At 41.3% G+C, this 576,716-nt stretch overlaps 9 protein-coding genes, 1 non-coding gene and 5 pseudogenes across 30 annotated transcripts; 7 read left to right on the forward strand and 8 right to left on the reverse strand.

The window, feature by feature from the left end:
* Nucleotides 1-3,676: 3,676 nt before the first annotated feature.
* On the forward strand, nucleotides 3,677-257,476 carry STIM1 (stromal interaction molecule 1). 18 transcript variants are annotated; one of them, XM_054241967.2, is made up of 15 exons: nucleotides 3,677-4,410; nucleotides 51,834-51,926; nucleotides 136,931-137,061; nucleotides 191,932-192,046; nucleotides 215,873-215,984; nucleotides 219,309-219,424; nucleotides 234,442-234,619; nucleotides 239,329-239,506; nucleotides 246,133-246,300; nucleotides 246,810-246,910; nucleotides 247,193-247,428; nucleotides 248,920-249,012; nucleotides 250,759-250,825; nucleotides 252,974-253,010; nucleotides 255,556-257,476. In XM_054241967.2, exons 1-15 carry the CDS (start codon nucleotides 4,272-4,274, stop codon nucleotides 255,598-255,600), a joined length of 1,809 nt encoding a protein of 602 aa, XP_054097942.1. In that variant the 5' UTR covers nucleotides 3,677-4,271; the 3' UTR covers nucleotides 255,601-257,476. The 18 variants fall into 18 exon arrangements, with proteins under 18 accessions (XP_054097942.1, XP_078196470.1, XP_078196475.1 ...); XM_078340344.1 differs by lacking the exons at nucleotides 51,834-51,926; nucleotides 252,974-253,010 and adding an exon at nucleotides 41,559-41,676 and having other exon boundaries at nucleotides 250,759-251,143; XM_078340349.1 differs by lacking the exons at nucleotides 51,834-51,926; nucleotides 248,920-249,012 and adding an exon at nucleotides 41,559-41,676.
* On the reverse strand, nucleotides 64,457-65,437 carry LOC144578118 (DNA-directed RNA polymerase III subunit RPC7 pseudogene; annotated as a pseudogene).
* LOC118146008 (small nucleolar RNA SNORA7) lies at nucleotides 77,176-77,313 on the forward strand. Its single transcript, XR_004731478.2, has one exon. It is a non-coding gene; the product is annotated as a small nucleolar RNA SNORA7 (small nucleolar RNA).
* On the reverse strand, nucleotides 165,078-165,383 carry LOC118145798 (non-histone chromosomal protein HMG-14 pseudogene; annotated as a pseudogene).
* Nucleotides 257,477-263,452: 5,976 nt separating the features above from the next.
* Nucleotides 263,453-306,544, forward strand: RRM1 (ribonucleotide reductase catalytic subunit M1). 3 transcript variants are annotated; one of them, XM_002754849.6, is made up of 19 exons: nucleotides 263,453-263,690; nucleotides 271,494-271,582; nucleotides 275,374-275,551; nucleotides 277,358-277,458; nucleotides 279,251-279,310; nucleotides 281,301-281,340; nucleotides 281,589-281,751; nucleotides 286,754-286,895; nucleotides 288,313-288,396; nucleotides 290,035-290,196; nucleotides 290,582-290,661; nucleotides 291,634-291,835; nucleotides 295,469-295,618; nucleotides 295,825-296,046; nucleotides 297,892-297,968; nucleotides 300,993-301,128; nucleotides 302,227-302,322; nucleotides 304,014-304,202; nucleotides 305,852-306,544. In XM_002754849.6, exons 1-19 carry the CDS (start codon nucleotides 263,672-263,674, stop codon nucleotides 306,038-306,040), a joined length of 2,379 nt encoding a protein of 792 aa, XP_002754895.1. In that variant the 5' UTR covers nucleotides 263,453-263,671; the 3' UTR covers nucleotides 306,041-306,544. The 3 variants fall into 3 exon arrangements, with proteins under 3 accessions (XP_002754895.1, XP_078196477.1, XP_054097944.1); XM_078340351.1 differs by lacking the exon at nucleotides 275,374-275,551; XM_054241969.2 differs by lacking the exon at nucleotides 271,494-271,582.
* On the forward strand, nucleotides 292,062-293,034 carry LOC144578119 (large ribosomal subunit protein eL19 pseudogene; annotated as a pseudogene).
* Nucleotides 306,545-314,912: 8,368 nt separating the features above from the next.
* LOC100400077 (olfactory receptor 52K1-like) lies at nucleotides 314,913-320,835 on the reverse strand (annotated as a pseudogene).
* An 8,107-nt stretch (nucleotides 320,836-328,942) lies between these two features.
* Nucleotides 328,943-329,947, reverse strand: LOC100386687 (olfactory receptor 52K1-like). Its single transcript, XM_002754852.3, has one exon. The coding sequence runs from the start codon at nucleotides 329,945-329,947 to the stop codon at nucleotides 328,943-328,945; it is 1,005 nt and encodes a 334-aa protein (XP_002754898.3).
* Nucleotides 329,948-339,786: 9,839 nt separating this feature from the next.
* LOC100400439 (HIG1 domain family member 1A, mitochondrial pseudogene) lies at nucleotides 339,787-340,104 on the reverse strand (annotated as a pseudogene).
* A 67,909-nt stretch (nucleotides 340,105-408,013) lies between these two features.
* On the reverse strand, nucleotides 408,014-410,406 carry LOC100400800 (olfactory receptor 52B4). The gene is given in 3 exon segments (XM_009007555.5): nucleotides 408,014-409,540; nucleotides 409,543-410,016; nucleotides 410,019-410,406. Coding segments are annotated over 3 exon segments (939 nt in total). The 5' UTR covers nucleotides 410,173-410,406; the 3' UTR covers nucleotides 408,014-409,229.
* Nucleotides 410,407-422,581: 12,175 nt separating this feature from the next.
* Nucleotides 422,582-438,678, reverse strand: TRIM21 (tripartite motif containing 21). 2 transcript variants are annotated; one of them, XM_054241981.2, is made up of 8 exons: nucleotides 438,609-438,678; nucleotides 436,224-436,300; nucleotides 434,856-435,313; nucleotides 434,482-434,577; nucleotides 433,186-433,416; nucleotides 424,767-424,789; nucleotides 423,953-424,053; nucleotides 422,582-423,645 (listed from the first exon to the last, which is right to left on the reverse strand). In XM_054241981.2, the coding sequence occupies exons 3-8, from the start codon at nucleotides 435,261-435,263 to the stop codon at nucleotides 423,077-423,079; spliced, it is 1,428 nt and encodes a 475-aa protein (XP_054097956.1). In that variant the 5' UTR covers nucleotides 435,264-435,313; nucleotides 436,224-436,300; nucleotides 438,609-438,678; the 3' UTR covers nucleotides 422,582-423,076. The 2 variants fall into 2 exon arrangements, with proteins under 2 accessions (XP_054097956.1, XP_002754899.1); XM_002754853.5 differs by lacking the exon at nucleotides 436,224-436,300.
* Nucleotides 438,679-469,323: 30,645 nt separating this feature from the next.
* On the forward strand, nucleotides 469,324-471,112 carry LOC100401165 (olfactory receptor 51G2-like). The gene has a single exon (XM_017978518.4). The coding sequence runs from the start codon at nucleotides 469,559-469,561 to the stop codon at nucleotides 470,510-470,512; it is 954 nt and encodes a 317-aa protein (XP_017834007.1). The 5' UTR covers nucleotides 469,324-469,558; the 3' UTR covers nucleotides 470,513-471,112.
* Nucleotides 471,113-490,077: 18,965 nt separating this feature from the next.
* Nucleotides 490,078-491,025, reverse strand: LOC100387405 (olfactory receptor 52P1-like). Its single transcript, XM_002754854.3, has one exon. The coding sequence runs from the start codon at nucleotides 491,023-491,025 to the stop codon at nucleotides 490,078-490,080; it is 948 nt and encodes a 315-aa protein (XP_002754900.2).
* Nucleotides 491,026-505,775: 14,750 nt separating this feature from the next.
* Nucleotides 505,776-506,837, forward strand: LOC100401542 (olfactory receptor 52K2). The gene has a single exon (XM_002754881.6). The coding sequence runs from the start codon at nucleotides 505,821-505,823 to the stop codon at nucleotides 506,805-506,807; it is 987 nt and encodes a 328-aa protein (XP_002754927.2). The 5' UTR covers nucleotides 505,776-505,820; the 3' UTR covers nucleotides 506,808-506,837.
* A 13,630-nt stretch (nucleotides 506,838-520,467) lies between these two features.
* LOC100387771 (olfactory receptor 52K2-like) lies at nucleotides 520,468-521,599 on the forward strand. The gene has a single exon (XM_002754855.6). The coding sequence runs from the start codon at nucleotides 520,512-520,514 to the stop codon at nucleotides 521,454-521,456; it is 945 nt and encodes a 314-aa protein (XP_002754901.3). The 5' UTR covers nucleotides 520,468-520,511; the 3' UTR covers nucleotides 521,457-521,599.
* The last annotated feature ends 55,117 nt before the right edge of the window (nucleotides 521,600-576,716 follow it).

Genomic DNA, 576,716 nt, shown 5'->3' on the forward strand with positions numbered 1-576,716 from the left:
ACCACAATTAAAAATAAAAAGAAATAAAATAAAATTAAGTTACTGCTATCAGGAAAATATAAAAATAAAATAAATGGCCAGGTGCCATTACAGGATCACACCTGTAATCCTAGCACTTTGGGAGGCCAAGGTGGGCGGATCACAAGGTCAAGAGATCGAGACCATGCTGGTCAACATGGTGAAACCCCATCTCTACTAAAAACACAAACATTAGCTGGGCATGGTGGTACGTGCCTGTAGTCCCAGCTACTCAGGAGGCTGAGGCAGGAGAATCACTTGAACCTGGGAGGCGGAGGTTGCAGTGAGCCAAGATCGAACCACTGCACTCCAGCCTGGTGACAGAGTGAGACTCCATCTCAAAAAAAAAAATCTATATATCTATATATCTATATCTATATACATACATTTTACCATCTTAATCATTTTAAAGTGTACAATTTAGTCATGTTAAGTACATTCACATTGTTGTGCAGCCAATTTCCAAAACTCTTTTCATCTTGTAAAACTGAAACTATACCCATTATCTGTTCTCTCCCCTCTCCCCAGTCACTGGCAACCACTACTCTACTTTCTGTCTCTATGATTTTGACTGCTTTAGGTACATTCATATAAATGAAATCACAGTATTTATCCTTTTGTGACTGGCTTATTTCACTGAGCAGACTGTCCTCAAGGTTCATCCATGTTGTAGCATGGTCAGGATTTCCTTCTTTCCTAAGGCTGAGTAGTATTTCATTGTATGTATATACCATATTTTGTTTATCCATTCATCCATCCACAAACACTTGGGTTGCTTTCACCTTGTGGCTGTGGTGAATAATGCTGTTATGAACATGGGTGTGTACAATTTTCTTCAAGACCCTGCTTTCATTTTTTGGGTATATACCCAGAATTGGAATTGGTACATCACAGTAACTATTTTTAGTTCCTAGACACCATTTTAGTGTCACAGGAAATTTGACAGGCTCCAAGAGGTTTAAGGTCTTGGTGTAAATTGGTAAGAGGCTCTGACTTCCTGTCTCTAAGATTTGTTTGTTGTACCAAATAGATAAGCGCCCATAACCCCGAAGAAATCATATGGTGGTGAAAAGAAATGCTGTAGTCAAGTTTGAAGGAAGTTGTGTTAAACATGCTTTACTTTGTTCTTTTCTTTCATGTTCTCTTAGCCAAATGAATGCACAGGCAGGAGAGCTGGTAGGTAGAAATGATGAACTGTCAGTCTGAGTGATTAATTTGGGCTGCAGACATGTTTTATGTGGCCTATATAAGGTTTTATCCTTTTAAGTGAATTGCTAATATTTTTTAAAAAGGATATGTAATATGAAAGTCCAGATTTCCATCTTCTCTCTCTTTTTAAAATTGAGACAGGGTCTTGCTCTGTTGCCCAGGCTGAAGTACAGTGGTGTGATCATGGCTCACTGCATCCTTGACCTCCTGGATTTGAGCAATCATCCCACCTCAGCCTCCTGAGTAGCTGGGATCACAGACGCCAGGTACCACTCCTGGCTAATTAAAAAAAAAAATTTTTTTTTTTGTAGAGATAGGGTCCCACTATGTTTCCCAGGCTGGTCTTGAACTCATGGGCTTAAGTAATCCACCCACTTTGGCCTCTCAGAGTGCTGGGATTAGAGGTATGAGCCACTGCACCCAGCCCCATCTTCTCTTAATGACACTCCAGCAATACTAGGTCCACCTTTCTGCCTGCTCTCCACAGTCCTCACCACTCCCCATTACTTCCACTTACTTTTCTTAATCATATTACCTACTGCCCACATTGCCATTTGAATTTAAGACCCCTGGCTCAGAGAATAGGTCTAGTAAAACCTAGGTCAGGGGTTCAACTGTTCTGGACAATTTTCCAATGTTCTGGTATTGATTATTAGTTTTTAGTATTTGAGTGTTCAAATGAATTAACTCATGTCATCCAGCTTTTACTGAGCACTTACTGTGTGCAGGGTCCTAGTGTCTATGGCTGGGTCCTAGTGTCACAGAGATGAATGAGGCACAGCCTCTGACCTCTGAAAAGTGGCAATCACTATCTATGGAGGGAAGGGCAGACACGTGTATGGTCCAGTTTTGGCCACAGACTGATTTTGGAGGTGTGGGCAGAGTAAAAGCTTCTAAGGAGAGACATTGAGCTGTATCTGGAAGAATGAGAGACCAGCTACATCAGGAACTGGGAGCTGGGGAGAGTGTTTCAGGCAGAAGCAACCGCAGTTACAAAGGCTGTAAGGTGGCTGAGTCTGACGTCTTTGGGCACTTAAAGCTAGTGTAACAGGAGCTTAATAGAGCCGGGAGAGTGGTAGTAGGTGACGTTGGCCATGTATTTTTATATCGACCGCCTAACCCTTAAGCCAGGCAGCTGTTGGGCAAATCCGTGTTCCCAGTCTTCAAAGGGCTTGCTCAGAACAGGTAGCTGGTTTAGCACTGTCAGTCAGAGGAGGGACTGGGCATAATCCCTTCCCCTGCCTTGATGCCAAGGACAGGGTAGGGCAAAGAGGAGGTTTCAGTCCAGATCTGCTGACAGCACGCTTGAGAACAGGAAGTGCAGGCTTTGTTGAAGGAGGCTTAGGCGTGGCTCTCTGGCGCACTCATTCTCAAGTTGCTGACACCTCCAGCCAGCGACACAGAGAGGTAGCTGGGAGAATGAGATGAAGGGAGGAAGCATTTACAGGCCCCACCAAAAAACCTTAAAGGGCTAGGAGCTTGAGGGGCAGGTAGGAAAACGGGCTGTGAGAGCTAAGGGAGGGCATCCCACTTAGCTTGGAGGGGAGAGGAGGCGTGGTCAGGAAGACAGATGGCACCCTTTGGCTCAGACTCAAAGAATGTGTAGAGGAATTTTAGCTAGAGTGCTTTGGACATTTCATTTTGCTTTCTGACATCATAATTTCCTCTTAAAAAAACTCGCAGGCCCCAGTGGTCCTAGTGGGCCTCCCCCGGGGCGCGTCCTAGCTTCCTTCCCCAACCCTCTTGCAAAAGAGCAGGACCTCCAAGGAGCGCAAGTCCTGCCTGCAGTTCGCCGATTCTCCCACCAGGGGCCGCTGCGCATGGGCGACAAAGAGCGCGGGTTCCTAAGCCGCAGAGAGGCGGAAGCCGATTGGTAGTCAGACGCGGCGGGAAGGCGGGGCCTGGGAACTGGCCGGGAGTTGGGGGGCTGGGAGCTCGTCCCCGGGCCGAGGCGGGCCGGGCTGTTGTCGCCTCAGGTGGCTCCTGGGAGGCTACCGTTGTGTCCCGGGAGTCTGTTCAGACCGGCTCTAGAGCTGAGGCGAGTGGAGCAGCACCACGGCCTGGAGATCGGGGCAGGGCGGCTGCTATCGCTGCCGCCGCCGCCGCCGCCGCAGGCCTGAGTTACCTGAGCAACTGAGGGTCAGGGACCCGCCGGCCGGCGGTTGGCGCGGGAGACTCTGGAGGGTGAAAGGGAGGCTGGGACTTGGTCCTTGGAGCGGGAGGGGGGTCCTGGCAACGACTAGTGCGAGCCCAGGGTCCGAGAGAACCCACCGGGGGCTGGGGACTCCAGGGGGCCGTCACCACCAGTTATTCCGGCATCCAGCCGGGGGTTGGGGCGGGCCCGAGCTTCGCTGGGGGCCGGGCGGCGCGGGGCGGGCCCGCGGGAAAGCACGCCCCCGCCCGCCCCGGGCCCGCCCCGTGCTGCCCGCCCGCCTGCCTGGGAGCCGCTGTCCTGGGCCTGGCCCGTGCGCGTCCGCCTGCTGGACCTGGGCACCGCCAGCCTCCTGGGCACGGGACTGGGCGGGGGCGCTGACCTCGGCCTAGGAGGCCCAGTATCCCGGAGCCGCCCGCGCCCGCGGGACCCTGCGGGTCGCACTCCCTCCCCAGCTTCTGGGGCTCGCCTCCCTTCGGCAGGGCAAGGTCAGGTGCCCCCTTCTCGCCTCGCTTCTCTTCTCTATCCTCCTCCACCAACTCCTGTGCCCGCGGAGACCCCGGCCGTCCCTTCACGCAGGGGTGTAGCGGGCTGCGGAGCTGACAGCGTCCCCGCAGCCACCTTGCCCAAACTGTCCGGAAGCGGCACGAGCTCAGGCCGCCCGCAGCCCCTGCGGACCCACTATTGAACCTGAGGAGCCAGCCCTCCTCCCGCACTCAAACTTGGAGCACTTGACCTTTGGCTGCTGGAGGGGGCCGGCCCGCGGGTAGACAGCTGCGGAGCGGCGAGGGTGCCTTGCCTGGAGACGTCGGCTGCACTCCCGGGCTCCTGACTTTGCCTCTGGGATCCCAAGGTGTCCACATCAGACGCATGTTGACTGAGACCTAGAGTCATGGATATATGCTCCCGTCTTGCCCTGTGGCTCCTCTGGGGACTCCTCCTGCACCAGGGCCAGAGCCTCAGCCATAGTCACAGCGAGAAGGCGACAGGAACCAGCTCGGGGGCCAACTCTGAGGAGTCCACTGCAGCAGGTAAGGCCTTGCTGCGGGCTGGACTGGGCTAGAGTCTTTGGCTCAGAACTGAGTGGCCCGAAGTGGGCAAGTTGAAACCTAGGTTTGTACATGTGAGGTTCATGGAGGATCCACACATGGCACTGCCTGTTCCAAACAGTCCAAGAAGTTCTTTTTGGTTAGGAGTCATGACAAATGTCTCTATCTCTCCCGAACAACTTTCCTCATCCCCGCCAGGATGTTTTTTGTTGGCAGTAAGAGGAAGCCTTTGGGGCACCTTGACCTTTTAGATCAGCAAGGAAAGACCCCATCTCAGGCCTACTTGTCTGGAAGAATGGTCTGGTGAGATGATAAATCCATTGCTCTTAGTTCTAGTACTGAGCAGCATGGGGGAGGTTGGGGCTACTTATGTTGGAAAGGGAAAGTTAAGGCTGGGCCACCCAGTTGCCTGAAAGCCTGGTGTTCAGGTGTGCCTATTCCAACAACCGTGGGAACCCTAGTCCCACCCTTCCCTTAGGTAGTCTTGTCTCTTGGCTGTGCGCATTTAAAATATCCAGGCAGTTCCTTAGATGGAATCCTATTTACCACTGGGGTGTTAAATGGCCTTTTCTTGACATAAGCGTGATATAATTCCTGGGACCACTTGTTGACTTATTCTGTTTTTTTCTGACTGATGAGGGTGGGAATTCCATGCTACAGGTTTGTTTGTTTTTTTTCCCCTAAATCTACTTGCTAGGGAAACCATGCATGCTACATTTGATCTGTCATGGTTTTCCCTGTGCAGTTGTGAAGGCTTATGAGACAGCAGGAGCCTTGGTATACTTTTGCAGTAGAAAGGAACACTTTTATATTTTGTTTTGTTTTTTTTTGAGATAGGATCTTGATCTGTCATCCAAGCTGGAATGCATTAGTGTGATCATAGCTCACTATAGCCTCAAATTCCTGGATTCAAGTGATCCTCTTGCCTCAGTCTCCCAGTAACACTGGCCTGGTGAGATAAGTGTGTTTAGTCCCAGGGGGACTGACTAACATTTTTTTCTATTTTTAATTTTTTGTATAGACAGAGTCTCTCTATGTTGTGCAGGGATCTCTTCCAAAGTGATGGGATTATAGGTGTGAGCTGCTGTACCCATCAAGGAACTGTCTTAAAATCCGGGTATTTTACATAAGGCTTAGAAAATCAGTTCTCTTTTTCCATTTTTCTCATCTTTTTGCTGTGATCCGCCTAAAGCTGTGACCTGCAGAGTGGGGAGAGTTTATAGATGAGTTGTTTCTGAAGGTAAGCAAGTTCAAATGAGGGGATAGTTCAGTGGGCACCTGCTGATACAAGTAAGAAAAGGAAATATAGGTCATGGTCGGTGGGGAGTTTCATGGATGGATCCAGAAGCTGGCTTTGGTGGTAGACCCTTTCTTGGGCAAACCCCTTTTAAGTTCCAGATGTTCCAAGGAGGCTGTTTTCCAAATGAGGCCAGGGGTGCGCATGTGTAAGTAGGATACCTGGCTGTTGCTTTAAAGATACATTCTTCTTGCCTATTAATCCTGTCTCTCTGTAGAGAGTCTCTTTGACCCTTCACACCTGGCTCAAAGCTTGATTCTTATAAGGCTATGAAGGGAAAGACCATTGGGCAAATGTAGATTGAACTGTGAAGTAGACCGAATTATCATTTCTTGCTGTCCCTGTGACATGCCTATTTATGTCTGATAATATGTCTTTTTTCACTCCAAAATATAAGTGCCTGACATGAAATGAATATTTTCTGGGGAGTGGGTGTTCTATATTTTAGACACAAGCTAAAGGGATGAAATTTTGAATTTTAGACATTGGCTGGCTATTAGGAAAGTTTTGTTTTGTTTTGTTTTTTTGCCTGAAGAAAAAGACATTCTAGCCTTCCTTGGGACCACCCCATGACTTGAGCTTTTGGAGACAATTCTTCACACAACATGTATTTCTTTTTCTTTCTTTTTTTCTTTTTTTTTTTTTTTGAGATGGAGTCTTGCTCTATTGCCCAGGTTGGAGTGCAGTGGCACGATCTTGGCTCACCTCTGCAACCTCCACCTCCCAGGTTCAAGCAATTCTCCTGCCTCAGCCTCCCAAGTAGCTGGGACTACAGGCACATGCCACCATGCCTGGCTAATTTTTTTTGTATTTTAGTAGAGATGAAGTTTCACCATGTTACCCAGGCTGGTTGCAAACTCCTGAGCTCAGGCAATCTGCCTGCCTCGGCCTCCCAAAGTGCTGGGACACCGTGCCTGGCCCACACAACATATATTTAAGAGGTCTGGCTATGTTGATTATACCACTTAGGCCTACTCTTGCTCAGTTTAAAAACTGGTTTCTGTTGTCACAATAATAGTGAATTCCAGGGAGGAAAGTCTGAGAGAGACCCTGGGTGCTGTGAATGGCTAAGGTTCGTGGAAACCTGGGGGTGCCAGCGCTATTGTTATGGTAGGTTTTCCCCTTCGGTCTGCCTGGGATTTTGTCTTTGACTCAAAGAGGGACTTGTTTTTGCAAAGAGGTGGTTCATATAGACTGGGATCCGCAAAAGAGTTTGGAGAGAAACTTTCTATGCAGCTAGGAACTCTTGCATCCTTTCCAGACTCTATCCCTAGAACACAGGAGGAGTTTTACTTGCTCTTAAAGCTACTACTTTTAAAAATCAGATTCAGCATACCCAGTCAATTTGTGTGTTTTCTACAGTTTATATTTTACAATCACACAGCTATTTTTCCAACAGCGTCTCACAATATTGCTATTACCATGCAGGACAGGTGGTATTGTCCCCATTTTTATGGGTGAAGAAATTGGGTCCTGTGCTTGGTCTTTCTTATAGGCAGATCTCTGGTGCTTAAGTCTTGGACTTCCTCCATCTTCTCAGGTCCTGCCCTGTTAAAAGAGAGCTAGGCAGGGCCAGAGAATGTTGCTTTCCTTCTGGCAATTAGGCAGGCCCTGGTGACTCTGTAGCTGAGAGCCAAGAAAAGGGCTGCATTTTTTTCTGCTCTGGAGAGTCTTTTGCGGGGCCCAGAGAATTTGATGTTTTTTCTTTTGGATGTATATACCCATCTGTCTCTTTTTAGTTAGTTAAAATATTTGATTCTAAGAATGATTTAGTTAAAATGCTTATGGCTTTAGCATGGATACAATAAACACTATGAAAAGCCTGATCCTGCAGTAAAGGCAGTTGCTCTAAAGGAGGATCTCTCATTGGGCCGTGGAGAGGCCATTCCTGTCACCCTCTGGCTCTTTAATACCTGTACACCAGCCATGCTAAGTCACGTTCTCAGTAAAGATCTCTGCCTGCCTGTGCTACTCTGGGGCTTGTGTTTCTGAAGCTGGCCTGATACCATCTAAGGATGCTTGGAACCATCCTTAGACTCTAGAAAACAACAGTGTTTTCTGTAGAATGTGTATGAGGGACCTCAGGTGGAGTCTGGAGTTGTGGCTGCCAGTGTTGGAGGTATTGAGGGCTTCTAATCGGTAACTGTGGTTTGGTTCAATGTAGCTAGGACAGGGCCTGGGAGGATAGGCATCTAGGCAGTATACAGAGTGCAGGCTGGCTTCTCAATCAACCTCTGATGGAGTGGCAGGCCAGAACCCTGCCTCCCCACCCCCAGCTAGTTGCTGCTGCCTCCAAGGCTATAAATGGCCTGGCCATCTTGGTAGCTATGCTAATTTTAGCTGAGGGTGGCTCCCGGAACTGGGCTAGGGCCAAGAGCAGGTAGGTGGGGCTTGGCTGAAGCTCATACTGGGGACTGGGGAGAGGGACACACTAAGCCTGGGGTAGCCAGGATAGCATCTGCTCCCAGGCCTCAGCTTTGACAATCACCCTTAGCTAGGTTAATTGATTCAGCAAACATTGAACAATGCCAGCTCATGTGATATTTATTCAACAAGTATTAATATTTGAGTGCCTTCTCTTGGTCAGGTATGTTCCTGTGGGGATTTAAGGATGAACAAAACAGACATGTTCCTTCCCTCATGGAAGTTACAGTTGGTGAGACAGACATAAACACATAAATAAATATATTATCTTGTGGAAAGTGGCATGGAAGAAAACATAAACAAGGTGCTATCATTGAGAATGAGAGGGGAACAGAGATCTAGTTAAAGCCCGAACCTAGTTATAGGGCAGATTAATACAGTTTCATCAATGATAATAATAACTAAGTTTTTTAGAGCTTATTATATGGCAGGCACTATTTAAACATATTATTTTATTAAATTCTTATTACTATCCTGTGCTATATTGTCTCCATTTTATAGGTGAGAAAATTAAATCATAGAGAGGTTAAATAACTTGCCCATGGTTACACAGATGATAAGAAAGCCAGAGTTTGAATCCAGGCAGTCTGATTCTTCTTTCTACCTCTACTTTAGCCACTCTCTCAAAACTTTGTGATAAATACTGTAATAGAGGTGTTGTATATGCATGCAGAAAGCTGCGGAAGCCCAGAGGAGTAAGTGACTAACCCTGCCTGGGAGAGCTGGGGGAGGGTTTACTGTTTCTTAGTAATTTTTCTCAGATCTCAAAATGAAAAGTGGCTGCCTAATTCAAAGGTTAAGAGATAGAAACATCAGTTAGTTCAACCCACCTATTTTTACATATGAGGAAAGTGGCATACAGAGAGGCATTAGAGGTTTCATGATGGGTTATTGGTAGAACTAAACTAGGACATTTGAGTCAAGGACCTTAACTTAATCAGTTTTTCAATTTATAAGTCAAAATAATGAGTGCTTACTGCTTGCTTTTCACTATGGAAGGAACTTAAGGTTACTAAAGAAGGCTATGTTTGGTAGGGTCACATATATTTACGGGATATTAAATACAACACGATGTACAGGCTTAATTTGTAAAATCAGGCAGTATAGACATTGTAGGCTAAGGGTTAAAAGATGTCTGTGTGGGCTGGGCTAGACTAAGGTGGCTGCAGAGGCTTTCCTGGAAAGGAGGGGTTGGGTAGAGGCAGAAGAGAATAGGAGATATAGTATGACTTGGGGAGGTTGGAGGAAAGGGAGCATTGTAAATACCTGGTTTCACTGTTTGGTGCCTGGATGATAACTAGGCAGAGTTGCTTCATTGTTGGCCAGCTACCTCACGTGAGCACCAATAGATAGGAAGATTGCAGTCATGTGTCATCTAGTAGTGATTTTAATTTTTACCATCTTTTAAAAGTAATGATGAGTGTAAATAATACTTTGAGATATCTGTAGTAAGGTAATATGATATGAAAACATCTGTTGATTTCTATTGATGACAAAATCAGAGGTATTCCTAATATTATTGTGGTTGGTTGCTGCATATGTAATTCAAATGCTAACTTTCAGTAAGAGAATATTGAAAACAAAGATATAATTTCTTTTCCATCCAAATTCCCAGGCTTCCTGAATTCTATCTATAGGCCCCTTAGGAATATGGGGCCTTCATGTTAAGAACAGCACTTTGGCAAGGAAATGATGAGATCTTGTTGAGGGGAGTAGTTTCCTAGGTCTCCACAGGAATTGGGTTTCGGCCCCAAGGGGCCCCTCTGGTTTCCTGCTGGGTAGCCTTTGATATACATTGCCAAGTGGCTTCATGGGCATGCTGTGGTACATTTATTTCCCTTTGTGAGAAATGATTCTCTAGGAAACTCAGCAGTTCTGGTTGTTGTCAGACTTTTAGGTAGGAAAAAAGAGACCAAACTGGGCTTCAGAGCTTTGTTGTTGCTGTTGTTACTGTTGGCTAAAAAAATCATGAAATATTAAGATATACAACAATGTATAAAGAATAATACATTGAATACCCATGTGCTCACAACAGAGTTTAAGAAATAAATGATAACAATACAGAGCTTTGTTTTTTACTCCCAGGACACTTGGTATAAAATTTAATGTAACACAGCACAATGTATATATGTTTGCACCCTTACAAGTAAGTATAAGATCTTTGTGGAAAACGGGAGAAAGAGTGGTACTTTATCTCTTTTTCTCTCTGTTTTTTTTTTTTTGAAATGGAGTCTTGCTCTGTCGCCAGTTTGGAATACAGCTCACTGCAACCTCCCACTCTGGGTTCAAGCGATTCTCTTGCCTTAGCCTCCTGAGTAGCTGGGATTGCAAGTGAGTGACACCATGCCCAGCTAATTTTTCTGTTTTTAGTAGAGACGGGGTTTCACCATGTTGGTCAGGAGGGTCTTGAACTCCTGACCTCGTGATCCGCCCGCCTCAGCCTCGCAAAGTGCTGGGATTACAGGCATGAGCCACTGCGCCTGACCTATCTCTCTTTTTGTTGTGCCCAGCCAAACCTCTGTTAAAGTTTCTTAGAAAAGCTGGAATCAAGGCCTGTTTGAAAGGATCCTGTATTCTGTCTTTCTTTCAAACTGTTTCATGTGTCTTGATGTATATACTGGCTCTTTCCTCAATGCTTGTTGGTGTTGCTCACTCAGGGTACTTTGTATACATTTCATTCAAGTTCAGATCGTTTTTATCCCTTTTCAAGCTATCATTTTATTCTCACGTTTGCCTTTTTTTTTTTGAGATGGAGTCTTGCTCTGTCACCCAAGCTGAAGTGCAATGGCGCAATCTCAGCTCACTGCATCCTTTACATCCCAGGTTCAAGTGATTCTTCTAATTCAGCCTCTTGAGTAGCTGGTATTACAGGCATGCACCACCACGCCCAGCTAATTTTAGTAGAGATGGGGTTTTGTCATGTTGGCCAGGCTTGTCTTGAACTCCTGACCTCAGGTGATCCACTTATCTCAGCCTCCCAAAGTGCTGGGATTACAAGCGTGAGCCACTGTACCCAGCTACGTTTGTCTGTTTTAAAGAGAAGTAATCTGTAGCTGAGCAATTTGTGTTCTAGGTTAAAAGTCACAGGATCATAGCTGAAGAGTAGCAGGATCAGAACTATAACTCTGGGGATCTGTGTACTAAGTTTATGCTGTGTTTAGCAGAACACATTACCTGTTAGTGTGTCCAAAGGAGAGCTTATACCTCACTGATCTGGCACTCAGAGGCTCTAGCCTCAATGGTCTGGCCATCGCTGTATTAACAAAGGTATTTGAATAGTAGAGTCATCGATCACAAAGTTGTACTGTTCTGGGGGATAGTAGAGTCTTCACTGTAAACAACCATGCTATACTGTTGGAAAATTATCTGTTTATGTGCCTGCCTTTCTTGCTCTACTATAAACTCCTAAAGGGTTAGGACAGCAGATGTTCAACTTTTTACTCTAACTCCTCACACAAGGCTTGGCATATAGTATACTTGACATACTATAAAGTTTGCAGAACTTAATTGAAGAGGATCTATTATCTGGTTCTGATTTTACTGTAGTTTACTAGGATTAGGTAAAGTTAAAGAAATAAGTTGCACTTACTTAGAAAATTTACTCTTTTTAAAAAATTAAAAAAAAAATTTTTATTTTTAAATTTCTTTCCTCACTATGACCACTGAAGAAAATTTACTCTTTTAGAATTTGCCATTAACTGCTGATGCTAGATAAATAAAATCTTACTGCCTTTTCTTAAATAGAAAAAATCATCCAGATTAGTTTGGGTCTAATATCCTTACTTGGAAGAAGTTTGTCTAGGATTTTAAGGAGGCTAGACTCTTATTATTGTAGTTCTTATCAAGAGAATGTGCTTAAGAATAGCTAGGAAACTAATGCCACAAAGACCTATGTGTAGTGGGGAGGAAAGAGTTTGGAAATGAGGGAATGGGGCTGGATAGACCCTGGACATAAAGTTCGATAATTGGTTTTGGTTTGCAAAAGGGTCTGAGTTGGCCATAGTCATGAGACATAAATATCTGGAGTCAGGGGAGCTTCAGAGTTCTAGCTTCTTCCCTTATCAGCTGTGGACCTACTGGAGGGTAAGTCATCTCTTCCCTCTCTGCCTTAGTTTTTTCATGTGTAGAAAGCGAATAAGCTTAATGAATAGGTTTGTGGTGAGGATAAAATGAGATAGCTTATGAAAGGGCTTTATAAACTATAAAATACTGTACAGCTAGGGTTAATTGAGTCCTCTCAACCTTTGCTTTTATAGATTTGAAAAATCTCAGTCAAAAACCTGGAGCAAATACAACCTATAAGTTAAAAAAAAAAAAAAAAAAAAAAAAACCTCAGTCAGAATCTGGATGTCTTATGGGAGCAACTTTCTAAAAGGTAGTTGTGGCTAGTCATGGTGGCTCATGCCTGTAATCCCAGCACTTGGGGAGGCTGAGGTGGGTAGATCACTTGAGATCAGGAGTTTGGGACCAGGCTGGCTAATATGGTGAAACTTCATCTCTATAAAAACACAGAAATTCGCCGAATGTGGTGGTGTGTGCCTGTAGTCCTAGCTACTTGGGAGGCTGTGGCAGAAAATTGCTTGAACCCAAGAGGTGGAGGTTGCAGTGAACTGAGATTGCACCACTGTACTCTAGCCTGGGCGACAGAGTGAGACTCCATCTAAAATAAAATTAAAAAATAATAAAGGTAGTTGTATCTCTGAACCTACTATAAAGTAGTCCCTCTTATCTGTGGTTTCAGTTACCTGAAGTCAACTGAGGTCTGAGGGTAAAAAAAAGTATATATATATATATATGTATAAGATGCATACTTATTCATATATAAGTATATAACACGTATTTGAGACAATGCATCTGTGTGTGTGTGCATATATATTTGAGACAGGGTCTCACTTTGTCACCTAGGCTGGATTACAGTGGTGCGATCATGGTTCACTGCTGCCTCAACCTTCCTGGGCTCAGGTGATCCTCCCACCTCAGCCTCCCAAGTAGCTGGGACTGCAGGTATATGCCTCCATGCCTGGCTAATTTTTCTATTTTTTGTAGAGATGAGGTTTTTTCCATGTTGCCCAGGCTGGTCTTGAACTCTTGGGCTCAAGTGTTCTTCTTAGCTTGGCATCCCAAAGTGCTGGGATTACAGGCATGAGCCACCATGACTAGCCACAACTACCTTTTAGAAAGGTGCTCCCATAAGTAGACATCCAGATTCTGACTGAGGTTTTTCTTTTCTTTTTTTTTTTTTTGTGCCTAGCCAAATCTGAAAATATTAATTAAGTGGAAAATTCCAGAAGTAAAGAATTCACAAGTTTTAAATTAAACACCATCCTGAGTAGCATGATGAAATCTTATGTTCTCCTGCTTCATTCTGCCCAGGACGTGAATCAACCCCTTTGTCCAGCGTTTTCATGTATCATAGGCTACTTGCACTTTAGTCACTTAGTAGCCATCTTAGGGGTCAGATTGACTGTCTTGGTGTCGCAGTGCTTGTGTTCAAGAAATCCTTATTTTTCTTAATAATGATGCCAAAGTCCAAGAGTGATTGCTGACATATTATAATTATTCTACTTTATTGTTGTTAATATCTTTCTAATTTATAAGTTAAACTTAGTCATAGGTATGTATGTGTAGGAAAAAACATCGTGGGTGTAGGTTGGGTGCTGTCAATGGGGGTCTTAGCATGTATCTCCAAATAATAAAGGAGGGCTGCTATAGTTTCTTTTTTTTTTTGTTGAGATGAGTCTTCCTTTGTCACCCAGGCTGGAGTGCAGTGGTGTGATCTTGGCTTACTGCAATATCTGCCTCCCAGGTTCAAGTGATTCTCCTGCCTCAGCCTTCTGAGGAGCTGGGATTACAGTTGCCTACCACCACGCCCAGCTAATTTTTGCATTTTTAGTAGAGACAGGGTTTCACCATATTGGCCAGGCTGGTCTCGAATTCCTGACCGCAGGTGATGTGCCCACCTGGGCCTCCCAAAGTGCTGGGATTACAGGCGTGAGCCACTGCGCTTGGCCAGCCTTTTAGTTTTTCTTTGACCTCCTTTGCTTATGTTCTAGAGTCTTGTGGAGTCTTTTTTATACTCCCCCCTTTTTTTTTTGAGACAGAGTTTCGCTCTTGTTACCCAGGCTGGAGTGCAATGGTGCAATCTCGGCTTACCACAACCTCCGCCTCCTGGGTTCAAGCAATTCTCCTGCCTCAGCCTCCCAAGTAGCTGGGACTACAGGCGCGCGCCACCATGCCCAGCTAATTTTTGTATTTTTAGTAGAGACGGGGTTTTACCTTGTTGACCAGGATGATCTCGATCTCTTGACCCACCCGCCTCGGCCTCCCAAAGTGCTGGGATTATAGGTGTGAGCCACCGCGCCCGGCCTATACTCCCTTTTATATTGTGTCTCTTGGTTCATGCATGACTTCCTTGCTTTGACAGGACCTATCTTTTTTTCCTTCTCCCTAGACTCCTGGGCTCCAATTGGAAACTAGCTTTTTATCCTAGGCTGTAGTCCTGCCTCCCAGCTTTTCTGTTTGTTACCTTTTATTCTGGAGCTCATTGTATAGCCACTGACTTTGGAGTCTTTACTACTCCAACTTGGCTTCTGAGAGTTAGACATCTAGGTGGCATTGAATTGGGACTCACAATGACAGAAGAAAACTTACTCTGACTTTTTAGGCCATTGGTATTAGGACCTAGGACTTAAATCCTAGTATGTGAAGGCTGGAAGGGGTTTTAGAGGCCTTCTCTCCAAAACTTCTTATTTACTTATCAGAAGAAGAAACTTACCCAAGGTTTTGTTAAGCCAGGGCTAGAATATAATTTTCTCTAATTCGCATTCATATGTTGTTCTCACTCTGTTGTAGAGCTTGTCTACCCTAATGCAGCCCATTTGGGTTGTTCAGAGGTCTGGGACCTATACAGAGGAGAACCAGGAAGCAGTTCAGAATATTATATTATATTCATAGAAATTGGTCTGGGCAGAATTAGGGATATACAAAGTCAAATGTCAAAAATGTTGAGTGCTGCTTCTGGGGACCTATCCAACTAGAGAGCTTTTTATTTTATTTATTTATTTTTTAAGATGGAGTTTCGCTCTTGTTGCCCAGGCTGGAGTGCAATGGCATGATCTTGGCTTCTGCAACCTCTCCTCCCAGGTTCAAGCAGTTCTCCTGTCTCAGTCTCTTGAGTAGCTGGGATTACAGGCATGTGCCACCACACCTGGCTAATTTTGTATTTTTAGTAGAGACGGGGTTTCTCCATGTTGGTTAGGCTAGTCTCGAACTCCCAACCTCAGGTGATTCACCCGCCTTGGCCTCCCAAAGTGCTGGGATTACAGGCGTGAACCACTGTGCCTGGGGCCTAGAGAGCTTTTATATAAGGCACTGAAAAACAAGCCCAGCAATATCTGCTTCATATGGTGCCTCATATATGCACTCTGTACCACTCTCTTGACAATATCAGTTCAGAGCAATGAGGAATCTGTTTGCTGTTATGTACACAATAGGCATCTCAAGAAGGGTCAGAGCCTTATGTTGTATGTCTCACTATTGATCCGCTCAGCTGGCTTCATTATAGATTTGGGGCCTCTACAGGCAGGGTAAATGTATTAAAAACCTTGTGGGGTTACTTGTGGCCACCTGAAAAGTGCCAAGGGGAAGCTCTCTGGGTACTGAGAATTTGACAAGTTTGCCTATGTTGACATAACTTGCTAAGGCAGGTGAGACTTGAAGAGTGTTGGCTCTGTCCCTGTCATGTTTATCAGAGTGGAACAAATTTGTTTTGTGTGAGAAGCCATGCAAGGAAAATCTGGAAATGAGCCAACAGCACTTACTCTTTTGTTTTGTGCTGGGGAGCATGGAATAGAGAAGGTGCAGATTCTAAAATTTCTCTATGGGTAGTGGTTGCTTTCCTGGCACAGAGTTCTTGCCCCAGACCACTTTGCTCACTTCATCTCCCTCTGTTCCCCTTGCTGTATTCTTGGCTCAGCCAGGCTTTTTTCTTTGTTCTGATCTGCAGAACACACTTTTATTTATACTGCTTCTCTTTTGTTTTTACTTATGTCATTTAACTTTCCTCCCAGAATGTCCTTATCTGTCCTTCTTTATTCCTACTTCCAGTCCTCTATGAAGTCTTTCCTGACACTAATGCTAGCTGTGAGATACTGCTGACCTCTGAACAAACTCTGGTAGCACTTACTATCTGCAGTGATTTCTACCCACTTCACACCCCGCTTATGCCACTTACAACAAGAGGCAGCTTGATATGTCTTTTTCAGCAAGCTAGTAAGAGTGCTGGGCATTGGCTTGAGTTCTTGCTGACAGTATGACTCAACTCTCAAATGACAGTTTCCTCACTTGAAAAATGGAGTCATTGCCATGTGCATTGGCTCACCCCTGTAATCCTAGCATTTCGGAGGCCAAGGCAGGCAGATCACCTGAGGTCAGGAGTTTGAGACCAGCCTGGCCAACATGGTGAAACCCTGTCTCTACTAAAAGTACAAAAATTAGCTGGGTGTGGTGTCAGGTACCTGTAATCCCAGGTACTTGTGAGGCTAAGGCAGGAGAATCACTTGAACCTGGGAGGCAGAGGTTGCAGTGAGCCAAGATTGTACCACTGCACTCCAGGCTGGGCAACAGAGTGAGACTCCATCTCAAAAAAAAAAAAAAAAAGGGAAGTGGAGTCATCAGCACCATAAGAGAGGGTAAAGAAAGAAAAGTAAAAAGAAATTAAAACTGTTTTTTTTTTTCTTTTCATATTTCCTTGTCTCTTAAGGGCAAGAGATGTGTCTGGCTTGTTGGCCGTAGTACATATCCTCAGTACCTATCAAAGTGCTGGTCAGAGAGTATGTGCCCAATAGATATTTGTTGAATGAATGAATAACAATGAATTGATCTTTGGATTGAGTAGGTAGGGATGGAGAGTACCAAGTACTTAACATCAGTTCCTGTAAAAACCTTTGAGGAGCATGCCCTGGGATGGGGATAGAATACACATGGTAGGTTTTCTGAGGAGTTCTGTAGGGATTATTTTTCTGTCTGACCTAGTACTTCATCCCTATTTACTAAGCACCTACTGAAGCTGTGCTCAGGGACAGCTGTCAGTCATACTGAGGGATGGTTTGGCTATTGACCTTGTTTGGCAGTTTTTGTTTGCCACAGCAATGGCTACCCTGAGCAGATGGCTACAGTAGGAATGGAGAAGGATTGTGCTTGAAGAGAACATGAGACCTGTGGGCAAGACCTCCTTGGGTCTTCCTGCTCCCTGTCTTTGGTTCCATGGCCCACATGGGTTTACCTCAGGTCAAATTTGAGGCAGTTGAATGAACAGAATGAACTTTCACTGCTTTGCTGAGACTAGCTTGCGGAATGGAGGAGGAAACCTTTCATAGTTCCTGCTGCTGGGCTTGTTGTGCAGCAGAGAGATAGGATAGTTCTGTGAATATTGCTGGCTTTTTAAATGTTATCTGTGATGCTGAGAACTCCCTGGGCCTCAGAGAACTCCAGCCTGATCAGGTATCATATCAGCTTTCCTTCAAGACTTTGGGGAGGGGCCTCTCGGGAGACATGATGGAGGACTCAGAAGAATAAGAGCAACTGTGCTGTCAGCATGGCCCAGTGAGGGCAAATCTGACCCTTTCCTCTCTTGGCCATACACACAAAGCTCCTGGCTGCCTTGTGTTGATCTCTTGCCTAGGTAATGACCAGAAATCTCACTGATAGGCAGGCAAGCAAGCAGGCAGGCAGGCAGGCTTCCAAATCTCATGTGCCTCTAATTTTCTCAGTGTGATTCAGTAGCTTTGCTCCTGTTTGGCCTCTTTGGCTTATCTCAGGCCTCTCAGGAAGCTCTCAGAACTCTCGTCACTACAGTGTGTGCTCGAATAAATGTGTCTGTGCTTGCCAAGTTCCCAGAACTGGCTTCTGAAATACAGTGGCTAAGGGAGATGGGTTCCCTTCAGGTGTAACACACACAGGTTAGAAAGCAGTGTGTGTCTGTGTGTGTATGTTGCTGGGTGGTCAAATTTGTGGAGGTGTTGTTCCAAGAAACTTTTGCTGACAAGAGCAAAGGTCACTGGAACTCACACTTCATGTCTCCTAAGAGATAAATATGTAATTAAGACAACTGAAATAATTTCAATGGTAAGAATGATGATGAGAGCTACTATTTATTGAGTACTTTTGTAGGTGCTTTACGTCTGCAAAACAACCCTTAAAGGTGGATATTGTTCTCACTTTACCAATGAAGGACCTGTAACTCCGAGAACTTAAGGTCATTTTCCCAAAGTGGTGGAGCCAGGATTTGAAATTATCTGATCCCAAGACCAAATTGTTTCTGTTTTTGTTTAATAACTTGATGGGGAATGAGGGGAAGAAACAGCTATTTGAGTTTAGAATTTAGGTGGAGATAGGCATTTTGATTGAAAATTATACAATTTATAGGACTGTTAGTGGTGTTAGTTTATTCTACCACCCAAATGGCCTGGGAAACTAGGATTAGAAATGGGGTAGGAGATGGAAGGAGAGGCTGTATTTTACTTATGACTTCTGAGTAGGTAGTACCTAGCCACAGAGTGGTGTATATTCAGTTTATTTTTTCCAAAATATCACCCTGGTTGCACTGTTCTGAATTTAAGCCTTGGGGTAGGGGCTGTGTCTTTGTGATTAGTTTTATCTCTTTAGCCAACATTCAGCATGTTTGTTATATAAGATAATCCCTGCTCAGTAGAAAGATTCAATATAGTAGGAGAATTAAGATGTATGCTTACATTTTATATTGTAATAAGAGCTTCTATTTATTGAGTACCTATTCTTTATCAGGACTGGGCTAGGTACTTTCACATACATTATTTTAGTTAATCCTCACATCGGATCTCTCAATTTATAGCTTATTGTATAAGGCAATCTTGGTTCAGTGCTCTGTGATTGATACTGATAGTCTTGTTGGAAGTCATGAGCTTCTGTGTTGGGGGAGATCAGAGAATCTTTGTGAAGGAGTTAGCAGCTTAGTGAGTTTTCAGATACTTCAGATAGAAATATAAGGGAATTTGAGGGAAGTATTTCAGTCATAGGAAATGTTATGAGTAAAGGTCTGGAGTGGGAAAAGTAAAGAGTCTTTGGGGAGCAATAGTTTAGATTGGCTGGAGAGTGGTAGCTTTGTTGGAGAGTACCGTAAAAAGATAGAGGAAAGACCAAGGAGGGCCTAAATTGTCACACTACTTGATTCTGTAGACAATAAATGGTCCTTGCAGGTTTTGACAGGGGGAGAGACATGACCTGAGTTTTGCTTTAGCAAGATTAATGTCACAGAATATGCATAGTACTTTGGTAAGGGTGAGATTGGAGGCAATGAGCCTTGCTGGGAGACTTTGCAACTGTTTGTGAGCAGAAGAGATCAGGGTCTGGATTGTGAAGGTAACATCAGTAGGACTCAAAGTTTAAATGTAGGGAGGGAAGGAAAGAAAGAAAAGAGTCAAAGGTACACCAGTGTTTTGAGTGTGGGTCATGAGGAAACTGGTGGTGCCGTTAACAGAAAATATATGGTAGTCAGAATGAGGGTCAGTGTTAAGGGATGATGAGTGGTGGGGTAGCTGACCTTATTTGAAGTGCTGGGCAAGGGGCTACACTCCACAAGACTCCAGAAACCAAATAATTCTATGCTTATTTCACATTGCCACATTTTACAGATGAGTTTTCTGGGGCCCTAAGAAATGAAATGATTTGCCTAAAGTTATACAGTAACTCCATGGTGGAATCTACGTGTGAGAACCCAAGTCTCTTTGCTTTTTAGCTATTAAGCTTTCCAATAAAGCTGAGCCTTGACTCTAGGAAAATGAGAGAGAGTCTTGGAGTCAGACAAACCTGACTTGAATTCCAGATGTTGCCATTTTTCTATTTGTGAGATCTTAACAAAATTGCTTTTCCTCTTTGAGCCTCATATTCCCTTTCGTCCACATTTGCACAAAAGGGAATGTTAATCTTTACCTCATGGAGGCAATGGAAGTAAAGATAGTTTCTGTTAATACTCTTTTTATTTTTTTTTGGTTTTGTTTTGAGACAGGGTCTCATTCTGTCGCCTAGACTGGAGTGCAGTGGCATGATCACAGCTCACTGCAGCCTCCACCTCCCAGGCTCAGGTGATTCTCCCACCTTGGCCCAACAAGCAGCTGGTACTACAGGTGTGTACCACCATGCCTGGCTAGGTTTTGCATTTTTCGTAGAGATAGAGGTCTCACCGTGTTGCCCAGGCTGGTCTGGAACTCTTGAGCTCAAGCAGTCTACCCGCCTCAGCCTCCCAAAGTGCTGGGATTATAGGCATGAGCCATCACGCCTGGCCACCTCTCTGATTTTCTAGTGGGATATAGAGTGGCTGACACAACACTGAGTGACCATACCCTATCAGCTACTCTTGACCAGAGAGAAGATGATTGATATCCCTTTACCCAGGATCTTCTGCCAACCTTTATGTGTGCTCAAGGTAGAGGCAAAGTAGTAGCTGAATTTAGGCTATGCTTGGGGGAAACTTCCTCTAGACTAGGGTAAGTCCTGGCTTAAGGAAGGAACTAGAGTGGACCTGCTGGTCAAAGTGCTTAGAGTCCTTATGTGGTCATCTCTTTGGTTTAGTACACCAGTTCCTGAGTTCTTCTCAGAGGGGGAGTAAACTGCTCTAATAGGTGTATTGTTAAGTAGTAGGGCTGTGGTTATGTCAGCTCTGTGTCATGGGGGCAGGCCTGAAACTAGCTGTTTTGTCTAATATCTAGTCACATACTCTGAGTGAGTGGAGGAAGAATACAAGATTTTCTAATAAAAAAAAAAAATAACTGGTTACTGTTTTGTAGCTTCTGTCCTAATGCATTTTCTTTCCATTATTTTCTTAAAATTTTTTCATTTTCTTCCCTTTTCCTAGGTTGGTTCTCTTGCTTGTTCACAGTTTTCTTTATGGAAAATCTAGTTTAATAAAAAGACCACCAGACGGCTGGGTGTGGTGGCTCACACCTGTAATCCCAACTTTGGGAGGCCGAGGGGGGTGGATTACAAGGTCAGGAGATGGAGACCATCCTGGTCAACATGGTGAAACCCTGTCTCTACTAAAATACAAAAAATTAGCTGGGCATGGTGGCGCTCGCCTGTAGTCCCAGCTACTCAGGAAGCTGAGGCAGGGGAATCACTTGAACCCTGGAAGTGGAGGTTGTAGCGAGCCAAGACTGCGCCACTGCACTCCAGCCTGACAAGAGAGCAAGACTCCATCTAAAAAAAAAAGACCACCAGACTACGAATTAGGTAGGCTTAGTTTAGCTTGGGTTCTGATACTTTTGACCTCTGGGCTTAAATTTCCTCACACCAGGTATTGTGGGGATAACAATACCTATCTTACAAGGTTGATGTGTGCAGATCTTTTTTTTTTTTTTTTGAGATGGCATCTCGCTCTGTTGCCCAGGCTGGAGTGCAGTGGCATGATCTCAGCTCACTGCAACCTCTGCGTCCTGCATTAAGCAATTCTCTGCCTTAGGCTCCTGAGTAGCTGGGATTACAGGTGTCTGCCACCACGCCCAGCTAATTTTTTGTATTTTTAGTAGAGACGGGGTTTCACCATGTTGGCCAGGCTGGTCTTGAACTCCTGACCTAGCAATCCACCCATCTCGGCCTCTCAAAGTGCTGGGATTAGAGGTGTGAGCCACCATGCCCAGTGATGTGTGCAGATCTTAGGAAATAATGTGATAGGCATTTATTTATACACAAATTTGAGTAATTGATCACTACTGTATTGGTTTTTCTCCTCTGAATTGTCTGATGATATATTCTTTGCAATTCTTTGGTTCATCCTCTCTCTTTAATACCCTTTTCTCCTACTTTCTCACTCTTCCTTATAATCTTGTTTCCTAACTCTCGTTTTTCTTTGAAACAGAGTCTAGCTCTGTCGTCCAGGCTAAAGTGCAGTAGTATGATCTCAGCTCACTGCAACCTCTGCCTCCCAGGTTCAAGCGATTCTCCTGCCTCAGCCTCCCAAGTACCTGGGATTAAACGTACCCGACACCACACCCAGCTAATTTTTGTACTTTTAGTAGAGATAGGGTTTCACCATGTTGGCCAGGCTGGTCTCGATCTCCTGACCTCAGGTGATCCACCTGCCTCGGCCTCCCAAAGTGCTGAGATTACAGATGTGAGCTACTGCACCCGGCCTTGTTTTCTGGCTCTTAATGGCAACAGGAAAAGTGTGGCTACACTGGCATTATACCTGGTCCAATTGCAAGGGAGTAGGCCTGAGCTCTTGGGGAAATGTAAAGTTCATTGGCTTTTGAGTACAATATTTTGTGATTAACTTTGACAAGTCTCTACCTCCATTTCAATCTGCTGTCTGGTTTACCATTATAGCTCAATTCTTTGGAGTCTTGAAGTCACTTCCATTACTGAGAACTCCCCTTTGAAGCACAAGTATTACTATGTTTATGTTACTCCTGCTTTTTTTTTTTCTTTTCGAAACAGAGTCTCACTGTGTTGCCCAGGCTGGAGTGCAGTGGCATATTCATAGCTCACTGTAACCTCCAACTCCTAGGCTTAAGTGATCCTCCTACTTCAGCTTCCCAAGCTGGGACTACATGCGGGTACCACCACACTCTGCTAATTTTTAAAAATTAAAAACTTTTTTTGTGGAGATGGAGTCTTGCTATGTTCCCCAGACTGGTCTTGAACTCCTGGCCTGAAGTGATCCTCCTTGCACCTCAGCCTCCCAAAGTGCTGGGATTGCAGGTGTGAGCTACTGTGTCTGGCCATGTGTTTACATTACCTCTGAATTGAGGCCCAAAACTAGCTTTTTAGTATGGATTAAGTTAGGTATAGCCACTGGGGAATGGGTTGCATTCTGGGGTGAGGGGTGGAGCCTGGCAAGAGGGCAGTTCAATTAGCTCAGTTTACCTATGCAGGAAGGGTGTTAGGACCTCCAGACATACTTATGCTGCTTCTCTTGTAGCTGACACCTAACTGCTCCTCCTGAGTTGAGCATATGCTTATACTCTTAGCCAGAGGTCAGGGCTTGGTGAGGCCTGATTCCCCAAATAATTCAGTGATGAAAATTAGGGCACTTGAGCATATCTAATTGGCTGAACTGTGTGAAGGGTAGAGGCTTTCCCTAAGGGTTCCTTTTAATCTCATGTGGTTATAGTCTTTTAAGGTTGGACTAATTAAAATGTGTTGGCAGTTGGACTCAATACTTTTCTTGTACTAGGTTCTGCTCCAGCCTCCTAGAGTACTAGAAGTTGGCACAGAGCTATTTTTCCTGGGGAGCTGAGGAGTGGGTTTCCATTTCCTCATCTACTAAATCTACAGTGATGTAATGTTTGTCCAGAATGGACTGCCAGACATCTCATGGTGGGGAGAAATTTAGACCGGGACCCGGATGTGGCCTAGATTTGCTGCACTTCTTTTTTTTTTTATTTTTTTCAGGCAGAGTTTTGCTCTGTTGCCCAGGCTGGAGTACAGTGGTGCTCTCAGCTCACCACAACCTCCTGGGTTCAAGCAATTCTCCTGCCTCAGCCTCCCGAGTAGCTGAGATTACAGGCGTGTGCCACCATGCCCAGCTCATTTTTGTATTTTTAGTAGAGATGGAGTTTCACTATGTTGGCCAGGCTGGTCTCGAGCTCCTGATCTCATGATCCACCCGCCTTGGCCTCCCAAAGTGCTGGGATTACAGGTGTGAGCCACTGCCCCTGGCCTGCTGTACTTCTTAAGGTGCCTTTTCAGGTTTATTCTCTGTTCTAGTAGCCCTCAAATGGCCTTGTTCTGTGAGCTGGCAAGTCATTTCTGTTGCCCTGGAGTATCCTTCCCTGGTATGTGTTCCTCTTCTAACCAGAAAAAGGGATAAGGAAAAGATAAATTTAAGTCCCACCATTTGCCAGATCAGAGCTAGTGTTTACACACCTATCTTTTGAGGTATGCTTCAAAATGCCTATTTTGCAGATGAAGAAATAGATTCAGAGAAGGAAAATAACATGCTTAATTGTCATTATAGGCTGTAAGCAACTGAATCAGAATTCAAATCTAGGTGTCTCCCTAGCTTCTGGTTACTTTCCTAAGGTAGCACAAATGATTTCATGTTCCCTTATCCTTTTAAGCTTAGCTAAGTTCTTATATCCAGAAAGTCTTCTTCAGTTCCTTCAGCCAGAATGACTTCTTGTCTGGCTTTTTCAGACTATTCTGCCTCCCTCTAATCTGTCTGATAGTTAAGTCAGTGAGGCACGAATCTACCTTCCTCATCTGACTCTTCCCACTCCTGCAAGATGTGGGCCTCAGTGTGTATTTGTTAAAGAACAGAAAGAAGTTATAGTGTTGGAATTTCAGGTGTTATGACAGACTGGTAAGGGCAAGGGTTTTGGGCAAAGCCTTGGCTAGTTTTTTGAATAAGGCCCCCCTGTGTCTTTCTGATTTGCCCTGAATGTGCTGTTATTTTCCTTTACATCTGGCTTTAGAGTTTGTATCTTTTTTTTTTTTTTTCCCTCCTCCCCCTCCTATTATTGTTTGTTTGTTTGTGTTTTTCTTGTAGTTGGCTTGCAACCTATAGAACTAGGCTCAGTTCTCCCTGGAGTGGAGTGATATGACAAACCCTCAGCTTGGCCTCGCTTGCTGGAATATGCCTATTGATTATGGTGCTTGGATTTTTGTTTGTTTGGTTGGTTTTTGGCAAAGAGCATACCGAGTTATTAACCCTGCATTTGAGCTTATACTTTCTGCGACCTCTGCTTATTGGTGTGTGTCACTTCACAGGATAAAGGCTTTCTTGGCAAAAGCAAACACATGTAAAGGCATTCCTGTAAACTGAATTATCTTTCTCACTGACTTGAAAACAATTATATAAGTATCTTCAGGCCTTTTTCTGTGCATACAGTATATACTTAGTGTTTAATCCTTTGGGAATAAATGGCAAATTGGAACATAACAAAATATAGCCCAGGTACCTTTGCTCACGCCTGTAATCCCAGTGCTTTGAGAGGCCAAGGCAGGCAGATCTCTTGAGTTCCAGAGACCATCTTGGCAACATGGTGAAACCCTGTCTCTACAAAAAAATTAGCCAGTAGTGGTAGTGCGCATTTGTAATCCCAGCTACTTGGGGGGCAGAGGCAGGAGGATCGCTTGAGCCTGGGAGGCCGAGGCTAAAGTGAGCTGAGATAGCACCACTGCACTCCAGCCTGGGTGACAAAGTGAGACCCTGTCTCAAAAAAAAAAAAAAAAAAAAACACCCAAAAGCCAAAAAAAGAAAAAACAAGCCAAACAACAAAATATAGTTGAAACATCTTTCATGGGAGAAGTGATACAATATTAATAATCAGCACGTTGGGAGGCCGAGGCGGGTGGATCACTAGGTCGAGATCGAGACCATCCTGGTCAAACAAGGTGAAACCCGTCTCTACTAAAAATACAAAAATTAGCTGGGCACGGTGGCACATGTCTGTAGTCCCAGCTACTCAGGTGGCTGAGGCAGGAGAATTGCTTGAACCCGGGAGGCGAGGTTGCGGTGAGCCGAGATCGTGCCATTGCACTTCAGACTGGGTAACAAGAGCGAAACTCCGTCTCAAAAAAAAAAAAAGAAAAAGAAAAAAAATTAATAATCAAAATAAATGCTGCAATAGAATGAAACACATTTGCTGTGTATTGTTTTGATAAAATCCGAAATCTGAAATAGCTTAGTCAAATGGAATGAACTAAATAAGGACACACTCCTTTTGGTTTCTCTGCTATGGAGAATAGATATGGAATGTTCTTAGGAGAAGGGGCAAAGAATGCATTCTGGGGCCAGGAAGAACTGTGCTGTAGCTCAGTTCCTCTACTCAGTGGTGAAACTAAGCTTTCTGGTTGTCTGTTTCTCTATGTGTTAAAGGGAATAATACCTATCTTATTTTATGAGGGTTAAATAAGATAATATATGTGAAAGTGTTTTGTAAACAATGAAATATTATTATTGTCATACTTACTGGGTGGCTGGAGCCAATTTTTTAGTATTGTAAGGAAGCTTTTGGTTTAAGATATAACTTGACCTAGGTAGGAAGAAGGATGCAAAATTAATGGATAAACAGTTGAATGGTGTTTGGGTAGCAGCTGAGAGAAATTCCTGTGAGGTGAGGGAAAGGACTGCATTCATTTCTTTTGTATTTGGGAGACAGGGTCTCACTCTTACCCCAGCTAGAGTGCTATAGTGTGATCTTGGTTCACTGCAATCTTGGGCTCTTGGGCTCAAGCAATTCTCCTGCTTCAGCCTCTTGAGTGGCTGGGACTACAGGCACCCATACTTCACTGATTTTATTTTTATTTTTGTAGAGATGGGGTTTCACTGTGTTGACCAGGCTGCTCTCGAACTCCTAGGCTTAAGTGATCCTTCTGCCTCAATCTCCCAAAGTGATAGAATCATGGGCTACTGGGTCTGGCCTTCAATACATATTTATTGAATCCTGCTTGGTTGAAGATAAATACTGATATCTGACTGGGAGCGATAGCTCACGCCTGTAATCCCAGCATTTTGGGAGGCCGAGGCGGGTAGATTACAAGGTCAGGAGTTTGAGACCAGCCTGGTTAAGACGGTGAAACCCTGTCTCTACTAAAAATACAAAAATTAGCCTGGTGCAGTGGCGGGCACCTGTAATCCCAGCTACTCGGGTGGCTAAGGCAGGAGAATCCCTTGAACCCAGGAGGCAGAGGTTGCAGTGAGCCAAGATCATGCCATTGCACTCTACCCTGGGCGACAGAGCAAGACTCTGTCTCAAAAAAAAAAAAAGAAAAAGAATTACTGATATCTACTTACTAAATACATGATGTGCCAAAATATGGAGGCAGCTTGGTTTAAGATGAAAACCCCACTAAAGATAGGGTTCTTGAGCCAGGCACAGTGGCTCAAGCCTGTAATCCCAGCACTTTGGGAGGTTGCGGTGGGTGGATCACGAGGTCAAGAGATCGAGACCATCCTGGTCAACATGGTGAAAGCCCGTCTTTACTAAAAATACAAAAAATTAGCTGGGCATGGTGGTGTGTGCCTGTAATCCCAGCTACTCAGGAGGCTGAGGCAGGAGAATTGCCTGAACCCAGGAGGCGGAGGTTATGGTGAGCCGAGATCGTGCCATTGCACTCCTGGCTAGGTAACAAGAGTGAAACTCTGTCTCAAAAAAAAAAAAAAAAAAAAAAAGATAGGGTTCTTGTCTGTCTCATACACTGTTATGTATTCACTAGTAGTGCCTGGCATATAGTAGGCTCTCAATAAATATTTATTGAAAGAAAGATTAAGCTTTGGAATCACACAGACCAGGTTCATATTTGGGTTCTGCCCAGCCCCTTTCCTGAGCGAGTTGCTCAGTTTCTTCCTTTATAAATAAAATGGGACTAGGACTGGCTGGTTGTTTGGAGGGTTTTTTTTTTTTTTTTTTTTTTAAAGATTAAACCTTTTCTATAAGGCTTACAGTAAGTGCTTAATGAAAGATAGTTGCTTTCATTTCCCCTTTCTGGTTTGCAAAGTGTGCTGGGAGTGCAGAGGAAGAAGCAATTAGAGCTACTTGGGGGAGTCTAGACAATGGCTTCACAGGTTTGATCTGATAGTGTCTTCCTACAGAATAAGATTAGAATTATTATTATTTCCTCACAAAAGGAACTCCCTGGGATTAAGCAGGCATCTTGGAATTGGTATGCCTAGCTTCTCTGCATTTCCCATGGTCTTCATTGGAGGGCTGGCTCTTGCCTTTCTTGGCAAGGTCTCATTTGCACTGCAGCTTTGTGCAGAGGTTGTTCCAGAAGAAGCAGCTTCCATTAGAGACTCTGGACTTAGCTGATTTGCAAGGGCTTTTATAGCCAGCCATCAATCCCCCATCCCCACCCTGCCCAATATGTCAATAATTGTTAGTTGTAGCTTTGAAAACATGTACTTAGCTTGATTCCTGTTCCAGATCAGTTGTAAATTCTCATAGAAGTTAGAGCAGTGTGTTTGGGTTAATCAGGTATTTACAAGTTGACCTTTACTAGTGAAAACCTAATTTTTCCCTCATGCTTGAGTAACTCTAGCAGGCTGAGGGCCTTGTTCTCAGGCATTCCCGGAACTGTTGGGAGTTGCAGCAGGTTTGCCTGCCCTTGTCATATATGCACAAGGGCCAGTAGGATTTATCTGTCTCCCAGCAAGGGTGTCCAGGACCTCTCCTTTTGTCCTATCATTCTAAAACACTGGGAATACCTCTCCTCTCTCTGATCAGCATTTTAGACATTGATGCTTTCCCTTCTGGTTAGTTTGTTGGGAGAATGAGTAAGCAGTGAGGAATTGTTTGGTATTCAGGTAGAAAGGACTTCTTGCTTGTGAATTGAAGTCACTTGGCAAGAAGTGGGTAAAGAACATGTTCCTGTATAGGAGTGGTCAAGCATTGGTAAGTTAGAGTTGGTTTGGGGTTAAATGGGCCTAGTGCTCTCTAGGACTGGAATCAGTAAGTGTCCTGGCTATGTCCTCATTGCCCTTCTTTGGGAGCTGAGCATTGCCACAAGGAAGATCTCACATATGGGCTGAGGAGAAGGGAAACGAGGAAGGTTAAGGAAAGCAGAGACAGTGGGAAGAAAAGGGAACTTTTGCAGAGCTGTTTCTCTAGGCTAGGTGCTTTACACCAATATTTTTTTTTTTTTTTTTGAGACGGAATTTCGTTCTTGCTGTCCAGGCTGGAGCGCAATGGCGCAATCTTGGCTCACCGCAACCTCCACCTCACAGGTTCAAGCGATTCTTCTGCCTCAGCCTCCTGAGTGGCTGGGATTACAAAAATGTGCTACCCTGCCCGGCTAATTTTTTATTTTTAGTAGAGATGGGGTTTCTCCATGTTGGTCAGGCTGGTCTTGAACTCCCAACTTCAGGTGATCTGCACACCTCGGCCTCCCAAAGTACTGGGATTACAGGCGTGAGCCACCACGCCCAGCCAATAATTTCCTTTTTTTTTTCCTTTTTCTTTTCTTTTTTTGAGATGGAGTCTCTGTCTCCAGGCTGTAGTGCAGTGGTACTATCTCGGCTCACTGCAGCCTCTGACTCCCTGGTTCAAGTGATTCTTCTACCTCAGCCTCCCGAGTAGCTGGGATTATAGGCATGCACCACTATGCCCAGCTAATTTTTTTATTTTTAGTAGAGCTGGGGTTTCACCATATTGACCAAGATAGTCTCAATCTGTTGACTTTGTAATCTGCCTGCCTCAGCCTCCCAAAGTGCTGGGATTACAGGTGTGAGCCACCATGCCCGGCCCAATAGTTTTCTTTAATCTTCACAACAACCTTGTGAGGTAGCTATCATTAATCTTGTTTTACTAATGATGTTTTACTTGATGATGAAACTGAGGCCCAGATAGGTTAAGCAACTTACCTAAGGTCACAAAGCTAGTGAATGATAATAATAGTTATTATTTATCATGTGCCTGAAAGGCACATTTGAAGTTTCTTTTTTTTTATCCTATGAAAGATGATTATTACTTCTTCAATGCAAATGAGAAAAGTAGGAATTAAAGAGCTTTGGTTACTTGTAGGTTACTCCTCTGGCAGTGTCAGTGCAGGGATTTGAAACCACATCTCTCTCATTACAGAATGTGTTTCCTTGATGTCCATTGTTGCTCTGCAAATGGAAGAGCTGGGATTCAAATACAGAGTCATGAGAGCAGGGCTTATGTCTCACCTATCTTTTTGTCACCATTCCCTATGACGGTGCTTACCATGTTGTTAGTGTCCAATACATGCTTGCTGTGAAATCTAGCTCTGCCCCCCACATAGCTTATGTTACCTGCAATGGGTTCCTATTGCTAGCTGTGTCCCGCTCCACTGCTCCGCTGCCTATCTTCCCCCCACAGTTTGGTCTTATCCTGCCTACCCATTGTGGCCTCCCTGACTTCCCAACACACAGCATCTCCTCTAGCACTGTTGCTCTCCTCTTGTTCATACCTCTTTTCCCTAACTACGTACTTTTCCTCCTGCTATTGCTTTCCAAAACCCTCTGATCCTATTCATTTTTTTCTCTGTAGTTTTTCTGACTTATTCCAGGAACTGCCCTTTCTAGACTATAATCTTCTTAGTCCGTACCATTTAACTTGTCATCTAATTATCTACTGTTTCACTTTCTGTTGGTTTTGTGGACATTAAACTTCTCCCCAGCCAGCTGATGGTGGTCATATTATAATAACTCCCCAGAGAGGTTTGTTCACTGCACTTTACAAAGCACTCTCCTATTCAAGACCTGTCTTTTTGCTTACTGTGCCTATAGCTGCTCTATTGCTCTATGAGGTGTGACAGGAGGGGATCGTTATCTCCATATTATAGTATTTATTTCTTTTTTTAAAATTTCATCAGAAATTCCTGCTCACTCCATATTATAGTAAACAAATGCAAAGAGGGCAGGTAACTTCCCAATGTCATATATGTAATTAGGGGCAGAGCAGAGACTTTATCTCACGGTTATTGATTTCTGGCTTAGAGTTTTGTCTGCAGTCTCTTCTACATTTGTTTCTTTTTCCCTACCATTTCCCTTCTTGCCTTCAAGGGTCACTCAAGGCAGAACATCTATCTTGTGGGTTTTCAGGAGGTTTAGTTGGTGACCCAGTGAATGGTAGAGTAGCCCAGATAGCAATCTCAGGTATATGGTATCAGTGTTCTGTGTTGGTATTGCCTGTGAGAGTTCTGTTTCTGTGGCTGTTAGGATTAATGTTGAACTAAGAAGCATTAGATTTTTATGAATGGTAAGAGCACACTTTCATGGATATCCAGGAAGCAGGACAGGATGTGTGGTGCTGGGCACTTTTGTGTTGCGGCAATGGCATGAGCTTTGCAAGCAGTCAGACCAGAGTTTGAAATCTGGCTTTGTTGTTGTTTGTTGAGCATTAGGGTTACTGTGAGAATGTTTTTAAGGGCCACATTATGGCCCTTTAAAAAAGTATTTGCTGTTCGTCTTCAGTTGCCTGAAGGGCATTAGAAGCCCACTAGCATCTGTGACCCTTGCAAGGTTACTTCTTGTTTTTTGATTTCCAAGCATCAGTGATGACTACCTTAGAGACTATTGGCTGATAGGGGATGAGCTTGAATGCTGTTCCCAAAGTCTCCAGTCTCCAGGTTTCCAGTGTCTTCTCAGGGCAAAGAAAATAGATTGTGGACAGCTGGCGGATGGTTTCAGTGTCAAACTTTGGGAGTAAAATCCTTCTTGTTTTTCTGAAGAACCTTGGCATTAGAATTGTTGGTTCTGGAAAGTCAAGAACACAGTTGTTATTGAGATATTTTAGTTATTTCTGAAATCAGATATTGCTCCAAAGCTGTTTGTTAAATACTTCTCTACTCTTCCTCAACTCCTGCCTCTCCACAAGAGAAAAATAAATCATATTCAGACCATTGTGCAATGGTTATATCTTTGGCCTCCTTGGTCCCCTGGTCACCCAACTTCCAGCTCTCTGCTAATGCCACTCCAAATTGCTGCTTCGTGAGAGGTCAGTTAGCCCCTTTCCCTTACTCCCCAGCCATGATCTGGTCTGTCTGGAAAGAGGATGAGATACATAGATCAATATATCCTATTTCAAACGGAGCTTGCTTTCTCACTAGGCACTTTAGACTGCCTGACACACAGGAAATGACTAGAAAATCTGACCAATGGAGTGTAACTCATTGCTAAAATGGCAGGTTTGGACGGCTGCAGGATGGGAGGGCAGGCTTCCTAAAGAGGCAGGAAGGGGCAGCTGGATGGGAAAACAGTGACTTTTGAGTTTTTCCTTTTAGAGTATGGTGATGTAGGCCATTTAATTTTTAAAAAATAGAAAATCACATAATGTAAAATTAACCATTTTAAAGCATACAATTCAGTGGCATTTAGTACCTTTACGATGTTATGTAAATACCACCTGTATCTAGTTCAAAACTATTTCATCAATCCTAAGGAAATTCAAACCTGTTAAGCAGTTGTTCCTCATTTCCCCCTCTCCCTTTCCACTGAAAGCCATCAATCTGTGTACCTGTGTTTTGTCTGTATAGATTTACCTATTCTGGATATTTCACATAAATGGAATGATCTATTGATTATATGGTTATTATTTATTTATTTATTTATTTATTTTTGAGACGGAGTCTCACTCTGTCGCCCAGGCTGGAGCGCACTGGTGTGCTTTCTGCTCAGTGCAGCCCCCAACTCCTGGGTTCAAGCAGTTCTCCTCCTGCCCGAGCCTCCTGAGTAACTGGGATTACAGGCGCATGCCATCACACCTGGCTTGTTTTTGTATTTTTAGTAGAGATGGGGTTTTGCCATGTTGGCCAGGATAGTCTCAAACTCCTGACCACAAGTGATCCACCCATCTTGGCCTTCCAAAGTTCTGGGATTACAGGTGAGCCACCGCGCCCTGCCTTGATCATATAATCATAATGGGGTCATATGATCTATTGTGTCTGGCTTCTTTCGCTTAGCAGAAGGGAAAATAAGTTTTAGAGGTTCATCCATAATGTAGCATGTATCAGCACTTCGTTCCTTTTTATGGTTGTGTAATATTTCATTGTATGTTTGTACCATAATTTGTTTATCCATTCATCCACTCATGGGCATTTGGGCTGTTTCTACATTTTGGCTATTGTGGATAGTGCTGTTAAGAATTTGTGTGCCCCAGCTGGGTACGGTAGCTCACACCTGTAATCCCAGCACTTTGGGAGCCCAAGGTGAGCAAATTACGAAGTCAAGAGATCAAAACCGTCCTGGCCAACAAGGTCAAACCTTGTCTCTATTAAAAATACAAAAATTAGCTGGGTGTGGTGGCGTACACCTATAGTCCCAGCTACTTGGGAGGCTGAGGCAGAAGAATTGCTTGAACCCAGAAGGCAGAGGTTGTAGTGAGCCAAGATCACGACACTGTACTCCAGCCTAGGTGACAGAGTAAGACTCTGTCTCAAAAAAAAAAGGAATTTGTGTGCACCATTTACTTATATAAGAAACCTATACATCCTGCACATGTACCCTGGAACTTAAAATTAAAAAAAAGAGAATATGTGTGTACATGTACCTGTTTGAATACCTGTTTTCAGTTCTTTGGGATATATACCTAGGAGTGTAATTGCTAGGTTATATGGTAAATCTGTTTAATTTTTGAGGAACCACCACACTCTTTTTTCACAGCAGCTGAACCACTTTGTACTCATACCAGCAGTGGACTAGGGTTCTAGTTTCTCTACATATTCACCAAAATTTGTTATTTTCTGTTTTTTAAAAATTATTATTATAACCATTCTTGTGGATATGAAATAGTACCTCATTGTGGTTTTGACATGCATTTCCCTAATGACTAATGATGTTGATGTACTTGTTGGCTATTTGTTTATCTTCTTTGGAGAAATGTCTGTTTAAGTTCTTTGCCCATTTTTAAAAACTGGAGTATTTTTTTTTGTTATTATAAGAGTTCTTTATATATTCTGGATACCAAACATTTGTCTTTTTTAAAAACATAATTTTGAGGCAAACCTTTCTTGACTTAAATATCACCCACTAGGCTTTAAATGTACCTAGCTCTTTCATGTCTCCTAGCCTGTGCTCATGCTTTTTTCTTTGTCTAGAATGTCTTTCTTTTCTCTGGTGGTTGAAATTATAATTGTTCTTCAAGGCTCAGCTCAAATGTCACTTCCTCTGAGAAGCTCTCTTAATTGGTTTCTCCTCCTTCTTCCACTAGTCTGGTCTTGAACTCCTGACCTGCCTGCCTCAGCCTCCCAAAGTGTTGGGATTATAGGCGTGACATGACATGCCTGGCCAATGGGACACTTTTTTATTGTCTGCTTCAAATCACTAAGTTGTATTTCTAGAGTCAGGGATTGTATTTGATTCATTTCTGTCTTTAGCATTTAGCATATGACCTGACACTTAGTGGATGTTAATAAATGCTGAATGAAACTTCAGTATAGACTGAAGACTTACTTGACAGTAATGACACCATCACTGTAGAGAGGGATCTGTTGTGGACTATACTAGATGAATTAATATAACAAATATTTAAGACCCTACTGTGTACCAGAAACTCTGCTTGGTATGCAGAAGAGAATAATAGTCCCTATTGGTTTATATTCAGATAGGAAGATAGGCAATAAACAAGGAGATAAGCAATATAATGCCTAGTGATCATAAGTGCTAGAAAACAAAGTAAAGCAAAGGGTGATGGGGGTGCTATTTTAGGTAGAGTGGTGGGAAAGGTCTCTCATTGGATGATCCTTAAAATAAACTCAAATCAACTCACAAGAGTCTGGACCAGGAATCAGAAGACTTGGGTTCTTCTGTCTCTGTGCTTTGTGACTTAGCAAAATGTTTTAACATTTCAAGGCTGGAGTTTCTTTGTCTATAAAGTGGGTGCAGGAATCTCTGCCCTGGTATTGTGGGAATGTTGTAAGGATTCAGTGAATTAATGGACATTGAAAGTGCTTTGTTATATGGTGAGTAGCATGATGTTTGGCTTTCCCTTTCCCAAGTTGAGAGGGTGAGTGAGCAACGTGGGAGCCAGCCAGATGTTTTCAGCACTTTGAAGACCAAATAACTGGTTTCTGCTAGGAACTATCATGCCAGCTTGTCTGGGAAACTGATTTATGTATCCCTGATCCAGGGGCTGAGAGTGAAACCCATGCCCCAAGTGGTTCTCTACGTAAATTAGCGAAAGGGAATAGCCTTGGGAACTTGGGGCCTGTTCTGCTTAGCCCCCCCCAGGAGGTAGAATGTGGAGACCACTCTTTCTCTCAGTTCAGTTTTATTTCTTGCTATGTCTGAACTTAACCCAAGGGAGTAATAATCAGTAGTCCTCAAGAAGTATTTCGATTGAACCAGGGAGCTTTGAGTTCTGCTCTTTGTGGCACCGTGGGCCATAGAAGAGACTAAAACATGGTCTCTATTCCTGTCTTTGGAGAATTTGTAAATCTGGTAATTTCTTAACTAGTTAGAGAACAGCTAAAAAGAAAATGATGTATTAAAGCAAGAGAAAGGAGAGATTAGTGTGCACTGGAGTCATCCATAAAGATCTTCTGAAGGAGATAGTGATTGAGTGGGCTCTGCATACATAATGAATAGATTCAGATTATTGGTTCTTTTTCATGCTTCTTTAATGTTTTTTCTTTTTTCTTACATCTGGTTGTACCTCCTACCTTTTTGAAGTCTCTTAGCTCTTTATCTGGACCGGATTTATGGCCATTAGCACATTTTGCCTTTATTTTAATCATCTGTATTTAATATAGCAGTTAAGAAAGCAGACTTTGGGCAGGGCATGGTGGCTGATGCCTGTAATCCCAGCACTTTGGGAGGCTGAGGTGGGTGGATTACTTGAGGTTACGAGTTCGAGAACAGCCTGGCCAACATGGTGAAACCCCATCTCAACTAAAAATGCAAAAAAAATTACCTGGGCTTGGTGGCACGTGCCTGTAGACTCAGCTACTTGAGGGGCTGAGGTGGGAGGATCGCTTGAACCTGGGAGGTTCAAGCCGAGATCATGCCACTGCACTCCAGCCTAGGCGACAGAGCAAGACTCTTCTCAAAAAAAGAAAGAAAGAAAGAAAGAAAGAAAGAAAGAAAGAAAGAAAGAAAGAAAGAGAAAGAAAGAAAGAAAGAAAACTTTGGAGGTTTAAATCTTGGCTCAATTTAACTAGCTGTGACCTTAGGGAATTTATTTAACTTCTGAAAACCCTCAATATTCCCATCTATAAAATGGGAATAATACTTAAATAGGGTTGTTATTATGATTAAATCCTTGTAAAGGTCTTGGTGAGTGTCTGGCTCATTGTAAGTATTTATTAAATGTTAGCTGTAATCACCCTGATCACCTTATCCTTCTAGGCCAATGCTGTTTAATAGCTGAGATCACGCCACTGCACTTTAGCCTGGTGCCTGGGAGACAGCAAGACTCTGTCTCAAAAAAAATAAAATAAATAAAAGAAGTGGTATGTTCATATAATGGAATCTTATTTATTTATTTGTTTGAGACGGAGTCTCGCTCTGTTGCCAGGCTGGAGTGCAGTGGCGCGATCTTGGCTCATTGCAACTTTTGCTTCCTCGGTTCAAGCGATTCTCCTGCCTCAGCCTCCTGAGTAGCTGGCACTACAGGCGTGTGCCACCACGCCTGGCTAATTTTTGTATTTTTAGTAGAGATGGGGTTTCACCACACTGGCCAGGATGGTCTTGATCTCTTTACCTCATGATCTGCCTGACTCAGCCTCCCAAAGTGCTGGGATTACAGGTGTGAGCCACTGCGCCAGGCCCAATGGAATCTTATTTAGCCATGGAGTTAAGTATTGATAGATACCACAACATGGATAAACCTTGAAAACATTATGCTAAGTTGAAAAGGCTACATATTGTATGATTCCATTTATATGAAATGTCCAGAATAGGCAAATCTATAGAGACAGAAACTATATTAGTGGTTGCCAGGGTGTGAGGGGAGAGGGTAATTAGAAGCTACTGCTAGTGGATATGGGATTTCTTTTTGGGGGTAATGAAAATATTCTGAAAAAGTAGATTGTAGTGATGATAATACAACCTTGTAGATATATTAAAAGTCACTGAATTATAAAATTTAAAAGGAATAATTGTATGGCATGTGAATTATATTTCAGTATAAACACAGATAATTTTTTTTTTTGGAGACAGTATCTCATTCTATCATCTGGGCTGGAGTGTAGTGGTGGAATCATGGCTGTCTGCAGCCTTGCCCTCCCAGGCTTGGCTCCCAATTCTGCCACTTCAGCCTCCTGAGTACCTGGGGCTACAGACCCATGGTACCATGCCTGGCCAAGTTTTGTATTTTTTTTATTGTAGAGATGGGGTTTTGTGATGTTGCCTAGGCTGGTCTTGAACCCCTGGGCTCAAGTGATCTGTCTGCCTTGGCCTCCCAAAGTTTGAGATTACAGGTATGAGCCACAGTGCTCTGCCAAACATACATAATTTGAGTTTGCTGAGAACTATTGGTTTAACACAATTGTATATAATTATAGTTTTCTTTTCTGATTGGAAGTCTTCTACCAGTACTTTAGCTTACAAAGGTGGGCATATTCCAGTTTTATTTTATTTATTTTATTATTTTATTTTTGAATCAGGGACTTGCTCTGTTGTACAGGAGGCTGGAGTATGGTGGCACAATCATGGCTCACTGTAGCCTCGACCTCCTGGGCTCAAGTGACTTTCCCAACCCAGCCTGCTGGTAGCTGGGACTACAGGCATGAGCAACCACACACGGCTAATTTTTCTATTTTTTTAATAGACAAAGTCACTGTGTTGCTCATGCTGGTCTTGAACTCCTGGGCTCAAATGATCCTCCTTCTTCTCAGTCTCCCAAAGTGTTGGGATTATAGGCATGAGGTACTATGTGTAGCCCCATTCCAGTTTTAGATGTGAATCTGAGTATGATCTTAGGCAGGGGCCCATCAGTGAATGTGTAGAGGATACAGCATTGTCCTGCTTTGGCTCAAGGGAACTTTTCCTGCATTTGGTTAAGGATTGGCATGGGTGGGTCACTTCCCATAGTCTGAGGGATGTGGGATATAAAGAATGAATTGTTATCTCTGTTCTGATGATATCTTGAATATCACACATTGCAGGCCAAATATAGGTGTTAATGTACTTGGCTTGAATTCTTTGTAGAGAATTCCCTGGGAACCCAATGATAAAATAGAGAAAGAATAACCCAAGAGGGAGGAGCAATCTGGTGAGAGACATTTTTTTCATTTTTTCACAGATGAGCAATTAAAAATTTGAGGGAAGTTGATTTTTTTTTAAACTCTGTAAACAGCTACCGGTGTACTTCTTTATGGCTGGTATTGTATTTTGCACAATAAGGAGAGAGACTTGGGCTGGGCGTGGTGGCTCATGCCTATAATTCTAGCACTTTGGGAGGCTGAGGTGGGTGGATCACGAGGTCAGGAGTTCAAGACCAGCCTGACCAACACGGGTGAAACCCTGTCTCTACTAAAAATACAAAAATTAGCTGGGTATGGTGGTGTGTGCCTGTAATTCCAGCTATTCAGGAGGCTGAGGCAGAACCCGGGAGGTGGAGGCTGCAGTGAGCCAAGATCACGTCACTGCACTCCAGCCTGGGTGACAGAGTGAGACTCTACCTCAAAAAAAAAAAAAGAGACTTGAGCCATATATTCAAGGTGTTTCCAAATACATCCAGAGGTGAAACAAACATCTGGGATGAATGAGTTCAGGGACTAGTATTTTACACAGTCAGAGGAGATAGAGAGTACTGTGAGCTTGGTGATAAGAGAGGAGGCTTGGGAAACCCATCCTGAGTCTAGGTCCAGAGGGCAGCATGTATTGGGTGAGAGACTCCAGGGAGAGTAAGGCAGGATACATTCTTGTCCTTATACCTCCTTCCCGGTGTCTGTACCTGCTCACTTTTGCTCTACAACAAATAGGCCTTTAGCATCTGTTCTTAGCCTGACCCTGCACTGGGCAAAACTGGAAACATGGGCATTATGAAACCTGGGCCATAGTTCCAGAAGTACTTAATATATTGGGAGAGGTAGACCTGGAAACAATGGACTCTAATGGCATGGGTCAATGTATGTAATAGACAGAAATGGATTTGATAAGTAAGCATGCTGATTGACTGACTCTGACTTGGGATTAGGTAAACTTACCCCTAAAAAGGCATTGAGACAGGGCCTGATTAGAGAAATCTATTAAGGATATTTCCAGAAGGTGAAGTAGAGGTATAGGATGCTACTTTTGGGGTATGAATGCTTTAGAGCCTTTCATTTCATTTTCAGATTTGATGAAAGAATAGGGCATCTGTGGCTGGGTGCTGTGGCTCAAGTAATCCCAGCACTTTGGGAGGCCAAGGCAGGTGGATCACGAGGTCAGGAGATCGAGACCATCCTGGCTAACATCATGAAACCCTGTCTCTACTAAAAATACAAAAAATTAGCTGGGTGTGGTGGCACGGACCTGTAGTCCTAACTACTCGGGAGGCTGAGGCAGGAGAATTGCTTGAACCCGAGAGGCGGAGGTTGCAGTGAGCTGAGATCACACCATTGCACTCTAGCCTAGTAACAGAGCAAGAATGTCTCAAAAAAAAAAAAAGAATAGGGCATCTGTGTTTAGGTATCTCTTTATCTCCATAACACCCCTCATGCAAGTGCTGGGCTGACTGCAGAAGGCTCTTCTCTGTTCTGTACTTTTCCATTACTGTTTTTTTTAAAGATGAAGCCTGAGAGGTACCAGAGCTATGCCAGCTGCTATGGGGCCAGAAACAGGTGAGGCTTTTAGGTCTGCTAGAGTTAAGGAGTGAGGGGTTTGTCCTCTTCAGCTAGCATAAGGCCTTTGCTATGAAACTGGTTAAGTAGTTCACATAGCTTGTTTTTCATTTGGGGCTATTTTCAGCCTTGGAGCGGAGCAATGTGAATGATTGAGATGCTTTTGTGGGGTTCAAGCTTTTGCTAGATCCTGTTTGACAGGATATTTGCCGAGCCATTATCCAGGACATCAGCTTTTCTGAACAAGCAGCACTGAAATGAAGAAGCACTTCCCTTTTCTTTCAGTGGGCAGTATAGGAAACGTGAGGGTGGGTGGTCTGTTTTATATTACAACCTAGGTCTTAAATAGAGATGCTGTATAGTTTGGAACATTACCATATAGTCTTTTTTTGAATTTTTGAGACAGAGTCTCACTCTTGCCCAGGCTGGAGTACAGTGGTATGCTTTCTGCTCACTGCAGCCTCCACCTCCCAGATTCAAGCAATTCTCCTGCCTCAGCCTGGAGATTACAGGTGTGTACCACCTGGGATTACAGGTGTGCACCACCACACCCAGCTGGTCTTTTGTCGTCTTAGTAGAGACGGTGTTTTACCATGTTGGCCAGGCTGGTCTTGAACTCCTGACCTCAAGTGATTCTCCTGCCACGGCTTCCCAAAGTGCTGGGATTACAGGTCTGAACCACTGCACACAGCTGCCGTATAGTCTTTAATTTAGTTTTGAGGAACTCATCTGAATTGTTCTTGTGTTTTTCTTGTCATTTCTACTGCCAGGCTTTACTATGGCGGGAGCTCTATAAATGTATAAATCTGCTGCTGGCCATAGACTTGATCTCTTCTGTGCTTGCACACCTCTAGGGCTAACAAAGCAGATGGAGTGGGCTGTACTAAGAGGTGATGCATTAGTGGTCCATATCCAGAAGTGTTCTTGGGAATTCCCTCTTTAGTGAGTGCTTACTATGTGCTAGGCAGCTGTGGCAACAGTGGGCATTATACTAGGTGCTGAGGTTTTAACTAAGGCAAGATCATTATCTTACCCCTAAGGCCCAACAAATAAACAAATATTTTTATTATTATTTTTTTTTGGAGAATAAACTTTTTTGTTTTTTTGAGACGAAGTTTTGCTCTTGTTACCCAGGCTGGAGTGCAATGGCGCGATCTCGGCTCACCGCAACCTACGCCTTCTGGGTTCAGGCAATTCTCCTGCCTCAGCCTCCTGAGTAGCTGGGATTACAGGCACGCGCCACCATGCCCAGCTAATTTTTTGTATTTTTAGTAGAGATGGGGTTTCACCATGTTGACTAGGATGGTCTCAATCTCTTGACCTTGTGATCCACCCACCTTGGCCTCTCAAAGTGCTGGGATTACAGGCTTGAGCCACCGCGCCCGGCCTGAATAAACTTTTTTTTTTTTTTTGAGACGGAGTTTCACTCTTGTTACCCAGGCTGGAGTGCAACGGCGTGATCTCGGCTCACCGCAACCTCCGCCTCCTGGGTTCAGGCAATTCTTCTACCTCAGCCTCCTGAGTAGCTGGAGTTACAGGCACGCGCCACCATGCCCAGCTAAGTTTTTGTATTTTTAGTAGAGACGGGGTTTCACCATGTTGACAAGGATGGTCTCGATTTCTTGACCTCGTGATCCACCTGCCTCGGCCTCCCAAAGTGCTGGGATTACAGGCTTGAGCCACCGCACCCGGCCGAATAAACTATTTTTTTTTTTTTTTTTTTTGAGACGGAGTTTCGCTCTTGTTACCCAGGCTGGAGTGCAATGGCGCAATCTCGGCTCACCGCAACCTCCGCCCCCTGGGTTCAGGCAATTCTCCTGCCTCAGCCTCCTGAGTAGCTGGGATTACAGGCACGCGCCACCGTGCCCAGCTAACTTTTTGTAATTTTTAGTAGAGACGGGGTTTCACCATGTTGACCAGGATGGTCTCGATCTGTTGACCTCGTGATCCACCCGCCTCGGCCTCCCAAAGTGCTGGGATTACAGGCTTGAGAATAAACTATTTTTTAAAGGAACCCAGACACAGGGAGTGTGAGAAGGGAACTAGCAGTCATTAATGCCTGCTATGTGCCAAGTACTCCTTGAGAATAGATAGTCTTTTTTTTTCTTACTGCCTTTTAGATGTCTGACCTAGGCCATCCCGCTTACCCTCTCTGGACTGTTAAGTGCTTTCACAGACATTTAATTTTTTTTTTTTTTTTTTTTTGAGACAGAGTCTCACTCTGTTGCCCAGGCTGGAGTGCAATGGCATCATATTGGCTCACTACAACCTTCACCTCCTGGATTGAAGTGATTCTCTCACCTCAGCCTCTGGAGTAGCTGGGATTACAGGTGTGTGCCACCATGCCTGGCTAATTTTTGTATTTTTTTAAAGTAGAGATGGGGTTTCATCATGGATACTTATTATTTTTTTTTTTTGAGATGGAATTTCACTCTTGTTGTCCAGGCCAGAGTAGAATGGCGCGATCTTGGCTCACCACAACGTCTGCCTCCTGGGTTCAAGCAGTTCTCCCGCCTCAGCCTCCCGAGTAGCTGGAATTACAGGCAAATGCCACCATACTGGTTAATTTTGTATTTTTAGTAGAGATGAGGTTTCTCCATGTTGGTCAGGCTGGTCTTGAAATCCCAACCTCAGGTGATCTGCCTGCCTCGGCCTCCCAAAGTGCTGGGGTTACAGGCATGACCTACCTGTGTGCAGCAGATACTTAATTTTTAATACAGTCTTCTGAGATTGATAATGTTACCAATATCTTTGAGATGGACAAAATAAGAAGTTAAATTACTTGTCAAAGTCACTTTCTGTTAGCCTTATCTAGGCTCTTTTTTGAGGGTTTGGCCTCTCGGCCTGGTAGACACCTAACAGGGTAACCTTGTTTTTAGTATTGTGGGCGTGAATAGAGCTAATCTGAGTCTTTTTAAAGTCGCAGGTGATGCAGTTGTCTATGCTTGGTGCTGATAATATAGATAAGGATAATATAAGGTGCATAACCTGGAAGAATTACTGCTGAATGGGGAGACAGGTATGTAGGCATTATGGAGTAGTAAATATTAAGTAAAGATGGGCCTTTTTACTTTTTGAGAGGTACATTGGGCAGGGACTTTTACCCTGAGGCTTCAACTTGTCCTTTTTTCCATACCTGTAGCTCCTCATTGGGATCTCCCTTATTACCTGACCATGTGTTTTGACAGTTTCATGAGTGTTACTTTTTCATCAAGATTGCTTACTCCTTGAGAGTAGATATTCTTTTTTTTTCTTATGACCTCTTAGATATCTGACCTAGGCTATCCCACTTACCCTCTCTAGACCTCAGTGGCATTGTCTGTAAAATGAGGCTAATGATAGGTGTTTTGCAATCTGAGAGCAGGGGCCAGTCCAGGTGGTGATCTCTGGAGGTTCTTCTAGTTTTTCCAAATCTGTGATTTCTGTGATCATCCTCTTTTGGTTCTTACATAGGGCTGGATATCCAGGAGGCTTTGTCACAGAGATTGCTGAAGGTATTTTATGGCACCTCAGAAGTTTTTAGAACTTTCCTGTATCACCCTTGTTAGAGCTACATACCCAGCAGCTTGGCTTCTCCTGGCCAGTCCCTTGGATGGAATCAGTTTTCCCAGCCTGGTAGTGAGGATTTGACTGAAGTTTTAAGCTCAAAATAATATTGTGGCCGGTGTGATGCAACTCACCTGTAATCCTAGCTAATCAGGAGGCTGAGGCAGGAGAATCGCTTGAACCTGGGAGGCAGAGGTTGCAGTGAGCTGAGATCGCACCACTGTGCTCCAGCCTGGGTGATGGAGAAAGAGTTTATCTTAAAAAAAAAAAAGCATATTGTATTTAATGTATTTTCTAGTATGGCTTCTTTCATTATCAGCTAGGTCAACTAGAGGTAGTGGTTTCCTGATTTTGCTTCTGGAAGGTGTTCTTTGAGCAATGGGATTGGACCCCACCCTTAGGACTTTCACCTCTCCAGGCATTGGGCTAGAAGTCTAAAACTCCATGAAATACTATTAATGTACAATACCAACTTGAGCTGTAAGCTTGTAAAATAATCAGTATTGATATGACTTGGGGTCCCATAGGACCTACCAGGAAGTCACAGGTACTCTGAGCTACAGATAAGTCTATCACTAATTAGACAGTTAATAATAATGCTAATTGTTATGATAAAAATGTATATTGAGTACTTATATGTCATGTACAATTACATATTTCTTTAATTCTCACAGCAGCCAATGACATAGATATTGTTATTATTCTCATTTTATAGAGGAAGAATCTAAAGTCATGTGTTTAGTAATTGGTGCAAGTGGGACTTAAACTTAATTAGAAATTTCATGTTCTAATTCCAAAGCCTATGTTTTTTTATTTTTTAAATTAAAAAAAAAATTTATTTTTTATATATTTTTTGAGATGGAGTCTCGCTCTGTTGCCCAGGCTGGAGTACAGTGGCACCATTTCAGCTCACTGCAACCTCCGCCTCCTGGGTTCAAGTGATTCTCCTGCCTCAGCTTCCCAAGTAGCTGGGACTACTACAGGTGCATGCCACCACACCCTGATAATTTTTGTATTTTTAGTAGAGACAGGGTTTTGCCGTGTTGGCCAGGCTGCTCTCAAACTCCTGACTTCAGGTGATCTGCCTGCCTTGGCCTCTCAAAGTGCTAGGATTACAGGTGTGAGCCACTGTCTGGCTCACCATTATATTTTAATTATTTACTTTGATATCCTCCCACCAGATTTTAAATTACTAGAAGACAGGGACTTATTACTCTTAATTTTATTAAAAAAAGAAGTATTGAGTTATGGCATACATACAATGAAATGAATTAAATCCTTGGTGAATTTTTACCAATGTATTTACCTATGTAACCAAACCACTACCTAGATCAAGATACATTTCTGCATCTTTCTAGAATATAGCATAGAGATGAGCAAACATTTTCTGTGGAGGGCCGGATAGTAAATATTTTAGGCTTGATAGGCTGTATAGCAAGTTGTAGCAGGAAAACAGCCATAGATAATATTTAAATGGACATGTGCGGCTGTGTCTAATAAAACTTTATTTACAAAAAGAAGGTGTTGGGCTAGATTTGGCCTGAGGGCTTCAGTTTGCCAATCCCTTGTCTAGTGGGGTGTCCAAGGAAAAAATTCAGATTTTTAAATGTTTGTTGAATTGTAGACAAAGACCTTGATCTTAGAAATTTCTTCTTGATTTTCTAGCAGTGGGCAGCTTGTATGTCCACAGTAGGGCTGTACTTCGTTTTTTATTTTTTGTAGAGATGGGTTTTGGCATCTTGCCCAGGCTGGTCTTGAACTCCTGAGCTCAAGCAATCCACCCACCTCGTCCTCCAAAAATGGTAGGGCTGTAATTTTGAGAGGTTCTTTATAGAACAGGCTACTTTTTTTTTTTTGGACTCAGTCTCACTCTCTCAGCTCACTGCAATCTCCGTTCCCCAGGTTCAAGCAATTCTGCTGCCTCAGCCTCCCGAGTAGCTGGGATTACAGGCGTCCACCTCTACACCCAGCTAGTTTTTTGTATTTTTAGTAGAGATGGGGTTTCACCATGTTGGCTCTGCTGGTCTCAAACTGCTGACCTCAGGTGATCCGCCTGCCTCTGTGTCCCAAAGTGGTGGGATTACAGGCGTGAGCCACCGCGCCTGGCAGGCTGCCTTTTGATAAGTTGTTTGTTTATGAGGGAATAAAAATGTCATCCCTTTCAGCACTCTCTGAATTTTGTTGGCTCAAGGTCTTCAGAATCTTTGGGATCCATGAAAGCAATATAGGGGTATGTTTGTATGAATTCCCTGAGGCTGTTATGTGTTATTTATTTTGTCCCTGGTGGTTAGCCAGCATGGATGGACAGGGATGCTTAGTAAATATTTGTTTTTGAATGAATAAATGAATTTAAATTGCTTTCAGTTTTTTAGCAAGCCTAATGGAAATTGTACATTTACCTACAATAAAAGTGTCTTTGATTTTGGTTTCAATTATACCAGTTTTGTGTGAATACTGGTTTTCTCATGCTGATTAGTTCTTTGACTGGCAGTTGATGGAATCATAGGACATAAACCTACCCAGTGAGTGAATGACCTTGGACATAGGTACACAGCCAAAATAAGCAACTGGTAGCAGAGCCTGGTGCTTGAATGTCTATATGTTTACTTCCACTTTCTTGCTTATTAGCAATACTATTTATATATGGTTGATAATTATATATGGTTGGTTAAAGTCTGGGTCAACGTTTTTTGTATGTTTTTTGAGATGGAGTCTTGCTCTGTCTCCCAGTCACCCTGGTTGGAGGGCAGTGGTGCAATTTCAGCTCACTGCAACCTCTGTCTCCTGGGTTCAAGTGATTCTCCTGCCTCGGCCTCCTAAGTAGCTGGGATTATGGGTGTACATCATCACACACAGTTAATATTTTTATTTTTTGTAGAGATGGGGTCAATATCAATATCAATATCCAAATAAAGTCTACATCATGTTGATTGATCTAAATCTTGAGCCACCGCTGCCTCCTCCTCCTCCTCCTCCTCCTCCTCCTCCTCCTCTTCTTCCTCTGCTGCTGCTGCTTCTCTTCTCCTCCTCCTCCTCTTCTTCTTCTTCTTCCTTTTCCTCTTCCTCTTCCTCCTCTTCCTCTTTTCTTCTCTCTTTTTTTAAGGTAAAATCTCACTCTGTCACCCAGGCTGGAGTGCAGTGGCGCTATAATGGCTCACTGCAGCCTTGACTTTCTAGCTCAAGCAATCCTCCTACTTCTGTCTCCCTAGTAGCTGGGATTGCAGGTGCATGCCACCATGCTCAGTTAATTTTTAAAAATTTTAAAGTTTTTTCTTGTATTTTTTATAGAGATGGGATTTTGCTATGTTGCCCAGGCTGGTCTTAAACTCTTGAGCTCAAGTGGCCTCCCAAAATGCTGATTACAGGTGTGAGACACCTCGCCTGTCCTAATTTTAGTATTGTAGAGATGGGATCTCACTATTTTGCCCAGGCTGGTCCGAAGCTCCTAGACTTGAGCAGTCCTCCCACCTTGGCCTCACAAAGTATTTGGATTATAGATGGGAGCCACCATGCCTGACTCTTGAGTCTCTTCTAATCCATAGCTTCCTCCTACTTTTTTTTTAATTGTAATTTTGTATTGAAGAAACTGGGTCATTTGTCCTGTAGAGTTCCCTGATTTCTGGCTTTTGCTGATTGCCTCCCTATGTTGTTATTTAAAACATTCCTATGTCCCCTGTATTTTCTGTAAATTGGTAGTCAGATCCTAAGACTTGGTCAGATTCAGGGTTTTTTTTTTTTCCCCAAGAATGTTCAATCATATCTGATTTTCTCTTTTTGTGAAGTTAAAATTAATGAGTGGGCTTAAGTGCATTAGAATATTTCCTATGAGCTTTTTGCCTGATTATTTTAGGAATCATTGATATTTATTATCTGAATCCATTATTTCTTTGGAGACCTAATTATATATTGGGGCTCCTAATTAGATTTAATTTAAAATGTATTCCATATATATTAATGTTTTTGTTTGTTTGTTTCTTTTGTTTTAAGACAGGGTCTGAGGTCTGGCTCTGCCACCCAGGCTGGAATGCAGTGGTGTGAGACAGGGTCTGAGGTCTGGCTCTGTCACCCAGGGTGCAATGCAGTGGTCTCGGCTCACTGCAGCCTCCACCTCCTGGGATCAAGCCCTACCCCCACCTTAGCCTCCCTGGTAGCTGGGACTACAGGCGCATACCACCATGCCCAGCTAACTTTTGTATTTTTTGTGGAGATGGGGTTTTGCCATGTTGCCCAGGCTGGTCTTGAATTCCTGAACTCAAGTGATTTGCCCGCTTCCCAAAGTGCTGGGATTACAGGTGTGAGCTACCATGCCCGGACAATTTGAACTTTATTTGAAAAACAGTGTTCCATTCTTTAAAAATAAGTCTTGAAAACTATTTTATTGTAGCTGTTCTCTGACAGCACCAGTTATGACAGGAACCAGGAACTATGAAGTGGGGAACAGTGACCGTGACTAACTTGTAATATGTTTTCAACTTTTTGGCTTACATTCTTTCTCAACTTAACAGTTAACTCTTACAACAAAAAGGGCCCACATGTTTTAACTTTTGAAGGGAGAGATGGGCGGACTGTCTTAACCTAGAGCCAGGAGCTTGAGGGAGGGAGTCCCAAGGGGTGGAGTGGGGGTTCTGCTTTAATGAGCAGAGGAAGTGGTTAAGTGCCTGGGGCCTATGCAGCCTGAAGAATTGCCCAAAAAGTGTCCTTGGAAGCATCTACGACTAGACACTCTTAGCAGAGCATGGGCCCCTTTTCCTTATCCCTTATTCCACAGCCTTCAGGGTCTCTTTCAGTTGTCTGAAGGGCCTGGCTGATCAGGCTTTAGTTAAGTCACGTCTGACATGTTCCAGGCTCGGGGTTCTGGTAGCTGTGTTTAGGGCTGATTCCTAGGAATCATGAGCTGATAACCTCAGGACAAAGAATGAAGGGCTCCTTGTTTTTGACCTTGTTCTTTTTTTTGCTGTTTTTTTGAGACAGGGTCTTGATTTGTTGCCTAGGCTGGAGTGCAGTGGCATGATCTCGGCTCACTGCAACTTCTGCCTCCTAAGTTCAAGCGATTCTCCTGCCTCAGCCTCCCAAATAGCTGGGATTACAGGTACTCACCACCACGCTACTAGATACAAAAATCCAAATTTTTTGGATTTTTTTGACGTAGAGACAGAGTTTTGCCATATTGGCCAGGCTGATCTCAAACTCCTGATCTCAGGTGATCTGCCTGCTTCAGCCTCCCAAAGTGTTGGGATTACAGGTATGAGGCACTGTGCCTGGCCAACCCTGTTCTAAGGAAGGCCAAGGGCAGGAACCTCTTAGCAATAGCTTTGGCTGATCCTTGTCCAGCAATACTATATGTGCCTCTGGCCAAGAGAAGAACTGCTGTGGAGCACTTGGTGTTCTCTAGCCTTTGTGGGGGTCACAGGCAAACAGGGCAGGGGAGCAAGGCCTTAATTAGCCTGGGACTCCTGGAGCAAAGCCACTTGGCAGTGTCTCAGCATCTTGGTGGGACTGGCTCCTTCTCCTAGTGACAGTGCAGATACTCCTTCCCTTTATAGCTTTTAGACCTCTGAGAGATTGGTCTTCTTCCTTGAGCTTCAAGACATTTCTATTCAGTGTAGTTCAGGGCTGATTTTAAAAGCTGGATAGGTGGAATGACAAAAATTCCTTCCATCCATGTAGTACTTTTTGGTCACTTACCCACATTTTATTTAGTTTCAAACCAACAGTCCTACAAGTTGTAGATGAAGAAATTAAAGCCCAGACAGGAGATGCACTTAACTAAGTTTATATAACTAATTAGACTCTGGATTCCTGGAATAGTACTCTTTCTTCCATTATATGTGAGACGAGGGGAAAGGAAGAGAATGGGAAATAAAATTGTTTTATATACTAGGCAATGTATAAGGTGCTTAGTTTAGTTTTCTCACATTTCGTGGTAATTTTCTTCTTTTTTTTTTTTTTTTAAGACTCAGCCAAATTTCAAAATTTTCTTTTTTTAATCTCTATTTTAATGATAGGGAAGCTGTGCTTCAGAGTGGTTGACTTACTCACGATCATAGAGCTAAGAAGTGGCTGAGCCTGGATTCAGATCTAAGTCTATTTGACTTCAGAACCCATGTCTTTTCATCATTATACTATATTTCTCGATAGTTGTTTATTCTGAAACATCTGAGCTGCAGATGCAACACTAGGTGGGTACAAGGGATGCAAGGAAGCATAAAATTTAGTAATCTCTTCCCTCATAGAATGTGTAATTTGGTGATACTGCTATGACAGAGGCAGTGGTGCATAGGGATAGATAGAGACATGGGGCAATGGGAGCTTAGGGGGCCCCCTTAATCATTGGTGGTGGGAGAAATTATCGGAGAAGTCTTCCCAGAAAACTTTCAATAAAGAGCATGGGCCCTAGGGTCAGCTTGCCTGGGTCTCGTCACTATAATATTATATGCTAGCTATAGTACTTTGGGCAAGTTACTTAACTTCTCTGTGCCTGCTTTCTCATCTATGACATGGAAATTACTGTAAAATCAATCTCATAGAGCTGTGTGAAGATTAAGATCAGATAATCTATGTTGAATATCTAGCAGCTTGCTTGATACATAAGCTCTCATTAAGTGTTAACCATTATAACTATCACTATCTAATCTGTGTTTCTACCATATCCTTCTCAAGTTGGGACAAATGAAGCTAGGGAGGCTCTCTTAGGGTTGTTTGTTGTCAATAAAGTGGAGGTTTTGTCTAGAGTGATTTCAAAATATTTCTTTCAGGTCTAAAATTCTGTCAGAGTAAAAACTACCAAGTTAATCCTTTCCAGGAGGGCAGCTGTCAAGTTACTTTGTATCTCATGACAACCAAATCTGGCTTGAGTTCCCTAAAGCCATCTCTGGTGAGCCCCTGGAAATGCTACCTGATAAAGGCTCCTCTCTCCTCTGCTGCCTTTTCATTGGATCTGCTGAAAGCAGGCCTCTTGGAAAATTGGTCTATTTCTCTCCTCTTCCTCCAAGCTTATTGTGGTGGAGAAAATAATGTAATTTTAGTAGTCCTGCTATTCTTTACTACTTTAGGGTCCTGTCTAGACTGGGTAACTGTAGAATAGCAGTACTTTTATATATTTGTACAGTTCTTTTTTTTTTTTTTTTGCTTTTTTTTTTGCCCCACAAGCAAACAAGGCAGAGTCTCTCCCTCTGTTGCCCAGGCTAGAGTGCAGGGATGTGATCACAGCTCACTGCAGTCTCCTAGGTGCAAACAATCCTCCCACCTCAGCCTCCCAAGTAGCTGGGACTACAGGTACATCCCACCATGCCTGGCTAATATTTTTATGTTTTGTAGAGATGGCTTCTCACTATGTTGCTTAAGCTGGTCTTGAATTCCTGGACTCAAGCAATCTTCCCACCTTGGCTTCCCAAAATGTTGGGATTACAGGCATGAGCTACTGTGCCTGGTCCAGTGCATTGATTTAAAATATAATAAGTGTTCTGGCTAGGCACAGTGGCTCTCACCTGTAATCCCAGCACTTTGGGAGACTGAGGCAGTCAGATCACTTAAGGTCCGGAGTTTGAGACCAGCCCTGGCCAACATGGGGAAACTCTGTCTCTATTAAAAATACAAAAATTAGCCAGGCATGGTGGTGCACACCTATAGTCCCAGCTACTCAGGAGCCTGAGGCAGGAGAATCGCTTGAACCTGGTAGGTGGAGGCTACAGTGAGCCAAGATCACATCACTGCACTCCAGCCTGGGCGACAGAGCAAAACTCTGCCTCAAAAAAAAAAAATAACATAGCCTAGCCTAGCCTAGCCTAGCCTAGCCTAGCATAGCATAGCATAGCATAGCATAGCATAGCATAGCATAGCATAGCAAACATAACATAACAAGTGTTCTTCGGAATGTCAGTATCACGTGAAATGGCATTATTATTGTTACTCAGTAAAAGATCTTTGAGATCAAGCTAGGAAAAGCTAGGAGCCTTTAATATGACAAGGAAAAGTGTGCAGGGTTTCCTACATTTTTCTGCACATGTAATCTTTTTTTATCCTCAAAAAATACCTATTGACTTTTTTTTTTTTTTTTTTTTTTAGACAGAGTCTTGCTCTGTTGCCAGGTGCCAGGCTGGAGTGCAGTGGCGCAATCTCGGCTCACTGCAACTTCTGCCTCCTGGGTTCAAGCAATTCTCCTGCCTCAGCCTCCCGAGTAGCTGGGACTACAGGCATGCATCATCATGCCCAGCTAATTTTTGTATTTTAGTAGAGACATGGTTTCACCATGTTGGCCAGGATGGTCTCCATCTCTTGACCTCGTGATCTGCCCACTTCAGCCTCGCAAAGTGCTGGGATTACAGGCGTGAGCCCCCTCGCCCAGCATAAAAACACCTATTGACAGTTTATAAGATATCAGTGTTCCACAGAACACAACACAATTAGGTAAATGAACACAGTGTGGCCCCCTGCTTTTCTATTAGTATGACTTGGAGGAGTAGTATGACTAGCTGTCCTTTAGCTGACAAGACTCCTTTTCAAAAAGAAAATGAGATACTTAATGAGAACTTATTATGTATCAGAAAATCTTGTAAGTGTTCAACATAGATTAATCTTTATGTTCACAACAGCCTTATGAGATTGCTGATATGATTTTCTCCGTGTTGTTGTAGAAAGCTAGAGATGTTGCTTAATCCGCCAGTCCCTGGTTATGTCTCAGACTCAATGGTAGTAGTTTTAGCTAATTGGGCATTTATTGTTGGCCTAAGCCTTCTTCATTTTTTTTTTTTTGAGATAGCGTCTTGCTCTGTGCCCAAGCTGGAGTGTAGTCATGGCTCACTGCAGCCTTGACCTCCTGGGCTCAGGTGATCACTTAAGGTCAGGAGTTCGAGACCAGCCTGGCCCCAGGCTCCAGCCTCCTGAGTAACAGGGACTACAGGCATGTGCCACCATGCACAGCTAATTTTTGTATTTTTTATAGAGATGGGGTTTTGCCACACTGCCCAGGCTGGTCTCAAAATCGTGAACTCAAGCAATCTTCCCACCTTGGCCTCCCAAAGTGCTGGGATTACAGGTATGAGCTACTGTGGGTGGCCCCCAACATTTCTTAAACATTTATTGTTCTTGGGTAATGGGGATGTAGTGATGGAAAACCAGACACTGCCTCATGGAACTTAATCTAATAGAGATGATTAGATGTGAGTGTGGAAGTGTAAGTTACAGATTGGGACTTTAGTAGTTAAGGGAAGGCAGATGTTTTTATGAGTTACTGTAGCTTCCTGGGATGGTGTGTATTAACTAGTCCTTAAAACTCTATTTAAAGTTTATATACTGCAGAAGCTCAGGGAGGCATTTAGATTGTGAAAATGACCTGAGTGAAGGTAGGAGTGAGCATAGAGCAGTGGTCTCCAACCTTTTTTGGCACCAGGGACCGCTTTCATGCAACACAATTTTTCCATCCTGGGTTGGGAGTGGGGATGATTTTGGGATGAAACTGTTCCACTTCAGATCATCAGGCATTAGATTCTTATAAGAAGCACACATGTGCTCCTTATTCCTAAGTTCCTCACATGTGCAGTTCTCAATAGGGTTTGCACTCCTGTGAGAATCTAATGCTGCCACTGATATGACTGGAGGCAGAGCTCAGGCGGTAATGCTCGCTTGCCTGCTGCTCACCTCCTTCTGTGTGGCCTGGTTCCTAATAGGCCATGGGCTTATATGGTCTGCAGCCTGGGGGTTGGGGACCCCTGACATAGGGAATAGAATGCTCGGGAGAAGATGGTATCCTGTACTGCTCTTAGGCATGATACCACCTGTGAGACTCTGCTTAAGGTGTTAATTCCTTGGCAGCCAAAGGTAGCATTGCCAGAAGGAGGAGCTGGGCAGATGGCAATTGGTGTTGTGGGTAGAGGCAAAGGATCATAAATAATGGTCAGAAGTTAAAGGATTGGGAGCTGGTGGATTATGGAATGTGAAACGGGACAGGGCAACATTTCACATCTCAGGCTATGAATGACAGAGGGACTTGGAACCTGAATATGTTTGGAACTAAATATATAATTTATTTAAGTACTTACCACATGCCAGGTACTATTCTTTACATTTTTAATGCTAAGCTTATTTAATTTTTATTAGTAGTTTATTTAGATTAGCTTATTTAATCTTTGTACCAACCCTGTGAGAGTAGGTATTATTATTTTACTCTTTGAAAGATGGGAAAACTGGGGCCTAGAGAACTTAAATAATTTGCCCAAACTCACATGGCTAATAAGTGGTAGGTAGAAGTGGGGATTCAGGTCCAGGTAATAAGTGTTCAGAGTCTTTGTTCCTAATCACTGTGGTATACAGTTTTAAGCAGTGAGAAATCATTATAGATTTCTGCCTAGTGAAGCAACTTGTTTGTATGCAGGACAGTTTCCCAAGGCTTGATTAAAGGCAAGAAGACCAGTCACAGGGTGTTGTATAACCATCTCAGTTGCTGTGGAAGATGTATAAAGGTCTTGGAGTTATTTCACAAATTACTTCCTGAGATGGCTCTGGCAGTTGGCAGTCCTACCTATCAGCTCAGCCCTTTTTAAATAATTTTCCAAAGAATTTTAATCTTCAGGAAGCTCTCCTCTTTCTATTGAACAGGCTGTTCCAGGCATAGGGGCCCCAGGAATCAGGTCAGAAATAGCTCTTGTGGGGTCACAATCCATCTGGAAGCATTTGCAAGAGGGGAAGTTGAACCTGTTGAGACTTCCTGTTGTCATTAGAGTTTGTTCTCCTGCTATAGGAGGAGTATCCCCTATTAGGACTGATAGTCTGGTTGCTTATCTTGAGAGGTTGGGCAAGTGGGCTGGGGTGCAGAGATGTGAAAGACATAGTCTGTGTCCATGAACAACCTGCAGGTTGACTCCCATGACAAGTGCACTCTATACAGTGTCACGAGTGCTACAATAGAGGAAGAACATAGAAAATGTGGTTGGAGAGAAAGGAAAGGGGGTCTAAATACTTAGCAAGAGAATCTCAGGGAAGCCATCAAAGATGCCACCCTCTAAGGATGACCAGGGTTGTGCCAGACAGAGTGCCCTGTGGCATATTCAGTGAATGGGCAGTGTGATTGTGGAAGTGCATGGCATATTCAGTGAATGACGAGTTGTTCCCTGAACTGGAGGTTGGACTACTTGGAGGGAGTAGCACGAGATGAAGCCAGATGTGTGGGAAGGGCCAGATCCTGAATGACCTTGTATTTTGTGGTAAAAAGCTTAAATCTTACTGTAGTTGAGCTTTATTGTCAATATTAAGGATGGGTGTGACATGACCAGAGTGTTTTTTTAGGAAGATCTCTTATATGCCTGTGCTTAGGATGAATAGATTAGAACTAGAGGCAGGGAAGCCTGCCAGAAGATTTGCAGTAGCAGATGGTGAGGCTGGAACCAGGTTAGTGATCATGGGGGTTGGTTTAAATTGTGTGACTAAAGGATGAAGGAGGTAGTGTTGGGTTACTGGGCATTACTCTGATGCTGTTAACACATGGAATACAAGAGAGAGAGCTGGGGAAGTTAATGTTGGTTTTGAGATGATTATGGGTGATATCCATTAGAAAATATCTGGTAGTTGGGGGAGAAGACATGAGTTTTGGAGTTCCTGAGGGAGGTAGGAATAGACATGGGAATGATGTCATCCAAGAAATAGTGGAGACTGTAGAAGTAGATGAGATCCACCTGAGTAAACTTTATAAAATGGGGAAAGGAAGGGGGTTGAGGATAGAGCACAGAGGAACTCTGGTATATATAGACAGAAAAGTTAGGGAAGGAGCCTGAGGAGGGGCAATCAGAGAGGTAAGAGAAAGTACTAACTGAGAAGCCAGGAATGAGAAGGGCTTCTTTTTTTTTTTTTTTCTTCCTGAATATAGCTCTAAAACTGTTCTGAGAAGAGAAGCATTGCTAAAAGAAAGCAATAGTGTCTATTGTAGTAGAGAACAAGTAGGGTGAGCCTCTAATGAGGCTACTGAGTCATTGGTGACCATGGTGAACAGCAGTTTCAGTGGAGGGGTGGGGACGGAAGCTAGACTGCTGTGGCTTAGGGAGTGAGTATGAGGTGAAGATCTAGAACAAAAGACTTTTTTGAGAAATATAGTTGCAAGGGAAGGAAGGAAAGAGGATGGTATTTTGAAGAGGCAGCAGAGGAGGCAGGTTCAAAGATTTTATTTTTTTTAAAGGTGGAGGGGTAGAGTGGAGACCTGAGCTGATATAGGTTGAAGGGAGGAGATTGAGATGTAATGTAGCTAGTGAAGGTGCCACATTTCTTTGAATACTCCATATTATTATGGCAGTCTTAAATTGTGCTGTGCTGCTGAAGCCTGCAGTGACTAGAGCATGGGGCAGACAAGGGAGACCTTGTCATTCATAAGTAATCATAGCATCATTTATTGAGTAACCGATGCCTGCCAGGCATTTTTCTAGGTACATCTAGATACATTAGACACATCTCTAATGCTCACCACAGCTCCCAGAAGTAAGTATTGTCACTATTTTCCAAATGCAGAAACAGACCAGTTAAGAAACATTCAGCTAGTTAGTGGTGGAGCCAGTTTCAGCCAGGTTTCTGGAACTCCATGGTGTATTCTTTCTGCTTCCTAGTGCTATATATATATATTTTTTTTCCCATTAAATGGAGTTCAATGTTGAAACTCGAAAGAGGGCCCTTGCATGGGGCAGGGGATGGGTGGCCCAGAGGGACAAAGGTAGAGTTCTGCAGCTGGTGCTAGTCTGGAGGGAGCATGACTTAATCTCTGGGATAAGGGAGGAGGGTCTTGGTCTGGCCTTACTCTACCTTTTCTTTACTTTGCCAGTGGCTCTAGGGGTTTCAGGCTTTTATTCTATTTTTCTGTGTCTTTCTGTAACTTCTTACCGGGACCCCTGAGGTCCCAACTGCTGTGTGCTATGGACTGTTACAGAGGAAAAAAAAGGATCAGCCGCCTTTTTGACAAGCTACTTATGAGGAACCGCTGAGCTGTAGCATGGCACTCTCTTTGGCACAGTGGTAGGCTTCTTCCTAAGTATTTTTTTTTTAATTGAATACTTTTGAGTCAGTAGAAAGAGCAAATCGCTGAGAATTAGAAGACATGATTTCCAGTCTAAGTGATGAACTAGGTTGCCTCAGTCGAGTCATTCTCCCTTTGCATATTTACTTGACGTAAGGTAGGGACTGCATTTTACTCATGGTTGTATCCTGAGCAGCTGGCACATGGCCTGACTGAATAGGTGTCCTGAATAAGTTTATTATGGAGCTAATTAATCTGCTCATATATTAAATGAGAGAATTGGACCTTTTGATTTCTAAAGATTTGTCTAATTCTACAGTGTATTGTTCTATGAGGACTTATGATGTTTTAATTATAAAATAATAAATACTGTTACTTAGCACCTACTATTTGCTAGGCATTGTGTGAGACTCTTTACACATTTATTTTATTTAGATGATTTAAAAAAATTAAAATTTTGTCTTTGTGCTTTAGAAATACTGTGGTCTCTTAGGCTATAAGCTCCATGAGGACAGTACCAGTGCCTGTTCACTGCTGTAGACTTAATGCTGGACATAGTGCTAGGCATGTAATGGATGCTCAGTAAGTTTTTGTTGAACAAAGGAATGAGTAGATGTCACACCATCCATAAGATAACAATCCTTTAAGATAGGTACTATCAGTCCCATCGTTTGGATAAGAAAATTGAGGCTAAAAGGTCACAGAACTAGTAAATGGCCGAGATAGAAAAGATTCAAACCCAAATCTAACTGTTAAATTGGTACCTTTACCACTGGACATCAGTGTGCCTTCACTTATCTGATGTTTTAATTGCAAATTTGAAAGGAAGGAAGACGGTAAAGAAGGATGCAAGAGCAGAAAGTAAAATTTTTCTTGAGGGATGGGGACAGGGTTAGAAGTGGGGCACTAAAGTTTAAAAGTTGGCAAGTATCTCTAATACCTTAAGAATAAAAAGGGGTTTATAAGCTTGGGAAGCTGGGGGGAAAAGAATAAAAAGGGATTATAATGGCAGTTACTATTCACTGGTAACTTTTATTGAATATCTCGTGGCATTACAAGTCCACTTACGTAATTTTAACTATCATCTGTTTATTGACAACTCAAATTTGTGTTTCCAGCTTAGATTTCTCCCTGAATTTTAGACTTGTATATCTAACTTAACCTTTTAATTAGATATCTAATAGGCATTTTAAACTTAACAAGTTTTGCTTACATGGAATCTGTCAGCATATCCTGTTGGTTCTACCTTTAAAATATATCCAAAATCCAGATACTTTTCATTACCTCTGCTCCTACCACCCTGATCTGAGTTACCATTGTCTCTTGCCCCTCCCTTCCTTCTCTCCCTCCCTTCCTTCTCTCCTTCCCTCCTTTCCTTCCTCCCTCCCTTCCTTCCTTCCCTCCTCCCTCCCTCCCTCCTTCCCTCCTTCCTTCCCTCCTCCCTCCCTCCCTCCTTCCCTCCTTCCTTCCCTCCCTCCCTCCCTCCCTCCCTCCCTCCCTCCCTCCCTCCCTTCCTTCCATCTCACTCTGTAGCCCAGGCTAGAGTGCAGTGGTGTGATCTTGGCTCACTGCAACTTCTGTCTCCCAGGTTCCAGTTCAATCAATTCTTCTGCCTTAGCCTCCCAAGTAGCTGGGATTACAGGCAAGTGCCACTATTCCCAGCTAATTTTTGTGTTTTTAGTAGAGACGGGGTTTCACCATGTTGGCCAGACTGGTCTCGAACTCCTGACCTCGTGATCCACCTGCCTCAGCCTCCCAAAGTGCTGGGATTACCGGCATGAGCCACCGTGCCTGGCTCAGAGTGATCCTTTCAAAACGTAAATCCAAATCATATAACTCTTCTGTTCAAAATTGTTCAGTGGCTTTACAGATCTCTCAGGGGAAAAGCCAAAGCCCTTAGAATGGCCCACAAAGTTACATGTGACTTGGCTTCCAGTTACCTGTCTTAGCCTCATTTCCTCTCCACTTGCTCATCCTGCCCCATTGGTTTTCTTACTATTTGAGCATTAGAGACAGACATACTCTTGCTTCAGGGCCTTTGCATTGGTTCTTTCTTCTTTCTGTAACTTTCTGCGTGGCTCATGCCTTATTTCCTTCAGATCTTTTGGTCAAATGTCAACTCAGTGAGGCTTTCTCCAATCATTCTATTTAAAAATAGCAATCCCTCCTCCACAGCATACTGCAACCTCTTTCTCGGTTTTTCATGACAACATTTATCACCATCTGGCGTATTTATTGGTTAGGCTTTTACTTTGCCCCCTACTCCCTGGTAGCTCCATAAGAGCAGGGATTTTTGTTGATGGCTAAATCCTTAGTGCTAGAATACTGACTGGCACATAGCATATACTTAGTAAATATTTGTTGACTGAATAAATAAATGATTGGAAAACCTTTTTGGGCCAGGTATATTTCTTGATGCTTTATATATATTTGTTTACTTTTCTTCACAACAATCTTGCAGGATCCTACTATCATTCTCATTTTTATGAATGGGTAAAGTTATTGGCCAAGATTGCATGGCTAGAAAGTTTAAAGCCTAGTTCTATTCTGCTTAATATATTGTCAAGCTCAAATAAAATATTATAGAAGGATGGCTTCTAATTATTGTTGCTTTGCAACAATAGAGTGTGTAAACTACAAGCCTAGAAACCAGAAGAAAGCTGAAGTCTGAATTTCCTGAACTAGCCATTGCTCATTCACTCACTTGGGAGCAAACTGATATTTGTGACTGTGCTATACCTGGAAGCCTAAAATACACCTGGAAAAAGGCCTTTGTGTGAGTTCTTCCTGAGTACCACTTGACACACATTTGGCTTGCATACACAGAACGTGAGGGGGGGTTATGATGATTGGGAAGTTTTCCTCCCCTACCAACTGGGGTCGTTGGGGAGAAAAACTTCTCTAGTTGGGGATAGTATTAGTATTACTTTGGGCCAGTTGCTTCATGCCACTTTTCTTTCTTGAGTTCAGTGCCAGCCAAGGTCAGAGTATAAATCATTCTCAGGGTATACTGAGGTATGGCTTTCTCTTTGGTATGATGATTGGGGAGGGTAAGGCCAGAGCTGATCTCAAAGTAAGATGAAACTGGGGTCAGTGATGTCTCCAGGGTAAACTGAGGGTGGGATCAAGTGCCATTCCAATAGAACTTTGTCATTTCAAGAATTCTGTCAGAAAGAAGGTGAGTGAGAATGAGATCTGGATCCAAATTCCCAGCTGACTGGAGGTATGGGTGTAATATATCTCCCTCCTAAGTCCCAAGTACCAGTAACTTTGGGGTGAGGGGCCTGGTGAATTCCTGGGCTTATGAGAGACCCAGGCAGAGAGAGCAGAAGCAGATGTATTTGGTAAGGCTATTCTCAGTAATAAGACAGAAGTAGAATAGTAGGAAGTGGAAAAAAAGTGATCTTGTGCTATTATATGGTCAATAACATATGTAGAGTAGAGTGAATAGTGAGGCATGGATTAGAGTGGTACCCAGAGTGAAATGACACTGGGATCAGAGGTGTTCCCAGGAAATAAGGAAAATATGAGAACTTTCCCTAGGGTGAGATACATCTGTGGGAAATGTGTATGAGGTGACAAAATCATTCCTATGGTGAAAGAGAAAGAAAGTATGTTTGAGCAACCATGAGTAGGAAGGGAAGCATAATGAGAGGAAAGAATTTTAGGGCAACATGTTTAGGAGAAGAGGCTAGGGAAACAAACAGATGCCAGATTATAGAAAGCCTTGTCTATCTTTTTAAGGATTTGAGACTTTTTTCTATGAGCAATGCAGAACCACTGAAAAATTTAAAATAAGGGATAGACATGGTCAGATTTCCTCCTGGTCATAATGACCTGTGTTCCTAGGGGAGCTGAGGTCAGGAAAGGTTAGAAAAGAGTATGGCAGTCTAGGGACTCTAGGCAGATGTTTGTTGAAAGCCAAAAGTATCTGGCATATCCATCTGAGCAGAAATGCCAGAGGACTGATGAAGCCTGACCTGAGTGAAGTCAGCAGAGGCTTTCCTGGACCTCATTAAAAACTAAGGTCCAGCTGGGCATGGTGGCACATGCAGTCCCAGCTACTCAGGAGGCTGAGGTGGGAGGATTGCTTGAGCCCAGGAGTTCAAGGCCAGGCTAGGCAACATATGACGCCCTATCTCTTAAAAAAAAAAATAGAACTAAAAACCTCTGTGGATGCACGACACTTGAATGTACTAAATGCCACTGAATTGTTTACTTAAAAATGGTTAATCTCATATGAATTTCACCTCAATAAAAGATTAAAACTAAAATCAAACTAACAAATCTACAGATCTCGTCCTGCCTGAGTTTGTGGGATTTGGCCAGGGTTTGCCTTCCTTCTCTGTAAGGTCTTGGCTTCAGTGGTAGCATTGGGGAGATAAGGATAGGACTAGGTGTAACAGCAAGGATGAGACTCCAAGGCATCTCTCCTTGTCCATTCTTCCAGTTGGCTGCCAGAATCTTTCTAATAAGTCAATATAATTGTGGCCCACCCCTACTCAGAAGTCTCTATTCTTTCCTATTTCTCAGAGATTCTAAAATCCAAGCTTCTCAGTCTGGTGTTCCTGGCATTCTATGATCTGGGTTCTGCATATTGTCTTTTCAAGCAAACATTTTTCTATGCTTTTATTCATGTTTTTCATTTTCCTTGGAATGTCTCCTTACCTTCTTTTTAAAATTGTTTTTGTGGCCAGTAGCAGTGGCTCACACCTGTAATCCCAACACTTTGGGAGGCCAAGGCAGGCAGATCATGAGGTTAAGAGATCGAGACCATTTTGGCCAACATGGTGAAACCCTATCTCTACTAAAAAATACAAAAATCAGCTGGGCATGGTGGCATGTGCCTGTAGTCCCAGCTACTTGGGAGGCTGAGGCAGGAGCATTGCTTGAACCCAGGAGACGGAGGTTGTAGTGACCAAGCTCGCGCCACTGCACTCTAGCGTTGCGCCTGGTGACAGAGCAAGACTCTGTCTCAAAAAAAAATTGTTTTTGTTTCTTTGGACAGGGTCTCGCTCTGTTGCCCCAGCTGCAGAACTCAGCCTACTGAGCTCAAGTGATCTTCCCACCTAACCCTCTTGAGTAGCTGGGACTACAGGCATGTACTGCCATGCCCGGCTAACTTTAAAAGTTTTTTGTAGAGATGGGGTCTCCTTGTGTTGCTGAAGCTGGTCTCAAACTCCTGGGCTCAAGTGATCCTCCTGTCTTGGCCTCCCACAGTGTTGGGTGTGAGCCACCACCCCCGGCCTACTCACCCTTTTCTATCTAGTAGACTCTTCATTATATGTCTCAGTTATCTTGCTGCATTGTGGTTGCTTTGTATGTGGTTGCCACACAAGATTGGAAGTTTTTTAAAAACAGAAACACTGCTTTTTTTTTCTGTACCACTTGGCCTTGTATTGCACAGAGATAGCATTTACTGATTTTTTTTTTTTTTAGAGCAACTTTTATTTCCACCATAAATACTGAGTCATGAAAGTTAAATAAGTAGGCTTTGTTGTATTGTTCAATGTAGTGAGGCTCACCGGGGGCATCTATCCATAACTGTCCCTTCCCTCCCGTTCTCCTTCCCTTCCTCCTCCCCCTCCCTTTCCTCTTCCCCTCTTCCCCTCTTTTTTTCCAAGCTCGCCAGCAGCTTTCACTTAACAATAACTGTAAACTTCAGGTTTCACTTAACAATAACTTCAAAGTTCAGTATAGCTGAAGTTGGGAATAAATTTTTTTTTTTGAGACAGAGTTTCACTATTGTTGCCCAGGCTGTAGTGCAGTGGTGCAATTTCGGCCCATTGCAACCTCCACCTCCCAGGTTCAAGCGATTCTCCTATCTCAGCCTCCCGAGTATCTGGGATTATAGGTACCCGCCATGATGTCCGACTAATTTTTTGCATTTGTAGTAGAGATGGGGTTTCACCATGTTGGCCAGGCTGGTCTTGAACTCCTGACCTCAAGTAATCCACCCATCTCAGCCTCCCAAAGTGTTGGGATTACAGGCATGAGCCACCACTGCACCCAGTCAAATTGTTTGTTTAATAAGACAAAAATATAAAAAAAAAACAACCTCAGGTGATATGAAAGAGATTGCCAGTGTGGGCTCTCTCATTATTTCTTTAATGATAGAACACCTGGGTTTTAGCAGGATGCATGGCTGCTCAGCTTCCTTTGCAACTAAGTGTGGCCACATGTGTCAGTTCTATCCAGGGTGATCCAAGTGGAAATGTTATATGTGCCACTTGTATATCATATACTTAAAAACAGTATGTGGTGTTTCTCTTTCCCTTTTCCCTTTGTGCTAGCTAGAATATGGAGATCTGCAGCACCTTTTTGTTGTTGTTGTTTGTGGTGATAGTTTATTCAAGAATATTTGTAATAGACATCCCTGCTCAATAGATAGTTACTAGGTAAGATCTGTATTAACAAATTAATTTTCTCTACCAAATATACATTTAAATAAGTTCAAAATAAAACATCTTACTGTAAAACAAAGGAACACAATTTTGTAAGAATTTAATGTGTAAACAAATACAGAAAAATAAGCATTATAGCAACCAAACAATTTTGCTCATGATAGCAATTTTAAAGACACTTCAACAACTTTTATCTAAGAGGCTATCTCTGCAAAATAAAATTAACTTTCCTATGGAATAATTTCACAGTCTCAGATTTTCGGCCAGGAAAATGAGATTCATGCTGGTAAAGCAACCTGCAAATCCTGCTTGTTCTTACAATTAACTTTAACGTTGTAAAAAGAAGGCTTTTTAAAGGGGATGGCTGGTGACCCAAGGGGCTGCCCTGCTATCTGCAAGACTAAAATGGTCATGACAAATTCAAAGCTAAAAAAGAAATTACCTTCAGTGTATTTGCCTGGTTCAAGTGGTTATCTGCAGATTTATCATAAGTAGGTAAACAGAACAATATTGATAAGATTTCTGAGAACTAAATGGTATTTAGTTCTGGTACTAAGGTGGTGAGAGAATAAAACACCTATGTTAATTATCAACCCCAAATGACAACTTTATGTGTGGTTTCTATTCTAAGGCTTATTTTATTCATGTATTCCATTTATAATCTTAAATTTGTTTTACAACTTCCTTTAAACAAGAAATAATTCACAAATGGTTAATACAGCACTAAACTAATAAGATAGGTACTCACACCCATCTTGAATTATTTAAGAAAATATTGCCATTGAAAGTGATCTTTTTTCCGAGAAACTCATGTTGCAAAATGTCACAAGACAATACACTATTTTTCCCAATTTTCTGCATGAATACAAGATAGGAAAATCAGATTATATTTTGTGAGGAAAACATGTTTCTCAAAATTCTGTTTTCAGTTACTTCCTAAACTATAAATTTTTAGAGGGTGAGAACCAAATGTAAATTAAGAAGTCATCTTTAAAGAGAATAAATACATATAGTAAATTTTGGTTGGTGTTTAAACAACTTTTATAGGAAATTGTGTACGAGTGGAGAAACTAAGGCACATAAACAACCACACTCAGTTTCAAGATTGAGTTTAATAGTACAGGTAGAAATAGAATTTAGGGATCAGATTCTCACATTTCAGGTTAATGATATCTTCCCAAAGGGGAAAAATAATTTCTTTTGGTAGATAATGTTGATAAATCATTTTTCAAATATATAATATGAATTTCCTTGAAAATCTTTGGCATTTGTGAGAGTCTGTAGGCTAAGGTTTTTAGGCATTTTCCCCCCAAAAATATGTAAAGTTGGGGGAGCTAGCTTTAAAGTTAAACAAAAAAATCTTAATTTCAAAATGACCTGAGTTCATTTTGCATTTATATAAATCAAATGCACAACTTGAGTACTCTGAAACACAAAAGGCCACCATACTTCATAGAGTTCACATACATGCATTCTACAGTGATATTTATATGACCAGAACTTTTTTCACACTTACATAAAGGATAAAATAAAATGTCTTAGTCAAGTTTTTCATAAGCCCAACTATTTGAAGATGTCCAAGTTATTACAGTGGGATGATTAATTTATATATCATACAGTATCAAGTGAGTCCCAAATTCAAGTCTTTATAATATTCACCCCATGTGAAAGTTTCTTTGTACTGGCTAAGATGTGAGCTGTGAACTTGATATTGCTCAGTTTGGTATTTTTCCCTGTGTGTATGTTTTCCATCACAAAACCTCTATCTCACAATTCTGCACTTGTAAGAGCTCGGGTAGGTTTATGTAGTCAAAATGCAGTAGTCTAGAACACACTATGTAAAAGTAAAAACTAAAATTATTTTCAAGTTTCTTAGTTTTTAAAGTGCTCAATGTGCTGTTATATCAACTTTCAGGTTATAGAAATTCATTATGACTAGCAATAGTTTTATAAAAGATCAGCAGTTAAACAAGAATGATTTCTTCAAATATGTACACATAGATTAAGCGAGCATAAGTTCTTTAGGCACATTCATATTAAAATATGAAAAAATCCATGAGAGTACATAAGAGAGATGGCAGAGGTGTTTAGAAGGAATGTCCGAGTGTCAGGGACTAATTTGTAAGGTACCTAGTATGTAAACTCAAAGTGGTTTTGAATATTTTGGTAACAAATATTTGTCCAAAAAAAACAAAAACATAAATACTTATACCTTATCAGAAATAAAATACAAAACAATTCTGTCCAAATATTCAGAGAAGCTGTATCATAAAAATATTTTTTGAAAATTTTCATGCCGAATAGGTTGCTTCATCCATGTTGTCATCACTGTCTGCGCCAAAGTCATCTCCATCTTCAAAGTATGAATTAATGTAGTCATTTTCCTCTTCTTGGTCTTCATCATATTCCTCCTGTTCTGCAGCAGCATCATCGTTGTCATCCTCACCTTCTTTACTTTTCTCTTTGCTTCCTTCTTTCTCTTCATTTTCCTCATCTGATTTTTCACCATCACCTCTCTTTTCCGATTCCTCAATTTTTTTCAAAACATTGGCAGTATTAGTGAAGTGCCTTTGCCTGCGTCTTTTGCCTTTTTGAGTTTGTGGTCTTTTTTATGTTTATTTCTTGGCATCATCTCTCTTGGAAGTCTTCTCCAATCTGGTATCCATTCTTCCTTGTACACCTTCATATATCTTTTACTATACCTTTCAATATCTTGTCTTTCTTCAGGTGTTTCAATAAAATAAGGCATTTTTTTCTCTCAACTCCTGTTTCAAAGCCAGCATATATTCTTTACCTTCTCCTGCTTTCAGTGGCACTGCTTTATAATCTGTATCAGGAAATAGTGGGGGCGGTTTCAACACTAACTACATCAGGTAACTTCACCTTTGCTAAATCCAGCAGCGTCAATATTAAAGGTATAAGCAGCACGTCCTCTTCCTTTATTCCCAGCCATCAGAACTAGTTATACCAGACGAGTGGGCAAATTCTGAAAGGCACTGCGCCCTAAGTCTTGAAGCGTGGGCAAAAGTCTGCAGTCGAAGTGCCGGCCGGCGAGGAAGGGGTGCTGGCAGAGGACGCCGGCGCTCCAGTGCCGCTGGTTCTACCTTGGGAGAAGCGCTCACCGCCCTCCATGCGGTCCCAGAACTGCCGGGTGAGCTCTACCAACTAGCCCCGCCTACTCCTTAGACAGGCCCCACCCCCTCCTGCAGCACCTACTTTGATCCCAGAGACGGAAGCTTCATTTTCAATGAGAATGGCAAAGTTCCACTCTCATTTGAGACTGCTTACTGCTAAACTATTATAAGAGAGAAATAAAGTTTTTGTTTAATCCACTGTATTTGAGGGTCTCTTAGTTACATCGGCTTTATATCCTGACCAGTACAGTGAGGCATCAAGTTGCTGCAGTATGGGTTGCTGCAGTATCAAGTTGCTTTTTTTTTTTTTTCCTTAAACAGGGTCTCACTGTTGCCCTGGCTGCAATCCAGTGGCATCATCACTACTCACTGCAGCCTTGATCCCTCAGACTCAAGTGAGCCTCCTAACTCAGCCTCCTGAGTAACTGGGACCACAGATGCTTGCACTACCATGCCTGGCTAATTTTTTTTTTTTATAGAGATGAGGTCTCATGATGTTGCCCAGGCCAGTCTTGAACTCTTGGACTCAAGTGGCCTTCCTGCTTCACCCTTCCAAAGTGCTGGGGTTACAGGAGTCAGCCACTGTGCCCAGTTTTAATTGCTTTTTGCTGCTATTCCTGGGTATCTCTTAGTCACAGTATGTACTGGGTTCCTGACTATTTCTTGCCTTGCCTTCCTTCTAAGCCCTAATTCCTGATGCCTGGATGATACCCTGAACTCTCTCATATACTTAAACAAATTTTATTGAGGTGAAATTCATATAAAATTAAGCATTTTAAATTAAACAGTTCAGTAGTATTTAGTACATTCACAATGTTGTACAGCCACCACTTTTATCTAGTTCCAAAACATTTCCATCATTCCAGAGGAAAACTCCTTACCTTTTAAGCAGTTTCTCCCCATTTTCCACCCCCACTGGCAGCCACCAATAGGATTTACCTATTTTGGATATTTCATATAAATGATAATACTATATGTGACTTTTTGTATCTGACTTCTTAGAATAACATTTTGGAGCTTAATCTATATTGTAATGTGTCGGTACTTTGCTCCTTTTTTTATTATCTTTTTTTTGGTGGTAAAATATGTATAACCAAATTTTCCCATTTTAATCATTTATTTTTTATTTTATTTTATTTTTTTTTTGGGGGGGGAGGAAGGCAGAAAGGAAGGGAATAAGGACGGTAGGGAGGAAGGAAGGGATGAAGGAAGGAAGGAAGGGAGGAAGCGGGGAGGGAGGGAGGGAGGAAGGGAAGGGAATAAAGAAAATCAAGCAATGAAAGAGACATTGCCGACCTGGATCTAGAGGTTTAAAAGTTGATTTCTTTTTTTTTGAGAGAAGGAAAGAAAAAAAAAAATAAGTAAAGGAGAGGAAGAAAGAGGAAGAGAAAGAGGGAGAGTAAATGGAAACATTGCTTTATTTTGAAAAAAATTGGGTATTAATAATGGCCAATCAATGTTTCATTTAAACTAATGGGTAGGTGTGATGTGGTATTGACGAGAATGTATATTTTGAGTATTTGAAGTGGAGAGCTCTATAAATATTTATTAAGTTTACTTGTTCCGGATCTGAGTTCGAGTCCTTGATATCCTGATTAATTTTCTGTCTCATTGAATCTATGTCTCCTATCTGGGTGTTAGGATCGTTAGCTCTTGTTGCATTGATCCTTTTACCACTATATCTTTGTTGCTTTAAAATCTATTTTATCCGATACGAGAATTGCAACTCCTGCTTTTTATTTATTTATTATTTATTTTTGCTCTCCATTTGGTTGGTAAATCTTTCTCCATCCCTTTGTTTTGAGTCTTTGTGTATCCTTGCATGTGAAACAGGTCTGGATGTAACATGCCGTTGGGTTTTGGCTGTGTCTTTTGACTGGGAATTCAGTCAATTTAAATTTAGGGTTACTGCCATTTGATGTTGACTGGCTGTTTTATCCATTTGTTGGTGTAAATTCTTCTTTATGTTGGTGCTCTTTACTTTTTGGTGTATTTTTAGAAAGGCTAATACTGGTTGTTTCTTTCTGTGTGTAATGCTTCTTTCAGAAACTCTTGTAAAGTAGGCCTGGTGGTAATAAAATCTCTGAGTTCTTGCTTGTTCATAAAAGATTTTATTTTTCCTTCAGTTGTGAAGCTTAGTTTGGCTGGATATGAAATTCTGGGCTGAAGGTTCTGTTCTTTGAGGATGTTGAATATTGGCCCCCACTCTCTTCTGGCCTGTAGAGTTTCTGCGGAGAGATCTGCTGTAAGTCTGATAGGCTTGCCTTTGTGGGTAATCTGACCTTTCTCTCTGGCTGCCCTTAGTATCCTCTCCTTCGTTTCAACCCTGGTGAATCTAATGATTATGTGCCTTGGGGTTGCTCTTCTTGAGGAATATCTTTGTGGTGTTCTCTGTATTACCTGGGGTTGAATGTTGACCTGCTTTGCTAGTTTAGGAAAATTTTCCTGAATAATATCCTGAAGGGTATTTTCCAGCTTGGATTCATTCTCTCCGTCGCATTCAGGTACACCTATCAAACGTAAATTTGGTCTTTTCACATAGTCCCACATTTCTTGGAGACTTTGCTCATTTCTTTTTATCCTTTTTTCTCTAATCTTTTCTTCACGTTTTATTTTATTAAGTTGGACTTTGACCTCTGATATCCCTTCTTCTGCTTGAACAATTCGAGTGTTTAAACCTGTGCATACTTCTCGGAGTTCCTGTATAGTATTCTTCAGTTCCATTAATTCACTCATACTCCTCTCTAAGTTGTCTATTCTCAATGCGATTTCATCAAACCTTTTTTCAAAGTTCCTAGTTTCTTTCCGTTGGGCTACAACATGTTCTTTTAACTCACCGAAGTTTGTTATTATCCATTCCTTGAAGAGTGATTCTGTCATCAGGAGGCGCTCGTTCTCCATCAAGCCTTGTTCCATTGTTGATGTGGAACTGTGATCATCTTTAGAGGGAGAGGTGTTCTGACTTTGAGTATTCTCAGCTTTTTTACCCTGGTTTCTTCCCGTTATTGTAAATTTATCCTCCTGTCGTCTTTGAAATTACCAACTTTCAGATTAGGTCTCTTGAGTGGATGTCCAGGTTGTTAGTTCCCAGGGCCAGAGCAGCAGCGTTAAAACTGATGGTGCTTTTCTGCCTAGGATTCTCCTGTCGGGCTTCCTTCTTGTTTCCGTAGTAGGCGACTCTGCCTTCCCGGGGCTCCAAACCTCGGTCAGAAGGGGAACCTGTCCCGTTTACTCTGCGCTGAGCGCTGCCGCGTTGAGGTGCCAGCGGAACCGCTGCGCCTACCACGAGAGTCGCGCTGGCGACTCGTGTGTTTCCACCACTGGGGGATCTTCTGCTCCGTGAGCGACCAGACTTTGTCTGAAAGTGTGGCGTCCTCTAGTTCTCCGCGCCTTCCCTGAGAGCTGCAATCCCGGGATGTTAGCGATCGGCCATCTTGGATCGTTCTCGCCATTTTAATCATTTATAAGTATACAATTTAATTGCAGTACTTATACTCGCAGTATTGTGGAACTTTCACCACTATCTATTTTTAAAAGTTTTTCATCATCCCAAACAGAAACTCTACTTATTAAGCAATAACTCCTCATTCCTCCCTCCTGCTAGCCTTTGTTAACTTCCAATCTTTTTGTCTTCATGAATTTGCCTATTCTAGATATTTCATTTAAGTGGAATCATATGATGTTTGTCTTTTTCTGTCTGGCTTATTTCACTTAGCATGTTTTCAAGGTCCATCTACGTTGCAACATGCGTCAGAAAACTTCATTTTTATTTATTGTTTTTACTGGCTGAATTATGTGTGTATATACATACCACAATTTGTTTATTATTCTATTGATGGATATTTAGACTGGTTCCACGTTTTGGCTATTGTGAATAGTGCTGCTATGCTGTGGACATGTTAGTTACATGTACTTGTTTGAGTACCTGCTTTCAGTTTTTTGGGGTGTATCATAGGCGTGGAATTGTAGAGTTGTATTGTAGCTTTATGTTTAAGTTTTTTTTTTTGAGACGGAGCCTTGCTCTGTAACCAGTCTGGAGTGCAGTGGCACAATGTTGGCTTACTGCAACCTCCGCATCCTGGGTTCAAATGATTCTTCCACCTTAGCCTCCCAAGTAGCTGGGACCACAGGTGCATGCCACCATACCCGGCTGATTTTTTTGTATTTTTAATAGAGACGGGGTTTCACTGTGTTGGCCAGGATGCTCTTGATCGCTTGACCTCGTGATCCACCCACCTTGGCCTTCCAAATTGCTAGGATTACAGGTGTGAGCTACTGTGCCCGGCCTTTTTTTTTTTTTTAAAACGGGGTTTCACCATGTTAGTCAGGCTGGTCTTGAATTCCCGACCTCAGGTGATCTGCCCGCCTTGGCCTCCAAAGTGCTTGGATTACAGGCATGAGCCCCCATGCCCGGCTGTTATGTTTAAGTTTTTGAGGAACCACCAAACTGTTTTCCACAGTGGCTATACCATTTTACATTCTCATCAATAGTGTATAAGGGGTTCCAATTTCTCCACATCTTTGCCAGTACTTCTTTTTCTTTTTCTTTTTGGTTTTGTTTTTAATTACAGCCATCCTAGTGGGTGTGACGTGGTATCTCATTGTGGTTTGAGTTGTGTTTCCCTAATGACTAATGATGTTGATCATCTTTTCATGCACTTGTTGGTCATTTGTATGTCTTCTTTGGAGAGTGTGTATTCAAGTTCTTTGTCCATTTAAAATTATTTTTTTTTGTTTTTGTTATTAAAATTCCTTATATATTCTGGATACTAGACCCATAAACAGATGTATGATTTGCAAATATTCTCTCCCATTCTGTAGGTTGATTTTCACTTTCTTGATGATGTCCTTTGATACATAGTAGCTTTCAATTTATTTTTATTTTTTAGAGACGAGATTTTGCTATGTTGCCAGGCTGGTCTCGAGCTTCTGGGCTCAAGCAATCCACCTGCCTCAGCCTTGCAAAGTGTTGGGATTAATAGGTGTGAACCACTGTGCCTGATCTAGTTTTAAATTTTTATAGATTTTAATATATTCATCTTTTGTATTTGTTGTTTGTGCTTTTGTGTTGTATCTAAAAACAATCTGGCTGGGCATGGTAGCTCACACATGTAATCCCAGCACTTTGGGAGGCCGAGGCGGGTGATAACCTGAGGTCAGGAGTTCGAGACCAGCGTGGCCAACATGGTGAACCCTGTTTCTTTTTTCTTTTTCTTTTTTTTTTAAGAGACGGAGTCTCACTCTGTTGCCCAGGCTGGAGTGCAGTGGCTATTCACAGGTGCAATCCCATTACTGATCAGCACAAGAGTTTTGACCTGATCCGATTCCGACCTGGGCTGGTTCACTTCTCCTTAGGCAACCAGGTGGTCTCCTGTTCCCGGGAGGTCATCATGATGCCGAACTTAGTGCAGACACCCGATCGGCATAGCACACTACAGCTCAGAATTCCTGGGTTCAAGCAATCCTCCCACCTCTGCCTCCCGAGTAGCTGGGACTACAGGCATGTGCCACCGCACCTGGTGTGAAACCCTGTTTCTACTAAAAATACAAAAAAATTAGCTGGGCAGGGTGGCACATACCTGTAGTCCCAGCTACTTGGGAGGCTAAGGCAGGAGAGTTGCTTGAACCCAGGAAGCAGAGGTTGCGGTGAGCTGAGATTGTGCCACTGCACTCCAGTCTGGGCAACGGAGTGATACATCTCAAAATAAACTAAAATAAATAAAGATTTAAAAAATCTGTTGCCAAAGCCAAGGTTATGAAGATTTACTCTGTTTTATGGGTTTGTTCCTATGTTTTACCTCTAAGACTTTTATGGTTTAGTGCTTATATTTAAGTCATTGATCCACTTTGAGTTAATTTTTGTTTGTAGTGTAAATCTCTTGAACTTTAAACCCTTAAATGTATGCCAATCCAGTCAGTATTGATTTTATTTTTTAAAAATTAACATAGAGTCTTGCTCTGTTGCCCAGGCTGGAATGCAGTGGTACGATCTTGGCTCACTGCTAACCTCTGCCTCCCAGGTTCAAGTGATTCTCCTGCCTCAGCCTCCTGAGTAGCTGGGACTACAGGTATGTGCCACCCCCCACAGCTAATTTTTTTGTATTTTTAGTAGAGACAGGGTTTCACTAAACCATGTTGGCCAGGCAGTTCTTGAACTCCTGACCTCGAGTGATCTGCCCACCTTGGCCTCCCAAAGTGCTGGGATTACAGGCATGAACCACTGTGCCCACCCAGTAATGATTTTTAAGTCTTCACATCCTAATAGGTATGGAAAGGTGGTTTGACAATATTTTAGTGTCTGTTGGTTGAAGCTTCTTTTGATGGGGTAGTTTAGAAGACATTTCCTCCTCCTTGGATCTGATCCACTGATGTGCATTTGATGGGTTTAGGGGCAACTTTGAGAGTAAGGCCACTGACTTTCAGGGCTGCCAGTCAGTTGAATGACACACCCTTATGTACGTGTAGTGAGATGCTGTGCTATTGGCTTGTCTGTATCTCAGCCTGTGAGGAAAGGGAGCAGGGTGAGGCCTAATTGAAACAAGGCAAAGCTGCCAGGGGTGAGGGGAACAATGTAGTCAGGTAGCAAGTCTGTACTGAGCCCAGTCAGGTTCTCAATCCTGTGTATGGCTTGCTGAGAACGGCAAAACAGTAATGATTAGTGAGGAGATAAGGAAATTGGAGATAGAGCCCTTGATTTCAAGTTGGATGGCTTAAGACTCGTCACCTCTCTCAGAGCCCGAATGTCTTCAATTATAAAATATGAATGCTGACTTCACAGGGTTTCTTTTCTTTTCTTTTCTTTTCTTTTTTTTTTTTTTGAGACAGGGGTCTGGCTCTGTCACCCAGGCTGGAATGCAGTGACACTATCTTGGCTCACTGAAACCTTTGCCTCCTGGGCTCAAATGATCTTCCCTCCTCGGCTCTCCAGTAGCTGGGACTGCAGGTGCATGCCACTACACCTGGCTAATTTTTGCGTTTTTGTAGATACAGGATTTTGCCATGTTGTCCAGGTTGGTGTCAAACTCCTGGACTCAAACGATCACCTGCTTTGGCCTCCTAAAGTGTTGGGACTACAGGTGTGAGCTGCCATACCCAGCCTTGTTTTGTTTTTGAAGATGAGCTGAAGTTATCAGTGGAAAAGTGATTTGGAAACTATAAAATGCTATGCAGATTTGGGAATATAATGGAGAATTAAGGACAAGACTAAGTTTTCGGGAGTTTTTAAAAAGATTCTTCTCATGACTGTGATTCTCAGAAAAGGGTTGAGGCTTATTGACTACATGGTTGATTTTCAATTTTTTATTCAAATAATTTTGCATTTGTTGTAACTCTTTTGCAGGTAACAGAAATACAATTCAGACTGACTAAATCAAGAGAGGCACTTTATTGACTGAAGTAACTAAAAAGCCTAGAAGTAGTTCTGTTTTTAGACACAGCTACATACAGGGAGTTAAATGATGTAATTAGGACTCACTCTCTCCCGCTTTGGCTCTGCTTTCTTTGTATTGGTTATCATTTTTAGGCAGGCTTTCTTCCATGTAGCGGCAAAGAAAGATATCAGATTTGAATATGCATCCTACCAGCTTATTGAAAGATACAACATGCCGGGCGGGAGTGGTGGTTCAAGCCTATAATCATTTTTGGAGGCCAAGGCAGGCGGATCACTTGAGCCCAGGAGTTTGAGGGCAGCTTGGGAAACATGAGGAAATCCCATCTCTACAAAAATTATAAAAATTAGCTGGGCCTGGTGGTGTGCACCTGTAGTCACAGCTACCCAGGAGGCTGAGGTGGGAGGATTGCTTGAACCTGGGAGGTCAAGGCTGCAGTGAGCAAAGATCAGACCACTGTACTTCAGCCTGGGAGACAGAGCCAGACACCGTCTCAAAAAAGAAAGATACAGCATAATACCTCTTTCCTGATGGTGCTGGTGGTCCTGGGTATGCTTTTGGCTTGTGTCATATGCCCATCCTAAAGTAATCACTGTGGCCAGGAGAATACTGGCCTTTAATTGGTCAACAGAGTTTTATTCTACTCATGGAACCCAGGGGTCAGGGTCAGTTTCTCTGGAACCACGTGGATTTAGAGTAGGAAAGAGGTGGTTCCCTAAGGGAAGAAGATCAAGGTCCATTTACAGAAAGAAAGGTTTGGGAGGTTGGGAAATAGTTTTAAGTCAACAAAATTCATAGATGTTCACTATATAATTGAGCCATTTTGTTAAAAATAAAAGAAGTTTGTTTTCAACATTTAACACTCAACAAAAGTAGAGTTCTACTTGAAGCAGATATTACCAGGAGACCTGGACAGGGCTGGGGGCAGAGGAGGAGTCTACAGAGCATAATTTGAAAACTGCTAGACAGTTTATCCATTAAATATTGGCTTGAGGTGAAATGGTGCTTGATTCCTTTCTTCCCATCTTTTTGACATTTTATAATAGAGATTGTTTTTTCCTTCTAACCAGGGAAAGGGAGGTAAGTAGCAGAGCCAGTCATTGTCTGGGATTGAAGATGCCAAGAATTTTTCTTACCCCCAACACTAAACTATGTTTTGTTTTTTTTTTAAGAAGCCATGAGTCTTTCAAATTTAACTAGGGACTCATAGAGAACAGGAATAAGTTGCTTTATGTGTTGGTTAATATAAGTGATGAAACTTGTTTGTATCCTTAGCATTTGGCAAGGACTCTATATGGTATGGTGTATAAAGCTGTGAGCTGGATGGATTCTGTACTGTAAATTGAGTGAGGATGAAAGCTGCCCTCACATGCTATCCAGTTTACCAGGGAGCCAACAACCATTTGATTTTTAAAAAAATTGAAGTAAAAATCACGTAACAATTTGGTGGTGGCACAGGCCTATAATCCTTGCTACTTGGAAGGCTGAGGTGAGAGGATCCCTTGAGTCCAAGAGTTCAAGACCAGCCTGGACAACATAGCAAGATTCAGTCTGTACAACAAATTAAAAAATTTGTCAGTCATGATGGCATGCCTCTTTATCCTGTTCTACTCAGGAGGCTAAGGTGAGAGGATTTCTTGAACCCAGGAGTTTGAGGCTGCACTAAGCTATGATTGTGCCAGTGTACTCCAGCCTGAGCAACAGAATAAGACCCGTCTCTTAAAAAAAAAATTCACATAGCCGGGCGAAGTGGCTCACACCTGTAATCCCAGCACTTCGGGAGTCTGAGGTGGGCGGATCATGATGTCAGGAGATCGAGACTATCCAGGCCACAGTGAAACCCCGTCTCTACTAAAATATAAAAAATTCACTACACGTGGTGCGCAGCTATAGTCCCAGCTATTCAGGAAGCTGAGGCAGGGGAATTGCTTGAATCTGGGAGATGGAGGTTGCAGTGAGCCAAGCAAGATCTCACCACTGCACTCCAGCCTGGCGAAATAGCAAGACTCCATCTCAAAATTCACATAACACTTATCATTTTAAAGTGTACTTTTTTTTGAGGGGGGAGAGATGAGGTCTTGCCATATTACCCAGGCTGGTCTCAAACTCCTGCCTTCAAACAATCTTCCTGCCTCAGCCTCCCAAAGTCCTGTGATTATAGGCATGAGTCATTGTGCCCCACCCAGTTTAGTGGTTTTCAACAATTCTGTGTAACAATCATTACTATTTAATTTCAGAATATTTTTATCACCCCAAAAAGAAACACTTAATGACTCATTAAGCAGTCATACTCCCTCTTCTCTATCCTCTGGCAGCCATTAGTCTACTTTCTCTCTCTATAAATTTGCCTATTCTGAACATTTCATATAAATGGAATCATGTCTGGTTTCTTTCACTTAGTATGATGTTAATGTATATATTTATCTTGTTACTTTTCTGTGATACTTTTTAGAAGTAGAATTATCCCACAGACTTACCAAGTGGTCATTTTCTCTATCCCCAAGTGTATAATTGGGATTGACAAACTTGGCAGTTAGAGTAGCACCCATATGGGATACTTGACCTGTTGAATAAGAGGTGTCATAGTGGGGAAGGCTAAGTGAAACTACCTCCTGCTCTCCTGGCCAAGATAGTGAATCAAACCTAATAACACCTTCTGGGACAGATGGTGGAAATTAGTGCTACTCTTAAGTATCTTTTTTTTTTTTTGAGTTGGAGCCTCACTCTGTTGCCCAGGCTGGAGTGCAATGGTGCAGTCTTGGCTGACTTCAACCTCCGCCTCCTGGATTCAGGTGATTATCCTGCCTCAGCCTCTCAAGTAGCTTAGATTACAGGTGCCTGCCATCATGCCCACCTAATTTTTGTCTTTTTAGTAGAGATGGGGTTTCACCATGTTAACTAGGCTGGTCTTGAACTCCTGACCTCAGATGATATGCTGCCTTGTCCTCCCAAAGTTCTGGGATTACAGGCATGAGCTACTGCTCCTGGCCTACCCTTAAGTATCTTAAGATGCAGGATGTTGGGTCTCATTTCCTATCTATATTTAATTCATTAGTCTCCCCCTGTAAAACTGGATTGATACAGAGAATGACTGGACTTCAGTAAGTTTAACTTAGTATCCCCAAATGTGGCTGCGATAATAGATTTGATAACTTTACTAGAGCAGGTTATACTATGATATTTGGCTGTTGATATGGCAAATTAATTATTTTCTGTTTCAATCAGAAAAAAGGATTAACAACCATTTGTATTCATGGGAAACATATCAGTATTCCTTTATGGTTTTTCCCAGGGATATGTAAACAATTCTACTCTGTTTGTCATAATATAGTCAGAAGATAACTTGACCATCTGGCCGTAGAATATCACTATGATATATTACATTGACAACATCATGCTAATCAGACTGCATTAACACACTGGAGGCCTTGGTAAGATGTGTGTGTTCCACAGTGGATACTGTCACATTCTTTGCCAAACTGGATATATTTGGTTTAAAATATGTCCACAAATTCTTTGATGCTCCTTCCATCAAGAGGTGGAGTCTAATTCCCCTCCCTTTGAACTAGACCTAATAATTTCATTCTAACAAATAGAATAAAGTGAAAATGATAGTGTACAACTTCAGAAATTAGGTCATAAAAGGTACTACAGTTTCCTTCCTGCTTTCTCTCTGTCTCTTGGATCATTCACTCTTGGGAAGCCCATTAATATATTGGGAGGACACTCAAGAAGCCTATGGAAAAGGCCATGTGGAGAACTGGTATTTCCTGACAACAGTCAGCATGGACTTGGTGGGAATGTGAGTGAGCCACCATGAAAGCAAATCCTTCAGCCCTGGTCAAGCCATCAGATGGCTATAGCCCTTTTAAAATGTTTATTGTTTTAAGCAACTAAATTTTGGGGGTAATTTTTTATGCAGTGATAGATGCTAATACACATTCCTACAAGCAGAATATGAGACTTCTACTTGTCTGACCTCCTTTTCAACATCTAGTATTTCCCTATCTTTTTCATTTTAGCCATTCTGGTGAGTGCACAGTGTTATCACATTGTGGTTTAATTTGTTTTTCTCCAGTGACTAATGTATAGCGCATCTTTTGATATATGTATGAATATCTACATATATATATCTATATGTATTTATTTAATATCTGGATTTATTATTTTGTGATAGTATTTGTTCAAGTTTTCTTGCCCAATTTTCCATTAGGTTGTTTATCTTTTTCTTATTAATTTGTGGGAGTTCTTTATGTGTGCTGGATATAAGTCCTTTGTCTTATATGTGCATTATGAATATCTTTTCTCAGTTTATCAACCTTTTCCTTTATGTGTCCTTGGCCCTTTTTGTGTTCTGTTCAAGAAATCTGACCTCCTGGGATCATGTCTGGAGAGTGCTTAGTATTCTGCCAGCTTCACAAAGTGAGGGAAAGCAAGCCTGGCAAGGCACTCTTTCCATTCCCAGCTTGCTCAGTAACGGGTGATTGGAAGACACTCTGTGACAGTGTTCAGTCCTTGGGCAGGAAAACCTCCTTTAAGGATTCTTCTTTTTTAACTGGATCTGCTTCTTTTCTAAAGAAAAAGGTAATTAAAAAAAAAACAACTCTGCCTATTCCAAGTTCATAACAATTTTCCCATAATTTTTTATCTAAAAGCTTAATTGTTTCACCTTTCCCATTAGATCTGCAATCCATCTGAAATCGATATTTTTGTGTATGGTGTGAAGTAATGATTCTAGGTACATTTTTTTTCTTCTGTGGATGATCAGTTGATCTAACACCATTTACCAAAAAAGCTCATTCTTGGGCCAGGCACAGTGGTTCGTGCCTGTAATCCTAGAACTTTGGGAAATTGAAGCTGGTGGATCACTTGAGGCTAGGAGTTTGAGACCAGCCTGGCTAGCATGATGAAACTCCATTTCTACTAAAAATACAGAAATCAAAAAAAGAAAAAAAAGATAAAATAAAAAATATATAGCTCAGCAATTTCACAGAAAAATAAAAAAAGAAAAAAAATACAAAAATCAGCCATGCGTTGTGGTGTATGCCTGTAATCCCAGCTACTTGGGAGGCTGAGGCAGAGAATTGCTTGAAGCCGGGAGGCAGAGGTTACAGGGAGCTGAGATCGCACCACTGCACTCTAGCCCAGGTGACAGAGTGAGACCCTATCTCAAAAAAAAAAAAAAGAGAAAGACATTTTTACTGTACTATATAGTGTTACCTTCCTCATAAGGCAGATAACCATTATTTGTGGGTCTGTTTCCACAGTCTCTATTCTATTGGTCATTTTTGTATCCTGCACTAGTACCACACTGTGCTAATTTTTATTGTAATTATTCTCGATAATTTGGAAGTGTAAGTCGATCAGCTTGTTGTTCTTCAGGACTTCCTTGGCTGTCCTTGGTCCTTTGTTTTGTTTGTTTGTTTGTTTGTTTTTTGAGACAGAGTTTCACTCTTATTGCCCAGGCTTCAGTGTAATGGCGCGGTCTCAGCTCACTGCAACCTCTGCCTCCTGGGTTCAAGTGATTCTCCTGCCTCAGCCCCCTGAATAGCTGGGATTACAGGCATGTAGAGATGGGGTTTCTCTCTGTTGGTAGGGCTAGTTTCGAACGTCCAACCTCGGGTGATCCGTCTACCTTGGCCTCCCAAAGTGCTGGGATTACAGGTGTGAGACTCCTCGCTTAGTGGTCCTTTGTATTTCCATATGAATTTTAGAGTTGGTTTGTCAACTTCTGCTAAGAAAACCCTTGTTGGGATTTTGATTGGTTTGCATTGAATCTATAGATTAATTTGGGAGAACTAACAAACCATATATAGTCATTCAGTTCATGAAGATAATATGTCCTTCCATTTATTTAGTTTTTTTTTTTTTTTTTTTTTTTCCGAGACAGAGTCTTGCTCTGTTGCAGGCGCCAGGCTGGAGTGCAGTGGCACAATCTCGGCTCACTGCAACCTCTGCTTCCCAGGTTCAAGCAGTTTTCCTTCTTCAGCCTCCCAAGTAGCTGGGACTATAGGTGCATGCCACCACGCCCAGCTATAGTCTTTTTTTAAAAAATTAGATACAGGGTCTCACTATGTTTCTCAGGCTGGTCTTGAACTTCTGGGCTCAAGTGATCTTCCTGTCTCAGTCTCCCAAAGTACTGGGATTATAGGCTTGAGACACCATGCCTGGCCTATTTAGATCTTTAAAATTTTTTTTTCTGTAAGTCTGTAGGTTTTCTTATAGTGGTCTTATGTATCTTTTATTAGTTTTCTTCCCCTCTAAATATTTGATGTATTTTTGATGTAATAGTAAATAGTATTACTATATTTTAAAGGTCTCATTTTTATGAAATAAACAATTTCAATAAAACCTGTAGTACTCAGCATTTCTTTGCTCTATTAGCTTGCTTATGAATAATTCAGGAAAAAATTTCATGTGTAGTGCTTTTTCTTTAATCTTACTCATAATCCGTTTTAAAATTCCAGTTGTAGCAGCTAATTTATCAGCAGTTACACTTAAGTATTTTTAAAACAAAACTTTATTTTCTATTATTTAAAAAAATAAATCTTATTTCAACTAAGGAAATCTTATGCTCTAGAGAATATTTCTTCTCTTGTACATTTTTCCTTTAGTGCCCCTTAAAAGGCAGGTCCTTTTTTATTTCAGTATTTAATAGAATGTAGCAAATACTCTTAACCGGCACATGAAAGAAAACTTGTATCTTACTTTCTAGAAAATTTCTCATGTTCTATAATTTATAATAATATTTGTCTTTCAAATCTTAATATTTAGTATATATTTTAATATATATTTTATAACAGTATTTGCTGACAAAGGAATGCAGTTTAAAAAATATTGCTTTCTTTGTACTATTTAATCCACTTTATTACTGTAGCAAGAAAGAATAAATGTTTCATCAATAATATGTGCCTTTTGTTTTTCATGATTAAGGACACGTATAAAGAGAATTCTTAGCACCTGATAGAATATCTTCAGACTTTAAACATTACAGAAAAATTATAAAAATTTATCTTCAGGTATAATTTTTAGATGTGTTTTTTATCATGATAGTTTTACTTTATCATTATTTAATGTAATGGTCAACAAATTATGCCTGCTTCTATAAATAAAGTTTTATTGGAGCACAACCACATTCATTTGATTCTATATTGTCTGTGACTACTTTTGTACTACAGTGGCAGGGTTAATTAGTTATAATACAGGCTGTAAAATATTAACTATCTGGCCCTTTATAGAAAATGTTTGCTGACATCTGATTTAATATATCAAGGCCCATCTGATTAATATATCAAGGCCCATTTAATATATCAAAGGCTTCAGTTCATTGTTAATAATAAATTTAAATCCATTCAGTATTCTAAGCATCTTTTGGTAGTTTTGAATTTTTTTTGCCAACTTATTGTTTGAACCAGTTAAATTGTTTTCACCCTGTGATACAGCTTACAGAGAGCTTGTATTAGGTATAGAAGGGTCAGCTTTGTCACTTAGTATTTACTTTTGTTTGTAATTTTGATATTCAACCTATGGGGGTTTTTATATTCATTTACCTATTTTCAAACATCCTTTAAGATAATTTATGTGGTAAAATTTGATTTAGTTGAGAAAAAAATATAAGCCATAATTTATAAGTACCTTGAAAACAAATGAGTGACTGCAGACACTGATGTTCTTCCTTGCACACTGTGGAGCTCCATTTATATTCTCAGGATAACTCATATGTGGTAAGTGTTACAGAAATACATGACATACAGACCCAGAGAGGGCACCATTGTTAGTCTGTACAGTTAACATTGGTAAAGCATAATTCTTACATTTTAAGATTAGAAACAATTATGAAATAAGAGTTTTAGTTTTCTTTCTGTGCTTCATTGGAAAGTCTTATGTATTCTGCTTTGGAGACCACTGTCTTAATACATACTGTTTGTATAAATTCTTTCTGAATTCTGAATGTAGGCATAATCCCTGATTATAAATAAAATGTTATAGTAGCATAAGAGTTGAGCTTCAAGTCCAGCAAATACTTTGTGTGGATATTACTGTCAGCAGCTGCAATTAGAGAATCTGTGGGCCAAACAAAGCCTTACTCAGATGCTTTACCTGTTTTTGTCCTGTGTGGACAGTCATCTTTCTTCCAATAAAATTTTGTATCTGCAGCTAATTAAATCAAGAATTTAACCTTAGGATGGAGGATAGAGGACTGTGTCTTCCTGCCGATCTGTAACCTACCAGAACCACCCCAGTGAGGAAGACTACCACCTAAAAGGCCTCAATAGGTAGAGATTTACTTTAGGGAGTTGACAGATGCTTAAGTATGGAATCATACTGTCTGGGTTCAAATTCTGGGTTCCTCCTGTTATAAGCTGTGTATTCCTAGGCAAGTTCATTTAACCACTTTGTGCCTCAGTTTCCCCTTATGTTAAATAGGGAGAATGGCATCTAACTTTTAAGGTTGTTATGAAAAATTAGTTAATCCATATTAAGTGCTTAGTATACTATCTAGCACATGTGAAGAGCTCAATGAATGTTTATTTTTAGTTAACTTTCTGGCAGTTCAGATTTGGTCAGTTCACTGAGAACATTTATCTTTGAGCAGACTCATATTAACCAACTTCATGAGGCTGATGTGGTAAAACTATAATGCCAGTTTTTAAGTCTACCTCAGGAAATGGAACTGTCACATATAGTGGATTCCCTGTGTTGTTAATGACCAGTACATTTACAACCTTTGGATGACACTGTGGAACACAAACATCCTAATCATGAAGGTTATGGTGAACATAGGGTCTAAATTAGGGACATTCATTAGCTGAATCCAGTGTTTTGTGCATAATGCCAAAGTGGCTAAAGTAAATATTTATTACCCTTTCTTGTTTTTAAGGAATTTCTTTACCTAAAATGCCAGCTATTTACTTGTAAGCATTTTCAAAGTTTGTCCTAGCCTCTTTTGGTCTTCTCTACTCACCGTGGACTTTGTCTCTGAAGAGTTTGTGATTCAGAGAAGCGGGGTACAGTGATGGTGGTGCAGGTAGCAAATTGAGTTCCTGGGGCAGAAGTGCCAGTTATATTATAGTGTCTAGAGATAGTGGAGGTTGGCGGTGGAAACAGGTGTCCTGATCAGACTAGTCTGCTACCTGGTTTTAGGCATTGTTCTTGGCATTGGTCCCTGGTTTTTCACTTCTCTTTAAGTCTGAGTTACTCTTTTGATAAATTCTTTTTCTCCTCAAACTAGCTAGAATCAGTTGGTTTGCTAAATTTGCAATCTAAGTTGTTCTTGCAACTAAGAACCTGATAATATAGCAGCTACAATCGCCTGATGCATTTGTCTTGCAATACAGATAGAAAGGTCATGGGAAAGCAACTGAAATATTTGGACTTTGTTGGCTTCTTCTCCTCTTGTGGGTGTTAGGATCACCTTATTCCCAGGGCCTAGATTTTTGCCTGGCATATAGTAAATGCTTAGTAAATGTTTGTGGAATAAATGAATGATGGGTACTACCAATACATAACTGTTATTCTCCTTTTTCTCAGCTTTCCTGGTTGACTGATCTCCCTAAGGAAGGACATGTTTTTTTTTTATTTAGATATGCTAATACAGACATAATCCTTTATAACAGTGCAATATATTTTTTTGAGATGCAGTCTTGCTCTGTCACCCAGGCTGAAGTGCAGTGGCACGATCTTGGCTCACTGCAACCTCTGCTGCCCAGGTTGACGTGATTCTCCTGCCTCAGCCTCCCGAGTAGTTGGGACTACAGGTGTGCGCCACCACACTCAGGTAATTTTTTGTATTTTTAGTGGAGATGGAGTTTCACCATGTTGGCCAGGCTTGTCTCAAACTCCTGACCTCAGGCAGTCCACCCACCTGGGCCTCACAAAGTGCTAGGATTACAGATGAGAGCCACTGCATCTGGCCAATGATTCTTGTTAAATTTTCTACAGACGTCCTGCTTTGTTTTTCCTATGATGGTGTGCTGAGATTGGGAAAGGTAGGAAATGCAGTTCCTTTTTTCTTCTTTTCCTTTCTTTTTTTATGTTAAAGCAGGCGGATTTCTGCTCTAGATCTGCATGTTAAGGAACTGTGTGGGAACTGGCAGTTAGCACCCCACCACCCCACATTCTGGTCCCATGAAGTAATTTGCTTGAATTTACTGAGCCCCTGTTGTATGTTATGAGATAATGGCATTCTGAGGCTGGAGGTGCCAGGATTTTGAGAGATTGGGATGGCTTGTTGCCGGTTTATTATTGCCTCTTTTCTGAGTGGAGTGGCTGAAGCTAGTGCAGAGGGTAGTAGGCCTGGGATCCCTGTCTTTCTGTCTCTAGAACACAGTGCTTTAGACTTGGGCTTATATATAAATCAGAGCTAGGACTTTGAGATGAAGATTTGTGAGTTCATCAAGATATTGGGATCATCTGGCCTAGTCTTGTTGAGTTTCACATGTAGAAACAAGCCTAGAGAACAGTGATGTGTTTAAGGTGATCATCATGAGTAGAGTGGGTCTCTGAAGATACTTCCCAAGCCAAACTGAAGTACCTAAAAAGGCCTAGTTTCATTTAAGGCTTACTGTAATACAAAGTTAGAAGGGTTGAGGAGGGTGAGTGAAGGGTCAACACTTTACTTCTGGTTGCTTTGCTTTACTCCTGCGTTTTATTGTTCAGAATGGACCCGGCTCTCCAATATCTGATCTGAAATTGAACCCAGTCCTAAACTGCTTGTCTATTACCAAGTTTACAGACAACAGTCCTGTGCTTTTCTGGTTACATGACTGGTCTATTAATAGATCTGAAGGTCTGGGAGAGCCTCAGCTCTTCCCCCACCCTTCTATTTCCAGCAGCCTGCTTGCTGGTAATTTCTTCAGTGCCCAGACAACTGGACAGAGAATGGAAAAAGGGCAATCTGCCCATCCACTTTTAGGAGGTAAGGCAGGCTCAGGTGTATGTAAGTAGCTCTGGCCTCATGGGTGTCTGTGCTGCATCAGGTCAAGTGGAAATGCTTACCATTTAGGAGGAAATAATTCCATTTGCCCTGGATGAGATTAAAAAAAAACCCAAACATGTTATTTGACCTTCACTATATGTAAGGCACTATACAAGGCACTTTGCATGTGTTTACCACAGTCTTCCCTGAACCTTGTGAGATAGGTATTCTCATTTTATAGAGGAGAGGATTAAAACTCAGAAAGATTGACTTAGTAACCTAATGTTTCTTGGCTGGCAATACTAAATCTGACTTTGTCCTTCAAAAATGACAGCTTCCCTGTTTATAACTTTCTATAGTAAAATTGGGCTAGGATAATTTGGCCATGCTATCTTTGAGGACACTTGTATTATTGAATTATCTCATGTAGCTCAGGAAAATGGGGACAAACATGAAGGGAGGGGAATAAGGCCTATCTGGCTGTGGGCAACAAAGGGAGCTCAGTGGATGGGTGTAGCAGGATAATACCTACTATATAGGTCCATGTGACCTTAGTGAACGCAAGTCAGATAGTGGCTGTCCTGCAGGTTAATAAACCATATTTCTTAGCTTGGCCTACAAGGTATTCAGAATTAGGGTTCCTACTTCATCCCACTTTGTCTTCTTACTTCCTATCATACAAACTGTTCTTCATTCTATTGTTTTCCAGATCTGCTGCCATCTTTCATGCACGGGCATTGTTGGCTCTATTAAGGTTCTAGTAAAAAAAGTAACTGTGGCCACCTTAGGGCTGAGCAGACAGTCTTGAATCTCCACTTACTCCAGAATTGTTTTGGACTGGAGCTCTGTCATTCATTCATGTATTCAATCATTCTAACATATAGGACACTACCTCTGTGCCAGGTACTTTACTAGTCCATGGTAATCAGAATAATGAACAAAATAGATATGGTTCCTCCTTTCCTAGAGCAAGGCAAAAATGAACAAAATAATCATAATGAAGTCTGATGCATGTCATGAAGTACAAATAAGGGATGTGATGAGAGAGGGCATATAGCAGAGGAACTTAATATTGTTTTGGGTGTTAGGAAAGACTTGACATTACCTGAGGAGGTAACATTTAAGTTGGACCTGAAATTGTGAGAAAATAATCAAGTAAAGGTTAAGAAAGGTAATTTTAGGCAGCTGCAAGGGTATTCAAAGGCCTTAAGGCCAGGCAATAAAGATAAAGCCATGTCCATATCAGTTCATTTACTCAGCAATCATTTACAGCTGGTGGGTTATATCACTCAGTGTGCTAGGTTCTGGGAACATAAAAAACATTAAGACATGGTTCCTACCTGTTTATCCTACTGGATAAACTCAGTAAGGAGTAGTGATGTCACTGCTTGGTAACCAGGGTGCTAAGGTCACCCTAGATCTTAGACTTAACGTTCCTGGGTCCCATATGATAGGACTTAACACCTTTAGAAAAACTACCTGCCCTTGAGTGTTTGGTCCATCTGTCAACCCAAGAGGACATGGACCTCAGATGAAAACTTGCAGCATTTGTTCTTATCCCTGGCTTCACACTTCCCAGATCCATGATTAGTGAGGCTCTGCTATAGACTGAATGTTTGTGTCCTCTAAATTTCATACATTAAAATCCTAACCCCTAATGTGATGGTATTAGGAAGTCGTAGAGTAAATGGACCCGAGAGCAATAACAAGCATTCCTCTAGCATGAGCCTGTATGGCTGACACACCTGAGTCTGTGTTCCGAGCTAGGGAATCTGGGAATGGCCAATCCAGAGATTTCGTTACTTGTCTATAAGTAATATCTGAGCCTCAGCCTATCCGTGGAACACGGGCCATACAGCGGATTGAAGCTGAGTTTTGGGTTGAATGCAGGCCACCAGGTGGAGGTCTTTGAAAGGAAGGTGTTAAGTGAAAATGCTTTGTTAATTGCATGCTGTTTGCAAGCTGTTGCAATTTTTCTTGTGCAACAGTGCAACATTGTGGCCCTAGTTAAAGGGAAGGGAAGTTAAGTTATTGAAACACAGTCTGTGTGCCTCAGGGGAAGTGATTTGTATTCTTTACTTCCTTTAATACTCCCTATAATGCTCTGAAGTAAGTACTATTATTCTGATTTACGAATGAGGAGACTGAAGTTTAGTGAACTAAGTAAACTAGTAAGTAGTGATTTGGGGTTAGAATTTAGGTCCAACTCTAAAGTCCATGTTTCCCTCTCCGATCCAGCTGTTTCCCAATGTGGTTGCAGACTTCAGATCTTGCATGTCATCTTGTTTCCATGGCTTATTTGGCCTTGTATACCTTGACTTATTTGCCTTGCCTCATTGTGTTGCTAATCTAAGGATTCTCAGCGTGGCTGAGGCTCAGGAATATATCCTGTTTAGGAGATAATCTAGAGTCTTTTTTTCATCTACAATGTATTTTTGTGTTTAACATGAGGCAACATTATAATTGGAGTCATTTTTAAAGAGTATGTTAGCTCTAAATTTGTTGGGCTGCCTTTCTTAATCCAGTTCCCACAGCATTCTCAGGAATATGGAAGATGGTGATGGCTCACTAGAAAGAGTTTGAATGAAAAAGGCATTGGGGCTTGGCTTGGTGGGAGGAGCTTCCCTCAGCCTTTCTAAATTGCATGGCTATGGAGGTTGGTTGGATCTTTGTTAGTACTTAATGTCCCTTTTCCAGAGACCTAAGTTTCTCTTTTCTCTCTTTCCCCTAGAAGCTCTGCCTTATCATCTGGAGATTCTGGAGCTACTGACATTAGTGTGGAAAGACTTTTCCTTCCCAGAGTTGTCAGGGTTGTGTCTGGGGTGGGAGAAGAGTCTATGTATTAGGCAGAATCCAGGAAATGGTGGGAGAGGAAGTGGAATATAGATTAGTGTCTTCAATAGCTTTTCAGCACTCTTTTCCTCCTCCTTTCTTCTTCTGGAGACTTTGCAGTCTCATTTGAGAAGTAGGGTCCTAAATAACACAAGGCTGCCACACTCACCCATTCTGTGTTCCAACTCAGCTTCCTTTTCCTGAAGGATGACAGGGTTTTTCATATCTTGAGTAGTCTTTGTACATTCTGTTCCCTCTGTCAGATATATCCTTCCCATCTTTACCCCATGTGTACCTACTTATCCTTGAAGGCCCAGTTTGATCTTGTCTCTCTGGAAGTAGTCATGCTCACTTTTGTGCCTCCATAGCACTTTGTACAGGCCTTTTGTATAGTCTTATTCACTTCTCTGTCTGCTTCACTCTCCACATCTTGAACCTCTGAAGAGCAAGAGGCGGAGTTAGTTTTATCTCTTTTTAGCAAGCACAGGGTTTAAGGGAGACTAGAATCTCAATAATTATAGAATTGAACAATTCAATTCATTACTTCAGTACCTTGGGATATTGATGCCCAAACCAAAAGTAGATGATTGTATACAACTATCTTGTGTACTTCCATCAACTAAAAATTTTATCTTCCATAATTCACTGTTTTGTGTTTCTCCCAGGCCCCATAGCCCTTCAAACATGCATTGTGGTAGTTGACTTTGAGGGAGAACAGAGCACAGATGTTATCTTTGCCTACTTTGCCCTTCATCTCACAGCACTCTTCTAAGCCCCTGGGCTTGACCCAAGGAATGAGTAGGGAGGAAATGCCAGACATGAGCCACTTTTGGCATCCTGACTCCTTGGTTGGCAGGTTAGGCCCTCTGGGGCAGTGCAAGGTGAGAAAATGGAAATAAACCTGTTTCTTGTAACAGCAGCTGAAAGGGATCTCTGTCATTGCTGCAGCTGCAGCAATGAGACACTTGCCTCATTGCATTCTGCATCTCTAGGAGAAAACCAATTATTCTATTAAATTGGCTCTCTTGGCTTTTCCTGAGAGTTCTCACAGGGCTGAGGGCCTAAAACAAGTCATCTTACACTTGTTTTACTACCATTGTCAGGCCACAGACTGTGAGATTGTGTATCCTTAGCCCTTCATTTTATACATGAGGAAACTGAGGCCCACCATGGGCATAGGAATAACTAGTTGGGTGACAAGTGTCAGGTAAGGCTAGACCCTGGTCTTCCAACTCCCTTCAAGGTGCTGTCTTCATTATACCTTGCTGTCTCTGATATCACTTTCTTTTTTATGTTTGTAATGCCTGTAGATTACAAAGTTGGTGAGGCTGAAGTAACCAGGAAACCTAGTTCCTTTTCCTTTTGTCATATTCCTAGTTTCTGGACATCTGGGCACAGGAGACATTCTGGGAAGACTTAGTGAAGGAGTTAATAAAAAACAAAGTTGGCCCAGGAAAACCTCATGGTCTAAGCCAGAAGAAGACTAATGAAAGCAGATCCCTCCCAGTTTCACTGGACATCCTCGGTTTTGATGATGATTCCTGTGGTTCAGTTTTCCCAGTGTTAAATGCAACCTTGGCTGGAGCATTGAAAAAGTATGGATTGTAACCATGGTATTTTATCTGGTGAAAACCAGGTCTGTAATTAAATGTCTGTGAAAATACCACACCTGGGCTAACTGAGAATGCCTTTGAGTCTTCAGATGCCTCCCTTATTCCCTAGCAGCAATCACAGGACACAGAGATTGTGTGCATCACTGAAAACTACATTATACATAGGTAACATTTATTGAATGCTTACTTTGTTTTTTGGAACTTGTTAAGGTATTTACAATTCTTTTTTTTTTCTTTTTCTTTTTGAGACGGAGTTTTGCTCTTGTTACCCAGGCTGGAGTGCAATGGCGCGATCTTGGCTCACCGCAACCTCCGCCTCCTGGGTTCAGGCAATTCTCCTGCCTCAGCCTCCTGAGTAGCTGGGATTATAGGCACGTGCCACATGCCCAGCTAATTTTTTGTATTTTTAGTAGAGATGGGGTTTCACCATGTTGACCAGGATGGTCTCGATCTCTTGACCTCGTGATCCACCCACCTCGGCCTCCCAAAGTGCTGGGATTACAGGCTTGAGCCACCGCGCCCGGCGGTATTTACAATTCTTTAATCTTTGCAATCATCCATGAGTAATTACTACAATTCTTTTAACTTTTCAAATGGACTTCATATAATATACTCATTTTAAGTGCTCAGTTTGAGTTCTGACAAATGCATTATATGCCTGTGTAACTTCTCACCTACAATCAAGATACAGAACATTTTCATCAGTAGGTACTTTTGTTATCCTCATTCTACAAAGAGGAAAATTGAAGTACAGAGAAGTTAAGTGACTTGTGCAGGGTCCCATGGTAATAGAACCAGCATTTGAATCCATGCTGTGTGACTCCAGAGCCTATATCCTTCTGTATTGTACTACCTTGTATCTCTTAATTTGTGGTCAAGCCATTGCCCTTTTTTTCCTGGTGGACAAGTGCATTAAGGACTAAGATGACATAGTCTTAAAGTCTAAGCACTAAAGAGGGATGTTAGGGAGCAAGAGGCCCAGAGACAGGCAGTGGGGAAGAATAAGATAGGTATCTCAGTACCCCTCCAGCTCCTGGACCCAAAGAAGGCAGAACAGTGTGCCCTTTGCCCAGCCTTTGTCTTTCCAGGCCTATGAAAAATAGGGTAGACTAGGGACTCTTATAATAAGGTCACCAGTATGATGTAGTATTTGAAAAAAGGACTGGTTCCTAGGCTCACATAACTGGGATATAGAAATATAGAAAATGAGAAGAGATGATAGTCTCATATGTTCTGAGAGTGATCTTAGTAGTGGCTGCAGCCCATTCTGGACTTGGCACTATAGAGGCAACATAGACAGTCCCAAGATGGACAGTGGTCTTGAAATCCAGTCCTTTGAGGAGAGGTTGAAGGAGCCAAGACTGGATGCCCTGAAGTGAACATGTAATTGTTGGCTTTATATCCTTGAAAAGCTGTTCTTTGGCAGAGAAAACCAACTTGTTTTTCTTTGTGGCTTCAGAAGGGGTAATTAGAACCCTATGGGTGGGATGGTGTAGAGTATTTTAGAAAAATTAAAGTACAGTGAATATAACATATCTCATTAACTTGGAGTATAAATCAGATCAGATCTTTTTTCATTATTAAAAATAATCTCTGCAGCTGGGTGCAGTGGACCACACCTGCAATCCCACCACTTTGGGAGTCTGAGGCAGGCGGATCACTTGAGTCCAGGAGTTTGAGACCAGCCTGAGTGACATGGCACAACCCCATCTCTACAAAAAAAAAAACCAGAAAAATTAGCTGGGTGTGGTGGCATGCATCTGTAGTCCTAGCTACTTGGGAGGCTGAGGTGGGAGCACCACCTGAGCCCAGGAGAAGGAGGTTGCAGTTGGCTGAGATGACACCATTGCACTCCATCCTGGGCAACAGACTGAGACTCCATCTCAATAATAATAATAATCATCATCATCATCTCTGGAATGAGTGTGAAATTATCTGAAAATTTAGTATATTTCCTTTGGGGCCTTTCTTTTTCCCTCTTTCTCTTTCTGAAGTATTCAAAAACTCTAAGGGCTTATTAAATCCAAAGGGATCAGGCTTAGGTCCAAGTAGAGAACTAAAGAATCTTATTGGCCTGCTAGTGGGCCCATATTTAGCTTCTGTTGGTGCTGTACAGTATGGCTTTTAAAAATGAATCTTTCACAGAATGTGATTTCCTTATTTACTATAGCCACAAGAACCTGATTCTGCATAAATCACAGTGGTTATTGAGGGAGGATGATAGCAGTCCTTCAATGTCACTCTTGGCCCTAGGGTTCACTTTGCTTGAGCTCTCAAGGTGAATGCTCAACTTTATATGTATATAAGCTCATCCACTGGAGGAGGAAACTCTCACAATTTTCCATTTGGCTAAGTCTAGAAGTGTTTCTAGCTTCCACCACGTTCTAGCTCTAGATCTAGCCTTTTCTCATCATCATTTGGTTATAATATTGAGCTTGGGACATCCCTTCAGCATGAGCTCTTACTGTTGGCTACTGGTGTCCCTTTAACTTCACCTAGGATCTCAGTCTGTTTGAGAATTTATTTTATTTTATTTTATTTTATTTTTGAGATGGAGTCTTGCTTTGTCACCCAGGCTGGAGTGCAGTGGCGTGATCTCGGCTCACTGCAACCTCCGCCTCCCAGGTCCAGGCGATTCTCTTGCCTCAGCCCCCCAAGTAGGTGGGATTACAGGCACCCACCACCATGCCCAGCTAATTTTTTTTTTTTTTTTTTTGTATTTCTAGTTTTGCCATGTTGGTCAGACTGGTCTTGAACTCCTGACCTCAAGTGATCCACCTGCCTCAGCTTCCTAAAGTGCTGGGATTACAGGCATAAGCCATCACGCCCTCCCTGTTAGAGAAATTCTAATAATATTGAACTTCAGAAGTAAGGGGGTGTCAAAGTTTCTGTCTCTCCCTAGGAGTCTTTAGACCCTATGCATATTTGTGAATACAAATTTTCTTCGACTTTGCATTCCAAGGAGTGTTGAGAACAGTCTTTGCCAAGTCACAAAATATCCTATTGTATCCTTTACCCCAAGGGCAGTGTGTACTCATTTGCTTTATGTTTTATGGTTAAAAGAGGGCTCTTCAAGAGTGAGGGTCTGCCCCAGAATGATTTAATGTTTTTAAACATTAAAAAGAGGCTTACAGGAAGGACTGACAGTTTTGAAATGACAGTTTAAGGTCAGCCACATGGTTCATGCCTGTTATCCCAGCACTCTGGGAGGCCGAGGTAGGCAGATCAATCACCTGAGGTCAGGAGTTTGAGAGTAGCCTGGCCAACATGGAGAAACCCTGTCTCTACTAAAAACATAAAAATGAGCTGGGTGTGGTGGCACATGCCTGTAATCTCAGTTACTCAGAAGGCTGAGGCAGGAGAATCACTTGAATCTGGGAGGCAGAGGTTGCAATGAGCTGAGATGGTGCCACTGCACTCCAGCCTGGGTAACAGAGCGAGACTCTGTCTCAAAAGAGCCAAAAAAAGTTTAAGACCATCATCTAGAATGAGCAAGGTTAACATTAGGAGATGTGAAAATGGGGAACTGGGCAATGCAGTCTGAACCAGTATCTTGAAACCCCTTTCTCCTAGGAGGTACTCTTATTAATTTTCTCTATACTACCATACTAACTTCAGCAAGGTACTGTTCTCCCTTTCTGTTTGGCCCCAAGTTGGGCAAAAGAACTTTCCTGTATTTCCATATAACTGAGCCTTACACAGAATATTTAGACAAGATTTTTCTAAAAACTAAGGGATAGCAATAGAATTGAAACTAGATAGTCTAGCTTGTAAAATGCTGCTTGATCTCAGGGACTGTCAGAGGATATATACATAGGCAGTGCCATCATGATTATCCGATTATGATGGAAGAGAGAGGAGAGAAGTATGAGTTAGGTTGAGTTGACTTCTGAAGATCCTTCTAGCTCTGAGATTCTGTGATTCTTTTAGGCTTTTCCAAACTGAAAATTCTAGAACTCATTTTGTGCAGTGATTCTTCAAATCTTACAGACCCAACAGTGGGGTCAGGAAAGTGGGTGACTATGACATAGGTGAGGTTACCACTGATCTCATTTCTGCATTTCTCCTAACGACTGCATTCCACTTAGGCCAGAGAAATACAGATGTAAAATATAGCTTCTTTTATGTATGTTTTATCGCAATTAAAAAATGCAGCTTTATTCTTGTCTACAATGTTAGTCTGTCCTTTCTCATTTGACCCTCCCAATGTCTTGTGATATAGGCAAGAAAGTGCTCGTTAAAGTCATTTTAGAGAAGAAGAAATTGAGATTCAGAGAAGTTAAATAATTTACACACTAGATTACTAGTGTCCAGATTATACACTAGATTAACTGGTATCCTCAGTGGTCTTAATAAATACTTGTTAAGGGCTTGGCGTGATTGCTCATGCCTGTAATCTCAGCACTTTGGGAGGCCAAGGTGGGTGTATCACCTGAGGTCGGGAGTTTGAGACCAGCCTGACCAACATGAGAAACCCCATCTCTATTAAAAATACAAAATTGGCTGGGCATGGTGGCGCATGCCTGTAATCCCAGCTACTCAGGAGGCTGAAGTAGGAGAATCTCTTGAACCCAGGAGGTGGAGGTTGTAGTGAGCTGAGAACATGCCATTGCACTCCAGCCTGGGCAATAAGAGCGGAACTCCGTCTCATAAATAAATAAATAAATAATAAATACTTATTAAATAAATTAATGAATCAGAACATAGAACTGATTCTATGTTTCCTTGGCCAGTATTTTTCGTTCCTTATTCTTCTGAGCTGCCTGGGGGGCTTTCTCTGAGCACCTTTTGGGTTGACTGTTTTTGGTTGACCTTCTCTTTGGGATTCCCTTGTTCTGTAGCTGAAGCTATGTGCACTTGTTAGAGATCGTCATCCCTATTGTGTTCCCTAAGGAGTGGGAAGGAAAAAAACACTCTACCCACTGTAATTCTTTTTTTGTTACTTGTTTTCTGGGATCTTCATATTATTGCTGACATGAGTGACTCATAGACTTCACTGTGTGATTTTCTTGGTTAAGAGACCTTTTTCCTTAACTCTAGAAGAGATTAGTTAATAGTTGTATATGGTTAAAGCACAGCTGTTTAGCAGCTTTACCCAGAACACGACAGTTCTGTCTTCTAGCTGAGCCCAGATTTATCAGTTTGGTTTGGCCAAAACTCTATATGCCTAGCTCTGTGTTAGGTGTTATAGGGGAAGCTGTTGGTGTGAGGGTAGTAGAGGGGGTCAGGGTCCAGTTGGGGAGATAAGACACATACATAACTAGGAAAATAGTTTGAGGCAGTTTAAATAAAATGCAAAATGAAATTGTATACATGTAAATATTTGAATGTGGGGAATAGATAATAAGGGGCTGAGAAGGTATAGCAGAAAGAGTGTATGCTTTAGAACTGTAGGCCATTGGCAAGTTAGCATAATTCTCTGAACTACTTTTTCCTTTTTTGTAAAATGGGGATAATAACAGCAGACTCAATGGGGTTGTGAGGAATAATGAGGTGATGTGCATAAAGCACCAACACAGCAGCTGATACATCATGGTAGGCATCGAACTATTGGGAAGCAGCATACCCCCATGCACTGACTGCCTCCCTCACAACCTTTTCAAGGAGGCTTCCTGAAGGACCTAAGCCGGAAAGGTTGGTTAGCATTGGGAGAAAGAGAAAAATGGGGATGGCAAGCCATGAAGGAACAGGTCTCACAGAGAATGTCAATCTTGGGAGACTGAAGGATACATGGAAGGAGCAGTGGAGTAAAATTAAAGAGACAGAGAAGTTTGGACTTTATTTAAAAGAGATGTTTTTATAGTAAGTGTTTTTATGCCATATGTACATGTGTTTATATTTATAGAAAGGCCTTTCTTGTGCTCTTCAGTGTAGCATAGTAGCTAAGAGCTTGGACTCTAGAGCCAGACTGCCTGTCTCCATATGCCACACTTAGTTTACTCCTCTGTGCCTCAGTTTCATGAGCTGAGAAATGGAGAGGGTTGCTGTGAGGATAAATGAGGTAACAAATATAAAGTGCTTAGAATAGTGGCTGACACAGAATGCTACATACATGTAAGGTGCTATGATTTTTATTGTTATTATTTACACAAAACAAAGCTTTTATATAAAAAGAGTGCATGCCTCTGCTGATGAACTCTGATAATTAAGCAAAAACAAAAATGATCCACTGACTGAGGGATTGATATCTACAGTTTAAAGACTTATGCTGTAGGTAATGAAGATCCATGAAAGTGGTAAGCAAGGTGAGGCCTGCATAAAGTCATATTAAACAAAACAGATCTGACTGGGAGGTGCAGGATGAATTAAAGGGAGGAGAGTTGGCAATGGACTCTTGAGATAGGGTGTGTCCATGTTAAATTATCTAGCAGTACAAAACATTTGTTATATTTGAAAGTAATTCCTGGTAGGGTTAAACAATAGATGTGTAGGACTTGGGCAGCCTTGTCAAAGAACTTGAGTTCTGGTGAAGAGAATGCAGCAGTATTGTAGCAAACAGTATTTCCATAGAAGAAACACACACACACACACACACACACACACACACACACACACACGAGAGAGAGAGAGAGAGAGAGAGAGAGAGAGAGAGAGAGAGAAAGTAAGTCAGTTTTAGTGTTGCCCAGGCTGGAGTGCAGTGGTGTGATCATGGCTCACTGTAGTCCTTATCTCCTGGGCTAAAGTGATCCTCCCATCTCAGCCTCCTGAGTACCTGGGACTACAGGTGTGCACCACCAAACTCAGCAAATTTTTTATTTTTGTAGAGAGAGGGTCTTATGTTGTTGCCCAGACTGGTCTCGGGCAACAACAATATGTATAGACAGGGCTTGGTGGCTCCTGACTATAATCCCAGAACTTTGAGAGGCCGAGGCAGGAGGAATGCTTGACCCCAGGAGTTCGAGACCAGTCTGGGCAACAACATAAGACCCTCTCTCTACAAAAATAAAAAATTCGCTGAGTTTGGTGGTGCACACCTGTAGTCCCAGGTACTCAGGAGGCTGAGATGGGAGGATCACTTTAGCCCAGGAGATAAGGACTACAGTGAGCCATGATCACACCACTGCACTCCAGCCTGTCTATACATATTTTTGAGTATATAAAATGATCAAAAATAGGCTTTAATTACATCTCAATAAAATGTTCAAATACAAATAGAGTGATCACTGAAGACTGTAAAAGGCAGGAAGGTCTCATTAGAGGAGGCAGTACTTGGATTGGGTTTGAAGGTAGGGTAGAATTTGATCATCAGTGGGCACTGCATGGAGATAAGAATGGATTTGGTGTGTGATCAAATTAGTAGCCAAACCAGGACTTCAACCTGGTCTGTCTATTCCAGTGAGCTGTGCAGAGAAGCACTCCTTAAATGGCCATGCAATATCTAGACCACGTGTAGCAGGCAGTCTCACTATGTGAGTGGCATAAGGAGCCCCCATTTCCTGGGCAGAGAGGTCTGAGGTGTCTGGATGGCACATTTTCAGCTTCTTTGTAGATTTCTAAGTCCCATAAGAGCCAGGCTGATCTGTGGCATTTGGGGTAGTGTTGAGGGTGGGAAAGAACAGAGACACAGTTGCCCTCTTCCATTCGGATGTGACTCAGGAGAGTTCCTGAGAACCTACCCCATCTTTTTGCAGCACTGCCTGTGCTGTGGGCCTAGAGTGGGCCTAGCTGGAACATGGATTTGGTGATGGATCTGTAGGGTGGCAGTCACTACTGGATTTTGTTTTTTTCTTTAAATGAACTGTGGTTTAGGTATGGGCCATTTGCTTTGTTTCTGTGTTTGTACAGCATTAAAGGACTTTTATCTTCATCTTTGGCCAGGTGAAGGTTAAAACCTCCGAAGGTTGTATTTGAACTGGATCATTTATCATTTTGACTGACTTTAAGTCTCACGTCTTAAGGCCATTTGTGGTACCAGCAGAGCTCTTTATGAGGTAATGTGTCCCTAGCTGCTGTGGGAGCTAGTGTGCAAGGCAGGAATTAAGTGTTTGAGAGCAAGATACAGAAACCTCTTGTAGAGTCTCAAGCTTATGCTTAGAGCTGTTTGAGTGCAGAGTAGAGTTAGGTACTTTACATTGTTTGATGGCCTTTACCTGGAATAGACACCCCAGAAGGATTATATCATTGCTAAAGCAACCAGGGTTATATCATTTCTTTTATTCCAAGGCAACCCTTCTGCTAGGAGCCTGGGACCTTCTAGTCTGCCCTTAGAGACCTTGCCAGCTGTGTCTGTGCATGCCCAGCATTCTGTTCTCTAGATATTTCATAGTCCCTAAGGCTAAGCTCTGAGGGCATCTTCTTTGGGAAGCCTTTCCCTGACTCCTAGGAAAGAATTAGTCAACTTGCTTCCACAGAAACTGGTATATCCCTTGATTGTAGATATTTCCTAGTAGAAAATGGGGGAGTACTCACATGGTAAGATTGCTACATGCTGTCTAAATATTACATGACCATTAAAGGAGTGCTTTTCTGTATAGTTCACTGGAATAGAGAAACTGGGTTGAAGTCCTTGTTTGGCTGCTAACTTGATCAGACATCATACCCATTCTTACCTCCATGCAATGCCTCTTGATTACCTGTCTTCCTTACCAGACAATAAAGCCTGTAAGCTGGTAAGCTTTTTTTTTCTGGTAAAGTTATTGTGATTTAATTAAAAAAAAAAAAAAGATTATTGCTCAATATAGGTGTTTCCAAAAGAGCCACAGGCCAATTCACAGTTTAAAAAAAATCTTCTGGGCCAGGTACAGTGGCTCACACCTATAATCCCAGCATGTGGGGAGGCCAAGGTGGGAGGATCACTTGAGCCCAGGAGTTCAAGGCTAGCCTGGGCAACAGGAGAGACCCCGTCTCTACAAAAGACAAAAACCAACCAAGCAAAAAATTATCCTAGAATAGATGGAAAATTATGCTAAGGAACAAAGACAACTTTCCTTTCATTTTTCCTTTGCAAATCTTAACACAGTCATATCACTAAGACTTAAGAAAACAAATAATCACTTATATACACAAGATTCACAAAGATGATAGACGCAAATGAATTAGTCAAAGGATATCTTCACCTATAGTGAAGTACAAGCTAGAAAGTAAACTTTTTGAAGACAGAGTTTTTTTTTTTTTAAAGTAGTATGGCTCTAACACCTAACATAGGTTATGTACAGAATAGACATCAATAATGAATGAACAGATGAATTAATGAGTTAGTGATGGATTTTTAGCACCTTTTCTATCTTTGTAGGAACTTAAAATCCCAACTGAGTTGATTGGAGGAAGGGGCCTTAGGCTGGGGTCAAATTCTGTGTCTTCTGTGCTGACTTGAGATAATATGAAATGTTCGCCTTTTACAGGGTGTTTCCCATGGCTTTTCTTTTCAGCATTCCTTTCTTTTATTTAATTGCCATTTAAAGATTTGTATGCTGTGGATGAGCTGATGGAGGGGAATGTTTCCCTGAGGACATGACTTCTCGTAGCAGCCAAGGTTTTTTGCCTGATTAACTCACTGATTGAATCACTGTCCTCTGGAGGCACCAAGGGAGGGAGCATGAGTATATTTAAGCAGCCAGAACTCTATGTGCCTGTGTAGTCGGAGTGGGGTGGGGGAGTGGGATGGGAGTGATGGTAAGATGAAAAGAGAATGGTCAGATAAATCTAGTTTTTAACTCTCGTCAATACTATGTTTTTGATTTTCCTTTTTGTGACCTAGAGTCAGAGTAGTCTAGTAGAAAGAACACAAGTAAGAGACTTTCTTCTGTCACCAACTCACCGTGCCACCTAGGACAAATCACTGCTGCTATGTGGGCCTCATTTGTCAAGTAAGATCAGAAATCTCTGCTTTCTCTGACTCCTTGAATTGTAATGAGCATTGGTGAGATGTTGGATGAAAGAACTCTGCACAATAGAGGTGATGGTACCCTAATCAGGGGTCACTATCCCATCATTTCTTGCTAGGGTCTTCCTATCTCTGGAGGAATCAGCTACTGTAGCCCAGTCCTTGATGCTCAATTTGCTCTTTCTGTTCTTTCCAGTTGCTATCTAGTCACTCTTCATTATATAATATGGGTGATCCAGTTGTCTCAGCAAGGCCCTCCATAACCTCTGACTTCCCTCTATCAGAGTACTCACTGGGCTGTCTTACCATTGCTTGTCTGGAGGTAGCTATTAGGAATATAGGCTTTGGAATCAAGCTGTCTGGATTTGAATCCTTACTTTTACAACTCACTGGCTGTGTGCTCTTGAGTAAGTTACTTATCTCTCTCGGCCTTAGTTTCCTATCTGTAAAATGAGGAGAATAGTAGCAACTGCCTCACTGGCAGTTATTGTGAGAGTGCCTTATTTAAATAAGGCAGTATATATGGAGAGTGTAGACTAGTGCCTGGCATATGGTAAGCATCCAAAAATGTTGTGTAGGCCAGTCATGGTGGCTCATGCCTGCAATCTCAACACTTTGAGAGGCCAAGGCAGGCAGATCACCTGAGGTCGTCAGGAGTTTGACATCAGCCTGGTCAACATGGTGAAACCCCGTCTCTACTAAAAATACGGAAAAAAAAAAAAAAAAAAAAAGCTAGGCATGGTAGTGCATGCCTAAAATCCTAGCTACTTGGGACGCTGAGGCAGAATTGCTTGAACCCATGAGGCAGAGATTGCAGTGAGCCAAGCTTGCACCACTGCAACAGAGTAAGACTGTGTCTCAAAAACAACAAAAAAATGTCGTGTATTATAATAAATCATTATTACTTAACTGCCTCTTCCCTGATTGAAACTCTCTTAGGCCAGGGACCATATCTATTTTATTATTGTATCTATAGTCCTTAGCACAGGTGTATTAGGCCATTCTTGAATTGTTGTAAAGAAATTTCCAAGACTGGGTAATTTATAAAGAAAGAAGTTTATTTGGCTCACAGTTCTGCAGGCGTTACAGAAAGCATGGTGCTAGCAACTGCTCAGCTTCTAGGGAAGCCTCAGGAAGCTTACAATCATGGTGAAAGGCAAAGAGGGAGCAGACACTTACCATGGTAAAATCAGGAGCAAGATAGAGAGTGGGGTGGGGAGAGGTGCCATACACTCTTAACCAGATCTTGTGAGAACTATCAGGAAGACAACATCAAGGAGAGGGATCCTCCCCCATGACCCACACACCTCCCACCAGGCCCTACCTCCAGCGTAGGGAAGTACAATTCAACACGAAATTTGGGTAGGGACGAATATCCAAATTATATCAATGGGGTTGGAACAGCAGGCACTGGATAGGAATTTCTTGAATAAGAGTATACATTTGAATATTGAATTTGCCATATATAGTACTAATTTTATGACCATGAGCAAGAGACTTGCCCTCTCTAAACCCCAGTTTTCATATCTGTTAAATGGGAATAAAAATATTTGTCTTGTGGGCCTGATGTGAGAATTAAATAAATATGAAATGCCAGGAAGTGTGTAAATGTCATTCCCCTCCATACCTGTTGGCTGTGTACTTGTGGAGCCCAAGAATCTGCTGGCTACTCTAGTACCCTTATAGTGAGCTGAACCCAGAGATGCTTCTGAGGTGGTGTTTTTTTGGATATTTGGCCTAGGACAAAGAAAGTAAGCATACTTTGGGATTATTCTTAGCATTTTTGGCCTTTTCTATCTGCCTGCCCTGCTTGTTCTTCCTTGGATTCTAGGTTCCAAAAATAGCCAGAATATTTTTCTGCCTCTTAATTTTCCAAGTGTCTTAAGCAATCAGAAGCATTTTTAATTTGGCTCCTTTAGGCTGGCTCTGTTTGGTCCTGTCATTCTTTGTTAGCCATTACCATATCCTGCTCATATCCTGTTTCTTGACCTGCTATACTTTTTCCAGGGCCGAAACACTACCCATATCATTCCAGGTAAATCACTTTATTTGGCTCACTCTAACCAGTGGGAAGCATACTGGCCTGTGAGGTAGAAGCCTTGAGTTCCAGTGCTGGTTCTGCCAAAGTCTGACTGTGTGACATTGGGCATGGCCCTTTCCCTCTCTGTGCTTCAGGCTCTCATCATTAAAATGAATGATTTGAACCAACTAAGTGATTTCTAAGAGTCCTTAAGTTCTGTATTTGAGTTTGGAGATATCACTTCTCTTTTGGGGGGTCTTAGTTTCCTCATCTGTAAAACTAAGTATGTTGGCCTGAATAATTTACAAAAGCACGTCTAAGCCTGAATATTTTCTCCTTATTCTTAGTGGTGGTTTTCTTTTTTTCTTTCTGCCTTGTATTGCTCTCTGGAACATTTCTGTGACAGTTAACAGCTGTGGACAGGAAACCCTTGAACACTTCTAACTTGGCAAATGTTGCTGCTCCTCTGAACCTCATCCCAGCCCATTTCCTGTGTTTACAGCCTTTGGGTTTTGCACTTAGTGACAGGCCTGACAGATCATATTGTAGTTCTCTTTCCATAGAGAGAGAACTACACCCTGGTGCAGGGTAGACCAAAATGAGCACCAATTTGAGTGTCAGAAGACAGAGTTTCAGTCTCTGCTCTGCTGCGTGACCTTATGCAAGTAACCTCCCTTCTCACTCTAACCAGTGGGAGGCATACTGGCCTGTGAGTTAGAAGTCTGGAGTTCCAGTGCTGGCTCTGCCCTCTCAGGGTTTTTTTCCCCCACATACTTTATCCTACAAGGGACATGGTAGGCTACCTTTGCATTTCCTATATTGGACAAAATAAGAGGAAGAAATGAAGCCAAACAGCTATCCCAGGCTCAGACTGGCAGCAGAGATGTGTTAAGGTGGGGAGCTGGTGTCACCAAATTGCCCAGTAAATCACGTGTGGTTGGTAACCAGGGAGGCATCTGTATTTGTTTATTCTTATCAAGGCTCTGGAGACAGATGGTATCTCACTTCCAGCCCTACTTTCACCATATATGTGACCTTTAGCAACTCACTCACTGTATCTGGGCTTCAGTTTTCTCATCTTATATTGGGGATAATAAAAGTACTGATTTTTACAAAGTTTCAAAGAGACAACATATGTAGAAGTGTTTAACATAGTTCCTGACATGTTCATCAGCTCTTTCTCCCTTAACAGTTACAGTATTCTTTTTTTTTTTGAGATGAAGTCTTGCTCTGTTGTCAGGCTGGAGTGCAGTGGTGTGATCGTGGCTCACTGCAATCTTCGCCTCATAAGTTCTAGTGATTTTTCTATCTCAGCCTCCTGAGTAGCTGGGGCCATAGGTGCTTGCCACCATGCCCAGTTAATTTTGTTGTATTTTTAGTGGAGATGGGGTTTCACCATGTTGGCCAGGATGGTCTCAATCTCCTGACCTCGTGATCCACCCTTGCCTCCCAAAGTGCTGGGATTACAGGCATGAGTCACCGCCACCAGCTGACAGGTACAGTATTCTTTTTTTTTTTTTTTAATTGTTTATTGCATTTTAGGTTTTGGGGTACATGAGCAGAGCATGCAAGACAGTTCTACCATAGGTACAGTATTCTTAATTCTGTTATTGTGGAGAAAGCAAAAAGACACTCAAGTTTCATTCTAGAGGACCTATCAGGCCACAAGAGAACATAATTCAGTTAGGGTTAGAAGAGCTCTTATGAGGTGCTCCCTTGCCCAGTGTAGGCTCAGTACTCTGACCTCAAAATGGGAGACTTATAGGGCATGGAGTAGTTAATGAAGGCGTCCTAGTGGCAGCAGGGCTTTCCCTCCTGGGTCTTGATGTGTCAAAAACTATTAGACATGAAGAGCTAGAGAGAGAATAATTCTAGATACCTATTCACACTTTCTCAAGCTCTGGTGCTTTGTTTTGTATAGGTCAGTTTCCCATACATCTCCCTTTCTCTTCTAGGCAGTTAGTATCTAAGGGGTTTATCTTTTCTTTTTTTAATATATAAGAGAAAAAAAATTAAGGAATGAGGAAAACCTAACACTTATTAAGAACAAGCTAGTTTTACTTGAATCTGTAGACTATGTAGTTTGCTTGCATAATCATACATATTTAGAAAAGTACATTATTATGGCACATTTTACAGATGAAAAAATAGTGCCTTCAAAAGGTTAGACAACTTTTCCGGCTCTACATTAACAATTATGATGACAAATCAAAGGAGCCTTACATGAGCCAGTTTGGAAGATAGGTATAATTTAGAAGGTCTCAGTGTGCTTATTCATCCAAGTTCTCAATTTGTAATAGTCTGGGTCTTTTTACGCTTATCTTCCAGATATGTCTATCTTATTCCTAGATCCAAGCTGTATTCCCAATCCTCTAAATCTCTAGTTCTATGATGAATTTAGATTCTACCCTTCTACCCCAAACTTAGATCCGTTAATTCTCTTCTCAAATATTTACCAAGCATCTACTATATGCCAGACTAGAAAGAAACACAAATACCAATTCCTGCTTAGATATTTCAGTGTAGTAGTTAGACAATTACAACAAGATAACATGGTAATAATTGAACACAGGATTACTATGTGCCACGCTCTATTTGAAAAACTTTATATGTATTAACTCATTTAATTGTCACAACCCTATGAGGTAGATACTGTTTTCTACTTATTTTACAGATAGAAATGTAGGCATAGAGAATTTAAGTAATTGGTCCAAATGGTGATAAAGAGAAGTACAGGGTCTATAGCAGCACAGAAGAGGGACTTCTAATCAAACCCCAGAGGCCAGTATAGAGAAGGCTCCTAGAGAAATTAGAAAAAACCTGAGTAGAATCTTGAAACCTGAGTAGGAATTAGTCAGGTGTAGAATGGGGCAAGGATATTGAGGGCAGAGGGAACATCATGTACAAAGCCACAAAGTGAGCCTTGCATATTTATGGAACTGTAAGTAATTTAGTATGGTGGAGTGCAGGGTATATGTGAGCTGGTGAGTGGCAGGAGATAAGGCTAGAAAATGCTATGGAGACAGCTTCTTGAAAAAGTCTTATATGCTTTTCTAAATAATATTCATTATAAAGGCCAAGTGTTCCCAGTCTTGAGGACTTGAATCCCTAAAAGGGATCATGGAGGGATGTCTCATGAGTCCATGTTATTTACTCAGCCGTTTTTCAAGTAGTGGTTAGTAAAAGCACAACTATCATTACATGGAGCTCTTTGGAGTTCCTCACTGGAAAACGTTAGGAATCACTGTTTTAGGAGTTTGGGAACCCTGTGAAGAATTTTTTAAATTAAAATTTTCATTGAGATAATTGTAGATTTACATGGAGTTCTAAGAAACAATATAGAGAGATCATTAGAAAGCCTTGCAGTTTCCTCCATGGTAACATTTTGGACAAACTGTAGTATATCATGGCCAGGATATTGACATTGATAAAATCCACCGATCTTGTTCAGATTTCCCAGTTTTACTTGTACTCACCACTATGTATAAAGTTCTATTCCAATAGCACAAAGATCCTTCTTGTTCTTTTATAACCACCCCATCTCCTTTCAACCCCCTTTCTGATTCCTAACTTCTCTCTGTCTTCCATTTCTAGAATTTCGTTCTTTCAAAAATGTTACATAAATGGAATCATAGAATATATAACCTTTTGGAATCAGCTTCTTTCTTTTTTTTCTTTGCTCATTTCAGTTCCTTGGAAAGTCATCCAAGTTGTGTGTATCCATTGGTCATACTTTTTTTTAAAAAAAAAGATGGAGTCTTGCTCTGTTGCCCAAGCTGGAGTGCAGTGGTTCTGTCTCAGCTCATTGCAACCTCTGCCTCCTGGTTTCAAGCGATTCTCATGCCTTAGCCTCCTGAGTAGCTGGGGTTACAGGTGCATACCACCACGCCCAGCTAATTTTTGTATTTTTAGCAGAGACAGGGTTTCACCATGTTGGTCAGGCTGGTTTTGAACTCCTGACCTCATGATCTGCCCACCTTGGCCTCCCAAAGTGCTGGGATTACAGGCATGAGTCACTGCACCTGGCTGGTCATTCCTTTTTATTGCTGAGTAGTGTACCATTGTATATAAGTACTGGAGTTTAACCATTCGCTTGTTGACTATATGGGCTGCTTCTGGTTTTGGCTATTACAGTTAAAGCTTCTGTGAACATTTATGTACAGGTTTTTGTGTGAATCTGAGAAGTATTTTATTCAGGAGGTTTATCTAGTCAGATTTGAATTTTATTTTATTTTATTTTTTTGAGAAAAGGTCTCACTCTGTCCTCTGTCACCTGGGCTGGAGTTCAATGGTGCAATCATAGCCCACTGCAGCATCACACTCCAGATTCCTGGGCTCAGCTTCAAACTCCTGATCCTCCTGCCTCAGCATCCTGAGCAACTGGGACTACAAGTGCATAACACCATACCCAGTTAATATTTTAATTTTTATTTTGTAGAGACGGAGTCTTGCTTTGTTGCCCAGGCTGATCTTGAACTCCTGGCTCAAGCGATTCTCCCACCTCAGTCTTTCAAGGTATTGGGATTACAGGTATGAGCCACTGTGCCTGGCCCAGATTTGAATTTTAGAAAAATTGTACTCACTTCTTGGTAGAGGATGAGTTTGAAAGAAACTAGAACAGAGACAGGGAGAACAGTGAGGAAACTGTTGTAACCCATGCAAGAGATGTAGAAGCCTGAACTGCTTTGCCATAGAGGTATCACCCTCAGAAATCAGATCAGTCTTGTCCAGAAGAGGGAGCAGGGCTAGGGGGCCCGGGCTGCTAGGAGTCTCAGGCACACTTCACTCTGTATAGTCTCTTTTCAGGGAAGACACACACTCTGAGAAAGGCATCTTGTGAGAAAGGGCTGCTCTTCAGCTGCAGGAAGGGAGTCAGAACCTGGTTCCTAGAATGATCATCTTGACTGCAACATTGTTTAGTAGATGCTCTTGGTTATCTTCTCCTAAGAAAAGACAAAGAGGGGCCAGTTATCTTTCTTTTATTGTCTGAGTAGAGGCTTATGTGGGGCAGAAAGATAATGAGAAGCTTTCTCCTAGTTCATGTCTCTTTTGGAGCCCAGGAATGTGTTCTCTTCTAACCAGCCAGCAAGAGGCCTGGGAGATTTGAGTCTGTCTTATTACTAAGGAAACTTGAATCCACAGTTTTTACCTTATGCAGTGGTGTGCCTGGTTCCTCAGTGTTTATATTTTCAAGGCATTTATCACTGTGCTTTTAGAGCCACTGTGATTGGGACTGATTATTGGGAGCCAACCTTACTGATTGAATCCAGAAGGATATAATCTTAGAGGGTCCACTGATAGGTTGATCATGTCCCCTAGGCATTGTCCTTTATCTGGGAAAGTCCTTGGGTGCCTACTCCAACACTTTTAGAAAACTTTTCCCAGCAGAAAGCCATTTGAGTTGTCTGTAATTATTTTTTTGGCTCTCTCAGACCCTGATGAGTGCTGGCGAGGGCACAAGAACGTTTGGGTGAGGTGCCAGTCAGAGAATTTGGGGTAGCTTTTGAGCAAGTGTGTTGATTTAATTCTTCTGGGGCTGTCTTGCTTCTTGGAAGCATGTGGAATCCCAAACTTGGGATACCAAATCTTCAAAATCAGTATGCAGCTTTCAGTTGTCTCTAGACCAGGTATTGTGCTGCCAAACACTGGGCTAGACACAGGGGAACACCAGAAGAATCAAAGACTCTCTGTTATTGTTGGGAAGATAAGACTTCAGGGCCAGGCACAGTGACTCATGCTTGTAATCCTAGTACTTTGGGAGGCGGATTGCTTGAGCCCAGGGGTTCAATACTAGACTGGACAACTTGATGAAACTTCGACTCTACAAAAAATGCAAAAATTAGCCAAGCACGGTGGTACACACCTATAGTCTTAGCTATTTGGGAGGCTGAGCCTGGGAGATAGAAGCTGCAGTGAGCCATGATCTTGCCACTGCAGCCCAGCCTGGGCGACAGAATGAGACCCTGTCTCAAAAACAAACAAACAAACAAACAAACAAACAAATGTAACATAAAGACTTCCAGGTTAACCAGAGACTAGAAAACTGACAAATGAACAACTAACATTTGTATAGAGCATTACTATTTTTTCTTTTCTTTTTTTTTTTGAGACGGAGTTTCGTTCTTGTTACCCAGGCTGGAGTGCAATGGCGCGATCTCGGCTCACTGCAACCTCCGCCTCCTGGGTTCAGGCAATTCTCCTGCCTCAGCCTCCTGAGTAGCTGGGATTACAGGCACGCAACACTGTGCCCAGCTAATTTTTTTTTGTATTCTTAGTAGAGACGGGGTTTCACCATGTTGACCAGGATGGTCTCAATCTCTCGACCTCGTGATCCACCTGCCTTGGCCTCCCAAAGTGCTGCGATTACAGGCGTGAGCCACCGTGTCCGGCCCTATTTTTCAAAAGATTTTACTGATTTTTCAGGTAAGAACATTAATCCTTAGGAGTAGTCAATGTGTAGGAAAGTTGTAATTCAAAGACCTGTATTTGCTACCTCTGCAAATTCAGTACATATTTTAATAATTGGGGATTGGGGAAAGGGGATCCTGGAGGCAAGAGAAGTGTGTGTTACTGTGATTTCCCAGTGCCTTTGCCTAGTTCAGCTAGTTCAGTCATCAGTAAAAAGCTGCTTAAAAGTGTTAAATAAGTGTTGAAATGGGTATTTCAGCATGTGAACACTGAACTGAGAGTCAGTCAGACACTTTCAATTTAGTCAGGAAGGTCATAGAAACAAAAGGGCAAGCAAATAGGCTGTCTAGCAGGAGTCTGAAGCCCTATGGGAGACCAAGGAGTGGGCAAAGGGTATTTTAACAGCTGGACAGCTCCTGCACCAGAAGCTCCTGTTATTGAGGTCAAAACCTGCTTGGTAGTAACTAGCTGTAGGGATTAGTCATTTTCTTCTGGAAGGAGGCTTCCTGTGAGATCAAAATTTGAAGAAAAGAATGCTTAGAGGAGGAGGAAGGTAGAAATGGGACAAAGGAAGGAGTAGCTGTGTGCGACCCTGAGAAGAGATAGCCAGAGACCTCTCTTCTAGCAGGTGATTAGGTTTAACAGAAGCATATTCTTTTGCTCTTTTTGCTCTCCCAGCATGGTGTGCCAGAGACCCAGTTTTCCTTAACTGGGTGATTTCCTTAACCCAGTGATTCTTAAACTTTATATTTAAGATTTCCTTAACCCAATGATTCTTAAATTTTATATTTAAGTTCTAATGAGAAAGAGGTCTTTGGCTAGTTTGTTTCAGAGGGTCGATCACTAAAGAATTTAAGGCAAAGCCAGGATGTTCTATTTTACACTGTTTGAGGAATGGTACAAGCCCACATAGAGCTTCTTGTATTTGCTGTTAATAGACAAAAAATACCCTGATGGAACCCCTGCTTCCTCACCCCCCAGCCCTTGCTTTGTTGCCTTGGAAAGTAAGAGTTAGTAATGCTCAACCAGATCACCCAACTTTAGCTTTGCCATAGGACGTGGTGTAGAAAGTTAGTGTGGGTTCTAATTTGGTTCTGCCACTTCTTTCCTGGCCAACCTAGGGCAAAACATGCCATTTTATGGCCTCAATTTTCTTCCCTAGGTGTTAAAAGAGCAATGGCCCTGGAGGCTCTCCAAATCTCCTTCAATTCTGCCATTTAGAGTCTGAGTATAATAAGTGATCTCAACATCTATTATTCTATGCCAGGAGCTTTTCTACGATTAGTAAGAAGAATGCTTTGACTTCCTGATTTTTTTTTTTTTTTGAGACAGGGTCTCCCTCTGTTGCTGAGGCTGGAGTACAGTGGCATGCTCATAGCTCACTGCAGTCTTGACCTCCCAGACCCTAGCAATCCTTTCCCCACAGCCTCCCTAGTAGCTGGCACCATAGGTATGTGCCATCACTCCCAGCTATTTTTTGTAGAGAGGAAGTTTCCCTGTGTTTCCTATGCTGGTCTCGAACTCCCAGGGTCATGTGATCCTTGGCCTCCCAAAGTTCTGGGATTACAGGCATGAGACACCATGCCTGGCCTGACTTTCTGATCTTTTTTTTTTTTTTTTCTTTTTTTGAGACAGAGTCTCGCTCTGTCGCCAGGCTGGTATGCAGTGTCATGATCAAAGCTCACTGCAGCCTCTGGCTCCTGGGTTCAAGCAACTCTCTTGCCTCAGCCTCCCGAGTAGCTAGGACTACAGGTGTTTGCCACCACACCTTGCTAATTTTTGTATTTTTAGAAGAGATGAGGTTTCACCATGGTGACCAGGATGGTCTCAGTCTTTTGACCTCATGATCTGCCCGCCTTAGCCCCCAAGCCAAGCTGTGTAAGATGCTGTGCTCCTTACCCTTGGGCTTTCTTTGTTTGGCTTGCCCTTCCTTCTGCTCCCACTCTCTTCTACCTGTTTTTCAGTGGTATCTCCTGCTACTATGGTCTCTTGCCTCTTGCTATATTTTACTTTGTATTTTTGTAATTCATATACTGTGCTCATTCTCCTAGCACTTTTTGAGAGCAAAGCATGGTGTTTATTCATCTATTTTTGAATTTGTTCATTCAGCAAATTTTTTGGGGCATTTTTTTTCAGGAATTTTATTTTTTTATTTTTTAAAAATATATTTTATTGCACTTTAGGTTCTGGGGTACAGTGCAGAACATGCAGGATTGTTACATAGGTACATACATGGCAATGTGGTTTGCTGCCTCCATCCCCGTCACCTATATCTGGCATTTCTCCCCATGTCATCCCTCCCCAATTCCCTACCCTGCACTCTCTCTCCCCTAGTCCCCCCAAACAGACCCCAGTGTGTGATGCTCCCCTCCCTGTGTCCATGTGTTCTCATTGTTCAGCACCCACCTATGAGTGAGAACATGTGGTATTTGATTTTCTTTTCTTGTGTCAGGTTGCTGAAAAGGATGGTTTCCAGATTCATCCATGTCCCTAAAAAGGACATGAACTCATTATTTTTTATGGCTGCATAGTATTCCATGGTGTATATGTGCCACATTTTCCTTGTCCAGTCTATCGTCAATGGGCATTTGTGTTGGTTCCAGATCTTTGCTATTGTAAACAGTGCCACAGTGAACATATATGTGCATGTGTCTTTATAATAGAATGATTTATAAACCTTTGGATATATACCCAGTAATGGGATTACTGGGTCAAATGGAATTTCTATTTCTAGATCCTTGAGGAATCGCCACACTGTCTTCCATAATGGTTGAACTACTTTACACTCCCACCAACAGTGTAAAAGTGTTTCTATTTCTCCACATCCTCTCCAGCATCTGCTGTCACCAGATTTTTTAATGATTGCTATTTTAACTGGTGTGAGCTGGTATCTCAATGTGGTTTTGATTTGCATTTCTCTAATGACCAGTGATGATGAGCATTTTTTCATGTTTGTTGGCCTCATGTATGTCTTCTTTTGAAATGTGTCTGTTCATATCCTTTGCCCACTTTTAAATGGGTTTGTTTGTTTTTTTCTTGTAAATCTGTTTTAGTTCTTTGTAGATTCTGGATATTAACCCATTGTCAGATGGGTAGATTACAAAAAATTTTTCCCATTCTTTTGGTTGCCAGTTCACTGTAATGATTGTTTCTTTTGCTCTGCAGAAGCTCTGAAGTTTAATTAGATCCTATTTGTTTTTTTTGGCTTTTTTTGCCAATGCTTTTGGTGTTTTAGTTATGAAGTCCTTGCCTATGCCTATGTCCTGAATGGTTTTGCCTAGGTTTTCTTCTAGAGGTTTTATGGTGTTAGGTCTTATGTTTAAGGCTTCAATCCATCTGGAGTTAATTTTAGTGTAAGGTATCAAAAAGTGGTCCAGTTTCTGCTTTCTGCACATGGCTACCCAGTTTTCCCAACACCATTTATTAAAGAGGGAGTCCTTTCCCCATTGCTTGTTTCTGTCAGGTTTGTCAAAGGTCAGATGGTTGCAGATGTGTGGCGTTGCTTCCAAGGCCTCTGTTCTGTTCCATTGGTCTGTATCTCTGTTTTGGTACCAGTACCATGCTGTTTTGATTACTGTAGCCTTGTAGCGTAGTTTGAAGTCAGGTAGCGTGATGCCTCCAGCTTTGTTCTTTTGGCTTAGGATTGTCGTGGCTCTGTGGGCTCTCTTTTGGTTCCATATGAAGTTTAAGTTGATTTTTTCCAGTTCTGTGAAGAGGGTCATAGGTAGCTTGATGGGAATAGTGTTGAATCTATAAATTACTTTGGGCAGTATGGCCATTTTCACAATATTGATTCTTCCTAACCATGAGCATGGACTGTTTTTCCATCTGTTTGTGTCCTCTTTTATTTCCTTGAGCAGTGGTTTGTAGTTCTTCAGGAGGTCCTTTACATCCTTTGTTAGTTGTATTCCTAGGTATTTTATTCTCTTTGTAGCAATTGTGAATGGCAGTTCACTCATGATTTGGCTCTCTGTTAGTCTGTTATTGGTATATAGGAATGCTTGTGATTTCTGCACATTGATTTTGTATCCTGAGACTTTGCTGAAGTTGCTTAACAGTTTCAGGAGATTTGGGGCTGAGATGATGGGGTCTTCTAAATATACAATCAGGTCGTCTGCAAATAGAGACAATTTGACTTCTTCCTTTCCTAATTGAAAACACTTTATATATTTTTCTTGCCTGATTGCTCTGGCTAGAACTTCCAATACTATGTTGAGTAGGAGTGGTGAGAGAGGGCATCCTTGTCTAGTGCCAGATTTCAAAGGTAATGCTTTCAGTTTTTGCCCATTCAGTATCATATTGGCTGTGGGTTTGTTGTAAATAGCTTTTATTATTTTGAAATACATTCAATCAATACCTAGTTTCTTGAAAATTTTTAGCATAAAGGGCTATTGAATTTTACCAAAGGCCTTCTCTGCATCTATTGAGATAATCATGTGGTTTTTGTCTTTGGTTCTGTTTATGTGGTGAATTACATTTATAGACTTGTGTATGTTGAACCAGTCTTGCATCCCCTGGATGAAGCCTACTTGATCGTGATGAAAAAGCTTTTTGATATGCCGTTGCACTCTGTTTGCCAGTATTTTATTGAAGATTTTTGCATTTATGTTGATCATGGATATTGGCCTGAAGTTTTCTGTTTTTGTTGAGTCTCTGCTGGGTTTTGGTTTCTGGATGATGTTGGTCTCAAAATGATTTGGGAAGGATCCCTCTTTTTGTATTGATTGAAATAGTTTCAGAAGCAGTGATACCAGCTCCTCTTTGTATGTCTGGTAGAATTCAGCTGTGAACCCATCTGTACCTGGGCTTTGTTTGGTTGGTAGGCTATTAATTGATGCCTCAACTTCAGCCCTTGTTATTGGTCTATTCAGGATTTCGACTTCTTCCTGGTTTAGGCTTGGGAGGGTAAAAGTGTCCAGGAATTTATCCATGTCTTCCAGTTGTACTGGTTTGTGTGCATAAAGTTGTTTGTAGTAATCTCTGATGGTAGTTTGTATTTCTGTGGAATTGGTGGTGATATCCCCTTTATTGTTTTTTATTGCATCTATTTGATTCTTCTCCCTTTTCTTTTTTTTATTAATCTGGCTAGTTGTCTATTTTGTTGATCTTTTCAAAAAACCAGCTCCTGTATTTATTAATTTTTGAAGGGTTTTTGTGTCTCTTATCTCCTTCAGTTCTACTCTGATCTTAGTTATTTCTTGTCTTCTGTTAGCTTTTGCGTTTTATTTTTTTATCTTTCTCCTCTAGCTCTTTCAATTTTGATGATAGGGTGTCAATTTTAGATCTTTCCTTGCTTCTCATATGGTCATTTATTGCTATAAATTTTCCTCTAGACACTGCTTTAAATGTGTCCCAGAGATTCTAGTACATTGTGTCTTCATTCTCATTGGTTTCAAAGAACATCTTTATTTCTGCCTTCATTTCATTGTTTATCCAGTCAACATTCAAGAGCCAGTTGTTCAGTTTCCATGAAGTTGTGTGGTTCTGAGTTAGTTTCTTAATCCTGAGTTCTAATTTGATTGCACTGTCTGAGAGACATTTGTTGTGATTTCCATTCTTTTGCATTTGCTGAGGAGTGATTCACTTCCAAGTGTGTGGTCAGTTTTAGAGTAAATGTGATGTGGTGCTGAGAAGAATGTATATTTTGTGGATTTGGGGTGGAGAGTTCTGTAAATGTCTATCAGGTTTGCTTGTTCCAGGTCTGAGTTCAAGCCCTGGATATTGTTGTTAATTTTCTGTCTTGTTGATCTGTCTAATATTGGCAGTGGAGTGTTAAAGTCTCCTACTATTATTGTGTGTGAGTCTAAGTCTCTTTGTGGGTCATTAAGAACTTGTGTTATGTATCTGAGTGCTCCTGTATTGGGTGCATATATATTTAGGATTATTAGCTCTTCCTGATGCATTGAGCCTTTTACCATTATGTAATGCCCTTCTTTCTCTGTTGATCTTTGTTGGTTTAAAGTCTATTTTAGCAGAGACTAGGATTGCAACTCCTGCTTTTATTTGCTCTTCATTTTCTTGATAAATCTTCCTCCATCACTTTATTTTCAGCCTATTTGTGTCCTTGCATGTGAGATGGGTTTCCTGGATACAGCACACCAATGGGTTTTGACTTTTTACCTGATTTTCCAATCTGTCTTTGATTGGGGCATTTAGCCCATTTACATTTAAGGTTAATATTGTTATGTGTGAATTTGATCCTGCCATTTTGATGCTAGGTGATTGTTTTGCCCATTAGTTGATGCAGTTTCTTCATTGTGTCAATGCTCTTTACCATTTGATATGTTTTTGGAGTGGCTGGTACTGTTTTGTTTTTTCTATGTTTAGTGCTTATTTCAGGAGCTCTTATAAGGCAGGCCTGGTGGTGATGAAATCTCTGAGCAATTGCTTGTTCGTAAAGGATTTTCTTTCTCCTTCGCTTATGAAGCTTAGTTTTGCTGGAGATGCAATTCTAGGTTGAAAGTTCTTTTCTTTAAGGATGTTGAATATTGGCCCCACTCTCTTCTGGCTTGTAGAGTTTCTGCAGAGAGAGCCGCTGTGAGTCTGATGGGCTTCCCTTTGTGGGTAACCCAACCTTTCTCTCTGGCTGCCTTTAGCATTTTTTCCTTCATTTCAACCCTGGTGAATCTGATGATTATGTGCCTTGGGGTTTTTCTTCTTGAGGAATATCTTTGTGGTGTTTTCTGTATTTCCTGGACTTAAATATTGGCCTGCCTTGCTACGTTGGGGAAGTTCTCCTGGATAATATCCTGAAGAGTGTTTTCCAGGTTGGATTCATTCTCTCTGTCACATTCAGGTACACCTATCAAACGTAGATTAGGTCTTTTCACATAATCCCATATTTCTTGTAGGCTTTCATTTCTTTTCACTCTTTTTTCTCTAATCTTGCCTTCTTGTTTTATTTCATTGAGTTGATCTTCAATTTCTGATATCTTTTCTTCTGCTTGGTCAATTTGGCTATTGAAACTTATGTATGCTTTGCAAATTTCTTATGTTGTGTTTTTCAGCTCCATCAGTTCATTTTATATTCTTCTCTAAGCTGTTTTTCTCATTAGCATTTAATCAAACCTTTTTTCAAGGTTCTTAGTTTCTTTGCATTGGGTTAGCACATGTTCTTTTAGCTCAGAGAAGTTTGTTATTACCCAGTTTATGAAGCCTGTTTCTGTCAATTCGTCATACTCATTCTCCATCCAGCCTTGTTCCCTAGCTGGTGAGGTGTTGTGATCCCTTGGAGGAGGAGAGGCGTTCTGGTTTTGGGTGTTTTCATCTTTTTGTGCTGGTTTCTTCCCATCTTTGTGCATTTATCTACCTGTGGTCTTTGTTGTTGGGGACTTTCAGTTGGTATCTCTGAATGGATGTCCTTTTTGTTGATGATGAAGTTATTTCTTTCTGTTTCTTAGTTTTCCTTCTGACAGTCTGGCCACTCTGCTGTAGGACTGCTGGAGGTCTACTCCAAACCCTGCTTGCCTGTGGATCATCCACACCAGCTGCAGAACAGTAAGGGTTGCTGCCAGTTTCTTCTTCTGTTATCTTTGTCTCAGAATGGTACCTACCAGATACCAGCCTCAGCTCTCCTTTATGGGGTGTCTCTTTGGATATATAGGGGTTGGGGAGCTGCTTGAGGAGACAGTCTGTCCCTTAAAGGAGCTCAAGTGCTGAGCTGTGACCTCCATTGTTCTGTTCAGAGCTTCTAAGCAGGTATGTTTAAGGCTGCTGCAACGGAACTCATAACCGCCTTTTTCCCCCAGGTGCTCTGTCCTGCAAAGGTGGGGCTTTTTAATAAGTTCCTGATGTGCTGCTGCCTTTTTCAGAGATGCCCCGCCCAGCGAGGAGGTAGTCTAATCACAGTCTGCTCTGCCAGCAAAGGCACTGCTCAGCTGCCATGGGCTCTGCCCAGCTGCTGTGTGAACTTCCTTTTGTTTTGTTTATAGATGTTTTGTTAGAACTGCCTCGGTAATGGTGGACTGTCTCTGTAATGACGGACTGCCTTGGTAATGGTGGAGTGCCTTGGTAATGGTGGACTGTCTCAGTAATGGAAGACTGCCTTGGTAGTGGTGGATTGCCTCGGTAATGGTGGACACCCTTCCCTACACAGAGCTGGACCATCCTGGGTCCAGCTGTGCTTGCTGTGAAACTCTCAATCCAGAGCATTTCAGATTGCTGGTCTTTGTGGGGGTGGGACTGGCTGAGCCAGATCACCTGGCTCCCTGTTTCAGCCCCCATTTTTTCAACTGAATGGGCAACTCTGTCTCCCAGGTGTTCCAGGTGCCAGTTAAAATGGCCACCCAGATTTGTGTGATTTTTTGTGCACAGACCTGCTGTGCTGGCTGCAATAGCCGTTTTGGAGAACTGTGGCACTTTTCTGCCTGGTCTGTGGGCAGTAGAAACTTGTTTGGAAATGTAGTGATCACTCACCCTCTGTGTTCTCGCTGGGAACTACATTCCAGAGCTGCTCCTATTTGGCCATGTTGGATTGTCTCAGCATTTGTTTTTTCATTCAACAAATGTTCATTGAAGTCTAACTGTTGTGCTAGGGACTAAGCTAGGTGCTAGCAGTCAGGATTCAGCCATGAACAAGACAACCATGGTTTCTACCAATGTGGAGCTTGCAATTTAGTAGAAAAGATCGACATTCAGCAAATTATCACAGAAATAATTACTATTGTGAAATGTGCTGTAAATGAAAAATGTAGGTTTCTTTGAAGAATGTATAATATGGGCCTAAGCAGTTTGAGTGGGAGAGTAAGTCAGGTTCTTTGAAGAAAAGATATTTAAATGGAGATCAACAGGATGAGTCAGAATTTGCAGGTTAAGAAAGGAATAAGAGCCTTCCATATAGGAATAATTCTGAGTGGTTCTTGACCTAGGCTGTACTCTACCGTCACTAAGTACAAGAGAGTATGTGGATCACCTGGATATCTTATGCATGACTGGTGGAGTGTAAAGTGATATACCTACTTTGAAAAACAATTTAACAGTTACTTAAAATGTTAAACATACTTTTATTGTGTAACACATCAGTTCCCCACCCTGGATATTTGCTCAAGAAAAATGAAAACATACGTTCATATGAAGATTTATACATGAATACTCATAATAGCTTTATTTGTAATACCAAAAACTGATGAATGGATAAACAAATGGTGGTATAGCCATTCAATGGAATACTACTTAGCAATAAAATAGAACAAACTACTGATTCATGTGACAACATGGTTGAATCTCAAATCATGCTGAGTAAAAGAAGCTAGGTACAAAAGAGTAGAGTACATACTGATGGTTCCATTTAATTTGAAATTCTAGAATAGGCAAAGCTAGTTTATAGTGATGGAAACTGGATCAGTGATTGTGTGGTGAGGGAGAATGAGAGTTGGTAGTGAAGGACCAAGTAAGAATATTCTGGGGTGATGGAAAGGTTCTGCATCTTGACTGGGGTGGTTGTTACACAGGTATGTATGTTCGTCCAACACATTAAAATGGCATTTAAAATGAGGGCATTTTATTACCTGTAACTGTACCTTAAAAATATTTATGCCTCATTTTTATAAGGGTCAAAAACAGGTAAAACTCGTCTATGATGATCCAAGACAGAATGTTACTATGGGGTGTGGGTACTCATGGTAGTATTGACTGGAAAGGGGCAAGAAGGATGGAGCCTTCCTGGAAATGTTCTGTATTTTTTTTTTAGGGAGGGAAGGAGGAAGGGAGGGAGGAAGGAAGGGATGAAGGAAGGAAGGAAGGGAGGAAGCGGGGAGGGAGGGAGGGAGGAAGCAGGGAGGGAGGGAGGGAGAAAGGGAGGGAGGGAGGGAAGGGAAGGGAAGGGAAGGGAAGGAAGGAATTCAAGCAATGAGAGAGACATTGCCGACCTGGATCTAGAGGTTTACAAGTTGATTTCTTTCTTTGAGAGAAGGAAAGAAAAAAAAAATGAGTAAAGGAGAGAAAGAAAGAGGAAGAGAGAGAGGGAGGGTGAATGGAAATATTGCTTTATTCTGAAAAAAAAAAATGGGTATTAATAATGGCCAATCAATGTTTCATTTAAACCTATGAGTAGGTGTGATGTGGTATTGACAAGAATGTATATTTTATGTATTTGAAGTGGAGAGCTCTATAAACATTTATTTATTTATTTTTTTTATTTGTAGATATTTATTTATTTATTTAATTTTTTTATTGCCTTTTAGGTTTGGGGGTACATGTGCAGAACATGCAAGACAGTTGCATAGGTACACACATGGCAGTGTGTTTTGCTTCCTTTCTCCCCTTCACCCACATTTGGCATTTCTCCCCAGGCTATCCCTCCCCACCTCCCCCTCCCACTGGCCCTCCCCATTTCCCCCCAATAGACCCCAGTGTTTAGTACTCTTCTCTCTGTGTCCATGTGTACTCATTTTTCATCACCCACCTATGAGTGAGAATATGCGGTGTTTCGTTTTCTGTTCTTGTGTCAGTTTGCTGAGGATGATGTTATCTAGATTCATCCATGTCTCTACAAATGACACAAACTCATCATTTCTGATTGCTGCATAATATTCCATGGTGTATATGTGCCACATTTTTCCAATCCAGTCTATTATCAATGGGCATTTGGGTTGATTCCAGGTCTTTGCTATTGTAAACAGTGCTGCAATGAACATTCGTGTACATGTGTCCTTATAGTAGAACGACTTATAGTCTTTTGGATATATACCCAGTAATGGGATTGCTGGGTCAAATGGAATTTCTATTTCTAAGGCCTTGAGGAATCGCCACACTGTCTTCCACGATGGTTGAACTAATTTACACTCCCACCAACAGTGTAAAAGTGTTCCTTTTTCTCCATATCCTCTCCAGCATCTGTCGTCTCCAGATTTTTTAATGATCGCCATTCTAACTGGCATGAGATGGTATCTCAATGTGGTTTTGATTTGCATCTCTCTGATGACCAGTGACGATGAGCATTTTCTCATATGATTGTTGGCCTCATATATGTCCTCTTTCGTAAAGTGTCTGTTCATATCCTTTGCCCACTTTTGAATGGGCTTGTTTGTTTTTTTCCTGTAAATCTGTTTGAGTTCTTTGTAAATTCTGGATATCAGCCCTTTGTCAGATGGGTAAACTGCAAAAATTTTTTCCCATTCTGTTGGTTGCCGATTCACTCTATTGACTGTTTCTTTTGCTGTGCAGAAGCTGTGGAGTTTGATTAGGTCCCATTTGTCTATTTTGGCTTTTGTTGCCAATGCTTTTGGAGTTTTGTTCATGAAGTCCTTGCCTACTCCTATGTCCTGGATAGTTTTGCCTAGATTTCCTTCTAGGGTTTTTATGGTGCCAGGTCTTATGTTTAAGTCTTTAATCCATCTGGAGTTAATTTTAGTGTAAGGTGTCAGGAAGGGGTCCAGTTTCTGCTTTCTGCACATGGCTAGCCAGTTTTCCCAGCACCATTTGTTGAACAGGGAATCCTTTCCCCATTGCTTGTTTTTGACAGGTTTATCAAAGATTGTATGGTTGTAGATATGTTGTGTTGCCTCTGTTGCCTCTGTTCTGTTCCATTGGTCTATATCTCTGTTTTGGTACCAGTACCATGCTGTTTTGATTACTGTAGCCTTGTAGTATAGTTTGAAATCCGGTAGTGTGATGCCCCCCGCTGTGTTCTTTTTGCTTAGAATTGATTTGGCTATGTGGGCTCTCTTTTGGTTCCATATGAAGTTCGTGGTGGTTTTTTCCAGTTCTGTGAAGAAAGTCAATGGTAGCTTGATGGGTATAGCATTGATTCTGTAAATTACTCTGGGCAGTATAGCCATTTTTACGATATTAATTCTTCCTAACCATGAACATGGAATGTTTCTCCATCTGTTTGTGTCCTCTCTGATTTCGTTGAGCAGTGGTTTGTAGTTTTCCTTGAAGAGGTCCCTTACATTCCTTGTGAGTTGTATTCCAAGGTATTTTATTCTTTTTGTAGCAATTGTGAATGGCAGTTCATTCTTGATTTGGCTTTCTTTAAGTCTGTTATTGGTGTAGAAGAAGGCTTGTGATTTTTGCACATTGATTTTATATCCTGAGACTTTGCTGAAGTTGCTTATCAGTTTCAGGAGTTTTTGGGCTGAGGTGATGGGGTCTTCTAGGTATACTATCATGTCGTCTGCAAATAGAGACAATTTGGCTTCCTCCTTTCCTATTTGAATACCCTTTATTTCTCTTTCTTGCCTGATTGCTATGGCTAGAACTTCCAGTACTATATTGAATAGGAGTGGTGAAAGAGGGCATCCTTGTCTAGTGCCGGATTTCAAAGGGAATGCTTCCAGTTTTTGCCCATTTAGTATTATATTGGCTATTGGTTTGTCATAAATAGCTTTTATTACTTTGAGATACGTTCCATCGATACCGAGTTTATTGAGGGTTTTTAGCATAAAGGGCTGTTGAATTTTGTCAAATGCCTTCTCTGCGTCAATTGAGATAATAATGTGGTTTTTGTTTATGGTTCTGTTTATGTGGTGAATTACGTTGATAGACTTGCGTATGTTGAACCAGCCTTGCATCCCCGGAATGAATCCTACTTGATCATGATGAATAAGTTTTTTGATTTGCTGTTGCAATCAGCTTGCCAATATTTTATTGAAGATTTTTGCATCTATGTTCATCATGGATATTGGCCTGAAGTTTTCTTTTCTTGTTGGGTCTCTGCCGGGTTTTGGTATCAGGATGATATTGGTCTCATAGAATGATTTGGGAAGGATTCCTTCTTTTTGGATTATTTGGAATAATTTCAGAAGGAATGGTACCAGCTCCTCTTTGTGTGTCTGGTAGAATTCGGCTGTGAACCCGTCTGGACCTGGGTTTTTTTTGAGTGGTAGGCTCGTAATTGCTGCCTTGACTTCTGCCCTTGTTATCGGTCTATTCATAGTTTCAGCTTCCTCCTGGTTTAGGCTTGGGAGGACACAGGAGTCCAGGAATTTTTCCATTTCTTCCAGGTTTGCTAGCTTATGTGCGTAGAGTTCTTTGTAATATTCTCTGATGATGGTTTGAATTTCTGTGGAATCTGTGGTGATTTCCCCTTTGTCATTTTTTATTGCATCTATTTGGTTGTTCTCTCTTTTCTTTTTAATCAATCTAGCTAGTGGTCTGTCTATTTTGTTGATCTTTTCAAAAAACCAGCTCTTTGATTTATTGATTTTTTGGAGGGTTTTTCATGTCTCAATCTCCTTCAGTTCAGCTCTGATCTTAGTTATTTCTTGTCTTCTGCTGGGTTTTGAGTTTTTTTGATCTTGCTCCTCTAGCTCTTTCAATTTTGACGATAGGGTGTCAATTTTGGATCTCTCCATTCTCCTCATATGGGCACTTATTGCTATATACTTTCCTCTAGAGACTGCTTTAAATGTGTCCCAGAGATTCTGGAATGTTGTGTCTTCGTTCTCGTTGGTTTTGAAGAACTTCTTTATTTCTGCCTTCATTTAGTTGTTTATCCAGTCAACATTCAAGAGCCAGTTGTTCAGTTTCCATGAAGCTGTGCGGTTCTGGGTCGGTTTCTGAATTCTGAGTTCTAACTTGATTGCACTACGGTCTGAGAGACTGTTTGTTATGATTTCAGTTGTTTTGCATTTGCTGAGGAGTGCTTTACTGCTAATTATGTGGTCAATTTTAGAGTAGGTGTGATGTGGTGCTGAGAAGAATGTATATTCTGTGGATTTGGGGTGGAGAGTTCTGTAAATGTCTATCAGGTTTGCTTGCTCCAGGTCTGAGTTCAAGCCCTGGATATCCTTGTTGATTTTCTGTCTGTTTGATCTGTTTAATATTGTCAGTGGGGTGTTAAAGTCTCCCACTATAATTGTGTGGGAGTCTAAGTCTCTTTGTAAGTCTTTAAGAACTAGCCTTATGTATCTGGGTGCTCCTGTGTTGGGTCCATATATGTTTAGGATCGTTAGCTCTTCTTGTTGTGTCCATCCTTTTACCATTATGTAATGTCCTTCTTTGTCTCTTTTGATCTTTGTTGCTTTAAAGTCTATTTTATCAGAGAAGAGAATTGCAACTCCTGCTTTTTTTTGCTCTCCATTTGCTTGGTAAATCTTCCTCCATCCCTTTATTTTGAGCCTTTGTGTATCCTTGCATGTGAGATGGGTTTCCTGGATACAGCACACTGATGGGTTTTGGATTTTTATCCAATTTGCCATTCTGTGTCTTTTGATTGGTGCATTTAGTCCATTTACATTTTGGGTTAATATTGTTATGTGTGAATTTGATACTGCCATTTTGATGCTAGCTGGCTATTTTGCCCGTTAGTTGTTGTAGATTCTTCATTATGTTGATGCTCTTTAGCAATTAGTGTGATTTTGGAATGGCTGGTACTGGTTGTTCCTTTCTATGTGTAGTGCCTCTTTCAGGAGCTCTTGTAAAGCAGGCCTGGTGGTGACAAAATCTCTGAGTACTTGCTTGTTCACAAAGGATTTTATTTTTCCTTCACTTCTGAAGCTCAGTTTGGCTGGATATGAAATTCTGGGTTCAAAGTTCTTTTCTTTAAGGATGTTGAATATTGGCCCCCACTCTCTTCTGGCTTGCAGAGTTTCTGCCGAGAGATCTGCTGTGAGTCTGATGGGCTTCCCTTTGTGGGTGATCCGACCTTTCTCTCTGGCTGCCCTTAGTATTTTCTCCTTTATTTCAACCTTGTTGAATCTGACGATTATGTGCGTTGGGGTTGCCCTTCTTGCGGAATATCTTTGTGTGGTGTTCTCTGTATTTCCTGCGATCGAGTGTTGGCCTGTCTTGCTAGGTGGGGGAAATTTTCCTGGATAATGTCCTGAAGAGTATTTTCCAGCTTGGATTCATTCTCTTCGTCACATTCTGGTATGCCTATCAAACGTAGGTTAGGTCTCTTCACATAGTCCCACATTTCTTGGAGACTTTGTTCATTCCTTTTTGTGCTTTTTTCTCTGATCTTGGTTTCTCGTTTTATTTCATTGAGTTGATCTTCGACTTCTGAAATTCTTTCTTCTGCTTGGTCAATTCAGCTATTGAAACTTGTGCATGCTTCGCGAAGTTCTCGCATTGTGTTTTTCATCTCCTTTAATTCATTCATATTTCTCTCTAAGTTATCCGTTCTTCTTATCATTTCCTTGAATCTTTTTTCAAGGTTCTTAGTTTCTTTGCATTGATTTGAAACATGTTCTTTTAGCTCACAAAAGTTTCTCATTATCCACCTTCTGAAGTCTAATTCCGTCATTTCGTCACAGTCATTCTCCATCCAGCTTTGTTCCCTTGCTGGTGAGGAGTTTTGGTCCTTTCTAGGAGGCGAGGTGTTCTGGTTTCGGGTGTTTTCCTCCTTTTTGCGCTGGTTTCTTCCCATCTTTGTGGATTTATCCACCTGTCGTCTGTGTAGTTGCTGACTTTTCGATTGGGTCTCTGGGTAGACACCCAGATTGTTGATGATGAAGTATTTCTGTTACTTGGTTTTCCTTCTACCAGTCTAGCCCCTTCGCTGTACGACTGCAGAGGTCCACTCCAGGCCCTGCTTGTCTGGGGTGCACCTATATCAGCTGTGGAACAGTAGGGATGCTACCAGTTTCTTTTTCTGCTATCTTTGTCCCAGGATGATGCCTGCCAAATGTCAGTCTTTTGGATATAGAGGGGTCAGGGAGCTGCTTGAGGAGACAGTCTGTACTTTATAGGAGCTCAATTGCTGAGCTGTGAGCTCTGATGTTCATTCAGGGCTGTTAGGCTGCTATGTTTAATTCTGCTGCAACAGAACTCATAAAAAAGTCCTTTTTTTCTCAGCTGCTCTTTCTGAAGGGGTTGGGGCTTTATTTTTGAGTGTCCGCCGGGTTGTCCTGCCCAGCTAGGAGGCAGTCTTGTCCTGCCGAGGCTCCGCCCTGCTGGTGTGAGGTTTGCCCTTTTTCGGCAGGCTCTGCCCTTCTGCTGCAGTCCCCGCACTGCAGCCGCGGGCTCTGCCCTGCGGCGGAGTCTCTCTCTGTTGTACCGGGTTGCCTCGGCAACGGCAGGCTGCGTCAGCAATGGGCGTGTACCTCAGTAGGGGCTGATTTCCTCGGTAATGGCGGACGCCCCTCATGCACAGACCTGCGCTTTAAGGGAACCTCCTAACAGCGAGTGTTTGGAATCGCTGTTTTGTTTGTCGCACTGCGCTACCCCTAACGCTTTGTCCTGGGCTGGCTCACTGTACAAGTCCCGTTCCATCTCAAGTTCAGCCCTCTCAGGTCTCAGGTTGCCAGTTCAACAGGGCACCCGGAACAGTGCGCTTTTGTGCGGAACTCTGTGGAGCGCCTCTGCGCTCCGGCGCGGGCCGCAGCCGCACCGGCTGCTGGCTACACCAGTCAAGATCTCTGGCTGGCGTCCCGCGTTTGTTTTATATCTGGGAATTTCCCCGTTCTGTGGGCAACAAAGGTCCGTCTGGAAATGCGTCCCCGACTCACCATCTCCGCGCATCCAGCGAGAGCCCCAATCCTGGGTTGTTCTCACAGCGCCATCTTGAGTCCTCCCCCGATAAATATTTATTAAGTTTACTTGTTCTGGATGTGAGTTCAAGTTCTTGATATCCTTATTAATTTTCTGTCTCAATGAATCTAAGTCTCTATGCATCTGGATGTTAGGATCGTTAGCTCTTGTTGTTGTATTGATCCTTTTACCACTATATCTTTGTTGCTTTAAAATCTATTTTATCTGCTACGAGAATTGCAACTCCTGATTTTTATTTATTTGTTTATTTATTTTTGCTCTCCATTTGGTTGGTAAATCTTTCTCCATTCCTTTGTTTTGAGTCTTTGTGTATCCTTGCATGTGAAACAGGTCTGGATGTAACATGCCATTGGGTTTTGGCTGTGTCTTTTGATTGGGGGATTTAGTCAATTTAAATTTAGGGTTACTGCCATTTGATGTTAACTGGCTGTTTTATCCATTCATTGATGTAAAGTCTTCTTTATGTTGGTGCTCTTTACTTTTTGGTATAGTTTTAGTAAGGCTAATACTGGTTGTTTCTTTCTGTGTGTAATGCCTCTTTCAGAAGCTCTTGCAAAGCAGGCCTGGTGGTAATAAGATCTCTGAGTACTTGCTTGTTCATAAAAGATTTTATTTTTCCTTCAGTTGTGAAGCTTAGTTTGGCTGGATATGAAATTCTGGGCTGAAGGTTCTGTTCTTTGAGGATGTTGAATATTGGTCCCCACTCTCTTCTGGCTTGTAGAGTTTCTGCTGAGAGATCTGCTGTAAGTCTTATAGGCTTGCCTTTGTGGGTAACCTGACCTTTCTCTCTGGCTGCCCTTAGTATTTTCTCCTTCGTTTCAACCCTGGTGAATCTAACGATTATGTGCCTTGGGGTTGCTCTTCTTGAGAAATATCTTTGTGGTGTTCTCTGTATTACCTGGGGTTGAATGTTGACCTGCTTTGCTAGTTTAGGAAAATTTTCCTGAATAATATCCTGAAGGGTATTTTCCAGCTTGGATTCATTCTCTCCGTCGCATTCAGGTACACCTATCAAATGTAAATTTGGTCTTTTCACATAGTCCCACATTTCTTGGAGACTTTGCTCATTCCTTTTTATCCTTTTATCTCTAATCTTGTCTTGTTTTCTTTCATTAAGCTGGACTTTGACCTCTGTTATCCTTTCTTCTTCTTGAACAATTCAAGTGTTTAAACCTATGCATACTTCTCAGAGTTCCTGTATTGTATTCTTCAGTTCCATTAATTCACTTATATTCCTCTCTAAGTTGTCTATTCTCAACAGGATTTCGTCAAACCTTTTTTCAAAGTTCCTAGTTTCTTTACGTTGGGCTACAACATGTTCTTTTAACTCACAGAAGTTTCTTATTATCCATTCCCTGAAGAGTGATTCTGTCATTGGCATGCACTCGTTCTCCATCAAGCCTTGTTCCATTGTTGATGTGGAACTGTGATCATCTTTAGAGGGAGAGGCGTTATGATTTTGAGTATTCTCAGCCTTTTTACGCTAGTTTCTTCCCATCATTGTAAATTTATCCTCCTGTCGTCTTTGAAATTACCAACTTTCAGATTAGGTCTCTTGATTGGACGTCCAAGTTTGTTAGTTCCCAGGGCCAGAACAGCGGCGTTAAGACTGATCATGCTTTTCTGCCCAGGATTCTCCTGTCTGGTTTCCTTCTTGTGTCCGGACTGGGCGACTCTGCCTTCCCGGGGCTCCAAACCTTGGTCAGAAGGGGAACCAGTCTCGTTTACTCTGCGCCAAGAGCTGCCGTGCTGAGGTGCCGTCACAGCCGCTGTGCCGGTCTCAGGAGTCGTGCTGGGGACCCGTGTGGGTCCTCCAAACCTCAGTCAGAAGGGGAGCCGGCCCTATTTACTCTGCTCCGAGAGCTGCCGCGCCGAGGTGCCGGCAAAACCGCTGCCCCGGCCACAAGAGTAGTGCTGGTGACCTGTGTGGTTCCTCCACTGGGGATCTTCTGCTCCGTGAGCAACCAGAATTTGTCTGAAAGTGTGGCATCCTCTAGTTCTCTGCTCTTTGACTGAGAGCTGCAATCCCTAGCTGTTATCGATCGGCCATCTTGGATCATTCCTCATGTTCTGTATTTTTTGTTTCGGTGGTAGTTACATAAACATACAGATTACATAAAAATTGAATATATAATGTAAAAATATATATGTAAAATTGTCTGTATATTTACTTATGCACATTCCTGTATATATGTTATGTCTATTAATGGAAAAAAAAAAAAAAAACACCAAAAACCCAGCTTTTGCCTAGCCCCATTCAGAGAGATACTGATTTAATTGGTCTGGAGTAGGACCTGGGCATCAGCAATTTAAAAGCTCAAGTGATTCTACTGTGCAGCCAGAGTTGAGAACTACTGCTCTATGTGAAAAGGCTGAGGAGGGAAGAAATGGCGTGTCAAGAAGCCTCATAAAAAGCAGGAGTTTCACTTCTCTTTTATTTAAAACATTTTTAATTTAAAAATTTTTATTATTTTTTACTGCTTCTCGTTCAGCAGGGCTACCCCATAAGGAGTGTGACCAGAGTAGTCAGGAGTTTCACTTCTAATATGCAGTTATTTTTATTTTATTATTTATTTATTTATTTATGTTATTATTATTTTTGAGACAGAGTCTCGCTCTGTCACCAGACTGGAGTGCAGTGGCACAATCTTGGCTCACTACAACCTCCACCTCCTGGGTTCAAGTGATTCTCTTGCCTTAGCCTCCTCAGAAGCAGGGACTACAGTCATGTGCCACCATGCTTGGCTAATTTTTTGTTTTTTGGTATTTTTAGTAGAGATAGGGTTTCACCATGTTGGCCAGGATGGTCTCTATCTCTTGACTTTGTAATCCGCCCACCTCAACCTCCCAAAGTGCTGGGATTATAGGCATGAGCCACCATGTCTGGCCCAATATGAGGTTATAGAAAAAAAAAAAAAGCAGGAGTTACTGGAGATGAAATCAGAAAGATGGCAGGTGTCAGATCATTCTGGGCCTTGCAGGCCTCATTAAGAAATTTTAACTTTATTTTAAGAACAATGAGAAATTTTTGAAAGGTTATAAGCAGAGACTAAGTTGGATTTTCAGCTGGTATACACTAGCACTGCCTATAGCTAGCTTTTCTGCTGATTGGTCATTAAGTAATTAGATTATCTTCTCTGGGGGTGACATGCTGTGTGGAGAGTAAGACTTGGAATAGTTAAGGGATATTGAATTAGGCTTGGTGATTGATTAAATGTGGGAAGTGAAGGAGAGTGAGATGTCAAGGTTTCTGACATAAGCACCTGGAAAAGTAGGAAAGTTAGGGGAAAAATGAGTTTAGAATTGAAACTTACTAGTTCAGGTGCCTGAGAGACATCCATGTGATGTCTACTAGGTAGTTGGGTTCTGTGGATTTCTGTGGGTCCTAAGTGAAACTTGAACCAGAAACATAATTATGGGACTTGGTAATAGTAATTTCTTTAAATAGTAACTGAAGGCATGAGAAGAGGTAAAATCATTTTAGGAAAAGGGTATGTAGTACAGCCCAGAATTTATTAAAAAATTCCGACATTTAACATTTATGTAGAAGACCAGGTGTGGTGGCTTATGCCTGTAAATCCAACACTTTGAGAGGCTAAGGCAGGAGGATCACTTGAACTCAAAGGGTAGAGACTGCATTGAGCCATGATCATGCAACTGCACTTCAATCTGGGTGACAGAGCAAGACCCTGTCTCAAAAAAAAAAAAAAAAAAAGTAAGGTAGAGAGGAGAGACCTACCTTGCATATTAGGGAAAGCCAAGATTTACTCATTCATTTAGCAAATTCTCTATTGAATACCTAGTATGTGTATCCTTTGGGATACTGTAGTGAACAAAAAAGCATCTACTCTTGTGGACCTTACTTTTAGTAGGGGGAGATAGATGATGAGCAAACCGAGGAATAAATATATCATGTGCCAGGTGGAATCAAATGCTATGAAAAACGAGAATCATGAGCTATGCCCTCAGATATCTTCAAATAACTATAGTTAAAAACTGACTGAGGTAAGGTCATACGAGGTACAAAGTCAGAAATGCTGGTGGAACTCAGAAGTATATCTCATTGCGTTGCTCAACATGGAGCTGTATATATAGTTGATGTTGTAGATTGTTGTTATTATTATTAATTTTGAGACAGTGTCTTGTTTTATCACCAGGGCTGGAGTGCAGTGTCATGATCATGGCTCACACAGCCTGAATTCCTGGGCTCAAACAGTCCTCCACTTCAACCTCCCAAGTACCTGGGACTACAGGTGCACACCACTACACTGGGCTAATTTTTAAATATTTTTTCTTCCTTTGTAGAGACGGGATCTCACTATGTTGACCAGGCTGCTTTTGAACTCTTGGCCTCATGTGATCTTCCTACCTTGGCCCCCAAAAGTGCTGAAATTACAGGCATGAGCCACCAAGCCTGGCCAATGGATTGATTTTTGATGAGTGACCTCAGGGAGAGAAGCTTTGTCAAAAGTCAGAGCTTAGAAGTTGGATGCAGTGGCAAAAGCCTGTAATCCTAGCTATTTGAGAGGCTGAGGCAGGAGGATTGCTTGAGCCAGGAGTTTGAAACCAGCCTGAGCAACATAACAAGACCCTCTCTCAAAAAGAAAAAGGAAGTCAGAGCTTAGAATTTGTAGTGATTTGTGTTAGTATTGCTTGGGCAGCTGAAACCAGTGCCAGCTTTGTCTGGAAGAAAAGGTCTTTTGAATTCCTACCCTCTGCTGAGAAGAGCTGGGCCTCTTCTTGGATATGAGGACATGATGTTCTAACAGGCGCAGGAATGTCTCTCAGATAGGTAGAGGTTTGCCTAGCCTAGGGATATGACTTCTTTCTCTGTGGCTAGGCCTGCTGTGTGCCTCAGCTGAGATGTTATATTTCATTGGGGACCTTTTTTGGATAACTCTAGGTCTCAAACATGTTCCTTTTTTAAGATTTCACATTTCTATGGCCAGGTGCAGTGGCTCACGCCTGTAATTCCAGAACTTTGAGAGGCCAAGGTGGGTGGATCACCTCAGGCCAGAAGTTTGAGACCAGCCTGGCCAACATGGTGAAACCTGTCTCTTCTAAAAATACAAAAGTTAGCCAGGTATGGCAATGGGCACCTGTAATTCCAGCTACTTGGGAGGCTGAGGCAGGAGAATCGCTTAAACCTGGGAGGCAGAGGTTACAGTAAGCTGAGATTGTGCCTCAAGCCTGGGAGACAAGAGTGAAACTCCGTCTCAAAAAAGAAGAAAAAAAAAAAAGACTTCACATCTGTTCAGAGTGTAAAGTCTCATTCCTCCCTCACCTCATCCCCATTCTAGGCCCCATGCTATTTCATCTCTACAAATTCAGGGTCCTTGGCTAAATTTGAAAATCTTCCCAGGACTAGTGCTCTCCAGTCTTCATCTTCTGATTCCTTTCGGAGAGTGAGAGTGGATTCTAATCCCATTAGTAATAGTTGCAGAATTTGCTAGTCCTGGCTGAGGAATAAGAGGTGAAGTGGGAGAAGTTTTTCTTTCTGATGGGGCCCCTGCTGGTAAAACTTGCCAATTTCCAATTCATCCTCCAGGGATGAATTACTCTTTAGTGATAAGAAACAGAAAGTGTTTAGAAAAGTTGAAGCATTAGATGGACAGTAGATATTGATGGTGGGAATTGGTGGATTGTATTCAAGAATTCCCTTGCCTTTTGGGGAGATACAGTTTTTAAATTAATTAATTCATGCATTCTTCATTCATTCATTTAATCATTTAGCCAGCACATCCTGATTTCATACTTGACAGGGTAGATGTTAGTGGTAGTATTATAATGGGCCCTTGGGGATAGAGTGAGTCAAGCTTGGTTCTTACCACTTGGATGTGGCATGTGAACAACTCATAATATGAGAACTAATATAACAGAGCTATGCACAAAGTGCTTTGCAGCATAGAACAGTGAACAGTGAATGATTAGTTCTGCCTGGAGAAAGGTAAGGAGATTTGGACATGAGGGAAAGGACTTTGTGGTTCTGTCTGCAAAGTGTAGTCTTCAGACCATGGCAGGTGGGAACAAAGTCTTTTCAGGACATCCAGGAGATCAAAGCTATTTCATAATAATATTAATATATTATTTGCCTTAGAAAAAAACTGTATACCTTTGTATTAATGTTGCAAAAACATTGGTAGGTAAAACTGCTGGTACCTTAACACAAATCAAAGTGGTGGCACCAAAGTACTAGTAATGACTGTATTCCTCACCTCCATGCACTATCAATTAACAAAAAAAAAGTTTTCAACAAAGAAGTAGAAGTAATTAATTTTGTTGAATTGCATCCCATGAGTTCATGCCTTTTAGTATTCTGCGTGATGAAATAGTAAGTGTGCATAAAGGATTTACGCTGCATGTAGAAGTTTGATGGTTATCTCAAGCACTTGTGCAATTGAGCTGTAAGTTGATATACCTCCTTTTTTTTCAGTTAGCACTACTCTTCAAAGAATACTTGACTGATAATTCTGGTTATTCAGTATTTTGCAGACATTTTCTTGAAAATAAATGAAATGCATCTTCTACTTTAAGGAAAACAACTGGTAGTATTAGTTGCCAAGGATATTATATTTGATATCAACATTAATACAAAGGTATACAGTATCATATTATATTTGATATCATTGGCAACTAATACTACCAGTTGTTTTCCTTAAAGTAGAAGATGCATTTCATTTATTTTCAAGAAAATTCTAGCTTTTATGGGCATGGTGGCGTGTGCCTGTAATCCCAGCTACTCAGGAGGCTGAGGCAGGAGAATTGCCTGAACCCAGGAGGCGGAGGTTGTGGTGAGCTGAGATCGCGCCATTGAACTCCAGCCTGGGTAACAAGAGCGAAACTCCGTCTCAAAAAAAAAAAAAAAAAAAAAAAATTCCAGCTTTTAGGTGAAAACTGGATTTTAGAAAACTTGTATCTGTCATTGTGAAATTGAGATTTTCTGGATTAAAAGCTTTTCTGTTGAAATCAGTGGTGATATGAATAATTGTGACTATTTTGATATTGTTAAATGAAAGTGTCAACACTTGGAAGCTCTGCAGTAACTCCTTACCAATAGTTTCCAAATGACAAGTGCATCATGTTACAAAATCATGCATGTATAAAAGCTCCATTCAAAGTATAAGATCAATGGATTTTAATGTTACAGAGTTAAGTTTATTCATATAGTTTGGGATTTCACATTGCAACTAAACTTTAAGAAACCTAGTACTTGTTGAATTTGGGTATAGTCTCATATAATATCCACAATTGTCTGACTAGTAAAATGCTCCTGTCTTTCCCAGCTGCATATCTATGTTTTGATCTTCAGTCAAAACAATACCTCACAATAGGTTGAATGTAGCTATAAGGTTATATCTGTCTTCTATTAAGCCAGACATTTAAAAGATTTGCAAAAACGTTAAACAATTCTACCCTACTCATGATTTTTTTCAGAAAACAATTATTTTCCTTAAAAATATTATTTACATTCACATGTAAGAGATTTATTGTTGTTTTAAAATGAATTAATGAAAGCCTGGATAGTGGCAACAGCCTGGCTGTCACCACTATGTCCCTGAAAGCTGACTTTTTTTTTTGGAGACAGGGTCTCACTGTTGCCCAGGCTGGAGTACACTGGTGCAATCACAGCTCACTGCAACCTCAGCATCCTGCGCTCCAGTGATCCTCCTCCTTCAGCCTCCTAAGTAGCTGGGACTACAAGCATGCACCACCATGCCTGGCTTTTATAGAGATAGAATCTCACTATGTTGCCAGGCTGATTTTGAACTCTTGGGCTCAAGCAATGCCTCAGCCTCCCAAAGTGCTGGGATTATAGGTGTGAGCCACTGTGCCTGGACCTGCAGGCTGACAGTGTTGCAGAAGATGTGAGGAAGCTGAAAGCAAGATCAGATGAGGAAGAACTGAAACTACTCTATGGGCTTTATAAACAAGCTATAACTGGGGACATTAATATTGAGTGTCCAGGAATGCTAGATTTAAAAGGCAAGGCCAAATGGGAAGCATGGAACTTCCAAAAAGGGGTATCAAAGGTGTGATAAGTGCCTATATTTCTTTCTTTCTTTTTTGAGGTGGAATCTTGCTGTGTCATCCAGGCTGGAGTGCAGTGGTGTGATCTTGGCTCACTGCGATGTTTGCCTCCTGGGTTCAGTGATTCTCCTGCCTCAGCCTCGTGAATAGCTGGGATTACAGGCATGTGCCACCATGCCTGGCTAATTTTTTTTGTATTTTTAGTAGAGATGAGGGTTCGCCATGTTGGTCAGGCTGGTCTCGAATGCCTGACCCCGTGATCCGCTCGCCTCGGCCTCCTGAAGTGCTGGGATCAGCCTCCTGAAGTGCTGGGATTACAGGCATGAGCCACCATGCCCAGCTGAGTGCCTACATTTCTAAGCAAAGGAGCTGATAGAAAAAGATGGAGTTCAGGATAAAGCATATATGAAAATTGTCCTTTGGAAGCCTTCATAATAGTAACATGATCTAACATTTAGAGGGGGAAATGTACTTTTAACTCTATGTATCACGTACATTTTTGCAAATAGCATGAATTGTAATACTTAATTAAGAGTATATTAAAACTACCTAGTTAACTAAACTGTGGTTACTTAAATTAGGTATCTGTAAAAGCTCTTTTAGAAAAGTATCTTATTTTTTATTTTCATAGATTTAGGGGGGTACAAGTGCAGTTTTGTTACATGGATATATTGTGTATTGGTGAAGCCTGGGCTTTTAGTGTACCCATCACCCAAATAGGGTGGTTTCTTGTCTCTTACCGTCCTCCCACCCGCTCCCTCTGTCCCTGCCACTTTTCCAAGTCTTCACTGCCTCCAGGGACTCTCCATGTCCCCCTGTACACATTGTTTGGCTTCAACTTGTAGGTGGGAACATGTGGTGTTTGATTTTCTGTTTCTTAGTTGTTTCACTTGAGATAGTGGCCTCCAGTTCCATCCACATTGCTACAAAAGACTTTCTTTTATGGCTGAGTAGTATCGTGTATGTGTGTGTGTGTGTGTGTGTGTGTGTGTATGTGTGTGTAATATTTTCTTTATGCAGTCATCTATTGATGGACATTAAAGTTGATTCCATGTCTTTGCTATTATTAATAGTGCCACAACAGACATGAGTGGTAGGGTTATCTTTGTATAATGATTTCTTATTCTTTCTTATCCTTTGGCTAGCTACCTAGTTTTGGTTCTTGGGGAGATCTCCATATTGAGGTTGTACTGGTTTGCATTCCCCCAACAGTGTATTCCCTTTTCTCTGCATCCTCACCAACATCTGTTGTTTTTTGACTTTTTAGAAAAGTCTTGCTCTGGTAGTATGTATACCAAGACTTTAACAATTGTTTGTTCTTTTGACCTACCTGTTTGTCTACAATGAGTTTAGTGTTACTTGTGTAATAAAAACAGATTATTAGGAAAAAATAAAATGAATTAATAACTAATTATAACAATTTGTGTTTTTTCCTTTTTTAATTCAAAATTCTATGGAAATTTTATTTGAAATGCTCTGATATATACCTTATGAAACATTATCAATCTAGAAAAAAATCTTGCTGAGGCAGTTTGCAAAAGTTTTATATTGCTAAATATTCATTAAGGCAATGTAGGTAAGTTAGTTTTTAACTTTTATGTTGAGTTCAGGGGTACAAGTGCAGGTTTGTTACATAGGTAAGCTTATGACATGGGGTTTGTTGTACAGATTATTTCATCACCCAGGTATTAATCCTAGTACCGATTAGTTATTTTTCCTCATCCTCTTTCCCCCTCCCACCCTCCATCCTCTGAAAGGCCCCAGTATGTGTTGTTTCCCTCTGTGTGTCCATGTGTTATCACCATTTAGCTCCGACTTAGAAATGAGAACATGTGGTATTTGGTTTTCTGTTCCTGTATTAGTTTGCTAAGGATAATGGTCTCCAGTTCCATTTGTGTTCCTACAAAGGACATGATCTTGTTCTTTTTTATGGCTGCATGTGTTTTACTTTCTAATATGTAAATATTAAACAGTTCTTTGGAATTAAAAAATGTTAAGCATATAAAAGAGTCCTAAGACCAAAAAGTTTAAAAACATATGCCTGTGGTGTTTTCTTTGCCTAGAACTCTTCTTTTTTTCTCTAGAGAAATCTTACACGTAATTGTAGAGTTAATATTTAGATATTCATTAAAAAAATTTACTGAGCATTTTATCAAGAAGCTGGCTCTTTGCTTGCTGTTGGGGACATGGTACCAGTCCCTTATGGAGATCACAGTCTGGTGGGGAAGACACGTTAAACAGATAATTGCAACCCAGTATAATAAATGTTACCAGTGATAGCATATAAATGTTGTGGGAGTTTGGGTTACTGTCAGAGTCTTGCAAAGAGCCACTTGCCCACTTACCTGGAACCATGACTGATGAGGTTGATTGGATTATACCTCCTATATTTGATTCTTCATAGACAGGGAAAGTGGCTGAAGTTAACGGAAGATGGGAACTGTTTACTTGCTGTTCTGGGGGTGAAGAGGATACTACAAATGTATTAAATGTCAGCCTTACGCCAGGCCCTATGTTGGGTGTTTTAACAAATGTGATTTTATTTTTAAAAAGTCTGTGCAGCAGAGTATTATCCTCATTCTGCAAATGAGAAATTGGAATCTCAGAGAAATTAAACAACTTGTTCAATATCATATGGTTTGTAATTAGTGAAAATGGGATTTTGATAGGTGTTCTGACTCTAAGTCCCGGCTTTTTCACTGTAGTTATGCATTGCTAAATGGATGGCTCTTTGAAGGTATTTCCAGAGAGTTGTGGGAAACCTTGCCAGATTGGAATGTGTAAGAGAAAGTAGGAAAGGTCTCAGGAAGAACATAGAGACAGCTTAAGACATGCTTGGTTGAAGGAGTTATTTGTGAGTTTTGGCTGACATGGCTTTTCTGTACAGGATTCAACGGCCATAAGGGAATCAAGCCTTTGTACTCCCTAGCCCTCAATCTCTTTAATCCTACTCTGTGTCAGCTGATGCTAGCAGCAAAGGTCACCTGTCTGTCTGATCAGGTTACAAACCAGAGCCTGGGTATTTGAAGCCCAAACTTCTTGGACCTTGTAGGTCTTTGGGAAAGGTGCTAGTTAATTGACCTCAGGCCAGTGGTACCCAGCCTGGAGGCCCCAAACCCTAGAGCTTGATAAACTATTTCCGTTATTTTAAAAAGCCTATTAGAAGTTGTGCTTTACTTAGGATAAGCCTATGTGTGTATACAGGCTAATGAAAATATTGGATTTCTATATCTCTTTAATTATTTTTTTTTGAGACAGGGTCTTGCTCTATTGCCCAGGCTGTGTGTTCAGTGGCACAAACATGGGTCACTGCAGCTCGACCTTGTGGGCTCAAGTGGTCTTCCTACCTCAGCCTCCTGAGAGCTGGGACCACAGGTGTGCACCATCATGTCTGGCTAATTTTTTAAATTTTTGTAAAAAGAGGGTTTCACCATGTTACCCAGGCTAGTCTTTAACTCTTGGGCTCAAAGGAACTCCTGCCTCAGTCTCCCAAAGTGCTGGAATTACAGGTGTGAGCCACCATCCCCAACCTTGGATTTCTTTCTTTAATGCAATTCAATATGATTTAGGTGTGCTACCTATGATATTCTATAACAGGGTTCGGCAAACTATGGCCTGTTGGCCAAATCCAGTTCATGGCCTGCTTTTATAAATAAAGTTTTATTAGAACACTTTCAAGCTCATTCACTTATATTTTGTCTGTGGCTGCTTTTGTGCTACAATGGCAGAGTTAAGTTGTACAACAGAGACTATATGGCCCACAAATTCTAAATTGTTTATTATCTGGCCCTTTATAGAAAAAGTTAGCTGATACTTAATCATGATTCTTTCTATCATGGCACTTAGCACATACTGCTTTAATTGCCTGCCCCTCCCACTTTTATAATTAACTTTCTAAGAGAAAAATGAAGTATGATTCATATCTTTATGCCCATGTTGATCGTAGGGCCTCATATGTGAAGAACATTCAATAAATGTCTAAATGGGCATATCATGGGCTAATTAAAAAGCTCTAATATACAATTGTATATGTTTTTATTGGTGAGGAAGTTGAGAAACAATGCCTTAATCTTTGGGTGTGTTCTGCTCTCTCCCTAAGTTCCCATCACCCCTTCATCCCACTTCCCAATTTGGTACAACAAATATCAAGGGAAATAAGTTTATGTAGAGATATTTCTTTTTGTATACATACTGTCATTGTATCTTTTTGTTTTATAAAACTGTTGCAGGCTGGGTGTGGTGGCTCACGCCTGTAATCCCAGCACTTTGGGAGGCTGAGGTGGGCAGATTGCTTGAGGTCAGGAGTTCGAGACCAGCCTGGCTAACATGGTGAAACCTTGTCTCTACTAAAAATACAGAAAATTAGCTTGGCATGGTGGTATGTGCCTATAATCTCAGCTACTTGGGAGGCTGAGGCAGGAGAATTGCTTGAGCCTGGGGGGCAGAGGTTGCAGTGAGTGGAAATCAGGCCACTGGGCTCCAACCTGGGCATCAGGGTGAGACTGTGTCTCAAAAAAGAAAAACAAAAATAACCCTGTTGCTTAATGTTCTTTTTGCTCATGTTATTACCTGTGGCTTCTAAAAGATGAAAGCAACCCAAGGCCAGCTATCTGGTCACCCTAGCAAAAAGGCAATTGTGAAGATGGGATTTTGAAGTGCTAACCTGGGAGTCAGCAGACTTGGGGTCTCACTATGGCTCTTCATCTGCCTGTGACTTTGGCACATCATTTAACATCTGTGAGCTTCAATGTTCAACATACCTTTATTGAGTCACATCTAAGACACTTTAAAATTTAATGTTTATACTCCTCCCTTATTTTGAAAAGGATTTCAATAACTGGCAAGAAGTAGAGAAGTGACCTGTCTGGTCTTATCACTGTGTCCGGCTGGCAGACAAGTAGATGATTAAATGGATTAGGATATTTTAGGTCTTTGATTAGTGCCTTCTAAAAGGCATCATAACTACAACCTCTTCACGCTGTCTTTTCTGTCCTGTGACAACTTCTTCTATTACCTAGGAAGTCAAGATCTATCTTCTTTGAGGGTCATCTGGAGAATATTTTGCCTAGGAAGTAGTTGTCAAGATCCAGGGCAAAAGGAAAGAGGAATTTTAACACAGGAATTGGAAGAAAAACTAGAAACTTCAGTCAAAATGCTTTTTTCAAATAGTGACTTTGAGGCATGGAGAAGAGAAATGACCTCCCTAGATCACATGGTAGAGCTAAGCCTGGATTTCAGGCTCTTTCTGTTATGTGCATCATTGAGACTAGGTGTTTTCCAGGCTTGTAAGAGAGGATTAGGTGTCACAGAAAGAGCTAAGGTGGCCTAGGCTCTTGTGCTGGTTTTACTGCTATATGAACATGTGACGGTGGGCAGAGAAAACCGTATCCTAGACCACATAAGGTGTTATATCAGATGAGCTCAGGACCTTGAGATATCTAAAAAAAATTTGCCTGATATATCTGTCTGTGAGAAGGCATGAGATGTGAGAGGTTTCCCCAGTCAGCCTATGGCTGGCCTTATATGTATCAGCAGTGATGAAATGAACAAAAAGGAAAATTGTACATTATTTGGGCACTGGGCCTAATTAGCTGTTGTTCTGTTTCCAGAAAGATTACATTGATTTACATTTGTTTATTTGACTGATTAAAAATAACATCTCATTTGAATATGTATTTCTTTGATTACTAATGAGGCTAGACTTTTTCCTGTGTTCATTAACTATTTATGTTTTCTCTCATTTGTGAGTTACTGATGCACATTCTTGTCTAGATCCCAACATATTCCTAGTCCTATGTGAGACTTCCCTGCCAAGAAACTATTAGGATGATAAAAAGCATTGTCCTTGGGGGAAGCTCAGCATTTTCTTGGGGAGACACTTACAGGCTAGATGAAACACTTCTGTCACCATGCAAGTAGATAGTTAAGGGCCTACATGAGGAGTCAGATGCTAGAAGCTAAGGATGCGGACACAGGTGGGTGATAGGTTTTGGGTGTTACGTTCTGGGTGGCAGCTCTGAGTAATGTTGTCTCTTGCTTTTTATACAGAGTTTTGCCGAATTGACAAGCCCCTCTGTCACAGTGAGGATGAGAAACTCAGCTTCGAGGCAGTCCGTAACATCCACAAGCTGATGGATGATGATGCCAATGGTGATGTGGATGTGGAAGAAAGTGATGAGGTGAGCTCTCTCATCCTGCTATGGCTCTTTTCCTCCTGTGTGAAATAGTCCTTGAAAGCTGCTTAGACAGACTATTCCCTGTGGAGAGATGTTCTCTGCTGGCTTGTTCTCTAGGAACTCATCCCCATCAGGGAAGGTGGCTCCCAGCAGAGCAGCCCTCCAGGAGTCAGCCTGTCAGAGTGTAGGCTTTATACCTATGTCTGTGCCTGGGTTGGCTCCTGCCTGCCTGTTGGCTAGTTGAATAACAGTGATTGAGCTGTGTTGTTTGGGAGGGAGAGGGATCCCCAAGGCTGGTCTCTATGATTTCCTTGGATCCGTATTGCAATCCTGCTATAGATGGAGGACATCAGTCTGTTCCCAGCCCTGTGTTGGCATGTGGGATAGAAGATAAAACACCCAGATCCTGCCCTCTGGGAGTTTATACTCTATTTGGGAAGAGGAAACAAATCTTTTTAGAAAGCTCATTCTAAATTCCAGGCTGAAGTTTTTGGGAGCCAGTTGAGTGGTGTAGATAGTAAGAGCTAGAGGAGTCTCGAAATGGAGAAAAGCTCTATTGTTGTTTCATCCTTTAGCATTATTGTACCTGCAGCTCAGCAGATCCCAGAGAATAAGCCATTATGTGTGAAAATATTTAAAGGTTTCTTCATTTAAAGGTCAACATATACCAGTAGCTTGGTGAAGCTACCAAGTTATGCCAAATCTTCAATAGTGATGTAGTTATATCATGATGGGGGAGATACCCTACTTTCTACTCTGTCCTGCCAGCCTACCTTTGAGTTTCGAGTTCAGTTTTGTATACACATTGTCAGAAGGATTTGGAACAATGAGGGCCTATGCAGAGAGGAGTGACATGAGTGATAAAGTATGAAAACTATGAAACAAAGAGCATTCAACACAATTATGTTTATTAAGTGTCTATGTACCATGCACTGTGCTAGGCATGGAGATGAGACTGTAAATAAGACAGATACAGTCTGTCTTTATATAACTTAAAGTCTAGTGAAGAGACTTTAGGCTGGATAAGAGGAGACTTAGGTAATATAATTTCTACCTTTAAATACTTAAAAAGTAAAGAAATCAGCCAAAAGTAACGATGATAGTAACAGTGAAAACCATGATAGTAGCTATCATTGATTGAGTTCTTACTTTATGCCAGTCACAGTGTTAAGCTTTTTGCATAGTTAGTCTTTAACTTCAACAGACTTATGAAGTTGATATTATTACCAGGGAATGGAGCCTTAGAAAGGTTAAGCATTTTGCTCAGGGACACAGTGGATATCAGTGCAGATCTGATTTCAAAGCCCATGCTCTTAAGTAATGCTGTATTGTTTCTCCTATTCTTAGAGCAGAACCAGACCCAAAGTAAAGTGGGGAAAGTAAAAAGTAGGCATTTTCTTTTAGAATAAATATTGACTAACCATGAGGGCTGTCTTGTCATAGAAGAGCCTTCCTTGGTAGATAGTGACCTCTCTATCACTGAAGATGGGCAAATAGAATTCAAAATTCCACTGAATCTGGGTGTGGTGGCTCATGTCTGTAATCCCAGCACTTCAGGAGGTCAAGGCAGGAGGATATCTTGAGGCCAAGAATTCGAGACTAGCCCGGATAACATAGTGAGACCCTGTCTCTACAAAAAAAAAATATATATATATATTGGCTGGGTGTGGTGGCATACACCTGTAGTCTCAGCTACTCTGGAGGCTGAGGCAGGAGGATTGCTTGAGCCCAGGAGGTCAAAGCTGTGGTGAGCTATGATATTGCATTCCAGCTTTGGCAACAGAGCAAGACCTTGACTCGTAAAAAAAAACAAAAAAACAACCAAAACACAGAATCCACTGATTGGTCAGCAGAGGGGATTTGTCTGTAAGGATGAACCAGATAATGTTTAAGGAATTTAAAGGAAGAAAATGGACTTCTTGGAGAAAAAGTAAAATTTGGATATAATGGAAAGAGTTGGGCTTACTGAGTAGTGGAGAATCAGTGTGAGAATAGCTGTAGAGGTAGTAAGAAACATAGTGGGTTGGTTTGGTTAGATAGAGGGACTGTGGTAGAAAACCATAGAACAAAAAGTTGGAAAGGATAGTGGGGCCCAGGCTGAGATGTGTATACTTGTTGAACCAGGCAACTGTAGGTTCTTGAGCAAGGACAACGATCATGATGCAAGTATCTGAAATTTGGTTACATCTAGAAGTGTCACTGACTTATAAAGGATCAAAATTTTATTTGTCTATGCTGAAAATAGAGCCATGTTCCTGGGGGTGAATGAGGCCTAGTGGTATTCTGATCGCTGTCCCAGAGCCTGGCCACAAAAGCAGGGAATGGCTGAAGAAGGTGATGATAACCCAAGATCTGTAAATTCTTGGATATCTTTGTTGTCTGCTCCTCCTCCTTTTCTTTTTCTTTTACATTCTGTTGAATTGCTTTGTCAATGAGGGGAGGAATAAAATGTTCTTTTTAGAGGAATGTTACCACAACAAAAAGCTCATCAGCACAAACTGTTCCAAAATAACACAAAAGCTGTTACCCTACTCTTCTCTGCACCAGTGGTGAGCTGTTCTTTTTCAGTATAGTTTTTGCCTTGCCTTGATTTCCATTGCTTTCCCTGCAATCTCAGGCCTTTCATGGTTAAAGAGGCCTGCCGGTCTAGGTTTGCATAATCAATCACAAGTTACCTTCCTGAGAGAGAAAGTAGCAAAATGTGTGTGCTTAAGTCAGTTTATTTTTTATTTTATTTATTTATTTAGAGACAGAGTCTTGCCCTGTTGCAGGGACTGGGCTGGAGTGCAGTGGTGCAATCCTGGCTTGCTGCAACCACCGCCTCCCGGGTTCAAGCAATTCTCCTGCCTCAGCCTCCCGAGTAGCTGGGACTACAGGCGTGTACCACCACACCCCGCTAATTTTTGTATTTTAGTAGAGACAAGGTTTCACCTGCCTCTACTAAAGAGACAGCCAGGATGGTCTCTATTTCTTGACCTTGTGATCCGCCTGCCTCAGCCTCCCAAAGAAGTCAGTTTAAACATGTATAAGATAGCCTTGGAGTTCAGGATCTAACTAGAAAGTTGCGTAGATATTGGGCAGGGTGCGGTGGCTCACACCTGTAATCCCAGCACTTTGGGAGGCTGAGGCAGGTGGATCACTTGACGTCTGGAGTTCGAGCCTAGCCTGACGGATATGGTGAAACCCCAGATTTTTGTAAAAATACAAAAACTAGCCAGGCATGGTGGCTCACGCCTGTAATCTCAGCTACTCTGGAGGTTGAGGCAGGAGAATCACTTGTACCCAGGAGGTGGAGGTTATAGTGAGCAGAGACCATGCCATTGTACTCCAGCCTGGGTGACAGAGCAAAACTCTGTCTCAAAAAAAAAAAAAAAAAAAAAAGTTGGGTAGGTATCTCAGGGCTTAGAATATTCTGTAATGGGTAATGGGGTACCAGAAACCCTGGTTCTTTTGGCCATTAAGAGGGTTTTTTTTTTTCTATTCATTAAAACTTTCATTCCACTTGCTAAATTTAATAGACGTGTTCTTAACAATTATGCTTGGATTGTTTATGAAAATTTCATAAGACATTAAACAAAGCTAGCCATTATCTCATTTCCCTGTTAACTATTTTTACAGCACATGCGTGTTAGGCAAGTATAAGAGAATTACAAAAGCAAAAAACCTAAAAAAAAAAAAAAAAAAAAAAGAAGTTAAATACATGGGTTTGTTTTGTTTCGTTTTGTTTACTGCTATGCTTGATATACACGAAGTAACGAATATCAAGCAATTCATTTTTACCTCATCTTTACTTTTACATTTGTTCTTAGGTTGCCTAAAACATTTAAATACAAATAAAATGAGTGTAGCAAAAATAATGAAAGGTAACAGCAGGTAACTTTATGGATATTGGAATGTGAACTATTTCTGCCCTTATCCAGAGTAAAATGGGTCACAACTTTGTCAAAACGAACACTTCTGTAGCTGTAGTCAAAGGTGTGTACATTGAGATTGAGTATTCCAAAAATAAAAAATAAAAAAAATTTTAAAAATCCAATCTGAGAAGGTGTTAAAAAAAAAGAGATTGAGTATTCCACAGATATACATGGTTTAACATGTGGTATCCATGGGCTATCTGTGTCTACCAGTCTTTTAAATGCTTCAAACCTTAAAGTACCCACAATCACATCTGCGATGATCCTTTTTACTCCCCATCAGTACAAACCAATACGTAGGCATTTTTCTTTGGTTAGACATGGGAGCAGTTTTAACACTGGCCCTTGTGAAGCTGCAATGTACCAAAAGTACTATGCCAAACATTTATAACCTTTATAGAAATTCCACATCCCCATATTGGCCACTGTAAGATGAAAACAGATAACTCCCTAAATGTTAACTGACTCTACTCCCCTAATATTAAACTTAAAACCAGATGGGAAATACAGAAATTCAAATAGAAGTAACACAAACCTGTTATAAATCATAAAAAAAACTCTTTGTGGGACAGCATGGATGACAAATGGTCTACTATGTAAATTTTGGAATGAGGCAGACAAAAGTAGGAAGGCCAGTTAATTTTCCCCTCCTTCCTACTTCAGTTTCATTTCCTTGGGTATCCAGTGAAGGACCTGAGATTTTTATAAGCCATCTAAAAGCCTTGCTGATCACTCAGAACCTTAGTAGAAGTCTGAAGGGGTGCTCTATTGAGGCTTCATGTATTCAGCCGCATACTGTTAACTTTTTTGCATAACTGAACTGTAACCCCAGCACTAGATCTTTTAAAATTTTAGCCATTTCTTGGTGAGGCATGGTGGCTCATGCCTATAATCCCAGCACTTTGGGAGGCGAAGGCAGGTGGATCACGAAGTTAGGAGTTCGAGACCAGCCTGGCCAGCATGGTGAAACCCCCGTCTCTACTAAAAATACAAAGAAATTAGCCAGACATGGTGGTACGTGCCTGTAATCCCAGCTACTCGGGAGGCTGAGTCAGGAGAATTACTTGAACCCAGGAGGCAGAGGTTGCGGTGAGCTGAGATCTCGCCACTGCACTCCAGCCTGGGTAATAGAGCAAGATTTTGTCTCAAAAAAAAAAAAAAAAGTTTTTTAAAGCCATTTCTGAAGTCTTTCTTCCTACAGATAATTGTGACTAGAGTGTTAAATTTTCTTCATATTAATCAAAGCGTGTCTTCAGGCCCTCTTGCACTATTACCCCAGTACCTAGATTCCTATATACATTCTTATGATTGCCTCTTATAATTTTCCTATCTCTTCTTTGATTTATTCTTATTTCTTTTTGTAAAAGACACATTTATTTAGCATCATGATCAAACGATTACATTTAGCAATCAACAGCATGAGTAAAAAAATTATCTACATTAAAACTCTTTATTAGCATGCTTTACATTTTCCACAGAACAGAAACTAAAATAACCTGTTATACAATTAGTCACAAATACAGTCCTACAATTTTTTGCCTATACACATGAGTATTGTCTAAAACATATCTTCTTTGTAGCAGTTAGGCCCTGCCACCACTGTGCTTGGCTGAGTTTACCAGTCTGTTGTAACCTGTAGCTTCCTTGTCACTTCTCTGTTCCTCTCTCCTGCTAAGCATTTTCCTGGCTTATTAAAATCTTTTACTGGTAATTAAAATCTTCTGCCACTGCCATAGCTACTGCTGCTACTGGAACTGCCATAGCTGCCTTGGTTTTGTGGTTTAGCCACCATAGAATCCAAAGCTTCTGCCTCTAAAGTTTGCTCCCTTCATGCATCCAAAACTTGAGGACTGATTGTTATAATTGCCATAATAATTGTAGCTTCCACCATCTCCAAAACTGCTTTCACTGCTGCCACCAAAGCTGCGTCTGCCTCCACCATTGTTAAAGCTGTCATAGCTGACACTCCTGCTGTAGCTACTGTCCTGATTCCCATAATCCTGCCTCTGCTTCCATAGCCTTTGCTTCTTCCAGAGTAACCAGGCTGTCTCTCTATAACCACCAAATCTATTATAGCCATCCCCATTGCCACCAGATCCACTACCACCATGGCTGCTACCAAAGTCACTACAACCACTGAAGTTTCTCCTCTGTGACCAAAACCACCTCCATGATCACCACCAGTTTCCAGAACCACTTTGATCTCTTTGGCTAGATGAAACACTAGCCATCTCTTGCTTCGACAGAGCTTTCCTAATTTCATAGTTGTGGCCATTTACTCTATGGTATTTCTTTTTTTTTTTTTTTTTCCTTTTTCAAGTGATCTCCCATCTCAGCCTCCTGAATAGCTGGGACTACAGGTGCACACCACCATACCCAGCTAATATTTGTATTTTTTGTAGAGACGAGGTCTTTCTGTGCTGTCCAGGGCGGTCTTGAACTCCTGGGCAAGTCATCCCATGCCTTGGCCTCCCAAAGTGCTGCAATTACCAGGATAAGTCACTGCACCCAGCCAGTAATTCTTTTAAAAATGTTTATTTGAGACAAAGTCTCACTTTGTCAGCCAGGCTGGAGTTCAGTGGTGTGAGCATGGCTCACTGTAGTCTTGACCTTCCCAGGCTCAAGCAATCTGCCTGTCTCAGCCTCTTGAGTAGCTAAGACTACAGGCACATGCCACCACACCTGGCTAATTTTTTAAAAAACATTTTTTTCATTTAAAATTTATCTTTTTAAAAGCCCCCAACAAATATCCTTTTCATAGTTAAATGGGCACCTGGTGTTTGAGAATCTTCTCCTGATACAGCTCTTCTGTTCACCTTATGTAGCTTTGCATTCAATGCTGCATCCACCTCCTTCACAATGGCGTATGTGACAAATCCAAAGCCCCTGGAGCTCTTGGTGTTTGGATCTCTCATTACCACAGTCTGTGAGCGCTCTCTGTTGCTCAGAATGGCTCATTGGACTCTCACTGGTCATTTCAAAGCTCAGCTCTCCGATGAACTTCTGCAGCTATGGGGCCTCTTCAAGAGACTCTAACTGGCTGGGCACGGTGGCTCAAGCCTATAATCCCAGCACTTTGGGAGGCCGAGGCAGGTAGATCATGAGGTCAAGAGATCGAGACCATCCTGGTCAACAAGGTGAAACCCCATCTCTACTAAAAATACAAAAATTAACTGGGTATGGTGGTGTGTGCCTGTAGTCCCAGCTACTCAGGAGGCTGAAGCAGGAGAATTGCTTGAACCCAGGAGGCGGAGGCCCTGGTGAGCCGAGATCGCGCCATTACACTCCAGCCTGGGTAACAAGAGCAAAACTCCGTCTCAAAAAAAAAAAGAGAGACTCTGACTTAGACATGACAGCAGTGTGAAGAGTTTAATGATGAAGAGAGACTTTAATGGGCAGAAAAAGCATTCTCATTTCCTATTGCTGAATCTACTCTGCTGTAAAATTAGACTTAGGGCAAACTGAGACTCAGTAGGAATTGTATAGAAAAATATATAATCAGGCTGGTTGTGGTGGCTCACACCTGTAATCTGAATACTTTGGGAGGTGTAGGCAGGAGGATAGCTTGAGCCCAGGAGTTCAAGACCAGCCTGAATAACATAGGGAGACTCTATCTCTACCAAAAAAAAAAAAAAAATTAAAAAGTCAGATACTGGCACAGAGACCCTAAAAGAGACGTTTTAAGAAAAGGAAAAAAAAAAAAAGAAAAATATATTATCGTTTGTGTAAGGGCAGCTAGTTTGGTTATTTAAGTGCCATCTTTGCTTGCTTCTTTTCTGGATAGCTGAGGCTATGTATTGTAGGCCCTTCAGATGTGCAAGATGGCTCTATTGGTGATGGTGTTCTTCTTGCAGAGCTGGCAGGGAGTTCTACCAGGCTGGCAGTATAAGAATTCATGACCTGGCTGGGTGCGGTGGCTCATGCCTGTAATCCCAGCATTTTGGGAGGCCGAGGCAGGTGGATCACTAGATCAAGATATCGAGACCATTCTGGCCAACATGGTGAAACCCTGTCTCTACTAAAAATACAAAAATTAGCTGGGCATGGTGGCGTGTGCCTGTAGTCCCAGCTACTCGGGAGTCTGAGGCAGGAGAATTGCTTGATCCCAGGAGGTAGAAGGTGCAGTGAGCCGAGATTGCTCCACTGTACTCCAGCCTGGCACCTGGCGACAGAACAAGACTCTGTCTAAAAAAAAAAATAAGAAAGAAAGAAAAGAATTCATGACCTGTGTTCTATTCAAGCCTCTGATGGGGTTTCCTCCATGGGCAAAAGATTTGTTGCAATAGGATGGTACTGTTGGGTTGTCCTTAACAGTCAGTATGAGGTGGGCAGACAGGGGCCTACCTAAGACCATTGTCCCCTTGACTGGATCAGATATTTTGAGAGCAGTGCTGTTTTCTTTTCTGGAGCCTACATGGCAAATCGGGACATTTATTCAGTCATTAAATAAATTCTTATTTAATAACTATTAAAGCCAAGTACTATTTGAAGGCTAGGGATTCCACAGTGTACAAAACAGATAAGATCCCTGCTTTTATGGAGCTTGCATTCTAGTGATGTATATGTCACAGGTGATTAAGTGATAAGAAAACTTTGAAATTAGGCAGAACTGTGATCAGATTATAGTAGTCTAGTGATTTTTCCCTTTGGTTTTCTCACGGTAAAGTGGTAGTTAGTGATTCCTACAATTGCAGGGTTGTTGTCAGGATTAAGTGAGAAAATTGCTGTTTAAAGTTCCCAACACAAATAAAGTACTCTCAAAACTCGACAATAAAAAATAAGCCAGGCAAGGTACGGTGGCTCACGCCTGTAATACCAGCACTTTGGGAGGCCGAGGGGGGCAGATCACTTGAGGTCAGGAGTTTGAGACCAGCCTGGTCAAAATGGCAAAACCCTGTCTCTACTGAAAATAGAAAAAAAATTAGCTGGTGTGGTGGCACACACATGTAATCCCAGTTACTGAGAAGGCTAAGGCAGGAGAATCACTTGAAGCAAGGAGGTGGAGGTTGCAGTGAGCCGAGACTGAGCCACTGCATTCCAGATTGGGTGACAAAGCAAGACTCCATATGGGGGGGGGGGAGAAAAAGAACAAGAAAATAAGCCACTTAATAAAAAATGGAAAATATTTGAACAGACTTCAAAGTAGATACATGGATGACTAATAAACTATGAAAAGATGCTCAGTATTATTTAACTGTTAGGGAAGTGTGAATTAAAACCATAATGAGGTAATACCACACACCTGTTAGAATGGCTAAAAATAAAAAGTGGACAATATCAAGTTCTGGACAAGGAGGAAGAACCACTAGGACATGGGAATGTAAGATAATACAGCCAGTCTGAAAAAGTTTGATAGTTTCTTACAAAGTTAAATATATGTCCCAGCAATTCTACCTCTAGGTATTTACCCTATACATAAATGAAACTTTATATTCACAGCAGAACCTGTATGTGAATGTTTATATGATCTTTATTCATACTCACCAAAAACTGGACATAACCCAAATGTCCTTCAATGTGTGAATGGATAAACAAACTGTGGAAACCTACTCAGCAATAAAAAGACATGATTTTTTTGGATCAATACCTGTGGGGAAAAGCAAAACAAAACAAAAAGCAAAACAAAGACATGAACTACTAATATTCATAACATATGTGAATCTCAGAGGCATTATTTGAGGGAAAGAAACCAGTCTCAAAAAATTACATACTATGTGATTCTTTTTATATGACATTCTGAGAAAGGCAAAACTATAGGGATGGAGACTAGGTCAGTGGTTATCAGGGGTTAGTAGCATGGGGAGGGTTTGATTACAAAGGGAAAGCATGGAAAAATTTTTTTGGAGTAATAGAACTGTTCTGTGTCCAGATTGCAAGGGTAGTTACATGAATCTATTAATAAATATGTATTAAAACTCATAGAACTATGCACTAAAAAGTTAAATTTTATTATATGTTAATTTTTTTAAAAAGTTCCCAGCATAGTACCTGACACATAATTCAAGCTCAGTGAATGTTAGCTACTTTCCCTTTTCTCTTTCCTCTATGTTTCCAGGAAATTGGCTAGCATTTGACAGTTGTATTTTTATTAGACATGGTCTCACTATGTTGCCTAGGCTGGTCTTGAACTCCTAGGTTTAAGAAATTCTCCTGCCTCAGTCCTCCAAAGTTCTGGGATTATGTGTGTGAGCCAACCACACCTGGCCTGAGAGTTGTATTTGTTTTTTTTTTTTTTTTGAGATGGAGTCTCACTCTGTCGCCCAGACTGGAGTCCAGCGATCTTGGTTCATTGCAACCTCTTCCTCTGCCTCCTGGGTTCAAGTGATTCTCCTGCGTCAGCCTCCCAAGTAGCTGGAACTACAGGTGTGTGCTACCGCACCCAGCTAATTTTTGTATTTTTAGTTGAGTTGTGATTTTGCCTTGTTAGTCAGGCTGATCTTGAGCTCCTGACCTCAGGTGATCTGCCCGCTTTGGCCTCCCAAAGTGCTGGGATTACAGGCCTGAGCCACCGTGCCTGGGCCCTGACAATTGTATTTTAATGTTTGTATGATGTATTTTGAGCCCCTTTAGGGAACGAACTGCTCTTATCTGGTTTGTCTCTGTTTTCCCCAGTGCCCAACAGAGCCTGTTATATATAGAATATGTGCTTAATCACTGTGTTGAATGACTGACCAATATTGCTATAGCATTCTGCTATGGGAGTCTTAGCGAGGGTGTGATCACACATTTTAGGGAATAAGGATGAGTAGGTAGCAGTATGAATCCAGGATGCTACAAGATCTGCTCAGGACTTCTGTTTGTGCCTGTGGTATCTGGTGTAGAAGTATAACGCAGGGTTATGAACTTATGCTCTAGAATCATACAGACTCCATTCTGCCTTTTACAAGCTTTGGAAATTTAGGGAAGTTACATAATCCCTTTCCACCTCAGTTTCTTCATTAGAAATTGGAGAAATAATAGTAGTAGGCCTTTAATGAAGTTGCTGCAAATATTAAATTAATAATTGCCTATAAAGCACTTAATACAATGCCTGACACATGGAAGAGGCTCAATGAGAGTTTTTATAGTTATTATTATCATTAGAAAGAACATATATTTTGATGCAATCAAGCCTGTATTCAAAACTTGGCTTCACCGCTTACTGGCTATACAACTTTAGGCAAATAACCTCAATTTTCTGAGCCTTGATTTTTTTTTTTTTTTTAAAGCTATTTGAGGAGGGATGTTGTAGGGATATTGTGAGAAATTAATGTATGCAAAGCCTCTAGCACAATGCCTGTTTCATGATAGGTGCTAAAGCCATGTTTTTTTCTCCCTCAACATGAGGGTAAAATAGTGAGGGCTGGCCTGTGTAGTGAAATTCCAGATCAGTTCTATCACCATACCATGGCATCACAGCATTCAGCCATGGGAGCTACTCCCAGCAGTGTGGTGCTGACTTGACTAAGACCAGGAGGTCGAGGTAGTTCTATTTTTGCCTAAGTGGTTGATATTAAGAGGGAGGGCATAATAGAACAGGATCACACATTTATAGGGACTATAACTTTTCTGGCAGCTTACCCAGCCTCCTACATATGCCTGTGTACTTTTAAAAAGGTCTGGCTTTTGGGCCAGGCATGGCAGCTCACGCCTGTAATCCCAGCACTTTGAGAGGCTGAGGTGGGCAGATCACTTGAGGTCAGGAGTTCAAGACCAGCGTGGCCAACATGGTGAAACCCTGTCTCTGCTAAAAATACAAAAATTAGCTGGGCTTGGTGGTGGATGCCTGTAATCCCAGCTGCTTGGGAGACTGAGGCATGAGAATCGCTTGTATTCCAGGGAGACGGAGGTTGCAGTGAGCTGAGATTGTGGCACTGTACTCCAGCCTGAGTGACAGAGTAGAACTGTCATGAGACCTGTTTAGAGTTTAGTGGGGTAGAAATAGACTTGTTTTCCATTGTCCCACCCAGAGGCATGCTATGTCTTAGGAGGCTGTGAGAGTTCAGGTAGCTGACACCAGGTGGAATCAGAGCTAAGGGAGCTAAAACCTGAGGGGAGCAGTCAGCAGGTTCACTTGCAATATCTAAAGTGCCAGAAGGAACTTGGACTCGATAGGTAGTAGTATATAGGGAGAGAGTAGGAAGCCCAGTGCTGTGGCTAATATGGGCCAAACTGATGAAGATAAGTAGCTGGGTTATTCACAAAAGTTATTACCATAATGAATAATAATTGTACTCCCTTTCAGGCTTTGGACCTCATATCCTTATATTCAGATAGCTGTAGACAGCGCTTAAATGTTCTCCTGGAAAGCCTTGTGATCTTCCTGACCTACATTTGGGTTCTGTGTCTCCTGCATGATTTCCTTTTCCTGTTTCCTTTAACTTCCTGTACCTTGCACTCCATCTCTTAAAATCCGGCTTTAGCCTTTTTTTGTTTCTTATTTAAATATATTTTTAAAGAGTCGGTGTCTCGCTCTGTCATCCAGGCTGGAGTGCAGTGGCATAACCATGGCTCACTGTAGCCTTGAACTCCTGGTCTCAAATGATCCTCCTACCTCAGCCTCCTAAGTAGCTAGGACTACAGATGCGCACCGCCACACTCGGCTAACTATTTTTATAGAGACAGGGTCTTGCTATGTTGCCAAGTCTGGTCTTGAACTCCCAGTCTCAAGCAATCCCTCTACCTTACCCTCCCGAGTTGCTGGGGATTACAGGTGAGAGCCACTGTACCCTGGCTACGTTTGTTAATTCTCTAGACATACCTCCTACAACTTTGGTCTGTCTACAATCTTCTTTGTCTTATAAACATTTTGTGTTTATTTCCAGTCCCCCTTCTTTGCTCAGGTAGTTCTCCTTACCTGGAATTAACCTCTTGTACCTCTCCCCCAGCCTCTAGCCCTGTCTGTATCAATCTTAGTTGTCATCTGGAATGTGCCAGCTTCATTTTTTATGAACCATCCCTGACTTTCCCATCCCCACTGATTTTCCTCATCTCAGTACTAATTCCCATAGCACATAATCTCTGTTGCTCAATTTAGCACTTAATCAGAAATTACCTTCCTTTGTGCCCGAATGATTTTGATTGTATTGTTTTGTCTATAAATTTGTCTTTCTGCACTAATAATAATATTATAAGTATTATTATTTTTTGAGATGGAGTCTTGCTCTGTTGCCAGGCTGGAGTTCAATAGCACGATCTTGGCTCACTGCAATCTCTGTCTCCCAGGTTCAAGTGATTCTCCTGCTTCAGCCTCCTGAGTAGCTGGGACTACAGGCATGCGCCACCATGCCAGCTAATTTTTGTATATTTAGTAGAGACAGGGTTTCACAATGTTGGCCAGGATGGTCTCGATCTCTCGGCCTTGTATTCTGCCTGCCTCAGCCTTCCAAAGTGCTGAGATTATAGGCGTGAGCCATGGTGCCTGGCCATACTGGCACTATTAAAGTACAACTCATTAGATTACTTCTACCATGTGCCAAGCCAAGCTTATTACATATGAAGTTTTGTTTATTTCTTAACTACTCTGTGAACTAAGTGTTATTAACGCCATTTTAGATGTGAGAAAACTATAAATGAGTGGCTTACCTTTGTTTACTTAATTAGTCTAAATGCTGATCTGCCCTTCAACACTCCCACCATTTGGCTTTAGTTCATCGTACTAGTTCATGTTATACTGCATTTTCTTGCTCTATGCTATAACCACCCCAAACATACTCTTCATATCTTATGACCGTGCCCCTGTTCCAGTTAAATCCTTATCCTGGCATTTCTCTCCCTGCTACTTTGCCTGTAAAAATTTCACTCAAGCCAGGCTTGGTGGTTCAGACCTGTAATCTCAGCTACTTGGGAGGTTGAGATAGGAGGATTGCTTGAGGCCAGAAGTTCTAGAGCAGCCTGGACAACATAGCAGGACCCCATCTTTAAAAAAAAAAACCCACACATTTCAGTGGAATTACTGGAATAAAACAATGACAACAACAACAAATAGAAACAAAAGGGAAAATAAATTTTATTTTTTCACCAAGGCATAGATCAGGGTTTCTCAACCTCAGCATTGTTGATATTTTGGGCCAGATAGTTCTTCGTTGTGGGGAGCTGTCCTGTACATTGCAGGATGTTTGTAGCAACCCTAGCCTCTATACGCTGGATGCCAGTAGCAAACCTTTTCTTTTTCCCTTCCAGTTTGGCAACCAAAAATATTGCCAGTTACAATTGTCAGTTGTCAGTTTTCATGCTGTCCCTCGTTGAGAACTACTGGCCTACAATAAGTGTTGCTTCATCCGAGAAATCTTATTTGTTCCCCTACAGTGGGAAGTAATCCTCTCTCATGTTCTAGAGTACTTGGCATGAACCTCATGTTTGGCGTTTTGCTCTGTTCTGTATTGTAACTGGGTCCATCCTTATCTGTCCTACCAGATTGTGGGTTCCTCTAGAGGGCATGAACTAGATTTTATTTACTACTGTTTCTCATAACATTGTGTTTGGTGCAGGGTCTTTCTCATAAAGGTGCTGAGTTTAGGTTTTTTAAATTTTAAATTTGAAAACAAAGATGCTATCTTATTATTTTATGTCCTTTAAATTGTTTCTCTAGTGCAAAGGAGGAGTACAGAGTGGGCTGGTCAATGGTACTGGAGACAGAGTGCTTTGGACTTACAAGTTCCCTGTCAGGATAAAAGCTGAAGGCAGTGTTGGGTTGTTTTTCTGGAGTTGCTAGAGTCTGGGCTCTAGACATGTTAGTGTGTGACCTATATGTCTGATCTCCTCTTTGACCCTCTTCCCTACTCTTCTGCCTTATGTTATGAATCATATGCAGAATCTGGATGGAGGTAAGATTATGGTACTTAAAATGATAGGAAAGATTTCGAGACTAACACATACTGTAGGGGCACAAGTGAAGAAGAAAAAAGGAGAACACTGAGAATGCTGAAAGGCTATGTAGTAGAGCAAAAGTATGTACTTGTAGAGCAAGAAAGCTGATGGTTTTAGGTATACTTTTGAAAATTTTTATTTTTTTGACTTTGAAAAATTTCCCTCTCTCTTTCCTTCCTTTTCTTTTCTTTTTTGAAATAGAGTTTTGCTATGTCACCCAGGTTGGAGTACAGTGGCGTGATAACAGCTTACTGCAGCCTCAAACTCCTGGGCTCAAGCAATATCTTCTCACTACAGCCTCCTGAGTAGCTGGGATTACAGGTGCATGCCATCATGCCCAGATAATTTTTTTATTTTTTGTAGAGATGGGTTTCACCATGTTGCCCAGGCTGGTCTCAAACTCCTGAGCTCAAGAAATCTCTGCCTACCTTAGCCTCCCAGAGTCCTGGGATTGTAAACATGAGTCACTGCACCCAACCTGGAAAATTTCTTAAACTCTGTGAACTTTTCCTTACCATCAAATAGGTCTGTAATTCCTACCTTGAAAGATTATAGCAAAGATGAAATGAAATCATGTATATCAAGTACCCAGCCTGTGGTCTAGTTTGTAGTAATGGTATTACTACTTCTTCTCCTACTACCATTGCTATGATATGCTAGGCTTGTGCTGTGTACTCTTGCCTATGCTCTCTCATATAATCCTTACAAGAAACCTGTGAGACAGACATTAATTTTTTCTGTATAACCAGTAAGGAAAGAGACTGAACTCATAGTTAACCATTTTTAAGGTTATTGCAACTCAGATCTCCCTCAGGCTGATGATAATGTTCTAAAGTTAGATTGTCATGATAGTTGTACACTTCTGTGATTATACTAAAAACTGTTGGGTTTTATACTACAATTGGTATGTGAATTAAATTTTAATAAATATATTTTTTTAAAAGCACCACTGCATTGATTGGAGTAGAGTGGTAGTCACCTTTCATTTGCCTTTCTGTAGCCCAACCCATAACAGTCCTTAGGTCCCTACAGAAAGCACTTTGAAAGTCATGTTGATTTTTATCTTTATTTAAAAAAAATTCTTTTTTGAGACAGAGTCTCACTCTGTTGCTCAGGCTGGAGTGCAGTGGCGTAATCTCTGCTCACTGCCCCCGCCGCCTCCGCCTCTGCCTCCTGGGTTCAAGTGATTCTCATGCCTCAGCTTCCAGAGTAGCTGGGACTACAGGCATGCATCACCACACCTGGCTAATGTTTTTGTGTTTTTAGTAGAGATGGGGTTTCGCTGTGTTGGCCAGGCTGGTCTCGAACTCTTGACCTCCAGTAATTGGAGGCCTTGGCCTCCCAAAGTGTTGGGATTATAAGCGTGAGCACTGTGCCCGACCTCTATCTCCATTTCCCTTACCTCCAACTTTGATAGAGATGCAGTGGTGCTTTCAAGTCTGAAGAGTAGCATGGTCACTGGAAGCATATCCCTGGTTAGCTAACTGACAGCGAGGTTACCTCATTTCCTGGGCAGGTATAGATGCCTTTTGCGGACATCAGACTGAAGAGTCCTGGAGCATTCTCTTTTGGAGAATTTCTCCATCTCTCCCTCTTTTTCTTCTGTTCTTTCTTTTTCGTAGTTAATACTGCTTTTGGTCCCTGGACCCAATTCTGAACATAATTTTGTTTGTTTCTTTTTTTTTTGAGTCCGAGTCTCACACTGTCACCTGGGCTGCTGCAACCTACACCTCCCGGGTTCAAGAGATTCTCCTGCCTCAGCCTCCCGAGTAGCTGGGATTATAGGTGCCTGCTACCACACCTGGCTAATTTTTTGTATTTTTAGTAGATATAGGGTTTCACTATGGTGGCCAGGCTGGTCTCGAACTCCTGACCTCGTGATCTGCTCGCCTTGGCCCCCCAAAGTGCTCATATTACAGGCATGAGCCACTGCACCCAGCCTGAACATAATTTTCTTTGCTTTCCCTGCACATAGCTTTGACAGTCTGGAGATACTACTGCTGCTTCTCCTCCTCCTCCTCTTTCTCTTTTCTTTTTATTTGCTTTTTGTTTTTTGAGATGGAATTTAACTCTTGTTGCCCAGGCTGGAGTGCAGTGGTGCAATCTCAGCTCACTACAACCTCTGTCTCCTGGGTTCAAGAGATTCTCCTGCTTCAGCCTCCCGAGTAGTTTGGATTACAGGCATGTGCAACCACGCCTAGCTAATTTTTGTATTTTTAGTAAAGACAGGGTTTCACCATGTTGGTCAGGCTAGTCTTGAACTCCTGACCTCAAGTGATCCTCCTGCCTCGGCCTCCCAAAATGCTGGGACTAAAGGTGTACGCCACTGCACCCAGCCTCTTTCTCCTTTCTTAAAAAAAATTTACTATATACAAATTAACTTCAGCATTGGTTTCTGATATATACATTGTGTTGCTACAGTAATTCTTCTTTGACTTCAGTTTGGAGGCACCTCTCTGCTTTTTTTCTTTCTAGTTCTCTGCCTGTGTCCTGGTGCACTCATCATCTTATCTCCTACTTCATGGAACATTCTGACCCCCTGCTCTTAATTCAGGCAAAGCCCAGATTGAAGTCTGCTCGGGCCCTTTGGACAGAACAGAGACCGTTGACACCATGAATGACATCATTTTTCAGGTGAAACCTGCTCCTTAGGCTAAAGAAATGTCCTGATCTCATTCTTCCTTGTAAATACTTACAGGGTGGCTGTAGCATTCACCAACCAGTAGTGACTCATAATGAGTTTATAGGCCACAACTTCCACTGAGTTCAAATTTTTTAGCCCTGCTTATGTATTCAGCCCTAACTTTTGTGAGTTTCTTATAATGATTTTGAATAAACTATTTGGACTTTGACTTTTTAAAAGTCTAAGTATGAGCTTTGGAGTCCAACCTGGGTTCAAATCCAAACTTTGCAATGTACTAAGTGTATGGTCAAGTGATTTGGAGACTCACACTTTCCTCTTATACTTTCCTCATCTATAAAGTAGAGATGAAAATAGGATACTATTTGCCATTAACAAGCCCTAGGCTAGTGAGAGAGACAAATATATAATAGCAGTGACAATAGCACCTTTTAAGGACCATAATGATAGTATGTACAGGGTCTGTGGGAGTTTCCAGAGGAATCAGGATGCAGTGATCTTATGTGTACTGGTGTAGCAGAAAACATATTGTCAGCCAGCACTCAGGCAAGGGTACCAGTTCCCAGACAAGCTGAGCTACACATCAGCAAGAGTAGACATAGTTTGCAATCTGTCCCAGTGCCTTAGCCAGATACAAGATGAGGCAGCAGCTCCCCCAGATGGTACCCCTCATGTTTCCAGAAAAACCCAGACAGTGGCTTGCTTTGACAGATAGGGAAATTCTTTCTTACTAAGCAGGCTCTTGTTTTCCTTCCCCCTCTCTTTGTTGTTGAGTCTGCTTTGTCTATTCTGGATGGTAATCCTGTTGATGACAGGGATTAGATATATTTGTAAGACTTGTTTGTGTATGTGTCTATATATATATGTACATGTCTATATGTGCCTTTGTGTTTGTGGTTTTTTTTTGTATGTGTGTATATACATCATTTTGTGCTTGTGTGGGTATGTGTCTTTCTGTATTTAGATGTGTCTGTATGACAAGAAGTGGAGGGAGAGGAGGAACACTGAGCCAAGGAAGTACGGGCTGAGAGAAAGCCCATAAATGAGGTTGAGGATCCAGGAGAAGGTTAGGGACAAAGGGTTTAGCCTGAAGTATAATACACAGGACCTGGAAGTAAAAGCAGAGCCAGAAATGTAATCAGCAGCCCAAAGATGCTATTAGTCTAGGCAGAATCTGGGCCCCACAAAGTCATAGGCAGAATGCAGTTATCATCTAGTAACCAGGAATGGTCAAGCTAGCAGAGAGAGAAAAGCCATGCTTCAGGTATTAAACATTTCTGACTCTTCCTGTCTAAGGAGGAATTGGCAGCTGGCTCCCAAGGCTCTGTTTCCCTTCAGACCTAACTGGTGTTTGTGTTTGTTTGAGTATATATGTATTTTTTCAAGTCCTTCTGTGCATATCTGTATCTGCATATGTCTCACATTCACTTCACTTAAGGTTCGGTGAGTTTCCTTTCATTCATTCTTGTGTTCTTCTCCTCACTTATAAGTACCTCTTTGAAATCTTTCTTACTTTTTTGATGTGCTCCTTGCCTTCCTCCTTTCTTTCTTCTGCAAACATATGGACTGTGTGTTTTGTGCTAGATGCTGGATATGCTTTGCATATCCATTCAAAGACTAATAAGATGAATTTTCTACCTACAAAGGTCTTACATATTACTGAGGCAGAAAAACATACATATTTAATCTTGATAGAAATTGTAAGAAGAGATGAGCTCTGTATGCTGTGGAAGTACAGAAAAGAGTTAACCTATCTGAGGATTTCAGGAAAGACTACCCAGAAAAGGTGTTGCCTGATACGAATTTTGAGAGGTATTTAGGGGTTTACATGGGAGGGGGTTGAGAATGATGTATCATGCGGAGTAACAAGTATGATGTCCTTGGGAATCTGTGGTTCAGTGGTTCTTTTAACTTGAGCAAATGTAATACTGGGGCAGGGAAGGAGAGGTTGAGAATAAGATTAGAAAGGCAGGCTCTAGCCAGATTTGTGTGCCATACTGAGGAACTTGGATTTCATTCCAAAGATGATGAGCTGGAAGTAAACAGAGCTGGCCCTAATTCTGACTGAAGGTATGCCAGGAGCAGGTTTTGCAGAGGAGGTGAAGTTGGAACTTGGTTTTTAAGGATGAACAGGAGTTTACTAGATGAAGATAGGAAGAAGAGCATTCCAGGAAAGGGGAACTTAATGAGTAAAGGCAGGAGGCAAAAAATATGGCAAGTTTGGGAGACATCAAGTAGGGAGGTATCTAGAGAATAGTTATTTCATCTATAAGATAGGGATACCAGTAACATATACCTCCAGTGGCTGATGTGGGGCTTGAAAAAGAGATTGGTTTACAAGTATGCAAATTTCTACAGTTTTTGTATTATCAAGTTTCTTCTAATTTTTTGTCAGTTCCAACATGCATCAGGCCTTCTCAGGTATATATCGACATAGGCAAACACCTCAGTAGTTTGGCACTGACTGGATGAGAGGCATGCCCTCTTTCTTTCTTTTTATTGTACTTTAGGTTATGGGGTACATGTGCAGATCATGCAGGATTGTTGCATAGGTACACACATGACAATGTGGTTTGCTGCCTCCATCCCCCCGTCACCTACATCTGGCATTTCTCTCCATGTTATCTCCCCACTCCCCTGCTGTCCCTCCCTGCCCCCTCCAACAGACCCCAGTGCGTGATGCTCCCCTACCTGTGTCCATGTGTTCTCATTGTTCATCACCCGCCTATGAGTGAGAACATGTGATGTTTGATTTTATGTTCTTGTGTCAGTTTGCTGAGAATGATAGTTTCCAGATTCATCCATGTCCCTACAAAGGACACAAACTCATCATTTTTAATGGCTGCATAGTATTCCATGGTGTATATGTGCCACATTTTCCTTGTCCAGTCTATCGTCAGTGGGCATTTCTGTTAGTTCCAGGTCTTTGCTATTGCAAACAATGCCACTATGAACATACGTGTGCATGTGTCTTTATAAAAGAATGATTTATAATCCTTTAGGTATATACCTAGTAATGGGATTGCTGGGTAAATGGAATTTCTATTTCTGGGTCCTTGAGGAATCATCACACTGTCTTCCACAATGGTTGAACTACCTTATACTCCCACCAACAGTGTAAAAGTGTTCCTGTTTCTCCCCATCCTATCCAGCATCTGTTGTCTCCAGATTTTTTAATGATTGCCATTCTAACTGGCATGAGATGGTATCTCAATGTGGTTTTGATTTGCATTTCTCTAATGATCAATGATGATGAGCATTTTTTCATATGTTTGTTAGCCTCATATATTTCTTCTTTTGAAAAGTGTCTGTTTGTATCCTTTGCCCACTTTTGGATGGATTTGTTTGTTTGTTTGTTTTTCTTGTAAATCTGTTTTAGTTCTTTGTAGATTCTGGATATTAGTCCTTTGTTAGATGGGTAGATTACAAAAATTTTTTCCCATACTGTTGGTTGCTGGTTCACTCTAATGATTGCTTCTTTTGCTGTACAGAATCTCTGGAGTTTAATTAGATCCCATTTGTCTAGTTTGGCTTTTGTGGTCAGTGCTTTTGGTGTTTTAGTCATGAAGTCCTTGCCTACGCCTATGTCCTGAATGGTTTTTCTTCTAGGGTTTTTATGGTGTTAGGTCTTATATTTAAGGCTTTAATCCATCTGGAGTTAATTTTGGTGTAAGGTGTCAGGAAGGGGTCCAGTTTCTGCTTTCTGCACACTGCTAGCTGTTTTCCCAACACCATTTATTAAACAGGGAATCCTTTCCCCATTGCTTTTGTCAAAGATCAGATGGTTGTAGATGTGTGGTATTGCCTCCAGGGCTTCTGTTCTGTTCCATTTATTTGTATCTCTGTTTTGGTACCAGTACCATGCTGTTTTGATTACTGTAGCCTGATAGTATAGTTTGAAATCAGGTAGCATGATGCTTCTGGCTTTGTTCTTTTGGCTTAGGATTGTCATGGATGGCTATGTGGGCTCTCTTTTGGTTTTATGTAAAGTTTAAGGTGGTTTTTTCCAGTTTTGTGAAGAAGGTCATTGGTAGCTTAATGGGGATAGCATTGAATCTGTAAATTACTTTGGGCAGTATGGCCATTTTCACAATCTTGATTCTTCCTAACCATGAGCATGAAATGTTTCTACATCTGTTTGTGTCCTCTCATTTCCTTGAGCAGTGGTTTGTAGTTCTCCTTGAAGAGGTCCTTCACATCCTTTGTTAGTTGTATTCCTAGATATTTTATTCTCTTTGTATCAATTGTGAATTGGAGTTTGCTCATGATTTAACTCTCTGTCTGTTATTGGTGTATAGGAATGCTTGTGATTTCTGCACATTGATTTTGTATCCTGAGACTCTGCTGAAGTTGCTTTTCAGTTTAAGGAGATTTTGGGTTGCGATGATAGGGTCTTCTAAATATACAATCATGTCGCCTGCAAATAGAGACAATTTGACTTCCTCTTTTCCCAATTGAATATCCTTTATTTTTTTTCTTGCCTAATTGCTCTGGCTAGAACTTCCAATACTATATTGAATAAGAGTGGTGAGAGAGGGCATCCTTGTGCTGGATTTCAAAGGTAATGCTTCCAGTTTTTGTCCATTCAGTATCATATTGGCTGTAGGTTTGTCGTAAATAGCTTTTATTGTTTTGAGATATGTTCCTTTGATAACCAGTTTATTGAGAATTTTTAGCATAAAGCGCTGTTGAATTTTGTCAAAGACCTTCTCTGCATCTATTGAGATAATCATGTGGTTTTTGTCTTTGATTCTGTTTATATGGTGGATTACGTTTACAGACTTGCGTATTTTGAACCAGCCTTGCATCCCTGGAATGAAGCCTACTTGATTATGATGGATACCTTTTTGATGTGCTGTTGCAATCGGTTTGCCAGTATTTTATTGAAGATTTTTGCGTCTATGTTAATCATGGATATTGGCCTGAAGTTTTCTTTTTTTGTTGAGTCCCTGCCTGGTTTTGGTATCAGGATGATGTTGGTCTTATAAAATGATTTGGGAAGGATTCCCTCTTTTTGTATTGTTTGGAATAGTTTCACAAGGAGTGGTGCCAGCTCCTCTTTGTATGTCTGGTAGAATTCAGCTGTGAATCTGTCTGGACCTGGACTTTTTTTGGTTGGTAGGCTATTACTTGCTGCCTCAACTTAAGCCCTTGTTATTGGTCTGTTCAAGGTTTCAACTTCTTCCTGGTTTAGGCTTGGGAGGGTGCAGGTGTCCAGGAATTTACCCATTTCTTCCAGGTTTACTGGTTTATGTGCATAAAATTTTAGTAATCTCTGATTGTATTTCTGTGGACTCAGTGGTGAAATCCCCTTTATCATTTTTTTATTGCATCTATTTAATTCTTCTCTCTTTTTTATTAATCTGGCTAGTGGTCTGTCTATTTTGTTGATCTTTTCAAAAAAACCAGCTCCTGGATTTATTGATTTTTTTTGAAGGGTTTTTTGTGTCTCTATCTCCCTCAGTTCTGCTCTCATCTTAGTTATTTCTTGTCTTCTGCTAGCCTTTGAGTTTTTTTTTTTTTTTTTTTTTTTTTGATGTTGCTCCGCTAGCTCTTTCTTTCTTTCTTTCTTTCTTTCTTTTTTTTTTTTTTTGAGATGGAGTTTTGCTCGTTTACCCAGGCTGGAGTGCAATGGCGCAATCTCGGCTCACCGCAACCTCCGCCTCCTGGGTTCAGGCAATTCTCCTGCCTCAGCCTCCTGAGTAGCTGGGATTACAGGCACGCGCCACCATGCCCAGGTAATTTTTTGTATTTTTAGTAGAGACGGGGTTTCACCATGCTGACCAGTATGGTCTTGATCTCTTGACCTCGTGATCCACCCGCCTCGGCCTCCCAAAGTGCTGGGATTACAGGCATGAGCCACCGCGCCCGGCCCTCCGCTAGCTCTTTCAATTTTGACAATAGGGTATCGATTTTATATGTTTCCTCCTTTCTCATGTGGGCATTTATTGCTATAAATTTCCCTCTAGACACCGCTTTAAATGTGTCTCAGAGATTCTGATACATTGTGTCTTTGTTCTTGTTGGTTTTGAAGAACATCTTTATTTCTGCCTTCATTTCATTGTTTATCCAGTTGACATTCAGGAGCCAGTTGTTCAATTTCCATGAAGCTGTGTGGTTCTGAGTTAGTTTCTTAATTCTGAGTTCTAATTTGATTGCCCTGTGGTTTGAGAGAGTGTTTGTTATGATTTCTGTTCTTTTGCATTTGCCGAGGAGTGATTTGCTTCCAATTGTGTGGTCAATTTTGGAGTAGGTGCAATGTGATGCTGAAAAGAATGTATATTCTGTGGATTTGGGGTGGAGATTTCTGTACATGTCTATTAGGTCCACTTGGTCCAGATCTGAGTTCAAGTCCTGGATATCCTTGTTAATTTTCTGTCTTGATCTGTCTAATATTGACAGTGGAGTGTTAAAGTCTCCCACTATTATTGTGTGGGAGTGTAAGTTTCTTTGTAAGTCATTAAGAACTTCCTTTATGTATCTGGATGCTCCTGTATTGGGTGCATATTTAGGATCATTAGCTCTTCTTGTTGCATTGATCCTTTTACCACTATGTAATGCCCTTCTTTGTCTTTTGGTCTTTATTGGTTTAAAGTCCATTTTATCAGAGACTAAGATCGCAACTCCTGCTTTTTTTTGCTCTCCATTAGCTTGATAAATCTTCCTCCATCTCTTTAGTTTGAGCCTATCTGTGTCCTTGCACCTGAGATGGGTTTCCTGAATACAGCACACCGATGGGTCTTGACTTTTTATACACTTTGCCAGTCGGTATCTTTGATTGGGGCATTTAGCTTATTTACATTTAAGGTTAATATTGTTATGTGTGAATTTGATCCTGCCATTTGATGCCATCTGGATGTTGTGCCCGTTAGTTGATTCATTTTTTTCATTGTGTCGATGGTCTTTACCATTTGGTAAGTTTTTGGAGTGGCTAGTACTCGTTGTTCCTTTCCTTGTTTAGTGCTTCTTTCAGGAGGTCCTGTAAGGAAGGCCTGGTGGTGATGAAATCTCTCAGCAATTGCTTGTCCATAAAGGATTTTCTTTCTCCTTCACTTATGAAGCTTAGTTTTGCTGGATATGAAATTCTAGGTTGAAAGTTCTTTTCTTTAAGGATGTTGAATGTTGGCCCCCATTGTCTTCTGGCTTATAGGGTTTCTGTGGAGAGATCTGCTGTGAGTTTGATGGGCTTCCCTTTGTCAGTAGCTTGACCTTTCTCTCTGGCTGCCCTTAGCACTTTTTTTTCCTTCATTTCAACCCTGGTGAATCTGATGATTATGTGCCTTGGGGTTGCTCTTCTTGAGGAATATCTTTGTGGTGTTCTCTGTATTTCCTGGACTTGAATATTGGCCTGCCTTGCTAGGTTGAGGAAATTCTCCTGGATAATATCCTGAAGAGTGTTTTCCAGCTTGGATTCATTCTCTCTGTCACATTCTCTCTGGCTGCCCTTAGCATTTTTTCCCTTCATTTCAACCCTGGTGAATCTGTTGATTATGTGCAGAGATGCTAGGCAGGTACTTTTAAGTCTGCTGCAGTGGACCTTATAACTGCCTCTTTTCCCAGGTGCTCTGTCCTTGGAAGTTCGGCTTTATTTATAAGTTACTGTCATGATGCTGCCTTATTTCACTGATGCCCTGCCCCACAGGGAGTAGTTTAGTCACAGTCTGCCAGCAGAGGTGTTGCTGAGCTGTACAGGCTCTGCCCAGCTGCTGTGTGAACTGCCTCAGTAGGGGCGGATTGCCTTGGTAGTGGTAGTCGCCCTTCCCCCCATTGAGCTGGACCTTCCTGGGTCCAGCCGCACTTGCTGGGAAACTCTCAATCCAGAGCCTTTCAGATTGCTTGTTACGTGGGGGTGGTATGCACCAAGCCAGATCGCCTGACTCCCTGTCTCTGCCCCCTTTCTTTCAGTTGAAAGGGCAGCTATGTCTCCCCAGCGTTCCAGGCGCCAGTTGAAACAGCAGCCCAGATTTGTGTGAGTTTCTGTGTGTGCACCAACATGGCACTGGCTGAAGCCACCATGCTGAAAACTCGTGGCACTTTTCAGTCCAGGAATCTATGGGTCTGTGGGCAGTGAAAATTTGTTTGGAAATGCGGTGGGCACTTACCCTCTGCGTTGTTCTTGCTGGGAACTGCACTCCAGAGCTGTTCCTATTTGGCCATCTTGGATCCTTCCCACACCCTCCTTCATCTAGCCTGTTGGTATCTTGAGAAGAGAGAGGCAAGATTAGAAGTCTCTGGGAAGTCACTGGTAAGATTAGAAGTTGCTGGGTCCCTTGAAAAAGGGGATCATACTATTTATTCTTGTATATCCTCAGCCACTAGGTTTCTCCTCAGGTAAACAGTATAAATAGCATAAGCCCCCTTGTCAAGGGGACCTAGGTTCACAATAATCAAACACAAATGAAGCACTTTCTACATGTAGGCACTCTGAAGGACTGTGTCTTAAATAATCTCCTTTTCTCCACATTGTAACTGTGAGGTAGCTTGCATTTTACAGGCTCTATGTGACATAGTGGTAATGGCAGAAATGTGATTCAAGACATTATCTGTGAAAATCTTTTTCTTGTATGACACTTCATAAGCTTTCTGACTTCTCTGGATGTTGAGCAAGCTGTGTGATCAGTTGAGAGTGGAAAACTTTGTGTAGTCCTAGGCAGTATGGGGATGGAGGAGTTGGAGAGAAAGTTGCTGGGCTCTGTCTTTCGGATTGAGTGATAGCACTTTCCTCCACATAGAACAGTGGTTCTTGCCTTGAAGGACAGACTCTCTTCTGTATATCTGTCTCACCTAGATGCTTTCAATATATCTGATTAATCTGTGTGTCCTTGGTTCTCAGCACAAGACCTGTCACATAGTAACTACTCAGTAAATGGTGGCTAGGCAAATAAAAGAACAAATGCTGTTTAACAAAGGTTTCTGGAACTCCTAATACCTACACTACTCTTCTGCCTTCTCTTCTGTGTAGTTCAATAGGCTAATAGAATATTTCATCCTTAAAACACACATATATATGCACATGCACACACTTTGCTACAGAGTTTTGCTCTTGTTACCAGGCTGGAGTGCAATGACGCGATCTCAGCTCACGGCAACCTTCACCTCCTGGGTTCAGGCAATTCTCCTGCCTCAGCCTCCTGAGTAGCTGGGATTACAGGCATGCGCCACCATGTGCAGCTAATTTTTTGTAGTTTTAGTAGAGATGGGGTTTCACCATGTTGACCAGGATGGTCTCGATCTCTTGACCTCATGATCCACCCACCTCGGCCTCCCAAAGTGCTGGGATTACAGGCGTGAGCCACTGCGCCCAGCCCTATATGTATATATTTTGTATTGCTTATTGACACATAAGCCTAAATCCTCCCTCTTACAATTGATTAGATGCCAGAAGCTTCTTGGGAGAGGTATGAGTTTGTTTTATTCTCTTGTATTCTTTGTCCATAAGCCTCTTCCCATACCCCCCATCACTGCCCAGAGGTGAGTGTCATTTGTAAGGAACATGTGGTAAGCTCTGTTTTTGCCAAGTAGATTGAAGTGGGTGTTCTGTTTTGGAAATGGAGCTCTAGAGGTTTTCCTGCTGTTGAATGTTTGGCTGAGTTTGTGATCCTCTCAGGGTGTTGGAAAACCATGCATAGGGATGGTAGCATGAAGGAAAACCGAGCAGGGAATCAAAGTTGCCTTTTGTTCATGGGAATTGTTAAGGAGAGAGATTTCCCTAGCACCTGAAACCAGAGCAGAGGGTGGATTTGTTATATCTAGTCCAGGGATCAGCACAGTGTTTTTTCATATAGCCTACAAACTAAGAATGATTTTTATGTTTTTTTCTTTCATAATTGAGATTTTGTTGTTTGAGGATCTCTACAGACATTGCAATTTGTAAACAGTTCTTCATATATGTACTGAAAATCTAAAAAGCCATATATTGTAATTCTTTTTTAAAGTTATTTCAGTGACTTTCCAGCTTAAAATTTGGAAGCAAATTGTCCTTAGGAGACTATCAAGTACTAGTATCTTCACATGTTGATAAGCTGTTACATATGCCCCACCGATTCACAACTGAATAGCATATACACTACATATTCAAATTTTTAATCTTTCACAGCAGAATAACAAAGTTATTAAGAAAACAGGACTACCACACCAAAGATGTTACAGAGTGCACACAATTCTGACAGAGAGAGCCGTGATCAAGGAGTGGTTTTCTTTAGAAAACAATTCTGCTAAAAAACAACATGGGAATAGAAGTAATTTTAAATGCTAAAGACATTAAATGCAGGACTGATTCCATTTTGTCATTTAATATGGTTTGTATTATAGAATATAAAAACTAACCCCCCATCTATGGAATGTTAAGCTGACACCTGAGACAGTCAAAGCCTCCCATAATTCAGCATCCCACACTATTTTGTGGTTGTACCAAAAAATAAACAACCATTGAATGATTTTACCTCTTAAAAAAAGAATTTATACTTAAAAAATGGGATTAGGTGGGATTCCCTTCTTCTTAAAAATGTTTCTAGAGCTACTAAAAAACTTGGATTTACAAAGTAGTTGATAGAAATATTCCTCTAGATTGTACAAGAAGAGGGACAGGGACCACTGATAAGACATGGTGTATGGTATTAATCAAACTTGGCTTCTTTCTCTCCTGCTTCATAAGAGGCTGGATTCTCCTCAGTTTTCATTTCCCTGTTTTCTGCAGATAAATTTTCTTTAGTTTCTTGGTTAGGCACTTCATCCTGTTTTCCCTTTGCTCCCCTTTTTCCTTTTGTTTGCACTTTTTTGTCTGAAGATTTATCCTTCACTGCTGTCTTTTTTGGCATTGCTTTCACTTTTTTAGGAGCAGGTTTAGCAGACAGCTGCGCCTATCTCCTCTTGGGTTCTTCCTTGGCAGCCTCTTTGGCGGAGCTAACCTTCCTTTTGGGCATCGGGGCGGTGCACTGAGAGCCTTCGCAAAGCTGGGCTGCTTGGTCTCTGCCGCTCCTCCTGTTGCCCGAGCTGCTGAGACCCACAGCAGGAGCAGTGGGAGAACCCTGATTTTTACATTTTTAAATAGTTTAGGGAGAAATCTAAAGAAGAATTTCAAGATGTGAAATTTATATCAAATTGAAATTTCACTGTCCATAAATAACATTTTATTGGCATACAGCCACTCTCATTCATTTACATATTGTCTATTGCTGCTTTTACACAAGAATAGCAGTGTTGAGTAGTTGTGACAGAGACCATATGGATCACCAAGCCTAAAATATTTACTGTCTGACTCTTTACAGAAAAAATTTTCTGGCCTCTAGTCTAATCTATCAATTAAAAACGAAACAGCTTTACTGAGAAATAATTCACATTACTGTGCAATTCGCCCATTTATAGTATACAATTCAATGGGTTTTAGTATATTGACAGATATGTGCAACCATCACCTCAGTCAAAAATTTAAAAACATTTTTGTCACTTCAAAAAGAAACGACATTGTTCTTCTCTCTCCCCATTACCCCCAGCCTAAGCAACCGCGAATCTACTTTCTCTTTCTGTAGATTTGCCTATTATGGACATTTCATGTAAATACAATCATATAATATGTGATCTGTTATAACTGGCTCTTTTCACTTAGCATGTTTTCAAGGTGCATTCATGTTGTATCAGTACTGCTTGTATGTGTTTGTGTACATATATCTGTACTTTATTTCTTTTCGTGGCCAAATAATATTCTGTTGCGTGGACATACCATTTTTGTTTAGCCATTCATCAATTTATAGACATCTGGTTTATTTCACCTTTTGGCTATTATGAATACTGCTGCTATAGACTTATGTATAAGTTTTTATGTGGACATGTGCTTTGTGTTTTGTTTGGATGTATATTTTCAGTTCTCTTGGGTATATAAATATGAATAGAATCGCTGGGTCATATGGTAACTGTGTTTACCTGTTTTAGGAACTGCCAGAGTTTTCCATATAAAAATGGTTCAAGTGGCTAAACCATTTTTACATTCCTGCCAGCAGTGTATGAGGGAGCTTATCTCTCCACATGCTCATCAACACTTGTTATTCTCTGACTTTTTGATTGCAGTCATCCTAGTTGGTATAATGTAATATTGCATCATGATTTTGATTTATATTTCTCTGATGACTGATAGTATCGAACATCTTTTCATGTGCTTAATGGTTATTTATATATCTTCTTTAGAGAAATATTAGGTCCTTTGATAACTTATTTTATTTTTATTATTATTTTAAAATATTTCCTTCTTAATTTTATATTCACGGGGTACATGTGCAGGTTTGTTACAAGGATATATTGTGTGATGCTGAGATTTTTGGTTTCTGTTGCAGATAGTGACCATAGCATCCAATAGAAATTTTTTCAGTCCTTCTCCCTCTCCCCCCTCCTTTTGGAGACCCCAGTGTCTATTGTTCACATCTATTGTTTCACATCTTTCTGTGTGTACCCAGGATTTAGCTCCCAATTTTAAGTGAGAACATGCCATATCTGGTTTTCTGACTGCATTAATTCACTTAGGCTAATGGCCTCCAGTTGCATTCATGTTGCTGCAAAGGATTTTCATTCCTTTCCGTGGTCAATATGTACCACATTATTTTCTTTTTTCTTTCTTTCTTTTTTATTTTTTGAGACAGGGTCTTGGCTCTGTCACCTAGGTTGGAGTGCAGTGGGTGATTCCAACTCACTGCAACCTCAATCTCCTGGGCTCAAGTGATCTTCCCACTTCAGCTTCCTGAGCAGCTGGAACTACAGGCATGTACCACTGTGCCTGGCTAATCTTTTTGTATTGTTTTGTAGATATGGGCTTTTGTCATTTTTCCCAGGCTGATCTTGAACTCCTGAGCTCAAGGTATCCTCCCCTCTTGGCCTCCCAAAGTGCTGGGATTACAGGTGTGAGCCACTGTGCCTGGCCTGTACCACATGTTATTTATCCAGTCCACTGGATAAAGAATCTTGATGGGCATCTAGGTTGATTCCATGTCTTTGCTATTGTGAATAGTGCTGCAATGAACATTAAGAGTGCACATGTTGGGCCGGGCGCGGTGGCTCACGCCTGTAATCCCAGCACTTTGGGATGCCAAGGCAGGTGGATCACGAGGTGAAGATATTGAGACCATCCTGGTCAACATGGTGAAACCCTGTTTCTACTAAAAATACAAAAAATTAGCTGGGTATGGTGGTGCGTGCCTGTAATCCCAGCTATTGAGGAGGCTGAAGCAGGAGAATTGCCTGAACCCAGGAGGTGGAGGTTGCGGTGAGCCGAGGTCGTGCCATTGCACTCCAGCCTGGGTAACAAGAGTGAAACTCCGTCTCAAAAAAAAAAAGAGTGCACATGTCTTTTGAGTAGAATGATTTATTTTCCTTTGGGTATGTATACAGTAATGGAATGGCTGGGTTGAATGGTAGCTCTATTTTTAGTACTCTGAGAAATCTCAAAACTGCTTTCCACAGTGGCTAGAATAATTTACATTTCCATCAACTGTGTATAAGTGTTCCATTTTCTCTGCAGCCTTGCCAACATTTTTTTTTTTAACTTTTTAATAATAACTTTGTGGCCTGATATGGTGGCTGATGCCTGTAATCCCAGCACTTTGGGTGGTGGGTAGATTGTTTGAAGCCAGGAGTTTGAGACCAGCTGGGCCAACATGGTGAAACTTGCTCTCTACAAAACGATACAAAAATTAGCTGGTCATGGTGGTGTGTGCCTGTAATCCCAGCTACTCAGGAGGCTGAGACATGAGAATGGCTTGAACCTGGGAGGCAGAGGTTGCAGTGAGCTGAGACTGGGCCACTGAACTCAGGCTGACTCTGGGTGACAGAGTGAGATTCTGTGTTAAAAAACAAACAAACAAATAATTTTGCTCATTTTTAAATTGGGTTGTCTTTTGGTATTGAGTTGTTAAAGTTCTTTATATATTCTAGGTACAAATCCCTTAAGAGATATGTTTTTTGAAAATATTTTCTCCCATTCTGTGTGTTGTTTTTTCACTTTATGGTGTCCTTTGAAGGACAGAAATTTTTAATTTTGATGAAGTCCAGTTTATTTATATTTTTGCTGTTGTTGCTCCTCATGATTTTGAGGTCATATCTAAGGAATCATTGCCAAATGCAAGGTCATGATGACTTACTCCTGTGTTTTCTTCTAAGAATTTTAAAGTCATGTGAAGCTTAATGTGCACCAAGCTGGATTCTAAATATTATGTCATCCAAAACCTGCTGTATACACTGCCTTCCTCATCTCAGTTGAAGGCAAGTCCATTTTTTCAATTGCCTAGGCAAAAAATATTCTAAATAATTCATAATTTTTCTCAACTTTACATTTATTGGTAAATCCTGTGGATTCTTCCTTCAAAATATATACAAAATAGAATAATTTCTCACTGTCATTCCATTGCAGGCACCAAGGCTCCATAGTCTCCTAGCAGATAACCATGTCTACACTTATTCTCAATGTAGCAGCTAGAGAGCTTTTTTGAAAAAAACATAAACCAGGGCCAGGCGCGGTGGCTCAAGCCTGTAATCCCAGCACTTTGGGAGGCCGAGGCGGGTGGATCACGAGGTCAAGAGATGGAGACCATCCTGGTCAACATGGTGAAACCCTGACTTTACTAAAGATACAAAAAATTAGCTGGGCATGGTGGCGCGTGCCTGTAATCCCAGCTACTCAGGAGGCTGAGGCAGGAGAATTGCCTGAACCCAGGAGGCGGAGGTTGCGGTGAGCCGAGATCGCACCATTGCACTCCAGCCTGGGTAACAAGAGCGAGACTCCGTCTCAAAAAACAAAAAAAAGACAACATAAACCAGATCATTTCACTCCTTTGCTCAAAAGCTTGTGATAACTCCATTTTGTGTTTGGTGTGAAAGGCAGAGTCTCCACAAAAGCGAGGGCCCTCTGTGAGCTGGTCCTCACTTATTCTTATTTCTCTCTTACTTGTATTCTCCTTGGTTACTCACTATAGCCACATTCTTGCTATTGCTTCATATTCTTTTATATTTCTGCTTTAGGGCCTTGGTTCTAGCTCTTGCCCCTGCCTGGACTATTCTTTCCTTAGATATTTACTTTATGCCCTCATATTTCCATATTAAATATACTTTGTGGCTGGCGTGATGGCTCATGCCTGTAATCCCAGCACTTTGGGAGGCCAAGGCAGGCAGATCACTTGAGGTCAGGAGTTAGAGACCAGCATGGCCAACCTGATAAAACCCTGTCTACTAAAAATACAAAATTACCTGGGCATGGTAGCATATGCCTGTAATCCCAGCTACTTCATAGACAGAAATGTTTGAATCCAGGAGGTAGAGGTTATGGTGAGCAGAGATTGTGCCACTGCACTCCAGCCTGGGTGACAGAGGGAGACTCTGTCTCAAAAAAAAACAACAAAACAAAACAAAACCCCCAAAAATATACTTTGTCATTTGTTATACTTCATCTTATCAAAGAGACCTTTCCCAGACCACCCTATTTAATAATGAAATCTGCACCTCTACTGCATTCCTGGTACCCAGATCTTCATTATGAATCACTTTTTAAATTAATTTTTTTTAAATTTTGTAGAACTTATCATCATCTGGATTTTATTATTTAATCACTTATTATTTTATTATTTATTGCCTAGAATATAAATTTCATAAGAGAAAGGAATCTGTTTTGTTCACTGCTATATCTTCAGTACCTAGAACAGTACCTGGCTCAGTGTTGGTACTTTTTTTGTATGGATTCAAAGTACTATCTGGGGTCATTTACTAGCCTTAAGCACTTTCTTTAGTATTTTTTTTTTGGTAAGGTATATTAGTTAGCAATGAATTTTCTCAGTCTTTGTTTATCTGGAAATGTCTTTTATTTTGCCTTCATTTTTTTCATGAGAGTTTTGCCGGATGTAGAGTTCTTGGTTGACATCCCCTTTCTTCAATGAGCCCTTTGACCGTGTTATCCCTTTGTTTTCTGGCATTCATTATTTTGGTGAGAAGTTACCTGTTACTCTTACTGGGGTTCAAGTGTATGATGAGTCATTTTTCTCTTGCTGCTTTCAAAGTTTTCTCATTGCCTTTGACGTTTAGCATTTTACTTAATGTGTCTATTTGTGATCTTTTTGCATTTATTCTATTTGGAGTTTATTAGATTTTCTTGATGGGTAGATTAATGTTTTTCAAAACACTTGGGAGATTTTTCAGCCATTACCTCTTTGAATACTTTTCCTTTTTCTTCTTTTTGAGATACAGTCTCACTCTGTCACCAAAGCTGGCGTGCACTGGCCCAATCTCAGCTCACTCCAACCTCTGCCTCCTGGGTTCAAGCGATTCTTGTGTCTCAGACTCCCTTAGTAGCTGGGATCACAGGTGTATGCCACCACACCCAGCCAGTTTTTGTATTTTTAGTAGAGATGTGATTTCACCATGTTGTCCAGGCTGGTCTTTAACTCCTGGCCTCAAGCAATCCACCTACCTTGTCCTCTCACCGGCATGAGCCTTCCTGCTTCTTTTTCTTTATCTTCCCCTTTTGGTACTCATATTATGTGTACGTTGGTGGGATTAATGGTGTTCTACATTTCTCTGAGGCTCTGTTCATTTTTCTTCATTTTGTTTTCTGTTTTTAGGGTTGTATAATCTATCAGTCTCTCTTGAAGTTTGCAAATTCTTTCTTATGCCAGTTCAGATCTACTATTTAGCCTCTCTCCTAATTTTCCATTTCATTTATTATGCTTTTCAACTCCAGAACATCCATTTGATTCTTCTTTTTTAAACAGCAATTTCTATCTCTTTATTGACATTCTTTATTTGATGTGACATTGACATCATGCATTCCTTTACGTCTTTAATCATGATTTTTTTTTTGCAGTCTTTGGACATATTTATAATGGCTAACATATAGTCTTTTTCTGTTAAATATGACATCTGGTCCCTCTTACTGAAATTTTCTGTTGCATGCTTTTTTTCTGGTATATGGGTCACACTTTCCAGTTTCATTGTATGTTTTGTTTGTTTGTTTCGAAGTGGAACACTTGATAATATATTGTAGCAACTTTGGGTACTTGTCTGATTCCTCTGGGACCTATTATTATTTTCCTGTTTATTTGTTTAATGACTGGCTAGACTGTTTAAAAGGTTGATCCCTCTCCTCCCACAGCAGGGTGAATCCTCTGATGTTGGTAGGCCCACAGTCATCTTTGGATTATAATGGTTTGGGCAGAACTTTGACTATCTCTTTCCCTGGTGCCACACCCAGCTTTTTAGGTTCACTAATTGCCATCTGATTGCTCTGCTCTTTTCAAAAATGCCCTGAGGCATAAATTGCTTCCCAGACTTATCCAATTATGTTAGGGTTCCTTTGAAGGGCTCCTTCCTGAGGTCAGTGTTTGAGATTTGTTCTTTTTTGGTTTGTTTTGGAGACAAGAGTCCCACTCTCACCCAGGCTGGAGTGCAGTAGCATGATCATGGCTCACTGTAGCCTCACCCTCCTGGACTCCAGTGATCCGCCGACCTCAGCCACCTGAGTAACTGGGACCACAGTTGTGTGTCATGACACCTGGCTTTTTTTTTTAACTTTTTTATTTTTTAGTTCTGGGATATATACGCAGGCCTAGCTAGTTTTTCAATTTTTTGTGGAGATGGGGTCTCCCTATCTTGCCCAGGCTGGTGAAATTTGTTCTTACTCCAAGAGACTCCTCCCAGCTGTCTCTTTCCCTAGTTATCTCCATCACATTCTCTAGTCTACAGTTTAGCCTATATCTCCAATGAATCTACTACTTTTTTCCTTTTACCACAACTTCTACTATTTTGAGAATACTCTACCCTTAGTCTTGAACTTCTCTACACTCTGTTGAGATGAGGTCATTTTCCCTGTGAAGAGATTAAGAGATCTTTGTTTATAACCTGCTTCCTCTGCCAGGCAAAATCCTTTAGTCATAGTTCTGGAGCTTGGGTGGGGGACAATGACATGCTTCTGAGTGACACCACCACTTTAGGAGCTGAGGACTTGGTAGAGGGGTGGCAGTAGCCTCAGGTCTTTTTGACTTGTTTTGTAGCAGGAGTGGCCTCGAGAAATGGATCTCTCGGACACCGAATACAAGAGGAAGGAGTTTATTTGGCCGGGAGCAAGGTGGCATAGTTGCCTAACAGCCAAGCTCCCCTAACAAAGGAAGGTTCCATCTTTATATAGGCTTATACTTTATTTTTTAAAAATAATTATTATTTTTTTGAGACGGAGTTTCACTCTTGTTACCCATGCTGGAGTGCAATGGCGCGACCTTGGCTCACCGCAACCTCCGCCTCCTGGGTTCAGGTAATTCTCCTGCCTCAGCCTCCTGAGTAGCTGGGATTACAGGCAGGTGCCACCATGCCCAGCTAATTTTTTGTATTTTTAGTAGAGACGGGGTTTCACCATGTTGACCAGGATGGTCTCGATCTCTTGACTTTGTGCTGGGATTATAGGCGTGAGCCACCTTAGATGTTACAGTGGAAGAATCTTAGGTTTATAGCTTAACATATGAAAAGGGTTTTGGTTTACAGTCTTAGGAATTACATATGAAAAGGGCTTCGGTTTACAGTCTTAGGAATGAAAAGGGGAAGTTTACAGTTTTAGGAAAAGGAGGAATTTGACCTGAGATGCCTGGGTCTCCCTCTTCACGCCCCCCCTTGAGACCCTCACCACTTTAAATATTAGTGAGAGGTCTCACTTTCGTTCTCACTTTTCAGATTTTTGAAGAAACCGACTAGTAAAAACTACAGTAGTGATGAATCCCCTAATCATCTGAAGGAACAGGGGGAGTAAACAAGAGGGCAGTAAACAAACACCTATTATTATTATAATACTTATGATGAGGGTTTTGAATCCTCCCAAGGATGAGAACCAACCTCCAAATAAGGACTCAGGGTTAAATCCGTGCCCTACCTGTACAGGCACGTGTGCCAGTTTGGTCATGTCTCACACAGTATTCTCTGCTGCTTGCCCCTGGTCATCTATGTGTAGACGGCAGTTGGTTAGATTGAATTTTCCACAGACAGCCCCTTCAGCTGCTAGAAAATAATCTAGGGCCAGCCAGTTCTGATAAATTCTGTTTCTCATTTGTGTTTCTTGTCGGACCAAGAGGGACAGAGCTTTGCCTGTTTCATTAGTATTTCCAAAATAGCCTGCAACCGGATGATCCAGTTGAGCATGTAAATAGGGTTCCAGTATCCCCATGAGCCATCTTCAGCCCATGTGGCCGGCCCATAGTACTCAATAATTCTCTCCGGTGGCCACTCATCATCTGTCCAATTTCCTAGTTTTAGGTCTCTCTTCTCCGTATTGGAGTAAACCGCATGCCCTAACAGCTCACCTATCTTAACAGATAATAGGAAGAAAGAGGGCTTAATGATGCCTATCACACAGCTACCTGTCCATCTTATGGATTATACACCTTATACTGAGTGCCATTATACAAACAGGTTTCCTTCTGTGTCCCTGTACATTTATAAGAACTACAGGGCAAAAGAATGGCAGTAACTTTTGTTTCCTACCTGGTGTACATACTGAGGGAATTCTTCAAAATTAGTTAATGTTCCTACTGTGCAAGTCCAAATATTAAGAAGAACAAGTCCCATGATGAATCTCCTCATGCTTCGGCCGTGCGTGGACCAGCCAGCTTCCAGGATGTGGCTGGAGCAAGGCTTGTTGTCCTTTTTAAGGTGATTCTGCAGTCCTTGCCTTGGTCTAAGTCTCAGCTGTTGCTCGTTTTTACACAGATGTGGTGGATTCAGTCTGGGATTCCCTCTATCTTTATGGCTGTGGGATTGGTCAGGATCAGGTCTGAGGTCCTTTCCATTGTGGCTTTAGAGGGACTGTGCTGCCCTCCTTTATCCACTCATGATTACTTAGTGAGAAAGGGTGAACTGGGGAGAAAAGGCTTACAGGACATTTGTTATTTACTTAGGTTGAAGTATCCTAAGCGATTCTCCTCAGAGCTGGTAACTAGCATCCTAACTCAATCTCTCCCCACTCCGGAGGAGTTCCTAGGAGTGCCCAGAGAAGGGGAGGGGGCCTATGGTTTAAGACTTCATAGGGGAATATCCTGTTTTTCCTAAAGGGGGTGCCTCTAATTTTGAATAACCCCAAGGGAAGTGCCTGTACCCACTCTAATCTTGTTTCCTGACACACTTTCCCTAAGCTGTTTTTGATGGTCTGGTTCACTTTTCCGGAACTCAAATCGGTAGGCAGCGTGCAGTTTCCAGGTGATACCCAAGGCCGTTGCTGTTTTCCGGACTAAATCTGCCACAAATGCTGGTCCACTGTCTGCTCCAATGTGCAGTGGCAGTCCAAATCTAGGGATAAGATCTCGAAGCAGCACACAGGTTACTTCATGGGCTCTTTCAGTCCCATCCAGAGTATGTGCACTCCAGGACCAACAAATACTTATGTCCCCCACACTTGGACATTTCAATAAAGTCTGCCTGGAGATCTTCAAACGGAGCTGCTCCATAAGCTTGAATTCCAGGGGGAATAGTTGGACTCTGCCTCGAGTTGTGTTGCTGACATGTAATGCATCACTGTGCCACAGTTTTGGTCAAGGCTGCTAAGTGTGAGATGTAAAAGTACCAGCCCAACATCTTTTCAAGCGTCTCTTGACTTAAATGAGTGGTCTCACGTATGGCTTGTACAATTGCTGCCCCCAGCAGCTGTGGTACTGCTATTTTTCCATCTGGCTGTTGGATCCATCCTTCTTTAATCAGTTGCCCCCTTCTGTCTGGAGAAAGTCTCTTTCCTCCTCAGAGTAAGTAGGTATTAGATCAGGGATCTGGGGAATTAGCGGGGCTGTAACCGCTATTCGGTAGGGGGCAGATGCTGCCTTCTGAGCTGCTGAATCCACTCGGGAATTTCCCAGGGCCACGGAGGTGTGGGCCCACTGATGTCCTCGGCAATGCATGACCACCACCCTCCGGGGCTTCCAGACTGCTTCTAGCGGCTGCAAAATTTCATGCTGATACCTTATTTCTTTTCCCCCTGAAGTTAACAGGCCTCTCTCTTTGTACAGTGCTTAATGTACTTGGAGAGTCGGAAGGTTTATCGAGAGTCAGTGTAAATGTTTACAACCTCATCTTTACTCAGCTCTAGGGCTAGAGTTAAAGTAATGAGTTTAGCCTTCTGAGCTGAGGTGCCCTGAGGCAGGGATCTGGCCTCAATTACAGTGTCCAGAGTTACCCCGCATAGCCTGCACATCTTTCCCCTCGTGGATTGACAAAACTGCTCCCATCCACATACAACTCCCAGTCTACTACTGTCCGTGGCTGATCCCGAAGATCAGGCCTGCTGGAATAGACTGTGTCCAGGACTTCAACACAGTTGTGTTCAACGGGACACTCTGACATTGGGAGCAAAGTGGCAGGGTTTAAGGTATTGCAGACTTCAATGGTGATACGGGGATTTTCACATAGCAGGCCCTGGTATTTGGTCAGCCTAACATTTGATAACCAGTGGTGCCCTCTGGTATTCATTAGAGTCACTACTGTGTGAGGTGCCTTGATATTTAGGTTCTGTCCCAGAGTTAGCTTATCTGCTAGCAGAGCAGTTGCTGCCAGGGCCCTTAAGCATAGGGGCCATCCTTTGGAAACTCCATCCAGCTGCTTGGAGAGGTAAGTTACAGGCCTGGGCCAAGGTCCTACTGTTTGGACTAAGACCCCAACTGCCACTTTTTCTCTTTCTGCCACATATAATGTGAAGGGCTTTGTTAAATCAGGCAGCCCCAAAGCTGGAGCTGACATTAGTTGTTTTCAGTTCCTGATAGGCCTGACGTTGCTGGGATCCCCATTCAAAGGGTTCCTCGTCTCCCCCCTTTGTCACATTATAGAGGAGTTTGGGTAGTACTATGAAGTTTGGAAATCCACAGTTTATAAAACCCACCGCTCCCAGGAGCTCTCTCGTCTGCCTTTTAGTCTCAGGTTCTGTCACTTTGCAAGCGGCTTGCTTCCTTTCTGCTTTTAGGCTGTGTTCCGCCTTCCAGATGGTGAGCCTCAGATATTGCGTTTGCTTTTTGGCAAATCTGGGCTTTCCTTTTAGACACTTTATACCCACAGTCCTCCAGGTGCCAAAGTAAGGCATTTGTTTGCACACCCGACTGCCATGGGGTGTCCCAATAGAAGGTTATCAGCATACGGGGGCAGTGTGCAAGCAAGAAGCTTCCGGGGGCAGTCATGGGCTGAAGCCTCCCCAAGGATGATGAGAGAGTTTTTGAGCCCCTGGTAAGCTGGGTTTAGGTGTATTGAGTGGTTATACCTGCTTCTGGGTTTCTGCCATTGAAATGCAAATAGTTTTTGACCTTCCGAGGCCAGACCAATGCTAAGGAGGTATTCTTTAAGTTCAATTAAGTGAACCAACTATCCTCTGCTGGCAATAATCCCAACTGCATGTATGAGTGGGGTGCAAAGCCATGAAAGCCCTGCATGGGCCTGGGTGATAATATCAGTCTTCTGCTTCTGGCTAAGAAGGCTTCACCCTCCTTCCCAAGGGACAATGAGAGCCTGAATGACCCCTGCCTGAGGCATTTTTAGCTGCAAGGAATCTCTTTTTTTGAATGTAGTGGCCCTCGATTTGCACAACAGGTTTTGCCAGAGAAGGGGGGCAGGGGCAGTCCATTAAGTACAAGAAAGTCTGTTGTTATAACACCGTAATAGCTCTAACAATATTGGTTCTGTTTTTTTCCATGGGGGGTTATAGGGCTATAATCCGGACTGTGGGCTCTTTGGGAGCATATGACTCTGGCCCCCCTCTCTTTTAGTCCAGTGGCCCTTCCATTAGATTGAACAGAGCCCCTTCACTTTTATCTGGATCCTCGTACTTAGGATCGCCCTGTTCTCCCCTTAACTGTGGGCGTTTTTTCCCCGATGTCCTATTTCTTCACAAAATATACATTGATCGCATTGCAGGCGGGCAGACTGTGGGGCTTTCCAGAACACCCCTTTTTCCATGCTCTTGGGGGTGTTCCTCTCATAGCAGCAGCTATCAAGTCAGCCTTCCGTTGAGCCTGACGTTCCCTTTCCCTATGATTTTCCCCCTGGCTTACCGCCTCTTGTTTTACAAATGCCTGGTTAGCTACTTCCAATAACTGAAGTATTCATGCATGCAAATCCTGCCTGTTTCTGCCACTGAATTTGCCTGGACTTGGGAGTCCGCGTTTCTCGGCGTTGAGGGGGATGGTGGTTTCTAGCAGTCTATCCCTTGGCTACTAAAACAGTCGCTGCCTGCTCTCTTAGCCACTTTGGAGGGTTTAACACTAACTGCAACCACAAGTCTAAGTATGGAAATTGATCAAGGTGTTCTAGCTCACCATATATAACCCCATGCCTTACTTTGGAGACAAGGGGCCTGTCTAGGGTCCCCTCTGGGGGCCAACCTACCCTAAATGCTGGCCAATCTTCCCTACATAAAACCCTTAATTTTTCTGGTGTCATAGTTACTTTATAATTCCCACTAAATACCTTCTTGAAATTTTTCAGCATGGTTTCTAAAGGGGTGGAATGGCTATGGGAGTGAGCCATATTAACACTTCAAAGAAACAATTCCCACAGTTAGGAGAGTGTTAGTCCATTCACAGCAGTTCCCGCCTAACAAGAGGCAGCACAGAGCACTCCAGGTAGCTGGACGCGGAGGATCAGAAATGCTAATATCCTGCTCAGGACAGGATGTACATTCATTTCAATCCTTTTACAACGCCCAGAGGCTTCTTCACTCAGCCTTCTGTGGCTGTCTCTAATTCTTACAAATTGTTCGACCCATGAGGCCCTTCCTAATGGGCCTGATACCTTTTATGACTGATGAGTCCGGCTGGACACATCTACACACAGACACACATCCGATTGCTCTCCTTCCAATTCAAAACCATAAGCAAAAGCTTATGGTTACAGAGAACTACCTTCCAATGTGCCAATCTGGCACCCGTGGGTGATCAGGCCATGCTTCCACCCAAAATGGGGTGGGCTACCTTCCCGGGTTCAAGCTTTTCTTACAAATTGCTCGACGACACAGACACACATCCACACACACAGACACACATCTGATTGCTCTCCTTCCAATTCAAAACCATAAGCAAAAGCTTCCAAGTTTACAGAGAGCACTACCTTCCAATGTGCCAATCTGGCACCCGTGGGTGATCAGGCCATGCTTCCACCCGAAATGGGGTGGGCTACTTTCCCAGGTTCAATCTTACCAAATTCAGTGAGCTGGACTTCCCCAAATGCTCGTTCCTCCTCAGTGTTCAGCCACTGGGTGGATCCACACTGCAGGGCCTCCCTGCTCCGCTCTGGCGAGGCTTTTCCAGCAGGCAAATACCTTCCCGGGAGCACTCTCAGGATGTATCACCCCAGCGAGCAGGAGTCCCCCTGCAGGGATGCTCCACGGGGCTAGGCAAACCACCTAAGAGACTTTTTCCTGCCATCTGCTATTCGAGACTCGCTTCCCGGTCAATGCACCGAAATGTAGCAGGAGCGGCCGTGGGAAACGGATCTCTTGGACACCGAATACAGGAGGAAGGAGTTTATTCGGCCGGGAGCAAGGTGGCATAGTTGCCTAACAGCCAGGCTCCCCTAACAAAGGAAGGTTCCATCTTCATATAGGCTTATACTTCAGATGTTACACCGTGGAAGAATCTTAGGTTTATAGCTTAACATATAAAAAGGGTCTTGGTTTACAGTCTCAGGAATTACATATGAAAAGGGCTTTGGTTTATAGTCTTAGGAATGAAAAGGGGAAGTTTACAGTCTTAGGAAAAGGAGGAAATTGATCTGAGATGCCTGGGTCTCCCTGTTCAGCTTCTCCCAGATTGTAATCACCACCTTATGAGCCAGGGCAATGCCAGTTGTGGCCCCAGTATTCTCAGTGGCACTGCATTCAAGGTAAAGCTGCTGTCCTATGAGTGGGGGCTAAGTGGGACAAAAGAGGCCCACCTTTTAGCTGCACTCACTTAGAACTTAGCCTCAGTAACAGGTACCTGGACGGGGAGGATCAGAAAGGCTAATATCCTGCTCAGGACATTCCAGGCAGCTAACTCTATAACAAGGAGATTAAAAGAGAAGAAGGTCTGTGTTATTAGCTGCATCAGTGTGGAGTGAAGTGTCTTGTCATTGAGTTTGGAGAGGCAAGGCAGGGAACAGGACTTGGTTTACATACTGTGGACTCTGGCTGTTCTTAGTAGATTTTCTTAAACATACATTTCTTCATTGGCTGTATGCCTTTAAGACCATTTCCAGAAATTTTAATTGATTGCTTTTGAAAAATAAGTTTCACCAGTTTTACTGGAGAGTGGGTCTGTGGAACTTCTCATGCTATCACCAGAAGTCCCTTCTAACCATCAATTTTGTAACTGTCCTTTCTCATAATGCATTCTCTCCAGTGCTATGCATTCATCCTATGTAGATGTGGCAGTATTGACCCCAATTAAGAAGATAATCTCTTACCTCTGGGGAAATATTTTCTAATTAGTGACCTATTTCTGTCCTTCTTTCATAAAACAAAGGTTCCTCAGACAGTAGTCCTTGGCTAGCTTGAATACTTTGGTCCTGACAGTTTGTAAGACTGGAGAAGTTAGAGTTTCCATCTTTGCCATTCTGACCAAGTCTGCCAAGCTGAAACTTTTAATGCTGCCTCTAGGATTTGACCTGTGTCATGTGCCTGATGTTTTGGTGAGGCATCAAGGATGATTTAATGATAAGAACTGAGCTTTATCATTTACCTCAGAGGGATTCTCTGTATCTACATAGGTTCTAGGTGCTGGAAATAAGGGAGTGAAAGAAAAGGTAATGTTGCTGGCTTTTAAGAAGTTCCCCTAGTGGTGGAGGTAGCCATAAAACAGATAAGGACACTATAATTTATTAAGTAGATACGGTGAGGCACAGTGGCTTGCACCGGTAGTACCAGCTACTTGGGAGGCTGAGATAGGAGAATTGTGTGAGCCCAGAGTTTAAGTCCAGCCTTAGCAACATATCGAAACCCTGTCTTTAAAAAAATAAAATGTTAAGAGTGAACACTATGATTGAGTTGCAGAAGAGGATGACCTAAGTCAGCTTTTCTCATGTCACAGTCACTGACACATAATCTGGATCTCAACAGATGACTAGGAGTGATATGGAGAATATTTTAAATAAGGGAATAGCATGCACAAAGATATTGTACTGGTAAAAAGCCTGGTACCGTCAGAGTTTTAAGTAATTCATTGTCATAGGGAATGGGAGGAAGTGGTAATTGATACATTGAGGAAGACCAGCCCATAGAGGAGGGAAGGTCTTGCATAAAGTTGTGAAGCTTTGATTTGAAATGGAGTTAAAGCTTTCAAAGTATTAAAGAGTAAAACAGAAAGGACCTTAGAGGTTAGTAGACTGCAATGTCTTGTCTTAACTGTCTCCATTCCTGACCTCTTGACACTTGGACTTTGTATACCTACCACTTAGAAAATATCCATTTTCTACCTCCTCTATAGGTCTTCCTTACATATGAGGGATCAGCATCACTATAATAATGGGCCCTAGAATTGTACATTCTTAGTATCTTTATATTCTTCTTAAAACATATTACATACACAAAGACAGGAGAGCTTATTTTGTGCCGGGCACTATTCTAAGGTATTTAGTTGAATTTACTCATTTATATTTCCTCAACATGAGGGTTATTAGGTTTTGTGCTACTGTCTTCGTTTTACAAATAATTCAAGTTATACACCGAAGGTAAGTGGTAGAATGAGGATTCACACCCACGCAGCTGGGTTTAGAATCAAACTCTAAGCAAAATGCTACACTGAATCCAAGCTAGTGTAACTCTCTGCCTCCTGGCTAAATATCTTTGGCTGATAATTTGGGGACCTTTTTCTTTCTTCTATTCAACAGATAATTATGTCTTGACTAGCTATTGTAAGCTAAGCTCTCTGCTGCATCTAATAGGACAAACTCAAGAGACACTCCTTCAGTTGTTTAATAACCACACACCCTGCTCTGTGCCAGGCCCTAGGCTTGGAGATGGGTTTATGGAACTAAATTAATTATTTATTGATGTATTCCAGAAAATTTGCAAGATGCTGGGTGAAGAATAAATGATAAATAAAATATAGTCTCTATTTTTGAGTTGTTTAGAGAGAGGAAGAGGAGGATAATTAAATAGTAATTATAGAATATTGGGATAAATACTGTCCTTGATGTACACCCTGAGAACTAAGGGAACAAATAGAATAGGTCAGTGAACTCACCTGAGAGAAGTCTAGAAAACTTCACAGAAGACAGTGACTTTTTCCTTAATAGACAAAGAGGGGAAGAAAGCATTTTTAAATGGAGCACCTTGTGCAAAATCTCGAGGGTATAAAAGATCATGGTTTGGTCAAGGAGCATGAAATAGCTTGAGGTGTCTAGAGCAGGCAACTTTTTCTATAAGGGATTAGATAGTAATTATTTTAGACTTTGATAGCCATAGAGTCTCTGTTACAAATACTCAACTTTGTAGCATGAAAGCAGCTACAGAAAATATACATTAATTTGTAAGCCTGGCTATGTTTCAGTAAAACTTTATTTATGGGGCCGGGCATGGTGGCTCATGTCTGTAATCCTAGCACTTTGGGAGGCTGAGGTGGGTGGATCGATCACCTGAGGTCGGGAGTTCGAGACTAGTCTGACTAACATGGAGAAACCCCATCTCTGCTAAAAATACAAAATTAGCCAGACATCATGGTGCATACTTTTAATCCCAACTACTTGGGAGGCTGAGGCAGGAGAATCGCTTGAACCTGGGAGGCGGAAGTTGTGGTGAGCTGAGATTGCGCCATGGCACTCCAGCCTGGGCAGCAAGAGTGAAACTCCCATCTCAAAACAAACAAACAAACAAAAAAAACTTTATTTATGAAAACTGGCTGGGCATGATGGCTCATGCCTGTAATCTCATCACTTTGGGAAGCCAAGGCAGGAGGATTGCTTGAGTCTGTAAGTTTGAGACCAGCCTGGGCAAAATATGATCAGTCTCTACAAAAAAATAAAGAAAAAATTAGCCAGGCATTAGTGGCATGTGCCTGTATTCCAAGCTACTTGGGAGGCTGAGGGAGGAGGATTGCTTAAGCCCAGGAGGCTGCAGTGAGCCATGTTCATGCCACTACACTTCAGCCTGGGTGATAGAGGGAGACTCAGTCTCAAAACCAACAAACAGCAAGCTGTATTTGGCTTATGGCCATAGTTTTCTGACCTCAGATCTGGTGTGTGAGGTGTCTGGTAGGGAGGGAGAGTGGCCAGGAAGGTCCCTAGGTCGTATTGTAAAAGGCTTTGAATGCCAGGCCAACAAGTTAGGGCTTTATCTTGTGGGTAATGTGGAGCCATGAGATGTCAAGTAAAGGAGTTGATATAGATATTTACTTTTAAGATCATTCTAGTGTCTAATATGGTAGATAGACTGGCAAAAAAGAAACTAGATGTACAAAGATAAGTGAGAAATGACTGCCCTATCTCTGCCCTTGAGCAACAGCTTCTGATCTCAGTGGAGACAGATATTTCACCCATGAAACATCCATGTTCTAGAACTCTGTAAATGACATTTAGAGCTATTGTACCTGAAATATGGTATGTTTCCTTGTTAGATGTTCAAGAGGTGAATAAGAGTCGGTAAAATACCTGGATCTGGAACATGTGACTTATGGATTTGATATGGCTAGGTTCTGTGTCCCCACCAAATCCTCATATTGAATTGTAATCCCCAGTGTTGGAGGTGGGCCTGGTAGGACTGATTGGATTATGGGGGTGGTGTTCTCATGAATGGTTTAGCACCATCTGCCCTTAGCATTGTGTAGTGAGTGAGTTCGCATGAGATCTGGTCATTTAAAAGTGTGTAGCACCTCACCGCCTCGCTCTCTCTTCCTCCTGCTCTGGCTGTGTAAGGTGTATCTGTTTCCCATTCACCTTCTGGCACAATTGTAAGTTTCCTGAGGCCTCCTCAGGAGCAGAAGCTGCTATGCTTCCTGTACAGCCTGTGGAACTGTGAGCTAATTAAACCTCTTTTCCTTACCAGTCTCAGGTATTTCTTTTCTTTTTCTTTTTTTGGCAGAATCTTGCTCTGTTGCCCAGGCTGGAATACAGTAGCACAATCTCGGCTCACTGCAACTTCTGCCTCCTGAATTCAAGCGATTTTCCTGCCTCTGCCTCCCAGGTAGCTGGGATTACAGGCACATGCCATGATGTCAGCTATTTTTTGTATTTTTAGTAGAGACAGGGTTTTATTATGTTGGCCAGGCTGGTCTTGAACTCCTGACCTCAAGTGATCTGCCCACCTTCGCCTCCCAAAGTGCTGGGATTACAGGCATGAACCACTGTGCCCGGCTACAAGTATTTCTTTATAGCAATGCAAGAATGGACTAATGTAGGATTCTAAATATTTTGGGCTGGGTGGGAGTTGGGGAGCAGCAGGGAAAATGGGAATGGAGGTGGTGCGATTTGGTTTGGGAAACATAAAAGGTAAGTAGTAGGGAACAAGGTTGGAAAGGGGAGGGAAAAGTTATTGATTCTAAGAAAGAACCCAGGAAAGCCATCCAGATTGCTCTACCCAAAGGTGTGCTGCTCTTCTTCTGGCTTTCTGTCAGTGAATTCTGTTCTACTGGATCAAGCTGACTGGCCCTATTTTGTAGAAATTATAGAGAGATGTCTTCCCTCTTCTCTGCTCCCACTCTCACTACTTCACTACTGCTTAACACTTGGAATGGGTTTATGCTTTGTGTCACCTTCTGGGAGATCAGTTTTTTGAGCTCTTAGAACTAAATATACCTAGTGACAGCTGGTGACTTGGCTCTTTGGAGAGCTATTGAGCTGTAGTTCTAGCCAGTGCTGCATTCCCCATGGTAAGGCAAGACTCTTTAGGGAGTTTCCTTAGGTCTTCCTGAGAGAAGAGCTGCTTGTTCTATGTCTGAAACAGTAAATCCTTTTAGTGGGAGCCAAAAGCTGCCCATTTAACTTTGTTATTGCCTTTCGTTACTTTTAAACTTTGTCTTAAATCAGACTTTAGCTCTTAGCTGGATGTGGGACAGTTTTCAGAGTAAGATGTGGTAATGCCTACTTCAAGTATATTGGACATCAAAGTTATAGCTCAACACAGTATTCTTGGGTGCGATGCTTATGGCTGAGTAACTGGGAACTTCTATCGGGTATATGGTTTGGTAGAGGAGAGAGACATCTCATAAGATTGATAAAGGTATGCACAGGCACTATGGGAGCATAGAAGAGGCCACCTTTGATCAAGAATCTTTCTCTGTTACTTTCCTGTCCTTATTTCACTCTCCTTCCAATTATAATCTCAATTAACATCTGAATTGTGCTTTAAAACTCATAGTACTTTAGTGTACAAAAGGAATTACAAACTATGCCCCTGAGGGGCCAGAAAGCATTATAACTGAGTAATGTGTGCTGTATAAATGCATATGCATAAATCCGTGAGTGGTGAGAGATGTGGCAAACTGGAGAGCACATGCCTCTTCGGAAGGAGCAGCTCTGGCAGATTGTTGCCATGTAGTTATGTCAATCCAAGAGTGGTTCTAAGAAGTAGGGGATTGAGGCCTCCATTAGCTCCTTTAGCACCATCTCCCTGACCTTTAAGATACCCCAAATTATATAATATATATATACATACACATATATAATGTGAATTATACATATATAAATATATCTTATATATAGTCATATGCCACATAAGGACATTCAGTCAACAATGGGCCACATATACAATGTGGTTCCCTAAGATTATAATATCATATTTTTACTATATCTTTTCTATGTTTAGATAACAAATACTACTGCGTTACCACTCCCTGCAATATTCAGTAAAGAAACATGTTGTACAGGTTTGTAGCCTAGGAGCAATAGGCTATTTCATATTACCTAGGTGTGTAGTAGGCTATTAATAAAAACAAGTAAGATAATTATTTACCTACTTATTTCAGTTCAGGGTTTAGAGTGTCCAGAGCTTATCCTAGCAGCTCAGGGTACAAGGTGGGCACCAACCCTGGATAGGATGCCATTCCGTTGCAGAGCACACTCATGCACACACCCTCACTCACTTAGGCTAGGACCATGTAGACATGCCATTTCACCTAAAATGCACATCTTTGGGATGTGAGAGGAAATCAGAGAACCCAGAGAAAACCCATGCACATGTGGGGAGAACATGCAAACTCCACACAGACAGTAGCCCCAGCTGGGAATTGATTTTTTTTCATGGACATTATAACAAAATGACATTGAAAGAAATGGTGTTATTTGAGGAGCTGCTGTATATATTTATTCTTTGATATGGACAATTGATTTTTTTCCTTAAGTTTAAGAGGTTAATAAAAATATCTTCATAAAAAGTTGCATTTTAAAATTAATTTGTGGCTGGGTGTGGTGGCTCATGCTTGTAATCCCAGAACTTTGGATGACCAAAGCCAGGTGATCACTTGGGGTCAGGAGTTCAAGACCAGCCTAGCCAACATGGTGAAACCCTGCTTCCACTAAAAACACAAAAATTAGGCAGGCATGATGGTGGGCACCTGTAATCCCAGCTTCTCAGGAGGCTGAGGCAGGAGAATTTCTTGAACCTGGGGACAGAGGTTGCAGTGAGCTGAGATCACACCACTGCATTCCAGCCTGGGCGACACAGTGAGACTCCATCTAAAAAAAAAAAAAAAAAAAAAAAAAAAAAGGCTGGGGGCGGTGGCTCAAGCCTATAATCCCAGCACTTTGGGAGGCCAAGGCAGGTGGATCACGAGGTCAAGAGATCGAGACCATCCTGGTCAACATGGTGAAACCCCGTCTCTATTAAAAAATACAAAAAATTAGCTGGTCATGGTGGCACATGCCTGTAATCCCAGCTACTCAGGAGGCTGAGGCAGGAGAATTGCCTGAACCCGGGAGGTGGAGGTTGCGGTGAGCCGAGATCGCGCCATTGCACTCCAGCCTGGGTAACAAGAGCAAAACTCCGTCTCAAAAAAAAAAAGAATAGATAAATGTAAAATAAAATTAATTTGTGATGAACAATCTTCATAAAAATAGTGTGTGTGCAATGCAAATGCAACCCATGACAAGTCCCTTAACTGTCACTCTCCTTTTCCAATCAAATTGTTAGTCCTTAAGCCACTCCTGTATAAAATTCTAAAGTCATTTGAGCTTACTGTGGCTAGATCCTTTGATTTTTTTTTTTTTTTTTGAGACGGAGTTTCGCTCTTGTTACACAGGCTGGAGTGCAATGGCGCGATCTCGGCTCACTACAACCTCCGCCTCCTGGGTTCAGGCAATTCTCCTGCCTCAGCCTCCCAAGTAGCTGGGATTACAGGCATGCGCCACCATGCCCAGCTAAGTTTTTGTATTTTTAGTAGAGACGGGGTTTCACCATGTTGACCAGGATGGTCTCGTTCTCTTGACCTCGTGATCCACCCGCCTCAGCCTCCTAAAGTGCTGGGATTACAGGCGTGAGCCACAGCGCCCGGCCGATTTTTTTTTTTTTTGAGACAGGGTCTTGCTCTGTTGCCCAGGCTGGAGCACAGGTGGTATGACCACGGCTCACCACAGCCTTAACCTCTGGGATTCAAATGATCCTCACACCTCAGCCTCTCAAGTAGTTGGGACCACAAGTGCACACCACCACATGTGGCTAATTTTAAGTTTTTTTTGTAGAGATAGCATTTCATTATGTTGTCCAGACTGGTCTTGAACTCCTGGGCTCAAGCAATCTTCCCACCTTGGCCTCCTGAAGTGCTGAGATTTACGGCATAAGCCTTAAGTTTTACTAAAAGTCCACTTTCTCAGGCTATCTTTTAAATAAATCCAACTTCTTTTGATTTGTCTAAAAGCCTGAGTGAACATTTAGTGAAATTTTCTGATTTTTTTTTTTTGAGACTTTTTGAGATGGATTCTGGCTCTGTTACCCAGGCTAGAGAGTGCAGTGGCACGATCTTGGCTTACTGCAACCTCTGCCTCCCAGGTTTAAGTGATTCTTCTGCCTTAGCCTCTCAAGTAGCTGGAATTGCAGGCACGCGTCGCCCTGCCCAACTAATTTTTATATTTTTTAGTAGAGACAGGGTTTCACCATTTGGCCAGTCTGGTCTTAAACTCCTGACCTCAGGTTATCCACCCACCTCGGCCTCCCAAAATGTTGAGATTACAGGTGTGAGCTACCATGCCCAGCCAAAATTCTCTGATTTTAAAATTTAAGTTCAACTTTTTAAAATGTTGTGCAGGACAGTAAAAGACAAATACAAAGGCAATTAATGACTTCTGCAAACGTGTCTCATTTAATCCTTACCATGCCCAAAGGAGGGGCATTATTAACCCTAATTTTGAGAGGAAAATAGGCTCAGAGAGGCAAAGTAGCTTGCCCAGCAGTCACACAGCAAGTAAGTAGCTCGTTTCTATGGGTTCTGCATTTCTGACTCTTCAGGCCTGATTGTTGCAGCTTCATTTCTTTATTTTCTAAAGAGGTCCCATTCAGCATAGGTACCTTCCTTCAAGTAAAGCTTCTATTCATCACTTCTTCATTTGGCATCATCTTCTTGCTGACCTTGTTTTCTGACCCTACTCCTTTTTTGTGTGCTTTGTGGCACCAGTAGGGTCTATATGTGAGTCCCTGTGCAGATCTTCCCTGCACTTTCTTTCTGAGTTTCTCTGCTCTCCACATACCTCGGTGATCAGGCTTGACTATAAAATTCAGTCTATTTCTTGTTGGTTTCCTTTAAGCAGGTGGTATCTCACATCACATGGTTTCCTGGAGTTATCTGATAATGGCAGAAAATCCCCTTCCTTGGAGATTTTGGTATTTATGCTCCCAAGGCCTGCTTATGGTAACTGTCTCTCTAGTCTTAGATTAAGAGGTTCTAGGTTGGAGTCTGTGAGGACCAAAGAAGGGTATATCTTGAAGGACCTGATTAATCAAACCTAAAAAATCATGAGAATAGCAGATTTTATCTCTAAATTATATCCTAATCCTGACAACTTCTCATCACATCCACAGCTACCACCTTGTTTCAAGTCACCATTAGCTCACGTTATTGTAGTAGCCACCTTGGTGATTTCTCTGCATCTACCCTTTCCCTTTTATAGTCTACTTTTTAACACAGTATCCAGAGAAATCCTCTTAAAAATATAAATGTGATCATGCTATACCTCTGTTCAGCTCCCCCTGTAACAGCTGCCTTCTCAGAGTGAAAAATCAAAGTCTTGATAATAGCCTAAAAAGGAGGCTCTCTGTTCTGGAACTCTGTGGTTTCTTTGAGTTCATCTCCTGCTAATCACCACCTTATTCATTTCTCACCAGCCATACTGGCCTTCTTGTTATAACATACCAAGTATGTTCTCTTGCCTCAGGGACTTTGCATCTACTGCTCTCTGTTCTTGGGATACTCTTCTTCCAGTTATTCTGCATGCCTTTTTCCCACACCTTCTTCAAATACTTGCTTTAAAATCACCTTCTTGCCTTTTGCTTTGTTGCACCCCTGAAGGCAAGATGGATCACCAGCAGCTCTACTGGAGCCACTGACAAAAATCTGGCTACGGTTCTTGCTTTTGTTGGGTCTGCTCAAACCAGCATGGTCTGATCTGGAAATATTGCCTCAATATGTGTCTTTAGCGTTGCCATCAATACTTGAAGGATATAGGTTTCATTAAGTTGGACTAAGTGGTCTTTCTCGAATGGATTATCTAAGACATCCACCCATTGAAAAATCATAGTACCTGTTTGTACATAAAATAAAAATGAAGTCAGCTTTTTAATGATACCTTGATTCCTCTCATTAAAATGACAAACTGTGAATACCACTACTCTTAGCATTCCCTATTCCGCTACCCTGCTTACTTTTCTGTTAATTTAATTTTATTTTATTTAAAAACATTTTTAAAGTTTTATTTTATTTGTAATTGATACATAACAGTTGTACATATTGGCCAGGCATAGTGGCTGACGCCTGTAATCCCACAACTTTGAGAGGCTGAGGCAGAAGGATTGCTTGAACTCAGGAGTTTGAGACCAGCCTGAGTAACATGGTGAAATCTCGACTCTACCAAAAATACAAAAATTAGCCAGGTGGGATGGTGTGCACACCTGTAGTCCCACCTACTTGGGAGGCTGAGATGGGAGGATTCCTTGAGGCCCAGGAGGTGGAGGTTGCAGTCAGCTGAGATCATGCCACTGCACTCCAGCCTGGGTGACAAGAGTAAGATCCTGTCTCAAAAAAAAAAAAAAAGATCATGTTGTCTGCATGCAGGGGCAGTTTGACTTCCTCCTTTCCAATTTGGATGCCCTTTCTTTCTTTCTCTTGCCTAATTTCTCTGGCTAGGACTTTTAGTACTATGTTGAATAATAGTGGTGAACGAGGGCATCCTTGTCTTGTTCCAGATTTTAGAGGAAAAGCTTTCAACTTTTCCCTGTTCAGTATATTAGATGTGGGTTTGTCATATATGGACTTTATTGTGTTGAGGTATATTCCTTCTATATCCAATTTGCTGAAAGTTTTTCTTTTCTTTTCTTTTTTTTTTTTAAGAGACAGGATCTCTCTCTGTCACCAAGGCTGGAGTGCAATAGTGCAATCACAGTTCACTGCAGCCTCAAACTCCTGGGCTCAAGCAATCCTCCTGCTTCAGCCTCCCAAGTTGCTAGGACTACAGGTGTGTGCCACCTGTAATTTAAAACTTCTTTTCATAGAGACAGAGTCTTATTATGTTGCCCAGTCTGGTCTCAAACAGCTGGCCTCAAACTATCCTCCTGCCTTGGCCTCCCAAGGCACTGGGATTATAGGCATGAGCCATCATACCTGACTGAGAGATTTTATTATGAAGGGATGTCCTGCTTTATTTATATTGTCTCTGTCACTCCAGTTGGATGATGAGGATAAAGATTCTTGTTTGTTTTGTTTACTCCTTATGGCCTCTCTAGTACTGGGAATTATATCTAGTACACAGAATCCTCGTTGACTATCTGTTGAATAAATAAGTGAATGATTGAATGTATTAATTTATGATCCTAGACTGGCTATTTTAGACTTCCTGTGACTATATCTAGGGAATCTGAGACCATCTATTCATGTAGTCAGCAACATTTACTGACATTACTCTGGGTCACACTCTTTCCTGGACCTTGTGGACAAGGAAAAATGGTTGAGACATTGCCTAAAAATTCTACTAAAATGTGTTCTTGTGAGAATAGTGAACAGAATTGCATTTCTTTTTTGATTTTCAGGGTCTGTGGAAAGCAATGGTCAGTGTTTAGTCTGATACATATGAATGAGATTAACGATCAAGCAATATGAGTATCTCTGGAGTTAATTACCAGTTCAATTTCTAAAAGCTTTGATTTCCTTTATTTTTCTTCTTTCTTGTTAAGTATATTATGAAAAAAATTTCCAGATAATTAAGAGACATTATGTGTAGTGCTGGGGAAAAATTTGGATTTTAATGTCAGACTAAATACTAACTCCATAACTTGTCAGCTATAACCTTGAGCAAGTGTTTCAATTATCTAATGCTGTGTAACAAACTTCCTTATAACTGTGACTTAACACAGCAACAACATTAATTTTGCTCATTCATCTGCAATCTTGGCATGGCTCAATAGGGATAGCTCATCTGCATCTATTCAGTGTCAGGCGAACTGGGGGCTGGAATCACCTGAGGTCCCAGTTACTCACTTATCTGACTCCTGAGCTGGAAGACCCAAACAGCTGGGGCTACTCACACATTTCTATCTCTGCATAGTCTCTCCACATGGTATCTCCAGCAGGGTGTCTTCAGGGTAGCCAGGCTTCTTACATGTTGGCTCAGGGTCCCTCAGCCATGTGTCCCAAAAAAGAGAGAGCCAGGTGAAATTTGTATTGCCTTTTCTAGCCTAGACTTGGGTGTCATGCAACATCACTGCTACCACATTCTATTTGTTAGAAGATGAGTCACTAATGTCAGCCTGTATTAAAGGGGAGGGAAATCTACCTTTAATGGGAGGGTTGTGAAATAATTTGTGGACATGTTTTAAAATCATCACAGTGAATTAACCTTGTCTAAACCTAATGTGATTTGGGGCAAATGGCATTATCTTCAAGAGTATTACTGTTCTCATTTATAAAATAAGTATGATAATGCATTGGTTGTGAAGATTTGATGAAAAAATATTGTGGAAATTATTACAATATTGCTTAGTATAAGAGTACTCAAACATTTTAAATTCTTTCCCCCTTTTTTCTTTCCTCTTTTAGCTTATTGATTTTCAGTTAACTGTCATGTGTTATCTTTTTATAATTAAAAAATATGAGGAAGGAATTTCTAATTTATATATATTTTTCAAGTGAGACGTGAAACAAAGAGGAAGTGACAACTAAATGGCAGCTAAGACATATGCACCAGAAAGGATACATGAATGATGTGATACACTTGGGTGTTGGGTAGATGGAATGTGTTGTGGCTAGCTAGAGGCAGGTGATCTGCATGGAGATCTTGATGGGCTGACTCCTTTGTATCTCTTGTGACTTATGTACTTTTCCCTTGCAGTTCCTGAGGGAAGACCTTAATTACCATGACCCAACAGTGAAACACAGCACCTTCCATGGTGAGGATAAGCTCATCAGCGTGGAGGACCTGTGGAAGGCATGGAAGTCATCAGAAGGTAATAGGCAGCCTGGTCATCAATCCTAGTTGCAGGAAGGTTTAGAGAAGAGAGAAGCAGCAACTGGGCCTTAAAAGGACATGAATATAAAATGCTTAGTAAAGGGCAAATTATTGAAATGATTCTACAAACAATCACTAAATAAGACTGAATATAGTCACTGTGTTGGACATGGGGGAAGGTTCTCCAGAGTTGGAGTTCTTTTTCTTTAGAATACTTTTTGTATTCTATCCTATTCCTACCCCTTTCCACACACACCTGACCCTGGCATAGGAATCTTCCAGAGTTTGCTGCTTCATCTCCAGATATAGGGAGCTTACTAGTCTCTTGAGGCAGCCTCTTTCTTCTCCAGCTTCCCACTTAGTCCCCGCTCTGCTGAGTCCTAGACAATTCAAAGATTGAGTGAGGTACAGACTCTCTTCTTTTCTATACCATTTTGATTGAAAGCTTTTCTTTCTTTTTTTTTTTTTTTTTTTTTGCGACGGAGTCATGCAGGCTGGAGTGTAGTGGCCATCTCAGCTCACTGCAACCTCCACCTCCCGGGTTCTAGCAATTCTCCTGCCTCAGCCTCCTAGGTAGTTGGGACTATAGGCATACACCACTATGCCCCGCTAATTTTTGTATTTTTAGTAGAGACGGGGTTTCACCATATTGGTCAGGCTGGTCTTGAACTCCTAACTTCGTGATCCACCCACCTCAGCCTCCCAAAGTGCTGGGATTACAGGCGTGAGCCACTGTGCCCAGCCGGTTGAAAGCTTTTCTATACCATCTTGATTGAAAGCAATAGTGTAGAGTAGATTCTCTCCTGAGTTTTCTGTTTTCCAGGTTAAATAGCCCTACTTCTTGAAGAAAAAATTTTCTCAGTCTCCTTCTCATCTTGATTTCCTGCCTATAAACACTTTTGTTAATGTGTTTCTTAGATCCTATAGTTGGCTGCAGACCTCCAAGTGTGATTTTATCATCACAGAGTTGAACAGGATTGTCACCTTCTTGATTCTGAATCCTGTGCATTTGTTAATGTAGTCTGATAGATACTGGTGCCTCACTAGTCATACCACTCTACTGACCCATGTTGAGCTTAATGAAAACTTTAAATTTGTGTAAAACTGCAAAATCATGATTACCCTTTTTTTTTTTTTTCTGGAGCATTTACTTCAGAGTTCTTAGTGAAAGGGCATGTGCGAGACTTGATGGGGAAGGGAAAAACAGGGCTTTAGCTTCCTCTCTATTTATATCTGTGGCTAGGGCACAGATACCAACAAGGCTGAAAGTAGTCTCTCTTCCCAGGGTCTGTTAGGGCAGGTTCTGATGCTAACAGGGGTTAGACATAAGTAACCACCAGGGTCCCTAGTTTTTAATTTGTGGAACCTTAGGCCTAGATGTATAAAGTTACTTGTTCATTATCATGCATTTAGTAGGGTCAGAACTTTGGCTTGGAGCTTCAGCTCTGTAGGCTAATGCTTTTCAGTACCCTCTTGGTTGAAAGCATTAGTCTAGAGAAGACTAGTTTTAGTAGAAATGAGGCAGTTTCTATTTTTATTTACATTTTAATTTAGGCTTATAGAATTTGAGATCTGAAAGGGATCATCTATATTGTAGATGGAGAGCATTAAATTTGAAACAGAAAGACCTGGATTCTAATCCTGATTATGGGATGGACAGGCTGATGCTTCCTGTTAACTCTATATTTTATCAATGTAGAAAAAGCATTAGGCAGCTATAGGAGAGAGCTTCCTAGATATCTTTGGAAGCTGAGTTCTTTCTGGGGGCTTTTCTTTAATAGCTCTTGAGCAACTCAGGCTGCCTACTGATGAAGATCAAGCCAGTGACATGAGCTTTGGAACTATACCAGCAGTTCCAGGAAAAAAAAAAAATCTTCTGTTAGCATCATTTAGTTTTTACTTTCTTATTTTTCTCTAATAACATGAGGACAGGGTGGCTGGTTTTAAGAGTGGGTTTCAAAAGTAGGAACTTAGAATTAGAGATGGCAGGGAGAGCATTCTGGCCTCTTCTGCAAGCTCACATAGAAGTATCTAGGAAAGGAAAGTGAGAGGGCAGAAACAGAGGGACTGAATCATAATGCTAGAAAACAGCTCCAGGCAGTTTTCTGGTAAGGACTTTATTTTTGGACTCAGCAACTATTTGGAACATTTCCAGTGTGTTCTAAATTACAGGAAAATGGAAGATGATGGAGTGAGGTTTTTTTGGGGAGAGTCTTCATTAACTGTGAGTGGAGAAAAGCCTTTCAGTGCACAGTGATGTAGTTCACAGTTAAGATGAGAAATGATATATATGAACTATTTTTGAATTTGCTTACTGTGTGTTATACCTGGTGATTTGACAGACTAAAATGCGAAGTTTTATATGTCCTCTTTCTCTCAATGATTTGCTTCATTATTCAGAGAAAGTCCCCTAATCTCTCTGGAGTGATGATTTCCAGAGCTACAAAAAGTATGTAATATTCTGGCACTGGCTCAAACTGGCTGTACTGAGTTTAGCTAGATGATGTAGATGTCAGCAGTGGTCATTTGTGTTCAGAACGTTAGCTGGCTAGTGTTAGTACCATCCGTGTGATTAGCATTGTTAACATTTTCTGAGCAATGTTGGGAGCCAGTCTTTTCTCTGTGTTATATAGATCTTCGCAGAAAACCTTTCTAATCTCTATCTTTGCCAGCTCTGGACTTCAGTAATAAAAACAGCAGCAGCAACAACAAAAACTCAAAAACTACTTTAACATTTATATAGTATTTAATATATGCTAGGCACTGTTTCTAAATGTTTTACATATATTAACTTATTTCTCACAGAATCCATATGAAGTGTAGATATTGTGATTATATAGAGTTAGCACAGAATTCACAAGTTAAGATCGCAGCCCCCAATAAGGCTACTCTCACTTCAGACATTAGCCATAATTTCTAGCTTTTCCCAGGCCATTTGCACTTCTGACCAGCTGGCTACAGTTCATGTATTACCATGGCCTTCTCAGATTTGATAATTAACTAGAACTACTCACAGAACTCAGGAAAGCCCTATACTTATGATTATAATTTTATTATAAAAGATACAAATCAGGACTAGCCAGAAGAAGAAATTCATAGGGCAAGATCTGGGAGGGTCCTGAATATGACACTTTTTTGTCCTCTCCCTGTGGAATCAGGACACATCTCCCTTTCCAGCACATTGTTGTGTTTGCCAGCCAGGAAACTCAACTGAACTTTGGGGTCCAGGGTTTTTCTTAGGGTTTCATTACATAGGCATGTTTGATTGAATTATCGGGCACATGATTGAACTTGGTTTCTAGCTCCCTTTTTCTCCATAAAAGTTGGATTGATATCACCTGGCTCAGAGCCCCAACTCTCTAATCCCATGGTTGATTTTTCTGGTGACCTGCCGTCATCCTAGGTCATCTTACTAGCCTGAACTCATATGTGGTCCAAAGGGGTCACCATGCATCATAAAGACATCCCTATCACTGGGAATATTAAAAAATTCAGTGGGTACCTCCTAGTAACCCAGGACAAAGATCTGCCAAATTCTTTATTATACAACATTGAGTAATTAAGTATGGAAGAACTGGTCAAGCAGGTTGAAGAAAGACCAAGAATGAAGGCAACTCCAGGAATCCTAGCAGCAGATTCTAGGGGATTGGCCTTTTCTAGTTAAATACATTCATGTGACTCAGCTTTATTCATTTTTTATTTCTAAGTGTCTTTGCTCAAGAGTCAGATATGACAAGGGAAGAATCAGATTGGCATAGTGTGGATTACAGATTTAAACAGGGTGGTAATAGTGGGAGTGTGTGTGTAGGGTTTGGAGAGAGCTGCAATTTCCAGCCCATACAGGATCATATGAGGTTGGAGGAGTGGCAACCTTTAAAAGAATGGTGGCTGGGTAGATTGAGAAGAATTACTGTTTGCATATATGACCCATTGGAAACAATAACGGTGTCATTTTTGGAGAGGAATGACGGGAGGCACTGACCTAAGGGAATTCTCCTCTAAAGCATGGCTTTCGTTGTTTGTAAGCAAAGTGCATCATTACTGTTTCTCCTCTCCTTTCCTGGACACTAGATTTTAGATGATGCTATCTGCTAAACAAAGTATATTTCTTTTTTTTGAGACAGAGTCTCATTCTGTAGCCCAGGCTGCAGTGCAATGGCATGGTCTTGGCTCACTGCAGCCTCTGCCTCCTGGGTTCAAGGATTCTTCTGCCTCAGCCTCCTGAGTAGCTGGGATTACAAGCATGCACCATCATGTCCAGCTAATTTTTGTATTTTTAATAGAGATGGGATTTTCCCATGTTGGCCAGGCTGGTCTCTAACTCCTGATCTCAAGTGATCCACCTGCCCTAGCCTCCCAAAATGTTGGGATTACAGGCGTGAGCCACTGTGCCTGGCCAATATTTCTTAAGTAATAATTTCCTTCCCCATTTTAATGAATCAGGACTTCCTATTAATCTTTTATTCTATGTAACATGATTGCAGCTAACAGCAAAAGAACCTGGTAGTCTAGTGTGCCTGTGGACTTTGCTACAGTAGTTGTTTCAGAAAGTTTTTGTTTCCGAAAACCTGGTGGAAAATAAACATTACAATAAAGAAATTCACAGATTTCCCTTTCTGTCTGTGCTACTCATTGGAGCACAGGATTTTTCTGCTGGAAGCAGTGGAGTAGTACAGCAGGTTCCTGAATAATATCACTTAATTCAACCTTGTTTGATTATAACGCTGATGAAAATTAAAAATTGCTGGGGCTACTGTCTGAACATTCTCTTCATGTCTGTATGGGTTTTCTCCAGGTACGTCAGTTTCCTCTCACATCCTAAAGATGTGCACTTTAGGTGAACTGGCATGTCTAAATGGTCCCAGTCTGAGTGAGTGAGAGAGACAGAGAGAGAGAGTGAGCGCATGCACGTGCATGTGTGTGTGCCCTGCAATGGAATGACATCTGATCTAGGGTTGGTTCCCACCTGGTTCCCTGAGCTGCCCAGGATAGGCTCCAGCTACTCTCAATCTTGAACTGAAATAAGTAGGTAAATAATTATCTTGTTTTAATCTTACTTAAAGGTATGTACAGCTCACATTTATTTCATTGTTTAATGTTAGAAGTGTTTTGTAAGTTTGGTGATGTTTTTGTGACCAGAAATATGCCATAGGAACTTCATCCTTGTTTATCAATTAGCCTCTGGTAAAATTGGTTTTGTTATACCTTGTTTTGCTTAAAGTTGTAGTTTCCAACAACCCATTGATGACATTAATTGAGGACTTACTGTGCTGGAGAGCTAGGAAGCTTTTAGAAAGAACATCCAGGCCAGGTACAGTGGCTTACACCTGTAATCCTAGCACTTTGGGAGGATGAGGTGGGTGGATTACTTGAGGTCAGGAGTTTGAGACTAGCCCAGCCAACGTGGTAAAATCCTGTCTCTACTGAAAATACAAAAATTAACCAGGTGTGGTGGTGGGCACCTATAATCCCAGCTACTCGGGAGGCTGAGGCGGGAGAATTGCTTGAACCCAGGGGATGGAGGTTGCAGTAAACTGCGATCATGCCACTTCACTGTAACCTGGGTGAAAAGGAGAAACTCCATCGAGAAAAAAAGAAAAAAAAGAAAAAAACCAAGCAAGCAAGCAAGCAAGCAAGCAAGCAAGCGCCCAGCAGAGCTGCTGACCTCTCTGTTGACATAACACAGGGAGGCCAGGTGGCATCAGACTTCTGTCTAAACCATTTCAAAAGTCAGATTAGTATCAAAGACTTGGCAGCCTGTTTTTGCTTTTACATAAATCCAATGAGAGATATGTTTATTGTTATTTTTTAGTCATTTAAAAATAATTTTCTAAGTGAATTAACAAGTCACTTAGGTAAAAACCTCAGACATTAATTGTTTGCTGCTGTATTTTTTGGAAGAATTATACAGTTGGCTTTGTCTTTCCCTTACATTCTTTTGGATAATTTTTTTCCTGAGGATAAAAGCAACTAGCATCTATGTAGTGATTTAACATTTATCACATTTTATATTTATTTTAAATAGACACTTGAGGATAAAAGGTTTTACTTGCATCCCCATTTAATAAATAAAAACACTGAGTAGGCCAGGTGCGGTGGCTCAAGCCTGTAATCCCAGCACTTTGGGAGGCCGAGGCGGGTGGATCACGAGGTCAAGAGATCAAGACCATCCTGGTCAACAAGGTGAAACCCCGTCTCTACTAAAAATACAAAATATTAGCTGGGCATGGTGGCGCGTGCCTATAATCCCAGCTACTCGGGAGGCTGAGGCAGGAGAATTGCCTGAACCCAGGAGGCAGAGGTTGCAGTGAGCCAAGATCACGCCATTGTACTCCAGCCTGGGTAACAAGAGCGAAACTCCGTCTCAAAAAAAAAAAAAAAAAAAGAACACTGAGTATCTCTCACCTGAGGGTTCTACCTCTTTAATATATCTTATGTGCATCTCTTATGATGCTGCCTTAGCTCAACTTTATTATCTTTTTAAAAAGGTATTCATTGAGTTGTAATTGACATGCAAAAAGGTATAAGTCTCTAAAGTTTACTGTTTTTAAGGTTTTGATACATGTATACAATTGTGAAACCATCACTGCATTAAAGATAGTGAATATATTCATCACCCCTAAAAGTTTTCTCATAGCCCTTTGTAGTCTCTGCTCCCCAGCAACCACTGATATACTTTCTGCCACAGATTAGTTTGCATTTGCTAGAGTTTTCTGTACATGGAGTTCTATAATATGTACTTTTTTTTTTAATAACCTGGCCACTTTCACTCAGTGTCATTATTTTGAGGTTCACTCATGTTTTGCATGTGTAAATAGTTAATTCCTTTTTATTCCTTAGTAGTAGTCCATTGTAGAGACATACCAAAATTTATTTCCCTATTTATCTATTGGGAAACATTGAGCTGCTTTTAGTTTTTGGCTATTACAAATAAAGCTGCCATGAACATTCACATGCAAGTCTTTGTATGGACATATATTTTCTTTTCTCTTAGGTAAATATCTAGGAGTGGAGTGACTAGATCATATGGTAGGTATATGTTTTTAAGAAACTGTTAAACTGTTTTCTAAAATAGTTGTATTTTTTTTTACTCCCACCAGCAGTATATGACATTTTCAATTCTTTCACATTTTGACAAACACTTGGTATGGTCAATCTGCTTAATTTTAGCCATTTTGATAGTGTAGTGATATCTCATCTCAGTTTATTTTGTATTTGCCTAATTACTAATAATGTTGAGCATCTTTTTATGTATGTTTCCATTTATATCTTTTTTATTTGTATTTTTTTTTGAGATGGAGTCTCACATTGTTGCCCAGGCTGGAGTGCAATGGTGCAATCTCGGCTTACTGCAACCTTCACGTCCTGGGTTCAAGCGATTCTCCTGCCTCAGCCTCCTGAGTAGCTAGGATTACGGGTGCCCACCACGCCCAGCTAATTTTGTTTATATTTTTAGTTGAGATGGGGTTTCACTATGTTGGCCAGGCTGGTCTTTAACCTCATGATCTGCCTGCCTTGGCCTCCCAAAGTGCTGGGATTGTAAGCGTGAGCCACTGCACCTGGCTGCCATTCATATCTCTTTTTTGGTAGAGTATCTGTTAAATCTTTTGTCTTTTTATTGGGTTGTTTTTTTGAGTTTTGAGAATTCTTTCTATATTCTGAATTCTATTCTATATATTCTGAATGTAAGTCTTTTATCAAATATATACTTTGCTAAGAGTTTCTTCCAATCTGTGGCTTGTCCTATCATTCTTTTAACAGGGTCTTTTGAAGAGCAGAAAGTTGTAATTTTGATGAAGTCCAGTTCATCAATTCGTTTTTTAATAGATCATGCTTTTGGTATTGTATCTAACAAACCTTTGCCTAACCCAGGGTCACACAAAGATTTCTTTCTTGTTTTTTTTTTTTTTAGACACAACCTTGCTCCGTTGCCAGGTGCCAGGCTGGATGCAGTAGCGCGATCTCAGCTCACTGCAACCTCTGCCTCCTAGGTTCAAGCAATACTCCTGCCTCAGTCTCCTGAGTAGCTGGGACTATAGGTGCGTGCCACCATGCCCAGCTAATTTTTGTATTTTTAGTAGAGACAGGGTTTCACCATGTTGGCCAGGATGGTCTCAATCTCTTGACCTCGTGATCCGCCTGCCTCGGCCTCCCAAAGTGCTGGGATTATAGGCATAAGCCGCCGCGCCTGGCCACACAAAGATTTATTTTGTTTTCTTTCTAGAAGTTTTGTAGTTTTATGTTTTACATTTAGATCTGTAATTCATTTTGTATTAATTTTTTTATGTGGTGTGAAGTGTGGAACTTAGTACTTTATTGTGCTTACACATGGTCTCAATTGTTCTAGAACCCTTTGTTGAAATTCTATTTGTTTCTCCATTGCATTGCCTCACCTATCATCTTTAGTCAAAAGTCAGTTGTTTAAGCTGGGTGTAGTAGCACACACTGTAGTCCCAGCTATTCAGGTGGCTGAGATGGGGGTGCGGGTGGAAACTGCTTGAGTCCAGGAGATGAAATCCAGCCTGGGCAGCATAGCAAGAACCCGTTTCTAAAAGACAAGCAAAAAAAGTCTCAAGTTGTTTGTATAAGTGTGAGTTTCTTTTTGGTCTCTCTATTATGATACACTGATCTATTTGTCTGTCTTTATGCCAGTACCATGCTGTTCTGATTTCCATAGAATTATAATAATTCTTTCAATCAGGAAGTGATAGCCCTCCAACTTTGTTCTTCTTTTTCAAGTTGTTTTGACTATTTCAGGTCCTTGAATAAAGTTATCAATTTCTACAAAAAAGCCTGGTGGGAATTTGAATAGGATTGCATTGAATCTGTAGATGAATTTGAGAAAACTGACATCTTCACAATACTGATGTTCTTTCAACCCATAAGCAAAGTACATCCTTCAGGTTATCCTTGAGCTTAGGTAGTTTGTGTCTTTCAAGAAATTTGTCTCACCATCTGTGGTCATTGTAAAACAAAAAAAGGAGAAGAAGAAGAAAGAAATTTGTTTATTTCACCTAAGTTGTCAAATTAACTGTTATGTTCATAAAATTCCCTTATCATTTTAATGCCTATAAAATCCATAATAATGTGTCTTCTTTTTTTTCCTGATTGGTCTTGTTAGATCTTTGTTAATTTTACAGAGCCAGTTTATTGATTTTTCTCTGGTTTCTATTTCATTGATTTCTACTCTGATCTGTATTATTTTCTTTTATCTGCTACTTTGGGTATAATTTGCTCTTTTATTTTTTAGTTTGGCAAGGTGAAAACTAAGGTCACGGATCTGAGACCTTTCTTCTTTTCTAATACAGAATTTAGTGCTGTAGATCTCCCTTCACTACTGATTTAGCAGCATTTCCCAAATTCTGGTGTATTGTGTGTGTGTTTCTCTTTTCCAACTGATTTATTAGTAGCACAGATAGAATAAAAATACCTAGAATGAAGACACAACTAATGGCAAATGTTCTACTGTTACATTTTTTCCTGATACAATCTTCGATAACTTAGTATCTCTTAATAATATGTTCTAATTTGAGAGATTCTTTTTGCCCTGGAAATGCCTGCCTTTAAAATCTGTTTTAGACCTTATATCCATCCAGTATTGGTTCATCACTATGTTGGATGAAATGTGCTTTTGTTTTCATTGAACTCACAATATCTTCTATTTCCTTTTTGACATCTTTAGTTCACAAGTTATTTAGAAGCAAGTGATTTAGTTTCCAAATATTTGGAGCTCTTTTAGACTTTTTTGGTTATTGATCTTTAATTTAATTCCATTGTGATCTAAGTTTATACTTTTTGTGACTGAATCCTTTAAAAAAGCTTCAGATTTTTTTCTTTCATGTCCCAGGACATGGTCTATCTTGGTAGATATTCCATGTGCACTTGCAAGTGTTCTGTTGAGTGGAGATTTCTACAAGTGTCAAATCAGGTCTTTTTTTTTGCCTTTTTTTTCCCTCAACTTCTAAGTTTCAGGGTACATGTGCAGGATGTGCAGGTTTGTTATATAGGTAAACATGTGTCACAGAGGTTTTCTGCACAGTTAACCCATCACCTAGGTGTTAAGCCCTGCAGCCGTTAGCTTTTATTCCTGATGCTCTTCCTCCTCCCACTCCCTTGACAGTATATATTGTTCCTCTCGTATATGTTTATGTGTTACTATCGTTGAGCTCTCACTTATAAGTGAGAACATGTGCTGTTTGGTTTTCTGTTCTTGCGTTAGTTTGCTGAAGATAACAGCTTCCAACTCTATTCATGTCCCTGCAAAGGACATGGTCTTGTTTCTTTTTATGGCTGCATAGTATTCCATGGTATATATGTACCACATTTTCTTTATTTAGTCCATCATTGATGGGCATTTGAGTTGATTCCATGTCTTTGTTATTGTGAATAGTGCTGCAGTAAACATGCATGTGCATTTATCTTTATAATAAAATGGTTTATATTCCTTTGGGTGTATACCTCGTAATGAGATTGCTGGGTCAAATGGTATTTCTGCTTCTAGATCTTTGAGGAATTGCCACAGTGTCTTCCACAATGGTGAACTAATTTACATTCCCACCAACAGTGTAAAAGTGTTCCTTGTTCTCTACAACCTTGCCAGCATCTGTTGTTTCTTGACTTTTTAATAATTGCCATTCTGACTGGTATGAGATGGTATCTCATTGTAGTTCTGATTTGTGTTTATCTAATGATTAGTGATGTTGAGCTTTCTTTGTGCTTTTTGGTCGCATGAATATCTTTTTTTGAGAAGTATCTGTTCATGTCCTTTCCCCACTTTTTAATGGGGGTGTTTCTTTTTTTTTTTTTTTTTTTGTAAATTTGTTTAAGTTCCTTGTAGACTCAGGATTTTAGACCTTTGTAGATGGGTAGATTGCAAAACTTTTCTCCCTTTCTGTACCATTCAGGACATAGACACAGGCAAAGGTTTCATGATGAAAATGCCAAAAGCAAATGCAACAAAAGCAAACATTGACAAATGGGATCTGATTAAAGAGCTTCTATTACAGCAAAAGTAGCTATCACCAGAGTGAACAGACAACCTACAGAATGGGAGAAAATTAGGTCATGTTGGTTGCTGGTGTTGTTCAAGTCTACATATCTTTGTTGATTTTCTGCCTACTTGTTCTCTTTTCTTCTTTTCTTTTCTTTTCTTTTTGAGATGGAGTCTCTCTTTGTTGCCCAAGCTGGAGTGCAGTGGCACAATCTTAGCTCACTGCAACCTCCGCCTCCGCTTCCTGGGTTCAGGCAATTCTCCTGCCTCAGCCTCCTGGGTAGCTGGGATTACAGGTGTATGCCACCATGCCTGGCTAGTTTTTGTATTTTTAGTAGAGACTGGGGTTTCACCATGTTGACTGGTCTCAAACTCCTGACCTCCAGTGATCTGCCTTCCTCAACCTCCCAAAGTGCTGGAATTACAGGCATGAGCCACTGCAACTAGCCTGCCTACTTGTTCTATCTTTTATTAGAGAGGAGTATTTAAGTTTCCAGTAATAACTGTGGATTTGCCTGTTTTTCCTTGTAGTTTCTACTTCATGTATTTTGAAGCTCTGTTTCTAGGTGCATAAAGATTTAGGATGATTATTTCTTAGTGACTAACTGACTCCTTTAGCATTATGAAATGACCTTTATCCTTGGTGGTAGTCTTTGCTCTGAAATCTACTTTGATAAAAATATAGCTGTCTTTTGACTATTGTTAGTTTGGAATGTCTTTTTCCATCTGTCTACATTTAATCTATTTGTATTTTTATATTTAAAGTGCATTTCCTATAGGTACATCTAGTTGTGTCCTATATATATATGTTTTCAATGTGACAGTATCTGTTAATTGCATTATTTAGACCATTTCTGTTTGGTGTGATTATGAATATGATTAATCAAATATGATTGATATGATTATTAATATGATAAGATAATTTAGGTTAGTCTGTTATCTTGCTGTTTGTTTTCTGTTTGCTCTACCTGTTTTTTAATTCCTTTTCCTACCTTTTCTACTTTCTTTTGGATTATTTTTTATAATTTGATTATATCTTTTTTTGTTGGCTTTAGATATAACTGGCATTTTAGTAGTTGCTTTAGGAGATAAAAAAATATGTATCTTTAACTTGAGTCTTTTTTTTTTTTTTTTAATCTGAGACAGAGTCTTGCTCTGTCATCCAGGCTTTCAAAAAAAAAAAAAAAAAAGAAGCTTACAGTAGTGTATTTCCCTCCTCTCTCAACCTTGGTGTTGCGATCTTGGCTAACTGCAACCTCTGCTTCTTGGGTTCAAGAGATTCTCGTGCTCCAGCCTCCTGAGTAGCTGGAATTACAGGTGTACGCCACTACGCCCAGCTAATTTTTGTATTTTTAGCAGAGATGAGGTTTTGCCATATTGGCCGGGCTGGTCTTGAACTCCTGACCTCAAGTGATCTGCCTGCCTCGACTTCCCAAAGTGCTGGTATTACATATGTGAGCCACTGCACCGGAACTACTTTCAAGAGATTATATCATGTCACATATAGTATAAGAAGCTTACAATATGGATGAGCATGGTGGCTCATGCCTGTAATTCCAGCACTTTGGGAGGTTGAGGCAGGCGGATTCCCTGAGGTCAGGAGTTCAAGACCAGCCTGACCAACATGGAGAAACCCTGTCTCTACTGAAAATACAAAATTAGTCAGGCATGGTGGCACATACCTGTAATCCCAGCTACTTGGGAGGCTGAGGCAGAAGAATCACTTGAACCCGGGAGGCAGAGGTTGTGATGAGCAGAGCAGAGATCACTCCATTACACTCCAGCCTGGGCAACAAGAGTGAAACTCTTTCTCAAAAAAAAAAAAAAAAAAAAAAAAGAAGCTTACAGTAGTATATTTCGCTCTCTCAACCTTAGATTTTACTTCTTACACTGTGGCTTAGATATTCAAGGCTATAAGCTAGGGCAATTGTATGTATAAGTGCCCTCATTTGTTTCCCATCTCTCAAGAATGGGAATGTTCACTGTAGGGTGATGTCCAGTGTCTTGAAAACCATTATGTCATATATGTTGTCTTTTGGGGAAGGGGTAATTTTAATACAGGAGGGAGGGTAAATTCCATCTCTGTTACTTCAACTTACTTTGAAACAGAAGTGTCAACTGAATTATCTTTTGCTTGGGCTGTTGTTCTTCATATATTGTTATTCTTGACCTAGCCTAGCTCTTCTTGGTTCCAGATCTGACCAGGTCTCTACTTACATTTTTCAGTGTTTCCCCCCTTTTTCCCCCATATATGAAACAAACAAGTTAGGACATCAAATTTCTGGGTATAAGAAATATTCTTAAATGGAAGCTGAAGAAATAAAGATACTGTTAAAAAATGTTACAAGTAAATACCTATATAGTAATAAATAGTAATCATGTGTTATTTTGAAAGAATAAATATTGGCTTTCCTATTGGTCAGATAAAACTTCAGTTTGTGTAGGAGTAGCGATAAGCTTAGATCACAACTGCTGTCTCATTTGAGACTCAACAAAATAAGATGCTAAAGGCTTAGTAATTATTGATAAAAAAATTATTATAGAAAATGTTGGCTTGGTGTGGTGGCTCATGCCTGCAATTCCAACTCTTTGAAAGGCTGAAGCAGAAGGATCACTTGAGTCCCAGAGGTTGAGGCTGCAATAAGCTATGATCATGCCACTGTACTTCAGCCTGGGTGACAGAACGAAACCCTATCTCTAAAAAAGAGAAAGAAAATGTCAGTCATTTTTTTTTTTAATGTTTGTCTGTGAGATGTTAGATACATTGAAATTAAATGTCCATCTGTAATCTCAAAATGAATTATCTTACTTGGGGAAAAAGAGTAATATGTACACATAAATAAAAATCTGATGATATTTTATTTTATTGTATTGTATTTTTTGATGAAGTCTCACTCTGTTGCCCAGGCTGGAGTGCGGTGGTGTGATCTTGGATAAGCTGTTTGGCCCACCCAACATTTCAGAGCTCCTAGGTTCTCTTACTACTCTGCAGCCATCCTGCCAGACTTTCTCTAACCTGGCTCTACTAGTGTTGTAGTTGCTCTATAGGTGGTCTTTAATAGCATGTCCTGTTGGGCCCTGGGAGACCTGTTTTTTGCCTAGTAGCCTAATGGGCCTATCACATGAGGTCTAGGCCAGATTATTTTTGCAGCAATGGTTCAGGGTTTGGTAATGACATCAGATTAGAAAATGAAGACCTCTACCTCACTCTAGTCCCAGCTGAGAAGCTGCTAGTGGGAACCAGAAGGAAGCTGCTTAAAGAGACAATTCACAGTTCCAGGTCACACACTCTTTAGGAAGGGCCACTTTGGAAGGATTTCATAGCTGCCTTGGTGTGCTGTTATCCAGAGTAGACAAATAAGAAGCTGGGCTTTGTGATGCCTTTTCTGATTCTGTCAATCACTCCTTTCTCCGTGCTTCCACATCACCTTATATATCCATGTGACTTAGCATTTATCGCACTATATTATATTCATTTGTTTCCTTTTTTATTTCCCTCTTTCAAAGAGAGCCCTTGAAGATTGAGATCATGCATATTCATCTCTGTGCTGGGTAACTCACCCTTTACCTTCTGGAGTAGAAGCCAATAAAAGCTTAGTGAATGAATGAATAAATGAATGGTGATAATCATAGCTGACCTTTTTTTACACTTACAGTATGCTAGGAACTTCCCTTTACTACATTTTTATGATGTGAAAACTCTGATTTTCATCATTTTACAGGTGACAAAAATGAGGCACAAAAGATTAAGTAACTTGCCCATGGTCTTACATCTAGTAAGTAGCAGATTGCATATTCAAATCAAGACACTTGGTTTCAAGGTTCACATCTTTTTTTTTTTGAGATGGGGTCTTCTCTATCACTCAGGCTGGAGTGCAGTGTTGCGATCTTGGCTCACTCTAGCCTCGACCTCCAGGTGATCCTCCCATTTCAGCCTCCCAAATATCTGGGACTACAGGTGTGTGTCATCACACGCAACTAATTTTGTTTATTTTTTGTAGAGACAAAGTCTCACTTTGTTGCCCAGGCTGGTCTTGAATTCCTGGCCTCAAGCGATCCTCCTGCCTTGGCTTCCCAAAGTATTAGGATTATAGGTGTGAGCCACCACACTTGGCCAAAGCTCACATTCTTAACCACTGTGCTATATGTGACTAGCTGACTAAAGGCTGACTAAGAGACCAACTAACTGACTAACAGCTGTGTGAAGGAGGGTCAAAGAAAGTACTGACAACCTTCCTGCCAGATCTCATTCTCTTGAGATGTGGATTTGAAACCACAAAAGTAGATGAGGGCATCTGGAGGCACCACAGGTCCATTTTGGGAAAGAGATACTGATTCAGGAATCCATTTCTTATTACTTATTCCTTCCCTGGCAAGAGAAAAGATTGGCCAAGGCCAAGTGTTTGCTTTGGCACATCCCTGGATGAATTGCTATAGCTCAAGTGCTAGGGAGTAATATTGTTCCTTCTGCCTGGTATGTCCTTCCCTCAAATGTCCGCATGGCTCACACCTTTATTTCATTTTCTGCTCAAATATTACTTCATCAGAGAGGCCCTCCCTGACCTGACATAATACAATATAGCACTATTTTTTATTCTCTTATTCCCTTATAGCTTAACTTTTCTTCATTATACTTATCACCATCTGACATATAATTATTCATTTATAGTGTTTTATGTTGTCTCTCTCCACCAGAATATAAGCACCATGGCATCTGTGACTCAGTTTTGTGTATTGTTGTATCTTTACCTCTGAGTGGTGCCTGGCAAATAGTAGCTGCTCAATAAATGTTTTTCTCCCCAATGAATATATTATTTTGGAGTTTGAGAACAATTGTTTTCAAGGATTTGTCATTTGGCATCAGCAATACCTCATTCTCCTTGACCCTATATATAACTCTTGGACTCTAGACAAACTAGAGTCAGTGTTCTCTGAGTATGCTCCACATCTTATAGGTCTGTGTCTTTGTTCATCATTCTTTCCTTTGCTAGATCTGCATCTCTGTTCATCCATATTGTGACAAGTTCTTAATATCCACTCCTTTTTGAATGAAGGCACACATGAAGAAAAAATTACTACTGAGTTTGTATTAAATCGTAGGCATCTTCAAACACATTAGCTCATTTAATTCAACAACTCTGGAAGACAGATATTGCTACATTGTAAGCTACATGGGAGTAGGGATCTCTCTCTTAATCATCACTCTATTCCCAGTGCCTGGTTTCAGCATAGAACAAAATAAATGTTTATTGAATAGCAAAATGAATATTTTACAGAAAGGAAAATTGAGGTTCATAATGGTTAAGTGATTTACCAAAGCTGGTCCATGACAGATAGGATAGGCAAGGTCTTCCTTCAAATTCACTGTTTTTTTATAATCCATCCTAAAATAAAATAAATCAGTGTTCTAAAATGCCAGGGGTTTAGCAGTCTTTAATAACTTTAGTTTTTGTAGCTACCTTGGAAGAAAACAGGAGGTTTTATTGATTTTTACATGAAAATTATCCTCAAATGTAAAAGGTTTGTTCCTATCTATAAAACATATTATGGAGGCCAGGATATATCTTTACTACCAAGATGCTAACTGGATGTCAGTTTCTGGGATTCTTTGTGGCTATGTGTCAGAAGATAAGTGCTTTTTATACCTCCTCCATTTACCTCCATAAGAAGACTGTGGGGGTAAGTGATACTTTTGGTGAAAAAACATAATATAAATACTGATAGGATGAACAACAAGTGATCCAGGACCCACAGATTGCCATCATTGGTTCATTCGAAGAAGATGCTAGAGGTAGTATTTATACTGTACTTATTTTTATCTCATTGTTTAATTTTTATGTATGTTTTATAATCTACCTAATGTTAGTAAATGAATCTAATTTATAAACACATACGCATATATTGGCAACGTGCGTACAAGGCTTTTTTTTTTTTTTTCTAAGACAGAGTCTTAGTTTGTCGCTCAGGCTGGAGTGCAGTGGCGTAATCTTGGCTCACTGCAACCTTTGCCATCCAGGTTCAAGCAATTCTCCTGCCTCAGCCTCCTGAGCAGCTGGGATTACAGGCAGGCACCACCACACCTGGCCTATTTTTTTTTTTCAGTAGTGACAGGGTTTCACCATGTTGGTCAGGCTGGTCCCGTTCTCCTGACCTCATGATCTGCTCGCCTCAGCCTCCCAAAGTGCTGGAATTACAGGCATGAACCACCACAACCAGCTCCTGTTCAAGGCTTTTTTACAGGTAGATTATGTCATTAAAAAGATTGGAGATATACGGTTAAGTCACCCTGTGCATCTCTCTTATGAAGGTTGGTTTGTTGTGCATAACTCAGGGGTTAGCCTTCTCTGACTCAGTGTAGCATTGTTCGTTATTTTGCCCAGAGATGTAGTCATTGATATGGCTAGGGGCTACATGGACAGGCTCAGGGGATGGGAGACTTATAATGTTAGGACATTGACTCTTGGTTACATGTCCTCCTGGGATTTGAACATGTGAGTCATTTGGAGTCTGCATCTGTACTAAGCTCTCCTTGCCAAATTCTCCAGCCTGTCACTGATAGCCACAGCTCTCTGTACTTGCCGTTGCCTTCGTCCTCACTCTGGCCCAGGGATTCTTCCCATTTTCTCTTTTGGAATGAGAAAACAGAACAAGTCTTTTAATTTTTAGGCACTTGAACCTTGGGTCTGGGGAACCTGGATGTATCAGCTGGACTGATCTTGAGTGAGATCTTCATGTTGGAACTCAGGGTTGCTGAGATACAGATGTAATAGAGGACACAGCCCATCGTGGCTTATTTTGTTCAGACTGAAGTGACTCCAGGTGAATACCATGGTGCCAAACCCTATCTAGATAGGGCATCTGCCTAGGTAACAGAGTTATATATACAGATTAAAAACAAAAACAACAAACCAAAACTATCTTGAGGCTTGTTCTGACATGCTGAAGCTATTATCCTTTTCCCCTACAGCTTAGTTATATAGGGCTGATTACTCTAGAGTCCATCTTTAATGGAGTATATTAGCCTTCTTAGAGACCCTATGTCTCACTTAATTCAGTGTTTAGAGCAGTGGTTCTCAGCTGGGGGCAGTTTTACCCTTCCATGGGACATGGAACAAAATCTGGAGATATTTTTTAATTGTTATGATTGGCAGCTACTGGCATCTGGTAGGTAGATGTCAGGGATGTTGTTAAGCATCTTGTGATGCACAGGACAGCCCCCACAAGGAAGAATTATCTTATCTAAAATGTCATTGGCACAGAGACTCAGAAACCCTAGTCTAGAGTGACTTCTGCCTGTCACCACTGTGGTGTAGGGTGCTTATAGAGGAGTTTCTGTATGCCAGGATTCTATGCCCAGGCTTGTATCAAGGCATCCTCCCAGTAGACAAAAGGCCCTTGATGTACTGCTGGCCTTAGGCCTTTCTAGCAATAAAAAAGTAGCCTTCTTTCCACTCTACACGCCAAACAGAAAGGCCCCTTTGTGCTGGATGAGGCCTAGTTCCCTTGGCAGCAGTGGCAGGAGTGTGTTGTTCTTTGTACTTTACAGGCTAGCACTTGTCTATCTGCCTCATATCTGTGTGTCACTCTCTTATGCCTTCATTACCTGACACTCCAGACCATAGTAAATGATAACATCTGTAATGCATTAGGATATATATTCATTTTCAGGAATAATACATTCTAGTCCATTTTACTTCACTTCCCTTGCACTTTTTTTTGAGTCAGGGTTTTGCTCTGTCACCCAGGCTGGAGCGCAGTGTTGCATTTCAGCTCACTGCAACTTCTGCTTCCCAGACATAAGCGATCCTCCCACCTCAGCCTCCTGAGTAGCTGGGACTATAGGCATGTACCACCACTCCCACTCCCAGCTAATTTTTTTGATATTTTTTTGTAGAGATAGGGTTTTGTCATGTTTCCCAGATTGGCCTTGAATCCCTGGGCACAAGCGATTCACCTGCCTCAGCCTTCCAATGTGCTGGGATTACAGGCATGAGCCACCAAGCCCATCTCTCAACACTTCCTTTTTTTTTTTTTGAGACAGAGTTTTGCTCTGTTGCCCAGGCTGGAGTGCAGTGGTGCGAGCTCAGCTCACTGCAACCTCTGCCTTCCAGGTTCAAGCAATACTCCCATCTCAGCCTCCCAGCTAGCTGGAATTAGAGGCATATGCCACCATGCCCAGCTCATTTTTGTATTTTTAGTAGAGATTGGATTTCACCATGTTGGCCAGGGTGGTCTCAAACTGCTGACCTCAAATGATCCATCCACCTGGCCTCCCAAAATGCTGGGATTACAGGTGTGAGACACCTGGCTTTTTTTTTTTTTCTTTTTTTTGAGAAAGTCTCAGTCTGTCATCCAGGCTGGAGTTCAGTGGCACAATCTCAGCTCACTGCAACCTCCACCTCCTGCGTTCAAGCAATTCTCATGCTTCAGCCTCCTGAGTAGCTGGGATCACAGGCATGCGCTAATTTAACCCCAGCTATGTCATCCTTCTTTTCTGAATGGTATCTCTTGGAAATTAATTTATCTTTTTCTTCAAATATATTGTAGTCTGAGAATTAGAAATTTAACCAAGCACTGACTAAGCACCCTTCACTTAAGCTTTTAGTGTCTTGTCTCTAGGATGCATACCTGAACACACTGTGTCTGCTTCATTTCCTTCCTCTGCTACCTCCCATGTCTCTGCAAATAGTCTAATCTACCGCCAAAGGCACTCAGTTTCCAAGCTTTCATTCTGAGCTCCAGCATCTTCTTGAGGACATGAAGAGATTGGAGCATTTTTGCCTTCAACTTTATTTTAGTTAGGTTGTCTTCCTGATTATCTGCCTTGCATCACATGCTGAGCTGAGAGGAATAGCTGTTTTTGTTTGTTTGTTTTATTTTGTTTGTTTTTGAGACAGCGTCTTATTCTGCTGCCCATGCTGGAGTGCAGTGGTGCAGTCATGGCTCACTGCAACCTTGAACTCCTGGGCTCAAGTTATCCTTCCACTTCAGCCTCCCAAGTAGTTGGGACTATAAGCATGTGCCATCATGCCTGGCTAATTTAAAAAATTTTTCTTTTGTAGAGATGGGGTTTTGCTGTGTTCCTCAGGCTTTTCTCAAACTCCTGGCCTCCAGGGATCCTCCTGTCTCAGCCTCCCAAAGTGCTGGGGTTACATGCATGAACTACCGTGTCTGGCCAAATGCTTGTTTTTTGACAAGCATTTCAGAAGTTACTCATCCATATGAGCTATATATTTTTCTAAGGAGGTTTTGTTGTTGTTTTGAGGCCCACATCAAATCATTTCTGGAGCTCCTCATTTAGAGTAGTTCTTATTGATGCCATTGTATATGATCAGCTCTTAGTTTAGAAACAGTGGATAAGCAAAAACGAATAGGCATATTCCATGCCTTCAATGTTTTCTGCCTATTAAAGGTAAATTAGGCCAGGCCTGGTGACTCATGCCTATAATCTTACCACTTTGGGAGGCTGAGGTGGGAGAATTGCCAGAGGCCAGGAGTTCTAGACAAGCCTGGGCAACATAGGGAGATGGGCAACATCTCTACAAAAAATAAAATAATTTGATCGGTGTGGTGGCTTACGTCTATAATCCCAACACTTTGGGAAGCTGAGGTGGGAGAATCATTTGAGGCCAGGAGTCTGAGACCAGCTGGCCAACATGGTGAAGCCCTGTCTGTACCGAAAATAGAGAAATTAGCTGGGTGTGGTGGTGTGCCCCTGTAAGCCTACCTACTCCAGAGGCTGACGCAGGAGAATCACATGAACCCAGGAGGTGGAGGCTGCAGTGAGCTGAGATTGCACCACTGCACTCCAGCCTAGGTGACAGAGCAAGACCCTGTTTCAAAAAACCAAAACAAAGACAAAGACAAAACCAAAACAAAAAAAGAGTTAGCCTGACATGGTAGTAGTACATGCCTGTAGTCTTAGCTACTCAGGAGGCTGAGGCAGGCAGATTCAGGAGTTAAAGGCTGCAGCAAGCTGTGACCACACCACTGCACTCAAGCCTTGGTGGTAGAGCAAGACCTGTCTCTTAAAAGAAAAAAGATATGGATCTTACAAGAGGACAGTGATGAATCTCACCATATCATTCAACTTCAAAACTTTTTTGGCTTCTTGCTGCTTAAAAAGCAGTGGTTTTCAAATTTGAGGAATGTACAAATTCCTTTTAAGGTAAATAATTCATCTTGGACCCGAAGTGCTGCTTAAACTATTTTTATTATAATGTTACTTAAGTATGTGCAAACATAAAACAAGGTTGAAGTCATGTATAAAATTTGTATACCAATGCAAACAAAAGCAGATTTATGCTTTAAGTAAAAATAAACTTCAGATCCAATAAAATGATGCTTTTTTGCTGAAAATCAGTTGCTTCCAGGCTCTTTTAAGTTCAGCATGTCTGTATTGCTGGGTACCACATGATGACTCATTCCTCCCACCATTTTTCTTTATTTAAGCTACTATGAAACTTTGATTCATGATCTCATTTGACCTTCACTGGGCTGGAATGTATTCCTTGTGTATTGTGTATTAAGTCTACTTCTACGCCTTCATAATTGACTTTTAACAAAGTATAGGGATAACTTTGTTTTCTGTATGTTTAAACAGAATACAGATATCAAAATTATTTTAAAGGCTACTTTTTATGACTATCCATTTAAAAAAATCACATTATATTATTGAGGAATCACTAGCTCTAGTGCTCCATGTATGGTGATGATGCAATTTGCCTTATTGCAAATGACCACTCAATTGTTGTTTCAGTTAGAGTTCATTCCTTTTATGATAGAAAATCATTTCAATCTGATATAAGCAAAAAGGGAAATGTGTTTCTTGCATAAAACTGAAATATCTATGAATAGGGCTTTCTACAGGCATGATCTGACTCAGGGCTTAAATTATGTCAGCTGGATTTTTTTTTTTTTTGAGACAGGCTGTCACTCTGTTACCCAAGCTGGAGTGCAATGGCACAATTGTGACTTATTGCAATCTCGACCTCCTGGGCTCAGATGATCCTCCCACCTCAGCCTCCTGAGTAGCTTGGACCGCAGCCCCACAACACCACACCTGGCTAATTAAAAAAATTTTTTTTAGTAGAGACAGGGTCAAACTATATTGCCCAGGCTGGTCTTGAACTCTGGAGTTCACGTGATCCTCCTGCCCTGGCCTCTCAAAGTGCTGGGATTATAGGCATGAGCTACCGTGTCTGGCCTATATTAATTTATTTTGATCAGGGCTATCTAATAGAACTTTCTACAATGATGGGAATGTTCTATAATTTATGCTGTCCAATATTGTACCCACTAGCCATATCTAGCTATTGGGCACTTGAAGTTTGGCTAGTGCCATTGAAGAACTGAATTTTTAATTTATTTAATTTTTATAAATGTAAATAGCCACTTGTGGCTACTGCACTGCTTGGACAATACAGCTTTGAATAATAATATTAAATAAGAGAATGGCTATAAAGTGCTTCCCAGTGTGCTCTATACTAAGCACACATTAGATGTGAGAGGAGGAGAGGTCTATAGATTCTGTCCTGAAAAGGGCTGGGCCTCACCTAACTGGCAAGAGCAACCTGAGTTAGGCTCATCCCAAGACAATACTAGTAGCTATCTTAGCATGGTAGTTAAGACTCTTTGTGACATGGCTTCAACTTTCTTCTGGCACTACCTTCCATATATTCTATATTCTAGACCGAGGTCCCCAACTCTGGGCCACGGACTGGTATTAGTCTATGGCCCAGCAGGTACTGGTCTGCACAACAGGAGATGAGCAGTGGATGAAGGAGCATTACTGCCTGAACTCCACCTCTTGTCAGATCAACATCGGTATTAGATTCTCATAGGGGTGCAAACCCTGTTATGAACTGCACATGTGAGGGATCTAGGTTACGTGCTCCTTATGAGAATCTAACTAATGCCAGATGATCTGAGCTGGAACAGTTTCCTCCTAAAATCATCTCCCTGCCCGAGGTCCATGGAAAAATTGTCTTCCATGAAACTGGTCCCTCATGCCAAAATGGTCTGGGACTGCTGTTTCAGACACATCAAATTTCACATCTTTACTTTGGCACCTGTCTTCATTCTGTATCAGGAATATTCCTCCCCCCAAACCCATGAAATATTTCAGATAAGCTTCTACTAATCCTTTATGTTGCAATACATCATCTTCTCTGAGGCTGTCCTTGAACCCCTAGGCAGTTATTTCTTTTCTCCTCTGTGCTCTGTGTATTTTTCTTTATCAGGATCTGTGCTTTATTCATGCTGTTTAGCTTTTGATCTCGTCCATTGGATTGGGAACTAACTTCCTCAAGGCTTGGCACTAAGTAGGCCCCTTATGAATGCTCAGTTGAATAGTTGGATAGATGGATGGATGGATAGTTTATTCTCAACCCGGTTCACAGCAGTTTAAAAATAATTCCAAAATCAGATTTATTGAGGTATAATTTACATAAAAGATGAAACACCTATTTTAAATGTACAGTTGGATGTATTTTGACAGATGTTATCATTTATGTAAGTACCACCACATTCAAGATATAGAATATATCCATCACCTTATAATGCTGCATTTGTGATTTTTCCCAGTCAGTTCCCACCTCCCTTCCTGGCTCCAGCTGACCATTGATCTACTTTCTATCACTATAAATTTGTCTTTTCCAGGATTTCATATAAATAGACTCACTGTGTATACTCCTTTCATACTTAGTATTTTATGGGACAGAGAAATATTAAACATACAAATATGGTAAATATTAAGGTCAGTATGACCATGACAATAAATGCAAGCAGTGCTTGGCATTCTGGAGTCATGGCTTTGCTTGTCTTTTTTCACAGTATACAATTGGACCGTGGATGAAGTGGTACAGTGGCTGATCACATATGTGGAGCTGCCTCAGTATGAGGAGACCTTCCGGAAGCTGCAGCTCAGTGGCCATGCCATGCCAAGGTCAGGAGGGGACTGGATTTTCTTCATTTGAGGGTACAGGGAATGGGCTGGAGTGGGCCTGCCTTCAGATTGCTCTGGCCAGTTAAGTGAGGTTCTACCCTTTTCAGGGCAGCGTCTGCAGATATTGCCTCTTCTCACATCTGTTGTGCACTTGCTATAAAATATGATGGGCACTTTGCATCCACTCTCTTCTTTAGTATTTCCATCAGTCCTGGGAATAGTACTAATAGCTGCCATTTACTGATTGCTTAGTACATGCAAGGCATTCTACTCAACACTATATACAGTATCTCATTTAATTCTTATATCAGTCATGTAAGGTGGGTATTATTGTATATAGATGATGAAACTGGTTTCCCAAGGTCACAAACATGACTAGTTAGGGGCAAAACTGAGATTTGAATCTGGGTATACATCAAAGCCTGTGGTGTTTGTCTCTCTCTCTTTTTTTTCTGTCCCCTGAGCAGCTGCCTCTTTTATCACCCAGGAGCCTTGGGGTTCTTTTAGCCTCCCCTGGGTTATCCATATACAGCTTATTTATAATAAAAATGGTACAGGGAGAGGCTAATTGTCCTTGGCCCCAGCCTCTTCTCTGGGATGACTCCAGCAGCTGTTGTATCATAACTCTTTGCCTCCTTTACACACTCAATATGCTAGGGCTTGTGCTGGGAGTGGGGAGGGAATGGAGTACAGCTTGGACTTCTTGTTATGCCAAACTAGTGCCATATGTCATTCAGTCATTAATCCATTTACTTATTCATCCAACAAATATTTACTGTGTACCTGCTCTGTGCCAAGCACTTGTGCTGGGTGCTGGGGATAAAGATGACAACAACCTGCCCTTACCCTCAAAGGGCTTACTGTCTGGTAAGTGCTGATTATATATAATCTGTCATCTTATTATGTAGGTGCATCTGGTTTTGAGCTTCGGCAAAGGGGAAACAGGGAGGTGAAGCTGCTGGAATGCCCACACATTGCAGTCTCCAGCCACAGAGCTACTGAGCACTGCTGTCCAGGCCTAGCTGAGCTGGCTGTTCCCTCCTCTGCTGCCTGCAGCCTCTTCTTCACAGCTTCTCCCTACTCTGGAGAGAGTAATAATCTTAATGTTTGTACCTCCCTTTATAGAGTGCTTTCCTACCCATTATTTCAGTTGATTCTCACAACTCTGGGAGGAAGAGTATCCCATCTTTTGGGTGAGCAAACTGAATCTCAAATATTTTATAATTTATCCAAGCTGGCAAGTGGCAGAGTTGGGATCTGAACCCAGGTCTGTCTTGTTCTAAATGCCCTGTTTTATTCCCACTGCATCTTCCTCTTGTGCTGTGTGGTTAAAGATAGGTTCCTTTCAATATTCAGTTTAGTTCTATTTTACAAAACTTCATGAAGCACCTATACCATGTGCCGTGCTTTCTGCTGGGCTCTGAGGGCAAAGAGATGCATTTGATCTGACCCCTGATTTGAGGAACTCCATGTTTAATGGAAAAGTAGATGATTGATAACTAAGATCCAAGATTTAGGGTTCTTTCTTGCTACCCAAAGAAATAGCAATATTGCCTTGTGGATCCCTGGACCATTTTCTTCATGGGGCATATCTATGGCTTGGATTAAAACTGCAAAGCATAGGATAAGAAGTCAGTTCTTAGGTCGTGGGTTCACTTAGCATTTTTGTGGCTAGAATTAGAGCCAAGACCAGATCCAGCCAGGCTGGGCACAGGTGTAGGGGATGCCAAGCTGTGGCACCTTAGTGACAGCAGGCATGGGGCCTTCAGTGCTTGGGGTGGAGTGAGGGTGGTTCTAAGCCCATTACTGGCTCACATGGTATAATGAGAATAATCTAGCAGATTTGAGTTCATTCTGTGGCTTTGCCACTTACTTATGTGTGACTTTGGGCAAGTTACTCAACTCTAAGTCTCCGTTTTCTTATCTAGAAAGTGGCACTAATAATGGAACTGAGTTTTTAAGGTTGTTGTGAGGACTGAATGAGGTATTGTATGTAAAGTATCAGAACTGTACCAGACACACATTACTTGCTTAGTCAATGTTAGCTCCTTTTTCATTTCTTTCATTGCTTACAAGCAGATAGCATTCCAGTTCATAGGTTTCTTTGAGAAATAGACTATAGAAAAGGTGACAATGTTTATTCTTATTAGTCAGACAAACTACAGCACATCTGGCAGAAGTGCCTTAAAGAGGAACCCCAAAAACTCCCAGGCTTGTAGGAAGCATCTGATTTTACATCAGTTTACACAGAAGGAATCTGAGGTCCTAGGGGAGGAACAAACCAACTTTTAATTGGGCAAGTGAGTCAGTAGTAGAGCTGAGATGAGAAGACAGCTCTCCTGATCACTCCCACTCCCCATCACAGTGCCTCACTGCCTCTCTTATCAGTGGTCTTAATTGCTTTCCAAGGCCAGAGAAGGAAGTAGCTGTTCGTACAAGGTCAGACAGGAGTATAAATCACACTGTGATGTCAGAAGCTTCTTTTCTAGCTGGGGAAATAAAGCTTTGCATCAGAAAAGAGCACCAACCTTATAGAGTAGTATGGAATTAAGTGCTTATTTGTGGGGCCTAGACCAGTGGTTTTCAACCTTTCCTATCTTTTACCCCTCTCCTCCTATATCCACTGTGTTCCAGCAGAAGAGAACAAAGTTTCATTTTTCCTATGTCATTTTCTTGTTTATAGGCTCTCTCATTAAAGTTATCACTGATAGTATGGGTGGAGGTCATAAAAAATTACAGTAATTTTATTGGAGGTAACTTGTATTGCAGTGACTCAAATACAAGCTAACAGGACTAATTCCATTTTTGTCATCAGTGGTTAATTGAATTTTTTTTTCCTTTTCTATATTTCATTTCAATAGCACATCAGCACGTTTATATATAATGACAGTGGGTTTAAGTAGGATAATTCATAAGTCCCAGATTCACTGGGTCATATGGCCTGAGAGTTTGACCTGGGCTGCACAGGAAATGCATTTATAAGTGGTGGGAAGTGGGGACAATATATAGAGTATATGCCCTGGAAGGAGAAGCACAACAGAAAATTTAGTTGGGTGTGGGAATGGTCACAGACAGGTAATCCCTAGAGGATAGGGTGCTTAAGTTGGCGGATATGGGGAAAGGGCTGAACAAATTCTTGGCAAATATTATATGTCCCTCTATATTCCCTGTTGAGATCCAACTGGTATAGACTCTGTGTTCTAGAGTGCAGAGGGGAGCAATCACTAAGAGCTAGAAGTGTTCCTGGAGGAAGTAGGTAATCCTACCAGGATCCTTGCTGGCTTTACTGGCAGTAAAATGACCAGCTACTCTTTGCCTCAACAGGCTAGCTGTCACCAATACCACCATGACAGGAACTGTGCTGAAGATGACAGACCGGAGCCATCGGCAGAAGCTGCAGCTGAAGGCCCTGGATACAGTGCTCTTTGGGCCTCCTCTCTGTGAGTACTGTGTAGAGAAGAGCTACTGCTGTGCCATGGAAACCAAAGATGTTGTCGTAGATAGGCTAAGGCTCTTAGTCTCCTAGGCACATCTGCAAGGCAGCACCTCCATCATTTCCACCAGTATTAAAGTATGAAAGAGTCTTACATTTTAGTTCAGACACATAGCAACATGCATTCATTAAATACTTTAAGGAAATCATCTGCATTGTGTCAGTGCTGTGCTGGACCCTGTAGGAAGACCTGGAGTGAATCATGTTCTGCCCTGCAGGGATAACGTGACTGTTCTACAGAGGTACACAGTGCTTCTGAGACCCAGAGGAAGGTTAGTAAAGGTGTCCTATAGACAAGGTGACATGTGACCTCTGCCTTTAAGGGTGGATAGAGCTCTATTCTATGGAGGTGGCAAAACAGGACATTCTAGGCAGAATAAACAACCTGAGCAAGACTACAAAAGCTAAAATATGAAAAGTATGCTCAGGGATAGAAGTAACCCACTATGGGCTGAAAGCTTTTTAGCTGTTACCTACTTCCATATTTCATTTCAATTGCACATCAGCAGGTTTATATATATAATGACAATGGGTTATTGTAGACATGTAGAGTACATGAACTGATTAGTGAACATCTTTGTATCATTGGATGACCAAGGAGGACTAAGTGGGTTTTCACTGGAGCGGTAGACACACTCAGGCCTAAGAAAGGGTGGTCTCTTCAGCCAGGGGCTAGTTAAAAGAATTAGGTTGTTCAGTCTCTACAGATCTATGTGGTGGAAACGGCCAGCCCTGCCATCCTTTTTCTAATTCTAAGTGAACCAAGGGGGAACAAAAAGTAGTGAGATTTATTGGAAAACTATCCTTGACCAAACAGGCTCTTAGGGCCCACTTTCTGCTCTTTGGAAATGGCTGGAATCAGTTTAGGGTGCCAGCTGTAGAATGCTATTGAACCAGGAACAAGTCCAGAGAAGCAGCTGGCAGGCAAGGTCAGAGGCAATATAACATTTCCCTGTCTATGGATATGGCTTGGCAAATGTGCAAGCTGATGTCTCAATACAAGTGGATCTATACTTTTTGAAAGTATGAAACAGAGCAACCTGGGAGAAGACTACCGTTTCCACTTCCTTTGCCACCTTTTTTGGGAGGAGTGGAGGGTACTAGGACACATTTTGCTCACCTTCACTGGTAGGTTTTGGATAATGACACAGTGAATGGTTCTACTCTTTATGTAAGGCCTAGTCTCTGTATTGAGCAATGGCCCTTCAGTCATTCACTAACATTTATTGAGTACATTTTGTATACTAGTATAAATGGCAAGGTCCCTGCTCTCAAGTACTTCCAGCTAAATGGAGATAGCCGTGTCAACAAATACAGTAAAGTGTCAACAAATATAGTAGGTGTTATAGCTATTATGTAAATCTTTCCAAAGTTCAACTGGGGGCACAAACTAGGGAGGAGTTTCCTATTAGAGCCCAGGAAACTTTATGGAGAAAGTAATTCTTGAGTTGAGTCTTGAAAGATGAGAAGTGGCCTTATTAAACTCTCCCTGTTAACAGCTTACACATCTCTTTGTATATACCAAGAACACTTACACCCAACTATAAAAACTAGGCTACTTTTGCAAAGGTTCTCTTCTGTCACCACCTGGCAAGGGAAGGCTTTCAGCAGCCTAAAAGTCTTCCTTAGACTTGCAATATATATTGTCAAGTTGTATGTGTTTTGTATCAAAATTGGATTTACCATGTCTGAAAAGTGTACAGTAGAAACCACAAGTTAAAGCAGTCAAGGATTTTATCTGGAAAAATTAGCCAGCATGGGAACCAGAATGCTGGGGACATGGTACTGGGTCTAGGATATCAGAACCAACAAGAGGGGCCCTGGTGGAGCAGATTAGACTGATACTAGGACAGGGATACTTTTCTCTTAGGCTTATTGTATGTAGCCTGTGTGCTGCATGTGATCTAACCTAAGGAAGGTCAGAGATCAGCAGGAAAATGATCTTCCTGAGATATGGAGAACACAGGTACTGAAGCTAAGAATATATTTCATGATGATTGGGATAGTTATAATAATAATAGTTTTTTTAAAATGGAAAATAACAAGTATTGGCAAGGATATAGAGAAATTGGAACTTTTGTACATTGCTGGTGAAGAGGTAAAATGCTTCAGCTACTGTATAAAATAATCTGGTGGTTTCTCAAAAATTAGATATAGAGTTACCATAGAACCTAGCAGTTCCATAATTAGGTATATATGCAAAGAGTTGAAAACAGGTCCTCAAACTTAAGTACATGTATGTGCATGTTCATAGAAGCACATGTCATAAGAGCCAAAAAATAAAACAACCCAAATGTCTATTAATGGATGAATAGATAAATACATTGTGGCTCAATGGAATATTATTCATCTATAGATGGAATGAAGTTCTGATACATGCTACAATGTGGATGAACCTGGAAAATGTTATGCTAAGTGAAAGAAGCCAGACACAAAAGGTCACATATTATATGATTCTATTAATATGAAATAATTAGAATAGATAAATCCACAGAGACAGAATATAGACTGATGGTTGGCAGGGGTTGGTAGGGGGAGGGAATGGGGAGAAACTGCTTACTGGGTGAGAAAATTTACTCTGGAGTGATAGAAATGTTTTGGGACTAGATAGAGGTGGTGGTTGCATAACATCATGAATGTACTATATGGCACTAAATTGCTTGTTTTAAAATGGTTACTTTTATATCACGTGAATTTTACCTCAAATTATTTTTTAAAAAGGATAAGCAACAAAAGAAAGAAGAGTTAAACTGGACTTCACCAAAATAAAAAAGTTTTATACTTCAAAGAACGTACCAAGAAAGTGAAAAGACAACCCACAAAATGGAGAAAGTATTGGGAAACATTTTTCTGAGAAGGCTCTACTATCCAGAATATATAAAAAAAATTCTTGCTAGATGCAGTGGCTCATGCCAGTAATCCCAACACTTTGGGAGCCCGAGGTGGACAGATCACCTGAGGTCAGGAGTTCGACAATAGCCTGGCCAACATGGTGAAACCCTGTCTCTACTAAAAAAATAAAAGAATTAGCTGTGTGTGGTGGCACATGCCTGTAATCCCAGCTGCTCAGGAGGCAGAGGCATGAGTATTGCTGGAACCTGGGAGGCAGAGGTTGCAGTGAGCCAAGATCATGCCACTGCACTCCAGCCTGGGCGACAGAGTGAGACCCTGTCTCAAAAAGAAAAAAAAATGGACAAAGGATTTGAACATATATTTATATATTCCATACTTCAATAGCCAATATACACCTGAAACAATGCTCAACATCATTATCAGAGAAATGCAAATCAAAACCAAAATGAGGTATCAGTTTTTACCCACTAGGATATAATAAAAAGGACATTAACAAGTGTTGGTGAGGATGTGTAGAAATTAGAACAATAGCCAAAAAGTGGAAGCAACTCAAACGTCTGTCAGTTGATGAATGGAAAAATAGATATGGTATATACATACAATAGAATATATATATATATATATATATATATATATATATATATATATATGTATATTTTTTGAGACAGAGTCTCGCTCTGTCTGACATGCTGGAGTGCAGTGGTGTAACCTCAGCTCACTGCAACCTCTGTCTCTTGGGCTCAAGCAGTTCTTCTGCCTCAGCCTCCTGAGTAGCTGAGATTACAGGCGTGTGCTGCCACGCTCAGCTAATTTTTGTATTTTTAGTAGAGAGAGGGTTTCACCATGTTGGCCAGGCTGGTCTCGAACTCCTGACCTCAGGTGATTCCCCCCACCTTGGCCTCCCAAAGTTCTGGGATTACGGGCATGAGCCACTGCACCCAGCCTTACAATAGAATTTTAATCAGCCACGAAAAGGAATGAAGTACTGATACATGCAACAACGTGGATGAACCTTAAAAACACGCCAAATGAGAGAAGCCAGTCACAGTAGGCCATGTATTATACAATTCTGTGATTTCACTTCTATAAAATGCCCAAAATAGGCAAATCCTTAGATACAGAAAATAGTATATTCTAGGGCTGGGGGGGTGGGAGGCCATGGGAAATAGAAAGTGACTGCTAATAGATATGGCATTTCTTTTTGGGGTAATGATAATATTCTAACATTAATTGTGCCAATGGTTACACAACCTAGTGAATATACTATAATCATTGAATTGCACATTTTAAGAGATTTAGAGTTTTAGGGTCTGTTAATTATATCTTAATAAATATATAAAGGCATATTTTGTTTTATTGTGCTTTGCTTTATTGCACTTTGCAGATAATTGCATTTTTTACAAGTTGAAGGTTTGTGGCAACCCTGTGTTGATCAAGCTGTTGGTACCACATTTCTAGTAGCATGTGCTCACTATTGAGTCTCTGTATTGGAATTTTTAAGCAATAAGGTATTTTTAAATTAAGGCATGCCCATTGTATTTTTAGACATAATGCTATTATATACTTAATAGACTACACTATAGTATAAACATAACTTTTATCACTGGGAAACCAAAAATTTTGTGTGACTCACTTTATTGCTATATTACCTTTATTGCAGTGGTCTAGAACTGAAATTGCAGTGTATTTGAGGTATGCCTGTACAGCTTGATTTTTTTTTTTTTTTGTAGCTCCTGGACTTTCATTCAGATGACTTCTTATGAAGTTTAGGAAAGAACGCTGTATTGGGAGGTCACCTTGGTCCCTTTTGAAAATTGCCACTCACTGTGTGACCTTGAGTAGGTCACTTTTCTCAGGGTGTTTTATGATTTGTATCATGAGATTCCTGCATACAGTTCCTTTCAGCTGTGACCTTTTATGATTTTGGGGAGGAACTCCTTGCTTAATAAGCGTTCTGTATAAAAGACAGGAGGTTTGTTCCTTCCCAGTGTCTGCATCCTGTATTTTTAGGACTTCTGTGCTTGGTCCTTGCCTTATTAGATGACCTTTGACAATTCAGTTCTTCCTAGATTTGGGTTTCCTTATCTGTAAAATGGGCTTGGCCATTAAAAGTTCTTACTGGCTCTCTCATTCAAGGTTTCTGATAGAGCTGGGTATACGCCTGGAAGCTAAGATTTTTAGAAATCAGCAGCTGTCCTGATGGCAAATATTGTTTTATATTTTTCTACTGATGCTTGTCAAAGGAAAAATTTTAAAATTGCCTGCTGGAATCTGAGGAAAATACTAAGGAGTTCTTTGCCAGGAGACTTCGGAAAGGGGTGGAGGTGTGCCTGCTGGGTGTTTATAAAAAGTCCCTTGATCCCTGCCCCTCTAGGCTTTATTTTCCCCTCTGAGCATGGACTAAACATCCTTATTTCAGCGCTCTTCTTTTTTCAGCACTATTCTTAACACCCATTTAGGACCTAGAGGCCTGTACTGGCTCTGACTTGTGTTCTGAACTTAGGATGAGTTCTTAAGGCTGAGTGAGCAAACACTTAGACCTCATCTTCAGTCATTTAGCACATGAACATCCTAGAGAACCTAGACCTGTTACAGCTGTGAGCTGTGGCCACCTCACCGAGCCATAATAAAAATCCTGCTATTGGTTTGAGGCTTAACAGATCTCAAATAAAAGGTTTGTCATGCAGTAGCAAAGAGGGTATGCTGAGGGAACAGGTGCCATCTGTCCCCAGCAGCCTCAGAACTTGGGAAGAGGGAAGAACGATCAGACTGGCTCAGCACAGAGCCACCTCAAGGTCCATTTTCTGACAGTAGAAGGCATGCTCAGTCCTCCCTATGTGGCTCCAGAGTAGCACACTGCCCTTTACGGTCTTTTTCACTCTGCAGAGTTGGCTCTGGGCTTGCAGGCCCACCAAGGGCTCTCCAAACTACAGTTTGGAGATGTTAGGTGTGTTTGGAGATGTTAGGAGATGTTATCGACCTTCTACTTCTGTTAGAGGAAACAGAGTTCCAGCTTTGAAATCAAGCTGACTGCCTCTATCACTCAGTAGCTTTGTGACCTTGGACACATTTCTAAGGTTCTCTGTGCCCCAATTTCCCCTAAATAAATGGTAGCTACTATTTTTTTTTGAGACGAAGTCTTACTCTGTTGCCAGGCTGGAGTACAGTGGCGCAATCTCGGCTCACTGCAGCCTCCGCCTGGGTTCAAGTGATTATTCCGCCTCAGCCTCTCGAGTAGCTGGGACCACAGGCGCGTGCCACCACGCCTGACTAATTTTTGTATTTTTAGTAGAGACGGGGTTTCACCATGGCCAAGATGGTCTCGATCTCTTGACCTCGTGATCCGCCCACCTCGGCCTCCCAAAGTGCTGGGATTACAGGCGTGAGCCACTGCGCCTGGCCGGTAGCTACTATTTTTAATTTTTAACATGTGCCTACAGTGTGCTTAGTCCTGGGCTAGGGGTTAGTATGCACTTTGTGCTTTCAGCAGGGATATTGAGAAGAGTGCAGAAGGACTGCGGAATAACTGTTGGGGGTTAGGGCAGTTGGAGATAGGAAAAGAAAAGACTACGCCTTATCTTCCTTCTTCAGTGGCTCAGAAAGTAGGGGAAAGTCCCCAGTGAGCAGGAGTTGTTGCTTTTCTGGAAAAGCTCACTTTGATATCTGTAGCTGCATCCTTACTCCATCTCTCTTTTCTGTTATACTCCCAATTTGCCTTCCAAACTTCCTCCAGGATGGTTTTCCAGCCTTTTCTCAGACATGCTCAACTCTTTCCTCTTATTCTCCTGTAGGAACCCACAGCCCTTTGTACCTGCTTTTAATTAAAAAACCCAAAAAACAATGAATACCTTTTATTACTACTGCAGCCTTGGAAATAAACAGAATAAGAATCATAATAAAATTAGGAATTATGAAGAAATAATTTAAATCTTAGAAGTTGATAAATTTTTTAATTGTTTTAATTATAAGTACATTACTAAGTTTTAATTATTCCAATAGTCTTGTTTCTTTTGCCTGTTTAAAGTTAGTAAAGTTTTTTTTTCTCCCCCTAGTCATTTGCAGCTGGCTTCCCAGAAATCAGGATAAGAAAGCTATCTTCCTCCTCCTCTTCCTCCTCTTCTTCCGCTTCCTTTTCCTCTTCTTCTTCCTTTTTTTAACATTATACTTTAAGTTCTGGGGTACATGTACAGAATGTGCAGGTTTGTTACATAGGTATACACGTGCCATGGTGGTTTGCTATACCTATCAATCCATCATCTACATTAGATATTTCTCCTAATGCTATCCCTTCCCTAGTCCCCCTTCCTAGTGTGTGATATTCCGCTCCCTGTGTCTATGTGTTCTCATTGTTCAACTCCCACTTATGAGTGAGAAGATTCGGTATTTGGTTTTCTGTTCTTGTGTTAGTTTGCTGAGAATGATGGTTTCCGGCTTCATCCATGTCCCTGCAAAGGACATGAACTCATCCTTTTTTATGGCTTCATAGTATTCCATGGTGTATATATGCCACATTTTCTTCATCCAGTCTGTAACTGATGGGTATTTGGGTTGGTTCCAAGTCTTTGCTATTGTGTACAGTGCCACAATAAACATATGTGTGCATGATGTGTCTTTATAATAGAATGATCTATAATCCTTTGGGTGTATACCCAGTAATGGGGTTGCTGGGTCAAATGGAATTTCCATTTCTAGATCCTTGAGGAATCACCACACTGTCTTCCACAGTAGTTGAACTAATTTATACTCCCACCAGCAGCTTAATAGCATTCCTATTCCTCCACACCCTCTTCAGCCTCTGTTGTTTCCTGACTTTTTAATGATTGCCATTCTACCTGGTGTGAGATGGTATCTCACTGTGGTTTTGATTTGCATTTCTCTAATGACCAGTGATGATGAGCTTTTTTTCATATGTTTGTTGGCTGCATAAATGTCATCTTCTGAGAAGTGTCTGTTCATATCCTTTGACCACTTTTTGATGGAGTTGTTAGTTTTTTTCTTGTAAATTTAAGTTCTTTGTAGATTCTGGATGTTATCCCTTTGTCAGATGGATAGATTGCAAAATTTTCTCCCATTCTATAGGTTGCCTGTTCACTCTGATAATAGTTTCTTTTGCTGTGCAGAAGCTCTTAAGTTTCATTAGATCCCATTTGTCAATTTTGTTTTTTTTGCCGTTGCTTTTGGTATTTTAGTCATGAAATCTTTGCCCATGCCTATGTCTTGAATGGTATTGCCTAGGTTTTCTTCTAGGGTATTTATGGTTTTAGGTCTTACGTTTAAGTCTTTAATCCATCTTAAGTTAATTTTTGTATAAGGTACAAGGAAAGGGTCCAGTTCCAGCTTTCTGCATATGGCTAGTCAGTTTTCTCAACACCATTCGTTAAATGGGGAATCCCTTACCCATTGCTTTTGTCAGGTTTGTCAAAGATCAAATGGCTGTAGATGTGTGGCATTATTTCTGAGGCCTCTGTTCTGTTCCATTGATCTGTATATCTGTTTCAGTACCAGTACCATGATGTTTAGGTTACTGTAGCCTTGTAGTATAGTTTGAAGTCAGGTAGTGTGATGTGATGCCTCCAGCTTTATTCTTTTTGCTTAGGATTGTCTTAGCTATGTGGGCTCTTTTTTGGTTCTATATGAAATATAAAGTAGTTTTTTCTAATTCTGTGAAGAAAGTCACTGGTAGCTTGATGGGGATAGCATTGAATCTATAAATGATTTTGGGCAGTATGGCCATTTTCATGATATTGATTCTTCCTATCCATTACCATGGAATGTTTTTCCATTTGTTTGTGTCCTCTCTCATTTTCTTGAGCAGTGGTTTGTAATTCTCCTTGAAGAGGTCCTTCACATTCCTTGTAAGTTGAATTCCTAGGTATTTAATTCTCTTTGTGGTAATTGTGAATGGGAGTTCACTCATGATTTGGCTCTCTTTTTGTCTGTTATTGGTGTATAGGAATGCTTGTGATTTCTGCACATTGATTTGTATCCTGAGACTTTGCTGAAGTTGCTTATCAGCTTAAGGAGATTTTGGGCTGAGACGATTGGGTTTTCTAAATATACAGTCATGTCACCTACAAACAGAGACAATTTGACTTCCTCTCTTCCTATTTGAATATGCCTTATTTCTTTCTCTTGCCTGACTGTCATGGCCAGAACTTCTAATACTATGTTGAATAGGAATGGTGAAAAAGGGCATCCTTGTCTTGTGCCAGTTTTCAAAGGAAATTTATCCAACTTTTGCCCATTCAGTATGATATTGGCTGTGGGTTTGTCATAAATAGCTTATTCTTTTGAGACACATTCCATCAATACCTAGCTTATTGAGAGTTTTTAGCGTGAAGGGGTGTTGAATTTATCAAAGTCCTTCTCTGCATCTATTGAGATAGTCATATGGTTTTTGTTATTGGTTCTGTTTATGTGATGGATTACATTTATTTATTTGCATATGTTGAACCAGCCTTGCATCCCAGGAATGAAGCCAACTTGATCATAGTGGATAAGCTTTTTTATATACTACTGGTTTCAGTTTGCCAGTATTTTATTAAGGATTTTTCCATCAATGTATTTCATGGATATTGGCCTGAAATTTTCTTTTTTAGTTGTGTCTCTGCCAGGTTTTGGTATCAGGATGATACTGGCCTCATAAAATGAGTTAGGGAGGAGTCCCTTTTTTCTACTGCTTAGAATAGTTTCAGAAGGAATGGTATCGGTGCTTCTTTGCACTTCCAGTAGAATTTGACTGTGAATCCGTCTGGTCCTGGACTTTTTTTGGTTGGTAGGCTATTAATTATTGCCTCAATTTCAGACTTTGTTATGTGCCTATTCAGGAATTCAACTTCTTCCTGATTTATACTTGGGAGGGTGTATGTCTCCAGGAATTTATCCATTTCTTCTAGATATTCTAGATTGTTTGTGTAGAGGTGTTTATAGTAGTCTCTGATGGTAGTTTGTGTTTCTGTAAGATCAGTGGTGATATCCCCTTTATCATTTTTTACTGTGTCTATTAGATTCTTCTCTCTTTTCTTCTTTATTAGTCTGGTTAGTGGTTTATTTTGTTGATTTTTTCAAAAAACCAGCTCCTTGATTCATTAATTCTTTGAAGGATTTTTTCGTGTCTCTGTCTCCTTCAGTTCTGCTCTGATCTTGTTTCTTGTCTTCTGCTAGCTTTTGAATTTGTTTGCTCTTACTTCTGTAGTTCTTTTAATTGTGATGTTAGGGTGTTTCATGTTTTCTTTTGTGGGTATCTAGTGCTATAATTTTCCTTCTAAACACTGCTTTAGCTGTGTCCCAGATGTTCTGGAATGTGGTGTCTTTGTTCTCATTGGTTTCAAAGAGCTTAGGTATTTCTGCCTTAATTTTGTTATTTACGCAGTAGTCATTCAGGAACAGGTTGTTCAGTTTCCAGTAGTCATGCAGTTTTGAGTGAGTTTTTTAATCCTGAGTTTTAATTTGATTGCACAGTGGTCTAAGAGACTGTTATGATTTTTGTTATTTTGCATTTGCTGAGAAGTGTTTTACTTTCAATTATTGGTCAATTTTAGAATAAGTGCGATGTGGTGCTGAGAAGAATGTATATTCTGTGGATTTGGGTGGAGGGCTCTGTAGATGTCTATTAGGTCTGCTTGGTCCAGAGTTGAGTTCAAGTCCTAAATATCCTTGTTAATTTTATGTCTCATTGATCTGTCTAATATTGACAGCGTGGTGTTAAAGTCTCCCACTATTACTGTGTGGGAGTCTAAGTCTCTTTGTATGTCTCTAAGAACTTGCTTTATGAATCTGGGTGCTTCTCTATTGGGTGCATATATATTTAGGATGGTGAACTCTTCTTATTGCATTGATCCCATTACCATTATGTAATCCCCTTCTTTGTCTTTTGATCTTTGTTGGTTTAAAGTCTGTTTCGTCAGAGACTAGAATTGTAACCTCTGCCTTTTTTTTTTTTTTGCTTTTCATTTGCTTGGTATGTATTCTTCCATCCCTTTATTTTGAGCCTGTGTGTGTCTTTGCAAATGAGATGGGTCTTCTGAATACAGTACACCAGTGGGTCTTGACCATTTATCCAATTTCCCAGTCAGTGTCTTTTAATTGGAGTATCTAGCCCATTTACATTTAAGGTTACTATTGTTAAGTGTAAATTCGATCCTGTCATTATGATGCTAGCTGGTTATTTTGTCCATTAGTTGATGCAGTTTCTTCATAATGTCGATGGTCTTTACAATTTGGTATGTTTTTGCAGTGGCTGGTACCAGTTGTTCCTTTCCATGTTTAGTGCTTCTTTCAGGAGCTCTTGTAAGGCAGGCCTGGTGGTGACAAAATCTCTCAGCATTTGCTTTTCTGTAAAGGATTTTATTTCTCCTTCACTTATAAAGCTTAGTTTGGCTGGATATAAAATTCTGGATTCAAAATTCTTTTCTTTAGGAATGCTGAATATTGGCCCCCACTCTCTTGTAGCTTATAAGGTTTCTGCTGGGAGATCCGCTGTTAGTCTGATGGGCTTCCCTTTGTGGGTAACCCAACCTTTCTCTCTGGCTGGCCCTTAACATTTTTCCCTTCATTTCAACTTTGGTGAATCTGCCGATTATGTGTCTTGGGGTTGCTCTTCTCAAGGAGTATCTTTGTAGTGTCCTCTGTATTTCCTGAATGTGAATGTTGGCCTGTCTTGTTAGGTTGGGGAAGTTCTCCTGAATAATATTTTAAAGAGTGTTTTCCAACTTGGTTCCATTCTCCCCGACACTTTCACACCAGTGAAATGTAGGTTTGGTCTTTTCTTTCCTTCTTTCTTTCTTTTTTTTTTTTTTTTGAGACAGAGTCTTGTTCTGTCGTACAGGCTAGAGTTCAATTGTGCAATCTTGGCCTATTGCAACCTCCGCCTCCTGGGTTCAAGCAATTCTCCTGCCTCAGCCTCCTGAGTAGCTGTGATTACAGTTGCCTGCCACAATGCCCAGCTAATTTTTGTATTTTTAGTAGAGACAGTGTTTTACCATGTTGGCCAGACTGGTCTCGAACTTCTGACCTCAGGTGATTCCCCCCACCTCAGCCTCCCAAAGTGCTGGGATTATAGCTGTATGCCACCATGCCCGGCTCACATCCACATTCTTAATTATCTCCTGGTATGTCCATCTGAATATTTCTAAGACACCTCACAGTGCTGTCATTTATACCTACACATTCAGTCTTGTTAGTAATCACCCGTTCTGTCTCTTTAGTAATTCTGTGGTATTGCATTTTACAGCTGAGGAAGCTGAGGTCTAGATAGGGGAAGCAAATTTCATAACCAATTGGGACAGAGGCAAGCATAGAATCAGGCTTCCTAATACTTAGTGTGGGATACTTCCCTTGATAGCACAAGAATTTCTGTACACAGACCTTATGTTTAATCTTAAGGCCTGATTATTTGGCCTTTGGGTCTTCACTGCTCTGACTGCAATGCCACTATCAGTTTACAGGATATTGTGTGGGGGAAAACTCAGGTCCTGGAACTCTTAGTGTCAAGAGTTCCAAGAATCTAGCTTGAGCTAGATCAGGGCCATATAGACATCTCCACTGTAAGACATGTTTGCTTGTAACAAAACAGAAACAATATTTGCTGTGTGAATATGAAAGTTGTAATGAGGAAGTGTGGTGTAGCAGAAAGACAATGTAGTTGGGTAAATCTGGATTTAAACCCAGCTGTGTCACTTTTTATGAACTCTAGCAAGTCAGTATCCCTTACAGAATCTCAGTTTTTTGGTCTACAGAATGGGAATACTAATAACCTATTTTACCTAGTAGTTGTGAGGATAAGAAATGATGAATATAAATTCCTGATAGGTTTTATATTTTCTCTATTTCCCTTCCTTTTTTGTATGGATTAAGGGAAGGGAGATATTATTGTACTTGAAGCTTGTTAGTAAAGAATCAATCCTTCTAAGATTTATTGAATGACTTCTGTATGCTGGTTGATGTTATACACTGTGCACTGGCATATATAGTCCAGTGATGATCACTAGGAACCTTAAAGAGTAAATCAACCATGTTAGACGCATCTTCTTCCTACCAGGCTTGGTAGCTCATGGATGTGGCCTGTAATATTTCTGGACTTTAGCTATGCATTTGACAAGGCAGAGGATTGGATAGGATGGATATTTGTATATTTAAGTAGAGTCAAAACTGGTTGGAGGAATCCAGTGGGTACTGATAGGTGATAGAAACAATATTACCTTAGAGGGAGGGACTCACTGTTAGACCTTATCCTTGGCCTTGGTTATTCAGTATTCTTATTCATGACTTGGATGAGAATATGAAGCTGGGAAAAATAATAGATCTGATTCCAAATTGACCTGGATAAGGTAGAATAAGAAACCAAATGAAATTACTGGGCCCAATTTGCATGCCCACCTTAAGTACTCTGAAGTATTGGAATAGGGGAAGGTGCTTGTTGCATGGAGTCTTGTTTGAACAAGGATACCGTTGACTTTTGGTAAGAATATAAAGGGGATATTGAAGTTGAGAAACCCTAGGAAACAAAGATTAAAAGTCCTTAACAAATAGGGGAGACGAAGAGTACCCCAGGCTCTGGTAGTGGTTGTGGAGGAGGCAGGTATGTTCTAGAAAGGAAGGCAACTCACTGTGCTGCAGAAATATCTCCTCTTGGAACCTGAAAGACAGGAGAGTGAGGGCTTGAGTATGGCTAGACTTGTAGCCTGCCTGGAGGCTAGGGGATAGCCACTAGAGGACCCTCAGTTTTCTTTCAGAGAGCCTGGAATAAACATATGAGTGACATGGCCACCACTCTGACCTAGTAACTCCCCTCCCTTGAGTGGAAATAGGATGTGTTAATCTGTCTTTGGTCCCATCTCATCCTCATTTTCTGCTGTTTAGCCTTTCTGTAAGGAGCTATAATATTAACTCTTTTTGTCAAATATGGGCATCAGTATCATATGGTTTCTTTTTCTGGTGTCTTGACCCTCCCTTAACTTGGTGGCTCTACCTGGGTCCTTTTGGATTTCCACCGGCCCCATATCCTTACTCTGTCCAAGGATCATGCCAGTCTTACCTCCTCCTTAGCTGTCTAAGGGCAACTTACTGTACACAGTTATGTCATTAGCCCTGGCAAAAACTCTTTTTTTCCTCTTTCCCTGACTCTCACATCTAGGGCTCCTCTGAGCCCACAGCACGACCTAGACAGAGAATTTCTGTCTCCTGACAGCCGTCTCCTTATAATGCCCCTTTCAAGTCTCTTGTGCTGTGGCACAGAGCCCAGATCTGGTACACCAGGAACAATGTTAGTTTCAGAAGTGCCTCTGTCCTGACTGGCTAAGTTTTTAGGATATGGCTTTTGCTTTTTATCTTTTGGTGTCTTTTTTTTGTTTAGCATTTAAGTTTTGCTCTGGACACTGGGCGTTCTTTGAATCCCAACTGATGGCTGGGGCCCTTGTGCTTCACTGAATTGCTACCAGGTGTTCTCTGGAAATAGCACTGGCCCTCAATTGTTGATAGGTATAATGTCTCATCATACCAATCTCTTGATGCTATCCTGTTCTACCTAGTCTCTGGATTTTACAATAGCCTAGAAATGTTCTCCATTGGTTGAGACTTCTGGACCTTTCCCTGATCTGTGCCAAGAATGGCCTGGTAGTCCAGGAGACCTAGTTCCTATAGTGATTTCAGTCCTATAGCCAGACCTGAGGCTCTGGTGACGTTGCTTTATATCCTTTATACCAGCCATCTCCATTTACCTGCTGTAGCACTTAAGAATTGCCTACCCTGTAGGACGGAAGACACTACATCTGGGCATATGGGCTCATCCTAGCCGAGAGATGGCTGAGGTATATTGAGAAGGCACTGGTTCTCTCGTCTTCACTGCATCTTATGGAAGTGTGATTTAATAAGCATTTCGTATTGCTATAAGGCTTCTCATTTCTAAACAAAGCCTTGGCTAGCAGAGAGACAGACACAGAGCTTACTATAATAGTGTATGGCAAGTATGTGTCTAAGAAGAGAAACTAAATCCTCCTCAGTGGGAAAGTGTGTCTGTCATGGAGGGCTTCATAGAGGAGGGATGCAGTGGAGTTTGCAAGGCTAAGTGTGCAGTGGGCACCCTGACTCACCATGTCCTCCCCTCTCTGGCAGTGACCCGCCATAATCACCTCAAGGACTTTATGCTGGTGGTGTCTATCGTTATTGGTGTGGGCGGCTGCTGGTTTGCCTATATCCAGAACCGCTACTCCAAGGAGCACATGAAGAAGATGATGAAAGACTTGGAGGGGTTACACCGAGCTGAGCAGAGTCTGCATGACCTTCAGGAAAGGTAAGGCCCTGCCCCTCCAGGAAAGGTAAGGCCCTGCCATCTCTTGGGAACCTCCCATTTCCACCTGGGTATTAGCCACTCGGACCCTGAGACCTTGCCAACATGGCAGCCCAGGCTGTGTCATCCTTCCAAAAGTGTATTGCAACTCTAGGGTGATATTCCAATTATCCTGGGCAGTTATTCCTCCTGGGAAGAAGCTTGTTTCTATCTTTTTTGCTTCTTAGCTTCAGAGGGAGGAATGTGTAGCTGCCAGAGGTCTTGAGCTTCCCATCATTTGTTAGGAGGTCATTCTAACTTCATCCTGTCTCTGGACTGCTTCTCTTAGCATATAAATAGATATAATTAATTGTTCTTTACTGTTCCCCAAAGAAACTTCACAGACCTTCCTTCTTACTGTCCTTAGTTCTTTCTTACATGGAATCTAAATCTGATCAACACTGACTTGCTGTATGACTTTGGTTAAATCTCTTTCCCTCCCAGGACTTATGTCCTCATTGGTAATATGAAGGGATTGACCTAGGAGAATGCTAAACTCTCCTTGGAGAACACTTCTAACTCAGATGGTCTGGGATTCCGTTGAAATAAAATATGACTTCAAAACTATGGCGGAAGATTTGGCTGTGAAAAGAGTGCCAGTCAGTCAGTCAGTCAGTCAGTCAGTCAGTCAGTGTGCTTCCTGACATCTAGGAACCAGTTTTATGATGGCAGTTGTAAGAAATTCACTGTTCCTGGGCCGGGCGCAGTGGCACACACCTGTAATCCCAGCACTTTGTGAGCCCGAGGCGGGCGGATCACGAGGTCAAAAGATCGAGACCCTCCTGGCCAACATGGTGAAAACCCATCTCTACTAAAAATACAAAAATTAGCTGGGCGTGGTGGTGTGCACCTGTAGTCCCAGCTACTTGGGAGGCTGAGGCAGGGGAATAGCTTGAACCCGGGAGGCGGATGTTGCAGTGAGCCGAGATCACACCACTGCACTCCAGCCTGGTGACAGAGTAAGACTCCATCTCAAAAAAAAAAAAGGGTGGGGGGAAGAAATTCACTGTTCATGAGGAAACAAAATTTACACACCCACAAGAAGCAGCTGTGAGAGCACACTTAATACAGACTCAGTTCCAGACTCAGCTAATAGGATAAGAACTCTAATGACTAGAAAGACAAAGAGGTGGATGAGTGGATGTGGGACTCTGAGGAGGTGGCCTTGAAAGATGGGTGGGGAGGTCCTGGGTGTTAAGATTGAGTGTAAAGGGTGGGGCCAGATCCCTGGGACCTTAAGATGCATGTGAGGAAGTTAGTTTGATGCAGAAAGCAAATCAGGTTTTTTTGGTGTTTGTTTTCAAGAAGAGGAGAGACTTATTCAGGATTGTCTTTTAGAAAAATTCTGGAAGCATAGGGACTCTAGTTGGGAAGTCTTTGCAGGAATCCATGTAAAAGGAAATGAAGTCTTGTCTTTGCATTTATTTCTATTTATTATTATTTTTTTGATTCAAGATCTTGCTCTGTTGCCCAGGCTGAAGTTCAATATCATGAATATAGCTCACTGTAGCCTCAGCCTCCTGGGGTCAAGAGATCCTCCTACTTTAACCTCCTTTATAGATGGAACCACAGGTGCATGTCACCATGCCCGGCTAATTTTTAAAAATTTTTTTGTAGATATGGGTCTTGCTGTGTTGCCCAGGTTTTTCCTGAACTTCTGATTCAAGAGGTCTACCTCAGCCTCCCAAAGTGCTGGGAATACAGGCCTGAGCCACTGTGCCCAGTCATTGTGTTATTTTTAAATGATAGACACTATTTTCTTTGGAGGGGTGGGAAAAGACTTCTTGTGAGTCAGGTATTAAATACTTAAAAGCATTATTGCTTTTAATCACTACAGCTCTTTGAAGTAGGTACTATTAGAGTTGAGGAAATGAAGGCTCAGAGAGGGTAAGTGCTTTGCTCAGGCTCACATATCAGTAAGTAGTGAATTAGGAATTTTGACACTCCAGGGTGCTACCTTTACTAAGGTAGTAGCCTTATTTCCATGGGTTGGGCTTCTAGGGAGCAAGGGGGGTCTAATCTCTAAGCTGATTCCTGGCTACTCTGCTGGGCCCCTTGTTCTTGGGCCCATTGCCAATTAGGGGCTAACTGCTGCTGTCTGAGCAGTTCCCATACCTCATTTGTTTGAAAAACATGTACTGTTTCCATTCCAAAGGCAAAAGAATCTAGGCAGGAGACATTCCAAGTTTGGGGATAAAACTAAGCTCCTAGCACTCCATGCTCCCCAAGGCTTCCAGAGCTAAATGACCACTGCAACACTTAGAAAGAGACAAAGACACCCTTCCCCTTGTCCCCCTAGAGACAGGCTTGGGCACATGCACACATGTATCCTCCATTGAGTGTCCAGAGCCCACACACCAGCTTTTTCCTCCTTATATTAACAGACCTGCATTGCCAGCTGTCACAGAGCTTTATTACAGAGTTCCTGATAATTTGTGTGAATAAATATAATTCTACATGTACATTCTAGTTATGATTTCATTGAGTTTCAAGATAATTATTTGAGGCACGCAGGAATCTTGATTCCCATTTTGCTGTGAAGAAAACAGGCAAAACTTGTTCATAGTCACACAACTGCTTAGGTCCAGGACTAATTGAAGTGCTAATTGTTGTTGCCTTGGAGTGGCAACAACAGTGTTTAATTGTATACTTATTTTCTCATTTCTGCACCCAACAATAATTATTGATCTCCATCTCTAACAGACCTTATCGGGACTATGAAAGGGGGGTCAATCTCGATTCTACTTTAAAGGAGCTTGCTATTATAAAGGACAGCCATATTATAGTATTGGCTTTTCTCAAGAGGCTGCCTTCAGAGAGGACAATATTTCAGTGAAGAAGTGAATTCTTAATGGTGTAACTTTATGCAGTTGAGTCATGGAAGCGTACAGTAAAGGAGGATATGCAGCAAGGGAAGAAGATAGGGGCAGGAAATGGCGCCTCTGATTTGTCTTTATCTATGCATATAGTGCCATCTGGTGTTCACTTTCAGGGATTTCAACTCCCTTTCTCTTCAGGGACAAAGAAGACAGATTACAATTTGTGGGAAGTTTGCAGCCTAACATTTCCTTCTCTTACCTCCTTGCTTGTTCCATGATATCTTTTGAGGTCTCTGCTACTAATAGCTCTGGAGAGTTTTTTTTACAAATTGAGTTCTGTTTGTTTTATCTGTTTCACCTACTTAATTAACTCAGTGGTCAGTGTTCTCTGTGGGTCCTTCTTGTTCTGTAGTCTATCCTTTCTTTTCTGTATCTCAAATCTAAGCGATATGACTCACCTCTTCTTCACCATCCTTTCACCCTCCTAATCTGGCCCCCTGGCAACCTGGTGGTTTTTGCTTAGAAAACCAGATAGTAAAGTTCTTTCTCTCTTCCAAAGGGATTAGCAAACTCTCAGTCTTTGTTCTGGGTCTAGCCCAAGTCTCTCTTTCCCTGACTGCTTGCAGGCAGAGCTGATTACCCGATCTTTTGGGTACCCAACACCTTATATATATATATATCATATATTTTTGTATTTTTTTTGCCCCTATCTTCTTCCCTTGCTGCATATATTTTATATATATATATATGATACGTATCATATATTATATATATCTCTTTTTATTATAGAATTTGTCACATTGTGTACAGTTATCTGTTTACTTGTCTTTGTTGGAGTAAATAATGAGCTCTTCAGTGGCAGGGACAGCTTTCTGATTTATCGCCATATATTTAGGGCTTAGCACAGGGCTTGGCACTTAGTAGGCCCTCAAAAGAACTTGGTGAATGAATGAGTGGATTAACATAGATAGCCATGTGGAGGAAAGAATTGAGGAAGGGAGAAGGCTTATTTAGCTGGATGGAAGGTTTTGTCAGTGAACTGAGGGAATGTTCGTGGTGGTGCAAGGGTAGGTTTAGATTAGAACTCATGCCCTTATGATCTTACCCACTAAGGAAGATTATTAGGAAAGGAACTCAGGGCCTGGAGGCAGCAGGGGACTCTCCTGAGCCCTACCCAGCCACTTTGGCATAAATTCAATTTGTTTTGTGTTTCTGGGAACAAAAGCTTAGGAGTCCAAAAGGTCTAGCTCAATAGTTCCTTCCTCATCTTCCTTAATCCACCCCTCTGCTACTAGCCCCAGTTATTTCTCAGCCATTAGGTTTTCCTTGGATCTTTTTGTCTAGCTCATAGGGTATTCTACATTTATTGAACTTTCTAGATAGCACTATATTAGGGGAATAATTGTGCCAAAGTCACACAGATTGGAATTCTAGCCTCAGTTCTTCCCATAAGTTGCTTTCCCTCTCTAAGCCTCCCTGTATGCTTGTCCCAGGCTGATTATGTTACTAATATATCATTATCTGCTGAGAGGACAAATGGGAAATACCTTGTAAACTGGTACTTGTTATGATTTTAGTATGAAACAATTTAGAGGAGGGATTCAGATGCCTGAGAATGTGGTTTCACAGCCTTGATTACTGTCAACAAAATAAGATGATGGCCAATGTCTGAATTAGGTAATGACTGTGGTTTCTATTGGCCCTGAGCTAGCTCAGAGCCAGACAGTCAGCAGGGCAGGGAGAGTATATACTGGGAGTTAGAGCTCTCATTTTCCTCTTTGATACCATGACTCATAGCATGTTGGCTGGCATCTGCTTGCCTGGCCTCCTTCAGCTCCCTACATCACCCCCCAGGCTGCACAAGGCCCAGGAGGAGCACCGCACAGTGGAGGTGGAGAAGGTCCATCTGGAGAAGAAGCTGCGCGATGAGATCAACCTTGCTAAGCAGGAAGCCCAGCGGCTGAAGGAGTTACGGGAGGGTACTGAGAATGAGCGGAGCCGCCAAAAATATGCTGAGGAGGAGTTGGAGCAGGTAGGAGAGTCCACAAATTACTGGACATCTTGAGGGGTGGGCAAAGGGCAGGGGCCCAGGGTCTGGCTGGAAAGTTTCATGTGTGAGGACTTTGAAATATGGTCCAAAGATTATGTTCTAGAGTCACTAGACTCTTACCAATAAGAATAGTAGAAAACTTGTAAAAAACAGTCACCATGGGCTGGGCACAGTGGCTTATGCCTGTAATCCCAGCACTTTGGGAGGCTGAGGTGGACAGATCACAAGATCAAGAGTTTAAGACCAGGCTGGCCAATATGGTGAAACCCTATCTCTGCTAAAATTACAAAAATTAGCTGGGTGTAGTGGCAGGTGCCTGTAGTCCCAGCTACTCGGGAGACTGAGGCAGGAGAATCACTTGAACCCAGGAGGCAGAGGTTGCAGTGAGCCAAGATCACGTCACTGCACTCCAGCCTTGGTGACAGGGCAAGACTCCATCTCAGAAAAAAAAAAAAAAAAAAAAAAAAAAGAATCACTATGGGCTGGACACAGTGGCTCATGCCTGTAATCCCAGCACTTGAGAGGCCCAGGTGGGTGGATCACCTGAGGTCAGGAGTTTGAGATAAGCCTGGCCAACATGGTGAAACCTTGTCGCTACTAAAAATACAAAAAAAAATTAGCTGAGTGTGGCAGTGGGCACCTGTAATCCCAGCTACTTGGGAGGCTGAGGCAGGAGAATCACTTGAACCCAGGAGGTGGAGGTTACAGTGATTGAGATAGTGCCATTGCACTCCAGCCTGGGGGACAAGAGTGAATCTGTGTATCAAAAAAAAAAAAAGAATTACAAAAATGTATAAAAATACTATAATTTATTTATCCACTCTTCTGTTGATAAACATTTGGGTCATCTGCAGTTTTTTGACTTTTATGAATAATATTGCTATGAACCTTCCTGCATATGTCTCTTGGTGGGCATAAGCACTCATTTCTGTTGGACTTATAATAGCATATTCGTGAATTTAGCTTTATTAGAAACTGTCAAATGGTTTTCCAAAATGATTATACAAATCTATACTGCCACAACAGTGTAAGAGAATTCTAGTTGATCCATGACCTCAGTATTTTTAGGCATTTTAACTTTAAACATCCTGGCAAATATATAGTAGTACCTTGTGATTTTAATTTTCGTTTCCCTAATATTGTTAAACACCTTTTTATAAATTTATTGGCCATTTGATTTGGAAATCTATTCTCATTTTAAAAATTGGGTTGTCCTTTTCTTATTGATTTGTAAGCATTCTTTATATATTTTAAATATTAGTCTTTTGTCAATATAAATATACAGATATATAGAAAATATTTTCTCAGCCTTGACTTGTTTTTTTGCTCTCTTAATATTGTCTTTTGAGAAACAGACAATGAAGTCTAATTTAATCAGTCTTTAAAATGATTTAAAGGCCAATTTAATCAGTCTTTAAAAATGACTGATGCGGCTGGACATGGTGGCTCATGCCTGTAATCACAGCACTTTGGGAAGCTGAGGCCGGCAGATTGCTTGAGGTCAGAAGTTAGAAACCAGCCTGGGTCAACATGGCAAAACCCCATCTCTACTAAAAATACAAAAATTAGCTGGGTGTGGCGGCACACACCTGTAGTACCAGCTCTCTGGGAGGCTGAGGAAGGAGGGTCACTTGAGTGGGGGAGGCAGAAGTTGCAGTGAGCCAAGGTAGGGCTACTGCATTCCACCCTGGGGAATAGAACAAGACTCCATCTCAAAAAAAAAAAAAAAAAAAAAGATGCTTTTTGTTTCTGTTTAAGAAATCCTTTCCTACCCCCAAGATATTTCCCTGAATTTTCTTCTGAACCTTTATTATTTGTCTTTTCACATTTAGGGATATTACTTCAAATTAACTTTTGTATGTGATATGAGGTAGGCTGTCAAGGATCTTTTTTTCCCCCCAAGTAAGGTGATCATTCAAGAATCTCTATTTCATATTTTTATTATCATTCAGGTAAAAAGGTTTTATAATTTTTATTGTGGTTCCCTTTTTGGCACTTAGTTATCTAGTATAGTGCTTGATTTTCAAACACTTGAGCAATTTTTTACTTATCTTTCTTTTACTGATTTTTAGTTTAATTTTGCTATAGTCAGAGAACATATGCTGTGTGGGTGAGTCCTTTGAAACTTGTTGAGACTTGGTTTGTATAAAAAAAAAACTAAGCAATTCAGTTAAAAGGTAAAGATTATCAGATTGGATTAATGTCCAAACTCAATTATATGCTGTTTATAAGTGACACACTTTAAATATAAGAACACAAAAAAAGGTTAAAGGAAAAGGATGAGAAGAGATATATGTTACAAAATAAAGCAGGCTGGCTAGCTATATATTTACATAAATAGAATATAGTAATATAAAGTAGGCTTTAGGTCATGAAGTATTGACCTAAAGCAATTGCTAAGTGAAATAAAGCAAGGGTAGCTATATATTAATATAAATATAATATTTATATTAATATAAAGTAGACTTTAGGTCAAGAAGTATTACTAGACCTCAAAATAGATATTGCATAATGATTAGTGGATGAATTCAATTTAAAATATAACAGCTCTTAATGTGGATATATCTAATGATGTAGTCTAAAATATATAAAGCAAATATTGACTGAACTAAAATGATACTAGACAAATTTTATAATTAGTTAGAGATTTTAATATACTTCTCTCAATAATAAGCCACCAAGGGCATCCATCAGGATATAACACATTTTAAAACATGAGTAATAAATTTGGATTCCTTGACACATATAGAACACTCTGCCTAACTCTAGAGTATACTTCTTTTTAGCACTTATATATCTCTTAAAACATTACTTCTGCTCCATTCTGTCCTCTCCTTCTGAGAATCTAATATTTATGTTAGATCTTTTAACCGTATTCTGTATGTCTCTTATGCTCAGTTCTGTTCTCCTTTTTTCTCTTTGTGCTTTGATTTGGTTATTTTCTATTGACCTATCTTTTAAGTTCTTTAATTCTGCATTCTACTATAACCATACTGCTGTTTAACCCATCCAGTGGGTTCCTACTCTCAGACAATGTATTTTTCAATTCTAGAATATCCATTTTACTCTTTTATAGGTTCCAGTTCCCTGTCCAGAATTTCTTTTATCTATCGTTTTCTTCTTTTCCTGTATTTTCCTTAACATATCAATCATAATTATTTTAAAGTCCTTGTCTGGTAATTCTTACATCTGGATTATTTATGGGACTGCTTATAATTACTCTTGATTATTAGTCATATTTTTTGCCATTTATGTCTAGTAATTTATTTTTATTATATGCCGGACAGTGTATATAAAAAGCAATAGTGGCTCCAGATGATTTTCTCTTCCATCAGGTGGGTTTCCCCCTTTCTTTTGTGAGGTATATAGGGTAAGGAACTGATCACCTCAAGCCAATCAGAGATTGAGCTACGTTTGAACTAGGTTGTAGTTTTAGTAAAATTTGGTGTGTCTTTCATTTGTCCCAAACACTTGAGCTCAGGTATGTCCCTCCCTGACTTTTAAATTGAAAGCTGGTAGATTTCTTTCTCCTCAGCCCTGAAAGAGTGTGAGAGATTCAGTTCTGCCACATAGTAGGCTGTTTTCTTTGTGTCCCAGTAGAGATCTTCTACATGGGTCAAGCTCAATTTTCGGCTCTTACCTTAAATCATCAGTGTCTCCAGGGAAGAAAATGACAACACATCTTAGAAAGTCTTTTTTCTCTCTGAATTTTAGTTTATCTAGTCTAGTTGTTCTCAAACGTTTTATTCTTAGAACTCTTGATGGTTTTTTTTTTTTTTTTTTTAAAGGAGTTTCCGCCCAGCCCCTAAATAGTTTTTTTTTGTTTTGGTTTGGTTTTTATTTGGAGACAGAGTCTTGCTCTGTCACCAGGCGCCAGGCTGGAGTACAGTGGTGCGATCCTGGCTCACTGCAGCCTCCACCTCCTGGGTTCAAGCAATTCTCCTGCCTCAGCCTCCTGAGTAGCTGGGACTACAGGCACACACCTCCAAGCCCAGCTAATTTTTGTATTTTTTAGTAGAGACGGGGTTTCATCATGTTGGCCAGGATGGTCTCGATCTCTTGACTTTGTGATCTGCTCGCCTTGACCTCCCAAAGTGCTGGGATTACAGGCGTGAGCCACTGCGCCCAGCCCCTAGTTATTAAGAGTAAAACATCCTGGCCGAGTACAGTGGTTCACGCTTGTAATCCCAGCACTTTGAGAGGCCGAGGCAGGCAGATCACCTGAGGTCAGGAGTTCAAGATCAGCCTGACCAACATGATGAAACCTCCTCTCTACTAAAAATACAAAAATTAGCAGGACGTGGTGGCAGGCGCCTGTAGTCTCAGCTAGTCGGGAGGCTGAGGCAGGATAATTGCTTGAACCTGGGAGGCGGAGGTTGTAGTGAGTCGAGATCAGGCCACTACACCCCAGCCTGGGTGACAGAGCAAGACTTTGTCTCAAACAAACAAAAAATCTATTTAGGACTTCAAAGTACATTTTTATAGGGAGTAATACTGTTGATATTTAACCGATTAGAAATTACAACTGAGAAAATTAAAAAATATTTAATTCATTTAAAATAACTATATCAGGCCGGGCATGGTTGCTCATGCCTGTAATCCCAGGGCTTTGGGAGGCTGAAGTGGGCAGATCACCTGAGGTCAGGAGTTTGAGACCAGACTTGCCAACATGGCAAAACCCTGTCTCCACTAAAAATATAAGAATTAGCTGGGCATGGTGGCGAGCACCTGTAATCCTACCTGCTCAGGAGGCTGAGGCAGGAGAATAGCTTGAACCCAGGAGGCAAAGGTTGCAGTGAGCCAAGATTGCACCACTGCACTCCAGCCTGGGTGGCAGAGCAAGACTCCATTTCAAAAAATAAATAAATAAATAAAAATAACTATATCAACCCCCTTATATATTAACACAAATAACATTTTTTGAAAAATGACTAAACTTTTCAAAGTAAAAACAATTTTGAAAACACAATTTTTATAATTTATACAGCTTTTTCCAGATTTTGTGTTGAATCAGAATTGTTTTTCTCCCATGACGTACTTTATTCTACTGGCAAGTGGAAGTCAGGTGATAACACTTTATTTGAAACACACACACCACTTTATTTACGTGTGTGTGTTTATTAACTTTGGCTGCATATTAGAATGACCTGGAGAGCCTATTTTAATGCCCAGGCTAACACTCCAGATCAATGAAATCAGTATCTCTGGGTTAGGGCCCAGATATCTGCATTTTTTAAAGTTCCTAGCTGGGCATGGTAGCTCACTCCTGTAATACTTGCATTTTGGGAGGCAAAGGGTGGGCAGATCACTTGAACCCAGGAGTTTGAAACCAGCCTGGGCAACATGGGAAAACCCCATCTCTGTCAAAAAAAGAAAAAAAAAATAGCTGGGCATGGTGGTGCATGCCCAACTAATTCTATTCAGGGAACAGAAGCCAAGTGAAAATTGGCACTCTCATTGCCTCTCAAAGGAATAAAGGTATTCTGTTCTTAGCGGAGGCCCTCCTGGCCTATCTTAGGCTGTGGAGAGGACCTCAGGCTTGCTATGGGATGGTTGCCTCATTGGCTGAAGCTGGGGACAATGAGACTGCTTTCAATGCCTCTTCTCTAGGATTCTGACCAGCTAAAGGTCAGGTAGGAAAGTTGGAGATCACTTATGCTGGTAGCCTGGATGAGACAGCAAGAAATTCTGTGTATGTAATGTCTGTATGTACTTTCAAGTCTTTTATACTTTTTTGTGCTTTGTGACTGCCTCATTGTGTGCTTCTTGCAGAGAAGTCAGTTATTTCTACTTATACCTTGGTCCTCTCATGTCTTGGCTTCTGTTGGCAATGTCCATATTAGGTGTGGATATGCTCATTGTCTTGCCACCTTGTAGAGTTCTTTTCAAAGCCCACTTGCTCTACTCCTTGAGAGAATCATAGACACAGTCTCTGGGCTAGAGGAGACTTTGGAGAGCATTCAGGACAATGCCCTTCTGAAGTACCAATCATTGTTCAGGTCTCTCTGACATAAGCTGTTCACATACCACCCATGACAGGGAACTCACTCTCTCCTGAGAACACCCTCTCCCTGATGGTTTCGATTTGCATGGGAGAAAATCTTTCCTCACACTGAATTAGGAGCTGATGTAGGAAGCTCAGGGTCACACAGCCAGTTAAGTGACAGACCAAGAACCAGAACCAGATTTTCAGATTCCTGACCAGTGCTTTTTCTGTCACACTTTGATGTCTTGAAGTCTAAGCACAGACCCTGTCTCTTGGTAAGAAGATGATTCACTAGTTGACTTGTTCCTGAAGAGATCAGGGAAGATTGCTGGAATGTGCTGCATGACTGGGAAAGTAAGCTGATGTGATAGAAAAGAATGCCTTCATCTGGAACAAAAAGATCTCAATTTGAGTTCTGGTTGACACTGTTGACTTTGAATGGGTTAATTTTCTTCGCTGTGCTTGCTTTCTTCTATATGAAATATGGAAAATAATCCTTACCCTTTCTCCTTCCTGGGAAAGTTGTAAAGCAGGATAAAAAGTCTGAGTCCTGAAGCATCAAACAGAGGTGTTGGAGAGTCTTAGTATCAGTGAATGAACTCACATCCTTTTGGCTGCACAGGTTCGGGAGGCCTTGAGGAAAGCAGAGAAGGAGCTAGAATCACACAGCTCCTGGTATGCTCCAGAGGCCCTTCAGAAGTGGCTGCAGCTGACCCATGAGGTGGAGGTGCAATATTACAACATCAAGAAGCAAAATGCTGAGAAGCAGCTGCTGGTGGCCAAGGAGGGGGTGAGAACTGCCCTTCTATTGCCCTCTTCTCTCCTTTTTGCCCTTTTCCCTGCATATCTTCATCTTCTCTCCCTCTCTCAGTTCCTCCCATTGGGTGGTGGGTTCGGTTTATGTTCTTAACGTTCAGTTCCTGACAATGTCCTCAGGCTTCTGGAGGAGGGAATGAGGGTGCAGGGGCATTCCCACCTGTCTTCTGGGCAAGATGAAGCAAGTGGAGGCAGGCAGAGGGAAAGCTCTGCCAGCCCCATGCTGCCATGGAGAGAGAGGTCCTCCTGGGGCAAAAGGGCTATCAGGGACCCCTTTGCTTCTTCCCTTGCTTTCTCTATTTTGTCCCTTTCCTTTCTCTTCTTCTTTTGCCTGCCTTTCTCCTTTTCCTCCTTCTCTTCTTTTTCCTTGTGCAGCCTAAGTTGTGCTAGGAGGAGTGGGCCCCAACCATAGAGGAAGGCCTTTCTCATTTTTTCCAACCTTGAATCCCTGCTCTTTTTGAGCTGGGGGCCTCATCTTTGCAGGCTGAGAAGATAAAAAAGAAGAGAAACACACTCTTTGGCACCTTCCACGTGGCCCACAGCTCTTCCCTGGATGATGTAGATCATAAAATTCTAACAGCTAAGTAAGTAACACCAGTTATCTACTCTGGCAATGTCCGTATCATCCTCAGAATTTGAGGGTGTACAGGACCTCCAACACCGATTCTATTTCCTCAGTGGTGGAGAGACAGCTCTGGTCTCCTGCCTCAGCCTTGATCTATTTCCTTCCTTGCTCTTAAGCTTATGAGTTTATTGTGTTTTTTATTCACACATATCCTCCCAACTTGTTCCTCTGAGAAGAGGCTTCATTCCTGTTGGGGCTCACACCAAGTCCATGACTGCAGTTCTCTTTCCTCTGTCTTCAGGCAAGCACTGAGTGAGGTGACAGCAGCATTGCGGGAGCGCCTGCACCGCTGGCAACAGATCGAGATCCTCTGTGGCTTCCAGATTGTCAATAACCCGGGCATCCACTCACTGGTGGCTGCCCTCAACATAGACCCCAGCTGGATGGGCAGTACACGCCCCAACCCTGCCCACTTCATCATGACTGACGACGTGGATGACATGGATGAGGAGATTGTGTCTCCCTTGTCCATGCAGTGTAGGTGACCTCTTTTTGGGGGGATGAAAGAAGGAACCTTTGATGCATGGGTTGAGAAGTCTGTGGTCTCTGTTGTGCTTAAACAGCAGATGGGGCAGATGCCCCGGAAAATAGTAAACTCATGACCTTGGTCAGTAAAGCACAATTTGCTTAGGATATTTCTTTATAGTTGTCCTTTTGATGTTCTTTCCTTATATGCTTTGTATGCCCCTTTGGGTCTATTGTGCTAAGTGTCTCTCCTTCACTCTTTTTCTCTTTATTCTCCCTAACTGCCATTCTACCTTTATAAAAAATAATCTCCTTTAGTGAATTTCAATGTAAAAATGGCATACATTTTGACTATTTATTGAACTTATTTATTTTGATTTTTGTTTCTTTTTCTTAATTGCTGAAGTAGATGAATGGAATTGTGTTTCTCTTTGGCTTTTTGTGAGAGGCCCTATAAAGCAATAGTCCCTTAAAGTGACACAGCCCTAAATCCTCCAAGCTGGAAAGGCATTCTTGCCCAGGAGGGATCTCCTGCACAAGCATGTCTGGCTTTTCACCTGAACTCTTGGACCCCACCCCCTCTTCCCTCTTCCTCTGTCCTGGGTCTTCCCTCTCCCTTTCCTCTCCTGCAAGTGATGAGAGTTGAGTAGAGCAGAGCCAAAAGGAACAATACTGGAATTATTCAGTGAATGAAGGGAGTTTTCCCTTACTGGCCCACAGTTCAATTTTCCTTTGGATGAGAAACTATTTTAAGTTAATAGACTAGCCCTTCTGGTAAAGCTATTGTCCTAGGCCCATATTCTGCCAGTACAGGCGAAGGGCAGAAGGCTAGGGCTGGGTTTAGGGGCTTACTTTCAGATTCTTTTTTTTTTGAGACGGAGTTTTACTCTTGTTACCCAGGCTGGAGTGCAATGGCGTGATCTCAGCTCACTGCAACCTCCACCTCCTGGGTTCAGGCAATTCTCCTGCCTCAGCATCCTGAGTAGCTGGGATTACAGGCACGCGCCACCATGCCCAGCTAATTTTTTTTTGTATTTTTAGTAGAGATGGGGTTTCACCATGTTGACCAGGATGGTCTCGATCTCTTGACCTAGTGATCCACCCACCTCGGCCTCCCAAATTGCTGGGATTACGGGCTTAAGCCACTGTACCTGGCCCTACTTTCAGATTCTTTTATCAGGCTAGATTCCTACTCCAGACAGAATTTATTTGTAATTTTGTCCATAATACTTTGCCCCTGGCCAAGCCTCTTTGCTCTCCTGATATGATAACTTGCTAGGCCTTTAATTAAAGGTGTAACAAGGACAGGATCACTGACAGGCAGAGCTTGATCCTGACTTATTGATCTAAAGGCTTCTGTGTTCTCCAGGCTGGGAGGGACCTTAATTAGCTCTGAGCTACTCAGTCCCTGCCCCCAGCCCTTCCCTTATAACATTGATGAGCAGGCCAAAGCCCTCCATAAATCAGATTCTCTTCTCCTTTTGGCCTGGCTGTTGACCCTAGATGCTGCCTGGCTGATGGGGCGTAGGTTCAGTGACCGCTCTCTCTGCTCTACATCCGCCGGCTCGGATGATCAGTCCCTCTGGAAATACCCCGGTTTGAGGAGCCCCTTTGGGGCATTTGTTTTTCTGACTTTTGGGACTAAACCAACACTCCTACCCCATGGGTCCCTTCTCCTGCCTGCTTCATGCCCCTGCTTGCTCCCTCTATTCCCTCAGCACTGTCCCTACTAACTACAGGAGGGGTTCGGGGGTAAGAAGAATCAGCCTGCTCGGCAAGAGCTGGATAGAGATTACTTATGATGATAGAAGGCTCAGGCTTCTCTCTTTAGCCCAGCTATGCAGATAATGTGGTGGCCCTTCTTCCATCTGGGCTGGGAGGGAAAGAGGGAAAGAAAAGATCACTGCTTTCTTTTCTCTTTTTCTTGTTTCTCCCTTTTCTTCCTAGTTTCTCCCATCTTTTTCCCTCTTCCCCTCCCTATTCCAGACTTCCTCATCCTCTTCATTCTCTCTTTCATACCTTGAAAGCTACCAGGATAGAAGACTTACCTTCTGAAATCTCAATCACTGTGGACCTATGCTCTCTCCCTGGTGGCCCTTCCAAGGCTTCTTTTACCCTTATAACCTGGCTCTTTCTCTCTTCTTTAGGGAGAAAGCAGGAATGCCTATCTATCAGCGTAGGGGAGAAGGAATAAAGATCTGCACTCTCCTTTCACTTGGAGCTGGGAGTGAGCCCAAGGGGGATGCACTAGCATTTTCCTAAGTTACTTGGTGCCACTAGCATTTTCCTAAGTTACTTGGTGCCCATGTATCTCTTCACTGGGCATGGTGGCCATCATCTCCAGGACCTCGATTTTCAGCCTGATCCAAGAGCTGGTTCTTTGTTGTTTATATGCTTATTGGAAAGTGAAAAAGAGTGAATATTAGCATAAAAACATCCATAGTCCCATCATATTTGAACACCTTCTCCACCACTCTTTTGTCTGTGAAATTTTTTATATTGTTAAGATAATGATAGCCACTACCATTTATTGAGTGCAATGACCTGTTTCAGGTGACTTAAAGACATTATTGTGAAGGCTCACAAGAACCCTGCAGGATTTTATAAATTAGGAATTAAAATGGGGAAGTCAGTTGCTCAGGGTTATAACCAGAAATGAAGTCCTGATTTCAAACTTTAGTGTTTTATATTCCAAAGCTTAAGGAATGAGTAAATATAATTCTGAATCCTTTTCCCCTCTGAACATTTTAATAGGCATTTTTCCATTTTCTTAAAGTCTTTTTATAAGCATCATTTTAAATAGCTTTCTAGTCTCCCAGAAACTGGATATATTAATTATTTTCCTATTGTTCATTCTTTATGTTTACTTTCATACAGTTATTAATAAAAAGTAAACAATAATATATGTTTCTCATTCAATTATTAACAACGATGAACATGTTTATGTATAAGTCCTTGTCTAAGTTGTGAATTATTTCCTGAGGTTGGCTTTCTGAAAAGGCTGGTTCTTAATGCTCTCCTGGACTTTGTCCCAATCCCTTATCCTACCCTTCCTTGCCTGTGTCTACCCACTAATTGCCTTGCCGCCTCCCTTTATAGTGACATTTGCCATAGGTCTCCTACTATTGAGATTGCCACTAAAACTGACCCAGCACCTCATCTTCAATTTCCCATCCTTTTAGGACCCCTGGTGGGAGGTTTCTGGGAGGAAGTGCCCCATTCTCCAAATTGGCATTAGAGGCCCAGAGTGGTCTCCAGCAAGCATTTATTCATGGCCACCTCCTTACCTGCCAGCCCAAAATGGGCTGGCCCCTCCTCACACTTTCTTCATTCTCCTTGCAGCCCCCAGCCTGCAGAGCAGTGTTCGGCAGCGCCTGACGGAGCCACAGCATGGCCTGGGATCTCAGAGGTTGGTAGAGGGCGAGGCTGGCCACTTCTTGACAAGCCGGGTGTCTCTGCGGCGAATGCGCAGCCTTTCATCTGGACAGTCTTTCAGTTCTGAAGGCTACGGGACCAGCTCTCCATCTGCCTCTGCTGCTTCTTCTTGCTCCTCTTCTACCACCACCATCACCACTACCACCACCACCACCACCACCATCACCACCGTCCATGTCCACCCTGTTTATTACCACCACAGCACTTCCTATTTCCTCCAGACGGAGCCATACCCTGACACACCCCCTTCTGACAGCACCGCTGTGATGCCTGGGCATTCAGAGAGCTTGGGGTATCAGCTGTCTCTCTTCTTTTTTTTCCCTTCCCTTTCTGCTGCTTTGACCTTAGTTTCTGCCTGCCAGCTGCTGCTTGATCAACTCTGGGGATGTGTAGAGTGGGGAATTTTCTTCTTATCCTGTTTGTTCCCAGCTCTGGGACTCCTTTTTAAGGTCAGCCTACTTCCCCACACCTTTCTCCCCTTCTGTGTTTGGGGTTTGCTGACTCTAAAAATGAGTAACAACTTTCTTCCCTCATGGCTCTATAGCACTTTAGCCTAAACTATGCACTTTCATATTAGTTATCTCAGTTGGGCGCTCACTTCCTTTACTCCTTCAACAAGCATTTACTAATGCCTACTCTGTGCCAGGCTCTGCCAGGCATAGGGATTCACCGGTGATAAGACACAATCCCAGCCATCAAGAACTACAATTTTGTCTAAGAGAGACTCATTTTAAATAAGTATGGAAAAATTTATTAAGTGCTATGGGGATGTTGAGGAAGGAGTGACTAACAGTGTGTACCTGGGTGGAATGCTTTACCAAAGAGATGAATTTGTGCTAACATCCTTTGTGAAGGGAAAGGGGAAAGAGTATTCCAGGCAGAGGAAACACTGTGTGCAGAGACACAGTGATATATTTGTGATTTGAACACTGGATATGTGTTGGTGGGAAGGAGAAACGGGTGAGGCTAAATGACGAAGGCTCTGAAAGGCAAAGGTTTTGGCCTTTACCCTTTGGGAGATGGAGAATTGCAAAAGGGTTTCTAAGAGAAAGGAGTCAGTCACATTTGCATTTTAGAAATAACATTTTAGTGGCTGTGTGAAGGAAAGAAGAGGAAGACTACAGGGATTTGGAAAACATTCCAGTAGACCACTAGGGGTGGTAATGAGGCTTTGCGATAAAAATACATGATTAATTTGGTAACTGGCTATAGTGGTGAAGGAAAGGGAGGATCTAGTATGACACTAAGGTTTATAGCTTGAATGACTGGATGGACATAGTATCTTTCATGGAATTAGGGAACCAAGATAGGGGACATAGGATTGGGGTTTTGGACAAGAAGAGTTTATAGGTGGGGCAGGAATTAAAATACACATTTTAAGAATAGTGAGTTAAGGTTCCAAAAGGGTAAGTATTTCCCTCCAGATCTCACAGCTGATTGGGAGCAGAGCACAGACTAGAACTTGGGTTTCAATTCTGGGATACTTCATTGGATATTTTTGTCATTTCACAAGGTCTCAAAAAGTGTACTGGAAAATAATTGGTGAAAGGTTTTCTTCCACAGCTTTGTATGGCAGCTGCAGGGACTTTTCTTGCTAATACCCAAGATGGTAGACTAGGATCAGAGGTAGTAGCCTTGACCTTGCCTGGAACAAGCTTAGGAGACCCTCAGAAAGTGCTTCCCCTCTGGAAGTACTTCTCATCTCTGAAGTGGTAACCACAGCCCAGTCTTGGCCTCTGGGCTGCAGTCTGCTTACTCTGTTGCTTTTTTTTAGTTCTACCTCACTCTGGATACCCATTTCTCCAGCTTTGCCTCTTAAACCTCTGGATAGTTATCCTTGAGGGCTGTTCCTTTTGCACAAAGGAATTGCCCTTACTAGGATTATTACTCAGCAGAGCCACTCATATCCACTCTCATTCTCATTTTCATCCAAAAGCCTAAGAAGGGAGACTGCCCCTTCCAATACAGATGGAGAGGACCAAATTGGGTTGGGGAAACCAGGGGATGCTGTGAATGTCATGTTCCAAGGCTTAAGCTGAGGGCAGTGGGGAGGAAGGGTGTGGAGGTACCTACATCCACCTGGCCTGTTCACTACTTAATTTTCTTTTGCACCATGCACCAGAGGATCATCTCTAAAGGCAAACAGGCTCTCTAGTAAGGTCAGTAGCTTGGGATGGGAGTCCAAGGCAGCCCAGCCTTTGGGGAGGGACCCCTGGCCTAATTGTTCTCAATGATTCAGAGAGGGAAGGTGAGCCTGCCTCACTGGGCCTTTTCCCTCCTATATCTCCCTAGGCTTCCTCCCAGGTTCTAATCTTGCTTTGGTAGTCTCAACTTTTAGTTGATGAGGGAGGCATAGAAGGACGGGAATCAGGCTGGGCTCTGTGATTCATGCCTATAATCCTAGCACTTTGGTAGGCCAGGAAGGGAGGATTGCTTAAGTCCAGGAGTTTGAGACCAGCCTGGGAAACAAAGTGAGCCCTTGTCTCTCCCAAAAAAAAAATAAAAAAATAAAAAAGTTAGTTGGGCATGGTGGCATATGCCTGTGGTCCCAGCTATGTGGGAGGCTGAGGCAGGAGGATCACTTGAGCCTGGGAGGTTGAGGCTGCATTGAGCTGAGATTGTGCCATTGCACTTCAGCCTGGGCGACAGAGCGAGACCCTGTCAACAAACAAACAAACAAACAGATGGATAGGAATTGAGACCAAAGAGGGGTGTGGGCTAGGAGAAGTGAGGCTGGAGGGCTCTAACCTGATTTCTCTTCCTTGGTATTAGAGAGGATAGGATCCCAGGATATTCACTTCTTTGGCTTAGAGGAAGTGTGGGTGTCCCCAGAACTTCCTTGGCACCTTGCTCATTGGTTTACATGTGTTTGGAGAAGGCAAGATACAAAGAGGATCATCTTGGGGCTTAGAGAAACAAGGACAACTTTAGAAGCAAGGACTGTGTTAGATATATGAAATCAAATATGAGACTGAATATTCGTAAATACTAGCATATGTGGCTGAAATAGTGTTTGTAGAATGGAAGCTTAGCTGGAATTGTTCTCTGAGTCCAGGAAAGTACTGGCCTATGGGGTGGCTACTTAGTTATTTGCTTCCTACTGAGAATTAAGTCTATAATACCTATGAGCCAACCCTTTGCTTTTGCCTGTTTCAGGGCCTGGTACCCTCCCTGACTTCTGACCCTCAGCCTCTTTCTTTCCAGGTCCTGTGGTGCTCTCCTCTCCCACTCACGACTCTTACTCTTTGGCTAGCAGATGTTTAAATATTACCCTTAACTCTCTTCTCTGCTTTTGCTGAGGTTCTCAGGCCTCTAGGAAGGCAGATGGAGGATGCAGGATTGGCAGAGAGAGCACCTCCATATCTACTTTTTTGTCTATAGAGGCAGGGGGAATGGCATCTGGAATTGATTCATGGTCTTAGGAACCACCAGCTCCTTAAAGGGTCTCAAGTTCCTAGACTAGCCTCTGTGTGTGCATGTCCAGCGTGTGGTGGTGTATCTCCATAACTCAGCCTTGCAAAGAAGCTTCTTGTAACTGACCCCTACATAGGCCTTTCAGCTTGGGTGACCTCATCATCTTCATTCCCACAATAATTTCTACACTTTCAAGTGCTCTGCCAGCATATTTGATCCTCCAAAGAGTCTTGTAAGATAATTGAGTTGGTATTATCTTCATTGGGTCAAAGTTGAGGACTAGCAGGTTTAGATGGTTTGTCCAATATTGCACAGAAGAATCCAGAGCTCTTCTAAATCATTGCTATTTAAAGGCCAACATCCTGCCTTTCTATGCCTCCCTATATTCTCCCTGTCAGCAGAGCTGTAAAAGAGACCCCACCCTTCCTGTTGCACCACAGACTTTGGCTTGATCTCTACAATAACTATTTATGACCTCCTTTGAATCCTTTGAGATTGTTAGAAGAGGCAGCATCCTGGCCTTTTGGGGTGGGTGAGGGATTGTTTGCAAGGTTGTTCTAACCTTCTCATCCCCAGCCTGGGTCAGGTCCACTGACTGCATGTGCCTTGTTCCTTAGGGTCTGACCCAGACTGGATGATATCCTAAGGTGTGGCAGAAGTAGGTGGGGGAGGAAGGCAAGGAAAACGGTGACTTGGAGCAGTATGTAGGTTCTGCGTTAGCTTAAGGTTGAATCCCAGGAAATCTAGCCAGCTATGAGAAGGCAGAGATTTTATTGAGGAGGATGCCTGTAGAATTTAAGCCTATGGTTACACCAGTTCAGAGCCAGAACATTCACCAGTGGTGAGGCCCAGATATTGGAAAGCCATTTGCCAGACAGATGATGGTATGATGACATTTGTTTTTGTTTCTTGTCTATTTCTTCCCTCCCTCCCCATCACTTTTCCCTTTCTGGTCTTTTTCTCTTGGCCCTTCTTTATACCTGCTTATCCTTTTGCTTTTCTTCCTCCACAACTCTACTGTCCTTTCCCTGTCTCTTTTCCAATCTATCCTCATTCCCTCCTACTGCCTCCTCTTATCCTGTACTTATGACTGCTCCACTTACATCTGTTCCTCTTTCCTCTCTCCTTCCCATCTGCCTGTTTATCCTGTTTTTCTCTCCTGCCACTCTGTTTATCCCAATTTTCCTACCCTGTCCTTGTCTTTTCATGTTGTCTGTCTCTCCTCTTCACCCTTCCCCCATCTCCCTATCCAATATGTCCCTTTCTTCCTCTCTGCCCAATGTCTTGCAGGGATTTGACCCATTCCGATTCGGAGTCCTCCCTCCACATGAGTGACCGCCAGCGTGTGGCCCCCAAACCTCCTCAGATGAGCCGTGCTGCAGATGAGGCTCTCAATGCCATGACTTCCAATGGCAGCCACCGGCTGATCGAGGGGGTCCACCCAGGGTCTCTAGTGGAGAAACTGCCTGACAGCCCTGCCCTGGCCAAGAAGGCATTACTGGCGCTGAACCATGGGCTGGACAAGGCCCACAGCCTGATGGAGCTGAGCCCCTCAGCCCCTCCTGGTAGCTCTCCACATTTGGATTCTTCCCGTTCTCACAGCCCCAGTTCCCCAGACCCAGACACGCCATCTCCAATTGGGGACAGCCGAGCCCTGCAAGCCAGCCGAAACACACGCATTCCCCACCTGGCTGGCAAGAAGGTTGTGGCTGAGGAGGATAATGGCTCTATTGGTGAGGAGACAGACTCCAGCCCAGGCCGGAAGAAGTTTCCCCTCAAAATCTTTAAGAAGCCTCTTAAGAAGTAGGCAGGATGGGGGTGGCAGTAATGGGACAGCTTGTCCTTCCCTGGGTCTTCTGCCTCTCCTTCCCTCCCTTCCTTCAAGATAACTGGCCCCAAGAGTGGGCCATAGGAAGGGCTGGTCCAGGGGTCTGGGCACTGTACATACCTGCCCCCTCATCTTTGGGTCCTTTATTATTATTTATTAACTGACCACCATGGCCTGCCTGCCCTGCCTCCCTCCCAACCATGGGCTGCTGCTGTCACTCCCTCTCCGCTTCAGTGCATGTCTTATTTGCTGTCCCCTCAGCTCCCAGCTCCACCTCTGGGGTCCAGCTTCTGTCTCTGCTGTCCCAGTTTTAAGGTTTGGTTTCTTGTTTCTGTCTCTTGCTTTCAGAGCCCTCCCTCCCACCACTTCCCAACTTTCCCTAGCAGTTGCAGGGAAGATAGGAGGAGTAACTTCTGACTTGTGTGCCTCAGATCTGTTCCACCCCACTCACAGTGGTTCTTTTTGCTCCAGACTGGGGCTAGGGCCTAACCTTTGGGGTTTGTTCTTTGATATTGTTGGGGGTCAGAAGGAGCCTCATCCTAGATTTCACTCAGGCCTCCAGGGGTCCATGGGAGAGTGAAACCAATTCTCAGAGAACAACCTACCAGAGACATTTAAAGAGGCTAGGCTTGGGGATGGGTTAGAAGAGGCCTCTCTTCATTGGAGCATGTGTGGATGCCAGAACTGTGGGTTATAAGGCAGTCACTTTTTCTCTCTTCTCCCACCCACACCTGCCTCCCTCTTACCCCTGCTCCCCCACACTGCAGGAGGGTTTGTCTCTAAGAGGTGCTGCCCCAAAGCTCCCCAAGCATCAATACTCCTGGGGCTCAGGACAAGTGGCTCCCCTGGCTAGGGGAGCCACAGCCATGATACAGGGCTCTTATGGAGCCCTGGAGTTGTTGGACAAAGATGCTGTCATATTTTTGAACCAAAAGACAAACAGGTTTAAAGTAAAAAAGAAATCTGAATTTCCCAAGTGCCTACACTGCATACTTCCCTCGTCAGATCCCATTTTCATGTTACTTTGTAGCCTTGGCCAGAGGCTCAAAAAGACACAACCAGTTTGGGGAAGGAGTGGCTAAGGAAGATGGTATAGGTGAAGGTGGCTGTGTGACCACTTCCCCCACCCTTCCCACCCTCTAGACACTCTCTCCCTTACCTGTTTTTGCTATGGCTGTAAATGTATTTTCCCTCTGCCCCACTCCCTGTCATGCCTTTATCCTGGGATCCTATTTTGGGCCTGGGGTGGGTGCACCTGGGGCTGGTCTTAGGAGGGTGCTAGGCTGCAGACTGCCTCGTACTCCCTGGACACCCTCAAATGGGGTTTTCTGTATTATTTCATAAGAATCTTTGGAGTCCAATAAAGCATGTAGGAGATTTTAACCTCTTCTGGCTTTGACTCTCATTGTGTTCTCTGTGCTGTGGCATGATGGGATGAAGAGATTATCTTTCCTTTGCCCAGGGAAAATGAAACTTGAATGCACATACCCAAAAGCTCTGTGGGCAGGGTTACCAGATAAAATGCAGGATGACCAGCTAAATTTGAATTTCAGTTCAACAGTTTTTTAAGTATAATTTTCTCTCATGCAGTATCTGGGACACATTTTTATTTGCTAAATCGGGAAACCCTATGTCTGGGTAAACTTCACCCTATCTATCCTGTAACTTATGACTTTTAAAAAACATATATCTGTTTTCTATTTTTTGTAGAGATGGGGTCTCACTGTGTAGCCCAGGCTGATCTCAAACACATGGCTTCACGTGATCCTCTTGCCTTAGCCTCCCAAAATGCTGCAATTACAAGCTGACTTGTAACTTTCTATGATTTTTGAAGTTACTTCACAGGGACCTTGGGCAGCTTCTGGAGGGCAGTGAGAAACCAATGTTATAAGTAAAATTTCAATGCCACAAAAGAAATAGCACTTGAAGATAAATCCTGTCAGCAAGGCAGTTTACTTCTATAGAAGGGTGCAGCTGATGGATGGCATAATGGTGGCTGAACACTTGGACAAGCGGGGAAGGGGTACTTATGCCTGACGGGGTCTCCTACTACTGTGTCATTCCCCTATTGGCTAGGGTTAGACTACACAAGCTAGACTAATCCTGATTGGCTATGTTAAAGAGAGAAGGGGTCTGAGCTGGAGTGGCAGGGTGGGTGTTTTGGTGGGAAGGACAGCGGGTGGGTCAGAGCAGGTAGCCAGGGGTGACCTAGGTTAAAGAAGGTGACTGGAAGGAGCACCCAGATACATAAAGCAAGTTCTTAATAACCTAAAAAGAGACTTAGACTCCCACACAATAATAGTGGTAGACTTAAACACTCCACTGTCAATAGTAGTCAGATCAGTGAGACAGAAACTTAATGAGGATATCCAGGACTTGAACTCAGATCTGGACCAAGCAGACCTAATAGACATCTACAGAACTCTCCACTCCAAATCCACAGAATATACATTCTTCTCAGTACCACATCACACTTACTCTAAAACTGACTACATAATTGGAAGTAGATCACTCCTCAGCAAATGCAAAAGAACAGAAATCATAACAGTCTCTCAGACCACAGTGCTATCAAATTAGAACTCAGGATTAAGAAACTCACTCAAAACTGCACAACTACATGGAAACTGAACAACCTTCTCCTGAATGACTACTGGATAAATAATGAAATGAAGGCAGAAATAAAGATGTTCTTTGACACCAATGAGAACAAAGACACAATGTACCAGAGTCTCTGGGACACATTTAAAGCAGTGTCTAGAGGAAAATTTATAGCAATAAATGCCCACATGAGAAGCAAGGCAAGATTTAAAATTGACACCCTAATGTCACAAAATTAAAAGAACTAGAGGAGGAAGATAAATTCAGAAGCTAGCAGAAGACAAGAAATAACTAACATGAGAGCGGAACTGAAGGAGATAAGGACACAAAAAACCCTTATCAAGAAATCCAGGAGGTGGTTTTTTGAAAAGATCAACAAAACAGACCACTAGCGAGACTAATAAAAAAGAAAGAAGAATCAAATGGATGCAATAAAATATGATAGAGGGGATATCACCACCAATTCCACAGAAATACAAACTACCATCAGAGATTACTACAAACATCTCTACACACATAAACAAGTAAATCTAGAAGAAATGGATAAATTCCTGGACACTTACACCCTCCCAAGACTAAACCAGGAGGAAGTTGAATCCCTGAATAGACCAATAACAAGGTCTGAAGTTGAACAGCAATTAATAGCCTACCAACCAAAAAAAGTCCAGGACCAGACAGATTCACAGCTGAATTCTACCAGAGGTACAGGAGGAGCTGGTACCATTCCTTCTGAAACTATTCCAAACAATACAAAAAGAGGGAATTCTCCCTAACTCATTTTATGAGGCCAACATTATTCTGATAGCAAAATCTGGCAGAGACACAACTAAAAAAGAAAATTTCAGGCCAATATCCATAATAAACATTGATGCAAAAATCTTCAATAAAATATTGGCAAACCGAATCCAACAGCACATCAAAAAGGTAATCCACCACGATCAAGTTGGCTTCATCCTTGGGATGCAAGGCTGGTTTAACATATGCAAATCTATAAACGTAATCCATCACATAAACAGAACCAAAGACAAAAACCACGATTATCTCAGTTTATTGAATTTCAACAAAATTCAACAGCACTTTATGCTAAAAACTCTCAATAAACTAGGTATCAATGGACCGTATCTCAAAATAATAAAAGCTATTTATGACAACCCCACAGCCAATATCATACTGAATGGGCAAAAACTAGAAGCATTCCCATTGAAAACTGGCACAAGACAAGAGTGCCCTCTCTCACCACTCCTATCCAACATAGTATTGGAAGTTCTGGCCAGAGCAATCAGGCAAGAAAATGAAATAAAGGGTATTCAATTAGGAAAAGAGGAAGTCTAATTTTCTCTATCTGCGGATGACATGATTATATATTTAGAAGACCTCATAGTTTCAGCCCAAAACCTCCTTAAGCTGATAAGCAACTTCAAAGTCTCAGGATACAAAATCAATATGCAAAAATCACAAGCATTCCTATATACCAATAACACAGAGCCAAATCGAGTGAAATCCCATGCACAATTGCTACAAAGAGAATTAAATACCTAGGAATACAACTAACAGAGGATATAAAGGACCTCTTCAAGGAGAACTACAAACCACTGCTCAAGGAAATAAGAAAGGACACAAACAGATGGAAAAACATTCCATGGTAATGGATAGGAAGAATCAATATCATGAAAATGGCTATACTGCCCAAAGTAATTTATAGATTCAGTGCTATCTCCATCAAGCTACCACTGACCTTCTTCACAGAACTAGAAAAAAACCACCTTAAACTTCCTATAGAACCAAAAAGAGCCCGCATAGCCAAGACAATCCTAAACAAACAAACAAAAAACTAAAAAACAAAGCTGAAGGCATCACACTACCTCACTTCAGACTATACTACAAGGCTACAGTAATCAAAACAGCATGGTACTGGTACCAAAACAGAGATATAGACCAATGGAACAGAAGAGAGACCTTGCAAATAACACCATACATCTACAACCATCTGATCTTTGACAAACCTGACAAAAACAAGCAATGGGAAAAGGATTCCCTATTTAATAAATGGTGTTGGCAAAACTGGCTAACCATATGCAGAAAACTGAAACTGGACCCCTTCCCTACATGTTATACAAAAATTAACTCCAGTTGGAATAAAGATTTAAACATAAGACCTAACACCATAAAAACCCTAGAAGAAAACCTAGGCAATACCATTCAGGACATAGGCATGGGCAAGGACTTCATGACAAAACACCAAAAGCAATGGCAACAAAAGCCAAAATAGACAAATGGGATCTAATTAAACTTAAGAGCTTCTGCACAGCAAAAGAAACTATCATTAGAGTGAACCAGCAACCAACAGAATAGAAAAAAATGTTTGCAATCTACCCATCTGACAAAGGGATAATACCCAGAATCTACAAAGAACAAATGTATGAGAAAAAACCCCATCAAAAAGTGGGTGAAAGATATGAACAGACACTTTTCAAAAGATGACATTTATGCAGCCAACAAACATGAAAAACAGCTCATCATCATTGGTCATTAGAGAAATACAAATCATTAGGAGTTTGAGACCAGCCTGACCAATATGGTGAAACTGTCTTAAATAATAATATTAACATTATTGTGTCTTAAATAATAATAATTCATTAAAAAACAAAGAAAAAAGATAAATACAAATCAAAACCACACTGAGATACCATCTCACTCCAGTTAGAATGGCGATCATTAAAAAATCTGGAGACAACAGATGCTGGAGAGGATGTGCAGAAGTAGGAACACTTTTACACTGTTGGTGGGAATGTAGATAGTTCAACCATTGTGGAAGACAGTGTGGCGATTACTTAAGGATCTAGAACTAGAAATATATTTGATCCAGCAATCCCATTACTGGGTATATACCCAAAGGATTATAAATCATTCTATATAGAGTGATTATAGCACATATAGAGCTTTCCAGGAAAAAAAAAAGACACATGAAGGTGTATGCTTATTGCGACACTGTTCACAATAGCAAAGACGGAACCAACCCAAATGCCCGTCAATGATAGACTGGATAAAGAAAATGTGGCACATATACACCATGGAATACTATGCAGCCACAAAAAAGGGATGAGTTCCTGTCCTTTGCAGGGACATGGATGAAGCTGGAAACCATCATTCTCAGCAAACTGACCTAAGAACAGAAAACCAAACACTGCGTGATCTCACTTATAAGTGGGTGTTGAACAATTATAATACATGGACATAGGGAGGGGAACATCACACACTGGGGCCTGTTGGGGGGTGGGGGGTAGGGGATGTATAGCAGGGGGTGGGGGATTGGGGAGGGGTAACATTAGGAGAAATACCTAATGTAGATGATGGGGGCCAGGGAAATGGATGCAGCAAACCACCATGGCATGTGTAACAATCCTGCATAATCTGCACATGTACCCCAGAACTAAAAGTATAAGTAAAAAAAAAAAAAAATGGTGACCAGAGCAGGTGACCAGGATGAGTCAGGATGGATCCGGGGCCCAGGGAACAGTTGTGAACTACCGATTAGAACCGGTGGAGAAAGTCGTTTACTAGAATTACAAAGAAGTTAAACTTTAAAATCGAGAATTAAATAATAAGAGAGCTGAACATATTGACATACTGATTCTTTGAAGAGAAACTTGGGGTTAACTATAACACCAATGAAAAAGCTTTAGGGAAAAGATGCCACAGATGAAATTTCATAAAGATTGCTTTGGGTAGCTCAAATCAGAAGCTTCTACACCAGCCTTTTATTATAGGGCTCTCATCTATTCTTATTCTTCACATTAAGTAACCAAGTCCATCCTACCTCCACAAGGCAAATACCTTGTCTCTGCCACCATCCAATGGAGAGCCCTAAAAGCAAATGGGTCCTGACCCTGCCCTGCTTAAAATTCTGTCAGGGCTCTGATTTGCGTTAGGATGAAATCCAAACGCCATAGGCCTTACACAGTTTTCTTCCAGTTACTGAGTGCCAGTCTTTTGGCTAACCTAAAACCCCTGGGGCTCCAAGCTGCCCTGGCTGTGGAGCCTACGCTGGAGCACGCAGCAAAGACAGTATCAGGGTTATTATAATAAACGTCAAAGCGTCGCGGTGGTTCAGGCCCGTAATCCCAGCACTTTCGGAGGCGAGGAGAGCCGATCACGAGGTCAAGAGATAGAGACCATCCTGGCCGACATGGTGAAATCCCGAATCTACTACAAATACAAAAATTAGCATGGAGGCGCGCGCCTGTACTTGGGAGGCGGAGGCAGGAGAATCGCTTGAACCGGGAGGCGGAGGTTGTAGTGAGCCGAGATCGCGCCACTGCACTCTAGCCTGGTGACAGAGCAAGGCTCCGTCATTAATAAATAAATTAAATAAGTAAGTAAGTAAGTAAATAAATACATGTCAAAGCAAGAAAAATGTTCCCGCCGGTTAGGTTTTGTTATTTCAAAAATAAAATAAGTGAATCGTCTTCCCTCCAGCGGAGACGTGCAGGAAAGAGAGGCAGGGCCTGACCTAGAGGGCTCTACGCTCTAGCCTGGGGCCCAAGATACCAAATTCTGCTTGCCCGCACAAAACATGGCGGCAGGAGAGCAGCGTTTCCGCCCGGGCATGTCCACATCCAATGGGGCCCATGGGAGAGGCGTAGTCTTCTGTGCCTTGCCCAAACTCAACATGGCGTCCTCATGGCGCCTGTCCTAGCCTGAGAAGCCTACCCCGGGCGTATGCCGCAGCGTCGGGTAACGTCATTTGAACCCCGTCGCGCCGCTTTGTGCGTCACGGGTGGCGGGCGCGGGAAGGGGATTTGGATTGTTGCGCCTCTACTGTGGAGTAGAAAGTGCTGTCTGGACCCTAACGCCAGTTCCAGCGTCTTAAGCAGCGCCTGTGAATCCAGTTCTTTCTATTCTGTCACCTTCTCGATCCCGCTGGCGCTTTAGAGCTGCAGCCCCGTCTTGTATCCTTCAGAGCCTCAGCCACTAGCAGCGATGCATGTGATCAAGCGAGGTGAGGAGGCGACGAAGTGGGCGAGAAGGGAGGTGAGGGGATGCGGGCTGCAGTCACCGAAGCTGGAGCCTAGCCTGGCCGCCGGCCCCCGCAGCTTCCCGCCTTTTCCGCCTTTCCCGCCTCGGCCTTCCGCCCTGTCAGCTCGCTGGGTCTTCTGTCTTCAGTCAGCCTGCCCCAGTCTCCTTCGGGCCTTCGGGCCTTCGGGCTGCGCCCTCTCGGCTTTGTCATCCTGCTGCCTTTCAAAAGGATTACACGCACCTTGTATCTAGTAGTTACTGCATACGCCGAGCACTTTCCAGGCACTATTTTATTTTTCACTCCAAGCCTCCGAGAGAGGGATTATTAGCTCCGCTTTATATAAGATGAGGAAACTAAAGCTCAGAGCGAGGTTTCGGAGACTGACCCAAAGTCACCGATAGCTGATAACGCAGTTTGATTTGAAAACGGTGGGGTTAGTGAGCTGTCTTAGGCACAGGGTGTGTGTGTGTGTGGGGGGGGCAGCTAGGAAAGAAGGACGGGGACTCTTTACCCTACATAGGCACCTGTCAGTGTACTGATCTCTTTTGTGGGGTGAAGATAGGAGTGTGGGGTGGAAAAAACATCCCAGACAGCGCCTTTCCTTCAGTTTCTTTTCCTTCATGGAAAGAGATACTGAATCAAAGACGGGTGGCTGAGACTGGGAAGAGTCAGGGACTGGGGAAGATGGGGACTGGGAAGAGTCAGGGACCGACCTGTATTTTTTCTCAGCAGTTCTTTTTCGTGAGACTTGCCAAGTCCCTGCTTTGTGCCCAGCCCTTTGCTTGGGTTTGTGAGATTATAAGAGGAGACAGTCCCTGCCTTGGAAATAGGCTTAGTCGGATTGGAAAAACAAGAACAACATACTTATAACAGCCACTTGAGATATGTATGAACAAGTTTTGAGCTGAACCTACTGGCCTTTGTTAAAGCAATAATTTCAAAATTGTAGACACTTAGTAAATACTGGTTGATTGACTGGATGTTTCTGTTTTGTCCTCTAGGCTGCGAACGTTTCAGGGAGACTTGAAACGGTCTTGTTGAGACAGGGTCTTGCCCTGTTGCCCACGATGGAGTGTAATGGGGCAATCATAGCTCACTGTAACCTTGAAGTTCTGGGCTCAAGCGATGTTCTTTCTCAGCCTCTCAAGTAGCTAGGACTATAGGCATGCACCACCATGGGTGGCTAATTTTTTATTTATTTTATTTTATTTTTAGAGACGGGGTCTCGCTATGTTGCCCAGGCTGGAGTACAGCGGCTATTGACAGGCGTGATCCCACCACTGATCAGCACCGGAGTTTTGACCTGCTCTGTTTCCGACCTAGGCTGGTTCACCCCTCCTTAGGCAACCTGGTGGTCCCCCGCTCCTGGGAGGTCACCATGTTGATGCCGAACTTACTGCCTACACCCGATAGGCATAGCGCACTGCAGCCCAGAACTCCTGGGCTCAAGCGATCCTCCCACCTCAGCCTCTGGAGTAGCTGGGGCTACAGGCACACGCCACCGCGTCAGGCATGGGTGGCTAATTTTTAAAAAAATTTTGGTATTGAAGGAGTCTTGCTGTTTCCCAGGCTGGCCTTGAATTCCTGGCCTCAAGCCATCCTCCCTTCCTTGGCTTCCCAAAGTGCTGGGAGTACAACAAGATGGAGATGTTTCTGCTCACATTTAGCACAGGACCTGCCATAAATAGATTCTCAAAGAATGAATGAGAATAATTGTGTCAAAATGTAGCACATGATGAGTGCTGTGGTTAAGCAGGTAGTTGATTTAGTTAACTACAGCCAATGCCCAGATTAATTTAACTACAGCCAAGAGTTGGAAAGGTGGACAGTAGTGTCCCTTCTAATTTTTGGTTTCTTGAGAACATTATTCTCTGAATTTTCCTAGCCCCCATTTTAGCTGACCAAAGACAAAAATACATACAGCACTTTTATTGATCTATTCCTATGAGAGATGAGCATCTATTTTTTATATATTTTTTTTACATTATTATTATTATTTTTTTAGAGACAGAGTCTTGCTATGTTGCCCAGGCTGGTTTCTTGGGCTCAAGAGTACTTGGATTACAGTCCTGGGAGCCACTGCACCTGGCTTGAGCATCTATTATTAAAATTATTAGATATGGGAGAGATGTTTAGGATGGTCCATGATAAGTCAGTAACAAAGATGAATTGAAAATTTATGGACTTAGATGATCAGAATGGGTAAAATTCAACTCTCTGTTGAATTTTTAACCTTTTGGGTCTACTTCTAAATACTGTAGTTTAAAAAGTGCTACCTTGGCTGGGGTGGCTCATACCTGTAATCCCAGCACTTTGGGAAGCCGAGGTGCGTGGATCATTTGAAGTCAGAAGCTCAAGACCAGCCTGGCCAACCTGGTGAAACCCCGTCTCTACTGAAAAATACAAAAATTAGGCAGATGGTAGTGGTGTGCTCCTGTAATCCCAGCTACTCGGGAGGCTGAGGCAGGAGACTCACTTGAGCCTGGGAGACAGAAGTTGCAGAAATCGTGCCACTGCACTCCAGTCTGGGCAACAGAGTGAAACACTGTCTCAAAAAAAAAAAAAAAAAAGTGCTATCTACAACTAGCTCTAAAAAACAGAGCTTATTTTGTTCTCATCCCTTCAGAGAGCATAATTTGATCAAGATGACTCATGCACTAGATTTTGCCATTGTAGCATTCAGCAAGACTTCTTAATATACAACATGTATTTAGATTTCTTTCTTTATTATTTTTTAAATATGCATAGGGTTTTTGGTTTTCTGGACTTTCTTTGTCCCCTCTTATTTTTGGTATGTCAGTGAAATGGCAGACTAACTCCTGTAGTTTTTGTTAATTTTTTTCTTCTTTTTGAGATGGGGTCTTGCTCTGTTGCCCAGGCTGGAGTGCAGTGGTGTGATCTCAGCTGACTGCAGCTCCTGGGTTCAAGAGATTGTCCTGCCTCAGCCTCCCGAGTAGCTGGGATTACAGGTGCTTATAGTTGAGACTACAGATGTGTGCCACCATGCCTGGCTAGTTTTTGTTCTTTTTAATGTAATTATTGAGGAGGGCAACTGGCAGTTGACTTTCAAGTACCTACCAAAGGTGCTAATATCTTACTAAACACTGTGAGGGCAATAATGGAGAAAGCAGCTCTGTCTTCAAGGAACTTAAAATTGTTATGGATTTAGGAACAATCCATATGAAAATTGTTAGATAGAAGAGAATAGTAGGTGAGTTTTTTTCATCTGCTATCTTGAGCTATTTTTCCTAATGGGAGATTATGGTTAAAATAAAAATTGAGAACCATTGCACTAAATGACAAAGTAGCTGACTGAGTTGTAAACTGCTTTGGAATTTAGTGTAGTGTTTTCAGAACTTTGGATTATAACTCATAGTAAAAACGTAAAACATTTAAGCTATTTTTCCTCAAGGAGATTATGGTTAAAAAAATAAAACTTGAGAACTGTTGCAATAAATGATAAAGTAGCTGAGTGAGTTGTATACTGCTTTGGCATTTACTGTAGAGTTTTCAAAAGTTTGTACTGTAACTCAGTAAAAAAAAATGTTTTACAGACATACATGTATATATGTGTATATGCATAAAATGATACAAAAGTTTACAAATTATGTGATCAAAAGTGTCTATTTGCACTCTAATCTTTCTTTTATTCCAGATCCTCCCTCCTTTCCTCCCCCCCCTTCTCTCCTCTCCTTCCTTCCTTGTTTTGTTTTGTTTTTTAATATGCAGAGTTTTTGGTTTTCTGGACTTTTTATGTCCCCTCTTATTTTTGGCATGTGAGTGAAATGGCAGACTAACTCCTGTGGTTTTTGTTAATTTTTTTTTTTTTTTGAGATGAGGTCTTACTCTGTCACAAGAGCAAGCCTGACCTTCCTTCCTTTCTTCCTTCCTTCCTTCCTTTTTCCATTCATAGCCTGCTATATTATTTTATAACTCTGTGTGTGGATACTGTGCTGTACAGTGGGATTACAGTGGTGAGTAGGCAGACATGGTTCCAGCTTCCAAAGATCCTACAATCAATTGAGAAAGACAGACAAATTAAAAAGTAATATAACAAAATATGAAAAATACTCTGATAGGTAAAGTACAGGCAGTAGAGGCCATTCGTTGTTATTCATAAAGCATTTATTCAGCACCTCTTTGTGCAAGGAAGTGTTGTAGGCATTAGAGATTCTACGGTGAACAAAGCTAAATTAAATTTCTCATTGAGTTTATATCCTGGTGTGGGTGGGAGTGATAAGTGTATGTAAGAAATAAGTAAACATAGTAGGGGCCAGGTGTGGTGGCTCATGCCTGTAATCTCAGCACTTTGGGAGGCTGAGGTGGGTGGATCACCTGAGATGTTGGCAGTTCCAGACCAGCCTTACCAATATGGAGAAACCCCATCTCTACTAAAAATACAAAATTAGCTGGGCGTGATGGTGCATGCCTGTGATCGCAGCTACTGGGGAGGCTGAAGCAGGAGAATTGCTTGAACCTGGGATGCAGAGGTTGTGGTAAGCTGAGATCATGCCACTGCGCTCAAGCCTGGGCAAAAAGAGTGAAACTCTGTCTCAAAAAAAGAAAAAAAGGAAAGAAATAAGTAAACATACTAATCAGTTTATTTCAGGTAGTGATTAATGAGATGATAGTAAAACAGGATGTGATAAAGATGAATGAGAAAATAACCTTGGATTGGATAGCCAGGAAAGGCTTCTCTGAGAAGCTGACATTTGAGCTGAACCCTAAATAGTACTAAGAGCTAGGAATGTGAGATCTATGGCCTGAACATTCCTGGCATAGGGAATTAGAAAGTTTGTAGCTTGTGGAAAAGGCACACATCCTTGGTCTTACAGGATTAGGGAAGTCTTCCTGAAGAGAGAAGAATGACAGTTTGTAGCCAAGAGGAAATCACACTCGTAGGCTAGAGGATTTTTTATTTTTTTTGAGACAGAGTCTCTTGCCCAGACTGGAGTGCAGTGGTGTGACAGCTCACTGCAACCTCTGCCTCCTGGGTTCAAGCGATTCTCCTGCCTCAGCTTCCCGAGTAGCTGGGATTACAGGTGCCTGCCAGCACAGCCAGATAATTTTTTTTTTGTATTTTTAGTAGAGATGGGTTTTCACCATAATGACCAGGCTGTTCTTGAACTCCTAACCTCAGGCGATCTGCCTGCCTCAGCCTCCCAAAGTGCTAGGATTACAAGCATGAGCCACTGTGCCCGGCCCGCTAGAGGATTTTAAAGGAGGCAGAGGTCAGTGTGAGTTAAAAATGGTTGGGGCAGGTTTTAGGGAGGTGTGAGATTTGGAGGGTGAGTAGGAGTTAGATGTGTGGAAAGATGGAAGAGGACTTTTAGGCAGAGTAAGATATAAGCAATGATGTGGATATGGGCATGGGAAGCCCCCTTGAGACTTATATTTCACAGGGAACAGTAGAAGAGATCTGGGGCCAAATTAAGAAACGCTTTGCTTGAGAGGAGAGAAGAGAATAATGTAGGCAATGAGAAGCAGGGATTAGTGAGGTGATAAAATCAACATCTGGCTGGAAAAGCTGACCACGTGGAATAACAGAATAGAGAATTGTGTGTCATTGGACCTTTAGATCTTTAGTCTGCCTGCTATTCTCAAGTGTGAGTTAAGATTAATTACCAATGCATTTTTTGTCAGTTTCCTGAATGACTTCAGAACTTCCGGTGGTTGTAGAATTTTCTGTTTGCTAAGTTGCTTTTCACCTCCCTTTTACCAACTGCATGTACAATTGCAGAACACTAATGTTGCTTTGTGGTTACCTGCCTGCTTAGGTAGCCAATGGTTAGAGCACTGAGTTTCAGTCCCGGGGCCAGCCAGTTAATTTACTTTGTTCCAGAGTTAAACCCTGCAGTTGTGAGTCTGATCAGAAAATTATCACAATGGTGATTAGAAAGAGAAGGGCTAACATATCAGTGCAGAAGAAAAGCAACTAGTTCTAGTGAAGATTGGTTAATAGTGATGTATTGTTCAATCATTCTTCATCAAATGTTTGAGAACTTACCTTGTTCTGGGCACTAAATTTGAGAATACAGATGTGAGTGAGAGGGCTAAATGTAGACATATTTAACCTGTTGCTTATTAGTTACTTCAAGTTGAGGGTCCCTTATCCAAAATGCTTGGGCCCAGAAGTGTTTCAGATGTTGGATTTGTTTCAGATTTTGGAATATTTGCATTATACTTACTGATTGGCATCCCTAATCAGAAAATCCAAAATCTGAAATGGTCCAAGGAGCATTTTCTTTGAACATCGCATTGGCATTCAAAAAGTTTTAGATTTTGGAGTGTTTTTGATTTTGGAATTTTGGATTAAGGATATTCAACCTATAGTTACAATGGGTTGTAGGTGCACAAAGGAGAAAAAAAATAAATCAGTGCGAGACACTAATATTTACTGAGCGCCTATTGTGTTTCACATACTGTGATTTTTTTCCCCATAGTTTTTTTAACAAAAACTAAATTAGTGGGAGAGACTAACATTTATTGAGTGTCTATTGTGTATCACATAATGTGACTTTTTTCCCCCTTAAGAGCAGTTTTGTTTTATTTATTTATTTATTTTGAGACAGAGTCTTGCTCTGTCACCAGGCTGGAGTGCAGTGGCGTGATCTCGGCTCACTTCAACCTCCGCCTCCTGGGTTCAAGTGATTCCCCTGCCTCAGCCTCCCAAGTAGCTGGGACTATAGGCATGTACCACCATGCCAGGCCAATTTTGTGTATTTTAGTAGAGATGGCCAGGATGCTCTCGATCTCCTGACCTTGTAATCCGCTCAAAGTGCTGGGATTATAGGTGTGGGAGCAGCTTTATTTTATAACGAGATACCATAGTTGTAACTATGCCAAAGTTGTTGCAACAACAGTACTTTTTACCTTATCTCATTTTATTGTCATAATAAACTGATGAGGTAAGTTGAATAGATAACAATAATTAACCCCTTTCTACAAATGAAGATCTGTGATCATGTTTTGTGACTTGCCTAAGGTTAAGACTGTTTGATGGTTGGGTATATTCACTATTCCTGGTGAGACTAAATAAAGGTTGGATGAGCTACTGTTTGAGGTTAAACTAAAAGTAGTGAGACTTTTTGTCTAGAAGGGCAAAGAGGGATATAATCTAAGTCCAAAGTCATGAAAAATATTAGGTAAAATATGTAGTATGTAAGATGGGATAAATGCTATGGAGAAAAAGCACAGAAGGGGAAGGGGGATATGAAGAGCAAGCAACCTATTTGGGGCATTGCAATTTAAAATGGAGTCATCAGGGGAAGCCTCATTGAGAAGTTGATGACATTGAGCATAGACCTAAAGGAGGTATATAGCATGAAGGCCAGGTTGTCAAGGTAGAATAGAAAGGAAGGTGGGAGAGTTAGAGGTAAAATTGGAAGGTGGGTGCACAGGACAGGTTGTACAGGATTTTGTGGATTGTTTTAACAATTTTGATTTTTATTCTGGAGATAAGAAGTCACTATTAGGAATTTCAAGGGAAGTAATTGTATGATTCTGAGTTTAACTTTTAAAGATAATTTTGGCTGCCATGTGGGATGGGGGAAAAATTTAAGAAGTTGTCTGTAAATATCTGTCTGTATAGAATTCATGCTTTTTGAAGGTGACATCAGAGAGGATAATCTCTTCATGAATCTTTTGAGGGGGTCTGATTCTTATCTGTGAAATAGCATTCATGTTGGTCAATTTACATGTTAATTACATTTGATTCTTTGACGTCGTAGTCTTAATAATTGCTAATATGAATTTAATAATTGCTAACATGATTTGATTCTTCAGATGGCCGCCAAGAGCGAGTCATGTTTGACAAAATTACATCTCGAATCCAGAAGCTTTGTTATGGACTCAATATGGATTTTGTTGATCCTGTAAGTAAATATGGTTTTTATATTGGGTCCCTTGTTTCATGTGTTTCTTCCCATTTGTTTCTTATCCCTGGAACTTCACTCACCTGATACACTTAGGTTTGGTATTCTGGCTATGTCCTTTGATAAAAAATTTGAATTCATTGCTTAAAACATTTTTTTTTCTTAATTTTGGTTAAGTTCTCTCACTTTTCAGAGAACTACGAATGTGAATAAAGGGGAAAATTTAATATTAACATTTAATAGCAGATTTTTTTTTCAGTAAATTGTTTTATTAATTACTGGAAAAGCCTAGGCCACCTGAGGTGGCTCACGCCTGTTATCTCATCACTTTGGGATGCTGAGGCTGGCAGATCACTTGAGGTCAGGAGTTCGAGACCAGCCTGGCCAACATGGTGAAACCCTGTTTCTACTAAAAATACAAAAATTAGCCGGGCATGGTGATGGGTGCCTGCAATACTAGCTACTTGGGAGGCTGAGACAGGAGAATTGCTTGAACCTGGGAGAGGGGGTTGCAGTAAGCTAAGATTGTGCCACTGCACTTCAGCCTGGGTGACAGAGTGAGACTGCCTCTCACACACACACACACAAAAAGCCTAGAGTAAAGCTTGTTTTGGAATTGTGGTTATTTAGGTAGGGACTGGTTTGAAATTTGCTTTTTGTTATTTATGTAAAAATATTTAAGTAATATAAAGTAGATTTCATAGACAATATTTAAGTAAAGAACAAGTTATTCATAAATGAGTTGCTCTGCTTTTGTCCTTATCTTTTATAATTTCTATATTCTAGACTCTCATCAGTCATCTGGACTGTTTTCTGTGGTCTCTGCAGTGTCCTGGGCTTCCTCTAATCTTGCCCTCTTCAAATCCATCTTCTACCTGACTTCTAAAATGATCTTCCTCAAATGAGAATCTCTAAGAACTCTTCTTTTCTAATCCACCCATATTTCCATCTCCTTATTTAGGTATTTTATCTGTACTGCTATAAAACCTGTGTTCATCTCATAGCTTTAATCATATAGTATGGAAATTAATTATAGGTCTTTGTCCTCCCCTAGGATCGAGGATGGTCTGTATCTTATTCTAATGATAGCCTCAGTGCTTGATATGTATCTAATTAGACACTTGATCAAAGTAAATTTGTTCAAGAAAAAATGATTTTATGCAGCTTTAAAATATGCTTATTGTAAATTTTCTTTTACATTGAAGACTTAGACAATGATTAGAATAGTAGAATGTTAGAGTTGGAATGAACCTAAGAACCCATCCTATTTCGTCTTTGTTTTATAGATAAGAAAGTTCCAAAGAGAGAGGGGAATGACTTAAGTTAGTGGAAGTATAGGGAGAAGCACCTAGGTTTCTTGACTAATGCATGTTCTATTGCCTCATGTAGTAGTACATTTTAGAGTGCAGGAGTGTTGCAGCAGCCTCAAACTTCGTAGGGAAGATTCTGTTGAAAAACGGTCAGTGCTCATCTGTAATCCCAGCACTTTGGGAGACTGAGGTAGGTGGATTGCTTGGGCTCAGGAGAGACCAGCCTGGGCAAGGTGGTGAAACTGCCCAGGTACAGTGGGGCAATCTTGGCTCACTGCAGCCTTCCCCCCCAGGTTCAAATGATTCTCGTGCCTCAACCTCCCTCGGCTGGGATTACAGACATGTACCACCACACCTGGCTAATTTTTTTTAATTTTTATTTTTAGTAGAGGCAGGGTTTTGCCATGTTGGCCAGGCTGGTCTTGAACTCCAGGCCTCAATTGATCTGCCTGCTTTGGCCTCCCAAAGTGCTGAGATTACAGGTGTAAGCCACACCGAGCCCAGCCTCAACCCTCCTGTTTCTACAAAAAAAAAAAAAAAAATGAGCTGGGTGTCATGGTGCATGCCAGTAGTCCCAGCTACTTGGTGAGACTGTGCCACTATACTCTAGCCAAGGCCACAGAATGAGACCCTGTCTCAAAAAGAAAAAAAGAAAAACTGTGCATGCTGTTGTATCTGGTACAGTTAGCACACAGATGGTATTTTATTCTGAGTTCTAATTGTTTGCCATATTGCACCAGAAACTATTTAGAAGGCTTCACTGCTCTTACACCGAACATACCTTATCTGCTGGATCTGGGAAGAAAGTGATCAGGAGCAACTTGGGCTTAGCTATATTTTAATTAGAATAGATTGCAGACTATTAAAATAGTTACGAACCTGTGTCTTTTTTTTGAGGGGGTACACTTTGTTATGCTGGAAAATACATTTATTTTCTGTTGGATTAAGCAGTTTCTTAAAGATTCAATAAACACTCACAACTTAGAATTTGTTTTCCTTAAAAATGTATGCTAATAACTTGTGCATTATATGTCTTAAAAACTGGAACTTATAATGTGACCTTGAGAACAGTGAAATGCAGTGAGGTTTAATGGGATTGGGGCCAGAAGACTTGTACAGTAATATAACCTGGGCAAGTACCAGTAATGTGAGCCTCAGGTTCTTCATGTAAGGTAGGTATTGTAATAATCATATCATAAGGTGATTATGACATGTCAGAGATTATCGAAGTTGAAACACTTTGTAATTTGTGTAGTGCTAAAGAAAGAGTAGTCATTAAATTATCATGACTCAGCCCCAAACCTAATTTATACTTTGGTCTCCCTTAATTGGCATGATTAAAATTTGATTCATTTGCTTTTCTGTACTTATCCTTACATGGAATTTGGAAAAGTAAGTATGGAGCTGGATCCCTGATCATGTAGGGAAAATCTGAATGAAAAATGGGGAAACACTTATATAGAATCATTAGTCCGTTGGGAGAATTTGAATGAAAAATCGGGAAATACTCATAGGATCATTAGTCTGTTTTCAGCTATTTTCCTGTGAGACTAATAGATTTAGAGGCTATACTTAGATTTTTTTTAAATGACACCTTTATTTTATATGTAGTTATATTTTCTGATAGTTCTTCTGCTTTATGCATTGTCATTACTAAGTTTCCCACTGCCCATCATTCTGAAAGATAATTTTTCGGAGAAGTAAATTGTTTTGTTTTTTGTTTGAGACAGGATCTCACTGTGTTGCCCAGGCTGGAGTACAGTGCCATGATCATAGATAGCTCAGTGCAGCCTTGACCTCCCCAGCTCAAGCAATTCTTCCACCTCAGCTTCCCCTTTAGCTGCAATCACAGGTGCTTACCAACATGACTAGCTAATTTTTTTATTTTTAGTAGGGATGGGGGTCTCCTTACATTTCCCGGGGTTTGTCTCAAGCTCCTGGGCTTACGTGAGCCTCCTGCCTCAGCCTCCTAAAGTGTCAGGATTACAGGTGTGAGCCACTGTGCCAACCTGTCATTTTTATTGTGATGTGAATTTGATTGTTTTCTTTCCTTTTTTTTTTTTTGAGACAGGGTCTCACTCTGTTGCCCGGGCTGGAGTGCAGTGGCATGATCACAGCTTCCTGAGTAGCTGGGATCACAGGTGTTTACCACCACACCCAGCTAATTGTTTTTTATTATTTGTGGAGATGGGGGTCTTCCTGGCTTGCCCAGGCTGGTCTCAAGCCATTCTCCCATGTTGGCTTCCCAAAGTGCTGTGATTGTAGGTGTGAGCCACAATGCCTGGCATTTTTTTTTTTTTTTTTTTGAAATAGGGTTATGAATTCCTAAGCTTAAGTGATCCCTTCACCTCAGCCTTCTGAGTAGCTAGGACTATAGGTGTGTCCTACCACACCTGGCCATGATGGTTTTCTTAATTCCTCTTTTAAGAAAGTTATTGTTTCTTGGGAAAGCTCCAGTAATTCTTGGTTTTATTTTTGTAGGCTCAGATCACCATGAAGGTAATCCAAGGCTTGTACAGTGGGGTCACCACGGTGGAACTAGATACTTTGGCTGCTGAAACAGCTGCAACCTTGACTACTAAGCACCCTGACTATGCTATCCTGGCAGCCAGGATTGCTGTCTCTAACTTGCACAAAGAAACAAAGAAAGTGTTCAGTGGTAAGTTTGGGGTGAAAAAGTAAAAATTTAGTATTCTCAGAAGAGTAATAAGGGTACTAGAAATAAATCTTGACTGTTTAAAGAAGCAAATAGGGCCAGGTGGGGTGGCTTATGCCTCTGATCCCAGCAATTTGGGAGGCCAAGGCAGGCAAATTGCTTGAATCCAGGAGTTTGAGACCAGCCTGGGCAACGTGGCAAAACCTGTCTCTACTTTTTTTTATTTTTTGTTATTAATAAAAAAAAAACCCAGCTAGCCTGGGTGCAGTAGCTCACGCCTGTCATTGCAGCGCTTTAGGAGGCTGAGGCAGGTAGATTAGGAGGTCAGGAGTTCGAGACCAGCCTGGCCAACATGGTGAAACCCCATCTCTACTAAAAATACAAAAAATTAGCCAGGTGTGATGGCAGGGGCCTGTAATCCCAGCTACTTGGGAGGCTGAGGCAAGAGAATTGATTGAACCTGGGAGGTTGAGGTTGCAGTGAGCTGAGTCTGTGCCACTGTACTCCAGCCTGGGCAATAGAGTGAGACTCCGTCTCAAACAATAAATAAATCAGTAAATAAAATAAACATGAATATGTAAATTAGTGGGAAAGAGGGGATTACAATTTCCTATTTCTTCAGGCTGCCTACGTACTGCATAAAAGGGTTGATGGATCTTTGTTCTTTAAGCTTTTTATTCTTTTTTTTTTTTTTTGAGATGAAGTTTCACTCTTATTGCCCAGGCTGGAATGCAATGGTATGATCTCAGGTCACTGCAGCCTCTGCCTCCTGGGTTCAAGTGATTCTCCTGCCTCAGCTTCCAAAATAGCTAGGATTACAGGCACCTGCCACCACACCCAGCTAATTTTTGTATTTTTAATAGAGACAGGGTTTTACCATGTTGCCCAGGCTGGTCTCAAACTCCTGACCTGAGGTGATCTGCCATCCCTGGCCTCCCAAAGTGCCGAGATTATAGGCATGAGCCACCCCACCTGGCCTCTCTCTCTCTTTTTTTTAAATTTTTTTTTTGAGATGGAGTCTCTCTCTGTCACCCAGGCTGGAGTGCCATGTCATGATCTTGGCTCACTGCAACCTCTGCCTCCTGGGTTCAAGCGATTCTCCTGCCTCAGCCTCCCAAGTAGCTGGGACAACAGGTGTGTGCCACCATGCCCGGCTAATTTTTTATATTTTTAGTAGAGATGGGGTTTCACCATGTTAGTCAGGATGGTCTCGATCCTTGACCCTGTGATCCACCTGCCTCAGCCTCCCAAAGTGCTGGGATTATAGGCGTGAGCCACTGTGCCCGGCCTTCTCTTTTGTTTTTTTAAAGCTCTTCTTTAGGCACTTGGTGGTGGTATGGTTGGAAAAATGAATAATATTTATTGACAAATTCTGGGATAAACAAAATGTTACAGTTGCTCCTTTGTTATTAGAGGCAAACTCTTTATTTGATCACTCCCATTTTCTCCAAAATTAAAAACGTTAACAAGGTATGGTGGTATGTGCCTGTCATTCTAGCTACTCAGGAGGCGGAGGGAGGCTAGCTTCCCAAAGCGCTGGGATTACAGATGTGAGCCACTGCCTAGCCTTAGGAATGTATTGTAAACTACAAGAGCTTATACTCACTTTAACTTGAGAAGATTGTTTCCTTAAATGAGGCATTATAGATTTCTTCAACGTATATTTGTTTATTGAGCACTTTATATGATAGGCACTGAGGAGGGTTGGGATGAAGAAAAGGGTTGAACAGCTGTTTTCAACTATTACCTAAAGATTGAATTAGCTGTTAAGTGGTCTTGATATTTTTATTTTTTGTTGTATTTTTTTAGATGTGATGGAAGATCTGTATAACTACATAAATCCACATAATGGCAAACATTCTCCCATGGTGGCTAAGTCGACATTGGATATTGTTTTGGCCAATAAAGATGTATGTATAGCACTTTTCTGGTGGACATTTTTTGATAGTCTGTTTTAATAATGCACACATTTTAGAAAATTTAAACACTACAAAAGATACAGGTAAATACTAATTCTGTTTCCTGCCCTGATTCCTGATTTTATTCTCTAGAAACAACTTCAATTTTTCATTTTAGAATGTATTTTTCCAGAGCTATTTTGTACGTACATGTGTAGTGCATACATGTGTATGTGTGCACATATATATATATTTTTTCAGTGGTACTATACTGTGCATATTGTTTTCATTGATACTTTTTTCACTTGTAAGTATATCTTGTTTGTTCTATATCAGCCCTTATGAATTTACCTATTTTTTTTTAACAGTTGAAAAACATTCCATTTCATAGATATATTATTATTGTATGTTTGTATGTGTAAGTATTCCTTTAGTGATCAATATTTGTTTTTCATCTTTTCACTGCAGTGAATATCCTTGTATGGTAGGTGTTTTACCCATAGATGAATATATTTGTAAGATAAATCCCTTCAGTAGAATTGCTGAGCCAATGTGTATGTGAATTCAAAATTTTGATAGGCATTGCCAAACTGACTCCCAAAAAGGTTGCTCAGGTAAAATTTTAAAAGTTCATGCTCAGCAACTTAAAAATTATCCACTTGTGTTTGAACCTCTTTCTTAACTAGATGCCAGAGGTCAGGAGGGAAAAGATGTAGCCTAGCCAGCCCTTTTACACACAGGATTTATTTACCGTGTATATCTGGACAGATTAGAGACCAGTTTTAACTTTAGGTGATAGAATAATTAATTGACTGTCTCTCTAAACTTGTATCTGATGTTAAAGAGACTAAGAGAAAACTGAGTTGTTTGTGTATTGTTAATTTGTGTAATCTTAAAGACAAGTTGAAGACAGAAATACAGCAGCAGCAGCAAAACCTGTGTCTAAAATATATATATTGATAGTCAAGCATTTCAGTTCTCTAATATTCATACTGGGCCCATATCTGCCTTTAGCAACAAGGATGACCTTAAAATTTTAAGAGAAAAGGAAAGCAGACTTTCATATAGGTTTTTCTAGTCCATAGACATGGCTCACTATGTAGAAATACTGTAAACCTGGTTTCATTTTTTTCTATCCAAAATGATTATTTGTATGTAATTGCTTTTATTTTCCTCTGAATGGCTTTATAGCCTACAAAAACTCTATCATAATGAATGGTTAAAATATAAAATCTTACTGTTACAATAGTGGTTTGTTTGAAACTTGTTAAAGGACCATAGATTTTGAAGAGCCTCGGAATTAACGTAGTCCAGCCTCCTGTCATTGTTCACTGTATATACTGTTATGTGCGGTTTGGGGTAGGCTAGTTTTTAAAATAAATGTATATATTAGTAAATATGTAGTACTAATACTTTTGGATTAATAGTCAATCTAAAAACATGTTTAAGGATGATAATATAATCCCATTTATGCTCATGTTCTTTCCCCCATTCAAAACATGCTATAAACATAATAGTGAAAGTTTAGAAAATCACATTTAATTTCACAACATATATTTGTGTATTATCTTCTAATGTTTTAATATACATGTTTTTAAACCTAATTAGGATACTTAATTTATATATATAGTTTCTTTCTTTTTTTAAAAAAAATGTTAGATGGACTTCTACAGTAATAATACTTAGTGTTATTTTATTGCATCCTATGTTGATTTTAGTTCTGGAGTTAGGGCTGAGAGGTAACAGATTTTGTGAAAATAAGTAATTATTTTAATTTAATTATTGTTCTTTTCACCCCAATTAGCGCCTGAATTCTGCTATTATCTATGACCGAGATTTCTCTTACAATTACTTTGGCTTTAAGGTAAATAATGAGTTTCAAATATGTGGAAATTTGTACTTAAATCACGAAATTCAGGATTTTGTTTATGTTTTGGTGATAGTTATAAAGGCCATAAGTTGTTTGGAGTTGGGATGGACCTGGGGAACTAGTGGGGTTAAGGTAGTAGTGGTGGTTTGAATTAAGGCAAGGGTAGCTTATCTATTTGCATTTTTTGAATTTTCCACATACTACTTCTGGATTACCTGAGAAGTTATGCAGATAAATTACCATAAGTAGTTCATAACTTTCTAAGTATGTTTGCATTGATAGACAGTATAGTGTAGTGACTGAAAACATAAATGTTGCTGTCCATCTGAATTCTAATCTCTGCTCTATTTCTTATTAGCAAGTTATTTAATCTCTCTGTGCTTGTTTTCTTCTTTTCAGAATGGGGAGAAAATAAAATCCAACAATAAGTTTAATTTAAGTTAAACATTTTTTTTTGAAACTGAGTCTCTCTGTCACCCAGGCTGGAGTGCACTGGTGTGATCTTGGCTCACTGCAACCTCCATCTCCCAGATATCAGCAATTCTCCTGCTTCAGCCTCCTGAGTACCTGGGACTACAGGCACACACCACCATGCCCAGCTAATTTTTGTATTTTTAGTGGAGATGGAGCTTCGCCATGTTGGTCAGGCTGGTCTCCAACTCCTGACCTCAGGTGATCTGCCCACCTTGGCCTCCCAAAGTGCTGAGATTACAGGCGTGAGCCACTGCACCTGGCCAGTTTAGTTTAAATTTCAGTTTAAAGTGCCTGTAACAGGCTGGAGGCAGTGGCTCATGCCTCACAGCACTTTAGGAGGCCAGGTGGGCGGATATCCCAAGGTCAGGAGTTCAAGACCAGCCTGGGCCACATGGTGAAATGCTGTCTCTACAAAAAAATACAAAATTAGTGGGGCGTACTGGTGCATGCCTGTAATTTCAGCTAGTTGGGAGGATGAGATGTGAGAATCACTTGCACCTGGAAGGCAAAGGTCGTGCCACTGCACTTCAGCCTGGGTGACAGTGAGACTGTATCAAAAAAAAAATTCAAGTGCCTATACCAGACTAGGCACTGCTCTAAACCACATATACACTCAGGCTCGGTGCAGTGGCTCACACCTGTAATCCTAGCACTTTGGGAGACCAAGGTGGGCAGATTGCCTGAGTTTAGGAGTTTGAAACTAGCCTGGGTAACACGGTGAAACCTCATCTCTACTAAAATACAAAAAATTAGACTGGTGTGTCGGCGTGCTCCTCTAGTCCTAGCTACTTGGGAGGCTAAGGCAGGAGAAACATTTGAACCCAGGAGGTGGAAGTTGCAGTGAGCCAACATCATGCCAGTGTACTCCAGCCTAGGCAAAAGAGCAAGACTCTGTCTTCAAAAAAAAAGCAAACAAACATATAAACTCATTTAATCCCCTGAGGACTCTCTGATGTATATGTTGCTCTTTTAATCCCTATGAGGAGTCCTCAGGGGATTAAATGAATTTATATGTTGCTTAGATGAGTGCCTAGTCTGTTACAGGCACTTTTTAAGTGTTAGCTGTTGTGATGTTGATGATAATGATGATGATGATGATGAATACTACAACTTCTGCTGATAATGGATATAGAGCTGGCTTTTTCCAGAAATTTTCATGCAATCTCTGCCAAAACAAACATGCCAATGAGGCCAGGTATGGTGACTTAATGCCTATAATTCTAGCACTTTGGGTGACTGAGATGGGAGAATTCCTTGAGCTCAGGAGTTTGAGACCAGCCTGGATAACACAGTGAGACCATGTTGCTACAGGACATTTTAAAAAGTTTTTTTTTTTAAAAAAAGTGCCAATGATAATGCCAGATGAAGCTAGGAAGAATAAACGTGCTGTTCTTTTCATTTAAAATTTTATAGAAACAGTGAAAATTTGAGATTGCCTTATTGTGGATGATATATCCCCTGTCTTTAAAAATGGTGCTCTGAAAATTTTTTGTTGTTTCTCTCTTTCTAGACGCTAGAGCGGTCTTATTTGTTGAAGATCAATGGAAAAGGTGAGAAATGAATGTGTTTGTGTGCTACATTTTCTACTCATTATATTGATTGTATAGCTTTGAGCTATAAGTCTTAATATTCCTACTTAGACTCTAGATAACATTTTGGATTTTAGGTTTAGTTTGTGGATAATTGTCCTGCTTATTAGTATAAAGCTTTTGGTATCCTTTTCTAAAATTCAAATATGTATCCCATCCTACTTTTTCTGACATATCTCATCATGTGAAAACTTCTCTTTTGTCTGTAGTGGCTGAAAGACCACAGCATATGTTGATGAGAGTATCTGTTGGGATCCACAAAGAAGACATTGATGCAGCAATTGAAACATATAATCTTCTTTCTGAAAGGTGGTTTACTCATGCTTCACCCACTCTCTTCAATGCTGGTACCAACCGCCCACAACTTTCTAGGTATGTGTTTTGAGTATGCCCACAACTTTCTACATAGGTATTTTGAGTAGGGAAATAAACCTTGACCTGAAGAAACTGGGCAGTTCATCACATAAAAAATAATTTGATGAACATTTAATCACTGCCTGCTCTGATTAAACAAGATTTAGATTCTGGAAAGATCTCTGACTGTAATGTGGTAAATGAATTGGAGAAAAGACAAATGCTTATAACAAAAACATTCTAAAATTGATTGGATTATTGTGATGGTTATACAACTCTATGAGTATACTAAAAGCCATTGAGTAAGTACAGTTTAAATGAGGAATTATATTATTTGTGAATTACATTTCTTTCCTTTTTTTTTTTTTTTTTGAGATGGAGTCTTGTTCTGTTGCCCAGGTTGGAGTGCAATGACGTGATCTCGGCTCACTGCAACCTCCACCTCCTGGGTTCAAGCAATTCTTCAGCCTCAGCCTCCCGAGTAGCTGGGATTACAGGCTTCCACCGCCATGCCTGGGTAATTTTTGTATTTTTAGTAGAAATGGGGTTTCACCATGTTGGCCAGGCTGGTCTTGAACTCCTGACCTCAGGTGATCTACCTGCCATGGCTTCCCCAAAGTGCTGGGATTACAGGTGTGAGCCATCACACCCGGTGTGAATTATATTTCAACTGGGTTGTTTTAAAATGAAAGTAAGTGCCAAGAACTAGTTAGGGGACTCTTACAGCAATTTATATAAGAAATTGTGAGACCTGGAGTGGTAGCTTGTGCCTGTAATCCCAGCAGTTTGGGAGGCCAAGGCGGGTGGATCACGAGGTCAGGAGTTCAAGACCATCCTGACTAACGTGGTGGAACCCTGTCTCTACTAAAAATACAAAAATTAGCTGGGCATGGTGGCACATGCCTGTAGTCCCAGCTACTTGGGAGGCTGAGGCAGGAGAATTGCTTGAAACCAGGAGGCGGAGGTTGCAGTGAGCTGAGATCACACCATTGCACCCCAGCCTGGGCAACAAGAGTGAAACTCCGTCTCAAAAAAAAATTGTGGTAGTTTAGATTAGGGAGGTGAAAGTAGAAATTGACAGATGCAGATAGATTCAAGAGATATTTAGGGCCAAGGATGGTGGCTCATACCTGCAATTCTAACACTTTTGAAGGCTGAGGTGGAAAGATCACTTGAGGTCAGGAGTTCAAGGCTGCAGTGAGCCATGATTATGCCACTGCACTATAGCCTAGGCAACAGAGTAATACCCTGATTATGAAAAAAAAGATATATAAAAGATATTTAGGGGATCAAATTGACAGAATGTGGGTCAAGAATGGTTCTTGCTTTAATGGATACACTAAGTAACAGAATTAATGATGATGCCATTTGTTGAAAGAAGGAACACTAACAGTCTGGTAATACATTAAAAAAAATAATATGCCATTATCAATTTGGTTTGTTTCAGGAATTCAAGAACATGCTGACATCAAAAAAATGCATTAATATAATTCATTGCATTAACATTTTATGCAGTTTAATTCTTTTTCATAATAAAAAAACACTTTAGCAAAATTGATACAGAAAATAACTTTCTTAATTTGGCAAAAGATATCCAATAAAAACCTAGATGTATCATCTCTTTTTTCAGCATGGTAGTGGAGGCCTGAGCCAGCATTGTAAGATAAGAAAAAGAAAAGATTGGAAATGAGGGAACAGAACTCTAATGATTCAAAGAAATGATTTTTACATAGGAAACTCAAGAGCATCTGCAGACATATTATTAGAAATAAAAGATTTCAGCAAAATATCTGCATATAAGTTCAATATACATTGATCATTTAAGTTTCTGTACTTCAGCTGTTAGAAAATTAAGTCTTAAGATACAGCCATGCATTACTTAACAATGGGGATATATTCTGAGAAATGCGTGGTAAGGTGATTTCCTTGTGTGAATATCATACAGTGTACTTATATAAGCCTAGATGGTATAGCCTACTACACACATAGGATATATGGCATAGCCTGTTGCTGCCATAGGCTACAAACCTGTATAGCGTATTACTCCTGAATACTGTAGGCTTTTGTAATACAGTGGTAAGTATTTATGTATCCAAACATACCACAGTAAAAGTACCCTATAAAAGATAAAAAATGATATACCTGTATAGGACAGTTACCATGAATGGAGCTTGTAGGACTGAAAGTTGTTTTGGGTGAGTTAGTGAGTGAGTGGTGAATGAATATGAAGGCCTGACTGGGCATGGTGGCTCACACCTGTAATCCTAGTACTTTGGGAGGCTGAGGTGGGTGGATCACAAGGTCAGGAGTTTAAGACCAGCCTGGCCAACATGGTGAAACCCTGTCTCTTACTAAAAATAGAAAAATTAGCCAGATATAGAAAAATTTGGCAGGTATCTGCAGTCCAAGCTACTTGGGAGGCTGAGGCAGGAGAATTGCTTGATCCCAGAAGGCAGAGATTGCAGTGACCCAAGATTGCACCACTGTACTCCAGCCTGGGCAACAAGAGCAAAACTCCATCTCAAAGAAAAAAAATAAAAAGAATATGAAGGCCTAGTACATTACTAACGAGACTTTATAAACATTGTACACACTAAATTTATTTTAAAAATATTTTCTTACTTCAATAATAAATTAACCTTAGATTACTGGATGACCACTGTCATATATGTGGTCCATCATTTACTCTTTTGTTTTTGAGACAGGATCTCACTCTGTTGCCCAGGCTTAGTGCAGTGGTGTAATCTTGGTTCACTGCAGCCTCTTCCTCCTGGGTTCAAGCTATTCTCCTGCGCCAGCCTCCTGAGTAGCTGGAATTACAGGCGCACACCACCACACCCAGCTGATTTTTGTATTTTTAGTAGAGATGGGTTTTGTCCCTGTTGGCTAGGCTGGTCTCGAACTCCTGACCTTCGGTGATCCACCCACTCGGCCTCCCAAAGTGCTGGGATTACAGGTGTAAGCCACCGAGCCTGGCCTACCTCCAGTTACATCTTGATAGGAGAATATATAGTAGGACCTCAGAGCAAAACACCATAGAGCAAAATATTGTAAAAGTTGACTACATTAAAATTAAAAACTTCTGTGACCAAAAGCAAAGTCAAATAACAAGTTTCACACTTTGGGAGGCCAAGGTGCATGGATCACCTGAGGTCAGGAGTTCAAGACCACCCTGGCCAGCATGGTGAAACCCTGTATTTACTAAAAATACAAATATCAGCCAGGTGTGGTAGTGTATGCCTGTAATCCTAGCTACTCAGGAGGTTGAGGCATGAGAATCACTTGAACCCCAGGCTGGGAGACAGAGTTTGCAGTGAGCCAACATCACGCCACTGCACTTCAGCCTGGGCACCAGAGTGAGACTCCATCTCAAAAAAAATAACAAGTTTCAGACTGGGAGAAAATACTTGTAACATCTTAACTATCGAGGGATTATAGGAAAAACAAGGCAGGTGTAGTGGCTTCTGCCTGTAATTCCAACACTCTGGGAGGCCAAGGCAGAGGATGGCTTGAGGGCAGGAATTTGAAACCAGCTTGAGCAACATAGTGAGACCCTGTCTGTACAAAGGTTGAAAATTTGCCAGGCATGGTGGTATACACCTGTAGTTCCAGCTACTTGAGAGGCTGAGGTGGGAGGATCACTCACGCCCAGGAAGTCAAGGCTGCTGTGAGCTATCTATGATTATGCCACTGCACTCCAGCCTGGGTGACAGAGTGAAACCCTGTCTCAAAAAAAGAAAAAAGAAAAAAAAAGCCAAATAGAAACATGAGCAAGGGATATAAACAAATAAATTCATGGAAGAAGAAACTTGATTAGCTAATATCTGAGATGTTAATAAACTATGCAATAGGAAAATGGAAATTAACATAATGAGATATTTTATATTCATGTGCTAAAAAGGCTGACAATTCCAAGTGTTGGCAAGAATGTGGAGCACAGGGAAATCTCATACATTGCTAGAAATAGATTCGTCCATCCACTTTGGAGAATCTTTAGTAAAGTAAAACATGTACATATCTTTTGACCCAGCAGTTATTCTCCTAGGTTTATATTCTACAGAAATCCTTAGAGATAAACACAAGGTGATATGTTCAATAATTTTTATAGCAGCATTGTTTGGAATAGCAAATGAATTGGAAATAATCCAGATGTTCATCAACAGGCACATGGGACAAATGTATTTACAATAGAATACCTATCTATATCAATGAAAATAAAGTTTGTTTATATGTATCAAAAGGATTAATTTCTGTAAAACAATATTGAATTAAAACAAGTTGCAGAATGATAAGTAGATATGCAACCAGAAAATTTCTAAGTGTAGAACATGTAAAAATGTCATAATAGAAATGCTTGAAACTGTTAGGGGACTGCAATGAGGCTATATTTGTGGTGTCTAATTTTTTGAGGTAGGTGGCAAGTAAAGAGTATTTTTACATCATTCTCTACGTTTTTCTGAATGTCTAAATATTAAACACCTAGTCAATAGATAGAATCCACTTGTGTGATTGAATATTCAAAGCAGTGGGATGAGATTCAAAGTGGAAGTAAAGGGGTTGTCTTTAAAAAGACTGTAAAGGAGCTTTAATTTTGGTGGACATATCAAAGAATTGGTTGACCATTGGTTAGATTATTTTCATGAATGTTTATTTTTCTCAGCTTACTAACAACTTGAAAAGACTGTGATGTATGTTTATGAATTTGCATGAAAAATGTGGAAATGGCACATTTGCAATCTGGTGAAAATGTAGGTTAATAATTTAGACTTATAAGACTTCCTCCTAGACTTACTACTTCTAGGGGAGGTAGCAAGATTATTTCAAAATGATATTTTTATATGTTTTATTGTGTCATATACAGTAAAGTGGGTTTTTTTCCTTTGAAAAACACTTTGGAACTTTCTAAACTTCAACTCTTTTTTTTTTTTTTGCCTAACTTAGTGTCTTCATATTGAATAATCACTTTTGTGACACCACTTCATTTCCTTGCTCTAAGTTGAGACATTTTTTTCCCCCGTAGCTGTTTTCTTCTGAGTATGAAAGATGACAGCATTGAAGGCATTTATGACACTCTAAAGCAATGTGCATTGATTTCTAAGTCTGCTGGAGGAATTGGTGTTGCTGTGAGTTGTATTCGGGCTACTGGCAGCTACATTGCTGGGGTAAGTCTCTGCTATTTGACTTTTAAAGGAGGATTCAACTCTAAAAGCAAACAGGTTTATGGTTGAGAGGGCATATGCTATTATTTGGGAGTCCAGGGTCTCTGTTAATTACTAGAAGGCTATGTGACTTGGAGTGAGTCATTTCACTTCTGGCTTCATTTTCATCTATGTTATTAGAGGTTTAGATTTGACTAGATAATCTCTAGAATCCTTTTAACTCAGGATTTAGAATTCTAGCTTATTTTAGCAGTAGTAAGAGCAGCTAGCATTTATTGATTGCTTACTATATGTTGTCTGTTATGACTGTTTTACATGAAGTACTCATTTGACCCTTACTACAACCCTACGAGGTAGCTATGATTATAGACTCATGCCAGGAATTTTATTCCATGAAATAACCTCGTGAATAAAGGCACCATTGTCTAATTTTACAAGTGAGGAAATTGAGACGTAGAAAGTTGTTGCTTTCTGAGATCAATCACTTAATATGCGGCAGAGCCAGGATTCAGCCTTTATGCATTGAAACTTTATGTTGTAAACTCCAGCCCTTCGTTAGTTTACTATTCACTGGGGTGTTTACTATTCACTGGGGGTCAAGATAATGTTTTCGAATTAGACCTGGATTTAAATCCTAGCTCCACTACTTAATAGTAATGTGGCCTAGAGTTAATTATTTTATATCTGAATTTGTTTCCTTTTCTGTAAGGTGAAGAAAGTATCTAATCCTGTAGAATAAAGTTCCAGAGGGAAATTATTCCATTATGTGGTGTTTTGGAGGTGGTTTGATATATACAGCACTTTTACACAATGGTAAAGTGAGCCATTGCTCACTTATCTTTCTAGATTGTTTAAAGGCTTGTGTTGGGATCAGAAGGGTTATCTAAATAATTTGATGAAGTATCTTCTAGTCATAGGAGTCTATTTTATTAACATCATTCTGGAGTCCAATTATTGCTGAGAATCTCCTTTTACCTTATTTATTGCCCTGATATAGCCATTGCATATAATTCTTATTGTAAATTGCCTTGAATTCTTTTGGGGAAAAGGCATGGTGGTAGCGCTTAGACTCTTTTTTTTACTCTACCCAAAGTGTATCTTTATATAATGACCTTTAGAAGATGTAGAGTTTAAATTTAGCTACCTTGATTTTGGATTCCTTTGACTTGTAATTGTTATAGTTCATTGCAAATTAGAAATGCCATGAAGTAACTTAGTACATAATTGTAATTTATTCAATATTTTGTTGATTTGATTTGGGCATTATTTTTCCAAAGCAGAAGTAGAGATAGAGACCAGGTAAAACTTCATACCTTGCTACCTAGAAATTAGGCATCTTTTTTTAACAAAAAAATGGGGCCATTTTGTTCTTTTCTTTGCCGAGTGCCCTCTGTCTTTTTTATCATGGTCTCTCTTTTAGACTAATGGCAATTCCAATGGCCTTGTACCGATGCTGAGAGTATATAACAACACAGCTCGATATGTGGATCAAGGTGGGAACAAGGTAGGCTCCATAACTTGAAAGTACTGGAAATCAGAACTGAAGGTGCTAATAGATACTTAAGATGGTTCATTTATGTGTAGTTTCTAATTACTTTTTTTTACTTGTAAAATCAATTTGAGGAGGTATAATTATTTTAATGTACATATACTTTAAATGTACAGTTTGATGGATTTTGACAAATGTATACATTTGTGTAATCACACTGATAAAGAGGTAGAACATTTCCATTACCCCAAAATCTTTCCTCCCTCATATACGTTTACATTCAGTGATCCTGTCACCCCTTCCCACACATACTTTATGTGGCTCTAGGCAGCTACCGATCTATTCAGCTTTCTTATGTGGTAGTTTATTTGCAAAGAATTTCTCAAGTTATAACTCATATAAATATGTAACCTTGAAATAGGGTTGTGATATGTGGTCTAGGTTTTTCTTTTTTTCTTTTTTTTGTCTCTCTCTTATCACCCAGGCTGGGGTGTAATGGCACGATCTTGGCTCACCATAGCCTTGACCTCCCGGACCTAAGTGATCCTTCTGCCTCAGCCCTCCCATGTAGCTCAGACCATAGGCCTGTGCAACCACACCCAACTAATTTTTATACTTTTTGTTAGGATGGGGTCTCACTTTCTTGCTGTTCTCAAACTCCTAGGCTCAAGCTATCTACCTGCCTTAGCCTTCCAAAATGTTGGGATTACGGGTGTCAGCCACTGCACCTGGCCTAGGTTTTTCTTTAAAAAACAAAAAACAAAAAAACTGGAACAACAAAAGTCTCCCTAATTGGCTGGGTACGGTGACTCCCACCAGTAATCCCAGCACTTTGGGAGGCTGAGGTGGGTGGATCACTTGAGCTCATGAGTTCAAGACCAGCCTGGGCAACATGATGCAACCCCATCTCTACAAAAAATACAAAAATTAGCCAGGCGTTATGATGAATGCCTGGAGTCTCAGTTACTCAGGAGGCTGAGGTGGGAGGATGGCTTTAGCCTGGTAAGCAGGAGGTTGCAGTGAGCTGAGATTGCAACACTGCACTCCAGCCTGCGTGATAGAGCTAGACCTTGTCTCAAACAAAACAAAACAAACAAACAAAAACTCTCCCTAATTGATAGAAGAAACAGTAAAATTGAGAGAATTGTGTTGTTTACCTGATTTTATCACCAGGGTAGTTTGCAACTAGAATCTGCCTTTTGTGACCGTAGACATAATAATCACCTGTTAGTTTATAAATTTCTCTTTGATGGACTTGGGGACCTTGATAAGACAGATCAGCTTTTTGACCTTCAATAAGAGCATGGCTTATCTTGTCAAAGCAACTTCCTTTGGGCTTTATGTACATGTCATGTTGTGTAAAGTGAACTGGGCTATTGCTGAAGAGGAGGCTCCATCTGTAGTTCATCATGTCATTTTAGAAAAGTTAATCTTTCTTGTTTCACATTTTCTTTATATCATTTGTTCTTTTTTACTCATAGAATTATAAAATATTACTTTTATAGTGACATATGGAAAACTCATACTTTTATTTATGTTATTTAATTCATTATCGTGAAGGTCAAAGGAGATACTATAAAAGTGTTTTGGGAGACATGATGTTTCTTTGTTTCATTTCTATTCTGAAAAGAATTATGATTTATTTACCACTAGCGTCCTGGGGCATTTGCTATTTACCTGGAGCCTTGGCATTTAGACATCTTTGAATTTCTTGATTTAAAGAAGAACACAGGAAAAGAAGAACAGCGTGCCAGAGATCTTTTTTTTGCTCTTTGGATTCCGGATCTCTTCATGAAACGAGTGGAGACTAATCAGGTGAGAAATAGGTACCTGTTGGTAATGGCAACTCGATTCACATGAGCTTTCTCTTTTTTAGTCACCTTAAGTCATGCTTAGGAAGAGCCCGTCTATGTGTGATGCCACAGAAGGCATTCTGTACAAGTTAAGAGATACTGTGCTGGTGGTCTTCTTATATTTCTATTTGCTAAAGTAGATGCTATGTGACCTAAATGCTTAAAAGGTCATGTATAAACAGGCAGACCTAGAAGTTTGGGCCTAGACTTGAAAATGATTATTTCTACAGCACATTTCCAAGAGAGATTATGAAAGTCACCTTATGCTTGCAATGTTTCTAATGCATTATGCTTGGTTATTTGAAGTTTCTTATGGGTGGTTTTGTCCTTTTTTTTTTTTTTAATAGGACTGGTCTTTGATGTGTCCAAATGAGTGTCCTGGTCTGGATGAGGTTTGGGGAGAGGAATTTGAGAAACTATATGAAAGGTATGGGAACAATATGAAAGAAAACAATAATGTTTTACCATGGTGTCTCTTATTTCAGGGGTCCAAATATCAAAAGTTCTTGTCAAGAATCTTCTGAAGCATCTAAGAGAAAAAGTGACTAAAAATTTCAGTCAGATTTGCTTCCTGACTCTTCACCAAAACTGAGTTGTGTCTGTCTTTCTTAAAACTTTGGGATGTATAAATAGGTTCTTGGGATTTTTAATTGATACTTATAAAAATTAAGAAGATGACTAGCAGAGTTATTATTTTGCTTTGTCATACAGTACTTTTTATAAGTTATGCTTTATATTGCATAAAGGAATCATGGGTGACTAGGACACATATGTCAATAGTTTATTAAGAGTAGCATAATAGGCCAGGTGCAGTGGCTCACGCCTGTAATCTCAGCACTTCTGGAGGCCAAAGCAGGTGGATCACTTGAGGTCAGGGGTTTGAGACCAGGTTGGTCAACATTGTGAAACCCTGTCTCTAGTAAAAATACAAAAATTAGCTGGGAGTGGTGGTGCATACCTGTAGTCCCAACTACTTGAGAGGCTGAGGCAGGAGAATCACTTGAACCTGGGAGGCAGCAGTTGCAGTGAGCTGAGATTGTACCACTGCACTACAGCCTGGGCAACAGAGCGAAACTCCATCTCAAAAAAAAAAAAAAAAAAAAATTAGCACAATATTAAGAGATTTGACTTCCTTAGTTTTTACTCTTTTTTATTATGAAAGGTATTATTTGGTTTAGTGGTATTGGGATCATTTGCAGAAGGCTAAAACTGCCTCATTTTCCTCTATGGCTTTAGCCAGAGTAAAATAAATATTGTATTCCTTTTTTTTTTCTTTAGCAAAACTTAGAAAAAATTAAAGAGTTTTCATAACTTTATATTTTAATGTCTTCAGGTTGTCTACAATAATGATTTGTTTAGGGACTAATATATATTAAATAATATTTTCTGTGCCTGTCAGTTATGAGAAACAGCGTCGTGTCCGCAAAGTTGTAAAAGCTCAGCAGCTTTGGTATGCCATCATCGAGTCTCAGACAGAGACAGGTACCCCGTATATGCTCTATAAAGATTCCTGTAATCGGAAGAGCAACCAGCAGAACCTGGGAACCATCAAATGCAGCAACCTGTGCACAGAAATAGTAGAGTACACCAGCAAAGATGAGGTAGGTAGAAAAAATTCTTCCTAGAGTACTAAGAAAAAGACCTTAGGCAGTTACTGTTCGTGAATTCCTCACTTGATTTCAGTTGAGATGAGTGAAGGGAGTTTTCATAGTTGTTAACAGAAGAACACTAATAAAGGCAGATAGCAAAGGAAGGAAGGAGTATGATCTGTGCCTATAAATGCTTTTTAGTCAAAGCTATATGGGAAAGACTCAGTTTTTTCTTATACATGCATCATTTTAATAATATTTACTCAAGAAAAATAGAAATATGCAGTTATGTTGGTTTAGGACACACACAAAAATGTGTTAGGATGTACATTTAATTAAAGGTATGTAAGCCTTGGCTCTTTCCTTTCACTGCTGTGGACACAGCCATAAATGAGTATGCTCAGGCTTCAGAAGAGGCTCGTCTCTAGTGTCCTTTGCTGTAGCAAGAAGGTCTGGTTGGACCCCAATGAGACCAACGAAATCGCCAGTGCCAGCTCCTGTCGGCAGATCAGAAGCTAATCAAAAATGGGCTGATCATCCACAAGCCTGTGACGGTCCATTCCTGGGCTGATGCTGGAAAAACACCTTGGCCTGCCAGCAAGGCAGGCATGTGGGCATAGGTAAGTGTAAGGGTACAGTCAATGCCCAAATGCCAGAGAAGGTCACGTGGATGAGGAGAATGAGGATTCTGTGCCAGCTGCTTGGAAGATATTGGCAATCTAAGAAGATTGATTGCCACATGTATCACAGCCTGTACCTGAAGGTGAAGGGGAATGTGTTCAAAAACAAGCGGATTCTCAGGGAATACATTCACAAGCTGAAGGCAGACAAGGCCCACAAAAAGCTCCTGGCTGACCAGGCTGAGGCCTGCAGGTCTAAGACCAAGGAAGCACGCAAGTGCCGTGAAGAGCGACTCTAGGCCAAGAAGGAGGAGATCATCAAGACTTTGTCCAAGGAGGAAAAGACCAAGAAGTAAAAGCTCCCCCTTTGTCTGTACATACTGTCCTCCATGATTACATAAATCAGCCATTAAAATAAAACAAGCCATTTTTTGCTTAAAAAAAAAAAAAAAAACGTAAGCCTTGAGCCAGGAAAGTGGAGGCTGCAGTGGGCTGAGATTGTGTCACTGTACTCCATCCCTAGTGACAAAATGAGACCCTATCTCAAAACAAAACAAAACAAAAACCAAAAACAACAACAAAAAAATGTAAGTTTATAGAGGGTCCTTTCAGTGAATGGTGAGATAAAATTCTAATCTCAAGTCTAGAAAGAGACTTCACAGAAGAATTAAGGCTAGAAATGGGACATGGATTTGGTGTTTTAAAAAAAAGTTTTAGGGAAGAACTTTCCATTTGGAAAGAGTGGTCTGTATGATACATCAGAGATAGGGCTGGGTTTTGTGCAGGGTGTCAAGTAAATTTGTTTTTATGGTGCAAGTAGATTAATCATTGGAATATGGAGAGATGGCTATGGCTGGGGGAAGGGAGATGGAAGGTAGAAGATTACATGTCACAGAGATAGGAAGCCCTTGTAGGTTTCTGACAGGAAAATAGCATCAAATAGCAACAAATAGTGTCTTGTTGTGAGAAGAGGTTAGAGATTAGCCTAGGGAGATTGTTGTAGTAGTTGGATGACAGGCTGCTTTGATACTGTGTGTAAATTACGGAAATGAGGCAGGAGTAGATCCTCGATTCTAGGACCTTAAAAAAAGGCAAATGGAAAGTTATAAAGTAAATGGAAATTGAGTAAAATACACTGCTAAGGTTACAGTTTAATTCAAAATTTATTGAGTACCAGCTATATGTAAAACACTGTATTAAATGCTCTGAAAATATAAACAAATATGCTGCCCTCTGGAAACTTCTAATTTAGTTGGAATAAATTGACATGTATTCAAGTAACTATTATGCAAGATAGATTATATTATAGAGACTAGTGTAACCTTTTTAAAATAAAAACCAGATAATGTCATTTGTCTACACAAAACTACTCTTTGGCTTGCCAGCTCATGAAGAATTCTTTTTTTCTTTTGAGTCAAGACTAAGATCTTACTCTGTTGCCCAGGCTGGAGTGTGGCTCACTGGAACCTCAAGTTCTTTATGTAAATCGAGATATAATTCACTCTTTTAAAAAATGTATAATTCGGTGTTTTTTAGTATATCTACAAGTCTGCGCAACCATTACCACTATCTAATTGTTGTACATTTTTATCACTCTAGATAATGAAACCCTGTACCGATTAGCAGTCACTCCCTGTTCCCTTCTTCCCTCAGCCCTTGACAACCACCAATATATTTTTTGTCTCTGGATTTGTGGACACTGTGGGCATTCCATATGAATGGAATCATATAACATGTGGCCTTTTGTGTCAGACTTCTTTCACTTAGCATGCGCTTAAGGGTTATTCATATTGTAGCATGTTTCAGTTATTCATTCCTTTCCATCCAGAGTTCTTACAATGTCCTTCAAAGTCCTAACGCACCTCATCTGCGATTGCATTCCCCTTTGTTCACTGTGTTCCAACCCTATTAGTTTTCTTGCTGTTTCTCAAACATGTCAGACATGCTCCTACCTGAAGATTTTTGCTCTTTCTTGCCACTTGAATGTTAAAATGCACCCCCTCTCCCCATAGCCACATAGTTTGGTTTCTAACCTGTTAGTTCTTTGTTCATATGCAATATTTTCCGTGAAGTTTTTCTTGACAACTCTGTTTAAAAATGACACCCCTTCATCTTTATCCCCAGTACTCTCTGTCTTCTTTTCCTGCCTATTTTTCTCCCTGGCATTTATTAGACTTCTGTGATCCAAGCTATATTTTAAAAACAGGTATTTGGCAACATGTGTAGAATGGAGTTGATGTGAAGGGCATCAAGAGTTCAACTGATGCCAGGTGAGAGAAGTTGAGACTTTGGGTTGGAATGGTCATAATCCAAATGGAAAAGGAAGTATATTCATTCAACATTATCAAGACTTACTGTATGCCAGATGTGTTGCTAGTGCTATAAATATAAATATATATAAGATGTGATCCTTGTGTTAAGAAGCTCACTGCCTAGTGTAGTGTAGTGGAGGAATCACTGGAAGAGCTTTTTTGAAATTCAAAAATTAGGATCCTTTGTTGCTAAGCTTGTCAGAGTTTCAGTGAGGTGAGGTAGACATGTGTTTTGAAGAACTTTCTGCAGTGATGGAAATATTCTCTATCTGGCAGCTAGTGAACATTTGAAACATGACTAGTGCAACTGAAAAACTCAAATTTTATTTCATTTTAAATAGATACATGTAGCTAGTGCCTACCATATTGCAGGCAGTCATCTACTGAATACTGAGATAAGTGTATGTAAAATGTTAATTATAACATAGTGTGATATATGTCTGGTAATAGAGATGTGTACTGTGGAACACTGGGTTCTCTAGCTTACCTATTTTGCTGATGCATGTTATAACTAACATATATGATTAGGTATTGAAATAGAATCAGTGGGATTTAGAAATAGACTGATGAATGGTGAAGAGGGAGAAGTCAAATATAAACATTTAAAATTTTAATGTCTGAGAGTCTTAGAGGCTCACGTGGTGGTGTGATTGATACAGAGAGTAGAAATAAAAATTGTGTGATTCTTGACCTTTTTTTTTTTTACATTCCAGGTTGCTGTTTGTAATTTGGCTTCCCTGGCCCTGAATATGTATGTCACATCAGAACACACATATGACTTTCAGAAGTTAGCTGAAGTCACTAAAGTCATTGTCCGAAACTTGAATAAAATTATTGATATAAACTACTATCCTGTACCAGAGGTATGAATAGATTTCTCTCCTTATTGGCAATGATTGAAATCCAAATTGAAAGGAATCAGTCATGATCTGCAAGTCATCATTTAAATGGTTATCAATAAAATGGTGTGAGAAAGCTGAGATAAAAGAGGTAATCTCTTTCATTTGGTGTAGAATGTTGCTTTTCCTGTTCAGTAATGTTTTCTCCTTTAAAATCTGTTGACACAAAGGCATGCCTATCAAATAAACGTCATCGCCCCATTGGAATTGGGGTACAAGGTCTGGCAGATGCTTTTATCCTGATGAGATACCCTTTTGAGAGTGCAGAAGCTCAGTTATTGAATAAGCAGATCTTTGAAACTATTTATTACGGAGCCCTGGAAGCCAGCTGTGACCTTGCCAAAGAGCATGGACCATATGAAACCTATGAGGGCTCTCCAGTTAGCAGAGGAGTAAGTATATGGATGAAATTGTTTTTGCCTATAAGTAACTGTAGTGGGCTGAATGGTCACCCGACAAAAGGATATGTCCGCATCCTAATTCCTGGAACCTGTGAATTTCATTCAAAAAAGGGTTTTTACAGATGTAATTAAGAACCTTGAGATAAGGCGATTTACCTAGATCATCCAGGTGGGCTCTAAATCTAATGACAGTTGTCTGGCAAGAGACATAGAAGGGGAAGCAACATGACTATGAAGGCAGAAATTGGAGTGTTAAAACCACAAGCTGTGGAATGCTGATAGCCACTATAAGAGGCAAGGAACAGAATCTCTTCTAGTGCCTTTGGAGGGAGTGTGGCCCTCCCAACATGTTGATTTTGGGCTTCTGGTCTTCAGCCTATAAGATAATAAATTTTTGTTACTTTAAGTTTACAAGTTTTTGGTAATTTGTTGCACCAGCTGAAGGAAACTTTAATACCTTTGTCCTCTGGAGTAAAAATGATATTCTGTTTTAATCTCTTATTTAGAACTAGTCATTGCTAAAATAATGTAAGAGGGATGCTGCTTGTGTTAGTTTTCTGTGGATTAAAACATGCATTCATTATCTCACAGTTTCCGCAGGTCAGGAGTCCAGACTTAGCTGGGCCCTTTTTGTGTCTGTGTTCAAGATGTTGGTATGGGCTGTGGTCTTATCTGAGGCACAGAGTTCTCTTCCAGGCTCACCTGGTTGTTGGCAAAATATGTTTTGAGAATTCATGGCATCTTGCTTCTTTAAGGCCAGTCGGGAGACAATCTCTCATTTCAAATGGGGCACAGTCTCGTCTCTCTTTTGAGGGCTTTCACCTGATAAGTCAGGTCTACATAGGATAATTACCCTCTCACCTTTCCACCTCCCCCCTGCTTTTTTAGTGGGGGCAGAGTCTCACTTTGTCACCCAGGCTGGAGTGTGTGGTGTGATCTCAGATCACTGCACCCTCCGCTTCCCAGGTTCAAGTGATTTGATTCTCCTGCCTCAAGTCTCCCAAGTAGCTGGGATTATGGGTGTGTGCCACCTCATCTGTCTAATTTTTGTATTTTTAGTAGAGATGGGTTTTACCCTGTTGGCCAGGCTGGTCTCAAATTCCTGACCTCAGGTTATCCGTCTGCCTCGGACTCCCTAAGTGCTGGGGTTACAGGCATGAATCACTGTTCCTGGTGTAATCTTCCTTTTATTTAACTCACAATCAGCTGATTTGCAACCTTAATTACCCCTGCAGAAACCTTTCACCTTTGCCATAATCACTGGAGTGACATCCATCCTATTCTCAGGTCATGTCCACACTCAAGTGGAGATTATAAACAGCCTGTGCACTAAGGTGTGGGAATCTGGGGAGCTGTCTTAGAATTCTGCCTTTATTATCAGTAATGTGATTCTTTTCTACATAAAATGTTAATTTCATTTCTGACATTCCTGCTGATATTAGAAAATCTATTCTGTGCTGATATTAGAAAATAGGCGTTTTTAGCTAAGTAAACAGATCAAGGGACAGATCAAGGCAATGAAGAAAGACAAGGTTAAAGTGACAGTTTTACTGTAAAAAAATGTTATCAGCCACATGCTTTCATGAATGTTAGAGTTTTCTGGTTTGTAGATATTATGTGGGATAATCAGCTTTCTTAACCTACTTCTGATTAATATGACTACATGGAATTTTGTCCAGGAAAATCTCTAGAGCATGTATTCCTCATCATAGAGGTCGATTAGAAGACAGCATTTGTTTGGGATGTGGGGCATGGCAGCTAGTCTTTTTTTTTTTTTTTTTTTTTGGTCATAATTTTAACTTGCTGTAGAATAAATTTGAGTTGTGTATTCCTTAGATTCTTCAGTATGATATGTGGAATGTTACTCCCACAGACCTATGGGACTGGAAGCTTCTCAAGGAGAAGATTGCAAAGTAAGTGAAGAGATGTAAAGTAACTCTGAAGGCAGAAGGGTTTAGGTTCTCCTTCTGGCTCTTCAGAAGTTAGATATGTCAGTTTAACTTCTTAAACTCATTTATTACAAGTGGGGCTAAAATGACCTATCTCACAGAGCTATTTTGGGAAGACTTCGTAAAATAATATATAGAGTAACTTGTAAGTTGCTTGGCACAATGAAAGCATTTCAGTACATGGTAGGAATTACTATTATTAGTTGATCTTATTTTAGGGACTTAACACACCTAGATTAGGTACTTTTCTTTCTCATTAAGGCTTTTTTCCAACTATGCTTTTTTTGAAAAAAAAAAAAAAAAAAAAAAAAGTTTTTCATTCTTATTATTTCCCAAGTTACTTACATTGGGCATATAAATGGCTTTTGTTTGAATTGATTGTCATAGGAATAAGGGATTTTGGAAGAGCTTTTGTAGGGTAATGTGTTTAACTGTATGAAAGAAAAATTTTAAAATTGAGTTTTTTGTAGGCCTTTCAAACTAATAAGCATAAGGGATTGGAAAGCAGGCAGAATGTTTTGCAGAGTAAATAACAAAACAAATCGTTTTTGTTCTCTATCATGATAACTTTGTCATCTGTGGGTTAATGCATATATACAAAGTGATTAATATTTGGAGAATGAAGCAGTAGCTTTAAAATGCTCTTAAAAAAAACTGTTTTCCTTAAAATTGTTTTCTTACTCAAATAATACATGTTAGAAAATTTAGGAAAACATAGATTTGGAAAGAGAAAATGAAAATTATCCTAATATTGCCTCCCCCCAAAAAAGTATATGCATCTTAGTGTGTGTCATTCTTTAGGCTTTCCTCTAAGAGTACACACACGTGTGTATTTACATGGAAATTCAACTTTTTAAAAAATGGACCTGTACTGTATTTTTATATTTTTTTTCCTCAAAATGCTATGGCTTAGTTTTTTATATACATAACTTTTTTTCTAATTTCAAAATCAGTATATGAACACACATTTATTATTAATGTGTGTTCACATACAGAAATAAAATAGAAAGGAAAAGCCCTTCTTCAAACTTCTGCCAACCATTTGTCTCAGGAAACAAACCAAAAAACTAACTTACTCTTTTTCCCAGAGATAAGACTTGTTAATGGCATGTATTTTTTCTAGACCTTTTCAGTACATTTGCAGATAGATACACATACACAGTTTGTCATATAAATGTGATCAAACTTGATGTATTCTGGGCTGGTCGCCGTGGCTCACGTCTGTAATCTCAGCACTTTGAGATGCTGAGGTGGGCAGATCACTTGAGGTCAGGAGTTCAAGACCAGCCTGGTCAACATGGCAAAACTTTGTCTGTACTAAAAATACAAAAATTAGCTGGGTATGTGGTGCATACCTGTAATCCTAGCTACTTGGGAGGCTGAGGCATGTGAATCGCTTGAACCTGGAAGGTGATTACAGTGAGCTGAGATCGCGCCACTGTATTCCAGCCTGGGTGACTAAGTGAGACTCAGTCTCAAAAAAGAAACCAAACTTGATATATTCTGAGACTTGTTATTTATTGATTTATTTTGGAGCTCTTTCTCTTTTAGTACATGTAGATCTACCTAATGTTTTTAATGATTACAGACAATTCTGTAGTTTGGATATATCATATATATAGGACTTTTCACATCATTTTCCTGTCTGTAGACAGATGATATTGCTATTTTACAGATGAATAAGTAAAGACATGAAGATAGTTGGTAGTCTGCTTGATACCTCACTAAAAAGTGACAAAGTAAGGTGGAGAACCATACCCCAAATAAAGTAAATAAATAATAAAAACTAAAAAGTAGAGAACCCAGTTGTATGAGTCCATTCTTACACTGTTATAAAGAACTGCCTGAGACTAGGTAATTTATAAAGGAAAGAGGTTTAATTGACTCACAGTTCTGCAGGGCTGGGGAGGCCTCAGGAAACTTAGAATCATGGCAGAAGGGAAGGCAAACAGGTCCTTTTTTATATGGCAGCAAGTGAAGTGCCGAGTTTATAAGGGAGAACAGCCCCTTATAAAACCAGATCTTGTGAGAACCCACTATTATGAGAACAGCATGAGGGTAACTTCCCCCATGATTGAATTACCTCCTATCAGGTCCCTCCCATAACACGTGGGGATTATGAGAACTACAATTCAAGATGAGATTTGGTGGGGACACAACCAAACCAAATCTCTAGTTGTACAGACTCCATCAGGATATGAGGCTGTATGCTAAGCACTGTATTAATCCATAGGTATAGAATGTAGAAAAGACAGGCTGTTTGTGTTTTTAAAACTTGAGACTAAGAAGACAAATAGTTAAGGCATAAGGAAAGGTACAGGTCAGAGAAAATGTTTGCAGAGCAGATATTTGTATTTGACATTTGTATTTGTGCCTGCCTGATCAGGAAAGATGTTTTAAAATTGGTGTCAATTAGGCTGAGCTTTGAAGGGTGAGCTGGGGCAGTTGGGAGATTTCTCAGTATGTCAGATAGTATATTCTCCCTTAAGTACTCTTGGGCATTGATTAGTCAAAATATGTTGACCTTCTTCCAGTAACTTATAATTAAAGAATATACTTTGAGCATAATTTTTTCCTGTTCACATAATAGTGGAGAATTATGGTGATACATGTCTGATTCTGACCACTTTCTCATTATTTTTCTAGAAGGGGCCTAGGCACTTAGAAAAGAATGAGGGTTGAATGAGCATACCCTGATACAGGTGGGGAGTGCTTCAAGTCATGATAAGGATTGCCAACAATAAAAATTGTATTAATTCAGTTTAGGAGTCAGGCATTTAAGAGAAGAGTGAGCTATAATAGCACCCATACTGTGGAACTGCCTCCATGTAGGAGTTTAATTGCCTCCATGTAGGAGTTTTTGAATTAGATGAGTTCAATACATCTATGATGTTACAGCATCTGCATTTACTACAGTGACTTAAAGTAGCTGCTTTCCTGGCAGATTGTAGCTTTGGGACTAGTACCTGATAATCTCCTTTTCTTTAGGTATGGTATAAGAAACAGTTTACTTATTGCCCCGATGCCTACAGCTTCCACTGCTCAGATCCTGGGGAATAATGAGTCTATTGAACCTTACACCAGCAACATCTATACTCGCAGAGTGTTGTCAGGAGAATTTCAGGTGAGCAGTTCACAACCAGCCCTCCAGGGAGATCTTTCAAAAGCTTAATATTGGAAGTTTATGCTCACTCATGTTTAATTTGCCCGTTTTCTTAGTTTGGATGCAAAGCTTTGATAAAGAGAGTCATCTTCATCTCTAATATTATTCTTTGTTATTAATATTTCAGCATGAAATAGGCATTTAATCTGTCGAAAGAATGATTGAGGGCTGGGTATCAAAGTAACTTGTTGATAGTAGAGTTAACATGTTTAACTGTTATGTAATCATAGTGATGTAGTCTACAATTTCCTCCAGATGCTTAAGTTATGATACTCAACATGCGTAAAGAAGTAGCATTTAAGGCAGTGGTTCTCAGGCTTGGTTACAAAATAGAATTTATGGTGGGCAGGACTACTTTTTATTTTATTTTTAAGGTTCCCAGGTAATTCTTATGTGCAGCTGGGGTTGAGAACCTCAATTTAAAAGACTATTTGTGAATTTCCAGATATCTTGAAATAAGGTTCTGTAAAGTTCAAGAAGAATACGTTTCTAATTTTTTTAACCTAAGTATTTATAGATTTACCTGTCTTAGGTGTTGTTCTTTTTACTTTGGCAAATGTCATATATTATGTTTCTTTTTTAATTAAAATATTTTTTTCAGTTTTTTGAGGCATAATTGACAAATAAAAATTGTGTGTATATCAAAGTTGTACAGTTACCACATCACAATGTTTTTGTTATTGATTTCGAGAAAGTATCCCGCTTTATCACCCAGGCTGGAGTGCAGTGATATGATCTTGGCTCACTGCAACCTCTGCCTCCTGGGTTTAAGCAATTCTCGTGCCTCAGCCTCCCAATTAGCTGGGATTACAGGCAGGCTGCATCACCACACCTGGCTAATTATATTCTTTCTTGAATAACAGATGTCAGGATCTTAAAGGAATATAGTTTTATGTGGTGGGATTGATGTCTCAGTTTTATAAAAAATAGAATTTACCAAAAAAGCAATCTAACATTAAATAATTCTTAAGTGATTTCAGTTTAAGCTTCAAACCTGTGGTCCTATCTAGGTTGTCACTGTTATTTATTACTTCATATATTTTCTGCTTTTCCATCCAGATTGTAAATCCTCACTTACTGAAAGATCTTACTGAACGGGGGCTATGGCATGAAGAGATGAAAAACCAGATTATTGCATGCAATGGCTCTATCCAGGTATAGAATGAAAATGAAGTGTACTTTGCAGGGGCTGAGTTGGACAATGTCGTGCCTCCTTGCTCATCCCAGAATGGAGAGAACGACTTCAGTGTGTTCATTTGGCTCTGGTTATGTAGCTTTGTCCACCTATGCATTGTTGTGCTAGGATTGTACACATCTTTACTTAGCCCTTACCATCCTGTTTTTTAATTTTTCTGCATCTTAGAATCAACTGGGGAGCTTTTAAAATCCTGAAGCTTAGGTTGCATTCCTTACCAATTAAATGTCTGGGAGCGGGAGCCAGACATCAATTTTTATTTTTTATTTTTGAGATGGAGAGTTTGTTGCCCAGGCTGGGGTGCAGTGGCACGATCATGGCTCACTGCAACCTCTGCCTCCTGGGTTCAAGCGATTCTACTGCCTCAGCCTCCCATTTAGCTGGAATTACAGGTTCCCGCCACCCAGCTAATTTTTGTATTTTTAGTAGAGATGGGTTTTACCATGTTGGCCAGGCTAGTTTCAAACTCCTGAGCTCAAGTGATCTGCCTGTTGCGGCCTCTCAGAGTGCTGGGATTTTTTTTTTTCCAGACGGAGTTTTGCTGTTGTTACCCAGCCTGGAGTGCAATGGCACGATCTCGGCTCACCGCAACCTCCGCCTCCTGGGTTCAAGCAATTCTCCTGCCTCAGCCTCCTGAGTAGCTGGGACTACAGGCATGCACCCCCACGCCCAGCTAATTTTTGTATTTTTAGTAGAGATGGGGTTTCACCTTGTTGACCAGGATAGTCTCGATCTCTTGACCTCGTGATCCACCCGCCTCAGTCTCCCAAAGTGCTGGGATTATAGGCGTGAGCCACCATGCTCGGCCGAGTGCTGGGATTATATGTATGAGCCACTGTTCCTGGCCTCAGACATCAATGCTTTTTAAAGAGTCCTTCAGTGATTCCAAAGTGCATCAAAATTTGGGGGATCATTGATAGACTGAAATTAAGAGAGTCAAACTTAATTAAAAGGCATGGTAGAGATTGAGGACTGATAGTCCAAAAGACAGAGTCACAAATAGTTTAAATATTTGCAGCTGAATTTCAAGAGGCATTTATTTGCAGGTAGAGACCTCTGGCTAAATGTTGATCTGCTTAGCAACACAGATGAAGAGTCCTGTAACAGTTCCATATTTGATGACAGAAACTGTAGCATTAGCCAGTCTGTGTGTTTTAATGAACGTTAACCCTAGACCTAAGAAAACCTGATTTCTTTGGATTCCAAAGGTAGTTTGAAATCCTAGTTTATTTAAAGGGTTTTATCTCATTGCTTCCCTTGATCCCTGTAAATTACAGCCCTCATTTTTTTGTGTTTTCTGCAAAACTCAAGGGGTTATTTATTGCTGCTTAGCCCTGACTTTTCCTTTCTTTCTTAAGTGCCTCTAGAAGAAGGAATGTTTGGATCATAAACCAATATTTTAATTGGCTTATTACCAAAAAAAAAAGGAATGCTTAAATTACTGTCACCAGATTAGTTGGTTAGATGGGGTTTTGTTCAACTTTCTAAATAGTCTTGGTAAACTTGATAAAGATCATATCATATGATAACTGAATGGTAAGGTCAAATCTGGCAGGAAGTAGAACCAAGGTCAAACCCTTGTGTCACTATTCTATTAATCATACTGCTTTGTTTACCAGAGTAAAATAAACATTTGGTTTTCATTCTTTAGAGCATACCAGAAATTCCTGATGATCTGAAGCAACTTTATAAAACTGTGTGGGAAATCTCTCAGAAGACTGTTCTCAGGATGGCTGCTGAGAGAGGTGCTTTCATTGATCAAAGCCAGTCTTTGAATATCCACATTGCTGAGCCTAACTATGGCAAACTCACTAGTATGCACTTCTACGGCTGGAAGCAGGTTAGTAGAGAATATCAAGGAGGACTTAACTGCCAGTTTGAGATATTTTGGCATTGGAATGATTTTATATTCTAGCCACCTGTTAAATATTACCACCTAGAAATTCTTTAAGTTCAAATCCAGTATGTTAAAACCAACCTACGGTGTTTATACCAAATCAAGGTATTGCCTTGGATTTTCTTGTTTTTGTTAGGTTTCTTTCCTTCTTAGGTTTGAAAACTTGGAGTTACCTGTGATCCTTTCCTTCCTTTAGTCTCCGTGCAATTACTAACCAAGTTGTGTTGATTGTTCCTTTGTATTATTTCTTAAGTATCTTCCTTCCAATTCTGCTGCTTTTATTCTAAACTGATCTTATTGCTTCTAATATTTCTGCTCCTAGCCATTTTGTGTGCATTATCACCATTCCTCAAACAAAACTTTGCACACGTCAACCCACTATTCAAAAATGTAAAAGCCAGATTACCTACCTAGTCATTGCTACATGTAAAGTCTGCTGATTTTGGATTATGTTCTTATTCCCTGATAATGTATTGGGTATCTATGTAGAATTATAAATTTGTTTGTTAATTTAAGATTTATTGAACATCTAGTATATGCCAGGACTGAGGATGCTGAATAGAAAATAATGATCCTTATCTTTGAAGTCTTATAGTCTGTTATACAGAGACACAGTCTACTTGTCTAAATAGTTATAACCTAAAGCAGACATGTTGTCTTGGGCAAACCTGGAAGTCATATACATAAAAACAAAGACAAAATAATAAAAATGTTTGACGTTTCCAAAGAGACAAGCCTGTTTTAGGGGTGAAAAGAACAGGGTTTACTGTCTGACTCAAAGCATTTTTGAGAGTACTGCTAGAGGAGATAGAATTCTGAGTTTAAAAAAGAGTTTGACCTGGTTCATGGGAATGTATTTTATTTATGTATTTATGTATGTTTGTACATATGCATGCATTTATTTATTTAGAGACAGAGACTTGCTGTGTTGTCCAGGCTGGAGTATAGCTGCGTGATCTTGGCTCACTGCAACCTCTGTCTTGGGTTCAAGTGATTCTTGTGTTTCAGCTCCTCAGTAGCCAGGATCACAGGCGGTGATCCTGGCTAACTTTTGTATTTTTAGTGGAGATAGCGTTTTGCCATGTTGGCCAGGCTTGTCTCAAACTCCTAGCCTCAAGCAATCCACCTGCCTTGGCCTCCCAAAGTGCTCAGATTACAGGTGTGAGCCAGTGCACCTGGCTAGGAATGTATTTTATTTTTAACATTATTATTTTATTTTATATTTTTTTTAGACAGAGTCTCACTCTGTTGCCCAGACTGGAGTGCAGTGGTACAATCTTGGCTCACTGCAACCTCTGCCTCCTGGGTTCAAGAGATTCTCTTGCTTCAGCCACCTGAATAGCTGGGATTTACAGGTGTGCGCTATCACATTCGGGTGGTTTTTGTATTTTTAGTAGAGATGGGGTTTCACCATGTTGGCCAGGCTGATCTTGAACCCTGACCTCAAATGATCCACCTGCCTCGGCTTCCCAAAGTGCTGGGATTACAGGCATGAGCCACTGTGGCCAGCCAGGAATGTATTTTAAATATTGGTGTGGAATGTCTAGTATTCTTGAAGTTTCTCCCAATAATTGTATTTATTTTCCCTGTAGGGTTTGAAGACTGGGATGTATTATTTAAGGACAAGACCAGCAGCTAATCCAATCCAGTTCACTCTAAATAAGGAAAAACTTAAAGATAAGGAAAAGGTATCAAAAGAGGAAGAAGAGAAGGAGAGGAACACAGCAGCTATGATGTGCTCTTTGGAGAACAGAGATGAATGTCTGATGTGTGGATCCTGAGGAAAGCTTGGAAGAGACCAGCATGTCTTCAATAGCCAAACTACTTTTTGAGCATAGATAGGTGTAGTGGGTTTGCTTGAGGTGGTAAGGCTTTGCTGGACCCTGTTGCAGGCAAAAGGAATAATTGATTTAAAGTACTGTCTATATAGGATAATTGAAATGATTTTTTTTAACTCATATATTGGAATTTTCATGAAAATGATGCTTTTGGAAAAAAAAACAATATATTGGGAATAAAACTAGAAGTTTTAGGAATGCAGAATAAGTCATCTTGCATACAGGGAGTGATTAAGGTTTCATCACCCCTTTAGCACTGCTTTTCTGATGACTTCAGTTTTGTTAAGGAGATTTAGTTTTACAGCTTGGACTAGTGGGTCTCTAGAAGCAAAACTGAGTGACAGCTCATAAAAAGTGCTGATATGACCTTTATCTGGATGGTCAGATAGGACCTTTATCTGGGTTTGATCCTATTATTCTGAAATAAAGATAAACCTTTCTAAGTGATTGTATGAGATTAATTTTGTCATTTACTTTCATATAAAAGTCAAATTTGAAAAAAACATTTTCTGTTCTTTGAGAAATCAGGGAGGACTTTTTTTTTGTTTTTGAGATGGATTTTTGCCCTTGTTATCCAGGCTGGAGTGCAATGGCGTGATCTCAGCTCATTGTAGCCTCCGCCTCCTGGGTTCAAGTGATTCTCCTGCCTCAGCCTCCCAAGTATCCGCGATTATAGTCATGTGCTACCACTCCCAGCTAATTTTGTATTTTTAGTAGAGACAGGGTTTTTCCATGTTGGTCAGGCTGGTCTCAAACTCCCTGCCTCAGGTGATCTGCCTGCCTCAGCCTCCCAAAGTGCTGGGATTACAGGTGTGAGCCACTGTGCCCGGCCCTTCAGGATGAAATTATATGCCTTTTTCATCTTTTTTTCTGTAGTAAAATATACATAACACATAATTTACAGTTTTACCCATTTTTAAACATATAATTCAGTGGCTTAAGCACATTCTCAGTGTTACACTACCATCACCACTATTTGTTTCCAGAACTTCATCATCCCAAACATAAACTCTATAAGTAAGAATATTAACTCCTCATTCCCCCAACCCTAAGTCCCTGGTAACCTCTATTCTACTTTACATCTCTATGAATATGCCTATTCTAGGTACCTTATAAATGGAATGCATGTCTGGCTTATTTTATTTAGCATAATGTTTTCAAAGTTTATCCATGTTATCGCATGTATCCAGATTTCATTCTGTATGAATACCACACTTTTTTTTTTTGAGACAGAATCTTGCTCTGTCACCCAGGCTATGTGATCTTGGCTTGGCTCACTACAATGTCTACCTCTTGGGTTCAAGTAATAGGTGATTATTGTGCCTCAGCTTCCTGAGTAGCTGGGATTATAGGTGTGCACCACCATGCTTGGCTAATTTTTGTATTTTCGTAGAGATGGGGTTTTACCATGTTGGCCAGGCTGGTCTCAAACTCCTGGCCTCAAGGGATTCACTCAAATGCGCTAATACACTCAGGTAATTTTTGTATTTTTAGTAGAGATGGGATTTCACTGTATTGGCCAGGCTGGTCTTGAACTCCTGACCTTGAGTGATCCACCTGCCTCGGCCTTCCAAAGTGCTGGGATTACATGCATGAACCTCCACACCTGGCTTATCACACTTTGTTAATCCACTATCTTTTGATGGATATTTGAGTTGTTTCCTTCTTTTAAGGAATTGTGACTAACGCTCTTGTGAATATTGATTTAAAGTATCTATTGAGTTCCTGCTTTCAGTTCTTTGGGGGAGTATGTATACAGGAGTGAAGTTGCTGGAAATTATGGTAATTCTATCTTTAACTTTTTGAGGAACTAGCAAACTTTTTTTTTTTTTTTTTTTAATTGCATTTTAGGTTTTGGGGTACATGTGCAGAGCATGCAATACAGTTGCATAGGTACACACAGGGCAGTGTGTTCTGTTTGCTTTCTCCCCTTCACCCACATTTGGTATTTCTCCCCTGGCAATCCCTCCCCACCTCCCCCTCCCACTGGCCCTCCCCTTTTCCCCCTGTAGACCCCAGTGTTTAGTACTCCCCTCTCTGTGTCCATGTGTTCTCATTTTTCATCACCCGCCTATGAGTGAGAATATGCGGTGTTTCATTTTCTGTTCTTGTGTCAGTTTACTAGCAAACTTTTTGACAGCAGCTGCATTATTTTACATTTCCACCAGCAATACAGTAGGGTACCATTTTCTCCACATCTTTACACAACACTTATTTTTCATATTGTTGTTTTGGTTTTGATTTTTGAGACAAGGTCTTGCTCTGTTGCACAGACTGCCATGCAGTGGTACCATCATAACTCACTGCAGCCTTGATCTACTGGGCTCAAGTGATTCTCCTATCAGCTTCTCAGTGTTGGGGTTACAGGTGTGAGCCACCATGCCCAGCTTGTATTTTTTTAAATAGCCATCTTAATGACTTGACAATTTCATTATAATGTGTCTTGGTTTGGGTCTCTGAGTTTATCCTATTTGGGACTTACTGGGCTTATTAGATTTGTAGATTCACATTTATTTAAATTTGGGATGTTTTTGGCTATTATTTCTTTAGATAATTTTTCTTCCCCTTTCTACTTGGGACTTCCATAGTGCATCTATGGGTTGACTTGATGGTGTTCCATAAGTCTGTTAGGTGTTGTTTACTTTTCTTTATTTTTTCTTTCTAGTCCCAGACTTGATAATTTCAGTGTCCTATCTTCTCATTTTCTGATTCTTCTTCCTGCTCAAATCTGCTGTTCTCTAGTGAATTTTTCATTTCACTTATTCTTTTCAACTCGAGAATTTTTATTCTTTATAATTTTTGTCTCTGTTGATATTCTGGCTTTTCTGATTTCTTTTACTTATTTGTTCATCTTTTCCTTTAGCTTTTTGAATATATTTAATACAATTGATTTAATGTCTTTGTTGAGTAAGTCCAGTGTCTTGGCTTTCTCAGGGATGGTGTCTGTCATTTTTTCTTGTTACTTTGAATGGGCCATGTTTTCTTTCTCTTTTTTGTATGTCTTGTGACTTTTGTTGTTGAAAATTGGACATTTGACTATTATAATGAGGTAACTTCAGTAATCAGATTTTCCTACTCCAGAGCATACTGTTTTTTGTTTCATTGCTATGTTGAAGACTGTAGTATTTCATTTGAGACATTTCCAAACTTTTTTTTTTTTTTTTGAGACAGTGTCTTGCTGTGTCACCCAGGCCAGAGTGCAGTGGTGTGATATCAGCTCACCACATCCACTGCTTCTGGGTTCGGGCAATTCTTAAGCCTTAGCCCCCTGAGTAGCTGAGATTACAGGTGTGTGCCACCATACCTGGCTACTAATTTTTGTGTTTTTAGTGGAAATGGGGTTTCACTATGTTGGCCAGGCTGGTGTCGAACTCCTGGCCTCCAGTGATCTGCCTACCTCAGCCCCCCACAGTGCTGGCATTACAAGTGTGAGCCACCGTGCCCAACCCAAACTTTTTGCAGAGACTATTCTTTGTCATGTATGAACGCCAGTCTTTGTGCCTTTTAGTGCATGTTCAGTTAATGTTTTGACAGAGATATATGATACCTTCAAACTTTTGTCAAACTAATAAGATTGGCTGGTTGCTTTTAATTGCACTGCACAAAATGGACAAAGAAAAGGATGACTTCAGGGATTTGAATTCTGAAGTGCTACTTATATGACTGAACATTTCTGTGTCTGCTTTGAAAGAAACTTTTGCCTTATGTACCTGCAGAGTGGAGATTTCTGAAACCAAACCCTGAATCTCATTTTGCAAGTGCCTGAATTACAGCCTTGCAGGTGTCTCTGCTGTTAAAGTAAGGTTATTGACTGGGAATGAATCAGGTTCTGAAAATTGGAATGGTGACATGGGAAAATCCTGATGAAGCTGGTAATACTGAATACCTAAATTCTGATGAGTCTTCATTGCCAGTAGAAGCAGAGATAACTGATTTACCTAAACTGATTATACCTAATCTGACATTAACTGCTTTCCCTGAGGAAATTAATGTCCTCCCCTGAGATAATTGACTTGCAGGACACTGCTGATTGTCCTCAGGACCCACTCGTGACCACCCCTCTTTGCTTCTAAACCTATAACTAGACCCAAGTCCCAGTAGGCCACAAAGGTGAGGTAAAAGTGAGATCCATGAGGTGTGCTACACTCGAGAACTACATGATTCTTCTCATTTGAGAATATGTGTGGAAATGGATATTGAGGATCTGTGATAATGGTGGGAGTGGTGGATCAGGCTCAGTTTATTGATATGGGCCCACAAAGCAGAGATTTTGGATTTAATATTGCAGCGTGGGGAATCAAAAGTGCCTTCTCTAACTGGTTGGTTGGTAGGTTGGTTGAAACATGGACCAAAATTTGCCCTCAGTAAATGAAGCTGAAATGCCACTCCTGCCTTGGTATACTATAGAGGAAGTAGTTCAAAGGGTTAGGGAGATTGAAATGTTAGAGTAGATTTATCATTTAAAAGGCCAGCTTTCCTACCCTGAGGGAAGTCTAGAGGAAACTTCGCCATAACTGAGAAGTAAATTTGTGAGGGGAGCCTCAGCATCCTTAAAGACCTCTGTGATTGCTCTTTCCTGTAGGTCTGAAATTACAGTGTGAATTGCTACCACTCAATTGGGAAACCTAAATTCAGTGGGAGTAATTGAATCCCATGGTGGCAGGTAGAGACACTTATTTGCCAAAGGCAAGGTGGGAATGGTTATTATAATGGACAGCAGAGTTAAAGCAGCAATCAGAAGAATCATCTGATGGGGGCAGACGCTGTGGCTCACACCTAAAATCCCAGCACTTTGGAAGGCTGAGGCAGGCAGAGCACTTGAGGCCAGGAGTTTGAGATCAGCCTGGCCAACATGGTGAAAGCCCATCTTTACTAAAAATACAAAAATTAACCTTGTGTGGTGGCATGCATCTGTAGTACCAGCTACTTAGGGGACTGAGGCAGGAGAACCCAGGAGGCAGAGGCTCCAGTGAGCTGAGATTGTGCTACTGCACCCCAGCCTAGGCAATAGAGCGACTCTGTCTCAAAAATAAAAAAGTCTGACTCACAGAGATGTAGTTTGGCTAGGTGATCACGGAGTTCCTTGAAGTGAAATACATGGGAAATTTATTTTGCTTATTGATCTACATAAGCAGAAGGGTTTTAGATCATGTGAACAAGTCTAATTTGAATAATAAAACCAGAATTATGGCCCCTCAATAAATTCCCAGATTTGAACTGGTTTATAGACCCAGAGCCCCTTGAATGAAGGGGAGACCAGGTGCCCTTGAGGAAGGATCGCAAACAGTGCCAAAGATATATACTGTTAAATCTTTCTCCCAGTCTTTCCCAGAAGGATCTGTGGCCTTTTACTAGAGTAACTACATTGGGAAAAAGAAAGAAACCTTTCAAGGATTAGCAGACACAGACCTAAACTAACACTAGTTCCAGGAAACTAAAAATGTCACTGTGATCTTCCATTTGGAGTAGGAGTTTATAGAAGTCAGGTGAATCAATGGAGCTTTAGCTCCAGTCTGTCTCACAGTGGGTCCAGGGATCCATGAAACCATCCTGTGGTTATTTTACTATGCAGTTTGGGAAAGCATGATTGGAATAGATACACTCAGCAACTGGCACAGAAAGCCAACCACATTGGTTCTCTGACTTGAGTGAGGGCTATTATAGTGAGAAAGTTCAAGTGGAAGCCACTAGAACTGCCTCTACCTAGGAAAATGATAAACCAAAATCAGTATTGCATTCCTGGAAGGATGGCAGAAATTAGTGCCACCATCAAGATCTTAAAGTACGTAGAAGTAATTTCCACCCCATCCCCATTAAACTCACTTGTTTGGCCCTTGCAGAAAACATGGATTTTGGAGAATGACAATGGATTATCATAAGCTTAACTGGGTGGTGACTCCAACCAGAGGCAGTTCCATTGCTTGAACAAGTTAACATGTATCCTGGTACCTGGTACCAGGTACTGATCTGGCAAATGCTTTTTTCTCCATACCCCTTAGTAAAGACCACAAGAAACAATTTATTTTCATCTGGAAAGGCCAGCAATACACCTACTCTGTCCTGCCTCACTGGTAATCTCTCCAATCCTACATTATAATTTAGTTTACAGGATTTTGATCAGCTTTCTGTTCACAAGATATCACTCTGGTCCAATACATTGGTGACATTATATTGATTGGACCTGTGAGCAAGAAGTAGTGACTACTCTAGACTCGTTGGTAGGATACTTGCATGTCAGAAGGTGGAAATCTAAAATTCAGGGTCACCTTCTACATCAGTACAATTTGTTTTTTTCTTTTTCTTTCTTTCTTTTTTTCTTTTTTGAGATGGAAACTTGCTCTGTTGCCAGGGTGGAGTGCAGTGGTACAATCTCAGCTCACTGCAACCCCTGCCTCCCGGGTTCAAGCTATTTACCTGCCTCAGCCTCCCGAGTAGCTGGGACTACAGGTGTGTGCTAGCATGCCCAGCTAATTTTTTTGTATTTTAGTAGAGATGAGGTTTCACCATGTTGGCCAGGATGATCTTGATCTCCTGACCTCATGATTCGTCTGCCTCAGCCTCCCAAAGAGCTGGGATTACGGGTGTGAGCCACTTCATTCGGCCCCTAAGTGCAATTTCTAGGCATCTAGTTTGAGGCATGTCGAGATACCCTTTCTAAAGTGAAGGATAAATTGTTGCATCTGACCCCTCCTACAAGCAAGAAAGAGACATGATACTTAGTATACCACTTTGAGTCTTGGAGGTAAAAAATCATGGTAACCATTCCCAGCTTGGTTATGGCAATTGAGTGCCTTCACATGCCACTCTGAAAACTAATTACCCCCATTGAATTTAGGATTCATTTGGAGGAGCACATTGGGGTATGCTACTCCATCCTCTTTACCATAAGCTGCTAGTTGTGGGGCCCAGAACAGGAGAAGGCACTGCCACAGGTCCAGGCTGCCAGGGAAGTTTCTCTGCTACTTGAGCCATCTGATCCATCAGATCCAATGGTGCTTGAATTGGCAGTGGCAGATAGAGATGCTCACTGGAGCCTTTGGCAGACCCCTGTAAATTAATCACAGGATAGGCCCTTAGGATTTTGGACCAAAGCCCTGCCATCATCCCCTGTGGATAACTACTCTCCTTTTGAGAAACAGCTTTTGGCTTGCCTTGGTAGAGACTGAACACTTAACCATGGGCCACCAAATTGACATGTAACTTGAGCTGGCTGTTATCTGACTCACCTTGCCATAAAATTGAGCATTCATAGCAGCAATCCATCATCAAATGGAAGTGATATATACAAAATCAGGCTCCAGCAAACCCCGAAGGCACAAGTGAGTTACATGAAGAAGTAACCCAAAAGCCCGAGGTCTCCACTCCTTCTACACTGCCTTTTCTTCCCCAGCCTGCACCTATGGCCTCATGGGGAGTTCCCTATGATCAACTGACAGAGGAAGAGAAAACTCAGGCTTGTTTAGCAGTACAGGCACTGTAGCCCCTTTCTGGGATATCCCTGAACACTCTTTCCTTCTGTAGATGATAAGGAGCTTTGAAAGTCTTTTTTTTTTTTTAAATTTTGAGACAGAGTCTCGCTCTATTGCCCAGGCTGGGTATTAATCCTCTGTCAAATAAATAATTAACAAATATTTTCTTTGCCAATGGCTTGATCTTGGCTCACTCTTGGAGTGCAATGGCTCGATCTTGGTTCACTGCAGCCTCTGCCTCCTGGGTTCAAGCGATTCTCTCCTGCCTTAGCCGTCCGAGTAGCTAGGACTACAGGCATATGCCACCACACCAGGTTAATTTTTGTATTTTTGGTACAGACAGGCTTTCACCATGTTGGCCTCCAGTGATCTGCCTGCCTCGGTCTCCCAAAGTGCTGGGATTACAGGTGTGAGTCACCACGCTCAGCCAGAGCTGTGGAAGTCTTTAAAGCAGGGGTAGCTTTTAGGTAGGCCATATTGGCTGTCATGGGAAGAATGGCCTAACTATGGGTTTGATTCCAACTTGGATCTGGATCCCAGATCAGGACTTAGTCTGGTTTTTGGGTCAGACGTGGGCTCCAGGGCAGGATTCTATCTGTGTGCCTGAGGTCAGCATGGAGGCCTCAGAGTCTGACCTGTGTGATAAGTTTGGGTTTCCCAGGTAAAGTCTACTCTGGTCTTTGGGTCAGACAGGGACCCAGAAGAAGATCTGGTCTGGGTGTGTGTCAGACTGGGGTCCTTGGGCAGGACCTGACCTGTTTGTGTGGGCTAGACTGCACACTGTGGGGTAAACCTGACCTGTGTGCCTGTACAGCTTTGGGATCTCAGGAAAGAACCTCACTTGTGTTTGGGCCTGACTGGACTCTAGAACCCAGCCTGGTACCTGGATTAGACTGGAAGCCTCATGGCTGACCTGTGTATTAGGTCAGAATAAACTTAATGTCAGGCTTAAGCTATGTTTGGGAGAGACTGGGCCCCAGGGAAGGGCCTGCCTGTTTACTTGTTTCAGAGTGGTGTTCAGGGCAGGTTGTGGTCTGCATGACTTGTGCTGTAAGACTCCCTTAGTTAAGTTTCATACATCCAGATATTAGTTGGGACTTTTTCAGGAGTTGGGAGAAAGAGGACGAGAAAATAAACTAAGAAGAATAAATAGGTAAACACATTTTTATTACTGGGGGTAAAAACAGAAAGAACATTCTAAGAATTTAACGAGCAACAGTTGACTAATAGGGGGCCTGCTGTTGAGCCCATAATCTGCTGAGGAAATTCCAGCCTGTTCCTGAGTAGTGCCTGCTTATCTCTTCTCAGAGGTCATAGCCCCAACTTCCCAAGTTAGTAAAGTCCTCTCACCCTGGCAATTTCCTCTCCACTCTCATGTTCTGCAGCCTCTTGGCCTCTCCTCTGCATTTTGGACTTTTTCCTTTCCACAGAGCATCTTTTCTACATATTGCCGGATCTCCCTAGTTCTCACCCCATAAATGACAGGATTCTAGGCTCCTGGAAGCAGCAAGTATGTGGCACTGAGTAGCTTCCGAACATCTTGGGACCCAGTCTTGGCTACTTGGGAGATAATGGAAGTGGAAAGACCAAAGAGGTAGATGGAGAGGATGACCAGTAAGTGGGAGTCACATGTGTGTAAGGCTTTGGGTTGGGCTCCCCAAGAAGAGACCCAGAGGCATCATAGATGATGCAGGTATAGGAGGTCCCCAGCAGGGCCAAATCAAAGGTTACAGTGACCAACTGCATAGCCAGCCCCAGCCAGATGTTGAAGGTCAGGTCTCCACAAGCTGTGCTCAGCAGTGCAGTGTACTCACAAGTGAAGTGTTGAATCACTGCTGTCCGGCAGAATTGAGCTTTTGCAGTTAGCAGAAGCAATGGGACTGCAACTCCCAGGCTCCATGTCAGGGCAAGAATGGCCAGCAGGCCCAGCAGCTGGCATGTCATCAGGTCAGAATAGTGGAGTGGGTGGCAGATGGACATGTAGGGGTCCACGGCCATGGCCAGAAGGAGGTTGTAGTCCAGGAGGATGGTAAAGTAGATAAAGAACGTCTGGGCCAGGCAGCCATGCAGTGATATGGGGTTAGCATAAGGCACAAAGCCCTCCTGCATTTTAGGCATCAGCTGCGGTAGCACAAATGCTGATAGCTAGGAGCAGAGCAAGGAGCATATACATGGGCTGATGCAGATTTTGCTGGGCAACCACTGTGTGGATGACCAGGGCATTCGCAGAGATGATGGTCACATAGAGAAAGACAAGAGGCAGGACCAGGAGGGGCTACCACTCTTGAAGTCCAGGGAAACCCAACAGGAAGAAGTTGATGTAGGAGATGTTGAAGGTTTTTGGGGTCTGACCTGCAGACCCTGACTCAGTGACAGATGAACAAATTCACTTAAACACAAATCTCCAGTGAAAGAGTAGGCTAGGGGTGTCCATGGCCACTCACAGACATTCCTGAGAGAAGTAGCAGCCACAACCCCGACCAGCTGGTATTCTAGGCATTTATTCAGTGTAGATTTAATAGGAGAGGTTCTGAGTTAACACACTTATGGATAATGATTAAAGGCCAGGTTTCAAACAAACACCATTTGTGGGTCATAAATCTGGTTGCCCTCCCCCTGAGAGAGCCATCCAGCTCGTGAAAGATTAAAAGTTAGTTTAGAATCACATGAATAAACAAGTTATTCAGATAGTCTCCCTCACATTTCCTAGTTATTTGCTTTTCTTTTCTTTTTATTTTTGTTATTTGCTTTTCTTGATCAACTAAAGGTAAAGGGGATTAGGCTTCTATCAGCCAAAATTCTTATATATGTATATTGAAATATATATATGTATATTGAAATACACTTTCAATTGCACTTTAGGTTCTGGGGTACATGGGCAGAATATGCAGGATTATTGTGTAGGTGCCTACAAGGCAATGTGGTTTGCTGCCTCCATCCACCTGTCACCTATATATGGCATTTCTCCCCACATTATCCCTCCTCAACCTCCCTACTCCCCGCTGTCCCTCCTCTATTCCCCCACAACAGACGCCAGTGTGTGATGCTCCCCTCCTGTGTCCATGTGTTCTCATTGTTCAACACCCACCTATGAGTGAGAACATGTGGTGCTTGATTTTCTGTTCTTGTGTCAGTTTGCTGAGAATAATGGTTTCCAGATTCATCCATGTCCCTACAAAGGACACAACCTCATCATTTTTATGGCTGCATAGTATTTTGTGGTGTATATGTGCCACATTTTCCTGTCCAGTCTATTGTTGATGGGCATTTGTGTTGGTTCCAGGTCTTTGCTGTTGTAAATAGTGCCACAATGAACATATGTGTGTGCATGTGTCTTTATAACAGAATGATTTATAATCCTTTGGATATATACCAAGTAATGGGATTGCTGGGTCAAATGGAATTTATTGATGTATAGGAATGGTTGTGATTTCTGCACATTGATTTTGTATTTTGAGACTTTGCTGAAGTTGCTTAATAGTTTAAGGAGATTTTGGGCTGAGATTATAGGGTCTTCTAAATATACAATCATGTTGCCCACAAATAGAGACGATTTGACTTCCTCCTTTCCTAAATGAATGGCTGTTGTTTCTTTTTCTTGCCTAACTGCTCTGGCTAGAACTTCCAATACTGTATTGAATAGGAGTGGTGAGAGAGGGCATCCTTGTCTAGTACCAGATTTCAAAGGGAATGCTTCCAGTTTTTGCCCATTCAGAATGATATTGGCTGTGGGTTTGTCATAGCTTTTAGTATTTTGAGATAAGTTCAGTCGATACCTATTTTATTGAGAGTTTTTAGCATAAAGGGCTGTTGAATTTTGTTGAAGGCCTTCTCTGCATCCATTGAAATAATTATATGGTTTTTGTCTTTGGTTCTGTTTATGTGGTGGATTACATTTATAGACTTGCATATGTTGAACCAGTCTTGCATCCCCCGGATGAAGCCTACTTGATAATGATGGATAAGCTTTTTGATGTGCTATTGCAATCGGTTTGCCAGTATTTTATTGAAGATTTTTGAATCTGTTTTCAGTATGGATATTGGCCTGAAGTTTTCTTTTTTTGTTGAGTCTCTTCCAGGTTTTGGTATCAGGATGATGTTGGTCTGATAAAGTGATTTGGGAAGGATTCCCTCTTTTTGTATTGTTTGGAATAGTTTCAGAAGGGGTGGTACCAGCTCCTCTTTGTATGTCTGATAGAATTCAGCTGTGAACCCATCTGGACCTGGGCTTTTTTTTTGGTTGGTAGGCTATTAATTGCTGCCTCAACTTTAGCCCTTGTTATTGGTCTATTCAGGGTTTCGACTTCTTCCTGGTTTAGGCTTGTGAGGGTGCAAGTGTCCAGGAATTTATCCATTTCTTCCAGGTTTACTGGTTTATGTGCATTGAGTGGTTTGTAGTAATCTCTGATGGTAGTTTGTATTTCTGTGGAATTGGTGGTGATATCCCCTTTACCATTTTTATTGCATCTATTTGATTCTTCTCTCTTTTCTTTTTTATTAATCTGGCTAGTGGTCTATTTTGTTGATCTTTTCAAAAAACCAGCTCTTGAATATATTGATTTTTTGAGGGGTTTTATGTTTCTCTATCTTCTTTAGTTCTGCTCTGATCTTAGTTATTTCTTGTCTTCTGCTAGGTTTTGAGTTTTTTTGATTTTGCTCCTCTAGCTCTTTCAATTTTGACAATAGGGTGTCGATTTTAGATCTTTCCTTGCTTCTCATGTGGGTATTTATTGCTATAAATTTTCCTCTAGACACTGCTTTAAATGTGTCCCAGAGATTCTGGTATGTTGTGTCTTCATTCTCATTGGTTTTAAAGAATGTCTTTATTTCTGCCTTCATTTCATTGTTTATCCAGTAAACATTCAAGAGCCAGTTGTTCTGTGTCTGTCAACTTGTGTGGTTCTAAATTTCTTAATCCTGAGTTCTAATTTGATTGCACTGTGGTCTGAGAGACTGTATGTTATGACTTCCATTTTTTTGCATTTGCTGATGAGTGATTTATTTCCTCTTATGTGGTCAATTTTAGAGTAGACGTGATGTGGTGACTCATTCTTTTCCTCCATTTCTCTTTCTAATCTTTCTGTTTCTGTCTTGAGAGGTTTTAACAAAGTGCTTTTCTGTAGCTAATTGAAATCTATCATCCCAATTGAAGAAATTAAAGGCAAATAAGGCTTGTGTTAGTTGTGTTGCAGGATCCTTACTCATACTTCCCCATTTCTGTTTTCTGAGCATGTTTTTAAGGGTGGAGCGGGCACGTTCTACTATGGCTTGTCCTTGAGGGTTATATGGGATGCCTGTGGAATGTTGAATGTACCACCTGTGACAAATTGTTGAAATTGTGAGCTGGCACAAGCTGGACCATTATCAGTTTTAATTTTTGTAGGTTGCCCCACAAACACAAAAGTTAAGAGAAGATGTTTAATAACATATTGAGTAGACGCTCCAAGAAGGGCATGTGCACTAATTAGATGAGTGTTGGTATTAATGGATACATGTACAAATCTTAATTTTCTAAATTCAGGGATCTGTGTAATATCTGTTTGCCATAACTGATTAGGTTCTAGTCCTATGGGGTTAACTCCTGTTGAAGGAGGGGATGTGCCTCTGACCTTGGAATCTGGGCATTGAAGGATAATTTGTTTAATCGGTCTCTGGATAAGCTGAAATTGTTTAATTAAATTTCTCCAATGTTGGTGGAAAAATTGATGCAATTGGGTGGCTTGGTCAAGCAGGGATGTCATCACTTGTAGGTCTGCTTGTTCTTCGCCATAAGCCAATGGGCCAGGCAGTGAGCTGTGGGCTTGAATGTGTATAGTAATAAAAAATGTGATGTGTAAGTCGATCTAGTAATTGCTGAAGTTGAATAAAAAGAGCATACGGGGCTCTAGTTTATATTGCCTAGTAATTTCTGAGAATGATTTAAGGTGTGTAAGTTGCTAGTATTTAATTTAACCTTTTGAGGTCTTACTGACCAGGAAGTCAGTATGCTTACAAGATATTTCCAAGGAGAGGACATTTGTACTTTTTCAGGTGCTATGATTAAACCTCTTCACTGTGTATTCTTTTGGACAGAGGTATATAACCTTAGAAGTACAGGCTCCATTGGGGTTGCCTAGTAAAATATCATCCATAAAATGAATAATTCATGCAATTGGGAAATTCTTTTCTACTGGGGAGCAAAGCCATATGGCTGGCTTTTAATTGCTCCTTAACTAATTCATGGGTTCTCTGTAATTTCTCTTCTTTTAGAGGCTGCTGTTTTACTTAAATAAGATTTTGAGAGAGCCATGTCAGGGGTGTTGTCAACAGTGGCCATTATCAGAAAAAAATTCTTATAAATTCTTAAATTTTACTAAAATTTTAGCAGAGAATTGTAATTTGGGACATTGCTTGTATGGAAGGAACATAGGAAATTTTGCCATGGGCTGCCTATGGAGCCAGAGAACAGTGGTGAGGTCCTGGGCAGTGGCTATGTTGCACTTGCCTGGGTGCTGCCTTTTGTTTGTGCCATGTTTTGTTTGTGCTGCTCCCTCCTCCCACCACTGGGTGCCTGGGGTGTCATAAGCTTCCCTGCTTCCCTGAGCCTCCCTGCTGCCAAACATTTTCTTTTACCCACCACCACTTGGCTGCATGGTTTCAGCCTCTAAAGCCTTTTTTCTTATCTTTGCATAAGCATACACCTGATTGCCTTGTTGATCTTGCATTACCAAGTGGGCCAAGAGCTCCCCTTCTAATGCCGCTTGCCCGAGACAGTGTTCCATAGCTGGAGCATGTCTCTTGTCCTTTTGCCTAGTGGAGGGATGGCCTCAGGCATAACCTCCATTTGTTTTTTCAACAAAACATCTTTGTTGTTTTGACCCAGTGATGATGTTACTGGGACTCATTGCCCTTGTGCATGATGCTGTTTAAGATTTCTCCCCACTTGTTCCCAGAGCTTTCTGTCTAGCGTACTTTCTGCCAAGAACCATGGGCTTTGGGAAAAAATAGTTTGCATTAGATCCCTTAATTGAGCCTGTGAAACTGAGGCTCTGCTAGCTTAAAGGAGCTGTTTCAATACTTTTATATACTGTTTCTGTTGAGCTGATAACTGTTGTCCCATGATGAAACCCTAGCCTGAACAATCCCCCCCAAACTTGGTAATCCCAAGCAGGTACCAATGACTTACTGTGCAGTCCTTTTCATCTTTGTTTTCAGGGGTTCCATCATGATCTTCAATCTGTTACAGCTCTCCTCACATGTGGCACCAGCTGTCAGTTGCAGCCTCCTCATATGGGGCACCAGCTATTGGGGTCTGACCTGCAGACCCTGACCCAGTGATGGATGAACAAATTCACTCAAACACAAATCTCCAGTGAAAGAGTGGGCTAGGGGTGTCCATGGCCACTCACAGACACTCCTGAGAGAGGTAGCAGCCACCACCCCAACCAGCTGGTATTCTAGGAATTTATTCAATATAGATTTAATAACAGAGGCACTGAGTCAACACACTTATGAATAATGATTAAAGACCAGGTTTTGAGGCCTAAACCAAACACCATTTGTGGTTGATAAATCTGGTTGCCCTCACCCTGAGAGAGCCATCTGGCTCATGAAAGATTAAAGGTTGGTTTTAGGATCACATGAGTAAAAAAGTTATTCAGATAAACTCCCCCACATTCCCTGCTTATTTTATTTTATTTTATTTTTTATGAACTAAAGCTAAAGGGGATTAGGCTGTCTTCAGTTGAAACTTCTACTGAAACTATGCAAATGTCTCAGTTTTCCAAGAAGGTTTGTGACTATGTTATATAATTTTACAATCTATCGTACCATCCTGAGTGAACCCCCACAGAAGGTGCTTGTATTTGCATCCCCACCCACTAGCATTGGCCCTGGGCTGGCACCAGGAGTGCAGATCAGAAACTGTTAGAACAAAATGGTCAATTTAAAAAAGCCAGTTTCTGTTGTAGGCCCTGAGGAGTTTGTGATGAAAGCCCACTTCTTCATGTATGTATTCCTTTGGGGCATAGATAAGTACTAAGCCAGGGGCTGTGGGAGCCACACAGTTGAACAAGACAATCCTTGTCCTGAGGGAGCTCTTGGCCTTATGTGAGTGAAATGTAAACTTACAAGATATTTGTTTATTTGTGATGTTCCAGATATTTCCTGAATAAAAGATTAGGAGGAGAAGTAATTATAGTATACATGGGGGAGAGAGAGTGATAGACAGAGACAAAACAGGAAAGGTTAAAGATAAAGTATTTGAAGAATCTTTGATCCAAGGAGCTGGGAAAGCCCAAGTGGGGCTTAACAGGGAGAGAAGAACCACCTGGGAATGATGGAATCACTGGTGTGCTTGGGACACACTGTGGCAAGGACAGAGGGAAGTTGCTGAGGAAGAATTCTGGTCTTCCTGGGTCACAAGAAAGACTGCAGGGACTGCTCCCTTCCTAAGTCCCTGTAGATTGGCTGTGGTGCCTCATGTCTGACCTCATCCTCAGTGTCATGGGTGATGAGTTTGCTTTCCTTTCAGAATGTAATTCCAGGACAGGGATAATAGCATGCTTCTGGTGGGCTCACTGGAGCTCGAAGCACAGAGTCACCATAAAGGCACAGGAAAGGCTTAAGCATTGCTTGTTGAGTAGGTGCATGGAAAACAGGAAGAAGACAGTAGGAGGCTAAACATTTAACTGGGCTGTTACAGCAGTAATTTCAAAGCTTTGGCCAGGACTCTTCCTTCTACATTCCTCATACTCCACAAACAAGGCAGCATTCAACTGGCTTCAAGCACTTCAAGTATTTTTTTTTTTTTAGAGATAGGGACTTGCTGTTTTGCCCAGGCTGTTTTTGAACTCCTGGGCTCAAACAACCCTCCTGCTTCAGCCTCCCAGGTCTGAGTCACTGTGCCTGGTCACTTCAAGCATTCTTAATCTCAGCAGCAATATGAAGAGTTAGCATTTATTGAGTACTTGCTACATGCCAGACATGGCTCCAAGTGTTTTCCATGTGGTATCTCTTTAATACTCACAGAAACCCTAAGAGACAACTTTAGTATCTGTGGGAGATTAGTTCTAGGACCTGCTGTGGATACCAAAATCTGCAGATGCTCAAGTCCCTTATATAAAAGGGTGCTGGGAAAACTGGATATTGATATGCAGAAGAATGAAATTAGATGCCCTACCTCTCATCCTATACAAAAATCAAGTCAAGATGGATTAAAGACCTAAATGTAGGGCCCCAAACTATAACACTACTAGAGAAAATATAGATAGCAGAAATGATTTAGACATTGGTCTTGGAAAAGACTTTATGAATAAGACCTCAAAAGCACAGTCAACAAAAGCAAAAATAAGCAAATGGGATGATATCAAATTAAAAAGCTTCTGCACAGCAAAGGAAATAATCAACAGAGTGAAAAGACAACCTACAGAATGGGATAAAATATTTAGTAAATATTTATCTGACAGAGGATTAATATCCGGAATATACAAGGAACTTGAATATCTCAACATCAAAACCCCCAAACAATTGATTAAAATTGAGCAAATGATCTGAACAGAAATTTTTCAAAAAAGACATAAAAGGGCAATAAATATATGAAAAAATGCTCAGCATCCCTAATCATTAGGGAAATACAAATCAAAACCACAGTGAGGTAGGGTCTCACTGCAGTTAACAAATGCTGGAGGTGATGCAAAGAAATGGGAACTTGTATACACTGTTGTCGGGACTACAAACTATTAATAATACTGCAAACTATTAATAAGCCACCATGGAGAACAGTATGGAAATTCCTAAAAAAATTACAAATATAGCTGGGTGCAGTGGTTTACACCTGCAATCCCAGGCACTTTGGGAGGCTGAGGCGGGAGGATCACTTGAATCAGGGAGTTTGAGACCAGCCTGGGCAACATAGCAAGACTACTCCTCTACAAAACATAAAAAAAATTATCTGGACCTGGCGGTGTGCACCAGGCACTTTTGGAGGCTGAGGTGGAAGATTGCTTGCACCCTGAAGGTTGAGGGTATAGTGAGCTATGATCATGCCACTGCTCTCCATCTTGGGTGACAGAGTGAGAGCCCGTCTCTAACAATAAGCAAAAAACAAACCCAAAAAACCTACAAATAGAACTACTGTATGGATCAAGTAATCCACTACTGAGTGCTTATCTAAAGGAAAGGAAATCAATATATAGAAGAGACATTTATTTTATCATGTTTATTGCACCACTATTCACAATAGCCAAAACATGGAATCAACCTAGTTTCTTTTTTTTTTTCAATTTTTTATTGTATTTTAGGTTTTGAAGTACATGTGCAGAACATGCAATACAGTTGCATAGGTACACACATGGCAGTGTGTTTTGCTTCCTTTCTCCCCTTCACCCACATTTGGCATTTCTCCCCAGGCTATCCCTCCCCAGCTCCCCCTCCCGCTGGCCCTCCCTTTTCCCCCCAATAGACCCCAGTGTTTAGTACTCCCCTCCCTGTGTCCATGTGTTCTCATTTTTCATCACCCGCCTATGAGTGAGAATATGCGGTATTTCATTTTCTGTTCTTGTGTCAGTTTGCTGAGAATGATGTTCTCCAGATTCATCCATGTCCCTACAAACGACACAAACTCATCATTTCTGATTGCTGCATAATATTCCATGGTGTATATGTGCCACATTTTCCCAATCCAGTCTATTATCAATGGAATCAACCTAGTTTCTAACAACAGATGAATGGATAAAGAAAATGGCACATATACACAATGGAATACTATTCAGCCATAAAAAGGAATGCAGTCGTGTCATTCACAGCAATATGAGTGGTAGTGGAGGACATTATGTTAAGTGAAATAAATGAAGAACAGAAAGTTAAATACTTCATGTTCTCACTCGTATGCACAAGCTGAGAAAAAGCTGGTCTTGTAGAAGTAAAAAGTAGCACAGAGGACTTGGGACTGGGGAAGGTAGGGGGAAATGAAGGATAGGGAGAGATTTATTAAAGGATACAGTATGACAGCTAGGTAGAAGGATTAAGTTCTAGCGTCCTATATATACACTGTAGGATGACTACAGTTAACAATAATATATAGTTTCAAGTACCTAGGATAGTAAATGTTCTCAGGACAAAGAAATGATGTGTTTGAGATGATGGATATTCTAATTACTATGACCTAATCATATACATTGTATGTGTCAAAGCATCGCCATGTACCCCATAAATATGTACAATTATCTGTGTCACTAAAACAAGTTTAAAAATTACATAGAGCTTACATGTAATCTATGCACATTCTCCTGTATACTTTATACTATCTCTAGATTACTTGTGAAACCTAATACAATGTAAATGCTATGTAAATAGTTGTTATAGTGTATTTTAAATTTAATATTATTTTTATTCTTGTATTGTGCTTAATTTTTAAGCCCAGGTGGGACGCATCTCTCCTCTCAGCTAGGGACCCACTCCCTACAGGCACAGAGATCCCAGATGGGCCCCCAGGTTTGTCAGAAACACACATTCACTTGTCCAAACCCAAAGGATGGACTCAAAGACATGAAGAACAGCAGAAGTGAGACTTTTAATGATTGTCTTGCAAGATTGGGTGTCTCGTAGGCAAGCAGGCCCGGGACAGTTACAGCAGGTAATTTATCTTGTAGCACACAAGTCCCTCCCCCAGTTCCTCATTGGTCAAGTACTATGGGGTTACAATCTTCCCGGAGGTTGCCTAAGCTTCATTATCCCCTTTATAAGGTTATACCCCTGTCCCCTTCCCCACTTAAGTTTTGATTTCCCAATAACAAAACTTTCTTCCTTCTTTCTTCCTTTTTTTTTTCTATTCTATTCTTTCTTTTTTTTTTTTGAGATGGAGTTTCACTCTGTCACCCAGGTTGAAAAGCTGGAGTGCAGTGGCACAATCTTGGCTCACTGCAACCTCTACTTCCTGGGTTCAAGTGATTCTTCTGCCTCAGCCTCCTGTGTAGCTGGGACTACAGGCATGTGCCACTATGCCTGGCTAATTTTTGTATTATTAGTAGAGATGAGGTTTCACGATATTGGCCAGGCTGGTGTCAAACTCATGACCTCTCATGATCTGTCCACCTTGGCCTCCCAAAGTGCTGGGATTACAGGTGTGAGCCACTGCACCCGGCCACTTTCTTCCCGTTTATGGGTTGACCCCTCCTCTACATTCTGTTAACTTATCACCTTCTAGGTCTATGAGCTATGTGGTTTGTTACATCCACAGGCTGGCTGCCAGTACTTAGATTTACCATGCCTTGAAAATGGACCATTTATAGCTGGGCATGGTGATGCATGCCTGTAATCCCAGCTACTTTGGAGGCTGAAACAAGAGAATCTCTTAAACCTGGGAGGCAGAGGTTGCAGCGAGCCAAGATTATGCCATTGCACTTCAAACTGGGTGACAGAGCGAGACTTCCCAACAAACAATCAACCAACCAACCAAACAAACAACTACAACAAAAAAGAAAATGGACCATTTAAAATGTTTTCTCACAGTCTCAGACTGGTTCTCTTTTTAAGAGGATGTTAGGGCAATTTAACTGATACTATACAGGTGAAAATGGAAAAGAGTGAGATAAAATCTCAGGTGATATTTTTGGTTTAATGCTTTTGGTTTTGTGAAACATTCTCCTAGCCTTTAGAGCAGTGAAGCAAAGCTCAAGAGGGCTTGCTGTGCCTAGAACTTTTTTCCATAGGCCTGCTTTTGTCCATTGTTTGTTATGTCTACCAAGCAGTTCAGCCTTTAGTCATAGCTGGGTGTTAAACCCAGGCCTACTGGGCTGTAACACTCACACTATTACCTCCATATTAAACAGTCACCTTACTGTCACCTAAAATTATCATTTTTCCAATTTTATGTCCCCTTCTCTTCTCATCATTGTCATCTAACAGCCTAGAGATTCTTTACCCATTTTCATAGAGGCTCTTGGCTCAGTTCATCTTTCCTCCTCAACTCCTGACTTTCTCCTGAACCACAGCACAGTTAATCCATGTCAATGAGATATTCAACATTATTTAGTGGTTATTTGCCTCCTTCAACCCAGGAGTCATAGTCTTCATCTAGTCTAGAGCACAAAAACCATGGTTATCCTCTAGCTAATCATCGAGAAATGTATTACCTCTGAAATCATATTTTAGTGTTTTTCTTTCCAACTGTCTTATTCCTTCGCCAGCTACCCCTGCTTTTTTTTTAGATGGAGTTTCGCTCTTGTTACCCAGGCTGGAGTGCAATGGCGCGATCTCGGCTCACCGCAACCTCCACCTCCTGGGTTCAGGCAATTCTCCTGCCTCAGCCTCCTGAGTAGCTGGGATTGCAGGCACGCACCACCGTGCCCAGCTAATTTTTTGTATTTTTAGTAAAGATGGGGTTTCACCATGTTGACCAGGATGGTCTCGATCTCTTGACCTCGTGATCCACCCACCTCGGCCTCCCTACCCCTGCTTTTATATACCATGATGACCTCTAGGCCTTTAATCTTTCTTTAAGTGTTCAGATCTCTCCTGACTTCTCTGCCCTTCTCACACTTGGATGTCAGGCAGTGCAGTTACTCTCTCTCCAGCACTCATTTCTGTGCTGTTTCTTCTGACAATTGGATGAAAGCTATGCCTGGACTGCTAAGAGTCTCTGGAGAAACAGCACAACTGTAAAATTCTGAGCCTCTCTTCACTCTTCGTTTCTCAATCAGAAGGAGAGGGTCCCTCCTCTCAAAATTGAGCTTTCCTGCTTTGATTTTGTTCCCTTATGGTACCTCATTTAATGGACCACCCCTTGGCTTTCCTCTCAACTGGCTGCTCATCTCCCTGTTAAGCAGGTCACATTATTACCTCCATTCTGTTGATGAGAAACTAAGGTTCAGAAGAACTACAAGGCTGATTACAAGGTTGCCCCATGGTCTCACATCTGTAAGTGGCTGAGCCAAGAATTAAACTCAGGTCTCTCCCTCTCTAAGCCCCACATTCTTTCTACTCTGCAAAGCAGAGTTTACCCTAATCCTCTTCTCTACCTTTCTCTCTATTCCTCCCTGTAAACTTCTCTCCATCCTGATCCACTCCAAATCATGATGATTTCAGTCCCCACCATTCCACTATATTGAAATTGGTTAACTAATGCCTATGCATCCTCTAAACTTTAAATCCCATACAGGCAAAGATCATATCATGCTCATCATTGTATCTCTAGGGCCTGAAGAAAGGAACTGCTCTCCCTAAAGAAGTCATAAGTAACCTGCAGAATTCTGAGTCAAAGGACCCTTTAGTTCTCCTCCTTGACCCATCAGAGGATTTAGTATTGCTGACCACTCAAGCCTTCTTTACCCTTCTTCTTCCCCTCCCCTGGCTTTGGTGATGCCACTCTCCTTGTTTTCTTTCTACTTCTCTGACCCCCACATACAAATTCAGCCTTTTGATTTATCTTATGTAGGTTCATCTCTTTTCATCCCTGATGTCACTAGTATGGTTCAGGCCGCCATAGTCTCCCATCTGGATTAGTCTAACAGCCTCCTGATGTGTCTCTTGGCCTCTAGGCCTGTCTACCTTGAATCACACTCTATTATGTGCAGTGATGTATACTGATGTACAGTGTGATCATTCCAAAACACAAATATAATATTGCCACTTCCCTTCTTTGGACTCTTAAATAGTTACAAACTGCCTGGAGTAAAAATTCAAACTCATTATCATGATAGATAAGGCCTTTCCTCATGTGGCCTCTGGTTATCCATCCAGCCTCATTTCCTTCAATATGCCCTACTTTCCTCTGTTTTAGGAAAACATGGGCCTACCAGTGAGCTTCCACGTCGGCCATGTTTATTCGTACTTCTATGCCTTTGTCTTTGGCTGCTCCTTTTGCCTATAATGTGTATTCTTTTCCCCATGTTTTTCCTCCCCAGTAAATTTGAGTTGGATTATCCTTCAAATTCAACTCGAATTCATTTTCTCTCTTTGTTTTTCGTGATTATCCCTCCTCTATGTTCCCACAGAATTTTGTACACAAAGCTATTTTTGAACACATCTCTTTACAGCTTACTAAATTGGGACTCCCTTTAGGAAAGGGATTGAGATTTTATTTCTTTCTTTGCAATCATAGGGTTAGTATGATGTATGTATAATAAAAGTTTAATGAATAAATGAATGAATGAACAAATGAAACTCATGCAGAAGGAAGGGGATACAACGTAGAAGCCAGAGACAGAAGCTTGCTTTCAGCTGATTACTGTGTACTCTGAATGAGTGGCTATTTTTCAGAAAGTAAAAATAAGACTCTTTAAAATAAGGACAAATGCAGTTAGCCAAGCCAAAATATAGCAGGGATGACTCATTCACCTAATTATCCTCCTCTCGCTGGATACTGAGAATGATTTTAGGACCCACAAGTACTAGAGAATCAGCCAGGAAGCTCCTTATGTGAGGGCAGAGACAGGGGCTTCTTGGAGGGGACCTGTAGTAGTGTCCTTTGGAACAGAGTTGCCAGGTGGTACCTGATTTCCTTAGTTCTTGTCCCATAGATGACGGGGTTGGCCAGACATGGGAGCAGCAGGTAGAAGGTGCTGAGCAGGTTGTGCACATCCTGGGAGGCAGTGCGGGCTGTATGATAGACAATGGATGAGGACATGGTGGATGAGTAGACAGTGAAGATGACCAACAGGTGGGATCCACATGTGTTCAGGACCTTGGAGCGTGCTCTACCTGATGAAATCCTGAAGGCAGCATGGATAATATGGGAGTAGGAGGTGCCTAGTAGGAGCATGTCTAGGACTCTGTTGAAGATGTGGACAGTGAGCCCCACAGTCTTGTTTAGGGAGATGTCTCCACAGGAGAGCTTCATGAGAGCCATGTGCTCACAGACAAAGTGCTGGATCACATCTGAGCAGCAGAAGTGAACCCTGGAGGTCAGAAACACCACTGGAGCTATAATGCAAGTGCTCCTGGTAGCTGCTGCTCCCATCAGGCCAGCCAGCAACCGGCCTGTCACTATCTCTGGGTAGCGGAGCAGGTAGCAGATGGGAACATAGCGGTCCAGAGCCATGACCAGGAGGATGTTGCAGTCAAAGACAATGAGGAAGTAGAGGCAGAACATCTGGATTAGGCAGTGAGCCAGGGAGATGTGGTTGAAGTGTGTGGAGAAGCTAAAGAGCATGGCGGGCACCATGGTGGAGGCGGCACAGATGTTGACAGCCAGGAGCAGGGCAATGAGCAGGTACATGGGCTGGTGCAGGCTCCGCTGGGTCAGCACTGTGTGGATGACCAGGGCATTGGTAAAGATAATCATGAGGTAGAGGCTGAGGAAGGGCAGCATCAGGAGGGCACGGGACTCCCTCAGTCCTGGGAAGCCCACTAGGAGGAAGCTGGTGTAGGACACACTGGAACTTCCATTGCTCCACCTTGACATCTTCCCTGGTGAGTGGGGTGGTTCAGGAGAAAGAAGGAATAGGAGGTCTGGTTTCTGTGTCCAGCCCTGCCAGCCTCAGCCTCACCAAGCTGGACTGGGTGCTTTGACCTCCATGGGCCTCTGGTGTTCCTAGAGAAAGAAAAAAAAGTTATGTTTCAACATTTAGTGATATGCTTCAAGAAATAACTTTTCATAGCTCTAACTTGCTTTTCTTTTTTTTTCTATATGAAGTCTTCACTTGTTTTTTCACTAACAAACTCTTATTGAGGACCTATTTTTTTTTTAAGACGGAGTTTCACTGTTGTTACCCAGACTGGAGTGCAATGGCACGATCTTGGCTCACCGCAACCTCTGCCTTCTGGGTTCAAGCAATTCTCCTGTGAAGACCTATTTTGTGCTAGGCTGTATTCCGGGGCTTAGGATACACAATGAGTAATTGACTGTCCATGTCTTGAATGAGCTCACATTAGGCTGAACAAGACTGAAGTGACAAGTAAGAAATAAAGTGCAGTGATTAACAGGATGTTAAAATAGGACCCTTTCTGCTTCAGATTCACCTGATGTGCCCAAAGCCCAAGAACAAAATGCAAGGCAAGTACTCCTTTCTTCACCCACCTTGAGGTGCGGGAGTAGCCTTCCTATATGGGATTGAAGAGCAGGTGGCTGAAGATTGTTGTTGCAGTCTTTAGTCCAGTGTGTACCTGGAGAGTATAAAAGGTTTGGGGTTGGAGAGTCTGAGAGAGAAAGCCTTTGAAGAGAACTGGCATTTTCCTTTCCCGCATCCCACAGTGGGAGGGGGGTAGCAGAAAAGGGAGATTTCTCCCCAGCCTCACCAGGAAGCCCTGGATGCTTTGGCCTTTGTGAATTACATTTCTGTAGAGAAAAGGAAGAGGTTTTTGTTATCAGTTGGTGAGATGTTTCATGAAATAACATATTCATCATTCTATAGCCTCTTTTGTCCATTTTGCTTTCTCATTTATTTATTTAATTATTATTATTTTTTATTTATTTTGTTTACTTTTTTCTTTTTTCTATTTTTTCTGCTTTCTCATTTTTATTCAGTTACTATTTCTTTATTTTTTTTCTTCACATCTTTCTGAGCATCTACTTTGTGCTAGACCATATGCTGGATGCATGGATACAGCAATAAGTAACATTTTTGTTCCCTGAGCGAGTCTGCATTTTACTGAGTAGGCAAGCAATGACACACAATGGTCAAAATACAGCATGTAACAGTGTACTCAACAAACACATCCCAAAATGCTATCTGCTTTTTACATCTGTCAAGCCCAGGTTCAGCTGAGGCCATGTCTACTTTTGATCTATCTCCATTCCTGACTTGATGAGGTGAAAAGCCCTCAGTCACAAACAAAGAAAGGATAGGGAAAAGATTAAGAGACAGTTCTGACAAGCTCCCATTTCCCATCCTGGGCATCCAGTTTGAAGGAGGCACAGGTGGTGTGGGTGGTGCTGGTGCAATTTCTAATTTCAGAGTCTGGGGCTTTTATAGTTAGTTGTGTGTAGGTATTTGAATGGTTAATATCAGGTGGTCTTTGAAATTAAAAGTGATCCAAGGACTTTTAAAGTATTTTTAAAAGAATTAACAAAGTCATAATGAAACTTCTTGAGATTTTGTCCAAGGAGCAACACAGATCAGACCTGAATGGAGAATATGCAGAAAAAGTAAGCTGTTCTGATGCTCCCTTTGGAGTTTTGCTCTCCCAATGAAATGATGTAAGAAAGCTATAGGGCCAGGCACAATGACTCTTGTCTGTAATTCTAGCACTTTGGGAATCTGAGGTGGAAGGATTGTTTGATATCCAGGAGATTGAAACTAACCTGGGCAATATAATGGGACACTGTCTCTACAGAAAATGATAAAGAAAATTAGCTGGGTGTCATGGTGCACACCTATAGTCCCAGCTTCTTGGGAGGCTGAGGTGGGAGGACCGCTTGAGCCCAGAAGACTGTGGCTGCAGTGAGCCATGATCAAGATATTCAGGAGCATGGTGGATGAAGATCTGACTGTGTCTGCTGTAGGTTGGGAGAGGAATGAGAGAAAGATTTATTGAGGAAAACCAAGCCCGGTAAATGCTTTACTGAGTTCAGGTATGTTAGGTTCTTCCAGTTTTAGCAAGTGCATAAAAATGGAACTGATATGTAGATATCTAGAGATATTTGACAGGGACTAACTTCAAGTTGAACAACCTGTAATTGATGTTAGCCTTTTTCACTTTCCTTTTTTCAATCTTCAGATATTTCCAAAGATTTCTTGTGAATGTACTGCAGAGAAATCCCAAACCCATGTTCAAATTCGTTCAGTAAGCATAAGTACTTTGTCTAAGCAAGAGATCTGAATTTTACTGGCATTGTCAGGTGCTCTCTTAGAATCTCTTACCACGATTGGGAATGGGCTTTAGTTCTTTCAGACACCCTTGTTATGCCTTTTGTGGTTTTAAGCTATTTTCTCATGATATGGGGATAGAAACAAAGTGGAAGATGAACAATTTCTTTCTTCTTTTTTTTTGGCATGGGTGGCTTACCTTAATAACAATACATATACCATGTTATCACGATGGAATGTAAATTCAGTTTAGACAAGAGCATTTCACAAGTGTAATAGCATTCTGTACTATATAAAAGTTTGGGTATACTGTCTGGCCAGACCAGCTTGCTCATAAGTCATTAATCAAATCCATTATAGGTCATTTGTTCAGTTTAATGTTTACAATTCTTATGGAAAAAATAAGCAATGCACACATTTAAAAAGTGTTCATTTACCTTTGCTATGAGTGCTTAAAATACATATTTCTATTTCAAGATGACATTTACAATTTATTCCAATATAACAGCAGCAAAAATATAGTTTGCAGTTACACAAAAACTAGGGTCCATAAGTTATTCTCATGTTTACAACTGAGATTCTTTAATAAATACTGCTATTATGCAGCTCTACTGTAAGCTTTCTACATTTGGTTGAAACACATGCTCATACACATATTGTTAGTTGTGGGAAATTTTACAAGTCATATTCCATGAACTTTTTTTATTTTTATTTTTTTTATTTTTTATTGCATTTTAGGTTTTGGGGTACATGTGCAGAGCATGCAATACAGTTGCATAAGTACACACATGGCAGTGTGTTTTGTTTGCTTTCTCCCCTTCACCCACATTTGGCATTTCTCCCCAGGCTATCCCTCCCCACCTCCCCCTCCCACTGGCCCTCCCCATTTCCCCCCAATAGACTCCAGTGTTTAGTACTCCCCTCCCTGTGTCCATGTGTTCTCATTTTTCATCACCCGCCTATGAGTGAGAATATGTGGTGTTTCATTTTCTGTTCTTGTGTCAGTTTGCTGAGGATGACGTTCTCCAGATTCATCCATGTCCCTACAAACGACACGAACTCATCATTTCTGATTGCTGCATAATATTCCATGGTGTATATGTGCCACATTTTCCCAATCCAGTCTATCATCAATGGGCATTTGGGTTGCTTCCAGGTCTTTGCTATTGTAAACAGTGCTGCAATGAACATTCGTGTGCATGTGTCCTTATAGTAGAACGATTTATAGTCTTTTGGATATATACCCAGTAATGGGATTGCTGGGTCAAATGGAATTTCTATTTCTAAGGCCTTGAGGAATCGTCACACTGTCTTCCACAATGGTTGAACTAATTTACACTCCCACCAACAGTGTAAAAGTGTTCCTTTTTCTCCACATCCTCTCCAGCATCTGTTGTCTCCAGATTTTTTAAATGATCGCCATTCTAACTGGCGTGAGATGGTATCTCAATGTGGTTTTGATTTGCATCCCTCTGATGACCAGTGATGATGAGCATTTTTTCATATGATTGTTGGCCTCATATATGTCTTCTTTTGTAAAGTGTCTGTTCATATCCTTTGCCCAATTTTGAATGGGCTTGTTTGTTTTTTTCCTGTAAATCCGTTTGAGTTCTTTGTAAATTCTGGATATCAGCCCTCTGCCAGATGGGTAAACTGCAAACATTTTTTCCCATTCTGTTGGTTGCCGATTCACTCTAGTGACTGTTTCTTTTGCCGTGCAGAAGCTGTGGAGTTTCATTAGGTCCCATTTGTCTATTTTGGCTTTTGTTGCCAATGCTTTTGGTGTTTTGTTCATGAAGTCCTTGCCTACTCCTATGTCCTGGATGGTTTTGCCTAGATTTCCTTCCAGGGTTTTTATGGTGCCAGGTCTTATGTTTAAGTCTTTAATCCATCTGAAGTTAATTTTGGTGTAAGGTGTCAGGAAAAGGTCCAGTTTCTGCTTTCTGCACATGGCTAGCCAGTTTTCCCAGCACCATTTGTTGGAACAGGGAATCCTTTCCCAATTGCTTGTTTTTGTTGGGTTTATCAAAGATTGTATGGTTGTAGATATGTTGTGTTTCCTCTGATGCCTCTGTTCTGTTCCATTGGTCTATATCTCTGTTTTGGTACCAGTACCATGCTGTTTTGATTACTGTAGCCTTGTAGTATAGTTTTAAATCAAGTAGTGTGATGCCCCCCGCTGTGTTCTTTTTGCTTAGAATTGATTTGGCTATGCGGGCTCTCTTTTGGTTCCATATGAAGTTCATGGTGGTTTTTTCCAGTTCTGTGAAGAAAGTCAATGGTAGCTTGATGGGTATAGCATTGATTCTGTAAATTACTCTGGGCAGTATAGCCATTTTTACGATATTAATTCTTCCTAACCATGAACATGGAATGTTTCTCCATCTGTTTGTGTCCTCTCTGATTTTGTTGAGCAGTGGTTTGTAGTTTTCCTTGAAGAGGTCTCTTACGTTCCTTGTGAGTTGTATTCCAAGGTATTTGATTCTTTTTGTAGCAATTGTGAATGGCAGTTCGTTCTTGATTTGGCTCTCTTTAAGTCTGTTATTGGTGTAGAGGAAGGCTTGTGATTTTTGCACATTGATTTTATATCCTGAGACTTTGCTGAAGTTGCTTATCAGTTTCAGGAGTTTTTGGGCTGAGGCGATGGGGTCTTCTAGGTATACTATCATGTCATCTACAAATAGAGACAATTTGGCTTCCACCTTTCCTATTTGAATACCCTTTGTTTCTTTTTCTTGCCTGATTGCTGTGGCTAGAACTTCCAGTACTATATTGAATAGGAGTGGTGACAGAGGGCATCCTTGTCTAGTGCTGGATTTCAAAGGGAATGCTTCGAGTTTTTGCCCATTCAGTATGATATTGGCTGTTGGTTTGTCATAAATAGCTTTTATTACTTTGAGATACGTTCCATCAATACCGAGTTTATTGAGGGTTTTTAGCATAAAGGGCTGTTGAATTTTGTCAAATGCCTTCTCTGCGTCAATTGAGATAATTATGTGGTTTTTGTTTTTGGTTCTGTTTATGTGGTGAATTACATTTATAGACTCGCTTATGTTGAACCAGCCTTGCATCCCCGGGATGAATCCTACTTGATCATGAAGGATAAGTTTTTTGATTTGCTGTTGCAATCAGCTTGCCAATATTTTATTGAAGATTTTTGCATCTATGTTCATCGTGGATATTGGCCTGAAGTTTTCTTTTCCTGTTGGGTCTCTGCCGGGTTTTGGTATCAGGATGATATTGGTCTCATAGAATGATTTGGGAAGGATTCTTTCTTTTTGGATTATTTGGAAAAGTTTCAGAAGGAATGGTACCAGCTCCTCTTTGTGTGTCTGGTAGAATTCGGCTGTGAACCCGTCTGGACCTGGGCTTTTTTTGTGTGGTAGGCTCTTAATTGCTGCCTTGACTTCTGACCTTGTTATTGGTCTATTCATAGTTTCAGCTTCCTCCTGGTTTAGGCTTGGGAGGACACAGGAGTCCAGGAATTTATCCATTTCTTCCAGGTTTACTAGTTTATGTGCATAGAGTTGTTTGTAATATTCTCTGATGATGGTTTGAATTTCTGTGGAATCTGTGGTGATTTCCCCTTTATCATTTTTTATTGCATCTATTTGGTTGTTCTCTCTTTTATTTTTAATCAATCTGGCTAGTGGTCTGTCTATTTTGTTGATCGTTTCAAAAAACCAGCTCTTGAATATATTGATTTTTTGGAGGGTTTTTCGTGTCTCAATCTCCTTCAGTTCAGCTCTGATCTTAGTTATTTCTTGTCTTCTGCTGGGTTTTGAGTTTTTTTGATCTTGCTCCTCTAGCTCTTTCAATTTTGACCATAGGGTGTCAATTTTGGATGTCTCCATTCTTCTCATATGGGCACTTATTGCTATATACTTTCCTCTAGAGACTGCTTTAAATGTGTCCCAGAGATTCTGGCATGTTGTGTCTTCGTTCTCATTGGTTTTGAAGAACTTCTTTATTTCTGCCTTCATTTCGTTGTTTATCCAGTCAACATTCAAGAGCCAGTTGTTCAGTTTCCATGAAGCTGTGCGGTTCTGGGTTGGTTTCTGTATTCTGAGTTCTAACTTGATTGCACTATGGTCTGAGAGGCTGTTTGTTATGATTTCAGTTGTTTTGCATTTGTTGAGCAGTGCTTTACTTCCAATTATGTGGTCAATTTTAGAGTAGGTGTGATGTGGTGCTGAGAAGAATGTATATTCTGTGGATTTGGGGTGGAGAGTTCTGTAAATGTCTATCAGGTTTGCTTGCTCCAGGTCTGAGTTCAAGCCCTGGATATCCTTGTTGATTTTCTGTCTGGTTGATCTGTCTAATATTGACAGTGGAGTGTTAAAGTCTCCCACTACTATTGTGTGGGAGTCTAAGTCTCTTTGTAAGTCATTAAGAACTTGCCTTATGTATCTGGGTGCTCCTGTATTGGGTCCATATATGTTTAGGATCGTTAGCTCTTGTTGTATCGATCCTTTTACCATTATGTAATGGCCTTCTTTGTCTCTTTTGATCTTTGTTGCTTTAAAGTCTATTTTATCAGAGATGAGAATTGCAACTCCTGCTTTTTTTTGCTCTCCATTTGCTTGGTCAATCTTCTTCCATCCCTTTATTTTGAGCCTTTGTGTATCCTTGCATGTGGGATGGGTTTCCTGGATACAGCACACTGATGGGTTTTGGATTTTTATCCAATTTGCCATTCTGTGTCTTTTGATTGGTGCATTTAGTCCATTTACATTTAGGGTTAATATTGTTATGTGTGAATTTGATACTGCCATTTTGATGCTAGCTGGCTGTTTTGCCCGTTAGTTGTTGTATATTCTTTCTTATGTTGATGCTCTTTAGCGTTTAGTGTGATTTTGGAATGGCTGATACTGGTTATTCCTTTCTATGTGTAGTGCCTCTTTCAGGAGCTCTTGTAAAGCAGGCCTGGTGGTGACAAAATCTCTGAGTACTTGCTTGTTCGCAAAGGATTTTGTTTTTCCTTCAGTTCTGAAGCTCAGTTTGGCTGGATATGAAATTCTGGGTTGAAAATTCTTTTCTTTAAGGATGTTGAATATTGGCCCCCACTCTCTTCTGGCTTGTAGAATTTCTGCCAAGAGATCTGCTGTGAGTCTGATGGGCTTCCCTTTGTGGGTGACCTGACCTTTCTCTCTGGCTGCCCTTAGTATTTTCTCCTTTATTTCAACCTTGTTGAATCTGACGATTATGTGCCTTGGGGTTGCTCTTCTTGCGGAATATCTTTGTGGTGTTCTCTGTATTTCCTGTAATTGAGTGTTGGCCTGTCTTACTAGGTGGGGGAAATTTTCCTGGATAATGTCCTGAAGAGTATTTTCCAGCTGGGATTCATTCTCTTCGTCACATTCTGGTACACCTATCAAACGTAGGTTAGGTCTCTTCACATAGTCCCACATTTCTTGGAGACTTTGTTCATTCCTTTTTGCGCTTTTTTCTGTGATCTTGGTTTCTCGTTTTATTTCATTGAGTTGATCTTCGACTTCTGAAATTCTTTCTTCTGCTTGGTCAATTCGGCTGTTGAAACTTGTGCATGCTTCGCGAAGTTCTTGTGTTGTGTTTTTCAGCTCCTTTAATTCATTCATATTCCTAAGTTATCCATTCTTGTTACCATTTCCTCGAATTTTTTTTTCAAGTTTCTTAGTTTCTTTGCATTGATTTAATACATGTTCTTTTAGCTCACAAAAGTTTCTCATTATCCACCTTCTGCAGTCTAATTCCATCATTTCGTCACAGTCATTCTCTGTCCAGCTTTGTTCCCTTGCTTGTGAGGAGTTTTGGTCCTTTCTATGAGGCGAGTTGATCTGGTTTTGGGTGTTTTCCTCCTTTTTGCGCTGGTTTCTTCCCATCTTTGTGGATTTATCCACCTGTCGTCTGTGTAGTTGCTGACTTTTCGATTGGGTCTCTGAATGGACACCCAGATTGTTGATGATGAAGTATTTCTGTTACTTGGTTTTCCTTCTACCAGTCTAGCCCCTTCGCTGTATGACTGCTGAGGTCCACTCCAGGCCCTGCTTGTCTGGGGTGCACCTATAGCAGCTGCGGAGCAGTGAGGGGTGCTACCAGTTTCTTTTTCTGCTATCTTTGTCCCAGAATGATGCCTGACAAATGTCAGTCTTTTGGATATAGAGGGGTCAGGGAGCTGCTTGAGGAGACAGTCTGTACTTTATAGGAGCTCAATTGCTGAACTGTGAGCTCTATTGTTCATTCAGGGCTGTTAGGCTGCTATGTTTAATTCTGCTGCAACAGAACTCATACAAAAACCCTTTTTTTCCCAGCTGCTCTTTCTGAAGGGGTTGGGGCTTTATTTTTGAGTGTCCACTGTGCTGTCCTGTCCAGCTAGGAGGCAGTCTAGTCACTATTTGCCTGCCGAGGCTCCACCCTGCTGGTGTTGGTTCGCCCTGTTGCTGCAGGCTCTGCCCTTCTGCTGTGGTCTCCGCCCTGCTGCCATGGGCTATGCCCTGGGGCGGAGTCTCTCTGTTGTACCGGGTTGCCTCGGCAATGGCAGGCTGCGTCAGCAATGGGCATGTACCTCAGTAGGGGCTGATTGCCTCAGTAATGTCAGACGCCCCTCCCCCATGGAGCTGCGCTTTAAGGGAATCTCCTCAGAGGGAGCGTTTGGAATCGCTGTTTTGTTTGTCGCACTGCACTACCCCAAACGCTGTGTCCCTGGGATTTTCTGGGCTGGCTCACTGTCCAAGTCCCATTCAGTCTCAAGTTCAGCCTTCTCAGGTCTCAGTTTGCCAGTTCAACAGGGCACCCGTAACAGTGTGCTTTTGTATGGAGTGCTGTGGAGCGCCTCTGTGCTCCGGCATGGGCCGCAGCTGCACCGGCTGCCGGCTACACCAGCCAAAACCTCTGCCTGGCGTTCTGCGTCTCTTTTATACCTGGGACTTTCCCCGTTCTGTGGGCAACTAAATCCGTCTGGAAATGCGTCCCCGACTCACCCTCTCCACGCATCCAGCGAGAGCTTCAATCCTGGGTTGTTCTCACAGCGCCATCTTGAGTCCTCTCTCCTCCATGAACTTTTTGGACAGAGTTCTAAAAGGGCCAGTCTGTCCACAAACAGGCAGAAAAAAGTTAAATTAACTGGGGCAAATAGGATTCTTATATAACATCCAAAACATCTGAGATTCTGCAGCAAACTGGGAGTACTTCAGGGTTGGCCTGCTATCTTCCTTTGAACTAAATTCATCCTAACAGTTTAAGAAGGTCGGCATTTCAACATCATCAAGTGCATTTAGGCGACATGTTTCTTTCAAGTGAACTTGACTTCCTTGAATGACCTAGTTAGTAAACTAGCTACTAGTAATGCAGTCACACCAGGCAAATCAAGCCTGCAAGAAAGGAAGCCAATATTCAAAATGCCATTTTCCATCTAAACCCATACAAATTAGTTTATTTTCAACAATATGTAACTTCAATAAAGAGATGTCTAACTAAAGTAAGCTCCTCCAACAAGACCAAGACAGCATCTCTTCCTCTAAGGCTTCGGTTTTGCCCAGTATTCCCGATACATGGAATAACCCATACCAACAGTCATTGCTCCTACAACAAAGCCCTGGGCTGCCACACGCATGTGGATCAGATGAACAGACATTTAGTATTTCCCCTGCTCTTCAGTTTGTATAACCAATCTGCAACAACTGCTGCAAAACCTGCCATTCCAATGGGTATGAATGGTGCCTCTTTAGCTTTTCGAATAAGTTTGGATCCCTGATCTTCGTCATATGAAGAAAAAGGGAAATATCTGGGTCTGTTGACATAGTGGTTGCTTGAAGAATCTCCCTGAGAATTTTCTATGAGGCTCTAGAGTGAGAAAATCTCTCACACACCAACCTGCCGCTGATTCCTGCACACGCACCCAGTCCTGTGGCTTCTCTCTTTGTTCTTTCTTGATATTACTCATCTGCTCAAGATCTAGAGAGCCCTTCTGTTTTTTTTCTCCCCCCGCCCCCGTTTTCTCTATTCCAAGAACTTACTGAAAACCCCATTCTGGCCCACTTAGACTGCAGCCTTCCCCACAGCCATTCTGAGGCTGTCTTGGAGGTGCAAGGTCAGAATATGAAGTGGGGACCTTGTACCCAAGGCTTAGGCAGACACCCTAGTCTAGGGCTTGAGCTTTCACAGGCAAGTATAAAATCAAAGGAAATGAGAAATGGCCTAGGTATCAACAAATGTTTGGTGGTGGACAATCACAGGGATAGGAAGCCTTTGTTCTTCTCCACCTGGGATTATAAGGTCAGAGAACCAAGAACTCAGAGACTCAAGACTCAGAGAATCCAAGAACCACTTAGAAGAAAACTTGACAAAGCAAACCCACCAGGATTGGACATGGGAAGGAAAAGAGGGGAGAAGGAATCCTTGCCTTTTCCCCACCTGTAATGCCACACAAAGCACTTTTCTAGTTTAAGTTGCTATGTGAAGTAGCTTACTGTTTATGATTACTACGAGAATTTGCAGGTACTGAAAACATTTTGGGCAGCCTTCAAACCCTGTGCCAACCTTTGCTCTTACATTACTAAGGTGAAAGCCTTCCCCAAGCCTTCTGCCTGGCCAAGCACTAACTTTGTCACTCACCAGGACTTACACAGACAGAGTAGTAGGACCAGTCTGTCCCAGGCCTGGGTTTCTTGAATGCAGTTAAATCTCTCATTCCTCCCTGGGGGAACTCCCCAGAGCTTTCTCCCAGGCTCTGGCTTAGCTAGTTGGCAAGATCCCAGGGGTGGCCAGAATGAGAACACATCCCCTCAGGGACTTGTGGGCTGGAGGAACAGCATGAACAGGAGCAGGGCCTTGATATGGGCATATTAGAGGGTCAGTAATTATGGGTCCTGTTTGGAAAAGTAGAGAGATTTTTCTCCAGCATTTCTCTTTGCTTCTTTTTTTTTTTGAAAATAAATTTATTTTCATTGTTCATTGCAGGTGCAAGGCCAGATATTTTTTTAAAAAGCTTTTTTGGCATTAATGTTTGTTTGGCATGCTTTCTTACCTTTGCCTGTGGAAAAGAGTTAAGTGTTTGTTTTTAATGTGGAAGAAGGCTATAAAGACATTGTGTCATTTAGGAAACTTCAGTTAATTGATTTCATATTTTGTTTTTAACCCACATTTTGTTCATTTTCCTCTTTATAAAACATATACACTCCATCCTACTGCACATGGCAAAAAACAGAGGCTAACAAATGGACAAACTGTCAAAGTTATTAATTCCTGGGCAAAGAGACATCTTAACACAGGACTGTCATTCACTGTGAAACTAGTAAGCAGTCAGTAACTAACCCGCACGATGCAGTGTATATGTTCTCTTTGCTTCTTTACCCTACATTCCTCTGAGTGACTTAACTCTTTTCAGGGCTCCCACCTTTATCTGGGCACCTGTGACTCGCACGTGTCTACCTATAGGCCAGATGTTGCTCCTGCATCTCAGAGTCATGAATCTAAAAGCCTGTCAGTCAGGAGAACTTCATGCCTCCAGGAACACTCAAATTTACATGTCCCAAGCTGAATTCATCTTTTCACACTGGCATGTTTTCTTTTTTTTGAAGTGGTGTTTATTTTTATTTTTTTTTGCAATAACAGCTTTATTGAGGTAGAGCCCATGTACCATAAAACTCTTTTAAAGTGCTTTTTAGTATACTCACATGGGATTTTACAACCATCACCATTATCTTATTTTAGAACATTTTCATCACCCCCAAAAGAAACCCTAACCCATTAGCAGTAATTCTTCAGCCTCCCCTTCCCTAAAATCCCAGAAACCACCAATTCAGTTTCTGTCTCCATAGGTTTTCTTATTCTGGACATTCGTATTACATGGAATCATACAACAGAATGGAGTAATTTAGCATGATGTTTTCAAGGTCCATTCATGTAACATGTATCAGTAGTTTATTCCTTGTCACAGATGGATAATATTCTATCATTTGGATATACCACATACTATTCATCCCTTCATCATTTGACGGACATTTGGGTTGTTTCCACTTTTTTTTCTGCTATAAATAATGCTGCCGTGAACATTCATATACAAGTTTTTGTGTGGATATGTTTTCTTTTTCTAAAAATTTTAAAATCTATGTTTTAAATCAACAAGTAAAAGATGTATATATTTATGGATAAATGTTTTACATTGTTGGGGTATATACCAAGGAGTGACTTTCTGGTCACATGGTAACTCTACATGTAACATTCTAACGACTGCCAAACTGTTTTCCAACGTGGCTGCAGCATTTTATATACCCACCAGAAGTGCATGAAGGTTCTTATTTCTGCACATCCTTATCAATATTTATGATTTGCTCTTTTGAATTTTAGCCATCCTGGTGAAGTGGTATCTCATTATAATTTTAATTTGCATTTCCCTGATGTGTAGCGGTGTTGAGCATCCTTTCATATGCTTTTTGGCCATTTAGCTTCTTTAGAGAAACTATTCAAATCCTTTGCCCATTTTTCAATTGGGTTATTTGTCCTTTTTTCGTTAAGGTATAAGTATTGTTATATTTTCTGGATAGTAAACCCTTATTGGATATAGGATTTGCAAATGTTTTATCCCATTCTATGCATCGTCTTTTCATTTTCTTGCTGGTGTCCTTTGCAGGACTAAAGTTTTTACTTTCAATGAAGTCTGGTTTATCTATTTTTTCTTTTTCTTTTGCGCTTTTGATGTCGCACATAAAAAATGATTGCCTAATTTGAGATCATGAAAATTTACTTCCATGTTCTCTTCTAAAAGTTTTACAGTTTTAGCTCTTACATCTACAACCCATTTTGAGTGAGTTTTTGTATATGATGTGAGGAAGGGGTCCAGTTTTATTCTTCTGCGTGTGGATATACAGTTGTCCAGCACCATTTGTTGAAAAGGCTATTCTTTCCCCATTAAGCTGCTTTGGGAATCCTCGTCATTCCCTATATTCTTTACCTTAGTGATCTTCTATGCTTTATTTTAGGGATGCTGTTACTATCCACGTAGAGGCCTAAACTAAAAAGTTCAGCAATGTTATCTTTTCCATTTTGATCCATGTATGTTTTAGGAAGACTGCATCAACACATTTCCTTGCCTGCTGGCTTTCAGTGGCTTCAGCCAAATTTCAGTCCCCAGTAGAGTAGGAGGTTGGGAGAACACTAAGGCCAGGTAGTTGGTTCTCCTGGCTCCCTTTCTGCCAGGTCACAGATTCCTTCCTAAAGACCACATCCCTGGTTGCGTGACCTTCTTCTGTCACTACTCTGGGTTTCTATGTCTGCTTTCTCCATGTACTCCTCAGATCATGGGGTGGTCCTGGCTCTTTGCTGAGTAAATTCCAGGGTGCTGCTCTGTCCCTTACTGGCTTCCTTAATTCTGTCTGTGTTTATAAACAGACCCTCATTACACTTTCTTCAATTATCCCCTTTGAGTGTCCCATCTCTGTCCTTCTGGGCCCTGACAATCAGAGATAGGGGCCACACCCTAAACCCAATGAATGGTTATATCTTTTCTGGCTCAAGTCACTATTTTCAGTCCATCCTTGGTGCTTGGTGACTCTTCCCCAATCCTTGAAGCAGAGGTCTTCTCTGATCTTATCATAATGGTCTTTACTTAATCAGCAAACACTAAATGTAAACAATCAGCCTTATGGGAAGAGGCAGGTTGTTTCTTCCCAGGGTAACCTGTGGCCTCTGCTGTTTCAGTTGTGGTAGTTCTTGAAGTCTGTTATCTGAAGTTACCAGCATTTACTTTAAATGAAACCCAAACTCTCTAGTTTAGCTCCAAGGCCTTTAAAAATCTGACCTCAGACCATCTCTTCAATACTTGTGCCTTTCTCTGCATCTCTTATACTATGTTTTAGTCAAACTCATGCATTATTCATGTAGCAGGCAGAATAATGACCCACTCCCAGCAAAGATGTCCCAGTTCTACTTCCCTGGGAATACGATGAAAGCAGATGTCAGAGTGGTGTGCTTGCTGGCACTGAAGATGAGGAAGGTGGGGAAAGAGAACACCAGACAAGGAATCTGGGCAACTTCTGGAAGCAGCTAAAGGCAAGGAAACAGTTTCTTCCCTAAGTCTTTCAGAAAGGAATGCAAATCCTGCTGACACCTTGATTTTAGCCCAGTGAAACTTACTTTTGACTTTTGACTTTCAGAACTGTAAGATAATAAATTTGTGTTAAGACACCAAGGTGGTGATAATTTGTTACAGTAACAACAGGAAACTAATGTATTTCCTGAATACTCATCCCATTTCTCAATATAAGCCAGTGGTTCTCAACCTTAGTTTACATAGAATCACCTAGGAAGCTTTAAAAAAAGTGCCAGGACCTGGATTCCATCTCCAGAGATTCTTATTTCCTTAATGTCTGAACATTAGTGTTTTTAAAAAAGGTACCCAGGAAACTCTAATATATAGCCAGAATTGGAAACCATTGATCAAGACCTTTACTCAATGCTGTCTCCCTACAGGAAATGATTTTCTTTATATCTCAATGAATCGCCATTCTAACTGGCGTGAGATGGTATCTCAATGTGGTTTTGATTTGCATTTCTCTAATGACCAGTGATGATGAACATTTTTTCATATGTTTGTTGGCATCATATATATCTTCTTTTGAAAAGTGTCTGTTCATGTCCTTCGCCCACTTTTGGATGGGTTTGTTTTTTTTTTTTTTTTGTAAATCTGTTTTAGTTCTTTGTAGATTCTGGATATTATGCCTTTTTCAGATGGGTAGATTGCAAACATTTTTTTTCCCATTCTGTTGGTTGCTGGTTCACTCTAATGATGGTTTCTTTTGCTGTATGGAAGCTCTGGAGTTTAATTAGATCCCATTTATCTATTTTGGCTTTTGTTGCCAATGCTTTTGGTGTTTTAGTCATGAAGTCCTTGCCTGTGCCTATGTCCTGAATGGTTTTGCCTAGGTTTTCTTCTAGGGTTTTAATGCTGTTAGGCCTTATGTTTAAGTCATTAATCCATCTGGAGTTAATTTTAGTGTAAGGTGTCAAGAAAGGGTTCAGTTTCTGCTTTCTGCACATGGTTAGCCAGTTTTGCCAACACCATTTATTAAACAGGGAATCCTTTTTCCATTGTTTGTTTTTGTCAGGTTTGTCAAAGATCAGATGGTTGTAGATGTGTGGCATTGCCTCCGAGGCCTCTGTTGTGGTCCATTGGTCTGTATCTCTGTTTTGGTACCAGTACCATGCTGTTTTCATTATTGTAGCCTTGTAGTGTGGTTTGAAGTCAGGTAGCATCATACCTCCAGCTTTGTTCTTTTTGCTTAGAATTGTCTTGGCTCTGTGGACTCTCTTTTGGTTCCATATGAAGTTTAAGGTGTTTTTTTCCCAGTTCTGTGAAGAGGGTCATAGGAAGCTTTTTGGGGATAGTGTTGAATTTATAAATTACTTTGGGCAGTATGGCCATTTTCACAATATTGATTCTTCCTAACCATGAGTATGGACTGTTTTTCCATCTGTGTGTGTCCTCCCTTATTTCTTTGAGCAGTGGTTTGTAGTTCTCCTTGAAGAGGTCCTTTACATTTTTCGTTAGCTGTATTCCTAGGTATTTTATTCTCTTTGTAACAATTGTGAATGGCAGTTCACTCATGATTTGGCTCTCTTTTAGCCTGTTATTGTGTATAGGAATGCTTGTGATTTCTGCACATTGATTTTGTATCCTGAGACTTTGCTGGAGTTGCTTATCAGTTTCACGAGATTTTGGGCTGAGATGATGGGGTCTTCTAAATATACAATCATGTCATCTGCAAATAGAGACAATTTGACTTCCTCCTTTCCTAATTGAATACCCTTTGTTTCTTTTTCTTGCCTGATTGCTCTGGCTGGAACTTCCAATACTATGTTGAATAGGAGTGGTGAGAGAGGGCATCCTTGTCTAGTGCCAGATTTCAAGGGGAATGCTTCCAGTTTTTGCCCATTCAGTATGATACTGACTGGGTTTGTCATAAACAGCTTTGATTATTTTGAGATACGTTCTGTTGACACCTAGTTTATGGAGAGTTTTTAGCATAAAGGGCTGTTGAATTTTGTCAAAGGCCTTCTTTGCATCTATTGAGATAATCATATGGGTTTTGTCCTTGGTTCTGTATATGTGGTGGATTATGTTTATAGATTTGCATATGTTGAACTAGCTTTGCATCCCCGGGATGAAGCCTGCTTGATCATGATGGGTAAGCTTTTTGATGTGTTGTTGGATTCAGTTTGCCAGTATTTTACTGAAGATTTTTGTGTCTGTGTTCATCATGGACACTGCCTTGAAGTATTCTTTTTTTGTTGAGTCTCTGCTGGGTTTTGGTAACAGGATGATGTTGGTCCCATAAAAGGATTTGGGAAGGATTCCCTCCTTTTGTTTTGTTGAGAATAATTTTAGAAGGAGTGGTACCAGCTCCTCTTTGTATGTCTGGTAGAATTTGGCTGTGAACTCATCTGGAGCTGGGATTTTTTTGGTTGGTAGGTTATTAATTGCTGCCTCAACTTCAGCCCTTGTTATTGGTATATTCAGGGTTTCAACTTCTTTTTGGTTTAGGCTTGTGAGGGTGCAAGTGTCTAGGAATTTACCCATTTCTTCCAGGTTTACTTGTTTATGTGCATAGAGTTGATTGCAGTAATCTCTGATGGTAGTTTGTATTTCTGTGGAATTGGTGGTGATATCCCCTTTATCATTTTTTATTGCATCTATTTGATTCTTCTCTTTTTTCATTTTTATTAATCTTGCTAGTGGTCTATTTTGTTGATCTTAAAAAAAACAGCTGCCGGATTTATTGATTTTTTTTTTTTGAAGGGGTTTCTTGTGTCTCTATCTCCTTCAGTTCTGCTCTGATCTTATTTCTTGTATTCTGCTAGCTTTCGAGTTTTTTTTGATTTTGCTCCTCTAGCTCTTTCAATTTTGATGATAGGGTGTCGATTTTAGATCTTTCCTTGCTTCTCATGTGGGCATTTATTGCTATAAATTTCCCTCTAGACACTGCTTTTAATGTGTCCCAGAGATTCTGATATGTTGTGTCTTCATTTTCATTGGTTTCAAAGAACATCTTTATTTCTGCCTTCATTTCATTGTTTATCCATTCATCAAAGTCAGTTGTTCAGTTTCCATGAAGTTGTGTGGTTCTGAGTTAGTTTCTTAATCCTGAGTTCTAATTTGATTGCACTGTGGTCTGAGACACTGTTTGTTATGATTTCTGTTCTTCTGCATTTGCTGAGGAGTGATTTACTTCCAATTATGTGGTCAATTTTAGAGTAGGTGTGATGTGGTGCTGGGAAGAATGTATATTCTGTGGATTTGGGGTGGAGAGTTCTGTAGATGTCTATTAGGTCTGCTTGGTCCAGATCTGAGTTCATGTCCTGGATATCCTTGTTAATTTTCTGTCTCATTGATCTGTCTAATATTGACAGTGGAGTGTTAAAGTCTCTCACTATTGTTGTGTGTGAGTCTAAGTCTCTTTGTGGGTCATGAGGAACTTGCTCGATGTATCTGGGTGCTCCTGTATTGGGTGGGTATATATTTAGGATCGTTAGCTCTTTTTGTTGCATTGATCCTTTTACCATTATGTAATGCCATTTTTTTGTCTCTTTTGATCTTTGTTGGTTTAAAGTCTATTTTATCAGAGATTAGGATTGCAACTTCTGCTTTTTTTTGCTCTCCATTTGCTTGGTAAATCTTTCTCCATCCCTTTATTTTGAGCTTATTTATGTCCTTGCATGTGAGATGGGTTTCCTGAATACAGCACACTGATGGGTTTTGACTTTTTATCCAATTTGTCAGTCTGTGTCTTTTGATTGGAGCATTTAGCCCACTTATATTTAAGGTTAATATTGTTGTGTGTGAATCTGATCCTGCCATTTTGATGCTAGCTGGTTGTTTTGACTGGTAGTTGATGCAGTTTCTTCATAGTGTTGATGCTCCTTAGCATTTGGTACATTTTTGGAGTGGCTGGTACTGGTTGTTACTTTCTTTGTTTAGTGCTTCTTTCAGGAGCTCTTGTAAGGCAGGCCTGGTGGTGATGAAATCTCTGAGCCATTGTTTGTGAAGATTTTTATTTCTTATTCACTTTTGAAGCTTCATTTGGCTGGATATGAAATTCTAGTTTCAAAGTTCTTTTTTTAAGGATGTTGAATATTGGCCCCACTCTCTTCTGGCTTGCAGGGTTTCTGCTGAGAGATCCACTGAGTCTGATGGGCTTCCCTTTGTGGGTAACTTGAACTTTCTCTTGGGCTACCCTTAGCATTTTTTTCTTCCTTTCAACCCTGGTGAATCTGATGATTATGTGCCTTGGGGTTGCTCTTCTTGAGGAATACTTTGTGGTATTCTCTGTATTTTCTGGACTTGAATGTTGGCATGTCTTGCTAGGTTGGGAAGTTCTCCAGGACAATATTCTGAAGAGTGTTTTCCAGCTTGGATTCTTTCTCTCTGTCACATTCAGATACACCTATGTCTTTTCACATAATCCCATATTTCTTGTAGGCTTATGTCTTTTCTCATAATCCCATATTTCTTGTAGGCTTTGTTTATTTCTTTTCACTCTTTTTTCTCTAATCTTGCCTTCTCCTTTTATTTTATTGAGTTGATCTTCAATCTCTGATATCCTTTCTTCTGCCTGGTCAATTTGGCTATTGAAACCTGTGTATGTTTTGCGAAGTTCTCCTGTTGTGTTTTTCAGCTCCATTAAGTCATTTATGTTCTTCTCTAAGCTGTTTATTCTAGTTAGCATTTTGTCAAACCTTTTTTCAAGGTTCTTAGTTTCTTTGTATCAGGTTAGGACATGTTCTTTTAGCTCAAAGAAGTTTGTTATTACCCACCTTCTGAAGACTGTTCTGTCAATTCATCAGACTTATTCTCCATCCAGCTTTGTTCTCTTGCTGGTGAAGAGTTGTGATCCCTTGGAGGAGGAGAGGAGTTCTGGCTTTGGATATTTTCATACTTTTGAGATGGTTTCTACCCACCTTTGTGGATTTATCTATCTGTGGTCTTTGCAGTTGGTGACTTTCGGATGGGGTCTCTGAAAGGACATCCTTTTTGTTGATGTTGAAGTTATTTCTTTCTGTTCTTTAGTTTTCCTTCTAACAGTCAGGCCCCTCTGCTGTAGGACTGCTGGAGGTCCACTCAAGACCCTGCTTGCCTGGGGATCACCTGTGGTTGCTACAGAACAGTAAGGGTTGCTGCCAGTTTCTTCTTCTGCTATTGTCTTCCCAGAAGGATACCCGCCATATGTCAGTCTGAGCTCTCCTTTATGAGGTGGCTCTTTGGATATGCAGGGGTCAGGGAGCTGCTTGAGGAGACAGTCTGTTCCTTATAGGAGCTCAAGTGCTGAGCTTTGAGCTCCATTGTTCTGTTCAGAGCTGCTGGGCAGGTACATTTAAGTCTGCTGCAGTGGAACTCATAACCACCTTTTTCCCCAGGTGCTCTGTCCTGGGAAGGTGGGGCTTTATTTATAAGTTCCTGATGTGCTGTTGCCTTTTTTCAGAGCTCCCCTGTCCAGCAAGGAGGTAGCCTAGTCACAATGGGCCAGCAGATGTGTTGCTGGGCTGCCATGGGCTCTGCCCAGCTGCTATGTGAACTTCCTTGCAGTTTTGTTTATAGAGGCATAGTTAAAACTGCCTCGGTAATTGTGGTCTGCCTCAGTAATTGGACTATCTTTTTTCATCCCTTTACTTTATGTCTGTATATGTCTTTACATGTGAGATGAGTTTCTTTTAGGCAGCATATAGTTGGGTCATGTTTTTTAATTCATGCAACTAGTGTTTGTCTTTTATTTTGAAAATTTACTCTGTTTTTATTCAAGGTTATTATTGATACATGATTTTGTTAAATAATTTATGGTGGCTGCAGTGGGCTTGGTAGGCTAGTCCCTAGGCCCATAGGGGGCATCTGTATGGGTGCCAGCTGTGGTGGTAGAGGCAGGTTGGATGGGCCTGATCTCAGGTCCCCGGAAAAAGTGTTTGGGTGCCAAAGGTGATGAACTGGGCTGGGTGATTCCCATGACCAAAGATGACATGCTTAGGCACTGGGAAGGAGGAGTGGAGCTAGGCCCGGCTCCTCAGGCCCCTTAGTAGCATGTGTAGGTACTGGCTATGCTAGGCAGAGGCAGCGTGATCCCTAGGCTCCTGGTGGTATGTTGGGGTGCAGGTGCCACTGTCACCCTTCTACTGGGGAGCACAGGGTTGCTTTCAGTGGGAGCAGCAGTAGGAAGGGAACTGGGGAGCATTTGCTTTGCTTGTGCTTTGGCCATGGCCGTGTCTGTGGGGCAGGGGAGTTTGTCCTCAGGGCTTGTGAAATGCACAGCAACTGCCGCTGGGGGCACTGGAGTCCCCGCCAATGGCTTGTGTTTTGACCCTGGTATCATCTAGCAGCTGCAGAGGCTGTAGATTGGGTAGCTTTTCCTCAGGCCATATGAAAATATACTGTCACCCCTCTGTTGTGGGTGTGAGGTGGAGTTGCAAGCTGATTCTTTCAGTCAACCCCTTCCTCTGCTAACCATTCACAGCCTACATAATCCACTCTGACTTTGGGCAGGACTCTTAAGAGCTTCTAACCTGTAACTCTTTTTCAACCTTCACCCCAACCACCCAGCCCTGGGAAGCTGAGTGCACAAGGCCTCAGCCTGTGTACACCAACTGGAAGCAGCAAGGAGAAGCAAGTCAAGAAGTTTGGGATCTGACACAGGTTCTGGCAGGTGCCCTTGGGCCAGGGACTCTTATTTCCTCTTCCACAGATGATAGGTGCTGGACTGGTGGGCTCTCATGGCCTTTCCTTTCCTGTATGAAACTTGTGATGTTTCTAGTGAATTTTGTATGACTATAGTTTAGAAAGCTCTTTTATGTTCCTCAATTGACTTGATTTTTCCAACACTTGGGAGGTAGGTGATAGCACCTCACTTTACAGATGAGGGAGCTGAGGTTTGGAGTGAGCAATCTCATAGCCAATTGGTAAGAGAACCAGGTCTGGAGCTGGCCCCCCTGACTCCTGTCTCATGACCTCACCCTGATTGCTGAGAGCTGGAGGAGATTTCAGTACTGGGAATGGTGGGGCAGATTGTCCTCTCCAAACGAGACAGGCATGGGACCAGGACAAGTCAATCTCTTCTCCTCTTGCTCACCCTACTCACTCAGGCTGATACCTCTGATCCTGCTGTATCCAGTCTTAAGAATGGGTATCTATCCCCTCAGGGGTATCCCCTGGCCTCTGCAACCTTAGCTGCTCTTCTAGAGAAGTGGCCAAAGAAACTTCTGGTTTGGTTTGCCTGTGTCCCCCAAAGTTCCTGTATCAGAAACTTAATCTCCAATGAAACAATGTTGAGAGGTGGGATTTTCAAGAGGTGGTTACATAATAAAGACTCTGCTCTCATAAATGGATTAATGCCATTATCACGGGAGTGAATTCCTGATAAAATGGTGAGTTTCGTCCCCCTTCCCTTCCTCTCTCATGCCCTCTTGACTCTCCACTTCTGCCGCAGGATGACACAGCAAGAAGGCCCTCACAAGATGCTGAGCAGATGCTGGCACCATGCCTGTGGACTTCCCAGGCTCCAGAACTGTGAGCCAAATACATTTCTTTATAAATTTCCCAGTCTCAGGTATTCTGTTAGCAACACAAAACACTAAACACTTTCCATGAGGTGGCAAGCAAGTAGGCCCCTGGCCCAGATGAGGAGGCTTCCTTTTCTCAGTGGGGCAGCTCTCAAATCTCCCCTGCAGGGAGGGCGTGAATTCCTCCAGACAAGCTTCAGGCCCTTGGCCTGCCTCAGTTAGGGAAGGGGCCTAATTAGATGTCTTTCAATGGGAGGTGGTGAGCCGAGCAGGGTGGCCCCTGATCCCTGCCTCCAGCCAGGGTGTCTCCCTGCACCAGGCGCCTTCTCCTCCTTAGCACACTCACTTGGGGATCCATTCTTTAAGCCACAAAGTAAGAAAAGTCAAGGCCTTGAGGAAGAGGAGCACCAACTGCCTCATTCTGAAGAGTCTGCCCTGATCTGCCTGAGCCTGGCATCTGACTTTGAGAAGTTTGGGCATCATGTAAGTGTGGCTGGAGGGCTTCAGTCTCCTCTAGTCTCCTTCAGTTGGTCCCGCCCCAGTTACAGGGAAGGAATAGCCCATTTAACCAGCTCCTGCTCTGGCCAGGTCCCGCATTTGGGGTGTTTTATGCCATATGTCACTTAAACCTCACAACCCCTTGCAAGGTAGTGAATATTAAGCCCATGTTACAGATGGAGAAACTGAGGCTCAGAGAGGTTGCACTTAGTCAAGGCTTGGCACTAGTAAGTGGCAGGTTAGGGACTTAAAATCAAGCATGGTTTTGATCCCTACACTCTTTCTCCTGTAAGATGCTTGGCCTAGGCACAAGTGGGTAGTAGTCCCCAGATCCCTGCAGGGCTGTGACATGGGAAGGGACAATTTATACTGAGTCCATGGGGGCAGGGATCAGGTTGAATCCTGAATTCAGTGCATGACTGAATTATAGCACTTGCTGTGCTGTTTAATTTTAAGAGAAGAAGGGGCCTTAATGAGAATCCACTCACCTGATAATCTGAAGGCCTTGGCGTGGAGCCCTCCCTCCAGGGCCTTGCTGTGTGATCTTGGTCAGGGCCCACCTGTTTATGGGTCTAATGTACATAAAGAAGAGGTGGAAACTACTCACTAGATGGGCCTTCAGGCTGGGCATCCTGGCCCTCAGAAACCAGATTTGGCAAATTGCATGATAGGGCTCCCGTGTATGTGTTGTGTGGGAGGGAGCTGATGAGAGGCCCCCAGGGTTTGGTGACCCAGAAATCCAGGAGGCCTCAGGCCCCTGCTGGACACAGAAGCAACCCAGCTGTACAACCCTAGCCCCTCTCCTACCCATACAGAAACTACTGGGTTCCGGGGGCTCTTTTGTCTTTGAATGAAGCTTTTGGAAAAGTCTGTCCTTCTCTATTCATGACTAGGCTGGGTCCCTGAACAGGATCTGTGGACTGGTGGCTCTCTGGCCTCTCCTGGATGTGGCACTGGCCTTTCTCCACAGCTTGAGGCCACTTGGTCTGGCCAGGTTCAGCCTGTACTGCCCAAAGCCACAAGGTGACACCAAAGCACCACATGTGTCCAAAGCCACCCAGGCTCATGCCTCGCTGGAGGGACTGTGTCTGAGGAAGGTGAGTCTGTGCCTGTGGGTAGGTAGTTTGAGGGGCCTCATCCTCAGACATCACTGGTGCACCCTTCGGCACGAGTCATAGGACTGTCTGCGGGGCCATGCTGGTGTGTCAGGGCCAGAGGCAGGAGACCTGGGATCTTCTTCTGGCCCTGTGTGGTCCTGGCAATTTGCTTCCTGTCTGTGAACCTCCGAGTGCTCTTCTGAAAAATGGACATAAAAATAGCACTGACATCTTCATTCATTGATTCAGTTAGTCAACACATGTTTATTGAGCACTGACTAGGCTCGGGTATAGCATACAGCTCACAAGTAAAGCCTCACAGTGGTGTTCAGAGGATTAAATGAGGTGACACCTGTAATTTATTTAGCACAGTTACTAAAATACATTATGGACTCTCTATAAATATTAGCTAAAACTTTATGTCTAATATTTGTGGTTAGTCCTATGGTTATCTCTATTTTAGGGAAGAGGAAATAGGGAAAGGTATTGCCCATGGCCACACAGCCAGTAAGTAGCAGAGCTAGGACTTGAATCTGGGCTGCCTGACTCTAAACCCCACTCTGCTGGTTCCCACATTTAATTTGGGGTCGTGTGTGGCTCCTCCGAGCTCCCTTCAATATTCTCCAGGGGACTTTGAACCAACCTGGGTCACTTCCTCAGGCCTTCCCCATCTGAATGCTCAACCTCCTCCTCAACCCCCAGAGTCCCCGACCAGGTTCGGTCCTGTCAGGGACTGACTGGGAAAGTCAGTGGTCATTAAGAAGCCACCAGTGATTCAGGGCCATAAGAAAGTTTCAGGCCCAGCTCCCTCCTGCTACCACCTGGGGTTGAGGCCCACCAGGAAATGGAGGCCAGAGCCACATGGTCTGGTACCATAATGAATGTCCATCAGTCTTAGCTGGTACCACTGAGCTCAGGCCTTTCCTAAGGGGCTGTGAGGGGGAGAATGGGGAGCACCTGAGAATTTCTCTCTCAGGGAGATTGTGGGCCCACATCTGATTGGAAGGGAGTTGTGTTTCCATAGCAAGCTCTCTGTTTCTGCTGAGGTTGTGGGTTTATTTGGGGGAGTGAAGGAAGCAGCAGAGAGAGCTTACACGTGACCCTTTTGTGTGGGGAGAGGCAGGAAGAGTTGATCAACCTTCACTCCCTCTAGGTTACCCAGGTTAATGTTTTCCTTTGTGAGTATTTCCAGCGTCTCGTTTGCCTTACTGACCCATACTGTTGTGAGCTCCCTGGGAGGAGGCTGGGTCTGTCCTGCACATGGCCAGGGTGTCCAACCCCAGTGGGTGTCAGTGACCTTGCAGGGTGGGTGAGTGAAACGGAAGGACTGAGGAATGTCTGCCTGCCCCTGCCGAGGTGCTCAAGCATTCTCTGAGAAGAAAAACCCTAGGACTGCCTCTGGGCTTGGCTCTCCACCAGCTGGGAACCTTGAGCAATGACTTGAGGTTCTGAACATTGGCTTCCTCATCTGTGTAACAATAAGGGGTATTTCTCTATAGCTCTAGAATTTGCAGGCTGTGCTTACCTGCATTGTGGCACTCAGTTCTCACAATGACCCTGGTGAGGCAGGTACTGCTGTATCTTCATTCCGTCAAGATATAAAATAGTATTAACCATACTCATTTAATGAATGTTACTCTGTGCCAGGCCTATGATAGGTGTTTGCATATATATTCATTAGCTTTACAATCTTATGGAACAAATACAATTAATAGCCCAATTTACAGATGAAGAAACAAAGACTCACATAAGTTAAATTAACAACTTGTGTAAGTTTATGCAGCTTGTTAAGTGGCAGAGTTGAGATCTGAGCCCAAATTCATTTCACTTTAAATCTAGTATTCTCTATAAGGCAAAGGTTATACGAGATGGGCAATTGCAATGTCTCTGAGTCTCAGTTTATTTATCTGTGAAATAGGAATAATAATTACCACCTCATGGGGCTTCTTGAGGAGTAAGTGGGCTGATGCATATAAGCTGTGAAATAGCAGCTGTTTAACAGTATCATCATCTTTACATCACCCTCCCTCCCTTCTGAGCCTGACAACGTGAGAAGATGGGCTCAGGCGGGTGAGCGACCTCTGTGAACTGCAGTGGGTTGGGGGGCCATCATCATATTGACAACCAGACATCTCTGCACCTTCAGGGATGCAGTGCTTGACACTGGCTGTGACTAAACCCCACCAGGTGTCCCAGGATGGGCTGGGGGTGGGGCGATGAGTGGAGGATAGGGCTAGGGCACCCCCTGCTAGGTTGAGGGTATGCTTGAGGCTCTGGGGAGCCCAGTCGTGCCTCAGACCACCAGGCTGCAGCTGAGGGTTGTGCCAGCCCCAGCGGTGACAGCAGCGTATCCATGGTGTACTTGGGCCTGGGCAACCTGGAGAAAGCTCTGTGCCCTCTAAGGGCTGGAAAAGTTTGGGCCACTGTGGAGAAAGTTGTGGGCCGCATGGGAGAAAGTTGTGGCTCCTCAAACTTTTCTTGCTGTGAGCTCATCGCTCTCTGTCTCTGAGGCCAGCTGAGTGATTTGCCGACAATTAGGCCATAATGAGCTGGACCTCAGTGGCCTGAGAGTCTCCCAGGGGCACGTGGGCTCAGCAGGACACCTGGGGCCCAATTACAACAGCTTGGGCTGATGTCAGGTCCAGCTGTGGCCTGAGCCCCAAGGAGCTGGGCCTTCCCCATGTGCCCACTTTGCTCGCATGGCCAAACTTTTAATGAGTGGAACTGGCTACTTCTCTCACTTGCTGGTAGCCCAGGCATGCCACCTGGGTCTTGTCTGCTCATTCCTTAAAGAGCCAGAGCAATTTCTAGAGTATGATTTGTTGCAGTTTAATTGATCAGCCTATCAACAGGTTATGTGGAGTCTAGATGCTGCCCCACTGTGTGACCCCAGACTGGGCCTCCGCCCTCTCTCCGTCTTAGTTCTCAGGGTAATAATCACAGGCTTAGTGTGAGGCCCAGAAGAAAATAACACAAACAGTAAAGTGCTGATTCCTTTTGAATGGTCATTATTGTCCTTAATTATTGCATCATATTAGCCTGGCCAGGACCTTGACTCTAACCCTCACTCCGGGTGAATGAGCCAGCTCTGACCCGGGTGCTCAGAGGCAGCTGCATGGCCCCTCCTGGCTCTGCTGGCCACTCGCCTGCCCTCTGCTCCAGGCTTCTAGATCTCTTTTGGCTCAACTAACTTTTTTCTCCTGCTCTGTTAACACCCTAGGCCTGCAGATGGGCAAAACCTAGAGTACAAGAGCCCTGATATTATCAAGCCCAGTTCTTCCTGTGTAGACGGGAAACTAAAGCCCACGCAGAAGCAGGGTCTGAGCTGGAACTCCCTCCTTTCTCGGGGCCTAGTCACAAGAAGTCTTCGTGCCTATGCAGTGCTTTAGTGTCGCCTGGCCTTCTCAGCAACCCTGTGAGGGTCAGTAGGCCAGCATCCATCTGCCCACTCACTTATTATGCCTAAGCTTGCAGATTACAAAGCCAGGCTGACTGTGTGGACATTTTGTCTCCACTACTCACCAAGCACGTTTCTGTGCCTCTGTTTCCTCAAATGGGAAAAGTAGTAATTACATTGTATGATTGTGGTATTAATGAGTTAGATCCATGTGAAATGCTTGGAACTGGGCTTAGTGCCGGCTCCCAGTAATTTGTATCAGCTGTCCTCTGGTTATGAGTCAATCATTCAATCAGCTAACACTGATTGAGCTCCTATTTCGTACTGAGCTTGGTAGTGCTAGAACCTGGGGATATATCAGTGAACAAGATTGATCTTTGGAGCTCAATTTTGTGAGGGAGACAGACACATCAAGCCATAATTTCAAGACAAAGGATTTGGCAGGCTGATGTGGGGGATAAGCCGGGGAACACAGCAGAAGCGCCTTGATGCTGTCTGGGGGGAGGGAGGCACAGCCAGGGAAGGCTTCTCAGAGGAGGCAGAAGCAGAGGTAGGCATTGGGACCTGTGCTAAGTGCTTTATATCTATAATGTTAGTCCATTCTCACACAGAGTGTGAGGTAGGTGAGGCTCTCTTTTTACTGAAGAGGAAACGGATTAGTTAAGTTACTTGCCAAAGGTCATTCAGCAAGTAAATTATCAGGTCAGGGTCCAACCCAGGGTTGTCTAACCCCAAATTTTGTCCCTTTTCTTTTCCTATGAGGGTGTTTGTGATGGTGGTGGTTATGATGGACAGATGGGGGAGGAGGTCCTATGCAGGCAAGAGGCACTCAGGAAATTCTGGCTTTGCTGATGAAGGTACAAACCTGGGGTTTTCCTTCCGTGGCTGGCACAGAGGCAGGAGACCACAGTGGGTACCAGGACAGGCCCTGCCCTGACTGCCTGGGTTCCAACTCGCTTACTATCAGTGTGGTCTAGCAAGTCACTTAACTGCTGCGTGCCTCAGTTTCCTCCTCTGTACAGTGTGGATAATGTGCTTTGGGAGGTTAAAGTGGGAGGCTGAGGTGGGAGGATTGGTTGAGGCCAGGACTTTGAGACCAGCCTGGGCAACATAGAGAGACCCTGTCTCTATCAAAAATAATTTAAAAAAGAAAAAACACTGGGGTAAAGAACTTTGGCTGTGGGCCTTCAGGTCAAGTCATATGAACCTAGGCCTCAGTTTTCCCATATGTAAAATGGGAATAACGGCACACTTGTGATGGGGCCATCACAGTGTTGTAAGAACTAAATGAAGTCTCTGGAGTAATGCACACAGCCTAATTCCTGGAAAATGGACAATAAACGTTAGATTATGATCGCTGCAACACGCCTGTGAAATAACACCGTTATTTTCCCCACCCAGGTGGGGAGCTCGTGGAGCACCCTCACATCCCAGGCTGGGCGGCAGAGGGCGCCTGGCGATTTCCCGTCTCTCTTCATGCCCTTTTAGATGGATGAGAGGAGTGGGCTGGGCGCGCCCCTCTGCCCCCAGCCTTGTCCTCTACGGCGATTTCGCCGCGAGGGAGTGCGGGGAGGCGCCCGTGTAGAACTCGTGGGGACCTCCGCTGACAGGCTGGTTGAGAGGGAGAAGGGCGGCGGCGGAGCAGGCCGGGGGCTGGTGCGGGGCCGGGGGACACGGCCGAGCCTACCCTGCGGCTGCGGCGGCGGCTCCACAGGTTGCCATGGCCCGGCTGCCGCAGCCGCGCTCCCGAGGGTCTCGTTAGCTTCGCTCCGCCGGCCACCAACGACTCGGCTTCGGGAATTCCGGCGACCTAGTAAACAGCCGATCCGCCGTGCGCAGACTAGGCCCGGGGGAAGAGGGCGGCAGTCCGGGTGGCGCGCAAGGGAGGGCCAGGCCGCGGGGATTTGCCGCGGGGAGCAAGGGCGTCCCGGCCACGTGCTCAGCCCGCCCGCAGCCGCGCGGGGGCATCCGAGTCCACGGAATGAGCCCGGAGGGCCGGCGGCGGAAGCCGAGCGCGGCTACGCCGCTCTTCCCGCGGCTCGTCTGTCTCATTGCCCGGTCCTGAGCGGGGGCTGGGGAGGGTGCCACCGAGGAAAACGCAGTGGATCTGCAAGTTAGTGGGCGGGGAGCCAGTAGGGAAGGACCGCGGGGCTGCGCGGGTCCTGATCTTGCTCGCTCAGCTATTTTAATAGCAAGGCCGATATCTTGAAAGGGGGTGCTCTGAGGCTGATACGGCTGTAGGAAAAGGTCTTGGGCGTTCAGATTTTTGGATGCTTCATACTTATTTTTCAACTTTATTATCTGGCAACAGTCTTTAAAACTCAGTGACCAATTCCAGTTAAGCTTAAACCCAGTTAATCCTTACCTATGAAAGCACCATGCCAAAGTTTGCTTTCATTGTAGCCGTATCGGTGGAAGTAGCCGAGGGTCTCTGAATAGCCTCTCTTTCCTTAGAAAAGGAGCCTCAGTTGCTGTGCGACCCAGGCCTGGTGGGAGCGTGCGCTCACTGCCTAGTAGAGCAGGCCTGTGCTTGTGAGATCCCTTTAGCCTAAACTGTCCAGGGTATAGATCTGCTGCCTGCCTTTCCTTTTTGTTGTGTCGTTATTGCCTTGGCTCAGAAAGCTATGATGCTACCTGTCTGCAAATAGCTCAATATCCGAATCCTCACCCCTTTATACTGTGCCCCCTCTGGACCGTGATGCCTGATGCTTGTGTGGTCAGGTTGCATTGGCAAGAAATCTCTTCCTTGTCTTATAAGGGCACTAATCCCATCATGAGGGTCTCATCTTCTTGACCTAGTCTAAACCTAATTACCTTCCAAAGGCCCCACCTCATAATACCACATTGGGAGTTCTGGCTTCAGCATAAGAATTTTGGGGGCACAGAAACCTTTAATCCATAAAGGATGGATTCCTGACAATGGTAATCTCTCACCATCCACCCCTGAGTGCTCGTAGTCAGGGTGACGTTAGACTGGAGTGGTATGGAAAAGACTTCACCACTGTGTAGAAAAAGGCAAGAAGTCTTAGCTAAAAGGGAAGTTTCTGGTCTCTCTTTCAAAGTTACCTCCCTGGCTCTTCTAAATCCTGTATTTTATAAAGTGTTTTCGATTTCCCCTTCAGATGTGCAGGCCGACCTCAAGGTGTGGGTTGCTTGGATCACAAGGGAACTCGAATTCTTTTTTTTTTTTTTTTTTGAGACCGAGTTTCTCTCTTGTTACCCAGGCTGGAGTGCAATGGCGCGATCTCGGCTCACCGCAACCTCTGCCTCCTGGGTTCAGGCAATTCTCCTGCCTCAGCCTCCAGAGTAGCTGGGATTACAGGCATGTGCCACCATGCCCAGTGAATTTTTTTGTATTTTTAGTAGAGACAGGGTTTCACCATGTTGACCAGGATGGTCTTGATCTCTTGACCTTGTGATCCACCCGCCTCAGCCTCCCAAAGTGCTGGGATTACAGGCGTGAGCCACCGCGCCTGGCCAGAACTCGAATTCTTTTAAGTTTTTGTTTAAAGTATCACTATCATCATCTCAAGCCAAGATTGGCTGCTTTGAGGACCTCTTCTGAACCCTATACTAGGATGATAACTCTGAAGGAGACTGTTCTTAGGAAAGGCTGGTGTTGGGAACTTGTTAGCCATTTCGGAATTAGGGAATGAGGTGTGCTGGCATGGGTGGCAGCACTTTTGTGGCTTTCAGGCAGAGATTTTCTTTTCTTTTTTCTTTCATGAGTCACCTAGCCCAAATTGTTATCAGGCAGGTATTTTTATAGGGAGAGTAGAGGGCAGTTCCCAAGTCCCCTGTCCCTCTCTGCACCTAGTGTACCCTCTAAGATTGCAGCCATCATTGTATCTTCTTACACATTACAATGCAGTAAACCTGGGTACATTGAACGGCAATCATGGCCACTATGTTCCTGAAGGTACAGAGGTGGCACTGGAGCCAGGTTGCTGTCTGGAAAATGTTAGCCACTTTGGTGGTACTGCTCTTCTGACACAGCCTCCCCACCCCCATAAAAAAAAACAAATCGAGCAAACAAAACCACTTCTCCAGGTAGACAGACCTTCAGGTCTGCTCATGGTGACCCTCCCTTTAGCCTGCATTGTTTCCAAGGCCTCAAGCTGGCCTACTGCTTGCTAACAGCTCACACCTTGGCAGGAGCTGAAAAGAGAGGCTTTCTTCTTGCTCAGGGGAGGATGGTCTGTCCTGGCTTTGCAGAGGTAGGGTTCTTGTCTATCCTGCTGAAGAAAACAAACTAGATAGGTGTCAGATGTGGGCTCTACCTTCGTGCTCAGTCTCTAATTCACTGTGACCTTGGGCAGATCATTTCTCCATCCTTATTAGTATCTTGGGTGAAATAAGGTAGAATAATCCTTAAGGAATCTTTCAAGTATTGAGCCCCCCCACCCCCACCGCACTCCCCCGCCGGCCTTCTGCAACCAGGCCTAGGTGAGGCAGGAAGGAAGAAAAGACAGTCTTGGTGCAGACTGTAGTATGCCTCACAGTACAGCCTGCTGGAAGGCCTTGGATAAGATAGGCTGAATAATATACCAGGGGGTGGGACAGAACAGAGAGAGATTTGGGTGGGAAGATGACCTGATGAACCTCAGGTTCTCTCAAGGCTTTGCAGAGGTGGGAGCAGGGCCATGGGTGGGTTGGCTACAGTGCCCCTGCCAAAAGGGAATACTTGTTGGCACAAACTCAGCTCTAATGGCAAGGCTCAAATGAACTTAGGGCCATGAAAGTGTAAAGTACGGTAGAAATATGAGGAAGGGAGAGGCACTTGGTCATGGTCAAGGCTGGAGTGTCATTAATGTCTGGGGATTGAGGAAGCAGGTCACAGGATGGTTGGATGGCTCATTCTGCAGTCCTGTGCCCTGGGAGCCCCTCATGTGGGAGACAGATGGTGGGATATCAGAAAGAGCTCAAGGTGAGAAGGGCAGGCTTGATATTTAGACTATGTGTCAGGTAGGGCAGGGCCAGCTACTAAAGCACTGAAACACTAGGTGTCATTAGGAAATAGCTGAGGCCCCAGGCTCCCTGAGGCCCCCAGCTACCTTGGCCTGCAACCCTGCTGGTGCTCCTTGGCCCATACGCTGTCTGCCCAACCTCCTCCCTGGGCTCTGACCCTGGTCCCTATGTGTCCTCTTGACCAGGGTGTGCACCTGGTCCTCAGTGGGAAGACACTTCCCCAGGGACAGTGCTGGAATCCCCGTATACACTTGTGGGCCCCGAGACTCTGTTTACCAGATGGTGCCTCCACAGTGTCACTCTCCCATGGTGCTTGTAGGAACCCGGCCTGCACTGTGAACTGTATCAGTCATTAGGTATATTGACAATCATCCCTGGCAGGGAAAGGGGACAAGAGTGTGAAGAAATCTTTTCTGGGTTCCTGGCCTCTCCACAGTGAGGATAGAGGGCAGAGCCTGGCAGGCCTGCAGTCTTCCCCAGCTATCGTGCAGAGGGTTGTGAGTGCCAAATCCAGCCCATAGGGAGGAGACTCTGGCACCCCTTCTGCCAGAGGGCAGGACCATGAGTGTGGCACTGCAGACTAAGAGTTTCTTACCTTCCCTCCTTTGCCAGACCTGGCACGTGCTGCCTGCCTCACTCCTGGGAGCCGAGTCCTGCTGGCATCCTGTTGCTGCCAAGGCTGGGATTCATTTCTGCCTCTCCCCTATGTGGGAGGCTTGAGGTCCCTGCTTGGGAGGCTGAGATCCCTGCTTCCCTCTGCCAGTTCCTGCCAAAGCTAATCTCCCTGTGGCCTGTTCCTGGCAGTGAGCTCTCCCTGATAGAGCAGGCTGCATGTGGGTGTCTCCGCCAGGCAGGGCTGCTTTCATTGTTGGCTCAGGCCCATTTCCCTAGAATCCTTTTTGGGTGGCACAATCCCTGGTAGAATACTCTCTGGAAGCTCCCAAGTGCCTCACTTGCTGGACCTGGGAGAGGAACTTTTCTTCACATCCCTGGATTCCCCCGGAACCCCTCTGATGTCTGCAGGGTGTTTTTCGGTTCACAGAGCACTTTCATATTTTCTCTCATTAGATGCTCAGCTGCCCCTCAAAGGGCAAGTGGTGCCCTGGAGCCTGCAGGGCCCTGGAGTGGGCAGATTTCCTGAGCCATTTGCTCTGGCTCTGCCTTTGGGCCATTGCAGAGGCCTTTGTGCCATGAGACTTTTCAGGTTCTACGTGGGGCAGGTGGCAGTTCAGCAGGTGGTGGCCTCAGGACTCTTCTTCTGGGGAAGGTGTCAGAGAGGGGTCAGGAGACTATGTAGTCTCTTGTGGCCCCCTGGTTGCCTCATCAAAAGCTAAGAGAAAAAGTCTCTTAGATGAAAAACAGCTCTGGGGTTAAGAAAAACATTAGGAAAAACAGCTTAGGGGCAGTGAGAAAGGGTTGGGGAGGTTGGGTCCCCAGCACAATGGGGCCACGTAGATTTGATCTTGGCTTAGGATGGGCACAGGAAGCTATGTGATGAAGGGGAGCCCCTATGGGGGAATCTGGGTTTAGGGGATGGGGCTGGAATCATCTACCTGGTCGGTAAGTTGTGTCTGCCTTCAATTGTTAAATTTGGAGAAAAGCTGTTTTCCAAAAATAGAGGCAAATTAAAGTTTGTAAGAGCTGGGGAGCAAGCCAGGCCTCCTTGGTGGTTTGGAGCAAGGCGCTTTCCACTCACGCCATTTCATCAAGGCTCCATGGTAACGTGGGATTGCCTCGGCTCTCCCAGCTTGTCTGTCTGTTACTGTCAGTGGGTTTGTGGGGTCCTCAGGGCTGTGGAGGGCTGGTGGTGTGGGAGTCCTTCACATGAGGGCTGCGTGTCCTTTGGGGGTCTGGAGCATACTTCTGGGAGATGACCCCTCTTCCTCCTGTCACCTCTGCTCCTCTCTCAGTCTCCCTGTGTTCTTTTAAGCAGGGGGCCTGGGAAGAATTTCTTCTGAAGCAACTGATGTTCTCAGTTCGAGAGAGGGGAACAGCATTGTGTGGCCTGCAGTTAGCAGCCCAGAGGCTGAGGGCTGTGGCCCTAGCAGGTGCTGGTGTCCAGGGTGTGAGGAAGACTCCTGTGTCCAGAGGACTCCCACGAGGATGACGGGGAGCAGAGTGTGCTGGGGGTGACAGTTTAGGGAGGAAGACAGTATTGTCAGGACACAATCTTTGCTGGAAGAGACTTGCCTTCCGTGGAGTGGTGAGTCCAAGTGAGACCTTGGTTCCTCTCCCTGGGCACAAATCCTCCTCTCCATTGAGATTACCCTAAAGATCCACCTCTCTGACTCCTAGTGGCCTCTTTCATGGTATGGAAGTCTGATTGGCCTTTGGCTTGGCTGACCTGAGTCACTGCTTCCAGAGCTGTCCTCATGCTGCAGCCACTGCTGTCCCATAGTGGCTGTGGGTCGTCTTTCAGCTACAGATTCTCCTGTTCCCCTCACTGTGTGTGCACATTCCTGTGTGTGCAGGTTTGGCATAGGCTTGCTCTGTGACTGTGGAGGCCATGAGCAGTTGAGTTCAGTCTGGTCATGCCACAGAATTATTTACACTGAAAGCCTAAAACCCTCTAGTGAAAGGTTAGATCTTTAAGTCAGATTTGTTTGGCTGGTCAGTGAGATGACAGGGAGGTTTGAGACCTGAATTGGGGGATGGGGCACAAAGGAGTGGTGGCTGTTTCTGGATCTAAGGCCTCTGTAGGGAGGTGAGATCCAAATTGGGTAGAGGCTGGTGGTTCTTCTGAAGCCAACTCTGTGTCAGGCCCTATTGTGGCTATGGAGGAGTGTAATTAAAACTCTGTGCTTTCTAGGACTTGAAATCTGTGCACTGCTCTTACTACGATACTCAGACAAAGGAATGAAAATTCCTCTCCCAGGTCCATGATTCAGAGGGCTTTTAGGGGTGTGTGTGTAGGAGGTGGTTTGCTGCTGATGCAGACATTTGAAGAAACTCTGGTTCTTCACCCCACACTCAGCATCCAGGAAGGCATATGAGCAGACTGGTGCTTGCCAGCAGGTGCGGGGATGCTTCTTTGCTGTGAGCTTCTGCCAGGCGTTAGAGAGGGAAATTGACATTTTCAGCTGTCCCAGACCTGGGAGTCCTTCAGATTTACCAGAACTTTCTGGTTACAAAGACTTCATGCTTATTTTTTTTGGTCTTAGGATTATAATCTTATTTTTGCTTTCAATGTTAACACCCCTAGTCTGAGTCTGGGGCTGCTTCTCATCACTGCCAGCCTCAAGGCAGAGAACGCAGGCTCCTCTCCCATTTGTGTTCCCTCTAAATGGCTGCATAGATACTTGCTTGCAGAGGCATTACTACCAATAGTGGAAAAATGACATGGGGAGGGCAATTTACTTTTATTTTTATTTTATTTGAGACAGGGTCTCGCTCTGTCACCCAGGCTGGAGTACATTAGTGTCATCACAGCTCTTGGGCTCAAGTGGTCCTCCTGCCTCAGGCAATTTAAAAAAATGTCATATTTGATTGGCCAAGACCCTCCCCTCCAACCCCCACAACAACCTACCCAGCATTTACTCCTGAGTCTGAGGACACTTCCCTCACACCAGCCCCTCTGCTGTCTTGAAAGCCTCACCTCCTGGAAGCTGGCTTCTCCCTGATTCAGGGCCCAGCACAGCATGGGAAAAATGGAACGGTGCTGCCCACTGTGTTTGGAGACTTCCCTCTTCTGTTTTCTTCTCGGCCCTTGGGCAGGACTTACATCAGAGCCAGTCTTCCTTAGCTGGTTCAAAGGCACAAACTCCTGGGTCAGTCCTGAGGACAAGGAGTAGTGGGGTGACAGAGGGGCTGGCAACAACTGGAGTGTGTCACAAGCTAGACTGTGGCTGGAGCTGACAGCCATCCTCAAGCCGGCACCAAAGCTGCCCTCCTGCCCAGGTTTCCAGAGATCCTCTAGCTAGTTGTCTTCTCTATTCTCTGGAAGATTTACTGCCTTTTCCCACTCCTTTAGTGATTATCCTATAATTTCTCACATTTTTCTTTGACTTAAATAAGTAAAATCTTTACTCCTTTTCCTGAACCATTCAAGGAACTTGGGTTATTTTAACTATACTTTCCTCCTGCCTTACATGCTTTTCTTTTTTTTTTTTTAATTTTTTATTGGATTTTAGGTTTTGGGGTACATGAGCAGAGCATGTAAGACAGTTGCGTAGGAACACACATGGCAGTGTGCTTTTCTTTCCTTCTCCCCTTCACCCACATTTGGCATTTCTCCCCAGGCTATCCCTCCCCACCTCCCCCTCCCACTGGCCCTCGCCTTTTCCCCCCAATAGACCCCAGTGTTTAGTACTCCCCTTTCTGTGTCCATGTGTTCTCATTTTTCATCACCCACCTATGAGTGAGAATATGTTGTGTTTCATTTTCTGTTCTTGTGTCAGTTTGCTGAGGATGATGTTTTCCAGATTCATCCATGTCCCTACAAACGACACGAACTCATCATTTCTGATTGCTGCATAATATTCCATGGTGTATATGTGCCACATTTTTCCAATCCAGTCTATTATCAATGGGCATTTGGGTTGATTCCAGGTCTTTGCTATTGTAAACAGTGCTGCAATGAACATTCGTGTACATGTGTCCTTATAGTAGAACGATTTATAGTCTTTTGGATATATACCCAGTAATGGGATTGCTGGGTCAAATGGAATTTCCATTTCTAAGGCCTTGAGGAATCGCCACACTGTCTTCCACAATGGTTGAACTAATTTACACTCCCACCAACAGTGTAAAAGTGTTCCTTTTTCTCCACATCCTCTCCAGCATCTGTTGTCTCCAGATATTTTAATGATCGCCATTCTAACTGGCGTGAGATGGTATCTCAATGTGGTTTTGATTTGCATCTCTCTGATGACCAGTGACGATGAGCATTTTTTCATATGATTGTTGGCCTCATATATGTCTTCTTTCGTAAAGTGTCTGTTCATATCCTTTGCCCAATTTTGAATGGGCTTGTTTGTTTTTTTCCTGTAAATCCGTTTGAGTTCTTTGTAAATTCTGGATATCAGCCCTTTGTCAGATGGGTAAACTGCAAAAATTTTTTCCCATTCTGTTGGTTGCCGATTCACTCTAGTGACTGTTTCTTTTGCCGTGCAGAAGCTGTGGAGTTTCATTAGGTCCCATTAGTCTATTTTGGCTTTTGTTGCCAATGCTTTTGGTGTTTTGTTCATAAAGTCCTTGCCTACTCCTATGTCCTGGATAGTTTTGCCTAGATTTCCTTCTAGGGTTTTTATGGTGCCAGGTCTTATGTTTAAGTCTTTAATCCATCTGTAGTTAATTTTAGTGTAAGGTGTCAGGAAGGGGTCCAGTTTCTGCTTTCTGCACATGGCTAGCCAGTTTTCCCAACACCATTTGTTAAACAGGGAATCCTTTCCCCCTTGCTTGTTTTTGTCGGGTTTATCAAAGATTGTATAGTTGTAGATATGTTGTGTTGCCTCCGGTGCCTCTGTTTTGTTCCATTGGTCTATATCTCTGTTTTGGTACCAGTACCATGCTGTTTTGATTACTGTAGCCTTGTAGTATAGTTTGAAATCCGGTAGTGTGATGCCCCCTGCTGTGTTCTTTTTGCTTAGAATTGACTTGGCTATGCGGGCTCTCTTTTGGTTCCATATGAAGTTCATGGTGGTTTTTTCCAGTTCTGTGAAGAAAGTCAATGGTAGCTTGATGGGGATAGCGTTGATTCTGTAAATTACTTTGGGCAGTATAGCCATTTTCACGATATTAATTCTTCCTAACCATGAACATGGAATGTTTCTCCATCTGTTTGTGTCCTCTCTGATTTCGTTGAGCAGTGGTTTGTAGTTCTCCTTGAAGAGGTCCCTTACATTCCTTGTGAGTTGTATTCCAAGGTATTTTATTCTTTTTGTAGCAATTGTGAATGGCAGTTCGTTCTTGATTTGGCTTTCTTTAAGTCTGTTATTGGTGTAGACGAATGCTTGTGATTTTTGCACATTGATTTTATATCCTGAGACTTTGCTGAAGTTGCTTATCAGTTTCAGGAGTTTTTGGGCTGAGGCGATGGGGTCTTCTAGGTATACTATCATGTCATCTGCAAATAGAGACAATTTGGCTTCCTCCTTTCCTATTTGAATACACTTTATTTCTTTTTCTTGCCTGATTGCTCTGGCTAGAACTTCCAGAACTATATTGAATAGGAGTGGTGACAGAGGGCATCCTTGTCTAGTGCCAGATTTCAAAGGGAATGCTTCCACTTTTTGCCCATTCCGTATCATATTGGCTGTTGGTTTGTCATAAATAGCTTTTATTACTTTGAGATACGTTCCATCGATACCGAGTTTATTGAGGGTTTTTAGCATAAAGGGCTGTTGAATTTTGTCAAATGCCTTCTCTGTGTCAATTGAGATAATTATGTGGTTTTTGTTTTTGGTTCTGTTTATGTGGTGAATTACGTTGATAGACTTGCGTATGTTGAACCAGCCTTGCATCCCCGGGATGAATCCTACTTGATCATGGTGAATAAGTTTTTTGATTTGCTGTTGCATTCGGCTTGCCAATATTTTATTGAAGATTTTTGCATCTATGTTCATCATGGATATTGGCCTGAAGTTTTCTTTTCTTGTTGGGTCTCTGCCGGGTTTCGTATCAGGATGATGTTGGTCTCGTAAAATGATTTGGGAAGGCTTCCCTCTTTTTGGATTGTTTGAAATAGTTTTAGAAGGAATGGTACCAGCTCCTCCTTGTGTGTCTGGTAGAATTCGGCTGTGAACCCGTCTGGACCTGGGCTTTTTTTGTGTGGTAGGCTCTTAATTGCTGCCTTGACTTCTGACCTTGTTATTGGTCTATTCATAGTTTCAGATTCCTCCTGGTTTAGGCTTGGGAGGATGCAGGAGTCCAGGAATTTATCCATTTCTTCCTTGTTTACTAGTTTATGTGCATAGAGTTGTTTGTAATATTCTCTGATGATGGTTTGAATTTCTGTGGAATCTGTGGTGATTTCCCCTTTATCATTTTTTATTGCATCTATTTGGTTGTTGTCTCTTTTCTTTTTAATCAATCTGGCTAGTGGTCTGTCTATTTTGTTGATCTTTTCAAAAAACCAGCTCTTGGATTTATTGATTTTTTGAAGGGTTTTTCATATCTCAATGTCCTTCAGTTCAGCTCTGATCTTAGTAATTTCTTGTCTTTTGCTGGGTTTTGAGTTTTTTTTATCTTGCTCCTCTAGCTCTTTCAATTTTGACGATAGGGTGTCAATTTTGGATCTCTCCATTCTTCTCATATGGGCACTTATTGCTGTATACTTTCCTCTAGAGACTGCTTTAAATGTGTGTCAGAGGTTCTGGCATGTTGTGTCTTCGTTCTCATTGGTTTCGAAGAACTTCTTTATTTCTGACTTCATTTCATTGTTTACCCAGTCAACATTCAAGAGCCAGTTGTTCAGTTTCCATGAAGCTGTGCGGTTCTGGGTTGGTTTCTGTATTCTGAGTTCTAACTTGATTGCACTATGGTCTGAGAGGCTGTTTGTTATGATTTCAGTTGTTGAGCAGTGCTTTACTTCCAATTATGTGGTCAATTTTAGAGTAGGTGTGATGTGGTGCTGAGAAGAATGTATATTCTGTGGATTTGGGGTGGAGAGTTCTGTAAATGTCTATCAGGTTTGCTTGCTCCAGGTCTGAGTTCAAGCCCTGGATATCCTTGTTGATTTTCTGTCTGGTTGATCTGTCTAATATTGACAGTGGAGTGTTAAAGTCTCCCACTATTATTGTGTGGGAGTCTAAGTCTCTTTGTAAGTCATTAAGAACTTGCCTTATGTATCTGGGTGCTCCTGCATTGGGTCCATATATGTTTAGGATCGTTAGCTCTTCTTGTTTTATCGATCGTTTTACCAGTATGTAATGGCCTTCTTTGTCTCTTTTGATCTTTGTTGCTTTAAAGTCTATTTTATCAGAGATGAGAATTGCAACTCCTGCTTTTTTTTGCTCTCCATTTGCTTGGTCAATCTTCCTCCATCCCTTTATTTTGAGCCTTTGTGTATCCTTGCATGTGGGATGGGTTTCCTGGATACAGCACACTGATGGGTTTTGGATTTTTATCCAATTTGCCAGTCTGTGTCTTTTGATTGGTGCATTTAGTCCATTTACATTTAGGGTTAATATTGTTATGTGTGAATTTGATACTGCCATTTTGATGCTAAGTGGCTGTTTTGCCTGTTAGTTGTTGTAGAATCTTCATTATGTTGATGCTCTTTAACTTTTAGTGTGATTTTGGAATGGCTGGTACTGGTTGTTCCTTTCTATGTGTAGTGCCTCTTTTAGGAGCTCTTGTAAAGCTGGCCTGGTGGTGACAAAATCTCTGAGTACTTGCTTGTTCGCAAAGGATTTTATTTTTCCTTCACTTCTGAAGCTCAGTTTGGCTGGATATGAAATTCTGGGTTGAAAGTTCTTTTCTTTAAGAATGTTGAATATTGGCCCCCACTCTCTTCTGGCTTGTAGTGTTTCTGCAAAGAGATCTGCTGTGAGTCTGATGGGCTTCCCTTTGTGGGTAACTCGACCATTCTCTCTGGCTGCCCTTAGTATTTTCTCCTTTATTTCAACCTTGTTGAATCTGACGATTATGTGCCTTGGGGTTTCTCTTCTTGCAGAATATCTTTGTGGTGTTCTCTGTATTTCCTGCATTTGAGTGTTGGCCTGTCTTGCTAGGTGGGGGAAGTTTTCCTGGATGATGTCCTGAAGAGTATTTTCCAGCTTGGATTCATTCTCTTCGTCACATTCTGGTACACCTATCAAACGTAGATTAGGTCTTTTCACATAGTCCCACATTTCTTGGAGACTTTGTTCATTCCTTTTTGCGCTTTTTTCTCTAATCTTGGTTTCTCGTTTTATTTCATTGAGTTGGTCTTCGACTTCAGATATTCTTTCTTCTGCTTGGTCAGTTCAGCCATTGAAACTTGTGCGTGCTTCGCGAAGTTCTCGTATTGTGTTTTTCAGCTCCTTTAATTCATTCATATTCCTCTCTAAGTTATCCATTCTTGTTATCATTTCCTCATATCTTTTTTTAAGTTCCTTAGTTTCTTTGCATTGATTTAATACATGTTCTTTTAGCTCACAAAAGTTTCTCATTATCCACCTTCTGAAGTCTAATTTCGTCATTTCGTCACAATCATTCTCCGTCCAGCTTTGCTCTCTTGCTGGTGAGGAGTTTTGGTCCTTTCTAGGAGGCGAGGTGTTCTGGTTTCGGGTGTTTTCCTCCTTTTTTCGCTGGTTTCTTCCCATCTTTGTGGGTTTATCCGCTTGTCGTCTGCGTAGTTGCTGACTTTTCGATTGGGTCTCTGAATGGACACCCAGATTGTTGATGATTAAGTATTTCTGTTACTTGGTTTTCCTTCTACCAGCCTAGCCCCTTCGCTGTACGACTGCTGAGGTCCATTCCAGGCCCTGCTTGTCTGGGGTGCACCTCTAGCAGCTGTGGCACAGTGAGGGATGCTACCCGTTTCTTTTTCTGCTATCTTTGTCCCAGGATGATGCCTGCCAAATGTCAGTCTTTTGGATATAGAGGGGTCAGGGAGCTGCTTGAGGAGACAGTCTGTACTTTTTTGGAGCTCAATTGCTGAGCTGTGAGCTCTGTTGTTCATTCAGGGCTGTTAGGCTGCTATGTTTCATTCTGCTGCAACAGAGCTCATTAAAAAAAAACCCTTTTTTTCTCCAATGCTCTGTGTTGGGGGGTTCGGGCTTTATTTTTCGATGTCCGATGAGGTGTCCTGCCCAGCTAGAAGGCAGACTAGCCACTGTTTGGCTGCTGAGGCTCCGCCCTGCTGTTGTGTGATTCGTCCTGTTCCTGCAGGCTCTGCTGTGGTCTCCGCCACGCCCTGCAGTGGAGTCTCTTCGTTGTAGCATGTTGCCTTGGCAGTGGAAGGCTGCGTTAGCAGTGGGCGTGTATCTCAGTAGTGATGGGTTGCCTCGGCAACGGCTGGGTGTGTTAGCAGTGGGCGTGTATCTCAGTTGGGGCGGGTTGCCTCGGTAGTGGTGCACGCCCCTCCCCCACAGAGTGTCTCGGACCGTCTGCTCGGGATAGTTTGAAATCGCGGTTTTGTTCGTCCCACTGGGTGTCCCAAACGATCTGTCCCTGCAATCCCCTGGGCTGGCCTACTGTCCAAGTCTCGTTCAGTCTCAAGTCCAGCCCTCTCAAGTCTCAGGTTGCCAGTTCAACAGGGCACCCGGACAAGCACGCCCTGTGGGGATTGCTGGGTAGGGCCGGCTGCTGCTGCCCTGGCTGCCGGCTTCACCAGGCAGACTTACTGCCTGGCGTCCCGTGTCTTTTTTATACTTAGGAGTTTCCCCGTTCTGTGGGCAACAAAGATCAGTCTGGAAATGCAGCTCCGACTCACCGTTTGCAGATTCAACGAGAGCTCCAATCCTGGGTTGTTCTCACAGCGCCATCTTGAGTCCTCCCCCCACATGCTTTTCTTTTAAAAACTTATTTATGATTTTGGAGTTACAGAAAATTTTTAACAATCGGTATACAGTGTTTTTGTATATCCCCTCTCATGTTCCATATATATTAATATTTTACTTCATTTGCCTTAAGGTTATTTCCCACCCTAACATCATTTTATCTGAACTATTTGAGACTGATCTGCAGATATAATGTGGTATTACCTCTAAATATATCCTTGTGTATTTCCTAAGAAATAAAAATATTCTCTTATAAAATGGTCACACAATTAAAAAGCAGGTAATTAAGAAGATGCAATACTGTAATTTATAATCTTATTCAAATTTCTTTTTTTTATGGTACTTTAGGTTCTGGGGTACATGTGGAGATCATGCAGGATTGTTCCATAGGTACATACATGGCAATGTGGTTTGCTGCCTCCAACCCCCCATCATCTATATCGGGCATTCATCCCCACATTATCCCTCCCCAACCTCCCTACCACCTGCTGTCCCTTCCCTGTTCCCCCACAACAGACCCCAGTTTGTGATGCTCCCCTCCCTGTGTCCATATGTTCTCATTGTTCAATACCCACCTATGAGTGAGAACACATGGTATTTGATTTTCTGGTCTTGTGTCAGTTTGCTAGAATGATGGTTTCCAGAATCATCCATGTCCCTACAAAGGACACAAACTCATCATTTTAATGGCTGCATAGTATTTCACGGTGTGTATATGCCACATTTTCCTTGTCCAGTCTATTGTCAGTGGGCATGTGGGTTGGTTCCAGGTCTTTGCTGTTGTAAACAGTGCTGCAATGAATATATATGTGCATGTGTCTTTATAATAGAATAATTTGTAATCCTTTGGATATATACCAAGTAATGGGATTGCTGGGTCAAATGGAATTTCTATTTCTAGGTCCTTGAGGAATCACCATACTGTCTTCCACAATGGTTGAACTAATTTACACTCCCACCAACAGTGTAAAAATGTTCCTATTTCTCCACATCCTCTCCAGCATCTGTTGTCCCCAGATTTTTTAATGATCACCATTCTAACTGGTGTGAGGTGGTATCTCAATATGGTTTTGACTTGCATTTCTCTAGTGACCAGTGATGATGAGCATTTTTTCATATGTTTGTTGGCATCATATATGTCTTCTTTTGAAAAGTGTCTGTTCATGTCCTTTGCCCACTTTTGGATGAGTTTCTTTGTTTTCCTCTTGTAAATCTGTTTTAGTTCTTTGTAGATTCTGGATATTAGCCCTTTGTCAGATGGTAGAGTGCAAAATCTTTTTCCTATTCTGTTGGTTGCTGGTTCACTCTAATGATTGTTTCTTTTGCTGTACAAAAGCTTTGGAATTTAATTAGGTCCCATTTATCTATTTTGGCTTTTGTTGTCAATGTTTTTGGTGTTTTAGTCATGAAGTCCTTGCCTATGCCTATGTCCTGAATGGTTTTGCCTAGGTTTTCATCTAGAGTTTTTATGGTGTCAGTTCTTATGTTTAAATCTCTAATCCATCTGGAGTTAATTTTAGTGTACAGTGTCAGGAAAGGGTCCAGTTTCTGCTTTCTGCACATGGCTAGTCAGTTTTGCCAACACCATTTGTTAAACAGGGAATCGTTTTCCTATTGCTTGTTTTTGTCAGGTTTGTCAAAGATCAGATGGTTGTAGATGTGTGGCGTTGCCTCTGAGGTCTCTGTTCTGTTCCATTGGTCTATATATCTGTTTTGGTACCAATACCATACTGTTTTGATTACTGTAGCCTTGTAGTATAGTTTGAAATCAGGTAGCATGAGGACTTCAGCTTTGTTCTTTTAGCTTAGGATTGTCTTGGCTCTGTGGGCTCTCTTTTGGTTCCATATGAAGAATAAGGTGTTTTTTTCCAGTTCTGTGAAGAAGGTCATTGGTAGCTTTATGGGGATAGCATTGAATCTATAAATTACTTTGGGCAGTATGGCCATTTTCATGATATTGATTCTTCCTAAACATAAACATGGAATGTTTCTCCATCTGTTTGTGTCCTCTCTTATTTCCTTGAGCAATGGTTTGTAGTTCTCCTTGAAGAGGTCCTTCACATCCTTTGTTAGTTGTATTCCTAGGTATTTTATTCTCTTTGTAGCAATTGTGAATGGGAGTTTGCTCATGATTTGTCTCTGTTAGTCTGTTATTGGTATATAGAAATCCTTGTGATTTCTGCACATTGATTTTGTATCTGAGACTTTGCTGAAGTTGCTTATCAGTTTAAGGAGATTTGGGATGAGATTATAGGGTCTTCTAAATATGCAATCATGTCATCTGCAATCAGAGACAATTTAACTTCCTCCTTTCCTAACTGAATACCATTTATTATTTTTTTTCTTGCCTAATTGCTCTGGCTAGAACTTTCAATACTATGTTGAATAGGAGTGGTGAGAGACAGCATCCTTGCCTAGTGCTGGATTTCAAAGGGAATGCTTTCGGTTTTTGCCCATTCAGTATGATATTGGCTGTAGGTTTGTCGTAAATAGCTTTTATTATTTTGAGATATGTCCCTTTGATACCTAGTTTATTGAGAATTTTTAGCATAAAGGGCTGTTGAATTTGGTCAAAGGCTTTCTCTGCATCTATTGAGATAATCATGTGGTTTTTGTCTTTGGTTCTGTTTATATGGTGGATTACGTTTATAGACTTGTGTATTTTGAACCAGCCTTGCATCCTTAGGATGAAGCCTACTTGATGGATAAGCTTTTTGATGTGCTGTTGCAATCGGCTTTCCAGTATTTTATTGAAGATTTTTGTGTGAATATTCATCATGGATATTGGCCTGAAGTTCTCTTTTTTTGTTGAGTCTCTCCTGGGTTTTGGTAACAGGATGATTTTGGTCCCATAAAATGAGTTGGGAACGATTGCCTCTTTTTGTATTGTTTGGAACAGTTTCAGAAGGAGTGGTACAAGCCCCTCTTTGTACATCTGGTAGAATTCAGCTGTGAACCCATCTGGACTAGGACCTTTTTTGGTTGGTAGGCTATTAATTGCTGCCTCAACTTCAGCCCTTGTTATTGGTCTGTTCAAGGCTTCAACTTCTTCCTGGTTTATTCTTGTGAGGGTGCAAGTTTTCTGGAATTTATCCATTTCTTCCAGATTTACTGGTTTGTGTGCATAGAGTTGTTTGTAGTAATCTCTGATGGTAGTTTTTATTTCTGTGGAATCAGTGGTGATATCCCCTTTATCGTTTTTTGTTGCATTGATTTGATTCTTCTCCTTTTTCTTTTTTATTAATCTGGCTAGTGGTCTGTCTATTTTGTTGATCTTTTCAAAAAACTAGCTCCTGGATTGATTGATTTTTTTGAATTTTTTTTTTTTTATGGCTCTGTCTTCTTCAGTTCTGCTCTGATTTTAGTTATTTCTTGTCTTCTACTAGCTTTTGAGTTTTTTTGATCTTGCTTCTCTAGGTCTTTCAATTTTGATGATAGATTGTCTATTTTAGATGTTTTCTTGCTTCTCATGTGGGCCTTTAGTGCTATAAATTTCTCTCTAGACACTGCTTTAAATGTGTCCCAGTGATTCTGGTACATTGTTTCTTCATTCTCACTGGTTTCAAAGAACATCTTTATTTCTGCCTTCATTTCATTGTTTATCCAGTCGACATTCAGGAGAAGGTTGTTCAGTTTCAATGAAGTTGTGCAGTTCTGAGTTAGTTTCTTAATTCTGAATTCTAATTTGATTGCCCTGTGGTCTGAGAGACTGTTTGTTATGATTTCCGTTCTTTTGCATTTGCTGAAGAGTGATTGACTTCCAATTATGTGGTCAATTGTAGAGTAGGTGCAAAGTGGTGCTGAGAAGAATGTATATTCTGTGGATTTGGTGTGGAGATTTCTGTAGATGTCTATTAGTTCTGCTTGGTCTAGGTCTGAGTTCAAGTCCTGGATATCCTTGTTAATTTTCTGTCTCATTGATCTGTCTAATATTGACAGTGGAGTGTTAAAGTCTCCCACTATTATTGTGTGGGAGTCTATGTCTCTTTGTAGGTCATTAAGAACTTGCTTTATGTACCTGGGTGCTCCTGTATTGGGCACGTATATATTTAGGATTGTTAGCTCTTCTTGATGCACTGATCCTTTTACCATTATGCAATGCCCTTTTTTGTTTCTTTTGATCTTTGTTGGCTTAAAGTCCATTTTATCAGAGACTAGTATTGCAACTCCTGCTTTTTTTTTTGCTCTCCATTTGCTTGGTAAATCTTCCTCCAGCCCTTTATTTTTAGCCTATGTGTGTCCTTGCACGTGAGATCTGTTTCCTGAATACAGCACACTGATGGGACTTGACTTTTTGTCCAATTTGCCAGTCTGTGTCTTTTGATTGGGGCATTTAGCCCATTGACATTTAAGGTTAATATTGTTATGTGTAAATTTGATCCTGTCATTTTGATAATAGCTGGATGTTTTGCCCATTAGTTGAAGCATTTTCTTCATTGTGTCGATGGTCTTTACCATTTGGTACGTTTTTGGAGTGGCTGGTACTGGTTGTTCCTTTCCTTGTTTAGTGCTTCTTCCAGGAGCTCTTGTAAAACAGGCCTGGTGGTAATGACCTTTCTCAGCAATTGCTTGTTCATAAAGGATTTTATTTCTCCTTCACTTATGAAGTCTGGTTTGACTGCATGTGAAATTCTAGTTTGAAAGTTCTTTTCTTTAAGGATGTTGAATATTGGCCCCTCTCTTCTGGCTTGTAGGGATTCATCATTGATGATCTCTCAGCAGTCTGATGGGTCTGATGGGTTTCCCTTTGTGGGTAACCTGAACTTTCTCTCTGACTGCCGTTAGCATTTTTTCCTTCATTTCAACTCTGGTGAATCTGATGATTATATGCCTTGGGGTTGCTCTTCTTGAGGAATATCTTTGTGCTGTTCTCTGTATTTCCTATACTTAAATGTTTGCCTGCCCTGTTAGGTTGGGGAAGTTCTCCTGGATAATATCCTGAAGAGTGTTTTCCAGCTTGGACTCATTCTCTCTGTCACATTCAGGTACACCTATCAAATGTAGATTAGGTCTTTTCACATAATCCCATATTTCTTGTAGGCTTTGTTCATTTCTTTTCAGTCTTTTTTCTCTAATCTTGGCTTCTCCTTTTATTTCATTGAGTTGATCTTCAATCTCTGATATCCTTTCTTGTGCTGTTTTTTTCTGCTCCATTAAGTTATTTATATTCTTCTCTAAGCTGTTTATTCTAGTTAGCATCTCATCTAATCTTTTTTCTAGGTCCTTAATTTCTTTGCATTGGGTTAGCACATGTTCTTTTAGCTCTGAGAAGTTTGTTATTACCCATCTTCTGAAGCCTGTTTCTGTGAATTCATCAGACTCATTCTCCATCCATCTTTGATCCCTACCTGGTGAGGAGTTGTGATCTCTTGGAAGAGGAGAGGCATTCTGGCTTTTGGTGTTTTCATTCTTTTTGCAGTGGTTTCTTCGCATCTTAGTGGATTTATCTACCTGTGGTCTTTGTGGTTACTGACTTTCGGATGGTGTCTCTGAGTGGACATCCTTTGTATTGATGATGAAGTTATTTCTTTCTGTTTTTCAGTTTTCCTTATAATAGTCAGGCCCCTCTGCTGTAGGACTGCTGGAGGTCCACTCCAGACCCTGCTTGCCTGGGGATCACCTGCAGCAGCTGCAGAACAGTAAGGGTTGCTTCCAGTTTCTTCTTCTGTTATCTTTGTCCCAGAAGGATACCTACCTGATGTCAGTCTGAGTTCTCCTTATGAGGTGTCTCTTTGGGTATATGGGAGTTGGGGAGCTGCTTGAAGAGACAGTCTGTCCCTTATAGGAGCTCAAGTGCTGTGCTGGGAGTTCTGTTTTTTCATGTAGAGCTGCTGGGAAGGTACCTTTATGTCTGCTGCAGCGGAACTCATAACTGCCTCTTTTCCCAGGTGCTCTGACCTAGGAAGGTTGGCTCTATTTATAAGTTCCTGATGTGCTGCTGCCTTTTTTTCAGAGATGCCCTGCCGTGCATGGAGTAGTCTAGTCACAGTCGGCCAGCAGAGGTGTTGCTGAGCTGCTGCAGGCTCTGCCCAGCTGCTGTGTGAACAGCCTCAGTATTGGCGGACTGCCTCGGTAGTGGCAGATGCCCTTCCCTCCACACTGAGCTGGACCATCCCAGGTCCAGCTTTGCTTCCTGAGAAACTCAATTCACAACATTTCAGATTTCTTGTTTTGTGAGAGTGATTGCCTGGCTCACTGTCTCAGCCCCGCCCTTTCAGTTGAATAGGCTGCTCTGTCTCCCAGGCATTCCAGGCACCAGTTGAAATGGCTGCCCTGATTTGTGTGAGTTTCTGTGTGCCAACTGTGGCACCAGCCATGCTCAAAACTCATGGTGCTTTTCAGCCTGGGAATCTCCTGGTCTGTGGGCAGTGAAAACTTGTTTAGAAATGCAGTGAGCGCTCACCCTCTGCATTGTTCTTGCTGGGAACTGACTCTGGAGCTGTTCCTATTCAGCCATCTTGGATCCTCTCCCCTCAAATTTCACCAAATGTCTTAGTTATGTCTTTATAGCAGAGAAGAAAAAAAATACATATTTTTCTTGTTCAGGATTTAATCTAGCATCACATGTACATTTAGTTATTTCTAGTCTTCTTTAAGCTGATCTTCGTCTTTCTTTTACGTTTTTGAAGTGTATAGGCAAATTATTTTGTAGAATGACCTTATTTGGGTTTGTCTGATGTTTACTCAAGATTAGATTCTGGTTATGCATTTTTGACAGAAATGCCACAAAAGTGATATTGTGTCTTTCTCAGAGCATCATATTAGGAAGCACATAATATTAATTTGTCCCACTGCTGGAGATAATAACTTTGGTCACTTGGATAAGGTGGTGTCTGCCAGGCTTTGTCTTTCATTGCAAAGTTAATATTTTCAATTGGTAATTAAACCTTGGGAAATACTTTGAGATGATATATATTCTGTTTCTTATCAGACATTCCCCACTAATTTTAGCATCTTTTGATGATTACTGTTTGAGGTATAATGGTTATAAAATGGTGAATTTTCTGCTTCCATTATTTCTCCTACATTATTAGTTGTTACTTTACTGTAAGACAGAGATTTCCTCCCTCCCTCCCAATCCATCCATTCATCCATCCATCCATCTATCTACCTACCCACCCACCTTCCATTTAGTCAGTTTGGATTAATAAATAATTATTTTATTTAATGAGTTATGCTTTGTTACTAGCATTAGTGATCTTGGTGATCAAAGTTATCCCAGATTAGTCCTGTGAGAGCTCCTCCAAGCTGATTCCTGTGTCTTTTTGACACGCTGCTATCATTCTTTGAGCACCTCCTTACTTTCTATTACTACAAGGTATTCCACACTCATCTTGTATTTTCCCAGATCAAACCCTGTAATCTGGTATTTTTCTAAGAAACCCTGATTTATTTTAATAGAGAATTGTGTGTAAAAACAAACCAAGACCTAGAACAGGTCTGTTCATTGCCAGAGTGTTGTTGTTTCTAGGCTCTGTCATACATATACACACATGTGTGTAGTATGTATATTATGTAAATAAACACACACACATCCACACACATCCATTCATCTATCTACCTACCTACTTATCTATCTTTCTTAAAACCATGAATTCATAGTGATACTACCAGTTCCAATCCAACACCATAGGGTTCATTTTAACTTTCTCCCTTTCCATATATATAATTTCCTCCTCCAATAGTGAAAAACCTGGTTTCAGTTACCCACAGTGTATTTGCTTACTTGCTTAATCCTAGAATACACAGAATGTAGTTTCAGAATTTTAACACATGCTGGTGTGGGAAACAAATTTATTAAACAGAGTTCAATATTTGCTGCAGTCTTTTTGTCCTAGGCTGAGAATGCAGAGGAGGCAAAGTACTGGTTCAAAACTTCCATTATCACCATTACCTGCACTGTGTTTTGTCATTCATTTAACATATAGTTTGATGCATTTGCTTCCATCTGTATTTGATGCTAGTGTTTCCTCCTTTTATCCTTGTTGATTGTATTTACTAAAAACACTGAGTACATAAAACATTAACATGGTTCTGAAAGTCAGAACAGAACTGTACAAAAACATGAATGCAGAGAAGTGTCACTCTTCTCCATCTTCTCTACACTGCTCCCACCATCTTATTCTTTTCACCTCTCAGGCTAAAAAAAGACAGCAGAGACAAACATATCCTAACATGATAGATTTATTTGGGAGTAAGCAAAAAGGATTATAATCTGAGAAGCACAGCTATAGCAAGCCCTAGGTACAGGTACATCAAGCCAAAAGTAAAGGAAAATTTTTGCTAGCAAGGATAAGTTACGTAAGCTGCTTGGAGACAGAGTTCATTGGTTATGGAGGCTCAAAGCTAGAGTTAGCATCAGTTCATTGGTGGAGATGCCATTGCTAGGCAAGTATTCTTTGAGAGCATCTTATCAGAATTGCTATAGTCCTAAAGAATTTCTAGTGATAAACCTGGTCATAGAAATAGGTGCATACATGTAAAATGCAGATCATGAAAAGCATGAGATGTGTAAGAGATGAAGAAATTTCTTATGGGGTTATTTTAGAAAGTCCTTGAAATAGTCCTTATCTCAGACGTGCAAGCATGAACTGTCCTCCTTTGTGTTTTCCAGTTTGCTTGGGTCTGACAAAAGTGACTTTATCTTGCTATTTGCCGCTTTAGTCACTCCATTTCCACCTACTCCTGAATGAAACCAATCTCATTTTATAGATGTCATCCTCATTCATTTTTATAGCTGCAGACTATTCCATTTGATGAATATATCATAGTTCATTGAACTATTTTTCTACATAAAGTCATTTTGGTTGTTTCTAATATTTTTCAATTATAAACAATGCTACAATGAAAATCCTTGAACATATGTATTTTAGTATATATTTGAATATGTATGACCAGGGTAAATTATAGTTACGGGGGAAAAGCATGTGTCACTTTGTTAGATATTTTCAAATTCTCCCTCATTAGGGTTGTACGAATTTCCATTCCCATCAGAAATGCATGAATGTCTATTCTTTTCAAGGCTTGCCAACAGAATGTGTGAGTGTATATTTAGATTTTTGCCAATTCTGCTAGGTGAGAGATAATATGCCCTTGAGCTTCTGTTAACTGACACAGCAGTAGAACTCTAAGGTGTTGATCCTTGGATTCATGTTTCTCAACTTCAGAGACACACATAGCTTTTTCTTGACCACTGGGCATCCATTCCACCAGGAGCCCCTAAACGGAGCTGTTAGAAATCCCCCAAAAGCCCTGACTGCAGAAGTTGGCAGCTTCTGCTCAAGAAGACAGAACAAGATTAATTCTTATATTCTTCAGGATATTTTTTCTTTTCCATTATCATACTTTGATACCCTCTAAAACACTAGAACACCTTTTAGAATGCTTATCTGATGAACTAGATCTTTGTCTTATTAATTTTGACCTCTGTGGTCTCTTTCTACCACTTAAGAAAAAAACAAAACTCTCTTGTGTGTCTTTCTTAAACCATAGCCACTACTCTGAATTTAATTACTGGCAAAATTTATTAAGTATCCCTTCAGACACTTTAGAAAGCACAGGTCCTTTCTAGTACTTGTTTGCCTTACACCACAAATCCCAACCTTCAGTCTTGCAAAAACTGGAGCATGATGTCACATCAATGGAATTCTTCTGCCAATGTCATCACAATTCTTTCAGCATGACCTGGCTGTCATGAGTGAGCACTGCTATTGGGCTATCCTTGCTACAGCTACCACTCTGTTCTCTTCAGACACTCAGGCTTGCTTCTCAAAAACTGTTGAACTCTACTCAAAAACAGCCCACAAAAAATTCTGACTCACAGCTGTTGTGCTAAAATGAACTGTATGTTTCCATACAGCCTGTGCCCCACAAAGATGCTACTGAAGCAGAAATCAGGCTTGCACTGCCTGCTGTAATATAGGAAGTAGATGCTTCCACATCAATAAATATTCCTTTCATACACTGCTAATGTAGTCATGCAGTTCATTAGATAGATGTAATAAAATGAACTTAGCCAGTTTTAAATATACATTTGTATTTATGTGCTCTGAGTTTATTCATATGGAAACAGGATCATTATCTTTTAATATACATTTTACAACTTGTATGGCTATTTCTTGAGAATAAGCTGACAGATTTGGATTGATGGGAGAAATGTAAGCTTATATGTTAAAGCGTTTTTTAAAAAATCTGTAATGCTAAACTATTATCCAGTGAGGTTTTATTGGTCTATAATCCCAACAGCGGTCTACTCATTGTCAGCTTGCTTACACCCATGCCAGCACTGGAATTAGCTAACCTTTTCATCTTTGCTGGAGTGCGAGGTGATTCAGCAGGAACAAATGGTGTCATTTTTTCCCCTAGTTAGAAATTCTTGGGTTACTGGTGAAGGTGAACTTACCTTCTGTTGTTTGGCTGGACTCTAGGCAAAAGCTGGAGTGAGGTAACTGGAAATGCTGCTTTCTGAAGAGGCCTGGAGAGACCATTCTCTGTGCTGCAGAGGGGCCTGTTTGTGAAAAGAGGGAGCCTGAAGGGGCATTATCATTGTTGTTCTCTCCTGCTACCCTAAGCCTCATGGAAAGGTCCAGGAAGAGGGAAATGGGTTCCTGTGTTTATGCCACTTGGAGATGGCACAAGACAAACATGGCAGCAGAAGGAGAAAAAGAGGAGGCCATACCAGACACAGTGAATGATGGGAAATAATTTCAGAGAATCAGAAAATGTTAACTAGAAAGTGAGGCTGAGGAAGCATCTTATGAGAAATGGACAAGGACTCGATTTACACAGTAATGAAAGGGACAGAGAGAGAAAAGCAAACAGGTAGTGACTGGCACTGAGACAGCAGGGCTGCAAGGAACGGAGTGAGTATCTCCTACTTGTGGAGCTCTGAGCTGAACCATCCTGAGCGCAGGGGAACACCAGAGTGAAGAGCCCCACCTTCTCAAGGAGGCAGAAGCTTTCCACATTTTCTCTAAACTCTCCTTCCCTCCCAAATAAAATGGCCCTGTCTGTCCCATGGCCTCTGCCTCAACTACAAAAATATCTGTTCCCCTGAGGGTGGGGAAGGAGAGATATGCCAGTACTGGAGAATGGCTCCAGTGAGGGGAAGGAGGCCTCGCGGGGTAGGTGGGGGACTACCAGCATCCATCTGAGCAGCCCCACTCCACAGCATCCGGAATGACACAAAAGGAACACAGAAACCCGTGTCCCAGAATCCTGGAGGGATGTGGCAGGAGACTGGCCCCTGAGACCAACTCAGATGCTCTATTTCCACTTTCTCTTTAACCTCTCAGGCTGATTTCTCATGTTCCCCATTTCAAGGTATGACATAATAACAGAATCTTACTTCAGTTTATTAGGCTACATGAGTGGTGTCCAAAGGCCTCACACAGATGCCTAACTCCATCCTCTCTGAGGATATGATACCTCAGATTAAAATCTTCCAGAAGCTAAAGGTTCTTAAGAGTAGAGAAAAGATTCTGACAACAGACATTGGTGAACTCAACATTTTTCAAACGGTAAGAGAGATGTGAAGTGGAAAATATTTTTGGACATCACTGACTTTGTAGAAGAGAGAAACTAACTTCACATTTAAGTTAAAATAAAAACTAAACAAAATTGTGTATGTGCATGTAGTGTTTGCAAATGATTCTGGAAGGACACCCTCCCTGCGGGTAGAAGTGGACTCCATTGGACGGGGAGTGAGAGTGATTGAGGAGTATGCAGTGGGCCCTGCATGCTTTATTCTGTGTGCCTCTGTACCACTGGTTTAAAAAAAACATGCATTTACACAGTACCTTTGTAGTGACCAATTGATAAAGAACATGGAATATGAAAGAATTAGAAGGACTGCCACTTAGTTGTTCAAGAAATGTAATTTTATGAATGTGTAAATGAATACCTGTGATTACTGAATCAGATAACCATTCATATCCTCTTGGTCTTACCCATCTCAGTACCTCTCTTCCAGCCTGTACTGCAAACCTCTTGCCTCCATCCTGGGGGTCCCTGTTGAGGTTGTTGCTGATCTGTCTTTGGTGCTTTTATGTTAGCAGCCTCTAAGTGCAGAGGATTCATATCCCCCCAGGTAAACCTCTGGCCAGTGGGTGCATTCTTTTTAGTTTCATTCATATATATATATATAATTGCACTTTAGATTCTGGGGTACATGTGCAGAACATGTAGGATTGTTGCATAGGTACATACATGGCAATGTGGTTTGCTGCCTCCATTCCCCATCACCTATATCGGCATTTCTCCATGTTAGCCCTCCCTAACCTCCCCACCTCCTGCTGCCTTCCCCTAGTTCCTCCACAACAGACCCCAGTGTGTGATGCTCCCCTCCTGTGTCCATGTGTTCTCATTGTTCAACACCCACCTATAAGTGAGAACATGTGGTGTTTGATTTTTTGTTCTTGTGTCAGTTTGCTGAGAATGATGGTTTCCAGATTCATCCATGTCCCTACAAAGGACACAAACTCATCGTTTTTTATGGCTGCATAGTATTCCATGGTGTGTATGTGCCACATTTTCCTTGTTGTCTATCACCGATGGGCATTTGGGTTGGTTCCAGGTCTTTGCTATTGTAAACAGTGCCACAATGAACATACATGTGCATGTGTCTTTATAATAGAATGATTTCTAATCCTTTGGATATATACCCAGTAATGGGATTGCTGGGTCAAATGGAGTTTCTATTTCTAGGTCCTTGAGGAATTGCCACACTGTCTTCCACAATGGTTGAACTAATTTATACTCCCACCAACAGTGTAGAAGTGTTCCTATTTCTCCACATCCTCTTTGGCATCAGTTGTCTCCAGATTTTTTAATGATAGCCATTCTAACTGGTGTGAGGTGGTATCTCAATGTGGTTTTGATTTGCATTTCTCTAATGACCAGTGATGGTGAGCATTTTTTCAAGTTTGTTGGCTTCATATATGTCTTCTTTTGAAAAGTGTCTGTTCATATCCTTGACCCACTTTTCAGTGGGTTTGTCTTTTTCTTGTAAATCTGTTTTTAGTTTTTGTAGATTCTGCATGTGAGATGAGTTTCCTGGATACAGCACACCGATGGGTTTTGACTTTTTATCCAATTTGCCAGTCTGTGTCTTTTGATTGGGGCATTTAGTCCATTTACATTTAAGGTTAATATTGTTAGGTGTGAATTTGATTCTGCCATTTTGATGATAGCTGGTTGTTTTTCCTGTTAGTTGATGTAGTTTCTTAATTGCATCAATGGTCTTTACCATTTGGTACATTTTTGGAGTGACTGGTACTGGTTGTTCCTTTTCTTATTTAGTGCTTCTTTCAGGAGCTGTTGTAAGGCAGGCCTGGTGGTAACGACCTTTTTCAGCAATTGCTTATTCATAAAGGATTTTATTTCTCCTTCACTTATGAAGCTTAGTTTGGCTGGATATGAAATTCTAGGTTGAAAGTTCTTTTCTTTAAGGATGTTGAATATTGGTCCCCACTCTCTTCTGGCTTGTAGGGTTTCTGCTGAGAGATCAACTGTGAGTCTGATGGGCTTCCCTTTCTAGATAACCCAACCTTTCTCTCTGGCAGCTGTTAACATTTTTTTCCTTCATTTCAACCCTGGTGAATCTGACAATTATGTGCCTTGGGGTTGCTCTTATTGGGGAATATCCTTGTGGTGTTCTCTGTATTTCCTGGACTTGAATGTTGGCCTGTCTTGTTAGGTTGGGGAAGTTCTCCTGGATAATATCCTGAAGAGTGTTTTCCAGCTTGGATTCATTCTCTCCGTCACATTCAGGTACACCTATCAAACATAGATTAGGTCTTTTCACATAATCCCATATTTCTTGTAGGCTTTGTTAATTTCTTTTCATTCTTTTCCTCTAATCTTGGCTTCTCCTTTTATTTCATTGAGTTGATCTTCAATCTCTGATATCCTTTCTTCTGCTTGGTCGATTTGGCTATTGAAACTTGTGTATGCTTCATGATGTTCTTGTGCTGTTTTTTTCAGCTCCATTAAGTCATTTATATTCTTCTCTAAGCTGTTTATTCTAGTTAGCATCTCATCTAACCTTTTGTCTAGTTCCTTAATTTCTTTGCATTGGGTTAGCACATGTTCTTTTAGCTCTGAGAAGTTTGTTATTACCCATCTTCTGAAGCCTGTTTCTGTGAATTCATCAGACTCATTCTCCATCCATCTTTGATCCCTACCTGGTGAGGAGTTGTGATCTCTTGGAAGAGGAGAGGCATTCTGGCTTTTGGTGTTTTCATTCTTTTTGCAGTGGTTTCTTCGCATCTTAGTGGATTTATCTACCTGTGGTCTTTGTGGTTACTGACTTTCGGATGGTGTCTCTGAGTGGACATCCTTTGTATTGATGATGAAGTTATTTCTTTCTGTTTTTCAGTTTTCCTTATAATAGTCAGGCCCCTCTGCTGTAGGACTGCTGGAGGTCCACTCCAGACCTGCTTGCCTGGGGATCACCTGCAGCAGCTGCAGAACAGTAAGGGTTGCTGCCAGTTTCTTCTGCTATCTTCATCCCAGAAGGATACCCGCCATATGTCAGCCTGAGCTCTCCTTTATGAGGTGTCTCTTTCGATATATGGGAGTTGGGGAGCTGCTTGAGGAAACAGTCTGTCCCTTATAGGAGCTCAAGTGCTGAGCTGTGAGCTCCGTTGTTCCATTCAGAGCTGCTGGGCAGGTACATTTAAGTCTGCTGCAGTGGAACTCATAACCACCTTTTTCCCCAAGTGCTCTATCCTGGGAAGATGGGCTTTATTTATAAGTTCCTAATGTGCTGCTGCCTTTTTTCAGAGCTCCTCTGCCCAGCAAGGAGGTAGCCTAGTCACAGCCTGCCAGCAGAGGTGTTGCTGAGCTGCTGTGGGCTCTGCTTAGCTGCTGTGTGAACTTCCTTGCATTTTTTTTTATAGAGGTGTAGTTAGAACTGCCTTGGTAATGGTGGTCTGCCTTAGTAACAGTATACTGTCTCTGTCATGGCAGACTGCCTCGGTAATGGCGGATGCCCTTCCCCTCACAGAGCTGGACCATCCTGAGTCCAGCTATGCCTGCTGTGAAACTCTCAATCCAGAGCGTTTCAGATTGCTGGGGTCTTTGTTGGGGTGGGACCAGTGGGTGCATTCTCTACCATTTCCCCTCCATGGGTAGCCCAGATGATGTGATTTATATAGCTCATTAGAGGCTGGATCTGTGGAACTGTGCACTTGGGGATAGCCAGCCTGTAAGGAGGACTACTGTTGGCTCTCTGTGTCCCTGCTTCATTCTTCTTGACCAGCTTGCCTGCTCCTTGGGGTCTTGCTCCCTAACAAAGTAGGAGCACATGAATCCTCTGCCTTAGGCTCTGCTCTCTAGAGAACTGAGGCTAAGACACCACCTTAGTCACTAGGTTCTTGAGCTTCTTTAGATGCTTCAGAGCCCATTTTCCTTCCTTCCTTGCCATTGTGGTATGAAGGGCCCTGCTTCCTGAAGAGGTGATGTGGGGTGGCAGAAGTTCTTAATTTAGTCAGAAGCCTTAGAACTGTTAGCTGTGTGGTTGGCCAGGAGATTCAGACTTGGATATATCCTTTAACTTACTATAAAATGGGGATGACATAATGCATCTTACAAGGATTTCATAAAAGCAGATCATCGAGAAGGAGGCAAGTTGTAACCTGAGAATCCCTTTACAAATACACTGAAAACAACTGGTCATTTGGACTTTACAAGATGCTTTAAATTCTAGCTCATTTAATTCAACCTTTAAGATTCTTCCATTGTTTTATTTTCTCTTTCTTTATTTTTGGTTCTCCTTCTCTTTGTCTTTCTCTCCACTTTTCCCTCAATCATTTGACTTGTCTTTCTTATCCTAACAGAGTTTCTATGAGGGCAAGGGATGAGTTCAGACTCACATTTCACCCTCAGGGAAGCTTTTTAAAATTCTTTTTTGAGACAGAGTATCTCTGTCAACCAGGCTGGAATACAGTGGTGCAATCTCGGCTCCCTTCAAACTCTGCCTCCTGGGTTAAAGTGATTCTCCTGCCTCAGCCTCCTGAGTAGCTGGGATTATAGGTGCCCACCACCATGCCTGGCTAAGTTTTGTATGTTTTTAGTAGAGACGGGTTTCATTATGTTGGCCTGGCTGGTCTGGAAGTCCTAACCTTAAATGATTCTCCTGCCTCAGTCTCCCAAAGTGCTGGGATTATAGGCATGAGCCACCATGCCCAGCCCCAAGTGGGTAGTCTAGATAAAACTTTTCCACAGAGAAACTGTCCATATAGTAAAACAGGGTCAAGCTGATCAGGTGTGGCTTCATGAGCACAGAAAATAGCTCCTTCCAGGCATCAGCATCCAATCCAACATACACTGGCCTGCAGGAAAGAGAGACAAAGACCTAGACCATTAGAATAAATAACACATAACTCCCCAAACATGAGGCCATAAGAATGAGTTCCCTAATAAGACAGATTGCAACAATAGCTAACACTTACGCATTACACTAAAACCAAGTGCTACTCTAAACATTTTACATTTGTGAACTCATGTAATCCCCATAAAAACCTCGTAAGTATTATTATCGCCAATTCCCACAAACAGAATCTGAGGCACCTGTCACTATCAAACCCCTTGCCCTCTGCATTTTTCTATTTCCATAGCTCTTATCATCTTCTGCCATGACATAATTTGCTTATTTATTGTGTTTATGGTTTATTATCTCTGTCCTTTCACCCCACTATAAGCATCACAAAGGCAGAATCTTTGTTCAAAATGTTCAATTTGCACTGACCGATGCATCCCAAAATACCTAGAACAGGGTTTCGACCATAGTGGGGGCTGAATTAATTTTTGTTAAATAATGAATCAATATTTATAACTAGAACAGTTCTGGGAAAAATAAAATTGTTTGTTAAACAGATACAACGTGTAATGGAAGAAAATTGTCCATGAGGCCTCAAAGCTCGGGGCTTGGCCACTGTGCATGTATGCCAAGCTCCTCAGGATCAGATGCACTGTGGAAGCAATGGTGGAGGGTTTTCTTCTCTAATTTTACATATAGATTTATATGGCCTATTTCTGTTAGAATGAATTATGTGTAAAGACTCATTCTCAGGCCAGGCGTGATGGCTCACACCTGTAATCCCAGCACTTTGGGAGGCTGAGGTGGGCAGATCACTTGAGGTCAGGAGTTTGAGACCAGCCTGGCCAACATGGTGAAACCCCGTTCTCTACTAAAAATACAAAATTAGCTGGGCATGCTGGCACATGCCTGTAGTCCTAGCTACTTGGGAGGCTGAGGCAGTAGCTTCACTTGATCCTAGGAGGCAGAGGTTGCAGTGAGCTGAGATTACACCATTGCACTCCTGCCTGGGCAAAAAGAGCAAAAGTCCATCTCAAAATAAATAAATACACAATAAAAAAAGCTCTTTCTCCTGAGGTGCAACATTTTTAGATTATTTTCCTACTGTTGCCATGGATACTTGGTAGCTCAGAGTTCAATATTATGTATAATCACAGAAGACAACTTTTCTGTTACAGAACAATTATTTCTGAGATTCCAGCCTTCCCATATGTGGTACCAGATTTATATTTTACTTTTTTGTCCTATACATCCTATTATTTTTGGCTATTGCCTTAAACAGCTTTCAGAAGTAGGACATGTTTGAGTTATAACAAAAAATTACATTTCTCTCCACAAGAGATAAGCTACTCCTGGTGATGTTGAACCTGTTCCTGCTGGAGAGATAAGCTACTCCTGGTGATGTTGAACCTGTTCCTGCTGGAAAGAATGGAGTATTCAAAAGGTGACAATCTGACCAGAGATAAAAACATGAGCTTTCAGCACAGATTGGGGATGAAACGCGATTCTCTTACCTCAACTTCCTGAGTAACTGGGATTATAGGCATGCACCATCATGCCCAGCTAATTTTTGCATTTTTAGTAAAGATGGTGTTTCACCATGTTGGCCAGGCTGGAATCCAGCTCTCAACCACAGGTGATCCATTTGCCTTGGCCTCCCAGAGTGCTGGGATTACAGATGTGAGCTACTGTGCTCTGCCAGGCTCAGGACTTTTAAATCAGACCGGTTCTGAGTGGTAATGACCTTAGGCAATGTCTTCATTTCTCAGTCCCTTAGTGGGTAGTTCCATGTATTTCATGGTGTTGCTCTTCAAAGGGACAAAATACCTGAAGTCCTATTACACTTACCAGCTAAGAGTGCCAACTCAGTAAACTATTACTTTATTCTTGGCTATTGAAGAAAGTGTTCCTATTATTGAAGATCACCCACCACTCCCCTTGAAAACATTTCATCCCATCTAGAGCCTTGCTACATAAAATCTCCTTCCCATTTTATATCATTTAAGTCTCCTCAAGATGAAAAACACACCAAAATACCTCCCATCTTCAAAACAACCAGCACAACATTCTACACGTCAGGCCCTGCCTTGAGTCCAAATCTCATCTATCCTCCCCATGACAAGCATACTTTCTGAAGCATTATCCCTACTTGTTCTGTAGCCCAGGGCTATTGGCTTATACCTGAGCACTAGAAAGAAACTGTTCTTGAAAAAAAAAAAAAAAACAGCAACTAATTCTTTACGTGCTGGAACTCTCTACTGAATTCAAGTTTTGATCAATCTCTACTTCTTTTTTTTTTTTTTTAATTTTTTATTGGATTATAGGTTTTGGGGTACATGAGCAGAGCATGCAAGACAGTTGCGTAGGTACACACATGGCAGTGTGCTTTGCTTTTCTTCTCCCCTTCACCCACATTTGGCATTTCTCCCCAGGCTATCCCTCCCCACCTCCCCCTCCCACTGGCCCTCCCCTTTTCCCCCCAATAGACCCCAGTGTTTAGTACTCCCCTTTCTGTGTCCATGTGTTCTCATTTTTCATCACCCACCTATGAGTGAGAATATGCGGTGTTTCATTTTCTGTTCTTGTGTCAGTTTGCTGAGGATGATGTTTTCCAGATTCATCCATGTCCCTACAAATGACACGAATTCATTTCTGATTGCTGCATAATATTCCATGATGTATATGTGCCACATTTTTCCAATCCAGTCTATTATCAATGGGCATTTGGGTTGATTCCAGGTCTTTGCTATTGTAAACAGTGCTGCAATGAACATTCGTGTACATGTGTCCTTATAGTAGAACGATTTATAGTCTTTTGGATATATACCCAGTAATGGGAATCCTGGGTCAAATGGAATTTCTATTTCTAAGGCCTTGAGGAATCGCCACACTGTCTTCCACAATGGTTGAACTAATTTACACTCCCACCAACAGTGTAAAAGTGTTCCTTTTTCTCCACATCCTCTCCAGCATCTGTTGTCTCCAGATTTTTTAATGATCGCCATTCTAACTGGCGTGAGATGGTATCTCAATGTGGTTTTGATTTGCATCTCTCTGATGACCAGTGACGATGAGCATTTTTTCATATGATTGTTGGCCTCATATATGTCTTCTTTCGTAAAGTATCTGTTCATATCCTTTGCCCACTTTTGAATGGGCTTGTTTGTTTTTTTCCTGTAAATCTGCTTGAGTTGTTTGTAAATTCTGGATATCAGCCCTTTGTCAGATGGGTAGACTGCGAAAATTTTTTCCCATTCTGTTGGTTGCCGATCCACTCTAGTGACTGTTTCTTTTGCCGTGCAGAAGCTGTGGAGTTTCATTAGGTCCCATTTGTCTATTTTGGCTTTTGTTGCCAATGCTCTTGGTGTTTTGTTCATGAAGTCCTTGCCTACTCCTATGTCCTGGATAGTTTTGCCTAGATTTCCTTCTAGGGTTTTTATGGTGCCAGGTCTTATGTTTAAGTCTTTAATCCATCTGGAGTTAATTTTAGTGTAAGGTGTCAGGAAGGGGTCCAGTTTCTGCTTTCTGCACATGGCTAGCCAGTTTTCCCAACACCATTTGTTAAACATGGAATCCTTGCCCCATTGCTTGTTTTTGTCAGGTTTATCAAAGATTGTATAGTTGTATGTATGTTGTGTTGCCTCCGGTGCCTCTGTTTTGTTCCATTGGTCTATATCTCTGTTTTGGTACCAGTACCATGCTGTTTTGATTACTGTAGCCTTGTAGTATAGTTTGAAATCCGGTAGTGTGATGCCCCCCGCTGTGTTCTTTTTGCTTAGAATTGACTTGGCTATGCGGGCTCTCTTTTGGTTCCATATGAAGTTCATGGTGGTTTTTTCCAGTTCTGTGAAGAAAGTCAATGGTAGCTTGATGGGGATAGCGTTGATTCTGTAAATTACTTTGGGCAGTATAGCCATTTTCACGATATTAATTCTTCCTAACCATGAACATGGAATGTTTCCCCATCTGTTTGTGTCCTCTCTGATTTTGTTGAGCAGTGGTTTGTAGTTCTCCTTGAAGAGGTCCCTTACGTTCCTTGTGAGTTGTATTCCAAGGTATTTTATTCTTTTTGTAGCAATTGCGAATGGCAGTTCGCTCTTGATTTGGCTTTCTTTAAGTCTGTTATTGGTGTAGACGAATGCTTGTGATTTTTGCACATTGATTTTATATCCTGAGACTTTGCTGAAGTTGTTTATCAGTTTCAGGAGTTTTTGGGCTGAGGCGATGGGGTCTTCTAGGTATACTATCATGTCGTCTGCAAATAGAGACAATTTGGCTTCCACCTTTCCTATTTGAATACCCTTTATTTCTTTTTCTTGCCTGATTGCTCTGGCTAGAACTTCCAGTACTATATTGAATAGGAGTGGTGAGAGTGGGCATCCTTGTCTAGTGCCAGATTTCAAAGGGAATGCTTCCAGTTTTTGACCATTCAGTATGACATTGGCTGTTGGTTTGTCATAAATAGCTTTTATTACTTTGAGATACGTTCCATCGATACCGAGTTTATTGAGGGTTTTTAGCATAAAGGGCTGTTGAATTTTGTCAAATGCCTTCTCTGCGTCAATTGAGATAATCATGTGGTTTTTGTTTTTGGTTCTGTTTATGTGGTGAATTACGTTGATAGACTTGCGTATGTTGAACCAGCCTTGCATCCCTGGGATGAATCCTACTTGATCATGATGAATAAGTTTTTTGATTTGCTGTTGCAATCGGCTTGCCAATATTTTATTGAAGATTTTTGCATCTATGTTCATCATGGATATTGGCCTGAAGTTTTCTTTTCTCGTTGGGTCTCTGCCGGGTTTTGGTATCAGGATGATGTTGGTCTCATAAAATGATTTGGGAAGGTTTCCCTCTTTTTGGATTGTTTGAAATAGTTTTAGAAGGAATGGTACCAGCTCCTCCTTGTGTGTCTGGTAGAATTCGGCTGTGAACCCATCTGGACCTGGGCTTTTTTTGTGAGGTAGGCTCTTAATTGCTGCCTCAACTTCAGACCTTGTTATTGGTCTATTCATAGTTTCAGCTTCCTCCTGGTTTAGGCTTGGGAGGACACAGGAGTCCAGGAATTTATCCATTTCTTCCAGGTTTACTAGTTTATGTGCATAGAGTTGTTTGTAATATTCTCTGATGATGGTTTGAATTTCTGTGGAATCTGTGGTGATTTCCCCTTTATCATTTTTTATTGCATCTATTTGGTTGTTGTCTCTTTTCTTTTTAATCAATCTGGCTAGTGGTCTGTCTATTTTGTTGATCTTTTCAAAAAACCAGCTCTTGGATTTATTGATTTTTTGAAGGGTTTTTCGTGTCTCAATCTCCTTCAGCTCAGCTCTGATCTTAGTAATTTCTTGTCTTCTGCTGGGTTTTGAGTTTTTTTAATCTTGCTCCTCTAGCTCTTTCAATTTTGACGATAGGGTGTCAATTTTGGATCTCTCCATTCTCCTCATATGGGCACTTATTGCTATATACTTTCCTCTAGAGACTGCTTTAAATGTGTCCCAGAGGTTCTGGCATGTTGTGTCTTCATTCTCATTGGTTTCGAAGAACTTCTTTATTTCTGCCTTCGTTTCGTTGTTTACCCAGTCAACATTCAAGAGCCAGTTGTTCGGTTTCCATGAAGCTGTGCGGTTCTGGGTCGGTTTCTGAATTCTGAGTTCTAACTTGATTGCACTATGGTCTGAGAGGCTGTTTGTTATGATTTCAGTTGTTTTGCATTTGTTGAGCAGTGCTTTACTTCCAATTATGTGGTCAAGTTTAGAGTAGGTGTGATGTGGTGCTGAGAAGAATGTGTATTCTGTGGATTTGGGGTGGAGAGTTCTGTAAATGTCTATCAGGTTTGCTTGCTCCAGGTCTGAGTTCAAGCCCTGGGTATCCTTGTTGATTTTCTGTCTGGTTGATCTGTCTAATATTGACAGTGGAGTTTTAAAGTCTCCCACTATTATTGTGTGGGAGTCTAAGTCCTTCTGTAAGTCATTAAGAACTTGCCTTATGTATCTGGGTGCTCCTGTGTTGGGTCCATATATGTTTAGGATCGTTAGCTCTTCTTGTTTATCGATCCTTTTACCATTATGTAATGGCCTTCTTTGTCTCTTTTGATCTTTGTTGCTTTAAAGTCTATTTTATCAGAGATGAGAATTGCAACTCCTGCTTTTTTTTGCTTTCCATTAGCTTGGTAAATCTTCCTCCATCCCTTTATTTAGAGCCTTTGTGTATCCTTGCATGTGAGATGGGTTTCCTGGATACAGCACACTGATGGGTTTTGGCTTTTTATCCAATTTGCCAGTCTGTGTCTTTTGATTGGTGCATTTAGTCCATTTACATTTAGGGTTAATATTGTTATGTGTGAATTTGATACTGCCATTTTGATTCTAAGTGGCTGATTTGCCTGTTAGTTGTTGTAGATTCTTCATTATGTTGAAGCTCTTTAGCATTCAGTGTGATTTTGGAATGGCTGGTACTGATTGATCCTTTCTATGTGTAGTGCCTCTTTTAGGAGCTCTTGTAAAGCAGGCCTGGTGGTGACAAAATCTCTGAGTACTTGCTTTTTCGCAAAGGATTTTATTCTTCCTTCACTTCTGAAGCTCAGTTTGGCTGGATATGAAATTCTGGGTTGAAAGTTCTTTTCTTTAAGAATGTTGAATATTGGCCCCCACTCTCTTCTGGCTTGTAGGGTTTCTGCCGAGAATTCCACTGTAAGTCTGATGGGCTTCCCTTTGTGGGTAACTGGAACTTTCTCTCCAGCTACCTTAGCATTTTTTTCTTCATATCAACCCTGGTGAATCTGATGATATTGTGCCTTGGGGTTGCTCTTCTTGAGGAATATCTTTTTGGTGTTCTCTGTATTTCCTGGACTTGAATATTGGCCTGCCTTGCTAGGTTGGGAAGTTCTCCTGGCTAATATCCTGAAGAGTGTTTTCCAGGTTGGATTCATTCACTCTGTCACATTCAGGTACACCAATCAAACGTAGGTTTGGTCTTTTCACAGAATCCCATAATTCTTGGAGGCTTTGTTCATTTCTTTTCACTCTTTTTTCTCTATTCTTGCCTTCTCATTTTATTTTATTGAGTTGATCTTCAATCTCTGATATTCTTTCTTCCGCATGGCCAGTTTGGCTATTGAAACTTGTGTATGCTTCATCAAATTCTTGTGTTGTGTTTTTCAGCTCCATTAAGTCATTTATGTTCTTCTCTAAGCTGTTTATTCTAGTTACCATTTCATCAAACCATTTTTCAAGGTTCTTAGTTTCTTTGCATTGGGTTAGAACAACTTATTTTAGCTCAGAGAAGTTTATTATTACCCACCTTTTGAAGCCTCTTTCTGTCAATACAACAGATTCATTCTCCATCCAGTTTTGTTCCTTTGCTGGTGAGGGATTGTGATTTCTTGGAGGAGGAGAGGCATTTTGGTATTGCGTGTTTTCATCCCTTTTGTTCTGGTTTCTTCCCATCTTCGTGGATTTATCTACCTGTGGTCTTTGTAGTGGTGACTTTCAGATGGTGTCTTTGAGTGGACATCCTTTTTGTTGTTGATGAAGTTATTTCTTTCTGTTTTTTAGTTGTCCTTCTAACAGTCAGGCCCCTCTGCTGTACAACTGCTGGAGATCCACTCCAGACCCTGCTTGCCTGGGGATCACCTGCAGTGGCTGCAGAACAGTAAGTGTTGCTGTCAGTTTCTTTTCTCTTATCATCATCCCAGAAGGATACATGCTTGATGTCAGCCTGAGCTTTCCTTTATGAAATGCCTCTTTGGATATTTGGGGGTCAAGTAGCTACTTGAGGAGACAGTCTGTCCCTTATAGAAGCTGAAATGCTGAGCAGTGAGCTCCATTGTTCTGTTTAGAGCTGCTGAGCTGGCATGTTTATGTCTGCTTCAGTGAAACTTGTAACTGGCTTTCACAGGTGCTCTGTCCTGGGAAGGTGGGGCTTTATTTATAAGTTCCTGATGTGCTGCTGCCTTTTTTCAGAGCTGCTCTGTCCAGTAAGGAGTTAGCCTAGTCACAGTCTGCCATCAGAGATATTGATGAGGTGCCGTGGGCTCTGACCAGCTGTGATGTGAACTTCCTTGTAGTTTTGTTTATAGAGGTATAGTTAGAACTGCTTTGGTAATGGCAGTATGCCTCAGGAATTGCGGATTGCCTCTGTAATGGCAGACTGCCTCAGTAATGGCAGAGTGCCTTGGTAATGGCACACTGCCTTGGTAATGGAGAACAACCTTACCCCCATAGAGCTGAACCGTCCCTGGCCCATCTGTACTTGCTGTGAAACTCTCAATCCTGAGCGTTTCAGATTGCTGGTCTTTGTGGGGGTGGGATCTGCCAAGCCGGATCACCTGGCTCCCTCTTTCAGTCCCCTTTTTTCAGTTGAATGGGTGGCTCTGTCTCCCAGGCGTTCCAGGCACCAGTTGAAATGGGTGCCCCGATCTGTGTGAGTTTTTGTGCAGAGACCTGCTGCACCAGCTGAAACAGCCATGCTGGAAACTCGTGGCACTTTTCAGCCCAGGAATCTCCTTGTCTATGGGCAGTAATAGCTCGTTTGGACATGTAATGATCACTTACCTTCTGCATTGTTCTCACTGGGAACTGCACTCCAGAGCTGTTCCTGTTTGACCATCTTCTGAAATACTATTTTCTGACATGTTTTAGGCTTTGAATAGCTGTGCTTTATTTCTGTCATGAATATTCCTTCTGCCATTCTCCCTAATGTACTCTGTATATTCAAATTTTGCCTTTTGCACAAATTATTTCAAAAAGTCACCTGATTTTTATATTTTAGAATGAATTGTTATATGCGTGCATGTATATATTTTGCATACCTCTCAGAGCACAAAGTGTAGCAAAAGTTTGTTATTTCTCATGAATATGACATTTTTACTTACACTGTTAATTTCCTGGAAACACATAATTTACAATAGTCTAGTGCTGTCTAAAATACAGTATACACATAATATATTAAGTAATTATTGAACACAAGATTGGTGAAGTACCAGAAATAAGTTTTTTTTTTTTTTTTTTTTTTTTTTTTTTTAAGAGATGGGGCCTTTACTGTGCTACTCAGGTTGGTCTTGAACTCCTAACCTCAAAGGATTCTCTCTCCTTAGCTTCCCAAAGTTCTGGGATTACAGACATGAGTCACTTCTCCTGACCAGAAACAAGTTCTAAAGAGTAACACTTGCAGTGCTGCAATGAACATATGTGTGCCTGTGTCTTTATAATAGAACAGTTTATAATCCTTTGGGCATATACCTAGTAATGGGATTGCTGGGTCAAATGGTATTTCTATTTCTATATCCTTGCGGAATCACCACATTCTCATCCACAATGGTTGAACTAATTTACATTCCCACCAACAGTGGGACCAAACCAAATGGCCATCAAAGATAGACTGGATAAAGAAAATGTGGCATGTATACACCATGGAATACTATGCAGCCATAAAAAAGGATGAGTTCATGTCCTTTGCAGGAACATGGATGAATCTGGAAACCATCATTCTCAGCAAACTGACATAAGAACAGAAAACCAAACACTGCAGGTTCTCACTCATAAGTCAGTATTGAACAATGAGAACACATGGACACAAGGAGGGGAACATCACACACTGGGGTCTCTTGGGGGGTTGGGGGCTTAAGGTTATGATAGCAGCAGGTGGGGAGACTGGGGAGGTATAACATTAGGAGAAATACTTAATGTAGGTGATGAGGGGATGGAGGCAGCAAACCACCTTGGCATGTGTATACCTATGTAACAATCCTGCAAGATCTGCACATGTGCCCTAGAACTTAAAAAAAAAAATCAAAATAGTGAAAACAACAACAACAAAAACAACAAATAGCCAGAAGAGTGAATTTTGAATGTTCCCAACAGGAAGAAGTGATAAATGTTTGAGGCGATGGCTATGCTAACTACCCTGACCTGATAATTATACATTGTATACATGTATCAAAATATCACACTGTATGCCATAAATATGTACAATTATTATATGTCAACTAAAAATAATAAAAGAAAAAAGAGTAACACTTGAAAATTAGTTACAGCACACATATAATGTGCAATATAATAGAGCGGTGAGAAATAGTAAATACAGGTTTTTGCCCTTGGTGATGGAACTATGCGCTCAGTGTTTGTAGGAGAGAGAGAAGTTTCAGATCAGAAAGTTAAACACGAGTCACTAAAATATATTTTCTGATAAATATATGCATCGATATAGTAAAATTATATTAATGGTGAATATAAATAAATCATGAGATAGGGTTAGTTTTAGAATAAATTTAGTCTAACATTTATTCAGGGAACATGATTTACACACATAAGAATAAGTAAAACATTTCTAAAAAGGAAGTATAGTCAAACACCATTGACTAGTATTTACTTTAATGTAAGGAAATGAGGAGACAAATTATCTCAGGTTTCACTTATCTGAAAATATTTTAACTCTGATAAAAATATAATGTTGTGGGTATAGAATTTTTAGTTGACAAGGATTTTCCCAGAATTTAAAAAATGTCTTACTGCTATATTTCTCCAATCTTTTGAGAATTCACCTGCAAGTTTCATTCTTGCTACTTCAAATGTATTGTGCCTTTATCTCTGGATGCTTTTAAGGTTTTCTTTTGTCTTTTTGTTTATTATCTTATATCTATGTATGGTTTACTTGGCATGTATTCTTCTTGGGATTTTTTTTATTTTTATTTTTGAGACAGAGTCTCACTCTGTCACCCAGGCTGGATGCAGTGCTCCAATCTTGGCTCACTGCAATCTTCGCCTCCTGGGTTCAAGTGATTCTCCTGCCTTAGCCTCCCAAGTAGTTGGGACTACAGATGTCTACCACCATGCCTGGCTAATTTTTTTTTTTTGTATTTTTTAGTAAAGATGGGGGTTTCACTATGTTGGCCAGGCTGGTCTTGAACTATTTACTTTGTAATTCATCTGCCTTGGCTTCCCAAAATGTTGTTATTACAGGTGTGAGTCACTGTGCCTGGCCCCTTCTTGGGATTTTCTAAGCTTCTTAAATATGTGAGTTTACATTTTTCATTAGTTTTGGAAAAATTTCAGCCATTATCTCCTTGAACGTTATTTCTGCCTCATTTTCTCTCTCCTCTTCCGGCAGTTATATTAGATATTTTGAGTGTGTACTTCTGGACATAAAATAAAAGATTATACTCTTGGACATATATTTTGACTGAACATTTTATTTTTCTCGTTGTACATTATTTGCATTATATCAACAAGACAGAAGCATTAATTACTATCTTTTTTGAGATGGAGTCTCCCAGGCTGGAATGCAGTGGTGCAATCTCAGCTCACTGCAACCTCTGCCTCCTGGGTTCAAATGATTCTCCTACCTCAGCCTCCTGAGTAGCTGGGACTACAGGTGCATGCCACAATGCCAGGCTAATTTTTGTATTTTTAGTAGAGACAGGGTTTCACCATGTTGGCCAGGACAGTCTCAATTTCTTGACCTTGTGATCTACCTGCCTCGGCTTCCCAAAGTGCTAGGATTATAGGCATGAGCCACTGCACCCAGCCTGGTGTGCTTCTTACAGTTACATATTTTTTCCCAAAATGCTAACCATGATTTTAAAGAATATCAGAAATTTCCAGACTTTTCTATTTCTGTCAATCTTGTCAGAGTGATTTTAGTCATTTCTATGATTTTTAACAGCCTACAATTTCAACTTTGTGTTTCTCCAGAAGAGAGTGTAGTGGTACATTGCCCTATATTTTATGTCACAGAGCTTTTTTGACATGGGAAAATAACGGTGCAATTTGTGGTTTTATGTTGTCAATGATAATTTTTCTCTCCTCTTGTTTTAACCTCTCAGCAGCATTTGAAGCATTGTTCTGTCCTTGAATTATCTACTCAGTTTTTATGGTATCAACTTGCTCCTATCCCTCCCCAACAATTTTTCAAGATTCAATCAGAAAAAAAGTATATAAATCGTATCTTCAAATGTGAACATTTGCATACTTGACCGTACATGATTAGACTTCTGCTCACCTTGTCTACTTTATCTTCTACTTCACCTCCACAAATACTCTGCTACAACTCTGACTTTCTGTTCTTTGAACTCTTCAATCTAATTTTAGAAATTGCCTTTTTGAAATTCCTTTTTCCTGTGCTGCAAATGCTCTCACTACCTATTTATTTTTTATGGCTTACTGCTTATTAGATAAGTTTCAGTCCACATACCCTCTTCTCAGTGAAAAGTTCTCTGACCAGCTAATTTTGATTATATATACCCAAATAGGGGATGAAAGATTTTCAAGCCAGAATTCATAAAGGAAATATATTACAGGTCAACCTTTGATGAATGGAGGAGTTTAGCCACCCATCTCAGATCAGGCAGCTGGCTTTTAAAATAAGATTAGAGAATTTATGTTAATCTCTTTAGAGATACCCCTGATTTATTTTGACCTTATTAAAATGTTGATTATTTTGCCTAAAACTAATCTGTACCGTGTAGCCTATAATAACTTAATCTTTTCATTCATTTGGTGAGATATCCCATTGTTTCTCTGGTCTTCCTCTTTGCAATTGGTTAAAAAACAAAAACCAAGACAACCCTGAATTTGTTGGATAACAAGCTTCTGTCTAAGGTCATAGATTGATTAGGCTAGATTAGTGTCATTGATATCTAATCTTCTACTCCATTCAAGACTCTACATACACTTAATTTTTTTTGATAGCTAAACATTGCCATGGGTACTTCGATTGTGTACTCCTAGCTATTAGAAGAAGGCTATCATTTTTGCAGAAATAAAACTCCATTAAGAAATTTCTCTGTTGAGAAACTATAATTTTCATTATATAAAAATTTATGATTTAAATTATAATTTTACTGATACTGACATCTTATTTTGACAAATTTTTAATCATTTTTAGTATAGTTGACAAGCACAAATGATCCTGGTTTTCATAACATGTATTAACAATTTGTATATATTCTACTTGGCCAAGAGCATATCAAATGTAAATAAGAAGACTTCAAGAATCTACCTAAAAAAGTAACATAGATCACATAAGAAAATTTATGAATAATCTTGTTTATGACAAGTTTATTGATACTGGCAAATCATCTGACATAAATATTCAATAAGAATCTATAGGTTGGCTAAATTGATAGATTTTAGAATATATTATTTATATGAAAATATCTTAGGCAGTATTAAATAAAGTTAAATAAATATGTGAAGTACATTTTGTACCACAGGAAACTTTTGTCATGTAACATTAAGTAAAAATATACTAATCATTACACAATATAGAAGTACATGAAGATATTAAATAAAAATGTTTTCTAATTATTTTTAGGAGTGTAATTATTGGTAATTATAACATTATTATATTTTATTTTTAAAGAGAATATATTGTTGAAATATTACATATATCAATTCAAAATCTAAAATAAATGGAATAAAGAAAGAGTAAGAAATGGGCTTATATTAAAATCAAAACAATTTCTGAAGTTAAAAAGAGAAGGGAAACACCCAGAAAAAAAGTCTGGTGACTTGGCTACAGAAAATGTAGGTCCTCTTGTATAACTAGAATTAAGGAACTGATAAAATAAAGAAATTCTTGTCAAAAAAGATTAATTTTTTAAAAAACTGTAAAATGTGAAATATAGTATATGTTAAATATGAAACAGTTACAGTGGTAACCAATTATGATAAATTCTTAAATTGTTATAATTTGCAGCTGGTTAAAATATATTTCAAGTACAATAAATACTTGTTAGAAATATGTGTAAAAATAACAGGACATATATTGAAATAAAAATGTTTGATTTTGAATATGTTTCAAAGTTCAAGTAAGAGATAAACAGACTTGTATCATAAATACAAGAGTGAGAAAAGGAAATTCTTTGTGCATTTAAATATTTTCCAAATAGTGTACAATGAGAATTTTATACTTTTACTTTTTTTAGAAATTGTACTTTGGGTTGTGGGGTACATGTGCAGATCATGCAGGATTGTTGCATAGGTACACACGTGGCAAGGTGGTTTGCTGCCTTCATCCCCCCATCACCTATATATATCTTGTATTTCTTCCCTCATTATTCCTCCCCATCCTTCCCACCCCATGCTGTCCCACCTTAGCCACCCCCTACTGACCGCAGTGTGTGATGCTGCCCTCCCTGTGTCCATGTGTTCTAATTGCTCAACACCCACCTATGAGTGATAACATACAGTGTTTGGTTTCTTTTCTTGTGTCAGTTTGCTGAGAATGATGGTTTCTAGATTCATCCAAGTCCCTATGAAGGACACGAACTCATCATTTTTTATGGCTGCATAGTATTCCACTGTGTATATGTGCCACATTTTCTTTATCCAGTCTATCAACAATGGACATTTGGGTAGGTTCCAGTCTTTGCTATTGTAAACAGTGCCACAATGAACACACACGTGCATATGTCTTTATAATAGAACAATTTATAATTCTTTGGGTATCTACCCAGTAATGGGATTGCTTGGTCAAATGGTATTTCTATTTCTAGGTCCTTGAGGAATCACCACACTGTCTTCCACAATGGTTGAACTAATTTACACTCCTTAAAATGAAAAATTATTTTCTTGATTTAGTAACTATTATGTTAGTAATGATAGAAGATACAATAGATAGTGGGGAAACAGTAAACGTGCATACAAATGCTCATACACATGAAAAATATATAACAATATACCTTAAAATTTATTGACAATGAATATCTAAGAACATCAAGAATTGGTAGCCTTTACAATCATTTTATTTTCATTATTCTCTATTGGCTATTCTTTAAGAGTGACCATGATTTATTCAAGTAAATAAACAAATTTATTTTATTATAAAAAGATCCAAATGCATACAAAATTTGAAAAAAATTGTAACAACCAGCTGTATGCCAACCACCAAGATTCTTTTATTATATTTAATCTCTACTTGCTTTATCATATAGTTGCTCCTTGATATATGATGAGGTTATGTCCCAATAAAGTAATCATAAGTTGAAGATATTTAAAGTAAAAATGAATTTAATATAACATAATCTATAAATTGTATTAAATCCAAGTAAGACTACTCCAATATGAATTATATTCACACTGTCAAAGTTTAAAATGATTCTGAAAGTGGCAGGGGGAAAGAAATAAATAACTGATAAAGGACATTGAAGAAGACACCAAAAAAAAAAAAAAAAAAAGATATTCCATGTTCATGGATTGGAAGAGTCAATATTGTTAAAATGTTCATACTACCCAAAGCAGCCTACAGATTTAATGCAATCACTGTCAAAAATATCAATGACATTCTTCACACAAATAAAAAAAATCCTCAAATATATGGAACCACTAAAGACCCAGAATAACCAAAGATATCCTAAGCAAAATAAAACTGGAAGAATCACATTACCTGACTTCAAATTATACTACAGAGCTATAGTAACCCAAACAGTATGGTACTGGCAAGAAAACAGACACATATACCAATGGAACAGAATGAAGAATACAGAAACAAATCCACATACCTACAGCTAACTCATTAACAAATGGTACTAGAAAAACTAGATATTCACATGCAAAAACAAACAAAAAAAACCAAACTTGACTGTATCTCTTGCCATAAAAAAATCAAATCAAAATGGACTAAAGACTTAATTCTAAGACTTCGAGCTATAAAAGTACTACAAGAAAATATTGAGAAAACTCTCCCAGGCAATGGTCTGGACAAAAAGTTTTTGAGCAATACCCCACAAGCACAGGCAACCACAGCCAAAATGGACAACTAGGATCACATCAAGTTAAAAAAAACTTCTGCACAGCAAAATAAACATTCAACAAAGTGAAGAGACAATCCACAGAATAGTGGAAAATATTTGCAAACTACCTATCTGAAGAGGGATTCATAGCCAGAGTATGCAAGGAGCTCAGACAACACTATAGGAAAAAATCTAATAATCTGACTAAAAAATAGGCAAAAGATTTGAAAAGAGATTTCTCTCTCTCTCTTTTTTACAATGCAGCTTCTTTTATGTAACTAATTACATAACTTGGTTACATAGTGACATAGTTAAGTTAGGGGCAAGCTACCCAGAAATTGACTAGAGACTTGATGGGCTGTTTTTTTTTTGTGTGTTTTTGGAGATGGAGTTTTGCTCTTGTTGCCCAGGCTGGAGTGCAATGATTGACCTCAGCAAACTGCAACCTCTGCCTCCCAGGTTCAAGGGATCTCCTGCCTCTCAAAGATGACACACAAATGGCAAACAGGCTTATGAAAAGGTGCCTCCTATGAAAACAATAGCATTGCTCATCAGAGAAATGCAAATTAAAATTACAGTGATACCACCTCACCCCAGTTAAAATATCCAAGAGACAGGCAATAACAAATGCTGGCTCTTGTACTGCTGGTGAGAATGTAAACTAGTATAATCACCATGGAGAACAGTTTGGAGGTTCCTCAAAATACTAAAAATAGAGCTACCATGGGATCCAGCAATCCCACTGCTGGGTATACACCCAAAAGAAAGGAAACCAGTATATGGAAGAGATATCTGCATTCCCATGTTTATTGCAGCACTATTCACAATAGCCAAGGTTTGGAAGCAACCTAAGTATCCATCAACAGAAGAATGGATAAAGAAAATCTGGTATATATATATAAACACATATACACATATACATACACACACACGCACACACACACAATGCAGTACTATTATTCTAATATTCAGTACTAACATTCAGCCATAAACAGAATAAGATCTTGTCATTTGCAACAATATGAAGATAACTTGAGATCACTATGTTAACTGAAATAAAGCATGCATAGAAACACAAACATTGCATGTTCTCATTTATGCTGGATCTAAAAATCAAAACAATTGGGCTCAAGGACATAGAGAGTAGAAGGATGGTTACCAGAGGCTGGGAAGGGTAGTAGGGTTTGGGGAGGAGGTGGGGATGGGCAATGGGTACAAAAAAATAGAATGAATACAACCTACTCTTTGATAGCACCAAAAGGTGATTATAGTCGATAATAACTTGATTGTACTTTTGAAAAAACTAAAATAGTAAAAGTGAGTTGTTTGTAACACAAAATATAAATGCTTGAGGAGATGGATTCCTGTTCTTCATGATGTTATTATGCATTGCATGTCTATATCAAAACATATAATACACCTCACATATTTTTTAATCTACAAAAATTAAAAATTATTTAACATACCTATTTTTTATCCACACCTATTGTTTACCCACAAAATTATTTTTTTGTGGATAAATAATTCATTTATTATTTATCCATGAAAATTAAAATAAAAACAAATCATAAGACCTGGCACCATAAAAACCCTAGAAGAAAATCTAGGCAAAACCATTCAGGACATAGGAGTAGGCAAGGACTTCATGACCAAAACACCAAAAGCATTGGCAACAAAAGCCAAAATAGACAAATAGGACCTAATCAAACTCCACAGCTTCTGCATGGCAAAAGAAACAGTCACTAGAGTGGATCGGCAACCAACAGAATGGGAAAAAATGTTTGCAGTTTACCCATCTGACAAAGGGCTGATATCCAGAATTTCCAAAGAACTCAACAGATTTACAGGAAAAAAACAAGCCCATTCAAAAATAGGCAAAGGATATGAACAGACACTTTACAAAAGAAGACACACATGAGGCCAACAAACATATGAAAAAATACCACTGGTCATTAGAGAGATGCAAATCAAAACCACATTGAGATACCATCTCATGCCAGTTAGAATGGCGATCATTAAAAAATCTGGAGACAACAGATGCTGGAGAGGATGTGGAGAAAAAGGAACACTTTTACACTGTTGGTGGGAGTGTAAATTAGTTCAACCATTGTGGAAGACAGTGTGGTGATTCCTAAAGGCCTTAGAAATGGAAATTCCATTTGAGCCAGCAACCCCATTACTGGGTATATATCCAAAGGACTATAAATGTGTCCCTACTATAAGGGCACATGCACACGAATGTTCATTGCAGCACTGTTTACGATAGCAAAGACCTGGAACCAACTCAAATGCCCATTGATGATAGACTGGTCTGGGAAAATGTGGCACATATACACCATGGAGTATTATGCAGCAATCAAAAATGATGAGTTCGTGTCCTTTGTAGGGACATGGATGAATCTGGAGAACATCATTCTCAGCCAGCTGACACAAGAACAGAAAATGAAATACTGCATGTTCTCACTCATAGGCGGGTGATGAACAATGAGAACACATGGACACAGGGAAGGGAGCACTACACACTGGGGTCTATTGGGGGGAATAGGGGAGGGACAGTGGGGGGGGAGCTGGGGAGGGATAGCCTGGGGAGAAATGCCAAATGTGGGTGAAGGGGAGGAAGGCAGCAAAACGCACTGCCATGTGTGTACCTATGCAACTATCTTACATGTTCTGCACATGTACCCCAAAACCTAAAATGCAATTAAAAAAATAAAAAAATGAAAAAAACAAAAAAGCAAATAAAAGAAGAAACAAAACCAGTATAAAACCTACCTCAAGATAATAGAAAAACAAGAGTGAGTGAACACAAAATTAGTAGAAGAAAATAAATCAGAGAAGAAATAAAAATAGACTGCTTTCCATTGTATAAAGATAAACAAGAGAAGAGATACATAAAAAGAAGAGTTGATTTGTTGAAAAGATAAACAAAATTGACAACCTGATAAGAAAAATAAGACTCAAATAAATAAAACGCGAGATGAAAAAGGAGACATTACAACGATATTGCAGAAATCATGGAGGATCATAAAACTATGAACAATTACACCCCAAATAATTGGAAAATAGGGAAGAAATAGATAAATTCCTGCAAACATAGAACCTACCAAAATTGCATTATGAACAAACAGATACCTGAAAAGACCAATAATGTGCAAGGAGATTGAAACAGTAATAAAAAGTCTCCCATGAAAAAAAGCTCAGTACCTCACAGCTTAATTTGTCAAATATTTATGGAAGATTTAAATTAAAGATGAGGGAATTCTTGCAAACTAACAAAGTCGGCTATACCCAGACACCAAAATCAGACAAGGTCACAAAAACAAAGGAAGAAAAACTACAGGCCAATATCCCTGAGGAACATAAATGTAGGAATCCTCAATAAAATACTAGCAAACAGATTTTAACAGTATATGGAAAAAATTGTTCACCATGATCAAGTGAGATATATCCCAGAGTGACTATCGTTAAAAGAGATGTATCTCATTCTTGAAAATTGGTAAGAAAGCAGATTCAAAGTTTTCTCACCACAACAAATGAGGTTGTGTATATGTTAATTAGCTCAATTTACCCATTCTACAATGTATACATATTTTAAAACATGTTGTACATGATAAATATAATTTTGTTTTTCAATTAAAAATAAAATTTAAAAAAGTTTTATAAAAGGGAAAAAATTAGATTGTGGACTACAACTATAGTACATTCTACATATTTATCATAATATTTTGCAAATAGATATAGGAATTGATATAGGTCAAGATAAATACAAATTCAGGTGCAGATATAGATACAGATATATAGATATGTAAATTTATAAACAAAGATGTATAGCTATATATAACAAATTTTAACAGTAAAATTGCTTGAGACCTCTAAGATTATAGTTTTATGAGCTCCATATTAAGTTTTTTTCCCCACCATTTCTAATGTTTTCTAGAAGGAACATAGATTGTTAATAAAAATAAGTATTAAAAATATGAGCAATATGCTATTTTTCTCATAAAGGAAATATCAACTATAATACACTGAGAAACAAATTGTGATTGGAGAAAATGTCACAGAGGAGATGACATGAGAATTAGATATGAAAGGAGGAATAAGGGTTTTCCACAAGTTGATGTTATTTCAAGAGAATGCAGAGTACCTGAAGAGTTGGCATAACCTAAGAAAACTGATGAATTAATGGCCTGGTATATCTAACGCTCAGGTTGCATAGAAGGTATTGGGAAGTGTGGTTGTAAAAGCACTCAGAAATCATGTGAATAAACATCTTGAATGTCCTCCTGAGGACGAGCTCATTGAAGAACACAGCCTGACATTGAGAATGAAGGAGTTTCCTTTCCTCAGCATTTCCCCAGCACACACCACCCGTTCAGAAACTACATGTCCCAGCATAAGAATGATCAGGCTCAGGTTCCTCAAGGGTTGTTCTGCAAAATATGAATCGCACAATTTATTTGCAATCCTTCATTACAGACATTCATGTTCATAGGGTATAAGCTATAACATAATAGAAATAAATGGAAAACCTAGGAATCACTGATTCTAAGAATGTCACTTAGCTAGAATGAAAGAGAAGAATGGAGGTTTGTATGTGATCGTAAAGGAATACAACATATCCTTTATGAAGAGCTTGAGAAACTCAGTACAGGATAGCTGAACAAATCCAAGGCCAGAACACTGTTCCCACTTCCTCTATTTCCAAAGATTATGATAATGTTGTCATTAAGGATACATCACTTCTGAAAAACCAATCCATCATCTTCCAGGCTCTGTGCAGGAGGTAGTTTGTTCAGTCAAACATGGCATTACTCTCCTAGGTTTAAAAAGTGGAGGAGTAAGCCCTGCAACTTCCCAGTTGACCTTGCTCCAGGCGTTGTATTCACTGAGTTGTTTCCTACTGTGTCAGCTGACCCCTCCCATCAACCACTTCCATACCCATTTACCAGATAGCTAGAGATTCTGAAAACTCAGTTCTTAAACCAAAGTTATTTCCATTTTATAAACAAAAAATGAACTACCTGTTTCTGAATTTGCTTGGTCTTGATCCCATAAATAATGGGATTCAGCATAGGTGGAGCCAGAATGCAGACATTAGCCACCAAGATGTGGATATGAGGTGGAATGTGGCGTCCAAACCTCTGGGTAAGGATTGTGAAGATGCCAGGCCCATAAAAGAGGATGATGATGCAGACATGGGCGCCACATGTGTTGAGAGCTTTGTGGCGAGCATCTGGAGAAGGCATGTGGAAGACAGTATGGAGAATCAGCATATAGGAAATAAAAATTAGCACAACATTAAGACCACCGTTGACATTAGGATGGAAAACCCATACCAAATGTTTATTTGAATGTCATTACAAGCATATTTGGCTAGGCCAATGTGTTCACAAAAGGTGTGTGGAATAATATTATTCTGGCAGAAAGTCAATCTTTTTAAAAGAAATATGATAGGGAAAATTGTACCATAACTTCTCAGGAAGACAGTCACACCAATTTTCTTAATCAGAGCATTTGTAAGAATGGTGGTGTACCTCAGTGGGTAGCATATGGCAATGTAGTGGTCAAATGCCATTACCAGCAAGATCCCTGACTCAGAGATGAAGGTGGAATGGACAAAGACGAGCTGAGTGATGCAACAGTCCAGGGAGATGTCCCCAGCATGGAACCAGAAGATAGCTAAGGTCTCAGGAATGGTGGACGTGGAGAGGACAATGTCTGCTCCAGCCAGCATGCAGAGGAAGAGGTACATGGGTTCATGGAGGCTGCGTTTGTGAGGATAATGAAGATAAGTAGTCTGTTCCCAAGAAGGGCAGTGACATAGGCAATGAAGAAGGGCATAGAAATCCACATGTGCTGGTCCTCTAGGCCAGGGATGCCCAGCAAGGGGAAGACTGTGTGGCTAGTGCCACTGTAGTTTACAGTAGGCATAGCTGGGGAAAACTTTCAGAACCTTACCTCCTATTCACAGAGGTAGAAGATAAAATCTCCAGCATTCTTTGCGATGTCACGAGGAGCTTTCGGCATATTCCATAATCTCCATCTTCTTTGAACATATGAATAACAAACATGCAAATATGAAAGGAGGTGATCAGTACTCTAATGAATGACAGCCAGACAATATCTCCAAGTAATCAGAATAAGAGACATTATTGTATGCACTTTAATTGCGAATGGAGGATTATGAACACACATAGGAAATTATTATTTCTGTGTGGGAAAGCTGAATAAGGTGATACTTAAACTTGAAATTGAGAAGTTTATCATAAAGTTAATGAAGAGAAAGTAAGTAGCATAAGAAAAGGTGAACATACAGATCAATGCATAGTATGTTTCTGAAACACTTTCAGGCTAGGGTGGCTGGTGCATAAGGAGTACTGAGGAGAACAAAGGTGGTGGTATAGGCAGGTTTTTCCTGAATGTGAAGGGCCTTGATTACAACTTTACCCTTAGTCCCCATCCTTCCCACAGGGGCAGCCATTAGTTTAGAAAGATGACCTGTTGACGTTTATTGGAGCACTGGTTGATTGAAGACACTAAGGCCTAGAAGAGGCCAGTGGTGTTCTGGGGATGGAAAAAATCTTAATGTATCACAATCATAGGATAATTAAGCTAATGTTTATGAAGCATCACTTTATGCCAGAGGCTGTAGTATTGCACTTTATATATTCTTAATGCAGGGAGTTAGATATCCACTCTTATCCACTGGATATTATCCCTATTTCACACTAAGGAAAGTGATATGAATAACTTGCTGGTTGTCATAAAGTAACAATTGAAATAAATTAGATTTGAAACCTCTGACTTCACCACATACAGTTTGCTCACTTATGAAGAGGGTCGAGGTACCTTTAAGAGGTAACTGACTGTACTTCATTATCTGAGATGAGGCACTCCTTGTGCTCACAGGCCAGGGAAGTAGGCTTAGAAATGGCTGAAATTAGAAAAAGAGTTATTTCTGGGGCATGAGGAGGGGTCGCAGTCCTTGATAACCGATAAATTCTTCTGCTGGTAGAAACGAACATGTAACTTCATCATTTACTTCCTAGCATACTCTCTCTCTTCACTTATTAGTGAATTTCTTCAGCAGGCCTATTTTGAGCATTGACTATTTTTTTCCCTACATCATGCTATGTGCCTGAGTCCTCAATGGGTTTATGGCTTCAGAGAATGGTGGGCTTGTGAGTAAATAGGTTTCCTAAATGTTCCAGGTGGAATAGCTTCAGAGAAGAGAACCACATTTAATCCCATTTTCACTGGAAAGAAGAAATTGAGACAAATAATAAAATACCCTCTTCATGAGGTTTCTGAGGATATTAAAGGAGTATCTTAAAATATTTAATTGTTGGTTAAGATATATCTTTAGATGAGTAATATTTTTTCCTCCATTCTAATTCACACTCTAAGTACATCCTCTTCTTTCTTTCTGGGGAGGATAATTGGCTCTTAGTTACTTTTCATACCTACTAAGATTCCCTGGCTGCCTCCACAAAGCTTCTTCCAATGTGTGGTCTAGGGCAGATGACTATAGTTCCCTGCCATTTTTAGGGCTCCTTTCTTTCTTTTTCTTTTTTTTAAAATTTTTATTGCATTTTAGGTTTTGGGATACATGTGCAGAACATGCAAGACAGTTGCATAGGTACACACATGGTAGTGTGTTTTGCTTCCTTTCTCCCCTTCACCCACATTTTGCATTTCTCCCCAGGCTATCCCTCCCCAGCTCCCCCCCCGCTGGCCCTCCCCTTTTCCCCCCAATAGACCCCAGTGTTTAGTACTCCCCTCCCTGTGTCCATGTGTTCTCATTTTTCATCACCCGCCTATGAGTGAGAATATGCGGTGTTTCATTTTCTGTTCTTGTGTCAGTTTGCTGAGAATGATGTTCTCCAGATTCATCCATGTCTTTAGGGCTCCTTTCATATGCCAAGAGTTGTTTGCAGCCTACCTCAATATATTTTGTTTTCTCATCTCTAGTCTAACTATTACGGTACCTACTAGTTACTGGATTGCTTCTCTTGACTGCTTTTCAGTAAATTCCATATAGCCCACATTCTCTCACCCTCCCTTCCCTGATCCTCCTCTTTCACTTCTGCCATAAGCGGAGACTTGTGCATATCTGTCTGTCTCTATCTATCTATCTATCTATCTATCTATCTATCTATCTATCTATCATCTATCTATCTATCTATCAATCATCTATCATCTATCTATATCTATCTATCTTGTGCATATATATATCTCACATATTTCAAGTCTCTAAGAGTTCTCTTACCTCTAGCCTGTATGATATAACACCACCTAATTCTTATCTTATTTCTGGAACCAGTACCACCCATAAAAGTCTAATTCACTCACTGGCCTCAGACTGAGACTTCAGGAACAGAAATGAGATCTGTAATAAAATTCAGCCTGTTAGGGGCCGGGAGTTGGGCTCTTTATCTTCTTTCAGAAAAACCCTTGAGGGAAGCACTTATGCCACACTCTCCAGGGAAAGAGCTATTTCCACCAGCCTTGCCTTCTTCCTAAGTAGGCTGATTCTCTAAAACCATTTCCCACCTTCCTCCCTTCTCTGTTTCTCTTTTGTTTTTCTCAAGATGCTCTGATAAAAAAGCCTTTCCACCTAATCTAGCCTTACAACAGCCTATTTAAACAAATGTTAAACCAATTTCTTAACAGGCATATAAAGTCTGATGATTAATATATATTGATGATTTATAAAGGTATGTTCTTCATGAAAAGTATAATGTTGAAGTTATATTCATCTCCCTGGTTTTGATTAACTTTCAGTTACGAATAATGATGCTTAACTCTGTTGCCTAAGATATGCAAATATACATGCTTAATGGTTAGTAGAAAACATGTGAGTCATGAGTATTTTGGACACATTTGTATTCCATTGTTTGTCTTCTTTGGCTGTTTAGTTTTTTTTTTTTAACTTTTTCATAATTTTCAGTTTGATTGTGATGTGCCAAGGCATAGCTTTCTTTGTTTTTATTTTCCTTGATGTTTGCTTAGCTTTTTGAAGCTGTAAATTTATGATTTTTACCTAATTTGGAAAATTTTAGTAATTATTTTTTATACTTTAATTTCTGGGGTACATGTGCAGAATGTGCAGGTTTGTTATATAGGTATACATGTGCCATGGTGGTTTGCTGCATCCATCACCTTATAATCTACATTAGGTATTTCTCCTAATACTCTCTCTCCCCTGGCCCCCAGTACCGCGATGAGCCTTGGTGTGTGATGTTCCCCTTCCTGTGTCCATGTGCTCGCATTGTTCAACACCCACTTATGAGTGAGAACATGCGGTGTTTGGTTTTCTGTTCTTGTGTCAGTTTGCTGAGAATGATGGTTTCCAGCTTTAATTCATGTCCCTGCAAAGGACATAAACTCATCCTTTTTTTAAAAAAATTATTTATTTTACTTTAGGTGCATACTATATCTGGCATTTCTCCCCATGTTATCTCTCCCCACCCTCCCCACCATCCCCACCCTCCCCTGCATCCCCACCCCCCACTGTCTTTCCCCTACCCCCCCCAACTGCCCCCAGTGTGTGATGCTCCTCTCCCTGAGTCCATGTGTTCTTGTTGTTCCACACCCACCTATGAGTGAGAATATATGGTGTTTGGCTTTCTGTTCTTGTGTCAGTTTGCTGAGAATGATGGTTTCCAGATTCATCCAAATCCCTACAAAGACACGAATTCATTATTTTTTATGGCTGCGTAGTATTCCATGGTGTATATGTGCCACATTTTCTTTGTCCAGTCTATTATTGATGGGCATTTGGGTTGGCTCCAGGTCTTTGCTATTGTACACAGGGCTGCAATGAACATTCGTGTGCATGTGTCTTTATAGTAGAAGGATTTATAGTTTGGGTATGTACCCAGTAATGGGATTGCTGAGTCAAATGGAATTTCTATTTCTAGATCCTTGAGAAATTGCTATACTGTCTTCCACAATGATTGAACTAATTTACACTCCCACCAACTGTGTAAAAACATTCTTATTTCTTCACATCCTCTCCAGAATCTGTTGTCTCCAGATTTTTTAATGATCACCATTCTAACTGGCGTGAGATGATATCTCAATGTAGTTTTGATTTTCATTTCTCTAATGACCAATGATGGTGAGCATTTTTTCCCATGTTTTTTGGCCTCATGTATGTTCTCTTTGGAAAAGTGTCTATTCATATCCTTCGTCTACTTTTGAATGGGTTTTTTTTTTCTTGTATATCTGTTTTAGTTCTTTGTAGATTCTGGATATTAGCCCTTTGTCAGATGGGTAGATTGCAAAAATTTTTTCCCATTCTGTTGGTTGCTGGTTCACTCTAATGATTGTTTCTTTTGCTGTACAGAAGCTCTGGAGTTTAATTAGATCCCATTTGTCTATCTTGGCTTTTATTGCCATTGCTTTTGGTGTTTTAGTCATGAAGTCCTTGCTTATGCCTATATCCTGGGTGGTTTTGCCTAAGTTTTCTACTAAGGTTTTTATAGTGTTAAGTTTTGTTTAAATTTTTAACCCATCTGTAGTTAATTTTAGTGTAAGTTGACAGGTAGGGGGTCCAGTTTCTGCTTTCTGCACATTGCTAGCCAGTTTTCCCAACACCATGTATTAAACATGGAGTCCTTTCCCCATTGCTTGTTTTTGCCTGGTTTGTCAAAGATCAGATTGTTGTAGATGTGTGGTGTTTCTTCTGGGGCCTCTGTTCTGTTCCATTGGTCTATGGCTCTGTTTTGGTACCAGTACCATGCTGTTTTGATTAATGTAGCCTTGTAGTATAGTTTGAAGTCTGGCAGTGTGATCTTTGTTCTTTTTGCTCAGGACTGCTTTGGCTATACAGGCTCTCTTGTGATTCCATATGAAGGTTAAAGTGGTTTTTTCCAGTTCTGTGAAGAAGGTCATTGGTAGATTGATGGGGATAGCATTGAATCTGTGGATTACTTTGGGCAGTATGGCCATTTTCATGATATTAATTCTTCCTAACCGTGAGCATGGAATGTTTTTCCATCTGTTTTTGTCCTCTCTTATTTCACTAAGCAGTGGTTTGTAGTTCTCCTTGAAGAGGTCATTTACATCCGTTGTTAGTTGTATTCCTAGGTATTAATTCTCTTTGTAGCAATTGTGAATGGAAGTTCTTTTGATTTGGCTCTATGTTTGTCTGTTATTAGTATATAGGAATGCTTGTGATTTCTGCACATTGATTTTGTATCCTGAGACTTTGTTGAAGTTGCTTATCAGTTTGAGAAGATTTTGGGCTGAGACGATGGGGTCTTCTAGATATACAATCATGTCACCTGCAAATAGAGACAGTTTGACTTCCTCCTTTCCTGATTGAATACCCTTTATTTCTTTTTCTTGCCTGAGGGCTCTGGCTAGAACTTCCAATACTATATTGAATAGGAATGTTGAGAGAGGGCATCCTTGCCTAGTGCCTGATTTTAAAGGGAATTCTTCCAGCTTTTGCCCGTTCAGTATGATATTGGCTGTAGGTTTGTCAGTATCATTAATGTATCATAAAATATAGATATATATCTTTTATCATTTTATGATACATTACATCAATACCTAGTTTATTGAGTTTTTGGCATGAAGGGCTGTTACCCTTTATTGAAGGCCTTCTCTGAATCTATCGAGATAATCATGTGGTTTTTGTCTTTGGTTCCATTTATGTGATGGATTACATTTATGGATTTGCATATGTTGAACCAGTCTTGCATCCCAGGGATGAAGCCTACTTGGTTGTGATGGATAAGCTTCTTGATGTGCTGTTGCAATCTGTTTGCCAGTATTTTATTGAAGATTTTTTGTGTCGATGTTCATCATGGATATTGGCCTGAAAATTTCTTTAGGTGAGTCTCTGCCTATTTTTGGTATGAGGATGATGTTGGTCTCATAAAATGCATTAGAGAGGACTCCCTCCTTTTGTATTGTTTGATACAGTTTCAGAAGAAATGGAACCAGCTCCTCTTTGTATGTCTGGTAGAATTCGGCTGTGAACCCATCTGGACCTGGACTTTTTTGGTTGGTAGGTTATTGATTGCTGCCTCTACTTCAGCCCTTGTTATTGGTTTATTAAGGGTTTCAACTTCCTCCTGGTTTAGTCTTGGTAGAGTACAAGTATCTAGGAATTTATCCATTTCTTCCTGGTTTACTGGTTTATGTGAATAGAGCTGTTTGTAGTAATCTCTGATGGTAGTTTGTATTTCTGTGGGATCAGAGGTGATATCCCCTTTATCGTTTTTTTTATTGCACCTATTTGATTCTTCTCCGTTTTCTTTTTTATTAATCTGACTAGTGGTCTATTTTGTTGATCTTTTCAAAAAACCAGCTCCTGCATTTATTGATTTTTTGAAGGGTTTTTGTGTCTCTCTCCTTCAGTTCTGCTCTGATCTTAGTTATTTCTTGTGTTCTGCTAGCTTTTGAGGATTTTTTTTTGATTTTTTCCTCTAGTTCTTTCAATTTTGATGATACAGGGTCAATTTTAGATCTTTCCTTGTTTCTTATGTGGGCATTTATTGCTATAAATTTCCCTCTTGACACTGCTTTAAACGTGTCCCAGAGATTCTGGTAAGTTGTGCCTTCATTCTGATTGGTTTTGAAGAACATCTTTATTTCTGACTTCATTTCATTGTTTATCCAGTCGATGCTCAGAAGCAACTTGTTCAGTTTCCAAGTAGTTGTGCAGGTTTGAGTGTGTTTCTTAATTCTGAGTTGTAGTCTGATTGCGCTGTGGTCTGATAGACTGTTTGTTATGATATCCATTCTTTTACATTTGCTGAGGAGTGATTTGCTTCCAATGATGTGGTCAATTTTAGAGTAAGTGAAAAGTGGTGCTGAGAAAAATGTATATTCTGTGGATTTGGGGTGGAGCATTCTGCATATGTTTATGAGGTTTGCCTGGTCCAGCTCTGCATTCAAGTCCTGGATATCCTTGTTAATTTTCTGCCTCGTTGATCTGTTTAATATTGACCATGGAGTGTTGAAGTCTCCCACTATTATTGTGTGGGAGTCTGAGTCTCTTTGTAGGTCATTAAGAACTTGCCTTATGTATCTGGGTGCTCCTGTGTTGGGGGCATATATATAGGGGATAGTTAGCTCTTCTTGTTGGATTGATCCTTTTACCATTATGTAGTGTCCTTCTTTGTCTCTTTTGATGTTTGTTGGTTTGAAGTCCATTTTATCAGAGACTAGGATTGCAACCTCTGCTTTTTTTGTTCTCCATTTGCTTGGTAAATCTTTTTCCATCCCTTTATTTTGAGTCTATGTGTGTCTTTGTATGTGAGATGGGTTTCTTGAATCCAGCACACCGATGGGTTTTGACTTTTTATCCAGTTTGCCAGTCTGTGTCTTTTGATTGGGGCATTTAGGCCATTTACATTCAATGTTATTATTGTTATGTGTGAATTTGATCCTGCCATTTTGTTACTGGCTGGTTTTCTTTCCCATTAGTTGACTCATTTTCTTCATTGCATTTTTGGTCTTTGCCAACTGGTTTGCTTTTGCAATGACTGGTACTTGTTCCTTTCTGTGCTTAATGTTTCTTTTAGGAGCTCTTGTAGGGCAGGTCTGGTGGTGGCAAAATCTCTCAGTAAGTGCTTGTCCATAAAGGATTTTATTTCTCCTTCACTTACAAAGCTTAGTTTGGCTGGATATGAGATTCTGGCTTGAAAGTTCTTTTCTTTAAGGATGTTGAATATTGACCCCCACTCTCTTCTGGCTTGTAAGGTTTCTGCCAAGAGATCTGCTGTGAGTCTGATTGGCTTCCCTCTATGGGTGACCTGACCTTTCTCTCTGGCTGCCCTTAGCATTTTTTCCTTCATTTCAACCCTGGTGAATCTGACGATTATGTGCCTTGGGGTTGCTCTTCTTGAGGAATATCTTTGTGGAGTTCTCTGTATTTCCTGAATTTGAAATTTGGACTGCCTTGCTAGGCTTGGGGATTTCTCTTGGATATCCTGGAGTGTGTTTTCCAGATTGGATTCATTCTCCTCATCATATTCAGGTACACTAATGAAGCATAGATTAGGTCTTTTCATATAATCCCATATTTCTTGTAGGCTTTGTTCATTTCTTTTCACTCTTTTTTCTCTTATCTTGCCTTCTCTTTTTATTTTATTGAGTTGATCTTCAATCTCTGATACCCTTTCTTCTGCTTGATCTATTCGGCTATTAAAACTTGTGTTTACTTCATGTAGTTCTCGTGCTGTGTTTTTCAACTCCATCAAGTCTTTTATGTTCTTCTCTAAGCTAGTTATTCTAGTTAGCATTTCGTCTAACCTTTTCTCAGGGTTTTTTTGTTTCTTTGCATTTAGTTAGAACATGTTCCTTTAGCTCAGAAAAGTTTGTTATTTTCCACCTTCTGAAGCCTGTTTCTGTCAATTCATCACACTCCTTCTTGGTCAAGTTGTGATCCTGTATTGTTGAGGAGTTGTGATCCCTTGAAGGAGAACAAGTGTTCTGGTCTTTGATGGTTTCATCTTTTTTGCACTGGTTTTCCCCCATCTTTGTGGAGTTACCTGGCTGTGGTCTCAGGGAGCTTCTTAATGAGGTCGCTTGTCTGCCTGTGGAGGTGCTATTGGGTTTCTAGGGACTCCTTCAGGTTAAGAGGGAAACTTCCTCTGTCTTTTTTGTTTATACTGGGAGATTAGGCCCGCCTCTTCCACTGACCTGTAGGCACTGCTGGGTTGTTAAGAACGCTGCCCTTTTGCTATGTTGGCTTCCTGTGTTTTTTGTTAAAACATTTAGCCCAGTCCCATACCTCTAATGGTGGGTTGTGCTCTTCCTCTGCTGGGCTGGATCATTCAGTGTTCAGCTCAGACTGTGGCACTGGCTGTGCAACCCACTAGAGTCAGAGCTTCAGCCCTCTGGGGTTTGTGGGGGAGGGTAGGGACCCGGCTGTCTTCCCCTTTCGGCTACTCTTTCTCTGGTTGTGGGGTAGGGGCCTGCCCAGCTGCTCCCGCATATAGCTCCCTCTCTCTCCGGGCGGGGGGAGGGTGCGATAGCTCAATCCGCAGGCTATCCCAGCCACCTTTTGGGCTTATGCGTCTGTTTAGGTCTGTGCAGCAATCTGGGACACCATCCTGGATTATTATTCAACTCCACACTTGTAATTTCCGGCACTTGACTGGCAAAGATCCCCTGTTCTGTGTATTGCTGAGGCTTTGGGGAAAGTGCTGTATCTGGACCGGAATGCCAGACGGGGAGCCTCTGACTTGCTGGTCAGATGCACTTTCTGGGTGAAGCAGCACCCCTCCCTGCCTCGGTCTGCCCTGAGTGGGCTTTACTCACCATTGGACCAGACCCATTGAAATGCACCTGGTATCTCAGTTGGAGCTAGGAGATCTCTTGATTTCTGCATCTCTCTTGCTGGGTGTTGTGCATTGGAGTTGTGTCTATTTGGCCATCTTGGGTCCAAAAATCCAACTCATCCTTTTTTATGGCTGCACAGAATTCCATGGTGTGTATGTGCCACATTTTCTTTATCCAGTCTATCATTGATGGGCATATGGGTTGGTTCCAAGTCTTTGCTATTGAACGTGCTGCAATAAACATGTGTGCATGTGTCTTTATAATAGAACGATTTATAGTCCTTTGAATATATACCCAGTAATGGGATTGTTGGGTCAAATGGTATTTCTATTTCTAGATCCTTGAGGAATCACCATACTGTCTTCCACAATGGTTGAACTAATTTACACTGCCACCAACAGTGTAAAAGCATTTCTATTTCTACACTTCTTCTCCAGCATCTGTTGTCACCTGATTTTTTAATAATTGCCATTCTAACTGGTGTGAGGTGGTATCTCAATGTGGTTTTGATTTGCATTTCTCTAATGACCAGTGATGATGAGCTTGTTTTTATGTTTGTTAGCTGCATAAATGTCATCTTTTGAGAAGTGTCTGTTCATATCCTTTGCCACTTTCTGACGGGGTTGTTTTTTCTTGTAATTTGTTTAAGTTCTCCATAGATTCTGGATACTATCCCTTTGTCAGATAGGTAGATTGCAAAAACTTTTTCCCATTCTGTTGGTTGCTGGTTTACTCTACTGATAGTTTCTTTTGTTGTACAGGAGCTCTGGAGTTTAATTAGTTTGTCAAAGATCAGATGGTTATAGTTGTGTGACCTTCTTTCTGAGGCCTCTGTTCTGTTCCATTGGTCTATGTCTCTGTTTGGGTACCAGTACCATGCTGTTTTGATTACAGTAGCCTTGTAATATAGTTTGAAGTCAGGTAGCATGATGCCTCCAACTTTTTTTTTTTTTTTTGCTTAGGATTGTCTTGGCTATGTGAGCTTTTTTTTTATTCCATATAAAGTTTAGGGTGTTTTTTTTCCCCAATTCCATGAAGAAAGTCATTGGTAGCTTGATGGGGATAGCATTTAATCTATTTCCATACTGGCCAAACTTTGGCCAGTAAGACCATTTTCATGATATTGGAAATGCAGAGATCACTCGCTTTCTATGATGCTCTTGCTGGGAACTGTGCATTGCAGCTGTTCCTATTTGGCCATCTTGGTGGAAATCACTGAAATACTTTTTAAATTAACTTCATTATAATCAGGATGTACATGACTGGGAGAATTTCAGTCCCAATTCCTAAGTTTTAGGAAATAAAAACCAGGAGGAAATTTCATCAACAAAGTAGCAAAGTAGCAATCAGAGTCACATGTTGGAGTGCCTGCACTCCCCTGGGCAGACACTAACTCCTTCTATCTCCTTCTACACCTTAACCTCCCCACTTGCAGTCCCTCATTAGGCTTGGACAATTCCTACAAGAGATGTAGGGAGACCAGCTCCACAGGCTGCTATGCTCTGACCTTTACCCCCATGGGGGACCTTAACAGGATCTACTGGTAGCCCTTTGAGATCTGGGTAAAATGTGAGGCCAAGAACAAGGTGGGTTGAGAGCCAGGGGTGTGTGCATGTGTGCACACACATGTCTGTGTGTGTGTTAGGGAGTAGTTCAAAGGAAGAGGGGTTAGAGTGAGCTGGATAAGGTAGTGAAGCATGGCTTCATCCAGGGATGAGAAGTCTAAATCTGGAAGGAAAGAGGTGGGAACAGGGAGAATGGCTTTTTCTATCAGAGAGAACTGAGGGAGGAAGTGGTGGCAATGAGAGATGTTCTGGGATTGAAAGAAGGTAGGAGAAGGAAGTTGCCACAACCCTCTTACAGGGACACTCTAAAGGGAGTCTGTGTCCCATCCTTTGAAACCAGAGACCTCCCTCACACTCCTGGATCTGTCTGTAGAAGCTGTCAGATGCCTGGGCCCTTCCCTTCCCAGAGATGCCATGTTTAATCCTACTACAGTCCCTGCTCCTCTTCTCTCTGTCCTCCCATCCCAATGCGCCAGCCCTGGGGCACAGCCTGAGCTGCACATGCTGGAGAGGGCTTGTTAGTGGCTGTGTACAGGCACTTAGACAGCTTCTTTGTTTGGCTTTCTTTTCATACTCTTCTTTCCACAAGCAAACCATTCAAGTAGGAGGTGTGGGGCAGGAGTTTGAGAGGAGGTAGCCTGGTCAGAGAGACAGGAAGGAGATGAAGCCATGCTTCACTATTACTCTTTGCTGCTGTGTTCTTTTCTTACCTCCACACAAATTCTCTCCTCACCTTGACTGACAGGATACCTCATCCTCTGCAGTGGAAGCTTCTGCAAGACAAGCTAATCCCTTTCTTCCTAATACTCATGGCTTTACCTGCTGAATTTGAGCTCATGCTGACACAGATACACATTTCTCCAGGATGTAAATCCCTTCCTCATGATTGAGGATGTGGTGACACCCACACCCACATATCCCCTTTCTCTTTATCTCTTAGTTGGTGCAACATTTAGTCTTCTGGAGGGGTCAGGAAAATTTGCCCAAGAAAGGTGCATTTCAGAAAGCAATGACATTAAAATTGGATATTCCAAAGGGCACAGGAGTTGGCCAGTTATCTAGAACACTGAAAGCAGGGTGCAGCCTGGACTTGACCTCGTAGGGACAGATCTCCAGGAACTCTGATGTTGTCACTTGTCACTGTGAACGTGGACAGAAGGTGCTTCAGGTCTGTGAGGGTCAGAGATGCAGAGGTCCACAGAGCTACCCCAGCCTCAGGAGAACTTTGTATTTCATAATATCCCCTTGGGCAGTGATCAGAGCCCAAATGGCCTTCTATCACCACAATGGCTGTGATGGGGAATTACAGAAGACTCTTGACCTGGGTCTTCAGTCCAAGATCAAACATTTCGAATAAAGAGGGGACAGTCCAGGCAAGAAGAACACATGCAATGTTAAAAACACATCATTATTAATCATATTCAGAGTTATCAAGTATTTCAGGATTAAGGAACAAGGACTAAATGGGATAGACTGAGGCACAGTTTTATTTTATTTTTAGGAAGCCCTTTTGCAAACCATACAATATATAATAGAGATCTGACCAAAAGCAACAGTGTAGAGATGGAGAGGAGAAAACAAAACTTAAGTCCCATAAAGAAGGCAGAAACATGTTTTTGGTTGATCAAAATGTGAGTTTGGGCCAAATATAAGGAGGCTGCTTCACTGCAGGGAATCCCAAAGTCATCCCGGGCAGGAATGTTGATTTTGAAGTGACTTCCCTGCTAAAGCTTGCTTGCTGGGATCCTGATGCCTCTGCACAGGAGTTGGCCAGTTGTCTAGAAGAACATGGAAAGCAGGCCTTGACCTTGCAGGGACAGAGAACTCCAGGAACTTTGATGTTGTCACTGGTCATTTACTGAGAACATGGACAGCAGGTGGTTCAGAGTTCATGGGAAAAAGAGGCAGGTTTGTGGCTGAGAAGCAGTGCCAATAGGGAAAGTGGCAGTGTCCAGAGAAAGCCATCAATAGTTGGTGGATCCTTGAGATCCAATAATCAGTGGACAGAGGGTTAGAGGGGCTTGGTTTCTTCCTCTGTCATTGAAACCAGGACTGAAGAAGGGCCGCAGAGGTCCTGTAAAGGCACATTCAGTGAAGGTGTAGATGAGGGAGCCATGATCAGTGATGTTGTAGAAGGAGACCACGCCGGCCTCATAGTCCAGGAAAATCCCAACTTGGCATGGAGGTACCTTAAGGTGGAGGGGAGTCTGGGGGTCAGTGCCAGCCTCATATTTTTGTTTGTTCCACAACCAAATTGTCCAGAAGCCACTCTTGGAACTGAGCAAAAAGTGCCCCTTCCTGCGCACGGAGTCTCTGCAGACACCCAGGTCCCAGGCCTCCTTTCCTGTCACATCTACCTCCCAGTAATGTTTTCCAGAGTGGAAGTGCTGGGCACCCAGGACCATAGGATAACTATCAAATCTCTCTTCATTTCCAGGTATGTTCTGCTGGGTCTCTCCAAGCCTCACTTGTCTCCGATCTTCTGAAAGTATGAGCCAGGGATTGGCTGTGTCTGGATCCAGAGTGATGTGGACTGCAGAGAGAGGACCACAGTCAGGCCTTGCATGGGAAGAGTCAGTAACTCTGTGCCTGTGGTGGGAGGATTTTGTGTAAACTCTAGGGCAAGCATGAGGGGTCAACCTCCCTGTGTGAGAAAATGACCAGCGGCCAGCTCTGGCCTTGGCCCTGACCTTTGAAGAAACCATCTTCCCTACCTCTGTCTCTGCTCCACCTGCTCTGACCTGCAATCTCTCCTCCAAGTTGCCATCCAGGCTCCCTGACCCTGGGGATCTACTCTGTACCCCCATTTTCCTCCACAAAACTCCTAGAGCTTGCCTCACCTGCACATGTCCTCAGCATCTTCTTCAGCCCTGGCACGTGGCACACACTCCTGATTTCTGGAGAGACAATATCCAGGTCCTTCAGGTTCCAGGACTCACTCCTGGGGGAAAGAGAGTTTGAGACTCCTGTCTCCTAATCCTATCCCAAACTCTAACACAATAACCTCCATTGTGGAAGATTCTGATAATTTAATTCAACTCAAATTTACAAACACTTCTGGTGTTCAGTCTCCAGGGGTAGATGTGAGAGGCAAACAATGCAGGATTTAGTTACTATCCAGGAATTCCTGGTTATAGAAGGCTCTGCAGCATTTGGACAGTCTATCTCTCCTCTCCAAGCCTGAGGTCACCAGGCAAATGCAGTCAATTTCATTTTATTGGCAAGCCATATGAGACAGGCTGAATCATTTCTGCAAGGAACCTCAAGGAATCTTGCCCACACTGTGGGTCTTACTTATGACCTTTCTGGCAGGTAACTGGTTAGATTCCACTGAGAAAGAGTCCCAGCAGGCCGTGTCCCAGTAGCCTGAATTCTGGGAAGACCCAGAACTTCCCAGAATTTCCCTGTTTGTCAGGACTTTATTGTGTGAAGATGTTATGATCCAACTACTAATGAGCAGTCACCAACTAAGATGTCCATTTATTAGCTTTCTGAGACCAGAAAATATTTTATAGAGGACGAAGTCTTTCAGAATAGGGAGCCAGATGGGGAAAACTTCAGTGCATGTATTTCTAATTCAGTAACCTTTGTCATAGGCATATATGCTTTCTGCTGTCCCCCTTCTAACAAAGAAAAGGTAAGGTCCTTCCTTACCTTTCCAGGACAGTTATCACCTCCTGAGGAGAGAAGAGACAGAGAGTAAGTTCTGGATTGCTGGTTCACCACTGAGATGTTAGCCCTGTGGGTGATGTGATTCACCTGTGGTCCCTGGGGCATTTTCCTCTCCTTCCTCTCAGCCAAGGCCCCAAAGATGATTCTGAGCAGCTTGAAGCAGAATGGATATGTGGATGCTTGTGAGGTAACCAGAAGCCCAACATGAATGTGACCTACAGCTAGGGAAGGATTATCAGCTTAAGGACTCTGACTCAAAGATCAGATTTTTATATATTATACAAAATTTTTATATATTATACAAAATTTTATATATATATATATATATATATATATATATATATATATATATATAATTTTTTTTCCAGGGGAGAAAGAAAGGAGGGCAGAGAGGGCAAATAGCCCAGCTTGGCTTAAGCCCAGAGACAATCATAGGCAGAGAAAGGCCAAGTTTACGTGTCTACAAATTGCTCTATTCCACTTGTGGGCCAGCATTTATTGGGAAGGAAAGGTTGGTTAGTTAAAGCTCCCTCCTGTACTTAATGTTGTCCCTTCCTGTATGTGAAACGAAATCACTGAGAATATTTTTGTTGTAGGGGTTTGGAACCATTACATAGGAGCTAGCAGGCTCCTAGACTCTGTCAAAAGTGTGTTCAAAAGCCTGGTTCGATGTTGGACAGAAGAGAGTCCACCAAGTCAACCCAATATGGTTAGGTTTTTTGCACAAACCAGAAAGAAATGGCTCATGACCACTCTGAGGGACAGTGAACAGGTGTGGGAAAAGGACTGCAGAATGTTAGAGCAGACATTGCTGGCAAGATGGCTGAATAGGAACAGCTCCAGTCTGCAGCTCCCAGTGAGATCAATGCAGAAGGTGGGTGATTTCTGCATTTCCAACTGAGGTACCCAGCTCATCTCATTAAGACTGGTTGGGCAGTGGGTGCAGCTGATGGAGGGCAAGACAAAGCAGAGTGGGGCATCGCCTCACCCAGGAAGTACAAGAAGTTGGGGAACTCCCTCTCCTAGCCAAGGGAAGCCATTAGGGACTGTACCGTGCATCCAGCCCAGGTACTGTGCTTTTCCCATGGTCTTTACAAGCCGCAGATCAGGAGATACCCTCTGGTGCCTATGCCACCAGGTCTCTGGGTTTCAAGCACGAAACTGGGCGGCCATTTGGGCAGACACTGAACTAGCCACAGGAGCTTTTTTCCCATATCCCAGTGGCACCTGGAATGCCAGTGAGACAGAACCATTCACTCCCTAAAAAGGGGGCTGAAGCCAGGAAGCCATGGTCTGGCTTGGTGGGACCCACCCCCACAGAGCCCAGCAAGCACAGATCCACTGGTTTGGAATTCTTGCTGCTAGCACAGGAGCCTGAGCTTGACCTGAAATGATTGAGGTTGGTGGGGGGACGGGGCATCTGCCATTACTGAGGCTTGAATGGGCAGTTTTACCTCACAGTGTAAACAAAGCTGCTGGGAAGTGTGAATTGGGCAGAGTGCACTGTACCTCAGCAAGGCTTCTGTGGCCAGAGTGCCTCTCCTCTCTGGGCAGGGCATCTCTGAAAAAAAGGGCGGCAGCCCCAGTCAGGGACTTATACATAAAACCCCCATCTCCCTGGGACAGAGCACCTGGGGGGAGGGGCTCTTGTGGTTGCAGCTTCAGCAGACTTAAATATCCTTTCCTGACAGCTCTGAAGAGAGCAATGGACCTCCCAGCACAGCGTTCGAGCTCTGAAAAGGGACTGACTGCCTCCTCCAGTGGGTCCCTGACCTCATGTATCCTGACTGGGAGACAGCTCCCAGTGGGGGCTGACAGACACTTCATACATGAGAGCTCTGGCTGGCATCTGGTGGGGTACCCTTCTGGGACAAAGCTACCAGAGGAAGGAACAGGCAGCAATCTTTGCTGTTCTGCAGCCTCTGCTGGTGATACCCAGGTGAACAGGGTCTGGAGTGGACCTCCAGCAAACTCCAACATACCTTCAGCAGAGGGGCCTATTAGAAGGAGAACTAACACACACAAAGGAATAGTATTAACATCAACAACAAGAACATCCACTCAGAGAACCCATTAGAAGGTCACTGACTTCAAAGACCAAAGGTAGATATATTCAGGAAGATGGGGAGAAACCAAGGCAAAAAGGCTGAAAATTCCAAAAAACAGAATGTCTCTTCTCCTCTAAAGGATCACAGCTCCTCACCAGCAAGGGAACAAAACTGGATGGAGAATAAGTTTGAAGAATTGGCAGAAGCAGGCTTCAGAAGGAGGGTAATAAACTCCTCTGAGCTAAAGGAGCATGTTCTAACCCAATGCAAGGAAGCTAAGAACCTTGGATAAAGGTTAGAGGAATTGCTGGCTATAATAACCAGTTTAGAGAAGAATATAAATGACCTGATGAAGCTGAAAAACAGAGCAAGAGAACTTTGTGAAGCATATACAAATATCAATAGCTGAATTAATCAAGCAGAAGAAAAGATATCAGAGACACACCAACTCAGTGAATTAAAGTGAGAAGACAAGATTAGAGAAAAAAGAGTAAAAGGAAATAAAGCCTCCAAGAAATATGGGACTATGTGAAGTGACCAAATCTGTTTGATTGGTATACCTGAAAGTGATGGGGAGAATTGAACCAAGTTGGAAAACACTCTTCAGGATATTATTCAGGAGAACTTCCCCAACCTAACAAGGCAGGCCAACATTCATATTCAGGAAATACAGAGACCACCACAAAGATACTCCTTGAGAAGAGGAACACCAAGACACACAGTCATCAGATTCACCAAGGTTGAAATAAAGGAAAAAATGTTAAGGGCAGCCAGAGAGAAAGGTCAGGTTACCCACAAAGGGAAGTCCATCAGACTAACAGCGGATCTCTCTGCAGAAACCCCACAAGCCAGAAGAGAGTGAGGGCCAATATTCAACATTCTTAAAGGAAAGAATTTTCAACCCAGAATTTAATATTCAGCCAAGCTAAACTTCTTAAACGAAGATGAAATAAAATCCTTTATGGACACGAAAATGCTTAGAGATTTTGTCAGCCACCAGGACTGCTTTAGAAGGCCTCCTGAAGGAAGAACTAAACATGGAAAGAAACAACTGGTACCAGCCACTGTAAAAACATACCAAATTGTAAAGACCACTGATGCTATGAAGAAACTGCATCAACTAATGGGAAAAACAATCAGCTAGTATCATAATGACAAGATCAAATTCACACATAACAATATTAACCTTAAATGTTGATGGGCTAAATGCCCCAATTCAAAGACAGAGACTGGATAATTGGATAAAAAGTCAAGACCCATCAGTGTGCTGTATTCAGAAGACCCATCTACATGCAAAGACACACATAGGCTCAAAATAAAGGGATGGAGGAAAATTTGCCAAGCAAATGGAAAGTGAAATAAAAAAAAAAGGAGGGGTTGCAATCCTAGTCTCTGATAAAATAGACTTTAAATCAACAAAGATCAAAAGAGACAAGAACATTACATATGGTAAATGGATCAATGCAACAAGAGCAGCTAACTATCCTAAATATATATGCACCCAATACAGGAGCACCCAGATACGTAAAGCAAGTTCTTAATGACCTAAAAAGAGCCTTAGATTCCCACACAATAATAGTGGGAGCCTTTACCACCCCATTGTCAATGTTAGATCAACGAGACAGAAAATTAACATGGGTATCCAGGACTTGAACTAACCTCTGGACCAAGTGGACCTAACAGACATCTATAGAACTCTCTACCCCAAATCAACAGAATATACATTCTTCTCAGCACCACATCATACTTTTTCTAAAATTGACCATATAATTGGAAGTAAAACACTCCTCAGCAAATGTAAAAGAATGGAAATCATAACAATCTCTTAGATCTCAGTGCAATCAAATTAGAACTCAGGATTAAGAAACTCACTCAAAACTGCAGGACTACATGGAAACTGAACAACCTGCTCCTGAACGACTACTGGATAAATAACGAAATTAAGAAAGGTGTTCTTTGATCCCAATGAGAACAAAGACACAACATGCCAGAATCTCTAAAACACATTTAAAGTGGTGTGTAGAGGGAAGTTTATAGCACTAAATGCCCACAAGAGAAAGCAGGAAAGATCTAAAATTGACACCCTAACACCATGATGAAAAGAACTAGAAAAGCAAAAGCAAACATTTCAAAAGCAACCTGAAGACAAGAAATAACTAAGATTAGAGCAGAACTGAAGGAGATAGAGACACAAAAACTCTTCAAAAAAAATCAGTGAATCCAGGAGCTGGCTTTTTGAAAGTATCAGCAAGATAGATAGACTGCTAGCCAGGCTAATAAAGAAGTAAAGAGAGTAAAATAGATGTCAAAAAAAAAATGATAAAAGGGATATCATCACCAATCCCAGAGAAATACAAACTACCACCAGAGAATACTATGAACACCTCTCTGCAAATAAACCAAAAAAAATCTAGAAAAATGAATAAATTCCTGGACACATACACCCACCCAAGACTAAAGCAGGAAGAAGTCAAATCCCTAAACAGACCAACAACCAACTCTGAAATTGAGGCAGTAATTAATTGCCTATGAACCAAAAAAAGTCCAGGACCAGATGGATTCACAGCCAAATTCTAACAGAGGTACAAGGAGGAGCTGGTACCATTCCTTCTGAAACTATTCCAAACAATATAAAATGATGAAATTCTCCCTAACTTATTTAATGAGGTCAGCATCATCCTGATACCAAAACCTGGCAGACACAACAAAAAATAAAATTTCAGGCTGATATCCCTGATGAACATTAATGCAAAAATCCTCAATAAAATACTGGCGAACCATATCCTGCAGCACATCAAAAAGCTTATCCACCACGATCAAGTTGGCTTCATCCCTGGGATCCAAGGCTGGTTCAACATATGCAAATCAATAAATGTAACCCATCACATAAACAGAACCAGTGACAAAAACCACATGATTATCTCAATAGATGCAGAAAAGGCCTTCAACAAAAGTCAACAGCCCTTCATGTTAAAAACTCTCAATAAATAGGTATTGATGGAATGTATCTCACAATAATAAGAGCTATTTGTGACAAACCACAGCCAATATCATACTGAATGGGCAAAGACAGAAAGCATTCCCTTTGAAAACAGGCACAAGACAAGAATGGCCTCTCTCAACACTCCTTTTCAACATAGTATTAGAAGCTCTGGCCAGGGCAATCAGGCAAGAGAAGGAAATAAAGGGTTATTCAGTTAGGAAAAGAGGAAGTCAAATTGTCTCTGTTTGCAGATGACATGATTGTATATTTAGAAAACCCCAGCATCTCAGCCCAAAATCTCCTTAAGCTGATTAGCAACTTTAGCAAAGTCTCAGGATACAAAATCAATGTGCAAAACTCACAAGAACTCCTATACACTAGTACCAGACAAACAGCCAAATCATGAGTGAACTCTCATTCCCAATTGCTACAAAGAGAATAAAATACCTAGGAATACAACTTACAAGGAATGCGAAGGACCTCTTCAAGGAGAACTGCAAGCCACTGCTCAAGGAAATAAGAGAGGACACAAACATGTAGAAAAATTTTCCATGCTCATGGACAGGAAGAATCAATACTGTGAAAATGGCCATACTGCCCAAAGTAATTTATAGATTCAATGCTATCCCCATCAAGCTAACATTAACTTTCTTCACAGAATTAGAAAAAACGACTTTAAATTTCATATGGAACCAAAAAAGAGCCCAGATAGCCAAGACAATCCTAGCAAAGAGAAAAAGCTGGAGGTATCATGCTACTTGACTTTATACAAGGCTTCAGTAACCAAAATAGCATGGTACTGGTACAAAAACAGATATATAGATCAATGGACTAGAATAGAGGCCTCAGAAATAATGCCACACATCTACAACCATCTGATCTTTGACAAACCTGACAAAAACAAGCAATGGGGAAAGGATTCCCTATTTAATATATGGTGTTGGGAAAACTGGCTAGCCATATGCAGAAACCTGAAACTGGATCCCTTCCTTGCATCTTATACAAAAATTAACTCAAGGTGGATTACAGACTTAAACGTAAGACCTAAAACCATAAAAACCCTAGGAGAAAACCTAGTTAATATCATCAGGACATAGGCATGGGCAAAGAATTTATGACTAAAAAACCAAAAGCAATGGCAACAAAGCCAAAATAGAAAAGAACTTCTGCATGATAAAAGAAACTATCATGAGAGTGAACAGGCAACCTAAGGAATAGGAGAAATTTTTTTGTGATCTATCCATCTGACAAAGGGCTAATATCCAGAATCTACAATGAACTTAAATTTACAAAAAAAAAGGCAACCCCATCAAAAACTGGGCAAAGCATATGAACAGACTCTTCTCAAAAGTTATTTATGCAGCCAGCAAACATGAAAAAAGCTCATCATCAATAGTCATTAGAGAAATGGAACTCAAAACCACAGTGAGATACCATCTCACACCTGTTAGAAATGCGATCATTAAAAAGTCAGGAAACCACAGATGCTGGAGAGGATGTGGAGAAATAGTAATGCTTTTACACTGTTGGTAGGAGTGTAAATTAGTTCAACCATTGTGGAAGACAGTGTGGTGATTCCTCAAAGATCTAGAACTAGAAGTACCATTGATCCAGCAATCCCATTACTGGGTATACACCCAAAGGATTGTAACTCATTTTATTATAAAGACACATGCACATGTATGTTTATTGTGGCACTGTTCACAATAGTAAAGACTTTGAACCAACCTAAATGCCCATGAATGATAGACTGGATAAAGAAAATGTGGCACATATACACCATGGAATACTATGCAGCCATAAAAAAGGATGAGTTCACGTCCGTTGCAGGGACATGGATGAAGCTGGAGACTATCTTTCTCAGCAAACTGACACAAGAATAGAAAACCAAACACCATTATGTTCTCACTCAGAAGTGGGAGCTGAACAATGAGAACACACAGGGAGGGAAACATCACAGACTGGGGCCTGTTGGGGGGTGGCGGTGGGGGTAGGGGAGGGAGAACATTAGGAGAAGTACCTAATGTAGATAATGGGTTGACAGGTGCAGCAAACCACCATAGCACTTGTATACCTATGCAACAAACCTGCGCATTCTGCACATGTGCCCCAGAACTTAAAGTGTAAGAGAAAAAAAAAATGTTAGAGCAGAAGGAACTTGTGAGACCATCTAGTCTATAGTTTCCTACAGTGAGGCGAACGTATCACTGGTGCAAGATGATTCTAAGTACAGCATGTGCTGAGCTTTTTAAAAGTCCTGTGCTTATTTTCATCTTTACTTCTTACTATTTGGGTCAACATTGTCAAACCATTTAGCTTTAGTTCCTAACTAAATCTCTTAATATCTCTGCACCTTAGCTTTCACACCTATGAAATGTAGAAAATAGCACCTACTTGAATGCCTGGCAGCTAATATGAGCTATTTAAGAATTTGCAGTTAATATTATGATTGCTATAAAATAAATTAGAAAAATATATCTGTAACATGTCTACACATGATTTTTTGGCTATTTCTCTAGACAATTTTTTTTTTAAGAAAATGCTCAGAGAAAAGAGATGATTTAAAGAAAAATAACATGTTAAAATCATTTAGGAAGGTCACAGAAATAGCAGAAAGTATAAAGATGCATTTATGACTCAATGTTCGAGAACCCTTGTTATTTAGTCCACTTCCTCTCTCTTGTTTCACAGAGAAATTATGTCTAGGATCAGAAAACCCCTCAACCAAGAGTTACAGAGAGAACTGGTTGCAGGGCTAGGGCTTGGCTACTCTGTCTTAATTTTCAGTTTGGTGTTTTTAGTTATACTACATTTATTAAAACTTACCCATGGGCAGACACTCATCTAAGAAGGTTAGTGGATCTGATCATTTAATGCTCATAAAAAATCATTTGAGACATGTACTATTATTATGCTCATTTAACACATGAGAAACTGAGTACTCACAATAATAAAGGAACTCTCAAGGTCTCACACTGAGTGTGTAGGGAAAGCAGGTACCAGGTACGGCCATTTCTGTTAACTGCTGAATGGAATATTTCCTCCTAAATCTGCACCATTTGTGCCTTGAACCCAAACCATTCATGGGTTTGAATTCCACTTTATTTAAGAACATTCCAGGGGCCAGGTGTCCATTTGTTCAAATGGCAGTTCCAGATAGCTCTGGCCTTTTTCAGTTATTCCTTCAATCTTAGAAGGGAACCCCTCCCTGACAGCATTAGGAGAAATACCTAATGTAGATGATGGGGTGATGGATGTAGCCAACCACCATAGCATGTGTATACCTATGTAACACACCTGCACATTCTGCACATGTATCCCAGAACTTAAAGTATAATAAAAAGAAGGAGGGAACACCTCCCTGTCTCACCTGCAGCAGTTCCAGTGCTGAGCCGTGCCGCCTTCGCTCCAGCTCTGAGATGAGCTCTTGCAGGGCCTCGCTCTGCTGGGCCAGCTCAGCCTCTTTCTCCCCCAGGATTCTCAGCTGTTCCCACTCATCCTTCTCCAGCTCCTGCAGTTGCCTCTGTTCTTCTTCAACCAGGAAGTTTTTTTGTTGCACAAACTCTGCATGAATCCTAGATTTCTGTGTTTCCACCTTTCTCTTTAGTGTCAAGGGAAAGAGAGGTGGTTTTTATGAACATCTCCCAAGCTTTGGGAATGGAGGTATTGGTACCTATTCCTATCCCCTGGAGACTCCACTCTGGTGGAACACATACATACACACATGCAGTTTTGCTTAGGAGGTAGGTGGGTGAGGTTTTCTGGTACGGTGAGGGGAATGGACTTGGTGAGGGCACACTGTAGCTGGCCCACAACCACAGCTACATGAATATATGGCATCGAGGACTTTTTTCAACCTCTCCTCCAAACCCAGTCACCACTCAAATGTGCCACTGTGTCTTCATGTCTCAGTGAGTTACTGAGAAAAAAACACCTGTTCCTACCTCCTAAAACCTCACAAAGCCATGCTCATGCCACAACCTCTAAGTCCTGGGAAAGGGGGGTTGGGGACATTCTTTGCCTTTCCTGTGTTTTGTCATCACAACCCGACTCACACCCTACCTCAATCCCAAATGTTCCTCTTCTGGGATCTATTGGGCTCCTTCCCGTCCCCTTTCATCCCTGACATGACCCACCTCTCCTAGGAAATCATCAGTGCAGAACAAAACACTGATTCTTCATTATATTTTGGACCAGAGATCTGGACGTTGTCAAGTAACCACCTGGTCTGACGGGTATTCCTACTTCGGGCCTTGATGGTTTTCTTAAGTTTATTCCTCATAGCCCTTGTCACTTCCTGAAACACTTAGCTAGCAGTTGGGTTTCTCTCTTAGGATATTTGTCTCAGACACCCAGGTGCTGATGCCATCACCCCTCTGCGACTGGACGCAGAGGAGCTCGAAACTTTAGGGTATAGCTAGATCCTCTCAGCACCGTCTTCCGGGATTCTTGATCCTCAGGCCTAATGGGGAGCTCTCTTTTGAACCTGCATCATTTTTATTCCCCTCTATCTGGAAACCTAGAGGGCAGATGGTTGCTGGAGAGTGAAACGGACCAACTCTCTCACTCCTTAGACAGGCACAGCTACAGTTAAGCCTGTGAGTCAAGGACCCTGGACCCTGCCCAGCCTTCTAGCCTAAGATCCCCATAAGTCTGTCATTCTTGCCTTCCAGTCCGCTCTCCTCATTGCAATGTTCACTTCTAACTTCTCGGCCAACTCCTGCTTTCTTCTCAATTCTCCTAATGCCACCTGGAGCTTCTCCTGCAGAGAAAGACAGCATATTAGTCTCTAGACAGACCAAGTAATAGGGTGTGGGTAATCTTTGAGCATTTTCTCATGCATATCTCTCACTCCTGGGGAATGAGAAGGTTGGGTTTAGCTTATAATTCTCCTCCTACATTAGACATGGAGAGAGGTAAATTCTTCCTTTCTCTAACTCCTCTGATACAGAGGTGTTCCCTTCCCATTACCCACTCTGAAAACAAAGCACTCATCAGGGCCCATCTTCTTTCCTCCTGTTTGTGTCACTAAGGCCTCACCTGGTACTCCTGTGCAGCCTCCTCAAGAGGGACCATGGGGTGGTCACGGTGTTTCCGTGATTGGGCACACACCCAGCAAAGGGCCTTCCCATCTTTCTCACAGAACAGGTGAAGTCTCTCTCCATGCACTGCACACCGTTCCCCCTGTGTGCCCTCTTTGGTATCCTGGCTGATTTCTCTAAGGTTGTCCACCATGTTGGCTAGCTGTCGGTTGGGGCGGAGATTCTTGAGCAGAAAGCGCTGCCGGCACACAGGACAGACACCACCCCCATTTCTCCCAACCTCAGAGATGCATTCCTGACAGAAGCTGTGGCCACATTCGATGCTCACAGGTTCCACGAAGGGGTCCAGGCAGATAGGGCACGTGACCTCCTCCCACATCATTGTCAAGCGTGCTGCTGAAGCCATAGCTGTGCCCTTCCTGTTAAGCAGTAGTGTGGAGACCTTTGTGGGGCTGCCTGGGAGAGAAGAAAGGGAATAGAGAACATGAGAAAGTCTGTGTAAGAAAAACAAAAAGTCAACATAATTCCTATCAAAATACCAATGGCATTCTTCACAAAAATAGGAAAAAAAATCCTAAAATTTACACAAAAGACCCAGAATAGTCAAAGCTATCCTGAGCAGACAGAACAAAACTGGAGGAATCACATTACCTGACTTCAAATTATACTATAGAGCCAAAGTAACCCAAACAGCATGGTACTGGCATAAAAACAGACACATAGACCAATAAAACAGAGTAAAAAACCCAGAAACAAATCCAGACATCCACAGTGAGCTCACTTTCAACAAAGGTGCCAAGAACAGACAGGATAGGACAGTCTCTTCAATAAATGCTGCTGGGAAAACTGGATATCCACATGCAGAAGAATGAAACTATACCCCTATCTCACCATATACAAAAATAAAATCAAAATGGATTAAAGACTTAAATCTAAGACCTCAAATTATGAAAGGACTACAAGAAAACATTGGAGAAACACTCCAGGACATTGGACTGGGCAAAGATTTCATTTAAATGTCCCACAAGCATAGGCAACCGAAGCAAAATTGGACAAATAGGATCACATCAAATTGAAAACCTGCTGCACAGCAAAGAAAATAATCCACAAAGTGAAGAGACAACCCACAGAATGGGAGTAAATATTTGCAAACTATCCATTTGACAAGGGATTAATAATCAGAATATGTAAGGAGCTCAAACAACTCTATAGGAAAAAAATGTAATAATCTGGTTCAAAAATGGACAAAAGATCTGAATAGACATTTCTCAAAAGACATACAAATGACAAACAGGCATATGAACAGTTGCTCAACATCACTGATTATCAGTAAAATGCAAATCAAAACTACAATGAGATATCTCACCTCAGTTAAAATGTCTTTTATCCAACAGGCTATAACAAATGCTGGTGAGGGTGTGGAGAAAAGGGAACCCTCATAAGCTGTTGGTGGAAATGTAAATTAGTACGATCACTACAGAGAACAGTTTGGAGGTTCTTCAAAAAACTGAAAATAGAGTTACCATATGATCCAGCAATCCCACTGCTAGGTATATACCCCTAAGAAAGGAAATCACTGTATCAAAGTGATATCTGCACACTCATGTTTATTGCAGTATGTTTCACAATAGCCAAGATTTGGTGGCAACCTAAGTGTCCATCAACAGATACATAGATAAATAAAATGTGGTACATATACAAAATGGAGTACTATTCAGCCATAAAATATGAGATCCTGTCATTTACAACAACATGAATGGAACTGGAGGTCACTACATTAAGTGGAATAAGCCAGGCACAGAAAGACAAACATTGTATGTTCTCATTTGTAGGCGCTAAAAATCAAAACAATTGAACTCATGGAGTTAGATAATAGAAAGATGGTTACCAGAGGCTGGGAAGAATAGTAGGGAGGATGTGTTGGGGGAAAAGTAGGATGGTTAATGGGTACAAAAATGGAGTGAATTAGATCTAGTATTTGATAGCATAACAGGTGGCGATAGTCAATAATTTAATTGTACATTTGAAAGAGTATAATTGCATAGTTTATCACAGATGATCAATGCTTAAGGTGCTAGATGCCCCATTTATCCTGATGTGGTTATTACACATTGTATACTTATATCAAAATATTCCATGTAGCCTATAAATATACCTACTATGTGCCCAGAAAAATTAAAACTAGAGAAAGAAAAACAAAATGATGCAAAGGAAAATAAAAAAATAAAAATGGTGGCTCTGTATACCTGTATCAAAATGTTCCATGTAGCCCATAAATATACCTACTACATGCCCAGAAAAATTAAAACTAAAAAAAGAAAAACAAAATGATGAAACGGAAAATAAAAAAATAAAAATGGTGGCTCACGCCTGTAATCCCAGCACTCTGGGAGGTCGAGGTGGGTGGATCACCTGAGGTCAGGAGTTTGAGACCAGCCTGACCAACATGGTGAAACTCTGTCTCTACTAAAAATACAAAAAATAGTTGGGAGTGGTAGTGGGTGCCTGTAATCCCAGCTACTCAGGAGGCTGAGGCAGGAGAATTGCTTGAACCTGGGAGGTGGAGGTTGCAGTGAGCTGAGTTGGTGCCACTGCACTCCAGCACAGGCAACAGAGGGAGACTCCATCTCCAAAAAAAAAAAAAAAAGGGCATAATATTAATGGAAAAATAATTAATGGCAAAAACAGTATTACTTTTGCATGGACCAAATAGTTTGTTTAATAAGTTTATTCTTCTGAATAACAAGAACTCCTCCACTGTTTGGCCCATTGATCCACTGGGACAGAAGGAGAAACTGAGTCCCTAAAGGAGGGAGTGAAAATTGGCAAGAACCTCATAAAGCTGACAGTTCTCTCATGTCCATTCCTGCTTAAACCCTCAGTGCCCATTCATCTTCTTTCTGGTACCAGCAGGCCTCCATGTTGCTGAGAAACTAGTCATAAAATAGCTACTTTTAACCATGTACCTTCCATGTGCCAGAGATACTACACATGCTTTGAATACATCTTCATTAATCATTCCAATATTGGCAAAAGTCAGGTGTATATGTATGTACATGAGCATGTATATGTGAATGTATTCACACAGAGCAACAGGAACTGTGGCCAGCACTCCCTGGGCTCTTCTTTCAGCTGCTCCAAACTTAGTTTAGTTCCTGACATCACTTCTTCTATGACAAAGAGTAATTTTGAAGGCCTATACATTTCTGGTTGAACATCCTAAGCAGCCTGCCCCTCACCTCTGGAGGACTTTTGGACCTGGGAGTCTCCAGGATTGCAGATCTCCCCCACGCTCCTGGCTAGGCAGTAGTGCTGGCTCTCTCAGCTGCACCCAGCTCTCATCCCAGCTCAGGTGCCAGCAATGGGGCAGCCAGGCCCCTTCTCTTTCTGGGTAACTCCATAGTCACGTCCACACCCCAGCCTCCTCCCAAGTAGGGGGCAGCCGGAACCCTTCCCCTTCTGGGTAACTCCGCAGTCACGTCCCACACCCCAGTCTCCTCCCAAGTGCCCGGAACCCTACCCCTTCTGGGTAACTCCGCAGCAGTCATGTCCATACCCCAGCCTCCTTCCAGGTTAGGAGACCAGCCTCGGAAGCACAGAGGGGCTTGGATTGAGGGATCCCCGGTGGGAGAAGGGGCAAATGGGACCGGCTCAAGGATGGAGACTGGTTGGAAGGGGCTCTGCAGCCCTGGGGCAGGGGAGAGGTCCACTAGGAGGGCAGGGGTTCCTTGATTTAGTGAGGTTCACTCACCTTTACAGGGGACTCAACGCGGGTAGCCAGCTCCCTATTTCACTTTCAGTTTCCGCTCAGAGGCAAGTCTGACGGGAAAGGGGAGGGAGGAGGAGCCGTGAGAGGAGAGAGGGAGGAGCCGTGGGAGGAGCGGAGCCTTGAAAGGGTGTGTGGAGAAATGCCGCTGAGAAGGAAGAGAGGTGGGAGGAGAGAAGTCAGAGTTGGGCTGGCGGGGGGCTTCAGAGGCTCTGGACAGCCAGGGGGCTTCTATGAGACTGGGAAGTAATGGAAGCCCAGTAGCCTGTGGTCCTGGGTGCGCACCCCCTCCCATGTCTTCATTATCTGATTTAGTAAAATATCTGCAAGATGGGGGAGTCCGGGCTGCTTTCTTTGACACTGGTTATCACCCCACACCTAGATGCTTTGCCCATGTCTGGAAGCTGCTTTTAAGGAGGGTTGGATGCAGAGAATAGTGGCTGGTGCTCTCCCTCACGTGCCGTCATCTGTTTCTTACTTCCAGAAGCTAATTCTTTTCATGTGACTGATGTGACTATTATTTTTTTAACATCTGCAGGTGAGTGATTTATTTCGCATGACCCCGAGGTAAGTATCCCACCAGTGAGTGGTGAGAAGGGAATTGACATCTGATAACCAACTATGTTCTTATCACCGAGCTAGGGACATTCTCAGGTTATATTAATTTTTAATCGTTAAATACACAGAATATAAAATTTACCCAAGTAATTTTGTTTTAAATTTTAAATTTTCTGTGTCTGTGGTAGATGTATGTATTTATGGGCTACATGAGATATTTTGATGCACAGGTATAGCATACGGTCTGTAATAATCACATCAGGGTAAGTGGGGGTATCCATCACCTCAAGAATTTATCACTTCTTTGTGTTACAAACAATCCAATTATATGTTTTTTAATTATTTTAAAATGTATGATAAATTGTCTGTAGTCACCCTGTTATGCTATAAAATACTAGATCTTATTCATTCTATCTCATGTATTTTGAACCCATTAATCACCCCCCTACACACTCCTGGCTACCCTTCCCAGCTTTTGGTAACCATCATTCTGCTATCTTCATGAGTTCAATTGTTCTAATTTTTAGCTCCACTTATTAGTGAGAATGTACAATTGGTTGTTTGCCTGTGTTTGGTTTATTTTATTTAACATAATGACCCCTATTTTTCATCCATGTTGTAGCAAATGAAAGGTTCTCCTTTTTATGGCTAATCAGTACTCCATTGTGTATGTGTACCACACTTTCCTTACCCATTTGTCTATTTTTTTTTTAATTTTTTATTGGATTATAGGTTTTGGGGTACATGAGCAGAGCATGCAAGACAGTTGCGTAGGTACACACATGGCAGTGTGCTTTGCTTTCCTTCTCCCCTTCACCCACATTTGGCATTTCTCCCCAGGCTATCCCTCCCCACCTCCCCCTCCCACTGACCCTCCCCTTTCCCCCCCAATAGACCCCAGTGTTTAGTACTCCCCTTTCTGTGTCCATGTGTTCTCATTTTTCATCACCCACCTATGAGTGAGAATATGCGGTGTTTCATTTTCTGTTCTTGTGTCAGTTTGCTGAGGATGATGTTTTCCAGATTCATCCATGTCCCTACAAATGACACAAACTCATCATTTCTGATTGCTGCATAATATTCCATGGTGTATATGTGCCACATTTTTCCAATCCAGTCTATTATCAATGGGCATTTGGGTTGGTTCCAGGTCTTTGCTATTGTAAACAGTGCTGCAATGAACATTCGTGTACATGTGTCCTTATAGTAGAACGATTTATAGTCTTTTGGATATATACCCAGTAATGGGATTGCTGGGTCAACCCATTTGTCTATTGATGGATGCTTAGATTGCTTCCAAATCTTGGCTATTGTGAATAGTGTTGCAATACACATGAGAGTGCAGATATCTCTTTGACATACTGATTTCCTTTCTCTTGGGTACATACTTAATAGTATTTTTTCTGGGTATATACCTAGAAGTATCCAGTAGGATTGCTAGTTAATATGGTAGCTCTATTTTTAGTTTTTGAGGAACCTTCAAACTGTTCTCCAATGTGATTGTACTAATTTCCATTCCCAACCACAGTGTATGAGGGTTCCCTTTTCTACATATCCTTGCCAGCATGTTATTGCCTTTCTTTTGGATAAAAGACATTTTAACTGAGGTTAGCTAATATCTCATTGTAGTTTCGATTTGCATTTCTCTGATGATCAGTGGTATTGAGCCCATTTTCATATATCCATTTGCCACTTGTATGTCGTCTTCTAAGAAATGTCTATTCCAATCTTTTGTCCATTTTTGATTTGAATTATTATTTTCCTATAGAGTTGTTTGAGCTCCTTATATATTCTGGTTATTAATCCCTTGTCAGATGGATAGTTTACAAATATTTACTCCAATTCTGTGGGTTGTGTCTCCATTTCATTGTTTCCTTTGTGGTGCAGAAGTTTTTTAACTTGATGTGATCACATTTGTGCAGTTTTGCTTTGGTTGCCTGTGCTTGGGGGGTATTTGAAAGAAATCTTTGCCCAGTCCAATGTCCTGGAAAGTTTCCCTAATACTTTCTTGTAGTCATTTCATCGTTTGAGGTCTTAGATTTGTCTTTAATCCATTTTGATTTTTGTAGAGATGGGGGTGTAGTTTTATTTTTCTGCATGTGGATATCCAGTTTTCTCAGCAGTATTTATTGAAGAGACTGTCCTTTTCTCATTGTGTGTTCTTGGCACCTTTGTTGCAAGTGAGTTCACTGTAGATACATGGATTTGTTTCTGGATTCTCTATTCTTTTCCATTAGTCTAAAGGTCTGTTTTTATGGCATCACCATGATGTTTTGGTTACTATAGCTCTATAGTATAATTTGAAGTCAGATAATGTGATTCTCCAATTTTGTTCTTTTTGCTCAGGATAGCTTTGGTTATTCTGGATCTTTTGTGATTCCATATAAATTTTGGAATTTTCTTTTCTATTTCTGTAAGGAAGGTCATTGATATTTTGATAGGGATTGCATTGAATCTGTAGATTACTTTTGGTATTATGGACAGTTTAACAATATTGATTCTTCCAATCAATATTGTGAAAATGGCTATACTGCCCAAAGTAACTTACAGAAACAATGCTATCCCCATCAAGCTACCACTGACTTTCTTCACAGAACTGGAAAAAACCACCTTGAACTTCATATGGAACCAAAAGAGAGCCCGCATAGCCAAGTCAATTCTAAGCAGAAAGAACACAGCGGGAGGTATCCGACACTACCGGACCTCAAACTATTCTACAAGGCTACAGTAATCAAAACAGCACGGTACTGGTACCAAAGCAGAGATATAGACCAATGGAACAGAACAGAGGCATCGGAGGCAACGAAGCATATCTACAACCATACAATCTTTGATAAACCTGACAAAAACAAGCAATGGGGAAAGGATTCCCTCTTTAATAAATGGTGTTGGGAAAACTGGCTAGCCATGTGCAGAAAGCAGAAACGGGACCCCTTCCTGACACCTTATGCTAAAATTAACTCCAGATGGATTAAAGACTTAAACATAAGACCTGGCACCATAAAAACCCTAGAAGAAAATCTAGGCAAAACCATTCAGGACATAGGAGTAGGCAAGGACTTCATGAACAAAACACCAAAAGCATTGGCAACAAAAGCCAAAATAGACAAATGGGACCTAATCAAACTCCACAGCTTCTGCACGGCAAAAGAAACAGTCACTAGAGTGAATCGGCAACCAATAGAATGGGAAAAAATGTTTGCAGTTTACCCATCTGACAAAGGGCTGATATCCAGAATTTACAAAGAACTCAAACAGATTTACAGGAAAAAAACAAACAAGCCCATTCAAAAATGGGCAAAGGATATGAACAGACACTTTACAAAAGAAGACATACATGAGGCCAACAAACATATGAAAAAATGCTCATCATCACTGGTCATTAGAGAGATGCAAATCAAAACCACATTGAGATACCATCTCACGCCAGTTAGAATGGCGATCATTAAAAAATCTGGAGACAACAGATGCTGGAGAGGATGTGGAGAAATAGGAACACTTTTACACTGTTGGTGGGAGTGTAAATTAGTTCAACCATTGTGGAAGACGGTGTGGCGAGTCCTCAAGGACATAGAAATAGAAATTCCATTTGACCCAGCAATCCCATTACTGGGTATATATCCAAAGGACTATAAATCATTCTACTATAAGGACACATGCACATGAATGTTCATTGCAGCACTGTTTACAATAGCAAAGACCTGGAACCAACCCAAATGCCCATTGATGATAGACTGGTCTGGGAAAATGTGGCACATATACACCATTGAATATTATGCAGCAATAAAAAATGATGAGTTCGTGTCGTTTGTAGGGACATGGATGAATCTGGAGAACATCATTCTCAGCAAACTGACACAAGAACAGAAAATGAAATACCGCATATTCTCACTCATAGGCGGGTGATGAACAATGAGAACACATGGACACAGGGAAGGGAGTACTACACACTGGGGTCTATTGGGGGGAATAGGGGAGGGGAGCTGGGGAGGAATAGCATGGGGAGAAATGCCAAATGTGGGTGAAGGGGAGAAGAAAAGCAAAGCACACTGCCATGTGTGTACCTATGCAACTATTTTACATGTTCTGCACATGTACCCCAAAACCTAAAACGCAATAAAAAGTAAAAAATTAAAAAAAAATACTGATTCTTCCAATCCATGAATGTGGATTTTAAAAAACTTTGAGTCCTCTTCAACATCTTGCATTAATATTTTATAGCTTTCACTTTTTTGGTTAAATTTATTCCTAGGTATTTAATTTTACTTTTAGCTATTGTAAATGAGATTACTTTCTTGATTTCCTTTTCAGATCATTTGCTCTTGGCATGTAGCAATGCTACTGATTTTTGTATGTTGATTTTGTATTCTACAACTTTTCTGAATGTTTCCTCAAAAAACTAGTAGAAATGATTGTCTTTAGGTTTTCTCAAATATAAGATCATATTATCTAACAACAAGGATAATTTGAGTACTTTCTTTCCAGTGTGGAAGCCATTTCCTTTCCTCATTTGATGACTCTAGCTAGGACTTCCAGTACTATGTTGAATAACAGTGGTGAAAAATGCACATCCTTGTCTTGTTTCAGATCTTAGAGGAAAAGCTTTCAGTTTCTCCTCATTCAATATATTATCTATGGGTCTGTCATATATGGCTTTTATTATGTTAAGGTATGTTTCTTTTATACTCAGTTTTTAAGTTTTTTTTTTTTTTTAACATGAAGGGATGTTGAATTTTATCAAATGCTTTTCAGCATCAATTGAAATAAACATGGTTTTTGTTCTTCATTCTGTTGATATGATGTATCACCTTGTTTGATGTGTATGCTGAACCATACTTTTATCTTCGGGCCACCTTAACCATTTTAAGGTGTACAGTTCAGCAGCATTAAGTATGCTCATATTGTGTTGCCACCACCAGTATCCATCTTCAGAATTTTTTTTTTTTCCTGAGACAGAGTCTTGCTCTGTTGCCTAGGCTGGAGTGCAGTAGCATGATATCAGCTCACTGGAACCTCTTCCTCATGGGTTCAAACAATTCTCCTGCCTCAGTCTCCCAAGTAGCTGGGATTACAGATGCCCACCACTAAGCCTGGCTAATTTTTGCATTTTTAGTGGATATGGGCTTTCAAAATGTTAGCCAGGCTGGTATCGAACTCCTGACCTTGTGATCCACCCACCTCAGCCTCCCAAAGTGCTGGGATTACAGGTGTGAGCCACCATGCCCAACTCTTCAGAACATTTTTTTTTATCATCCTAAACACAACTCCATACTTACTAAACAACAACTCCTCATTTTGTCCTCCTCCTCAGTCCCTGGTACCCACCATTCTTATTTTTTTTATTTATTTGACTATTCTAGGTGCCTTGTAAGTAGAAGTATAGTGTATTTGTTCACATATGACTGGCTTATTACAGTTAAATAAAGTTCTCAAAATCCATTCATGTTATAGCATGTGTTTCTTCCTTTTTAAAAAGGAGGGAAATGTATGCTACATTTTGTTTATGCATTTATCTGTGGACACTTAGGTTGCTTCTATCTTTTGTCTATTGTCGATAATACTGCTATGTCAGGTCATATTTTGTTTAAGCCACACAACAATTGGGTGACTTTGAGGTTATTATATTTGTATTACAGGAGAGGATACTGAAGCTAAATGAAGTGACTGGCTTGAGATGACAGGTAGACATAGGTGCATGAGAGTTAAAGGTACAGGGAAGACCCTCATTTTAATTCTCCTTGGTAATAGGAATATATTACTTCAGCCAGTATAGGAACACTGTCCTCTGCCTAGAGAAAACAGGCTGCCCTGTCAGTTTAAGCAGAAACTGCAAGGTAGCTGGTAGGGATGTAGCTGTAAACTGAAGAGAAGAGAAGGTTGGAGAGGCTAGAATTCTCAACTCAGACATCCTCTCTTTTTATTTTCATCTCTTATAGTGTAAGGTAAAAACATCAGTTGAACTTTTCTTGATATTGACTATGGATTTAGAAAACTGAAAAACACTTCATGCTTTGATGTTTCCAGTTTTCTTGTTAAGAGAATTTTTGCTAATTGAAAGGCTATTAAATGACATCTAAGGTCAATATTGTGCTGTTTTGCTCAGATTTGATTTCAGGAACATGAAGAGTCCCAGAAAGCAGAATGCAAACAGAGTAAAACGATGACAACCACAACCACCACCACCACAACCACAACAAACAAAAAAGAGACCAGTATCTGAATTTTCAGACACTCAGAAATGACAGCTTCACATCCATGCAGACCCTTTTTGTTTCTTGCAAGCACTGAGGAAGCCATTGTTGGGAGGGGTGGAGAAGAACAAGGGTCTCATAGTAAGGCAGAAGTGGATTCAGTGATGACTCTGTTAGTTACTTGGTGCCCACCTTTCTAAGCTTCAGTGTACTCATCTATTAAATAGAGCTATAAATACATACACCACAGGGTTGTTTTGATAATAGTCAATAATATAGAGATTAACATATTCATAGCTGCTACAGTTGCCACCTTGGTGATTATGACCAAAGCTGCCACTCATTCCAGATTTCCTTCACTCACTGATGGTACCTTAGTTCTTCACTGTTCTTTTCCTGGTGAGATGACCCTAATCTTTATTCCTGAAGGATCAGTGTCCTTAATATTCCTAATACATTAGCCATTGTTGTTGGACAGTGAGAATGAGGACTCTGTCCAGTATATTCCTTGGGTTTTAGCATAGTCCTTGTGCTCCCCGTTATGTACCAGCAACAAAATTCTCCTTGGTAATGGGAAAATATCACTTTAGCCAGTGTAGGAACACTGTCCTCTGCCTATTTCTTTAGTGGCTTAAGAAGCCCCAAATAAAATCAAACACTGCATGTTCTCACTTATATGTAGGAGCTGAATGATGAGAATACATGGACACATGGCGGGGAACCACACACTGGGGCCTGTCAGGGTGGGGTTGAGGGGGAGCATCAGGAATAATAGCTAATAGATGCTGGGCTTAATACTTAGGTGATGGGATGATCTTTGCAGCAAACCACCACGGCACACATTTATCTGTGTAACAAACCTGCACATCCTGCTCATGTACCCCTGAGCTTAAAAGGTGAAGAAAAAAAAAGCAGCTCCAAATAGCCAAGTGATGTTTACAGATCTCAGCTTATTAGAACCAGGGATTACTTTCCATGGTGGATGGGCTTCTCCCTTTTTACTAGGAATTCCGAACGGGTCGAGCCCTATGTTGAGCAATGAAAAGAAAATGCTCTGTAAACAAGTTCTTAGTTTGACAGTAACAGGGCCACATCTACTTCCTGTCTTGATTATCTAGAGTGTGTTTGCACTGATTTGAAAAAAATGCTACCATGTATTGATTGCTGATTTTAAGCATGTACCAAAATTTATGGAACAACTACTCCCCCACCTCCAATCTCATAGGGCAGTATCTTAGTTCCTTCCTGTTGCTGTAATAAAATATCTTAGACTGAGTACTTTATAAACAGCAGACATTTATTGCTCACAGATCTTGGAGCCTTGAAGTCAAACATCAAGTTTCCAGCAGATTTGGTGTCTGCCCTCTTTTTCAAGATGGTATCTTCTCACTATGTCCTCACATGGCAGAAGAACAAAGGGCTCCCTCAAATCTCTTTTGTAAGAGCCCTCATGATCTAACTACCTCCCAAACCCAGCTCGATACAATCACTGTGGGACTGGCAAATTGGATAAAGAGTCAAGACCTATTGGTGTGCTGTATTCAGGAGACCCAACTCAGGTACAAAGACACACAGGCTCAAAATAAAGGGACGAAGGAAGATTTACCAAGCAAATAGAAAGCAAAATAAACCGGGGGTTGCAATTCTAGTCTCTGATAAAACAGACTTTAAACAAAGATTAAAAAAAGACAAAGCATACTTCCCAATGTAATTTATAGATTCAATGCTATGCCCATCGAGCTTCCATTAACTTTCTTCACAGAATTAGAAAAAAATGACTTCAAATTTCATATGGAAACAAAAAGCCTGTGTAGTCAAGACAATCCTAAATAAAAAGAACAAAGCTAGAGACAACATGCTACCTGACTTCAAACTATACTACAAGGCTATAGTAACCAAAACAGCATGGTACTGGTACCAAAACAGATATATAGGCCAATGGAACAGGACAGAGGTCTCAGAATTAATGCCATATGTTTACAACCATCTGATCTTTGACAAACCTGATAAAAACAAGCAATGGGGAAATGATTCCTATTTAATAAATGGTGTTGGGAAAACTGGCTAGCCATATGCAGGAATCTGAAACTGGATCCCTTCCTCACACCTTATACAAAAATTAACTCAAGATGGATTGAAGGTTTAAACATAAGACCTAACGCCATAAAACCTCTAGAAGAAAACCTAGGCAATATCATTTAGGACATAGGCATGGGCAAAGACTTCATGACTAAAACATCAAAAGCAATGGCAACAAAAGCCAAAATTGACAAATGGGTTCTAATTAAACTAAAGAGCTTCTGCACAGCAAAAGAAACTATCATTAGAGTGAACAGGCAACTTACAGAATGGGAGAAAAATTTTGCAATCTATTCATCTGGCAAAGGGCTAATATCCAGAATCTACAAGGAACTTAAATTTACAAGAAAAAAACAACCCCATCAAAAAGTGGGCAAAGGATATCAACAGACATGTCTCAAAAGAAGACATTTATGCAGCCAACAAACGTATGAAAAAATGCTCATCATCACTGGTCATTAGAGAAATGCAAATCAAAACCACAATGAGATACCATCTCACGTCAGTTAGAATGGCTACCATTAAAATGTCAGGAAACAACAGATGCTGGGCAGGATGTAGAAAAATAGGAATGCTTTTATACTGTTGGTGGGAGTGTAAATCATTTCAACCATTGTGGAAGACAGTGTGGAGATTCCTCAAGGATCTAGAACCAGAAGTACAATTTGACCCAGCAATCTCATTACTCTGCATATATCCAAAGGATTCTAAATCATTCTTCTATAAAGACGCATGCACTCATATGTTTATTGCAGCACTGTTCACAATAGCAAAGACTTGGAACCAACCCAAATGCCCATCAATGTTAGACTGGGTAAAGAAAATGTGGCACATATACACCATGGAATACTATGCAGCCATAAAAAGGATGAGTTCATGTCCTTTGCAGGGATATGAAGCTGGAAACCATCATCCTCAGCAAACAAACACAACAGAAAACCAAACACCATATGTTCTCACTCATAAGTTGGAGTTGAACTATGAGAACACATGGACAGAGGGAGGGGAATAACACACACCAGGGCCAGCTGGGGGTTGGGGGTTAGAGGAGGGATAGCAGGGGGTTGGTGGATTGGGCATTAGCCCTCCCCAATCCACCAACCCCCTGCTATCCCTGGATATTAGCCCTTTGCCAGATGAATAGATTGCAAAATTTTTCTCCCATTCTGTAGGTTGCCTGTTCACTCTAATGATAGTTTCTTTTGCTGTGCAGGAGCTCTTTAGTTTAATTAGAACCCATTTGTCAATTTTGGCTTTTGTTGCCATTGCTTTTGATGTTTTAGTCATGAAGTCTTTGCCCATGCCTATGTCCTAAATGATATTGCCTAGGTTTTCTTCTAGAGGTTTTATGGCGTTAGGTCTTATGTTTAAATCTTCAATCCATCTTGAGTTAATTTTTGTATAAGGTGTGAGGAAGGGATCACATTCTACGAGAAACACCTAATGTAGATGATGGGTTGATGGGTGCAGCAAACCATGATGGCACATCTATACCTATGTAACAAACCTGCACTTTCTGCATATGTATCCCAGAACTTAAACTATAATAAAAATTTGCTGAAACAGTGAAAAATAAGGCCCACTATTTTACATGTAATATCTGACTTAAACTGCTCCAGGTAGTTTTAGTATGTTAATTTTATAGAGTGGAAACTGGTACTTTTAGAGGCTAGGTACCTGTTCTGGGGCCACTTGGCTAATAAGGAGTTTAAGTTCTGTTTGATTTTATTTCCAGGTAACTACAATGCTTGCAAGACTTTTATGTCTCTATATTTAAGACAAGTGCATCCTCACAGTCTCCAATACCATCTTCTCTTATACGAAGCCTTATTTCTCTCTTATCTGCTAGAATATAATGTAGCAGTTCAGTTTTTACACATGATTTACTATGTTTTAGGGCCATAAGCTACTTGAGAACAGAATTGGTACCTGGTTAATCTCTAAGTACAGCACAGTACATAAAGAAACCCCAATTTTGTAAACCACTGAAAAGACTATTAGAAAATGTAGACTTCAGATGAAGAAAACACATGGGGACTGCAGTGAAACAAAGAGGACTCCCAGGACATCTGTAGCTGAGCCTTTCACCTCTAGGCTGCCCTCTCCATGCTGGAGATGGAGGATGAAGGGATGGCTTAAGCTGATGAATGGCAGTTGTCTCCATGCGAGCAGATAGAATTGATCTTGTATTTCACCTATTTCCATTTATCATTTTCTCTTCCATCCCAGATGTGAGACACAATCTGGCTGTGGCCACATTTGTTAGTTTTAAGGCAAATGAAGTACTCTAGAAACAGGCTATAGAGAAGCTAAAGAAAATATTTCATCAGAGAGAAGTTAGCATTTAAGCAAAACACATACAAATCCTTTAAAAAATTATCTTATTACTCAGGAAAATTAGGCCGGCTTCTGCAATGGCGGCTGCCCTTTCCTCTGCCAAGCTTGATCGTTCCTGGTCACTCTCTGATGTTCTGGGTGCGAAACTCTGAAGTGAGAGTTTTTTATCCTGCTAGGCTTTGTGTAGGGGAGACCTGTCTGGCCATATGGCTTGTTTCCCTGTGTTTAGTTCCTTCTTTCTCGGGGGTGGGTAGCTCCCTCATGCCAGCTTTCCGGCTTTCTCGGCATCAGCCAGTGAGTCCACCTAGATCTGTGCTGACTGCCCCGGCACTGGCTGAAGTTCTGTTCTGCCCTGTTCAGGCAGCTCGCTGAAGCTTTTCAGCCTTGCAAAGATCTCCTGTTCTATGGGTTGTAGAGGGCTTGGGTGGAGCACTGCATCCAAACTGAAGTCCCAGAGCGGGAGATCCCCCAGTCCTCCAGTTGGTTGCACACATCTCCTGGGTGGGCAGTGACCTGCCTTGCCTTAACTTCCCCTATTTGGTTTATACACACTGTCCGACCAGACCCACAAAATGAACGTGGTACCTCATTTAGAATTGTGGAGACCACTTAGCTTCTGCATCTCATTGGGAGCTGCATTCTGGAGCTCCCTCTTATTTGGCAACAAAAGCCAAAATAGACAAATGGCGTCTAATTAAACTCTAGAGCTTCTGTACAGCAAAAGAAACAATCATTAGAGTGAACTGGCAACCAACAGAATGGGAAAAATTTTTGCAATCTACCCATCTGACAAAGGGCTAATATCCAGAATCTACAAAGAACTAAAACAGATTTACAAGAAAACAAACAAACCCATTCAAAAGTGGGTGAAGTATTTGAACAGACACTTTACAAAAGAAGACATCTATGAGGCCAACAAACATATGAAAAAATGCTCATCATCACTGGTCATTAGAGAAATGCAAATCAGAACCACACTGAGATGCCATCTCCTGCCAGTTAGAATGGTGATCATTAAAAAATCTGGAGATAACAGATGCTGGAGACGATGTAGAAAAATAGGAACACTTTTACACTGTTGATGGGAGTGTAAATTAATGCAACCATTGTGGAAGACAGCGTGGCGATTCCTTGAGGATCTAGAAAGAGAAATACCATTCAACCCAGCAGTCCCATTATTGGGTATATACCCAAAGAATTATAAATTGTTCTATTATAAAGACACATGCACACATATGTTCACTGTGGCACTGTTTACAATAGCAAAGACTTGGAACCAACCCAAATGTCCATCAACAATAGACTGGATAAAGAAAATGTGGCACATGTACACCATGGAATACTATGCAGCCATAAAAAACAATGAGTGCATGTCCTTCATAGGGATATGGATGAATCTGGAAACCATCATTCTCAGCAAACTGACATAGGAACAGGAAACCAAACACCACATGTTCTCACTCGTAGGCAGGTGTTGAACAATGAGAGCACATGGACCCAGGGAGGGGAGCATCACACACTTTGTCAGTTGGAGGGGCTAGGAGAGGGACAGTGTGGGGTAGGGGTGTAGGGAGGGATAATGAGGGAAGAAATACCAGATATAGGTGATGGGGGATGAAGGCAGCAAACCACATTGCCGTGTATATACCTATGCAACAATCCTGCTTAAAAAATCTTAACTTTAGAGGCTGAAACTTGTTAAGAACCTGTGAAATTTCTGACTTAAATTTCAATGCATGAACATAGCATGTGTGATAGATATGGGAATGCCTGTATTGGGTTGCAGCCCATGAAGGCCAGAGATTGGTCTCCAGGTTGAAAGAACCACTTGAATGATGTCAAGAACTCAGGAACTCAAGTAGACTGAATTTTGAAATTTTCTCTTCCCCAGTCTCCAGGACACACTGAGACCTGCAGTGAAACAAAGATAAGTCAGGACATCTGCAGCAAAGCCTTTCAACTCTAAATTGTCCTCTCCATCCTAGAAATGCAGGAGGAGGTGATGGCTGAAGTTGCTCAATTAAAAGTTCTGACCTTCTGCAAAATACCTAGCCAGTATTCTTCAAGACTCTCAAGGTCATGGAAACCAAGGAAAGACTGAGAAACATCGTCTCAGATCAGAGGAGACCAGGAGAAATAATGACTAATGCAATTTGGTACCCTGGATTGGATTCTGGAACAGAAGAAAGACATTGGAAAAACAGATGAAATCAAATGAAGTGTGGACTTTAGTTAATAGCAATGTACCAATATAGTCCTTTGGTTTTGACTAATATACGATGGTTATGTAAGACGTCAACATTAAAAAAATGGGTGAAGCGTATTCAGCAACTCGGTAAACTGTATTTGTTACTTTTTGTAAATCTAAAATTATTCCAGAATAATACTTATTAAAAAAATAAAATGAGCTCTGACCATGAATAGTGGGGGAGGGTTAGTGTGACATGCTGGTCATAGAGGAATCCAGACAGGTTACTGAAACCAGTTCTCAGTTTCCTATTGGAAAGGAAGGATGTGTGGAGCTTGCAAGCTTTTTTTTTCACCTTCATATATTCCAATATAATACTAACAATGATCTCATGAAATAACCGTCATCCCCAGTTTAAAAATAAAGCATAAAAGGCTCAAGGAGATAATTTGCTCACAGTTGACAAGTGACAGATTCTGAAATAGATTATGGTCTTTTCACTACATTATGCTTGATAAATGATCTCCAAAGGTGTTACTGGAGAAAGGGATATTGATTCATCTGTAAATCAGCAGATTTTCAGTCACCTACATTCTCTAAATACAGGCCTACAGTTAGATAGAGAACCTCTTTTCTCTTCACAAACATGCTTCCATGTCTAAAGCACTCATGCACATCTCTCTGGCTACACTGTCTGATAACTCTTTGGCAGAATTTGAGAAGAGCTTTTGTTCATTCTTTCTTGAAGCAGGAATTCCTCGTGGCCTCTGTTGCCCCAGAAGGACAGAATGTGTCTAACCACCCTTTCCCCCAACCTGCCTCAATTTGCCACCAGACAATCAATTCATAGCCTGGCTCTTTGGAAAGAGCAGGTGCTCAGTATGGGACATCTTAGTATCCTTCTGGTGCCCCCTAAGAAAAGCCTTCAAGTGCGAATCATTAGGATACACTGCCTGATGCTTCCTTCCATGCCCCTGAGCTACTTGGCTCAGAACTCAGGGGGTTCAGGAAGTTTAATTGTGGAAACGTCTTGGATTTGCACCTGGATCCCAACAGACCTGTTATTTCCCTACCTCTACCAAGAGGATTATAAAGTGTTGGCTTTGACTGACACAGCAAGAAATGATTTCACCAACAGAGGGACAAATGAGAGGAGACACAGCTCTGGAGGTGTGGTGAGTGCAGGGGTTAGTGTCCCAGCTGGAGCCTGAGCTCTGAGGCTTTGGACCACCGGCTTGAATGGAATCTGTTTAGGGTGGGGAACTTCAGGTCTTTCTATAACCTGAGAAGTGGGAGTTACCTTAAGACCTTTACTGTCCTCCTTCTCATAAAATAATGAGTTTGGGTGGGTATTTGTGATGAGCTCTTATCACAACATTACCTTTTCTGGGCTGGACTATTCCTTGATGATCCAGGAACATGGTCATCTCATGATTAAAGGCAACCTTGTTCCTCTTCAATCCTCAACCAATTGGTCAAATCTGAGCAAAACAATGTATTGATAGTTTTCCAGGTTCATCTGTGGTGGCTGCTCCTAGCATAGGCTGAATTTTATAGGTGTCCTGCATCCTATGGTGGGACTTCTGCTTGTGGGACAAAAACAGGCCTACAGTATGGACTCTGCCTTAACCTGGGGTCTAGCTGCTTGATTAAACCTCCCCTTAGATGGCATGGCATATTCTGAATAATTTGAGGACGGACAGAGGGGAGCCACCCCCCATCTCATCCTAGGTTAACTCAAGTCAGTAGGCTGTCAGCTATTTTACAGCTGATCGCAGTCAGGTTTTAGGATTCTTTCATGAACTAATTTAACCTCACCACTACTCAATGACAGAAGTTCTCTTATTTCCCCCAGGACAAGAACATAGAACATAGAGGAGTTAAGAAATTTACCCACAGTCTTACAACTAATAAGTAATAAAGCCAGGAGTTAAACCTCTACAGGTTGGGTCTAGAGCACACACTCCAACCCTGTGGTATCTACCTAGGATAAAATATATGTAATATGCCAACCTGTCTCAACCTTTGGAATACCAATATGAAATGCATACTTTTAATAGAATATATATTATTCATGTTATTAAAATATTCAAGGAAGTTAAAGAGAGATCACATTTGCAAATGATTAGCAGATTAGCAGATTTATCTGCATTCTGGAGGGAAGATCATAGAAGGCCAGGTTACAAAATATTCACAGGAGCCACTGATTTACACACAATGGCCTCTGTACCAGGCTGAGTCTGTCCATTTCTCTATCATCTATTTATCCTTCCTTCCTTCCCTCTATACCTTAAAATTTAATGTCTTTCAATACTAGAGATAGTCCTGATCCATTCCAGACCCCGGCTTTACCAGTTAAATTTAATCAAGGTTTTTCATTGCCAATGATCAAAGTGAGGTAATATTTCTATAGTCAGATTTGAAAAGGATTTACTGTAATAACCTAACTTGTGTTAGCCTGACTGACTCCATCTTAGCTATAAGCTCCAGCCTAGCTTCTCCTTCAGCCCCCACAGGTGCATTATTGAGTCATGCAGTACTCAGAGCTTTGAACTGTTGAGGTTTGGGTCATGCTGTGCTCAGTATGTGTACATCCTGCTTGGCAAGCACACCTGCTATTGTGAACACCTCTCTTGGTGATTGATTGTATGAAAAGTCCCCCCTTCTACCCCCCCCCTTGATGATTGTATGGAAATATTCTTAGTAACCAGCACCTATGGGAACCTACTGCCTCCTGTTTACCAGCCTCCTCCTACTAACTTGCTTGTTCTGCTTCTGTAAAATTCTGCTTCAGCTAGGTGCCCCCTCCCCTACCTAAAAGCAAGGTATAAAATATAATCAAGCCCCTTTCTCAGGGCCGAGAGAATTTTGTACATTAGCGGTCTCTCAGTCGCTGGCAATAATGGACTTGTAATTTGAACTCAGAGTGTGGCGCTTCTTCTGTGACTCGCTTGGATACAACATTTACTGTTTAAAAATATTTAAAAAGATTAAAGGACAGACTTTAAAAAATAGGATCAGATTTATTTACTAATCATGATTTTTCCCTATATGTATCTTAAATCTATACATGAACTAAAACCTTTGGAGAAAATCCAATCTTATTTCTTTAGTTAGATCTCACTGCAATTTCACCGATAGCTTTCAGGATCCCAGTCTCATGTTAAAACTCAGCAGCAATCCCTTAGTATTTTGTTTGTAAATGGTGTGGAGAAGAAGGTGTGGAGAAGAGGAACCCTCCCCACACATCCTCCATTCATCTCTATGACATAATGGAAGCTGTCTGTTTGAAACAACATGGTTGTAGGGGGTCTGAGTTGTTTTGGAGGGAGCTGGGGACCCTGTGGAGAGTCTGTGACTTCCTGGTTACAGGTACTTGGCCTGGACAGGTTTATGCTAAGTTTGTTTCTGAGTGTAGCAGGATTCAACCTAATTTTGGCTAATGCACAAGAGCATCACGGGCTTGGGGAAAATGTGGGCTCCCAGCTCCTGACAGTCTTAGCTAGGCTAGGGATGCAGTGCCACGGCTCGTTTTTCTGTAACTTTCCTCTTGGCACCAGGACTCAGCTGGGAAGGCCTGAGGCTTCAACACTTCGCATTCCCTTGAGTGCTAATTGCCATAAAAACCTTCTCGGTGGAGGAGGGCCCCCCACTTTCTCTAATCTGGGTCATCTCCTTGTAGTGAATCATGTATTGGTTCTTGGGGATAGATTTCACCTGATTAGAGAAAGAAATAGCCTTTGAACTATTCATGTTCTTCTGGAACCTGGATGAGTAAGATGGTACAGGGGCAGAGACTGTAGTTTAATCTTATTCCATATCCTCAGAGGGGTCTTGTTAGTCTGTCTACCTACCTACTTACCTATCATCCACTACCTATCCACTTACCTATCATCCAGCTATCTACCAGAATCTACCTATCCAGCTATCAGTCTATTCGTCACCATCTGTCATCTCTCTGTCTCCATCTCTCTATCCTCAATTTTTTCTTTCCACAGATAGCTTATCACATTTTTATATTGCTCTCTCAGGAGATTATAGCTTTGAGGATAATTTTTTCCCCCTAAACTGTGAGCCTTTAATTAAACTCACACAGTATGCAACACAGAGATGGTCGATAAGCATATGGGCCCCTTACAGCCTTAGGACTTTTCTATGTGGACCCTCAAGGACAGGTGCATATAAGTGGTCAGGGAGGAGGCAGGGGTGGTATAGAAGGAGAACATGTAAATACATCATCCTTTTTAAATTATTATACTTTTAAGTTCTGGGATACATGTGCAGAACATGCAGGTTACATAGGTATACATGTGCCTATCAACCTGGCATCTAGGTTTTAAGCCCTGCATGCATTAGGTATTTGTCCTAATGCTTTCCCTCCCCTTGCACCATGCCCCCTGGCAGGCCCCAGTACATGATGTTCTCCTCCCTGTGTCCATGTGTTCTCATAGTTCAACCCTGACTTATGAGTGAGAACATGCAGTGTTTGGTTTTCTGTTCTTGTGTTTGCTGAAATTGATGGCTTCCGGCTTCATCCATGTCCCTGCAAAGGACATGAACTCATTCTTTTTTATGGCTGCATAGTATTCCATGGTATACATGTGCCAAATTTTCTTTATCCAGACTATCATTGATGGGCAGTTTCATTGGTTCCAAGTCTTTGCTATTGTAAATAGTGTTGCAATAAACTTAAGTGTGCATGTGTCTTTACAGTAGAATGATTTACAATCCTTTGGGTATATACCCAGTAACAGGATTGTTGGGTCAGTGGTATTTCTAGTTCTAGATTTGTGAGGAATCGCCACACTGTCTTCCACAATGGTTGAGCTAATTTACACTCCCACAAACAGGGTAAAAGCATTCCTATTTCTCTACATCCTCTCCAGCATCTGTTGTCTCCTGATTTTTTAATAATGGCCATTCTAACTGGCGTGAGGTGGTATCTCAATGTGGTTTTGATTTGCATCTCTCTAATGACCAGTGATGATGAGCATTTTTTCCATATGTTTATTGGCCACATATATGTTTTCTTTTGAGAAGTGTCTGTTCATATCCTTTGCCCACTTTTTGATGGGGTTATTTCTTGTATATTTGATTAAGTTCCTTGTAGATTCTGGATGTTAGCTCTTTGTAAGATGGATAGATTGCAAAATTTTTCTCCCATTCTGTTGGTTGCCTGTTCACTCTAATCATAGTTTTTTTTTTTTGCTATACAGAAGCTGTTTAGTTTAATTAGATTCCATTTGTCAGTTTTGACTCTTGTTGCTGTTTTGGTGTTTTAGTCATGAAGTCTTTTCCCATTCCTATGTCCTGAATGGTATTGTCTAGGTTTTCTTCTAGGGTTTTGGATTAAAGATTTAAACCTAAGACCATCTTGAGTTAATTTTTGTGTAAGGTGTAAGGAAGGGGTCTAGTTTTAGTTTTTTTTAAGCACCATTTATTAAATAGGGAATCTTTTCCCTATTGCTTATTTTTGTCAGATATGCCACTGGGGTATGAAAAAAACTCTTGCAGCTAGCTCGGTGTCTGCCCAAATGGCTGCCCAGTTTTGTGAGTGAAACCCAGGGATCTTGTGGCATAGGCACCTGAGGGAATCTCCTGGTCTGTGGGTTGTGAAGACTGTGGGAAAAGCATAGTATCTGGGCCGGATAGCACAGTCTGTCATGGCAGGGTCGCTCATTGTGTCCCTTGGCTAGGGAGGTTGTTCCCTGACCTCTTGCACTTCTTGGTTGAGGCAACAACCCACACTGCTGCCGCTCACCCTCTGTGGGCTGCATCCACTGTCTAACCAGTCCCAATGAGATGAACAAGGTACCTCAGCTGAAAATGCAGAAATCACCTGCCTCTTGTGGTCTTGCTGGGAGCTGCAGACCAGAACTGTTTCTATTCAGTCATCTTGCCCAGGAATACATCATCCTATTTCATCTCAAGAACGGATGCATACAAGCGGTCAGGGAGGTGGCAGGGGTGGTATAGGAGGAGGTCTTGTAAATACATCTTCCTATTTCATCTTGCTTTGGGATGGATATCTTCAGCATAACAATGTTAATCATGATCATAACAAAAAGGAGCAGAAAACACAGTGCTTGACATGGGCTCTGAAACTGGGCTGCCTGAATTTGTACTCTGATTTTTTACTTTCTGACTTTGTGATCTTAGGCAAGTTATCCAATGTCTTGGTGCCTCAGTTTTTCTGTATGCAAAATAGGAATGACAACAGTACCTATCACATAAGGTAGTTTATTGCTCAATGAATAGTAGCCATTATCTTTATATTTTAATGTTTAATGTTTAAAAAATTTTTAAAAAATTTGTGTCTCGAGATTGTTATGAATATTTTATCAATGAAAATGCTGAGAAACAGACAGATGTATGAGTTTTAAAGTCAAGGGACATTTGCTTGAAGCCAGTCCCTTCTGCTTACTTTTTTTTCTTTTGGAGACAGAGTCTCACTCTGTCGCCCAAGCTGGAATACAGTGGTGTGATCTTGGCGCACTGCAACCTCCGCTTCCCAGGTTTAAGTGATTCTTGTGCCTCAGCCTACCGAGTAGCTGGGATTACAGGCATGTGCCACCATACCCAGCTAATTTTTTGTATTTTTAGTAGCAATGGGGTTTTACTATGTTGGCCAGGCTAGTCTCGAATGCCTGGCCTCAAGGGATCCACTCACCTTGGCTTCCCAAAGTGCTGGGATTACAGGCATGAGCCTCTATACCTGGCCCCTTCTGCTTACTCTTAATGTGGTCATTTATAAGTTTACTCACTTATCAGACTCTATCTTCTTGTATAGAAAGCAGATGATGCCACTCCCAGGCTTTGAGAGAAGGGATACTTTTTTTTTTTTTTTAATTTTTTATTGGATTTTAGGTTTTGGGGTACATGAGCAGAGCATGCAAGACAGTTGCGTAGGAACACACATGGCAGTGTGCTATTCTTTCCTTCTCCCCTTCACCCACATTTGGCATTTCTCCCCAGGCTATCCCTCCCCACCTCCCCCTCCCACTGACACTCCCCTTTTCCCCCCAATAGACCCCAGTGTTTAGTACTCCCCTTTCTGTGTCCATGTGTTCTCATTTTTCATCACCCGCCTATGAGTGAGAATATGCGGTGTTTCATTTTCTGTTCTTGTGTCAGTTTGCTGAGGATGATGTTCTCCAGATTCATCCATGTCCCTACAAACGACACAAACTCATCATTTCTGATTGCTGCATAATATTCCATGGTGTATATGTGCCACATTTTTCCAATCCAGTCTATTATCAATGGGCATTTGGGTTGATTCCAGGTCTTTGCTATTGTAAACAGTGCTGCAATAAACATTCGTGTACATGTGTCCTTATAGTAGAACGATTTATAGTCTTTTGGATATATACCCAGTAATGGGATTGCTGGGTCAAATGGAATTTCCATTTCTAAGGCCTTGAGGAATCGCCACACTGCCTTCCACAATGATTGAACTAATTTACACTCCCACCAACAGTGTAAAAGTGTTCCTTTTTCTCCACATCCTCTCCAGCATCTGTTGTCTCCAGATTTTTTAATGATCGCCATTCTAACTGGCGTGAGATGGTATCTCAATGTGGTTTTGATTTGCATCTCTCTGATGACCAGTGACGATGAGCATTTTTTCATATGATTGTTGGCCTCATATATGTCTTCTTTCGTAAAGTGTCTGTTCATATCCTTTGCCCACTTTTGAATGGGCTTGTTTTTTTTTTTTCCTGTAAATCCGTTTGAGTTCTTTGTAAATTCTGGATATCAGCCCTTTGTCAGATGGGTAAACTGCAAAAATTTTTTCCCATTCTGTTGGTTGCCGATCCACTCTAGTGACTGTTTCTTTTGCCGTGCAGAAGCTGTGGAGTTTGATTAGGACCCATTTGTCTATTTTGGCTTTTGTTGCCAATGCTTTTGGTGTTTTGTTCATGAAGTCCTTGCCTACTCCTATGTCCTGGATGGTTTTGCCTAGATTTTCTTCTAGGGTTTTTATGGTGCCAGGTCTTATGTTTAAGTCTTTAATCCATCTGGAGTTAATTTTAGTGTAAGGTGTCAGGAAGGGGTCCAGTTTCTGCTTTCTGCACATGGCTAGCCAGTTTTCCCAACACCATTTGTTGAACAGGGAATCCTTTCCCCCTTGCTTGTTTTTGTCAGGTTTATCAAAGATTGTATAGTTGTAGATATGTTGTGTTGCCTCCGGTGCCTCTGTTTTGTTCCATTGGTCTATATCTCTGTTTTGGTACCAGTACCATGCTGTTTTGATTACTGTAGCCTTGTAGTATAGTTTGAAATCCGGTAGTGTGATGCCCCCCGCTGTGTTCTTTTTGCTTAGAATTGACTTGGCTATGTGGGCTCTCTTTTGGTTCCATATGAAGTTCATGGTGGTTTTTTCCAGTTCTGTGAAGAAAGTCAATGGTAGCTTGATGGGGATAGCATTGATTCTGTAAATTACTTTGGGCAGTATAGCCATTTTCATGATATTAATCCTTCCTAACCATGAACATGGAATGTTTCTCCATCTGTTTTGTCCTCTCTGATTTCGTTGAGCAGTGGTTTGTAGTTCTCCTTGAAGAGGTCCCTTATGTTCCTTGTGAGTTGTATTCCAAGGTATTTTATTCTTTTTGTAGCAATTGTGAATGGCAGTTCGTTCTTGATTTGGCTTTCTTTAAGTCTGTTATTGGTGTAGACGAATGCTTGTGATTTTTGCACATTGATTTTATATCCTGAGACTTTGCTGAAGTTGCTTATCAGTTTCAGGAGTTTTTGGGCTGAGGCAATGGGGTCTTCTAGGTATACTATCATGTCATCTGCAAATAGAGACAATTTGGGTTCCACCTTTCCTATTTGAATACACTTTATTTCTTTTTCTTGCCTGATTGCTCTGGCTAGAACTTCCAGTACTATATTGAATAGGAGTGGTGACAGAGGGCATCCTTGTCTAGTGCCAGATTTCAAAGGGAATGCTTCGAGTTTTTGCCCATTCAGTATGATATTGGCTGTTGGTTTGTCATAAATAGCTTTTATTAGTTTGAGATACATTCCATCGATACCGAGTTTATTGAGGGTTTTTAGCATAAAGGGCTGTTGAATTTTGTCAAATGCCTTCTCTGCGTCAATTGAGATAATCATGTAGTTTTTGTTTTTGGTTCTGTTTATGTGGTGAATTATGTTGATAGACTTGCGTATGTTGAACCAGCCTTGCATCCCTGGGATGAATCCTACTTGATCATGGTGAATAAGTTTTTTGATTTGCTGTTGCAATCGGCTTGCCAATATTTTATTGAAGATTTTTGCATCTATGTTCATCATGGATATTGGCCTGAAGTTTTCTTTTCTCGTTGGGTCTTTGCCGGGTTTTGGTATCAGAATGATGTTGGTCTCGTAAAATGATTTGGGAAGGCTTCCCTCTTTTTGGATTGTTTGAAATAGTTTTAGAAGGAATGGTACCAGCTCCTCTTTGTGTGTCTGGTAGAATTCGGCTGTGAATCCGTCTGGACCTGGGCTTTTTTTGTGTGGTAGGCTCTTAATTGCTGCCTCGACTTCCGACCTTGTTATTGGTCTATTCATAGTTTCAGCTTCCTCCTGGTTTAGGCTTGGGAGGACACAGGAGTCCAGGAATTTATCCATTTCTTCCAGGTTTACTAGTTTATGTGCATAGAGTTGTTTGTAATATTCTCTGATGATGGTTTGAATTTCTGTGGAATATGTGGTGATTTCCGCTTTATCATTTTTTATTGCATCTATTTGGTTGTTCTCTCTTTTCTTTTTAATCAATCTGGCTAGCGGTCTGTCTATTTTGTTGATCTTTTCAAAAAACAAGCTCTTGGATTTATTGATTTTTTGAAGGGTTTTTCGTGTCTCAATCTCCTTCAGTTCAGCTCTGATCTTAGTTATTTCTTGTCTTCTGCTGGGTTTTGAGTTTTTTTGATCTTGCTCCTCTAGCTTTTTCAATTTTGACGATAGGGTGTCAATTTTGGATCTCTCCATTCTCCTCATATGGGCACTTATTGCTATATACTTTCCTCTAGAGACTGCTTTAAATGTGTCCCAGAGGTTCTGGCATGTTGTGTCTTCGTTCTCATTGGTTTCGAAGAACTTCTTTATTTCTGACTTCATTTCATTGTTTACCCAGTCAACATTCAAGAGCCAGTTGTTCAGTTTCCATGAAGCTGTGTGGTTCTGGGTGGGTTTCTGTATTCTGAGTACTAACTTGATTGCACTATGGTCTGAGAGGCTGTTTGTTATGATTTCAGTTGTTTTGCATTTGTTGAGCAGTGCTTTACTTTCAATTATGTGGTCAATTCTTGAGTAGGTGTGATGTGGTGCTGAGAAGAATGTATATTCTGTGGATTTGGGGTGGAGAGTTCTGTAAATGTCTATCAGGTTTGCTTGCTCCAGGTCTGAGTTCAAGCCCTGGATATCCTTGTTGATTTTCTGTCTTGTTGATCTGTCTAATATTGACAGTGGAGTGTTAAAGTCTCCCACTATTATTGTGTGGGAGTCTAAGTCCTTTTGTAAGTCATTAAGAACTTGCCTTATGTATCTGGGTGCTCCTGCATTGGGTCCATATATGTTTAGGATCGTTAGGTCTTCTTGTTTTATCGATCCTTTTACCATTGTGTAATGACCTTCTTTGTCTCTTTTGATCTTTGTTGCTTTAAAGTCTATTTTATCAGAGATGAGAATTGCAACTCCTGCTTTTTTTTGCTCTCCATTTGCTTGGTAAATCTTCCTCCATCTCTTTATTTTGAGCCTTTGTGTATCCTTGCATGTGAGATGGGTTTCCTGGATACAGCACACTGATGGGTTTTGTTTTTTTATCCAATTTGCCAGTCTGTGTCTTTTGATTGGTGCATTTAGTCCATTTACATTTAGGGTTAATATTGTTATGTGTGAATTTGATACTGCCATTTTGATGCTAAGTGGCTGTTTTGCCTGATAGTTGTTGTAGATTCTTCATTACGTTGATGCTCTTAGCATTTAGTGTGATTTTGGAATGGCTGGTCCTGGTTGTTTCTTTCTATGTGTAGTGCCTCTTTTAGGAGCTCTTGTAAAGCAGGCCTGGTGGTGACAAAATCTCTGAGTACTTGCTTGTTCGCAAAGGATTTTATTTTTCCTTCACTTCTGAAGCTCAGTTTGGCTGGATATGAAATTCTGGGTTGAAAGTTCTTTTCTTTAAGAATGTTGAATATTGGCCCCCACTCTCTTCTGGCTTGTAGTGTTTCTGCCGAGAGATCTGCTGTGAGTCTGATGGGCTTCCCTTTGTGGGTAACTCGACCTTTCTCTCTGGCTGTCCTTAGTATTTTCTTCTTTATTTCAACCTTGTTGAATCTGACGATTATGTGCCTTGGGGTTGCTCTTCTTGCAGAATATCTTTGTGGTATTCTCTGTATTTCCTGCATTTGAATGTTGGCCTGTCTTGCTAGGTGGGGGAAGTTTTCCTGGATGATGTCCTGAAGAGTATTTTCCAGCTTGGATTCATTCTCTTTGTCCCCTTCTGGAACACCTATCAAACGTAGGTTAGGTCTTTTCACATAGTCCCACATTTCTTGGAGACTTTGTTCATTCCTTTTTGCGCTTTTTTCTCTAATCTTGGTTTCTTGTTTTATTTCAGTGAGTTGGTCTTCGACTTCAGATATTCTTTCTTCTGCTTGGTCAATTCGGCTATTGAAACTTGTGCATGCTTCGCGAAGTTCTCGTATTGTGTTTTTCAGCTCCTTTAATTCATTCATATTCCTCTCTAAGTTATCCATTCTTGTTATCATTTCCTCATATCTTTTTTTAAGTTCCTTAGTTTCTTTGCATGGATTTAATACATGTTCTTTTAGCTCGCAAAAGTTTCTCATTATCCACCTTCTGAAGTCTAATTCCGTCATTTCGTCACAGTCATTCTCCGTCCAGCTTTGTTCCCTTGCTGGTGAGGAGTTTTGGTCCTTTCTAGGAGGCGAGGTGTTCTGGTTTTGGGTGTTTTCCTCCTTTTTTCACTGGTTTCTTCCCATCTTTGTGGGTTTATCCGCTTGTCGTCTGCGTAGTTGCTGACTTTTCGATTGGGTCTCTGAGTGGACACCCAGATTGTTGATGATGAAGTATTTCTGTTACTTGGTTTTCCTTCTACCAGCCTAGCCCAGAGAGAAGGGATACTTTAAGAGATACTGGCTGTGAAATCCTAGGATGGTATCTGTTATCATTACATTTTAGTAAATTCCTATAATGTACTAAATAGTTTACAGCCTTTCCCATATTCATAACCACTCTGTGAGGTCAGAATTATTGTTCTGTTTCATATGACAAAAGCACAGCTTTCTGGTGAACTCCTCTGTCACCCATGCAGCATTGGAACAAGAGGAGGAGGAGGATGCAGCTTCCGTCATAGAGGGTGCTGTGTTCTTGGATCTTGCATGCAGTTGGGATGTGGAAGGTAATTTTGGTGCTGAAACTAGGGGATGGGCCACAATCTGGGTAAAAAAGTTAGAACAACTGGGAGTGATGGGAAACAAGAGGCCTGATTGGATTTATCTGAAAATGATGTCTCTTAGTGGGTAAACTTGTTCTGATCTCAAGCCTCTGCATCTGTTTTAAAGGGAAATGGGGTTAGAGAGAGGGGACCAAAAATTGGCCTTTAAATTATTCCGTGGGCAAAGGATCTGACAACCACAGAGTGCCAAGAGTCAGAATTGCTTTTTTTCTGTATGAAGCAATTAAGCAAATAGACTTTCTCTTTAGGCTGCTTGGATTTCTATCCTGGCTCTACCACCTACCTTCACAACCTTGGCAAAGTACTTAGCCTCCCTGACACAATTTCCTCATGAGAAAATGGAAAAACATCACACGGGGCTAGAGAATTAAGTAAAGTAATATGCATTTAAAAGACAGACCTGCTATATCCCGATTTTTTTTTTTTTTTGAGACAGAGCCTCACTCTGTTGCCCAGGCTGGAGTGCAGTGACACAATCTCGGCTCACCACAACCTCTGCCTCCTGGGTTCAAGCGAGTTTCCTGCCTCAGCCTCCCAAGTAGCTGGAATTAGAGGTGCCTGCCACCACACACGGCTATTTTTTTGTATTTTTAGTAGAGATGGGGTTTCACTATGTTGGCCAGGCTGGTCTTGAACTCCTGACCTCAAGTCATCCACCTGCCTCGGCCTCCCAAAGTGCTGGGATTACAGGCGTGATCCATGGTGCCCAGCCTCCTGATTCTTACTATTAATATTACTTAGTAAACTTAGGGCCCTGAAGAAGTATCAGAAAGAAACCAGGATGACAAAAAGGAAAGAAAGAGGGGGTAGTCCAGGGTGGCTTTAACTCTACAACAGTGACACACAGATCTTTAGAAACCTGAGAAAAGGGATGTGCAAGCTGCCAGTTCCTGAGAAGGTGGCTCTCTGACTCTTCTTTAGCTGAGATTGTGGACATGTAATTTTCATGTTGGCCTGTCGTGGACAGAAGGTTGTGTGACACTATGCTGGGTAGTTTGCTAGGTCCTAGGTTTACAGTGGCAAGGAGGACAAACATTTTCTGCTCCAAGATGCAGTTATATCCCCCAAGAACTGAGTAGTCTCCTACCAATCTCCAGGCTCCCTTCAACCATTGCCAGTGTCTGATCCCACCAGTGTGGTGAATCAGCAGTGCAGTTTCTGACTCATGGTTAGGGATATCCACCGTGACAGCATAGGCTGAGAACCACAACTCCTGATGGTGCATTCACACATATTGATGTGTGTGTGGCGCCCCCTTGCAGTTGCACAGAGTATGGTCCTGACCTTGATAGTTGCTCGGATATATAACAATTAGACTGTGGTGTGACTTGTATTTAATGGAGACATGCACTGAACCCAGCTTGGGGACACTGGATGATGCAGACAGGTAAAATGACTCCCTCTAGGAATGTTTCCTTAGCCAGTTGTATTCCCACAGTTTACTCAAAAGACATATCTAAAGGACAGGTGCAAAAGAGGGAATGATGGAATTTTGATATTGTCCCAGGGCTTATCTTTCAATTATAAACAAGTGCCCTGAAGGAGTCTTAGACTTTCACTGAATGTAAAAGTGAAGTGAACTAATACTGTGTGCGATGAATACACTGAGTGTTAGGCATCATGTGAGGCATCTGACTACAGGATTAAGCTGGTTCATGCACAAAGCTATTAAAAACAGACTCAGGAAAAAGAAACCTGTCAAGATTATATAACTTTCATAAGAATGGCAATTAGAAAATTGCCGAGCCACTTAAACGCATAAAATGCACAGTGATTATTCAGAATAGAGAACACATACAAACAACATGAAAAATGTAGGCGACCCAATAGAAAAATGAGTAAAAGACTGAAAACTTCCTGAAAGAAGATATTCAAATAGTAAGCATATGGAAAGGTGCTTATTTCATTAGAAACTGAGGAAAGGTACATGAAAACCACAAGACAATACCATTACACACCCACAGATAGCTGTAATTAAAAAGGCCAACCACAAAAAGTATTGATGAGGATGTGGAATAATTGAACTCTCCTACAGTGTTGGTATGGGTATAAATTGGTAAGTCACTTTTGAAAGCTGTTTGGAAGAATATGTGAAAGCTGAATATATACATCGCTTACGATAAATCAATTTTATTCCTAGGTAATACTTAACTGCAAATGTGTTCATATAGGGTATATTCACCCAAGGAAAAAATTATACACAATGATAATGGATACATTATAGCTATATGAAACAATATGGATGAATCTCACAAAGTTTAGTGAATGACACAAATGGGTACATACTATATGATTCTACTTATAGAAAGTTCAAAAATAGGCAAAATTAATCAATGGAGTTAGATAGTGATTATCACTGAGGGGCTAGAGTAAAAGAATTCACAGGCTTTTTTTGGGGGGTGGATGACAATATCCTGTTTATTCATCTGGGTGTTTATCACATGAGTATATTCACTTTATGCAAATTAATCAAGATTTCATTGATGGTATGCAGGCTTTTCTATATGTGTACTATATTTAAAAAAAATATTTGAAAATGATCAAATATGGTGAATTTGGTGAGTAGAAAGTTGTCTTAAGAGTAGCCTTTCTAATACTTAGGGAAGAGGTGATTGAAAAGACTAGACATGCAGAATGGGCAAGCCTTTCTCTTCTGGATTTAGTATAAAGCTGTCGCTTAGACTTGATCCTGCAGGTATCAGGAAACAACTGGTGATCATTAAACACAGTTATGATAGAAGACATCTTCCTAATACAAATTTGATCACCATTTTGTTTTCTGTATACATATGCCAGTTTAAATGTTCATACTTGTCATTTCATAAATATCTTGCTGCCAATTTAGAATTTAGAGTATTCTGCAAGATATTAAATCTATAGTGCAATGCCAAATTGTCAGCAAAATATTTATGAAATGACAAGTATGAAAAATTGGACTTAAACAATTATTATACTTTAAGTTCTTGGGTACATGTACAGATCATGCAGGTTTGTTACATAGACATACATGTGCCATGGTAGTGGTTTGCTGCATCCATCACCCTGTCATCTACGTTAGGTATTTCTCCTAATGCTATCACTCTCCAATCCCCCCACACCCTGCTATTTCCCCCCTAGCCCCCACCCCCTAGGCCCCAGTGTGTGATGTTCCCCTCCCTGTGTCTGTGTGTTCTCATTGTTCAACACCCACTTATGAGTGAGAACATGCGAATGCAGAGAGACAGAAGAAAGTGGGACAGTTAAGCTGTTATAATATCCAGGAAAATGGTGATGATTCAGCCAGATTAGTTTCATTGGGATCTAAAAGAAGGGAATAAAGACAGTTGTTTTGGAGAATATGTTACAAAGTAAAAGGATATGCAAAGTTGTCTTAGTTTCTTGGTATTTCACAGATAACAGGAAAAGGGAGGCACTAGCCAATGGGTGCTGAACGGTGAGTTTTGGGGAGGTGTGGAAGAATTAGAGTTTGGTTTGGACTATAGATTTAATATCTTGCAGAATCACAATGTGAGATGCTGAGAAGACAAATGGAGACACAGTCCTGTTTTAAGGAGAGAAACTGGAAAGAAAGTATAGCCTAAAAGTGCTATGTGAGGCTATGAGAACAGATGAGCTTACACACTACACACTTTGACCTCCATGGAATAACATGATTAATCTTGGGATTCCGGAAGTTCATGCTGCTCTTCCTGACTCTTCAGGGGATGCCTCTCAAGACGTGTCAGCCTCCATCTTCTGCCCCCAACTTGGGAGTACTTCAGAGTACTTGGCCCTTTTGTAATAACTTTTAGAGTAAGAGGGCTGAAGAAGAGATATTTAAGAGGAAAGTTCCTTCTGATTGAGTTCATGGCCACAGGACTGTTTTGAAGGTAGGGCCAGAATAAAACATGCAAGCTTTAAGCAGCCTATGAAATGAAGGTGGGGTTGGTGAGGAAGGAGATTAACCAGACTGAATGTACGTGGTAAACTACTATCTTGTCTATCAGTTCTTAATACCAAGAACTCTTGAATACTTCCATAAGCCAATTTATCTTCACAGAAAGCAATTTGTCATCATTAAACACATTTAAATAACCCGTTTTGGGCCCCAAACGCATTTATAAAAAAGAAATATAGAAAATGTTTGTTCCATGATAGCACCAGAGGAATATGAAACTAGCCTCCTTAGAGAATGGTTTTGAAATATCTCGTTTGTTTGAGTGTGTCCTTTACGGTGTGTTTGTTAACAGATCTGTCAGAATGGAAAACCCACTTCTAAAAATAATTAGAAATGGAATTTAAACTTGTTTCTAATATAATTTTAAATTTCTACCTGAGAGAATATGTGTATCTAGTTTCTACTTAAAATTATTCTTTCTCCAGTTTTTAGTCTGAGAAGACACCCGGGAGTGGGAGACTTCACCTCTAAAAATAAATAGAAACGGAATTTAAACTTGTTTCTAATACAACTTTAAATTTCTTTTTTTTGTTTTTTTTTTTAAATTTTTTATTGGATTATAGGTTTTGGGGTACATGAGCAGAGCATGCAAGACAGTTGCGTAGGTACACACATGGCAGTGTGCTTTGCTTTTCTTCTCCCCTTCACCCACATTTGGCATTTCTCCCCAGGCTATCCCTCCCCACCTCCCCCTCCCACTGGCCCTCCCCTTTTCCCCCCAATAGACCCCAGTGTTTAGTACTCCCCTTTCTATGTCCATGTGTTCTCATTTAAATTTCTACATAAAATTATTCTTCTTTCTTCAGTTTTTAGCCTGAGAAGACACTCTGGAGAGGGAGATTTTTAGGTTTAGCAAGTGAAAAAAAGAGGTTGTTTAGCCCAAAGGGAAAACAGTGGCTAATGAAATAGCCATAAGCCGTAAGCAGAGATCAACTCAAACTTGCTCTTTTTGAATAAAGAGAGAATAAAGTGCTGCATCATTTTGTTCAAGCCAAAAAGATCAGGAAATGGAAGGGAATAGAGCTCCTAAAACGAATGGAGTTTCTTTCATAGCCTAAGTAAGGATTATGGGCAGCTCTTCTTTCTCAGCCCACAATTATTAGGGACTTTATAAGTAATGATCAAATGAAAAATGCTTCTTCCTCCTAGCGTGGACAACTGTCACCTGGAATCAGCATGTTCTCCTGCAACACCAGCACTTCTGGTCAGTCTACCTTCCTCCTCACTGGTTTTCCAGGCTTGGAAGCCTCTCATCATTGGATTTCCATCCCCATCAACCTCCTCTGTGTGGTTTCCATCCTGGGTAACAGTATCATCCTCTTCCTGATCCGCACAGATACAGCCTTACATGAACCCATGTACATCTTCCTGTCCATGCTGGCAGCCTCTGATCTGGGCCTCTGCGCCTCCACCTTCCCCACCATGGTGCGTCTCTTCTGGCTGGGAGCTCGTGAGCTGCCCTTTGATCTCTGTGCAGCACAGATGTTCTTCATCCATGCTTTCACCTATGTGGAATCCGGAGTACTGCTGGCCATGGCCTTTGATCGCTTTATTGCCATCCGTGACCCTCTGCATTATGCCACAATCCTTACCCGCTCAGCCACGGCCAAAGTGGGAACTGCCATTCTGGTAAGGGCTGTTCTGCTCAACCTCCCAGGACCTATCCTCCTGCAGCACCTGCTCTTTCCCCAGATCAGCGTGCTCTCTCACTGCTACTGCCTGCACTGTGACCTTGTGGGGTTGGCCTGCTCAGACACCCAAATCAACAGCCTGGTTGGCCTGGTTTCCATCCTCTTCTCACTGTGCCTTGACTCCTCCCTCATCATGCTCTCATATGCCCTGATCCTACGAACAGTGCTGGGCATTGCATCACCTGGGGAACAGCTCAAGGCACTCAACACGTGCATGTCACACCTCTGCATTGTTCTCATTTTTTATTTGCCCAAACTGGGGCTTTCTGTGTTGCACCGAGTAGAGAAACACAGCTACCCTTCTCTGGCAGTGCTCATGGCCAACCTACACTTCTTGGTCCCACCCTTCATGAACCCCATTGTGTATTCCATCAAGTCTAAGCAGATCCGTTATAGCCTCCTAAAGTGCCTCCAGCAGAAGAGAATTGATGCTTTCTAGAACAGCAGAAGGATCCCAACACATGACCCTGGGACTTGGAGTGGGAAAGGATTAGCCGTAGAGAGTTAATTTTTGAGGTTTTTGGGTGATTCAGCTCTGTTACAGTTTTTGGAGACTAAAAGTGTTGTAAGCTTATGAAAGTATCACCCTGATAATCTTCTCATTGCTCTGATTAGAGCTGAACTATCTCAAACTCATATATGCTATGACATCTCCTTATCCAGAGGGCTTAACTAAACCGAGAGAATGTGTGCATCTATGTGTACAGGTACCTCTCCCCTCCCCTGGATTTTTATTTCTTGCTGACTCATAAGTCTAAGGAAGAGCTGCAGTAAACTATATTAGCCTTAATACTGGCCCTCTTTTCTCAAATTTAATATTAACCAGCTCATATAACAAGAATCCAAAAAGGGAGGTGGGTGGTAGGGAATCACATGTGACAACAGTATACAGGCCAAATTTGTTTGCAGTTATTTGCAGCTTAGGGAGTGGTAGTTTCCTCTTGGTTCTCTATTTCTGATTGCGTGTTAGAGAAAGTTTGGCATTGCCAAGCCTAGGGAAGTTGCTCACTATAACATCTGGATAGTGCTGGTTTCTCAGGTCACCAATGGTAAGGATGGATAGTCATCCACTTTCACAGCTGCTGATCTGCGAGAATGTCGGCTCCACGAGGTCAGGGATTCAGGGTTATTTTGTTCACTGATGTCTTCCCAGCTCCAAGAACAATGTCTATCATATAGTAAGTGCTTAATACATATCGTTGAATAAATGGGTAGGGTAGATGCAGGAGCAAAAAATTCTTGACAGTGGATCCTCAGGAAGGGAGGGGACTGAGCCACCTGAATGTTCGAGGCCTGTGGGGTAACAAGCAGTTGATAAAATGAAGTGTAATGAGATAAAGATAATGTCAGAAGCATTGGGGACAAGGTGTAATTCTCTATAACATATGGTCAGAAGCATTGGGGACAAGGTGTAATTCTCTATAACATATGGTCAGAAACATTGGGGACAAGGTGTAATTCTCTATAACACATGGTCAGAAGACTGTCTCTAAGGATATAGCTCAGAGAGGAGCTAAGTTTATTGTGGTGTTTTTTCCAAAGCTGCTTTCGAACTTCTAGAAGGAACTTTACCCAGAAACTGAAGGATGTTTCAGCACTATCATGGCCCTTGGCCTGCTCAGTTCTAAAATATTTGTATATTTCTTAAAGAATTGAGATAGGGATATTCCTAGTAGGAAACCACTCATTTAAAAGAAGCAGTGATGATAGAGCTGTTAGAAGATACATTGTCTATTTCTATGACCATCCAGACAAATGGCAATGTAATGACTGTGGTCATTTTTGTGTGTCATTTTCATGAATTGAAACAAGAGAATGAGGAATTTGGAGGCAAGAAGGCAGGGTGGGAGCTGTGAATTCCGTACAAGCAGCTCTAGTTGGAATTGTTTCTCCTGCTAGATTGTATTTACATTGGCCCTCATAGTATGGGTTCCAAGGAACTCAGGATCCTGTGTCTATCAGTAACTAGGAGGTGACTGCCAATGCAGATAGATACATCTGAAGTCACAGATCCTGCTCATAGAGCTCAAGAAGCAATGATAGCAAATTATGAGTTTAAAGTTATCATTGTGTTTAGTAGTAGCTAACCAGAAGTTTCAGTAAATCCAGTTTCACCAGCCACTTTAGAAAGGGAGGTCATTTGAAAAGATAGCTTGTACATATACACAGCAAATTTCCTTATCAGGGCCACCGATCATAGGCTGAATAGGAAAGTGTTACTCAGGCCCTTCTGTCTGCTTCACTTATGACCCCAATAGCAAGAGAGTTCTGATCAGGGAGCCAGCATGTCCATCTCACTGAGGTTCCCTGCAACCTCTATCAGAAACCTTACACTGACTGACATGATGGTACTCAGGACCACAGACATTTTTTGCAGTTTAAACAAAAGAAAACACATTGTATACAGAGCCCTGAGGCTGGGAAATTCCCATTCAGAGGGTTACCAGAATAAAACTTGGATATTAAAGACCTGATCTAGGATTGTAGGGATCTTGGGTTTTGTCATATTTGTCTTTTATCCACAGTAATTCTGAGCTTGGAGACTGCTCCCACCCACCGTTGATCTCTATCACCGTTTTTCTTGCTGGCGATTTCATGACTGCATTGACCTCAAGAGCTGGAAGGGATGGGGGGTCGATGCCCATACAACTTTACCTTCAGTGTGCAGGCTTCTCGGCATGCTCCATAATGCTTTCTTTTGCTGCACAGGCCAAATTACTACAGTACTGTAGAATCTGAGACTGACACAAAGGGAGTCCTGAGATGGTCTCTAAAAAGCTTTGCTTCTAGTTTACCCAGTTAAAAGATTATTAGGGTGTGCTATGCAGTGGAGTTTAGATTTTGGCATCAGTTTTTTAAAAAGAGTCTGTGTATAGAAATCTAAAGCTCCTGCTTTTAATTCTTATATGAATCAGACTGCCACCCACCCATGCAGAAAACCTGAGTTGAAAAATCTCAGCTCTGGCCCATAGCAGCTGTGTGATCTTAAGTTAGTCACTTTCTCTCTCTGAATCTCCGTTTTCTCATCATTATGAAATGGGGATACTTACCTCATAGAGAGATTGTGAGGATTTAAATACAAATGTATATAAAGCACTAAATCTAGCAGAGAACCAATTTTATGTATGTTTGGGTGGTTATTTGATTAGTGTCCATCTTCCCTATTCACTGCAAGTATCATAATGCTGTTTGTTTTTCCTGAGTTGTCTAACTCTAGTGCTTAATATGGCCCTGAGAATGGTAAGCCATTTATGTGTTAAATCAATGACTCAAGACTGAATTCCTCACAAATGGTAAATGCAATTGATTGTATAATTTTTTTATTGAGCTCAGTAGATAGGAGCACTTATTAATGTAATTATGACATCTAATTATATAATTTATATAAAGTAACTTTGATTTTGGGAGGAAAAAGCCAACTGGTTGGTTGGTTAGTTGCAAATGAAAACATTTTGTTCATGGTTACATTGCTGTATAGAAACCCTGGGTTTATTAATTCATAACTGAACTGCTCAAGGACTTTAGGTTCCAAAGGGGAGATCCAAATCTGGGCTAAAAAGTTCCATGTATATAATTCCAGCTACCAAGGCTTGTCCTGGGTTAACTGGACAGTATACTCTGAGTCTGTGACACTCTAGAGCTGAGTGGGGTCCTTGGTGACTGGGAATGAGTGACTGACTCACCTTGTATATTTTTAGATCAAGGAAAAAATTTTTGCATACACTTAATGCTAGGCCTGGCTACTAGTAATGAATGGATTGGAGGAGGGGATAGTCCTGGACAAGGGGAGGAAGAGGAGAAAGCTTATGAAAATCAGGTTACATGTCCCAAGTTCTTCAAAGCCAAGTCTTCCTGAGAATGGTCTACATTGTTCATGGATTGGCCATGGGGAAAATGATTTCCTAATAGTCCTCTGTAAAACAAAGAGGTATTTTGCCCTCTACAGAGAAAGAAAAAGGGAAGCCTACAGTGACTAATTCAATGTACAATTGCTGTCAATTCACTCAAAGTGATGCAAAGTTATGAGGAATGCACAATTATTTATATTGGGATGCTTTGTGGATTAGAAGAATTATAAGAAAAAATGCCCTTTTGAGAAAAGTTCTTCTGAAGTCCTTCTACCTCCACCCATGGACCAGTGTAAAATACTTTTGAGGGAGAAAGGACAGAACTCAGTCAGAATTTAAAATTTTTATTATTGTGGATATATAGGTGTTTATTATTTATGAGAAATAAAATGTTTTGATCAGGTATGCAGTGTGAAAATAAGCACATCATGAAGAATGGGGTATCCATCCCCTCAGGCATTTATGCATTGGGTTGCAAACAATCCAATTACACTTTTAGTTATCTTAAAATGTAGTTATTATTGACTACAGTCACCCTGTTGTGCTATCAAATAAGTATTATTCATGCTATTTAATTCACCTACAACAAAGCTCAGAAGAATTTTACTCACGGCTTGGAAAGAAATAATTTTCTATACACCAATTCTTTCCTTGATCATCTCTTGTGTTCATACCAGTCAGGTGTTTGGCCCCATAACTCCATTGAAATGGCTTTTGTCAACGTTCCAATGAACTATACATTGCCAGTTTCACTTGTTAATACCTGTGTTAGTCTTTTCTCACGCTGCTATAAAGAAACACCTGAGACTGGGTGATTTATGAAGAGGTTTAGTTGACTCACAGTTCCACATGACTGGGGAGGCCTCAGGAAACTTAAAATCATGGTGGAAGGGGAAGTAAACACATCCTTCTTCACATGATGGCAGGAGAGAAAAAGTGCCAAGTGAAGGGGGAAAAAGCCCCTTATAAAACCAGCAGATCTCATGAGAACATACTTCATGAGAACAGCATGAGAACCCCCCCATGATTTAATCACCTCCCACAAAGTCCCTCCCCCAACACACGGAGATTACAATTCAAGATGAGATTTGGATGGGGACAGAGTCAAACCACATCGTACCCCATCCATTGCTGTAACTGTAGCATTTGACACTGTTGATCACTCCCACCACCACTACCCCTCCAAGATTTTGTGCTCTCTTGCTTTCCCTTGCTATCTCACTGTTTTTCATTCTCAAACTCTTTAGCTGTTTCCTCATGGCACCAAACTCAGTTTGTGTTAACTTGGATCCATACACTTGCCTTGATGGCTACCTGGGCAGCCAGATGCTGCTAGGTGTTGCTTGAGCTGCTGTTGAGATTGCAGAGCCAAGTTGCTCCTGTTGTTGCTTCTGTATTTGCCCCAGACTGTAAGGCCAGTTGCAGTGGCTGCTCTCATATGGTTCCTGACACACGTTAACATTGCTGTATGATACGGTTTGCCTGTGTCCTCACCCAAATGTCATCTCGAATTGTAATCTGAATTGTAACCCCTGTGTATTGAGAGAGGGACCTGGTGGAAGGTAATTGGATCACAGGGGCAGTTTTCACCATGCTATTCTCATGATAGTGAGGGGGTTCTCATGAGATCTAATGGTTTTAAAAGTGTTTGGCAGTTCCCTGCTGTGTTCATGCTCTCTCTCTCCTGCTGACTTGTGAAGAAGGTGTTTGTTTCCCCTTTGCCATAAGTTTCCTGAGGCCTCCCCAGCCATGCAGAACTGTGAGTCAATTAAACCTCTTTCCTTTATAAATTACCCAGTCATTGGTAGTATCTTTATAGTATTGTGAGAATGGGTGAATACACTGTACCTCATGGCTTTGCTGGTATTATTGCATGTCTGTATTAGTCAGCTCAGGCTGCTGTAACAAAATACCACAGACTTTGTGACTTAAACAGCAGAAATTTGTTTTTTCATAGTTCTGGAGGCTGGAAGTCTGAGTCTGATTTGACAGAATGATTGGATTCTAGCAAGGGTTTTCTTCCTGGCTTGTAGATGGTCACCGCTTCTCACTATGTCCTCATGGGGTGGGGAAAAAGCACCAGCAAGCTCTCTGGTGTCTCCTCTTATAAGGACACTAATCCCATCATGAGGTCCCTACAATCCTGACCTCATCTGACCCTAATTACTTTGATAAAGGCCATATCTTCAAATACAGTCACATTGTGAGTAGGGGCTTTCACACATAAGTTTTGTGTGAAACTTTCAGTTTATAACACCCTTCAGCTTTAACACATTTCCTGTTGCTTCTGAGGAATGAAATATGGCTTTGCTTGGTCACTGACACATTTGTAACTTGAAAGTGCGAGGGAATTAATTCACCATAGGTGTGGACTTTAACTAATGGAAGGTAAGGAATCATTGTATAAGTTGCCTTTCTTTCCCCCCCATATGGTCTGTGTTGAGGTGTAGCAGCTCCACTGAACCCTTTGGAAGACATCTGGGGCACTGCACAGTCAGCTTGAGACTAAGTTGGTGGCAACTCAGTAATGTACTCCTTCCCTGCCTCACTCCCTTTTTCCTCACTCCTGGAAAGATATTACACTCTCCAGTATAATGCTTGCACATGTGGTTTTGCCTCAGGCTGTTTTCTAGAGAATCCAAACTAAAAAGATCAATATAAGAAATAGTCCTTGAAAGCAAACTCTCAGGTAGGATTTGTTATTTGACTGTCTGCCAGTCTGAAAGCAATAGGGATCACACTACTGATGGTAAATAGGGTAGTGAAAACATTTGTCACGCAGTGATGTACATTTACTAAAGATTTCCTATTGTTAATTGGGATGAGGTAAAGGTGGAAGGAGAGGCAAGAATGCTTGATCAGACTGGAAATATGGTAATCTTATGGATTCTGTTTGGGTTGGCTGATTTTGATGGCATTTGGAGCACTGCCAAATGAAAATGATAAGCTCATGCCACTCAACTCCCTTAACTTAAAAGATGATGCAAAAGGCAGTCCTCCACAGTAGCTGTAAAAGAGTTTAATTTCCTGAAGGCAGTCAGAGCAGGAGGGGTCCCCAGGGATGGAGCTGGGCTGGGGGCAGAGCCCAGGGTGGCCTATGCAGTTGGGCTCTGAGGCATGGGAGCCAGGGACCCTGGAGCCAGGGGTTAGAAGATGCAGGCCTCAGAAATATAAGGAAGACTGAATGTGTAGTCTCTACAGGTCATCTATGTTGAAACAAATTCCATAATAAAGTAAGGGAGTTTAAGAGCTGGAAATGAGACATTTGGGCATATGAGCCTAAAACACTGTATATTTTCTCTGAAATTTCTAGGCTTGCAGAAGCACTACCTTCCCAGTGATGAGAGAATAGTTTCTTTCTGCCTGAGAATTGTGAAATGACTTCACTGAAGCAGGTGCACTGCAGTGAGTTTCCTGTTACATGATCTACTCTGTCACTCTTCATTGCTTCTAGACCAGTGTGCTAACTTCCCACCTTAAGAAGGTAGAAATAAAAGAACAAATTAAATGTTTAGATGAGAGGAAATTTAGAAAAGGTAACAGCGGAAAGCAAAGAAAAATGGATACAAAATTTAAAAAGCCATAATTTGGTTCTAAAAATTAACAAAATGGATACACCTTCCTGCACTAAGTAGCATTACAGGACAGGACAAAGTACACACAAATAACCAAGAATAAAAAGACATAAGTCCTATATGAAAGGATAATAGGGGGATTTTACAAACATTTATACTAACATTGACAGTTATATTTAGAGGAAATTTTGGAGGAAATAGAAAAATTTTGAAAATACAAATCTTAATAAATCTATATCCATTAAAAATTGAACATGGGAGGAGGACTCAAGATGGCACTGTGAGAACAACCCAGGATTGGAGCTCGCGTTGAATCCACAAACGGTGAGTCAGAGCTGCATTTACAGACTGATCTTTGTTGCCCACAGAACGGGGAAACTCCCAAGTATAAATAGACATGGGATGCCAGGCAGTAGGTCTGCCTGGCGAAGCCGGCAGCTGGGGCGGCGGCGGCCGGCCCTACCCAGCAATCCCCACAGGGCGCGCTTGTCCGGGTGCCCTGTTGAACCAGCAACCTGAGACTTGAGAGGGCTGGACTTGAGACTGAACAAGACTTGGACAGTAGCCTAGCCCAGGGGATTGCAGGGACAGATAGTTTGGGATACCCAGTGGGACGAACAAAACCGCGATTTCAAACTATCCCGAGCAGATGGTCCGAGACGCTCTGTGGGAGAGGGGCGTCCACCACTACCGAGGCAACCCACCCCAACTGAGATACACGCCCACTGCTGACGCAGCCAGCCGTTGCCGAGGCAACCCGCCCCAACTGAGATACACGCCTACCGCTGACACAGGCTGCCGTAGCTGAGGCAACACACTACAACGAAGAGACTCCACCGCAGGGCGTGGCGGAGACCACAGCAGAGCCTGCAGGAACAGGGCGAATCACACAACAGCAGGGCGGAGCCTCGGCAGCCAAACAGTGGCTAGTCTGCCTTCTAGCTGGGCAGGACACCTCATCGAACATCCAAATATAAAGCCCAAACCCCTCAACACAGAGCATTTGAGAAAAAAAAAAAAGGGGTTTTTTAATGAGCTCTGTTGCAGCAGAATCAAACATAGCAGCCTAACAACCCTGAATGAACAACAGAGCGCACAGCTCAGCAATTAAGCCCGTATAAAGTACAAACTGTCTCCTCAAGCAGCTCCCTGACCCCTCTATATCCAAAAGACTGACATTAGGCAGGCATCATCCTGGGACAAAGATAGCAGAAAAAGAAACTGGTAGCATCCCTCGCTGTGCCACAGCTGCTAGAGGTGCACCCCAGACAAGCAGGGTCTGGAGCGGACCTCAGCAGTCGTACAGCAAAGGGGCTAGACTGGTAGAAGGAAAACCAAGAAACAGAAATACTTCATCATCAACATTCCGGGTGTCCACTCAGAGACCCAATTGAAAAGTCAGCAACTACGCAAACGACCAGCGGACAAATCCACAAAGATGGGAAGAAACCAGCGAAAAAAGGAGGAAAACACCCGAAACCAGAACACCTCGCCTCCTAGAAAGGACCAAAACTCCTCACCAGCAAGGGAACAAAGCTGGATGGAGAATGACTGTGACGAAATGATGGAATTAGACTTCAGAAGATGGATAATGAGAAACTTTTGTGAGCTAAAAGATCATGTATTAAATCAATGCAAAGAAACTAAGAACCTTGAAAAAAGATTTGAAAAAAGATTCGAGGAAATGATAACAAGAATGGATAACTTAGAGAGGAATATGAATGAATTAAAGGAGCTGAAAAACACAATACGAGAACTTCGCGAAGCAAACACAAGTTTCAATAGCCGAATTGACCAAGCAGAAGAAAGAATATCTGAAGTCGAAGACCAACTCAATGAAATAAAACGAGAAACCAAGATTAGAGAAAAAAGCGCAAAAAGGAATGAACAAAGTCTCCAAGAAATGTGGGACTATGTAAAAAGACATAACCTACGTTTGATAGGTGTACCAGAAGGGGACGAAGAGAATGAATCCAAGCTGGAAAATACTCTTCAGGACATCATCCAGGAAAATTTCCCCCACCTAGCAAGACAGGCCAACACTCAATTGCAGGAAATACAGAAAACACCACAAAGATATTCCGCAAGAAGAGCAACCCCAAGGCACATAATCGTCAGATTCAACAGGGTTGAAATAAAGGAGAGAATACTAAGGGCAGCCAGAGAGAAAGGTCGGGTCACCCACAAAGGGAAGCAACATCAGACTCACAGCAGATCTCTCGGCAGAAACACTACAAGCCAGAAGAGAGTGGGGGCCAATATTCAACATTCTTAAAGAAAAGAACTTTCAACCCAGAATTTCATATCCAGCCAAACTGAGCTTCAGAAGTGAAGGAAGAATAAAATCCTTTGTGAACAAGCAAGTACTCAGAGATTTTGTCACCTCAGGCCTGCTTTACAAGAGCTCCTAAAAGAGGCACTACACATAGAAAGGATCAACCAGTACCAGCCATTCCAAAATCACACTAAATGCTAAAGAGCATCAACATAATGAAGAATCTACAACAACTAACAGGCAAAACAGCCACTTAGCATCAAAATGGCAGTATCAAATTCACACATAACAATATTAACCCTAAATGTAAATGGACTAAATGCACCAATCAAAAGACACAGACTGGCAAATTGGATAAAAATCCAAAACCCATCAGTGTGCTGTATCCAGGAAACCCATCTCACATGCAAGGATACACAAAGGCTCAAAATAAAGGGATGGAGGAAGATTTACCAAGCTAATGGAAAGCAAAAAAAAGCAGGAGTTGCAATTCTCATCTCTGATAAAATAGACTTTAAAGCAACAAAGATCAAAAGAGACAAAGAACACCATTACATAATGGTAAAAGGATCAATACAACAAGAAGAGCTAACGATCCTAAACATATATGGACCCAATGCAGGAGCACCCAGATACATAAGGCAAGTTCTTAATGACTTACAAAAGGACTTAGACTCCCACACAATAATAGTGGGAGACTTTAACACTCCACTGTCAATACTAGACAGATCAACCAGACAGAAAATCAACAAGGATATCCAGGGCTTGAACTCAGACCTGGAGCAAGCAAACCTGATAGACATTTACAGAACTCTCCACCCCAAATCCACAGAATATACATTCTTCTCAGCACCTCATCACACCTACTCAAGAATTGACCACATAATTGAAAGTAAAGCACTGCTCAACAAATGCAAAACAACTGAAATCATAACAAACAGCCTCTCAGACCATAGTGCAATCAAGTTAGAACTCAGAATTCAGAAACCGACCCAGAACCGCACAGCTTCATGGAAACTGAACAACTGGCTCTTGAATGTTGACTGGGTTAACAACGAAATGAAGGCAGAAATAAAGAAGTTCTTCAAAACCAATGAGAACGAAGACACAACGTGCCAGAACCTCTGGGACACATTTAAAGCAGTCTCTAGAGGAAAGTATATAGCAATAAGTGCCCATAAGAGGAGAATGGAGAGATCCAAAATTGACACCCTATCGTCAAAATTGAAAAAGCTAGAGGAGCAAGATCAAAAAAACTCAAAACCCAGCAGAAGACAAGAAATAACTAAGATCAGAGCTGAACTGAAGGAGATTGAGACACGAAAAACCCTCCAAAAAATCAATAAATCCAAGAGCTGGCTTTTTGAAAAGATCAACAAAATAGACAGACCACTAGCCAGATTGATTAAAAAGAAAAGAGAGAACAACCAAATAGATGCAATAAAAAATGATAAAGGGGAAATCACCACAGATTCCACAGAAATTCAAACCATTATCAGAGAATATTACAAACAACTCTATGCACATAAACTAGTAAACCTGGAAGAAATGGATAAATTCCTGGACTCCTGTGTCCTACCAAGCCTAAACCAGGAGGAAGCTGAAACTATGAATAGACCAATAACAAGGTCGGAAGTTGAGGCAGCAATTAAGAGCCTACCACACAAAAAAAGCCCAGGTCCAGACAGGTTCACAGCCGATTTCTACCAGACACACAAGGAGGAGCTGGTACCATTCCTTCTAAAACTATTTCAAACAATCCAAAAAGAGGGAAGCCTTCCCAAATCATTTTATGAGACCAACATCATCCTGATACCAAAACCCGGCAGAGACCCAACGAGAAAAGAAAACTTCAGGCCAATATCCATGATGAACATAGATGCAAAAATCTTCAATAAAATATTGGCAAGCCGATTGCAACAGCAAATCAAAAAACTTATTCATCATGATCAAGTAGGATTCATCCCAGGGATGCAAGGCTGGTTCAACATCCGCAAGTCTATCAACGTAATTCACCACATAAACAGAACTAAAAACAAAAACCACATGATCATCTCAATTGATGCAGAGAAGGCATTTGACAAAATTCAACAGCCCTTTATGCTAAAAACCCTCAATAAACTCGGTATCGATGGAACGTATCTCAAAGTAATAAAAGCTATTTATGACAAACCAACAGCCAATATCATACTGAATGGGCAAAAACTGGAAGCATTCCCTTTGAAATCTGGCACTAGACAAGGATGCCCTCTCTCACCACTCCTATTCAATATAGTACTGGAAGTTCTAGCCAGAGCAATCAGGCAAGAAAAAGAAATAAAGTGTATTCAAATAGGAAAGGTGGAAGCCAAATTGTCTCTATTTGCAGACGACATGATAGTATACCAAAAGACCCCATTGCCTCAGCCCCAAAACTCCTGAAACTGATAAGCAACTTCAGCAAAGTGTCAGGATATAAAATCAATGTGCAAAAATCACAAGCATTCGTCTACACCAATAACAGACTTAAAGAAAGCCAAATCAAGAGCGAACTGCAATTCGCAATTGCTACAAAAAGAATAAAATACCTTGGAATACAACTCACAAGGAACGTAAGGGACCTCTTCAAGGAGAACTACAAACCACTGCTCAACGAAATCAGAGAGGACACAAACAGATGGAGAAACATTCCATGTTCATGGTTAGGAAGAATTAACATCGTGAAAATGGCTATACTGCCCAAAGTAATTTACAGAATCAACGCTATCCCCATCAAGCTACCATTGACTTTCTTCACAGAACTGGAAAAAACCACCATGAACTTCATATGGAACCAAAAGAGAGCCCGCATAGCCAAGTCAATTCTAAGCAAAAAGAACACAGCGGGGGGATTCACACTACCGGATTTCAAACTATACTACAAGGCTACAGTAATCAAAACAGCATGGTACTGGTACCAAAACAGAGATATAGACCAATGGAACAAAACAGAGGCACCGGAGGCAACACAACATACATACAACTATACAATCTTTGATAAACCCGACAAAAACAAGCAATGGGGAAAGGATTCCATGTTTAACAAATGGTGTTGGGAAAACTGGCTAGCCATGTGCAGAAAGCAGAAACTGAACCCCTTCCTGACACTTTACACTAAAATTAACTACAGATGGATTAAAGACTTAAACATAAGACCTGGCACCATAAAAACCCTAGAAGGAAATCTAGGCAAAACCATCCAGGACATAGGAGTAGGCAAGGACTTCATGAACAAAACACCAAAAGCATTGGCAACAAAAGCCAAAATAGACAAATGGGACCTAATGAAACTCCACAGCTTCTGCACGGCCAAAGAAACAATCACTAGAGTGGATCGGCAACCAACAGAATGGGAAAAAATTTTTGCAGTCTACCCATCTGACAAAGGGCTGATATCCAGAATTTACAAAGAACTCAAACAGATTTACAGGAAAAAAACAAACAAGCCCATTCAAAAGTGGGCAAAGGATATGAACAGATACTTTACGAAAGACGACATATATGAGGCCAACAATCATATGAAAAAATGCTCATCGTCACTGGTCATCAGAGCGATGCAAATCAAAACCACATTGAGATACCATCTCACGCCAGTTAGAATGGCGATCATTAAAAAATCTGGAGACAACAGATGCTGGAGAGGATGTGGAGAAAAAGGAACACTTTTACACTGTTGGTGGGAGTGTAAATTAGTTCAACCATTGTGGAAGACAGTGTGGCGATTCCTCAAGGCCTTAGAAATAGAAATTCCATTTGACCCAGCAATCCCATTACTGGGTATATATCCAAAAGACTATAAATCGTTCTACTATAAGGACACATGTACACGAATGTTCATTGCAGCACTGTTTACAATAGCAAAGACCTGGAATCAACCCAAATGCCCATTGATAATAGACTGGATTGGAAAAATGTGGCACATATACACCATGGAATATTATGCAGCAATCAGAAATGATGAGTTTGTGTCGTTTGTAGGGACATGGATGAATCTGGAAAACATCATCCTCAGCAAACTGACACAAGAACAGAAAATGAAACACCGCATATTCTCACTCATAGGCGGGTGATGAAAAATGAGAACACATGGACACAGAAAGGGGAGTACTAAACAGTGGGGTCTATTGGGGGGGAAAAGGGGAGGGCCAGTGGGAGGGGGAGGTGGGGAGGGATAGCCTGGGGAGAAACGCCAAATGTGGGTGAAGGGGAGAAGAAAAGCAAAGCACACTGCCATGTGTGTACCTACGCAACTGTCTTGCATGCTCTGCTCATGTACCCCAAAACCTATAATCCAATAAAAAATTAAAAAAAAATTGAACATGAAATAAAACCTCCTTCATATCCAGGTTTCTTTCCTGCAGAGTTCTATCAAATATTTAAAAAATAAATGTTACATAAATATTATCAGAAAATAGAGTATAAGGGATTAGTTTCCAATATGTTTTGTGAGTAAGCAAAACCCTGATATAAAAACCTGATATGGAATTACAAAAAAAATAAATGAGCAATATCTATCATGAACATAAACATAACTATCCTTATGAAAATATTAGTAAACTGAATCCAGCAATATATAAATATAATACGTCATGACCAAGTGGGGTTTATTCCAGGAATGCAAGGTAGTTTAATATTTAAAAATAAGCAAGTATATTGTAGCAGTTTGGGAGGTCAAGGGGAGCAGTTCATCTGAGGTCAGGAGTTCGAGACCATCCTGGGAAACAAGGCAAAACCCTATCTCTACTAAAAATACAAAAATTAGCCAGATGTGGTGGTGCAAGCCTGTAGTCCCAGCTACTCAGGAGGCTGAGGCAGGAGAACTGCTTGAACCCACGAGGTGGAAGTTGCAGTGAGCTGAGATTGTACCACTGCATTCCGGCCTGGACAACAGCGTGAGACTACATCTCAAAAAATAAAAATAAAAATGGAGTTTAGTATACTGCATCAGCAGCATAAAGCAGAAGAATCAGATGATTACCTATGTGAAGAAAAATAATTTACCACATTCAACACCGTTCTTGACGAAAACTTGCATCAAATTTCAATAGATGTGTAGTTTTCAACATAGCATCTGTGAGAAGTGTATAGTCAACATGTTACATGATGAAGGACTCAATACCACCCTCCTAAATTCAGAAGCAAGCCCATGGATGTATGCATATGTCCAAACTCAAACTGTCTACACAAAACAGGTGCAGTTTTTTGCATATAAATTATACCTCAATAAAGCTGTTAATATAAGAAGGAGAGACCATAGGTGGCATTAGTTAGGATGTGAACATATTGAAACTCTCATACACTTCTGGTAGGAGAAATGTATAATGATGCAGCTGCTCTAGAAAAACTTTGGCAGTTCCTCAAATGGTTAAACAGTTACCACATGACCAATAAACTCTACTTCTAGGTATATTCCCAAGAGGAATGAAAACATATGCGGACACAGACAGTTGTACACAATGTTATAGTCACAGTATCTGTAATAGCCAAAAGGGGGAAACAACCTAAATAGCTGTCAACTGACTAATGGATCAACACAATGTAGTATATATTCATACAATGGAATATTACTCAGCCAGAAAATGAAGTGACATACTGATACATGCTACGACATGGATGAATCTACAAAGCATTATGCTAAGTAAAAGAAGTCAGTCCCAAAGTCCCATACGTTTTCATTCATGTGAAAGTCTGGAACAGGGAAATCTAGAGAGGCAGGAGGAAGCCAACTAGTGGTTGCTTTGGGCTGGCAGGGGCAGGAGAATGAGGGTGATAACTATAGGGTATGAGGTTTGGTTTTGAGGTGAGGAAAAGGTTCTAAAATTGACTGTGGTGATGGTTGCATGTGTCTATGGATATACTAGAAACCAGACTGCAACGATTCACTTTAAATCAGTGAATTGTATAGTATTTGAATAATCTCAATGAAGGTGTTAACAAAAGGAAAACAAAGATCAGAAACACAGCAAAGATGTCTGGTTTACTAGTTTTATTCAACAATGTGTTGGAGGTCCTAGCCAGTACAATACAATTAAAAAACGGAATACAATAAAAACTCTAGCAAGAATTTTTGTAGAAATGAAAAAATTGATTTAAAATATATAGGATTTTCATATGTATGTGTTTAAAATAATACGGACCACTGTGGAAGTACAGTGCTAGAAGACAGATTGCTTCATTTTGAGACTTACTATAATACTATCATTATTAAGAAAGTATAGCACGGACACTTTCTTGATCCAGTTGCCGAGGCAAGTCAATTCAGAAAAGAATCTTTAATAATGCTGAAACAAATAAATCTTGAACTCTAGGTTATAACATATGCAGTTTTTATTCATGTTGGATCATAGTCCTAAAATTAAAAGCTAAATCTATAAACAAAGCACTAACTAGTTGTGATTATTTGGACTTCATCATAACCAAAAATTTCTTGTAATCAAAAGATACTAGTAAGAAAATGAAGGTCAGGTGGTGTGGCTCACACCTGTAATCCCAGTACTTGGGAGGCTGAGGTGGTTGGAGCACTTGAGCCCAGGATTTTGAGACCAGCCTGGGCAACATGGTGAAACCCTATCTCTACACACACACACACACACACACACACACACACAAAACTAGCTGGGCGTTGTAGCTCATGCCTGTAGTCCCAGCTATTTGGGAGGCTTAGGTGGGAGGATTACTTGAAGCCTGGTAGGTTGAGGTTGTAAGTGAGCTGAGGTCACACCACTGCACTCCCACCTGGGTAACAGAGTGAGACCTTGTATCAAAAAAAGTAATCAAAAGGCAAGTCACAAAGTTGGATAAAATATTTTCACTATGTATATCTATCTGGCAAATTACTTGTATCCAGAATATATAAACAGCTAGTTATAAATCAATGACAAAATTAAAAATTTATTAAAAGGGGGCAAAAGACTTTAACATTCTACAGAAGGCATATGCATGAATAGAAAGCACATCAGAAGTTGCTCAATATCATTAGAGAAATGCAAATTAAAATCACAATAAGTTACTAGTTTAGTTTTAGCTAATGGACTGGCTAAAATGAAAAAAAGAATGACAATATCGAGGACTGACCAGGATGTGGAACAACTGGGAACGGTTATACATCACTGGTGAGATTAAAAAATAGTGTAATTCCTGGGCTGGGCGTGGTGGCTCAAGTCTGTAATCCCAGCACTTTGGGAGGCCGAGGCGGGTGGATCACGAGGTCAAGAGATCGAGACCATCCTGGTTAACATGGTGAAACCCCGTCTCTACTAAAAATACAAAAATTAGCTGGGCATGGTGGTGCGTGCCTGTAATCCCAGCTACTCGGGAGGCTGAGGCAGGAGAATTGCCTGAACCCAGGAGGCGGAGGTTGCGGTGAGCCGAGATCGCGCCATTGCACTCCAGTCTAGGTAACAAGAGCAAAACTCTGTCTCAAAAAAAAAAAAAAAAAAAAATAGTGTAATTCCTTTGGAAAAGCAGGTTATATTAAACATATACTTAGCCTCTGACGCAGCCATTTCACCGGTAGGTTAAGAAATATTCATAGCAGTTTTATTCATAATAGCAAAATATGAGAAACTCAGGTGTCCAAAAATAAACTTTGATATGTTCATACAATGAAAAATTACTTAGCAATAAGAAATTAACAATTAATGCACACAACATGAATCTCAAAAACATTACGTTGAGTCAAAGAAGTCAAAGCATATCTATTGTATAATTTTATTTATGTAAATTTGTAGAACAGTAAATGAAATTGAATCCAAAGTGATCAAATATTGAACAGTAGAACAATGGTTATCTCCATGAAGCAGTGAGGGCATTGCTGGGAAGGAGCACAAGGGAACATTTTGTGATTGTGAATTTTGTTTTCTTTTTTTGAGATAAGATCTCAGTCACCCAGGCTACAGAGTAGGGGTGTAATCACAGTTCACTGCAGCCTCAATCCAGACAGGCTCAAGAGATCCTCCCACTTCTCAGCCTCCTGAGTAGCTTGGACTACAGGCTAATTTTTGTACTTTTTGTAGATGAAGGCTTGCTATATTGTCCGGGCTGATTTCGAACTGGGGGGCTTGGAGCAATCTGTCTGCCTGAGTCTCTCATGGTAGGCATGAGCCCAGCTGATAGTTTGCATCTTGATTGAGATGGTGTTTATACTGATGTACATGTATTTGTTGAAGATGTATTTTATGTAAATTATACCGCATTTAAAAAAAGAGCTTTGGGAAAAATAATCCAGCCATAGCCAATATAGTCCCAAATAAGATGTAGCAAGTTTTCTTGATTTCTCCTACAGTTTGAGTTAAGAATCCTGGAGAATAGAATTTACTGGCTAATCTGTGGCCTCTGATTTTTTGACAACCTGGGATGTCTGTGGGCAAATTAAGACTACCAGACTCATGTGTGCTGAAACCTGGGGTGAAGGAAGAATTATTTGGATGGTTTCAGGTTAAGTAATATGACAGTCACTGAGAGTACATGGGAGAGTTTTGCTGGGTCCTGTATTCAAGATGCCATCAAAAATTTATCTTCCTGAATCACCATTATGTGTCCAACACCTAGAATAGTGTTTGGCATATTGCATATTTCAGAAATGTCATTGATGTTAGAAGGAAAGTTATCCTCTCACCCTTGGATCAGAATTACTAGATTCTTTGTCCTAGGGTCTAGATTTATAGTAACTTGCCCGGTAAAGAATAAAAGGCATAAAATTTAGAATTAGAAATTCACTTGCTTTTTTGGGCAAGCAACTGTCTTCCTAATCTTCTGCCTCTGGCTCTGTAAATTGGGGATAATTATCTCATCAGATAGTTATGAGACTACAGTAAATGTGTATCCTCTTGGTGCACTGCAGAATGTTAAACGAATTCACTGCCCGACTGGCTGCAGTTCTGACGACCCAGGACATCCTGAACCCATTAGAGGCCTTCTCCTGTTTAAGCTCTTTCCAAGTTTATTAAAATGCTTTACCCAGGAGACAAATAGCTCTCTAGTGGCTGCCAGCATTTTATGATTTTCATTTTTATAAACCTGCCTCAGGAGGTCAAATCGGGCAGAGTTCCCTGTTTTCTCCCCAAATTAGGGAACTGGTTCCTTCCCTGGACCTTTGATGCTTGAGGGAAGCTGCACAAGGCCACTCCCAGGGCTTAGAAGGAAAGACTTAAGATGACATCTTGCCTTAGGCTTTGCTCCTGCACCTTACAACCAGGCATGGTCTTACCTGCATAGAGATGGAGTGTGGCCTGGGGGCTCATTTCTTCTGAGGAAGTTGGTGTTCTTACACTCATGGCCTCTGTTCTTTACAGTTTGACCTTTGAACGACATGGGTTTGAAATATGCAGGTCCACTTACATGCAGATTGTTTTTAACCAAACACAGATAAAAAAATACAGGAATTGTAGGACATAACACCTGCACATAAGGAGAGCCAACCTTTTGCATATTTCTGCTCTTAGGGCCCACTTGGAATATGCATGGATTTTGGTTTATGTGGGGTTTCTGGAACCAATCCTCCATATACTGAGGGACAACTGAGATAGCATGATTCAGTTTGGCCGCTGTTTCCTTGTGTGATTCCCTCTAACAGTGAGCAGTCATCACGAGAGGAGGCCCCTTGACCTAATTTGCCCTAGATTTTAGCAACATTTGGCCCAAAGTGCATGCTCAGTGAAAAGATAAAAACTCTTCCAGAAAACCTTCTTAGATTGACATTATACTTGTTACTTATTCTTGTGAACACTGGACAGTTTGCTCAGGATTCTCATTTTGTTATCATCCCTATGGCTAATTGCTAAGTGCCCTGTCTCTGCCTCTCTGCCTGATTCTATGCATGGGTGTGTGTGCATGTGTGTGTGTGCACACATTTCTCCCCAGTCAGTTGTAGAGCTTGCTGAGGAAGGTATGTAGGCATTCCTATCAGAGAACAAACACCTGCCTGTGGATGAGGGTTATTTCTCCTTGTCAGACCAGTAGGTATATATTTCCCATTTTATCAAGGTCTTCTGGAAGATAGGAACAATGTCAGACAGGAGAATTAGATTTCCTGGGAAGCCATCATCAGTTTGGTAGCCATATTTCCCATTAGACAGGGGTTCCCCGAATTTTGTAACCATATCTACTTTGTAAGAAAGAAACATCTGACAGATCTTCCACAATCTGACTTTGCTGTTGCTCCTTGTCAAAATACAGCTACCATTGACTGTATATTTCTGTGTCCCTATCATGTTGGGAGCCACCAGTCTCAAACATTGCCCAAAGGTTGAGGGGAGAAGATAAGGGTTTCAGGGTGGGGTTGAAGACTTTATGACTGAGCAGGGCCCCAATTCGGCAGCTGGAGGGCCCCATCCTGGATCTGCTTGGTCTTTATGCCATAGATGATGGGGTTGAGCATGGGTGGCACAACCAGGTAGAGGTCAGCCAGGAGGATGTGGATGTGCCGGGGCACGTGCTGGCCAAACCGCTGTGTGTAGAAGGAGAAGAGTCCTGGTGTGTAGAAGACAAGGATGACACCCAGGTGGGAGCCACAAGTGCCAAAGGTCTTAGCCCTTGCCTCCTTGGAGGAGAGGCCTAACACAGCCCGGAGGATGAGTGCATAGGAGACAGCAATACAGATAGAGTCAGTGCCCACCACTAGTGTGGCAGCTGTGATGCCATAGATATTGTTTGGCTGTGTTCTCCCACAAGCCAGCTTCACTACAGCCATGTGCTCACAGTAGGAGTGGGCCACCGCTCGACTGCAGTAGCTCAGTCTTGCCAATAAGCAGGTGAGTGGGGTCATGAGTCCCAAGCCACGAAGCATGGCTGCAGCCCCCAGCTTGCCTACAGTCTCTGGGGAGAGCAATGACCCATAGTGCAGAGGCCGGCAGATGGCTAAGTAGCGGTCAAAGGCCATTGCTAGCAGGATACCAGATTCTACAGCTGAGAAGCCATGGATAAAGAACATCTGGGCAGCACAGGCTCCAAAGGTGATCTCAGCGTCTTTTGCCCAAAATAATGCAAGAAGCTTGGGTACAGTGGAGGTGCAGAGGACGAGGTCAATGGTAGACAGCATGCATAGGAACAGGTACATGGGCTGGTGCAATATAGGCTCTGAACGTACCACTAGCAGCACCACCATGTTGCCCAGCACTGCCAGGGCATACATGGAGCAGAAGGGAAAAGCAATCCAAAAGTGGGATGCCTCCAGGCCTGGAATTCCCATGAGCAGAAAGGAGGTTGGGTTCTGATGGCTGTGGTTTGTGAGTTTCATGGCCAAGTAAAGTGGGTAGAGAAGACCTCACTGCCTTGCTCTGAGCCCTAGGAATCCCTGAGAGATGAAGCAGCTGGGATTCATCCGTATGCTATGGCTGAACAGCAGGAAATATTTGCATTAGACTTCATGAAAAGCATCCAGGATGGGAAGATAGTAGGGCACTGGGAAATAATGCAAGGCAGGAGGTGGGTTACTATCTCCCAGGTTCAAAGGAGCCCTTCACACTTCTGTCTGATTCAATGATGTCCAGGCCGCAGGCTGCAGGCTGCAGGCTGCACGCTGTGGGTAAGGGGCATGGCTGTAGAACCTTTTCTCTGGTGATAGGCTATGGCTAGAGACTTTTACAGCTTTATTCTCTACCTGTGAGTCCTCTTTTGCCTGTACTCTAATATTTTTTTCTTCTGATGCATCTCTGCCTGTGTGACAATATAAAAGTAATGTTAATGATAAAAGTTCAGGCAGATTGGATAGAAGACTCCAATGTGGTTACTTTTCAAGATGGAAAGATCAGGTCTGAAGGGAATTGATAGGAAGGAGTAAAGATCTTGGATGAGTTTTTCAAGCCATCGAGCCTAAAATAACCCATTGATGAGGCTCTGAACCTAGTCTGACCAGGAACAGTAACACAGGTGAGAGGCTGAGTGTCTGGTAGCCTCATACAGGTGTAAGATTGCTTGGTTTCTGTTTAGTACAAGGATCCTGCACTTGCCTCAGGTGTCCTATACAGATGCTGATAGAAATGAGAGCCAGAAATAGACATAGGAGAGAGGAGAGAGTAGAGAGAAAAATACCTCTATTGAAAAGAGCTTCTGATATGATTGTGTGTGACTATGTTCCAATTGTTAATTTAAACAGAGATAATGGAACCAGTTGTACTCTGTAGTGATGCCATCTGTATTCCTAATCTTAGAATGCAATGCTCCTTGCCTTCTCTAGCATCAGCTACCCATACCCAGAGATCATAGGAAACTGCTTTGGGGAAAGGGGCAGGAGCAGGAAAGAAAAGGGTAAGGTCTTCTAATGTGATCTGCTGGAAGGAACTGTGGTCCAGGATGCCTCCTTTCCATCCAAGTGTTAACTGTGGCTGTCACTCTCATATTGAGCAAGTCACCTTGTTCCTTTCTGTCTCATCATCCCTGCATACATTTCCTGTTTTTCTGTTCTATAATATCTCCCTGAATTTCCACCATCCAGCCTGGGCCCAAGCAACCCTGGAAGAGATTTTAGCCTTCATGGTAGTTGAAAGGTCTGGGATAGAGAAATCAGACTGTGAAGGACCTTGTGAAATGATGCATGTAAAACTGTTCCATTTGATGAGTGAGAACACAGTGTTTGGCTGGGCATGTGATTGTGTGTATCTGTATATGTTATTGTGCAAAATGCATGAGCAAGGCTGTACTCAGAAGACACAGGGACATACATTTATGTAAGACATTGTTTTTGGAGTGTCTGTGCTTCAGTACCCTTTGTGGAGAAAATTGAGAGCTGAGTAATCCAGTCACGAATGAGACAGCTCTACTTTCTTTCCCTCCCTTCTTTCCTTCCTCCATCTCAGCCTTTTAATAATTGAATTGGGTTTTCTCAGCCCTTGAACTGTTACTCAAAAAACTTTTGCTCCACCCTTGATCTGGAACTACACAGCATAATGAGCACAAGTCCCTTTTGTCTCGCTTCCTTTGCACAGAGGGGGAAAGTGAAGCTGGAAGAGCGTATGTTGAGCACCATATTCCTGGATTTTAGGAAAGTGGTCAAGGTTGAGGCGAGAGCCTTGGGGTCCTCACTTCTTGACTCTCCTACTAATATTTGAGTTAGACCTCATGAAAAACACTCAGGGTGAGATCTTACAGCACTGGGAACATATGCAAGGTAGAAGATGGGTTATCACCATGTTCAAAGGAGCCTTTGCCACTTTAGTCTGATTCAGTGATGTCTAGGCTGGGAGTGGGTGGCGTGGCATGGCTGCAGAGCCCTTTCCACAGTGAATAGCTAGAGGCTCAAAGCTTTCTTCTCTCTGCCTGTGAACCTTTTCTGCCTATACTCTAGTGTTATTTTCCTCTGACTCACCTGCCTACTGAGATCAGGCAAGGAGAGACTCCCTGCCTCCTCCAGATAGCTCTCCAGAATAATAACGCTCCTTTATGCTCCTCATTCCCCTGCTTTCTTCTGAATTATTTTAGCACTTGGTATAAGAAAGGCCTTACCTAAAATACATAAGAATAGGAGTTCAAATGCCAGGAATAAGGCTGTCTCATGAGGAAAGGAGCAAGTTCTTTACCTTGGAGGTACTCATGAGCATCGGGAAGTGACCAACCTAGAATTTAGCACTCATTCATGGATGCCCAAGGGCAGCCAGATTCAAATCCCAGCTTTACATCTCACCAGCTGTGTGATCTCAGTCAAGCCACATAAACTCTCTCAAACTGTTTCCCTATCTGTGAGATCTGGAGAGCTCGATTCCTACTTCATAGGCTGCAGTGGTGATTACTTACTAGGGGAGACAGTTGTCTGAAGAGGCAATTAAACTACATAGCCACAAAGCAGTGGTCAAAAGTGTGATTCATTTGTAAGTCCTTTTAATATGAAGTAGAGATTACCTCAGTAAAAACATTATCTTAGTGGCAGTCGTATCTTTGTTCAACCATGTAAAGGGCACAATGAGAAGACCAAACAGACAAACTTACCAGGTCTGAGGCAGGATGTGATAGTCTGGTCCTACAGGGGCTAGAATGTGGAGAGCAAAAGAGCTGGAGTATTTATCCTATTATTAGCACCCTAACAGAGGGTAGCAATTCTCTGGGGGATAAGGATGCCAAAAAGACCCCTGGGATGCTGGAAAGAGACAGCAAATCGAAAGCTGGAAATACAGGCCCTCATGGGAGAGGAAAGGGTAGGACAGCAGAGAAGATCTATCCCGAGTGTGGGTAGGGGGGGTAGGTGGAAAAGTCTTTGAGCATAGTCTTAAATGTTTTTGGCATAGAAACATATTTTAGAATGTTATAATAATTGTTTTTTTCTCCTGGTCCCTTCCCTCCATGTAAAACAAGCTTGTCCAACCTGCAGACCAATGCAGATTTGTAAACTTTCTTAAAACATTATGAAATGTTTTTGTGATTTTTTTTTTTTTAGTTCATTAGCTATCATTAGTGCGTATTTTATGTGTGGCCTAAGACAACTTCCAGTGTGGCCCAGCCAAAATATTGGATAGCCTTGATAAAATATTTGCTTCTTGGTATTTATTTAGGAAAAACTATTTTTTGAACATTAGTTCTTTATCTGTAAAGTAGGGAAGCAGTGAAAATTAAATGATATGCAAAATAATTATCATCATTTTGCCTGGTCTCTGTTAAGCCCTCAAATAGTATTTATCTTATCAAATGTGTCAATCACTTATTGAGCATCTATTATATGTGAAGGATTATGCTAGATTTTAAGGCATAGAGTTGAAGGATCATGCCCCCTTTCTCAAGGAGGTCACAGTCTGGATTGGAGGATGGGCAGACATTAAAATCAATTAAAGTTCAATGGGACATATCAGACATAAAAAAAAAAGACAGAGGCTCTTTTGGCAGGCAAGGGATTCACTATTAAGAATTAGTCAAGGATTTAGAGTTTATAAGGATAAAGTGGGCTTGAACAGAGGAATACACCAGGAAGAGGAAACAGCATGTGTAAAACCTGTAAGGCAAGGGACATTGGGCATTTTCTGGGGACACTGAGCCCTAGTTCAAAGCCAATGTTTTCACGATTCTTTCCTGATACCCTGGGACATACACAGGGTGTGTGTCCTTTCTCTCTATTGCCCACACAGCATCTCATCAAATGCCATTTGGGTGATAAAGTTCACTCTAAATACTGTTGGCATGTTCTTAAGTTAAGAAACAGCTCTTAGCCTCTTGTCCCCCATTTTAAAAAATGGGGAAAGTTGACATGAGATAGCACATATGATTTTTAGTAAAGTGCCTGGAAGCTGGTAAGTCATCAGTAGGTTCCTACACGATGGACTTTGTGAGGGCAAAGACCAGGATGAATTTCTCTCTCTCTGTTGGCATTTAAAAGAAGATCATACTGGGGGAAGGCTGTCAAAACAGCAGACTGGATTCTAATCAAATGTAGTCTTGGCAGACATGAAATTGATTTTGGACAATAAGTCAACAAACACACATTGATGGCTTATATATCTGCTACTGTCCTGGAGATATAAAAATTGGAAACATTCCTGCTTTTAAGGAGCTTTAAATGCAGATGATGAAGGAAAGACCTAGTGGGGATGACATGGCCCAGATGTTCAAGAGGAAGGTGCAAGCTTTATTCTCCAAACATTTAGGTTCTCTGGGAGCTCACAGAGAAATGACGCTTCAAATATGAAACGTATTGGGGATCCTGGGTTTTTGTCATTTTCTCATTTGGTTCTTCAGGGACTCAACTGATTGTAAAGTGGTAAAATAGATCAATGAAATGATTAAAATTTTCTGCCAGGCTCACAATGATCAGAGCCAAGCCTCAGCTCTCCATTATCTTGATGGGTCTCAGGGACAGCCATAGATGTTTGGCATTAACTTGGGATATTATGGTGTACATTTTATTCAGCCAACAACTATTCTATACAATATTATTGAGCACCTATTATGTGTCAGTATTTCTCTAAGTGCTACTGGGAATGCCATACTGAACAAAGACGACAAAGTTCTTGTTTCATGGAACACCTATGCTAGGAGAGATGTTTATTAAAAAAATCAGTATGTAACAAATGGATATTGAAAGTTCTATGAAGTTAGAACGACTTATCAAAAAGATGAAAGATAAGTGTTGGAGAGGATGTGAAGAGAAGAGAATCCTTGCACATGGTTGGCAGGAATGGAAAGCAGTACAGCCTTTATGGGAAATGGACCTGGGTATATGTCCAAAGTGACAGCTACACTCTGATGTTCATCGCAGCATTAAAGTGCTATTAGAATGGCTATTATTAAATGATGTAAGAAAAAAAGCACTGAAGATGGTATAGAGAAATTGTACATGGTTGGTAGGAATGTAAATAAGTATAGCCATTATGGGAAATGGTATGAAGGTTCCTCAAAAAATTAAAAATAGAACTACCATATGATCTAGCAATCCTAGTACTGGGTATATCTGAAGGAATATGTTGAAGAGTTATCTATACTCCGACGTTCACTGCAGCAGTGTGCACAATAGACAAGATATGGACTCAGTCTCAGTGTCCATCGATGAATGGATAAAGAAAATGTGGCAAGTGTGTGTGTTTGTGCACACACACACACACAGTGGAATACTATTCAGCTTTAGAAAGGAGGAAATTCTGTCATTTGAGAACATATGTAAATCTGGAGTTTATGATGTGAAGTGAAATAAGCCAGGCACAAAAAGACAAATATTGCATGATCTTAGGTGTGGAATCTAAAAAAGTTGAACACAGAAATAGAGAAAGTCGAATGGTAGTTCCCAGGTGTAGAGCTGTCAGGGTTGGGGAAATGTTGATCAGAGGAGACAAAATTTCAGTTAAAATAAAAAAAATGAGAGACCTATAAGATGGGGACTACAGTTAATGACAATATTATATTCTTGAAACTTACGAAGAGATATTTTAACTGTTCTCACCACAAAAATGGAAAAGTATGTGAGGTAATATACATTGATTAGCTTGATTCAGCCATTCCACAATGTATAGACATTTAAAAACTCCATGTTGTACATGATAAACATATCCAATTTTATTTGTTAATGAAAAATAAATTTTAAAAGTGCTGTGGGAAAAATCAGGATTAAGACAGAAAATGACATGGAACAGTTTTAGACAGGGTGGTCAGATAGGTCTTTCTGAGGTGACATTTGGTAGAAATCTTGGTTTCTACCCAAGTAAACAAAAGTGTACAGCTGTATGGAGATTAGTGCTCCAGGCAAAAGGAACAGATGGACAGGCCTTGATGTCTGGAATGTGTTCGGTGAATTGGAGGGAAAGTATTGGGCCAGCTGTTGGAGCGGAGTAATTAAGAGGAGATTGTAGGAGAGGTAGCGAACGTCCAGAGACCAAAGGGTATTTGTAAGCTATGGTGAAGACTGAATTTTGTTGAATCTGTGGTGGAAAGCTATTAAAAGATTTTGAACAGGGTTCTGTTGTGCTGTGACTTAAACTTAAAGTACCTACTCTGGGTTCAATGTAAGGGACAAGGATAAAAGAGTTGTTATTGTTACAAAAGTTGTTATGGTCAATGCAGGAAATGACTGTGCCTTAGACCACAGTGGCAGCAGGGAGAAAATGAGAAGTGATTACACTTGGGATATACTTTGAAGGTCCAGTCGATAGGATTTGTTGGTAGATTGATTCAATGTGGGGTTATGAGAATGTGATGGGCTTCAAGGAAGGCTCCACTCTGAGAAGCTGAGTGAAGGGAAGGGTTTCAGTGCAATGGGAAACACAAAGAGAAAGGTAGGATTAAAGGGGTGGAGGGAGAGAGGAATCAGTTCTGTTTTGGACATGTAAGGTTGGTCACGTGTATTAGATAAGAATAGATGTTAGAAAAGAAAATAATTTACCAATTTGAAGTTCAGGGGAGATACCTGAGTTGAAGATATAGAGTTGGGATTTACCAAAGAGTAGATAATTAAAGCCATGAAAAATGATGAAAATACCTACAAATTAGTATACAAAGAGAAGATACTCAGAGGAGAGGAAGAAAAGAACTAGCCAGCAGAAGACAATACTAACGAAAGAAAGAAAACCTACAAGATAATATTGTTCAGGAAACCAGGAATTGTGAAGTGCTCAACTGCCAATGCTGTTGGATAAAATGGGGTTGGACAAAATGAGGATGCAAAGGCATAAGAATAATACAATGTGTGGTGATTCCTCAAGGATCTAGAACTAGAAATACCATTCAACCCAGCAATCCCATTACTAGGTATATACCCAAAGGATTATAAATCATTCTATTATAAAGACACATGTACATGTATGTTTATTACAGCACTATTCACAATAGCAAAGACTTGGAACCAACTGCAATGCCCATCAATGATAGACTGGATAAAGAATATGTGGCACATATACACCATGGAATACTATGCAGCCATAAAAAGGATGACTTCATGTCCTTTGTAGGGACATGGATGAAGCTAGAAACCATTGTTCTCAGCAAACTGACACAAGAACAGAAAACCAAACACCACATGTTCTCACTCACAAGTGGGAGTTGAACAATGAGAACACATTGGCACAGGGAGGGGAATATCACACACTGAAGCCTATTGGTGAGTGGGTCTAGGGGAGGGATAGCAAGGTGTTGGAGATGGGATGGGGAGGGATAGCATTAGAGAAATACCTAACATAGATGATGGGGTGATGGATGCAGCAAACCACCATGTATACCTATGTAACAAACCTGCATGTTCTACACATGTACCCCAGAACTTAAAGCATAATAATAAAAAAAAAGAATGATACTATAGGCTTTGGGGACTTGGGGGATAGAGTGGGAGAAGGTGAGGGATAAAAGACAACAAATATGGTGCAGTGTATACTGCTCAGGTGATGGGTGTACCAGGTTATCACAAATCTCTACCAAGGAACTTACTCATGTAACCAAATACCACCTGTACCCCAATAACTTATGGAAAAAACAAAGAATTATGTGTGTTTTCAAACAAATGATGCTGGGAAAAATGGATATCCACATGCAAAAGATGAGTTGGACCCTTACCATATGCAAATATTAAATCAAATGGATCAAAGATGGACCATAAGATCTAAAATTGTAAAATTCATACAAGAAAACATAAGGGAAAAGCTTCAGAACTTCGGATTTGGCAATATTTTCTTGGTTATGACACCAAAAGTATAGACCTCAAAAGAAAAATTGGACTCCATGAAAACTAAAATGGCAACCTACAGAATAGGAGTGTTTGCAAAGCATACATCTAAATAGGTTTTACTCTCCAGAATATATAAAGAACTCCTACAACTCAATAGTACCCAATAATCCAATTCAAAAATGGGCGAATAACATTTTTTCCGAAGATATACAAATGGTCAATAAAAAAGAGGCCCAACGTCAGGAATCATCAGGGAAATATAAATTGAAACACATTGAGTTACTATTTCACACCCAGTAGGATGGCTATGATCAAAATCCAGAAAACAGAATTAATGAGGAAGTGGTAAGGTTGGAACCATGTATACTGCTGGTCGGAATGCAAAATAGTGTAGCCACTGTGGAAAATGGTATATGGTGGTTTCTCAAAATAATGAAATATAGAGTTACTTCAATCTTTCCCTAACACAGCCTGGTATGTTCCACAATGACTGTCCTGATACAAGCTTGTGAACTTCCAGTCCCGATTACCATCTCTGTGTAGTCTGTATCCGCTAAACTTAATTCAAACTTTCACAGCGCAAGCCCTGAACAGAAGTCCACCTCAACCCAATGTGTTCTGGAGATTCCAGGTGTGAGAGGCAAGTCCTTATTTCTGAGGGACAAGAGTTAGGATAACTGATGGAAGATCTGTGTGTCTGTGGGAAGAAAGGGAACGTGACCAGAATACAGTCTCAGTGGAAGCTGTTGGGTTCTCATGTAGAGTTACTTCACGTTAAAGAACTTAGAGGCTATTGTGAAAACCAACTTCCTTTCTCAGGACCATGGCAAAACAGCAAGCTCTGAGACCAGTGATAAGAGGACTTATTAATATATTGGTCTTATTAATGGTTTATAATTGAGAAACATTGATAATTATTCCTCAATGATCATTGGATCACCCCACCCAGTAAAGTGGGAAGGACTGGGATTATTGTCCCCCCAACAAGAAACAATCCAAAGAACAGAGAGGTTAGGTGTCTTGTTGTGGTCACAAGCTGAGACAAACCTTGATCTGTCACCTATTACCTTAACTCACAGCTCTGTCTGCAAACAAAAACATCCAAACTTCAAACAAAACAAAGAAGTAATAGACAACCTTGACCAAGTTATGCCTGAACTCCACTTTTCTGAGTCACAATCGGATAGCATATCTATAAGGGAGCTGCTTGTGTATTCTTAGCAGGCTCTATTTTGCAGTTTACACTGCAGGGGAAGAAGGGGAGGGTGGAGAAGGGCACACTGCTTACTGAAATCACATTCCATGCTGCCTTGAGGGAGAGGCACGATAATACCCCAGAATGGTGAGGGAGTAGGGCCTGTAGGAAGCCAGAGGCAGGAATCCCAGAAGACTAGAGCCTGAAGCAGAGAGGGTACCTAGAGTTGGCCCCAGAGAAAAGATCAGGCTCACCATGGAGCCCTTTCAGGGTGTTCCTCAGGGACAGGACCTGTTTTGTTTTTCTTTTGGGAAAAGAGTAACCAATTATGAGGATATAGCCAGACCCCCCCTTTCCTATTCTCTTTCCCAACCATTCTCTAACAGAGGAAAACCAGTTTTTCCTGAAGCCCGAGGAAAATGAATTGAGCTTCTTGCTGATGGGTGAGCACAAACTGGGGTAATGGTGTAAGGGGAAGACCTGGCAGATAGAGGGGACTGTGAGACAGCTGACACAGATGGGACCAGGGACAAGACGACTAGGGAGAGGTGCCTATGCTGGAATCAACTGGCTCCTGGGGCTGGAACTAGGTACTCTTGTGCGCGGGTCAAGTCAAGGGCGTATGAGCTAGGGGAGCAGCGAAAACAGGAACCACCAGGATAATGGCAGAAATCAAATAGTAATCACTAGAGGGAATATCCAAAGGCAGAGCAGAGACCTGATGGGAGAAGAGTGTTTAATATTTGAGGGGAATAGGCTAGGTCCGGAAGTTGAGCCATGGAGTGCACAGAGCAGAATCCAGCTCTCGCAGACCTCTTATGCTCAGACAACCCATCTTCATCTCAGGCATTACCTTACCTCCTGATTCTCTTCTCATTTGTGTGTATCTCTAATAGGAGAGTTCTCAATCCTTCTCAAAACGCTGCTTCTGTAAGCTTCAGATCCTCCATGTCATCATCATCAGAGGAAACACTTTCCTGCCTCTCAGGCATCCACTGCTTTTCGTGTTGTGCAATAGGGACCTCCTCCGGAAAACCTCAGCATTTAGCTAAGACCCAGAGCATGTCAGTCACTTCCCTCCCACTGCACATTCTGACCTACCCTAAGTTGTAGCTGCTCTAATTGTCCAGGATAAAAAGGTTGAAATAAGGAGGTGGGAAGGACAGTTTGGGTACATTTATTGAAGTTTTCAGCAACAACTAGTTACATCTTTGCAGCATGGTCTTATAGTGGTCCTAGAGACCAGGGGTCCCCAACCCCTGGCCATAGACTGGTACCTGTCCATGGCCTGTTAGGAACTGGGATGCACAGCAGGAGGTGAACAGTAGCCGAGAGAGCATTATTGCCTGAGCTCTGCCTTCTGTCAGATCAGCCAGAGCATTAGATTCTCAAAGGAGCATAAACCCTGCTCGGAACTGCACATGAGGGATCTAGGTTGTACCACTCCTTATGAGAATCTAATGTAGTAGGAGTCAGGAGATGTGAAATTTAGTCCTAGATCTGCTGCTTACTTCCTCCATGACCATTTAGGGACTCATCATTCTAAGGTCCCAAACTCACCATTCTAAGGTCCTCTCAGGATACAGGTGTGGCCTGCCACATAGATAACAGCACTTACTGAATATTCTGTAAGTATGGAGACCCACGCACTCTTGGGGGAGACAAAGTCTTCTTTCTGTTGTTTGTTGACCTCTTGGCTGTGAAGGCAGGAAACAAACATAAGACGATGACATGTAAGGACTGGACAAAGCACTCATGCCAAGCAGGTTCAAGGGTGTTGGGCCAGAAGACCAGATAAGCAGAGTCAGATGGTGAGTGGAATTACAGGTGCATTTGAATGGACACTGGAAAGAGGGATGGTTGATAGATTGTTAGGCATTTTAAAACAGAATAGGGAAGCTGTGGGACTGAGGACAAATAAATAGGAGGGCCAGGTATGGGCAGCAGAAACACACCAGGAGTAAGGGAGATGAGGCCACTCAGGGAGCGGGGAGCCCTGTTTGGAACGGAAACATATTTGCTTAGGATAAGGGTGACAACATGTATAAGAGGACATTGTTTTATTTATTCAAGAAATAGTTAGCAAGTGCCTCTATGGGATCTAGTTGTGGTAAAGACACAAAAGAGCCCTCTCATCATGGGGCTTCCATGCTGTCCATCCCAAAGCTGAGTCCTGGAGAAAATGCACAGATATGTTAGACTTTGAGGCAAAGTTTCTAATGAGAGGCTTTTATTCTGACTTAGGTAGAAAAACAGTGATAGGAAATTTCATAGAATTTCCATCTGTGGAGGTAAGTCTTAGTTTGGATCAGAGGGTGGTATATTATGCAGTGGCAAGGGAGGGGTAAGTTTCTCCAGGAAGGGAATCATTCATGCATTCATTTAAAAAAGCACTTTCCTGTTCCTAGTGCTGTTCTTTATGACCACAAAAGGGGGAACAACAGACACTGGGGCCTATCCTGGGTGGGAGGAACAAGAGGAACAGAAAAAATAACTATTGGATATTAGGTTTAGTACCCGAGTGATGGAATAATCTGTACAACAAACCCCCATGACTACATTTACCTATATAACAAACCTACACATGTACCCCTGAACCTAAAAGGTTAAAAAAAAGGTAAAAAAGTTAAAAATAAAAAGGCGCTTACTGAGTATCAACCACGTTCAGTAAAGTCTGAACATAGAAATGAATAAAAATCACAGCCTTTGTACTCAAAGAACTCTCGGCCTGATGAATGGATAGATACATGCAAAGGTAACACAGATGGTACCCTCATTGTGCTATTTGATTCAATGCATTAGTGAATCTTCATTGAAATGACTGAGGACATCTTCCTGGAGGAGTCTGAAAAGACTTCATCAAGAAGGTGGCAGGATCTTGACTAGGTATGAAAGTGGACAGGGGAAAGAATTCCAGATAAATAGTGTGAGCTACAAACATTACTCTTTCAGGAAACGGCAGATAACCCAGTGTGGTTGAACCTAGGATGAATAGAGAGGGGACTAAAAGGAGTGAGGCCCTCAATTTAGGCAGGAATAGGTTTTCATGCGTTTGGTGATTTTTATTTTTCTTGTAGCAGTGAAACCCTATAAGTGGTTTTCAGCAGGGAAATGTTAAGTTGGCCCAAAAGCAATTGCTGTTTTTGCATGAGAAGTAATGGTAAAAACTGCAATTACTTTTGCACCAACCTAATAAAATATGTGGTCTCTCACACTGTAGTGGATGAGGTGAACAGGGGCAGAAATCTAAGGAGGTCTTTTTACCGACAAGGGAAAGAGATGATGATGTGTGAATTATGGAAGGCACAGGGCATAGAGAGAACAACAGTATGAGAAAATTCAGGGGCAGGATTAAGGGCCACCATCACTGACCTAGGAAGAGCTCCATGAGCTCCAGTATCTGTCGAAGGCCATATGGATGGAGAATAAGGAAAGGAGAAATGGAAGAGATGAGGCGGAAAAGTGAGTAGTGACCAGACCATGCAGGATCTTGTAAACTAGAGTTAGAATGTGCATTCCATCCTAAGTACAGTGGTAACCCATGAAGGCTTTAGTGAAGACCTAAGCATGATAGAACTTGCCATCTTAAATGCCCTTTTTGGCTGTAGTACAGAGAATGAAATATTATAACGGTACTAGATTCCATACCACTGAGAAGAGTTAGGAGACATTTGTAGTCCTGATGAAAGATGGGGATTTAAATAAGAGTGCTTGACAAGGCACACACACACAAAAGAGTAGGGACTAGAACATCTTGCAGGTTGATCACACTTGCCTTTTGAAATTGGATATAAAGGAAGAGGGGAAGAGGAAAGGGATTGAATCAAGGGTTTCTGACCTAGCTATGGGATGGATGGTAGTAATACATACTGAGATAAGCTCGTCATGAAGAGGAAAGAGTTTGTGGAGGCAGATTTGTGTTTTGGCCCTATTTTGTTTGAGATGCCTGTGAGACCTCTAAGTGGAACTATCCAATGGGAAGTAGGATGTGCTCAGAGTAGGAGCTATACATTTGAACATTCCCTGAATATTGATTTCTCTTGGCATTTTTGCCACCTAAGAGAGCACCTGGTGATGTATGAGAATAAAAGGGGAACAAAAGAGGAGACAAAAGGAGAGAGAGGGGAGAATAAATAAGCAATTATAAGATCATGTAAGGGGAGAAGTGGAGATGGAATCTAGATTGGAAGGGATTTAAAATTAAGAGATGAAGTAGAGAATGAATTAGCTTTTTCAACAAATGTTGCCGTGAAGGGAAACAGTTGAGGTGTGTTATCTCTCTCTCCATCTAAGGCCAAGGAATGCAGGATTGTGCTGATGTCAAGAAAAAACATTTTAGAAAAGGGGCAGATCTGTGTGGGGAGGAAGACTATTGTAATGACAAATAGCAGTTTTACAATGCTTGACAGTTTACAGGGACTCTTCTCATTATGATTTTATCTTTCCTCACGATTAAACTGTAAAACTGTCATGGAAGATATGGTTATGCCTTAGGTGAGGAGCCTAAATATTTAAAAATTTCAGTGATTAATACTAGTTTCCATTGGTAGTCTGATAGCACAATCATTACTTAAACCTAAGTCTTAGGTTCTATTTGAGTTATATTTCTGTTAATTTGAATATGCTGGATTTATACTCCTTAGGGAGCAATGAGGTAGAAGCAGAAGAGTGTGATTTAAGACATTGGATTCAGAGGCAGGAAACCAGAGTTCTCAAAGCTCAAGTTTCATCTTTGACATTTTCCAACTCTTCTGACTAAGTCATTAACAATCTTTTGTTTTGTTGAGTCATGAAAGTGTCTACATTTACTGGGCACTATGTTTTAGATTTGTGCTAAGTGTTTTAAAAGATCTCAAAATCCTCAAAAGAAAGTTTAGGCAGGAACTGAAAAAAAAACGCGGCAAGAGGTGGTGCAGCTCAAAAATTATGGAAGAAAATGTTTAAAGGTTTTCAAAGGAAATGTCAAAAGGTGGAAAAAGAAGAATAAGGATCACAGATGGAAAATACTAGTGCGAAGGGAATAGATCAGTCTTGCAGAAAGGTGGGTGTGGGGCATCTCTTCTGAATGTCGTGAAGGCCAGGAAGGAAGGTGAGTGAAGGAAGAAGTGTGCAGAGATGAAAGTTAAAGTGCAGGTAGTGAAAGAACAGCAAAAGGGCTTCTCAGGTGCTCAAGTGACCTGGAGGTAGGGCTTCAGTTGGAGGGATTTCTGAGTGTCAAACAAGGACTTATGAAACCCCTGCTAGAAAAAAATAATCTAAAGAACTTGTAGGGAAGTGAATTATTACAAAGGGCTAACTATATTTATTTTTCATATGATCAAGATTGATATTTCAGGGCAGAAACTCTTTCATAACTGGGAGCGTAGTTTGAGTTGGGAGGCAATAGGAAGACAGTGAAAGTAACTGCCTGTGGGTATGATTTGAATTAAGCAGCAATTTGTATTCTTTACAAAGTTGCTTTTGGCCATATGCAGACCACAAAAGGCTCTTCCTCCACTTGATTTCTCAATAAGCCTGCTTTGTAATACCATCTTTATTGGAATTAAATGTTCTGAGCACCCAGTGATTTTAAAAGACCTAAAAGGCAAGGACCATGCATGATATTTGATGAAACATTATGATTTTCTAATTTCTTTTAATGTCTAAAAATGAGAATAAGAGCTAATCTTCCCACAAGAATGACCAGAGTTGTGAGCATTGTAATTCTGATATTGGATATTCTCTGGAAGGGCACTGTGGAAGCAGATAAGGAGGAAGAGAATTCCCAGGAGCCATGTCAGCCTCCAATACCACCTCAACACATCCAGCTGCCTTCCTGTTGATGGGGATTCCAGGCCTGGAGCACCTGCACATCTGGATCTCCATACCCTTCTGCTCAGCATATACACTGGCCCTGCTTGGAAACTGCACCCTCCTTCTCATCATCCAGGCTGAGGCAGCCCTCCATGAGCCCATGTACCTCTTTCTGGCCATGTTGGCAGCCATCGACCTGATCCTTTCCTCCTCAACGCTGCCCAAAATGCTTGCCATATTCTGGTTCAGGGATCGGGAGATCAACTTCTTTGCCTGCCTGGTCCAGATGTTCTTCCTTCACTCCTTCTCCATCATGGAGTCAGCAGTGCTGCTTGCCATGGCCTTTGACCGCTATGTGGCCATCTGCAAGCCACTGCATTATACCACGATCCTGACTGGGTCCCTCATCACCAAAATTGGCATGGCTTCTGTGGCTCGGGCTGTGACCCTGATGACTCCACTCCCCTTCCTGCTGCGAGGCTTCCACTACTGCCGAGGCCCAGTGATTGCCCACTGCTACTGTGAACACATGGCTGTGGTGAGGCTGGCGTGTGGGGACACTCGCTTCAACAATATCTATGGCATTGCTGTGGCCATGTTTATTGTGGTGTTGGACCTGCTCTTTGTTATCCTGTCTTATGTCTTCATCCTTCAGGCAGTTCTCCAGCTTGCCTCTCAGGAGGCCCGCTACAAGGCATTTGGGACATGTGTGTCTCACATAGGTGCCATCTTAGCCTTTTATACACCTGTGGTCATCTCTTCAGTGATGCACCGTGTGGCCCGCCATGCTGCCCCTCATGCTCACATCCTCCTCGCCAATTTCTATATGTTCTTCCTGCCCATGGTCAATCCCATCATCTATGGTGTCAAGACCAAGCAGATTCGTGAGAGAGTCTTGGGAGTACTCCTAAGAAAGGATGTATGGAGTGAGGTGGAGAAAGGAGTTGGCTTGCATGCTGGATTTTGAGACAGGCTGTGGTAGGATGTGCAGGGCTGCCAGGATCTTAATGTTTAGTTTTTTCCTTAAAAAAAAAAAAACCTGAAACTCAGAGCCACTGATCTGTTCAGGACTCATGGATCTTTTTCCTCTGGTAGCCTCTGGATTGAACGTGCTGACTGTGCTGTCTCCTTACAGTGCCCTCACTCCTATCAGTAACGTGACAGTCTTGACCCGTGGGTCTCCAGCTGACTTCACTGAAAGACAGAAAGATGCTTCCAACTTAATTTGCCTAAGACAAGACTTTGAAAATCTGAGTTTCTATTCTTTGTCATTGGGAATTTAGTGAACTATCCACTGAGGACCTGGGCAAGGACCAACAGTACATCTGATATTGGAATCCTTCATTCATTCTGACTAGGGATGTCCAGCTTCTGATGAAACTCTTGGTGTTAGGAAGTTTGCAACATTCTAGGGCTACAGGTTCTGAGTAAAAAGCCTATGTTAGCTAGAAAATCATTTTTTTCACTTAAGCCAGTCTGGGTATTCTTTGACCTATATTTACCAATCCATCCTCATGTACAATTTCTCTCATTAAGTACTTTGAATACCACATGCCCTCTGGCTATTATCCTGCAACTCTTTCTTTGCACATGGATGAATCTTATGTTTTTAAGAATGAGAATTGTTCATTTATTTACTTACTCCACCAAATTTGTGTTAGGGGATAGGGATTTATATACTAAGTTAGAGATGCCAGACTTGTGTTTTTGTCCTAAGACTGAGAAGGAAATGATAATTATGATGGATTTGCTCTGAAATTCTCATCCCAAGGCCCAGCATAGTAAAAGAGCAAGACCAAGCAGATAGTAGCCAAGAATATTGATTTGTGTTTCTCTTTTCCTATCTCATGTGAACTTACCTAGATAATTCTCTACTGATCATGACAACACAACTAAGCTTTTCACACAAGCCCTGTACAAATGCATTGTTCTGCTGTTATGTTATGACCCCCTTGTTTCCTCAGAAACTATTGTTTAGGAATTATAGATCTCTATCGCTATCACTATATCTTTCTATTTATCTATCTATATTATTTAGCCTTGAAAGATAATTTCCAAGCCTATGTCAGGTGGGGTGTAGAAGGTTGGAAGCAGTCCAGGAGGGAAGAGTATAGCAAGAACCTGGAGTTTTACTTCCCCTTATATTCCACCTATGCTGTCATAATTCCCTTTGACACAAAAACAAATACCCCAGAGAAATAATGTATTACATAAAATTTGCTACATGCTGGATATATGTATTTTTGGAGTACATGTGATATTCTGATATATTCATATAACATAATGATCAAGTCAGGATAATTGGAATATCCATGACTTTAAATGTTTCTTTTCTTTATGGTAGGAACATTCAAATTATTCTCTTCTAGCTACTTTGAAATATACAGATTGTTTTCTATAGTTTCCCTACTGATTTTTTGAACACTGGGTCTTATTTCTTATATCTAGCTGTATTTTTGTACTCGTTAATCTCTCTTCCTCCCCACCTCCCTTCTCCGCCCCCAGTAACCACCAATCTGCTATTTTTGTGAGTTCTACTTTCTTAGCCATTCATATGAAAGAAATACAGTAATTGTCTTTCTGTGCCTGGCTTATTTTACTTAACTTCATGACCTATAGTTTCATCTGTGTTGCTGCAAGTGACAGGATTTCATTCTTATGGCTGAACAATATTCCATGAGTATATGTATATTTTCTTTATTCTTTCATATATTAATAGCACATTGATTCCATATTTTGGTTATTGTGTCTAGTGCTAAATATGGGAATACAGATATCTGATATATTGATTTCCTTTCTTTTGAATAAATACTTAGTAGGATTACTAGATCTCGTGGTAGTTATATTTTTAGTTTTTTGAGGAACTTCCATACTGTTTTTCATAGTGGCTATATTAATTTGCATTCTCTTCAAATTGCTGAGGACTAGATATGCTAATGGTGGCACAGGGAGGACTTTGCTTAGCCTTAGATGAAAAGTATTGCTTTTAGCTAAACCAATTGGGAAAAGTACAGGACAATATCATAGAACTCTGAAATCAAGCCTCTGTTTATGGGAAGTTGCCGCTCAGAGTTGGTTAGATTGGGAAGGAGCTTGGAAATGGTTCTCCTAGTTTTGCACCTTTTTGGTCCACGTCTTCTGAATCTGAACCCAATTTGTCTCCTCTCAACCTCAGGCCATCAAGCTCCAGATGATCCTCAGTGAGGGATATTGTCCTCTCAATATTCAAGAGGTGCCCTTCTACTAGGAACGGCTAGACTGCTCATCAGTGGACAGGAGGCAAAATTCTGCCCATGTCTCCTTTGGACCTGGCTGGATACCATTCTCACCAACCCACTGAGTCACCCTCTTGCCCTGACAGCAATAGGCCAAGACCCACAGAACCACCACCATCCCTCTGTCAGCAGGAAGCAGTTATAGAAGACAGACCTTTATCCATTTTCTCCCAAAGATTTGGGGTCTTGAGGGAGGAAATGTTACAGGGAGTTAGCCATGCATAAGTGGGGCAGGAGGGGGCCCTACTACCTACCAACCAGGAATGTCCAATGCTAATCAGTTGATGGTTGAGCAGTTACCACACTGCCCCTCTAAAAATAACTTAGCAGCCAGCGCCAGGGAGAGAATCTCCTGATGGTCCATAGCTGTCACACTAAAGTTTTAGTTGAATGCATGTGCTTAAGAGAAGCAACTTCCCAAACAGATGAACACACGAGATTGGTAATCAGCTTCCAGTAAAATCACGGGAAATGAGCAAATGAACATGGATATGTTCATTAAAAGACAAAATGGCAGAGTATGACGTTCCAGAGGCATTCTGCCAGAAAACTGAAGAAAGCCTCTGATGGGCATGCTTACAATTTCTTAAACACACTGCACATGCTCACTTCCCAAGGGTAAGGAGGGCACCGTGCATGCAGGCACTCCACCCTAAGGAAAGAATCATGGCAAAGGGGTGCAAGACCCCGGAAGTGGATCAGTTTATAAAGCCCTAGGATCAAGATTAAATGGGACACTTGTCCTTCAAGTCACCTGCTTGGGTCTCTTCCAAGTGCATTTTTTTTCCTCCTCTAAAGTTTTTAAATAAACTTCCACTCCTGCTCTGAGACTTGCCTTGGTCTCTTTTTCTGTGTTATGCCCTCAAATTCTTTTTCCTGAGGAGGCAAGAATTGAGGTTGCTGCAGACCTGTACAGATTCATTGATGATAACTTGGATACCTTATATACCTACAACAGAAGCAGATTTGGAACTAGATATTGGGAAGAGGCTGGAAAAATCTGGAGGAGTATCTTAAAAGCCTAGCTTCTGATGAAGGCTTAGAGGACAAAAAGATTAATTTGAAACTCTTTTGTAAAGTGTCTGTTCATATCCTTTGCCCATTTTTGAATGGGCTTGTATTTTTCTTGTAAATCTGTTTGAGTTCTTTGTAAATTCTGGATATCAGCCCTTTGTCAGACAAACATGAAAAAATGCTCATCATCACTGGTCATTAGAGAGATGCAAATCAAAACCACATTGAGATACCATCTCACGCCAGTTAGAATGGCGATCATCAAAAAATCCGGAGACAACAGATGCTAGAGAGGATGTGGAGAAATAGGAACAGTTTTACACTGCTGATGGGAGCGTAAATTAGTTCAACCATTGTGGAAGACGGTGTGGCGATTCCTCAAGAACCTAGAAATAGAAATTCCATTTGACCCAGCAATCCCATTACTGGGTATGTATCCAAAGGACTATAAATTGTTCTACTATAAGGACACATGCACACGAATGTTCATTGCAGCACAGTTTACAATAGCAAAGACCTGGAACCAACCCAAATGCCCATTGATGATAGACTGGACTGGGAAAATGTGGCACATATACACCATGGAATATTATGCAGCAATCAAAATGATGAGTTTGTGTCCTTTGTAGGGACATGGATGAATCTGGAGAACATCATTCTCAGCAAACTGACACAAGAACAGAAAATGAAATGCTGCATATTCTCACTCATAGGCGGGTAACAAATGATGAGAACACATGGACACAGGGAGGGGAGCACTACACACTGGGGTCTATTGGGGGGAATAGGGGAGGGACAGTGTGGGGGGCTGGGGAGGGATAGCATGGGGAGAAATGCCAGATGTGGGTGAAGGGGAGGAAGGCAGCAAATCACACTGCCACGTGTGTACCTATGCAACTATCTTGCATGTTCTGCACATGTACCCCAAAACCTAAAATGCAATAAAAAAACAAAACAAAACAAAACTCTTTAGAGATTGTTTAAGTGGTTGCGGCCGGAATCCTGGTAAAAATATGAAGAGTAAAGGCCATTCTGCTGAGGTTTCAGATGGAATTGAGGGACAATTATTTAAAATAGGAGTAAAGATCATCCCTGTTATAAATTGGCAAGGACTCAGCTGAACTGGGTTCATACCCAAGGCTTCATGAAAGTCGAAACCCGACAGTGATGAACTAGGGTATTTGGCTGAAGAAGTTTCTAAACAAAATATAGAAGGTTCTGTATGGGGTTAATTTTGACCCTTTACACTGAGATTCAGGAGCAAAGGACTAATTTAAAAACAATTTGTGGTTATAAGGGAAGTAAGGTGGAAAGATTTGGAAAACTCTCAGCCCTTCCATGTAAAGAGTAAAAAAGTGTATTCAGGAGAGGAAACCAAGAATGTAGCCCAGCCATAGTTTGGTAAAGAGGTTAACATGGATTGAAAGGAACCAGGTGCATTCCTCAAGACAATGGAAGTGTAATTTGAAAGATGCCGCTTTATCAACTGATATGATAAGATTAAGAGGATTCAGGGCTTGGCTGGCACGGCAACTTCCTAAATTCCTTATGGCTACAAGAAGAACCACACTCTTGCTAATCTCCCTAACAGGAGCTATCAGGTAGATTGTCAAACCTTTCCTGATTTACAACCCAGGCCACTACAATTCTGATTAGACAGAGGACTTGCCTTACATTCTTTCCTGATAAACAACTGCAGACCTCAAGCCAGTTTCAGCAAGCTCAGAGACTGCACAAACTGTCCTTGTGTCCTGTAGTTTGTCTTTTGAAAACAGGCTAAATAAAGAGCCAAGTTCTACCCCATTTACATGCTAAAATCCCACTGCAAAATGAACATGAGCCTATGTTTACCCATTATTCATATGCTCGATTCATATGCTCATAAATATGTGTAGCTTTTTTCCCAAACCTGCTGAGTAGGTATGACTATCATGTAATATACACCTTGCGAGGAATAAAACCAACCTGCCCTTTCCCTCTTCAAACAGCGGACCTTTGGTACAAGTTAGAGACTATCTTTTCCTGGTTTGCAACTAATGCCAATAAAATTCTTCTTTCTACTATTTAGCCATCATGGTGTTCTTTTTGTATGCTAGAAAAAGACCCTGAAGGCATTTCAAAGACAGTTGAGGCTGTCCCTCCTATCATAGGTCAAGAGGCCTAGAAGGAAAAAATAGTTTCCAAGGAGGGGCCCGAGGCACCCTCCAAAGGCTTGCTACTCAGGGCTGTCTTGGGATTCTGCTCCCTAACTTATTCTGGCTCAGTGCTTCTCAGCTGATCCAGCTGTGGCTCAAGCAAACCCAGGTGCAGATCAACTTGCCCTTTAAGAGGATACAAGCCACAAGCCTTGGCAGTGGCCATGTGGTGCTAATTTGCAGGCTTGCAGAAGGTAAGGGCTATGAAGACTTGGCAGTCTCCATGCAGATTTCACAGGAGGTTGATTAAAACCTGGGAGTTGAGGCAGAAACTTGTGGGGTAGAGCCACTGCAACCCTGCTAAGAGCCCCCACTAGAGCTGTGCTGAGTGAAAATGCAGAGTTGGAGCTGCCACAGAGTTCCTACCAGGGTGGTGCCTAGTGGAGTCATGGAAGCAGGGCCACCGCCAGAACCCTAAAACTGTGGTGTCACCAGCAGCAGGCAACACGTACCTGGGAAAGCCTCAGAAACCTATAGGGGCAGCATTGTGTGGAGTACACAGCAAAGCCATAGGGTGGGGCTGTTTGAGGCTGTGTGCAGGAGGCTGCACATATGAAAAACTATTGTCCAGCTTTAAGATTTAATGTCTATCCTGCTGGGTTTTGGACTTGCTTGGGACACATTATACCTTTCATTTTGCTTATTTTCCCCTCTGGAATGAGAATATCTGTCTTATGTCTATAGCACCAATGTATCTTGGAAGTAGATAACCTGTTTTGATTTCACAGGCTCATAGGTGAGCATCTGCACTTTGGGCTTATTGAATTGTGCTGGAGTGAGTTAAAACACGGGGGCTACCGAGATAGAATGTATTTGTATGTCAGAACATGAGTGCTGAGGGGGACAGGCAGAATACTATGGTTTGAATATTTGTCCCTTCCATGAAAATCTCCAGTATGGCAGTATTGAGAGCAGGGGCCTTTAAGCAGTGACTGGATCACATGGGCTCTGCCCTCATGTATGGACTAATCCATTCATGAATAGGTTAATGGATTAACAGACCAGCTTGTTATGGTGGTGGGAATGGTGGCTTTATGAGAAGGGGAAGAGAGAACTGAGCTAGCACATTGCCATGTTCAGTTCCTTGCTGTGGGATGTCCTGTGCCCCTCAAGACTGTAGGGAGTCCCCACCAGCAAGAATGCCCTAGGACCCATGACCTTGGGCTTCTCAGCCTCAGTGAATGCAAGAAATCAATTCCTTTTCTTTATAAGTTACCCAATTTAATGATATTCTGTTATAAGCCAAAGAAAATTAAGACAGGAACCCTCATAAAAAGCAGCTTTCTTCTCAGGTCTTTGAAAAATAGACATTAAAGTCAGTTGTAGGTAGAAAGGTCACCCTTTATTATTTATAGAGGAATGGTAATTGTTCATACACAATTGTTCATACACATTCACATTTATACTGGCCTCTCAATTATATACATAAATTTCCCATCCATTCTGTAAGTTATGAAAAATTGTGAATGTTCTCTCTACTTGAGAGATGAGAAAGCAGATTAAGGATCAGAAAATGCCAAACCAAGGTCACAAGCAGGATATTAATGTAGAGCTCAGGCCAATATGGAATACACATGCAAAATAGAACACCTAATGAATGACCTGAGCCTGGTCAGACTGGAATTGGTACCCTTTCACGTCACTCTGGGATAGGAGTTGCCTGTAATGTACACATTCTAATGAGTTTTTTTTTTTTTTTTTTTTTTTAGGAGACACTGCAAGGATGATGGTAAAGGTAAGGAGAAGCACAGCAAAGTCCAAGGCACAAGCCAGCTCCTCCCGAAATGCTCACAGCTTCTGGAAAGTAGGGCATGACCCCTGGGAAGCATGATGACTCAGTGCCATTAAGTGGAGTAGGAAACCCTTGGGGTGTGAGTCCTGGGTCAGGGAGTCCCCTTATAAAGGCCCCGAGAGATAAGGCCAGAGCCATCTGTAATTGATGAGGATTCTCCTCAAGTGCAGCAATTCCTGTTTCCATAGCCTTTTGGGAGAAGGGCAGAGGTTGGTGAGGATAAAGCCAGCTGCTGTCTTCCCAGGTTCCTCCTTCCCAAACTCCTTACAGTAGAAGAGGAAGGCGGCATCGGGGCTGCAGAAAGCTAAAGGAAAGAGCTCAGAATTTAAAGTCAGACTGAGAAGTGTGAACAGAGCTGCAACTGGGAAAAAAAGAGGTAACATAGTTGGGGTGAGTGGGAAGGTAGGTAGGGTAACTCTCAGTTACTTCCCACAGCCAGGCCTGATCTTGGGTATCAGCTTCTTGCCCTCTGCCCCAATCCCATATTTCCTCCATCTTTGCCCTCCAGTAGAGGGAAGTCTTGATAGTTCCACCCAACTGTTTTGTGTATGAACCCCAGACACTTTCCCCACCACAGAGGATGCCTGCCTCCTTTCTATGCAAATGCTGTGGGCCATCTCCAAGAACTCCTAGCTGATTATTCAGTTTGAATCCAGTCACTGCTTTTCCCAACCCTACAAGTGTCCCCATCCCACTTAAAGGGCTTCTACATTAGTCAAGAGGAAGAAAATGTGGCCTGAGCTAGACAGATGGCAGGGAAAGGTAAATATGTGTTTGAGGTTCTACCAGAAGCTATCTTGAAGCACCCTGGTTATGCGACTATCCTTCCTTGTCTGGTTCTTAATTTTTCAAATGTATAATTCTGATATCCTTTTAAAGATAAAGGTATAGGCTACTGAATAGGTATCAGTATTAACTGAGTTCATTCAATGTACGGAGGCCTTTTTAAAGGAGTTTTGGGAGAGATAAACAGACAAGTCCTTTGAGCATGAACATCTTAGTTCTGAAAACAATGAACAGTCTGGACAAAACTTGCACTACAGAGGTCTTAGATTCTGGATATTAGGGGAAGACGACCGGCTCCATTCATGCTCCTACTCTGACTCCTTCATTCTCAGAGAGTTGATTTTGGATGAGCTTCAAAGGAAATAAGATTTATGGCCTTGGACATCCTGTCTTTTCCAGAAAAATTTAAGAGATGCCATTTTCTTTGTGTGAGGATGGGTGATCAGGTCACAAGATCATCAGTGATATTCAGAAGCTGCACAGAGTAATTCAAGTCGTATATGAAGACAAAGTAGAACAAGCTTGCATTGTGGAAAATGCATGTTTACAAGGGGAGGTGTACAGTAGCTGTTTTTTTTTAATCCCACGGGTTATGTACCAACCACTGTTTATGGTACTGAAGATATGCTGGTTGAAGAAAAAATGTTCTTGTTGTCATAGTACTTTTTTGCTACCAAATCAAATATTGTTCCTGGAAGAAATACACAAATATTAATACTTAAAATAGTATATTCCATGAAGAAAATTTTAGTCTGATGCAGGTAACAGAGGTTATTGTTGGGATGCTTAGAACTTCTATCCCAGATGCATTTTAAATTAGAAGATAACCAAACATTATGAACTTGGATCATATGAGGGGAGTAGTATTCTCAGAAACAGAGAGGTGTCTTTCAACTGTCTAGTCATCATGCTTCATTTGGTTAAATGTTCTACACTTACCATGTATGTTAGAGGCTATGTTTACAGAAGGGAATAGGCACAGTCCCTTAACTTCAGTCCCTTCACTTTGTGATATGGTGGGTATTTATGGAAGAACAGATATTGGAGAATAAAATAAGAACTTTGTATGCCTGTTAAGATTCTTTTGTAGAGATAGCTGATGTTAGATGCTGGTGGTTTGAACAAGGGTGGTGATGATGGAAAGGTAACAGGCAACTTGGAGATTTACTCTGTAGGATGACCCAGTGGTACTTTGTGATGATTAAATATGGTGCAGGAAGAAGAGGGAAGAATCCAGGATGGCTTGATTCTAGGTTGAGCAACTGCTTGGACATGATGTTATGTTCTGAGATGTAGGTGGTACAATGAGAGAAGTAGTTATAATCTCTGCCTCAGACATGACAGATTTGACATATCTGTGAGGCCAACATGTGGGGATAGTCTAGTCTGGAGTTTACAGGGAATGTAAAGTATATAAATTGTATTTGACATTTCAGGATATCTTTACAGTCTCAATGGCCAACAAGAATAAAGATGCACTGTTCAAGGTCTTTTCAGGAGCAGTATTCCTTTTTCCTATTTCAAGTTTTCTCCTACTAATTTTTCAACAGAAAAAAAGCATGTTATTTCTCCCTTCTTAAAAACATACATACAAACACACAGACGGACAAACACAAGCTCTTCACTCTGTTCCCTTTAGCCAGTGTCAGTGTCCTATTTACTTACTGGCCTTTATGTCCAACCTCTTCAAAGGAATGAACCATGTTAACAGACTTCAATTCCTCATTCGTCTATTCTGAGTCAGTCAAGTAACACTTTGCTTCCTCTATTCTAGAGGAATTGTTTTTATCAAGGCATTTGATCCTCTGTGATTCCAGTAACAAGGCCAATTTGGTTTCCAAATTCTTTGACTCATCAATAGCAATTAGTATAATCTTAATAAATTAGTGACAATCTCCTCATTAACAAAGTGTATTCAATAGACTATCAAGAGAGCACATCACCTTAAAAATCTTCCTATGTTAATACTTGTTCCCTATCAGAGTTATTTGCCAACTTCTTCAAGGGCCCCAACTCCTCTCCTACCCCATTCTTAATGTTGAGATTCAGTTCTAGGTTCTCTTTTCTCTATGAACACTTACTATCTGGGTGATGTTAATCTATTTTCCACATATATGTCACCATCTTCATTTGAATTTCTGATAGAGATCACACACTTACCTTGTTCAAAATTGAAGTCCTGACTTCCACCCTCCACACCTTCCCCATCATAGTTGGAAGCAACTCCTTTCTATTAGATGTTTATGCAAAAAATCAGGGTGTTATCTTTGACTTCCTGTTGTCTCACATCCTGTATCTAACCTGTCGAAGATACCACTGACATTTTTGAAATATGTTCCCAATCCTGTTACTTCCCACCACATATACTGCTACCTTGATCATGAGCCAATGTTCTCCCTTCCCTGGATTCCTGCAATAGTCTCCACTTTTCCCCAATTCTACCCTTCCCTCTTTGTGCTGCTCTCCATCATGGATGTCAGAGAAAACTTTAAAAGTATAAGTCCCCTCTTCTTTGCTGGAAACAATGTCTTTGATTCTGAGAGAAATAAGGAACCTTTGCAAAGTCCCACAAAGGCCTGTGAGGCCCTGTGTGATCTGGCCCCACTGCTCCAACCTCTGTTTCTCCTGCTCATTTGCTTCATCTTAGCTGGTTGCCTGCTGAACTTTGAATACCAGGTGTTTTTATGTCTTAGGGCATTTTATCTGGCTGTTCCATTTTCTTAGAGTGTACCTCTCCCCTGGGTGACTTTTATATCCTACATCTCTCATGGCCATCTCCTGTCCTGTCATCTCCCCTTTTTGTTGTAGCCATTGCTGTGGGAACCGTTTGAGTGCAGGTTTGGTTGATAGCACCTTACTCAGCTGCATCCCACCCCAGAGTTAGTCTGCTTTATTGCATGGGCACTTCAGGGATCTTAGTTAGCTATTCTGGGGCATGTATGGACCTGAAAATGCAAGGAAATCCACACTCCTTGGGTCATCCTTGACCTATCGGACATGGAAGCCAGTGGATAAAGGTTCCCCTTTTCTGTGTCTAGAGTGGACAATTCTTTTGATCATTCTCTATGGTTCTTTATGTGGAATTGGATATAGTGATGACCACATTATCTCAGTAAGGAACTTTTGGATCCACATTCTCTTCTTTCCTGTTTCACTCCTTCATTCTATTCTTGTTCATTGTCTAATTTTTCTATACAGACCACTTGCCTGGAATTACACCTTCTGCTTTTCATAGAAACTAAGTATTTCTCCACCTCATTTAATATTTCAGAATTCCTTTTCCAATGAGGCCTGCAATGATCTATTTCAGATTTCAACCTCCCCTGCCCCATGTCATGGAATTCCTATCCTCTTTACCCTTGATTTTTTGTTTTTTAAATCACAACAGTGAACCTTTGAATATTATAATGTAATTTACTCATGATATCCTTTTACCTTTCTCCGACCTTTAGCAAAATTATTCTAAGGGATCAGTTTTGTTCATAATTTTCTTAACTCATTCAGCAAAAATATTTATATTTTACTAAATTTGCAAAATATATTTATTGAATTTTATGTGAACATGCATTGAACAGAATTAAACCTTGCGACATGAAGTAATTCAATATCTTGAGGTGGGGCTGAAGCAGGAGACTGAAAGGAGCAGCTCATTTGATGGGTAATATAAATATTATGAGAGCCAAGAGGAGAGAAGGAGTTTAAGAAGGGTGGTCAATTCAGAAAAAAGCTGCTGAAAGATCAACATGAATGAAGGCAAGTACGTGACCATGGCTGCCTCATATGGAAGTCATTTCTGGCTGAAATTAGAGCTTTTTCAGGTAGGTTAGAATGTGCTAATACTACAGGAAATTTGTGGGAGTTGAATCTAAATATAGACATACCTAGGTATTTTAATGCAAAGAAGAGCTAAAATTTTAATAGAGAGGATTTAAGATCATGGAGGACAGGATTATAAAGTGTTAACATAGAAACTTTTTTTTCCCCTCAAGCATCTATTTTCTGTGGAGGGAGAGAGATAGACGATAAATAAGGATCTGTAAACAAAATATTTTGTGTGTAATTCTAGTACTCTCCCTACAACCCTGAGACAAAGGTAGGGCAGTGTTATTACCCACTAACAGAGAAGAACCAGGGGCTTGAAATAAGCCATTTGTCACATCTTCTAGCTATGTGACTTTGTACAATCATGATTTAGGCCAAGGCTTCAGATTATAAATTTTTCCCATACTTTTAATATAAATTCATTTTTTTCATAATTTTGATATACAAAACATGTGTTCCCTTTGGGCATTTAGGTAGAAGCAAAAATACACAATTATTTAGAGCATTAAATTTGGATAATGATAGAACTCAAACCTGGCTGATTGACACTATTAACTGTGGTAACTTAGAAATATTTTCTCAACACTCAATTTTCTCATATTAAAAAAAGATCCAAAATAACTTTTGGTTATTTTGCTTACCGACTGTGCTGTCAACATGCATTGTCTAATTCTCATAAGAACTTCATTAAATAAATCCTAACAAGAAGAGTGCCTGGGTAAAAATTGGGCAATTTCAGTGTTTAAGTCTTTTGACAGAAGAAAAAAATGAGCAAGAGGAGTTAGATATTAAAAGTTGTTAAGCACAAAGTTTTTTTCTGTGTGTGGAAGCCAGATGCTAGTCTTTGTACAGATGAAAGAGTTCTGTGATGAAAATGAAGGAAATGGAAGATGGGCAGAGGGAGAGTCACATGAAAAGGAAAGTTAACATGGGTTTAGATGAAGGAAAACCAAAAGAGAAGGCTCTTCATCTCTTCGGTAAGCTGGAGGCATAGCTGTATTTTCAGAGTTTGTGTTAAAAGAACCTGGAAGATATATCATAGAGCAGTGCCCTTTAATGGAGCTTTCTGCAAGGACAGAAATAGTCTTTACCTAAATCATTTCATATAGTAGCCACTAGTCACATGAGGCTATCGAGCACTTAAATTAGGTCTATTGAGCACTTAAATTTAGAAGCCACTGAACAATTAACTTTTTTTTGTGATTGAGGTATGCATTTTTAATGTTGTTTATTTTTGATTAATAGAAATAGCCACATTTGGGTAAGTGGCAATGCTATCAGATAGTAGTATACTTCCAGAAAAGTTAAACAGATTATGTGATTAACCGGGGGGCCAGAATTGCAGGGTTCATTTGACTTGTATAGGCCCTTAAGCCAGAAAGTTCAACAGATAATTTACTGATTGGGAGTTTTGTTTGATTGGAAGGTAGAATGGTAACAATGTATGACTTAAATGAATTGATTTAAACATAGTTTACTTCTTTGATCAAGATAATCCTGTCACCAAGAACACAGAAAACGATACCACTTCTCCATTCCTTTATGAGAACTGTTTAGGGGTATCAGGTCTATTGATATATAAATATTTAGGTATCAGTAACAGTGAGAGTTTCTTGTGGGCAGGAACCATAGATTATGCTTCTGCATGTCTATGACAACTTCTGGTGCACTTTTTTTAAGGACTAGGAATGGTAGCAGGAGCTTATCATAGTAGGTGATTGGACTCTAATCCTAGGTACTCCAGATATGCTTCCTGTGAAGATCAACAAGAAAAATTCCCAGGAGCCATGTCAGCCTCCAATACCACCTCAACACATCCAGCTGCCTTCCTGTTGATGGGGATTCCAGGCCTGGAGCACCTGCACATCTGGATCTCCATACCCTTCTGCTCAGCATATACACTGGCCCTGCTTGGAAACTGCACCCTCCTTCTCATCATCCAGGCTGAGGCAGCCCTCCATGAGCCCATGTACCTCTTTCTGGCCATGTTGGCAGCCATCGACCTGATCCTTTCCTCCTCAACGCTGCCCAAAATGCTTGCCATATTCTGGTTCAGGGATCGGGAGATCAACTTCTTTGCCTGCCTGGTCCAGATGTTCTTCCTTCACTCCTTCTCCATCATGGAGTCAGCAGTGCTGCTGGCCATGGCCTTTGACCGCTATATGGCCATCTGCAAGCCACTGCATTATACCACGATCCTGACTGGGTCCCTCATCACCAAAATTGGCATGGCTTCTGTGGCTCGGGCTGTGACCCTGATGACTCCACTCTCCTTCCTGCTGCGAGGCTTCCACTACTGCCGAGGCCCAGTGATTGCCCACTGCTACTGTGAACACATGGCTGTGGTGAGGCTGGCGTGTGGGGACACTCGCTTCAACAATATCTATGGCATTGCTGTGGCCATGTTGATTGGAGTGTTGGATCTATTCTTTATCATCCTATCTTATATCTTTATCCTTCAGACTGTTCTACAACTCTCCTCTCAGGAGGCCCGCTACAAGGCATTTGGGACATGTGTGTCTCACATAGGTGCCATCTTAGCCTTCTACACACCTGCAGTCATTTCTTCATTCATGCACCGTATGGCCCGCCATGCTGCCCCTCATGTCCACATTCTCCTCGCCAATCTCTATCTTCTCTTTCCACCCATGATCAATCCCATCATCTATGGTGTTAAGACCAAGCAGATCCGTGAGAGAGTCTTAGGGGTATTCCTGAGAAAGGATGTATGAATAGAGTGAGGGATAAGTGGAGAAAGAGTGGGGCGCAGTGAATGGTGTAGCAGGCCAGGGCTGCGATGAGAAGTAGGTGGCTGCTAGACTCCATGTTTAGTTCTTTCCTTGTATTATGAAAAAAATAAATGTTGTCCTGAAACTCAGAGCCAAGTCTGTTTAGAATTTGTGGGTCTTTTTGCTCTGATAGCCTCTGGGTTGAACCTGGTAACTGTACTGTCTCCTCACAGAGTCTGACTCCTGTCAGTACTTTGACAGAGTCTTGACCCCCTGGCCTCCTGGGGACTTCACTGAAGGACACAAAGATGCTTCCATGTTCATTTAAGAGAAGGCTGCAAAAATCTGAATTCCTGTCTGATTCATTGGAAATTTGATGAACTATCCACTCAGATCCCCGAGTGAGGACCCTTACTCCATCCAAGGCAGGAATTGCTCTTTACTAACAGTTGATGCCCAGATTCTGCTTAAACATTGTAAGTGCTGGTGCACTTGCATCCTCCAGGTCTGTTTATTCCAAGTGAGATGACTCTGCTTGTTAGAAAGTTATTTCTCAACTAAGCCAGTCTGTATTCTTTGAATTCTTTTTACCTCCTCATCCTCATGGCCAATCCATCTCATCAAATACTTTGAAGAAAAACCATATCCTCTTACATTTTATATCACACAACTCTCAGTGCACAGATATATCTTATGTTTTTGATAAGAATGTGAATTGCTCACTTATTTGATAACCTAGTCAAGTGTATGCTATTGGCTAGGGGTAGACTGTTAAGAAATGGATGCTGGACTTATGTTTATGACCTCAGACAGAGGATGAAGTAATTCCAATGGTTTGTGTTCTCAAAACTCACCATCCAAGGCCCAGCATAGAAGAAATATGAGAAGGCAAAGATGAGATGTGGGCATATTGACTTAGGTTTTGTTCTGTTTCATGCAAACTTAGGTACCCAAGAATTCCCTTAATATTAATCCTGAGAACTGCACCTCTGATGCTCCCTCATACCCCATATCTTATGAGTTGAATTTTGTTCCCCTTTCCAATTTATATGTTGCGATTCTATCACCCACACTTCAGAATGTGACTGTATTTGGGGATAAGGTCTTTAAAGTGATAGTTAAAATGAGGTGATTAAAATGAGATAATGGGCCTTAATCCAATATGACTGGTGTCTTTGTAAGAGAAAATTTGTACACAGACACAGGCAGAGTGAAGACCATGTAAAGATACTGAAAGATGGCTGTGCACAAGCCAAGAAGAGAGGACTCAGTAGCAACCAAATCCGTTTGGTTATTTTTGGACTTCTATCTTCCAGAATTGTAAAGAATTAAATTTGTTTGTTAGGCCGCCCAGTTTGTATTACCTCTTACAGAAGCCTGAGAAAACTACTTTTGGCACCAGGAAGTAGGGTGCTACTGTAACTAATATCTAAAAATGTGAAAGTTGTTTGGAAACTGAGTAATGGGTTGAAGCTGAAAAAATTTTGAGGTGCATGTTAAAAAAGGTTAAGATTTCTTTGAAGAAATTACAGGTAGAAATATGAATATTAAAGATGCTTCTAGTGAGGTCTCAGGAAGGAAGAGATGGAAGAAAGATGATCTTTGTTATCAAATGAAAAAGACTTGGACAAATTGTATTCTAGTGCTTTGTGAAAAGTAGAACTTTTAAGTAATGAACTTGGATATTTGAGGAAATTTCTAAGCAAAATGCTGAAAGTGAAATTGTTCTTGTTGCTTATAAGATGAGAGAGGAGAGAGAGAAGTTGGAGAAGAATTTAAGCAAAAAGGAATCAGGAATTAAAGATTTGAAAAATTCTCATATCCATGGTACAATAAATAAGTGTAATTTGGAAAGAATATCAAGGGTGTGGCTGGATAACCATTTTCTAAAAATATTAGATACATTAAATGAAATAAACCAGCACAGAACAACAAATACTGCATGGTCCCACTCATATGGGAGCTAAAAAAGCTGATCTTATAGAAGTAGAGACTAGAATACTGGTTACTAGAGGCTGGGAAGAGTAGCAGGGAGGAGAGTGCAGGGAGGAGTTGGTTAATGGGTACAAAATTGCACTTAGGAGGAGTAAGTTCTAGTATTCTAAAGCATACTAGAATGACTATAGTTAATTTATTATTTCAAACTAGCCAGAATAGTGGATTTTGAATGTTCAACACAATGAAATGATAAATATTTGAGGTGATAAATTATCTCAAATTGATTACTCTGATTTGATCATTACCAGTTGTATACAGGTATGGAAGTATTGCATGTACCCCCTAAACTTCTACAATATGTGCCAATTAAATTTTTTAAAAAAGGATTAGGCATGTGTTTATTGATCCAATCAGCTACCTCAGAAGCCAGGAATAGAGATGGGGCTATGCAGAAAGACTCTTGGGAATCCCTTTTATCTGACAGTTTGAACTCCATGAATTGTATCAGAGATCAACATGTTTGAGAATTTTATTAGCAGCAGAAATGAAGAGAGATAGGATAACAAGAAAGAAAGCAGTTGGACTTCTGGGATTCTAGAGGATGGGCCAATAGAGCTATTTATCTGCAAACATGTATTATCCTTCAAGAAAAGATAAAAATACCCTGAGGTGGTTCAGAGGTTGGCAGGACTACCACTGCCACCTCAAGCCCCAAATACAAACCCAGGAGGTTAGGTTGCCTCTTCCTTAGTTTCAGAGGGAAGGGCCAGCACATTTGTTTCAGAAGGCCGGGGTGCCTCTAATCCAGGACTGAGGGGCTGGGGATGCTGCCCACTGAGTCAAAGAGGATTCTTCTGAGCCTTAAATCAAGTGTAATTTTGCCCTGCTAGGTTTTAGATTTATGTGTGACTCATGACACCTTTATTCTGATTTCTCCACTTTGGAATGGGAATGTCTACCCCGTGCCTGTTCTACCATTATATTTTGAAGGTAGCTTGTCTGGTTTCACAGGTTTGTAGCTGGAGGGAAATTTTGCCTCAGGATGGATTCATACCTGAGTGTCATCTAATCTTTAGATGAGATTTTGGATTTACAGTTAACCCTTGGAATAGGGTTAACACTTTGGGGATGCTTATATTTTGCATGTAAGAAGGATGAGACTTTAGGGAGACAGAAGGCAGGGTGTTATGAGCTAAATTGTGTCCCCCTCCTGTAAACTCAAATTAAAGTCCTAACCCCTAGTATCTAAGAATATGACTGCATTTGGAGATAAGGTCTTCAAAGATGTTAATTAAGTTAAACTGAAGTTATTCAGATGGGACCCAATCTAATACAACAGGTGTCCATAGAAGAAAAGACACAAGAAGATGATAATGTCCAAGGCAAGGAGAGTAGCCTTAAAATAAATTAACCCCGTCACACCTTTTTTTTAAAATATTTTTTATTTTTTTCCCTTTCACTTTAATTATTTTTAAACTGCATTTTAGGTTTTGCGGTACATGTGCAGAATATGCAAGATAGTTGCATAGGTACACACATGGCAGTGTGTTTTGCTGCCTTCCTCCCCTTCACCCACATTTGGCATTTCTCCCCATGCTATCCCTCCCCAGCTCCCCCACTGCTGTCCCTCCCCTATTCCCCCCAATAGACCCCAGTGTATAGTGCTCCCTTCCCTGTGTCCATGTGTTCTCATTGTTCATCACTCACCTATGAGTGAGAATATGCAGCATTTCATTTTCTGTTCTTGTGTCAGTTTGCTGAGAATGTTCTCCAGATTCATCCATGTCCCTACAAAGGACACAAACTCATCATTTTAGATTGCTGCATAATATTCCATGGTCTATATGTGCCACATTTTCCCAGTCCAGTCCATCATCGATGGGCATTTGGGTTGGTTCCAGGTCTCTGCTATTGTAAACAGTGCTGCAATGAACAATCGTGTGCATGTGTCCTTATAGTAGACCAATTTATAGTCCTTTGGATATATACCCAGTAATGGGATTGCTGGGTCAAATGGAATTTCTATTTCTAGGTCCTTGAGGAATCGTCACACTGTCTTCCACAATGGTTGAACTAATTTACACTCCCACCAGCAGTGTAAAAGTGTTCCTATTTCTCCACATCCTCTCCAGCATCTGTTGTCTCCAGATTTTTGAATGATCGCCATTCTAACTGGCGTGAGATGGTATCTCAATGTGGTTTTGATTTGCATCTCTCTAATGACCAGTGATGATGAGCATTTTTTCATATGTTTCTTGGCCTCATATAGGTCTTCTTTTGTAAAGTGTCTGTTCATATCCTTTGCCCATTTTTCAACGGGCTTGTTTTTTTCTTGTAAATCTGTTTTAGTTCTTTGCAAATTTTGGATATCAGTCCTTTGTCAGATGGGTAAACTGCAAACATTTTTTCCAATTCTGTTGGTTGCCGATCCACTCTAGTGACTGTTTCTTTTGCCGTGCAGAAGCTGTGGAGTTTGATTAGGTCCCATTTGTCTATTTTGGCTTTTGTTGCCAATGCTTTTGGTGTTTTGTTCATGAAGTCCTTGCCTACTCCTATGTCCTGAATGGTTTTGCCTAGATTTTCTTCTAGGGTTTTTATGGTGCCAGGTCTTATGTTTAAGTCTTAATATATCTGGAGTTAATTTTAGTGTAAGATGTCAGGAAGGGGGTCCAGTTTCTGCTTTCTGCACATGGCTAGCGAGTTTTCCCAACACCATTTATTAAACAGGGAATCCTTTCCCCGTGGCTTGTTTTTGTCAGGTTTATCAAAGATTGTATGGTTGTAGATATGTTGTGTTGCCTCTGATGCCTCTGTTCTGTTCCATTGGTCTATATCTCTGTTTTGGTACCAGTACCATGCTGCTTTGATTACTGTAGCCTTGTAGTATAGTTTGAAGTATAGTGTGATGCCTCCCGCTGTGTTCCTTTTGCTTAGAATTGACTTGGCTATGCAGGCTCTCTTTTGGTTCCATATGAAGTTCATGGTGGTTTTTTCCAGTTCTGTGAAGAAAGTCAATGGTAGCTTGATGGGGATAGCGTTGATTCTGTAAATTACTTTGGGCAGTATGGCCATTTTTATGATGTTTATTCTTCCTAACCATGAACATGGAATGTTTCTCCATCTGTTTGTGTCCTCTTATTTCATTGAGCAGTGGTTTGCAGTTTTTCTTGAAGAGGTCCCTTACCTTCCTTGTAAGTTGTATTCCTAGGTATTTTATTCTCTTTGTAGCAATTGTGTAATGGCAGTGTGTTCTTGATTTGGCTCTCTTCAAGTCTGTTGTTGGTGTATAGGAATGATTGCGATTTTTGCACATTGATTTTATATCCTGAGACTTTGCTGAAGTTGCCTATCAGTTTTAGGAGATTTGGAGCTGAGACGATGGGGTCTTCTAGATATACTATCATGTCGTCTGCAAATAGAGACAATTTGGCTTCCTCCTTTCCTAATTGAATATCCTTTATTTCTTTTTCTTGCCTGATTGCTCTGGCTTCCAATACTATATTGAATAGGAGTGGTGAAAGAGGGCATCCTTGTCTAGTGCCGGATTTCAAAGTGAATGCTTCCAGTTTTTGCCCATTCCGTATCATATTGGCTGTTGGTTTGCATAAATAGCTTTTATTATTTTGAGATACGTTCCATCAATACCGAGTTTATTGAGGGTTTTTAGCATAAAGGGCTGTTGAATTTTGTCAAAGGCCTTCTCTGCGTCAATTGAGATGACCATGTGGTTTTTGTTTTTGGTTCTGTTTATGTGGTGAATTACATTTATAGACTCTGTATGTTGAACCAGCCTTGCATCCCTGGGATGAATCCTACTTGATCATGTTGGATAAGCTTTTTGCTGTGCTGTTGCAATCGGCTTGCTAGTATTTTATTGAAGATTTTTGCATCTATGTTCATCATGGATATTGGCCTGAAGTTTTCTTTTCTTGTTGGGTCTCTGCTGGGTTTTAGTATCAGGATGATGTTGGTCTCATAAAATGATTTGGGAAGGATTCCCTCTTTTTGGATTATTTGGAATAGTTTTAGAAGGAATGGTACCAGCTCCTCTTTGTGTGTCTGGTAGAATTTGGCTGTGAACCCATCTGGACCTGGGCTTTTTTTTTGTGTGGTAGGCTCTTAATTGCTGCCTCGACTTCAGACCTTGTTATTGGTCTATTCATAGTTTTGGCTTCCTCCTGGTTTAGGCTTGGGAGGACACAAGTGTCCAGGAATTTATCCATTTCTTCCAGGTTTACTAGTTTATGTGCATAGAGTTGTTTGTAATATTCTCTGATGATGGTTTGAATTTCTGTGGAATCTGTGGTGATTTCCCCTTTATCATTTTTTATTGCATCTATTTGGTTATTCTCTCTCTTTTTTTTAATCACTGTCGCTAGTGGTCTATTTTGTTGATCTTTTCAAAAAACCAGCTCTTGGATTTATTGATTTTTTGAAGGTTTTTTTGTGTCTCTATCTCCTTCAGTTCTGCTCTGATCTTAGTTATTCCTTGTCTTCTGTTAGGTTTTAATTTTTTTTGATCTTGCTCCTCTAGCTCTTTCAATTTTGACAATAGTGTGTCAATTTTGGATCTCTCTACTCTTTTCATATGGGCACTTATTGCTATATATTTTCCTCTAGAGACTGCTTTAAATGTGTCCCAGAGATTCTGGTATATTGTGTCTTCGTTCTCATTGGTTTTAAAGAACTTCTTTATCTCTGCCTTCATTTCATTGTTTATCCAGTCAACATTAGCTTCTAGAATTGAGAAAATAAATTTCTGTATCGAAACCAGTCTTTGGTACTTTGTTATTACAGCCTAGGAAATGAGTGTATTTTCATACATCATCTTCCACAAATGCATTCTTGTACCTCAGAGATCACTGATTAGGAAGTATCTCTATCTTTCCCTGTCTATGTTATTTATCTTTGACACAGGATCTCCAAACATTCATCAGGTGTGTCATAGAATGTTGGAAGCTGTGCAGGAGACAAGGTATAGCAAGAACGTATATTCTTGCTTCTCCTTATATTCCATCTCTGCTCCCATAAATCCCTCTGACAGAGACAAGTTCCCTATGTAGTCAGCACCTCTTGATTATTTCTTCTGTGAACAGTTGGGGCAGGCAGGAAATTAAAAAATAACACTAAGTCATAACCACATATAAACAAACATAGAAAATAGCATGAATTAAAGAAGTTATTTCCAACAAGAGAAATCTTCTCTTGACTTACACAAGAAATAAAATCATTCTTCAGGTCATATCTATTCCCAGTGAAGAAATAATTTTGTTCCCAGCACAAGTCCAGTAGTATAAGGATCTCATAGACAGGTAATATATTAATATAACAGCACAGCAGGATTAGTCACAAATAATAAAAGGAAAATTACCTTCCATATTAGCTAATTTGGGTTTAGCACAGTCAAAATATGAATAAGAAATGAGTAGCCTACAGGCACATATAATTTTATCCTATACACAGAATGCAAACTTAGGATAAAGTAAGCCTGATGCAGTCATCTGGGCCTAGATGCAATACTTCTAATCACTCAAAAGCTAGGTCATCCCAACATCCCAAGTGAGGACCCAGAGCTACATGTCATCCTTAAAGTGGTTTGATGCTTGAGTATACGATTTGTTCTGCCTAGCAACACTCAACACCTTCCCACCTACGTGTTCCTCAAGCCAGAAGTCTTGATGTTATCTTTTTTTCCTCACACACCCTATAGCGAATTTTTCAGGAATTCCCACTAGCACTTAAATATAAAATCTGATATATCTGATTTCTCTCCATATTTATGATTAACACATTGATTTGGAAACACCATCTTCTCTCTGGATTCCTATCATAGCATTCTTAATCTTCTCTCTGCATTCATCCCCCTCATCATCTTGTGCTGTTCCCACTAAGAAGTCAGAAGCAAGCTTTTAGAAAGATATCAAATAATCTCAATTGATTGCTCAACTTTGGCTTTTATTCTGAGAGAAACTATGAACCTTTGCAAAATGAAATCCTTACATGGCTGATATGGTTTGGCTCTGTGTCCCCACCCAAATCTCATCTAATTGTAATCCCCACATGTCAGAGGAGGAGCCTGGTGAGAGGTGATTGGATCATGGGGGAAGATTTCCCCCTTGATGTTCTGTTTAGAAGTGTGTGGCACCCCACCTTTTTTCTGCTCCACTGTGGCAAGACTTACTTGCTTCCCCTTCACCTTTCACCTTTCACCATGATTATGTTTCCTGAGGCCTCCCTGCCATGCTTCTGTACAGCCTGCAGAAGTTTGAGTCAATCAAACCTCTTTTCTTCATAAATTACCCAGTCTCAGGTAGTTCTTCATAGCAGTGTGAGAATGGACTGATTCAATGGCCTACTATGTTCTGTGTGATCACATCACAGCTAACTGAAATAAAAAAAAAAAGAAAGTAGTACCCAGGTAGAGGTAGGGGACTACATTATATTCACAGGATAGACAATTAGACCGATATTAATAGATACTTGATTTCAAAAAAAGTGAAGGCAGAATACAATTAATACACTAAAATGGATGAAAGAATCATCGCCCATTTTAAAGTGCATTCAAATTGAAACAGAATTTTAGACACAGGTCCAGGAGGTGAATCATCTTTCACAAGCAAAGACGAGTAAAAGAAATTTAGAATGAGAAAAAGGTAATGGAATGTGTAATAAGGCCTGTAATAAAGGCAAAAATAAAAGTAGTTCAGGCAGAAAAAAAAAATGATCTAGATGAAAACACGAAAAAGTTGGAGGGAATGAGGAACACCAAAGCAAATATTCATATAAATATAAAAGAATCTACATTTTACAAAAAGGAATACAGGGTAGGGAGGGTGTCAATGAATGAAGCACAGCCAAAGTGTTCCAGCACTCCAGTGGTTATCTCCAGCATGGTTTGAGCCATGGCCACTGCCCACTCCTGTACTCCATGTGCTTCTTATCATTCTCATATGCCATCAGGATTACCCATTTATTCAGAAGAGAGTTGGGTGAAAAGTAAGGTGCTTTGTTCACAAAAACCTTGTCTGCTCTATGTGGATTTTATCTGGCTTTTGTCTGGCTTTTGTCATGTTAGGTTTTGGTGAGGTGCTTTTCATACAGACTGTGTCCCTTTGGTCTGGCTATATATGGTAATTTAGGCTGCAACTTTATTTTTATGGCCTCAAGAGGTTAAACATGGAGTTTAATGTTAATATGGTGAGATTAAACATGGAGTTTAATATAATATGGCACAATTCTCCTAGGTATACATCCAAGAAAATGAAAATATTAGTGTTCATACAAACATTCACAGCAGCTTTATTTGTGGTGGCCAAAGAGGAAATAAATTTACATTAACTGATGAATGGACAGACAAAATGTGGTATATCCATACAATGGATTATTTGGCAGCAAAAGGAATGAACTGATACATGTTACAACATGAATCTTGAAAAGCTGCTAAGTGAAAGAATCTAGTTACTAAACACCACATATTGTATGACTCCACTTATATAAAATTTCCAAAACATGCAAATGTATAGTGACCCAAAGTAGACTGGTGATTACCTAGAGCTAAAAGGGATGAGGAACAGGATTAACTGCTAATTGGAATAGAGTTTCTTTTGTGGGTGACAAAATGTTTAAAAATTGAGTGCAGTGATGGTTGTACCACTCTGTCAATAAACTAAAAACCTCTGAATTGTATGCTTTAAGTGGATGAATTGTACATAAATTGTATCTCAATAAACCTGTTATTTAAAAAAAGTTGCTCCATTTACCAAGCACCTAACTTCCTGCAGGAAAGTACTGGGAATGCAAATACCACTGGTGCCCACACCATGCTTCCATGGACCACTTTTATTCCACAAGTTATACCAAGAAGTATAATTGCTAAAATCAAACAGTGGTAGTCTCTTAATAAACTTTTTAAAAAAAATTAATCAATGTAAACCTAAGTTTTTCTTTTATTTTTTTCTTGAAATAAAGAAGGGGGAGAGTCATGGTTAAGATATTTATGAGAGGGGGACTCAAGATGGCGCTGTGAGAACAACCCAGGATTGGAGCCCGCGTTGAATCCGCAAACGGTGAGTCAGTGCTGCATTTCCAGACTGATCTTTGTTGCCCACAGAACGGGGAAACTCCCAAGTATAAAAAGACACGGGACGCCAGGCAGTAGGTCTGCCTGGCGAAGCCGACAGCCGGGGCAGCGGCGGCCCGCCCTACCCAGCAATCCCCACAGGGCGTGCTTGTCCGGGTGCCTTGTTGAACCGGCAACCTGAGACTTGAGAGGGTTGGACTTGAGACTGAATGAGACTTGCACAGTAGCCCAGCCCAGGGGATTGCAGGGACAGATCGTTTGGGATACCCAGTGGGACGAACAAAACCGCGATTTCAAACTATCCCAAGCAGACGGCCCGAGATGCTCTGTGGGGGAGGGGCGTCCACCACTACCGAGGCAACTCGCCCCAACTGAGATACATGCCCACTGCTGACACAGCGAGCCATTGCCGAGGCAACCCATCCCTACTGATATACACGCCCACTGCTGACGCAGCCTGCCGTTGCTGAGGCAACACGCTACAATGGAGAGACTCCGCCGCAGGGCGTGGCGGAGACCACAGCAGAGCCTGCAGGAACAGGGCGAATCACACAACAACAGGGCAAAGCCTGGCAACCAAACAGTGGCTAGTCTGCCTTCTAGCTGGGCAGGACACCACATCGAACATCCAAAAATAAAGCCCAAACCCCTCAACACAGAGCATTTGAGAAAAAAAAAAAAAAGGGTTTTTTAATGAGCTCTGTTGCAGCAGAATCAAACATAGCAGCCTAACAGCCCTGAAGGAACAACAGAGTGCACAGCTCAGCAATTAAACCCCTATAAAGTACAAACTGTCTCCTCAAGCAGCTCCCTGACCCCTCTATATCCAAAAGACTGATATTAGGCAGGCATCATTCTGGGACAAAGATAGCAGAAAAAGAAGCTGGTAGCATCCCTCGCTGTGCCACAGCTGCTAGAGGTGCACCCCAGACAAGCAAGGTCTGGAGTGGACCTCAGCAGTCGTACAGCGAAGGGGCTAGACTGGTAGAAGGAAAACCAAGCAACAGAAATACTTCATCATCAACATTCTGGGTGTCCACTCAGAGACCCAATCGAAAAATCAGCAACTACGCAAACGACCAGCGGACAAATCCACAAAGATGGGAAGAAACCAGCGCAAAAAGGAGGAAAACACCCGAAACCAGAACACCTCGCCTCCTAGAAAGGACCAAAACTCCTCACCAGCAAGGGAACAAAGCTGGACGGAGAATGACAATGACGAAATGAAGGAATTAGACTTCAGAAGATGGATAATGAGAAACTTTTGTGAGCTAAAAGATCATGTATTAAATCAATGCAAAGAAACTAAGAACCTTGAAAAAAGAATTGAAAAAAGATTCGAGGAAATGATAACAAGAATGGATAACTTAGAGAGGAATATGAATGAATTAAAGGAGCTGAAAAACACAATACGAGAACTTCGTGAAGCAAACACAAGTTTCAATAGCCGAATTGACCAAGCAGAAGAAAGAATATCTGAAGTCGAAGACCAACTCAATGAAATAAAACGAGAAACCAAGATCAGAGAAAAAAGCGCAAAAAGAAATGAACAAAGTCTCCAAGAAATGTGGGACTATGTGAAAAGACCTAACCTATGTTTGATAGGTGTACCAGAAGGGGACGAAGAGAATGAATCCAAGCTGGAAAATACTCTTCAGGACATCATCCAGGAAAATTTCCCCCACCTAGCAAGACAAGCCAACACTCAATTGCAGGAAATACAGAGAACACCACAAAGATATTCTTCAAGAAGAGCAACCCCAAGGCACATAATCGTCAGATTCAACAGGGTTGAAATAAAGGAGAGAATACTAAGGGCAGCCAGAGAGAAAGGTCGGGTCACCCATAAAGGGAAGCCCATCAGACTCACAGCAGATCTCTCGGCAGAAACACAACAAGCCAGAAGAGAGTGGGGGCCAATATTCAACATTCTAAAAGAAAAGAACTTTCAACCCAGAATTTCATATCCAGCCAAATTGAGCTTCAGAAGTGAAGGAAAAATAAAATCCTTTGCGAACAAGCAAGTACTCAGAGATTTTGTCACCACCAGGCGTGCTTTACAAGAGCTCCTAAAAGAGGCACTACACATAGAAAGGATCAACCAGTACCAGCCATTCCAAAATCACACTGAATGCTAGAGAGCTTCAACATAATGAAGAATCTACAACAACTAACAGGCAAAACAGCCACTTACCATCAAAATGGCAGTATCAAATTCACACATAACAATATTAACCCTAAATGTAAGTGGACTAAATGCACCAATCAAAAGACACAGACTGGCAAATTGGATAAAAATCCAAAACCCATCAGTGTGCTGTATCCAGGAAACCCATCTCACATGCAAGGATACACAAAGGCTCAGAATAAAGGGATGGAGGAAGGTTTACCAAGCCAACGGAAAGCAAAAAGAAGCAGGAGTTGCAATTCTCATCTCTGATAAAATAGACTTTAAAGCAACAAAGATCAAAAGAGACAAAGAAGGCCATTACATAATGGTAAAAGGATCAATACAACAAGAAGAGCTAACGATCCTAAACATATATGGACCCAATGCAGGAGCACCCAGATACATAAGGCAAGTTCTTAATGACTTACAGAAGGACTTAGACTCCCACACAATAATAGTGGGAGACTTCAACACTCCACTGTCAATACTAGACAGATCAACCAGACAGAAAATCAACAAGGATATCCAGGGCTTGAACTCAGACCTGGAGCAAGCAAACCTGGTGGACATTTACAGAATTCTCCACCCCAAATCCACAGAATACACATTCTTCTCAGCACCACATCACACCTACTCTAAAATTGACCACATAATTGGAAGTAAAGCACTGCTCAACAAATGAAAAACAACTGAAATCATAACAAACAGCCTCTCAGACCATAGTGCAATCAAGTTAGAACTCAGAATTCGGAAACCGACCCAGAACCGCACAGCTTCATGGAAACTGAACCACTGGCTCTTGAATGTTGACTGGGTTAACAACGAAATGAAGGCAGAAATAAAGAAGTTCTTCGAAACCAATGAGAACGAAGACACAACGTGCCAGAACCTCTGGGACACATTTAAAGCAGTCTCTAGAGGAAAGTATATAGCAATAAGTGCCCATATGAGGAGAATAGAGAGATCCAAAATTGACACCCTATCGTCAAAATTGAAAGAGCTAGAGGAGCAAGATCAAAAAAACTCAAAACCCAGCAGAAGACAAGAAATAACTAAGATCAGAGCTGAGCTGAAGGAGATTGAGACACGAAAAACCCTTCAAAAAATCAATAAATCCAAGAGCTGGTTTTTTGAAAAGATCAACAAAATAGACCACTAGCCAGATTGATTAAAAAGAAAAGAGAGAACAACCAAATAGATGCAATAAAAAATGATAAAGGGGAAATCACCACAGATTCCACAGAAATTCAAACCATCATCAGAGAATATTACAAATAACTCTATGCGCATAAACTAGTAAACCTGGAAGAAATGGATAAATTCCTGGACTCCTGTGTCCTCCCAAGCCTAAACCAGGAGGAAGCTGAAACTATGAATAGACCAATAACAAGGTCTGAAGTTGAGGCAGCAATTAAGAGCCTACCACACAAAAAAAGCCCAGGTCCAGACGGGTTCACAGCCAAATTCTACCAGACACACAAGGAGGAGCTGATACCATTCCTTCTAAAACTATTTCAAACAATCCAAAAAGAGGGAATCCTTCCCAAATCATTTTATGAGACCAACATCATCCTGATACCAAAACCCAGCAGAGACCCAACGAGAAAAGAAAACTTCAGGCCAATATCCATGATGAACATAGATGCAAAAATCTTCAATAAAATATTGGCAAGCCGATTGCAACAGCAAATCAAAAAACTTATTCATCATGATCAAGTAGGATTCATTCCAGGGATGCAAGGCTGGTTCAACATACGCAAGTCTATCAACGTAATTCACCACATAAACAGAACCAAAAACAAAAACCACATGATTATCTCAATTGATGCAGAGAAGGCATTTGACAAAATTCAACAGCCCTTTATGCTAAAAACCCTCAATAAACTCGGTATCGATGGAACGTATCTCAAAGTAATAAAAGCTATTTATGACAAACCAACAGCCAATATCATACTGAATGGGCAAAAACTGGAAGCATTCCCTTTGAAATCTGGCACTAGACAAGGATGCCCTCTCTCACCACTCCTATTCAATATAGTACTGGAAGTTCTAGCCAGAGCAATCAGGCAAGAAAAAGAAATAAAGGGTATTCAAATAGGAAAGGTGGAAGCCAAATTGTCTCTATTTGCAGACGACATGATTGTATACCTAGAAGACCCCATCGCCTCAGCCCAAAAACTCCTGAAACTGATAAGCAACTTCAGCAAAGTCTCAGGATATAAAATCAATGTGCAAAAATCACAAGCATTCGTCTACACCAACAACAGACTTAAAGAAAGCCAAATCAAGAGCGAACTGCCATTCTCAATTGCTACAAAAAGAATAAAATACCTTGGAATACAACTCACAAGGAATGTAAGAGACCTCTACAAGGAGAACTACAAACCACTGCTCAATGAAATCAGAGAGAACACAAACAGATGGAGAAACATTCCATGTTCATGGTTAGGAAGAATTAATATCGTGAAAATGGCTATACTGCCCAAAGTAATTTACAGAATCAACACTATCCCCATCAAGCTACCACTGACTTTCTTCACAGAACTGGAAAAACCACCATGAACTTCATATGGAACCAAAAGAGAGCCTGCATAGCCAAGTCAATTCTAAGCAAAAGAACACAGCGGGGGGCATGACACTACCGGATTTCAAACTATACTACAAGGCTACAGTAATCAAAACAGCATGGTACTGGTACCAAAACAGAGATATAGACCAATGGAACAAAACAGAGGCACCGGAGGCAACACAACATACATACAACTATACAATCTTTGATAAACCTGACAAAAACAAGCAATGGGGCAAGGATTCCCTGTTTAACAAATGGTGTTGGGAAAACTGGCTAGCCATGTGCAGAAAGCAGAAACTGGACCCCTTCCTGACACCTTACACTAAAATTAACTCCAGATGGATTAAAGACTTAAACATAAGACCTGGCACCATAAAAACCCTAGAAGGAAATCTAGGCAAAACTATCCAGGACATACGAGTAGGCAAGGACTTTATGAACAAAACACCAAAAGCATTGGCAACAAAAGCCAAAATAGACAAATGGGACCTAACGAAACTCCACAGCTTCTGCACGGCAAAAGAAACAGTCACTAGAGTGGATCGGCAACCAACAGAATGGGAAAAAATTTTCGCAGTCTACCCATCTGACAAAGGGCTGATATCCAGAATTTACAAAGAACTCAAACAGATTTACAGGAAAAAAACAAACAAGCCCATTCAAAAGTGGGCAAAGGATATGAACAGACACTTTACGAAAGAAGACATATGAGGCCAACAATCATATGAAAAAATGCTCATCGTCACTGGTCATCAGAGAGATGCAAATCAAAACCACATTGAGATACCATCTCACGCCAGTTAGAATGGCGATCATTAAAAAATCTGGAGACAACAGATGCTGGAGAGGATGTGGAGAAAAAGGAACAGTTCTACACTGTTGGTGGGAGTGTAAATTAGTTCAATTATTGTGGAAGACAGTGTGGCGATTCCTCAAGGCCTTAGAAATAGAAATTCCATTTGACCCAGCAATCCCATTACTGGGTATATATCCAAAAGACTATAAATCGTTCTACTACAAGGACACAAGTACACGAATGTTCATTGCAGCACTGTTTACAATAGCAAAGACCTGGAATCAACCCAAATGCCCATTGATAATAGACTGGATTGGAAAAATGTGGCACATATACACCATGGAATATTATGCAGCAATCAGAAATGATGAGTTTGTGTCGTTTGTAGGGACATGGATGAATCTGGAGAACATCATCCTCAGCAAACTGACACAAGAACAAAAAATGAAACACCGCATATTCTCACTCATAGGTGGGTGATGAAAAATGAGAACACATGGACACAGAAAGGGGAGTACTAAACACTGAGGTCTATTGGGGGGAAAAGGGGAGGGCCAGTGGGAGGGGGAGGTGGGGAGGGATAGCCTGGGGAGAAATGCCAAATGTTGGTGAAGGGTAGAAGAAAATCAAAGCACACTGCCACGTGTGTACCTACGCAACTGTCTTGCATGCTATGCTCATTTACCCCAAAACCTAAAATCCAATAAAAAAAAAAAAAGAAATAAAGAAGGGGTCTTGCTATGTTGCCCAGGCTGGTCTCAAACTCCTGGCCTCAAGTGATCCTCCAACCTCAGCCCCCCAAAATGCTGGTATTACAGGTGTGAGTCACAGTGTGCAGTCAAGTTTTTCCATCTTAAATTTCTTTCATAAATCTTCAGCTTCTAGTCTTATATAAGTCTTTTCATCTTTCGCAGAAGCTTATCATGGCAAGGTAGAAGTTCAAAGAAGACATCCAGCAGGCTTGATGGATTAATGAGATTCTTTCTCAGCAAGATCAAAGCTTTGCAAAATGTTATTCACAGATCTGGATCCAATATGATATGATTGCAGAAGAGAAGATCTTTCACCTCTTGAGGAAAATTACTTAAATACTCTGGGGAGCAGTGACTAATCTGTAATAAAGCAAAGGCTCTTCTCTTTCTCTCCTATAATTCAGATGCATACATTTAGGATGTTCTGTGCCATAAACATCACCAACTTTGCCAGTTCTTTGCTGGGTTTATTTGGTTGCAATTTGAAAATCTCCACACTGGACTTACAGTGATTATACTGCTGTAGAAACTCCTCAATGTAGGCTGGCGGGTCTTGCTTGATCAGAGATTCTGTAACTGTGGCAGGGTGCTGGGCAGCTTGTTGTTGTTTCTGCTGGACATTTAGGCTGCAGACTGGCTTTGCAGTGAGCAGTTTCAATAAAATTCAGATGGCTGGCAGCTGCCAGGCCCTACCAGTTGCAGCTTGGACTTGTGTAGGCTGCAACTTTAAATGTACTATGCAGGAATTCCACTTTATCTCAGCATCCCGAAAGATCAGACTTATCATGGAGGAGGGCCATAATAAGTCTACACCCCTGAGGCCAACTGTTACAGAAGAGGAAGTTAGTTCCAGGTACCTCTGTGGGAAGAGAATGTGTATGACTGAGTTACAGCGTTCTGATATTGCTTTAAAAAATTATGGGGCATTAGAGTAGACAAAATCCATGGAGAACCCTTGTGAAAAGCATCTTTCTTCTCAGGTCCTTGAAAAACAGCACACATTAAGTCAGTTGTAGGTAGAATGATCACCCTTTATCATTTATAGATGATTGGTAATTTCCTAATTATTAATAAGGAATCACAGTCATAGTAGCCTCTTGTTTATCTACTTAGATCTTCCTATCCTTGTGAGTTAGAAAATATTGTAAAAGTTATCTCTGCCTTAGAGATAAGAAAACTAGATCAGGGATCAGAGAATTGCCATATCAAGGTCAGAAGCTAGTTATTAATGCATATTTCAGGCCAATATGAAATATGAAAGCAAAATAAAATACCTAATAGATGACTTTGGCCTGGATAGGTGGGACTCCTTGCTCTTTCAAGTCAATTCTGACAGGAGTTGCCTGCAGTGTACATGTTCTGACGAGGCTGGCTTTCTTAGGAAATACTGTAAGGATAATGGTAAAGGGTAAGGAGAGGCACAGCAAATACCAAGACACAAGCTGGCTCCACCTGAAATGCTCACAGCCTCTGGCAAGTAGGACATGACCCCTGGTAGGCACAACTCAGTGCCACTAGCTGTGGAGGAGGCATGGGCTGTAAGAAACAAGGATACAGTCCTTGGATCAGAGGAGTCCCCTTGCATCAACCCAGAGAGAGAGGAGTCCAGAGATGTCTCTGAGGACTCTGCTCAAGTGCAGCAATTTCTGCTTCCTCAGCCTTTTGTGAGAAGGGCAGGGGTTGGTGAGAGTCAAGCCAGCTGCTCCCATCCCAGGTTTTTTCTTCTAATATTCCTCAGACTGAAAGAGAAAGGCGGCACTGGTGCTGCACGAAGCTAATGAAAAGAGCCCAGGATTGTAAGTCGGACTGAGGACTGTGGATAGAACTGCAACTCAGGGAAATAGGAAACAGGTGACTGAGTTTGGGTGAGCAGGAAGTTGGGAATGAGCAGGAAGGTGGGGACACTCTCAATTATTTCCCACAGTCAGTCCTGATCTTAGGCATCAGCTCTCTAACCCCATTATTGCTTCTACTCTGGCCCTTCAATAGAGGGAACAGAAGTCTTGATAGTCCCACCCAACAAACTTCAGATACTTTCCCCATCACAGAGGATGTCTGCTTCCTTCCCATGCCAAACACTGTGGGCCATTTCTGAGAAGTCTTACCTGATTATTCCAGCATGAGTCCTGTCACTTCTTACCTCCTTTCATTGCTTTTTCTAACCCCTGGAAGTGCCCCCATCCCAGTTAAAGAGCTTCAACATTAGTCAAGAGGAAGAAAATGGGGCCTAGAAAGATGGCAGGGAAAGGTAAATACATATCTTTGAGGTTCTTCAACCAGAAGGAGTCTTGAAGCACTTTGATTATGTGATTATCCTTCCTTGCCTGGTTCTTCATTTTTCAGATCTATCATTCTGATATCCTGTTAAGATAAAGGTATAGGCAGCCAAATGGGTATCAGTATTAACTGAGTTGATCCAGTGATGGAGGCCCCTTTTAAGGAGTTTTGGGAGAGAAAGAAATAGAAGGAAGGGGGACTCAAGATGGCACAGTGAGAACAACCCAGGATTGAAGCTCTCGGTGTGGAGAGGGTGAGTCAGGGCCACATTTCCAGACGGATCTTTGTTGCCCACAGAACGGAGAAATTCCCAGGTATAAAAGAGACGTAGGATGCCAGGCAGAGGCTTTGGCTGCCACAGCTGGCAGCCAGTGCAGCCGGTGGCCGGCACTGTAGCACAGCACCGCTACACAGCGCTCTGCACAAAGCGCACTGGTCTGGGTGCCCTGTTGAACAGGCAATCTGAGAATTGAGAGGGCTGAACATGAGACTGAATGGGACTTGGACAGTGAGCCAGGCCAGGAAATTTCAGGGAAACAGCATTTGGGGTAGCACAGTGGGACAAACAAAATGGCAATTCCAAATGCTCTAGGTGGAGAGGTTCCCTGAGGGCACAGCTGAACCCAGGATGGTGCAGCTCCATGGGGGAGGGGCGTCTGCCATTACTGAGGCAATCCGCCCCTACTGAGGTACACACCCATTGCTGACACAGCCTGCCATTGCCGAGGCAACCCGCTACAAAAGAGAGACTCTGCCGCAGGGTGTAGCCCGTGGCAGCAGGGCGGAGACCACAGCAAAAGGGCAGAGCCTGCAGCAACAGAATGAAGCCTCGGCAGCCAAATAGTGACTAGACTGCCTCCTAGCTGGGCAGGACAGTGCAACGGACACTCACAAAGAAAGCCCCAACCCTCCTCCCCCCCCGAAACAGAGCATCTGAGAAAAAAAGGGTTTTTTAAAATAAGTTCTGCTGCAGCAGAATTAAACGTAGCAGCCTGACAGCCCTGAATGAACAACAGAGCTCACAGCTCAGCACTTGAGCTCCTATAAAGTACAGACTGTCTCCTCAAGCAGCTCCCTGACCCCTCTATATCCAAAAGACTGACATTTGGCAGGCATCATTCTGGGACAAAGATAGCAGAAAAAGAAACTGGTAGCATCCCTCACTGTTCCGCAGCTGCTACAGGTGCACCCCAGACAAGCAGGGCCTGGAGTGGACCTCAGCAGTTGTACAGTGGAGGGGCTAGACTGGTAGAAGGAAAACCAAGTAACAGAAATACTTCAGCATCAACAATCTAGGCATTCACTCAGAGACCCAATCAAAAACTCAGCAACTACACAGACGACAGGTGGATAAATCCACAAAGATGAAAAGAAACCAGAGCAAAAAAAAGAAAAACACCTGAAACCAGAACACCTCGCCTCCTAGAAAGGACGAAAACTCCTCACCAGCAAGGGAACAAAGCAGGATGGAGAATGACTGACAAAATGACGGAATTAGACTTCAGAAGGTGGATAATGAGAAACTTTTGTGAGCTAAAATAACATGTTTTAAATCAATGAAAGAAACTAAGAACCTTGAAAAAAAAATTGAAAACAGATTCAAGGAAATGATAACAAGAATGGATAACTTAGAGAGGAATATGAATGAATTAAAGGAGCTGAAAAACACAATACGAGAACTTCGCGAAGCATGCACAAGTTTCAACAGCCGAATTGACCAAGCAGAAGAAAGAATATCAGAAGTCGAAGATCAACTCAATGAAATAAAATGAGAAACCAAGATTAGAGAAAAAAGCGCAAAAAGTAATGAACAAAGTCTCCAAGAAATGTGAAACTACGTGAAGAGACTTAACCTACGTTTGATAGGTGTACCAGAATGTGACGAAGCGAATGAATCTAAGCTGGATAATACTCTTCAGGACATTATCTAGGAAAATTTCCCCCACCTAGCCAGACAGGCCAACACTCAAATGCAGGAAATACAGAGACCACCACAAAGATATTCCACAAGAAGAGCAACCCCAAGGCACATAATCGTCAGATTCAACAGGGTTGAAATAAAGGAGAGAATACTAAGGGCAGCCAGAGAGAAAGGTCGGGTCACCCATAAAGGGAAGCCCATCAGACTCACAGCAGATCTCTCGGCAGAAACACTACAAGCCAGAAGAGAGTGGGGGCCAATATTCAACATTCTAAAAGAAAAGAACTTTCAACCCAGAATTTCATATCCAGCCAAACTGAGCTTCAGAAGTGAAGGAAATATAAAATCCTTTGCGAACAAGCAAGTACTCAGAGATTTTGTCACCACCAGGCCTGCTTTACAAGAGCTCCTGAAAGAGGCACTACACATAGAAAGGAACAACCAGTACCAGCCATTCCAAAATCACACTAAATGCTAAAGAGCATCAACAAAATGAAGAATCTTCATCAACTAACGGGCAAAATAGCCAGCTAGCATCAAAATGGCAGTATCAGATTCACACATAACAATATTAACCCTAAATGTAAATGGACTAAATGCACCAATCAACAGACACAGACTGGCAAACTGGATAAAAAAACAAAACTGATCAGTGTGCTGTATCCAGGAAACCCATCTCACATGCAAGGATACACAAAGGCTCAAAATAAAGGGATGGAGGAAGATTGACCAAGCAAATGGAGAGCAAAAAGAAGCAGGAGTTGCAATTCTCATCTCTGATAAAATAGACTTTAAAGCAACAAAGATCAAAAGAGACAAAGAAGGCCATTACATAATGGTAAAAGGATCGATACAACAAGAAGAGCTAATGATCCTAAACATATATAGACCCAATGCAGGAGCACCCAGATACATAAGGCAAGTTCTTAATGACTTGCAAAGAGACTTAGACTCCCACACAATAGTAGTGGGAGACTTTAACACTCCACTGTCAATATTAGATCAACCAGACAGAAAATCAACAAGGATATCCAGGGCTTGACCTGGAGCAAGCAAACCTGATAGACATTTACAGAACTCTCCACCCCAAATCCACAGAATACACATTCTTCTCAGCACCACATCACACCTACTCTAAAATTGACCACATAATTGGAAGTAAAGCACTGCTCAACAAATGCAAAACAACTGAAATCATAACAGTCTCTCAGACCATAGTGCAATCAAGTTAGAACTCAGAATTCAGAAACTAACCCAGAACTACACAGCTTCATGGAAACTGAACAACTGGCTCTTGAATGTTGACTGGATAAACAATGAAATAAAGAAGGCAGAAATAAAGAAGTTCCTTGAAAGCAATGAGAACGAAGACACAACACGCCAGAATCTCTGGGACACATTTAAAGCAGTCTCTAGAGGAAAATATATAGCAATAAGTGTCCATATGAGGAGAATGGAGAGATCCAAAATTGACACCCTATCATAAAAATTGAAAGAGCTAGAGGAGCAAGATCAAAAAAACTCAAAACCCAGCAGAAGACAAGAAATAACTAAGATCAGAGCAGAACTGAAGGAGATAGAGACACGAAAAACCCTTAAAAAAAATCAATAAATCCAAGAGCTGGTTTTTTGAAAAGATCAACAAAATAGACAGACCATTAGCCAGATTGATTAAAAAGAAAAGAGAGAACAACCAAATAGATGCAATAAAAAATGATAAAGGGGAAATCACCACAGATTCCACAGAAATTTACACCATCATCAGAGAATATTACAAACAACTCTATGCAAATAAAGTAGTAAACCTGGAAGAAATGGATAAATTCCTGGACTCCTGTGTACTCCCAAGCCTAAACCAGGAGGAAGCTGAAACTTTGAATAGATCAATAACAAGATCAGAAGTCGAGGCAGCAATTAAGAGCCTACCACACAAAAAAAGCCCAGGTCCAGATGGGTTCACATTCGAATTCTACCAGACAACACAAAGAGGAGCTGGTACCATTCCTCCTGAAACTATTCCAAATAATCCAAAAAGAGGGAATCCTTCCCAAATCATTTTATGAGACCAACATCGTCCTGATACCAAAACCCGGCAGAGACCCAACAGGAAAAGAAAACTTCAGGCCAATATCCATGATGAACATAGATGCAAAAATCTTCAATAAAATATAGGCAAGCCGATTGCAACAGCAAATCAAAAAACTTATTCATCATGATCAAGTAGGATTCATCCCGGGGATGCAAGGCTGGTTCAACATACGCAAGTCTATCAACATAATTCACCACATAAACAGAACCAAAAACAAAAACCACATGGTTATCTCAATTGATGCAGAGAAGGCATTTGACAAAATTCAACAGCCCTTTATGCTAAAAACCCTCAATAAACTCTGTATCGATGGAACGTATCTCAAAGTAATAAAAGCTATTTATGACAAACCAACAGTCAATATGATACGGAATGGGCAAAAACTGGAAGCATTCCCTTTGAAATCTGGCACTAGACAAGGATGCCCTCTTTCACCACTCCTATTCAATATAGTACTGGAAGTTCTAGCCATAGCAATCAGGAAAGAAAAAGAAATAAAGGGTATTCAAATAGGAAAGGTGGAAGCCAAATTGTCTCTATTTGCAGACGACATGATAGTATACCTAGAAGACCCCATCATCTCAGCCCAAAAACTCCTGAAACTGATAAGCAACTTCAGCAAAGTCTCAGGATATAAAATCAATGTGCGAAAATCACAAGCATTCCTCTATGCCAATAACAGACTTAAAGAGAGCCAATCAAGAACAAACTGCCATTCACAATTGCTACAAAAAGAATAAAATACCTAGGAATACAACTCACAAGGAATGTAAGGGACCTCTTCAAGGAAAACTAAAAACCACTGCTCAACGAAATAAGAGAGGACACAAACAGAGAAACATTCCATGTTCATAGTTAGAAACAATTAATATCATCAAAATGGCTATACTGCCCAAAGTAATTTACAGAATCAACACTATCCCCATCAAGGTACCATTGACTTTCTTCACAGAACTGGAAAAAACCACCATGAACTTCATATGGAACCAAAAGAGCCCACATAGCCAAGTCAATTCTAAGCAAAAAGAACACAGCGGGGGGCATCACACTGCCAGATTTCAAACTATACTACAAGGCTACAGTAATCAAAACAGCATGGTACTGGTACCAAAACAGATATAGACCAATGGAACAGAACAGAGGCATCGGAGGCAACACAACATATCTACAACCATACAATCTTTGATAAACCTGAGAAAAACAAGCAATGGGGAAAGGATTCCCTGTTCAACAAATGGTGTTGGGAAAACTGGCTAGCCATGTGCAGAAAGCAGAAACGGGACCCCTTCCTGACACCTTACACCAAAATTAACTCCAGATGGATTAAAGACTTAAACATAAGACCTGGCACCATAAAACCCCTAGAAGAAAATCTAGGCAAACCATCCAAGACATAGGAGCAGGCAAGGACTTCATGAACAAAACACCAAAAGCATTGGCAACAAAGGCCAAAATAGACAAATGGGACCTAGTCAAACTCCACAGCTTCTGCACGGCAAAAGAAACAGTCACTAGAGTGAATTGGCAACCAACAGAATGGGAAAAAATGTTTTCAGTTTACACATCTGACAAATGGCTGATATCCAGAATTTACAAAGAACTCAAACAGATTTACAGAAATAAAACAAACAAGCCCATTCAAAATTAGATAAAGGATATGAACAGACACTTTACGAAAGACATATATAAAGCCAACAATCATATGAAAAAATGCTCATCGTCACTGGTCATCAGAAGGATGCAAATCAAAACCACATTGAGATACCATCTCACGCCAGTTAGAATGGCGATCATTAAAAAGTCTGGAGACAACAGATTCTGGAGAGGATGTGGAGAAAAAGGAACACTTTTACATTGTTGGTGGGAGTGTAAATTAGTTCAACCATTGTGGAAGACAGTGTGGCGATTCCTCGAGGCCTTAGAAATAGAAATGCCATTTGACCCAGCAATCCCATTACTGCGCATATATACAAAGGACTATAAATCGTTCTATTATAAGGACACATGCACACGAATGTTCATTGCAGCACTGTTTACAATAACAAAGACCTGGAATCAACCCAAATGCCCATTGATGATAGACTGGATTGGGAAAATATGGCACATATACACCATGGAATATTATGCAGCAATCAGAAATGATGAGTTCGTGTCATTTGTAGGGACATGGATGAATCTGGAGAACATTCTCAGCAAGCTGACACAAGAACAGAAAATGAAACACTGCATATTCTCACTCATAGGCGGGTGATGAAAAATGAGAACACATGGACACAGGGAGGGGAGTACTAAACACTGGGGTCTATTGGGGGGAAAAGGGGAGGGCCAGTGGGAGGGGGAGGTGGGGAGGGATAGCCTGGGGATAAATGCCAAATGTCGGTGAAGGGGAGAAAGGAAGCAAAACACACTGCCATATGTGTACCTATGCAACTATCTCACATGTTCTGCACATGTACTCCAAAACCTAAAATGCAATAAAAAAAATCTTACAACTTTAAGACAGATAGTACAATAAGACAGAAAAAAAAATTAAAAAGCAATGATATGGTCTGTGCCCTTACCCAAATCTCATCTTTAATTGTAGCTCCCATAATCCCCATGTGTTGTGGGAGATAATTGAATCATGGGGTGGGGCTTCCCATGCTGTTCTTGTGACAGTGAATGTCTCATGAAATTTGATGGTTTTATAAAGAGCAGTTCTCCTGCACATATTCTCTTGCATGCTGCCATGTAAGATGTGCCCTTGCTCATTTGCCTTCCGCCATGACTGTAAGACTTCCACAACCATGTGGAACTTTCAGTCAATTAAACCTTTTTTTCTTTATAAGTTACCGAGTCTCAGCTATGTCATTAACGGTGTGAGAACAGACTAATACAGGGACAAAGTTAAGGCATAGAGTTTGAGGTTTTTATTTTTTGCTTATTTATATGAACAGGATTAAGTTATCCTTGGCATAAAAAATGGATTGTAAAGATAATATCTGCAAGCCTCATGGTAACCTCAAACCAAAAATCCTACAATAGATACACAAAAAGCAATAAACTAAATCATATTAGAGAAAATAATTACCAGCTGGGCATGGTAGCCCATGCCTCTAATCCTAGCACTTTGGGAGGCCAAGGAGGGCAGATCACTTGAGGTCAGGAGTTCAAGACCAGCCTGACCAACATGGTAAAATCCCATCTCTAGTAAAAATACAAAAATTAGCCAGGTGTCGGGGTAGGCACCTGTAATGCCAGCTACTTGGGAGGCTGAGGTGGGAGAATCACTTAAACCTGGAAGGCGGAGGTTGCAGTGAGCTGAGATCACACCACTGCATTCTGGCCTGGGCAATAGAGTAAGACTCCACCTCAAACAACTTACCTTCAGTAAAGGGAGGCATGAAGGAAAGGAGAAAGAAGATTGTACAACAAGAAAACAGCAAAATGGTAGGAGTAAGTCCTTACTTATTAAGAGCATTAAACTTAAATGGACTAAACTCTCCAATCGAAAGTGTGGCTGAATGGGTAAAAAAAGACCCACTGATCTTTTGCCAAGAAGAAACACTTCATTTATAAAGACAGACTGAAAATAGAGATGAGAAGAAATATTCCATGCCACTGATACCAAAAAGAACAGGAATATCAGACAAAGTAGATTAAGACACAAACTGTAAGAGACAAAGTTTGCTATATAATAAGGAGGTCGATTGTGCAAGAGGTTATAATTTTAAATTTATATGCACCCAACACTGGAGGACCCAGGTACCCAAAGCAAATATTAGAGCTAAAGAGAGATAGGCCCCAATACAATAACTGGAGACTTCAACACCACACTTTCAGCATTGGACAGATCCTCCAGACAGAAAAAGAAACACAACTCAGATCTGCACTGTAGACCAAATGGACTGAACAGAACATTTAAATAACATTTTGTGAAATGGGTACAAAATACACATTCTTTTCCTCAGCACATGGATTCTCAAGGATAGATCATATGATAGGTTACAAAATAGGTGCTAAGACATTCAAAAGAGTTGAAATGATGTTGTGGTAGTTAATATCAACTTGACTGAAGGATGTAAAGCATCATTCCTGGGTGTGTCTGTGAGGGTGTTGCTAAAGGAGATTAACATTTAATTCAGTGGACTTGGAGAGGCAGACCCACTCTCAATGTGAGTGGGCACATTCTAATCAACCGCCAGTGTGGCTAGAATAAAACGGACTTGCTAAGTCTTCCAGCCATGATATTTCTCCTGTGCTGGATGCTTCCTGCCCTCAAATGGACTTCCAGTTCTTCAGCTTTTGGACTCTTGGACTTACACCAGTGATTTACTAGGGACCGTCAGCCACAGACTGAAAGCTGCACTGTCAGCTTTCCTACTTTTGAGGTTTGGGGGCTTGGACTGTTTACCTTGCTCCTCAGTTTGCAGTCTACTGTGGGAATTCACCTTGTGATGATGTGATTCAATACTCCTCAGTAATCTCCCCTTTATATAGACATTTATCTTATTAGTTCTGTCTCTCTAGAGAACACTGACTAATACAAATGTCAAGAATCTTCTCTGACCACAGTGAACTAAAACTAGGAGTTAATAACAAGAGGAATTTTGGAAACTATAACTACATGGGAATATGTTCCTCAATGAAAAAATTAAATTGCAATGTTTATTGAAACAAATAGAAACATACCACAATTCACAGGATACAGTGAAAGCAGTTCTAGGAGGGAAGTTATAGCTGTAACTGCATATATCAAAAAAGAGGAAAAACTTTAAAAAAAATCTAATGATGCATCTGATTAACAGCCAGAATAGAAAAACAGCTCAAATTCTATAGGAGAAAAATATCTAATAATCTGAAACAAAAAAGGGCAAAAGATTTGAATAGACATTTCTCAAGAGATGACATACAAATGGCAAACAGGCCTGAAAAGGTACTCAACATTGATCAGAGAAATAAATCAAAACTATAATGGGATGTCATCTCACTCCAGTTAAAATGTCTTATATAAAAAAGAAAGGCAATAACAAGTGCTGGCTAGGATGTGGAGAATAGGGAATGCTCATTCAGTGTTGGTGGGAATGTAAACTAGTACAACCACTCTAGATAACAGTTTTGAGGTTCTTCAAACAACTAAGAATAGAGCTACCTTATGGTTCAGCAATACACTGCTTGGTATATACCTGATGTAATTTTGCTGTTTCCCCACCGCAATCTCATCTTGAATTGTAACCCCACATGTCGAGTAAGGGAGCTAGTGGGAGGTGATTGGATCATGAGGGCAAGTTTCCTGCATGCTGTTCTCATGATAGTGAGGGAGTTCTCATAAATCTGATGGTTTAAAAGTGTTTGGCAGTTCCCCCTGCTTGCTCTCTTCTGCTTCCTTTTGAGAAAGATGCCTGCTTTCCCCTTTACCTCTGCTATAATTTTCCTGAGACTTCCACAGCCATGCAGAACTTTGAAATCAATAAACCCCTTTCCTTTGTAAATTACCCAGTCTTGGGTATTCTTTATAGCAGTGTGAAAATAGACTAATACAACACCCAAAAGAAAATATATCAGTATGTCAAATAAATCCTTTTGTTACCATGTTTCTTGAAGCACTGTTTACAATAACTAAGATTTGGGAGCAACTTAACTGTCCAACAGACGAACGGATAAAGAAAATGTGGTACATGTAAATGAATGGTGCTTCATTGTGTATAAGGAATGAGATCCTGTCAGTTGCAGCAGCATAGCTGGAAATGAAAATTATGTTAAGCGAAGTAGGCCAGACACAGACAAATATTGCATGTTCTTATTTGTGGGATTGGGAAGATTACAGGAGATGTGGGATGAAGGTGGGGGTGGGATGAAGGTGGAGATGGTTAATGGGCAAAAAAAAAAAAAAAAAAAAAAAAAAAAAATAGAATGAGTAAAATCTAATAGCACAACAGAGTGAGTAGTCAACAATAACTTAATAGTACATCTTAAAGTGTAATTGGATTAACACAAAGGGTAAATGCTTGGGGGAGTGGATACCCTATTCTCCATGATTATGTTTTGCATGTCTGTATCAAAATGTCTTATTTACCTCATTGAAATCTGTATCTACTGTGTACCCACAAAAATTAAAAGTTAAAAAATTGAAAGAATCAACTTGGAATAGTTAATAAACTCTAGTCAAAGCTGTTGGGGGAAGCAGCAAAGGAGAAAGGACTTACAGTGTGCCTACACAAACTTGTTATATGCATAAAAAGCCAGGAACAATAAACTGTAGAAGGCCACAGAAGGCCTCTGGGGAGGAAGGCCTCTCCATATCTCATGTTCTGGTGCAGGGTGACCTAAGTTCTGTTACCATAAACATTGTGCTCAAGGATGTAAAACCCCTTAGTAGCACTATAACGTAGCCAGACTTGAGGGCTCCTTGTAAGGCCCGCGTTCCATCAGCTGCACATGGATAATAGGCTAAAGATAACCACATCTTCTTGTTTTTGTTAAACTCCCAAAACCACCACTCTTATCAATCCTTAGAATGACACCAGTTCCTGCTCACTGATTCACTCCACCATCACACATCACTCTCTCCCCACCATTACTCCATCCCTACCCTATAGATAAAAGTGATTGTAATCAAATGGTGTGGATGATCAGAGCTCAGGGCCTTCACTGTCTCCTCCAAAGCAACAAGTGACCGCCCTCTGGTCCCACTTCCTCTCAATCTGTTTTTTTTTCATTCCTTTGTCCCACCAAACTTGGGGTACCCATGGGTGATGTAGGGCTGGTTCCCTACAAAAGCAAATTCCAGAGGAAATATTATCAGGCATAAAAAGCAATGTATGAGTTCTACGAAGAGACATTTTTAATGTGTATATACCCAAAACAGATCGAGATATGTGAGGCAAAAAACTGAATCAAAAGAGACAGGTAAATCCATTATCATAGGTTGAGATTAATACACCCTTCTCCATCAGTAATGAATCCAGCAGATAAGAGGGACGGGAAAAAAAATAGAAAAGCCATAGTTAACACTGAACATGTTTTAACCAACTGTATTCAATTGAAATGCACACAATATATTTAAACTGCAGAATACTCATTCTTCAAGCTCAAATAGAATATTCACCAAGTAGACCACACTTTAGGCCATAAATCATACCATAGACATTAACAACTTCTTCACTGCTGATTCAATTTCTGAAGTTTGAGACTGGTCTATTCAGGGTTTCAATCTCTTGATTCACTAGGAATTTTCTAATTTATGTGCCTAAAGACATTCATAGTAGTCTCTGGAGATCTTCTGTATTTCTGTGGGATCAGTTGTAATATTATCTTTTTATTTTATTATGCTTCTTTGGATCTCTTAATCTAGCTAAGGGTCCATCAGTTTTTTTTTTTTTAACCTTCAAAGGATTCTTGAGTTTATTGATCTTTTGTTTGGATTTTTTGTCTCTTAATTTCATTAGGTCCTTCTGATGTTTTTCTTCTGCTAGCACTGGGATTTTTTTCTAGTTCCTTTCGGGTACAAAGTTAGATTGTTCATTTGAGCCCTCTGCAACTTTTTATTTTATTTTTATTTATTTATTTTATTGCATTTTAGGTTTTGAGGTACATGTGCAGAACATGCAAGACAGTTGGATAGGTACACACATGACAGTGTGTTTTGCTTCCTTTCTCCCCTTCACCCACATTTGGCATGTCTCCCCAGGCTATCCCTCCCGAGCTCCCCACCCCGCTGGCCCTCCCCTTTTCCCCCCAATAGACCCCAGTGTTTAGTACTCCCCTGTGTCCATGTGTTCTCATTTTTCATCACCTGCCTGTGAGTGAGAATATGCAGTGTTTCATTTTTTGTTCTTGTGTCAGTTTGCTGAGAATAATGTTCTCCAGATTCATCCATGTCCCTACAAATGACACAAACTCATCATTTCTGATTGCTGCATAATATTCCATGGTGTATATGTGCCACATTTTCCCAATCCAGTCTATTATCAATGGGCATTTGGGTTGATTCCAGGTCTTTGCTATTGTAAACAGTGCTGCAATGAACATTCGTGTGCACATGTCCTTATAGTAGAACGATTTATAGTCCTTTGGATATATACCCAGTAATGGGATTGCTGGGTCAAATGGAATTTCTATTTCTAAGGCCTTGAGGAATCGCCACACTGTCTTCCACAATGGTTGAACTAATTTACACTCCCACCAACAGTGTAAAACTGTTCCTATTTCTCCACATCCTCCAGCATCTGTTGTCTCCAGATTTTAATGATCGCCATTCTAACTGGCGTGAGATGGTATCTCAATGTGGTTTTGATTTGCATCTCTCCAATGACCAGTGATGAGCATTTTTTCATGTTTGTTGGCCTATGTATGTCTTCTTTTGTAAAGTGTCTGTTCATATCCTTTACCCATTTTTCAATGGGCTTGTTTTTTTCCTGTAAATCTGAGTTCTTTGTAAATTCTGGATATTGGCCCTTTGTCAGATGGGTAAACTGCAAACATTTTTTCCCATTCTGTTGGTTGCCAATTCATTCTAGTGACTGTTTCTTTTGCTGTGCAGAAGCTGTGGAGTTTGATTAGGTCCCATTTGTCTATTTTGGCTTTTGTTGCCAATGGTTTTGGTGTTTTGGTCATGAAGTCCTTGCCTACTCCTATGTCCTGGATTGTTTTGCCTAGATTTTCTTCTAGGGGTTTTATGGTGCCAGGTCTTATGCTTAAGTCTTTAATCCATCTGGAGTTAATTTTAGTGTAAGGTGTCAGGAAGGGGTCAAGTTTCTGCTTTCTGCACATGGCTAGCCAGTTTTCCCAACACCATTTGTTGAACAGGGAATCCTTTCCTCCTTGCTTGTTTTTGTCAGGTTTATCAAAGATTGTATGGTTGTAGATATGTTGTGTTGCCTCCGATGCCTCTGTTCTGTTCCATTGGTCTATATCTGTTTTGGTACCAGTACCATGCTGTTTTGATTACTGTAGCCTTGTAGTATAGTTTGAAATCCGGTAGTGTGATGCCCCCCGCTGTGTTCTTTTTGCTTAGAATTGACTTGGCTATGCGGGCTCTCTTTTGGTTCCATATGAAGTTCATGGTGGTTTTTTCCTGTTATGTGAAGAAAGTCAATGGTAGCTTGATGGGGATAGCATTGATTCTGTAAATTACTTTGGGCTGTATGGCCATTTTTATGATGTTTATTCTTCCTAACCATGAACATGGAATGTTTCTCCATCTGTGTCCTCTTATTTCGTTGAGCAGTGGTTTTTAGTTTTCCTTGAAGAGGTCCCTTACATTCCTTGTGTGTTGTATTCCAAGGTATTTTATTCTTTTTGTAGCAATTGTGAATGGCAGTTCGTTCTTGATTTGGCTTTCTTTAAGTTTTTATTGGTGTAGAGGAATGCTTGTGATTTTCGCACATTGATTTTATATCCTGAGACTTTGCTGAAGTTGCTTATCAGTTTCAGGAGTTTTTGGGCTGAGACGATGGGGTCTTCTAGGTATACTATCATGTTGTCTACAAATAGAGACAATTTGGCTTCCACCTTTCTTATTTGAGTACCCTTTATTTCTTTTTCTTCCCTGATTGCTCTGGCTAGAACTTCCAGTACTATATTGAATAGGAGTGGTGAAAGAGGGCATCCTTGTCTAGTGCCAGATTTCAGAGGGAATGCTTCCAGTTTTTGCCCATTCAGTATGATATTGGCTGTTGGTTTGTCATAAATAGCTTTTATTACTTTGAGATATGTTCCATCGATACCGAGTTTATTGAGGGTTTTTAGCATAAAGGGCTGTTGAATTTTGTCAAATGCCTTCTCTGCATCAATTGAGATAACCATGTGGCTTTTGTTTTTGGTTCTGTTTATGTGGTGAATTATGTTTATAGACTTGTGTATATTGAACCAGCCTTGCATCCCCAGGATGAATCCTACTTGATCATGATGGATAAGTTTTTTGATTTTGGGTTTTTTGATTTGCTCTTGCAATCAGCTTGCCTATATTTTATTGAAGATTTTTGCATTTATGTTCATTATGGATATTGGCCTGAAGTTTTCTTTTCTTGTTGGGACTCTGCCGGGTTTTGGTATCAGGATGATGTTGGTCTCAAAATGATTTGGGAAGGATTCCCTCTTTTTGGATTATTTGGAATAGTTTCAGAAGGAATGGTACCAGCTCCTCTTTGTGTTGTCTGGTAGAATTCGACTGTGAACCCATCTGGACCTGGGCTTTTTTTGTGTGGTAGGCTCTTAATTGCTGCCTCAACTTCTGACCTTGTTATTGGTCTATTCATAGTTTCAGCTTCCTCCTGGTTTAGGCTTGGGAGTACACAGGAGTCAAGGAATTTATCCATTTCTTCCAGGTTTACTAGTTTATGTGCATAGAGTTGTTTGTAACATTCTGATGGTTTGAATTTCTGTGGGATCTGTGGTGATTTCTTCTTTATCATTTTTTTATTGCATCTATTTGGTTATTCTCTTTTCTTTTTAATCAATCTGGCTAGTGGTTTGTCTATTTTATTGATCTTTTCAAAAACCAGCTCTTGGATTTATTGATTTTTTGAAGGGTTTTTTGTGGCTCTATCTCCTTCAGTTCGGCTCTGATCTTAGTTCTTGTCTTCTGCTGGGTTTTGAGTTTTTTTGATCTTGCTCCTCTAGCTCTTTCAATTTTGACAATAGGGTGTCAATGTTGGATCTCTCCATTCTCCTCATATGGACACTTATTGCTATATATTTTCCTCTAGAGACTGATTTAAATGTGTCCCAGGAATTCTGGCATGCTGTGTCTTTGTTCTCATTGGTTTCGAAGAACTTCTTTATTTCTGTCTTGATTTCATTGTTTATCCAGTCAACATTCAAGAGCCAGTTGTTCAGTTTCCATGAAGCTGTGCAGTTCTGTGTTGGTTTCTGAAATCTGAGTTCTAACTTGATTGCACTATGGTCTAAGAGACTGTTATAATTTCAGTTGTTTTGCATTTGCTGAGGAGGGTTTTACTTCCAATTATGTGGTCAATTTTAGAGTAGGTTATGATTTCAGTTGTTGAGCAGTGCTTTACTTCCAATTATGTGGTCAATTTTAGAGTAGGTGTGATGTGGTGCTGAGAAGAATGTATATTCTGTGGATTTGGGGTGGAGAGTTCTGTAAATTTCTATCAGGTTTGCTTGTTCCAGGTCTGAGTTCAAGCCCTGGATATTCTTGTTAATTTTCTGTCTGGTTGATCTAATATTGACAGTGGAGTGTTAAAGTCTCCCACTGTTATTGTGTGGGAGTCTAAGTCTCTTTGTAAGTCATTAAGAACTTGCCTTATGTATCTGGGTGCTCCTGCATTGGGTCCATATATGTTTAGGATCGTTAGCTCTTCTTGTTGTATCCATCCTTTTACCATTATGTAATGGCCTTCTTTGTCTCTTTTGATCTTTGTTGCTTTAAAGTCTATTTTATCAGAGATGAGAATTGCAACTCCTGCTTCTTTTTGCTCTCCATTTGCTTGGTCAATCTTCCTCCATCCCTTTATTTTGAGCCTTTGTGTATCCTTGCATGTGAGTCGGGTTTCCTGGATACAGCACATTGATGGGTTTTGGTTTTTATCCAATTTGCCAGTCTGTGTCTTTTGATTGGTGCATTTAGTCCATTTACATTTAGGGTTAATATTGTGATGTGTGAATTTGATACTGCCATTTTGATGCTAAGTGGCTGTTTTGCCTGTTAGTTGTTGTAGATTCTTCATTATGTTGATGCTCTTTAGCATTCTGTGATTTTGGAATGGCTGGTACTGGTTGTTCCTTTTTATGTGTAGTGCCTCTTTCAGGAGCTCTTGTAAAGCAGGCCTGGTGGTGACAAAATCTGAGTACTTGCTTGTTTGCAAAGGATTTTATATTTCCTTCACTTCTGAAGCTCAGTTTGGCTGGATATGAAATTCTGGGTTGAAAGTTTTCTTTAAGAATGTTGAATATTGGCCCCCACTCTCTTCTGGCTTGTAGTGTTTCTGCCGAGAGATCTGCTGTGAGTCTGATGGGCTTCCCTTTGTGGGTAACTTGACCTTTCTCTCTGGCTGCCCTTAGTATTTTCTCCTTTATTTCAACCCTGTTGAATCTGACGATTATGTGCCTTGGGGTTGCTCTTCTTGCAGAATATCTTTGTGGTGTTCTCTGTATTTCCTGCATTTGAGTGTTGGCCTGTCTGGCTAGGTGGGGGAAGTTTTCCTGGATGATGTCCTGAAGAGTATTTTCCAGCTTGGATTCATTCTCTTCGTCCCCTTCTGGTACACCTATCAAATGTAGGTTAGGTCTTTTCACATAGTCCCACATTTCTTGGAGACTTTGTTCATTCCTTTTTGCGCTTTTTTCTCTGATCTTGGTTTCTTGTTTTATTTCATTGAGTTGGTCTTCGACTTCAGATATTCTTTCTTCTGCTTGGTCAATTCGGCTGTTGAAACTTGTGCATGCTTCGCGAAGTTCTCGTATTGTGTTTTTCAGCTCCTTTAATTCATTCATATTCCTCTCTAAGTTATCCATTCTTGTTATCATTTCCTCATATCTTTTTTTAAGTTCCTTAGTTTCTTTGCATTGATTTAATACATGTTCTTTTAACTCACAAAAGTTTCTCATTATCCACCTTCTGAAGTCTATTTCCGTCATTTCGTCAGTCATTCTTTGTCCAGCTTTGTTCCCTTGCTGGTGAGGAGTTTTGGTCCTATCTAGGAGGCGAGGTGTTCTGGTTTCGGGTGTTTTCCTCCTTTTTTCGCTGGTTTCTTCCCATCTTTGTGGGTTTATCCACTTGTCGTCTGCGTAGTTGCTGACTTTTCAATTGGGTCTCTGAGTGGACACCCAGATTGTTGATGATGAAATATTTCTGTTACTTGGTTTTCCTTCTACCAGTCTAGCCCCTTCGCTGTATGACTGCTGAGGTCCACTCTAGGCCCTGCTTGTCTGGGGTGCACCTCTAGCAGCTGTGGCACAGCGAGGGATGCTACCCGTTTCTTTTTCTGCTCTCTTTGTCCCAGGATGATGCCTGCCAAATGTCAGTCTTTTGGATATAGAGGGGTCAAGGAGCTGCTTGAGGAGACAGTCAGTTCTTTTTAGGAGCTCAATTTTTGAGCTGTGCACTCTGTTGTTCATTCAGGGCTGTTAGGCTGCTATGTTTGGTTCTGCTGCAACAGAGCTCATTAAAAAAAACCCTTTTTTACGTAAGGGACCTCTTCAAGGAGAACTACAAACCACTGCTCAACAAAATCAGAGACGACACAAACAGATGGAGAAACATTCCATGTTCATGGTTTGGAAGAATGAACATCGTGAAAATGGCTATACTGCCCAAAGTAATTTACAGAATCAATGCTATCCCCATCAAGCTACCATTGACTTTCTTCACAGAACTGGAAAAAACCACCATGAACTTCATATGGAACCAAAAGAGAGCCCGCATAGCCAAGTCAATTCTAAGCAAAAAGAACACAGCGGGGGGCTTCACACTACCGGATTTCAAACTATACTACAAGGCTACAGTAATCAAAACAGCATGGTACTGGTACCAAAACAGAGATATAGACCAATGGAACAAAACAGAGGCACCGGAGGCAACACAACATATCTACAAATATACAATCTTTGATAAACCTGACAAAAACAAGCAAGGGGGAAAGGATTCCCTGTTTAACAAATGGTGTTGGGAAAACTGGCTAGCCATGTGCAGAAAGCAGAAACTGGACCCCTTCCTGACACCTTACACCAAAATTAACTCCAGATGGATTAAAGACTTAAACATAAGACTTGGCACGATAAAAACCCTAGAAGGAAATCTAGGCAAAACTATCCAGGACATACGAGTAGGCAAGGACTTCATGAACAATACACCAAAAGCATTGGCAACAAAAGCCAAAATAGACAAATGGGACCTAATGAAACTCCACAGCTTCTGCACGGCAAAAGAAACAGTCACTAGAGTGGATCGGCAACCAACAGAATGGGAAAAAATTTTTTGCAGTTTACCCATCTGACAAAGGGCTGATATCCAGAATTTACAAAGAACTCAAACGAATGTACAGGAAAAAACAAGCCCATTCAAAAGTGGGCAAAGGATATGAACAGACACTTTACGAAAGACGACATATGAGGCCAACAATCGTATGAAAAAATGCTCATCGTCACTGGTCATCAGAGAGATGCAAATCAAAACCACATTGAGATACCATCTCACGCCAGTTAGAATGGCGATCATTAAAAAATCTGGAGACAACAGATTCTGGAGAGGATGTGGAGAAAAAGGAACACTTCTACACTGTTGGTGGGAGTGTAAATTAGTTCAACCATTGTGGAAGACAGTGTGGTGATTCCTCAAGGCCTTAGAAATAGAAATTCCATTTGACCCAGCAATCCCATTACTGGGTATATATCCAAAAGACTATAAATCGTTCTACTATAAGGACACATGTACACGAATGTTCATTGCAGCACTGTTTACAATAGCAAAGACCTGGAATCAGCCCAAATGCCCATTGATAATAGACTGGATTGGAAAAATGTGGCACATATACACCATGGAATATTATGCAGCAATCAGAAATGATGAGTTTGTGTCGTTTGTAGGGACATGGATGAATCTGGAGAACATCATCCTCAGCAAACTGACACAAGAACAGAAAATGAAACACCGCATATTCTCACTCATAGGCTGGTGATGAAAAATGAGAACACATGGACACAGAAAGGGGAGTACTAAACACTGGGGTCTATTGGGGGGAAAAGGGGAGGGCCAGTGGGAGGGGGAGGTGGGGAGGAATAGCCTGGGGAGAAATGCCAAATATGGTTGAAGGGGAGAAGGAAAGAAAAGCACACTGCCATGTGTGTACCTATGCAACTGTCTTGCATGCTCTGCTCATGTACCCCAAAACCTAAAATCCAACAAAAAATTAAAAAAACCCTTTTTTTTCTCAAATGCTCTGTGTTGGGGGGTTTGGGCTTTATTTTTCGATGTTCTTTGAGGTGTCCTGCCCAGCTAGGAGGCAGACTAGCCACTGTTTGTCTGCCGAGTCTCCGCCCTGCTGTTGTGTGATTCGCCCTGTTCCTGCAGGCTCTGCTGTGGTCTCCGCCACGCCCTGCAGCGGAGTCTCTTCGTTGTAGCGTGTTGCCTCGGCAACGGCAGGCTGCGTCCGCAGTGGGCGTGTATCTCAGTAGGGACGTGTTGCCTCGCCAATGGCTGGCTGCGTCAGCAGTGGGCGTGTATCTCAGTTGAGGTGGGTTGCCTCGGTAGTGATGGACGCCCCTCCCCACAGAGCATCTCGGACCGTCTGCTCAGGATAGTTTGAAATCGCGGTTTTGTTCGTCCCACTGGGTATTCCGAACGCTCTGTCCCTGCAATCCCCTGGGCTGGCCTACTGTCTAAGTCTCGTTCAGTCTCAAGTCCAGCCCTCTCAAGTCTCAGGTTGCCGGTTCAACAGGGCACCCTGACAAGCGCGCCCTGTGGGAATTGCTGGGTGGGGCTGGCCATAGCCGCCCTGGCTGCCGGCTTCACCAGGCAGACTTACTGCCTGGCGTCCCATGTCTTTTCTATACTTGGGAGTTTCCCCATTCTGTGGGCAACAAAGATCAGTCTGGAATTGCCGCTCGGACTCACCTCTTTGCGGATTCAACGAGAGCTCCAATCCTGGGTTGTTCTCACAGTGCCATCTTGAGTCCTCACCCCTGCATTGATTTAAAACATGTTCTTTTAGCTCACAAAAGTTTCTCATTATCCACCTTCTGAAGTCTAATTCCATCATTTCATCACAGTCATTCTCCATCCAGCTTTGTTCCCTTGCTGGTGAGGAGTTTTGGTCCTTTCTGGGAGGTGAAGTGTTCTGGTTTCAGGTGTTTTCCTTCTTTATGCACTGGTTTCTTCCCATCTTTGTGGATTTATTCACCTGTCGTCTGAGTAGTTGCTGACTTTTCGATTGGGTCTCTGAGTGGATGCCAAGATTGTTGATGAAGTATTTGTTACTTGGTTTTCCTTCTACCAGTCTAGCCCCTCCACTATATTACTGCTGAGGTCCACTCCAGGCCCTGCTTGTCTGGGGTGCACGTATAGCAGCTGTGGAACAGTGAGGGATGCTACCAGTTTCTTTTTCTGCTATCTTTGTCCCAGAATGATGCCTGCCAAATGTCAGTCTTCTGGATATAGAGGGGTCAGGGAGCTGCTTGAGGAGACAGTCTGTACTTTATAGGAGCTCATGTGCTGAGCTGTGAGCTCTGTTGTTCATTCAGTGCTGTTAGGCTGCTACGTTTAATTCTGCTGCAGCAGAACTCAAAAAAAAAACCCCTTTTTTTCTCAGATGCTCTGTCTCGGGGGGGTTGGGGCTTTATGAGTGTCCGTTGCACTGTTCTGCCCAGCTAGGAGGCAGTCTAGTCACTATTTGCCTGCCGAGGCTCCGCCCTGCTGCCACGGGCTCCGCCCTGCTGCCACGGGCTCCGCCCTGCTGCCACGGGCTCCGCCCTGCGGTGGAGTCTCTCTGTTGTGGTGGGTTGCCTTGGCAACAGCAGGCTGTGTCACCAATGGGAGTGTACCTCAGTAGGGGCGGGTTGCCTCGGTAATGGCGGACGCCCCTCCCACACTGAGCTGCACCATCCTTGGTTCAGCTGTGCCCGCAGTGAAACTCTCCACCATGAGCGTTTGGAATCGCCGTTTTGTTTGTCCCACTGCGCTGGCCCAAACACCGTTTCCCTCGAATCTCCTGGCCTGGCTCACTGTCCAAGTCTCATTCAATCAGAAGGATATGCCAATCTGCCCTCTCAAGTCTCAGATTGCCAGTTCAACAGGGCACTTAAACCTGTGTGCTTTGTACAGAGCGCTGTGGAGCACCGCAGCGCCGGCTGCCGGCTGCACCAGCCAAAACCGCTGCGCTGGTGCCCTGCATCTCTTTTATACCTGGGAATTTCCCCATTCTGTGGGCAACAAAGATCCATCTGGAAATGCGGCCCTGACTCACCCTCTGCGCATTCACTGAGAGCTTCAATCCTGGGTTGTTCTCACCGCGCCATCTTGAGTTGGTCCCCACTCTGCAACTTCTTGATGAAGGTATTTAGGGATATAAACTTTTAACACTGCTTTGGCTGCATCTTAGAGATTTTGGTAAGCTCTATCCCTGTCTCTGTTAACTTCAAAGAATTTTAAGTTTCTGCCTTAATTTAGATGTTTGCTGAGGAGTCATTCAGGAGTAGGTTGTTTAGTTTCCTTGTATTTGTGTAGTTGAGATATATTCTTGATATTGATTTCCATTTTTATTGACCTGTGATCTAAGGGTGGGCTTGGTATGATTTATTTTGAATTTGAGACTTGCTTCATGACCAAGCATGTGGCTAATCTCAGAATATGGTCCGTGTGCAGATATGAACATATTCCATGGTTATGGTATATTTTGTAGATAACACTCAGCCAACTGGACCTGATAGACAAGTCCAGAGTTTGTTAGTTTCTGCCTCGATGATCTAATATGTGGGATATTTCAACACCCCACTAGTAGCATTAGATTGATCTTTATCCCTCACTCACTTATCCCACACACAAGCTTTCCCCGACTCTTAACCCATCGCATTCACAGCCTCTCTAAGACAACAAAAGTTGTCTAAGTCTTTATGCAGGCCAAGAAAAGAAGAAAACACTTGCATGGTATTGGTAAGTGGTATGACCATTGTATTAGTCTGTTCTTACACTGCTATGAAGTGCTATCTGAGATTGGGTAATTTGTGAAGAGGTTTGACTCACAGTCCCTCAGACTTAAGAGGAAGCCTGACTGGGAGGCCTTAGGAAAGTTACAATCATGGTGGAAGGCAAAGGGAAAGCAAAGACTTTCTTCACACGGCTGCAGGAGTGACTGAAGGGAAAAGTGCCATACACTTTTAAACCATCAAATCCCATGAGAACTCACTATCACAAGAACAGAGAGAGGGAAATCTGTCTGTATGATGCAATCACCTCTCAGCAGGCCCCCTCCTCCAATTTGACATGAGATTTTGAGCAAATCCAAACCACATAAGCCGTAATAGAAAACCTCTTGAGGAACCTCTATAAGGCTAACAGAACCCAAGACCCAGGAATCTTTCTACTTGGTATTTACTCATAGGGCATGAAATCAGCACCTTGCAGAGATAAGCACACTTATATGTTCATAAAGCTATTCATAATAGCCAAGATATGGAATCAACCTACGCATCAATGGACAGATGAATGGGTAGAGTTGTGGCATTATTGAATACTGCCATTTGTGATGATAGCATGATGTTCTCAAGTTCATCTAAGTTGAATAAGTCACACAAAGATATATGAAATTTAGAAAATGTCAAAAGACAGAAATGGAGTATATAACTGGTTATCCAGGGCAGCAAAAGAGAAAATGGGGAGATGTAGGTCAATGGTACAAACTTGCAGCTGTAAAGGATGAATAAGCCTTGTATATAACATGAGGACTGTATATGTACAATGAAGTATTAATTTTCTAAGGAGATTTCCAGCTTCCTTGCCACAAGGACAAGTAATTCTGTGAGATGATAGATTGCTGATTTGGCTGCAGTAACACTTTCATTATGTATATCAAAGCATGTTTTATAACTTAAAATACAGGTAAAAAAATTCATGGTCAGATGGTGAAATTCTGTATCTACTCTAAATTTCATTGGGGTCATTAAAAAAATACAGGTAACTGAGCAGAGCATGCAAGACAGTTGCGTAGGTACACACATGGGAGTGTGCTTTGCTTTTCTTCTCCCCTTCACCCACATTTGGCATTTCTCCCCAGGCTATCCCTCCCCACCTCCCTCTCCCACTGGCCCTCCCCTTTTCCCCCCAATAGACCCCAGTGTTTAGTACTCCCCTTTCTATGTCCATGTGTTCTCATTTTTCATCACCCACCTATGAGTGAGAATATGTGGTGTTTCATTTTCTGTATTTACTCTAAATTTCATTGGGGTCATTAAACCAGAATGAAAATGAAAGTGGGACTAAGGAGGTTCAGAAGTCAGACTGCTATGGATTTGAATGGCTTGTCTGCAGAGTCAGAATCTCCTCCATGGATGCCCTAAACTGGGATGAAATAGAAAACTTATCCAGGTTAAAAAAAAAAAAAATTGATTATTTTCTTCGGTAAGTTTAAACATGTCTAAGTAAGGAGGAACAATAAAAGGGTGACATAGTGCAGCTAATGCCATATGATCATGAGCTTTTGACATGCTAAAACTTCTGGAAACAGTAATAAGTAACCCTAAACTACTTTGTTTTGTGTTGAGGTGTATGTGACAAAGTGATTGGCCACCATTGAGGGCTAAGGGTAAGTAGTATGCTTGATTAAAAAGTTCCCTCTTCTCCCATGGTTGTAGCTTTTGAATATGGGACATTTTAGAAGTATTTATGAAAGAGTTCCAGAAAGTTGAGAGCACAGTACACTCAGTGCAAGGAAGATGTAGAATTTGAACCTAGGGTGCAAGAAGCCAAAACTCTTGCTTTTAGCCACTGCGGAAATCTTAGGCAAATTGCTTGGACTGTCCGTACTTCACGTCTGATATGAAAAATGGAGATTAAAGAAGTTCACATCTAACTAAAAAATTAGCTGGGTGTGGTGGGACCTGTGGTCCCAGCTACTTGGGAGGATTGGCTTGAGCCCAGGAGGTCCAGCGTATACTGCTCAGGTGACAGGTGCACCAAGTCTCAGAAATCACCACTAAACTTACACATGTAACCAAAGCCTACCTATTCCCCAAAAACTATTGAAATAAAAAAAGAAATGAGACTTAGGAATGGGTTCAAGGATGAAATAAGGAAGTCGAAAGATTTAGGCATAACTTGGGGGAAGGGCAAACCTTTAAGTGTCAGAATTGGCACTTGGGCTGTGGTCTATACTCTTAAACATGGGGTATTCCACTTCTGTCATGGACAAGAATGAGCTCAAGTTTGATCTTGGATCCTGATTCCTGGATGTACTCCTTGTGAGGTTAGGAAGGCGGCTTTTAGAAAAATGCTTTCCCTATTATAGCATCAGAATTAGAATTCCCATTTGAGTGTAATTCTCAGACTTCAGAGATATATGTAAGTCCCTCAACTGGTATTTATCTCGATGTACTCCAGTTAAGCATCTGGGCCAACAAGTTTAAAGTTTTATTCTAGAATTGAACATGAACAATGCTTATGTCAGAAATACTGAACTGAGAAAGTTATAAGCTAAGGGTCCAATATTCAATTAAATAGAAAGAATTGCTTTGGTTGTTGGTATTGTGTTGGTCTCATTTTTCATCTTTGATGGGCTTACACATGTAATGCCTAGCTGTAAGATAAGATTGAATGGAAAAAAACTGGGTAGTTGCATTCAAATGAAGGACTAAGATACTTAACGACACCAAGCTTGATGCTTGTATGTTGTGGAGCCCAGTGGCATAATGTCATTTTTGGGCCAGAGTGCCCTCTCCTGGACAGTGTTAGAACTTCAGAATGTTTGTGTTTGAGATGTTTCCAAGGCAGAATACATATCTTTTTTTTTTTGTTTGTTTTTTTTTTAATTTTTTATTGGATTATAGGTTTTGGGGTACATGAGCAGAGCTTGCAAGACAGTTGCGTAGGTACACACATGGCAGTGTGCTTTGCTTTTCTTTTCCCCTTCACCCACATTTGGCATTTCTCCCCAGGCTATCCCTCCCCACCTCCCCCTCCCACTGGCCCTCCCCTTTTCCCCCCAATAGACCCCAGTGTTTAGTACTCCCCTTTCTGTGTCCATGTGTTCTCATTTTTCATCACCCACCTATGAGTGAGAATATGCGGTGTTTCATTTTCTGTTCTTGTGTCAGTTTGCTGAGGATGATGTTCTCCAGATTCATCCATGTCCCTACAAACGACACGAACTCATCATTTCTGATTGCTGCATAATATTCCATGGTGTATATGTGCCACATTTTTCCAATCCAGTCTATTATCAATGGGCATTTGGGTTGATTCCAGGTCTTTGCTATTGTAAACAGTGCTGCAATGAACATTCGTGTACATGTGTCCTTATAGTAGAACGATTTATAGTCTTTTGGATATATACCCAGTAATGGGATTGCTGGGTCAAATGGAATTTCTATTTCTAAGGCCTTGAGGAATCGCCACACTGTCTTCCACAATGGTTGAACTAATTTACACTCCCACCAACAGTGTAAAAGTGTTCCTTTTTCTCCACATCCTCTCCAGCATCTGTTGTCTCCAGATTTTTTAATGATCGCCATTCTAACTGGTGTGAGATGGTATCTCAATGTGGTTTTGATTTGCATCTCTCTGATGACCAGTGACGATGAGCATTTTTTCATATGATTGTTGGCCTCATATATGTCTTCTTTCGTAAAGTATCTGTTCATATCCTTTGCCCACTTTTGAATGGGCTTGTTTGTTTTTTTCCTGTAAATCTGCTTGAGTTGTTTGTAAATTCTGGATATCAGCCCTTTGTCAGATGGGTAGACTGCAAAAAATTTTTTCCCATTCTGTTGGTTGCCGATCCACTCTAGTGACTGTTTCTTTTGCCGTGCAGAAGCTGTGGAGTTTCATTAGGTCCCATTAGTCTATTTTGGCTTTTGTTGCCAATGCTCTTGGTGTTTTGTTCATGAAGTCCTTGCCTACTCCTATGTCCTGGATAGTTTTGCCTAGATTTCCTTCTAGGGTTTTCATGGTGCCAGGTCTTATGTTTAAGTCTTTAATCCATCTGGAGTTAATTTTAGTGTAAGGTGTCAGGAAGGGGTCCAGTTTCTGCTTTCTGCACATGGCTAGCCAGTTTTCCCAACACCATTTGTTAAACAGGGAATCCTTTCCCCCTTGCTTGTTTTTGTCAGGTTTATCAAAGATTGTATAGTTGTATGTATGTTGTGTTGCCTCTGGTGCCTCTGTTTTGTTCCATTGGTCTATATCTCTGTTTTGGTACCAGTACCATGCTGTTTTGATTACTGTAGCCTTGTAGTATAGTTTGAAATCCGGTAGTGTGATGCCCCCCGCTGTGTTCTTTTTGCTTAGAATTGACTTGGCTATGCGGGCTCTCTTTTGGTTCCATATGAAGTTCATGGTGTTTTTTTCCAGTTCTGTGAAGAAAGTCAATGGTAGCTTGATGGGGATAGCGTTAATTCTGTAAATTACTTTGGGCAGTATAGCCATTTTCACGATATTAATTCTTCCTAACCATGAACATGGAATGTTTCTCCATCTGTTTGTGTCCTCTCTTATTTCGTTGAGCAGTGGTTTGTAGTTCTCCTTGAAGAGGTCCCTTACGTTCCTTGTGAGTTGTATTCCAAGGTATTTTATTCTTTTTGTAGCAATTGCGAATGGCAGTTCGCTCTTGATTTGGCTTTCTTTAAGTCTGTTATTGGTGTAGACGAATGCTTGTGATTTTCGAACATTGATTTTATATCCTGAGACTTTGCTGAAGTTGCTTATCAGTTTCAGGAGTTTTTGGGCTGAGGCGATGGGGTCTTCTAGGTATACTATCATGTCGTCTGCAAATAGAGACAATTTGGCTTCCACCTTTCCTATTTGAATACCCTTTATTTCTTTTTCTTGCCTGATTGCTCTGGCTAGAACTTCCAGTACTATATTGAATAGGAGTGGTGAGAGAGGGCATCCTTGTCTAGTACCAGATTTCAAAGGGAATGCTTCCAGTTTTTGCCCATTCAGTATGATATTGGCTGTTGGTTTGTCATAAATAGCTTTTATTACTTTGAGATACATTCCATCGATACCGAGTTTATTGAGGGTTTTTAGCATAAAGGGCTGTTGAATTTTGTCAAATGCCTTCTCTGCATCAATTGAGATAATTATGTGGTTTTTGTTTTTGGTTCTGTTTATGTGGTGAATTACGTTGATAGACTTGCATATGTTGAACCAGCCTTGCATCCCTGGGATGAATCCTACTTGATCATGATGAATAAGTTTTTTGATTTGCTGTTGCAATCGGCTTGCCAATATATTATTGAAGATTTTTGCATCTATGTTCATCATGGATATTGGCCTGAAGTTTTCTTTTCTCGTTGGGTCTCTGCCGGGTTTTGGTATCAGGATGATGTTGGTCTCATAAAATGATTTGGGAAGGATTCCCTCTTTTTGGATTGTTTGAAATAGTTTTAGAAGGAATGGTACCAGCTCCTCCTTGTGTGTCTGGTAGAATTCGGCTGTGAACCCATCCGGACCTGGGCTTTTTTTGTGAGGTAGGCTCTTAATTGCTGCCTCAACTTCAGACCTTGTTATTGGTCTATTCATAGTTTCAGCTTCCTCCTGGTTTAGGCTTGGGAGGACACAGGAGTCCAGGAATTTATCCATTTCTTCCAGGTTTACTAGTTTATGTGCATAGAGTTGTTTGTAATATTCTCTGATGATGGTTTGAATTTCTGTGGAATCTGTGGTGATTTCCCCTTTATCATTTTTTATTGCATCTATTTGGTTGTTCTCTCTTTTATTTTTAATCAATCTGGCTAGTGGTCTGTCTATTTTGTTGATCTTTTCGAAAAACCAGCTCTTGGATTTATTGATTTTTTTGAAGGGTTTTTCGTGTCTCAATCTCCTTCAGCTCAGCTCTGATCTTAGTAATTTCTTGTCTTCTGCTGGGTTTTGAGTTTTTTTGATCTTGCTCCTCTAGCTCTTTCAATTTTGACGATAGGGTGTCAATTTTGGATCTCTCCATTCTCCTCATATGGGCACTTATTGCTATATACTTTCCTCTAGAGACTGCTTTAAATGTGTCCCAGAGGTTCTGGCATGTTGTGTCTTCATTCTCATTGGTTTCGAAGAACTTCTTTATTTCTGCCTTCATTTCGTTGTTAACCCAGTCAACATTCAAGAGCCAGTTGTTCAGTTTCCATGAAGCTGTGCGGTTCTGGGTCGGTTTCTGAATTCTGAGTTCTAACTTGATTGCACTATGGTCTGAGAGGCTGTTTGTTATGATTTCAGTTGTTTTTCATTTGTTGAGCAGTGCTTTACTTCCAATTATGTGGTCAATTTTAGAGTAGGTGTGATGTGGTGCTGAGAAGAATGTGTATTCTGTGGATTTGGGGTGGAGAGTTCTGTAAATGTCCACCAGGTTTGCTTGCTCCAGGTCTGAGTTCAAGCCCTGGGTATCCTTGTTGATTTTCTGTCTAGTTGATCTGTCTAGTATTGACAGTGGAGTGTTAAAGTCTCCCACTATTATTGTGTGGGAGTCTAAGTCCTTTTGTAAGTCATTAAGAACTTGCCTTATGTATCTGGGTGCTCCTGTGTTGGGTCCATATATGTTTAGGATCGTTAGCTCTTCTTGTTGTATCGATCCTTTTACCATTATGTAATGGCCTTCTTTATCTCTTTTGATCTTTGTTGCTTTAAAGTCTATTTTATCAGAGATGAGAATTGCAACTCCTGCTTTTTTTTTGCTTTCCATTAGCTTGGTAAATCTTCCTCCATCCCTTTATTTTGAGCCTTTGTGTATCCTTGCATGTGAGATGGGTTTCCTGGATACAGCACACTGATGGGTTTTGGCTTTTTATCCAATTTGCCAGTCTGTGTCTTTTGATTGGTGCATTTAGTCCATTTACATTTAGGGTTAATATTGTTATGTGTGAATTTGATACTGCCATTTTGATTCTAAGTGGCTGTTTTGCCTGTTAGTTGTTGTAGATTCTTCATTATGTTGAAGCTCTTTAGCATTCAGTGTGATTTTGGAATGGCTGGTACTGATTGATCCTTTCTATGTGTAGTGCCTCTTTTAGGAGCTCTTGTAAAGCAGGCCTGGTGGTGACAAAATCTCTGAGTACTTGCTTTTTCGCAAAGGATTTTATTCTTCCTTCACTTCTGAAGCTCAGTTTGGCTGGATATGAAATTCTGGGTTGAAAGTTCTTTTCTTTAAGAATGTTGAATATTGGCCCCCACTCTCTTCTGGCTTGTAGTGTTTCTGCCGAGAGATCTGCTGTGAGTCTGATGGGCTTCCCTTTGTGGGTGACCCAACCTTTCTCTCTGGCTGCCCTTAGTATTCTCTCCTTTATTTCAACCCTGTTGAATCTGACGATTATGTGCCTTGGGGTTGCTCTTCTTGAAGAATATCTTTGTGGTGTTCTCTGTATTTCCTGCAATTGAGTGTTGGCTTGTCTTGCTAGGTGGGGGAAATTTTCCTGGATGATGTCCTGAAGAGTATTTTCCAGCTGGGATTCATTCTCTTCGTCCCCTTCTGGTACACCTATCAAACGTAGGTTAGGTCTTTTCACATAGTCCCACATTTCTTGGAGACTTTGTTCATTCCTTTTTGCGCTTTTTTCTCTGATCTTGGTTTCTCGTTTTATTTCATTGAGTTGGTCTTCGACTTCAGATATTCTTTCTTCTGCTTGGTCAATTCAGCTATTGAAACTTGCGTTTGCTTCGCGAAGTTCTCGTATTGTGTTTTTCAGCTCCTTTAATTCATTCATATTCCTCTCTAAGGTATCCATTCTTGTTATCATTTCCTCGAATCTTTTTTCAAATCTTTTTTCAAGGTTCTTAGTTTCTTTGCATTGATTTAATACATGATCTTTTAGCTCACAAAAGTTTCTCATTATCCATCTTCTGAAGTCTAATTCCATCATTTCGTCACAGTCATTCTCCATCCAGCTTTGTTCCCTTGCTGGTGAGGAGTTTTGGTCCTTTCTAGGAGGCGAGGTGTTCTGGTTTCGGGTGTTTTCCTCCTTTTTGCGCTGGTTTCTTCCCATCTTTGTGGATTTGTCCGCTGGTCGTCTGCGTAGTTGCTGACTTTTCGTTTGGGTCTCTGAGTGGACACCCAGAATGTTGATGATGAAGTATTTCTGTTGCTTGGTTTTTCTTCTACCAGTCTAGCCCCTTTGCTGTACGACTGTTGAGGTCCGCTCCAGACCCTGCTTGTCTGGGGTGCACCTCTAGTAGCCGTGGCACAGCGAGGGATGCTACCAGTTTCTTTTTCTGCTCTCTTTGTCCCAGGATGATGCCTGCCTAATGACAGTCTTTTGGATATAGAGGGGTCAGGGAGCTGCTTGAGGAGACAGTTTATACTTTATAGGGTTTTTTTTTTTTTTTTTTTTTTTAATTTTTTATTGGATTATAGGTTTTGGGGTACATGAGCAGAGCATGCAGGACAGTTGCGTAGGTACACACATGGCAGTGTGCTTTGCTTTTCTTCTCCCCTTCACCCACATTTGGCATTTCTCCCCAGGCTATCCCTCCCCACCTCCCCCTCCCACTGGCCCTCCCCTTTTCCCCCCAATAGACCCCAGTGTTTAGTACTCCCCTTTCTGTGTCCATGTGTTCTCATTTTTCATCACCCACCTATGAGTGAGAATATGCGGTGTTTCATTTTCTGTTCTTGTGTCAGTTTGCTGAGGATGATGTTTTCCAGATTCATCCATGTCCCTACAAACGACACGAACTCATCATTTCTGATTGCTGCATAATATTCCATGGTGTATATGTGCCACATTTTTCCAATCCAGTCTATTATCAATGGGCATTTGGGTTGATTCCAGGTCTTTGCTATTGTAAACAGTGCTGCAATGAACATTCGTGTACATGTGTCCTTATAGTAGAACGATTTATAGTCTTTTGGATATATACCCAGTAATGGGATTGCTGGGTCAAATTGAATTTCTATTTCTAAGGCCTTGAGGAATCGCCACACCGACTTCCACAATGGTTGAACTAATTTACACTCCCACCAACAGTGTAAAAGTGTTCCTTTTTCTCCACATCCTCTCCAGCATCTGTTGTCTCCAGATTTTTTAATGATCGCCATTCTAACTGGCGTGAGATGGTATCTCAATGTGGTTTTGATTTGCATCTCTCTGATGACCAGTGACGATGAGCATTTTTTCATATGATTGTTGTCCTCATATATGTCTTCTTTCGTAAAGTATCTGTTCATATCCTTTGCCCACTTTTGAATGGGCTTGTTTTTTTCCTGTAAATCTGCTTGAGTTGTTTGTAAATTCTGGATATCAGCCCTTTGTCAGATGGGTAGACTGCGAAAATTTTTTCCCATTCTGTTGGTTGCCGATCCACTCTAGTGACCGTTTCTTTTGCCGTGCAGAAGCTGTGGAGTTTCATTAGGTCCCATTTGTCTATTTTGGCTTTTGTTGCCAATGCTCTTGGTGTTTTGTTCATGAGGTCCTTGCCTACTCCTATGTCCTGGATAGTTTTGCCTAGATTTCCTTCTAGGGTTTTTATGGTGCCAGGTCTTATGTTTAAGTCTTTAATCCATCTGGAGTTAATTTTAGTGTAAGGTGTCAGGAAGGGGTCCAGTTTCTGCTTTCTGCACATGGCTAGCCAGTTTTCCCAACACCATTTGTTAAACATGGAATCCTTGCCCCATTGCTTGTTTTTGTCAGGTTTATCAAAGATTGTATAGTTGTATGTATGTTGTGTTGCCTCTGGTGCCTCTGTTTTGTTCCATTGGTCTATATCTCTGTTTTGGTACCAGTACCATGCTGTTTTGATTACTGTAGCCTTGTAGTATAGTTTGAAATTCGGTAGTGTGATGCCCCCCGCTGTGTTCTTTTTGCTTAGAATTGACTTGGCTATGCGGGCTCTCTTTTGATTCCATATGAAGTTCACGGTGGTTTTTTCCAGTTCTGTGAAGAAAGTCAATGGTAGCTTGATGGGGATAGCGTTGATTCTGTAAATTACTTTGGGCAGTATAGCCATTTTCATGATATTAATTCTTCCTAACCATGAACATGGAATGTTTCTCCATCTGTTTGTGTCCTCTCTTATTTCGTTGAGCAGTGGTTTGTAGTTCTCCTTGAAGAGGTCCCTTACGTTCCTTGTGAGTTGTATTCCAAGGTATTTTATTCTTTTTGTAGCAATTGCGAATGGCAGTTCGCTCTTGATTTGGCTTTCTTTAAGTCTGTTATTGGTGTAGACGAATGCTTGTGATTTTTGCACATTGATTTTATATCCTGAGACTTTGCTGAAGTTGTTTATCAGTTTCAGGAGTTTTTGGGCTGAGGCGATGGGGTCTTCTAGGTATACTATCATGTCGTCTGCAAATAGAGACAATTTGGCTTCCACCTTTCCTATTTGAATACCCTTTATTTCTTTTTCTTGCCTGATTGCTCTGGCTAGGACTTCCAGTACTATATTGAATAGGAGTGGTGAGAGAGGGCATCCTTGTCTAGTACCAGATTTCAAAGGGAATGCTTCCAGTTTTTGCCCATTCAGTATGATATTGGCTGTTGGTTTGTCATAAATAGCTTTTATTACTTTGAGATACATTCCATCGATACCGAGTTTATTGAGGGTTTTTAGCATAAAGGGCTGTTGAATTTTGTCAAATGCCTTCTCTGCGTCAATTGAGATAATCATGTGGTTTTTGTTTTTGGTTCTGTTTATGTGGTGAATTACGTTGATAGACTTGCGTATGTTGAACCAGCCTTTCATCCCTGGGATGAATCCTACTTGATCATGATAAATAAGTTTTTTGATTTGCTGTTGCAATCGGCTTGCCAATATTTTATTGAAGATTTTTGCATCTATGTTCATCATGGATATTGGCCTGAAGTTTTCTTTTCTCGTTGGGTCTCTGCCGGGTTTTGGTATCAGGATGATGTTGGTCTCATAAAATGATTTGGGAAGGTTTCCCTCTTTTTGGATTGTTTGAAATAGTTTTAGAAGGAATGGTACCAGCTCCTCCTTGTGTGTCTGGTAGAATTCGGCTGTGAACCCATCTGGACCTGGGCTTTTTTTGTGAGGTAGGCTCTTAATTGCTGCCTCAACTTCAGACCTTGTTATTGGTCTATTCATAGTTTCAGCTTCCTCCTGGTTTAGGCTTGGGAGGACACAGGAGTCCAGGAATTTATCCATTTCTTCCAGGTTTACTAGTTTATGTGCATAGAGTTGTTTGTAATATTCTGATGATGGTTTGAATTTCTGTGGAATCTGTGGTGATTTCCCCTTTATCATTTTTTATTGCATCTATTTGGTTGTTCTCTCTTTTATTTTTAATCAATCTGGTTAGTGGTCTGTCTATTTTGTTGATCTTTTCAAAAAACCAGCTCTTGGATTTATTGATTTTTTGAAGGGTTTTTCGTGTCTCAATCTCCTTCAGCTCAGCTCTGATCTTAGTAATTTCTTGTCTTCTGCTGGGTTTTGAGTTTTTTGATCTTGCTCCTCTAGCTCTTTCAATTTTGACGATAGGGTGTCAATTTTGGATCTCTCCATTCTCCTCATATGGGCACTTATTGCTATATACTTTCCTCTAGAGACTGCTTTAAATGTGTCCCAGAGGTTCTGGCACGTTGTGTCTTCATTCTCATTGGTTTCGAAGAACTTCTTTATTTCTGCCTTCATTTCGTTGTTTACCCAGTCAACATTCAAGAGCCAGTTGTTCAGTTTCCATGAAGCTGTGCGGTTCTGGGTCGGTTTCTGAATTCTGAGTTCTAACTTGATTGCACTATGGTCTGAGAGGCTGTTTGTTATGATTTCAGTTGTTTTTCATTTGTTGAGCAGTGCTTTACTTCCAATTATGTGGTCAATTTTAGAGTAGGTGTGATGTGGTGCTGAGAAGAATGTGTATTCTGTGGATTTGGGGTGGAGAGTTCTGTAAATGTCCACCAGGTTTGCTTGCTCCAGGTCTGAGTTCAAGCCCTGGGTATCCTTGTTGATTTTCTGTCTGGTTGATCTGTCTAGTATTGACAGTGGAGTGTTAAAGTCTCCCACTATTATTGTATGGGAGTCTAAGTCCTTCTGTAAGTCATTAAGAACTTGCCTTATGTATCTGGGTGCTCCTGTGTTGGGTCCATATATGTTTAGGATCGTTAGCTCTTCTTGTTGTATCGATCCTTTTACCATTATGTAATGGCCTTCTTTGTCTCTTTTGATCTTTGTTGCTTTAAAGTCTATTTTATCAGAGATGAGAATTGCAACTCCTGCTTTTTTTTGCTTTCCATTAGCTTGGTAAATCTTCCTCCATCCCTTTATTTTGAGCCTTTGTGTATCCTTGCATGTGAGATGGGTTTCCTGTATACAGCACACTGATGGGTTTTGGATTTTTATCCAATTTGCCAGTCTGTGTCTTTTGATTGGTGCATTTAGTCCATTTACATTTAGGGTTAATATTGTTATGTGTGAATTTGATACTGCCATTTTGATTCTAAGTGGCTGTTTTGCCTGTTAGTTGTTGTAGATTCTTCATTATGATAAAGCTCTTTAGCATTCAGTGTGATTTTGGAATGGCTGGTACTGATTGATCCTTTCTATGTGTAGTGCCTCTTTTAGGAGCTCTTGTAAAGCAGGCCTGGTGATGACAAAATCTCTGAGTACTTGCTTGTTCACAAAGGATTTTATTCTTCCTTCACTTCTGAAGCTCAGTTTGGCTGGATATGTAATTCTGGGTTGAAAGTTCTTTTCTTTAAGAATGTTGAATATTGGCCCCCACTCTCTTCTGGCTTGTAGTGTTTCTGCCGAGAGATCTGCTGTGAGTCTGATGGGCTTCCCTTTGTGGGTGACCTGACCTTTCTCTCTGGCTGCCCTTAGTATTCTCTCCTTTATTTCAACCCTGTTGAATCTGACGATTATGTGCCTTGGGGTTGCTCTTCTTGCAGAATATCTTTGTGGTGTTCTCTGTATTTCCTGCAATTGAGTGTTGGCTTGTCTTGCTAGGTGGGGGAAATTTTCCTGGATGATGTCCTGAAGAGTATTTTCCAGCTGCGATTCATTCTCTTCGTCACATTCTGGTACACCTATCAAACGTAGGTTAGGTCTTTTCACATAGTCCCACATTTCTTGGAGACTTTGTTCATTCCTTTTTGCGCTTTTTTCTCTGATCTTGGTTTCTCGTTTTATTTCAGTGAGTTGGTCTTCGACTTCAGATATTGTTTCTTCTGCTTGGTCAATTCGGCTATTGAAACTTGCGTTTGCTTCGCGAAGTTCTCGTATTGTGTTTTTCAGCTCCTTTAATTCATTCATATTCCTCTCTAAGGTATCCATTCTTGTTATCATTTCCTCGAATCTTTTTTCAAATCTTTTTTCAAGGTTCTTAGTTTCTTTGCATTGATTTAATACATGATCTTTTAGCTCACAAAAGTTTCTCATTATCCATCTTCTGAAGTCTAATTCTGTCATTTCGTCACAGTCATTCTCCGTCCAGCTTTGTTCCCTTGCTGGTGAGGAGTTTTGGTCCTTTCTAGGAGGCGATGTGTTCTGGTTTCGGGTGTTTTCCTCCTTTTTGCGCTGGTTTCTTCCCATCTTTGTGGATTTGTCCGCTGGTCGTCTGCGTAGTTGCTGACTTTTTGATTGGGTCTCGTTTGCGAATTCAACGCGGGCTCCAATCCTGGGTTGTTCTCACAGCGCCATCTTGAGTCCCTCTTCCTTTATAGGGGTTTAATTGCTGAGCTGTGCACTCTGTTGTTCATTCAGGGCTGTTAGGCTGCTATGTTTGATTCTGCTGCAACACAGCTCATTAAACAACCCTTTTTTTTTCTCAAATGCTCTGTGTTGAGGGGTTTGGGCTTTATTTTTGGATGTCCGATCATGTGTCCTGCCCAGCTCAAAGGCAGACTAGCCACTGTTTGGCTGCCGAGGCTCCGCCCTGCTGTTGTGTGATTCGCCCTGTTCCTGCCGGCTCTGCTGTGGTCTCTGCCACGCCCTGCGGCGGAGTCCCTTCGTTGTAGCGTGTTGCCTCAGCAACGGCAGGCTGTGTCAGCAGTGGGCGTGTATCTCAGTAGGGACGGGTTGCCTCGGCAACGGCTGGCTGCGTCAGCAGTGTGCGTGTCTCTCAGTAGGGACGGGTTGCCTCGGCAACGGCTGGCGTTTGCGAATTCAACGCGGGCTCCAATCCTGGGTTGTTCTCACAACGCCATCTTGAGTCCCCTCCTCCAGAATACATATCTTATCGGATTGGCTTGATATTTTCCTATAGCAAAAGGTGATACTTTTCTGCACATCTGATGCATATCTCCCCATAAGTTGGAAGAATAAGGTTTTGAAAGTTTGAATGAAATTAAGGGATAATTCCTTAATTAAGGGATATAACCTTAAGGATAATTCAACAACTACTTTGGTTTATTGAATATTTTGTTTTTAATTATACAAAGCATCCAGATACAGAACAGAATAAGATCCTAAACGAAGTTTATCAAAGCAGAGTTTATCCATTGGAGGTGGTGAATACTGGATGTGAATCTCAATATGAATTTCAAAATTTAATATGAATTTGTATGGACTGATAGTCCTACTTTTTTACTTGGCTAAGGGTACAGCATGCATGCAGTATAGAAGAATCCTGTATATTTTGGCCACTACCAGCAATTTCACACAGAATGTGAAATATAAGTTTGGGGAGCAGGTTGCAAACTTCTAGAAGTTCCCAGCTTCTCCTGAGGTTCTACAGAGGTAGAATTATCTGAAAGGGAGTGGAAGTGAAAATGAAATTCTTTCCGTAATAATTCTACTGCATTGGCCCCTTCTCTGACCATATTAGATCCTAGCTAGGAGGTGGTGGTCAGGTTTTGTCTCCAAGGCTTAGAGCTAACCCTTTCTGAAGACACAGGGACAGCAGTAATGGTGATGATGCTGGTTAAGCATTTGTCATGTTTGTCTTACTAGGCTCTTTATATACAGTATCCAAGTTATAACTTCTACCCAAAGAGATTATTCAATTTATGCTTGAAGAACTGGCAATGATGTAACTTGCTTCAAGTCACAGTGACCATGTAACCAAGCTGGCTATGCTAACTCAAGCCTTTGAAGCTTCAGAGGCCATGCCTTGTCACACATCCTCAAGTGCGATGCTCC

This window comes from Callithrix jacchus, chromosome 10 (assembly GCF_049354715.1).
Source record: "Callithrix jacchus isolate 240 chromosome 10, calJac240_pri, whole genome shotgun sequence".
Classification (NCBI taxonomy): Eukaryota; Metazoa; Chordata; class Mammalia; order Primates; family Cebidae; genus Callithrix; species Callithrix jacchus.

Bases quoted from the DNA above. Each gene is read 5' to 3' on its own strand.
- LOC100387405 (XM_002754854.3), bottom strand. From the start codon at position 491,025: ATGAAACTCACAAACCACAGCCATCAGAACCCAACCTCCTTTCTGCTC.
- RRM1 (XM_002754849.6), top strand. The intron at 281,341-281,588 runs GTGAGAAATGAA...TTTTGTCTGTAG, and splicing joins GTTGAAGATCAATGGAAAAG to TGGCTGAAAGACCACAGCAT. The intron at 295,619-295,824 runs GTATGAATAGAT...GTTGACACAAAG, and splicing joins ACTACTATCCTGTACCAGAG to GCATGCCTATCAAATAAACG.
- LOC100401542 (XM_002754881.6), top strand. From the start codon at position 505,821: ATGTCAGCCTCCAATACCACCTCAACACATCCAGCTGCCTTCCTGTTG.
- LOC100387771 (XM_002754855.6), top strand. From the start codon at position 520,512: ATGTCAGCCTCCAATACCACCTCAACACATCCAGCTGCCTTCCTGTTG.
- LOC100386687 (XM_002754852.3), bottom strand. From the start codon at position 329,947: ATGTCAAGGTGGAGCAATGGAAGTTCCAGTGTGTCCTACACCAGCTTC.
- STIM1 (XM_078340342.1), top strand. From the start codon at position 4,272: ATGGATATATGCTCCCGTCTTGCCCTGTGGCTCCTCTGGGGACTCCTC. The intron at 247,429-248,919 runs GTAGGTGACCTC...TGTTGACCCTAG, and splicing joins GTCTCCCTTGTCCATGCAGT to ATGCTGCCTGGCTGATGGGG. The intron at 249,013-250,758 runs GTTTGAGGAGCC...TTCTCCTTGCAG, and splicing joins GTCCCTCTGGAAATACCCCG to CCCCCAGCCTGCAGAGCAGT.
- TRIM21 (XM_002754853.5), bottom strand. From the start codon at position 435,263: ATGGCTTCAGCAGCACGCTTGACAATGATGTGGGAGGAGGTCACGTGC. The intron at 424,054-424,766 runs GTAAGGAAGGAC...TCTTTCCCCCAG, and splicing joins GTGATAACTGTCCTGGAAAG to GAGTGAGTCCTGGAACCTGA. The intron at 423,646-423,952 runs GTGAGGCAAGCT...CTCTCTCTGCAG, and splicing joins GATGCTGAGGACATGTGCAG to TCCACATCACTCTGGATCCA.
- LOC100401165 (XM_017978518.4), top strand. From the start codon at position 469,559: ATGTTCTCCTGCAACACCAGCACTTCTGGTCAGTCTACCTTCCTCCTC.